We start from the raw sequence: 576,716 nt of genomic DNA, 5'->3' as shown, positions 1-576,716 counted from the left end.
CACCATCAAGTTGACATCTATCCTGCCCTCCAGTGACACCCCTCACCATATCCTCCTCAAAATCCCTCAAGTTGTAAATATGCTGCTTTACATGGCAAAACAACTGGGTACACATAATTCAGTTAAGGATCTTTAGATGAAAAGATCATCCTGATAATCTAGATGGGCTCAGTGTAATCAAAGTGGTCCTTATAGACAGAGGCAGGACAGTGGGAGTCAGAGATATTTTGAAAATGTTATACAGATGGTTTTAAAGATGAAAGAAGGAACTAAGAGCCAACAACACAGATGGCCTTTAGAAACTGGAGAGGCAAGGAAACAGACTATCCCCTACGCAAAGGTTCTCTTCAATTGCATGAGTCCAGTGAGACAGACACACACCAGTCAGGAAAAGCATACTTCTTACCAAAGATAAGCAACAGCCTAGGATCCATGTGAACTGGTCCCCCAAAGCCCAGGGAAGCTGCATACAGCAGAGTTTTGCCTGCATGTGTAGCAAGTTAAACTTCAGCTGAGGGACTCCGGAAACATTCCACCCTGGGTACAAACTGACTTGCTAAGCTCAAGCGTTGCAGAATACCTTGTTCTAGAAGGAATGAGGACACAGTCTGGTTGTTCCTGACATTTCCTCCTCATCTCAGGATGTTGCATTCTTGGTACAGTCTGCATAGAGTTTCAAGCAAGAGTGGAAGAGCTGGTTCAGCCAAGGTCATCTGAGGACCTGACTTCCTGTACCTTAGAGCCTCTACCAACTTTTTGGTTTTGGCCAGTAATATTCAATTTGGACTCTTCAAACCTCCAGAAACAAAAAGAAATATGTGTTACAGCCAAACATGGTGGTGCACAACTGCAATCCCAGGTACTGGGGAGACTGAGGTAGGAAGATCACATGTTCAAGGCCAACCGAGAAAATTTAATGAGACTTGTCTCAAAAAAAAAAAAAATGTTTGGGATGTAGCTCAGTGGTATATAACCCCTGGGTTCAGTCCCCAGAATCAAAATAAATAAATAAACAAATAAAAATAAATTTGTGTCCTTTTAAACTGCTAAGTTTGTGGAAAGTTATGACAGCCACAGGAGGACACAAATATGCCAAGTCACTTATACAATTTTCTTCTTGTGCTCACCACTACTTAAAATAAAATTTTATTCATTTTATTTGATAATTGTATTCTCACCACTCCACTCCATCCCCCAGGAATATAAATGCATAAGATGAGGTACATCCACAGACTGAGCCCATTCAAATTGTAGACACTCAAAAAATACTTGAATTTTTATGTATTTATAGGAGTGCATGAATTGCTAAAATGTTGCTGAATGTTTTTTTAACATCAGTCAATATAACCAGAGATCAGGAACACAGTATTTATCCTAACCTGTTCTTGGGACTCTATTGTATGCAGGCAACATGAAAAATCTTTTTTAACCACAAATATTTATTGATGAATTCAAAGAATGTAACTACAATATGATAATAAAGTACAACTGTGGATTAAAAGTTTTCTATACAGTCAAAGGAGAGGAAAAACCATAATCTTAGCAACTTTAAATAGGCAAATCTAGGAGCATATGAAGTACCTCTCTAGAGATCAATATCAGATAATTCTTCCCTTTTATAAAATACATATTGCAGTTTTTATACATGTATTACATCACGTGATCACAAAGACTGATACTTCACAAAGAATTCCTCATTCATTTTCACTTGAGCCATCCAGCCCAGCCACTCTGCTCTTTCCTACCTTTATCCATCCCTTTGTAGTGACATTCTTTAGGAATTATCTTCCTAAAGACTTTTTAACACATCTTGGATAGCCTTCTGAAGCAAGGAAACAAGTAAGCAAGCAAGCAATGAGTCAGAGGAAATCATCAAGGGCAGACATACATACAGAGGATGGCAACAGCCAGATTCAATGAAGTATAAATTAAACTGACCTTGGCAGAGAAGTTACTCTGGCTCATCCAAAGGCCATTACATTGTCTCACATTGTCTTACATTGTCTCACCAGTGCCAGACTCCTTGTTTCTAAGGGATTAGCAGTGGCCTATACAAGGAGCTAGGAAGAAAATGTCACCTGGCCACTAATGATGCTTTAACTCTGTATTAAGAGCTGACTATGCCTTCCAGCCTCAACATTTGTACATGGGATCTCATTAGAATAGAAAGAGGTGTAATTGCTAATCCAGACATTCTGGAGATCTCAATCCAAAACAACATAATATTGTATGACAATATAATATTGATTGTACTTCCGAGAATTTACTAAATGTAAGGTTGCCTTTGAGCAATTAAAATGCAAATTGAATAGCAATATTTTGGAAGTTAGTATCTTAGAAGAGAGACATTGTGGGCATTATGGGTTAAGAGCTGCAACTTCCGACACAGGAAACTTAACTAACAATCGTGACTCAGTGACTACTTTGCCATAGGGTGATCTGGGGTAATTATTCAATTCCCCTGGACATTATTTCCTCATCAGTAAAATGGGCTTAATGAGATCCCTGCCTCAACGTTGCAATAATTCAATGAGAAAATGTATAAAAGAGATTTTAGTGTAATGCTTAATACAAAACAACAGTGCAATATGACAATGTAGAGTCTCATTCATTTCTCCATATACAGAAGCAATTTTTATGAAACTAGATGGTTGGTTTCCCAACTTTCCTTCACCAAGAACCACTGGAGCTGAGTTATCTTATTTTGAAGAGCCTCAGTTCCCACATCTCTCCACTCCTGTTCCCACTCCCAGATCCATAATTTCTGCTCAGTGCGGAAATGCTTTGCCAAACCAGATTCTGTCAGCTAGGGTTTCCCTTTGCCTATTTTCCAGCCAGAAAAAAAGGATTTGGGAGGTTAGTTAGGAGTCATTCCAACTAAAAACACAAATATGGTTTTGGGGGTATGGTAAGAAGGCAGAAATATAAGGACAAAATGATTCTTTCTTTGTGGTCGAGATGGATCAGCTACATTTGTTAAGGCAATTTTGTTTGCCTCTGTGTGTGTGTGTGTTTGTGTGTGTGCACACGCGCATGTATTTTAACACTACACATCAGCATAAAATCCCTTGTTTTTTATTTTCTTCTGGATTTTTATCAATATAATTTTCACTGTTTTCTTTCCAATAAATACCTCACTGCCAAACAGAGCAGAAAGGCATTGCCTCCCAGAGATTAAATCATGGAGTTATACACATGTGCTAGATTTTCTCTTTATCAACACATAAGTATGCCTTGGCTTTATCTCTCTTCTATGTAACTCAACACACACACACACACACACACACACACACAAAAAAAAAAAACCAATTTCATATTATGAATTCTCACTCGTTAATTGGGGTGGGGGAGAATAAGTAAGAATAATCAAGTCCCTTGATTCTCTGAAGGTTGAAGTGGGATGTTATTACAATGTGGAGACAGGTGTGTCTCCTTGCCTTTGTTTCCCAAATATATAGAAATTTCAGTCATGAAGCTGGAGCTGTGGATTAGGCTTATCTATTGTAATCTCATATACTTGAATCTTTCATAAAATCCAACCTTTCCACTGTACAAAGTATTCTTCCCACTGAGTAAAAACTTTCAGCAAATAGGGCTTCTCTCCCCATCCCTCAGCCCCACCATTTATTATGCCATCTGCCCAGAAATATGATAGGCCATTTTCCTTTGGGAAAGGTGGGAAATTTTAGGAGGGTAGTCTGTAAATTCATGCTTGGAAGGATAGACCCCAGGGGGAGCTTGTATGATGTGTGATGGACAAGGGTGGGGCTGTTTTTAGTCATAGCACATCTTTTCCTGGGAGATGAGAGTGACTGACTACCCAGTCTGTCTTTCCGGTCACTTGCTGAGACCCACATGGAATCTCAGAAGTACCTGAAGCTTGATGTAATTCCTGGGTTTTTAGAAGGCAACTTCCAACTTTCCATGACTTGAGAAAGAATTCAGGCTATTTAACAGTGGAGATCTTCCAAGAAGACATGTGAATAAATGTCAGCCTCCCTTATACAGAAATATAAACCCTGGTGTACCTTTTTCCAAGAGTGTGAAGACTAGAATCTGTTCTATCTCAGGTTACTAAATGCAGTTCAATTCATTATAGTTCTTTATTGAATGCCTTCTTTGTGTCTAGCTCTGCGGTAAATACAAAAATAAGCATAAAGGAAAGGATGTTTGTAATGATAAAGTCTCTTCTACATATCGGCTTCTTTTTTCCTTAAACATTTCTCATAACAACTCTGAAAGGACTGTGAAGTTTAAATTAAAGGTCCAGCTTCTATGTACTAGAGAGTCAATATGCTCTGACTTAAATAAGAGGAATTTCTCCCTTTGACATGTAGGAATCCAGAGGTATGTGGCCCAGGACTAGGGTGATGGCTGTGTTCTAGGGATGGAGGCATCTTCTGTCTTTGCTGACCATCACATGGCTCTTAGCCACATGGTCCAGGGTGGCTGTCCACCCTTCTATCTTCCCTTCCCTTTCACACATCACTTTTTCTCACAGCTCATTTGCACAGTCAAATCTCCCTCAGAAATATAGATTTTATGCCAGGCGGCTACATGCCCAACTAAAATCAGAAATTCAAATTGAGATTCCTGCAAGTTACGTAAGCTTGCAAAGATTCCCAGGTTTCCCTGTGCTGTATGTTTTTCTGTAATGCTGGTGCTTTCGTTGCTGTGGGCTTTTGGCTAAGCTATTCCTAGGAGTACAGAACCAAAATGTGCATTTCCACCGTAAGTTCTGTATCCTTCATGTAGAGGGAAACAAGCAATGATGAAAGTTCCTTAAGGTAGAGAATTTAAGTGGCTCAAGAGCTTTCTACTTAGCAAAGAAATGAGTTTCTGGGTAAGTGGAAAGTCCACTGAACCAGGAAAGAAGTTCTGCCCACTGAGCAGCCCAGGCTGGCAAGGGGCTTCCACACTCTTAGTGGGATAGGGGCCGCTGTTCCAACCACTCCATTCTGCAGCTATAACATGAAAGTAGCCATGAAACACATAATATGTGGGCCCAATCCATATTACAATAAAACCTTTTTTATGGACACCAGGCTTGGAATGTAACTCAATAGTACAGCACATGCCTAGCATGTATGAGGTGTGAGGTCCTGGGTTTGATCCCTACCACAACCAAAATACACACACACACACACACACACACACACACACACACTCACACACACATATACACACATATACCCACTAAAAGCAGGGTAGGTACATGCATACCACAAATAGTGAAAATTTTAAAAAAACAAACATTCAATATAAGCAATAACTTGGACAGATCTCAAGCACATTATTCATTGAATGAAAAGAGCCAATCTCAAAGGTAACATATGGTATTATCCTATCTAACATTCTCCAAATGACAAAAATCATAGAAATGGAATGATTAGGGGTTAAGCTTGGTCGAAGATAAGCAAATGACCATGCCCATGAAGAGGTAGCATGTGGGATATCTTTGTGATAATGGAGTCATTCTGTATTTTAGCTGAGTATCTTAGATGAGGTGGTGGCCACATGTATCCATATCCGTGATAAAATGCCACAGAAGTACACACACATTGAATCAATATGAATTTCTTGGTTACAAATAATATTGTATACTATTTATTACATAAAATGTAACCACTGAAGGGAAATTTGGATGAAGGGTACATAGCAACTTTATGTAAAGCTATAATTATTTCAAAATAAAGAGTTAAATAAAAAAACAAAAAAATGAGGAACAGACAGTAGGTCAGATATAGCTCATGGTCTATAGTTTTCAACCACTGGAAAAAGAAAAAAGAAATTTCTAGTATTTGTAGTAGGGCAAATTAGTATGCCTAAAAGTTAAGAATATGCAAGTTAGTAAGGAAATAGCAAGCCATATTTTAAAGAGGTTAAAGGATATAAATAATTCACACAGAAATTAGACAATACAAATATTATTTAAGTAGCTAAAATAGCACTGTGATTCAAAAAATTAACCATAACATTTTCCTACAGTATAAAAATATATGAAATTAACATTGTTAAGTATTGACAATATTATAGAGAAATATATAATGACATACACATTGGTAGGAGAATACATTGGTGAATTAACTTTGAAAAACAATTGGGTGGTTTCTACCAAAAATTTAGATGAATAATCCTTTGGTCCACCAATTCATACCTCAGAATTTATCTTATGGATATACTTATAGTTATGTTTAGTTTATTTTAAAAAAATAGCTTTATTGAGGTTTAATTTATATACCTTAAAGTTATCTCATTGTAATTATACAAGTCAGTGGTTTTTAATTAATTTATAGTCATACAACCATTACCAAAAATGGAATTTTAGAATATTACCCTCATCTCAAAAAGGACCTTCATGTGTGTTTGGAGTCATTTCCCTGTTCTCACCAGTAGTCCTAGGCAGCCACTAATTTACTTTTGTCTCTGCATATTTGCCTTTCGTGGATACTTCTCAATATCCAGGAATGCATTTTAGTTTTAATTGGGAAATGCCCAGTCCTCATCATCGTAAATTCTTTATTTTTTTCACTAATACTCTAGTGCCAGCTACAGACATGATGTAAAATCATGCTCAAATTTAACTTAAAAGCTTTAAGAATACAGGTTCAATAAAGAGAGATTGAAGGATAGAAAATGGCATGTAAGAGAAATTGGTATTAACACATTTACATGTATACTGTCTTTCTTCAGAATTTGATAAGCAAAATCAATTGAACTTTGTCACAAAGTAATACCATGCTGCTGTTATATTTCTCTCCATCCATAGGGTGATACAAAATTGATCTGTGCATTTTCAAAGCAGGAGGCATTGGTACTTTGACAGAGTTCTATTACAGTGACAGTATTCCTATTATGCCAAATGTCTAATGTATACCTAATGATTGTATTATACACAGAAAGCTGTTATGCACTGATTACCAACTGCTGTTTATAACGTTTTTGAATGCATTTTTCTGAAGGTGAAAAAAAAATGATGGAAAAAGTCACAAGAGGGAGAAAATGGAAAAGAAAGTGATCCATAAACAATGGGGCTTCATATAGCTCCATGTGGCTGCATCAAACCTCATGATGTCTGAGAATCACTGACAAGTTTGAGAAGCATAATAAATCTTTAGGCCTAATAGCAATAAAGCAAATAGTAGCCTCTCTTTAAATATGCACATGGGTGTCAGGAGTATGATAACACTTGATACCATGAGTCCTATGCTGCTTGGGCTGAGTATCCACTATTGAGCTGACTACTCCCCAACCATAAATGATCAGTCATCCTGTCAATCGGAGATCAATTTTCCCATGGAGTTTAAATGCTGGCTTAAATGTTCAGAGCTATTTTCTATGTTGGTTATGATTCAATTATGTTTTCAAATATTGGGAGGTTCAGTAGAAAAGGAAATAAAAGAATTTGGTTCCTTTGGGCAGGGTGGATATTGTCAATATCAGGAAATTGAAGCATCCTGATGAAAAGCAAAAAGTCATGGAGTGTTCTCAAATGGGACTAGGTCCTGAAACTCTGCTACCTTCTTGCCACATAGCATTAGAAGTTGACCATTTTGGAAGGAAAGTGAGCAAGTGAGTGGTAAGAATGGGTAGGCCAGTTCCTCAAAAAGTTAAACATGAAATTGCCTCGTGATCCAACCATACCATTCCTATGTCTTTACACAAAAGAATTGGAAGCTGGCACTCAAACAGCTACTTGTACACCAAAGTTTATAGCCATAGTATTCACAAGAACCAAAAGATAGAAACAGCCCAAGTGTCCATCAACAGATAACGAATAAGTACAAGTAAAATATGGTGCATACAATAGGTGTATTAGGGTTCTCTAGAGGAACAGAATCAACAGGAAGTATAACTATAAAAGGGAACTTATTAGGTTGGCTTACTTGACTAGAAGCTGGATAGTTCACAATGTCCATCTATAGGCTGGAGATCTGGAAGAACCAGACCAAGAGGCTGGAGCCCCAAAACAATAGGGATCAATGGTGCTACACTAGTTTGAGACCAAAGGCTTCTGGAGAATCACTGGCAGAGTCTGCTTTGGAAGAGTGAAGAAATGAGAGTCCATATCCTCATACAATCACAGCAGCAATTAAGAACCCATTCAAGAAGAATTGAGCTTGCATCTGCTGCTGCTTCCTAGTTCTTCCAACTTTTATTCCATCCAAGCCATCATCCTATTAGACCATGCTGCCTACACTTAGGGAGGGCCTCCATTTCAGTTGGCTATCCCACATGCCAATCATTCCTAGACACACCCACATCGACACACCCAAAGCCTCTTAATCCTCCACATCTCTTAATCCAATGCAGTTAACAATTCAAATTAATCATTACAATGGGATAGTATTCATTCTTAGAAAGAAAGGAATCTCCAATATATGCCACAACATAAATGAACCTTGAAAATATGCTAAATGAAATAAGCTAGACATAAAAGGACAAATGTATGATTTCACTTATAAGAAATTCATAGAGGTGGAAAGTAGAATGGTGGCTACCAAGGACTGAAGGGACAAAAGAATAGAAAGTTATTGTTTTTATGGATACAGAGTTTCTATTTGGGATGACTGAAAAGTTCTGGAAATGGTTATAACAATGATAGTTGTACAACGTTGTGAATATATTTCCTGTCACTGCTTTAAAATGGTTAAAATGGTAAGTTTTATATTGCGTATATTTTACTACCATAAAAAGGGACAAAAAGAATAATTGGGCCATGAGAAGTCAATTAGGAATGTTAGAATTAAACATTTTGATGCCCAATTATCCTACTTTATCCTTCTCTGATAAGGCTCAAAGAAATAGAGTCAGGTCTGGCCACTCATGATCCTACCAGGAGGTAGAAATTAGCTGCTTTAAAATTCTAGATTATTAATGAATTAATAACTTCCATCATTACTTCAGTAAATAATTATTTTTAAAAAATAATTTTAGTTGTAGGTGGACACAATACCTTTATTATGTTTATTTAGTTTTTTAATGTGGTGCTGGGGAATGAACCCAGTGCCTTGCTTATGCAAGGCAAGCACTCTACCACTGAGCCACAAGCCCAGCCCCAGTAAATAATTATTGAAGGCTCACCACATGTCACGCACTGTTCCAGATCTTAGTGACCAGGAAGAAAAGGCTTTCCTAGAGCTTAATGGAAGAAAGGTAATAGACAAGGAAAGATTTAATTGTGCAAGAGAAATGCCGATAGTGATTTTATGAGAAAAAGCCAAATGGAGTGACGTGACGGGGAGTGACAGCAAGTGAAGAAGGCTGCTACTTCTGAGAGGAGAATCAGGGACTATTGAGACCAGAATGATTGGAAGGAAGAAGCAGAACCCAAAGCTGGAGGAGAGCATTTCTGCTGGAGGATGAGCTCATAGAGAAGCTTGAAGACGGGAAATAGATTGGCATTTTCAGGAACAGAAAGGAAGCTCTTGTGATGAGAAAAGGGAGAGAGCTGGGAGATGAGAATGGAGAATTGGGCTTTTGTGTGCTTTATCAGGGTGTGCTAAGAGAACCCTTCGGAAGCATAGTGATGTGATCCAGTTCTTAACCCTTTAAGAAGCATAGTGATATGATTCAGTCCATGTTTTGAAAGAGAATCCTGGCAGCTGCATGGAGAGTGGATTAAGACTGAGTCAAAAATGGAAATGTGGAAATCAGTTAGCATGGAGATTAGGAATGTACTATCCAGGTGAGAGGTGGTGGTTTGGAAAGTGAGGTGAAGATGCTAATGGAAGGAGGTGAAAAAAATAAATGGCAAACCAAGTGTGGTTGCATTGGTGCAGATCTGTAATCCCGCGACTCGGGAGGTTGAGGCAGGAAGATGGCAAATTCAAGGATAGTCCTGGCAATTTAGCAAGAAACTGTCTCAAAAGGGGAAGGGGGTACGTAGGAGTATAACTCGATGGTAGAATGCCTCTGGGTCAAGTCTCAGTACCACAAAAAACAAAATTAAATTAAAATTTTAAAAGAAGAAGAATGAATGGCCACTGAGAATAAATTTCAAAGCAATTTAGAAGATCATTTTATTTTCTTTAATTTATAATCTGGTACGGTACTTTTTTTATAGCATGTTAATTGGCTAATTTTCCATGAAGCAAGCCTACACTTTCAAAGAAAGGAAATAAATAATTGGGCATAGTAAATCTTCAAAGCTATGTGATCTCAGTTGCTATATAATTTAATTTTATATAACCCTAACCAGTGACAATCATCTAAATGGCATTCATAAAGCCATAAAGAAATATTGGATAAATAAGTGAATGTGCCTAAATAATTTAACTCTGCTTCAAACACTTATATGTCATATTATTCACTTGAATGAGATGGAAGACAATTCAGTTCCACATACGTTTCTGTTGTGTCCAACTCTACACTAAATGTTAAAATGTAAAATTTAATTAGCAAAAATTTTCTTATAGGCTCTATAGTCTTTGCAGATCATATTCCATAGAGATGATAGTCATTCAAGGAGGCTTTTATAGGGTTGATTCCCAATTTCCTTTTCACTTCAGGTAAGTCCCTTAATGCCTAGTTTAAAACACTTTATTTCCAGAACTATTAGAAGGCAATTCATTCATTCTCAAATATGTTTAGGAAATATGGAGTAAAACAATGTTAATAGCACTTAACTTTACCAAAAAGATCTCAGCCTATAATATATTAGTGTGCAAAAGGACATAATATGTATACTTACTTTACATTATAATGTTCTCAAGATATTTTTTTAACCTTCATCCAAATAGTGTTCCAAAGGACTCAGTTTAGGAAATGTTACTTTACACAGTCTCTTCCCCCCCCACCCCCCGCAACCTTACCCAATCCTTCACTTCTTGACCATCTTGGGCCGTAGTCTCTATTCTATTGGTCTATAGGTAACTAGTTCTACTTTATTTTTCATGAGTCATTTTTCTGAGTAAGTTTTGATTTTTAGTAACTAGCTTCTGACCTTCACAAGTTAAATATACCCTACTTGCTGGGTTGATCAGTTGTCATCATATTATTGGGCTTCAATAGGTTCCCTTCTGGAAGAACATGCTGTGACTTTCTCTGTAGGATTAATCTGACCAAGGAAATTATCCTTATTTTTCTCTACACTGACTCATGAGGACCATACCCTTTCAGGTCAGGAAACATGGTCTAAGTCATCACTGCTCAAATTTTGTCTGTGCTTCTGAGTCATCTGAAGAAATTTAAAATAATACAACTTCCGTGGCCCTAACCCCGGGCATAATTGAATCAGAAAACCATTCCAAAGTGATTCTAGATCTCAGACACTGGACTTGACCTCAGATAGTCTTTTATTTTTGCTGTCTTAAATTTAAGTGTACAGCTAAGTTTAATAATAATAAAAAAAACTTGAGGTGGTTTATCATTTTTATAAAGCTTGAAATGTTTTCTCAAATATCTCCAAAAACTCTGAGATGCAGGCAGGAGAGGAGTTATAATTCCCATTTTATAAATGATAGTCTATAAGATGATCTGAGAACAGCCGATCAATAATAAGCAAGGTTGAGTTTCCCAATTTCAGTCTTCACAATCTACCAGTGAGGAGAAACAGCAGAAATCATAATGAAAGAAAAGTGCCATGAAGGGGTAACCAATGGAAGCTAGAACTTGATGAAAGCTCAGAGCAAAGATAGCTACGTGGGAGGTGGTGCTGCTTATAGAAGGCTCTGTCTTCTGTAAGCTCGAAAGATGAGTAGAAATTAGAAATTGGAGAGGAAGGTGTTCCCCAGGTTGAAATGGACAAAATTTGAGGAAAGACAAGGAAAGAGCCAAACAAGAGTTAAAGAAACAGAAATAATTAGTTTAGATTGACTAAACAGCGATTGCAGGGATGAATGTGGTAAAAGATGAGGCTGAGGGGTAGACAGGAGCCAGTGAGCAATGTGAAATCTTGGGGATTTACCTAAGGATAATAGGGAGCTTTTGGAAGATTCTAGGCAGAGGATGGCCTGATGAAGTTTGGTCTTTCGGTGCTCACTTTGGACACAAGTTGGAGAATGGCTTGGAGGGGACTACAGCTGGAAGTGAGGAAACCAGTTAAGGGACTCTGTTCTGGAACTCCTCAGGAGATGTCTTCATGCTCGCACCACCTCAGTGGTGGGATGGGGAGAAGAGATGCATGGTGGTACTCGAGCAGCCGTTCTCTGAAATAGAGATCAATATGGGCTTTGGCTGGCAGGATGATGTCCAATTTGGACCCGTTACACTTTAAATGTTCAGAAGGCAAATTGCATACGTAAGTATTTTGAGTCTGAAGCTCAGGAATAGAGATAAGAGGAAAATAAAGGTCTGGAAGTCAATGCCAGATGTGGTGTTGCATGCCTATAATCCCAATCAGTCTGGAGGCCAAGGCAGGAGGATTGCAAGTTTGAGGAGAGCCTCAGCAACTTAGGGAGACTCTGTCTTAAAACAAAAATAAGAAAGGACTGGAGATGTAGCTCAGTGGTAGAGCAACCCTGGGTTTAATCCCCCGTACAGCAAAAACAATCCAAAAGATTTGTGAGTCAGACATATGGGGAAACTAGGATAGAGTAAACATACCAGATAAGAGTTAAAAAAAAAAAACAGTAAAAATATCATGGAGATAGTATTATATTATTGGAGTTGGGATCAAAATCAGATTTTATTATCATGATCTTGCCTAAGAATTAGAAGGGTGGACCCTACCTAGCATGGTAGGAAAGAGCCCTGACTCAAGGAGAAGACAGAGCCAAGTGATACTCAACGAGTGCCTTATTTTCCTAACCTATGGCAAGGAGATGATAATAACTGCAGCCTTGAGAAGGCTGTGGACATTAAATGAGAAAGATGTAAAGCTTTAGCTTAGTGTCTGACATATTATAAGGAATCCATAAATGGCAGTTATAACTATTATGTTCAACAAATACATGTTTCTTTTCTTGGGTAGGGATATGGGGGATTGAACCCAGGGACACTTTACCACTGAGCTGCATCTCCAGCCCTTTTTATTTTGAGATAGGGTCTCATTGAGTTGTTTAACACCTCACTTTTGCTGAGGCTGGCTTTGAACTCAAAATCCTTCTGCCTCAGCTTCCTGAGTCACTGGGATTACAGGCGTGCGCCACTGTGCCCAGCAAAGGAACACGTTTCTTTGAAGATCATTATATAGACATTATGTGGAAGGATATTTATTTTAATATTTTAATTTACACTTCATCAACCTGTCACATTTAACTTTCATTTTAATGCTTAGCATTAATTTACACAAATGATCACTTGTCCTTTAAATAGTAGTTATACGATTGGGGACAGTACAAAGATCAAACTTGATGTGGTTGGAAATAACCATTTGTGTTCTATTTCAGAGTAGCTCTGCCTAAGGCAGAGGAAGACACGAGAGCCATTTACAAAGTCACGTTTATTTATATTTTGGGATAATGTTATTATACGTAAAAATAGTGAACTTCTGTATAAAGAGGAGAGTACCATATCTGGAAGGAAAATTGCCTCCAGCATGGGTAGTACTGTGTAATCTATTCTGGGGAGGAAAGATCCCATACAGAAAGAACGTGATAAATATGCTAAGTTTATACAATATGTGCTAGTGATAAATATTCTAAGCATGTACTTCAATAATTCTCTCATCAGAGCAGCCTTGTTACCCCCACCATCAGCAGATACTGATAATTAATCAACTGAAATGAATCTTTACAGAATAAACAAATCTGTTATACATGAATGATGATTATGTCTCTTTCAGTTGTGAAGGCTTTTCATAACTTATTCATGCCAATGTTATGAAGATTTCTCCCTTAGGAAACAAAATCTTCTCTTTGGTAAGATCTCTTTTTAGGCTGTTTTTGGCAATTAGCATCATTTCAGCCATAACCGTGGGTGTAGGTTACTGTAGGAAGCAAGGGGGATTCTGAGGTGTTCTTTCCGTTTCATCTCCAGGAGTGAGAGAGTGGGTCTCGTACTCTGTTTCGAGTACATTTGCAGGCTTACTGGCAGAGCAAGAGTGGTTTGCCCTGACTTCACTCACGGAAGTGGACCTGGCCCTGTCTGAATGGGAGCAACCGGCTCCACTGATAAATCTCTGTTCAAGCTGCTTTGCAGATTATGCATGTAGACATTAACCTCTATAGCAAGGGAATGTGGAAGGAAAGTAGAATAGCCAGACAAAAAAAAAAAGGGCCTCAGATTGGTGAAGAGGAAAACAGCATCATACTGAGTGTGGTGGTGCATGCCTATAATCGGAGCCACATTCAAATCTAAGACAGGAGGATTAAAGTTCCAGGCCAGTTTCAGCAATTTAGTGAGAACCTGTCTCAAATTTCTTTCTTTCTTTTTTTTTTTTTTAAATGGCTGAAGATATAGCTCTGTGGTATAGCATTTCTGGATTCAATTCTCAATACCACAAAATAAAAAAATTAAAATGATAAATGATTTTAAAACCTACCCATTAGAATAGTTGAATTGTTGATAAATTCTCATGACATGACATTAGGTACCCATTTATAATTGTGTTTTTCAAGAATACTGAATGACATGAAAGAACACTTATGATACAGTTAAGTTGAACAGTAAGATTCAAGAATTTGTTATACCAGTATTAGGATACATCATTATGACACATATTTGTATATATAGAGAAAATAACTGGGAAAAATACTTTAAAATATTAAAGTAGTGATAACTGGGTCAAGGTTAAGTTTCATTTATTGTCTTAGTTGTCTTCCTTCTATGTTGTCAACATTTCTTATAATTGGAATTAAAAAAAATAATCCCTATGCAATAAAATAAGAGCCTATTCCTCAATAAATTACTTGTACTAAAGTGAGAAAGCTCTATCTTTGTTGAATCCACTATGTGGATCATTTTAGACTTAGGGTCATTTGTCCTCTCCATTGGTCACTCTCTACCTCACCAGTGGGCTAGTGCACTGTAGTTTTGAGGGGTGGCTGATTAATTCTTCAGGCTTCTCCTCCATCCTGGCACTCTACTGGATTCATCACACCCTAGCCTGACATGAAATCACAAACTGAAAATCCCTAGAATTGTTACCCTAGTAATTCCAGCCAGTTTCATGTTATTATGGAACTGTTTTAAGCTTGCTGTCTAATGGTGCTATCACGTCTAAACTGGGAACACAGTAGGCAAAATGTCTTCTTTCATCCTTCCATCTCTTCCACCTGTCTCCCTCTTGCTATATCAACTCCTTCGTCGTCTAACACGTGCATGAGCTCTTTTTCTCTCTCTCAGATCACCACTATTCAATAGCAAAATATTGTAAGTCACTAAGGAACTTAAAATTTTCTAGCAGCAGCATTAAAAAACGTTAAAAGAAACAGATGACATTAATTTTGATATATTTTATTTATCCCAACATATCTAAAATATTGCTATTTCAAAATGCAATCAATATAAAAATTATTTAATGAGATATTTTACATTTGAATTTTCATACTAGATCTTGGAAACTCTGTGTTTATTTTACATTTTCGGCACACTTCAATTCACACAAACCACGCTTCAAGTGCTCAGTAGCAACTTGTGGTCAGTGGCTGCCATATTGGACAGTGCAGATCTCGAGAGATTGACCACTTGTATTCCATGTCTCCATAACCAGAGGTTTCTTAAAATGAAAGGCTCAGTGGCAGCTTTGGGGCTGGCTCTAGCATGAGAGCTACCTACCTTTCACCAGTGACTTTGGGGAAAATTGCTTGTCACAGAGTGTGACACATGTGGGGAGATCAAGTAACATTTTATTCTGTTACATGGAGTAGGCGCTCACCTATCTAACCTATGAATCTAGTCTGGCTAAGGGATGGGATCAAGTGGAGTTCTGCCCCTAATTAAAATATTGTTTGTAGGGCTGGGGTTGTGGCTCAGCGGTAGAGCACTTGCCTAGCACATGCAAGGTCCTGGGTTCGATCCTCAGCACCACATAAAAAAATAAACAAAATAAAGACATTGTGTTCAACTACAACTAAAAAGTAAATATTTTTTTAAAAAGAATAGTTTGTAATAAATCCAGGGGCCATCACTTTAGTATATTGCTTTTTATTCCCCAAAGTGAACACCTTTCCATTTCACCTTATGTCTGAAGTAAATATGTCTAAGTAAATACAGAAAAAGAATAGAAAGTTAAGATTTGATGGTGCCTCTTCAAAATCAACCTCATCCATTTCATTGGTGAAGAAACTGAGTCCTAGAGCAGAGAGGCAATTTATCCACAGTTATATATCTGTTAAGTGGCAGAATTGGATCTGGAATACAGGCCAGTTTATTATATCAAGTCTCAAGTCTTTCCTGACGTTTTTGGGGAGGGGTACCAGAGACTGAATCCAGGGGTTCTTAACTACCGAGCAACACTCCCAGCAGCTTTTAGTTTTTGAGACGGGGTCTCTTTAAGCTTAGGGTCTTGCTAAATGTCTGAGGCTGGCTTTGAATTTGCACTCCTCCAGTTTCAGCCTCCTGAGTCACTGGGATTATAAGCGTGTGCCACTGCACCCCACATTCCTAACAATTTTGAGAGAGTTAATGAGTCAAGTCATTTACCCACAGAAAGTCTATGGATCATTCTAGAGGTACAGGCCATTCACCTTCCCCATGGAACCTCAGTCTTGCTTTTTAATGCCATCTCCTGATAGTAATGCTAAGAAAACAACCCCAAATACTCAATTTGGCAAGTGCTAAAAGAGGGCGGAGCAGGACACACAGAGAATGATAAAGAGGCTCATGCTTTTGGAAGGGAGTTCGGGGGAAGGCATCCCTTAGGACCCAAAGGATGAGAACAACAATCTAGAAGAGGGGCTGAAGGAGCTTCAGGCAGAGGGGACAGCAAATGCACAAGCCCTGGGGCCAGAAGAGCTTGGTATGTAGAGGATCTGAAGGCAGCCTGCAGGTGAAGGATGGGGAGGACCTGAAGGCAGCAGAGGCTACATTATATACCTTCTTACAAAGAAGAGCCAGACATTCAGCTAGGATTTGATTTCCTGTCTCTTAATATATAGCAAATTTCATCTTAACCATATATTCTGCTGTTTAAAGATCTTTGTTGCATTGCAACTTAAAGAGAATTAGTCCTGCCACCTGCAGGAGTCCTTGGAGGCTCTGTTTCCAGTAGTGGATCCCTAATGGATTTAGACAGTAGCAGCAGGAAGTAAGTTAAAGCTGCTAAGGCTGGTGGCCCTGAGGCCAAAGCTGTGATTGTATCCACCTGACAAGCTCAGACAGTAACCGTCTGGTCCAGTATTTTCGAATTGGAAACCTAATGCTAACACTAATAGGCTGTTCTTAAATACTCAAGTACTTTCATGTACTCTATCTTACCTGAGTTTAAATTTCCAGCTGTAAAAGTAGATTTAGGGACTGGAGGTGTGGCTCATTGGTAGAGCAGGTGCATAACATATGCAAGGCTCTGGATTTGATCCCCAGCATCAAAATTTAAAACAAACTAACAAGCAAAACATAGATTTTCCACTTCTAAATTAACCTACATTTTTTTTTTTTTTTTGCATCTCCTATCTCCCTCCTATCCCAGTATTTCCCTGCCTTTGAAAGGTCCTGAGATAGCAAATTTTAGGCATAAATTGTCTTCATCTGTATAACAGAATATTAGAAGATTAGGCTCAGAGGAGACTTAGAACAGCCACTTTGACCCTTTCATTCTAATATAAATATTACTATATTACTGTAAGTGCAAATAATTTTTATACATTCAATACTTGTGACAACCTTGGAAAATGAGTGATTTTTATCTCTGTTTTACAAATTAGAAGACATATCAATTTTGCTTACCTCTCATCACCTTTCCCCATGCCTTAGACCACCCTGCTTCTTTATCCCATAAATACCCCTAAACCCTATCCTCAGGGAGGCGGATTTGAAGCTAGATCTTCTGTCTCCACTGGATTGGCAGCTTCATGAATAAAGCCTTTCTCTTTTGCAAACAAAACAAAAACTAGTTTTGGTTAGATTGTTTTACCAAGCATCTAATTATTTATAATATTGTAGAGCTCTTGATAAAGGAGTTTCAGGAATTGTTGCAAAAGAATGCTCCAATGTATGGGATGACCAGGGCTTGAGAGCTCACTGTGTGCATCACTGGCTGCTGCTCCTTCTTGATGGTTAGACCCTGGACTGCTGGGGCACCTGCTTGTTCTGATATGTGCCTCTTGAGTGCACTGATGGGCCAGGACGGCCTAAGATGGATCTGTCGCTGCCTCAAGTGGCATTGCTAGGCTCAGAGGGCCTTAGCTGAATTCAGAAGTACAGACCTATCCTTGGTGTAAGACCAAGAGGTATTCTGATTCTGGGCTGTAGAAACTGGGCTCAACCCCTAAAGCCTTTTGATTTAATTACCCTGGGAAGTCACTGTTGCTTTCCTGGGATCATATGGGACTATGATTAAGGGTACAAAGTATTCCACTCTAAGAACTAACAGTTCTGTACAATTTGTTACACAGAGATAATATTTTCAAGACAAGGTATGCTAGACAAAATCATGGCTCTTTAAACTTGTCTGTGTCCCACTCACTGGAAACTATAGATATCACATAGCATAGGAGAATTAAGGTAGCAGATGAAATTAAAGTTGTTAATTTTTATGGATTGAATTGTGTCCCTTCCCTCATTACTATCTTTAAGTCCCACCCACTATACCTCAGAAGATGCCTTTATTTAGAGACAGGGTCTTTAAAATGATAATTAAGTTAAAATTAGGTCATCAAGGTGGACCCTAATTCACATGACTGGTGGCTTTATATAAAAAATAGGGCGTAAACATCACATGAGAAGATACCAGCCGAAGATGATTACCTGTAATCCAAGGAAAAAAGGGTTCAGAAGAGTCAATCCTGCCAATAACTTAATTTCAGACATTCTGAAAAAATTAGTTTCTGCTATATAAGCCATCCAGTCTCTGGTATTTTGTTATGGCAGTCTAACAAATTAACACAATAGTCAACTGATCTTTGGGAGGCTATCCTGGATTACCTGGGTGATCCCAATGTAACCTGAGGGTCCTTAAATATAGAAGAGGAAGACAAAAGATGAGTTCAGGATGTAATATAGAAACTGGACCCTCTGTTCCTGGCTTTGAAGATGGAAAAGGAGGGCCATGAGCCAAGAATTGTGGGTAGATTCTTAAAGCTAAAAAGGACAAGGAAGTAGATGCTATCCTAGGGGCTCCAGAAAGCAATAGCCCTGCTCTGCTCTCAGGAACTAACAGTTTAAGACCTTGCTCACAGAGCATAATATCTCAAAGCTTTGGGGATTTGTTTTCAATCACACTTTCCCAAGGTGTCTTATGTTTCCTCCTCCTGACTCATTTCCTCCCTCCCCCTCTTTCCTTCTTAACTCTAAAAATGTTGACACAGCTTTCTTATTTGGATCTATTAAGAAGCTGAGTTATATTCATTTCTGACCTACCCTTAGCCCACTCTTAGGGAAGGCTGGTCTTGTGTGATCTGATATGTGTTAGAATTCCAAAGCCAAATGGCTGCAACAGAGGGTCACTCTATGTCCTTGAGTGGCCCAGTCTCAGTTGTAAAACTTGGGAACATCTCATTTTCATGGTGCTCTTTTCACTCTGTCACACCATGTCCTTTACCAGCCCTGCTATTACCCTTGCAGAATGCAATCCACATAAAGGATTATTATTGCAATTTGTAGTTATATGCCTAAAATTTCGTGTAGATGATGTGCTTTGCGAGCATTCTGGCAGAATACCCTTCCTAGCAATCCAACCTGGGAGCATGGTGGCTGTGGTAGTGATGTCTTTTGTTTGCTTGTTTGTTATTAACAGAAGTGAAGAGAATCAGATAGTTTAAAAGCATGGTCAAAGGGCATCTGCAAGGCATGGGTGCTCAGAGAAAGGTGAAAGCTCAGAATTGACCATATTGTTGGTCTTTTGAACTCTTGCGCTTGGACTTATGCTCACGCTGTGTGCCTTGTTAGCCCATGAGCTTTCCCCATGATTTGAGTTGGCTGCTTTCCCAGCCAACAAGGTTGGCAAAATGTGCTATAAAACACAGGTGGTTTGGGGACCTATATTAGTTTCCAAGGGCTGTCGTAACAAAATACCACAAACTACGTGGCTTCAAACAACAGAAATTTATTCTTTCACATTTCTGGTAAATAGAAATCTCAGACCTAGGAATCAGCAGGGCCGTATTTCCTCTGGAACTCTGGGTAGAATATTTTCTTGCTTCTTGCTAGCTTCTGGTGATGGCTGTTGATCCTGAGTATCCCTTGGCTTGCAGCTGCATAGCTGTAACCTCTGCTTTTGTTGTGAGCAAAGGTTTGCTCAGCATGTCTCTGTGTTTTCTTCTGAGAACACCAGGCCCTTAGATTAAGGGACCACCTTACTCTGTATGTAGAACTCATTTTAACTCATTATATCTTTGATTTCCAAATAGGTCCTACTATGGGATACTGGGGTTAAGGACTTTTAGGGGACACAGCTGAACATGCAAGCAGAACCTTTTTCATCAAAATTAAATGATAGCTACTTTTAAGTGGTAGGTGGAACAGTGGTCTGGGGACAGAGGGGATGAGCATGAGACGAGTCACTTAAACTTATAGCAATCAGGAAAGCACTTAAGCCTATCAGGGTAAGACAATGTGGCAAAAGTCAAAGTGGCAGGTTCTCCAGTAGATTATACTTTATCTCAGATGATGTCTCACATCGTTTCATTGTTTATAGGTGAAGTGAAGCCAAGGAAAAAGGTTTCTAACAGTTTTCCTTTTAAGACATTTCATAGTTTTTGGAATTTATAGAATGAAGAGGGTAGCTTAGTCAACTGAGTATGATTTCACATATAATTAAAATACACTTTTATAGGGCTGGGGTTTGTGGCTTAGTGGTAGAGTGCTTGCCTATCACATGTGAGGCACTGGGTTCAATCCTCAGCCCCACATAAAAATAAATAAATAAAATAAAGGTATTGTGCCCATCTACAACTAAAACCAACCTATTTAAAAAATACATGTTTACAATTCATATCCATGGTGTAGCAGTTTTGGTAGGTTGAACGATAGCCCCTCCGACCCCCAATTCTAATCTCTAGGGCCTATGAATGTTACCTTGCATGACAGAGACTCTGCAGATGTGATTAAGAATATGAAGGTGGAAAGACTATCCTGTATATTCTGGGTGGCCCTAAAAAAATGCAATCAAAACTGTCCTTATAAAGGGAGGCAGAAAGAGCAGGGAATGGTTGCACATGCCTGTAATCCTAGCTCCTCCGGAGGCTGAGGCAAGAAGATCATAAGTTCCAGGCCAGCTTGGACAGTTTAGACCAGGTCTCCAAATAAAATGCAAAGTTCTGGGGATGTAGCTCAGTAGTAAAGTGCTTGCCTAGCATACTCAAGGGTCTGGGTTCAATCTTCAGCACCAATAAAAAAATAAATAAATAAGTAAATTAATGGAGACAGAGGAAGGTTATAGAAAGAAAGAGGCCATGTGAGAGAAGCATGAGTCAGACAGATAAGATACTATGTCCACTGTCTTTGAAGACGAAAGAAGTATGGAAATCCTCTGGAAAAGGCAGAGAAGCAGTTTCTTCCATAGAGCCTCTGGAGGAAAACTGCCTTCTGATACCTTGATTTTAGCCCTGTAAGACTTATTGCAAACTTCTGGTCTCCAGATGGTAATGGAATAAATTTTTGTTGTTTTGAGCTATCAAGTTTGTAGTAATTTATTGTGGCAGCTGTAGGAAACTAATACATAGGATGATTCATTGTATTTAAATTTAAAAACATGATGTTAAGCTGGGTGCGGTGGCCCACTCTTATAATCCCTGTGATTTGGGAGGCTGAGGTGGAGGATCACAAGTTCAAGGCCTCGCTTAAAAATTTAGTGAGAGCTTCTCTAAAAATAAAAATACAAAAAGTGGGGTTTGGGGTTGTGACTCAGTGGTAGAGTGCTAATCTAACATGCATGAGGCACTGAGTTCGATCCTCAGCACTACATAAAAATAAAATAAAGAGATTCTGTTCACCTAAAAGTGAAAAAAAAAAAAAAGTGATGTAGATCTAGCCCGGTGGAAGACCATCCCTGGGTTCAATCCTTAGTACGAGAAAATAATTAATGAAAAACAAGTAAATAATAATAATAATTGTTATTAACAAATAAAAGTTAATGTGTTAATAGGATAATACTGAGACTTAAAAAAGAAAAAAGGTATGATGTTGTATACCTGTAATCTAGTGATATTGGAGGCTGAGACAGGAATATCACAAGTTTGACAGCAGCCTCAGCAACTTGGTAAAGACCTAGGTTTAATCCCCAGTACCGTATTTCAAAAAAAGAAGAAGAAGGAAATCTGACATATGTTATAGCAAAAACAAAGTTTAAAGGACTTTATACTAAGTGAAATAAGCCAGTTCCCCCCCCCTCCACACACACACACCAAAAATACTGTATTATTCCACTTATACGAGGTACCTGGAATAATCTCATTTATAGGGGCAGAAAGTAGAATGGTGGATGTTAACGATTGAGGAAGGCAGGAGTGTATGTGGTTGTTTTAGTGGGTATAGAATTTCAGTTTTACAAGATAAAAAAAGTCTTGAAGAGCATGCGCATAATAATATGAATGCATTTAACACTTATGAATGTTAACCCTAAAAAAAGGGTTAAGGTGTGGTAGTTTTATGTTATATACATTTTACCAAATTAAAAAAAACACTAAGCTTCATTTATACATGAGAGTGTTAGTGATACTTTAGAAATCAATATGCAGAAAAATCACTATGCAGCATATGATGTGATTTTGTTAACATGAGATTTGTGTTTTCTCAGCATTTTAAAAATCCCTTTATAGCACCTGGACCTCCCCTCCACAGCTTTAGAATCTATTTGTACAATATGTTTTTACACCAATTCTCCTGTTTTTTGCTATTATCTTTATTCTTTCACTCTTTGCTGGTCTTTTTCCTCAATCTCTGGGCATATTCTGAGCTTTATTGGACCTCTCAGGAGTAGGTTAACTAGTGGATCCTTTTTGAAATGTTATGGTTTGAACCTGGAATGTTCCCCCAAGGCCCATGTGTTGAAAGCTTGGTCCCCATGTAGCAAGGTTTAGAGATGGACCTTTTGGAAAGAGAATAGATAAGGGATGTCTGGAAAGACATCTGAGATCAGGAATACAAGAGGAGTGTTTGGAGACATGAATCCATTGATGAATTTGTAGCTGAATGGACTACTGGGATGTGGGGGAAACAGTAGGAGGCAGGACTCAGTTGAAGAGAGTGGGTCCTGGAGGGTGTGCCCTTGGGAACTATATCTTGTTCCCTGGCCCCTTCCTATCTCTCTCTCTCTGCTTTGTGGCTGACTTGAGGTGAGCAGTTTTGTTTTTCTGTGACCTCTCCACCAATATGTACCGCTTCATTATAGGCTCAGAAACAATGGAGCTAGCAGACCATGGACTGAAACCTCTGATACTCTGAGCCAATGAACTTTCTTCCCTTGTTGATCTCAGGCATTTTGTCACAGACACAATAAGATAACACAAAAATTTTTCTTTCCTTTTTTTTTTTTTTTTTGGCTTTTGGCTTTTGTAAGAGAATTTGTCTGTTGTACATACACTCCTTACAGAGAGACACATGTCTCCAAAACACTCTTTTATTACTGATCTCAGGTGTCTTTCCAGACACCCATACCACAGCTCTTTCCCCTACTAACCTCACATATAATCGGTGACTATAGCCAACTAGTGATGTTTTATTTATTCTTCCAGCTGTAGCCCATCCCTAGCCTGTTTTGCCTGGATATTGTAGTAATCTTTATCCATCCTCCACACCTTAAGCTATAGCCTGCTGCACAATTCTTGAGACTAGATAATTTATAAGTAATAGAAATCTATTTCTAGTTCTAGAGGCTGAGAAGTTCAAGATCAAGATGCCAGCAGGTAAGGCCTAGTCTCTCTGTTTCCTCGATGGCAGAAACTATAGGAGTCCACTTCTAATTGAAGGCAGTGGGTCCTGAATACTTTGTCCTCCAGAGAGGGGGAATGTTATGTCCTTACATGGCAGAAGGGCAGAGACAAAAAGTGAACTCACCATTGAAAGCCCTTCTCACAGGGGCATTAATCCATTCATTAGTGCAGAGGCTTCGTAACCTGAACATTTCTCTAAAGGCCCCACTTCCTCAAACTGTTGCATTGGAGATTTAGTTTCCAACACATAGATTTTCAGGACACATTCAGACCACAACACAGTGAGACTCATCACATTGGAAACTGAGTCATACTGCTTCTGGCCTTAAACCCCTTCAGTTAAGGTTCACATCCTTTGGCATGGCATCCAAGACCTTCCATGACATCCCCCACCTGCCAGTCTGGCCTAATCTTGCACTAGTCCTATAGCTCAGGTTAGCTTCATTGACTTGGGTTCCCCAACAATTTCAGGGCCTCCTGCCTGTTCTCATTTTTTTTTCTTCTAGATGGAATGTACTCACTATTCCTTCATTGGACTGATACACAGCCACTTTCCTGTATTCAGCTCAGGCATCATATTTAAGAGGCCTCCCCAGTCCTCAGTGTTCCCATGTTGCCCTGGGAACACGGTGTTGCCTTAATGAGTTATATGGGATTAGCATTTATGTGTCTGCCTTTTCACTAACCTTAAGATATTTAAGGACCATAACTAGCTTTTAAGTAATTTTAGGGCTTTCAGCACTGAGCACAGTCCTTAGCACATAGAAGGCACTCAGATTAAACTGATTATGTTAAACGACCTTTTCCTTGACGACCATTTTATAAATTTTGATGACAAGGACAAATGAATGAAATTCTGATAGAGGAATAAGACGTCTGGAGGTCATATATTTAATTTTTCAATTAAACTTTTGTATATTTATTTTATTAGGGTTTATCTATTTGGAAGACAGTGTCTTTTAATCCTGGACTTTTTGACCTTTTATTCTGGAGTAGACCCACAAATATATGTTTTGCAGTATATTCATCTGTTGGGGGCTTGCAGCAAAATTTGCTATCTCCCCTTCCACCAGTCAATGCTTTTAGATTAAAGGCTTTTTGGATCCATTATATGGTAGTGCAGAGTGCAGCTCTTTCGAAGGGGTACGAAGAAAGAACCTGGATATATTGGGGCCCGGGTGGAGTTTTCATCTGTCCCAGGCTGAGTACCTATTAGTCTTATTTGCTCCTTCCACCTGGCCCAGAAGTAGCTCCTGGTACCATCCAAGCCCGCAGGTTCCCTCACCGGGTCACCTGTCCTTAGGTGACCGGCTGGCGCCGGGCCTGGTCCCACCGGCCTGGCCACTGCTGGACAGCGCAGCCGGAGTCACGTGTTGGCCCCCTGGCTGCCCGCGGGCCTGGGCCCTCCCCGGCCTCAGGGCAGAGGCCGCGGGATCACGCGCGCCCAGCGGCCCCGGCCAGGCCCAGCCAATGGGCAGGCAGCGCCCGCATGACCCGCGCCGGCGGGAGGGCGTGGGGAGGCAGGCCGGGCGCGCACGCTGCCGGGCCGAATCGCCGCCCCCGCTGCTGCCGGGACGGGAAGTGAGCCTCCTGGGTCCCCAGTAAAAGCAAGCCGGTGAGAGGGCCCCGCAGCCGCCCGCGCCGGGGGAAGCATGGCGGCCGCCAAGGTAAGCTTGGGCCCGGGCCGCGCCGCTCGGGCGCGCACGTGCCTAGGCTGGTGCAACCCGGGAGAAAAGCGGGGGTCGGGCAGCTGCTTCACCTTGCAGCTGCGGAGGCTGCATAGTCTGCCTCGTCCGGGCCGCTTGCTGCCCGTGTGGGGACCGAGGTATGGTCAGAAACTTTGCCAGCCGGACACTCCCACTTGGCCTGGAACCGGAGTCGGTGCCTGGCGGCGCAGCGCCCATGCCGGCTAGGAGGAGCTGGCGCGATTGGGGTCCGATGCGCCTGGGGAAGGGAAGGGCTCAGGCCAGCAGGTCCCCTCGGCCACCCCGGGACTCTTCTGCTTCTGACCCCGGTTGTAGTTGACCCGGGCTTCTCCTTCCAGGGGGCACTGCCAGGGCCAAAGCCTTATCCGATTACGTTTCAAGGGCCCCGCCTTCCCGCGGGTGGGGGAGTCACCTTGACTTCCGTTTTGGAAACTGCCTGGGAGACTTGGCCTGTCCTTGTGTGTATGAAAAGACCAGGAACCCTTCCCCGTCTCTCTTTCCCATCACTCCTCTCTCCCCATCTGACAACATTTACAAACCAGCCTCGGAGCGTTTGAGTATCATTTTGGAAATGACAAAACAGATTGTCCTGGGAGCTTGTCACTCCTGTGAAGTTATACTTAAAAGGAATTCTATGCAACGTGAATCATTCACTAACGCACGGGAAAGGCAACTCCGACCGCTTGACCTTTCCTCTTTCACCATGTCTTGAAACCTGGACACCATTTCAGTCTCTTTGGACTGCATTTCAACTTTCCTGGCAGAATACCATATTTAGTCCCAATCATTCGAATCATTGGAATTTATTGCTTTTAATTTTAAGTTCACGAAGGCAGTCCTTTAATCAAGTCTATACAACTTCTTAGCTCATTTTAAGTGCAGTGAACTTAAATATACTAAACATTTCAAACATTTGTCCTTAATCAAAACTCTGTGATAACCCTCAAGAGGAAAACATGGCCAACACATCATATTCCTATTTATTCAAGCAAACTAATCACATTTGCAATGGAAATTGTAAGCAGACAAATATATTTAAATACTGTTTCTGTGACTTAAGTCTCTCCAGGCTCCCCAAATCTACAAGCTTTTTCATTTTCTCAGACTAGGTGGCCTAAGTGGCCTCTTTTTAGTAATTACTGTTTCATTCTCAGGATTGTGCTCTGATGTGTGTGCTCCTGAGTGTGTGTGTGTGTGTGTGTATGTGTGTGCATGCGTGTGCGTGCACTCACGTGTGTTAATTTTGGAAGCTCCATTAATTCTTTTAAGCCCAGTAGCTTTTGGCCTTTTCTTTCCAGTAAGTTTTCATGAAGTTAGAGTCTTAAGAATTGGGTGTGAATTGGTTCCCTGAGAAGGTGGGAGTAAATATCCATTTTTTATTGTTACTTTGTATATCTGTAGGTACACTAAATAAATTTACTTTCAGAGATGAAGTGATTGAAGAAACTAAACAGAGATGGAGTCTATGACTTAACTAACAGGAAGTAAACAAGTGACATGGAAATAGGAACTTTTTGGTTGTATTTTTATTAAAATGTCACATCCCACCAAGAGCAATTGATTTTTAGCCATGTAGTGAGAATTATAGAAAAATGAAACATTCATTTCATTTTTACTGTTTGGGAACCTGTATTTTTGTTTGTATATTCATTTAATCTCATCTCTTTTCAGGATTTCTAATGATTTACCTCATATATACATACATTTAAAATCCAACAAGACATATCAAAATCCAGTCTGAGTAGATAAGAAAGCTAGGATAAAGAGAAAGTTAGATAAAGCCAGGGCCAAGCTTAGTGGGAAATAAGTAGGTGCTCACTAGAGGTAACTGCATTTTCCTGGCAGCCGAAACAAAGAGGAAATAATCAGAAAGGTCAGTTACTGGGGAGAGAGGTCTCCGGGTACTTCTATCTGAGAACTCTTTCTCCCCATATCCTTTTATATGCCATAGGTGAACTGCATTTGAAACTACCTCAGGACCATAAATACACATTTGTGGGTTCATAAGGTCATTTCTTACGATGTCCTTCATTGGAGCTTAAGGGCAGTGTAGTAAATGTGGTCTTAAAAGGTCTCACAGTGAAGTCGTGGCCGGTCTGACTAGGTCCAAGAATGAATGTCTCTTGCCGAGTTGCCTTTGGGCACCTTCCTATGGATTGCTTCTGTTGGCTGCTGTCCATACTGGGTTTCCTGAGTTAAAGGTGGTGCTCCTTGCTTTTTCCTTGGAGTATAGTTATTCCATGTTGTCAGTTGAAGAGGCATAAACTTGAAAATTTCATCTGGGTATAGGATGGACCCAATGAAAAGTTGAAGAGCCTGAGTAAAAGAAAGTCCACCTCAATGGAGTGTTAAGAAATTGGGCTGTGAACCTGAGGATTGCAGTTGCAGGATCCCAACACTTACTTTACTCATTGGAATGAATCGTTTGAATATCCAAGCCAGATTTATTTTCCGGGTAGATGCAGTCTCAACTAGCTATTTCCTAATCTCATCTTGGTTTTTTGATCTTTGTATTGATTCAAATGTAACTGGTTATTTGTATCTTTCTTCCTTTAAATAGTTTAAACGGGAAGACTGAGAATCTAGTCTGATCTGCTTTTTATTTTGATATTTACCAGGAAAGTTGCCACTTAATGATGCAAGAGGTTATTTGTTTTTTCTTATAGTAACGTTGATCTGAAACTCTTAGTTTTGTTTTGTTTTTCTATACTGGGGATTGAACCCAGGTCTCTGCATGTGCTAGGCAAGTATTCTATGTTGAGTTATGCTTCTAACCCCCCTTAGCATTATTATTATTATTATTATTATTATTATTATTATTATTATTTTTGTGGTGCTAGGGATCGAACCCAGCGCCTTGTTCATGCAAGGCAAGCACTCTACTAACTGAGCTATATCCCAAGCCCACCCACTCTTAGTATTTTTGAGATTAACTCAAGCAACTTTCATTTTCTTATAGGAATAATCCTTATTGTTTCCTTGTTATAGTATCTTTCTATACTATTTGTGCTGTTTTGAATATTTTAAAATATTCCAAAACTACTCAGTGTCTATTAAGATAAAAATAAGTTTTTAAAATAAAAGTTCTATTTTACATAATTACATAAAAAATGGATTACTAAAAAATAATACTATCTTCTCTGTCCTTTTTGGTTGTAATGGACATTCCCTCTTTGTCATTGTCAGGTTTTATACATTAAGAATGATGAAATTAAGCTGGGCATTTTGGTGCATGTCTAATCCCAGCTGCTCTGGAGGCTGAGGCTAGAAGACTGAAGTGGGAAGATCCCAAGTTCAAGAGAGCCTGGGCAACTTAGCTCAAAATGAAACAAACAAAAAGGCTAGAGATGTAGGTTAGTGGTAGGGTGCTTGCCTAGCATGTGTGAGGCCTTGGGTTCAATCCCCAGTACGGCAAAAGGAAAAAAAAATGGTGAAATTAAACTACATAAAACTGTTTAAAGTTAGAGAGTGTTCATTTGAGTTCAGGCATGAAAGGTGACAGATGTTCAGATATTAAACGACATGAACCAGTAATTTGGGTGAAATTAACCTAGAACTAAAAAAAGGGGGGATAAATTAAAGCATTAATAATAATGAAAAACTTTTTCTGAAGGACTAGTGACTTTATTAATTTTTCATTCTTGGATGGATCATTGCTGTGACATTGGTGTACTTGGAATTGTGTATTCTTTCTAGTGTTGCAAATGGGACTAGACTGAGGATACTAAAATGAATCAGACATCAGACCTTCAAGAAAACCAAACCCATACCAGGGGCTGAGTTCTCTGATGAAAAACCCCTATTTCATGGGCTTTGTGAAGGAGCTCATTTCTGCCTGAGGCAGACTTCTCAGAAGTGGTGGTATATCATAAGGAATGCACTGGAAAGAGGAAAAAGATCCAACCCAGTGATGAGAAACAGCATCAAAGGCAAGGAAGTGAGAGCACATGCTACATTTACAGAACCAGCAGGTAATAAGAGGGAAAAAAAAAATCAAAAAGTAGCAAATTCTTATAGAATGCTTACTAAGATACTGGATTCACTTCTAGGGCTTTATAATATTTTCATTATTAGTTTATTTAATACCTCTAACAGCTTTTTTTTTTTTTTTCTTTTGTACTGGGGCTTAACCACTGAGCCATATCCCCAGCTCTTTTTATTTTTTATTTTGAGAGAGGGTCTTGCTAAGTTGCTGAGGCTGGCTTTTGAACTTGTGACTCTCCTGCCTCTGCCTCCTGAGTCACTAGTATTACAGGTATGTGCTATCCTGCTCAGCCTTCTGATAGCCTTCTAAACTAGATTCTGTCATCCTGTTATATAGAAGAAGACTCTGAAACAATGAGGTTATGTAAGTGGCCTACCACCTGACAGTCAGGAAGCTCCGGAGCTAGAATTCAAATCATACCATTCTGGCTCAGAGTCTGTCCTCTCAGCCTGTGCACCTTATTGTCGACAGAGTAGTATAGCTCCTGGAGAGGAGGTGCATGGGAGAGTGTAGGAATTGGATTGGGAGGGGAAGTTAGGTGTCCCCACATAAACCAGGCTTTATTTAACGATTGCTTACATAGTGCTTACTGTGTGCTATGTGCCTTCCCAAGTGCTTCATAAATAATAAATCAGTTTTCATAATACCAAGAAACAGGTGCTTTGTTTCTGTCCTCATTTACAAGTGAAAAGCCTGGGTCTAGGGAGGTTCAGTAATTTCTCAAGGTCATATAATCTGGATTTGAGCCTGACCCATCAGTTTTCAGAGTTGTGCTTACCTTAACCCCTACCCCTGTCTTTCCCTCCTCTCCCAGGCCTTAAAAGAGAGTTCCACTTACAAAAGCACATGTGTGAGAATTCATAAACCATATAGGGATATGTATATATCTTAATCCCAGGACAGTTTTTTTTTTTTTTTTTTTTTTTTAGTGGGGTGGGGTGGGCAGGTACCAGGGATTGAATTCAGGGGCACTCAACCAGTGAGCCACATCCCCAGTCCTATTTTATATTTTATTTAGAGACAGCGGCTCTATGAGTTGCTTAGTACCTTGCTTTTTCTGAGGTTGGCTTTCCATCCTCCTGTCTCAGCCTCGTGAGCCACTGCCCCGGCCCAGGACAGTCGTTTTTATCTTAGAACACCTTTGTCACCCAGTAGAGGTTTCACTGCACTGTTTGTTAGATGTGGGTTTTCCTTCTTTCCAAGAGGATTGTAAATTTCAACAGGGCAGGAATTAAAACTGCTCAATTGAGATATAATTCATATACCATACAGATCACCCACTTAAAGAGTACAATTAGTTGGTATTTAATGTATTCATAGAGTTGTACAACTGACACCGCTGTCCTAAACCTTTGGAAAGATTTTAATCCAATTTCTACTACATAGGATTTGGGCTGTACATTTAACCTCTGTCTTTTTCATGTAATCTCACCTATAAGAGATTCTCCTCTGAGGTTTTTTTATGAAGGTGCCTGTGCTTGAGGTGATTAAGGATATTCTTCATGTGGCAGGTTTTTTTCCCCTCCCTTATGGTAGAATAAAATCTGCTAGGTATTAGGTAATATCATAGTAAAGCAGACCTATTTATTTATTTATTTATTTATTAGTTGTAGCTGGACACAACACCTTTATTTATGTATTTATTTGTTTGTTTGTTTATTTATTTATGTGGTGCTGAGGATCAAACCCAGTGCCTTGCAATTGCCAGGCAAGCACTCTACCACTAAGCCACAACCCCAGGCCCAAGCAGACTGATTTTTTTCCCCCTGTTATATAGGGAAGGAAGGAAAGAAAGCCTGAGTTCTTTTTATTTTTTAGTTTTCGGTGGACACAACATCTTTATTTTATTTTTACGTGGTGCTGAGGATCGAACCCAGCGCGCTGCGCATGCCAGGCGAGCGCACTACCACTTGAGCCACATCCCCAGCCCTGAGTTCATTTTATGTGACCATGATGGTTATTAAGACAGCAAGTTTCCACATTTCCATTAATGTTCGAATTTTAGGATTTCTTTAATTGTTAGAGCTGGATGGGCATTAGAATTCATATAACACAGTGATCTTCACTCTTCCCCCCACCTCAATTCTTCCCCCTTTCCCAGGTGAAGAATTGGATTCCTAGGAACATTTGTAATTGGTTCTAGTTCCCTTGAACTCCTTTGCTTTTCTCACTCTGTTTCCCACGACTGGAATCATCCAGGCAGATATGAAAGATACTAATTCAGAGGGTGGGGGTTTAGGGTGTGGTCTTACCCACACAATCTGATTGATTTCATTGGGTGTGGCCTGAGCCTCAGGATTTTTAAAAGCTTCACAACCCTTGATCCAAACTATTTGCCTCAAGTGATCCTCTGCTGACTCCCTGGGATAAGAAAGGAATGCAACCAGAAAAGTGAGATTAGCCAGAAAAAATCCCTGGTGTTGTTAATTTAAGGGAGGGATGCACAAAGGTCACTTCAAGTTCTCTTCTTCCTTGAAAACTTCTTTTCAGTTCTTTTTCATGTCCCCTTGGTGCTTAGACATCAACTTTTTACAGTTTTGTAATTATCCTAGAATATAAGCTTCATCACCAAAATTGATTGGAAGTCCCAGTTGTCTCTTGGGAAGACTCCGAGGTTTTTTTTTTTTTTTTTTTTTTTTTTTAAAGAGAGTGAGAGAGAGAGAGAGAGAGAGAGAGAATGAATTTTAATATTTATTTTTTAGTTATCGGCGGACACAACATCCTTGTTTGTACATGGTGCTGAGAATGGAACCCGGGCGGCACGCATGCCAGGCGAGCGCGCTACCGCTTGAGCCACATCCCCAGCCCGACTCTGAGGTTTTCTATGAACAGCATACATCTGGTCTTAGAGCCCTTTCCCTGCTCCTTGTCCAGTGGTGTGGGGTAACATTATTCTCGCACTTATTCACAGGTATTAATCAGCAAGTAGAGGACTGGGGTGGTGGATGGTGAGGGATAGAAGGCAGTGTGTAGTATAAGATAATTAGGGTGAAGGTCTTTTGGGTAGTGAGTTATTTTAGAAGATTACCAGAGGATCAGTGACTCCCAGTGCTTTTGCCTCTAAGACATTTTGCCCTGTTGACAAGCGTCTGCTTTTGATGAGTTTATATGGGAGCCGGTCCTTCCTTTGTTCTCACTGTGAGAATCTGGCTTGCTGAACATTGCCCTCCCTTCTCTGCCTGCCTGGTGTCTGCTGCCTCATAGGCACTATTCTTCGTGTTTCCTTGGTTGCTTTAGGGTGAGTCTTGGAACAGAGGACGGTGTGAACTGATAGTTGTATGTTGGTCATGCTCAGGGAGGAGGTTGTGATCTGTTGCAGTAATACAGTTCCTTAAACAAAGTACTTCACTGCAATTGAATGGTATTTTAAACCAGGTCCTCTTACTCTTTCAGGCAACTCATTTAGATGCTGGTTTTGGTCTAAGAATTCTGCTAATTCAGAATTATTCTTAGTGGTTAACTTGTGGAGCCTGAGTCTGTTTTGTTGGTTGGAAATGTTTAACAGAGTACTCAAGACTCACCTTTTCCTTTGAATGAGTGAAGAAAAGGGTTGGATGGTTTCTTTTGGCTTTTGATCCTGACAGTATAGCTTAATTAGCAATATTGAAGTTCTTTGCAATTCAATTTAAATAAACTACTCTATTTAATGGTTCTTATTAGACTGGTAGCTTTGTCTACATTTCGACATGTAGCCACAGTTTCCACATTATCCACGAAAATTGTTGATTTGATGAGAGTCAAATTTCCTGGTACTCTTGCTGTTTTGTGATATCTTTTGTAAAAGATGTGTGCATGTTTATTAGTTTTTTGGACTTAAGACACTATGTGATTTTTAGTGTCTTCTCCTAAACATTGGTCACAGTTACAGGTGGAGGTTCAGAAGACTCTGCTGCTTAGTGTGCTCTGCACCACTTTCTTGAGGGGGAAGAAGCTTCCAGGACTGTCCCCCCAGTCCATATCAATAGCTCTGTGTAGTGAAAGAACCCTGGACCAGAAAGTAGGAGAACCCAGGTCATCACCCATTGTTGCCATTGAGGTGGAGAATTTGGATGAGTAATTAACTTTTCTGGGTGCTCGGTATCACCCTATGGGAAACAGGACCATCCGTTACATCTGCAGTGATCACAATGGGAAAGGCTAAATGGGTCTGTTGGAGTCTGCAGAACATTTACACTTAACTTCAAATTAGTGGACGTAAATGATTTGACCTACATAAACAAAACTTGGAGTGCTTAGCTAAAGCTCATGATTTACCATAATGGCTGCTTCAACAGGCACCTTCTGCAAGCGATTTGCCTGGAGACTTGTCATTGGAAGTTTTTGTCAAGGAACTGGTAGGGTTGGCTTTACTTGGGAGCTTGTTAGAAATGCAACGGATCAGGCCTCGCCCCAGGCCTGTTGCATGAGCAACTGCATTTTAACAAGATCCCCATGAGATCCTAAGCATATTTATGTTTGGGGAATATTGATCTGAAACTCTTGTTACCATGTAATTAAGTGTAACTGCCTTTCGAAAACAAAGGTACAACACCTTTTGGATTCATTGTAAATTAGCCCAACTTTTTGTAGAATTAAATACATAGTGACAAAATCCCATATAAATTTTAGGGTGCTTAGGGCTTCTTTCAATTTTACCAGGGAGCCAGAGTATTATTTTAGAGCACATCTCTGAATTATTATTTAAGGCTTTGTTTGTTTGGTTGGTTTTTTTGCTACTCACCTGTACTTAAAATTCTGCAGATGAGCTTCTGCCTATAGGCTTTCCAAAGGCCACCAGGAACCTCGCTCCTAAACCTGTTAGCCTGATCTCTTCATTTGTGGGGACTGTGTCCTGCCCACCCCTTTCTTTCCTGGAACTGCCACCATCAGCTTCCATGATGAATCCTCTCACAGCTGGCACCTTACCTTTCATGTTATTCCTTTATACTTCTTTGCAGGCTTCTCTTCATTCTTCTGCTTCCCCTGGAATGTTGGTGTCCCCCAAAGCTCTACCCTCCTCCCTCTAGCTCCCGTGGTGACACCTCCCTTCTAAGTGGAAATGGTGGCTTGCTTCAGCCCGGGCAGCTCTTTCGAGTTTCAGGTGGAGTTTTCAGATGTTTGTTGGGAGTGTCAGCTGGTCTGTCTCAAAGATACTCCAAATTCTGCTCCTCTAGAACTGAATGCATCTCCTTAACTCCTTACGGTCAGCCTGAAACTTAACTTTCTCATTGAAGTTTTTAGTTAATTCAATTAAATGCCTATGATAGGCAGCTGGGAAAGACACTGCAGGAAAGTGGTGGGTCAGTGAAACCCTTTTATTTCCCTGGAGCACATGCATCCTGCCTTTTCTGTTTAAATTCAGACCCTTATTACTATTTAGTTGGATCATCTCCATGGTCTTCTTGCCTTTGGCTTCTCCCGGTCCCTTCTGCCCAGAACTGCCAGAGGAATCTTCTGAGATTGACTCGTTGCCATGGTAGTGGCAGTACTGTGTTCATGGGTATAACACTTAACAGTTTTAAAAATGCATTCAGGCATGCAGTTGACTCTACCGATTTGTAGCCATATTTTTAAGTGCGGGGCTCCCCAAAATGAAGAAGCTACTGGACTTGCTTTCAGAAGCTCACAGGCTATAGGGAGGAAAGTAACCAGAAAATATGAAGATCCAAGTTCCATTATTTGATCTTTATAATCATTTGTGAGGTAGCAGGGGAGGCATTCCTAATGTCATTTGACAAAGAATTTAAGGCTTAGAAAGTTTATACAAATGAAAATAACATTAGTTTATTTTTATTTAACACTTTAAAAGCCAGGCCCTGTTCTGGGCATTCTGTATTATAATCAAATAATTTAATCTTTATAACAATCATATGATATGTGAATGTTCCCTTATACAGAAGAGTTAAATTCCAAGAGGCACAGAGAAACTAAGTAACCTGTCCAAGGTCACATGGCTTATAAGGGGCACAGCCATGGCTTGAGAGCAGGCAGCCTGGTTCCAGAGCCTATGCATATGACCATTGTTCTACACTGCCTTCTTTAAATTACCTTGCTACATAGTATGGCTTCTGATGCCTATAAAATTTAATTTTTTAATTTTTGGTCCTGGGGATTGAACCTAGGGGCACTCTACCACTGAGCCACATCTCCAGTCCTTTTTATTTTTTATTGACAGGGTCTCACTAAATTGCTGAGGCTGGCCTCAAACTTGCAGTCCTCCTGTCACAGCTGCTTCAGTTGCTGTGATTACAGGTGTGCATCACCACGCTCAGCTTAAATAGAATTTAAACTCTTAGAAAGTTTACTCTGCCTTGCTATTGGCTGTTTATTAATACTTGAATACTTCTCCAGTGTCACCTCATACTCCTTCCCTCCTCATCCTTTACAGTGGTTTCAGGGGATGTAGCCAACCCTTGTTCAAATTCCTTTCTGTAAAGTCATGGCAACAGAGTAGCAAGAAAAAAATGGGAGCTTGCTTATTTATTTGTTTATTTAGCTTAGAGCTAAGCTAGAGATGGGAATGTTTCCTGGAATTCCTCTATAGGGTTGGGCAGATTTTGTTAAACAAAGTTCTTCCTATTCCAAAGTTTTTGGAAGGTGTCTTAGTTCTGTTTCCTGGTTTCCTGAATCCAGTAAAGATGTTCAACCCGTGTCCTGAGTTATAGTTTGCACTGTGGGTTTGCTATAATCGGGATTCAGACACACTGCACATGGCTTTTGGTTAGAAGGCCTTTTACAGCTTGTCAATCTTTATAGTTTTCCCCTCTTCTGTTGTTTCCTTGCAGTGTATTTGGTGAGGGAATTGGGTCATCTTTCCTTTAGTTTCCCAGAGTTTGGATTTTGCTGCGTGCATCCCTGTCGTGTTGCACTGTCCTCAGCTTTTCCTGCCAAGTGAAAAATCTAGAAGCTTCATCAAGTTAGGGTCTTAGCTTTTGTTTTTGACTAGAATACTTCCTAGGTGGTGCTGGGTACTCCATTAGGTTACTGAGTAATTGCTACGGGCTGGTCACACTGGGAGGCATATCATTTTTGGTTGTTTCTGTGATCTTTTGTTTGATCAATGGGTTCAGATGTTGTCATTTGGGTCCACCAGCTTTTTGCGTAATGGTTTATTTTTGTTGACCAAGTTTGAATATTAACAGTTGTTCTCTGTGGAACGTTAGAAGTGACTTCCATTTTTTAAATATACACATTTATGCATACACATTTTATGTATTTATGGGTATATGTGTGTGTGTGTACATACACATACCTACATACACATACCTCATACTCATTCCCTCCTTATCCCTTACAGTGGTTTCAGGGGACATAGCCAACCCTTGTTCAAATTCCTTTCCATAAAGCCATGGCAACAGAGTAGCAAGAAAAAAATGGGAGCTTATTTATTTATTTATTTAGCTTAGAGCTCAGCTAGAGATAAGAATGTTTCCTGGAATTTTTCTATAGGGTTGGGCAGATTTTGTTAAACAAAGTTCTTACTATTCCTATTGTAATTGTTAGAAAAAAAGGGCTGTTAAAAACCATTTGGATATTAATTAATTAAAAGAGTTTGTGTTTGGGCTGATAAAATGGGTAGTACTAATGGTTATACAACATTTTGAATATTCTTGATGCTACTGAATTGTACACTTAAAAATGGTGAAAATGATAAATTTTGTGTGTAGTTTACCAAAATAAAAAAAAAAAATCAATTGAAAACGTATTTTAACACATAAGGCCTGAGCTCTTTATAGAGGGTTATTGTCACTTCCCGTGGGAGTCCAAGTGCACTGGAGGACAGAGATATGATGCTTTCTTTACTGAAATGTTACCTGTAGTTGAAAGGGATGCTAGAATTAGAAGAAGGGGAGAAAAGTCACTTTGCAACTGGCTAGCAATTATAGATTCAGGCAAGGGTTGTTAATAGATGCTAAAGCTCTTTGGTAAAAGATTGTTAGAATTTCCATTGTCTCAATGTATCTCCCTGTAAATTACTTACTACTTGCAAAAAGGAAGAAAGTACCTTTACAATGGAGAGATCTGCTTCGACCAAGTCACCATTAACAAATGGAACAAACTGTCATACTGTGCCTCCTGATAAGATGCATTGGAGGGTATACACTTTAGGAGCACTCTTCCCTGAATTACTAAATTTGGATCTAATCATGAGGAAACAATTGGACAATGCAGAAAATGAGACAATCTCTGAGACTCTGGCCTGACTTAAAAAATGTCAAGTTATGAATGAAAAGGGCTGAATTTAAGGAGATGCCCAAAGAGACATGAGGATTAAAGGCAATGCTTGAGTCTGGGATTCAACACAAATGAAGGGATGAAAGAAATAATTGGCCCAGGTAGACCAGCTCTGTACTATGTGACATTGTGTTAGTTTGGCACTGCCAAAGACAGGATGGCTTACATGTAGCAGAGTTTGTTTTTTTCATCATGCTGAGATCAGGATCCAGGCAGGGTGGGTTTCTTCTGAGACCTCTCCTTCGCTTGTTACTGGCTGACTTTCTTCTTCCTGCGTGCTCATGTGTTTCCGTCTGTGTCTGTATCCTAATTTCCAGTTCTTATAAGGACACCAGTCATATTAGAGTAGGGTCCCCCTTACTGATGTCAATTCAATAACCTCTTTAAATACTCTTGACCTATGGCAAATCACATTCTGGGGTACTGGGTTAGGACTTCAACATACAAATTTGGGGAACACAATTCAGTTCATAACAAATATTGAAATATTTTAAAATTGTCCCTTGGGTAAGATTAAATTCCACAGGAACTTCAAGTAGCTGTTCCATAGCATTTAGACACTAATCATTGACTTGTTCTTTAATTTGGTGTGCCAACCTTTGTCAAAGTGAAAGGGGAAGATTTTCTATTGCATTTTATGGCTTGTTGGAGACTTTTTTCTTTTTCTAATAAACTACTTACCCAGTGCCCTACATTATTCACCAAAATAAGTCATTTGGAAATGCTGGAGAAGTTGCACATGGCACTGGTAATCTCCAAGTGCATGCCTTGGAGATTCTACTGCTGAGCAGACCTTGGCTTGGCGGGATGGGGGTGGGTTGGGCCCAAGGTAAATGATTCTCTGACCACAGAATGACTGCTTCAAAAGGAGGTCCCTATAGAAATACTTTTCCTTTTGATTAAGATATCCCTGGTACTAAATAAATAATAAAAAGAAAGCCCAGCTACATTACAGGGCAGAATTCCCAGCAAGTCCAAACAGTGTGTCCATTGTAGCTGTTTCAGACCAGTTAGTCCCTAGAGTATGCTGGGTGGCTTGAAAGTATGCTGGTGACCTCAGGTCTCTGACTTTGCTCTGCCCATTGGCAAAGGATTTCATTCACTTCTGAGGAGCCTCACAGTTGTTTTCTTTCCAGGTGATGTTGACTCAGTGGAGGATTCCACCTTTTTCTTGTCTCCAATCTCAGTTCCCAAAGTCAGAGCTCAGCCCCAGAATCTCTTTTCACAGTGATTCATGGAAATTTCGATTGGTCCATGTTTCATGTTTAGCAGCAGCTTGAGTAGAGTCTAGTTGTGACCTTTGCCTGATTTTCCACTGGGCATTGATTTTTTTTTTTTTTTTTCCTTAGAGGACTTTTAAATTAAGAACCTTGTCCCTTTGCCCCATCTGTTTGTACACTGTTTTTTTCTTCAGTGGTTTGATGTTTAACTGGTTCAAATTAACTTTATGTTAATCAGTCTTTTCCTTTGCGACTTCTGGGTTACATGCCGTATTTAAGACCAGCTTTCTGACTTACGGTTACATCAGAAATCACCCAAATATTTTTCTGATACTTTTTAGAATCCATCCACTCTCTCCCCACTGTCCTCCTGTCTACTCCTCCCCCAATCTCCCTTTCCAAAGAAAGGTAGGGAAGAGGTTCAGTTTTTGTGTTTGTTCAGTCCTGGAGTTCATGAACCTTCTCTAGTGCCACATCATCAGCCAGCCTGCTCCACTGCCATTCAGACTGAATCTGCTGGTTCAGAGTCCTAAGAGATCCTATCAGCTCATAAGGCCCAGAAATCCTCCCTCAGAGCTCAGGTATTCGCTCTACCTGGGGAAGGGATGCCAGTAACTAGGAAACAGGTACTGCTAGATTCCGTCCTAGGTTATGCATTTTCATTCAATCCTAATTCTCTTTTTCTTTCTTTTTTTCGTTTTTTTGGAGTACTGGGGAGTGACCTCGGGAGCACCTGACCACTGAGCCACATCCCCAGTCCTATTTTGTATTTATTTAGAGACAGGGTCTCACTGAATTGCTTCTTGCCTCGCTCTTGCTGAGGCTGACTTTGAACTTGTGATCCTCCTGCCTCAGCTTCATGAACTGTTGGGACTGCCAGTGTGCGCCATCACGCCCAGCTCTTTTTCTTTTTTAATGATGAAAAAAGCAAGAGGTGATGTTGTTGGTTAGCCATATCAGAATTTAAATGTCCCATTGCAAAACTCATGAAATAGTTGCAAGTAATACTTTGTGAAGAGACTGTATTTAGAGAATCCAGAAAATCTTCCTGGAGGAAGATGCATTTGAATTAGTTCTTCAAAGAATAAGAGCATTTTAAAAACTACTTATGATGGAAATTTTCTAGTATGTGCAAAAGTGAAATAGTGTAGTAAATCCCTATTTCATTATCTAGCCAGAAGTAATTTTTCATTTATGGACAATATTATTTTATTTGTAACATACTCTCCCACCCCCCATTTTTTTTTCCAAAGCAAACCCCAGACATTATATCATTATATGTAAGAATTTTAGTATATATCCCTAAACAAAATTTCTTAAAAACATCATGATAATATCACTATCACATCTAAAAAAAATCACAATAATTATTTAACATCCCTTATTGTGTTAGAAATTTTAAATGATTTTTTAATTATCATGTAAATAAGGCCCATGCATCATAATTGGTTGACATGTCTTGATTTTCTTTCATCTTTGAGTTCTCTTGCTTTCTCATTCTCAGCCTCTCTCTTTTTTTCCTTTGAAAGGCAGTGTCACATAATGGTTGTAACCCTTATGGCTCTGCTACTTACTATGTAACTTGAACAAGTTACTCAACCTGTCTGTATTTCAGTTTCCTCATCTATTGAAGGGGTGTAGTTGCACCTACGTTTTGGAACTGCTGGGACGTTCAGTGTGCTAATGTTTGCAAAGTTCAGAGCAGAGCTTGTGACATAGTATGCTTTTAGAGGCTTTAGCTATGGACTCTTGAGTCAGACAAGTTGCTTCAAGGCATGTCAATCCTGGGCTCAGGAGGAGAGTATAGGGGCCCGCTCAGCCAGGTGAAATGGTGCCATTGTTGGGCTTCTTTTTTGCTTTTTCTTCCTTCTGTGGTCTTGACTATGCTTCAGTTAGATGAGGTTGATAAGTAGCAGAATTTGGAACAGGTAAGATATTATTTAGTGGAAGCAACTTCTTTATTGTCATTTCTGGTTTTCTCTTTCTCTGTATTTATTAAGTTAGCTATTCTCCCTGGAAGCCATTTTAACTTTTAATGGCATTATCTGGGCTCTAGCAACTTGTGATCTCCTAAGTAGAGCCTTTCAGCACTTTATAAATATGTCATATACTTTTTATATTCCTTTGTTCCCCACCAGGAACACACATCCCGGTCTTCAGAGCAGCACAATCAGTTTTTATTCATTTAAGAAGCAGTAGTAATTTGACACTTGCTAATATGTAACAAATTATATTGGGAGCTGTAATTACAATTGCAGCTGGTTCCTAATTATACTGTAACCTTGATGGTTTAAAAAAATGAGACTAAGTTCAGCATGTAATACTGGAAAGTAATATTCTACATTAGGCAGGTCTGCCTTCTAGTGAACCATGAGCATTTATGAATCATAATGCCAAATCAAAAAGACTGTTTTAAATTGGTTTCAGTTACAATGTTGTCCAATGGCATGATTCATCAGGATAGCTTTAAACTATCCTTGCCAAACTCTGGGCACATCCTGCATATATTATAATTAGCATCCAGATGATGCGGGCTCTGGGGTCACTTCTGCGTCTGATTTGTGAGTACTCATTGAAAACTCTGAAATGCCTCAGCTTCCTCATCTAAAAACAGGAATGTTAGTGACTCTTCACCTTAAAAAATTTAAGTAATGTTTAAATGAGATCAGCTGTAAAACCTTTAGCAGCAGACCTGGCATAGATTTAAGGTCCCAGTAAAAGTTAGTTGGTCGCTGTAACTGATAATTAACAATACAACTCAAGACTGCACCTCTGTGTACCCCAACTCCAGCAGAAGTGTGATCATAGTTCTGCCACCTCTGTACCTTGTGAGGACATGTGTCATCATATGCATTATTCCAATCACTCATAGATAAGTCAGTCCTTCTCCTTGGGGCAGGGTCTGTGGTTTATTTGGGGTTGTCTTAGAGCCTGGCCCTGGCCTGGTGCTCTGCATCCTTTCCCTAGGAGTTGTGCCGCATGTGTGGGAAGTAGAATATAGCCCCCTAAGGCAGCAGTTGTTCACTGGAGGTAGGGGAATTTTTTTTGCCTAGGGAATATTTGGCAATGTCTGGAGACATTTTTTGGTTATCACAGCATGGTGGGGGTAGGTTGCCACTGGTATCTTGTGAGCAGAGGCCAGGATTCTGCTCAACACCCTAAATGCACTGACACTGCACAAAGAATGATCACTGGACCGGACCCTCCACAGAGGTTGCAAAGCACTGGTCTAAGGCATCCTGGCTGCCTGGACTGTGACCCTGGTGGAAAGGCAGGACCTGGACAGATAATCTGCTTCTGATCTGCAGTTTTCTCACCTATAAAGAAAAAGAAGACTACTTTTGAGGTTTGAAAAGAAAGGGAGATTATGCAGGCATGTGCCTAATGCCTCTGGCTAGTCAAGTTCATTTTCACAGCTCCAGTGACCCATTGTGCTCTGACTGGCTGCTCTGTGTTGGAGGAAATCATCCCCAACGTAGTGTAGAACAGAAAACTCAGTGCCCATTTTTCCCTGGAGGCAGGACACAAGTGAGTGACCTAGGTTCTGCTCATCAGAGGCTCACATGTAAGATTTCAATTAGGAAAAGGGCATAGTGGGAGCCAGGTTGAGTGTGATGTTTTCACTGCAGCTTATCTTATAGGTAGCCAGAGCGGCCTGATATTTGGTGTGAAACTGAGGTGGATTTCTTACCAAGCCATTCTGGGGTAGTTTTGGGCATCTGGGGTAGTAGTGGACTCTCCACTTCAGGCTGATTCTCCAGATTTCCTAACGAGACACTAGTCATCCCATAGCATTTTAATATGCCCTCCCTTGTTGCCTATTTCTAAGTTCAGTAAATGTTGGACCTACTTGCCTTTCATTCATATTTAGAATTAGAAATGCCACATAGTCTTGTTCTTGACTTAACTTAGATTTTATTATCATCTTGCCCATCTTATAAATGAAGAAACTAAAACTCAGATGTAACCAACTTGCCCCAGGTCACCATGTTAGTAGCAGAGCTGGGCCCCACATCTTTTCTGTAAACCTGCTGCTGTCTGCCAGTGTCAGTGGGAGCAAGCATCTCTCTGTCTCAGTAAGGAGCTGAGACTATAAACATAAAAATATGTCTATTTTAGAAAAGGTACATACCACCTCTTGTCAGATTTTTACTCTTGGGGACATTTGCCGGAATCCTAACTTTAGGTTAATGACGATAATAGTGGAATCCAAAACTAGTGTGTTTAAAACTTTTTTGCAAAACAAGACCCACAGCTAAAACACCACCATTTATTTCTTAACTGTTGTATTCTGCTTCTTAATATCAGAATTTTAATGATGATGGTTTTACAGTTGTTTAATGTTTGTCTACAACAGAATAGAGTAAAAGCCAACATACGTCATAACCTACTGAACGTTCTGATAAACATCTCCAGCACCCCTGAAATGACCTGCTTGTGTAATTACCCATGGTTTAACATGTGGCGCCTGATGCTTTATAAGTCAACTGTTGAGTGATATGAACTTTTGAGGTTTCATTACACAGAAATGTTGTGGTTTGAAAAATGCTTAACATGGCATCTTGTCTGTATTCTAATTCATACTTCAATAACTTTTTGCATAATTACTGCTCTTCATTTACTAGAAATTAGGGAAACTAGCATAAGGGACGATGGTTTCAATAAAAAATTATTTTCTTAAATTTGGTGAGACACCTCTTTTCTTTCTTCCCTCAAGTTAATGGCAACCGTGTGGTTTTCAGGGAATTCCAAACTTTCTTTTGCAATTATAGATTGTATCAGTCAAGGTTCACTTGCAGAGAACAGAATCTACTCTAGCTGGTTTAAGCAGAGGAAGATTTATTATAGGGTATTAAATGGCTTACAGAATTTGTTGGGAAGGTGAAGAAACAGACTTGAGGTTGAACTCTCAGGAATGACTTCCAGAGCCTCACAGAAGAGCAGGCCACCAGGGGAGCAGTGTCCTCCGGTGCTGTCAGGATACTGCCTGCCAACCCTGGGATGTTTTAGGACCATGCTACCACTGGTGTGGGAGGGCAGGAAGGTGTGACAGTAAACCCAGACACTTCCAGTGATGGTGCCTCTGCTGGTCCCCAACTCACAAATCTTTGCCTTTCAAATCTGACTCCATTTCTTCTGATTGATGGCACCTGGGCCTCGTAGCTGCAAGGTAGTCTGGAAAGTATTTTTTTGTACTTTTTTGTCTCTGAAGTACAGAAAGATGGAGAAGGAGGGTGGGCCCCAGCTGCTTGGTTATTGGGTCCTACCTGAGAATATCTTTCAGTGGGATTCAGGTCTACCTACACTTGGTTCCTCAGATGTGAAGGGTATGAAGGAATGTTTTTCCCTTTCCCTCCACTTTTCTTGTCATTGAACGCTTGCTTACACTCATACACATCTGCTTTCGATGAGCTGCCTCTTCTGGTTTTTAGTCTCATATCTCATATAAATAATTGTGACATGGAATTGTCCACGTAATCCTGTGCTTCTCTTGACTTACAGACTTTTCTCTTTGGGAAGAGGACTGAGAAAATCCTGTGAAGGGAAAGCTCAATTGGTGACTAGCAGTGGAGGCTTGGGACCTCAGGTTCTAAGCCAGTGGCTCTGCTCCCATTCACACATTGTAACCTGGTGGGGGAGCTTTAAAGATGCCCATTCCAGAGATTTCATTTCCATCCCCCTTGGTTACTGCTTGAGTTTTGAGATGGGCTGAGAACCTGAGTCCTAATCTGCACTTTAGAACTGGGTACCATGTAAATCTATGGTTCTGGAACCATCTGGAGGGCCCAGGAATATCCAGACTGGTGGGCCCCACCCCGAGAGTTTCTGATTACATAGGTCTGGGGTGGAGGGTGAGAATTTGCATTTTTTCAGTTCTTGGGTGATACTGGTGCTGATGGTCCCAATCCTGTATTTTAAGAACCAGAGATCTGAAGAGAGCTCCCTATTTTCATTGTAAATATCTGGCTTTTTACTTACCTAGAATTAACACTTCAGTCAACACTTAAATAGTGTCTTCTTAGCTTCTCTTCTTTGCCAAGCATGGGATGGTCTGAGAAATAAGAAGCCTTCAGGGAGTTCAGGGTCTCACATCTCTAGAGCATCCCTGCTTTTCTTTGCATTTGACTTTGATTTTTCAAATGAGTCCCTTATCTTATGTAGGCTTTCAAATACTCGTCCCCATTGCTCATGGTTAGACCTAACAACTATTTGGAGAGCACGATTCTGTACCACTGTGATTTGTTAAAATAATGAGCCTGCAACTGTGACTTGATTACAGGATAAGAAAGCCGATTTTAAACATATTCCTACATTCAGGAATATCTTTTCCTAGTAAGCCTCTATCTTTGGCTGCTCTAATTCACATTAGAATAAGAGTAAATTTATTTGTAGTGGAAAATATCTTTCTGGTTCTTCTTGTCATATTTCTCTCCTCTTATCTGCCTTTAAAAAAAGCAGTTATTGAAGTTGTGTTATTGGCTGTTTTTTTAAAAAAAAAATTCTTAAGATATGCCTAGCTTATGTTTTGCAAATGCTATTGATGACCTATTCACATAGGTGTAGCTAGTGTTTATCTTGTCACAAAGCTCTCCAGATTTAGTGATCCTCAAATTTTGCCCCATGGAATATTGATTCAGGGAATTGACCTGAAATTTCCATTCTTAAGTTGAATAATGGTAGACTTTTCCCTGTTTATGGGAGAAACGTTAGTGCACAGTTTTTTTCCTATTGTAACAACTTCTTCGTCTCTTTTTATCTTAAGTTTAGAATTGATATGTTACCTGACTGTGTATAAAAATTCTCTATTGTGCTGATTTAAATACCAAATAATATTTTGTGGTCGTCTGCAAAGAACTGTTTTCCTTCTTAGTGATTTACTTACTAAGTTTGAAAGCCAGTTTATTTTAAATTATTGGTATAAAATTTTTGTTTTAATGTTGGAATCTATTGCAAATTCAGAAGAATAGTGGTACAATCAGGCAATTAGATTTCAAGAATAGTGGCTGTACATATGAATATGAACATGCTGTAAGTATATTTAAAAAATACATAGCACCCTTCTGGAAACAATCTAAAGTTTGATGAATCTTCTGAAGCCCAAGAATAAACTAAGTCTAATAATTCCAGGCTTGTGTGATGTAAAGTATGCATGTTGAACAGCTGTTCTGAATTGACTTAAAAAGGGCAGCTACATTTCTGTGGCTCTTTTTTCCAGCTCATGGAACTTCCTGGGTATTGGTTTGACCACCAGGTAGAATCCATCTAAATATACCTCCAAAACACTGGCACTTCTCATTGCAACATTATGTAGTCTTCTGTGAAATTGCACAAGTGTCCTTCCTTCACTGCACGTGGCATGTAACTAAGAAGATAAGAATGAGGGTGGATATTCAAATAGAAATTCCAAATAGCCACACGGCATTTGATTGGTGGGGAGTAGATGGAATTAGTACAGAGATGAGGCCCAGGAGGCTGGTAGGAATTTTTCTGAATCCATCCCTCACTGAACAATAGTTATCTGTGCTTAAATCGAATGTGCCCAGGACCTCACACAAATTTCAGCTGGCCTCAAGGAAATTCCATAGTGAACATTAACCATTTACTGCAACTTTGGGTCAGTTTTCAAGAAGAAGCATGATACTGGGCTGGGAGAGCAGAGGGGACGATGAGTTAGAATGGCTTTAGAGTTTGCTCAGTGGTTTGGTGAGTGTTTTTGAGGACCATGAGTTCCCTTCTCTTTTGTCCTCCTTATTTCTCCCCTCAAAGTTGTGAGCCAGGTGACTCATTATTTAGGGTATTAAAAAGTAAGCATGGGAGACTATATATAGTTTTTGATAAATAGTCCAAATAATGATTGATGCCATTTATTAAGCACTTTAACTGTCTGGCCTTTTTTGTGCTTAATACTTTATGTAATTATTTCATATGGCCCTTCCAAGTCTACAGGGCTTCCTGTTCTAGAGATGAGGAAACTGAGACTAAGAGTCAAGAGCACTGGGGTTGCAAACCAGCAAGCTCCATCGGTCAGGCCTGCACCCCATGTAAAGATGGTCTGACACTGAAGTTCCCTGCCCCCACTCCACTTACTGGGATTGAACAGTTAAAGTCAGGGGCACTCAACCACTGAGCCACATCTCCAGCCCTTTTTATTTTGAGACAGTCTTACTAAGTTACTGAAGCTGGCCTCAAACTGTCGATCCTCTTGCCTGATGTCCTGAGTCGCTGGTATTAGAGTTGTGCACCACTATGCCCAGTGAAAGCCATGCTCTTTATAGCAGAGGACAGACACTAAATTGGTGGTATTCACATTGAAACTACCTATAATGTGGCACAGTAGGAAGTGAGAAAAACTCAGGAAACACTTAGAAATGTAGGCACAGATTGGCTCTTAATCTGGCTTTTGGGGAAATAAATGACCCTCAGTTTCCCCTTCTTTCAAGTGAGGGAAGTTATATCCATCCTATTTAACTCTCTGATTTGCTCTGAGAATCCAAGTAGAGAATAGTGATGCTCTGAACACTGTCCAGTGTTCTCTGCATTCTGGGTGATGTGACTTGTAAGTGGTGATCACTGTATAGATTGTTTTCACATGTGTCCTAAATCTTGGGTGAGTTATAAAGTGAACCCATGCTTTCTGTCACAGAAATGTGGTTCTGGGGAAAAGCACTGAATGTACATTTTGGGATTGGTAAACAGATTGTGCTGTTGCGATTTAAGGAAAGGGAAGTTCACTCTGAGATAGCATTGCCCAGGAGGCCTTACAAAGTGCATAGCATAGTGAACTAAGTCACTAAAAGATGTGGTATTCAGATAGAACCGGAATAGTTCCTTTTGTGGAAAATTCCTTTGGCTTTTAAAAGGAAAACCAACTAAGAACTTAAGATGCTGAAAGCTGTTTTCAAAATGTTACTTCTGAACCATCCTGAGGTGTGGGACTCCTGGTGTGGTGGAGGTCATTTTCCTGCTCTGACGTGGAGGTTGGAGTGCTTTTATGACCTCCAGGAGTTCTTGTCCTGTCCCAGAGTAGAGACCCCACAGGAGGATTCCTCTTCGGGAACTTTTAGGTCAGCAGTATCGTTAATCTTGGGTTAAGTTGGTTAGCAGTCTATTTTTTCCTCTATTGAAGAGCAGAGACCACCAAGAAATTCTTATGAGTAAAAATAGAATTGGTGGCTATAGGTACTGAGCTAAAATTAAAAGAGTTATCAGTCTTGCTTTGGGAATCATGGTGACTAACGAACTGGTTTCAGAAAGACTACCTCTCCCATTTCAGTGATTAGTTAATAAAATTATTCCTGACAGTGGAGGGCCAAGGAGCTCAGCAGTTCCATATTTAGAGACAGAGAATTCATTGTCCCAAGATCTCAGAAGAGTCTTTGCAAACACACAGAAGGGATTTAGAACAATTTGCATAAATCTCCCCGTGGATAGTGACATGGCTCCAGTGTTGGGGTGGTTCCAGGAGCCCCTCCTTGGCTGTATCTTGGGGCGACGCTGTGCTTGGTGAGAATTCAGTCTCATGATGGTTTTTGCCAGCAGGATTGGGTGATGGGACGCTGAATAAGCCCACTGTTTGGTTCCACATAAGGGCTCTTTTGTGTTGGCCCAAGGCAGTCATGTTCAAGTTTGTCTTGCTTTTCCCCAGCGATGTTTTTGGACTTTGTGGCCTGGAGAATTAAGCACAACACCTATTCTGAGCTAATCTGTCAAATTTTACTCATGGAAGGTAACCACAGCCTCTTGTATTTCTGAATGTGGAGAATAATAGTCATACCTTTGGAGAGTTCTGATTTATTAAATTAGAAGTTGGGGAAGGGATAAGTTCCTTGACATTGCCAGGTAGTTAGGTATACACGCCTGTTCATGGTGGAAGCATGGGAAGTAATTCCCTTAGGTTCTTTAATATGATTTGCCTAGTTCACTGGCTTCTTTAAGAAATATGTTCCCTTGCATAGTTAGCAAACAGGTTGTACTTTAATATTCCCTTGTGAAAGGGCATGAGATACCCCTAGAGTGTAGTTTAAGAATGCCAGGTGTTTACAAATCTGTTTCAACTTTTTTGTTTGTTTATTTTTGTTCTTTTTTTAAAAAAACAATACACATTAAACACTAGATATTATGAGCTTTAACTGGTTTCTTGCACAGAATATTATCATTCTAGAAGCCAAATACAGAGAGTCTAATTTAAAATCTGGGGACTCATTTATGCACTGGGGCAATTTGATGTTTTAAGTACAAAAGTGAAATCCACTTATTTCTAACCTTAAGTTTATTTTCCCTTAGTCTGCTAGCTTGATTTCTCAGCTTTGTTCTAATAATATAAACATTTTTATGTTTATTTATAGGTGGCTTTAACCAAGAGAGCAGATCCAGCTGAGCTTAGAACAATATTTTTGAAGGTCAGTATAAAAGAAATCTATTTTGTTTCTTATTTGGTTTGTGTTCTATAACTTCGAAAGTTATTTTCAAACAACTATTTATTTTATTGTTAAATTTAAAAAAAATCCTCCAAAGCATCTTTACGCAGGATTTGTGAAAGAGTTGCTGTACAATTCTGTTTTTAACAATGTGTAGGAAATGTGTGGCCAATTGTTTGTGATGGCAAATGGTGAGATTTTCTTTCATCTTATATGGTGTCAAGTGCTCAAAAGAAGTTGGCTGAGTAGTCTTGCAACTCATTTACCTCTTCAGGCTTGACCTGAGAAGGATGAGGAAAATGCTTTTACTACTAAGAAGTTTAAGGGTCTTTGTAAACATCCCTATTAATCCTGTACTCTTCCAGAGGAGACTATCTGGTCTCTGCTTGGTAGAAACAGCTGATTTTTATTGTTCTCCTCATCATAATCCTGTCATTTTATTATAGCTGTGGAGCCCTGTGCGAAGGCCTCTGGGGAATGATACTGGAGTACACCAGATACCACACAAGCTCACATTCTTGGTTTCTTAGGCTTCTGCCTACTTGGTGGGTTGGGCAGTGAATGAGTAACATAGTAAAAGTCTCCTTCAGGTCTCTAACCTGAAGCATATTTATGTTATTGAACTGAAATTAAAACTCAAAAAAAGGAAAGGCCACTTTTGTAAAGATAATAAAAGCAAAATATGTGGACTTTTCTAAATATTGTGAGAAGGCAGGCAATGCTGACTGGAATGGGGAGCCAAGGTATCAAGTTGGTACCTTGATGTGTACCTATGTGAGCTAGAAGGTTACTAATTCTGTGAGCCTCATTTTTCTCATCAAAATGTGTTAGCATAAAAATTAAAAGTGACAGCTGGAGACATAGCTTAGTGATAGAGCCCTTGTCTGACATGTCTAAGGCCCTGGGTTGGCTCCTCAGCACTGCAAAACCAAAATAGAACAGCAAGAACAAAAAGATGGAGACATAGGGATTCAAATACTGTGGGGACATCTGATGCTAATTAATTGATTTTTAAGCTGAATAATAATTAATTGATTATTAATTATTAATTGATTAGCTAAATTGTAATTAATTGATTTTTAAAGCTGAATAATGACATTCTGATTCTAAGACATGCAGAGAGTCTATTAGAGATAGATACCAAAGTATTTACAGATGAGATCATGATGTCTGAGATTTGTTTTTAAATAATCCAATTTTGGTGGAGTGGGAAGAAAGAGTAGGCAGTATGATAATTTTTGACATTGTAAAGTGGGATATTGGGCTTATACTGTTCTCTGTACTTTGCATATGTTGGAACATTTTCATAGTTAAAAGTTACAAAAACTTGTGAAGATTCAGTGGGGTACCTTTACGTCACCATGCCCAACACCTGCTATGCCTTAGACATTGATTCAGTCAAAGTGTGAAATTAAGTAATTCAAATACAGGAATGGTAGGTTCCAATGGAAAAGTGGTTAAACATAGGAACAGTTTTGGGAGAGGAAGAAAGGGTATATTTTTAAGGAGGTTTGGATTATATAGAAAAGAACAGGATTCTCTATAAGAATCTTTGCTTTTTTTTTTTTTTTTCCCATAAAGCACAATACAATATAGAGATTCTAGAAGACGAAAGCCCAGACAACAGAAAAGCGTTCTTATCTTTCCTGAACTAAATTTCTGTTGCTGTGTGCGTACTGGGCTCACATGATTGGGGTCAGGGGTATGAAGGTCTATTGCTATTGTAAAACTCCCTTAATGATTTAATTTTGAGAGACAATAGCAGAAGAACATCTAAGTGTGCTGCTAAGGAACCTAGAGAAATGGCTAAACTCACTTGAGCCCTTGAAGTTATAATAATTCTTTCAACTCAGGGCATACTACTTCAGTTTTCTAACAGGAGTTAAGAGCCTCCTTCTGACAGAAACTGAGAACAACTTAGGGCTCTGATGCTCACTAGTCTGTTGACATGATCCATTGGAAAGAGTCCATTTAAAGGCAGTGGCCATTTGAGGCCATGTGGCAGCTGGTGAGGCTAGGTTAAGATCTCAGTTTGGAATAGCATCTTTGCCAGCTGCTATATCCACTCAATATTGGGCAGGTCTAGGCTGGGGACAAGTCTGAGGGATAGCAGGAATTCTGAAGAGTCACCTGTGGGGTTTCTGTAGCCATGGGCCTGAAGGCTGGGGGTGGAATCTTTGAGACCAGATAGGAAACTTGGGTGGCCAGGACTCTGTGGCTTTTGAAGGAGAGTTTTTATCCCTTTGAGTCTGAAGAGATGGAATAGAACGGAGGCGGGTGGTACCTGAAGAAAACAGCATCAGCAGTTTGTGGAAGGGATTGCAGATCTGGCAGAGGTTCTGGTGACCTCACCAGGCCTGGATAGTGTGGGACCAACACAAATCCACCTTGGCTCAGCAAGCTGAGGATCCCTTGTTTACTATCCACCGCAGACAGCATTGTGGTGAAGGGGAGAAAGAGGAATGAGGCGCCATGGGGGCTGCCAGGCCAGGCTTTTTCGTTAAGTACGGATCAGCAGTAAGCATTCTGTAAACCTGTCGACTTTGCTGATTTTCTGTCTGTGAATTTTTTTCTGACTTGATTTTCTTCCTGATAAAAATTCTGTGTGAAATATCCCAATTGTCTCCCTGCTAAACTAGGTGGAGAGAGGATTCTTCTGCAGCCTGCGGGAGGTGGAAAGGAGCTTCATTGTCTCCTTCATACCAGATGTGCAGGGAGTAGAAGGTGGTAGAGGAGTTGGCAGCTGCAGAGATGAGAGAGAACCTGTGGAACTGAGCCAGATGAGGAAAGGGTCCTGGAGGACTCAGGTTTTATAGTTTATGTCTTACAAAAGAGTTAAAAATCAACTTCCCTCCCTCTCTTCCTCTCTTCCTTCCTTCCGTAATGTTGCCTACTAGATGTTAGGTGAGTGTTAGGTGTTGAGTATTACAGATGCATAAATCATGACTCCTGCCCTTAAATATCTCACTGTGTGCATGTATATGCAAGAAAACGAAAATTCACAATATGGTTGAAAAATGTTACATAGCATTAGAGGAAGATCAGTGAGATTTATTACCTCTTCCTATAGAGGGTCATCAAAGTTTCAGCAGGATGTTTGAGTGATGCTTGAAGACTAATAGGTATTTTTCAGATGGAGAAGTAGAGGAGGGTTTGGGGTAAAGAAAGACTATTCCAAACAAAGAAAACAGCATGTTCAAAGCAGAGAGCTGTAAGTGTGCCAGTTGTGTGGAGGGAATAGCCAATAGCTTGGGTGGCCTGGAGCGCAGGCTCTAGTGATTCTAGATTGGTAGGAAAGGAGAGATTTAGTGCAAAACATGCCAGAAGCATCTGAGGGTATTGTCAGACTTTGTGAGAAGATAATATATTACATTTTATCTGGATGCAGAAGTTTGAGTCTAGGTAGACAATTCTGCTTTTAACCTCTGTGTTGACAGTCTTTTTTTTTTTTTTTTGGTTCACCTAATGCTTTTGGTGTTGCTTCACATTAATTTAAACAGATATGTATTGATTGTTTGCAGTTTAAATAAAACATCATGAAATTCTGCTGTGAGTGGGCTGAGCAAAAGAAATGTAAGCAATAATTGTGTCTCAAAGGAGTTCAGATTTTATACAGGAGACCAGATTTGTAGGCTAGCAGTGGCAGGTAAAAAGAATCTAAATCAGCATGCTTGAAGGTTCTGCCTGTGTGGTTACAGCAAATACCACAGGAAACGGAAGGAGGGAGCAGTTGCCATTGTGGGTAGTGGTCAGGGAAGGCTGGCGGGGAGAATGCGAGGAGCCCCTGGGATGGTGGGAGAGAGAAGAGGAGGACCACATGGAAGGAAAGCCCAGAGACGGGGCCAGGTTGAAGGATTCTTGTTCATTTGTAAAATGTTTATTTAAATACAACTCTCTGCCAGGGAATCTGCTAAGTATTACAGGGTGTGGGTAACAAACTTGGAAAGGTAATTGGGAATTTGGCATGCCTCTGAACAATAGGAAGCCATTGAAGGTTTTCTGAGTAATCCAGGGACAAGATGGGTTTGAGATTGAACTGGTGCAGCAAGGCTATGAGGTGTGTGGCCCTGGGAGTGATGGTGTTGGAGGCTGTCAGAGTTATTAAGGTCATAACACCAGGAGGAGTGGGGATTGGGCAAGTCAGAGAAACTTTTAAAGGGATATTTCAGAAAGTGACTGTTGTTTTTTTATAAATGAGAGAGAGCAGGGCGGGAATGTGTATGCCCTGGGTGCCGAGAGGTGCCAGTAGTATGAACAGAGAAACAGGAGGGAGCAGTGGTTCAAGGGGGAGGAAGGAAGGTGATCATGGGCTACTCAGAAGTCTGGAGTCTAGAGTGACTACACGTCAGAAGTGAAAAATGGGAAAACTGGGGGAAGGGGCTGGGCAGAAGTGGGACGTGTTAGGGAGTAATGGTGAATTGTACTTGGAGTTTTAGAATTAATCTCTCAATAAAAGAATGATATATACTTTAAACATTTTTTGTAGGAAAAACAGTTAATTCCTTATTTGAAAAACTTTCTTAAGAACAAATCAGTTTCTTTCATTGATGAAGAGCTAAAAGATAAATAAAGTAACTTGATGTCAGTATAGAGATAGTGTTCTTTCTTACTGCATGCGTCTCTGTATATGTATATATTTTTTTCCTTTAACAAGAGGAAAAAACTATTTTTTTTTGTATCCAGTATTTTCCCTCAACTAATATATTATGAACACCTTTTCTTATAACTGGATGCGTTTCTACAATACTTTAATGCTATGTGATGTTCCTATGTATGGCTGCTCTACCATAATTTATCTGACCACAATTTACCTAACCATCCTTTATGATTGGATGTTCAGTTGCCAGCTTTACTTATCTGTCATAACAGCGTACATATTTGTATATAGCTTGCATTATTTTCTTAGTGGGAATTCCTAGAAGTGGCATTGTTGGGTTAAACAGTGGGTTTACAATAGATTAAGGCATTTGATTGCTCTTAGCAGACCACATATTTTGGGTGGGAGTGTGGAAGTGTACAGTTCCCACATAATGTTATCCATTCAGATTATTATTAAGTACAACAGCAACAAGAAAAAACTTTCTGCCAACCAGTTAGTTGAAAAATTGTATCTTACTTGAAATTTGCATTTTTTAACAAATAGTAATATATTCAGTAGAACATTTGTGATTCTTAATTACATCTTTAATTTTTTTATTGTGACAATATTCAAACATATAGAAAATAGAATGGTAAGCACCTACATAATAGCCACTTAATATAAATTAATATTTGTCAGTTTAAATACATACATACATATTACTAATTTATTTTAATGTAAGTTATATATCACCATAATTCACCTTAAATACTGTAACATACAGCTTCAAATAATAAGCATGGCTTCTTACATGATCACAATACCATTGTGTGCCTAATAAAGTGAATAGTAATTCCCTAATACCATAAAATGCCCAGACCCTATTCATGTTCTTCACCTGAGCATGTCCAAAAGGCAAGAAATGATCCATATTCATATTCTTAATTGTATTTTATTCCACCCTTATAACAGGGAGCTTAGGTGAAGGGTGGTCGGATGAAGTGACCTGGTACATTAGAGGGACTTTCAATGGTTGAAAAAGAGTCAAGGAGAATTTGCCTTTCAGCCCCAGGATATGAACGACTCATGGCAGGGACTGTGTTTCTGACCTGGCTCATTATGGTTCACACACCTTTATTAAGTGACTGTGAGCAGGCTGGATAGGACCCCTGTCCTCAGAGCATACACTGTAATGACAGTGTCCTGTTCTGATTCTCTTTGCTGCTGTCTTCATTGGGTGTGGTGGTGTTTCTTTTTGGTGACACTTAGGATTGTGCAAGGAATCGTAAAAACCTTCCCATTTTGTGAGCATATGCTTAATCATATTAAAACTCTCCTAAATTGTAATAAAACTCTCCTAAATTGTAATAAAGAGAGACTTCAGGGGCTGGGGATGTGGCTCAAGCGGTAGCGCGCTTGCCTGGCATGCGTGCGGCCCGGGTTTGATCCTCAGCACCACATACAAAAACAAAGATGTTGTGTCCGCCAAAAACTAAAAAATAAATATTAAAAATTCTCTCTGTCTGTCTCTCTCTCTCTCTCTTACCTCTCTCTTTTTTTTTTAAAAAAAAAAAAGAGACTTCAGGCCACTTAGAACCTATTCCAAAGAAAGATGAAATGATATTCTAAAGATGGAGTAGCTGTAAGAATTAATGCATTCCCTTGACAGACACCTTCTGTTCATTGCCGCAGGGACAGCCGAGCTGCCTTTGGTAGTAGTCTAGTACCTACTCTTACTTTGGTCTGCCTCAGACATCAGTCTGAGGAACAACCTTTGACTTATCTATTTGAATCACAAAGCAGACCACTTGGCAATGAGCTGATTTTGGCAAACTGAAGAAAGCTGTGTTCTCTCTGCCCAGATGAACATGTTCTTATATTTCAGAGAAGCCTTCTTTATCACCTCTAAACAAATGAGGCTGATAAAATATCTTAATGATTTATTACTGTAAACTATTAAGGTATAAATCAAGTGCAGGAATCATAAGTGTACAGCTCCATGGGTGTTCATAAAGTGAGCAAACATGCATGCCCAGCACCTTCCCATACACCAAAAAACAAAACACAAAAAAACAAAACTTTCTGATACCCCTGCACTCAGTACTCACCCTCCCAGGGTAAGTTGTTGTCTGACTTCTCTCACTGTATATTAGTTTTGCCACTTTAAAAAATGTAACCATGCAGTGTATATTCTTTTGTCTTCTGTGTCTGTGTGTGTGTGTGTGTGTGTGTGTGTGTGTGTGTGTGTTGCTGGGGATCAAACCCAGGGCCTCATTCATGTTAGGCAGATGCTTTACCACTGAGCTACACTCCAGCCCTGTCTGGTTTCTTACCTTTATTTTAAGTTTTATCTGTGTTGTGTCTATTTGGAGTTAGTGTATTCTCATTGCTTGTGTTGTATTCTGTTGTATAACTATACCACAATCTGTTTATGTATCCTGTTCCTCGTTAACACAAGTTATTTTTGGTACTTTTTGTTATTACAAATAATGTTGCTATGGACTCTTTGACATATTTTTTGGTGTTATATACATACATGCAAATTTCTGTTGGAGGTTTACTTATGATTGAAATTGCGGAGTCTGTGGTTATTATGTTCAGTTATAGAAGATACTGCCTAGGAGTTTTCTAAAATGGTTTTTCAGTTTATTATAACACCCTTATGTGAGAGTATTTGCTCCACATTTTTTGCCAACATTTGTTATTCTCATTATTTTGTGGTTGAGTAGTGGCATTTTATTGTAGTTTTATTGTGCATTTTCTATGGAACTTTTTCTAACGGAGGACAGCTTGACATTGATTCTAAAGGTCATTTGGGGAAAATCAAAGAGTGTTTGTCAAGCCATGAAACTTCTAGGAGCAAAGTAAGACAACATTTTTTTAAGCTTTCACCCATTTGATAACTACCTATTGACCACGTTTCACCGTCTGCCTGGCAGCCAGGCACTAGTCTGGGAATTTGAGGACATACCAGTGAAAAAGACAGGAAAATAATTCCTGTTCTGACAGAGCTTTCCCTCTAGTTGTAGCAAGTAAGATGTATATAATCTTGCAAGAGTAGCCAGATCCATTGAGAGGATGATCCTGAAACATTTCCCATTGCAGCAATGACAAGAACTCTCAATCCATGCTGTGCTGCCATTCTCCTGTGAAGTTCGGGGCAGTCTCAGAACAATGTTTTCCCTGGGAAGCCATGGCCAGCTCATTAGACCTGTTGCTGGAGATCAAGCCTGCTTGTCAGGGCTTTCCCTAGTGACCATATGGTAGTTTAGTATGTGCAAAGCAGGTGTCCTAAAGAGTAGGGAAGGAACAATGATTTCATGTGTGGTTCTGAAACAACCAAGATTAAGTGGGAAAAACAAATTTGGAGGATTCTTACCTTCAGACCACACACAAAAATAAAGCACTGGTATACTAAAACCTAAAGGAAACCCTACTTTAAAAAAACTAAGAGGACCTGTGTGTGAATATGTAGTCTGGTGATGAAGAAAGACTAGGTTTTAAGCTTAGAAAAGTATTGGAAGAAATTGTAAAGGAAAATAAATCTGTAGACTCAATTATAAATATATCAAACTGGAAAAATATTTGCAACAAATATGATAGACAAAGCGGGGAAAGGGCATGTTCACACATTGCCAGTAGGAGTGTAAATTGGTACAATCTTTTCTGAAGAGCAGCGTGATAATAAGTACCAAGAGCCTTAAAGTTCCTCTCCTTTGACTTAACAGTTTCTTTTCTGGGAGTCTAGCTTTTGAAAATTGCCAGGAATTTGGACAAATGTTACACACAAAAATGGCTACCTTAGGTTTATTTAAAATACCCCAAACTGGAAATAATCTGTCTACTGGTAGGAGAAAAGTTAAATTGTGTTTTAAAATAATTAGTGTCATAAGGAAACATAGTCACACTCTGGATCATAGGATTGCTGTAATTAGTATTGGCATATCCTTTATATTTCAAGCTTGTTTTGCCTCAGTTAGGAAAATTAAAATATATTCTTTCTTCTATATGTCCCAGAAGCTGAAACAAATTCTAACTGAAGAATGGTAGGATTACTGGACCATCTTTTTTCTTGCACTATGCTAAAAACATGTTAGTTGAAAACAGTGAGCCAAGCACACTGTAATCCCAGCAGTTTGGGAGGCTGAAACAGGAGGATTGTAAGGTCAGCCTCAGCATCTTAGTGAGACTCTGTCTCAAAAAAAAAAAAAAAAAAAAAAAAAGCATTAGAGATGTATATCAGTAGTAAAGTGACCCTGGGTTAAATCTTCAGTGCCTATCCCCACTCAAAAAAAAAAAAAAAAAAAAAAAAAAGAAAGAAAGAAAAGAAAATAGTATATTCTAGCACATTCACAGGTCCTCCCCTGATGGTGGGGCCAGGATTTGGTAGCTGGTGCTGAAAGAAAACCCCTGATTGCATCCTTGCCCTGGTACTGTACCAATGGCAGCTATCATTCAGAGGGACAAAGAAAAAAAAAACAATAATCTAGAACTTTTATAAAGTCCCTATTATGTGTAGAACATAGTACTAAGTGTTTTAAATTATTATCTCATTTGTTTAAAGCATCTGCCTAATGAAACCAGTAATATTGTTATGCCTACTTTTCAGATATAGAGTCAGAGGCCCCGAAAACTTAGATGTTCGATGAGACCATTCAGGTAGTAAGAGACACAACCCTAGCTCAAGAGGTTCTAAAGCTTATTCTCAAATATCTAAGCAAAGGCTTAGTCTACAGTGGATTTAAAATGTAGAAAAAGAAATGATTTGTAAAAACAGTTTTGATCAGACTGAACTCTGGGGATCCAGAGGAAGGGGAGATGCTGTCCTCACACCTCACTCACTGTGCACCTTGTCACTGTGGTTCCGTCACCTAGCTAGCTCTGCTCTCCTAGCTGTACTGTCCTCTCCTCCCTCAAAGTTAATTTCTTGGCTCAGGGGTCTTCTGCTCCATGAGGACATCTTGATTGGCACATTGCTCTCAGCATTTTCCCACAGCCTTTGAGGATCCGGGGAACCCGAGTCAGTGGGTTCCCCCTTCCAGCTGGAATGTGTCCTACGAAAGGCAAGACCTGGAGGAGAAGCATGGCATGCCAGCTGATTCTTACTGACCATCTCTGTGTAGGGCTCAAGGGTGGAGAGAACATTAGCTCGGGCAGCAGTTGATACCCGCACCGTGGCTCAGAGTTTGCATTTCAGCTGAGTTTATCACCCTTTCTTGTATTTGCTACCTCTGGGACTTCTGTTGAGAGGGAACCCTAACTTTCAGGCATTCTTTGAGCCCTCAAAGATTTCATGAATTGGGCAGCACATTAGACCACTGGCAGTTCAGGGCTCCATCAAGGGGGCATGAACTTTTATAAAGTGTTCAGGAAGCAAGACAAAGAAAACATTTGATTGGTTAAAGTGGAAAAACCCCTTGTGAGAGGCATTACGCTTTGGTTAAGCTTAAGTTTTGCTTCACTGTTTACATGAATTTGGGTTTGTGTTTCTTATGTGAGAACCCAGGTCACTGGAACCATCTCATCCCACTGTCCCTCAATTAGTTTTATAATTAATTACACTTTTTAGTTTTTTGCCAAAAAACAAGTTATAATTTGTCTTTCTAAATTTCTGTAAACCAGGGTTTCTCAGCACTGTTCGCATTTTGGACTAGACAATTCTGTTTTCATGGTCTCAGCCTGTGAGTTATTGTAGGATATTTATCACCATCCCGGTCTCTACCCGGTAGGTGCTAGTAGCATTCTTTTCCTCCAAGTTATGACAATTAAAATTGTCTCTTGTGGGGGAAAATTGCCTAAAATTGAGAACCACTGGTGTAAGCACAAAATTTGACAAATTTAATGTGTTTTGTTTTTTTCTTTGAAGTGACATGGGAGATAACTGCAATTGTAAAGAGTATATTTTCATATCTGATAGTATCCTTTGAATATTCTCAGGCTTTTCACATGTTGATCCCATGATTATATACTTTAGAGAATCAAGTATATAAAATAACATTTCTTTTTTTCCCCTTTTCTTAACAGTATGCAAGCATTGAAAAAAATGGTGAATTTTTTATGTCTCCTAATGACTTTGTTACTCGATATTTGAATATTTTTGGAGAAAGCCAGCCTAATCCAAAGACTGTGGAACTTTTAAGTGGCGTGGTGGATCAGACCAAAGATGGGTATGTTTATTTTTGTTCAAAACTTATTTTTGTTGCTTTAATGATCAGAAAGTTATTAAATATACACTTTTCTACCTCTTAAGAACGTTTTCTCTACTTATTATCATTAACACATTCTTTTATAAATATTACCCTTAAAGTTTCCTTTAGTGGTCATTTCACAATTAGTGATTTCATGTATTTGGTTTTTGACTAGTTGAAAGACCTCTGTACAATTTTACAAAACAATTGTAATTGATGAGGTAGTATGAAGGTATTTGTGTGTACACTGGTATTTTTCAAGGCAGGTGTAGAATTATGAGTAAACTTAAACATACCACTGTGATCATAACTTTTCTATCACCTTTCCCTCGCTCAGATCACCTTTAAAATTTCATATATGATTAAATGATATGGATATAGGAGACAGAATATGATGATTCCAAATCACCAGGAAAGGCATTCTGCAAGGTGGAGGAGAGAGATTATACCATACAGAATTAAGTAGGACACTTCGCAGAATGACTTTGGATTTTTCCCCCTATGAATTTTCTCTGCTTAATCCCTGGATCCTGTAAATACCTTATGTGGAAGAAGATCTCTCCAGATTAATAAAATTAAGAATTTTGGGATGAAAAGATTATCCTGAGTTATCTGGGTGGGCCTTAAATTCCCTCACAAGTGTCTTTATAAGACAGAAGCAGAAGGGTGATTTGACACAGACACAGGGAAGAGGAGGAGGAGTGTGAACACAAAGGCAGGGTCCCGGAGTGATGGGATCATGAGTCAAGGAATGCTTGGAACCATGAGTAGCTGGAAGAACCAAAGGATTTTCCCCTAGAACCTGTGGGAGGAGTCTGGTGTTGCTGACACCTTGATTTAGGACTTCAGGTTCCCAGAATGTTAGAATAAATTCTTCTGTTTTAAGATATCTGGCCAGTGATAATTTGCTTTACTTAAATTTAATTGATAAATAAAGATTATATATATTTATGGTATATACCAGGATGTTTTGAAATTGCATGCATTGTGGAATGGCCAAGTAACGTATCATGCTAAGTAACGTATCTATTAACTAACAAACTCATTTTTTGTGTGTTGAGAACATTTAAAAGTTCTCTTGGTAATTTTTAAAGTGTATAATATATTGTTATTAACTATGGTTACCATGTTGCACAAAGAGTTTCTTGAGCTTGTTCTTCCTGTGTAAACTTTTGTGTCCTTTGGCCAGCATCGCCTTAGTATCACACCCCTGTGCCAGCCCCTTGTAACCTCCATTCTTCTCTCTGCTTCTATGATTTTAAATTTTTTAGATTCCACGTACAAGTGAGAGCATATGGTATTTGTCTTTCTGTGCCTGGTTTATTTCATTTAACATAATGTCCTCCAGGTTCATCCATATTGTCACAAATGACAGAATTTTCTTTCTTAAGGCTGAATAATATTATGTATAGACACCATATTTTCTTTTAAACACTCATCTGTTGATGGACATTTGGGTTGTTTCTGTGTCTTGGATAATGTGAATAATGCTTCAGTGAACATAGGAGTGCAGACATCTCTTCAATATAATGGTTTTATTTCCTTATTATTGTTATAGCAATGGTAGAAAACTAATACACTTATGCAGCTGATCCCCCCTCCACCCCTTGGGGGCAATTAGAAAGCCTATGATTATGAAGAATTTTCTTTGTTCAAAGGCCATTTTGATTTGAGAGACATGGTATGAGAGGCATTTTGATCCAGCAAACAAAAAACAAAACGCTTTTTTTCAGTGGTAGTGTTCGGCTGATGTAGACATTTCCCAGGCAGAGACTCCTGCTGTGAACTGCCTCCCTCAGAGCCTGGCCCCTTCTTGAAAACTTCACCTATGTCTAGTTTTCAGGTGAACTCTGGGCAGGAAGTTAGGTGCCTGTGCACTGCATGAACTTAAGGTTTCATTTCCAGCTCATTGGCTAAGGGATCCTGTTTGCTGGAGCTCTCTTAGTTCTGATTTACTGGTTCATTAAGTGGTGACTTGGTCTGCCTTCCCTGATGGGCACTTCTCCCTGGGTGCTTATCCAGCAGTCATTCAGCAGCTTGAGAGTCTTGTCTCTGTGCCTGACACTATTATGTGTGTCCAGGAAACACAGCAACTGGAAAAACACAGTGTTTGTCCTCTGGAAGCTTCTAATTTAATGAAACAGGTGTTAATCCGAGAACTCTAAGTTAATAATATTGGGCTGTTGAGATGAAGAGATTACCCTGGCTTTTCTGGGGTGAGTCCTAAATTCTATCACAAGTGTCTATAAGTTAGGGGAAGAGGGAGATGTGACTCAGACACAGGGAAGAAGAAGAGGCAGAATGATCACCCGAAGAGAGACATGGTATGAGAGGCAGGAAATAGGGGCTTCATTGGGACTGAGAGGTCAGCAAAGACTTCTTGTGAATGACATAGAAGTGAGGGGTGGGGGCACTGAAGACAAAACATTGCAGGTAGAGTAACAGTGGCTGCAAAGACCATGCATTCTGAAACGCAGAGGCTAGCATGCCTGGAACTTTTGGATTGCATGGGCCTGGAGGTAGGTGAGGTGGGTCATGTAGGGATTTATACTTCATGTTAAGGATAGGGGTGTTTATCTTTTTTTCCTTAATTGATACATTATAGTTATGCACAAGACTGGGGTTCATTATGTTATATTTGTACATGACATAACATAATTTGATCAATCTTCTTTTCTAGAACCTTCCTTTACCCTTCTGCATCCTTGTTCTGACAGTGTGTTTGCTGATCTTCTATTGTTGTTATCAATTATTATTTTAATTAGTACAAGTGGGATTCATTGTGGCATATTAATACACGGACATTGCATAATTTGGATAGATTTTGTTCTCAAGTACTTCCCTTGCCCTCCCCTTTTCCCTTCCTCTAGATCCCCTTCCTGCTTTTATGAGCCAGCTCCCACCCCCGACTTTTTAAAAAATTTCACTTCTATTTCTCTCCCTCACCTCCCTCTCCCCTAGCTTCCATATATAAGAGAAAACATTTGACCCTTGTCTTTCTGAGTCTGCTTATTTTACTTAGTATGATGTTCCATCCATTTACCAGCAAATGACAATTTTATTCTTTATGACCAAGTAAAACTCTATTGTGTATATATACCCATTTTCTTATCCATTCATCTATTGATGGACATCTAGTCTGATTCCGTAACTATTGTGAATTGCATCCTATAAACATTGGTATACATGTATCATAGTTCTGATTGTGGTTCTTTTGGATAAATACTGTGGGGTAGGATAGCTGGAGTGTTTACCTTAGAGATCAATGGAGAGCCATTGAACCAGGGGATTGGTCTGTTTTGCCTGTGTGACAGCGTAATCCTTGTTAATATTCATTGTTGTGTTTTAGATTTCCCTGTGTTCCACTGTTCTAATTGACTTAATAATTGGCTTAATCAGTTTATAAAGTTCCTTGAGGGAGGTGAGAAAACACTTTGAATACCCAGGTGAGGGTCTTTTGCTTGGTGGGCCTCCTGAGTGAGGAGGGCTTGTCTCAGCATCTCGGGGAGGAGGAGATGTGTCTTCCAGGGCTTTTCAGGGCCCACACACTCTGATAATATCACACCATGAACGCGTGGACTGTCTGCTCTTGGATTTGTTTGTATGACTTTTGATGTGTCTCTTAGATTCAGTTGTGATTTTGGTTTTCATTTAAAATGGGGCTGAAGCATTGAATATCACTGAAGTGTGACTTTTATACAATGTTCACACAACTTATTAAGAGTAAGGTGAAAATAAATTTCATTTGGGTCTCTTTGAGATTTGCAAACACGCTTCTGTTTTTATTAACTGTTGTCTCCTCACAGGGCTCTAAGGCTAAAAAACTGTTTTCACTAATGTCAGACCTTCTCACCTGGGAAGACTAAGTGGCGTTGAGGATTAACTGGAGTTGTTGAGTGCCTGGCTGCCTGGCTGCATGGTACAGGGACCCCTGTCCGTGTGGTAGTGGGGCCAGCATTGAATGGAGTATCTAATTGGCTTGCTAGGATCACAAATCCCTTTACCACATACAGTCATTGCCCAGTATCCTTGAGGGATTGGTTCAGGACCCTCACAGGATTCGGCTATTCCAAAATTTGCACATGCTCAGGTCACTTATAAAAATGCTCTAGTGTTTGCATATAACCTGTGCACATCTTCCACTGTACTTTAAGTCATCTTTAGATTACTTAATAATACCTGATACACATAAATAGTTGTTATACTGTATTGTTCCGGGAGAATTGACAGGGAAACAAGAGTCCATATGGGCAGTGCAGAAGCAACTTTTTTTCCTGTATATTTTTCTATCTGGGGTTGGTTAAATCCATAGGTTTTGGGACCCATGGATGCAGAAGTCCGACTATGTTTGTTTTTCACCTCAGGTGTGGAACCTCTTCACACCCTTCTAGAACACACAATGTGCAAACAAAAGTTGGCCCTTTGGCAAAGGGGAATGTCAGACATCCTGATTTGTTAGTGATGGGCTGATAGGTTCAGTGGTTCAACGTACTGCCTTGTCAGCCCCCATTTTGTTGAATCAAAATGATAGCAATATGATCAGCATCCTCAAATAAATTCTTTCTGTTTAGAGTGTAGAGAGTCACTCCTGGGACAGTTTAGATTTTGATGCCTGAGGAATAAAGGTGTCAAAAAAGAAAAGATAAAAAAGAATTGAGGAGTTCAGAATGGGTAGCCTGTATAAACAGAGTGTGTTCACTGCTTTTCCTAAGTTCGCTATTTATCCTTCTGAGGAATGAAAGTACAGCCTTTTAAATACTTCACAAGGTGAAGGAGGATATAATAATGTTGATGATAAAATCATTTTTATATACCTGTTTTCACTTTGTGAGGCTGTAGTGAAGAAATCCAGGCCTTGGCCACATGCTGGGAGTTAATGAGGTTTACAATTGGCAATGCTTAAAGAGTATTAGGGTAATGTATTTAAACATCAGCAGTTCACAGCCTGAAATGCTCATCATCTGTCAAGTACAATCCCAAATCAATAAGAGGAGTTTTTTCAGTTTGCTAATGAGGAAAGTTTTCTACATTATGAGGGTGGACACAGATTTGAGGTAAACACCTAAAATTCATAAACTGTAGAATTAAGCAAAGGCACCTCTTTAATAAAAAAAAAAAAAGACAAAAAAACTTGATAATAATCAACAGCAGTCACCTGAGAAGCTTAAATGTTCTTAGTAGTCATCAGACTCCCAAATTAATCTACCAAAACAAAAAGCCTCATTAACAGCTCTCATTGAATCAGTGTTATTTTCTTTTTCTTTCACTGAAGATGTCTGATTAACCCCCTTTCTTTTTGCATTACTCACTTCGTGTTAATATTTGATGTCTGAAATCATAGGGGGGTACGTGCAATGTGGTGGCTAGACACTGTCTACGAAGAGTAAATTAAAAAGAATTTTTAAAAAGGTTGGTATTATGTTGCTGATGTATTAGAAGATCTTTAGGAATGTCAGGTGCCTAGGTTTTATTTATTTATTTTTAAATTCCAGAAAGGGTTGATTAATGACTAGGTACTGATTTCATATCTCATTCATATGTACCAATACCCTTCCTCCTCTTCCGCCTCTTCCTACTTACCGATCTAAGCCCTCTTTTGGAGTATTTTGCTGAAAAGGGAAGATGAGAAATGGGGCCTTAACCAGAGCAAAAGGGGAAAGTCACTGGAGGGTGTTTTGTAGGTGGGTAAATAACATAATGTGTGATTATGGACAGGCCTTGGTGGGAAATGCAGGAAATTGACAGTGTAGGAGGACGGGAAGACATTCTGGTGGATTGTCTAGGAGGTTGGCCTCTTGTAAGAACATGCAGAGTTCATCTAGAACAGCTGCCCTCAAAGTGTGGTCAGCGGATCTCTGGAAATCCCTAAGACCTCTGTAGGAGATCAGAACTGCTTACATAATAATGCTAAATACTAATACAATACACCCTTTTCACTTGGTTGATTATTTTCAACTGAAAAAAAACTGCATAGGTAAAACTGCTGGTACCTTAATACCAGATGTTGGTGTTCCCCCAAACTCATGTTGGAACCTACCCCAGAAGAATAGTATTCATAGATGCGACCTTTGGGAGGTGATTAAGTCCTCTGAGGGCTCTGCTGACTTAAAAATCTCACTGTTGAGTACACATCGGTTGAAAATTGAACAAGTGGGAAGTACATGTAAGAACTTCTGCTTACTCTAATATGATGGTGGTCTGCAGAAAAACACTTGAGTTACCGGCTGAGATAGTCCCCCCGTGCCCCATGAAATACTGCTTTTATTCAAAAGAATTACTTATTTGAAAGAATTAAAATTTTCACAAGATAGCGTCCTGGTATTTCAGGACTTTTCTGAAGTCACTGGTAACAACACTAATGAATGTAGATCTTCTAATATGATTTAATGAAATGTCAGAACATTTGGAAGATCAACATAACTTAGTGAAACAAAATTTTTCAGCTGACCAGTGTGTGTTTGATAATGGAATCATGCATGTATAAATGATCTTTTCAAAGTGTACAATAGACCTATGAACTTTAAAATTTCAAGGTATGGTAAAGTTCCTTGATATGGTTTCAACTTCCACATTGCAACTAACCTTTATTCAACTCTTATTTGTTGGGATTTGTTGTTGTGTCAAAGAAAAGTGTCCTCAGTTATCTAAAAAGTTAATTAAAATACTCCCATTTCTAACTGTGAATCTGTATGAGGGTGAAATTCTTCATATCCTTCAACCAAAAGAACGCATTACAGCCGATTGAACACAGCTGTCTTCTATTAAGTGAGACATTAAAGAGATTTGCAGATATAAAACTGCATTTCTCACAGAATTGTTAAAGAAAATACTGTTATTTTTCATACAAATATTTATATTACTATGTAATAGATTTATTTACTTTTTCATGAAATAATATTTTAAAGATTTTTTTCAGTTTTAATTTCTCATATAGTAAAGTGTGATAGATATAACCCACATGAATAAAAACTCCTGTGATCCTCAGTAATTTATAAGCATGTTAAGGGGTCTAAAATTTAACACTGAGCTTAAAAAATTGAAGGGCAAGCAGAGATGAGGGTGAAGATGTAGTAGTATATATAGAGGGTATGGTGGATTGGGGAACAAAGTTTCCTTTGGTTTCTTTGATTTTTCTCCAGGAAATAGAGGAGGGGGAGTACAGGTTGAGGTATTAGTGGTTTGTGGAAAGAGAATAATATAATAAATTGTCATCTGGAAGTTGGGAGGTTGAATGGATAAGGGAGCATCAGGACTGCTGCACAGGTCCCACCGGAGTGCACCAGAGGTTTTGTGGTCATAAAATTTACCTTGAGACCAGTTCATATGGTTGTGTTTTTTCTGTTGAAGTTTAGCTGCACAGGTCCAGGCATGGAGTTAGGAGGGGCTGGATAGAACTAGAAATAAATAATAATAATAATATATTAAATTAAAAATACATTAAATAATACAGAGTAGGAAAGATTTCAGGGAGCTATGGGGCCCACAAGGGAGCAATTACAATGATGGACTGTAGATTTAGAAAGATGCTGGCGTAGGTGCAATGAGACATGGTAGGCTTAATGAATTGTAGGGTTCAGTGTGGTTGAAGATCTTTGAAGTTGGGGTATAAGAAGGAGTGGGCAGGAAGACTAAAGGACTGGTCCAAAAGCAAGATATGTGAAATTGAGACTAAGGAGCTATTGTTAATGACAACAGTTTAGAATCTTACCATGTGAGTAGAAGTGAGTAGTTGAAAAGGGTAGAGAGAAGATCACTGGAAGAGGAGCTCTGAAAGGATTCTCTCTCTCTCTCTTTTTTTTTTCCAGCTTTTTTTTTTTTTTTTTTTTTTTGCAGTTGTAGATGGACACAATGTCTTTATTTCATTTATTTTTATATGGTGCTAAGGATCAAACCCAGGGCCTCACATATGCTAGGCATCCGCTCTACCGCAGAGCCCCAGCCCTGGAAGGATTCTCTTGATGGGAGGGACTGAGGAGGTGATTTTGCCCACCTTGCACTGTGATTCTAGAAGGCACAGTAGAAGGGTGTCCGGGAGATGATGACAAAATAGGGAAAGTGCAGAGCCTCTTGGGATTAGCTGTGGGTGATACAGGTCTGTGGGGCTGCCTGTGTAGAGGCCACCCTCAACAGCATAGAGGGAGGTTGTGATTGATCTTGGTGGACTCCACTTTATACTGGTGGGGAGATAGGGATCTTTGCAGAGAGGCAGGGAGGCTGGGGAGGTGCAGTTTTACTACTTAAAGAATTTTTAAAACAAAAATACTTTGTGGGTAGAAGCTCTGCTACAGTGTTTCTTCCTAGGTGGTTAGACCACAAGATGAAAGAAATTATAATTACTGAGCATGCAGATAGCATTGCAGATCTGGTGTTAGCAATTTCCATCTATTTTATTTAATCTTCACTCAAGTCCTTAAAATAATTTTTGTCATCCTCTTACAGAGGGAGGTGGAGAATTAGGAAGGTTAAATAATTTTCTCAAAGTTTTATTACTAGTGCATGGGAGAACTAGAATTTGGTCCCCATTTTTTCTGGTTTGTGTCCAATCTGCTCTACCATGAAACTTTCTATGCATAAAGAAAAACATTTAAAACTGAGCTTTGCGTATGGCTTTACCTAGAAGTTCTGATAGATACCCCTTACAAAATTCTTAGAAAGAATCTTCACCATTCAGTCCTCATAGTTGGCCCACATAAGGTAGACCACCATTGAGAGCTACTTTGATTTTCTTCCATAGGTTTATTTAGAAAAACTGGCCTTACACTTCTAATAAAATATGCATATTTTATTTATATATTTACACACACACCCATGGGGAAAGAGAGAAAGGAAGAAAGAAAAAAATATCTGGCCTTGTAGCCTCACATTCTCTCTCTCTATATATATATGTATCTAACTCAAGAGTCATTTTTGGGACTCTTTTTCCCTTTTTCCTGTTCTTAATGTTGAACCTTGAGCTATCATTGCATAATATGTGCTTTTCCGGGCCAACTTAAAATACCAGCCCTCCTTTTAAATTTTTATTTCTATTTTATCATGGTGCGCAGTAATTGTTTGAAAGACAAATATTGTTTGGCCTTCTTTCTTTCTTTGGTTGTTAATGTGGAGAGACAGATTGCACCAGTTATCAAGTTTTGCTTTACCTAGACCATACATGTTTAAAAACCAAACACAAATTTTAAAATAAAGGAAATAAAATATATTTCCTAGCCACTTGCAAATCTCTTTGTTTACCAATGTTGGTATCAGAGGCAGGGGATGTGACAGTTCCTTAAATTAAAACTATATTGCACTAAGCTGTGAGGAGTTTGTCCTTCCTTCCTTCCTTCCTTCCTTCCTTCCTTCCTTCCTTCCTTCCGGTGCTAGGGATTGAACCCCAGGCCTTTTGCACATGCTAGGCAAGCATTTTACCACTGAGCTGTATTCCTAGCCTTCATGTGATGCCCTTGGCAATGTTAGGATATAACAGGAAGGCCCTCACCAGAGGCCAGCACCCTGATCTTGACTTCTCAACCTTCAGAAATATAAAAAGCAAATTTGTTTTCTTTATAAATTACCTGGTTGTAGGTATTCTGTTATGGTAACACTAAATGAACCAAGAGCAAAACATTAGATTTTGTACCTGTTAGCTTTCTCATTGATAGTGGCTTAATTATCTGAGACTTCTTAGTAAATACATAAATCTCAGATTTTAATGAAGGGTTTGAGGTAAGACTTCATTTGCAATTTAATGGAAAAGTTTTGAGACCTTCAGCCTGGAAAAACACAAGAGGTAAAAGAAGACAACTGGTGAAAGAATTTAACTCTTAGAAATGATTGAGAAACCTAATTTCTATAAAAAAGGATATGTGGTAAGATAAAGTAGTCTTTTGTTAGAAATCTGAAAAAACGTTGATATTTGAAAAATAGAGGTCAATTTCAGATTAAGTTGATTAACAAATATTTATCAACGCCAGCTATATTTCAGGCACAGTTCTAAACCAATCAGAAACATTGTGCTCTCACCTAGCAAACAGATAATGTGAATGTAGTATCCGCGTCGTAGAGATGGGTAGCAGTCCACAACATTCTGTAGTTGGTAGGGTGGTCAGGGAAGATCTCGCTGAAAAGTGACATTTGGGTAGAAACTTCTGAGGAATGATAGTACAGCCTTTCATTCCTGGCAGAGTCACCCATGGGAGACTTAGGATTGAACCTTCTAGGGAGAGGGAATAAGAGCAAAGACCCTGAGAAGAGTGAGTGCTTGGTCTGTTTGAGAAGCAACAAGGAGACCACTTTGGCTACAGAAGGATGACAAGAGGAGAGTGGAAGAAGCCAAAAAGCTATGTGGGGACAAACTGTGTAGATTTTGTAGAATTTTATTCCAAGAGCAGTCCAACTCATTGGAGAGTTTTGAGCTTGGGAATGATATTGTCTGCATTAAATTTTAAAAGGATCTCCCTGGCTGATTTGTAGAGGATAGAATGAAGTTGGCAAGAATGGAAGAAAGAGAATCCATCAGGAGGCCCCTGAGGCAATCCGCGTAACTGGCGAAGGAAGGACTACGGAGTTGGTTTTGGAATGGGGAGGGATGGTTAGATCTGGAATTTTCTGGATGAGTTGGATATGAAATATAGAGGAGGAAATTCTAGCAACTGGGATAGGAAATGTTAGGGGAGGAAATTTGGAAGCAAAATTAAGAGTTGTTTAAGACCTGTTGGTGTTGATACCTGTTAGATATGAGGTTGGAAAGATAAGCTGTTGGATGTGTGGGTCTGGATTTCAGGGTTAGAGATGGGTTAGACCTGATTACTTCCTTGGTTTGAGCCAATTTCATCATGAGGAGTCGGTTCTGTAATAGCTCTGGAGGGTTCAGTGTGTTAGGAATTTTTTTGTTGTTGTTGTTTGGTGGGGAATAGGAATAGGGTCCCTTTTAGTATTATGAACTCATGGCTCCTTTCCCTTCCCTTTCCCTCCCCTTTTTTTCGTTCTCTTTCTTGTTCTTCTAGTTTTTTCCCTGCTGGTGCTAGGAATTGAACCCAGGGCCTCTATCACTGAGCTACATTCCCAGCCCATTTTATTTTATTTTGAAACAGGGTCTCACTAAGTTTCCCAGGCTGTCCTCCAATTTATGATCCTCCTGCCTCAGCCTCAGAAGTTACAGGGATTACAAGGTGTGCACCCCACCTGGCTTCTTATTCTTTTAAAATGAGCAGTTATTTAGACACCACAGTCTGAGATTAGGTGTACTTCTTACTTTTGTGCTGTCATTAACTTTGAGGTCTTATCAATGAATTAGGCTTTTTCAGTGGGTGTGGGGTCTTCATACTGGTGTTTCCACTTCAAGGATGAGCTGGCAACATTCAGAGTATTTTTATTTTTTTGATTTTTCTATTCATTTCTTTATTCTTCATTACCAGCAACAATCACATAATTTTGTATTGTATTATGTAACACCTGTATTTCTTTTGACAGCTACTGAATAAAGTTTAAGGTTTCTTTTCGGCTCTATTTGTACTTATACTGCAGTCTATGAAATGCATAGAAGTTATTTGAAATAATCCATTTCTCTGTGTGGTTTTGCCACCAACTTGATATATGGTTAGGCTCATTCGTTTCAGTTTGTTTTCAATTTTTAGGGATCGCTCTTTTCTCTTTTAGGCTTAATTGAATTTTTGAATATGTAAAACATATGTTTCTAAAGTCTATAGCAGAAGGGAGGTGTACTTAAGGAAGTTTGACGTATGCCTGAACCTCACCCCATCTCTTCCCTCCCCTTCAGAAGACATTCTGTTTGCTTTAAGTTTTTGGTTTCTCCTTTCACAGAATATTTCTCCCCTAAATATAAGAAAATTAGTATGAATATTTGTGTTTATATTTTACTCACTTTTTATAACAAAAGACAGCTATATAAGTTACCGATACCATATATACACTAATATGAGAGAGGAAGAAAGAATATGCGGATGTGTGTGTTCATGTTCTCCCAAGAAACAGAACCTGTAGGACATACATGAAGAAGTTAATTATAAGGGATTGGCTTATGCAAATACGGAAGCTAAGAAGTCCCACTATCTGCCCTGTGACAGCTAGAGACCCAGGAAAGCCCTTGGTGTAGTTCCCTGTCAGCCCAAAGGCCAGAGAACCAGGGAACTTATAGTATAGTTCCCAGTCTGATGGTGGATGATTTCCCAGCTCAAGCACTCAGGCAGAGAGTGTATTTTCCCTTTCTCCATTTTTTCCTTCCATTCAAGCTTGAAATGGATTGGATGCTGCCCAGTACTGGGGAGAGCAATCTCTTCTAGCCGGTATACCCATTAATTAATCTCAACCTAAACACCTGCATAAATACATCCAGAAGTGATGTTTAATCTGGGAACCCAATTTCCCTGTCAAGTGACATGAAGTTAACCATCACAGTATACATAGTATTAGCCCCAGGGAAGACACACACACACACACACACACACACACACAGATACGCATACACACTGCTCTTGCATTCACCCTCGTTTACCTCTTAACCATACATCTTAAAGATCATCCTATAAATATGTAAACTTGCTCACTTCTTTTTAATGACTGCATAGTATAACAATATGCATTGTATACTTTCCTCAGTTTATTCTCATTCCTGTTCAAGTTTGCAGGCCATTTTAAAAAAAAATTTTGTATTTTTTTTTTAGTTATACACAGCAGTAGAAAGTATTTTGGCATATCATACATACATGGAGTGTAACTTCCCATTCTTGTGATTGTACATAGTGTGGAGTTACACTGGTTCTGTATTCATATATGAGCACAGGAAAGTGATGTCCAGTTCATTCTACTGTCTTTTCATTCTTATCCTCTCCCTTTCCCCCATCCTCCCCTGTCCAATCCAGTGAACCTCCACTCCTCCCTCTCCTGGCCTATTGTGAGTTAGCATCCACACATCAGAGAGAACATTTGGCCTTCGTTTTTTGGGGATTGACAGGCCAGTTCTTATAACATTATTCAAGTCATAAGTCTTTTTTCCCTGACCAAATGTTAGGACAGTTGTCAGAGAGAACTGGACATGCCGTAATGAATATATGAACCCTAACTACCCTCCGAATATCATTTTGCTTGCTTCTGTGTTCCTCCATTTCTTGCATCAAACAATTCTTAGACTATCTGCTTCCCTTATCATGCAGGGAAGGGACTTCTATGTTACAAGACTCATTTATTCTTTCTGCTAACTGCTGCCCTTAGATACAGTGGATCTTTCACATGGGAAAGACATTGGCTAGTGGAAGGAGAACTAATAGTGTTTGAGAAAGCCTTCGCATCATACTAGGTCTTGTTAAAAGTCATAAGACCTTAGACAAGTGTACTGATCTCTCTCTCTGAGCCTGTTTTATTTATTTATTTATTTTCCATCTTAGTAAATACCTATGTGTGATTACTGGGCAAAATAACATTTAAGAGATAGTTTAGTTAGCTTTTCCATCTCACTTGACTCACAGATAATGTGCCCGCATCCCTTCCTTGTCTCCTTCCCTTCTTCTGTCCCCTCCCACTTCTCCCTATTCCTGGGGACTTTCCTGGCAGCACACAGACCTGCTGATATTTCTTCCCTATTAAGAAAACCTCGTGATTCCACTTTCCCTTTAAGCTTCTATCTCAGTTCTCTTCTTTCTGCAGCCCTCATCAAAAGATTTCTCTCGTCTGGCCCTTGCAGTTAAGTCCTCTGTGTCCATTCATTCTTCAGTCTGCTCTCCTCAGTTTTCCCCTGCTACAGTACTAAATTTATCCACACAGTAGAATCCAGTGATAATATTAAAGCTCAGGTTGACACAGTTGCTCCCTCACACCTTCTTGAAATACTCTCTTCAATTTCAGTGCACCGTGTTCTTTTTTAGTACCTCACTCACTGCCAGTTCTTTCCTAGTCCCCTTTTCTGGTTCCACCTCTCTCTCGTTTTCCCTGGCTAGTTCTTGGTGATCTCATTCTGTGCCATGGCTCTAAGCACTTCATCATGTCTACTTTTACATCTCAAACTCTTCTCTCTGATGATCTCCAGGGTTACGTATTCATCCAGCTGCTTCTGTGAGATCTGTCATTTGCCTGTCTCATAGGTCTCTCAAACCTCAAGTATTGTAAGCTAGGCTTCTGAGCCTTCTCTCTTCCTTTCCTATTTGCTGCCTGAGAACACTCCATCTTGCAGTTGTCAGGCCCCAAACTCTGGAGATGTCTTTGCTTCCTTCTTTTCTCTCATATCTCACTTCTGATCTTACATCAAATATAGTTGGCTTTGCCACCAACATGTCGTGTCTGAGTTCTTTGCAAGGTGACAGTAAGAGCAGCTGCTCTTTGGGCTTCATGATACCAGCAAGGACAATAGGAATAAGAAAGATGCTGGGAAGTTGACCAAGAAAGACAGACACAACTAGTGAAAATCTGGGGACAAGTTCTGTTATTGGTCTTGATTCATAAAGTCTTACTAGAAAAACTATAAAGAATTTTCTAAGTTAATAACTGCTTTGGTTTTCTCTGAAGGATTAATATTTTGAGGTTCCCTGATCAGGGCATCTCCTTAGGTGCTTAGGAAAAGCTCATCAGGTTGGTTTCTAACATATAGCCCATGTTTGGTGTATAGCAGAGATAGTGATGGTGGCCACACAGCAGCTGCTGGTAAAGGTGGTTACCAGTAGGTCAGCAAACATGCTTTCCACTGCAATGCTGCTTCATTTTTATTTTCTTTGCAGATTTATCCAAATGTACATTTTAAACAATCAAATTCTATTAAATAAAAATAGTAAAGCTCTCATTTGTTCACTCTGTAGCAATGCAAATTCTGATACAGAACAGCTGGTGATGGCATTTGGCTTCCAGTGGTCTAGTTCTTCAGATGCATTCCTATAGCACAACAGTACTCTTCAATAATGTGACCCTGCATTTTTCGTTATTTTATTTGGTACTGAGAATTGAACCCAGAGTACTTAACCACTGAGCCACATCCCTAGCCCTTTGTATTTTTTATTTTGAGACAGGGTCTCCTTAAATTGCTTAGGGCTTTGCTAAGTTGCTGAGGCTGGCCTTGAACTCAAGATCCTCAAGTCTCAGCCTCATGAGCCAATGGGATTACAGGCGTGAGCTGTTGTACCCAGCCTAATTTTATTTTTTGAATCATAGGGTTCTGGACACAGAATTTGACCACTTCTTACCACCTTTGCTGTTACGTTTCTGGTCCCAGGTGTGACTGTCTTGTCTTGGCTGTTTTCCAAGATTTACCAAGTCAGTCCCATGTGGTGTTGCGTGCCTGTAATCCCAGATACTGGGAAGCTGAGGTGGTAGAATTGCAAGTTAGAGGCCAGCCTTAGCGATTTTGCAAGACCCTATCCCCAAATAAAAAATGGAAAACACTGGGGATGTAGCTCAGTAAAACATCCCTAAGTTTGATCCCAAAACCAAAGAAAGAAAGAAAAGACTTCCAAGTCTCCCTGATTGCATTCTTGCTTCCTTGCAGAACACAGCAGCCAGAATGTGGCCAGTGGAACCTTTCAGTGCCAGTGCTCTTTTTGCTTTGTATTCTGCACCCCCTTACTTCACTTCTTCCTCTTCATTGTTTTGTTCCAGCACTGTTGGTTTTATTGCTGCACCTTTAACACACCAAGCTTGGTCCTACCTAGGAGCCTGTGCTGCCTCTGTCTTCTTTCTGAAAGTCTCTTCCCCAAGAAACAAACTCACTTCCTTTAGGTTTTCTCATAGTGGTTATCTTGTACACATTGGTTTTATTAATAGCTTTAATTTGTCCCCCTCCACCAACATTTGGCGATAAGCTCCATGAAGGCAGAGATTTTTTTTTTTTTCTAATTTGTTTAATGCTGAATCTGCATGCAGATCATGGCTGGGACATAGTAGTACTCCATAAATATTTGCTACAGGTATTGAACACATAAGGTCCCGTGCATGTGTGAAATGTTTTTATCAAAATGATGAAGAGATGAGCTGGGCATGTTGGTATATGCCTGTAATCCCAGCAGCTTGAGTGGCTGACGCAGGAGCGTAGAAGGTTCAAAGCTAGCCTCAGCAACCTAGTAGGCTGTAAGCAGCTTAGTGAGACCCTGTCTCAAAAATAATAAAAAATTAAAAGGGCTGGAGTATGCGGCTCAGTGGATAAGCACACCTGGGTTCCATGTCCAGTACAAAAAAAAAATGTCATATTTCTCTGGTTGAGTATGGAATTTCTACATGTTCAATCCCTGGTTGTCATTTTCTTCTTAGGACCACTGTAACATTTCATGCAGTTCTTCTATTTAACAAGTACTAAAACTTCTAGCAAACCTTTTTTAATTTCCTGTCTTTACTTTTCTCCAACTAAGCTAATTCCATAAGAGTTTAGAGTTGTGTTAGTTATTGTAAAGTATTCTGAGGGATTCTTTGTGTTGAGGACATCACCCGTAGGATGAGATCCTGTGTTGTTTTGGGGGCTCCTGCCATACCCCCAATCCCCTGCAAGGGACAGCACTTGAGAAATACATGCCAAGATATTTGTGAACTTGACTCCTTTAGGCACTTGCCCTCTGCCCCTCTCATCTGTAGCTTCTGGTTTGATGAATTCCTGCCTTCTGCATAGGAGCTGAATAAATGTAATCATGCCTCTTCTCTTTCTATACATTTTAGTTATTTACATTACTCTTCAGGTTGTTAATTTAAAAGGTAATTTTTAGATTCACAAAAGGGAAAACCCCTCTTGAAACTATCTGAGGATTTGCTGAACATGTAGTTCATATGGAAACCCTCTTTTTGTCACTTTATGATTTCCTCATTCAGTGCTTGCTTGATTCAGGGTTTTTTTTTTTGTTTCTTTGTTGTTGTTTTTTAAGTTAAGAAAGAAAAGTCACCAACTTCCTGAAGAAAAAAAGCATTAAAATCTCGATGTTGCTTTTCTATAATAATTGTGCCCAGAAAAAGCAATAGAGTCTCAGTCTTATAGTTTAATTAGCTTTTGCAAAACTACAGAGCACTCCCAACAGTGTCTAATTTTGATTATCTTTTACAATTGCTGTTCTGTTTTGTAACTGCCTACTTTTATAAAAGCTTGGAATTATTATGAGGCCTTTCCACATAGGACTTGCTAAAGAATGCAGAGATAGTGTGGAAAAAAGATGGGGGAACATGCTGGATCAATTGGGACAGATTTTCTTTCTTGTTTTCTTCCATAGAATAAAATAACATATAAACCTAAATAGAACTAGACTCAGTCATAGTAAATTCTTTTGGTTATTCTAATGAAAATCTACATTCATGTGTGGCCTGTGTTAATAGGTGAATTTCATTGTAGTTTGTTGTTATTATTTGTACAACAAAATATAATATGAAAAAATTATATGTTTTTCTTTACCAGATCCCAGATCTTGTGCCAATTCTTAAGCAAATTATGTTCATGTAATAAAATTTTAATCAGTATTAGGGTTGGGGTGGGGATAATATTCTCTTTATTGCAGATTTTTGGTAAAATCTAGAAATACCTTATTTAATCAGAATATAAACAGAAATCACTTTTTTTCCAGTTTTTATTCCTAATATTTCTTGGATTATTAGACTACTTTTTCTATGCATTACAGTTTATACAACTCAGCTTTCTTTTTTTTAAATTTATATATGACAGCATTACAATTCTTATTACACATATAGAGCACAATTTTTCATATCTTTGGTTGTATACAAAGTATATTCATAGAAATAGAAAAATTAGTCATGAAATTCATCTGGAAAAATAAGAGGCTCAAAATAGCTAAAGCAATCCTTAGCAGGAAGAGTGAAGCAGGTGACATCACTATACCAGACCTTAAACTAGACTACAGAGCAATAGTAACAAAAACAGCATGGTATTGGCACCAAAACAGACTGGTGGTAGACCAATGGTACAGAATAGAGGGCACAGCGACTAACCCACAAAATTACAGTTATCTTATATTAGACAAAGGTGTCAAAATCATGCATCAGAGAAAAGATAGCTTCTTCAACAAATGGTGTTAGGAAAACTGGAAATCCATATGCATCAAAATGAAATTAAACCCCTATCTCTCACTATGCACAAAACTCAACTCAAAATGGATCAAGGACTTAGGAATAAAACCAGAGACCCTGTGTCTAACAGAAGAAAAAGTAGGCCGTAATCTCCATCATGTGGGGTCAGGCCAACTTCCTTAATAAGACTCCTGTGGCACAAGAATTAAAATTAAAAAATCAATAAATGGGATGGACTCAACGCTAAAAAGTTTCTTCTCAGCAAAATAAACAATCTGTGAGGTGAATAGAGAGCCTACATCTTGGGAGCAAATCTTTACCCCTCATACATCAGATAGAGCACTAATATCTAGGGTATATAAAGAACTCAAAAAGCTAAGCCCCAGAAACCCAATAACCCAATCAATAAATGGGCCAAGGACCTGAAGAGTCACTTCTCAGAAGATGATGTACAATCAATCAGCAAATATGTGAAAAAATGTTCATCATCACTAGCAATTAGAGAAATTCAAATCAAAGCCACTCTAAGATTTCATCTCACTCCAGTCTGAATGGCAGCTATTATGAAGATAGACAATAATAAATGTTGGTGAGGATGTGGGGGGAAAAGGTACTGGTGGGACTGCAAATTGGTGCAGCCAATATGGAAAGCAGTATGGAGATTTCTTGAAAAATTTGGAATGGAACCACCATTTGACCCAGCTATCCCTCTCCTTGGTCTATACCCAAAGGACTTAAAAACAGCATACTACAGGGACACAGCCACATCAATATTTTTAAACATTTTATTTGAAATCACAGTGTTAGGTAATTATTCAGGATATGAATTATCATTGAGGCATCAGAGATGTGACTGAGTTGCTACTGATCCCAGTATATCCTAAAAGTGTCTTAAAGATTTATTTATCCTTTCTGTCCATTGGTTTCTTATGATTTGCTGCATAGAAACTTTTCTCCTGCCAACTAACTACTTCTTGGCCCTGGATTGGACATGTGCTTGATGTTTTGTTCACCTTTGCCATTGGAGGGATATTCTTGGAGTAGTGGAGGTGGAAGCATTCCACCTAAGGCAAGGTCACAACATTTTGTGCTTTTTCTTATTTTGGATTAGGAAGCAGGTGTAGAATTGTGGGATCTCATTTTCCACAGTTAAGAACTAACTCACTCTTGGCAGAGCTTTCTTTTCGGTTATCCTTAGGTTGATTGGACAGTGTGGATGCTGCCACTGAACCTCAGTCAGTTCCCCTACCTTTACTTCCAGGGTTTTGAAGCCTGCATTTCTTCTTTACTGGGAGAGGTATGAAAATAAAATGGGGTAGAAGTGCCATTTGATGATTCATTTCTTCTTATGTGTGCCCACCAAAATCGACATTGAACATTTGGAAGACTTTGTAATATGGTGAGAGAGGAAAAGTCCTGACTGTGTAGGTTAAGACCTTAGGTTTATATGGAATTACGATGCATCTCAAAAACAACATATTTCCATGATTTAGGATGGGTAATCCTATTGGGAAAGTGAAGGGATTGACTGTTGAGACTGTTTGTACAAAAATCATATTGTCTTTTTTTAGTCATGGATGCTTATTTGGGGTAGCATGTGGTACAGGGCTGATGGAGATTGTTTAGGATGGCCACTACTATTAATGCAGGCATTCCTCTAGAACTCTCTATATAAACTATATATTGATATAATGTAAGCAATATAATCCTTCCTTAAACTTTAAATATTTAAATTATTTTAACTGTGAGATAACTATATGAGGAATGGATATATAAATTAGCTTAATTTTCACAATCATTTCACAGTGTATATATATATCAAGATATCATCTTGTATACCTTCGATATATAATTTTTGGGTGTCAAGTATACCCCACTAAAGCTGGAAAAAATTTTAGATAATGCACAGAGTATCCCATATTTTCTGTGTACCTTGATTTTAAACACCTTATTCCTTCAATTCATTTTGTTAATGAATTCAAGTGTGTGCCCTCCCAATTACAAAAGAAGGTGAAACAATCTTTGGTTCGAGATGCAATGGATGGAAGTATTTTAGTGTTGAGTAAAATTTGAAAGCTTAATTTTTCTTTGTTTATATTGACTATCTTGACCATATTGATAAGAAATGTTATCCCTGGAAGTTGGTCTGAGCTCTCATATATTACCAGAAATTTTTGCAAATTCAGTTTGGAATCAACACGTGGGTACTTTTTCTTTTTTTCATGTTCTTAAATACAGAAAATCATAATCTATTTTAAGCTTATTATAAATGATGGAGCACTTGTTTACATGGGTAAAATGACTCTATATAAGTAGTATATTGAAGTTCATGTTAATGTTTGCTATTTAATGACACCTAATGATATTCAATGAAGGGTTATGCTAAACTGGAGAGAAAATGTGTTACCCAGGCAACTGCTTCTGGCAAACTAGAGATTCAGGCATATGGCTCTATAGTACACATTATTTCAGCATCTTTAAGCATAAAGAACCACACATGTAATTGACTGTGAAAAATTACTGCTCAGTTACTGTATTGTATGGTCATAATAGAAGTAAATGAATACGTCATTGTTGTTGGAACAAGTCTGTTGGGAATCACTTGTAGACTCTACTATTTAAGAAGCAAAAATACAATAAGAAGAAAATAGCTGGTTTAATTAACATGTAAAAATTGGGTTAATTTGAATTCAGCTGGCACAGCAGATATTAATGTTGGCTGTTTTTTGGCCATATTCTGGCTGAATCCTGTGGACTTTTATTTCTTCTTGCCTACATCATGAATAATTTTATATTTTTAAATGATAAGGGCTGTTTTCGTCTTTTAATTTTTGCTTTGCTGGGGTGGGGGGGTATGTTATAATCACATCAAGAGAGGTTTTTGTGTACTTTATCTAAAACCTAAGAATTATAATTGAATGAAAGAAAATGCTAAAATGTGCCTAAATAATTGATCATGTTTCTCAAAGAGGAATCAGTATAATTTGATTTTATGTCTATTTAAAAATTTTTAAATTTATTCCTTATAATGTATTCTTTTCTTCTATATATATGTTTTTTAGCAGAGTGACTAACTGGAATTCATCTTTGGAAGACACAAAAATGTAGCCTACTTGCTCTTGTCGCTTTTTGTGTGTGCCTGCACTTAGATACCTTTTATTGTTTTAGACATTATTTTAATCATTACTTGCCTTTGAGATTCAGAAAAAAATCTATTGAGAAAGATATCGTGTTTCAGTAAAAAAATCATTTAAAGCTCAGTCAGTTTTGGTGTTTTAAAATGCTATTTGAATAAAGAACCAACAGGTAATAAGGGCATCCTCAGCAGGTAGTCTGCATGAAGAAACTGTTCCTCAGGCCCTGCTTCAGGTCCCCAATCAAACTGTAGACTGTAATCTGATAAGCAAAGGGTCTGGCAGTGCTGGTACTGCATGTAGACCTATCTCTGTGTCCTTGGTGCATTTAAACTGGTTGTCCAGTGTGAATCGGGGCAAAGCGGCCTGCTCCTTCCTGCCATGTTAGACCAGAGTTCAATGGTCACTTAAAAAAAATGCTGACAGATTTGTTTGCCTGCTGCCTTTTCAGTGACTGATTTTTGTGATTTATCTCCCCATTATTCGTCTTTATTTGCCATTTGAATAAAGTTGAAGCCTCTTATCTATCCTTAATTAGAAAAACAAGGAAAGATATAGGAAGGCTACAGGTTTTTTTTGGTTTTTGTTTTTTAATCTTCTGTGTTTAACTCAATTTTCCAACATGATTTCCCTTTTCATCCCATGATCTGTCTTGAGCCCCTATTATATTTAACCCCTCTTTAAGGATAATTTTCAATTTAAAATGAGTTGTTTATGTATGGTGGGTTTTTTTTTTTTTAAACTTAGTACACTTTTCCCTAAAAAAAAAAGTCTTAGGATCTTTAAATACCTGTGATGTAATATACAGAGAAAACATTTGTGATACATTTACAGTTCTGCCCTTGGTTGTTATACAAAATAGGAACAATGTAATATGATAAGATAGCATTTCTGATTTTAAAAAATGATATTTGTAGTATTTAAGAAACAAAGGATACTTATGTAAAAAGGTGTAGAGATAGAGCATTTGAATTGTTTCTATTTTTAAAAAGCTTCTAGTTTTTTTTTTCCCTTGGTACAGTATCATTCTTGTGGGAATCAGCCACAATTACAACTATTCTATGGCTGTGAAGTTGAAAAGGACATGGAGACAGATTCTCCTGCTATCAGTGGGCAAGGCAATAGTGATTTAACAGGAAAGGGAAGAATGATGGAGTATAAAAAGATGTATAGGTGAAAGACATTTTTTTTAGTGTTAATTAAATTAACTACTAGCAAAGAACTAGAAAGGGATGATTTATGCCCATTAAATGTGCTTGATTCCTCTGATAAGGAAGAGATGTTGGGGTGCAGGGGGCATAGGAATGCCCTGTATGAATCCCCCAGGTTGGCACTGTCAATCTTGGGCCACAAGTGCCATTTGGAGTGAATGGCAAGGCTGGGGGCAGACAGGTAGGGCTGGAACCATAGACAGATCACTTACTGAGTTAAGCTCACAATTACTAGAGCCTATATATTTATCTTCTTTTGCCAATATGGAGATAGATATGTATGCAGAGGTGGTATTTATGGGCCAAATTCATGATAACAATATAGTAAAGTTGCTAATAAAATGTTTAATAGGATTTTAAAACCAGGCGGGGTAGCCTGCTTGTTTGAACAATATTCAGCCTGCCAGGTTTCATTGGAGCCAATGAATTTAAATAGGCCCTTGGCAAATACTGCAGTGAGATTTGAACCAGAGCACATAGCAGAGCTCAGAGCACCACGCTGGCCTCCAAACAGATGCAGTCCAGGAACCGCCAAGCCCATGCTGGAGCCAGGATGGGCATGGGTTGACTCCCTGTAACCGAAAATGGAAGAGAGCAGGATTTCAGAGTGAAAGGCATGTGAGAGAGCCTCCTCCATGGAATAGGAGACAAAGTCACTCTGGCAGTTAGGCACAGGTAAGACTAGAACTTGTGCTTCTTTCTACCCTGTTCCTGAAGGTCTAGACTAGAAAACCAATAATTCATTGTCTTTTTACAGCTCATTATAAACAATTAGGATAAATTTGCATAATTAGGGCTGGGAGGCCTCCTTTGTATGCTCACTGACCGTCAACTGGCATTTTAAGTAAAAATCTTTATTTATGAGCTTCTTTTTCATCTAACTGGTAGTTTTCATATCCTCAGTGAGCTCAGGGCCTCCGTCTGTTTCCTGTGGTTATAGCCCCTGTAGCCACAGCCCTCCAGGCATCCTCTTCAGGGATCTGACTGGTTGCCTGGCTTTTAAAAACTTCTTGCTGTGACTTGTAGGATGAGACCCGCCAGACCCTGCATTATTAAGCTTTAACAATTATCTAGAAAATGGATCCTGGTTTTACCACTTCTGCTTTCACCCTGATCTAGCTTTGCCTTGATGACCATGGCTCACTGTCCTGAGGGTTCTTTTGCGTTACTTCCCTACACAAACCTGACAACAGTGCTCTTTACACATATACCAAAAATAAAATTCTTGCATGCCTTATCACCTTCTCTGACCTTCTTTCTTCCCTCCAGCCTCTCGGCCATCTCCTATACCTGGGAACTTGCCCTGGCTGGTCTGTGTTGGATCCTTGCACAAAGTTTTCTTCCCCCAAAGACCCTGCCTCCCACTGTTCTCAGTGCTGCTGCTTTTTCATCTTTCAGATCTTAATGCCTCCTCCCAAGAGGCTTTTCTGAACCCTCTGAGGCAAAGCAGCTCCATCTCCCATCCCCACAGTTCTCCCCTTGTTGATTCTCAGCCTGACAGCATAGTAGAGTCACTTGGGAAGTTCAGACCCCTTAAGTAGAATCTGTGGGGCTGAAAAGCATTGCTCTAATGCATTCCTCTACTTTATCCTCTGCGCACGGTTATCTGATTCTGGAATTATCTTTATATATGTTTGTGCTCTTTGCCTGCTCACCTCCTCATGCCCATCACTAGAATGTGATTCCTTGAGCTCACAGATTCTGTCCGTAGTTCTCCTTTTTACCATATCTTACTGCCTAGGGCATTGCCTGGCATAGAGTAGGCACAAGCTCCTTATTTGCTTGGCTACCTGAAGAATGCATGTATGCAAAGCTTTGGGAGGAAAAGATAAGAACTGGGAAAGCCAGGTAGCTATTTAAAGATATTAAAATTATGGAGACCAGAGCTCTTTTGATAAACTGGTGGTCACAGGAGAGTCCAGTTCTGGATTTTTTTCTTAATCCACAGATACTTGAATCTGGGTGGTCTTGGAACCCCGTTTGTGGAGTTAGAATTTACTTTTATCTCTGCCAGTAATCCTGCACAATTGCTTGGCTTCTGTTATAACACACGGAAGAGGGTAGTAAGAAGTTATTTTTGCAAAGCACTCCTGTGGTTAGGAACCTTAAGTAGAAGTGGTAATTGGATTTTGATATGGTGCATTGTCTACACCCAAACTTCCTGAAGTATGAACAGATCAGATCCTTATGTGCACTCGCTTAAACTTTCATAGCCACAGAGTTGGCCTGGAGATAGGAGCCAGACTGAGATGAAAGGGACCACATGGGGTTTCAGCCCCTACTGAGTAGGAATGAGCACCAGCAGGGAGGAAGAGAACTGGAGGTTATCCACCTTGGATAACAGGAGTTCCGTGATGCTTTCAGAGAGTTTGTTTCTTTTTCAATTTTTTATTCTCCAACCGCATCTCTTACCTCCTTCTGCTACCATCCAAGTTTAGGGCCTTGCTATTTTCTTTTGCATGAGTTTTTCTTTACTTTTCTTATTATAAAAATAACAGTATTTGTACTATTGGGAAAAAAATCAGAAAAGATGATCAGGCAAAAAAAAAAAAAACACAACAAACCACAGAACCTTAAATTTTTAATAATTTATCCACCTGGAGATATTTACTGTTAACACTTTGGTGTACAAGCTGCAGAATTTGTGTGTAAAATAACATTTGTTTTCCATTTTTAACAAAATGGAATCATTTTCTACATACCATGTATAACTGATTTTTTTTTTTTTTTTTTTTGTGATGCTGGAGATTGAATCCAGGGCTTTGTGCATATGAGGCAAGCACTCTATTAGCTATATCCCCAGCCCCTGAATTTTTATTTAATACCATGGATTTGCTTATAACAATTTTTAGTGTTTGGGGAATATCATATATGAATGTTTCTTTAATCAGTCACATTATATATTGAGGTTATTCTTACTGTTGTCTGCATCTCTGTAGATAAAAGTTGGCATACATTCATTCATTCTTTTTTAGGATAAATTCCTAGAAGTAGGATTGTGACATCACAAAACCAGGAATCTTGTTTTAAAGACTCTTGCTGTGTTGTCAAATTGTACTCAGGAGCCATGACGCCATATACCCCCAGCCACCTGGTATAGGGAGCTCTTCTTTGTAACTCAGGCCTTCCTGGCTCTTCCCTGGATCCTTCTAGCATGTCTCCCTAACTCATCGTTTCTCCTTCCAATTCATTTTAGTTATCCTGTCAGATTAAACATTCTGAAGCACAAATTGATGATGTAGTTAAACATATTTCACAATTTCAGACCTTTTCCTGCCATCATGGGTGCTCGTGAGTACCATATTACCACGGGACTTCCCCTCACCGAGGGTGCTTTGTCTTTAGTCCTCCCTTTTTGGTTCTTGGCTTAATTTTTGCCTCTCTGGCCCACCAGTTCCGGGGAGATTACACTTCTTAGCCTGGGCCTCTGCCTGGTGCACAGAGAAGACACTGAAGCCAAACTGCAGTTGGCGTACCTCCTTCTGCACCTCCCGTGTTTACTGGGTCATGTCCCTGCTGAAGGACGGATGTGATATGTTCACTTGGTTACATTTTACCCCCGTGCCAAGACTGATCTCATATTCACTTAATCACATCTTCCCTTGGATGTCATATGTTCCTAATTTCAGTAAGACTTTCCTCATCTCCTCCTTGCTCTCAATAGAACAACAGTCTTTCTCTCTGAATTCATTAATTTATTTCCAGTTCCCTGATGTTACTTACTACTTTTTCCATAGTAGCATAGAGAATACAGTTTGTCTGTGTTCTTTGTTAAAATATAACAGGCTAAAAGCTATCCCTTGCCAAGTTGAGAACAGGCTAGGGGGGCCTAAAGTTACAACATGATAAAGAAGCACTATCCTCATTTGGGTTATATAGCCTTCTCGTATCTTTCTGTGTATGTGATAGGTGTATGATCTTTACATTGTCATAAACCTAGTGTATAAATGCAATTCACTTTGAATCCCTTTCCTCTTTGATTCAGTATTTTATAGTAGTATTGTGGTATTTAGGCTATTTAAAGGAGTTATGAAGTAGCTGCTATTGTAAATGGCATCCAAAAGGAGAACAATAGCTCCAGTGCTTTGGAAAGTAGAAAGGACTTTCTTGAAAACTATTTCTGGTAGCATTAGAACTGTGATACAGTAGTTGTAAACCTGCTCTCTCCCATCTTAGAGTAATACAGGCCTATGAAATGTGACTTTTATATTTGCTTCCATGTTTGCTGACCCATGTCCTTTTGTTAGTTGCTGCAGGTTAGTGTTGGTGTCAAATACTCTTCCTTACATAGTAGTCATGGAATTGATCGGAATTATGTGATCATCTTTTTTTTTTTCCAAAATACTTATCTATCAGTCAATCTATCTGTCTATTTATTTATTTATTTTTAGTTGTAGTTGGACACAATATTGTTATTTTATTTATTTATTTTTATGTGGTACTGAGGATCGAACCCAGGGCCTCCCTTGTGCTAGGCAAGTGCTCTACCACTGAGCCACAATCCCAGCTCCTTATGTGATTGTCCTTAAAGGGCATCTGACATTATCAAAGTAGTTGTTGGATTGGGTGTTGGAAAAGGAACTAAGTGAGCTCCCCAGCTAGGTCTGAACTTGATGAAGCTTGATTCTTTGTTGCAACTTATGCTAATACCATTAAATCTATAAAGCAAGACTGAAGTACTGTTTATATGAAAATATAGATGTTTTAAGATATCATATTGTAAATGAATATAGTACTATATAATTATTCTCATAGCTTTCTAGTCAGATTACCTTGAAAATCCAAAATGATTTTGATGAATAGTAATACATTATGATTTCATGGTTCTGTATACCTCCTACATAGATGTGTAATACTTGTATCTAACAGGATTACCAAATTACATACCTTTTTAGTATCAGTAGCATGCCTAAAATGCCACAGTATTCACTGACCAGTTACGGTTATAAAACCACATTGGCATTTCCAGAAGAGGATTTCTTCACACACATATATATGGTTTCCAGGTTTATCGTACCATTTTGAGAGAGGTAAGATGTTCTTTTTATTGTATTTCAAACTTTTATTCAGGCCATGAAGTGGAAAACATCTTCTCTCTAGATCACACATAGTATAGTTGTTTTTAAAATTAACCTTATGCCTCTGCAGGGGAAATTTAGCAAATATGGTTGCTTTCTGCCTCTGTATGCTGCCCACAGGTCACCTGGAAAGCAGTACAGTGTGACCATGTGGCTGCTGATGCCTGCTGGTGCCTGCTCAGTGGGGTGGTGGGCCAAGGAGTGGTGACAATAGGACACAGATCCTCAGTAACACACTATTCTGTGACCCTGCAGTTGCCCAGGTGGCTTGCTGGGCAGTTCCTCAAGGCCATCCTTCATGAGGGATGTTTTGGCGGGAAGGTAAAATATCTTTAGATAAAGTTTTATTCACAGCTTCAAGGAGTCATTTTTTTTAAAACTCCCATATCTGTGCTTCCAGCCTTGGCCTCTGCATTAGTATCCTCAGGTGTTGTAACAAAGTACCATTAACTGGGTAGCTTAGAAAATACACTGTAGGGGGCTGAGGTTGTGGCTCAGCGGTAGAGTACTCGCCTAGCACGTGTGAGGCCCTGGATTTGATTCTCAGCACCACATAAAAATAAATAAAATAAAGGTATTACAACTAAGAAATAAATATTTTTTTAAAAATAGCACCGTATTATCTCAAGTTCTGGAGGTTGGAAATCCAGGAAGAAGGGGTCAGTGGGGTTGTTCTTCTGAGGGAGTGTTATGTTCCTCTCGCCTAGCTTTTGGGGGCATATGCTGGCAGCCTTTAGGGGTTGTTTGACTTATAGAAGTCTCACCCTGACCTCTGTCTTAACCCTCATATCATGTCCCCTATGTGCATGTCCATGTCCAAATCTCCCCCCTTGTATAAGGACTCTAGTCACACTAGATCAGGTGACTACTCCAGTAGGTCTTTGTCTTAACTAATGACATTGTAACAACTTCTATTTCCAAATTAGATCAGGTTCTGAGGAACTAGGGGTCATGCTTTTTGCAGGGGGTGGGGGACACAAAAATTTAGCTCAGCCTGCAGCTCACCTGAGTTACACATGGGGACACCTCAAATTCACACGGTCAGAACTGGTCCCATGCTCCCCCGAGTCTCTCCTCCAGGGTTTTCCTTTTTGTTCTTTTCCATTGGTGGTGTGTCATCATCCCACTCAGCTGTGCAATGTACAAGTCTTGGGAGCATCTTGGTCTCTGTCCTTGCCCTCAGCCTCTGCAGTGTTGTCATTTTGGCCTCACCTGTAGCTCTCTAGCCTCTCCTATCCTCCGTTTCATTCCTAGGGCTCCCACTCTGGCTCAGACCCTCTACCCTAGTAGAGCCTCCCCCATCTCATCTCTCTCCTTTTAGGTTCATCTTCCACCCTGGTTCTTTTTCTAAAACAAAGGTTTGACCCTGTCATTTGTCAATCTGAAAACCTGGAGTGAATTCCCCCTGACTGTAAAATCATGGCGATTCTGTAACCTGATCTCTGAGGTCCCTCAGGTGGCAGACGTTCTACCTCAGGCCACTCTTATCCACATGACCTGTTGGACGCAGGGTCAGTAGCTCCTACGTCCTTCTAAACATAGCACTAGCTTCCATTTTGACCTCTGTTCATTCTCTGCTGCTCCCTCAGTGTGGAATGCACTGTGTCCGCATCGCTCTCTTGTCTGTCTTGTCACACCACTGTAAATCCACCCAGGTCGAACAGAAACCAAGAGACCCATTTCTTAAGCCAGAACGCCAGAAACCAGTTATTTCCCCTTAACAAAGTCATTTTTTTTTTCCAACTTCAAAAGTAAAAGTAGGAGCTTGAAGCAGATGGCTCCTAAGATCTGTTGACCTTCAGAATTTATACTTTCAATACCTCGCCTTAATAGAGATTTACCAAACTCTTCCAAGCAGAGTGGAATATCTCTGTGTCCCTTAGTACTTTATTTCTCCTTTTACTTTTCACACTGTTTGCCCACTCTGGTGGTTATATATGCTCATGACTGTCTCCCCTCCCACCTCACAGTGAGGAAGCCCCTTGAGTTCAGCCAAGAAGGTCTGACTCATATGCTTCTCTTCCCATCCCCACCACCCCTCGTCTCACTTGCACGCAGATTCTCAGTGAGAGAAACTATGGTAGAGAGTGAACGTTCCTGGCCAACTGTTCTCCTGAAACCCTTGTTCCTGAATGTCCCGTGCCTCTAGAAGGATGTGTTTTGGATGGTGAATGATTTGGAAATGCCATATTGGACACACCATGCATTTTCCCTTTTATTTTATGGTATTATTGTAGTCAGGTGACATTCTGGCAAAAAGGTAGGTTAACTTTGTAACACTTTGTATAGAGATATCTTCTTTCTATAAGAGGTTTGAAATTATTGTGTCATGTGAGACATGGGAAAATATTCATATTTTCTCCTTCCATACCCTCCACAAACCTAGACTATCTCAACATATTATTGAAATCTTGGAACTTTAAATACAATATACTGATGAAAAAGAAAAATTCTTAGGAAATCCTTCATGGACTGTTTAATCTTTGGAAATTCAGCATCCCTGGCTGGTCACACCATTCCCAAAGCCTGGATTTGATCATATTATAACTTTCCTTAGAAGTTTTCAGGCAGTCCTTTTTCCTAGAGAAGAATGACTGGGTCCTTTTCTTGCCTTCAAGGTCATCCCTGTCTTCTCTTTCCAGTCTCATTGGCAGTCTTCTCTCTTGTGCACTCCGTTGTTCAGACAAATCAGTTGTCACTATTGCCCTCGTGCACTCTGAACTTTTGTGTTCTGGCTTTCTGCCTGAGGAGCCTTCCCATAGAGCCCATCACTGCATGTCTGGATTTTACTCAGTCCTTAAGTCTTGACTTCACTTCCATTCCTGCCACAAAGCCACCCTTGATTTTCTTCCTGAATTCCGCTGTCATGTTGGTCCTTGCCTTCCCATTTGTCTTTCTTGTATGCTACTATTTCTAGACTAGTGTTGCCTCTCTTGCTTGACTGGAAGTTCCTTTGGGTCACATTTGGTGTCTGATTTATCTGCATTTCTCCCTGTAATGTCCCGGGTACAATTCACATGTGGTCAGTAGATGTCAGTAATGAATGCGCATCTGTGAGTCATTTTTACACGATGTGTAAGGGTATTAATGAATAACAAAGCTGCTCTGTCTTGGCTGTAATGCAGTCATTTCTTAACCTAAAGTCTCTAAGCTTTAATTATAGAATCTAATAATGTGCCTGAGGGGAGATCGAGGTAAATCAACATAAATGGTGTTGGATAAAACTGTCTCATTTGAAATTATAATGCATTGAGTGTTTTACTGTATGCTCAAGCCTGCCATATTTTTTAGGTTCCATATATTGTTATTTCAGTCCATACAATTGTTTATTGTATGTAAAAGGAAGTGCTAAGTGTTAGTAAATGTGTTTAGTTTTGAATTTTACTTTTTCGACTATTTTTCCCTCAGTGTGTATTTGTGTATGCTTTTATTTTCCGTAAGCTACTGACTTTGTGCTTTGTGCTTGTTTTATGTTGCAGGTTAATATCCTTTCAAGAATTTGTAGCATTTGAGTCTGTCCTGTGTGCCCCAGATGCTTTGTTTATGGTCGCCTTTCAGCTGTTCGACAAAGCTGGCAAAGGAGAAGTTACTTTTGGTAAGGAGTGTGAGTGTGTGCATAGCTGCACAAGGGTGGGCTAGTGAGCATTTCTCTCTCTCTCTTTTTTTTTTTTAACAAATATTTCTTTTAACAAAGATGACTTGGTGTTTGGGGCTCCATTTCATATGTCTTCCTCTTTGAAGCCTTAGTAGTTTGATCTCTGCTTATCATCTTTATCATGTTGCAGCATGACTTCATAGTGGTAGAATGTGGGAGTCTGTAGAAGCTGGGACTTCTGTTCTTTCCCTTCCCCATCAATAGCACTTTTCTCTTGAGAGAATATAGAGGTTGAGTTTGCATATCTAGTAAACTGCCCATGACCAGAAGTTATCCAGGCACCTAGTCTTCTGATCCTTCTTGTTCTCATGGAGTGGTTTGCTGTCAGAGGCATAGCATATGATGTGGCTCCACAATGGTGCAGGAAGGACTCTGTTCTTAAGAGCAGCCTGGCTCATCACTGCAGTGGCAGTACCTGCATGCTGCCACCTTTTATACATGACAGACATATCTTCATGGGGATGAGCTACAAAACTGCAGGAAACCCTGAAGTCTTTTAAGTACTTGAAAGAAAGGGAAGCAGTGGGACAATGGTAAGTTCTTTAAGAGAAGCTGTCTAATGAAGGTCGATGTAACAGGAAGCACCCTGTTTCCCTTGGACTGTGTGGTGCCCAGCATACTAGCCTGTGCGGTGAACCTATGGTACCATTGCCCATGAAGAACTTGGGTCCCCTTTGGGTGTATTGATTTTGTTTTCAGGGGAAATGGCTAATGTGCTCATTTTAATGTCTTTATTCTTAGTTCCCAATTCGTTCAGACTTCTTGAACTTGTCTTCTCTGATATATTATGGGAAATAGATGCTGGACAGAGATGATGTCACAGAGCCACGTAGGTTATAAAATCAGGGAGACTCAGTCCTTCCCTGCCACTTTTGCCTCTGAGCCAAGTGAATTATCCTCTCAAGTTCCTTATCAGAATGAAGATTATAACTACATAAAGCATAGGTAGGATAGTATGATAGGTTTATTGTACCAGCCTTCTCCTCTACCCGCCTGCCTTCATGCTCATGTAGCATGACAAGATTATGCAAGATGGGATCAGCTAGGGCCAAGGCAAAAATGATGTGCTTGTTTCTAGAGTCTCAGATGTTTTCTACTAACACTTCAGAAGGATCATTTAATATTTAAAGATCCATAAGTGCTGGGGATGTAGCTCAGTGGTAGAGCATTTGCTTAGCATGCATGAGGCCCCGGGGTTAATTCCCAACACTGCAGAGAAAAAAAAAAAAATGTCCCATTAAATCCTTCAGATGATCAATGAGCAGTTAGCTTGTGGTGTCATGGAAGCCAGTTTGATGAAAATGATACCATATGAACTTGGGTTGAACTACAAAAGCCTGGGAGGAGGGGGAGAAAGCTGGGTTGGGGATGGCAAGGCTGGGAAATGGGCTTCAGTTATCTTCCTTGATGTGGATGAGTCTTGCCTTCATGGGTCTAACCTGGCGAGGGAAGTTGGGGAAGTTGAGTTGGTGGCTGTAGAAGAAGAAAACAGACCTTTATCAGTGCAGAAGGATATGTGAGTTAATGAGAGTTAAGCAGAAAAATTAAAAAAATAAATAAGATGGACACGTGGAGAAGCAGGGTGTAGGAGACAGAGTCCTCTGTAAATTTAGAACTGCACTAGTGTGAGAAATCCCTGGCTGTTTCTTACTAGTTCTTTATTGATAGACAAAGTGTTTCTGCTGTCTGAGCCTTATTTTCCCCATCTATGAAATTGGGATAGTATCTACCTTAAAGGACTGTGTTTTAAAAGATCTACCACATATATAGTCACTGTCTGTAAAGTAAAGGCCTTTATAAAAATAGCAGCACAGAATGAAATCACCCAAGAGAAGAAGAGATTTCCTTTTTTACTTTCCCTCCATTTAAAAAATCTTGTTCTTAGGAAAAGTGTTTCAACATGCAGTTTAATCTCTAGTCTGTTATCCAGGAGATTGTTTGCTTACCATCTGGCTGTGTATATTCAATGCTGCCCCATTTCTCAAGGCAGAAGGGTTGGAAGCCCCAATTTCCAGAAACTAATATGCTGATTATGCCGTCCGTTTCTTATGACTGTTAAAGAAGAACATACAGCCCCTTCAGCAGCACCCTTTGTTCATGAGTAGTATATTGGTAGAATTTGCATATCTCGTCAAATAAGAACGTGTTTTGTATGCCCTGTTTACATTTATGATCATTCTATGAGGTCCTCACCCTGTGAGTGTCATAAAATGTAGTCTAGACTTTCTAAACCTAATTAGATTAAATTAAAAGAAAAATGCATAGTACTATGAAACCCAAATAACCATCAAATTGCAAATTAATAGCTGACTTCTAACATTTTTCATAAGGTAGGGTGAAGTCATCAAATGCAGGCCATGTGGGTGATTGCCTTTTGGCCAAGTGAACAAAATCATATTGGAGGAAAGGTATGGCAACCTAAGGAGGGCTTTTTGTTTTTGTTTTGATAGTAGGTACCTTTAGAAAAAAAACTAGCAATGCCTTTCAAAAACTTAAGGTAGAGTAAAAGATGTGAAAAAACAAGCAAAAATCCACAAAAAGATGAATTGGACCAAATTAGAGGACTTAACCTTGTCAATCATGGGCTCATAAACCCAAAGTACTCAGAGTGTGAAAATCCAGATATGAAGCTGGCTGCCTGCCCACTTGAGGCTATTTTGAGATAAGCAGTGGCAGTTTCACTTGTTGACATCCTTTCCTCTGTGTAAAAGCTTTATCTGAGAACAACCCTTGAGCGTGTCTGAAGACCATCCACCTCAGTGTACATTTTTGGGGAGAGTGGTCATGGAGCATTGAGAGGAAGGAGGCTCTTTTACTTCCCAGACTGGCTTGGTAGACAGGTGATCATGAGTTTAGCATTGTTTTTACATTATGATTGTCACCTGGCCTTCCCCTGGACTTCAGAGAAGGCTGGAGACTGTGGCCTGAGGTCCCCTCTGTCCCTCAGCTTTGCATTTCCTGCAGTGAGAGCAGATAATGTTCTTTATCTGTTTACATATTTGGTTGCCATGGAAGGGTGTTTGAAGCAGGCTTCTGCAGCTAAGCTCAGTGCACACCAGTGTTTGTCAATAAACAGCAGTGTTCCTGCACACGTGAACACTGAGTCTGACATGCACTCAACAAAATTCAGATGGAGTGATGGGCAGATAATCAAGTGTCACATTTCAGTGAAACCCTGCCCCGTTTCTTTGAGTCCTTGTTTATGTTTACTGTATTTTCATGTCTGGATCACTCCCTGTGTTTGCTACAATGAAAAGATCTTGATTAGGCCAATTTTATTCCTTTGATATTCAGTTCGTTACATTCTCCTGTTTCCTTTGAGAGAAAACTTACCTCCAATATTCTTGCTATCATGTTTTCTTATTTTGATACCTGATGTTTATAAGTAGCATTTTGAGATTTGAACTGGTAGATGATAGAATATTGGTATAATGGTAAATTTTAGTTAATAATTTAGGAGTCTCTGTGTGTGTGGAAAAAATTTGTTTTAAATTTTAAATTTGTTCCAAATTTTGTTTACATTTGTCTGTTTTATATTATAGTTTTTGAACTTACCTTTAATTTTTAAAAGTATACTTTATTGGTATAAGTGTACATCAGTACATGGAAAAGAATGCACAGATCATAAGTGGACATTTTGATGAATTCTGTGCAGAATAAATACTCATTCGCCACCATCCAGATCAGAAGAGAATGGTACCAGCAGTGTAGAAGTTTGTTCTCCCCGTCACAGGGTAACTACTGATATCAATTGATCTTGCCTGTTTTAAAATGTAATATCAGTAGAGTGGTAAAAAAAAAATGTACTTTTTTGTTCAACATCTTATTCATGAAATTCTTTCATGTTTTGGTGTGTATTTTTTACTTTATTCTTTTTCTTTATCATATGGTATCCCATTATGTGGATCTATCTCATTTATTCACTCTACTGTTTTGGGTAGTATCAGTAACGTCCTTTGAACACTCTTTCACGTATTTTTGGGGTTCATGTGTAGGTATTTTTAAGGATAGAATTCCTAAGTCATAGGAAATATGTCTATTTACTTTAGTTGATCTTGCAAAACTGTTTTCTAGGGAAATTATACCAGTTATTACTTAATTACTACAGCTTTTTTTTTTCTTTAAGATTAATTATCTTGGCAACTTTTGGTCCTTTTCATTATCACACCAATTTTAGAATAAGGTGTTAATTTCCCAAAATAGCATACTGGAATTTTGAGTATTATTGCATCAAATATGAATCATAACTGCATGTATATCTCTATGAATAAATAAGTTCTAATTCCCATAAAGGTTTTTAAAGTATTTAAATAAAAGTTCATTTAGTACTAAATAGTCATCCAGTTGTTTCATCACTATTTGAAAATTTTGGCGAAGAGTATAGCTTTTGAAAAGAAAAGGTAGCATATCTATGTCATTCATCATCTAAAGATGCCAGTGGACCTGCACCATTCTGCAGGTAGGACTTCTGCCAGTAGGAATTAGGGCTAAGAATCTCAGAAGGAAAAACATAGGAACATGAGCATGAATCTCTGAGATGAAGAGTAAGCATTGCTTTTTTTTTTTTTTAAGTTCATGAATATTTAAGTAGATTTATATTATGGCAATATATATTTGAATATTCTAAATAGAAACTTGAAGGTTCTGAGTTGTAATGACACTGATATTGTCAAATTTTCCCATGACAGTGGGAGAGAGGAATGTGTAGAGGGATTAAATCATTACTTTAGTCTTTTTCACTTTTTCACTGCTATGACCAAAAGATCTGACAAGAACAACACAGAGGAGGAAAAGTTTATTAGGGGTTCGTGGTTTCAGAGGTTTCAGTCCTTAGATGTCCTCCTCTATTCCTTAGGGCCGGTCATTATGATGGAAGAGTGTGGCTCAGGATATGGTACCAGGAAGCAGAGAGGGGGGGGGGCGGAGGGGGGGGAGGGATGGAGGGAGAAAGAGAGGGAGAGAGAACTGAGATACTACTCCCTTCATTGTGGGTAAAATGTAAACCCCAAGTGCATGCCCCCAGTAAGGCTCCTCCTCCAGCCACACCCTGCTTGCCTACAGTTACCACCCAGTTAATCCCCACCAGGGAATTAATGTACTGGTTAGGTTAAGGCTCTTAATCACTTTACCTCTAAGCTCATTGTCTCACACATGAGCTTTTGGGGGACATAACTGAACCATAACAATCTTGGTGGTAGGTAAGGAGGAAGGAGAAAAGGATTTTTGTTGGTTTTGTAGACATTTGACCAAAGGAAAGAAATAATGAGTTGGCATACCATTATATTAATTGTAAATCTATGTAGTTTGTGACAAGATATTATAAAACCCCCAGATAAAAAAAGTTTAAGGCCTTATCTCATTAAACGTATTTTTTGAGCCAGGTGTGGTGACGCATGCCTGTTATCCCAGTGCCGCAGGGGTCTGAGGCAGGGGGATCATGAATCCAAAGCCAGTTTCAGCAACTTAGTGAGGCCCTGAGCAATTTAGTGAGATCCTGTCTCAAAATAAAAAGTACTAATAGGGTTGGGAATGTGGCTCAGTGGTTAAGGACCCCTGGGTTCAATCCCTGGTACCCCCACTCCCCCTCAAAAAAAATTCCATATTTTTTTGAGTGTCAGCATGATTTTTTCTCTTTTTTAAAAATGTTACTTTTTATCCAAGGACAGCAATTGAAAATTTTTATGTAGAGGGTCAAGTAGTAATGTTTTAGAATTTGGGGCTATAGAGTCTCTATTACAACTACTCAACTCTGTTGTTCCAAGGGAGACTAGCCACACATAATATGTAAATGATGAGTGTTGCTCTATTCTAATACAACTTTATTTGCAAGACCAGTTGGTGGGCTAAAGAAAAATAAATTGGCCAGTTTTTGTGCCAGGGACATATACATGTTGATGATATTAAGACTAGGGACTAAGACACTTAGTAGAATGCATATTTTATGATATTTGGGTATTTTCTATAGTCACAAAACAAAGAGAGTTCTTTGTTTTAAAGAAAGAGACATATGCTATGTGATCTTACTGACACATGGAAACCAAAAAATAGTCAAACTCATAAAAACAGTAGAAAGTTGGTTATCAGAAAGAGATGGGGGAAATGGGAAGATGTTGGTCAAAAAGTACAAATTTTCAAGATTAATAAGTTCTGGAGATCTAATGTAGCGCATTGTCACTTCAGTTAATAATAACATATTATGTATTTGAAATTTGCCGAAACAGTAGATCTTAAGTATTCTCACTACAAATTTTAAAAATTGTGAGTTGGTGGGTATATTAATTAGCTTGTGATAAATTTTGCAGTGTATGCATGTATCAAAACACATGTACACACATACTTTTTGTCAATTATACCTCAATAAAACTGGAAAAAGATTAGGGAAATGTAAGGAAAAAAATGAAACAGGTTTTCTCTTTGTATGTAATATGGTCTAGAAATCTTATTTATTAGTTTAAATGCCTCTTAGAAATGCAGAAAACTTTGGTTCATAAAAAACCCATCTGTCAGGTTTGTAGCAGATGAAACTTTAACAAAGAGACTGAAGTTATTTGAATCTTTATTGCTATTAAATCTCATTTGTTTTCCTTTTAAAATAATTGTAGATGAAATTTTCTAGTTGCAGGTAGTCAACTTGGGTTCTTCCATAGTTTGGGTGAGTTTTCTTGACATCACATGGACAAAGGAGATGAGTGTGCAGCCAGCCGAGTGGAAGCTGGAGACACATCTTGCATGCTCTGGGGACTGCTTTTTTGTTTTCACAGTGATTAGTGGTAGCTTTCAAATACCTGCATGTGAGGTGCTATCATCCTGCCCAGGTCTGCTGTTTGTAAGAGGAAGTGGGTTGAACTACTCCAGGAGCCTGTTTTTCCAATGGTGTGGCCTGAGCCAAGCTGAAAGACTCTTGGCTGGAATTGGAAATGAAGAAATTTGATCTTTCTTTATCTTTGAAACAGTGAAGACATGCTTTCCTGATTAAGCATGCTGCCAGAAACCCTTTTGCCAGTGATAATAACTGGCCTTTCATTAGTTAGGAGTGATTGCTATCATTTATTGAGTACCTACTGTTTGTGAGGCAGTGCAATAAGCATTTTACAGTCTCTCACTTAATCCTCATAATAATGCTAAGAGTTGGTATTCTCTCCAGGGGAGAAAAATGAGAATCCCAAAAGTGGTGGAGAATTCCACTTCTGGAGTGAAAACAGGGACTCAAACAGGTATTTGTGAACTCAGGTTCTTAACAGCAATCAAGATAGTAGCCAGGGGGTGGAAGCAGTCCAGGTATCCAGTGACGAAAGTGTATGCACACATAATGGAATGTTATTTGGCCTTTTATTAAAAAAGGAAGGAAATTCTGACACATGCTACAACATATAAATGAACCTGGAAGACTTTATACTAAGTAAAACAAGTTAGTCACAAAAAAGTATTTATTTATGATTGCATTTATATGCGATTAGTCAAATTCACAGAGGCATAAAGTAGAATGGTGGTTAGTAGACTTTGGGGAGAAGGGAAAGGTGAGTTGTGTTTAATGGGTACAGAGTTTCTGTTTTGCAAAATGAAAACGTTTTTTGAAAGGAATGGTCATGATGGTTGCACAACAGCGTAAATATACTTATTGCCACATTATCTGACTAAAAGTTAAAGTGGTAAATTTTATGGACATTTTACCACAATGTTTAAAACAGTTTTTAAAAAAACATAATGGAAGTCCAAGTTCCCACAGTTAATCACAGTCACTGGAGGAAATAGATTTGAATCCAGCTGGGCCTGACTCTAAGGTGTGGTCCCTAGCTGCCTGAGTTCTTCGACTTCCCTCAGGGTGCAGGTGTCAGGTTGTGCAAATTAGGACTTCATGTCGGCCTCCCTGGGCTTGTGCTGCAGCGCTTCTGGCCTTTCTTAGACCCTCTAGTGGAGTCCCACTGTTGCAGCCTGTGGAATACCTGTGTGTTTCAGAGTAGGAATTCAGGATGCCCTAGAATACGGAGCCAGAGTGTGACAGCAGGGTCAGGGGAATGGGTGGTGTCATGGAAGGAGAACTAGGTTAGGACCTAAGATCTGTATAGATCAATGAGCATATGTCTGCATCATTGGATTCTCCCTCTCCCCATCTGTCAAATGAGATTTTAGTTCTGTGAGAACCTTTACTAAACACCCATTTTGTATCAGGGCCGGTGCTAGATGTTGCCTGTGTTCCAAAGGTAAGGAAGACTCAGACCCATCTTTGAAGGAGGTGAACAGCCTTGTGGGATACAAAGGAAGTTCATGAAATATGCCAAGACTCCTACAGAAAGAGGTGCTAATGTTCAGCCTGGGCCTGGGGGTGGGGGCGAACAGAAGGTCTGAAGTATAGGAAACCATGTGAGCAGAGGGTTAGAGTGGAGGAGGAATGGGTCATGGGCCTCACAGAAGGTTCATCTGAGGGGAGCTTCCGGGACAGGGCAAGGAAAATTGTAAAGGTCGATTGAGGGTCCTGTTGATGATGACTTGAAAATCTTGATTATTTAATCCTTTCATTTATTCAATAAATGCTTTCATTAACCCACATATATTAATTCAGCAGAGACTTATTGAGTCACTATTATTTGCCAAGACTATTCTAGTCACTTAGAATACATGAATAAAACAAAAATGTTCTCTCTCATGTAGCATACATTCTAGCAGGGAGAGTAACAAACGTTATAAATACAAAAATTATAGAGTTGTAGTGGTTAGAGATGAGTGATTTGGAAAAAAATAAAGAGAGCCTGTTAAGTAGGACCAGGACTACTGGAATATTTGCAGGGGGTAGAATTGTCTCCTTAATAGGGTTATTCAGGGTAGATTTCATTGTGAAAATGACTTTTGAGCACATGTTAAAGAAATGAAGTAAAAGACAGGTATTGGCAAGGAGGTGGATAAATTGGAGCCTTCCTCGTACAGTGTTCTTGGGAATACAAAGTGGGGAAGGCACCACAGAAAGCAGTATGGAAGTTCCTATAGAAAACGAAAATAAAAATAGAACGGCCATAAGATACAGCAAACACTTCTGGGTATTTATTCAAAATAACTGAATAAGGATCAGTGAGGATCTCGAAGAGATACTAGTCCTCTCCCATTTATTGGCCTAATATTCAAAATAGCTAAAATGTGGAAATGATCTGAATATTTACCAACAGATGAACAGGTAAAAAAAAAATGTGGGATATATAGCAAAATAATGTATGGTCATAAAATGAAATCCTGCCATCTACCTTACAGATGGACCCTGAGGACATTATGCTAAGTGAGATGAGCCAGTCTCAGAAGGACAGGCAAGATTCTACTTAATGAGTTATCTAAAATAAAATAGATAAATTCATAGAGTCAAAGAGTGGTAGCTTCCAGGGTTTGAGTGAAAAGGGAAATGATAAGTTATCAACAAGCGTACAGTTTCAGCTAAGCAAGATGAAATAAGTTCTGGAGATCTGCTGTATAACTTTGCACATATAATTAACAATACTGTACACTTAAAAAATCTACCAGGAGGGTAGATATCATGTAAAGTGTCCTTACCATAGTTCAAAACAAAACAAAACAAAAAAAAAGGTGAGGGAATTGGGGTGGGTTGGAGAAGATGTTTCCGGGAAGAAGAAATAACTACAACCCAGGTTCTAGGGATGGAGTGTGCTTGGCATATTTGAGAAACAGCAAGGAGAACCCAAGTGAATGGAGTGAGGCAGGAGGAGGCCAGTAGGAGAGGAGCTCAGGTAGGGCCCTGTAGGCCAAGGTTAGGACTTAGACTTTGAGCTCTGGAGGTGATGGTCACATGGAAAGTAGTGTCACAGCCAGGGCAGCGGAAATGGAGACCTGGACTGAATTCTTACCCATGACCCTGCCAGGGCCATTCCCAAGAGTGAGTCTGTGTGGCTCGGCTCCTAATTGGCTATGGGAGAAAGAAGGATCAAAAGAAATTCAGAAAATCCAGGGAGTCGATCCTGGTCTGGTTTTGCTCTCAAGAAAAATGGTTTACTGGGTTGTTGCAAGTGGTGGCGCACACCTGTAATCCCAGCAACTGGGTGGTGGGGCTGAGGCAGGAGGATCACAAGTTTGAGGCCAGCTTGGGAAAGTTTATGAGACCCTAATAAAAAATAAAAAAGGCTGGGGATATATAGATCATTGATAGAGCATCACCCCAGTTGTTAGGTATTGAGTTTAATCCACAGTACCATGATGAAAAAAATATATGTATATGTATATATACATATATATGTGTGTGTGTGTGTGTGTGTGTATGTGGTTTACATGATCTTACGAGAAAATGAAAGAAACTGGCATTTGTATCTTTATGTTATTGATCACCTGTTGTATACCAGCCACTGAACTAAGTCCTGGGAAAACTGAAAATCCGTATGTACAAACTGAAATTAAATCCCTTTCTCTCACTCTGCATGAAATTCAGCTCAAAGTGAATCAAGAATTTAGGCACTAGAACAGAGACCCTGTGCCTAATGAAAGAAAAAGTAAGCCCAGATCTTTATCATGTCTGATTAGGAACTGACTTCCTTAATAAGATTCCTGAAGCAGAAGTAAAATCAAGAATCAATAAATGGGATGGAATTGGACTAAAAATCTTCTTCTCAGCAAAGGAAACAATAATGTCAAGAAGGAGCCTATAGAATGGGAGAAAATCTTTACCACATGCACCTCAGATAGAGCATTATCTCCAGCTTATATAAGAACTCAACTCAAAAAACTCAATACCAAAAAACACAAATAACTCAATCTATAAATGGGCAAAGGATCTGAATAGACACTTTACAGAAAAAGAAATACAATTGATCAACAAATACATGAAAAAATGGTCAATATCTCTAGCAATTAAAGAAATGCAAATCGAAACTATACGGAGATTTCATTTCAATCTAGTCAAAATGATAATTCTCAAGAATACAAGCAACAATAAATGTTGACAAGGATGTGGGAGAAAACGTACACTCATATATTGCTGGTGGGACTGGAAATTAATGCAACCAATCTGGAAAGCAGTATGATGATTCCTCAGAAAACTTGGAATAGATTCACCATTTGACCCAATTAATACTCCTCCATTTATGCTCAAAGGACTTAAAATCAGCATACTGCAGTGATACAGCCACATTAATGTTTACAGCATCTCAGTTCACAATAGCTAAACTATGGAACCAACCTAAGTGCCCTTCCACAGAAATATGGAAAAGGAAATGTGGTATATATAAACAATGGAATATCACTCAGCCTTAAAGAAGAATGAAATTATGACATTTGCTGGTAAATGGATGGAGCTGAAGAATGTCATGCTAAGTGAAATAAGGCAATCCCAGAGAAAACCAAATGTTTTTTCTGATATGTATAGATGCCAAGTTACAATAAGCAGGGAAGGGGGCTAGGGAAGAATAGAGGTACTATGGATTAGTCAGAGGGGAGTGAAGGGAGGAGAGAGGTTATGGGGGTAGAAAGGATAGTAGAATGAATTGGACATATTACCCTATGTATATATATTATTACACAACTGGTATAATTCTACATCATGTAGAACCAGAAGAATGAAAAGTTATACTCCATCTAGGTACGATGTGTCAAAATGCATTCTACTATAATGTAGAACTAATTAGAACAAGTGAAAATAAAAAGAAAATAGTGTTTTTCACACAGATGTCTAGGTTACTTAGAAAATATGCTCGATGTGGGCTTACCAAGGAGAGCTTTGTCTTTAGGTGTGAACAGAATTCTGAGTTGTTGGGAGGACCACAGGGCAGCAGGGAGGGCTGGGATGGTGGTCTTTGAACAGGTTGAGGCAGACAAAGCCCTTGGCTGAGGGGTGTAGCTTTAGATATGTGGGGGAGGGGCACATCTGGTGGAACTCCAACCACAGGGACCCAGAGCAAGAGTTTTTATTTCATATGAGAGGCTGTTGGGAGCCAGTTCAGGTTGTTGGGAGGACAAGGGTAGGATCAGAAAGATGCTTAGAAGAGATGATTTTGGTTGTGTTCATTAGTCTGGGGCAGAGCCAGAGGCATGTGAGCCTGTGACAGTGCCTCCCAGTCTTCTTTGTGCAGCAGGCACAGAATCATCCCATCTTTTGAGTGTGTGTGGGGTGGTTTGAAAGAGTGTGGAGGGACTTACTGGTGTCTGAGCATGGTGGTGCTGATGGTAGTTTTGTAGAAACTTTTGTTTTACCATAATTCTTAATTAATGATGCTCAGCAGAAGAGCATTTTCATTGTGAAGTTTGAGAGAGAGAGAGAGTAAAATGAAGCCATTATCTGTTTGGCATGTGCATTAGTGATCAGTCTTATTGTGATGCTAACTGAAGACCTCACCTGTTCTTATTTATTGCCCTTTCCTTAGAGGTGATTCCGCAGTAGGCGGTGTTAGTAGTAGCCTTGCTCAGTAGTGGAGTAGGGCTTCAATCCTCCTTTTGTCCAGTGGACTTTTTGGAAATTTCAAGTATGTTCCATACCACAGCACTTCCCTGAGTGAAGAGCTAAAATTTTATTTGCATAATAGCTTTACATGTTTTTCTCTTCCTTTGACTTTTTTATTTATATTTTTTATTACAGTGGACAGAATTTCATGAAATGTATTTTTATGTGCAATTTCAAAGTTATTCTTAGATTGTGAACGTAACCCAATTTCATTATCTCAGTCCTGGTGGTGGTGGCAGTGATGATGATGAGGAAGACTAGGAGTGCGAGCGTATGTGTGTGTGTGTGCCCTGCCGTGCGCATGTTTTGGGGGGAACTGTTCCAAGGTTTTAATTGAATTTGAAATACATGGGTTCTCAATGTGCAAGACCTAGACAAATATCAGAGAGTCCATAAATGGTTACAATGGTTTCTAATATTTTGTCTAAATGGGCTTTCCCCCACCTCTAGAGAGAAATTGCATAGCTTTTATCAAATCTTAAAGGGGTCAGTGATCTGTCAAAGATAAAACCTGCTTTTCATAGAGGGCAAGTTGAACTAGTGAAAATATCGTATTTTAAGTCTTTACCAACATTGCTATTAAAAACATCAGCTTAGTTTATGTATGTAATGATGATTGGTTTTGGGATGCCTTTTAATTGGGGACATACAAGGGAATGAAATGTTTTTGACAACCCCAGTATGTAACATAAGAAGCAGATTTGAAAAGACATGTTTTCATAACTAAAATAAGTATAGAACAATTAATGAGTTATAAAGAACACAGAAAGGGGTATTTGTTGGCTACCTAATAAAAGCCCTTCAAGAGAATTGGTTCTAATTTTCATGAAATGTAGAATGGAAGAAACTGGCCTGCGCTCTCTTTTACAAGCCCTGTCAGTTAGCCTGGAGTGCAAAAGAAGCCAGTCCAGTCTTGCACTTTTATTAGAAATGGTAGTAGCCTTTTGTCCTTTAATTTTTACATGGAAAAATAATGTTTAGTAACTTTATAGGAGGGATTCCTGTTTTTATTAGTAAGTGTTGTGAAAAAAGGACTCTCCAACTAGAGAATTATAAAGCCTAAAATTTTTAGTTTATTAAGGCTCTGAGAAGTCCTGCAGGAAAAATAAATCTATTTGACTTTGTTCAAACTAGCACTTAACAGACTTAATTTTAACAGGACCTTTCTTTCCTGTGTATCACACTAAATAAGATCCACAAAACTGAGGCGATTTTTAAACTAGTTAATTCTTAATCCTAAACTATTCCTTCTCAGTTAGTTAATTCCCTAACATGGATGATGTTTGAAGGGGCCCTTTCTGGGTTCTGTTAGACTGTGTCCAGGAACACCTGCTGTGACAAAAGTGAAATTGGTGTACTTTGGCAAAACAGGCAAGCTAGACAACATGAGGAAATGTGTGGAAACAGCCCACCTGAGTAACTGTCATGTGGGTGCAGAAAGTGATGAGAATTAGAAGTGTGAAAATGAGAAGTTTCCAAGTTAACCTCTCAAGTCTAATACTAAATATAAAAAGCTAGAGGGTTGCCTGTACTGGAACTAGGCTTCAACCAGCATTTATTATTATCTTTGTAAAAGGCCTTTGGAAAGTAAAATATTAAAAAAAAAAAAAAAAAAAAAAGATACCCGACTGTTTACAAATCAGAAGGAAAATTATTTGGGAAATTGTTTGTTAATACTGATTTTGATTTGGGTGTTTGGCAGAAATAATGTTTCCTTTTGGGGAAGAAACTTCTTGCCCAACAGATTTTATGTCCACTGTGTGGTACTCAAGCACATTTTCTTACACATAGTCGATTCCAGCGGGAGCAAGAATTCCCAGTAAGGGCAGCATGAGCTTTGAAAACGAACACCTCCATGTCGGTAACAATCGTGGTGTGGCTGCACACTGAGCATCTTGTCAGAGTTCCTAGAGACCCGCTCAGGAGCTGTTCCAGTTCATTGGGTCAAAAATCCACTATTTACGAAAAGCTAAATACGGATTTGCACGATTGACCATAATGGCTTCAATTTTGAAAGATAGTGGTATCAGAGAGCACTTCCAGTTGGTGGGATAATCTGAGCATCGCCCATGCTCAAATGGCTAAAATATTGTACTTTTTGCTACTTCATCACTCCATTTTAAAAATAGGGAGGGGGAGAAAGGCAGGCTCGTTGAGAAGGTGGAAGAATGTCAATTGGAGAGGAAATCATGAGAACCGTGTGAAGCCACTCCTTAGTTAACTGTGGCCTGAAGGTTAACTGCTTCTAGAAGGCTATCATGGTGTGGAGAGGCCGCACAGGGGGCCCTCTGGGTACCTGTGCATGTGTGCGCGTCTGTGAGCAAGACCAAGGGCGAAGAGGACTTGTCAGTAGAACCGGGTGTAGGGTAAAAGCTGCTAGCAGTGAGTCCTAAGACTTGGAGTCCTGGGAAAATTTGAGTATTTTAAACTGTACAGCTCATTTAAAAATAGTAAAATTATACCATTATTCTTTCAGTATGAGAGAGAGATAAAAATACAGTTTTTCTAAATTGGAAAATTTGCTGTAATCTTGCTGCTAATGACTGATTTCTTCCAACAGTTGCAAGGCAGTTTTTGCTCTGATAGGTTGATAAAGGAAACAAAATCAAGAACATATTGGAAGTTCTCAGAGAAAATTACAGTTTAGGTATATGTTGGGGGTGGATAGTTAGACATTTTAATTGAAATAAAACAGTTTCATACTAATATGGGATCACTGTGGGTGTGCATTTGTAGTACATCTGCTCTTGAAGCATTTAAGGAGGGTTAAATGTATGTTAATGCTTTTGTAAGAAAATTATTTTTGATAACATCCGTCTAAGGAAACTAGCTTAGGAAATTGGTTTTTTAAACAATATGGATATTATACTTGCATTTAGAGAATGAATTAGTATTCTTTGTGCTGCTTTAAGAATTTCAAAGCTTTGGAGTTTTTTGGTTGTGTTCTCTAGTGGTGATGAAAGTTAACAATAATTAACACAACAGATGATTAAAGCAGGCACATCTGGAGAGTGACCACAGTCTGCTATATGCCTCCAAACACCATTTTAACTGACCTACTTTTGATGTCCTGAAGGGCTGCTAATGATTTAGTCTACTCATTTGAAAATACTTTTCCTAGCAGATTGAAGACATCTCAGTGGGCTTTTCTGCTATTGATTTAGTCAGTGCAGAAAGTGTGATAGGTGATGACTATCTTAGCCTAAATATCGATTGACCTTTAGCCTTTTCCTTGTTGGTAACAACCTTCTCTATGCAGACTTGAATGGTGTATTAGTCTTGAGGATTTGTAGGTCTATCTGGTTTTAGAATAGGATTCTTATCAATGAGGCGTCTGTAAGGGTTCCCATTGTAATAGCGTGGGAGTGTTTGTTACCACTCTGGATACACTGGCTCCATCTCAAAGCTGCTGATTCAGAATCTTTGGGCGTGGGCCGTGGAATGTTTTAAACAGGCTTTCCAAAGGAACATAGTTCATACTTCAGTTGTACAATGGATAGTGTAGTTTATGGCTTTCTTTCATGCGTGAGGGATTAGGCCCAGGGGGTAGAAAGGTGACTGGTTTTGTAGGAACCACAACTTTGTCTTCTGGCACTAGAACAATATTCTTTCCAGGATGCCACATAACTTTAATAAGGGTGGTTCCTTCACTCTCTAAGTATAGAACTGGAAGAGTTTTAAATTAGTCTTAATTTTTATATGCGTCAACATTGTATATGACTTCATGTAACATTCAGCTCGGCTTGATTGTGTGTGCTTATTTTTTGAAAGACACTTACCATCTCTGTACTTGCATGTTCAGAATAATAATAATAAAAGTTTGCAGGGGCTTATGGAGAACTCAGTTTTAATGTGAAGTACTTGGGCTGTACTTACTCTGTTTTAATGGCACCCATTTTCCCCCTAGAACTTTCCTAGAGCAGGGCTGAATTGTAGTCAGAATACTTCTTTCCTCTTCAGACCCTTAACTGTGATTAATCTAAAAAGGCACTTGTCAAGAGGGTTTGAAATGGCAACCTTGATATTGGAGCATGTGGTAGTAGATAAGTCTGCATCCACTTACTCCATTATGTTATTTAACTTACGAATTCAACAATTTGTCTTTTGCTCCCTGCAGACGATGGCCATATCAGCTGTTGTTAACCATATCAGCAGGGTGGAATATTATTTCTCTTAGGGCAAAACCACAACTTTTCTCTGAGGATTTAGCAAAGTTAGAAATAAAGTGTGAAGCTGTTCAGAGAAAGTCTTGCCTCCTGCCTCCTGCCTCCTAGAGGGGGTTTACTTTCATGTTTAACAGAAACATCCTTTTTGAGTTTATTGTATTAATAGAATTTTTAGAATCTGTGTGAGAGAGATTATGGCTTAGTGTTTGAGATAATATAGCTTGATGAACCTTTTTTATTTTAATGGGAAACTTGTTTTCATTGATTTGGAGCTTTGAAAAGTAAATCTTTTAGAAATTAAAGTGCATTAATTTAGTTATTCTGTATGAAAACAAAAATGTAGGAAGTTAAAATTTGCATAAGTGAAGACCTTGATGATTTCAGATTATAGTGTGGTGGAGGTTCAGGAATAAGGGCCCATAGAATTTGTAAAAAACAAATTCAGTCTAACCACTTAATGGCATTTGCAAGTAATTTGCCAATTAAATATTTCTAGTATCTCAAAGATCTTCAAAGTAAAGAGTGGAGGTTCTTAATCTTTCCTAATTTTGTACTTTAAGAAACATAATAGAAAATTACTTAATTTTGATCATTTTTCATTCAAAATTTTAGTACATGAACTCAGGGAAGGATGGATTGTAAATATCTGAGGAAAATCATGGCCTTTTGAGAGGTGCATAAACTGATATTCCCAAATCACACTGTGCCTGATTTTTTTGGTATCATTTGTAAATATTTGGTGCCCAAATAATAATTTTCAGTATAATTGAGACTTTAGATTTTAGAGTTTTACCATCTTAATGCTCACCTACTGTGTATGGAACATCGTGCTAGGCATGCTTAGTTCCAGAATGATTTTCCAAAATAGGTATTTTATGCCCACTGTAAAGACTTAGAGAATTGAGTCAGTAATTTACCCATGTTTGTCATTGGTGAGAGGTGGCTCTGGCAGGTCCAGGTTTTTGAAAAATCATCTTTGTTGAGATATAATCCCCCATTTACCCATTCATCTGTATATAATTCATAATTCAGTGGGTTTCCAGTACATTTCCGGATGTGTGTAACCGAATCCACTTTCAGTTAGAACATTTTCGTCACCCTGACAAGGAGCCCCAAACTTTAGCAGACATACTCCCCTTAACACCCCGGTCTCCACTTTCGTAGGTCCTTTCAGTCCTAGAAAACCATTAGTCTACCTTCTGTCTATATGAATTTGTCTACATTTCACATAGATATAACCATAGAATATGTGGTCTTTTGTGACAGACTCCTTAGCATAATATTGTCAAGGTTCATCCACATATTAGCAAGCATGCTATTTCTTTTTTATTGATGACTAATAGTCCATTCTATGGATATTCCACATTTTGTTTAATCCTTCTATCAGTAAGTGAGTGTATATGTTATTTCCCACTGTGGGGCAAGTTATGAATAATGTGGCTCTAAACATTCGTGTACACCTTTTTGTACAGACATGTGTTTCATTTCTCATGAAGATACACATGAGAAAAGAATTGCTATGTTGTATGATAACTCTGGTTAACATTTTGAGGGCCTGTCTATTTTCCAGAGTGTCTGTGCTGTTGTGTATTCCCAACAGTGTGTGAGGGCTTCAATTTCTTCACATCCTCATCAACACTATCTCTTTTGATTATACCTGTCCTGCTTGGGTGAAGTGCTTACTATGGTTTGATTTTCATCTACCTGATGTGTAATGATACTGAACATCTTTTCATGTACTTAGTAACTTATGTCTTCTTTGAGAAAATTTCTACTCAGATCCTTTGCCCATTTTAAAATTGGATTGTCTTCTTATTGTCGAGTTGTGAGAATTTTTTGTATGATCCATAGTTCCTTATCAGATTTGTGATTGCAAAGTTTTTATCCTACTCTCTAGGCTGTCTTTTCACTTTCATGATGGTATTTGGATCATAAAAAATATAATTTTGATGAAGTCCAACTTGGCTATTTTTTTCTTTTGTTGCTTTTATTTTGATTGTCATATCTAATCAGTCATTTACTAATCCAAGGTCACAAAGATTATGCCTATGTATTCTTTTATAATTTTCTATAATATTTGCTTATATTGTCCTCTAAAGTTGTTGACAGTCTTAGCTCTGCATTTAAATATTTGATTCCTTTTGGTGAAATTTTTATTTATGGTAGGAGATCAGGACCCAATTTCATTCTTTCACATGTAGATATCTCGTCTTAGTACCATTTGTTGAAAAGACCATTTTCCTATTGAATTATCTTGTTATATTTGTTGAAGATTTGTCAGCCATAAATATAAGGATTTATTTCTGGACTCTAACTTTAATTTGTTCTAATTTTCTTGTGGGTCTATAGGCCTCTTATGGTTTGGATGTGAGGTGTCCCCTAAGAGGTCATGTGTGAGACAATGCAGGAACATTCCGAGGTGAAATGATTAGGTTAGGAGAGCCTTAACCCAATCAGTGAACCACCCACTGATAGGGATTGAGTGACAACTGAAAGCGGGTAGTGTGTGGCTGGAGGAGGTGGGTATTGGTAGCATGCTGCTTCCTTCTGCCACACTCTTCCACCATGATGTTCTGCCTCCTCACCTGGAGCCTACAAGAATGGAGCTGGCTGCCTATGGATTGAGACCTCTGAAACTGTGAGCCCTTAAATAAACTTTTCTTCCTTTAAATTGTTCTCGTCAGACCTTTTAGTCATAGTGGTGAAAAATCTGACTAAAACAAGGTCTGTCTTATGCCATACCACATAGTCTCGACTTTGAAATCCAACTTTGTTCTTATTTTCTAAGGTTATTTTGCCTCTTCTGATTCCTGAAAATTTCATATGAATTTTGGAATCAACTTGTCAGTTTCTACAAAGAAGCCAGTTGGGATTTTAACAGTGTTTACAATGACTCTGTAGATCTCTTTGGAAACCATTACCATTTTCACGTTAACTTCGGAAGTATATTGCCATCTTAACAATATTCTAGTCTTCTAGTCAACAGGTTTTTTGTAGTTCTTAGAGATTATAGTTTACGTATCTTTTATTAAATTTATTTCTAGTATTCTTTTCAAAGTTATTGTAAATGGAAATGTTTTCTTAATTTCATTTTTAGGTTGCTTATTTCAAATGTGTAGAAATATAAATGATTTTTGTATACTGATCTTGTATCTTCTTGCCTTGCTGGGCTCATTTATTAGTTCTAAAGGTTTTTTAGTTGATTTCTGAAGACTTTCTGTATATTAGAGAATGTTTCATGTGATCCAGATTTCAGAAATTTCTACCATATGTATACCCTGCAGCCAGAAAAAATTTATTAACTTAGTAGAAATTAGTTGACTTTTTAAAGATACCTTTAGGAAGAAACAGCTGCCACTTTGTTATCATCTTTTTATAATATTAAAAAATACAGCTGTCAGGTGTGGTGCCACACATCAATAATCTCAGCTTGAATCTGAGACAGGATTGCAAGTTTGAAACCAGCCTGCATAACTTAGTGAGACCCTATCTCAAAATAAAATTTAAAAAGGGCTGGGGATGTATTTCAGTGTTAGAATGCTAGCCTAGCATGTGGGAGGCCCTGGGTTCAATCTACAATACAAAAAGAAAGAAAGAAAATTAAAACCCAGCAGACTTTTACACAGCAAATATTTGTGGAGAAAGTAGAGTCCCATAAGTAAGCCCAGAGCAATCCTTATTTGGTGAAGTCTTGCCTTAGATAATATCATCATTACTTGGTTATCTTATGGGAGCAGTAGGCCTTCCAAACGGTTTGTTTGGCTCTGACTGGAATAACAGCGATTACACTTTTAGAGATAAGCATTGTAATTTGTTTCAGGAGGAGTGGCTGAACCAAGAAAAACATGATTTTATATATTCAAAATTTATACCTACTGCCTTTCTAGTGCTAACTTATTTTTGCTTCCTAATCTGTATGGTTTAAGTGAATGGTAAGTTTTTAAGGCTAATATTTTAGACTAGGGAGAACTTCCATCTGATTTTTTTTTTTTTTTTTTTTTTAAGTTAGTATCGGTCAGTCAAAGCATGCTTATTTGGAAGCTCTCAGTTGGCGAGTTGTGGATTATTTCGGACCAAGCAAGCAACCGAAAAGTCTCTGGGTCTTCTCTTTCCTCTCCAGAACTGCAGAGGAAAGATCTGAAAACAGCGAGGGCTTAGTGATAGGATGATCTTCAGTTTGCTTTAGATGATCTTCAGTCTTTAATGGTAAAACTCATTGAATTGCCCACAGAAGCTAGAGTACAGGGCAGAATTGGACTTGAAAATTCCTTTGTATGTATATGTGTTGTTGTTATTGTTTTTCTTTCTGATTTTGCCAGCTATTGGATGAGAAGTATACTCTTGTCTGTCATTGCTTCTCAAGGCCTGTAGAAATCTTAAACAATCAAATGTTATGTGAGAAAGCTCTTTGTGTCTCCCAAAGGAGAAAAGCATATTAACTCAAGGGTGGCGTTTTAATGTCTTCCAAAGTGAGGGGATATGCCAGGAACCATTTCAGTTATTTATTTGGTTGATAGATGTTGTTGCTATTCAGGAACCTGCAGGCAAGTATTTTAGAAAATGGATGCCCCAGAATGGCTTATGAGGCAGAATAAAATACTCAGGGACTTAAGAGCCTATAAAATCTTTTTTAGAGAAAATATATGAGTTTTCCAGAGTGGCACGATTTAATATTTTAATTTTTTTAAAAAAGTGTTTATTAGCTGTGATGATGAATAGATACATTGGTAGATATCTTCATTTCATCTTTTGCATATTATTGCTCTGTCTGATTAGAATGGCTTGGCAGTCTTAGGATATTTGAATAATGATCCTGCTAGCCATGTCAGAAGAGTGAAAAGTAAGTTTTGTAGAACTGTGCCAAGTGGCTACAACTCAAGGCCTTTTTTTTACCCTGGCAAAGTCCCATGGCCAGTTCTTCTTCCCATAGCAAACTTTTCTTCACCATAATGTTGCGTAAGGCCTAGGTTTGAAAAATAATATTTGTAGCTGGCACACGATGCCAGTGTCTGTGGCTACATGGAGCAGGATCTGTCATATCTCAGAAACCCAGGTGGCTCTGGGCCAAGGCACTATGACTGAACCCTTAACTTGCTTCCACAGAAGCCAACCTTTCTTCATGCTGTTGCTCTCATTGAATAATTCCTGGAAGGTCTATCTGAGTACATCTTTGGCTGCCTTCAGGACCCAGATCACGTCTTAGTTTCTTAAGAAGTCTTTCCCTCTTCTTTGCCTTCCTTTTTAAAATTCTCTTTCCTTGCTATGGGAAGCCCCAGCGTTTTAGTGCTGATGGACAATACTGTTTGGGTCTGCTGCTGCATTATTTCCTGTGAGTTAGATCTGGGTACAGCATGTCTCCTTCCATCCTTTCTCTTCCTACACAACTTAGTCCAGTGCTCATAACCTATGCTGCTTAGGAGTTGGTGGCTAGCTAGCTGAGAACTGAAATGAAAATTTCTACATGGCTGGTACAGTAGAACAGCCAAGAAACTGACTGGGCCACTTTCCCAGGGCCACAGAGTTTGTACATTGCCCAACTCCAAGGAGTACTAGTCCATGAAATGAATGTCATCCACTGGGGCTGAGCAATACGGTGGCCCTGAATGTCCTCCAGGGTCCACGCATGAACAGTGTTGACACAGTATTGCATTGTGCCGGCTGGTCTGGAGGCTCTGCCCTACCTCCTTCCTTTCATTGTTTTGTCTGTTTCAATGGGAAGTTAAAAATTAGTGAGGTGTGAGTCTAACCTCCTATAACTCTTGAAGATCATTTTTGTAAAATGAGGTCCCCAACTCTTGCATCAGAAAAACTTAGGGTGCTGGTTAAAACAGAGATTATTCAGCTCTTCAGTAGACTTAAAGTCAGTTAAGGATAGGGACTGGTAGTTTTAATAAGAAAGACTGCTACTCATTGAAATAAGTTCAGTAAGGGACCTTGACCATAGTAAAGGGTAATGCCACTGCCTTAACCTGTTATACTGTCTCTTGTAAAACTTTTTTGACTCATTTAAATTAAAGAGCTTTGTAATGTTTTGAACAACTAATAATAATTAAAAAAAAGTAAAAAAAAAAATAAATAAAACACTGGGAGTGGGGCTGGGTATGTGGCTCAAGCGGTAGGCGCTCGCCTGGCATGCGTGCGGCCCGGGTTCCATCCTCAGCACCACATACAAAGATGTTGTGTCCGCTGAAAACTTAAAAAAAAAAAAAAAAAAAGTTACTTAGGGGACAGTTGCTGTATACTCACTACTGTGCCAGCCACATGGGAGACTCAAAAGTAAAAAGTAGGGACTTTGCTGTTGAGGGGCTAATAATTCATTGGGAAATAAAAGATATGAAGTAAATAAAAATAAACAGTTTATGTGTGTACATTCATACGCATATCTTAGTGATACTGTGTAGCTATAAACCTGAGTGACTTACTAACAGTACTTCAGGCAGACATTTGCATAAGAGAGACCAGCTTCAAGGAATAGTTGGGAAAGGTTCACAGTTTTGGACTCAACAGAAATGTTACATTAATTATAGTTGGTTAGAATGAAACCCATTTTAATTTCATTCACAAATGTTTTAGCAGCTTAAACTCATATCAGTAATCTAAAGCCATATAAATATTAAAATGGATAATGAGTGCCATCCATCTGTATCTGTCTATATAATCTATATATGTATCTATCTATCTATCTCATTTGGTTAGTACTTTCTATTAGTTTCTATGGGACATGAAGGAGAGGTCAAAAAGAGGAGAGACCTCAGGCTAAAGATGTGATTCAAAGAGTGCCTGCCTAGCTTGCGTGAGAGCCTGGGTTCAATCCCCAGCACCATCAAATAAAAGACAGAGAAAAGAGAAAGGGTCTTATGTTTGACAGCTGTCCTATGATGATTATATTAAATTTTTTTAATAATTTTTTTTAGTTGTTGATAGACCTTTATTTTATTTATTTAAATGCGGTGCTGAGAATTGAACCCAATGCCTCACATATGCCAGGCAAGTGCGCTACCACTGAGCCCCAGCCACAGCCCCTGATTATATTAAAATTTTGCTTCACTGGAATGCTTGGTGAAAAGCAGTCTTCAAGTTCACTGAGAATAAACCAGAAAGCTTTTTATTTGCTCAATATTTCTCTGAATTTTATCATGGTCTAAAGTTTTATTTAATGTGTAAAAATTGCATCCTTTGATCATGTCTTTATCACTTGAACATCGTTTCTCCTTAGATAACTTACTGGTCTAGATTAGAAGGCTGGAGGACCTGTGAAGTCTCTTGTCGGGCATGTTCCAGACAGAGACATAGACGTGAGAACTGGAAAGGAGCTGCAGAGTATCTTGGTTGGTATATTTTGCCTCTGGAGGAAGTCAGGCTTCATGCTGTTAAGGGACTTACGGTCATTAAAGTAATACCTAGCACTTGGTGAGTGCCCAAGAAATTTTGGCTACTGTTATTAGAAGAATTTGAACCCAATTCCAGTAATTTGTTCTCAGGTATTGAAGAGATTCTTCTATCAAATTCATTTTATTGGTCTCTGATCAGACCTTCTAAGAGTCCTCCGTGCCTATATTTTCTTTTAAATCCCAATTCTTAATTCACTTCATTTTCTTTATATCCTGCTTTTTTTTCCCTTGGAAGTGAAGAAGACAGAATAAATGCAGAGAAATTGGAGTTGCACTTTAAAAGTTTTGATTTTATTGTCCTCACTAGAGCTGGCCTGAGGTTTTCTGCCACCTTTTATAAAATTTATGCCCAGCATAATTCTGATTTTTATTGCCTTCTCTGTGCAAATGCACATCTTCACTTATGCTGATGGTGGCACAACTGTTTCTTCATGGCAAGACTGTAACATTTTCTGGAAACTTTAAAAGAATGGAATAAAAACTTTGTGGATATACTAGGGGTGGAAGTAGGAAATTAGGGCGAAACAGAAACATGTGCCAAAGGTTTTGGCACCCTTTAGAAGACTAAAGAACCTTCTTCTTCTTTTAAATAGAATCAAAAGGGGAAAAAGGTGTCAGGCACAGTTTGCTCATAAATATGAGCAAGTTTGGTGGATATTTTTAAAAATGTGAAAGCCAGAACAAAATTTATTAATCAAATAACTTGTGCATCCTCCACCCTCCAAACACACATTTTCTTGGGAGGAGAAGGAACTAATAAAACCTTGAAGCTTTAAAAAAGTCATGTCTTCATACTCCTCTTTTCTGTCAGTCCTGTTACAGTTCTCTAGGAGAGGCCAAAAAGAAGTGATATGTCAGTATGGTACATTCAGAAGCCTTGAAATGGGATTATTTGGGCAATTTGAAGACTTCAGTAAAGTAAAAAAAAAAAAAAAAAGCACAAAGTAAAGAATCGAGCTGCTGACTTTTCTTTCTATCTCCTTTAAGTATAGCAGATAATTTTTTGACTGTTTAAAGCTCAAATAGAGTCTTACGGGTGTTGAATATGTGCTTCACTCCTTTAACTGGTATCTAAATCTTCCAAAAACTTTTTAATAACTAGGTAAAGATTCTGTTTGAGACCAGTGTATATTGTATGTAGGTCTGTTATGTGTTTCCTGCCAATGAAGATCGAAAATCCAATATTTCTTGAAACAGAACAAATGAGATGATCATAGTTTCAGCCTTTAATTTTGGGTTCCTATTGCCTTTAGGATGTCTCTGTGTGTCCGCATGTGTGTGCGACTTCTTGATTTTTCTTTTTTGCACCTTTGGTGGGATTACTAACTTTGGTTTCTTGACTGATTCTATGAGAATTTTTACTTTTATTTCTGCTAGTTTTTAAATTGATTTAATTTTGAGTTATTTTTTATAGAAGAAGAAAAGCAATATCTGTTTAACAGTTTTTATACAAAAGGCCCTGGCTTGCTTTGTTTTAATCAGCCTTTCTTTTCTCTTTTCAGAGGATGTTAAGCAAGTTTTTGGACAGACCACAATTCATCAACATATTCCGTTTAACTGGGATTCAGAATTTGTGCAACTACATTTTGGGAAAGAAAGAAAAAGACACCTGACATATGCAGAGTTTACTCAGTTTTTGCTGGTGGGTCTAACTCTTAAAACGTTAAAAAGAGCAGTTAAGTAAAAGATGACATCAAATTGTGGGTACAAAGATACTGGCTTTGACTTTAGCCTTGAATTTTGATTTACTGCAACTTTGAAATGCTGACAAGACTGTCCCATTTGGAAGTATTTCTTTATTAGTATGTTTAAGTCATTAAAATATATATATATATTGAGACCCCACAAAATCAGATGATTTCCTCAAGATTACTTCGGTCAGGAGCGACAAAATTTGAACTTGAATTCAGGACTTTTGAGTGGCTCTCCTACTGTGTACTGTTTCTTTTCTCCCCCCTCCACCCTAAGAACTGAGATGTCATTGTTTGTATCTAACTGTAGCATCATTTCATCTGAGGCCTTTTATAGATTTAAGCCACTGGTCTCAAAGTTGACTGCATAATGGAATTACCTGGGGAGCTTTGAAAACCATCATTGCCTGGCTCCCACCTCCGGAGATTGATGGGGTCGGGGGGCATTGGGATATTTGAAGCTTCTCTCGTATCCTTGATGTGCAGACAGGCTTGAGAACCAGTGCTTCCCATGGGCAACTCAGGAATTGTCTGCATTTCTGGGTGCACCTTCCTTAGCCCAGTCCCTCCTGCCCTTTGTTCTTTACCACTTTCTTCCATTATGATTATATCATTGGGCCACAGATGATGGCAACTGAAGAGTGTTTTTAAAAAGATACATGATTATAGTGTAAGTTTTCCTTCAGAAGTATCATCTAAACACTGTTTCAATTCCTGTGTTAACATTTAGTCATAGAATGTCAGTACCAATATGATATATAGATCTCTGTGATGGACCACCCTTTCTTTCAGATTTTTATGCATTTGTTTTGTTTCATTTATATTTTGTTAAATCATAAATTTCATTTAAGAGTATTCTTTTGATATATTTAAATTCTGAGCCTTGAGGTTAAACTTGCCAGGGAAATCAGCTTTGGTTCTTGGTTACTAAAAATGTTCATAGCTCTCTTGGTGCCCCTGGTTCTTTTTGTGTGCCCAAGACATCGCCAGAGCCTTCGGCACAGCTGGGAGGGAGGAGGAGGCTGCAAAGCTGCACATGAACACTGAGCTGTGGTGCTCCTTCCTCAGCATTTCTCTGGCATCCCTTTTTAGGTAATAGTATCTACAATTAGTTAACTTCAAAATGTGCCTCTCTTTCTGACTTTTAATAGTACTGCTAGGATACATGGACTATTTTGTTCTTGCCTTAAACATGCCTTTGTATTTTCTTAACATGTTAATATGTATGAGTCCTTATTTTTGGTTCCGTATGAACATAAATGTACTTGAGTAACTCAGGTGGAGAAGAGAATGTGAGTTAGGTTTTTGCTGTTGTTTACACAGGAAATTGGCACACTATAGGAGGAGGCAGTATTCATTTTGATGAGGAATAATTACAATAATGCTATTGAGACAAATGCCTCAAATTGACTTTATAGAATACAGCCTAATTAACTTTTAGTCTTAATGGGATGTTAGCAATAGTAAAGATGATCACATTTCCCCCTTTAAGCAAGTATCAATTATACTGAATTGCATAGCAGTGTCTAGGCAAGAATGGAAGATGTGGGAAACGCCAGAGTGCAGAGCTGGATGACTCATGGATTACCAGCTATGTTTCCAGCTGCAGCTTGTAGGGTGTCCATTTAAATTTGACTTCATTCCTTGCTGATAAATGGAATCATCCTGTGGTGTCTTAGACGGAATGATTTTGATCTTAGGGCCAAGATAGAAGTATTAAATTGACTATGGTGGTTAATGATTTTGTCCAGGTCCTGCTTTTGTGTGCAACTTCAGACCCAGATTTAAAGAAATTGGTAGACATATCATGACAGGCTCTATATGACACCTAGGAATGCCGTTTTGATGCCTTCTTTCCCTTCATTTCAGATGTTTGGTTTACTTCCTGTGAACTCTTTTCTGAATGCAGGTTGAGCTTCTGACTTCCTCTTCAAATTCCTTTTTGCTTCCTTGGGGCTCTTGTTTCTGGATGTGGATAGCGTCTGAAAGAAATAAGTGAATTTTATCTGGTGTTTCAAGCTTGCACTTCATCAGGCATGCACCGTCTTTCTGCTCTAGGGCAGGGCTCAGAAGCTCAGGCACCAGCTCCCTGCTTGGTGCCAAGGTTGTAAAAGCAGATGCTTGGCTGTTTAAGAGGTGAAAGAGCTGCCACCATGCATGTTACTACCTGTCTCTGATGAGGAAGAGGAACAGCTATAGGGACAACTGAGAGATGCTTGTGGTTTCTGGAAGCCTGAGTGCAATATAGAGACAACACTGCTGTATTCCACTGAGGTCCCTAGAAAGTAGTAGATCAGGTTGGTTTCAGCCAGCATGTGGTACCCATACTCATAGTATGTACACATGTGTCATTGGTGGGCAGTGCCATTTTTTTGCAAGTTCCAATTTTTTCTTCATTTAACAAATGTTTTACTATAAACAAATCCGAGTTTGTTACCATCTACCATGTGACCAGGAGAATCTTATTTGGTTCATGTGCTCATCTTTGTATGGTCTAAGTCAGGTCCCACCCATTAAGGTAATGACAGGGACCTTCCTTAAATGGTGAGCCAGTATTTTTTTCGGTACTTTGTGTATAAAATTCATTTAATGGGCAGATCAATTTGTTAATTCTTTGAGCTCATCTTGCCTTATTTGCATCGTGCCTCTAATTAATAGTGCTGAATCAAGTAGCAGGGACATGAAGCCCCCTTCCTGTAGTCCCGTTCCTTGTTAGTGTGGAAGAATTTGAGAAGGGAATGGGGCCACATTTGTGTTTCATTTATATTATTGTACTGTCTGCTGATGTTTTTTAAAATCCCATTTCTTTCATTTGTGGATGATAGTATGTATGAATATAAATACGGTTATATAAGCATACAGTTTTTAGATATTTTGTTGTTGGTTTTTTATAACTTTTTATTTTATTTATTTATTTTTATGTGGTGCTGAGGATCGAACCCAGGGCCTTGCACGTGCGAGTTGAGTGCTCTACCACTGAGCCATAACCCCAGCTCCTATTTTGTTGTTCTTGTTGTTACCTGTGGTGCTGGGGACTGAATTCAGGGTCCCACACACTCTAGGCAAGCCACCACTGAGCTACATCCCAAGCCCTATGTATGTGTATTTTTAAATATTTTGTAAACCTCTCCATGTACCTCTACTCTGAGCTCCTAGAACAAATTTCTAATTTTATGGTTGCTAGTATAAAAGTGAATTTTAATATTCTAAGATTTTTAGAAAACAACTTGGAATATTTTTCCTATTCTATACCTGGTGGAATTCCATTCATAAATGATATTAACCACAAACTGTATCCCTGTTTAGAATTCTCTTTTGTGCTATAATAATTACTCCTATCAGGCAAAGTATTCACTTCAGCAGTGTTTGTTGAGTATGCAGAGTTTGTCAAGAGGCCTTTATGTGAAGAACTGAGCTGTGCAGAGGCAACGATTCTTGAGACAATTATAATGTACAAATCTGGAAATTGTTCCTATTTATGTCCACCTCAGAGTATAAAAAGAGAAATTCAAGCAGGTGTAGAATGTAGACCCTGAGAGTTTGTTCTTTTGTAGCAAAACTCTTAAGGGTTTATAATATAAAGCCTAACAACATTCAAAATGTGGGTATACAGCAGCCATCTGAAGTATGAACTTACAGAGCCAGGTATGAGCATCAAGTCATTTAGTTAACTGCCCCATTTTACAGATGAAAAAACAGACTTTTGATTTCAGAAACTCTTACAATGACCTCACGTGTGCTTTTGATTCACACTTCTCTAAAAATAATAACTTCTCTAAAAAATATTGACATGTAAGTGTCAATAAGCACTTTCCAAGTGCTTATTGACACTTACATGTCTTCTTGGGAAAGTGTCTATTCCTTTGCCCACTTTTTTATTGAGTAGGTGTTATAGGATACTTGGGGCACAGAATGAAAGATCCTTTAAACTGTTCTGTCAAATTATTCTTTAGAGTCAGTACTAAGACACTTTTTCAAAAGAAGTAATAATGGTGACTAATATCTGTATGATCCTTATAATTTACAAAGTGTTTTAAATATTGTTTTTCTGATAATAGCATCCTCCAATGCCCCAAGACGTAATTATCATTATCCCCTATTATATGCAAAAGAATAAATAGACTCTAGGGTAAAATTTTGCATTTATAGATAATTTTCTGGGGAAATGACCCATATCTTTCAGTAAGTTCCCAAAGGAGTATCCCAAAACAGAAAGAGCAGCTGCTGTAGAGCTTAGCTTCTTCAGTGAAATCAAAGACATTTGAGGGATTCAAAACCATGATGTTACCACTGCAGTGCATTTTCCCCAGGACCAAGGATGTGTTCCTAGAAGGAGCCTTACCTCTGAGTGGGGGGTGCTCGGCGTCCATGCATTGCTGGACATTGAGCATTCCTGACCCCAACCTTTAGTCACCAGATATGAACCTTAGTGGAGTGCATGTTACTGTTGTTTTCAATTATTTTCTGATACTGTTTTATAATTGCATCTATATTTCACATATAATTATTAAAATTTAAAAATGATCTATACATAGGGAATTTCCCATGGCTCCAACCTCAGGTTTGAAAAGTCTAGGATTGCTGCCAAATCCAATATTACTATTAACTAGAAAAACATTGCTATCAGCTACCTCTCATGCAGCATTTTCCAGCTTAAAGAGTGCTTTCACTGTTGCTTGTATTTGTCCTTACAGTCACCTTAGGTATTAAGTAAGGCACGTGCTGTTGTTTCTCCATGAAAGAGGAGCACTCAGAAGCTTAGAGAAGTTTTCTGAATTTGTTCCAGATCAGACAGGTAGAATCGAAAGTGAATTTTCCTAAATCTCTAGCAGTGTTTTCCAAATTTAGTGTAAAAATGATCTGAGATGCTCATTTTAAAATGCAGAATCCTGGTCCTTTTTGCCTCCAAGACTCTGAATCAGTATTTCTGGGTTGGGCTAAGAAACTGCCCTTCCACTAAACATCCTGAATTGTAATGCTGCAGATAGTCTATGAACCATATTGGTCTAGACTTTTCAACTCTGGATGTTTAAGAACATAGAACTTGACCCTAAGTCTTCATTTTTAAGTCTGAGAAAGCTTCTCGTGGCAGACATGATCAGATTTGTACTTAAAAGAATCACTCTGTCTGTTGTATGTGTAATCAAGTGGAGAAGGACATGATTGAAGAGATGTGGACCAGCCGGTCACTTTCTAATCTTGGAGTGAAACAACCATGGCCTAAGTTGGATGGTAATAGTGATGGGCCAAAGTGAAGAAAAGTCAAGAAAAGTTAAAGGGATAGTCCTTACAAGGCTTGGTGATTGAATATGAAGGAGATAGTCAGGCTTTGGCAGAACTCAACGTTGACTCCTGAGTTTTAGGCTTGGGCAAGTGGAAGGATGGTGAGGCTTTATTAAGAAGGGGAACACAGGGAGAAGAGGTGGTTTTACTGTAGGGTTGTGGAGCAGTACTTCACACGTAATAGTCTCACACATGCATGTTGGCATTTGGGCTTTCCTCTGCTCCTGAGAATTACGATGATGTTTTCTATGAATGCTTCTAATGTAATTTTGGGTTTTTGGAAAGATTATTCCCCATATTTTTGGAGCCAGTTAAATTTTCCATATGCAGGGGCTTTCCACCCATCATTATAGGTAGAGGCAAGATCAAAAAATCAGCAGTCTCTGGATTGGCAAATAGATTCTGAGGCTGACATTCCATTAACCAAGAGATAGGATAATTGATTTGAGGAAAGATAGGTCTAAAAATCTTCTTTAACATCTTCGCATCACATAGAACATAAGAATGAAGTCAACTGACCCAGCAGAGGGTCCACATCACACAGGTACCTTGATTGTATTCAAGTCCTCATTTTGTTGGAAGAACATGATGAGAACCAGAGTGATGAACTTTAGTTGAAAGAAATGAGAGCAGAACTTAGGGATCAGAGATGTGTCTGGTGTTCTAGACTGGTCATTCTTTTTGGTAAGGATTTGTCCCCAGATCACACGAGCCCCCTGTTGTAACCCAGTTGGATGTCAAAGCTTACTCATGCAGCTGAACATTTTTGGTTCTTTTTGTTAAATCAGATTGACTAAGTCAGCCCAGATAGTCCAAGTCAATGTGAAATGGACCATTTAGTTATTCAGGTTCTGAGCCCTAGAGAGCAGGCCACTGGGAATCTGTTGCATCCAGTTGCTGGTAGTTGCCACCTATTACTCTAGAAGTCAGAGACTGACTACTGCTAGTCAGCTCTGTTTTGGGCTTTATAGAGTTTGCTACCTTATTTGTGATGGCATCCTGGTATAAGGCAAAAATTTCAACACAACAGGTTACATATGTTAAAAAAGAAATTGCTTTCTGCCACCACCAAATAAAAAACAGCATACCTTCAACCTGGGAGCATCAAAATTCTTAGGCTTTGGTATTAATAAGGGATTTCAGGTGTTATCAAAAGAATCAATTGTTGACTTGCTGAAGCCGCCACTGTTTATTATTACACCGTTTATTACACTGTTTATTATTAGTTATGGTTATTACAGCTATTGGACAATTAGTTATTGTTTATTATTATAGTTACTGGACAATTAGCAAGTCTTTTTTTCATATTGAGTAACCAGAGCCATTTGTATTTCCCTTTTGTACTCCAACTCCTTATCTGTATTAGTGAATATATCTAAACAAAAGGTCTTTAAAAAAAACAAAAAACTTAATAGCCAGAAATCACACTGTATTTGCATTTTCAACTTGTGAGTACCTTTTATATTGATTTTAAGACAGGGTATGTAATATAAGTCAATCCTGTTTAATAAATACCATATCACAGCCAGTGCTATGGCTGAGGAGATACAGTATCAGGAGACCAAAACAAGGATTGCAAATCTGACACCAGCCTCTGCAACTTAGCAAGACACTGTCTCAGTTTAAAAAAAAAAAAAAAAAAAAAAAGGAGCTGGGAGGAGGAGGTTGGAGATATAGTTCAGTAGTGGAGCACCCCTGGGTTCAATCCCCAATACTGCAGAAATGCATACATATATAACTTGGTGTTCTAAAAGGAAATGATGAAAAAGGCAGCTAATGTTATTTACCCCCAGTTCTTCCAGCAGATTAAATTCTGTTTTGTGTCCAAATGAAAACCATTGCTAGTTTGGCCAAGGATGACCAGAGCTGTGTTCACTGGACACCTGTACAATTAGATGCAGAATATGTCCTGTTTACGCTGCACACTTTCTGTACTCTGGGCAAAGGAAATCAGGATTCATTGTGTTGTTGTGTCCGTGGTGTTTTGTCACCTTGCTGTTTTGTTGAGCAGCCTGTTGTGCAGGCTTTTACAGTAACATCGTGCTAAAAATGAGCACTCTACACAACATCTCCCCAGCCATTACCCACTGTGAAGTTTAACATTAAATCAGAAGAGCAAGAAAATTGAGGTGGAAAAGCTCTGTACTTGGTTTCTGCCAGGGTGTTGCTGTGTATGCAGAGCCATGGGTGATGTTGCTTCTGACGAATATTAATTAAAGGCCCCTCCAAATGAATTATGGGTGAAATTTTAAGCTGAACTATGAAAATCTGACTGCATGACTAAACATGAAGAAAATGCTAAGAACGGAAACTACTCAACTGCTATGTATTTCATTGCCAGATTCCATCTTAATTAAACTGTTCTCCAAATCAGTGCAGAATTATGAAAACAAAGTAGTTACTTAAATATTAAATAGTACACAGGTAATAAAACTTGATATAGAATTTGTTGAAATAGTACTAAATGTGATACAATATTTTTACACATCATTAGACTTTTTTGTTCTTTGTTCTGATAAGCAATTTACCTGCATTTTGCCTAGAATTATTCTACAACAATTATTCCACCCCAAAAGGAAGTCTGAATGCTTCCTTAACCCCCTGATTTTATTAAAATTTTAGATTTTTTAAAATTCCAGAAAAAAAAGTGTAAATATTCCAGAATTTTTTAAAAAAAAAATGTTCTTGGTTTTATAATATAAATCCTCTGGAACTGCTGCTTGTTTTGAGGGTCTCTCTCACTTTTTTTTCTTTCTTTCTTTCTGATAAAATATTCTCAGGATAAAGCACAAACTTGCATGTCTGAATAGAGGGGGAAAGAATTTTTTTGCATTAGAAATATACCCACTTGAAAATTGGAGATTATTAAGGAAATGGCAGGCCTGGAAATATTAGAAGTATGAAAGTTAGACTAAAAGCAGTATAACCCCTATATCTGTTTATTTCTGTACCACTAGCAATTTTGAAGAATTTGACTTTTTTTTCCCCCTACAGCAATCTGAATGGGTATGTTGAAGTAGTTCAAAACCGCTACAATAAAAGCCTATTCCATTAATCACCATGCACTAGAATAGAGGGAAGAGAAAACAGTTCACTGGCAAATATTACAGAAAAATTGGGCCTCCTTTCGCATGCTTGAGCAAAACTGCCTGAGAGGGAGCTGTAGAGCTCTGGGACCTCTGGCCTTAGTGCTGGGAGGTGTTTTTCTCTTCCTGCGGGAAGGCCTGTACATGCCACAGTTAGCAGGTACCCCTTGCTTGCCACCATTCAGAGCTCCTACAGAGGTTGCTGTCTTCCTGGGCTCTGGGTTTTCTGTGTACTCACAGGCCCTTGACATCACTTTCTGAACTCCCTCGCTCATGTACCTGTTGGATTTTTGGTGCCTGCCCTTTGTATGTACTGTAAGATGATCTTATCTCTCTCTACAACTTCTTGTTTTCTTCTGGTGTTTGCTGGGCCTCCCTCTAATATGAAAAAGTAGTCTGGATGTAGGTTAAGATTGTGACTTCAGAGCCAGACTGCCTGGCTGCATGTCCAGTTTTGTCCTTAGCCTCGAGTGACCCTCTTTCTTCACCTCATTTTTTCATCTATAGCATGAAAGCGTTGGAGGACCCACCTTAAGGTGGCTCAAGTAGGAAAACCACAATCCAGGGAGTATAGCATGCAGTCAGCATGGTCAAGTCCAGCCTTTCACTTCCGCTCTATGATCCCATCATCTGAATTTTCCAGATTTACTTCTACCTGAACATCAAGCTATCTTTTGTAGGTAGCTTAACTTTTGTTTATAACTTAAACATATTTCAGTGCAAGTTTCTCATTGTGGTCAACCACCTCATCTCTTTCCCCTTAGATATTTGTGTGTGTGTGTGTGTGTGTGTGTGTGTGTGTGTGTGTGTGTTAGATTCTCCTACCTCCCCCATCATCCAAGATGAGAATTCTTTGAGATATGTCTGGCTCTGTTTTCATAGCATTCAAGTTGTCATTAAAACTTTTCTTTAACTCTCTTTTCCTGTTATATATCTAAACCTACAGATGATCTCCTCAGTTAAGATTTTGCCCAAGGCAGCCTAAGTCAGCAGTTAAGAATCTTAGTTTTAAAATTAGACATTTTTGTTTGTTATGGATCTCAACTCAGCTATTTCTAAGCTGTGTGACTTTGGGTCACTTACTTGTCTTTCCTGAACATCAGGTATCTCCCTGTAAAGTGAAGATAATGATTGTTACTTCACAGAGGTATTGCAAGGCTTAAGTAAAGTGCTATCTTTGACATTCTTGGCATAGCATCTGGCCTGCAATAAGTGTTAATGCATTCAGCTATTATTATTATGCCCTACCCCATCTTGTGTTCTTCTTTCTGTTCCTGTGGCTAGTTCAGAACGACTTACAGAGCTACTCTTCCATAATGAAGAGGATTATAAAGGTTTTTAAGCCTTTAACTTCAACTAAAATCAATGTGTATGTGTGGTACTTGGGATCCAACCCAGGGCCTTGCACATGATGGGCAAGTACATCCCAGCCCTCTGAGCTTCCACTTATTAAATGGCTGTCACAAATGACCTGTAGATCACATAACAGGCATTGGTGTGCCATCGAAGGCAGACCTGGGGCCTGAGATGCAAACATGACCACTGTGTGCTTTCTAGTAGGAGAATTATAACTGCTGCGGCATTCCTGTACCAAATGTCACAGCACTGTTAGGATAAAGTGCTTCCATGGTCCTATCAAGATAAAGTAAGATCCTTGCCAAACGTGGTGGTCGAGCCTGTAATACCAGCAGCTTGGAGAGGCCGAGGCAGAAGGATCACGAGTTGAAAGCCAGCCTCAGCAAAAGCAAGGTGCTAAATAAATCAGTGAGAACCTGCCTCTAAATAAAATACAAAATAGGGCTAGGATGTGGTTCAGTGGTCGAGTGCTTCTGAGTTTATTCCCTGGTACCCCCCACCTCTTCCCTGCAAAAGATAAATTGAATCCATGACTTATATCCCTTAACCCGTAGATCCCAGTGGCATGGAACCTGCTACTTTGCAAGGTAGCCCATTTCACTACACAGTAGTTTTATAGGCTAAGGACTTCAGTGTTTGTTTCAAAACCTGACCCAATATGTTCTTCACATTGACTTCTTTTTTAAAGAAATACAAAGAAACAACCTAATATCTTTTTTTTAACCTGATAATTTTTTAACCTTTAAAGATTTGAATCTGATGATTTCTTCTCTCTAGTTCTTCCGTCCCCTGTACATAAGAGTTATTTGTCTATTATGGTCCCCTTTGCTTAGAAAATGAATATTATTTACATATGTTGTGTTTTGTACAACTAAAAGCTCTTGGTCTGTGTACCTTGTGGGTACACATCTAGAAGCCTTTGGTCTCTTGATGGCCCTGCCTGAGTGTTAAGTTTTCCATAAATAACTATGGAGGTGCCCAGAGAACTCTAATTTTAAGTCACTGGAGAAGAAGTCTGGTCATTTATTTCAAAGATGACTCATTCTTGATTTAAATGTTTATAGAGGAACTGATGTGTTAGCTCCCACAGGCCTCTCTCTTGGTTTTTCTCTCCTCAGTCTCTTTGGGCTGAGAAAAAGAAAAAAGAAGAAGAACCAGAGAAGGACTTTTAGATTTGGTTCCCTCTCCATGTTCTTTATGACTGTTGGTAAAACTGTCCTGGCACTCTGGATGCACAGGCCTTTCCTTAATGGGAAACCTTCAGGAATATTATTGTTTTCCGATGAAAGCAGGCAACAGCAAAATCTAGGGCAACTTAAAAGTAAGTTTCGTTTTTTTCTTTCCAAAGCTCTTCAGATTCTCAAGTATCAAATGCATTTTTCATCAAATTTCTGACGGTCACATTCTCCAGGCCCTCCAGGCAGTGTGGTAGAGTAGTGGGAGTGCTGTTAATGGAGTGAAGTGCCTGGGGCTGAGTCAGTCTTGCTGTTCTGGTCTGTCCTGAGACCTGAGTTTCCTCAGTGAATGGAGTAATGATCTGCCTGCCACACAGGGCTGCTGTGAGCATGAAATGAGTTAATTTTTATAAAGTGCTTTAGAATGGTTTCTGATACACACCAGGTCATTGTGGAGGTTGCATTGGTAGAGAAAATAGTTTCATTTCTTCACCCAGAGGAAGCAGCAGCCACTTTGTAGACAGCAAGCCACAGAAGATAGCAAGACTCATGTCTTTAGTAATCTACGGAGCCAACTAACTGTTGAGAGAACGACATGGATCTGGTTTCTTGTTCTGCATGGAATTCTAATGTCACCAGTTTTTAAAAGCTGTTGGAAATGGATTCTCAGGTCGTTCATCATCCGGGTGAAAGAGCTTTTTTATCACATGATCATAGAATCCCTGCTAGTAAATGTTCAGTCAAGGAAGTGTAGGCACAGAAACGGGTAAGTGACACTGTACCCTTCACAGTCACGGGCTCTGCCCTGCCATGTGACTGCTCCCTGCTTTGGCATTCCTTTTTCCATCTGGCTTTCCAGCAGTCTGGTCTTAGTGTTCAGGCTTCCTGCTTCCTGGGGTGATAGGGTAACCAAGGAATGCCGTGCTGTTTTTGGTGTGATGTTCTGAGGATCCCTTAGACAGAGTTATAAACTAGGGCAAATGATAAATGACTGAACATACCTCCTCCTATTGTTGAAAGTAATCTCGGCTTATGATAGCTTTAGCAGTGGGTCTCACAATTCGAAGGAGACTGTGTTCATTTACTTTCAATTGAATACATACTGTGGTCATTTTATCTCTACAGGGTGTTTAACAGTTGGTTCCTTCCTTCCTCTTAAATCAGAGTCACTCATACAGAGAACCCCGTTTTGTTCAATAGACGGTGATTTGTTCATCTGGTTGGTTTTATAGACTTCTATCACTGATGATAATGCCTACCATGTGACTCTATGCCTAACTTATCCTACCCGGAAGCATAAGTAGGATTAACATAAAGAGGACACAGAATCTTTTCCCAGGCCAAAGGAAGGACAGAATGTCAACAACTGATTCTAGTATAAGATGTGGTAAGACAGGTCTTATAATTGAAGCTTAGTCAGGGCTGGGGGGTGTCACAGGAACTCAGGTGGCTGATTTTCAGTTAGGAGGTCTCTACTAATATTTACCGGATATGTGGAGGGTCTGGCAAAGCTGGGCATGGGGTAGCACAAGAAGCAGCTGAGAGTAGCTCCTATAGGTCTTGAGTGCCCTGATGTAGAGAAGGGTCTCTGTAATCAAAGGCCGTCAGCTTTCTACGGAGGGAGGTGGGGGTCAGATCTGTGATTACAAAAGGGAACTTTGGATGCCATGCCAGGTGGACCACGGAGGTCAGAGAGAAACCCCAGACTGACATTTTGGGCCATGGTAGTAATTTAGGCAAGATCTGAGGAGGCCTTGAACCATTAGCACCATAAGGAAAAGGAAAAGGAAAAGATTTGAATGAACTTTTAAATGTCCATGGAGGTGCTGGGGTTGTGGCTCAGCGATAGAGCACTCGCCTAATGTGTGCGAGGCCCTGGGTTCGATCCTCAGCACCACATAAAAACAAATAAGTAAAATAAAGGTATTGTGTCCAACTACAACTAAAAAATAAATATTTAAAAAAATGTCCATGGGACATTATTTGGTAACTGATTTATTCTTAAAAGAAGCTTGAAGAATTGAAAATGATAGCTTTCTAGGTGAGATGACCAGAAAACCAACATGCCAATAATTAGGCTTTAAACATAGAAGAGGAACTAGGTTTGACTGCTGGGCAGGGGTCATGTAGTAGTGGATTTAGTGATGGTTAGTAATTTTATGGCCTTCAGGAGATACTCATGGGGTATATTCTACAAGCAATTAGAAAGTTTGGTCCAGCAGGCAGACGGGAGTGGGAGATTTGGATGTGGAAATCACACCTTGGCTTGTAAGAAGCCCTGAGGACATGGTAGCGAGCACACTGCCCAGGAAAGCAGAGTGAGAAGACCTGAGGATAAAGGACTAATACCTCCCATTTAAGGAAGGGAAGCATTCAAGTCCTAGAAAAGAGTTTCAGCAGGGACAGGCTGGCTCAGAACTGGCAGATGCCATAACTGAGAAAAGGTTTTAAATAGAATAGGAACTCTGATTCTCTTTAAATTCTTTTAAATATACACCAACTTCAGAAGAGTAGAAAAAGGTTCTGAGGACCCTCCCAGTATTCATCGTCCAGCTTCAGTCTTCATCAGTATTTTGCCAATCTTCTTTTGTCTCCCCAGCTATCTGGGGCAAAGAAAGGAAGTTGATATTTTCAAGCAGTATCAGACACATGCCATCTCTCTTTTAGTTTGCACTAATTCAGGAGGACAATTAATTTTTGCACAAGTCATTATCTCACCCAAGTTAAAAACAATTCTGTAATATCACTTAATAAAACCTTATTTCATGTAAATACTTGGAAGCCCTTGAGAGCCACTTCAGTGGTGCTTTTTAATTTTGTAGAGATTAGCTTTCTTTCTAAGGGCCCATCTGGGAAGTAGGCAGAGTGTCCTGAGGAAAATGGCAAAATGCTCTCTGCAGGAGGGATGTGTCTGTCGTGTGGTGCACACTGAGTGTGGATGGGAAGCTAAGTTTTATTTTGTGTATACACTTATTCCCTGGGAATAGCAATAGAAAGCTGTGATTAGACCTCCTGACTTTAGATCATATGAATTAAATATATGTCCTGAGATACTGCCACAGATATACCTGACCTGCATACCATCTAGCTTCTCATTCTGGTCACTATCTGGTAGTCCTCAACCAGGACATATGGCACTGTCTGGAGTCTCTTTTAATTGTCATAACCTTGGGAGGATCCAGTAGAAAGATGGCAGGGAAGGTGCAGGACAGCCTTGCAGTCCTTACTTGCCCAAAATGTCAATAGTCCTGTATTAGAGAAATAGCATATTCCAGAAGAGACCTACTCTTTTCAGTTTGCTGCTAGAGTCCACGTTTGAGTGCCAGATGCAGTTACACATTTTTTTCTTTTGAGAGAGGTTAACGTCCTAATTTAGGTTTTTCCTTTCCTCTGCATCACCTAAGCTGGGTCTGGCCAGATCTTGGAACCTACCAAACTTCATCCCAGTTTTCATTTTCTTGTGTCTCAGACTCTAGCAGAGGATGGAAGTGATTTGGTTTCTTTGTATAGGAGATTTAAGGTGGAGTTTATATTCTGAGGACATATTCACTGATCTGAGCAAAGTTCTGTCTCTTAAAGAAAGTAGTAGCTTGGGGGCACTGTTAAACAAGCCAGTGGGGGCCTGTTAAATCAAGATGTAATCTATATTTCTTCAGCCAGATTTGAAAATGAGCAGTCATTTGTAGTAAAAAAGAAGCAAAACTTAAGAATTGCACCTTCTCTGTTTATAGGAAATACAGTTGGAGCATGCAAAGCAAGCCTTTGTGCAACGGGATAATGCCAAAACTGGAAGAGTCACAGCCATTGACTTCCGAGACATCATGGTCACTATCCGGCCCCACGTCTTGACACCTTTTGTAGAAGAATGCCTAGTAGCTGTAAGTTGTAACTTGCCCTAATGATATAATTTTTTAAACCTGGTTTAGGCTTAGTAAATATGAGATTATGAAGAACACTTATAAATTATGGTTTTTTTCTTCTTAAAACACCAACATTGGGGCTGGGGTTGTGGCTCAGTGATAGAGCACTTGCCTAGCACACATGAGGCACTGGGTTCGATCCTCAGCACCACATACAAATGAATAAATAAAATAAAGATGTTGTGTCCATTTACAACTAAAAAAATATTTAAAAAAAACCCAACATTTTCTTAATGTGATTATATAAATTACCAAACTTAGAAACTAGTTGGCTAGTTTTAGTGGGTAGATTAATTTGTTTGCTGGATGATATGGAATATCCTAGAGAAATGCACAGTTTTGTCTCTGTATCCATTGGGGATTCCTTCCAGGACCCTCTCATGAATACCAAAATTTGCAAATGCTCAAGTTGCTTCTATAAAATGGCATAGTCTTTGCTTATAACCAATGCATATGATTTCGATACTTTAAATCATCTCCAGATTACTTACAATACTCAATTCAATGTGAATGTTACGTAAATGGTAGTTATACTGTACTGTTTGGGGAGTAACGATGAGAAAAATGTTTGCATGTGCAGTACGATGTAAATTTCCCCAAATCTTTTCAGTTTGGGAGTGGCCAAATCCATGGATATGGAACTCATGTATATGGAAACCTGACTATATTAACCTGTTAAAGAAAAAAGGAAAAATCAGCTTGTGATCTTGTGTTAATTTCACTTTTTATTTTGAGTTATGTCAAACGCTGATCTTCTTTTTTCTTATCTAAGGGGAAAAAATGGTGCATGCATTTGTTGTTTGTCGGAATAGTGGGCAGAGCAGAAACTCTAGACCTTAGATTTGCTTGTTCATCCAGTGTTCATGTGTTGAGGCTATGATGGCACATGTGGCAGGCAGAACCCTGCCATCTGTATCATCCCAGAGGGTATCCAGCTGTTGTCCTGACATCACAGGCACCCTTCAATAGTGGTGGTTCCTAAGCATCATGGTGGTGGTTCATGGAGCATCAGAATCAAAAGGGATAGTTATTGAAAATAAAGATTGTAGGTTTCTTTTAGGCCTATATTTTACCATCTCTAGATAATGAGGTCTTAGAATCTAACTAGTACAAATTCTAGAGATGGTTCTTATGATAACTCAGATTTGGGAACCACTTCCAATGGTAGCTTTCCTTTTGCCAATCTTGGGCAAAAGACTTTCATTGTTTTCACAATTTACTCGGGGTAGGTGTTCAGGAACCATTCAGTTTCCCTCTTCCCAATGTTTCATTCTGGAGACAGGGCCTTCAGACAAGGCCTTTTCACTCTGGCACTGTGTTAATCTACCCCACCCCCATCCCCCATCCCCACCACCACCACCACCACCTCCTTTTCCATACTAAATGCTCATGTCAGCTATTTTAAATGATTACTAAGTGGAGATTAATGTGGTTGTTACCTTATAAAGAAGTGCTCTCCTAATAAAAACATTTTGCCTTGTTAGGAAAAGATAGAATTTGAAACCCCACACTGAAGTTCCATTCATAATGGACATGCTTTCTATTTCCTTTGTCCCGTGTGAAGAAATATGCTTTCTTAAGAACTCTGATTATCAGAATTCTAATGAGTATTAACCCCCATTCAAGCACATGACATCCCATAATTTTATCATGATATGCTTGTTTATTAGAAATCCCACCAATTTGAAGTCTGTACTTAAATGATGATTTATTACTGGTTGTAAGTAATATGACATATCTTGATATTAATGTTAGACTGATCACTTTCCATAGTATGTTTATGTTGATATAATACAGTTTTGCATGTATAAGCACATAAATGTGTGCATTTGTATAACATAATTTTGCATGTACAGGCCTTTAAGATTTGCTCATTAGATGAAATAAACCAACTTATAAAACATTTCCAATTGAAATTTGAACTCTGTAAATTATTGCTGGTTCCATTGTTATGATCTTACACATGTATTTATTTAGTTTTCTAAGAGTTGTACGTGGAATGTACCAGGTTCTGGTCATGATTAGTTGCAGTTACTTCTAAAAATCATTTGTGGCTTTTTTTTTAATGTGAAAGAAAAATGCATGTGATCATTTGTTCTTATACACTCAATCTTGGTTAATTCCACACTATGTACTTCTGAATCTTCCTCACGTATAAATCTTTTGTTTTTCTTCTCTCTTGTTTTCAACTTACTGAGGCTGCTGGAGGTACCACATCTCATCAAGTTAGTTTCTCCTATTTTAATGGATTTAATTCGCTTCTTAACAACATGGAACTCATTAGAAAGATCTACAGCACTCTGGCGGGCAACAGGAAAGATGTAGAGGTGACTAAGGGTGAGTGAGAATGTATCTGAATTTTTGCCTGGAAGCATCTTGGGGACTTGTTATTAGAATGAAGAAGGCAACGCAGTTACAGATTTCAGATTTCTCACTCCATTCTCACATTATCCATATGGCACACGTGTGTCCTCTATCTTTTGATCAAACCAAAGCAAACAAAATAATCTTTACCAAATAAAGACAGCCTTTGAGAAAAACGTGTACAATTTCTTAAATATTTTCAAATTTTGTTAGAATTTGAGCTATTTTGGTTGCCTCTAAAGGGCTGTTCTTCAGAAGTAAATGAGGAATTCCACAAACTTGTATTGGTGACACTGTAAGTTGATCTATAAACTTGAAGAAGATCTTATCAGCATTTTAATGGGATTTTTCTAAAACAGAGGCTTCCTATAAGAATTCCACAGCTTCGTTAATATAACTTCTTGGGACCAGACCGATGCAAATGAAGTTAATATTTGCTTTCTCATTTTCCTTGACTTGTAATTTGAATAATATCCTATGTCATTTATTCAAAGTTTTCAGATTGGCACCATGTTTTTAAAGTAAATGTTAGAGAAAGTATTCTGCATACTCTTTCCAAGTGCAGGAAAGAACTACAAAAATTCTTGCCCTATTTGGATTGACTTGACTTCTGTGACTGTAATAAAGTTCTGTGATGTCCACCATTCCATTGCCTTGAGTTAATGCTGAATGTAGTGCTATTCCTTCTCGAATCTTTTCCCTTTTATTTTTTTCCATACAGAGGAGTTTGTTCTGGCAGCTCAGAAATTTGGTCAGGTTACACCCATGGAGGTTGACATCTTGTTTCAGTTAGCAGATTTATATGAGCCAAGGGGGTAAGTTGGCTTTTTTTTTTTTTTTTTAATTAGCTTAATAAAAGAATGTTAGGAGGTAGGAGTAGGGGGAGGGCAGCATTTGGGAGAGAAAGAAGCCAAATGAAAGGCAGCACTGAAATATGGAAAATGATAGAAGGAACACTGTAGAATTCCATAATGAAAATGTAATAAATCGATATTTTTATTGTTGCTTGTGCTGTTCCCTCTAGACGTATGACCTTAGCTGACATTGAGCGGATTGCTCCCCTGGAAGAGGGAACTCTGCCCTTCAACTTGGCTGAGGCCCAGAGGCAGGTGAGTGAAGAGGGACAGATGTGCATGCTCGTGTTTCCCCTAGTTCCTTTTCACTCACATTTGCCTTTCTGGCATTGGTACCTGACTTAACATTTTTCCATTTTACCACCCGCCCCCACTCCCCGCCCAATGCAGACAATTTCAGAAGGTGGAAAAGAGAAGTTACTTAGAAACCTTCTGACAATGAATACACTTTGGCCTCTGTTTATTTTTTTCAAAGATAGGGTGATTTCCTCACTGCACTGGTAGCTGCATACTCTGTAAACACATAGATCTTTTCTTCTTCTTCCCTAAATCTCACATTGAGGGATGAGAGGAACATGCAGTGGGTTGGTGTCACAGTCCCTATCGCAGCTGTGTGTTGCTAAATGAAAGCCATCTTTGCTCTGCACAGAGGGACCCCGTCAGCGCATTGTCTAACTGCCATGCCTTCCGTTTTTCTGAATATCAAAATGAGATAATTTTGTTTAGTCTGGAGTTGTAGTTTGAAGGCTTTTAGACCTATTTTCTCTGTGAAAGGATTCATAAGTTATGTGGAAACAATTTTAGGAATGCTAAATTTTATTTTATGGTTAACAGAAACCAATCTCTTAAAGTTGTGGGAGTCAGAAACTTAAGACAGGACCTCCTCATTTAACTCTTACTCGACTCTCTATAGATCAGGCTTAGAGAAGAAAAGCCTCATAGCGGGTGTTGTGCTTGCTTGGCGTTTGTAAAATAAATCCACTCACAGACAGAGCGTCGTTTTTAGAAAAATACCTCCTTTAAGGCAAAGCCATCTCTGAATCCTGTGAGACTTAACCATTTTTGGCTTGGAGCTCTGGGTCTGTACTAAGACGCCAGTTTGACCACAATGGGTTGATGCGGGCTACATTTTTAGGACTGTCAGGCCTGGAGCCAGGACCCCCCTCCTTTTAGCTCCTTCCCACCCAAAGGCAGCGGCGAGTTTTGTGTGCAGCATGTAAGTCAAAGTAGTGGGTGTGTGCTCAGTAAATCCTGGTGAGGCACCTCTGGAAAACCAGCTGGCTGTGGTTAAAAGAGGAAGCCGCTTTCCCTCAGTGCAGGAGAAAGAACTGTATAATCACGTGCAGAGGTGGAAGCAACGTTGCGCTCCCTCCCTTTGATTTTAAACACTGCTCATGAGATGATTATCTCTTCATCTCTATGCCACCAGCTATGTAGAAATGTGGGGATTAAGAAAAACAGAGACTTTTTTTTTAAGATCTCTCTGCTCTCCAGCTGGTAGCGGTAGCCCACCATTTTCCCTTTATGCCCTTTGCAGCTTTTGAGAGTTTATAAGGGGGTGCTTGTTGATACTGGCCATGAAAGGGTTAGGCTAGTTTGATGAGATTTACAGCAGGAAATGATTGGCTGCTGCTTAGAGGTTTCTAGCAATTCACAGTAGCCTTGCCTGGCATACAGTGTGCTTTTTACTGTATGAATCCCACTAGGCCTTACAAATTCAAGCCAGGGAGGTCATCCACCTGTGGGCAGATGTGCCAGGCCAGCACCATGCAGCCCTTGGAACATTTGTCCAATACGGAGGAGCAAAGGAGAAGCTTTCTTACATCATTTTAAGAATACACTACATTTTTAGTTTCTGGAAAGTTTAATGAAAGTCTGGGATTTCATTTGTCTTTTAGATGGATAATTAGTGATAATGGTAGATTACTCCCCCTCATTATTTTCAGAGTATTTTCACTCATTATTCTGATGCCAGGACATTTCTAAGTGTTGCATATTTTTATCTATGTAAATAAAATAGTGCTTCTCTTTTGGATATGTCTATGAAAATGAAGGTACTATTGATCTCCATCTTTTCAGGGACAGAGTTGGAATCAACCATGGAATTTGCAAGAAATGCTTTCCATTCTTACAGATGCATATTTTTATGTAAAACTATTTTCAGTTAAGTGACTTTGAAGGAGATTCCAAATAATCTAATTGTATTAGAATTGTGTTGCATTGACAGCAACTAAAATTCAGTGGGTTGCTTGCTGGGGTTGCTGATTATTTTCATTCTTCACTAATTTTAATTATCATGGCTTTGAAAAACAAGTCTTAGTGAATGTATTTATTCATTCAACAGGTATTTATTAAGCACTGACGATATGTCACCCTCATTTGACAACTCAGTGTGACATAAATTTACTATTTTATGTATGCAGGCAGAGAAGTGCAATACTCTGAAACGTTTTGGCCTCAGAAACACTATAGAAAATAGCTCAAAAGAACAGCAACTGAACAACTGGCTGACCTGAAGTATGAATTTAGGAAAAATGACAAAAAGAGGAAGACATAACAGTAATCTGTAATATGGTCTCCTACTTATAGCCACCATAAATATTTTTAATATCTCTGGGTAGTAGGTAGTAGGGATACCAAAATGTTAGATACATGTAAAAAAATGACTTTATATTGCAAAATCTTAAAAATTATTTTAAAAACATTATCATGAAACATACCTGTCTACCCACCATGCTCTTTTCAGCTTATGTTTTCTTATATAATGCATTATGAACATTTTTGCCAATATCAGATATTTCTTGACAATATAATTTTTAATGACATACTTTAAATTTTTTTTTTTTGCAGTTGTAGATGGACAACATGTCTTTATTTTATTTGTTTATTTATTTTTTTAAATGTGGTGCTAAGGATCCAACTCAGTGCCTCACACATGCCAAGCAAGTGCTTTGCCACTGAGCTACAGCCCCAGCACATAATGGTGTACTTTTTTAAAAGTTATAGTGTTACATTTTAAACAGTCTTCTATTACTAGTGACTTAGGATATTTCCAGAGTTTTTGCTCTTTAAAGAGAAGTACTTTTTAACATTCTTGTAGCTTGATCTGTATTTACTTGATTATTTTCTAACCTAACTTTTTTTAAACAGAACTGTAGGGTCATGGGTTAGGGAAATTTTAAATATTTGGATGTATATTATCACAGTTTCCCTCAGTTTATACTTAGTTTAATGGTAAGTTTGAGAATGTCTGTTTTTATCAACTCTTGCCCATCTGGGTATTGCCATTTAAAACAAAAATTACAAATAAAAAACTGATCGATTTGATTAAGGAAGAATGAGGTCTCATTGGTATTTTTAAGTATGCATTTCTTTGATCACTAATGAGACTTGAACATTTGAAAATAGGTTCACAACTTTATCTTGGTAATAATTGCTTTTTGTTCAAATTGAATTTTAAACATTAATAGCAAAAAAACCTTTTTTTCCCTATCCTTTTCCCCTGTCTGCCTGCTGCCTATATCCCGGGCCTTGTGCATGCAAAGCAGAAAGCTTCAGGTGATTCCGCCCGACCAGTCCTCCTCCAAGTTGCAGAGTCGGCCTACAGGTTTGGTCTGGGTTCTATTGCTGGAGGTTAGTCATGGATGAGTACAAAATTTTCTCTGTTTTTATTCCTTTTTATCTTTTCTCTGATTTACCACCTTGAGATATTACAGGTCAAATCCTGCCTAGTTGTCCCCCCAGCCAGTTATCTATCTGTATGAGGTAGAACCAGGGCAAAGGGAACTCTTTTCCATACCTTCATGTGAGCAACGTCTTATAAGTGATACTTTTGTCTTACTTGTCTTCACACAGCCTTTCTAAAAACAGGCTAGTAATGTATGTAGTTAGGCTGTGGTGATATGCTTTTAATTTAAACTGTGCCAGTCTTTTGTCAGGAGATACTTGAGTGACAATCCACAGCACTTTAAGGGTATGGAAGGGCATAGTTTTAAAATCTGGACATGCAGAATTTGTTTATTTTTTTCAGCCTTTTGTTTGATTTTGTCCACCTAGTCTGTTCTTTTCTCTACCTGACCCTACTTCCCTCTAAAATGATGTCGTTCTTTAATTTTAGCTGTTGGAGCCACTGCCGTGTATCCTATTGATCTTGTAAAAACTCGAATGCAGAACCAACGATCAACTGGCTCTTTTGTGGGAGAACTTATGTATAAAAACAGCTTTGACTGTTTTAAGAAAGTACTACGCTACGAAGGCTTCTTTGGCCTGTATAGAGGTTAGTGCCATGCACTAAATTCTTGAAAGGTGAAATAAGGGTTTGGTTTCTCATCTCAGTTCCTGAAATGAATCAGAGAGACTATGCTAAAATGGAAATGCAGCAGATTCTCAATTATCTATGCTAATGGCAGTAGGCTTGAGGCATCTGGGGCATGGCTAATCAAAACAGCCCAGAATCTGAAAGCCATTTATATTGCTGTGTTGTATGTTATATTTCTTAAAATAATAAATTATTTTTATAAACATCTTCAGCAAGTTTTTAAAAGGCTCATTGTATTCTTAAAGTATTCCACTCACCAGCTAATAGGGAAAGTTATTCTAGGATCAGGACAAAGCCTGCTCAGGATTCATGTTCTGGAATTATATCACAGTGTTCCTTATCCAGGGTCTCAGTTACTTGTAATTGACCATGATCTGAAAATATCAAGTAAAAAAATCCAGAAATAGACAATTTATAAGTTGTAAATTAAGCGGTAGTGTAAGTACAGTGATGACATATCACACTTTTCCTACACCAAAGTATGATTTTCGGGTCATATATAGCTTTACACTAAATCACCTCCTTTCCCATAATCTCTGAGTCATTCATTGGTCTTCTCATAATCATCACAAGAAGCAGCTTTAGGTGGGTAGGGTACACTAAGATATCTTGAGAGATAGTCATGTAACTTTATAGTATATTGTACAATTATTTATTAGCCATTGTAGTTAATCTTTTGCTTCGCCTAATTTATCAGTTAAAACTTTATCATAGGTATGTGTATATAGGAGAGAAGAACATACATAGGTTGGACTATCCAGGGTTTCAGCGTCCACTAGAAGTCTTGGAATGTGCCCACCATTGATGGTGGGAGACTGTGAAACTACATTGAAGTCTGTCAAGCAGATAACCAAGGGTTCAGTGCAGCACTCCTTTCCTGCCTCTTTCTGAGTGAAACTTGCTCCTTGCCTTCTCACTCTCTACCCAGTGGAGTTGATTCTCACACCATTATAGCCTGGCCATCATGTCTCCAAGACCTATTCCTCTAATTGTGAAGCATGGTAACAGAAGCAAAGAATATTTCTTTATAAATGGAAAGAACCCACAGACCCCCTACTTCCCCGTTGGCCTTGGCCTAAGGAGACACACCTTGAGTTCCCAACTTCATTTTTATGCTCATCTTCTACAAATAGGAAAGAAATGCCTTTCTATCAGCTAAAATGCAGAATTGCAAGGCAGTTTCCACCGACTGCTTTGCCATTTGGCCAACTGCAGTTCTCCCCTCCTTCCCCTCCCAGTGCTTGCTCTATAAGAAGATAGTATCTAGTGCTCTGCTGAGGCATATAATGAAACTGGCAGCCATATAAAACATGCCTCTAGGCCTCTTCTGCCATCTGCTGACTCTAGTCTCCAAAGTAAGCACCAAAGTTAAAAAACAAAAACCCTCTCACCCTAGAAGCTAGGAGGTTTCCCACTACAGAGGAGTTCCATTTTGCAGGTCCTAATATATAGGTAGATAACCCTCATCAAAGGCCTTTTGATCTTCTCTCTGCCCTCTACCCTTACCCCCTGCCTCTTTTTACAATTTGGAAGGTCTTTGACCCCAGGTGATTGATGATGACCCCTGTAGGGTCACTGCCTTCTTTTTGAAATACTTTTTCTCCCTGATGACAACAACCTTGCAAATGAAATGGCTCCTACATAGTACAAGGTTAATGTCCCAGTGCTTGCTTTGCAGTGAGTTAGGCAGAAGTGACCACCTTAACTGTTCAGGTGGGTGGTTTTTTTGAAAGGACAACTTGGAACCTCTAGTCTGGACAATGTCAGAGCCTTGGCATTGCTTCACCAACTACTTCATGGGTTTTCTTTTATGTGTGCTAGATTGAATGTCAGTGTGTCTTTGGAATTGTGAGAACCCTGTCCAGCACTACTAAGTGTCTTCAATTTGTTGTGTTGACTAGACTGTTTTTAATTTTTAGTCCCTCTCTCTTCTCTGTGACCACATCTGCCAGATCCTCATTCTTATTTATCCCTACATTTTTTAATGGGTGCATTAGTGTTGTACATAATGGTGAGATCTGTTGTTACATATTTGTACATGCATGTGATATAACAATATAATTTAGCCAGTAACACTCTCGAGCACTCCCCCCCAGATTCTCATTCTTGATTATATCTAGATCTCTCTTCTGCGCCTGTCCTTTTCACCTGATAGTCAAAAGAGCTCAAAGCACACCTCAGTACCGATTTCTGAGCTAAGGTGGGCCTTAGAAAGTGGTTTATATCTCTAGGGACTGCTCAGTTATTGCATGTGGAAGATGGGAACAACTTCTGTTAGTTTCTCATAGGGAAAATGAGCTGGCATATTGGGTAGAGATAAGGCCCACTCGGAATAGCCAAGAGACAGCTCTTCACCCTATTCCAGGATTATAAATAGACATTTATCTATCTGCTTGGGTGTCTGAACCTTCAGGGCAAGGACCAAATCCATCTGTCGAGATGACAAATAGAGTGTGAATATTGGAAAATTAGCCCTGGGAGTCACCTATGTTCATTTTGTCCTGAGTTCTTTTCTTTTCCAGTAGACAAACATTTACTGTAAAACTCTTGTTTAGTTCCAATCTGTAATTTGGATCTTGAGAGCAAAGAGATGATAGACAGTTCAGGTTAAAAATAATAATAATGATTTACAATCTTGCCATGAAAATGACTTCTTTCTTTTCTTGCTTGATCAGGGACTAATTCCCTTTAGTTCCTTGCACATAATCATTAATTGTGTATAACTACATGTTTATAAATGCTTATCACCGGGGAAGAGAGAGATCAGATGAAAATGTAGATACTTAGGGGAAACTATCATTATTAAAAGAAATAATAGAAATAAAAAAGACCTGAGATATTTCTGAGATTTACTTAGTATTGTGACCTTTATATACACAATCAAGATTTAAATATTTGCCTGTGATCCTTTGTACATTTCTCATTAAATGTAATTTTATTGTTTTAAAAATTTTATCATTCTAGAGGAAAATGGTTAAATTTGAAATTTGAGAATATAAATTGCCTATACTAATGCTTTCACCTTGCAATATGTGAGAAGATGTCGGAGTGCATTTCTAATTTATAAACATGTTTCAAAATATTGAGCATTTTTTTCATATTTTAAAATTTTGCATAACATGTAATTTTTCTCCATCACGACATATATAATTGCTCATATTCCCTGAATAGGATAATTTGAGAATGTTGCATAAGTGAGGTCTCTCCCCTATTTTAGAATTACCTTTGTGTATACTTTTTAAAAAGTTGGTGAATGACTCCGAATGAAGGTGCTTTTGCAGCATGTATTCTTATTACAAGGTTAATAACTATCTTTCTCTGTCACAGTCTTTTTTCTTATACCAAGAATACAGGAAGCTGTTTCTGTGTTTAAAAGTCTTCCCCGTAGAACTAGAATGAAGATTATTTTTAAATAATACTTTTAGCTTCAGGATGCTCTGTTTCGCTTTTTCCTTTCTCATGCAGCTGCCAACATCTGCATAAAGTCCTGGAAGTTATCCTGCAGTAATCAGAGAGCACATTTGAATCCCTGCCCCTTCCTCCCAAGGAGATCAGAACGTAGCTCTAGGGACTGCTGGCGATGGCCTTTCTTTAATAGACTGCCTCAGGGTCAGAAGAAATTTTAACTTTGTGAGCTGGTATTTCTTACTCTCCTTGTCTCTGTGTAGGTTCCTATTTCTTTGTCTCTAGGACACTCTTATGTTTTGTGTAAGTTTGGTTTCTGGAAAAGATCTCCTTAGAAGTTCTCTGATTCTGGCTCCACGAACTTGCTCTATAGTAAGGCAGACTGCTTTCTTGCTTTCTTTACACACAGACACACACACACACACACACACACACACACACACACACACATACACACTGGTTTTCATAAGTTTTTTGTAATTTTTAAAAATCTGACCTCCAGGCTAAGTTTGTCTGTATGAAGGGAAATAATACCTGACATACTCTAGACCCAGTGAATCCTCCAGAGCCTTAATGAATTACCTGACAGCTTATTTGGTCTGAATGAACTGGATGACCAATGAGCCAGTCATTGGCCTCTACTATAGAGCAAGGCATATTTAAGAGAAATAATTGATTAAATGCTCTGAACTTTCCAGAAACAACTAATTTCTGCTTTTGAACTTTAGGGCACTCTCTTGTCTCAGGTACTTCTGGTGCTGAGATGAGCAGCCTCAGAAATTAGAAAATGATTTGGGAGGACCTTTGGGAAAAAGATGTATTCAAGAGAAATCAAGGTCCATCAGAAATACTTCTTAGAGGAAGGTTTATGTTTCCATTGGTGCAAGAAGCCCTAAAGAAAATTCTCCAGAAAGAGAAATTAGATCGTTCGATGAATGAAACTTAATTTGGAGCAGTACTTAATCTTTTGAGGTAATTGGCCAAAAAAGGGGGAAAGAATTAATGAGTCCACTGATCCAGGTTTGCAAAGTTTTAAATATGTCTTATTTCAGGTTGTCTGTGTAGCGTGAAGCAGTCATCTTCCGTCCTGGAATGTTCTCAAGGTGACATCTAGAGGATGTTGTGGTGATATATCAGGAAGTCATTGATCTATGTATATTCTGAAAGGAAGTTTTGTCAGGCAGCTAATTTATGCCAGATTTCTTCTTGTGGTTGATGGTACCATAGAAGGGAGTATCCGAATTGTGCGGTCCTTAGTGAGGGTCCTTCTCCTTGGAAAAAATTTTTGGGCAAAAATAGATTAAAAAATCCTAACACTAAAATAAAATGAAGTTTGCATGACTCTGAATTACATTATTTAAGAACACGTGCATTAAGGAACAAACCACGACTAAGCTGCGAACTGTCCTGAGCTATGGGTCCACCCTTGTCCACCAAAACTTTTTTAATGAATATAAAATAGTTTAGTTTGAGTTTTATTTTCTTGGCCAATTACTGTATACTCTGTTAGGGTGTTAAACTAAAAAAAAAAAAAAAAAAAAAAAAAAAAAAAAAAAAAAAAAATTTGATTATGGGAAATCAAACAAGAAAGAGCAAAAGACTTGGACAATCCCTACGTTAGGTTACCTTATCTCCAGGAATATACAGGGAGCCAACTGTAGTGAGCACACGACCTTATTATCTGAGCCCAAGATGACAGAAACTAGAACTGAGGTGGGTGTGAAGAGTTGTTAGAGGCTTGTGAGCAAAGTGATGAGCTTAGAAAACTGGGAAAGGCGGCAGAAACATACACTTACAGATACCCTGGAAAAGGAAAAATTAATGAGTGAACTAATTTCAGGCCTCTGGAATGGTCATATATAACCAGCTACTGTCCTCACTGAGACTGAAACAAAGGAAGTAGATTAAACTTCATAGTTTAGATAGACAAAAAGATAAGCAGCATCCTGAAAGTTGTCAGGAACTGGGATGAAAAACGGAAGGAGACTTTGTGATCCTTCCTAATGGTCTTTACTTCCGGAAAACCCCTAACATAGCTGATTTTTTTCTAGGCTCTACTCGGGATCATTCATTTTTACGTTTTTTAGCAGTCTCCCAGAGGCATCCCGAGCCATAACTTAGTTAAACAGATGGTGTCTAAAATTTTGAGTAAAGCATTTAACCCAGATAAGCAGGCATTGAAATCTTCATTGCTTCCTTGGCCCCTGCCCTTTCCCCAGCTCCACTATCCAGCCACCTCAGGGCAGCAGCCCAGGAGCCTGTGGAGAGCTGGACTGTAATGAGGGCTTTGAAAGGGGATAGTGTGGTTGGGAAGGTGGAAGTGCCTCATGCCCGGGGCAGTACTAGTCAGAAGCAGACAGACAGATGGGAGGAGCAGAGAGGAAGGAATGCTTGAACAAGTGAGGAGAGAAGGGCATGGAAATAGGAGCAGGAATAAGAGCTGTAAGGCAGGGCTCACGGGGCGCTGATAGCTCCAGAATGAAGGTTAATCTGATGTTGAAAGCAAGGGGGGCAAGTGTAGTGGCCTCAACAGTGAGGTCAGGAGGGTAAGAATTTAACATAGGAAGGGTCGCCCCCAGGTTGAAACTAGATAACGGCCGTGTGCTGCTGTGGCTTTAGCTATGGGAACAGGGGTGTCTTGTGGAATAATTTTTCCTACCAAATTCCAATTGTTGCCTCTGAATGCTTTCCACCCCATTTCATGTGTTCTGCATTACCTTTCTCAGGGTTGGCATGGTGCTTCTCAAAATCCTTTTTTTTTTTTTTTTTGGTGTGAACAACAGTAGCCTTGCCTTGTTTTTGAGTTTCTTCCCTGTTAAGAGCCCCATGGTTCTGCATGTCTTATCCAGCTTGATCTTTTGGAACAGCAGCTGTATACAGCTACAGTGGTTCATGGACCGTCAACCGGGCTTTTGAGCACTACTTTCCCAGAAAGCCTAATATTCATGATGTGGAGACGGGGAGGTGTGATGTTAATGCCCGCCCCAGGGCCACCCTCCTTTAGTGGTATGAAAGGCCCAGTCAGTGCAGGGAGCTGGCAGCATGAGCTGGGAGCCCAAAGAAACATTTCGGAACTGTCTGTGCTGAAAGAAATGTCGTTCTGGGGCAGAGAAGGAAGTTGGAGCAGTAAGTTCATTAGGGGGCCTAGAGCCCACTGTGGGGACTGATGGTGGATCTGGGTATGACTCTGAGAGCTCCTATAGGCAGTGAGTAGGCCTGGAGCAATCTGCTTATCCTGCCTGGATTCCAGTTTCCTTGAAGAAGGAAAAGGAAGAATAAATGGTAGTGATGATGGTAACATTAAGATTAAAAATAAGCCACAACAAAATCTGTTTCTGCAGAACTTTCTGTGTGCTTGGCACTGTTCTGAGGGATTTGTCTATATTAACCCATTTCATCTGCACAAGTACACCGTAAAGATGATGTGATACCGTAAGTGTTCCCATTCCAGGGGTGTGGAAGCAAAGGGATGAGGTATCTTGACAACACTTACACAGCTAAAGCATAAGAGAGTCAGAATTCAAACCCAGTGGCTGGGCTTCATACCAATGCATTTAACCCCTTGGCTCCCCTGTCACCAAGTAGAAATTACATTGCAAAAAGTTGCTTATCAGCGGAGGTTGAGAAATTTTTAAGTTCTTAAAGATTTTATTTTAACTTCAAAACAGTTAAAGATGTATTGTTACATCTGTGTGACTTCATTATCTTTGCCTATAGAAAGGAGGGCCGTGGACTCTGACCAGATATGCCCTTGCTGCTTAGGGACAGCTCTACTAAGTATAGACATAATGTCATAGGAACAGCATTATACTCCTTACCTAATTCTGGATTATGGGTGTTATTCAGACTGAACTGCCTCTTGTAAACAAGGAATGAATCAGGATATGCCTTGAGAAGATATGGAGAAAGAAGCATTACATTTTTTGACAATGTAAAAATCAGTGACGAAGAGTATCTGGCTCTTTGTATTCATTTTTTTCATGTGTTTATCAAATTAAATCAGTGAATAGTAATTAGCATCCTTGTGTCAACAACGAGAAACCCAGAACTGAAAGAATAACTTGGCCACGATCACTCATCACGAAAGAGGTACAAATCAAGGATTTTAACCCAGAGTCCTGTTGATTTTGTTGGTGGGCCACTGGAAATAAATGACCGTAGTTGGGCCAGTATTATTAGTTTCTTTCAGAGTTTCTTCCAACTCTGAAATTCTAGAATTTCTAAAAAAGTTCTTAGGTAAATAGTATGATAGCCTTCTAATCTAGCACATTGCTTGCATGATTCTCCTTTTGGGAGGCTAAAGGAAGCTTAAGTTGGAGGCTTCTGATGTAGGCTTAGATCCCACACCTCCACCTCAGCTCTCGTTGGGCTGTTCAAGGGACTGGAATCAGGAGGGACAGTATGATTTATATCTCTAACCCGTGAAATTTGAAGACAAAATACCATATTAATTCTGTACCCTGTAAATCTTTTCTCGCATTAACAGCCTTTCTGGTAGAGTAGAGTTTGCCAAGGAAGCATTGCCATATGTGCTGATGGAGCTGAACTAAAAAGAGAAGATTAGAAAACTAACCACACTAATAAATTTCACTTGAGGCAGTTGGAAAATGAACTGCTGTTTTGACAAGTAAGGAGCAACACACACATCCAAGCTATGTTTTGAATAGTTAAAATGGATTTCCAGTACCCAACAGAAACATCTTATGTTAAAAACCTGATATTTTTGCTGAGTTACCCAGATGTTCAACATACATGCACTTGCCACTTAAATGTGACGGGGATGAAACACCTTAGCTGGAGTGGTGGCTTCCAGCCTCACTGAGTCACATAGACCTCCTTCCTCTAAGGTCAGGGCCTAAGAAAGGTTCCTGGAATTCCCGCCTCCTACAGATCATGACGCCTCCTGGAGAGCATTTACCCAAGGCTGGTGGTGTCAAGGCTCTCAGCTTCGAGGCTTCACATTTTAGCCCACAGCCACCTGTGTTTTCTTGTTTATCCTGGGTCATCACCACAAAAATGGTTCTTACTCACCAGCTCCCTGAGTGCTGATCTGGCTCAGGTCTTACAAGTTGATATGTACATTGGTTTCATTCTAACATGAAATTCTTCAGTTTAGTATAATGAAACTCATGGCCTCTGATGATATTTTTTTTAATCTCCTAATTCTTCTTCCTGTCTCGGGTCTCCACCCTTGCTATGTATCCTTCACCTGCCTCTGGAAGTTTTAATTTTTGACCCTTAGTGTTTACTTTAAAAGCCACCCCATGCATCAAAAGAATTAGGTTTGTTCTTCTTAGTGTGACCAAACATAAGATAAGTGCTACAGTATGCCATACAGTAGCCAGACTGCCTGGGTTGAATCCCACTTTCCGTCTAACAACAGAGTAACCTTGGGTAGCAACTTTAAAGTCAGCCTCAGGTTCTTCATAGGTTGATGGAGATTAAAAAAAAATAGTGTGCCCTGAGTAAGGTTGTCTTGTGGCTTCAATGTGTTAATTCACATAAAACACAGAAAAGTAGCACCTAGTACCTACTGTGTATTAAGTGCATAGATATCATTATTGTGTGTAAAAACATCTGGGATCTTGCCCTGACTCTGAATGGGCCATGATCTTGAACTTTGGGTGCCTTTCCCATAGGATTCCCTCAGCCCAACCAGGTTACCCTCCCCTCTAGCACATCTCTTGTCTAAGGAGAACCTGTTTCCCTTAAAGGCCCCAAGACAAAGAGCTCCTCTTCTTTGGTGCATCCTCCTTCCTGCAGACAGAATAACTGGGTCTCCTGGTATTTTGGTGACCCTAGGCTCTGGTGCTTATCAAACTATTTCCAAGTGTTTTGTCCCTTGCTGGTACATGGATACAACTAGGGTTCCCTTTCCTTTTAAACAAATATTTTTTTGAGGGGAAGACACCAATCTCACTGTCTTCATCCTAGTTCATTCTAGAACCGGGCACACAGAAAAGTTAATTGGTAAATGTTTGCTCCATAAGTAAATATTTGTTACTCTCATTTTAATCATAAATACAGCGTTTTCTTTTTCTTTCTTCTTCTTTTTTTTAATTGTTTACAATGCATCACTGAATTTATAGTGAGAAAGACAAATTTTCAGTAGTTTACAAGGCTGGCTGAGATGATTACATCTAACACTGTGGTCAGTTGACTCTGGGAACTTTTGTATTAGTCATTTGAAAAGACTGTCACACAATAGTTTTGGAGACAAGAGATCATCATTGAAATCACAGTGCTTTCACATCATTCACAATTTGGGTCTACAATTTAATAATAAGAAAAATACATTTAGCAAGTAAATGTTTAAACATTTTGGTTTTGACCTGAAAACAGAAAGTAAAAATAGAGATTTTATTTTTGAATCTTAACATCTGAAATTTAAACAACTTTTTGCCCACATTTTTACTAATAGATATTAATGTATTTTCACTGGTTAGTAACTAAGCTTTTCTTGTCACGTTATGGGTGACTTCTTAAAGATTGGTAAATGAGTGTTTTGGGAGGTGAGACTTTGCTTCACCCAGGTGGTTTCCTATTCCCGCTTTCTCTCCTGTGCTGCTTTGGCTTATTTAGATTATAAAAAAGCACAGCCCCATTCAGGCTAGCTAGTGCACAGGGAGGTTTTCAGGGAGGCTTTCTGTTGAGTTCATGCAAGGCAGAAATCTCATGGAGTAACGGGACTTAACCTAGAGCCTGGCCTCACTGGGACTGGAGAGTGCTGGAGACAATCTCTGTGCCTTTGGGCTCTGTTTTCTCTTTGGTGTCCCCTTTGTTTTTGCTCTACATTCTCTTCTTTCCACCAGTCCATTTCCTTTGTTTATTCATGGTTTCTGCTTCCTTGTGACGTTAGCACATGCAGAGCTTCAAGCTGATCCTTTCCCCTGCTCTACCCGTGGCATCTTTTCAGTTTATACCTCTGTGCAAACCAGCACCATTGCCTTAAAGGACTCTCAACCTGCCTCTGAGTGGAAATGCACTTTGGTTGCCCTAGGGCTTAGGTTGCTGAACTGCCTGGCTGTATAACTTTTAGGTGTCTGCCCATTGTCTAATCAGCTGTAGCCTTAGGGAAACACAGACTCTGAAAATACAGCTACCTGGAGAAGGGGTTGCAAACTCAACTGCTTCTAGGATCCTGGCAGCTTATTAAGGGAGCATTTGAGGCTGAGAAGAAATGCATGTTACACACATGACTGAGTTGTGTGGCATCTAAGGGTGTAAACTCTTGAGTAGACGGGCTTAGTTTTGAAATCCCCATCTCACCACTTACCACCTGGATAACCTGGAACAAATTACTTAATCTCTGTATGCCTTAGTTTCCTCTCTGCAGAGTGGTTGTGAGGATTAAATAAACTTAATAAAGTATTTACGGTGGTGCCTGGCACATAACAACCACTATATAGCCGTTTTAAAAATGTTTCATTAGCATCAGCATCTTCATTATTGTTGAATTCCACAATGAAATGGACTTTGACCCATTTTTCCTAAAACCGAAGCTGTCTTGGTCTATTTAGTTTCCCTTTTTGTGTAGCCATGACCAAAAAGAAACACCTCTCCAATGTGTGGATATCAACAGAGCAATAAAAACAAAAACTGGCACTTGTCCCTCATGGAGGTGTCAGCCTTCAGACAGGGAAGGACTTTGGCCAATTGGATGTCTGGGTCCTTGTCTGAAGGACAGAGCCTCACCTACCGGGAGGAGATTGCAATGATATCAGGAGGAGGCCCAGGGCTGTCAGATCTGTCTGTCTTTGCAAGGAGCTTAAATTATGTTTGAAAAACTTTGAGTTCCTCAATCACATACAACTACAGATTGGATATATACAGCACACAGGCTAGTGACCTCTGACCTCAGACTGCTCCTCTAAGAAGATGTGTGGGCAGGGCTGATCCCTCAGGAGAGCCTACAAGTGGACCTTTTAGTACAGATGAATTAGAAAATTGTACTCTGTCCAAGGAGAGTATAGTGAAGCTCCTCTGAAGGACGGCAGTGTGGCACAGGGAATAACTGATTCTTCCCTCAGTCTGCTTAGCATTTCTAAGAAGAGGTGTTCTTCTTTGATTTTTTATTTGATAGAACAAATGAAAGCCAGACACGGTTGTACACACCTGTAATCCCAGCGGCTCAGGAGGCTGAGGCAGGAAAATTGCAAATTCAAAGCCAGCCTCAGCAACTTAGTGAGGTTTTCAGCAACTCAGTGAGAACCTGTACTCTAAATAAAATATTAAAAAGGACTGGGGATGTGGCTCAGTGATTAAGTGCCCCTGGGTTCAATCCCTAGTACCCCCAAAAAGGATAGAACAAATGAAAATGACATTTTTTAGTTCAGATATGTAGATCCACTACTGTTTAACTATCGTTCCTGAAAGAGGCCCTTTCCTGTTAAAGGCACACCTCCCCGTACTCTCCAACCTTGTTTTCCTCCCACTTGGCTAAAATGTGTCCGTCCGATGGTCCCCACGAACTCATCACTTTCCACAGGCTTCCTCATTTCTTCCTAGTTGTTCATGCTGAAGACTTATTTCTTGTTGTACAGATCTAGTAATGAGCTCCTATTTTTTTAAATTTCTTTGTTTTTTTTTAATCAAGAAATGTCTTAATATGTCCTTCGAGTTTGAGGGATAGTTTTGATGGATTAGAATTCAAGGTTGGATTGAATTAACTTTGAATACTTTAAATTGATCATCCTCCTGTCTCCTGGCTTCCGGGGTTCCTGAAGAGAAATTAGCTATTGATCTTAATAAGGATTCCTGTATATGACAAATTGCTTCTTTCTCGCCACTTCCAAGAGTATCTTTTGTTTTCATTTTTGATAATTTCACTGTCTGGGCATACCTCAGTCTCCCATCCTGAGACACATACACACAGCATCAGTTATGTCCTCGTCTTTTCCACACAGCAGTCAGAGTGCTCTCTCAAGTCCATGAATTAGCACATCATCTCTTGCTTAAAACTCCTTACTTCTCATCAGAGAATGAATCAGGCTTAGAATCCTGGCCCATAGTGCGGCAATGGCATTTGGTGCCCACCTGTGCCATTCTCCCTGTGCCTGCTCTACAGGGGCCCTGCTGACGTTCTCCCTCATTCTAGAGCATACCAGGCTTGGGTCTCCTCTGCTTTCTTTAACCCATCTGTTCCCCTTTTTGGAATGTATCTTTCTTTAATTGTCACTTTCCCAAAAGGTCTCTCCTTCCATGTGAGTCATGTAAGAACATAATCTGATTTGTTTTGTGCTTGTCATCAAGTCACAGTTATTCAGTGAATGAATGAATGAATGACCAAACTCTGGGAATTTGGGAGGAATGAATATATATTAGTAGATTTAGTAAAGAATATATATGTATGTGTGTATTAATTATATATTCATATATCTTTAGTAAAGAATGTGCACATGTATATCCATATATGTAAATATATATATACACACACATCATTAGGAAAGGCTGTCTATGTATACATATGTGTGTATATTTTTACTAAAAGATATATGTATATATATTCATACACTCTTTACTAAAGATACATGTACATATGCTTTTTTACTGAAGCCCTCTGATCCAAGAGGCAGGAGGGAAAGGAGGAGACTTCCCTGGAATAATGAGATTTCCTGTATCACTAATATTGTTGATTTACTCAATGTGCAAACGATCCAGAATGTGGAAGGGAATTTACTTGGGCCTGATGTGGCTGTTAGAAGTTAGTACTTGAACATTCCATTTCAAGTATTCTCATTAAAGGTAATAGCAGAAAATTGCAGCAAAGATTGCCCCAGTTTTTAAGTGGTGATCCCCTCTGCAGAGCTGTTGATTTGTTTAGTTAATGCTAATTTATTTAATATACTTCTTACTTATGTTGATTTTTAGGTCTGTTGCCACAGTTATTGGGAGTCGCCCCAGAGAAGGCCATAAAACTAACAGTAAGTCTTTTGAGTTGGTGCTCTTATTAAGGGAATCTGCACAGACTCAAGGATCTAGCCGGTATTCTTCTGTGAACCAGCAGGCTTGTGGTTCCTCTGAGGTGCTAACTAATTTGTAGATGGGGTACTCAGCACATACAGCTTTTCATTATACCCCACGTAACACTGAACATCCAAAATGTAATGAATTTGAAGATTGTTGGTGGTTGCTGCCATCATTATTTCATCATTGCCGCAACAGCACCATTTCCTTCAGTATTACCACAGTAGGCACTTAGTGTGTGTAATTTCTCATTGTTTTAATTGCAAGCAAAATTTGATCCACTGTTTACAGGTAAGGAAAGGTGCACAGGGATTAAGTAGCCTGCCTGCATCCACATCATTCATAAACAGCAAAACTGGAATTCAAAATCAAATTTTCCAACTTCAAAGCACATACTCTTTCAGTTACACCTGCTATTTATAGACTGTGAGTTTAGGATTTGTTCTGTGAAGCCCCATATTGAGGGCTCTGTGTTCTAGTTGAAATTGATCCTTTATCACTGTTTGCCCAGTGACTGGCTCATGTTGACAGGTGGTTGACATTCAGTTTAAGTTTGTGGAATGAGTAGATATGGCATGTGAATCATTAAGGTCACCCTAGGAGTTTAAACTCTAGTTTTGAATTGGGCCATGCAACCTTGATCCTTAAAGTTCTTCTGATGCCTTATATGATGTGACCTCAAGATAACTAATCTTCTCTGGACTGTATTTGCCAAAAACACATGATTGTTCCTTAAGATTGCTTGTTGTACATACCATTTTGAGAATATTATACTTAATTAATTAATGCAATTAAGGTTCTTTGAGAATCCTTGAGGAATTTTTAGATACTGAATTTCTACTAAGCTAAAAAAAATCTGCACAGCCAAATTGGTCTCAGTGAAGAGTGCTATATTAGATTAAATCTTGTTAGAAGACTTGAAAGTGATTTTTAATCAAACCTTATAAAACAGTTCTTAAATTATAAGACATGCTTGTATTTTGTTTCTACTGTCTGTATGTCTTTCTCTTCATGCATTTATGACTGTAGGACATACTTGAATTTGGGGCTTATCAGCCAACATATCTTTAATTCTTCTCCCTGCAACATCAGGGATGCATATATATTTTTTAACCTCTTAAAAACTGCATATATACTGGGTGTTAGTTCACACCTGTAATCCCAGGCCAGCCTCAGCAACTTTGTGAAGGCTTAAGCAACTCAGAAAGACCCTATCTAAAAATAAAAAAGGCTGGGGATGCAACTTAGGTACAAAGTGCCTTGGGTTCAATCCCCAGTATAAAAAAAGAAAGAAAAAACTGCATGTATGCTATTAAGAGTACCTCTCTCAAATTATTTTAAGGTTGTTAATTTATCCAATGGACTGACAGAAAAAAAAAATAGCATGTTAACAGATGTATATTTATACGTGTTTAATGCCTTTCTTTATATTTTTCATCAGCTTCTATAAATATTTTTCTTCAAGGTGAATGATTTTGTGAGGGATAAATTTATGCACAAAGATGGTTCCGTCCCACTTGCAGCAGAAATTCTTGCTGGAGGCTGTGTAAGTACCTTTCACTACATTGAGAAGATTTGTTTCACACACTTATCACTGCCATGGTCAGAGTGGACTAAGGCTTCTGTTTAACCACAGATCCTGTACAAAGGTAGTCTCCTACCTGTCCTACACAGGCGACCATTCCTGCGGTGGAAGGGTAAATGTCTCTGGTCATCCTGCCTGTTAAGTTATGCCTGTGCAGTGCATCATTGCTGCATCATTGCTCGTGGTTAGTTCTGCAGTAGAAGTCATTCATGGCAGAAATGTCTGGCTTTTGAAATATCTTTGCTAACCTTTTCTAAAGTTAATTTGCAGTACATTCTTTCTTCAGGACTCCCTGTCCTAGGTCAGGCGCTATGATTTGTAGCTTGAAGTCAGCAGCCATGGCTCTCTGCTTTGCTTTTCCTTACAAGGGGCAGCAACCCTTCAAGCTTCCAGTGTTTCTGGGGGAATGATGCTGGGGAATAACTGGCTGAGGGTGCTCTGCATTGTCAAAACTGTGGAATGATTGTTTCTAGATATGGATGAACAACCCGCATCCTTTTCTGAAGCTCTGCAAAACATTGTGTCTTGCTTTATCTCATATACTGGTTTGTTCGTGTGAATATAAATACTTTAAGTAAATTAAACTCTTATACAAAGACTGGTGCTATTTAAAGATAAGGTTGGTTAAATAAATAGGCTTTGATCACTCAGGCAATACAGTGGTGGTGGATTTTCTGCCTAACCGGTGTGTCTTTTAGGAAAGATGAGGTCACATTTTTCTTTTTCTTTTTTTTTTTTAATTGTTTTTTTCTGGACTGGAAATTATTTTATGTCAGCATAAAATAATTTTCTTGAAAAATCATTGAGTTCAGAAGTTGGCCAAGCACCTGAGCATTAACATTTGTGTGAAATGGGCTCTCGTCTTAACATTGAGTAGCCCCTTCAGCATAATATGAAATCATGGCTCCTGGTGATTCTTAAAAGATGGATGGAATTTGGCTTCTGTCTGACTCTCTGTTTGATCATTGACCTGTCAGAGATGGCCAGGTAGGATCCCCCTTGTTCTGTAACTTTAGTAGCATTCAGGACGGGAAAAAAAGGGAGCCTTTAGTGTCCTCAATAAAAAGGGCACATAATAATAATCACAGAGAATGGCAGGAATTGCAGAAACGGCTCTTCCCCAAAAGTACTCTTCATTTCAAAAACCTCTATGCATCCATTGAGTAAATGGATTTTCTGATTTCTAAATAGGTGTTTTCCATAGGCTGTGTCTAGCCCAGGCCTTCAGGTAAGGGATTCAAGATAGCAAGGCATTTAATTCAGTAAGTCAGGTCGAAGGGGTTTGTTTGTTTGCTTTTAAAATTAGATTTTTAAACCTGCTAAAAAGGCACAATAATAGGTCTCTATAAGAATACAAAATATAAAATGAATTCTGTGATGCTCCTCAAGATTTTGGCAGTCATCATGGCTTGCTGCCTGGAGATGTATTTTCTTTTCAATTAAAGCATTTTGCCTACACATGCATCTGGATGCCAAGGAGATTGGTTGTGGCACGTACTGTCAGTGTGCCATCTGTAGGTGGTCTTGTTTTCACATGCGGTTGCCCATTTCAAATGCAGAGCACAGGCTGGCATCAGATGTGGTGTCTAGTTATTGTAGAGAAGTGTAGCCCTTTTTCAAACCTGATCTAAACACAGGCTTAAAATTGGAGCCACTTGGGCTTTACAGCTACTTAAAATATCTGTGAAGTTTGCCACCCTGCATCTCAAAGGCAGGTAGAGTAGTCCTCAATGTTTCATGTCTTCCCCAGTCCAGGAAAAGAGTCCTGTGGGAAGCAAACAACTCCAGGCATCTTTCCATCTCTGAGTGGAAAAATGAGTGATTCCATCTTGTGTGCGTGTGTGTGTGTGTGAGAGACAGAGAGAGAGAGAGAGAATGTGTGTGTGTGTTTTAAGTAGTAGCAGCAGCATCTCTCCCAGCAGTCTTTGGCAAAGTTTTCCCTTAACTGGAACCAGTGTGTACTTTAGAAAGACATTGTAAGTTGCATAGCCTGGTCAGTGCAACAGAAGGTTTTGTGAGGTTGTGTCACGTGAGCAAGTGCCCTGCCTTAGTCCAGCCAAGCATTACTAGGTGTTGACTTGTAAGTCCCTGGGGAGCTCACCTGGATTCATTATTACTAAGAGTCAGTACACATGGCTGACTTTTGCACTTGCAACCAAAGCTGTTCATTTCTTTGAACAAGGCTTTTTCTGTTTTATAATCTGTTTTCTACAAAAACAAAAAATATGCAGGGAGATCTTTGTCTCATAACCTCATAACTTCATAGTGCTTAGCCAGTTTTTTCACTTTTCCAAAAACTTACTTAGTTTTTGGAAAAGTGAAAGTGATAGCATGTTTGGAGGAAGCCAATCATTGACACATAAAAGGAATAGAATCTATCCCATTCCTTAACTTGATATTTTTGATATAATAATATCTGTAACTTACGAGATTAAAAAACATTCTTTGGTTTCATTGACACATCTGATAGGGTGAATCTGACTTTATTTTAAAACTTATTTTTCATACTGAGATTAGTTTTAGTTTAGAGCCTTATCAAAAATTTGACTTGGGGATGAGGTTATGGCTCAGTGGTAGAGCACTCCCCTAGCACACACGGGGCACTAAGTTCGATCCTCAACACCACATAAAAATAAAATAAGGTATTGTGTTCACCTACAACTAAAAATATACATATTTAAATTTTTTTTACTTGAGTTCTCTGAGCATTTTTATAGATTCACGCTTCACAGTAGTGACATATTCAGCACACTTCAAGACTAAACTAGGTGACTGAAACCAAAGTTTACAAATTCAAAAGTTTGAAAGAATTCTTTGCAGTTTACATTTTCTCTGTGAGTTGGATTTTCTACATTCTAAATTAAATCAATAGTTGTGGAAGCTCTGACAGCCCTGGACCCTCAGGCTTCCCTGCACAAAATTATATATATATACTCCTGATTCTTCCATCCTTTCCACTCTTGGGTTAGAAGCTCAGGAAGTTTGTTAGTGACATTGGAGACAGAGGAGAAGCCTGTGACCACTACAGATTCCCAGTTAGGTTCCCAGTGACTTTGAAAACTTATATACTATCTCTGTGTATGTTGTTGTTATTGCTTTCTTACTATCTTAAAAAAAAAAAAAATCCTGTATAATTCCTGTGATCTGTAGGTTATAGTCCTTCAACTTCTGTATGTCTAGTGGAATAGAGGGTTCAAATCCTGACAGTCTGAGATCTTTAGCTTTTGATCCTTTTATCTTCAAAAGGACCAGCTAAGCAAAAGTAGTACCATGGACTGATTTTAAGGAAAAAATAGAAATACGATGATTAATTTATCAGGCATGAAATAAATCTAATATTCACCAAGAAAAAAAAATGTTAACAATGTGTAAACCTCTGTGTTTTAAAGTTCATTTAGTAAAACTTATTTATATGCCAATAGAAAATAGTAAGGTTCTACAATAATTTTCGGAAAAACAAGTGAACCTGCTTTTGAACTATGATCCTTTAGTAATGGGGCCAAAGTATTTTCCTATTGTGATGCTCATGTGTGTATTCATGTAGAAATATACCTGCTGTTTATGGAAATTTACATTTATTTTGAGTGAGCAAAATCACTGAGAATATGATCATGTCACTGGTTCTGAAAGGGACTGTGAGACTATTACCATTGGGAAAATGTGGAATGAAGAGCAGTTTTTTTTTTTTTTTTTCCCCTCTTCAGGTACTAAGGATTAAACCCCAGGCCTGGTACATGCTAGGCAAGCACTCTACCACCAGTGCTTTTTTTATTTTATTTTAAATCAGGGCCTTGCTAAATTGCCCAGCTGGCTGTAAACGTGGGATCCTCCTGCCTCGGCCTCCTGAGTAGCTGGGATTACAGACATGCATCACTGTGCCCAGGTTGAAGAGCAGTCTTAATTGCTGTCCCTAGCAAGTAGGCAGCACCCTAATGCTGTCCCCATCTACTTTATCAGTATCATGGGGATTTCCCTGTGCATGATATTTTAATACCTGTTTATAGCCATATATCAGATGTCATTTTTGAGGCAAGTTTTTATTACTTGCCTTATCTTTTTTACATTACATTCATTTGTGGTTGATGTTATCTTGAAAAGTTTTGGAAAACACAAAGATGCATGAATGTGCCTACCACTTGACTAAAACCAGCGAAACTCATAGATGTAACAGGAGGCCCTTGTCCCAATTGCTTTTCCTTTCTTCATCCCCCAAGAGAACCTATCTTGAAATGGTGTTTTTCGTTCCCATGCTCGTCTTCCTGCTTTGCATTACATATGACTGTATTCCTAAGCAATACAAATGTCTGCTTTTGAATGTCTCATTCAAACCTGTAGGAACAACTTGATTTCCAGATTGAAGCCCTTGCATTTTCCCATCAGTGCCATTCTTGTGCCTTGCTTGTCAGAAAAGAATAGTAAATGGGAGTATCACTTTCAAATGTCGTAATGTGGCATATGCTGTGTGTCTGTTACAGATGTGTAGATTTATAGGCATGTATATAGATACACTTAGGGTCGGAACAGTATATTCACTTAACCAAGTTTTGATTTCTTCCCTAGACTATAGTCATTCCTTCAGTTGCACAGTTTACACTTAACTCAATACTAGTAAATTAAAAATTTTAACCATCCCCACTTCAGAAACACACCCTGCCTGTCGGCCTTACTATTGATCTTCCCTCTCCCTCTGTCATAGCTCTTACCACCTTTTAACATTCTGTATAATTTTACATATTCATCAAATGACATCTGTTTATTTTCTGCCTCTCTCATTATAAAGGTTAGGCTCCACAAGAGCCGGGGTCTTTTTATTCATAGATGTACCCTCAAGGGTCTCAGTTAGTAGATGGCAAAGCAGACTCTTTGTAAATGTCTGTTGAGTGGAAGAATTTTAAAACCAAAATGGCTCTTAAAAGTAAGCTTGTTAAATCTGCAGTTTATCCGTGACAGATCTGGTAATGGGCTCATGCATATATATTTTCCTTTATATTAGTTATACTTCTTTCTGTCCTTAATAAAATTTATCACCTCCAAGCCATACTTCATTATGATTCCCAAACCATTAAAAGTAGAAAGCATATTGATGTTCATTATTTTATAAAGTGAATGTGTTCTTAAAACCTCAAAAGTCTAATTTTTGAGAATTTGCATAATAGGAATGTTTTTATTTATAAAATTAATCCTTTTGAAAATTGTAACCATTTGTGCTAGGCATGGTGGCACACACCTGTAATCCTGGCAGCTTGGGAAGCTGAGGCATGAGGATTGAGAGTTCAAAGCCAGCCTCAGCAATGGCGAGGCACTAAGCAATTCAGTGAGACCCTGTCTCTAAATAAAATACAAAAGAGGGCTGGGGATGTGACTCAGTAGTTGAGTGCCCCTGAGTTCAATCCCTGGTATCCACCCCCCCAAAAAAGAAAATTGTAATCATTTGTAATAAAAGTAATCACATCTAACAGCAAGACAGTCATTATCCTGTAAAGAGCCTAGGCTTTTAGTCAGTTTGGGGTCTCAAAGGCTTCACCTACAGATTGGAGTTAAGGATTAGATAGATAGCTTATTTGCCTTCTCTGGGCCTCAGTTTTCTTATTTGTAATATGGAGATAACAACTTCCTTTCAATTATCTATTATGTATAACAAGCCACTCCAACACTTAGTGGCTTAAAACAGTAATTTGTTCTTTCTCATAATGATGGGAGAGTTCTTCTGCCTGTTGGCTATGGTTTCATCTGGAGTGCTGGGCTGCTAGAAGATCCATCATGACCTCTCACAAATGGCAGCACCCTGGGAACTCAGTGGGGCTGATGCCCAGGCCCTAGGGTTCTGCAGGTGGACTTCCCCAGGTGGCATGGCTGCCTAAGCTTCCTCATACCATACTGTCTGCCCCTAAGTGGTGACATTCTGAGAGCAAAGTGAGGAGCTAGGTCTCTCAAGCCTTCCCTCTGTAGGTACGTGGCATTGATTTACTACATTGTGTTTGTTAAGCAGCCAGATTCAGTGGCAGGGGAAATCCACTTCAGAGTGGAGGAAGTGGCAAAGGTGTTGTGGCCATCTTTAACCCACACTCTTAACTGCCGTGGCTGTGGTGAAAATTAACAGAGATAATAAAGGTGCAGTATTAAAACATGATTCAAATGCTCCTCTTCCAATACCTGCTTTTAAATTTCTGATATATGTATTTTGGAAGTAAGCTGTGTTGGGGGGCAGAAGCACCCTTGTTGCCCTCCGCCTTGAGAAGCCCTGAGACCCAGTCCCATGTCTTCTCACAGGTCTGTTGCTGATTCTGGAATCCATTCTGTTCCAGAACGCTAATGGCCACAGGGAGCAGAAACTCACTAAAGTAGCAATAACAAGGCCTACCTTCAGGGTTTCATGAAATGAAACTGAAGGTTCTCGAGGATTGAGACAGCTCTGGGAACAGGTTCCTCTCTACATTTTTCCACTTGGCCTTCTTGGTCTCTCTCACAGTGACTTTGCATCTCTCCACATATTTTTTACTTTTGGTCCATTTCTTCTCTTCATGGCATTGACTTTTTAAAGAATTTCCTCCATGTTCTTGCAAGCTACCTGCTCTCTCTATGACTTCTCAGCCTCTCTTCATCCTCTAGCTAATTAGCAAAAGTTTAATTAAATTAATAATAAATAGTGTTTAATAAAATAGTGTTTTATTTTTCGTTTAATTATTGAGAGAGGAAATTAGATTGGCAAATCTCATTTTAGGTAAAAGGCAATGGCGGCATGGAATCATGACCCTTCCCAGATTGAATGAGTGTGCTTAACAATTCATCTTCTACCATCTGTGTATCTTCTAACCTTTTTTGTACTGTTTTGTTTTAGCTCTGAATTCTGTAAGTATTCCTTGAATAATAGTGTGGGTTCTTCCTTTATAAGATATACCAAAAGCTGTCTTCCTTATGATTGAGCTTGAAATTCTGTGAGATTTTGGACCCAATCATATCAAACTAGAAAGAAAATTTCCTAATGTAATGAGCACATAGGCTCTGGCAATCAGAGCTGGTCAGGCAGGTTGCCAAAAGTGGATTTAAGTCCAACTTTGGTGATCTTTTTCTTTCTTCCCAGGGCTTCCTGCGGAGACATGGCCTCACAGTGTAGTTTTCTTAAGACAGAATTTTTATTTCATTGTACAAGTCTCTGCACCTATCCTACTTATAAATAGAGGGTGATGTGAAGCTCAGTCATTAAGCTGAATTTCTGTGAAGTCACTCCTGTGTGACATGTCAAGTAACCAAGATGATATTATGGAAATAAGTTTATTATTTTTAGTGTATATACCTTTATAATTCGCTTGTAGTTTAATGGAATCTAATGGTTGTTACACTTTTTAAAAATTTTATTATTTGGAATATTTTCTGTATTCCTTAAGTATTTTTTGCATACCCCCACCTGTAAAATGTAAGAACATATTACAGATTTTCTTAATTTGTCCTGTCAACTCCTATTGATTTAAGGCTTAGAGACTGTAACAGGTGTTATGTATGACCTGCTGTCTTTGTCAGATGCAATCACTGCTTCACCATTTGTGAAGTTCTTCTTTTACAACTGTGTGCTGTGTCCTTCAGAAATTAGGTAAATGCTGAGGAAACCTAGACATCCACGTAATAAGCAGAGGGCACATATCTCACTGTTACGTGTGCCTAGTATTATGTCTGATGTACAGTAGATGCTTAAAAAACATCTGTTGAATGAATACATGTTTGACTGGAAGGTGCTGGTGATGAGGGCAGTTGTGGAATTGGAAAGGAGAGGTGGTCACTTCATATTCCCTATTACTGTTAATCTAGAGGAAGATGGCCAGTGAAGAGGTGTTAACTCCAAGGAAGGCAGGTGAAGGAATTGATGGGCTTTCCCTAGAAGCTGTAACCACACATCCACTATGCAGAGTGTTTCACAAGAAAATATTCCATGAACACTCAGTGGTAGAGCAGCCTTTAAAAAGGACTCTGTTTATTTTATTTGACTTCATTCCTAAAAATGTCAAATAACCCCTCAATATATTCAGAACCCCAAGAACAGGAAGAAGATAATAACATGGGACATTTGGTATAGTTTATTTATTATAGCTTCTCTTTTAAGTAGGAAAGATTGTATTGAATGGTTAACATGTGAAGGAATAATAAAAAAGGGGAGGGGGGCTTTAAAAAAGGAGCTAAAGAAACAACAACAACAAAAAATGTTAGCCATAGCAGTATCCAAATTTGAAGATCTCTGAAAAGCCGAGGAGGCAGCTCCATCAGAGTTCACCCAAGAAGTCTCCTGTGTGATAGAACTGAGACCATGCCTATGACAGAGTTCCTCTGCCTGCCTGCCTCTGTGAGGGGAGAGGAGGGAATCTTTCTGCAGATGACTTTCATTTGGACTGGGAAAATTTTTTTAAAAAATATCTGATGGTACTAAGGGTCTATGCTACTAAGGAGTTTTCTATATTAAATATAGATTTAATATGTATTTATACATTGAAACTTAACCTCCAGTGTGATTGTACTAAGGGTTGGGCTTTGCAGAAGTGATTTAAGTCCCGAGGGCAGAACCCCTCACAAATGGAATTATTGCCTTTATACAAGGAACCCCTGAGAACTTCCTCATCTTTATGCCATGTAAAGACACAGCAAGAAGGTGGGATGGACCCTGACCGTGGACCTTCAGCCTCTAGAACACTAAGAAATAAATTGATGCTTTTTGTAAGTTGCCCAGTCTCTGGTATTTTGTTCTAGCAGCTGAACAGACTGAGACAGGGATGGCCTCCCTGGCTACGGGCTGCTTCAGAGGTTCAGCAGTGCCTCATTAGTAGGGAAGTCCACCTCTCATAACAGGGAAAGCCAATCAGGTGTCTCTTTTCTGCTTTCTTCCCTTCCCCTCTTTAGAAAAGTCTCAGAAGTCAACACACTTCGAAACATTGGACCTACTTTCTGGATTTCTAATAAATTGGGGTGGGGGGGGTTATGATATGAAAAATTTGAAGGAAGATCAGGTCACAGCTTTCATGCAGTTGAGGTACTTCAGACATGGAAGGTCTGCAAAGCATTAAGTGATTCTGGTGGTAGTAGTCAAAATAGACACGTGTAACAGGCAGAGCCTAAATGTTAACATATTTGACAGGTCTGTAACTTAATTGCTTTTTAATGTCAGTCAAATAGATTCTGCTTTGGTTTCTTGGCCAGGCTTCTGTAGACCTGTTAAAAACCTATGAAGCTGAAACTATGAAACTTTAATATTTGTGAAATGTGTAAACAGAATAGACTTTTTCTGTCTTACCCTGTGCTTGAGAAATTAGGACGTTTCAGTTTGGTATCTGTCTCAGAAATAGTTAAATGGTAAGAATCTATTTTCTTTTCAAAGTTGTTAAAAATGCAGTTACAGACTTTTTACTAAAGAACTAAGTTTACATACCAAATCAAAGGAGAAAAATCTTCTGTTGCTTTATTTTAGAAATGTGTCATTAGTTAGAAACTGTAACTCAGTATCTTAGTTTTCTAGGGATGCCATAACAAATACCACAGACTGTGTTCCTTAGCAACCTAAATTTATTTTCTCACAGTTCTGGAGACTAAAAGTCCAAGATTACGTTGGGCAGGTTTAGTTTCTCTTGAGGCCTTTCCCCTTTGCTTGCAAAGGGTCCCTAGGTTCTCATAGGGTCACCGCCCGTCTGTGTGCTGTTGAACCCTAATCTCCTCTTCTTGTAAGGACAGAGGATTAGGGCACACCCATATGATTTCATTTTACTTTAATTACCTCTTTGAAGGTCCTATCTCAAAATGTAGTCTTATTCTGAGGTTGTCATCCTGAATCCTTTTGGAGTTAGGACTTCCAGGTATGAGTTTTGGAGGTATGTAATTCAGCCCACAATAACTAGCTTTTAAGAAGTACTTTTCTCAGCTTGCAATGAGAACTTAAGTTCCTGATGCAGGAGGGTGGCATTTCTTGTGAGGACACTGAGCCTAACACACTTTACCTTCAGAGCCAGATAAGTGAATGGCCTTGGACTTCATGTAGCCTCACATTTGTAACTTCTTTATGAGGTGCTGCATGCCTGCCTTCAGTTCTTGGAAATAGTAGTCAACTGCTAGACAGCAAAGCATGTGAATTTAATCAGTTCACTGGTATTTGTTGAATATGTTTTGTACTTGTGATCTTCATATACAGTAATACTACTTGTGCTGTATACAGATTATCTTCATGTCTCTATTTAACATTGCGTTAGTAAGAGAGTAAATGGAAAATATGTTGAAGTTTAAGTTTCCTAAGAAACCTTTATTTTCTAATTTATTCAAATGGCAAATACTGTCATCACTTATAGTCATTTTAAATGTAACATAAAACATGAGGCATTTACTAGTATAGACCTTATTTATAGTTACATTTTTGTTTGTATCTTAATAATCAAAATAATGTATTTGGGTTTTAGTTTTTTAAAAAAGTCATATTCCATAACTTCTTATTAATCTATTTTTGACACATGTAAGCACATATTTTAGAATGTCAGTGTGCAATTAGATATTCTTAGCACATGTCATTTGTGAAAAGCACTTTAAATCTAAGTACATTCAATTGAGCATAATTAAAATATCAAGATACATATTCTTCATATACATTTTGCCACTTAATTTTTTAAGTAGCTATAAGTATGTACCATGTGAATTCAAATTAAAGGAAAGTGATTAAATTATGGTTATATTTAAGGCTTTTAGTTTAAAACATAGCAGAAATTACCCAGATTAAAAAAAAAAAAAGTACACTATGTTTTCTGTGGACTACAGAATGATCATGGTTTTGATTGTTTTTAAATACAAGACTGTGAGCATTCTCTGAATATTCTCCAAACTAGAATGGTTTGGGGGGAAAATAGGAAAGCATCCTATTTTTTTCATCTTAAGTGTTCTTTTGACTTTGACTCCTCAGGTCCCAGGAAAGAATGTTTGGGCATGCTATCTCAGTAAAGCAGCATTGGAGAAAGGTTTGTTTAGTTCATACAGGTAAAAGAAAATGGATTGTGGAACTAGAGCTCCTGAACCAATCCTATAGATTCATTAATGTAGCCTTCTGATACTTCTTATATTTACAATAATGAGCAGGCAGCCTTGGCCAGTCATTTTGAAAATCCATGTTTAACTGTAAAACTGACTCATCCACACCTATGACCTGAAGAATATCATCAATTTAGTCATTGTTCTTAGACTACTTGGGGAAAATGGGACAGTATATTAGGATTCTAGATTATGTTGCCTTTCTAAATATTTCATTTCTTTTTTTTTTTTTAAGAGAGAGGGAGAGAGAGAATTTTAATATTTATTTTTTAGTTATCGGCGGATACAACATCTTTGTTTTTGTATGTGGTGCTGAGGATCGAACCCGGGCCGCACGCATGCCAGGCGAGCGCGCTACCACTTGAGCCACATCCTCAGCCCCAAATATTTCATTTCTTAAGACTCTGTTTCTTTCTTTTTTTTTCTATCCCTATCACAAAATTCCTTCTGCAGAGTTAGAAATGTCAACAGTGAAGTAAATAGTTATGTAACTATTATGGAATTTGGGTCACAAAACTGTGAGGAAGAGAAGAGGAAACCACACTTGGAGAAGCATCTGGGCATGGCCTGAGAGAAGCCATGCTAGAAGCTATGCTTCAGTTTCTTTGCAGACTGTCCTTCTAGCCCACTTCAGAGGGGAGCATTAGAAGAACAAACCTATAATTTTACTTTGCACCATGAGAACCATATCGTGTGAAAAATTAGTGTATTTGGAAATAACAATGTTCTGTGTAGATAGAACCTCTCTACTTGGGCTTCATGCTGGCCCGGTTGGAGCTTGCCGTCTCATTTCCCTTAGTTGCTCTCAGCCTCCTGGACACACAGAATCACAGTAGCCAAAACTATCATGAGGAGATGTGAACTTGGGCTTTTTGGTTGAGAGGTGAGACATCCATCCTTCCTACCTTGAGCCACTATGCTATATTTAGGTAAAACCTCTACCTTTATAACCATTTTGCAAAGTTATTTGAATAAAGTTAAAATTATCACCAGTTGTACATTTCGGAGTCTAAATCATGCCTTAGATTCAGATTTAGAATGATATAGGGATTCTATTGTGCATTAGTTTGGTTTCCTCAAGATTTATTAACATACAAAGAAAAATTTAATGCATCTGATGAAAATCCAATTATATTGTATCTAAAGGAACATTTCCCCTCCATATTTTCCCTCCATATGTGCATTAGTGTCTGTGAATCATTTATTTATCTCATGGACAGAGGTTCACCAAGACATGGGAATTACAGTCCACATGACTAGATTAACCAAAAATGCAGGCAGATACTCCATTCAAGCAAGAAAACCGAAAATGAATCTGTTTTAAAGCTCATTTTCTTTAACAGTCAGCAAATAAGCCTAAGTGTTCTGAGCTTTGGTTTGAAATCAGGCCAGACTGGGTTCTGCCTTGGGCAGAACTCTGTGCTTCTGTTTTCTCATCTCCAAAGGCAGGAACACCACAGCCTGCACTGGCATGATTGTGGGGATGTGGGAGAGCACAAGAAGAGTTTAGCACAGTGTCTGCTACGTGGAAAGTGTTCCACAAATGTCTGGCCCTGATTTCCTAAGGTAGGGGGCGCGGTTGCAGGGGACTTTAGTCTTTCAAAGAGTTATAATCATGTTTTATTTCTAGTCACACTGGTAGAGTGGTTTGTTGTTGAACAGTCAATCTCAAGGTGACTTCTTCCACGTGGTTGCTGGGAAAACCCATCCTGTCAGAAAGGGACCTTGAGGGGCAGACTCAATGTTCGTGGACATTGTTAGAGGGCTGGCTACAAACAGTCAATATAGAAATCAAGGTGTGGCTAGAAACAGTCAATATAGAAATCAAGGTGTGGTTAGAAACAGTCAATATAGAAATCAAGGTGTGGAGAGCCACATATTAGAGGAAAGGATACAGCCTGCAAGTGCCATTGAGGACAGAAAGAGAGGTGTATTAGCACATGAGAAAACTGAAGAAAGGAAGGAAGAGGAAAAGTGCCTCAGAGGAAGGAGCAATTGGAGTCCACAACTGGGCCGCTTTTCCCTCTGCTGGAGAGCCCTCAGACATAGGAAATCAATTTGAAAACTAGACTGCAAAATGATCCCTAATACAACTGGTTAAAGATAATTCCCATACCATTCCTGAATGTTATGCAGCAAAATTTTGACCTCCTTGCACTTGTGTACTTTCTTTTTTTTTTTTTTTTTTTTGGATTCCTCTAGCACACAGGACCTCTTCACTATATAGCCTATAAATAAAGAAAAAGCAGAACCCTGGGAAGCAAGAGTCAATAGGCTCTGGATGCTGTCCCAGAAAGATTGAGCGATATTCCTCATCAGCCCCTGGGATTGATGATGAATACATCCTACTCATCCATTTTTAAAGAAAAAAGATCAGCAAACCATAGTGACTCACTAGGGGGCCTCCAAATAATGTGCATTGGGCAGAGGGATTCCTAACTACAGATAGAAAGGCTCCACCCCACCATTGACTATGTCACCCTTCAGTACTTCTTGTCTGGCTTTTTGAGGTACTCAGTGACTCCCCATGTTTGGATCTTTTTATTTATCGTTTGTCCTGCTACACACTTACAAATTTTCTGACAGTATAGAAGTTTGTGAATGTGTTTGGACACCAAATTTTCTACCTGATTGTTCATAACATTCTTGTCTTCAAACACTTTTGGAAAACCATATTGGGGTTTTATTTAGAAAATTGTTTTGAATCTTAAATTAATTTGGGGGGAAATACCTTTATACCTTTATAATGTTTGACTATTATATTCATTTATAAGAAAATTGATGTTTTTGTTTTTTTGGTTTTTTTTGGTTTTTTTACTTTTGAAGTTAATTTACAGACAAATTGACATCTTTACACCATTGAATCTCCTGAACTACATACAGTGCTTGTTTTTCTACTATTCAGGTACTTCGTGTCTCTTAAAAAAACAAACAAAAAACTAGTTTTCTTCATTTTGAAAGTTCTTTTAAAATAAATGGCATTAGTCAGAAATAACAACATGAAATATATAGGATCAAAATGAAGAAAACTTTTTGTTTAAAGAGACATGAAGTATCTGAATAGTAGAAAGGGAATGAAGAGAGGGGAGGGGATATGGGGATAGTAGAATGAAACAGACATTATTACCATATATATATGTGATTGCATGACTGATATGATTCTACAATATGTACAATAAGAAAAATGAGAAATTATACCACATTTATGTATGATATATCAACGTGCATAAATGTATTCTACTGTTATGTGTAACTAATTAAAACAAACTTAAATTTTTTTAAAAAAAGAAGTTAACGTGTAAGATTATTTTTGGTGTACCATTTCCATCTTTCTCTTTAAAGATACATGTTTTTGAATGTCAGGATCCATCTTCTTTAAAATGCTACAGAATTTTTTATTATACCCGTTCCAGTATTCAATGTGAATAGAGTGAGTTAATCAAATGTTCTTGTTCAGGACCTGCCAATAATGGCCAGGGTAAGAATCCACATGGCACTGAACTTAGTCATTGCTCCTCTACAGTCCTATGTGTACCTAGTAGGCTCCTAATAGAGCACCCATCACTAGGCTGCTCAGGTTCTGGGTTCCCTGGGACAGGTACAGATGCAGAGCCCTGTGTGAAAACAGATGGGGGCCCATGTGTCTCCCGGTGTATTTGGGTTGTGAAACAGAATATATGAGCAGTTGTCTGTGGACTCATCTTTAGAGTCAGTAGCTACTTCAGCCCTGTGTACGGATCAGACTGACTTCTCCATAACTTCAAATGGAGAGCCAGAATACTATCTTATCATTGATTTTCCAAGGGGATCGACTATTATTTTGGTTGATGCATCAGACTTCGATTTGTGTCTCCTTGTGCCAAACCTTGTTCCATTTGATTCTGTTTGTCTTCAAAGCACAAATGGGAAAATGACCAGTTATCAGTTTTGGTCTTGTAACAAAATTGCCCCCCTCTTCTATGAGTGTCATGAAAGCAAAGGCTTCATATTTGTATCTTCCACTTCTCCTCTTCCGCTACTTGGAACTTGTGCTGGTTTGCTTAACCGAGGAGTAATTATCCCTAGCTCTGTTTCGTCTCCACACTCTCCTTTTCCCCCAGGTCTTTTTTCCTTAACTACCCTAAGTAAATTTTCATTTGCTCTCACAAATCACTACCATCTTCCCCTTCATCAGAAGGTGTAGACCACACAGCTCTCTAAATCCTCAGCCTCCACTTTGCCCTCGCTGGTCTCTGGTCCTGGTGGGCTCCACTTAGCCTGCCTGTGTCAGCAGATGCTGTTGGCCACTTCGCCACCTGCCTTCTGTAAGCTTGTCTCTTGCCTTCTGTGCCCAGATGACCGGAACACTGCTGTGTATCGGTGGTTTCTCATCTCTTCTTAGGTCTCTTTTTTTTCTTCCTCCCACTCCATATAAGTTCTTCCCTTCAGTTGTTGTTTTTTTTTTTTCCCCCATCACTCCCCTGCTTCTGATTTATGTGGAATCTGCCCTCAAACTCACTCTTCCTTGCCTTTTGTCCTATTTCTCTTTAAAACCCTTTGTTCCTCTTAAGGAGATGCAAAAATGTGGGTCCTTCTTCAGTCCCATATTCTGCAGCCAAACCCTCTTGGTCTCTATTGCATTCATCACTCACCTCCTAGTTCATTACTGAAGTAATTGTTCTAATTGTGGACTTTCATTTCTCACCTACTCTGCTAAAATCCTGATTGTTAACCCTAATTGCTATCCCTGCCTCAGGGCTCTCTTTCTCTAATACCCGCTCTTCCTCTGTTGCCTGGGCACCTTCCAGATGTGTAGATACTAGTCAGACTACTCTCCAACTCCTAAACCGTGTTTACCCACTACCTTCCTCTTCTACAAGCTCCCATGCACCAAATCCAGTATGCAACCCTGTCCATCAAGATGGTGTCACAGACCTTCCATGATTTGGCCCAGCAGAGGGATTCTCAGCTATCCTTTTTCATACCACTTCCATAGCAGTAGCAGTATGAGTGCTCAGGCTGTCACTTCAGTAGCTCCAGGTAGAATCCAAGTCCTGTCTTCCCAGCTGTGTGACCCTAGGCAAGGTAAATAACCTCCTTTACTCCTCTCAGCTTTAGTTTATGATCTTAAAAGACTTTATGATCTTAAAAAGACCAACCCAGCAGCAGAAAAAAAGATTATAAACTCTTACCACAATGCCTGATTTAGTAAGCACTCAGGTGAATGCTGGTGGATGATGATGTAGATCTTATCATCTTTATAAAAATGTTAATTGACAGGCATGGTGTTACCCATTTAAGTATGGCATGCCTTTGGTCACCCCAGTCACTGAGGTTTTGTGCAACTTCTGTCTGGACTACCTAGGCCCTAAGGCCTCTTCAGTCAGTAGCCACCATGTTATCTTATGTGTTTTACCACTTCCTGGGACATCCCAGCCAGAACTCTTGCCCTCCTCTGAACTGTCATACCAATTTGTCTGGACCTTAACTCTTATCACAGGGAATAGTTTTACCTTTTCTCACATACCATTTCCTACACTTGTAAGTCACGTAGTTATTGAACTCCATAGAGAATTCTTTCTTCTGCTTGCTTTCCTGGTAGCCTAAGCAAACTGCAATATTAGTTGCAAAGTGAAATGCCCTACACTGGGCAGCTTAAACTACAGAAATTTATTTTATCACATTCCTGAAGGATGGAAGTCCAAGATCAAGGTATTGGCAGGGTTGGTTTCTCTGAGGCCTCCCTCCATGGCTTAGAGATGGCTGTCTTTCCCCTGAGTCCTCACATAGCCTTTCCCCCTTATGTGTCTGTGTTTAATTTCCTGTGCTTATAAGAATACCAGTGAGATTGGATTAAGGCCCACTTTAAAGACTTCATTTTGACTTAATTCTCTTTTCAGAGGTCCATCTCCAAATACATGGTCACTTCTGAAGCGCAGGTAGTTAGGTGCCTCAGAGGGGTTAGTCATGGTCAACTATGACTTATGGTACAACACAATTCAACTCCTAACAATTGCTTTAATCTTCTTCCGGTCTCCATTTACTCCTAGGTAAAATCTGGAAGAGAAAAAAAAAAGATTCACAGTATATGTAAAGCAATACCTTAGTAGTCCCTGATGGACAGGAATGCTTCTTGTCTTGTCTCCTTGCAATTCCCAGTACAAACTTTGAACACAATGCTTATAAATATTTGGTGAACAAATAAATGAATGAATGATGGAGTTGTAGAAGTGGTCTTTAATAGGTGTGTTTCTTTCTAAGATGGATTCAGTAATAAAGACTATGACAGGAAACCTGTAGAGAAGAAAGTGTCCCCACTGTAAAAACAATATGCCACACAGAGTTCAGTATGGAAAATCTCCCCATCCTCCTTGTCATACTCCAAAAAGTCATGGGGAAATGATTTGTGACAAAATTGCATGCACAAAAAAACCAGTATCTTCACACAGCCAGAGCTCTCAAGTGATGAGAGACACAAAGACATTGCACACAATAGGTGTTCCTGTTCGTTGTCTGCAGATTCAGCTATCTTTGATCTCTGTGAAGGAGCAACATGGCTAAGGTACTGTGAAATGAAGTCTTTAAGGTGGGCCACAGAGCACCACTCTGCCTGCTGCTCATCCAACTCCTGGTCTTCATTCACCGTGGTCAAGCCGCGGTGATACTCAGACACTGTGCATCTGATGATAAGCATCTTCTCTCGGTGCCTTAGAGTCTCGAATTTCCTTCCAGCCTGACTCCAAAGGACCTGTTTCATCTTTGACACCTTTACAATGTGCCACTTTGAGTCTGTAGATTCTTTCTTCCTGAGTCCACCAGGGGTTATTTTTTCCTGGTATCACTGCACTCTTTCCCCTTGACGAGCTCTCTGAAGTGGATTTGTCTCGCATCATTCTCAGTGATGAGAACTCAGTTGGCTGTTCTGAAAGAATTGGTTATCTGTCAATTGGCTTGGAGTCAGGGAGCTGAGTATTTATATTTGACTATATATACATTGTTCAGAACTTTTACAAGCAGTAGTAAATACAGAAGATAATAGACAACAATCTGTAACTAAAAATTGTACCCTTTAATAAAGCAGCATTTGGTTATGAGATCAGAGGTAAAAAGTGAAATTTACTCTTTGAAATAATATGGAAGACTTGAGACTAGAAATCATAGTCTTAAGGAGGGCTTAGTAAACCCTCGGAACTTAGTAAACCCTTGGAATTAACAGTGATTGGTAAGCGTGTTGGCACATGCCTATAATTCCAGCTACCTGGGAAGCTGATGCAGGAGGGCGGTGAGGAACTGAAGGAACTCTGTCAACTCTCATTGCCCAAAATAATTATTTTTTTAATAAGGGCAAAATGCTGAAATTATTGAGCTGTGTAGAGTCGGGTCTAGAAGGCACTGTTTTTCACAAGCTCTGCAGGTGATTGTGATTTGTAGCCAAGGAGGAAAACCAGCTCATTAGGAGAAGGGGAAAGAAACCTGAATTTGTGGAACCACTGTGCTGTCTTGGGCACTGTGTGGCAGCTGGACATTCGTGGTCTCTGCTCTTCCTGGCAAGCAAGAATTTGATAGATGTGGGGGCCAAGGCTGGCTCTTCACACAAGGTGCTCAGCTACCTCCTTACCTTCTGTTGCCAGGGCTTGAATGCAGGTGGGCTGCACTTCTCTTCTGTTCTCCAAGAAGATGGTATGCTCTGATTACACTTTATTTTATCCCCAGTAGAGATGATCTTACCATTGTTGGCACTTTTAGAAATGAGCCCTCAAGCTAACTCCATCCAGGTGTAAGATACTTTTTATATTTTAAATTTTTGTTCATTTTTGTGAGTCTCTTGATACCATTTCACTTTTATACGCTTCATTTCATTTCACTGTGTGCTTCTGATTCAGAAGCACACACAGAATGCTTATCATACACTTAGTGTAGTTACCAAAATCTGTTTCATCTCTTCATTCTGCAGCCTTCAACAACTCCCTTCATGACCTACTGAAAAGATAGATATAAACCCACAGAACACTGAGGGCAGTAGACAGGCAGGGGATGTTCTTACCAAGTAAGGCAGTGGCAGCATATGAGCCAAGCAGGGCTGTTCTGGGCCATAGAGTAAGGGAACAGGCTGCCTGTGGACCAGGACACTCCACCTCTGGGGTGCCATCCCATTCTCTGCTTCCTGCTTTATGAGGGCCTTCTGGGTCTTTCAGTGAGCCCAATCCAGGTTGTTCCTACCAAGCTCATTTGGCTCATCCCCTTAGAGGTGAAGCCAATGAGTAAAACATGATAAAAGCAGCCAAGAAGAGATAGTCTGCCATTGTCAACACTGGTGAATGGTGTTCCCCTCTAAATGTGGAGAGAGGAGAAATCCTTGTCTGTTTTTAAGAACAGCTGTGTCTTGATTATGATATCAAATTGTAAAAATGGAAAAACAATTTGATTTAGAGTTAGTAAATGAACATTTTTCTTTGAAGCTATGCACAAGTATTTATTTTTCTTTATAGAAGTAGCACATGATCTCTCTTTCTATATGTGTGTGTACAAATATATATATATTTATTTTACATATATATAATGTGTGTGCATGCAGATGCACGCGCGCACACACCCACATCCACACCCACACACACACATGAAAAAAATAGAAGAAGTAAACTATTTGAAATCTTACTACCCCCAAAGCACCACATTGGTGTATGTCTTCTGTGTAGTAGGGTACATCAGAGGGAAAAGCCTACATGTATTTTAAACATATTTAATGTTTAGAGTTTCTACTTAACAGTATATATTGAATATTTCTCCACAGAGTTATTTTTTTAACTGCACAATATCTCAATATGTGGACATGCTCAATTAATCTATCCCTTGTCATTGTATATTTATTTTGTTTCCCACTTATTGTCATCTCTTATAAATAATAATGGTCTTCAAAGACCATCTTTGTAGCCAGTTACAATTAGCCAAGACCATTTTGTGAGGCTGCATACATTGAGGACTGAGAGTAGAGAATCTACCAAGAGGTAGTTTGGTGTGACATTGTACGAGTTGCCCTGATGACATCTAATAAGCTGTAAAACGGCAGCTCTGTGTCTGTGGTCTGGCTTTGGTGAGGTCACTGTATAACAGGTATTCTGAACTGTGCTACATAGTAACCTTAGTTTGGGTATATAAAATTTAGTATATTCGTGACAATGAATAACAAGTTGAAGTACACTATGAAATAATATAATTGCTGATAATAAGCATAGGCTTAGCTTCAAAATAGCTAGCTTAAAATTTCCTGTATAGTGCATTTTAAAGATTTCACTAATGTTCTTGGAGGAGTGGCATCCAGCCATTTCTGGAATGAAATAACACACATTGTTCATAGTTTAAACCATAATTGATTTAATGCCTATTTTTACTACTTTGACATACCATTTATCTTATATGAAAAGAATAATTCTCTCCACAGGTAATAAATAAAATTATAATTCTATAAAATGGTATTTGATGATCCACAAATTTTTTTAAATATTAATTTTTTAGTTGTAGTTGGACACAATGTCTTTATGTCCCTTATTTATTTTTATGTGGTGCTGAGGGTCCAACCCAGGGTCTTGTACATGCGAGACGAGTACTCTACCACTGAGCCACAAACCCAGTCCCCACAATTTTTTTTTAAGATTGTTTTTTAACCTAAGTGGATGTGTTCTCTAGCTATTTTTTTACTTTTTTGCTACTGTGACCAAAAGACTTAAAGAACAATTTGAGGAGGAAAAGTTTATTTGGAGACTCATGGTTTCAAAAGATCTCCATCCATAGATGGCTGACTTTATTCCTCAGGGCCCGACATGTGGCAGAACATTATGACAGAGAGTGTGGTGGAGGAAAGCAGTTGTGGGCATGGCACCTAGGAATAGATATATATATATAGAGAGAGAGAGAGCGCTCCCCTCACCAGACAAAATATAAACTCCCAAGGTGTATCCTAGTGCCCACCTCCCCCAGCCACATCCTACCTGCTTTTAGTTACCACTCAGTTAACCCCTATCAGGCGATTATTTCATTGATTGGGTTAAGGCTGTCAGAACCCAGTCATTCTTGCATTGTCTCACACATGAGCTTTTAGGGGACACTTCACCTCTAAACCATAGCACTGGAGATATTTGAATCATCCTAGAATCACAAAATCCATTATTCAAAAACGTTTGTCCTCCTTGCTCCCCTCCTATTCTGAGAGGCAAATGTGTCTCTGTGTTTGCATAATACATGATTTTATTTCTTCCTCTGCATACGTGGCTTTGAGCCTGTGTGGCAGTTGCTTGTACTTCAAAGAGTCTTTGCTATTGCATGAGGATTCAAGTGAGGCCAATGGGAAATCTTCTGGTCTTGGTGCTCTCATAGCCTCCACATTAAGGAGGCAGGATCTCCACCTGAGGCTTCTAAACAGTAACTGTATTTTGATTCAAGCTTTTGATCAACAAGCTGTTTTAATTGATGGGACAAAGACTGAAACTAGAGTCTCTTTAGCACAGAACTTTCTAAGCTTTATTGAGAATAATTGTTCATTTCTTTCTGACCCACCTTACCATTTCCCAGTTTGATCCTAAATCTTTTCTTTATCTTTTTAGGCTGGAGGCTCCCAAGTGATTTTCACAAATCCTTTAGAAATTGTCAAGATCCGTTTGCAAGTGGCTGGAGAAATCACCACTGGACCCCGAGTCAGTGCTCTGTCCGTCCTGCGAGATCTGGGGTTCTTTGGCATCTACAAGGTATCTATTAATCATTTGTTTGAATTGTTTGATCATTTGCTAAACTAGTAACTGTTTATCAGCATGAAATTGATTTTTCTTGTGAAGAAATGTTCTTCTGGAACCCATAGGGAGGTTCCCATTCTGCCATCTGCCAAAAAACTACCTTCACAGAGACACAAATCCAAGCTATGATGTGAATGGTGTCCACTAGAGCTGTTCAGCACAACTCTTTACAGCATCACTGGCTGGGGCTTTATTTTGATTTGTTATTGATACAAAACCTAATTCTCCATGTCCTCCTTCATGAGGGATATATGCAAGAATCCTAGGGCACCATCTTCAGGAGGCATCCTGAGTTCAGTTAACCCATACCGGGGCAAGAATTTTATTTTCTGATCCTACACATTGGCCCTATCTGTGTTTTCTATGTGTACGCCACCTCTCAATTATTACAAATCTTAACCATTTTTCATTTAAAAATTGTTTTTCAGAATTATTGTAAAAACCAAACTTTCAGAGAATATTTGAAAATGTTCATTCACATCATTCTACCATAAAGTTGTAATGAAATATACCAAAATCATTTGTATATATGCCCTGCTCTAAGACTATCACCATTTTTCAGTAAAATTCCAAAAAAAATGTTTAGACCAACTTGAATAAGTAAACTTTTAAGAATATAGGGGGAGAAGTCAAATGTATACTTAAAGTAGTTTCTTAAATTTACACAGAAATTATAAAAACAATTATATGAAATTAATAATGGTTTGTTTCTAAGGCTAATTTCAAGAAATGTCTTATTCCAATTATTCATGTAAATTTTAAACCAGTGTCTTGATCACTACCTAATTCTTTTTTGAATCATCTATTAATGTGGTTTTACAGAGCATACTGTCTTCATTTTTACCCTCTGCAACATATAGCTCTTTTGATCTTCATGTACAATATTGTCCCTGGAAATTTTATCCCACAGACATATAACATTGAGAGAGTTGATTTCTGTTTTCCTAGTCTCAGTTCATACCGAGTGGGTATAACTGATCCCCATGAATTTCAGTTTACTACCATATTGCTTTTTAGAGAACTTTTTAATATCTTGTTTTGACATTCAGTGCAGCATTTGTGAGATCTTACCCTAATACTTTTTTCCCCCTTTTTTGACTACCCAGAATTCTTCAGGTAATCTCACTAAATATCCAGAATTAATAATAATTGAGGTCATTTCAGGCACATCTACATTCCCCAAATGATATTTATCATGGTCAAGTGGTTAGAAAGAGCACCCCATAAGCTGAGCCTTTGTAAGAATCAAATACAATGTGATGTCCTCCTTAATGAGATTGATCTGGGGAGATAGGAACAACTTGCTTTATTTACTTAAGCATATGTGGTTTTTGAGAATAAAAATGCTGATTTTTTTAAAAGCAGCACTTAAGATGCTCAATCGGATTGTGCAGTAAGCAATATTCTATAGCTATTTTCTTTACCAATTTATTATCCAGCTACAAGAAATAAACAGTATTATCATGAGGCATAGCATAGATCAGTTTGAAATCATCTTCTTTTCTAAAATTTTTAGGCTCTTGCCGTGTATAACACCATGTAGCAGCTTGTCATTTTGACAGGATGCCAAGGAGTCTTTCAATGGGGCTGTCTGGTAAAAGCACTTGGGTACTCTGGTGGTGACTGTCATCAGAATGTCTAGATGGATAAAATGGTAAAAACTTGTTTGCTGATACAGAAACAGGGCCTGTTAAATCACCTGCAGATGTTACGAGCCAGGGACTTTGTGCTTTTCATCTTCACATTATTTCATAATCTTAATTCCCTTTAACACTCTTTGGAAGCAGTTGGTATCCTGGTTTTGTAGTTGGGTGAACAGAGACTGCCAGCCTTGGTATTTGAGCTGAAACAGAGGCTCAGAAGTTGCTTGTTTCCACTTTTGTGCTAAAATTGCTTTCCTGAAATGAGCAGGATTGCTCAAGTTTGAGCACGAGAACTCTCCCATGTAAAGTTAGTTTAATTACTAGTCTAGTGATTTAATCTAGTTCAGAGGCATTCCACAGAGTTTGGCGCTGTCTCATAATACACTGGTTTTTGGTGTATTGATAATTACCAAGTGAAGTCACTAGTGCTTTGGGCTGGAAACTTGGTTTCTTTGCAAGAGAATGACCTGGCAGTCTCCACCTTCATGCTGGCCGTCCATATCAACTGAGAGACCTGTGAGTCTTCCTTAGGTGGACATGCACCTCTCTGTGGTGTCTGCTCCTTTCAGTCAACTGGCTCTTGCATTACCACTCTAGCTGATGCTCATTTTTGATATCCTGGCTTCCAGCCTCTCCCTTGCCTAGTGAAATGGGTGCCAGCTCCACCCCACTTTACCTACCTTTCCTCACCTTTCCTGGTCAGAAATCATTTCAGTAGGTTAAGCTCCCTCCATTTAGGGAGCATCACAGCTTTAATATTGCTGTGAATTTAATGTGTTTTTGTTTCAAGGTAGCTCTTTTTAGCAATAGTGCCTTTCTCTGTTTGTTGCCTTGATTGGGTAAAAAAATGCAAATGGCAAGAAGTGAACTAATACTTTTAAGCCTGGTTTGTGTCCTTCCCTGTGGGTCTTAAAAGAGACCACTGTCATAGTTTTTGTTGGGACTGGTAATCTGCCTTCTCTTCCCCTGGGGTCTTTTGTTTGCTCTGTTAACATTACAATGGCGCGCACAGGAGGAGTGAGAGGTTGGCTCTGTCTGTGTGTCTAGGCCTGCTGAGCTTAACCTTACCTGAATTGGACTTAAGCAAGCTTTCTGTTTTTCTCCTGAATTGACTTGCAAAATACCTAACTATTCTGCAACTTCCCAGTAAATGGCAATTAGAATTCTTGCTTTAGAAATACATTTGCAACTGAAAAAGAGTGGATTTGGTAAACATTTCACATTCCTGAAATTAGAAATAGTTTAGAGCCAATATAGGAAACTATGTAAACAAAGCCCCCCTCTAAAATAGTGACATTTAGAGAGCTGTAGTTATAGCATACAGAAAATAGGTGGTTGAAGTAAAATCAGAATAAATCATTGCCTTTGGAAGAGCTGCCTGATTGTGATGTAGTTAAGAAAAAAAAATCTTTAACATATACTACATTTCTTAAGAATGTAAGAGGTTGGGGCTGGGTAGAAGAGCACTTACCTAGCATGCATAAGGCCCTGGGTTTGATCCTCAGCATTGAAAAACAACAACAAAAAACTATATGAGGATGTAATTTATCTTTTCCTAGAAAGATTTTCTTTTATGCATAATCCCCTGGAGTATAAAATACGTCAGATTCTCTCATAGGAAAGAAAGTTGCATTCATCTGCTTTTGAATGTTACCTATTCCATAGGAGCTCTCAACTTATAAAACTTGTTGTTGAACATTAAATGGCAGCAGAGCCATCATAGGTCAAAAGATGCTTCTTTAGGAAGCCCAGAAGAGTTCATGCCTCTTTTCGGAGACAAAAACTGTTTAGTAAAGCACTGAGAGCTAGGATCCATCAAGCATTGTTCAAAACAGTTTTCAAATTGCATAATCACAAATAAAACACGGGCTTATACTAGAAAGTTGCTTAGGAATATGGGCTGTTGTGTTCTGATCAAAGGCATTCGTTTCACCCACTGTGTTTGACAGTTTTCAAGTGTGTTTCTCAACTACCTGCATCAGTGTGTACCTGAGTTCATCCATTGTGTCTAAATGAATATTGAAGCTATTGTCCATATCTTGCAAAAGCAAGCAATGATATGTCTGTGTGTTCTTGTTTATTTTGTTACTTCTCTCAAAGGTTTGGTTTTTAAAACCTTCAAATAAAATACAAGTTGATATTTTTAAAACTTAAATTCTCTCTCCAACCTTTACTTTTCCATTCTCTTCAAATAGTTGCTGCTTAAATTTTTTATAAATCCTTGGAAAAATTTGTCTACTTAGATCAGTGTTGTCTCCTCATCCCTTTCATTCTTTCTCTCTCTGTATTTTAAACTTTACCAATATCAATATAGCCTGTGGTGTTTTAGTACAAATAGAGTACTTCTAGGCACAATGTATTTTAAAACTCTTTCTCTCCTTGTTTTATTTGACAGTGGTATACAATTATTTAAAAGTTTTTTCTCACCCACTACCCCCATGCTGGGTGTAAGGTTTTGTTTTTTTTTAACTGATTTCATATGTATATTAGTTGTATTTGGACACAATATTTATTTATATGCAGTGCTAAGGATTAGACCCAGGGCCTCACACGTGCTAGCCACAACTCAAGCCTCCTGGTTTCCTCTTAATGAATACTTATGTTTCTTCCAGTGTGGAAATACAAGCAATGCCTGGTGAACTTCCCTGTGTTTTATTTTGACAATTTTTTTTGTTTTTTTAAATTAGTACATTAAAATTATACATGATAGTGGCATTTGTTACTTATACATATATACACACTATGCAACAGTATAATTTGGTATTTTGATATTCTTTTATAAGTGTGTAGTGTACAAAGAATAAATTCCTAGGAGTGAAGATATCAGGTCAAAGGGGCATGTACATTTTTTAGTTTTAATAGGTCTAATCAAATTCCATCAATTTAATTTTATCCTGATAACACATAGTGCTTATACGAATAATTCCTCAGTTTATCAGCTTTTGTAAATTTCTTTTTATATGCATATGCCCCACATGAAGAATGAAATTGTTTAATTATTGCTTTGAGAATGTGTTGCACACTAGTTGTCTGACATCAAGGGGCATGTTTTGGTTTTACTGCCACCCTAATGGCTGCTCTCACTCTCCCATTTATACTTCTGTCTTCATCTGGACTTTATTCTGACTTTGACTCCAAATTTATTGTTATTACAGCAGCTAGAATGATCCATTTAAAATGTAAGTCAGATTAATTCACACGATACACTTTCTTAATATTTATAGCAACTGTATTCACAATTGCCAAAACCTAGAAGCAACCAAGATGTCCTTCACTAAGTGAATGGATAAACAAACTGGGGATATGCACACAATGGAATATTACTTGATGCTAAAAAGAAACAAGCTCTCAAACTATGAAAACACATGGAAACAATTTTAAGCGCACATTACTAAGTGAAAGAAGCTGATCTGAAAAGGGTACATGTTACATGAGTCCAAGTACATGACATTCTGGAAAAGGCAAAACCGTAGAGACAGTAACAAGATCCATCAGCCCACTTTTATTGGGAGCTAACTATGTGCCTGGTGCTGTTCTAGCCATGTGGGAATATTGAAGATATTGTCCATATCTTGCAAAAGCAAGCAATGATATATCTGGGAGATGGCTGGGAGAAACCAACTGGCTGCTCACAGCTTGGTGAATAGGAAAAGTTTGCCATCAAGAAAACAAATATGTGACATCAGGTGGTGCTTAGACCTAAAAGGCAGAGTAAGGGGATGTAGAAGGGCCAAAGAAGGCCGGGCTGCATTTTAATAGGGTGGTCAGGGAAGTCCTCTAGAATGAGGTATCTGGGCAGAAACCAGAAGGAAATGAAAAACTAGTGGGCTCTACAGAAACTGCTCCCCAGTGGAAAACCTTCCAGCACTTTCTCTTGCAGTTAGAGCAGATCTCCAACTGCTTGCCTGGGGGCCTTTCCTCCTCACCCTCCATTTTGTGTCCACATCCTGTGAGCTAGCTCTGCTGGCTTCCTTTGCTGTCTTCAGATATTTCATGTTGCTCCCTTTTGTTCTTCATTCTGCCCAAAGGCTCTTCCCCTGAACCCTTAGCCCAACAGATACCTTCTCAGTAAGATTGCCAGGCCACTTACTATCCTGGTCCCCTTTCCAGCAGTATGCGTCACCATCTAATGTCCTTCTCTGTGTCTCCCTTATCTAGAGTGTATTTATATCAGCAACCTTTCTTCATTGCTGTTTTGTAACTTTTCTGGCACTTAAGTAGATACCTGATAAATACCTATTGAGCCCATAATATAACTAAAAGCCAGGTGTTTCCACTTTATTAGAGGATATTAGAGCAGAGAAAGTGGATTGGTGAATAATGACCAAAAAGATCATGATGTTGGGAAAGTCAAAGTGAATAGGGGGGCTATCTGTATCCAGTTTCAGAGGCACCCATTTCTCCACCCAGCAAGCTTTGCCCTAGATGCCCTAGACCAGGGATACAAAAATAATTTAGTAAGTATGGTTTGTAAAGACTTCACCGTCTTGTGGTGGTACTTAGCCAAGTTCACAGATCCACAAAAATTATGTGCATACAGTTGAGAAGAGCTGTCCAAAGGAGTATGCACAGGCTATAGAGGAGGTGGAGCTGACTCACAGAGATATGGCAAGGAAGACTTTCTGAAGGAGATGGCCTTGAATAATGAACACATGAACCAGGTGGAAGGCAGAGATGGGTGGCCTGAGCAGCTTTATGTTTGAGAAAATATAATTTGGCTTCAGTGGGGGAATGCCAGGGAAATAATCATAAGGTTATTATGGGGATTTATTAAAGTACATATATACAAAGAACACAAGGTGGAGCTTAAGCACATAGAGCGTATGATGTACTAGTTATTATTAATTTTTAATTATAGAATACCAACTAAGAGATCCTTGCAAAAATACCTAATTCTGTCCCAGGCCTAATTTCTAATGTTGTGTGGTCAGCAGTCTCCTCTAAGCTAGGCATTCAACTTCGGACTTCAGAATAGCAAATAAAAAGGAGATGTCTTGAAAAACATTGTTTCTATAAAATAGTTCCCAAAGGAATTGAAAGTGTTAAAGAAGCCAGGGGAAAGACATTCTGAAAAACATAGGACAAGTGAGCCTAAGTGTCCATGCTCAGATGAGTAGATAAACAAAATCTGGCAAATATATATAAAGGAATAGTATTCATCCTGAAAAAGGGAGGAAATTCTGACACATGCTTCAGCATGGATGAACCTTGAGGACATTATGCCAATTGAAATAAACCAGTCACAAAAGGACAGTATGACATACTTCTACTTGTATGAGGTATCTGGAGTAGTCAGATTTGCAGAGACAGAAAGTGGGATGGTGGTTGCCATGGCCCAGAGGGAGGGGATAATGGGAGGTAGTGTTCAATGGGTACATAATTTCAGTTTTGCAATATGAAAAGGTTCTGGAGTGTGAATGCACTTAACCCTATTGAACTGTACACTTAAAAATGCTTAAGACAGGACTGGGGATATAGCTCAGTTGGTGGAGTGCTTGCCTCACATGCACAAGGCCCTAGGTTCAATCCCCATCACCACAAAAAAAAAAAAAACAACACACACACACACACACACACAAAAACTGAATACAATAAATTTTAAGTTATGTGTACTTTACTACGATTCTACCAACTGAGCTATATCCCCAGTTCCTCATTCACCAAATATTCACTGTGTGCTAGCACTTCAGTAGGTACTGGAGTTTCAGAGATGTATATAGTATCATTGCCTTCTGTGTGATCAGTATTGAGGGCATAAGAGAATATAAACATAAAATTCTACTGCCATAAAGTTCTTTTTAAAAGTTTATTTTAATAGGACAGAAAATTCAGATACAAAGGGATATCTAACAATAACATATTATGTTCCCTAGCCCCAAGCAGCAGTAACCTATCTTTCCGGAGACAAATATTTTTTACCAGTTTTTTTATCTATTATTTGTTTTGTTCTAATTTTGTTGTTTCTTGCTGAGTGCCCACAGGATTAGTTTTAAGACAGGTCTTTTATCTTAACTTCCAGACTATAATATACTGTCCTTCATGGTCAAACTATTTAAAATGATGCTACTAACTCACTGTTCATAGTGGCTGTGAATATATTTTCCAGAAGTAATGGATATGTTTCTGTTTCCATTAAGTCATCCTTATATTCTCTGGTTTCCAGTTGTGACCAAGGTATGCATTTAAAAACTGGCTGGCTTAAGAAATGTTAATTGACTACAGAATGAAACAGATAAATGTGTCATGGTAACTAAAGAGGCCTATGGGGTCTGATCAACTTAGTAAACTCTTATAAACTTATTTGGTAGAATCGCGTCTTTCACTAAATAAAAGATCGTATCTTAGCCTCATAAATGCCAAACCCTACAATGAATGATTCAGGTATGAACTTCCATTTTCCACTCCAATAGGACAATGTGCTTTTCATTGATAATAGTAATTATCATCACCTTTTATTGGAGATCTTGTGCCAGATACTACACTAGGTACCTTATTCTAATCATTGGATTTAAGTTTAGTGTGTAAAAAATCTGCATTTCATGGATGAGAAAGTTGAGGCACTGAGATTCTGAGAATTTTACCCAATGTCAGAGAGATGATCTGAGACTAGGTTTCTGATGACAAATCCTGTATTGTATTCTAGCTCCTAAAATGTACCAATTTTGGTATGGAGAAGCAGAATTCAGACGTAGTTCCATATTTAAGATGATGCATTTTTTTTAAAAAAAAAAAGATAGAGTGAGAGAGAGAGAGAGGGTGAGATAGAGAATTTTTTTTAATATTTATTTTTAGTTTTCGGCAGACACAACATCTTTGTTTGTACGTGGTGCTGAGGATCGAACCCAGGCCGCACGCATGGCAGGCGAGCGCGCTACCACTTGAGCCACATCCCCAGCCTGCATTTTTAACATATATATTTTTTTTAAGTTGGGTGCTTCTTCTCTGAGAAGTCACCCTCTTCAGGGAGAGAGCTTTCCGAGAGTTGCGTGGAGTGGTGAGGCACCGAGAACGCCATCTCAGTTAGCCAAGTAGTAGTGATCATGGATGTCATAGACAAAAGGCCTCTCTGATGTGCTAAGAGAGGTTGGGGAAAGAGCTCCCCCACCCCCCAAATTGGGTGATCTACATTAAGGGGAAAAACAAACAAACAAACAAAATTAGCAAGGGGCACTACCTACATAATCATTCCATGTTGTAAAGGAAATGTTTCTAGAGACAGTGTCAAGTAACCAGCTTAAGTATCTCCTCCAAAAGGCCTAAACTCTATAGAGTTTGCAGCCATTGGCAGATCAAAAATGATCATCCAGTTAAAAACAACTTAAAATGTTGTACAATGTTTTGTTGTTTTTTTTTTTTAATTATTTTTAATTGGACACAATACCTTCCTTTTATTTATTTATTTATTTATTTATTTATTTATTTATTTTGTGGTGCTGAGGATCCAACCCAGTGTCTCGCATGCACTTCACTGAGCCACAACTCCATCCCCCTCTACCATGTATTTTTCAAATTATAGCAAAGAAATTAGGAATGTTTAAGCCTAAAATGAGGTGAATTCAGCAGAACCATAAAGCTGACTTTTGCCTTGAAGACAGTTGCCAAACACCTGAAATTGAGCATTAATTTTTTTTTATTGTAAACTTTGGCATATGCTAATGACTTTTTTTATTTGTTCTAATTAGTTATACATGACAGCAGAATTTTTGAAGCTATGTGGGACAGCTAGGTATTGCCTAAAGAAGTAAATCTAAAAAGAACAGGGTGGAGACTAAGGTAAGTCAAGCAAAGGACTTCAGTGACAAAATTTAAGGGGATATTTACTTCCAGGGGCCAGCCCTATGTGTGCACAGCCCTGATAATGAGGGTTTCCTCGATGTGTCTATTCTGGGATCACTAATCTTAACCCTACCTCTGGTCCTAAAGAAAATCATCCCCCATAACATGGACCACAAAGAGCTGTACCCCCAGTGGACGGGTAAAATAATAATGCCTCTTCTACTCTAAGTTGCATAGAAAATTGCCTTACTTCTCAGTGGAGGAAGAGAAAAGGCGCTAGGGAGGAAACCCTCTCCTAAGAATCAGAAACCCTGAGCTGGTCTCACATGGGCTTATAGGCTGAATTTCTATTTCTTTGATGATCAGAAAAATGTCAAGCTGGTAATTTATTTTTAAACAGTCTTGAACTTACGGTACTCCTTTGTGTCTGACAAAAGCAAACATAAGTCTTCTCTAGAGAAACCCACATTCAACTCAGGCCTTAAAAATTTTCATAGATTATGTTACAAGGAAGTGAACAAGTCACATTAGAAAATCTCAAGTCATATAGGCAGTGAGGCCCTTTAAGAAGAAATAACAAAAACAATGGGGAAGCATATAAATACAAAGATTTAATGATTGGGAGATACTAGGATCAAATCCAGGGTCTCACACCTGCTATGCAAGTGCTCTATCACTGAGCTATATTCTCAGACCTTTTTAAAATTTTATTTTGAAATGGGGTCTAGTTAAGTTGCCCGTGCTGGCCTCAGACTTCCAATCCTCCTGCTTCAAACTTCCAAATAGCCAGGATTTCAGGCATGAGCCACCATTCCTGGTTATAAATTTTTAAATTATCAGAAATATTAAGTAAATTTTTTAAAAATTAAAAAGTGAAAATATTTATAATGATTAAAATTTAACAGGTGGCTTTGACAACAGATTGAACACAGTCAGAGAGAGCATTAGTGAACTGGAATATGTGAAATTATCCAGTATGCATTTCTGAGAGACATAGAAATTGAGACAGAGAAAAGTATGAGATGATCTAATCGGTATAAAACAAAACTTGAAAGAAAGGAAAGATGATAGCTGAAGATTTTTCAGATCTTATAACAGCCATTAATCCACAGACTCAAGAAATACAACAAATTGCAGTTATGAGGTAAAGGTAATCCAAACTAGACACAGTAGACTAAAATTGCTGAACATCAAAACTAAAGAGAACCTATTAAGTAGCCAGAGAGAAAGGCAGATTTGCTTCCAAAGGGGCAACAGTTGAACTGACAGTTAATTTAGTAATAATGAATGCCAGGAGACAGTTGAATGGTATCTTCAGTGTTTATAAGAAAAAAACTTTTCCACCTAGAATTCTATACCCTGTAAAAATATATTTTAGGGACAGAGAGAAAAATGAAAACATTTTTAGACCAGAAGAACACATCACCAGTAAAGCCTTAATAAAGGAAATTATAAAATGTACTTCAAGTAGAAGAAAATTGATTACAGGTGGAAATGCAACAGAAATGAAAAGCAAAGAAAGTAATAAATGTTTACTCTAAACAGCATTGCCTTAATTAATTTATATATGTATGTATATGTTTATACATGGTAATTATAAATGCTTAATGTTTTAAGGTAGAATTAAAATTCATAATCATAAAATGGGGATTGCTTATAATTTAAGTAGTCTAAAGAACATGTGTTTATACAAGAGGAAAGTGAAGACAGCAAAGACTGTAATACATTAACCAGGCGTATTAACATTCTCGGTGTAAACATCTAGACTTTGCAGGTAATGCTGTGAGTGAGTGGGGGAGAGGAAGGAAAGGTAACAAAAATTGAAAAGGTGGGATACATGTTACAGATCGGCTTTGTGAAGGTGGCAAGACTGGCAGCTTGGAAGCTAAAGGTTCATGTAAAAAAATTCCAGTTCATGTAAGTGATGAATATCATCAATGACAAAGCAACATACAACAGCAGAACGGTAGAGAGCTGGGACTGACCGTGGCATTTACTTAAAAAAACAAAACAAAACAAAAATCTCGGGGTTGCCAAGATTATCTTTTTAGAATTTCAATGAAATTAAGGAGAACCTAATGTTTTAAAAGTCTGTGAACTAAAAACCAAATAGTAAACTACATTTTATATTCAAATGGGTGTCATTTTGATGTTTAGTGATATCAAATATTCATTTATTGGCCAGTTTATTTGGTTTCAACACCACTGACAATAACATAACAGGTCTTGGCACTAGTGATGTTTCTCAGCAAGATGCTGAAACTCACTCTGTTCGAGTCCCCCGGCACCTGAGGTCAACCATTCCTTGACTGGGCAGAAGGCATGCTGCCAGGCTGCATATCTAAGGGTTAACTCATTTAGGGGAAATCACAAAGAATGCTAAGGGATCAAGACATGACATGCTGCCCATTGTTTGTAGCTCCAGGATCAAAATATACAATTATACATGCCAAATAAATTCTAAACCTGTAAGGTAGGAAAAGAGGGGTGGCTCTGACGACAGGTGCCAGAAGCATTAAATAACCTTCTCAGACAAGGTGCACCACTGTTGTCTTGAATGCTGCAGGGTCCCTCCGTCTGGCATTTTTCCCCCATGCTAGACAATGTGTATTCACTGCTGGAGTCTCTGTTAAGCCTCTGTCTCCCAGACCTGCTGGCTCCTGGTGCCCAGCCCAGCACAGAGGTGCCTTTGTGAATGTAATTACCTTTCCCTGTATTAGAAATAGTCTGTTTAGAGCTGTGTTTGCAGGTACAGCTAGAATAAGCAGGAATTAGCATGCAAAAAGACCTGCCCTGGCCCGACTTCTTTATCAGCACCACCCTTCAGGACTGGCTTTTTTTCCAACTTCGGATTGATTGGGCAGGTGTGATACCATCCAAAATGAAGAACTTTGAAAGAAAAAGAAGAAAGGCACAAAAGACATTGAGAATTGGAGATAGCTCTAGGAGTGGGGGATGCAGGGAAATCCTGACATGTTGTATCTTTTGACAATCTCATATCAGAGAGAACTGCCAGAGTAAACCCAAATGGATGGTTCTAGAAATTTAAGAATTGATTAAAGCTCCCTGAGGCTTTCAGCACAGTGTCCACATCAAAAAGTCAGGAGAAGCAAAATAAATGGTTCTTCTGCCGTGATGGTACTGTGGCCAGCATCTCTAAGCTGTCTAGTTGGCCTGTGGTGATTATGGACAATGAACTTTAAGTGAAATTAGAGTACCTTTAAAGACCCTTCCTAGACCTCAGATATGATGAGTGTGGAGGGCATTAGAACAATTCAAAAATGGAAGGGGCCAGAGTTCAAGACTGTTTATATATAGGTCTACCCAGAGATGCTTTTTGTTGTTCCCATCTGCCATAGTGGGCCTTTTATTTAAAAAGAAGAAAAAACAATGATTTCCTTTTTTTTTTTTTGTTTTTGTTTTTGTTTTTGGAGATAGTACTTTAGTGGCTAGTAAGAGATTAGAGGATTGTATTTTGCATTTGGTGATTTTCCTCAAATGATTTTACTGTGTATACAAAGGAAATTCAGGGCCAACCAGAAAATATCTTAAGAGCAGAGATGCCCAGAGAATCAGGAAAATAGACTCCAGGCCAAAAAAATGTGAGGATTTTTCTAGGGGCAGAAAGATTTGGAGATTTATTTTAAATGGCACACACTTTGTAATTTACTAATTTTTAAATTATTTCTGTGTTCTTGATGCAGGCTGTGGGATGGCAGAGATTGTTTTCCTTTATTGCCCAGTTGCTTGTTCAGAATGGCTGATTGCTTAGTAAAAATTATGCGTGGGGCAAGTAGAATACAAGTTAAAAGGGTTTGTGTTTTGATGTAGGACTAGAGAATGGGTGTTCACGACAAAGTGAAGGATTTATCAAGGAATCTGGGAGAGAAACTTTTTCACCCTTGGAACTTTAAAAGACTTTTTAACATCCTGCTTCTCCTTTCTTTGTGCAGGGAGCAGCAGGTCAGGGATTGCCTAAGGGGGCCTTGTTAAATTGGCACCTGCCTTTGTGCCTACAACCTGAAGTAAGCGGTGAGGAAAAGGAGGCCAGGGAAATTTAATGAGTGTGCCTGTTTCTCCAGCCTTTTGCAGAGTTAGCTCTCTTTGGGAATTGGACTTTGATGCCTGGAGTGTAAGGGAATTGAAGGCTACCTCCTGACTCAACCAGGGTAGTTATTTGCTGTAGGGAGACACCTGAGCAGGTGCTGGACTGGGAAACAATACAGGTACCAGGAGAGGCAGGGAGACAACCCTCTGGTCACATTTGTCCCTTACGTGTATACTCAGTGCACTGGGTACTTTATAGAAGACTTTCACGGTAATTGCCTCATTTATTACTAATGAGTTCAGTCCCTCCCCTTCCCTGAAGAAGGTGACCTTTGGTGTTTTGTTGTTGATGTTTGCCACTGGGGATTGAGCCCAAGGGCGTTTATCACATCCCCAGCCCTTTTTTTATATTTAGAGACAGGGTCTCACTAAGTTGTTTAGGTTCTCACTAAGTTGATCAGGATGGATTTGAACTCATGATCCTCCTGCCTCAGTCTCCTGAGCTGCTAGGATTAAAGGTGTGCACCACCTCACCAAGCACCTTTGATATTTTTGACAAGAAGTTTGCTGGGGCTCATCATATGGCTACCCAGCCATGCATAGGAGGTAGAAGGAGTGTGATCTTACCACGTCTTCTCCCTATGTCAGTGGACGCATTTTTAAAAGTTTGAACATCCCCTCTGTAGAGCAGAGATGGTGGCTGCCCACAAGTCTTTCTCTTTTTGGATTTTTTCTTTCTTTCAGGTAGAAAAATTAGAAACCTAAGTCCTCTTACATATCCTAACATTCACTTTGGTTTGCTTAATTTACTCGGCCTGATTCCTCTGTTAAAAATGCAACATATTCTACCACTTTCCCTTCAGCCTTGCACTGTGAGATTTTTCCTTTCCCCCAGTTTGTTCCTTTTCATTTGTTTGTATGTTTAATTTTTAGCCAAGCCACTTTCCTCTCTGCCATCCAGTGTTATTGTCAAACATCTCTTGAATTTCATCATACCTCTTCCCAGGCACTTCTCCCAGGATGCATGACTTACTATCATGATTTCAGGAAAGGAGGGAGAGGGTCTGCTTCTGGGGTCCCTTCTTGAGGCACCCAGCTGCCTCTTTCATGTGCCTTTACTCTTCTTGTGTCTTAGGGATGTTTCTGATTTCAGGTTCTGTCTTCCTATCCGTGTCCTTTTGCTCATATTGAAATCACATAGCATAAGACAAATTAATCGGACTCACCCATCCCCCACCCCAACTTTAGCATTCTGGTACAAAATCACTCTTTTCTCCTAGGTTTTATAGTATTCCTAACAAATAACATATCTTTGCTCAACTAAAAACTTGGTTTGTTTTCTAATATATTTTTCCAGCATGAATTAGTGTCCTTCTGGAAATCTGACAACATATCTGAAAGACTCCCATGTCTCTTTTTACTTGTGATTTTCCCCCATGGGAATTGGCAAAACAAAATCAGTATCTTCAAGAACATGTGTTAGGCCCTAACTAACATAGATTTTGCAAAGTCTGTTATAAATTAAATCAGATTATAGTTCCTGGCCTCTGGTTACTTACAGTCTGAAGTGGGCAACACTGATAGAGGCAGATAAAGGACATGAAGAAAACTCAGAACAGTAATAAGAAGGTGTTGATAGTGTAGAACCATGTGGAATCCATCCCTGTCTATCTTGCACTTTAAAATTCATCAGTGGAAATGTGGTTTTTAGGGCTTAAGGGAATGAAGAAGTTGTATTTAAGACGTTGGTACTCCCATCTTAGCAATCATAAAAGAAGATTGAGTGATAGATGTACCTTGACTGATCAGGTGAATGGGACATTGATAGCTTTACCTGACAGGCATCAGGATTACCAGGGAGAGGAAACTGGGCAAGTGAAGGAAGTCATTATAAAGCTTTGACAAGGGTGAGAATATTCATCCTGATCCACAGGATAGCCCAATACCAAGGATGGCATAGAGTGTTGGAAACAAGGAGTGGGGGTGGGGGAGGGGATATAGGCAACATGACTAAAGAATGAAGGAAATATTAGATCATGCCTGGCAAAAACACAAATCATACATTGAATCTAAGGAGAAGAGAAGGCACAGTCCAGAGCCACTCCACCATGTCTCAGCTCTGGAATGGTTGGTAATATTTCTGCTAACAGAAGGCTGCAGAACATTTACAGTACTCGCATTAGTTATCTCTGGCTGGTGAAAATTAGGAGCAGTTAAATTTTTAATGCTTCTCTGAATTTTCCATGATAAACACTTACTGTTTTATAATCAGGAGGGGGAAAAAGAAATATTAGAAAATATTACCAGCAGTGATATGAGGAGAGCACAGATTGAAATCTGGCCTTGAAATGTGAACATTGGAAAATGTAGTTAAAGATAAAAGCTAATAGATGTAGTAAGAAGCAAAATTGGTGGGAAGAATTAAACCAGTCCAAAAAGTTACTCCAAATGATCTGTTCAGAAAGTTAGTAATATGGTAATTTTTTTTACCATATTAAGGGAACCAGACAGGAAGATTTAACTGATCTTTATTTGAGTTGGTTATTTGGAATCTAGTTTGAGTATCTTTTGGATAGACTCTACATATAAACAAAAGAACTGACAGAACTTACAGAAAGACATGAAGTCAAGAAGGGAAAAGGTAGAAAAAATAAGAAATTAAAGAGTGGTCAAGTACCCTTACAGACTAACTGCCTAAAATATGATTTCAAAAAACTAATCATAAGGAAAAGATTTTGGATGCTACATATGAATATTGATATTATAATTTACTTTTTTGCCTTGAGAAAGCTGAGAGAGATGGGGGAAACCCTTAGAGACCTGAGTTTTGGACCTGTCTCCAGAGATAACTCCAAGATATACCCTGAACAAGCCCAGGGTACATCCTTCAATAAAAGCACAATTGATGGATTATCCTGGCATCAGTTTGCACATATATAAAATGAGCAGCTTGTGTGTGCAGGATGCCATGGTTCTTAATTTCAGTTAGACACTGAACAGTTCGGGAGTGCACAGGATACAGAAGCATAGGCTGATTGTGAGAGTGACTGGTCCTGTTTTGAATACCCATTTGCAAAGTGAACATTGGCTTGAGACATGCTTCAGGCATCCATGGGTGAGTTGACTGAGGAACAGCCAACATGACAGAATCCAGATTCCAAGCATTTGTTCTGGTTGCAAGGATGAGCCAAATGGGTATTAAATTTAATGGGATTAAATACAAAGTCCTACTTGTGTTACTTCACCTCTGTATGACAGCTAAGTTGCAGTAGAACTGGGTTACTAGTTTATATGAAAAAGACTAAGGGTTTTATAATCCAAAATCTCAGTTTGAGTTAGGAATGAAATGTAGATATCAGGGGGGAAACAAAAAGCTACAATAACAGATGTGTGGGTGTTAAAGAACTTTGACAGATTGGAGCAGCATCAGGGAGAAATACCCAAGATCTGGCATTACTAGACCTCAGTTAATGTCGCTGGACATGGCTAGAACTGTTGAATCTGGATGGATTCGTTATTTTCTTTTGGGAATCTTTATAGTTGTTGGAAATTTTTAGGTATTAGAAATCTGTGAAAGAAATGGTATTAAATCATTAAGTGTTGAAAAGGGGTGATTTCCTTCCTGTGCAGCCCACCCCAAATGCAATATATGTATTGTGGTTTTCATTATAATATTATATCATATTTCAGGGCACTCATCAGTTTTCTGGGCCTCTGCATGGCATGATTTTGGCACCAGAAATTATTTATTGAAGACCTTGCTCTAGAAGCTAATTATTTTACCACCGCTTTTATGTGTGTCATAATTACAGTAAATATTTTAAGGCCTATAGGCAGGTATTTATCAACGTTTCATAAACCCTGAATGGTGGGTAAGTATGTGAATGAATTAGGGGATCCATGAATTCCCAGAAAAGATACATAACTTTTTTGTGTACATGCATTTTTTTTTTTTCTGGGAAAGCGTCCAATACTTTTGTCAGATTCTCAAATAATACAAAAATTGGACCCCTTGCCCCTCCACCTGTATAATTTGTCTACTTGCTGTGTGTAAGCAAAAAAAGCATCTTGAGTATTGCCTCCCATCTTCTGTTGAGACCAGCAAACAGATCTTCCATGAAATGGCAATGACAGTGGGGGACTTAACAGGCAGAGTTCCAAAAATGCTTAAATAGAAATCTTAGCATTAGAATAAATGAGAACTCCCCTCCCACTGTCTCACACCATACAACAAAACTAATTTTATTTTTAAATACAAGATTCAGACTTGTTACTTGCAGAATTTGGATGATTTTTTACTGTTCCCCTTTCAACTTGTGAGTACAAATTTGGTCTTCTCCAGGAATATTTTGTTCTGAGGTGAGTTCCAAAGAAGCCCAATCTTCTCAATGGGATATGTGTTTCATGTGGTTTTTTTCCCTTTGCAAACGTACAGGGTGCCAAAGCCTGCTTTCTGCGGGACATTCCTTTCTCGGCCATCTACTTCCCGTGTTATGCTCATGTGAAGGCTTCTTTTGCAAATGAAGATGGGCAGGTTAGCCCTGTGAGCCTGCTCTTAGCTGGTGCTATAGCTGGTGAGTGTCCTCCATGAAGTTCTTTTGTTTCCCCATCCCCCATCCCCAGGCTTTAGCCCTCACCCCCCCACACACCCCCACCGTGTGCTACAACACTGGAATATTTTGCTGATAGTTCTTGACAGGGTACATAACAGATTGTTTTGAATATCGACTGAAAAGAGGGTGATAAAGTAATCTTCATTCTGGGAGATTAGATTATCAGGTAAACTTAATAATTCTGGAAAGGGCTCCTTAAATATTGATACATTCTGTGGTCTTATTGGATTCCAATTCAGGTTACATATTATTTCATAATTTCACTTTTTTTTAATATTTATTTTTTAGGTGGAGTTGGACACAATGCCCTTATTTTATTTACTTATTTTTATGTGGTGCTGAGGATGGAACCCAGGGCCTCACACATGCTAGGCAAGCACTCTACTGCTAAGCTATAACCCTAGCCTTCATAATTTCACTTTAACCCATAACAAAATATTGTATACAAGCTTGTCCAAAATTGAAGCAATTATCATTTAAATATCATTTAGATAAAAGAAGCATAATAAGAACCATAACAATCTGGACTAATTAGTGGCTGGGTCCCCCACACTTCCTTAAAGGAGTGGGATTGTGTTAATTGAATCACAGAATTAACTGTCTTCTTTTTTCAGTGGTATGGTGAAAATACCAACAGAAAAGTATAGATATTGATTATACGCAGAGCAGGGATCAGTTTGTGCTTTTATAACCCACTTGTCCTTAGACCCTAAAGGCTGGAACAATCTGGATAAGCTCTCCAGGTGATAACAAACATTTAATGAGTTAATAAATCCTAAGGCAGTCATGGAATTTCTGACTTCAAATATTTTGGGTATGGGGGTTGGTCTCATCAGACAGGTGAGTAGAGCTATTTCCAAAGATAGCTGGAGAATAACTCCCAACTTTGAGTCGTTTCCTGTTTTGGGTCTCTCCTCTGCTGTAGGTAGCCTATAGGAACCCATGGGGGGCCAAAAGCCATGTAAAGCCTCCTTCATTCTTAAATCTCTGCTTTTTCAAAGGCTTTGACACTGGTTCTTTCCTGATGACTTAAGGACCCTAGTTCTTCAGAGTAGCAACAAGACCACTGTGACATCAAGAAAGCATAATTTCAAGTCTGGAATGTAGAAGTCCCAGGTTTACTTCCAAGTTAGCCATTGATTCACTATGTTCTGCATATAAACGAAAAAAAAATTTGAAAATGAATATAGTACAATTTATTTAAAATTAGTTAGTTGAACAAGATAGGACCTAATGAGGATAACTAAGTACAACTTATTAATGTATGACCTTGGCAAGTGAATTTCCCCTAATCCTTGGTTTCCTCAGCTGTAAATGAGGACCATCCTTGTACTTACTATGAGTGTGGTGATGTGTCTAAGATGGCAGCGTCTACTTGAGGAACTTAGCATAGTGCCCAGCATGTAGCACATGTAAATCAATCCTAGTAGCAGATGTGCAATTAAAGATAAGCAGTAGATCAAGGTGTACAATCTTGATCAAGGTATACAATCCTTTCCTAAGCCTTATTTTCCTTGAACTATAAAAGTACTGTATTTAACTCTTATTGTGAAGAAAATAGGTACCAGGAAACAATTTCATCTATGGGTAGAAGTTTAGTAGGTAATCCGTGCTACCTGTGCTATAGAAATTAACTACTGGATATTTTTTTCTCTCTTAGATTTGTTTTCTTCCTTCTGTTTATATTTCCACAATTATGAAAATATTGCTTGTTGTATATTTGGAAAGTATAAAAAAGGGTAAATTAGAAAATATTATCCATTGTTTACTGTAATTGTTATTTAATATTTTTGCTACTTTTCTTTCCCTTTAGTGATTTTTAACAGAGTTCTAATCACAACTATAAATGTGATTTTCACTTAATCTAGTACCTCAAACATTGTTGACTGTCACAGCAAAATGGTGTGTGCTGTGCAGTGAGGCTACCCAGGTTCAAACTCCAGTTTCCCCACTTAGAACAAAGTAACCAGCACAAGTTATTTAATCCTTCTCGGCTTTTTCTCTATTTTAGAGGATAAGAATAGTTCCAGCATTACAACATTATTGACAATTAAATGAATTAAATATCTCATCAAAATATTTTGTAGCATATAATAAATATTCAAAAGTGTTCAATAATAGTAAATTTATTGAAATATTACTTAAAACAGGAGTGTGAATGCCAAGAGGCAAAGGTCATCAAGGGCCATTTTGTACACTCACTACAGAACTTTTACTTTCATATTGGTGCCCATCTTCCTCTTAATCTTCCCCTTCCTTCTATGATGGGAAAACATAAGATACATTATATCATATTGGTTTTATGCTCAAAGAATGGATTAGTTACAAACTTGACAGCCTTATGTAGTCTACAAACCTATTAAAATCAATAAGGATTAAGCAATTTTCTTCATGGGATATCAGAAGCCAATGGCAAATGCCATAACTACCATCTCATTAAAGTTAGGGATAAGACAGATGTCATTTGCAACCTTGTTACTCACCCTTCTTTTGGAGGTCCCAACATGAAAAATAAGAAGTCACAGGCATAAATTTAGAAAAGAAGAAATGAAGCTAACATTATTTAAAATGGTTTACCTGAAAATCCAAACTGCCTAAAAATATTGGAATTAGTAAGAAAGAGTAGCAGTTCATTTTGTTGTTAAGATGAACATAGTAGAAAAAATCTGTGTCCAGCGGTAATGGGTAAGCTGATGCCGTGGAGGAAGCAGGGTAGCCAGCTGCTGTGCAGAGCCCGGCTGGCCCAGAGAGCCGAGATATGTTCAGAAGCAGGCTCAGCGCTGCAGTGTTGAGGAGAGCAGCAAGTGCAGAGGCACACCACACCCACCCTGGCTTCAGGCCCCCAGGTTCCCTTTGTGGAGATCAGTAAGATGTTCCTAGGCAAGGACATGAAGAGAATGCAGAGAGCCCAGGAAGACGTCCTAAGGCAGGAGTGATGTTTGCTGTCTTTAAGGGGAAAACTTATCTCAAAATATAAAAATCCTTCTATTTCTGTGGAGCCTCAGACAACTACAGTGAATAGTTGATGGCCACTAACGTTTTTATAACAAAACAGACGTGGCTCTTGACTCTTTTTTATATGTACTACATTAAATTTGACGGTTTACACAGAACGTATGTGTGTGTGTATTTCTAACAGTCCTCTTATAATTAAGGAGGATCTGTGTTTAAATGAATGTTCATGGTGCTTTCCCAAAAATACTAGAAGGATGTTAAAAGAAAGACTTTAGACATGTAAAATTTAACAGAGTTTAATTGAGCAAAAAATGATTTGTGAATTGGTTAGCCCTCAGAACAAGAATAGGTTCAGAGTAACTCCACGGCTCCCTGCCACTTGGCTGAAGAACATTTGTAGAGAGGAACAGAGAAATGATGTACAGAAAATGTTATTGAGATATAGTGATAGCTAATTACCTGTTTGGCTGCCTTGATTGACTGAGACTAAGCTGTGCGTGCGTGTGTGTGTGTGTGTGTGTGTTCCTAAATTAGGTTTTCAGTTTATTTACACACTGGGTTAGGTTGCCATTTCTTACTGGAAGCTCTAGGGAGGCTTCTGGGGCCCAAATTTACTTTAACAATTATTCCTTTTGATTATATTAAATAAATCCTCATGTATAAAAATAAATTTTAAAAAATTTATGTTTCCTAAAAAAAAAAGATCTTCTTTAGGTCAGCCTCTCCATTTTGGGCATGGATCACTGATGTCACTGTCCATCACCATCAAAGAATAACGTACTTGGTTGGCTTCCAATGGGTGAAAGCAGAACAGTAGATTTCGAAAGGTGGAAATAAGGAAACATCAGTTGGGGGAGAAGTACTGTTGGCACAAATGTGTTCATTATGTGAACATAAAACTTAAGATCATTTAAATACAATTCTTAGATCCTTAAAAATGAAAGGTAAAGGAGATATTGGATCATGTATTTTTCTCTCCTCTGAAATACCTTAAAATGCCTTAAAAGACACTTTTAATACTTTCCTTATTGACCCTAGAAAATTAACCATATTCAGACTCTGAAACTAGACTGAATGATGCCACAGTCCAAAACCCTGCAGGAAAAACTACTTACAATGTAAGGGCTAAAAGGGAGCATTTTAGCCTGAATGAATATTGGAATGCCTGGAGTGGAGCTGGGGATGCACTCAGTGACCGAGCCCTTGCCTCATGCTCAGAAGCCCTGGGTCCAATCCCCAGTACCAAGGAAAAAAACAAAATAAAACAAAAAGAATGCATAGGGTGGAGGTGCAGGTGCAAGGTAAATTACACCATGAGTTAGAGAGCTGCTGTGTAGCAGGATGGCCTGGCATGGCCATTCTCCCCTTGTCATCCAGAGCTTCAGGCAACACTTTTCTGCAGGTTAGAAACTTAGAACTGCATTATAAAAAAAAGGGGGGGGGGGCCTGTGTAGGAACTGAAAGAAAGTAGGGCAAGACATAAGGTATTTCCAGAGCAGTGTTGCAGAAAAACATAAATTAATGGCAGCTCTTTCCCAGAGAAGTAGAAAATAAATTCTACCAATAGAGAGAAGCCTCCACATTTCGGTGGTTTGAAACGTTTCTGTCCTACCAGCTTGCTAAGGCACCTTGCACAGAGAAGATGCTTTCATTCAGGAGAGAGCCCCTATGGGCGAAGCCAGCCCAGAGCATGGTAGATGATAACCAATGACTTAGTATAAAGTACTAATCAGCCTCGCCTTTGAACTGGAATATCAGTGAACAGCCAGGGATCTTCAGGAAGGAGCAACATGCAAGTGAACTGAAGAATTACAAAGAAAACAGTTCAAGGAACAGAAGAGAACTTTTAAGAACTATAATTAGGGTCCTCAGAGGGATTTGAAGGGAATAATCAGTAAGGAAGCTTTCTTGAAAATCAATGAAAGGATCGTCAAAATTAAAAATCAAGAGATCATTCTGAATGATAAAATGAATGGCTGTGGTCAAAGACCAAGCTAGACACCTGGAAAATAAAGACATGGGAAGAACTCTAGAATGCGAAACAAAAATAGAAAGATGGGAAATAAGAAAATTTAAGAGACCTGTAGAACTAACTCAGAAGATCTAACAGCTACTTAATGGAGTTCTCTGGGGAGAAGGAATAAGGAATGGAGGACAGAAAACAGAAATTAATAACAGAAGATGGACTTCTCACATCTGCACAACTGAACACCTTCAAAATGCCAGAGAGAGCCAGGTGTAGTGGCTCATGCCTGTGATCCCAGAGGCTCAGGAGGCTGAGGCAGGAGGACAGGACCACAAATTCAAAGCCAGCCTCAGCAACTTAGACCCTGTCTCAAAATAAAAAAAAAACATAAAAAGAGCTGGGGATATGGCTCAGTGGTTAAGTGATCCTTGGTTCAATCATTGGTACCAAAAAAAAAAAAAAAAAGCCAGGGAGGTTTACTGTGATTATGTTCCCAGGTGCTTAGTCTTTATACATGCAGTCACTCCAAGGTTACCTACCCCTCACAGACCTTCTCTGCAGCCAGATGGAGAGTGAATTTGAGGAGGAGGACAATGTGGCATATTTGAGACAGAACAAACAGAAGTTAAGTCTTCCACAGGCCTAAATTAGTGCAGACTTCGGTATGTGTACGTGTGTTTATTATACAAGAAGGGTTGTTGGGAGACAGATGAAGTAAAGGGACAGGAGTGAAAGAACTGAATCCTCACCTTGCTGGAGCAGGATACAAACACTGAGGGTTGGTACACCTTGCGATGGACATGTGTGTGATAGATGCATGGACTACTTAAATAAATTTACTCAGGAAAGGTGAGAAATCAAAAGGTAAGTAACTAGAAGCAGAGAAAATAGAAAGCATAATATAGGATATCAGAAATGAGTCCAATTGCCACAATAGATGGGAATGGATTCAGTGCCCCTAGGGGAAAAAAACAGCATTTTCAGATGAGTTTTGAAAGAGCATCTAGTCATCTGAAACTCAGAGAACAATGACATGGAAAGATTGAAAGAGATTGGATTGAAAAATATGTTCCAGGCAATTGCCAAAAGTAAGCAAGCATAGGAATATTAACGTCAGACTATGTAGAATTTGGGGGTTAAAATAGCATTCAGAAGCATAAAGACATTTTATACATAAAAGGATAAAATCCACTACAGAGATACCATCATCAACCTCTGTGTATTATCAGCATATCAGATCTCAGCTTTAAAAGACTAAGGAGAACGTGCTTTCTCGTTCCTAATAAGGAACTTCATCACACTGCTCAGAACCAGACGTAGCAGGTAGATAATGTAGATAAGGATGGAAAGGGGATTTGGAAAACTCTTACCCTGGACCTAAAATAAATACATATTAATCTTTAAACCATAAACACATTTTTAAAAAATACTAATGGGCTATCTATGAAAATTAAAGTTGACCCAGACCCCAAAACTGTACTTTCCAGACACATTTTCTTCCATTCTCAGACTGCTGGTCCCCTTAAACACTCTTAGCTGAGGAGCACCCACATTTTTCCTGTCCCAAAGGTTGGCCATCTGGGTTGCACATTTGTCTCATCGTTGAAGAATCAGGCAGGCTGCCAGTGTCCTCTCTGTTGAGGATCCTGGAAGATGTCACCCCGTTCCCTAATCTCCTCTCGGGTTACCAAATTTCCAGTATCCCTGAAGCATCAAATTCTGTCAGACAAGCTTGCTAAGTAGCCTAGACATTTCTTTGGGCATTTTTATTCTAGTAATCAGTGTCTTTTCTCCCTGTTTCCCCCTTCCCCATACTTCTCTTTTCATGACAAGGAACTGTTTATGAGAAGTAACAGACGGGGAACTTCTTACCCATTTCACTGCTCATAAGCATTTCATAGCAACACCCGGACATGCATGCCCACCGCTGTACGAAGGATTTGATTGCATGTCTAAAGCCGACTGCCTGCTAAACTCTTTCTAAACCAGGAAATAAAGCAGAATCAGTGGTGTGAACACAGTGGGTTTCTAAGCATTTTTCATGTTTCCTTCCATTATGCTGGAGGATAAATTCCTGGCTCAAAGTTAAAATAATTCCTCCAAGCTAATAGGAAACTCAGTGTGACTTACTCTGTGAAGCATTGGATATAAAGTGAGCTTTTCACATGTAAAATTGTGGTGTGTTTTGTAACAACTGTTACCCAAGATTAACATGGGAGGAGCTGAGTGGAGGTGGAAGGGGAAGACTGCTGTTGTAACATGAAAGCAAACGTGGAGCATGCAGATTTACCTAGACACACGCACGCACACACACACACACATACACACACTTTCACACTCAAGCTATAATTTTAAAACTGTCTGTTAGAAGGATGAGATATAGTTATGAGCCAGACCATGTTGGTTTGGACAGAAATTCTTACAGAATTATTAAGCCTTAAAAAAAGCAAAGGAGATTTATGCATCTGCATTTGACCAATTTGGTTTGGAATAGGTTCATAATGGAAAAGTAATAAAACCATAAGAGACAGTGTCTTCTGAGCACAGTCTCGCTTTTAAAAAATCTAAACATGGGCTGCCCCATTTTGGATAAAATGACTGTAGAAAAATTTCCCATTGGTAATTTTGGGAGGATTTTTTTGTTGTTGTTGTTCCTTTTTCATTGATTATTCGCCAGTATAAATTTTAAGCCTTCTGTCAAATATTTTTCTGGAGATGTCAGTCTTTGCAAAAAGGAATCCTGTGGGGTTATCTGTGGAGTCTCCCCCACCCCTCCCCCTACCCACATATACACACACACACATGGTGTTTGTTTAGCTATCAGCAGAGTCTTTTTCTGGTATAAGGGAGAGGTTGGGGTTTGGAAGGTAGGGCCGTTGGATGTGTAAGAGAAGGAGCCTGCTGTGACCGCCAGCTGCCAGAAAGCTAGGTAAATACAGAAAAACCCCACCTCTGAAAAATCAGCCCTAATAACTTTGTGAGGTTCAGATTTCAACAGGAAAGCAAAAATACTTTAGGAATCACTTCCATTCGCTCTAGGCCACTTAAGTGTGTTACTGATGGGTGATTCCTTGGTATTATTAAATATCCAAAATAAGAACATAACAAAAGCAGGCTGGGGGAGGGGAGCAGGGGGCGGCAGGTGCACAGGCCGGCTGTGCTGCCCAGAGAGGACAGTGAAACGGGCATTTTATTGCCTCAGCCTCTTAACTTTCTTTTCACGGCCAGCAGTTCAAAGCACAGTTATTTTTATATAGTGAGAATGTGACCAGACTGAGATGGTGTTGCGTGTCTCCTACAGGTATGCCTGCGGCATCTTTAGTGACCCCTGCTGATGTTATCAAGACTAGATTACAGGTGGCTGCCCGGGCTGGCCAAACCACTTACAGCGGAGTGATAGACTGCTTCAGAAAGATCCTGCGGGAAGAAGGCCCAAAAGCTTTGTGGAAAGGAGCTGGTGGTACGGAAGTAATTGGTTCTTAACTAACCCTTTGGTATCAGGTAAATTTTTTAAAAATCTAATGATATCTGTTATGTCCCTGTTTTTTTTTTTTTTTCAAAGCTCGTGTATTTCGATCCTCACCCCAGTTTGGTGTCACTTTGCTGACTTATGAATTGCTACAACGATGGTTCTACATTGATTTTGGAGGAGTGTAAGTATCATGCTAAATGTGTGGCTACATCAAATCCTCAGTTGTTATTGACAAAAGTGCATCAGACCCTATGTTAAAACAGAGAAGGATTTAAGAAACATTGACAAGGTCATTCCAAAGGGGAACATAGAAGGGCGGGGGATATAATTTAGTCAGTAGAGTGCTTGCCTCGAATACACAAGGCTCTGGGTTCGATCCCCAGCACCCCCCCACACACACACACAAAGACTCACATACAAAGGGGAACATACAGCTGACAAGACTTCAACAGCTCCTTTATGTTGCATGCAACAGGTTTACTACATTAAAAATAAACAAATAAGACAAAAAAACTCAGATTTTTTTATTCTGTTTATGCTTCTTTCAGAAAACCCATGGGATCCGAGCCAGTTCCTAAATCTAGGATCACACTGCCTGCTCCCAATCCTGATCACGTTGGGGGCTATAAGCTAGCAGTTGCAACGTTTGCAGGAATTGAAAACAAATTTGGACTTTACCTACCTCTCTTCAAGCCATCAACATCTACCTCAGAAGGGCTCAGTGGAGGCCCATAGGGTGACTGACCCCAGGATATTGCTTTTTTGGTGGTTGGTACAGCAGTAAGAATACCCCATCTTGGACTGAAGCAAGGCTTCATTCCTTTCATGTCCATCTCCTGTTTGAATTCAGGTCGAGGCTTTCTATGAAGCCAGTTCATTCATTTTTGTGTTTTTTGTCAACCAGATCATAGTGGAATTATTCCTAATTATTCTCTGGACCTCTGCCTACAAACCTTGGTTCAAATCTGACATGTGCTCAGATTGGTCGACCCTAACATGATTCAAGGAAGGAGAATAGAGATTAAGGCTCCCCTTCTTGGACTGAGATGATGGTCCCACAGAGGCTGCTGAAAGGCAATCATGGTTCTCAGAGCAAAGGGTTCCGAGCATGTTTAAATTGGTAGGAAGCTGCGTGCATATTTATAAAAATGAAAAACACTGGAAGAAGTGAAAAAAATATCAGAAATAGCCAGCCAGGATTCAAATTTTAAACATGCACAAATTTTGTCTCTGGATTGTATTATGAAGCTTTTATGTGAAACATGTTTTTTGTAATGAAAACCACATTGGAGATGTTTAGTAATCATATTCTGTTACTGGTACCAAGACTGCTAGGGGAAAGTTTTTGCACTTTAAGGAAGTGCTTTTGGCATTTGATTATATAGACAGAGAAACTGAGACACAGTCCCGCTCCTGGATGTGCTAATTATTTTGGATAACTGTTCATATGATGCACTCATGCTGATTACTGCCTGTTTCAATAAACACTATAGAAAAATTCATGCACCCTTTTGCTGGTACTGGCCCTAAACCCCTCCCCATCCCAATAGTTGGTGCCCATTTGCTTTTAAAATCCACTTTCTGTCTTAAATCATGTCAGACAAATATATTCTAATATAAGTTTTTAATTTAATTCGTGGTGCCTTGCATAATGGTCAGAGGCTCATGTGTTTGTTAAGGTGGAAATAAACTATTTTTAATGCTATCGAACCATTTTCTCTTGTGTATGTGTGTGTTGTGTAGTGAATGACTACAGCAGTTGTCATTAGTGGATTCCATTCTGCATGTTGAGGAGGATTGGGTCCATATTGGCATGCTCTCTCAAGGTCATGTGTACCCTCATTTTCCTGGTTACAAGAGAAACTACATTGACCCTAGATAAGCAAAGAACTAGCGAACTAACATTTTTGTCCCAGTCACTCCTGACACTTTTGGCAGTTTCTTATCATAACGATTAAAGTAGTATAAAGTTTCAGAAGAAGTTGGACATGAAAACTGGGATGGAATAGCATTTGTATTTTCTCGTCTAACTCCACATCATACCAAAACTGTATGCTACCATATCTTATATTTTCTATTATTTGGCTAGCACTATAATGATTTGGGGAAAGAAGCTCACCTTGAACAGAATTTAGAGTCAGTCTTTTCTTCGGCTGCCATCTTGCTACCAAAAATGCTACTGATTAATTTATAGGTGGTTTGTACAAACATTAAGTTTCTCTTCATACAAAACAGCCATTTTTCAGTCCCTGTTCCTGCAGGTTGACACACTCAAAGTTATAGTTTAAAATTAGAATCAACATCGTACATAAGCCTTTGATGTGTGTGCATTATATGAGTGTGTGTGTGTGTGTGTGTGTGTGTGAGAGAGAGAGAGAGAGAGAGGACAAAAGCATACATGGGGGCTGGGGATGTAGCTCAGTTGGTAGAGTGCTTGCCTTGCATGCACAAGGCCCTTGGTTTAATCCCCAGCACCACCAAAAAAAAAAAAAAAAAGCATACACGGCTCATTCCATGATTGTTTGGCTGAGCCAATCCCTCCATCCCTTTGCCCCATGTGATAAACGATAAATAACTATATTTTTAATCTAAGAGACCAGTCATAAAACTCCAAATATGTCTCTGAAATGTGAATGGTGTTATAGTAACAGGGCACTTTTAACTTTGGGCTTTTGAGTATGGAGAAAAGTCCTTGAATCTCTGCATTCCTTTTCTTCACTTGCTTGAGATTTTATAGCATATCAAATTTTCATGGCAAAAACACTGACCTAAATCTCAAACAGTGCACCGCCCCTGCCTGCTTCTTTATGAGCTGTGGCATTTGATGGGAGAGCATCATGGCTTCACTTAGAGTTATCCCAACCTGAGGGTGATTCCTTTCATAAATGAGAAGCCAGAGGCCCCAGGAAGCCAATGGAGATAGGGCCACATTGTCTGCATTGCTTTAAAATCCTTGGCTTATTCTGCTTGGGGAGAGGCGGTGACTTAGAGACTTTGAAGGAGGCCTAATTTCCATCGAGTTCTTCTCAGTGGGTGGCGTGACTATGACATGCCTTGAATAGGACTGCAATCACCATGTGGTGAAAACCATGTGAAATTTGTTCTGGGTTTCCCTTCTTCCCAAAGTGACAGCACAACATGTCGGCAGTGGTGCGAGCGGCTGTCAGTACCTCCGCAGTTTCCCCCCTTGAGGCTGAAGAACTGAAGGCGTGTCACTGCCACGTGCTTACATGCCCACCCAAGGGGACCAGGCTCCCCTGCCCCGCCAGGCCTGGAGTCTTTCAGCTCTGCTCTTGGTCCACCTCATGATTACATGAGGGGTGGGGGACAGGCCTGACTTTTCGTAGCAGCTTTTTTTTTTTTTTTTTTTTTTGCAAAGGGAAAATATGTGAAGCTGACCACAAAGTGAGCACACTGATTCTTGGGTTCCAGTCGTGGCTGGGTTTCTTGAGGCTGGGTGGCACACTGTCGCCAAGCCCCTGCTGCACCTCATAACCCACAACCATTTTCCAAGCTCCCTGGGGTCGCCTTAATCCCAGCAGCCAGGGTCGCACAGGGAAAGTAAGAATTCTGGCACAGAAAAGAGTCATTTAAAATGCTTATTGCATTTCAAGCTTCAGTTTTTACTTAGCTAAAATATTTACCATTGCTGCAAAACAATGTTTAAAATTTTGTGCTTATATGTTATTTAATGGTGTGGCCTATGTAAACCTCGGGATGCTTACGTTTTGACAGTCTCCTGGCAATGTTTAACAGCACATAACTCAGTGAGCGGGGAGTGAAAACGGGAACAAATTGTGCTTGAAACTGTTTGTAACCTCCTCGGAGGACTAGGTATTCAGAATGCAAGTCACATTGGAATTCATCAGGTAGAAGGACGGAGGATCTCCAGTGATGGAATCGGATGAATCCTGTCTTATGGCCCCGTTTATCAACCGTCTAGATAAACCCTCCCTCAAAGTCATCTTGTGCCTTTAACCACAGAAGCCATACTTGTGGGGACGAATTTGTATCCTTGCCACCGAGCAAAATCCCATTTTAAATTCAGGGTAATCAAATGCTTTCAGGATGTGGATTTTTCCAAAGATTTTTCAAAGACATGTTCCCTAGTCAGAGCAGTGAAATGTTCTTTCCACAAATGGCTTTTCCCACAAAGGGGTGTGTGCTTTTTGTTTTACCTTTGGGGAACAATCCTCACCAAAGAGTTCTGCTTCGGGTATTAAGAAGACCACAGGTGTTGGGAAATTCACTTCCTCATCTCAATGTGGGAGGCATCTGCCAGCATTGCTTATCACCTCTGTTTTCACAACTCTGGCAGTTTTCAGTATCAAAGTCCAGATGGGGATCCATAAGGGCAAGGATGGCCTTTAGTTCTCCTGGTGTCCTCTTGTTTCTGATTTTTGAGGGATTCATGAATAGGTGGATGGATGAATTTCTGAGAAGTGTATTTTTTCCCCCACGATGTCCTTTACAGGTCTTTTCTGTTGCTAGAGTTAAAACCATAACTGACAACAATCATAGTCTTATGTTTTGGTCACTTACTTTAGATAAATCTGACTACAGCAACCATAGCTATTTCAAATCAGTTTTAATTCATTGGTTACTTTAAATCAGGAATTGTAAAATAAACTCTTAGGTTTAATTTCCCTGGTAATTCTGAAAAAAGAAAACTTTTAAAAATATCACATCCTTCGAGGTGAATGTTGCATTGAGGCTGAGATGTATCATGACAATAGTTATTTCTTATCAATGAATGCATACGAATATCTGTCTACAGCTCATTTCTCTGTTCCTCAAGGTTTCTCTTAGAGGCTGCTGAGGACAGCAGGAACTCTCTTTCAGAGGGTTTTTTTTTTACCTAATGCATTAATTGACTCCAAAAAGAGTCCAAATGGAACACTCTGCTTTCATCTGCTGGAGAAACCTAATAAAATAATGTTGTTTGCTTTGAGATTCCCGGCTGTTAAGGGGGTTTTGCTCAAGGCAAAACCACAGTCCCCTCGAATAACTTTAGAAGGAAAATTAAGAAGACACAGTAATTGTGCTTGTCTGAGACTCACTTCTTCTGGGTTACAGACACACACCCCAACACACTGGTCTGGCCACCAAGGCTCCAGCGCCCACTGCTGCTTTGGACAGGGTGTTAAGAGGATGCTGCATTTTGCAAGGAAGCAGTTCTGAGGGTGATTTTGAGTTCTCAGGACAGACTATTGCACAAATCTGTCCTGACAGGTTGGGAAAAAGAAATATAGCTTAATGAGAAAAGGCTGATTTAAAACATCCTTCCACATCTCCCATCACTGCTCTCTCAACATCCTTACCTACTAATCCCAACTCTTGCTGTGGTCTCTTCGTGGGCTGCTTTCAGGTGAGAGAGGAGGGCAATCCTGCCTCCACCCCAGAGTACTTTGACCTCTAAGAACTCATTAAAGATGAGCTATCCATGGCAGCCATGGTGTCATTTAATTTCTCAGCCACCCTTGAGGTGGGTACCATTCTTTTCCCCATGTTAAAAACGAGGAAACCAAGACTTGAATTAAGTTGCTTGACCACAGTCTTTCTGTAGCTAGAGATGAAGCTCAAACTTGAGTCCAAGACTCAGGGCTGCCTGTGAGGATTTCTCAGTAAAACTCAATATAGACGGTCCTTATGTCAGTCTTTGTCCAGGGTTTCATGTTATCCCCAGTTCTCAGTTTCAGATGTATCATTCCTAGTTTAAAGTAGAAGGAAGAGTGATCTCTGATTATTTATCATAGTAAGTACATTTGCTACCTCAAAGAGTTCCAGAGCCTGAGGACCAGGTGAATCTTGACAAGCCTTTTGAGGTTCCTCTTAAACTATTTTACAGCCTATTAAAGTCAGTAAAGAGAGGATTAAGGTAAACTTAAAGCATTTGCCCCACGGGTGTAAAATTGAAGGTAATGTGGAAAAAGCAGAGGTAAATTTACAAACTGTTTCGGTGCAATGTGATATGATGCAAACTGAATTGTACCATCTTAAAAATCTCTGCTAATTAGAAAATGCTTTTCGTTCTTCAACAAGAGTTGGAAATAATGGAAAATCAAGTTAAAAGTAAATATCTATGGGTACTTGGCCTCAAAGTGTGTCTGGAGGGAATGGAGACAGTTTACAGGATGTGGAATTTGCTGAAATTACTTTTGGATATGAAATCTCCATCACCACTAATGGTGGAAAAGTCTTATTGTACTTGCAACAAGTTTCCTGCTAGCCTTGAAGTTAAGAAGAGATATCTACCACTGTATTTGTCCCCCATTCTTACATAAATGAGAGCAGATTACTAACCAATCCATACCAAAAATTTACATTTTGTTCCATTTTGGGCAAAATTTTTATGAAAACATTAAAAATTTAATATCCTCACTCTATTCTCTATGGGGTGATATATTTCAGAAAGCAAATTTCTATATTGAAGCAGAAATTACCTACATAAATTCTTGGGACAGTAATATACTGTAATATATAAAGTATATTACTTTATTAATCAGATTTTTTTCTCCCAACAATTAGCAGCTAAGAGGTCGATTTTTATGATAAACTCTTCATTTAGATGTTGCAATAGGCTTATTCTCTATTATAGTAAAATCAGGAGAACAAAAAAAAAAAAAACAGGAGAATGAAATGTCAAAAAAGACATCCTTGTTTTCTTCAGGAGAGAACTGAAGCCAGTATTTTTTTTTTTTAATTCATTGCCAAGAAAAGTAGAGATTCTTCACAGTTCAGTTCTCAGCCCTCCATCCTGTCCCACAAGGAGAATGTATATCTCATTCCTTCCAATTGAAGAAGCAGGTCACACCTAACCTGAAACTTCAAGTTACCCTTTAACCTCTACTTATTTAAAAAAAATTTTGATTTTTCTTTTCTTTTAGTTTGCCTATGTGAGAATAAAGGTAGAGAAACCATTAATTCTGTCTCTTTTTGGTAAAATTAAGCATGGCATTATTTCCTTTCACTCAACTTAGAAAGTTTCTTGTCTTGATTTAATAACTAAGCCTTCTAACCACACATATATCTGGTTAAGTTATAAAAAATTATGATACTAATTACATTGGCATAAGTTGTATTTAGAGAATAACTGCTCTCTTTTAAAGGTGTTCAATTTTTTTTCAAAACACTGTAGCAATGAATTATTGATGCCCCCAATGTAAATATTCATTGTTTTCGCATGTATAGACGTTGAGTTTTAGTTTTCTTTCTTCTTTTTCATTTTTCTTTCTTTCTCTCTTCCTTTCTTTTCTTTCCCTCATCACCCCTCTTTTCTTTATAATGTTCCTTCTTTCTCTCCTGTCTTAAAAATTGCATCTCAGGGAGATTTCTGTTTCTGGACATGATAGAATAGTAAGGAATGCTAGAAAATGACAAAACTATATGGTCCAACATTTTCCAAATGTTGGGTATGAGGCAAAAACAGCATTGTGAGTTTGGGGAGAAAGGAAACAAGATGAAACCTATTGTGGCATCAGCTTCCTGCCTGAAGGCAGTTCCATACAGAGAAGGAGAATCCAACCAGCCCAGCAGCAGTCTCCCCAAATTGAAGAGGTGGAGATCAAGGAGACCAAGGTAGCTGAATTTGAAAGATGAAGTGTCCAACAGGTGGGACTTGGTCCAAGAAACAGCTCTGGAGTTTTGCAGGGTTATCTCTAGTGTTTGGCAAAGCGCTGATCTACTCATTTGTGAGAAGAAACTAATTATCCGAGGTTTGGGAAGGAATCATGGAAAGGAGAAAGAAGGAAAATTCTGGAACTTCCAGAAGGGAAATGATTTATATTCTCACCAGCCAGAGGGAGAGTCCATATAATATGTAGAACCTCAAGTAGAATCTTCAGAAGAGTGTCATATTATGGGTACAGCCAAACGAGCCCTGCCGTAAGGGCTGCACTACCCTGAAAGCTTAAAGCAAGTCTCACAAGGACCTAGCTGTTTCCAACTAACTTAACTATTGGTCAGAACAAAGTTCAATACTACTTAAACGAATACAACAAAATCCCAGTGTACAAGATAATATTCACAATGCCCAAATAAAAAATAGTAATGATTACCAATAATAAAATATAAACCATAACAAAGCAAAAACCTATCAATATAAACAGACCCCAAAATAATAGCTGATGGAACCAGCAACAGGCAATTAGGAAAGCTCCTATAACTAATCCATACACTCAAAAAGGTAGGGGAAGCTGGGGTATAGATCAATGGGTGATCTAGGATGCATGAAAACAGAAGGAGAGGGATACCTTCCCAACTCATTTTAGGAGTACAGTATTGCCAAATCAAATAAGATATTAAAATGAGAACAAAACAAAATTACAGACTGATGTCCCTTGCAGAGACAAATATTCTTGAAAACATTTTTGCAATCTGAATGAAACAACATGTAAAAGGGGTGATCTATGATATCCCACTGGGTTCGTCACAGAAGCATAAGTCAACTGTAGTTTTCTTTCTTCTTTTTCATTTTTTTCTTTCTTTATCTCTTCCTTCTTTTTCCTAATGCATTAATTGACTAATGTGGGCCTGGGGTTGTGGCTCAGTAGTAGAGCGCTTGCCTGGCACATGTGAGGCACTGTGTTCAATCCTCAGCACCACATAAAAATAAATAAATAAAGGTATTGTGTCTATCTTAAAAAAAAAAAAAATGTTACAGCATAGTGGCACATCCTGTGGCTTGTGAGGTAAGGTAGGAACATCACAGTTTTGAGGGAAATCTGGGCAACTTAGTAAGTCCCTGTCTCAAAAAAGAAAGAAAGAAAGAAGGAAAAAAGTAATAGGGTTGGTGATGCAGCCCTGGTTCAATCCTCAGTATCAAAACAAACAAACAAAACCTAATTAATATCCTGATTAAAAAAATAAACCGTGCCAGGCACAGTAGCACAAACCTGTAATCCCAGTGACTCCAGAAGCCGAGGCAGGAGGATTGCATGTTCAAGGCCAGCCTCTGCAATTTAGCAAGACTCCATCTCAAAATAAAAATTAAAAGGGCTGGGGATATAGTTCAATGGTACCATGCACCTGGGTTCAATTCCCAGTAACACACTCACACACAAAATTAAAAATAAATAAACCATGATTATCTGAACTAGATTCAGAAAAGACATTCAACGAAATTCAAACCAAAATTGTCTCACTAACCAGGATGGAAAGGAAGTTTGAGCTGATAAAGTGTTTCCACAAAAACTTATACCTTATGTCATATTTATGTAAAAGACTGGCTATCATACCAATGTAGTAATATACAAAAAAGAAGCAAAATGCATGAAGATTGGAGAGAAAGCAAGCAGTAATAGAGAAGCAACTCTTCACACAGAGGATCCTCCCTAAGGTTAAGCATTTGATTTATCATTAGAAAAATTGAAGGCCAGAAGGCAGTAGGATAGGATATTGGAAGTGTTGAATGAAAAAATAAAACTATCAATGAGAATGCCATGACTGATAAAATTATTCTTCAAAGATGAAGGAGAAATGGCATTCCCAGATGAGCAAAACTTGAGTGTGTGATTAGCATACCCATCCTGTAACATGCTAAGGAGAGTCCTTTTAGGCTGAAATAAAAGGACACTAGAGAGAGACACCATGATAATAAAAGGGTCAATTTGTTAAGAACATTCATATCATCACCTAAATATGAATGTATCTAGTAACAGAGATTCAAAACTCATAAATAAAAAATGAAGAGAAAGAAAGGATTAAGTAGACAAATTTACAACTGCAGTTTGGTATTTTAACATTGCCTGCTCAGTGATGGATTAAATATATAGAAAATATACAATATTTCTAGAGCCACATACCAAACATCTGAGGAATTTATCCTTTTTAGTACACATGGAACGTTTACCAAGCTAAACCTTATGCAAAACTATAGCACAAATCTTAAGAAATTTTAAAGGATTTGAAATACAGGGTATTTCTTATTCTGTGTGTTTTCTTACTAAGCAGAATCAAACTAGAAATAAAAATAGATATATCTGGGAAGTTTTCCAAATAGTTGGAAATTAAACAACACTCGTTTAAAAAACCTAAAAGTCAAATAATACATCACAATGAATATTAGGAAATATATTAACAGAATGATAATGAAAACATAACATATTAAAATGTGTGGGATGCAGTAAAAGCACTATTAAGAAGAATTTCTTTAACCTCAAAGACTTATTTTAGGGGAAAATGTGGTTATAATCAATAGTATAGTCTCTATGAAGAAAAAAGAAGAGCAAATTTAACTCAAAGAAGAAAGAAAACATGAACAAATAATAGAAAAAAATCTACCAACTTCAAAAATTCATTCCAAGAACAGATGAATAAAATTGATAACTATCCCTAATGATAGCACAGCTTACCAGCATTAGGAAATAAAATGAAAATAGCTCTATAGTTCTATTTACATTAAAAGGTAGGAGGAGTTACTATGGGCACCTTTACATTAATAAAATTGACAATTTAATTGAATGCATTTCTTGAAAAGCAGAACTTATGAAAACAACTTACCAAAATGAAACCAAAACTAAATAGAAAACCTAAATAGACTATTTTTATTCAATAAATGAATCTGTTAGCAAAAATGTCCCCACAAATAAAACTCCAGAGCCAGACGACCTCACTGGTGAATTCCATCAAACATTAAGGAGGAAATAATGCCAACATTATGCACTTTCAAAAAATACAAGGTGTCAGAACATTTCTCAACTCATCATATGAGCATAACATGTTACTAAAACCTGACAAAGACAGAAGAATAGAAAATTGCAGAAACGATGATGGGAAGACCCTTAAGAAATCATGAGCACATAGAATCTAGCAATGTATTAAAAAGATAATGCATATTGGTCAAATGAAGTTTATCCTAAGATAGCAATGTTGAATTATCACTTTTAAAGAGTCAATGAGTATCATTTACATTATCAGAATAAAAGATCATATCAATAGATACTGGAAAGAAGCACATGATAAAACTCAGTGCATACTTGTAAAGCCTCTCAACAATCTGAGAATAGAATAGAATGTCTTTCATCTATGAAAACATTGTGGTTTTCAGTGGTGAAACACTGAAACTCTTGTATATAGAAAGGTATGTCAGTTCACATCTCTTCAACAACACTGAGCTGGAAGTCCCAGCTAGTGCTACAGGGAGGGAGAGGTGGAGAAAGAGGAAAAGAAAAACAGATAAAGATTGGGAAGGGGTTGGGGTTGTAGCACAGCAGCAGTGTTTGCCTTGTTTGTGTAAGGCTCTGGGTTCAATCCTCAGCACCACATAAGAATAAATAAATAAAATAAAGATTGGGAAGGAAGATTTAAATGTTTTACTGTTCTCAGATGGCATAAATGCGTACATATAACCAATGGAATCTACAAAAACCTATAAATAATACGTATATTTAGCAAGGCTGCAAAATAAAGATCAACATCCAAAACAAACTTTATTTATACAAACAAGCAAAAAATTAGGAAAATAAAATTTGAATAAATAATATTTATGGTAGAATAAAAGTATAGATAAGTAAAAATAAGTTATTAAAAAGATATCCACATATTGAAAACATTGGTGGACTTAAAGAAGAATCAGTAAATGAAAAGATATACTCTGTTCATGAATTGCAAGACTCAACATTTTTGAGATGTCTATTCTTCCAAATTTAAATATAGTTTTAATGAAATCTCAAAGTAAAAGCAATAGACTTTTTTAAAAAGAATTAAACAATGATTCTAAAATTCATGTGCCAACACCAAAGACCTAGAAGAGATCTTTAAAAATTTTTTTTCCAGGATTAATAATAAAGTCATAGTACTTACAATACTAGATGTCAAGACTTGATAAAAAGTTACTGTAGTCAAAACAATGTGGTAAAGAAAGACAAGTTGGTCAATAAAATAGAACTGAGGATTCACTGGTATAGCTACACGTATATGGTCAATTGGCTTTTTACCAAGGATGCTACTTTAATTTAATGAGTTAAAAGAAAATGATCTCTCCAATAAGTATTGCCAGAATTACTGGATATCTGTAGATTAATCAGCCTTAACCACTACTTCATCCCATACACAAAAATTAATTTAAGATTCATCTTAGACTAAAATGAAATAGATAAAACAACAAAATATCCAGAAAAAAACACAAGGTAGTATCTTTTTATTAATATATATATATTTAGTTATAGGTGGACACAATACCTTTATTTTATTTTTATGTGGTGCTAAGGATTGAACCCAGTGCCTCACACATACCAGGTGAGCATTCTACCACGGAGCCACAACCCACCCCTACAAAGTAGTATCTTTGTGAATTGTGGCAGGAAAAAATTGACTTGGAAGGATCATAACACTAACTGTAAAAGAGTAAAAAATTAGATTTCAACAAAATTGAAAATTTCTGCATATAAAAACATTCTATAAGAATGACCCTAAGAACAAGAAAAGCTGCTCAAAATCATTAGTCATCAAGGATAGATGAACTAAACCTGCACCTAACTACCACTTTCTATTTAGCAAGATTGAATAAAATAAAAACCAATAATACCAAATTTCAGAGACACTGTGGACCACTTGGAATGCTGTTTATTGGGAATGCAAAAAGGTACACAGCCACTCAGCAGAACTTTTTTGAAGTTTCTTTCCTTATTCTTTATTTTTTAAAATTTTAATTAATTTATTTATTTTGGTACTGGAGATTCTCTCTCTTTTTCTTTTAATTTTTGAGACAGCTGAGGCTGGCCTCGAACCTTCCATCCTCCTACCCCAGCCTCCCAAGTCACTGGGATTACAGGCGTGCACCACCACACCTGACTGTCTTTTGAAATTTCTATATTAAACATTCTTTGAATATGACCCAGAAATCTACTCATAGTGTTTACCTAAGAAAACATTTGCCTGCAAAAAGAATTTGAGTTTTAATGAATGTTCATATTGATATTAGACAAAAAGGCCTTAAAGTGGAAACAACACTAACGTTATCAGCGGGTGAATGAGTGAGTTGCAGCATAATTGTAAAATGGCATACTAATCTGCTATAAAAAGGAATATGTTACCGAAATATTCAGCACACAAATAAATGTAAAAAATATATTGAGCCAATGAGTGTCAATATGATTAAGACATAAAATAGGACACATGGAATGATTTTGCTCATGAGGTTCTGACATGAAAGTCATGGCAGAAATCAGAACAGCTACTGGAAAGGGCCATGAGAGAATTTTCTGTGCTGACTAAAATGTTCTGTATCTTGTTTTATGTGATGGTTACGTGAGTATACAAAGTTGTTAAAACTTGACCAGCAAACATTGTTTGTGCATTTAGTGTATGTAAATCATATCCCACTAAAAAAATATAAAACATACTTTTTCTCATTTTAATTCTACCTATAATTTTTAATTCTCTATGTGCTTTTCCTGCTGGGGACCGTCAGAGGTTTTTAAGCTCATCTTCTATTGTGTTTGTGGTTGGTACTGCAGTTTTAAACTACAGCTTTTTCATACTGACATTGACCTTAGGCCTTCAGGCAGCTTGCTGCTTTCACAGATTAAAAAGTTAATTGAAAAATCAGTCAGAGGAATGACCTTAGTTATATTAAAGGGTGGAATTTTGAAATACATGCATGAAGATTCATAAACTCAATGCTTTCAGCATTCCAGATAGAAGAAACAATTAGTGCAGAGGCCCTATGATTGGATGTGCTTGGTGTATCAAAGGAAGCGTGAGAAGACCCAGGTAGTTAAGATTAGAGAGTTAGGATACAAGATCAGAGAGGGAGTTAAGGTCAAATCATACTGGGACTGCAGGCCATTAAAAGGATTTGACTTGACTGCAAGCGATGTGAAAGGCACCTGCATGTTTTGAGCAGAGGAATTCAGTGTCTAACAGCGTCACTCAGGTGACTCTATCCATGAGGGACTGGAGGAGTGAAAGGAGGAAGCAGAGAGAGAGACCAGTGAGGAGGCTATCTCACAAGAGCTATTAGACAGATGACAGTTTGGGCTAGCCTGGTAATATGTGAATGTTCTCACTTCCGGCCATCTCTTCTCTCATGCAAAGTGGATGACTGGAGTGCACAATGCAAAGATCTGTTCACTGAGTAGATTGGGCCTCTTTACTATCTTTCAAGCCACTCCTGAATGTGGGTATAATGTAGCCTTCATCCATTTTGAACTTTCACCACAAACTGAGCCAACCCATTTTTTAAAAAAATTTAAAATTTGTTTTAATTATACATGAAGGTAGAAAGCACTTTGATACATCATATATAAATGGAGTATAATTTTTTTGCCAACCCATTTGTAAACCAAACTCTGATCCTTACCTCCTCTTTTGTCTGGTCATACAGAACCTGCCCTCCTCACATATGAACAATTTATACAAGCATGCGGGGGGCGGGGCTGGTAAAATTCTGGTTAGTGGCATTTAGTGGGCTTCTGGACTATCTTGTCATGCAACTAATTCATCTCTCTGGTTCTGTTCAGATGTACCTCTCAAAATACAATTTCCATATTACAAAGGGGTTTCTTCTAGGTCTGCCCAATTTTGTCAGTTGGTGGTGCGAACATGACCAACTTATAATGGGTCATTTGGATGCATGGTAATTTCATATCCTGTTGTGAGGGACCCAATTTGTACCAGGACCTAGTGAAAGGAGGGCTACTATTTTTGTTTTGGATGGCAAAGCCTTCTTCCCGAATCCCATAGGCCACATATTACATCTTTTCTCACCATTGACACTTCCAGTTCCATGGCACCCATTGATTGCTCTGCCCAAGCAATAGAGCTCTTTGTGCTACAGTTTGCACTTGCAGAAAATTCCTTTCCCATTCCCCCAAAGCTACAGCAGTAACCTTAGACATGGAAGGTGTTGACTCCAGAACCCAAGAAGTTCTACCGGGTGCTGTTCTTTCTTCTGTGTTGAGAATTCTAACCTGCAGCAGTTTGACTTTAGAGGAGATAGCTCAGCGTGTTCATAACCATAGGGATGGTGGGATTCCAAAAAAACTTCACTGAAGTAACAGGTCCCTAAATCATCCTCAAATTCATTTTCTACTCTCTAGAGCACAAGCCTCTTACCAAGATTTCTGGTGCATTAGGTAACTTTTGCTTATCCTACCTGATTACTGTGGTGCAATTGATGCATGCAGCAGTGTAATGTACTCTGAATGTGAGGTAGTTCAGAACTCTATGGCAGAAGAGGAGAGATCGGCATATCCTTGAGGCAAAACTGAAAATGAATATTGTTCTTCCCATGTGAGTGCAAACGATTTCTTTTTATATAGTTGTCATGGAAAAGAATGTATTCGTCAATGGCCACAGACCATATACTAGAGAAACATTAATTTGTAAATGAATTATCCATCTAGTCTAAGAATGATATCACATCTGGAGCAGCAGCTGCAAACACAGATATTGCTTGGTTAAGCTTATGGTACTCAGTTTCTGAAGGGCTAGACTGGTGTATTTAACTATATATATTCCAGGGACCACTAATCTACATCTTTTAGGTCCTTAGAGTGGCACTAATGTCTGCCATCCTCTTCCTCAGACCCTGAGATGTAATACTTTTTACTTTCTTTCTTCACCAGGGGAAGTGGGGGCATGGCAGTTTCAGAGATCTTCAATTAGCTCCTGTGAGAGCTCTAGCCTCAAAGGCCAGGGAACTCCTGCAGTCATAGCAATTTCAATTGGCCCCTCAAGGATTAGGGAAATGACCATCACTGAGTCTATCTACCCAGTGGGGCCATTGTGACCCCCATACTTGTAACTGTTCCATTATATTACCTGGTCACCATAAGCCACCACTCCAGCAGAGTTTCAATGTGAACTCAGATTCCATATCCAATATAGAATATGGGACTCATCTGGATTTTTCTCATCTACATTGTATGTTCACCTCAATAAATGGCCATAGCACCTTTTGGAGAAGGACTTGGGGGGATCATCATAATATATATTTGCAATGGTGTCCTTCTTTCTAGCCTAGCTCCTCTCAGTCAATAGGTTCTAGCCTGAAATATTGTTCAGGTCTGGGTAGTAAGCACAGAATTCTGCCTTCAGCCTCCTGCTCCTTCAATCTTGTCTTCATGATTTCCATGGCAGACATCAACACCCTTTTCACTGCATATTTTCCCCTAAGTATGCCGTGTCTTATTAATTATTCCCACAACATTCTAAGGGGAAGGCCTCCTTGGCTGCTCCTCTGACCTAGTTCCCCATTACAGCTATGGTGGCTTCCTGACTTCTGCTTGTTAACTGCCATTACCATCCACTGTTACTCTGAGTTCCTTTTGTCCTCATGGATTTTAATAACTATGTCACCTCCCATCAGCCCTGGCCTGCAGAGGAAACCACCACTCCCAGAGATGCTGAATAAGGAAGGAAAAAACTTACATATAGTTTCAAATTACTGCACAGTTCTAAGAAAGTTCTAGCTGTGCTCACAGGGAATCCTTGAGCTAGTGATACATCAGGGAAGTCTCATGTCTTCCTGGTACAGGCCCACTTGGATTTCCCTCTCACACTGCCGTAGCTGGAAGCCTGCGGGAGGAAGCATCGTCTTAGGTCATGAAATTCATGGTGAGAGATTTCAGAATAAAGCAGTTTGAGTTGTTCATCAATTACATTCTCTGCAATAGATCTGAGAGACTCATTTTCATGGTCACCACATTTCATCTGAGCCATCAGCTGGGATGACTTCAATGGCTGTGAGCTGGATCGAGAGTGAGTGTGCCAAACAAGGTGGAAGGAAGCTCTAAGGCCCCTTAAACCTTTCCCTGTGCTGTTTATGTTCCTCACAGATGCCTCAATTCACAGCCTAAATCCCCAAATAAATGATTTTTGGAGGCAGGGTCTTTGGGAGGGAATTGGTCATGGGGGTGGAGCCCCCATGAATGAGATTTGTGCCCTTATAAGATGTGAAAGATGATCTCTCTACTCATACAATGAGAAGATGCCATCTGCAGTGCAAACCAGGAAGAAGGTCTTTGCCAATAACTGGATCTGTTGGTGCCTTGATATTGAACTTCCCAGTTCCAGAACTGTGAGAAATAAATTTTGATTGTTTAAGCGATGTCATCTAAGCCCCAACTGGCTAAGACATTCTGAAAACCACGTAGTATCACTTACCCCATGTCCTATCAGTTATACAAGGTCAGCCCTGGTCAAGGTGGGATCTGAGGGGCAAAGCCTGAGGAAGCATCCTGGAGACTAGCTACCCAGTGGGATATAGAAGCACATAAAGGCTTGTCGCATTCCATGTGCCTCCTAAAAGTGACTCTGGTCTTTGTACTTTTCGCAGGCTTCTCTCATTGAAATATCATTCAGAGTTTGGTCCACAGAGACAACTCACAGGCTTTGGATTTATTCTTAGGTATTTTAATATATATTTGAGAAATTTTATGCAACACTTTTCATTAGATTGCTTTAAAACCTATTTTAGACACTCGATTTTTAAAAAATACTTTTAGATGTATATGGACACAATATCTTTATTTATTTATTTATTTTATGTGGTGCTGAGGATTGAACCCTCACATGTGCCTCACATGTGCTAGGCAAGCGCTCTACCACTGAGCTATATAGTCCCAGCCTAGGCACTCATTTTTTTATCCACAAAATTTCATTTTTCATTTATAAAGAATTTAAATGTGTAGATGCTATGGAGCACTTTGTGAAAAGTGTATCATAATTTTGAAAATAAAAGAAATTTTAGTTCAAGGAATCCCTACAAACAAAATACCAATGAAAACTTTCTTCCTAAAATGCTGAAACCCTGTTTTTAAATGTTTAGCCACTATTTAATTTCATTCTCTATAGGCATGAAGTGACCTTTTGAAAAAAAAAAAGTCATTTTAGACATAATTCCTAGTTCAATAGTAATAAACATCATTTTCTAGTATGAATTTTTTAAATAAGAGAAATGTGTGGAACATTTGGTATTAATCTTAACTCATCTTATTCCACTGTTTGAAATTGTCTTTGGACAAGGGTGACTTTGGTGATGGAGGCAAGGGACAGCCTCCCCCAAAACCACACACATTCCCTCATAAAAGTAAAACTGGGAGTCTACGTTTATGACCAGCCAGGTCGGCTGCCTATAAACTCATGATCAATCTTTAACATGGCCCTAATGTATCATTCCCAACCCTTGTCACCAGAGAATTCAAGTCAGCCTTTCCCCAAGCCAAGGATTTACCCACACTGGTGCAGACCTGCTTTAGAACATTTTATTGGCAATACTGATGTCATATTTAGGAACCACAGACTTTTGTTGGACTGTATTAGTTTGAATGACAAGTATCAATGGTCAACTATATTTGAAATATTGTTAAAGTACCTAGAAATAATAGGCATTAAAATCCATTCCGTTCACTACAACAAACCTCTAAAGACTTCGTGTTTTCAGTGGAACTGGCATACTGTAATTGTTATTTGGAACTTAATGTAACCTCAACAGCAGCAGAGAGAATACAGTCCTCTCATTATGCACATGCTCTAGGATCGTTTATTTTAATGCTTTCAAATAAATATGTTCCATGCAGCACACTACAATAAATAAGGAGCAGCAATGTTCTTCTAGTAAATCCATTCATAATGTGAGTCACCATGTAAAACACCACATCTCAAGTCTTTGGCCCTGTACCATATCATGAGGCACACCACATCTGCACCCAATCATATCTGGCTTCATATGGATTTAATAGGACTATGCCAGAAGTGCATGTAAGCACAAATTTAACCAGAGGTTTCCAGCTATTAAATACAGCTACTAAGTAGTTAAAAGGCAACAACTAAACCCGTAAAGGTCCCTCACCCCCTTCATTTTTGAGACAGAAATATAAAGGTAGAAATGCTCTGGTGAATTTCAGGTCAGTGGAAATCATGGTGGGAGACATTTGGAAAACTTGGAGCAAAGCTGGCACAATATGGCACCCAAAATATCACGGCAATACTGATACTGAATGAACACAGATACAGTACAATGGGCTTGACTGCAGATGCTGAACTCTCTAGCAGGGGAAACGGATGCGCTGAAGCCGGCTCAAATCCACTAGGCAGATAACTCAACAGCGCCTTCCTCCTCACTATCAGCTCTGTTAGCACGAATCTCCACCAGGGTCCTGGCGAATCGCGTCCATTCATCATTGTGGGGAACTGCCAGCTGCAAAGCAAATCAATGAAGAAAAGATGAAAAAGATATCTTTCCATCTGCAAGCCTAGATGCCCGAGTGGCGGCTCCTCCCAAAGCAGACATTTCCCTTGGAATGTAAAGGAAACCAAATATTCTTCTTCTTTGAATCAAGTGGCAACTGAAGTGTTGCTCTTAACCTAACATGAGAGAATAATGTCACTCTTAGAAGCAAAATCACTCATGGAATTTATCGAACTTTTAAAAACTTACATTAACTATACAATTACAGCAGCCCCATTAAAGCACTTTTAGTAATGAAACTTCTTCATAAGAAGGTCAGACCTAGATTGAACCCAGCAAATGAAAAATGCATTATTAACCAAGATTTCACAATAACTGTGGTCTTTTCTTTCTAGTCAGTGCTATTGATCTTTTTCTTAATGTGTTAATGTACATGGCAAAAGAATAGCTTATAATATACACAGAAATTTTTCTGCTCTGATGTATTTTTCTGCTGTTGGATGTTTCCAGCAAGACTTAATTTAATGATAACTATGAATAATTGTATTACAAACCAGCATTTACCAGGAGTTCTGTTTTAAGTACTTTACATATATTAACTCGTTTCTCACAGCAATCCTAGGGATAATAATTTTACCCTACAAATGTAGAGTAAGATAGCTGATTTTAGAGAGGAAGAAATTGAGGCACAGAAAGATTAAATAATTTTAGCAAGATTGCATATTTAGCAAATATCGTGCCAGTGCATTATGGTTCCAGTATCTGGATCTTAGCCATTATGCTATGCTGATTTGCCAAAAAGGCAGATTTAGAAAATTTCCCCAGTAATATCTTCTACTGTGTATAATTCAGTGAGGAGAGAATTAAACACCCCCCCCATGAAAAGTGAACATATGAAGTTTTAAAAGATAATGATTTCTCTACATAACTTCCAAAACCAAATTGCTTAAAGATATCAGGCAAGTGTTTGCAATAGAAAAGAAAATTATTTGAAGATGAAAAATAGAATTGAGTAGAAGTCTGAAGGATTTCATATAGAATAAAATTGATTTGGACATTATAGTCATTTTCTTGGAGTTTTACTCTCTAAGATGGTATAATCAATCCATCTACATACCTGTATCACACATGCTATCCATATATTCCATAAACATTAAAAACATATTCACTGCAATCAACATCCATTTTTAAAAATTAAAAAAAGGAAGAAAATAAATCTGAACATTTTGATCACTTCTACAGCTGGAAAATTACCCACTACACAGAGACAGATGATTGGAACTTTAGGTTTTTATTAGAAGGAGTTATATTCTCAGATACTATCTGTCCAAGGAAACTTACTGGAGAGTGGTGATATTGTTATCTAAAGTATGTCCTTAAATTAGTGTTCTAGTATGAAGGTTAAATGTTTCAAGAATATTATTCTGGAAATGATATACAGGTGGGGAAGTAAGTTCTTGGACCTATTTTGAGAAATTCTATACCAACAAGAACTCTCATTTATAGTCACATTAATAAAGTTTTTGAATAATTAAATACTTCTCTTATTGAAATGAATTTAAATTTCTTTTCAGCAATGACAGAAATTTACAATAGTATTAAATGACACGGTTAACCTGTTTGCATGTTCCATTTCCCCCACTTTGAGTTCTTTTTCTATGTTTCACTATTCCTCATTTTTTCTTCAATTTTAAATAATACTGCACTGCAGAAATGAAGCCCCCCGCAAATAAAAGACAGAAAAGAGCTAATCAAAAGCACAAGCAGCCAAGGGTTGATCTCATATTGATATGAAAGAATAGACCCACAATTTCTTTTCCCTCCTCCAATACCTGACCAAGCCTTACAAGAAAAAAAAAAAAAAAACCTAAGGAGAGACAAAAGTCCCATAATAACACATTTGTAACCTTTTCTCATAAAAGGTAAGAAGAAAGCAAAAGCTAAGGTACCTCAGATTTTCATATAGTTTTAAATATTAGGAAAAAGGTATAATATTAACTAATACACGTAGCATAAAGAGCTGAGTTTGGTTCCCAAATATGAAATTGTATTACCGGTTAACAAGCGAGAAGTTTAAATTAACATATGATACCCTGTGTAATGTTTTACCCATAGCAAGGTATAGAAATTATATCCTGAAACAAGAAAATGGCTAAATGTGTTTACATAGTTTCATGTAGTAGTAAAGGCTGGACTCTTAAGAAATGACCCTAGTAAAGATTATGAAATACTGAGGCTTGAATATGTGCCCAGATATGTTATGGGACAGAACTGAAAATCATTTACGCTAGATAAAAGTGCACATCTAGCTTCTCAAGAGTAAACATTATCAAATTTAAATGTTTCTGTTTAACAAAATAACAATAACGACAACAAAATACAAAAATAACCCAGAAATCAAACTATAACTTGGCCTTTTTCATTGGGGCAAGACTGACACTACTAACAAATCCCTTTAAAATGCAGATTTGTTATCACAAACATTTTCACAGTATCCAAACATGTCTTCTTTTTTGATTTGCTAAAGTTTTATGTAGCTTGTCAATATATTAATAGCTCGTTTTTCTAAGCAAATTTGTGTTGCCAAGTCTTTTCCTCTCTAGAACATCATAAACTTCACAAAACATGGTAGTTCACACATATCCAATTCTAGAATGGAACATGAAGAAAACACACTTGCTTCTAGAAACTTGGAATGCATTTACTACCTCATCCGATTATGCTTTTTCATTTTAGTTGACTATAAAAATAACCCAAGATGATGGTAATGTTAGATTTAGAAGGCGAACTGCAGACTTCCCCATTTTTAGAATTAAATATCACCATCAGGAAGCACTTTAAGTATAATCATAGCTTGAATGTGTGAATGTGCATTCACAGCCTGTTTCCACACTCAGAGTAATAATTTTTGGCATTTGAATTACTTGTAGGTAAGGCCAAACAGGTGTCCTGACACACAAGAAGGCCATTCTTGTCACTTTACATCTATGACTGTGAAGGGAATCTGTTTGGACAGGACTGTCCTCCCCTTGGCAATTCTTCCTGCCTGGTACTCTCTGGTTAGAAAACGTGAGGAAGAGACTCAAGGGCATAAATGTGCTTGAAACTTTCCCGAGGGGGCTTTTAATCCAATAGCACCTTACTCATCAAATAGGAAAAACCTTTGTTCACGTTAAAGAATGAGACTGCTCTTGTGTCCTAGATAGCACACAAATATATTCAATACTCAATTAGCATTGATTAAGCAACAGTGGTATGCCGGGCACAGTGTTAGAAGTAAAGACATAGCAGTAAATCTTTTCAGAATATGATAACTAGGAAATACAGGCAAAAACTCTGATGTTTTTGTAGGAAATATGTATAAATACAATCAAAATGTGTAAATACTGGCATAGTTTTTTATTTTTTAAGATTATCCAATGCTCAGAAAATGAATTGCCTAAAATGTGCCTTCCTATAGTAACCACTGAAACATTTCCTGATATCCATTGTGTACCAAGTAGTGGGGAGAGAAATGGCATGCTAATCTCACTGTTTTAGCCTCTCTCTGAGTTTCTATTAAAGCATGAAAACCTAAATCTAGAGCATCCAAGCATGGCTATGGATTTTCCCCACCGAACATCATAATTCAGAATAATTTCTAAACAATTTACATTTGTGATAGAAAAAAATATTCACAAGTTTCTGAGGGTGATGAATAATTTCAATCAATTAAAAATAGATGTGAATCAATGGGAGGAAAATGACCCATAGTTAAATCAAAGAAACGCCATTAAAGAAAACGAACTTAGAAAAATCGTCCAACATTGTTCTGAGTCAAAGTGGATCTGGAAACATTTTTTTTGCCTTCAGATTCATCTGCTAAAGTCACATCAGAGGTCGGGGATGACTCATAGTTTCCCACTGCTTCTTAGAACAGAGTTCACCAACAGCCAGTCCACCCCCTGTTAGATGACTCTTTTCTAATTTTTTTTCTTTTTCCTTTTTGCTAAATGTATAAAGCATTTTAATGCCAAAAGCATTAAGGGATCTGCTTCCTGAGATAATAAAATCTTAGCTCTAAGAGTGACCATCTTTTATAGATATGGTATGACCCTATTTTTTACAGCCAAGGGAATGAAGGCCAAGGGTAGTTACTGAGGTAGCAATTTGGCCATAAGGAGGCAGCAAAATGAACCTCAGATTTGGACAGGAGACCTGAGTCCTGCTCTCATCTTGGTGGCTGGCAATGGTCAAGCACTTAACCTCTCAATGCCTCAATTGTAAAATGGGGATGATGACGTCTGGCCATTTATCAACAGAGATGTGAGAGGGCGAGAAAGGTAATCTAAGTGAAGAACTGCTACGAGGCCAGCATGCAAGAGTCAGGCACTCTTTTTCTTTAAATTGTCACTCAGATGAAACGGGTTCCTGAAAAGGATATGGATGGATCATGCATATCACTTCTACAACATTTTTTCTGGCTTAATTTTTTTTTTTCTTTCTTTAACAATTAATTCTGATTGTGATGGGGATGTTAAGGAAAAGGGTACAGGACCTGTCTTTAACAGGTGGAAAAGGGAAGTCGAGGGAGCCACGTGGTCTGATTCAGGCCACATAACTTTCACATATTTGTGTGGGGCAATCAAGGACCTCACCCTCTGAGAACGGCCAGCATTCCAGGGCAGAATGGCAGGCGGGTAATGAATTTCAAGACACCTGCTAAAAGATTCTAAGGACTTTATTTAACCTTCTTAGAGTCTTGGGAGACAAAAGGTTGAAAATAAAAAGCAAAAATACAGAAATCGTGTAAAAAAAATTCATGAAAATGGACCACATTAGCTGCTCCCCTCTCCTAGTACTTGTGAGGTTGCATCATGGATCTGTACCCACCTCTCCCACTGAGGGACCTTTGGATGTCTCCCGCCCCCACCCTCTCCTGCGACAAATCTGTCAGGCCACTGGGTGTCATGCCTGGGCTTCTTGGGTACCTAACAGGGGGCACAGAATGTGTAATAACTAGATTTTGAGAACTGTATCAGGGTGGACTTTTTCCACCTTAGATAGCAATCAGATCATTTCTCTCTCTTCTCTCTCTCTCTCTCTTTTTTTTTTTTTTTTACCAGTTTTGCAACTTATTTTCTGTGTTTCCTCAGGAAACATCATTGATCTTCACTGCCTCACTTGTGTAAAAGGAATTATAAGACCTATTTTCTAACACTGTTTTGAACATTAGATAAGACAAACAAACAAACAAACAAAAAACTCCCAGTAAGCTTAACACAAAATGCTCAATAAGTTTAGCAAAGCGCTTGGCAGATGATAAACTCTAAATAAGTGATAGTTTTCTTATTTTTCCTTCTTAATATTTATTCTCCTCCCATTTCTTTTCTTTTCTTTTTTTCTGGCTCCTCTCCCTCTTTACTTTCTCCCATTTTCCTCTTTCACCTATGTAGAGTTGCATTTTTTAAAAAGAAAATTTCCCTTATGTTTTACTACATTTTAGTTCTTAAAAACTCATACAGGGGCTGGGGTTGGGGCTCAGTGGTAGAGCATTTGCCTAGCATGTGTGAGGCCCTGGGTTCGATTCTCAGTACCACAATAAATAAGTAAAATAAAGGTCCATCAACAACTAAACAAACAAACAAATAAATAACAACAAAAAAATGCCTCATACAGATGATTTCTTAGTCATTCTTTTAATAATAGCTAACTTTCATGAGCTAGGTACAGGGAAAGAGTTTTGTTTTGTTTTGTTTTTCCAGATCACAAGAGAAATTCTGCCAGTTAATTAAAATATAAATATTCTTTTTAAGTATAAACACACACGCTCATATCTATACATATATTTTATTTTTCACATATGATCAATACATCCTAATCTAGCTATTTCTTTGTTATGGCACTTCCTACAGCAGGATTCTATGTTTCATTCACCTCAAGTTATAAGGCTTGGTAACAGCTGAACATGTTGTTATAAAAAACGAAGTGACTTTTTGTAACCAGGGTTAAACACACAGATACCATTCACATCTTTCTTTATTAGAACTTGGCTAACCATTTTAAACAGTCCCTCAGTCAAACTTCCCTTGTTTTTTAGTAATTGTTGAGAGTTTATAGAACCTAGCAGCTGATTTTAAATTGCTTCATTATCTGCAGTAACTCCTACCAACTCTATGCATATTTTTTATGGTAAAAATATCTGGCTTAGGCATTGGTTAGTTTAAAATAGGTAATTTCAAGAAATCTTGGATAATTAAGACATTAGAAAAGTATTCGGTAATTTCAGTTTGGTTTCTCAGATACATTAACCATGGCAAACAAATTAAGTGAATAGGAATCTAGGTTTCGAGATAAATATTCCATGGATATGCGGTTCATCGGCATCTTTGTAATCTTTCAATTAAATGAACTCATTTAAAAAAAAAGTCTGGGGGACTATTATGCTGAGCATTGATTCTGAACAGATACATAACAAATCCATCTTCTGTGTTAACCTAAACATTCAAGTTTTCTGTTAAAAAGATATCTTACAAATTACCTTTTCACTCTAATACCTATTCTCTTTCAATGCATTTACAGAGACGGTGGAAGCGTTGTGTCAGTTCCCACCAAATGACTGTTAAACCCTTTTGAGCTCTAAAAGCTTTATAAAAAGTACAATTATTAATGTCACCCAAATTCAGGAGACTGTTGATTTACTGATACACAAATGCACGCCTGTGTTCAGAGGAAGCCTGTATTTTTTAGGACAATTCCCTTTGCCACACACACAGATGGGAGCAAAGTGGGAGGTAATAAGCGATGAAACAGCCGCAGGAACGGCCAAGCATCCCAGCCTCCCATAAATACAGCTCCACTGTATTTAACTCTCGGGAGAGTCTAGCATCACTGTTAACAATGGATGAAACCACCGACAGAATCCTGAGCCAGAACGCAGTATACAGAGGGCGTAAATGTACTACAGGGTTCGACCACAAAAAGATATACTATGTGGTAACTTAGTATTTAGAGCAGTTTCAGAGAAGTAGAGAAAGCAAGAGTCACACAAGTTTCTGCTCTGCAGAGGCTGCCATTCCCAGTTGATAGGTTAAAATTTCGGGGAAACTCAGGAGTGTTCTAATCTAGTACACCCCGATGGTATCTGACTATTCTTGAATTTGTTTTCATGTGAAAATTCCACCTAAGGGAACCCTCATAGACTCATGAAGCTTGAGACCCCTCTGCCAAAAGTCTCTTCCCTGTGTCTTTAAATGAGCAATTTATTTTTACTGCATGATTCTTAGAATAACACTTTAAAAAAAAATCCATTACCACCTAATTACGGTAAGAAATGAAAGTAGGACATAAAAGACAAAGTAAATAGTAAAAAAGTATGGGTCTATATCAATTTCAATAACCCAGTAAATAGCCAAGGAAATTAATACTTTAAACACTACCTTAAGAAATTAACATTTAAACATACTCTTCATGTTAAAATTTAGCATCTAAAAAGCCTGTCAAAATTCTGGCATTTTTACCTGTGAAGAGAAAAAAAAAAAAAAAAAGAGCTAAGAAGAAGAAGAAAGAGCTAATTTGCTGAGACTTAAAAGATATCTCTGTTCATATTTTTTAAAGCATAATTATTTTTTTTCCCTACCACTTGGCATAATTCATTTCTTGGTCCAAAAGATGAAGAAAACACGAAAAACAGTGGCTGAGAAGCAACGATGGAAAAGAAACTTTCTAAACTTCAATTATGCCTTTTCCCATAGCACAAAAGATCAAGAAAATGGCAGGAAAAAGAAAAAGCATGTGCTACTCAAGGCGATCTGTCCTATTAGCTGACTAACCATCTCTCCGTTCCTTTCTTGATATTATTAACTATAGGTTTTCTAGTAAATTCCTAGCAACCACTGCATCTAAGCAGTTTTGACAAAAAGGCGGCTTATTGCTAAACACCTTAAAAACATTTACCAAGGTAATAAAAGAAATGTCATTCCCTCCTACTGAATGTTTGGGCATAAAAGAGGTATTTTTATAATGCAGTTCATGATTTACCATATCTATAGTGTCCAAAAAAAGCACAATGAAAAGGAAGCATTTTTTCCAGTGGTTTGACAACTGTTTGAATCAACTGTTATGCTTTCATTGCTCTAGTGGCCAATTGCTCACTTTTAAAAGCACAGGAGGGGAGGGAGACTGGGATAAAGACTGAGGAGGAAGGATAAGTACCCTTTTCAGAATATATTTTCTAAATATGCATTTTTTTGTGTGCAAATGTAGTTAAATGAATTTTCCCCTGTCCCTCAATCTATAGTGAACTTGGAGACTGCATTCTGAATGCTTCAAACAATTAAGCTTTCGCTTCATTTTCTCCCAAATTGTCACCTGTGAATCATTCATTCTCCCATCAAATATTTACTGAGTGCCTATTATGTGCCAAGCACTGTGCTTGATGATGTTAGCCTCTTCTGACACTTTGCATGCTTTTTTTTTTTTTTTTTTGGTGGTTTTGTTGGGTATTTTGAACCCAGGGCCTTGTGTATGCAAGGCAAGCACTCTACCAACTGAGCTATATTCCCAGTCCCCACTTTACATGCTTCTGTGGATGTCACACTCATGTGACTGCCAGAGCAGGGTTACCAACATGAGTAGTCAAAGTGGTCCTTTGTCTTTATAATACTAGAAGGCATTTGCCTTCCATCTGAGAAAACTTATTTCTGGGACCAATAAAAACAAAAGACTGAATCTAACTAAATATTGAAAAACAACTAGCTGGTCAGCAGGAGAAAGGGCCATGGAGCAATTTTATCTACCCAGTAGCTTCAAAGTAAAAGGCAAAATTTCTTCTACGATGTTAGAAGCTTGCATTTTCCTTAAATAATAAATAATTGATGTTTTAAAATTTAAAAGATGTTCTGATACCTGACATTTTCAAAGATTCGTGTAAACTTTCCTTGAAAGCCGAATGCAATGATTCATTCACTATCTCACTTAGCAATCCAACCTACATGGCATATAAATATTTATACATAAACACAAATAAGAACACAATTAACTTCATATTATAATTTAAATATGCTAATAGCAGCACACAAATACTTGTAAAAAATAATTGATGATCCCTTTCTATATAGACCAATGTTTAGTTTAGATCCACACATGATTGGACAACTTTATACTGGGCCTTCTAAGCTGTGATTTGAGGCTACTGTTCTAAGAGGCAATTTTTCAAGATAAAATTTAGCAGTTTTGAAATTCTAAAACCAAACACAATTTTGTCAGCCATTAAAAAAAATTAACACTATAATTAATGACTGCTTCAGAATCCAAACCGCTATTGAAAATGACAGTTTGAAACCACAGAAGAATCATAAAGATGGTTAATTATACAACTGGTTCTTGTTTCAGTAGGTTTATATTCATAGACCATTTATCACCAAAACGAGAATATATGAATTTCAGTGAATATTGCAAATTACTATACACACATTAATTGGTTTTTACAAAATTAGATATTAGGGCTTTCTTTTCATTTAATCAACCACCTCATAAAAGTTGTAAGTATTTTTATATCAATTCAGAAAAAAATTTGCTCGAAAAAGTATTAATCCTTTACGTCCATTTTCATAAACTAATGCTATTTGAATAAGCACACTATTTATATAATAATTAGTCTAATCATGGCCTTTTACATGTATCATTATCAAAATGAAAGCCACTGCTACTACGTTCACTATAAGATGAGTAATTATAACATTAATTGGAATTAATAGCACCTTTTCTTTTCTTTTTAAAATTAAGCACTTTTCCCAGGAGAAATCAAGTTAATACTAAAATTACAATCATACATTTTACCACAATTATTTTTTTCAAACACATGTAATTTATTATGACAAAGAACTGAATTAATACATTATTTCAAAGTGGCTGATTTCATATAATTATATTTATTAGCACCCCAAATCTGCCCATACAAATATGCTTTTGTGCTCTGTGACTTAACTGCTCAGCATTGTGGCCATAACGCTAACAGTCAGATAAAAATCTGAAAAATCCAGTGGAAATCCCAACTTTTTGTTTCTGAATTATAAAATATCTAGATACTATTGACAGAACTGGGTATTTGGATATTCTGTTTTTATCTGGACATTTCACATCATGGAAGAATTTATGCCTATCTTTTCCTTCCAGGGAAGGAAAGCCAAAGGAAATAATTAGCATCCGCTAAAGAAACTAATATTGTTTCTCCATCAAAGAATAAGCCAGTACTTACAAAGACCTTCAAGAAACCAGCAAGTTCCTGCCCTGCTCCCTTAATGAGAAAAACGAGTGCCTGGGTTGATCATAACTGGACGTGGTTGAGACCAGCTCTGCTCTCTTCTGGAGGCTACCAAAGCTCAGCCAGGCTGGCAGGTTCATCTTGAGCAGGGGATAACAGCCTCCAGAAATCACAATAACTGGCTGATTTCAAATGCAGTTCCTTTTTCATTAAGGGATTTTTGTTTGAATGAATCCCCAAATCTCAGTTTAACTTCCTATTTTGTGTTGTGCGTACCCTCTTCCCAAGGAAGACGGTTATTTATATTAAAGGCCCAGTCTTCTTATGAGAATAGACAGGGGTCTCCTGCTCTGTTGGAAAATAGGAAGTAGTTCCACCAAGCAAACAATTACTGCTTAAGTGTAATCCACTTAAAATCCATAAATGTGTTGTATTTATTTTATGTCACTCAGACCCTTTCTAACTCCCAGTGCTTGCAGTTTATCAGATGTTACTACACTGAACTGCTATTAGAAGTGCAAGAGAAACGGTACATGGAATCACTTTCTTTTTCTTCTTATTCTTGCTGGCTGTGAAAACTGTTGGGGGCCCTTTTTAATAGTCCTTATGTACAACACCTTGACCGTCATTCTAAAGTACATCACACAGGCTGTTTTTCTGTTGGGATTCCAAATAGACTTTTAAGTCTAATTATTCCCTTCAGCTTTAAAATATATTAAAATGGATATTTAAAATCACAGTTTATTTTTTCTTAGCAGTAAAATATGACCTCTCGTATTCACCTGCCTTTTTCCATTCTGAAACATTGTCAAGGTATTTAAATATCTGAATGAATATCAAATGAATTGTATTTATTGAAATTTGTAATGCAATTACTGGTATTCTTTCAGTCTCTAAACAATCAGATCAAACAAGCTGTTTGTAATGCTACCAAAGTTAAGAATTTAAATTTAAAAATTCGTACGTGTTTTATTTGGTAATTAGCCAATGGAATACCAAATAAAGCAAGGGTGATAAAGTTTATCCATCTCACAAATCACCATTTTTAAGTTATCACTTTATTTTTCAAATCCTACTCTAAGCTGAAAATTATTTTGGAAATTTATCATTTGACTACCATAAAAATATAATCAGGGATTTGAAAGCTACATGTATTTATAACAACTGAAAACAAAATCTTCCCTGGAAGAGGTTAATGGAAAAAGAAATAATAGGAGGTGGAAGATAAACTGCTTCTTTCAAAACTGGAGCTGCAAACAGCATTCTAACTAATTCAGATAAGCAGCAAACATAGTTGTTAGGGGATATTTATGACAGCCGCATCTGTGTGACAGCACTGAAGCATTAACAATGGCAGCGGGCTTTCTATAAAACACATCTGCAAGAAAGACAGGTAGATAGGCTGACTATCAATCATCAGGACACGTGAATAATTCTATACTCACTGGCCCATGCGCTGTTAAGACCAGCTTCGTATATACAGAAAATCTTGCTATTCAGTAAAAGGGCCATGGCAGTGAGTAATTTTTATTTTCACTTCTTTAAAATATGTGTGTTCACACATCATTGGGGAGAAAAAAAAATCCAACAATGATTAAGAGCTCTTTATGTGTTCTAACACACACAATGTTTTCAGGTTATACTTGGAGTTAATCTATGACTTGTTGTCTTCCTCATATTTCATTAATTGAATGGGACCCCAAACTTGTGGCATCCCCATAGTTTAGGGATTTCTCAAAATTTAATCAAGGGCTAGGCTCAGTTTTAAAATTTTAGATTTCGGAAAATTTAACTAGTACATGCAACCACTGTTTATTTGTAGCTTTTCAAAGCACAAATAGAATAAAAACTTCAGCCAAATAATAAGAAGGGGTCTCTTCTGTCTTTGGTTGGATTTGCATAACTTCAATTTTTGCTAATGGGAGTTAAGCACCTGTTCTGCAAAGAAAATAGACCCCTATCTGTGAAAATAAATGTGTACGGTATATTTTCCAGATACAATGCTGAAATCAAACAACCAAAAATATGTGCTATATAAACATGGCATCACGTGGCCTACCTGAAAACATGGCTGTTTTATATTTTACTTCCTGATTCATAGGCCCTGAGATATTACTAATATCTTTGACATTTAGATCAAACAAAAAAGAAAAAAAAAAAGGTGGGTGGGCGGGGGATGGACAAACCCAATCCGGTGATTTCAGTGAGCTCATATACAATACTCTGTTTACCCACTCAGAAGCTCATAATAAATTGCATCAGTAAATCTGGATTCAAGCCACAGTTCTCTGCCATCATCTAAGAAGTCATAGATGATAATTGTACATAATAGTGAAGAACATGATCATGGGGGCGCTGTGCTGGGACTCCCTGCAGCAGCTGCAGCCTCAGCTGGGACAGGAGGTGAGGCAGACGGTTGTTAGTGACTGGTGACACCAGGGTTCCTCTCTGCAGTGCCCTTCTCGTTGAGTGCCAGGTCTCACAGGAGGGCAAATCTACCTGCAGTTGAATGGAAATGTCTCCATTGGTAGTCACGGGAGTCTCTCCTATCAGGGAGCTATTGATAATGTGTGGAGAGAGAAAGTCTATCCCACCCCACTTCAACTGATGAAGAAGGCATTACAGAGATCCTCCTCCAAGTTATATTATACTTTCAGTTAAAATTACGATGTGATCAAAACAGGGTGGTGTGGGGAGGTCAATTAGAAATTCCAGTTTGGCTCTGGCTCTATTTTTCTGCACCTGATGATGTTTCTAATACAGAATCACTGCCTTTTCTCATGCACATTTTAAAATAGTTTTAAGAAATATGTACCAAGAAAACCATGCAGCATGTACTGGTACCTCTAGAACCACATTTCTAGAGGTTCTCCTTTCTAATGATCTAGATCAGGGCTAACATTTCTCATTTCTGATTGCCCTTGTGATCAGTGTATTAAGAGTAATACTCTTGTGGACAGGACTAGCTACATAGTCTTGGGGGGCCCATGCAAAATGAAAACATGGAGCCCATTGTTGAACATTCTTAGTGATTGCAAGATAATGACAATAGAGCATCAAACCAAGTTTCATGTTCTTCTAAGTACCCAGCCCCATACAATTTCACGGGTCCCAGGCACCAGGCATGTGGAGCTGACTCCACTTGCGGAATCATACCTTGGCATGAGAGAGCTGCTTTCCTTTCTTCCCAGCCTACCACTGATCTCAGTCAGGTCAACAATGAGAGAAGGAATGTGGGATGTCTTCCCCCAGGCAGACATTAAGACGTTTAATATACTAAGATCCCGAGGAAAACAGATCAACAACGCAGACTCTAAAAACTACCATTTATTTTCTTACATCGATTGTACTATAAGGCTTATCTAAAAGTGTTTCATCTTGTTTCTGGAGGATTTCACAACGCAAGGCTTTCAATTCAAAGACCATCAAGACCTTGGGGAGAAATTCAGTTTTAATGGGGACCAGGAAACTGACTTTGAATACTGATAAACTGACTTTGAATAACAATTTGGTCTTCAATATCATATTTTTTTTCTCTTCCTCTGTATTTTTTCTTTTGAAATTGCTTCCTACTCAAACCCCTTCCCTCTCATCAGCCAAACACGACCCTTAAATTTGACCTGAAACTCTCAATGGGCCACCTTCTGTGAAGGCATTCCATCTGGCTTCCCACAGTTGAGGTGATTCGGAAGGCTGGGAAGGCACTGTTTTGAGGGTGCCCTTTTCTTCAAAGTACAGTTGTGCTCTGTCCGTTCTAGGCTGGTGAACGATACAATGGTAATTACAGTAATGGCAGCATTTGCCCATGAAGGGATCTAGCATCTTTCAGAAGTGGGCTTTGGCTAAGCCTTTGCTGCAGGGAAGTCGTCTTTCCCTTTGGTACATGGCACCTCCAGTCGTGGGCTTCAGAGATTTAGAATAGTTCAGAGAGGTGAGAAGAGAAATAGAAATGCCTTTCTTCCCTTTGAAGAAAATAGAAGATACTTTACAAAAGTACTTAGCAAGAAAACTATAGTTAAGACAAAATGATTTTGTTAAGTCTGAGTCTTTCTGAGCTATACATTGCTTTGTGTATGATCAAACAATACAGAAAGAATCGTTCAAGTGTATAAGCCTATCCTGATTTTTGGTCATTCAGAGAAGGGCTAGAGGATTGTAATATTACCTACGCTCAATAAAATCGTATATCCTTGTTTTTTTCCCCCCTGGTAGTGAATTTGTAGGGATAAACAACCCTACAAATTGTTTGGCCTATTATGTGTCACACAGATTTTTCTATAGCCTGTCTAGACTCCAGACAATAGGCAAGACTGGCCTATAGTTGCAGACATTTCTATAGTCTGTAATATCACTTAGAAAAGCAAGGGCAATAATACAAAAATGAAAACCAGCCTGACCTGCTGGTGCGATAGTAGAAATATGAGTATAACAGCACTTTACAATTTAGAAATGATGATAGCACCCTAGAAAGAAGTTTTAGCAGCCACATATCAGCCCAGGCAACTTTTGTAAAATCATATATCCTCCCATAATATGAGTTATATTCAAGAAATTTTGTCCATAAGCTATAAAGACACTTTACTGCAGAGAATTCTGCACGTTAGGCTGTTTTCTTATTGCATAGAGGTGGGGTATGTTTGCATGTGTGTATATAAACAAAAGGCCTTTTTAAAAATAAGCCAGATTGTTAAACTAGTCTGCTTTTTAATCCTCCCGAGGTACAACAAACTGGGATAAAACAATTAATGCTGCAAATAATCTGAAGAGAGTTGAGGGATCTTATGTATATTCAGGGGAGATAGAGAAAAGAGTTTTTAGGTTTCATCTACTTTCTGCCATTTCATCCTCTGAGCATGTCTCCACATTTATTTTTCTCCCACAACTACACTTGTTATAAATGAAGGAAACAAAGAGAAAAAAATAAATAAAACAGAGAACGGAAAGAAATAAACTTTTTTTTGGTTTGTTTCTTTACATTTTCTGTTGTCCATTTTTTTTTTATATTTTAGGAAATAACTCAAAACCCAGTATTTGTTTTATTGTTATTTAGTTTCACTTTGGTGAAGACCATGGAGAGGATGCATTAACTATAAAGAATATTCATTTTGATGAAAATATTGCTCTAACTCTACTGGCAACATTTCTGGCTCAAAGGGCTTTCTCTTCTCCAAAGACTTCAAAGTAAGTCAGTAGTTAACTGACCATTTACATCGTTACCAGTGTGGGCCAATACTAACAGATTCTTTGTCACTGTGGCATGACTCAGCTTGTGGCATCAGTAGTAATCAAGGGGGAGGATCTAATGAAATAGAGTAAGATATTCATCCCAGAAGAGAAAACTCCCATTTCTAAGGTCATTCAATTTCTGTCCCCAGTTAAATTTCATAAAACCATCTAGATGGTTTCAACATAATCCACTGTGCCATATAGCAGTATACAGTATGTCATCAAAAGTTCCACTATAAGCCAGGCGCTGTGGCACACGTCTATAATCCCAGCTGCTTGGGAGGCTGAGACAGGAGAATCGTGAGTTCAAAGCCAGCCTCAGCAACTACAAAGCACTAAGCAGCTCAGTGTAGACCCTGTCTCTAAATAAAATATATTAATAAAAGGGCTGGGGATGTGGCTCAATGGTCAAGTGCCCCTGAGTTCAATCCCCAGTATCCTTCCACCAAAAAAAAAAAAAAGTTCCACTATAGAACAAACAGGCTAAGATTGTCACATTTATAGGTTACTACTTGATGAAACCATAAAGAACCTTTCTCAGTGTGATCAACTAAATGTGTGCACCGGTATTCACAGAGTACCTTCCAGGCCTATGACATTACGCATACAAATGTGGTGTATTTTCCCTCTGGAATGAAAATGTTAGACTCAAATGATGCCAGAATAGCTTTGCACGACACTCTTGTTTTGCTTGAAAATTCAGTATTTTCTTTGTCTTTAGGGAACAATTTCTTTAATCTCACAAGAAATGAAAGTATTTGTCAATACTTTCTCACAGAAATAAAAATAAAGAGATAAATATAATTGATTAATGATATAGCCTTAAACAAAGATGGTATTCAAAGTCAAGGAGATTTTTTTTTCTGAAATAAAAGGTGTAGTTTTTTGGATTTAAAAAATTTTTTTTAAATGTTGATGGACCTTTATTTTATTCATTTATTTATATGCAGTGCTGAGAATCAAATCCAGTTCCTCACATGCTAGGTAAGTGCTCTATCACTGAGCCAGAACCCCAGCCCAAAGGTGTAGTTTTTTTCTTTTAACATATGTCATGATATTCAGAGTACTTTACATACTATATGATAAGACTTGCCACAGAGGTACATAGCTTATATAACTTTGAATGCCACAAAAATGGTACCATATCTGATACCTCATCCTTCTTAATTGATTATGCTTTAATTAAAGAAAAATAGTATACATTTTAATTAAGCATACCAACTAAAACTTGACTTTTCAAAGTAAACATAAAAGTCAAATTTTGATGTTAACATGACCAATTTGGCAAACTTTTTGTTCTCATGAAATTGGTGAGGAGTTCCATGCTTCACAGGAAGCTGGGAATTCTACATCAGTCTAAAAGGAATACAGATCATTAACTAAAGTGTCCTTTGCATGGAAATGGAGGCCAAATTAGGCCCCAAGGAGGCCTTGCCAAACTCCCACTGAAGTCAGTGGAAATTTGCAAACGCACTCGAGAGGTTTCTTGTAGCTCAGAAGGTCTTGTCAATCATTTCCCCAGATCTTTAAAGTAGACTCACAAGTTAAAAAAAAAAAAATCCCATCAAACAAAAACCAAACAACAAACATGTACCTCTCCCACATCGTAGATCCAAATACGGCCTTCTGAGTCCCCAACGGCAACTTCTTTGCCACCTTGAGCCCAACGGACTCGGTTTAGGGCAGATGCCCCTTCAATGGCCACACTTGCTGTTGGAACCTGCCAAAGAGGTAATAACAGAAAAAAGAACCTCTGAATATTGATTTAAATACACGAATTTACAAAATGATACATTTAACCACATGAATCACTACTGCTTCATGTGCAGGAAGAAACATACATCCCTTGTGCATGGGTAAAAAGAATTCATTGTTCTCAAATAATATGCTCCACTGAATTAAGGGACAAAGAGGAGAGATGCTTTAACAAAAGAGAAAAGGAGGGAGATCTTTTCCATAGTCGATGTGTAGTCAGTGACACAAATATTTTTTGAATTACAGCAGGTGGGTATCCCATATACAAATTCAACAACTAAATGTAATACTTCGCCATTGGGCCATGAGCTGTGGTGAAAAGAGAGAGATTTCAGAATTTATCAAGAATAAGGATCCATAAGAGGCCAAAAGGTGGGGGTGTATGCTAGAGTAAAAGTCATATTAATATGGATCTTCAGGGAAGAAATAAATATATGTATTGATACTCCAAATCTCATCAGGGAGGGTATAATTAGAAAAAAAAAAAAGAATGAAGGTAGAAAGTTTCAAAGACTTAAAATTCTCTCCTCTCTTTCTTTTCTTTCCTTTCCTTCTCCCTGGAAGTACCAAAGTGTGGGAAATGATCCAAAACTTTGTTAATAACTCCAGGGTGATATCCTTTAAGAATATAGCCACCTACTTTGTAGAAAATGACTATGTCTCCTTTAATAAACTCTGGAAATCTGAAAACATTACTAATAATAATAATAGTCATTATTAAAGAGAAGCCAAGCTGCTGAAATGGAACTTTTTTTTTTTTTTTTTAACAAGAAACTTAGTGTTTGAAAGAAGGATTTTTAGTGAGTGTATTCCTCTTCTGCAGTTAGTCGTATGAACTCTTGCCTTCAAGGTTGGGAGTCCATAACTGACACAGAGATCAGATCTCCTGAGCCTTCTACAAAGAATGTGGAGTGGGAAAAGACAACACGCCACAAGAAAGGAAACTGTAAATGTTGAACACAAAGAAAAAAACTGTGAAAAGAAGGCCACTGAGAGCATCTCCAGCCCCTCTTTGAGACCTGCATCTAATAACCACACTGCACGAAGATGGAAACGTGACATGTACTGTGACTTAGCACCTTCTGCATTCTGTTATTCAGGGAATTGAAACCATCTGTTTATATGAAATTATTGACCCAATACCTGTCTTTAAAATAGCAATAAAAACTCCATCATATGTAAGAATCTATGTTTAAACTTAATCTTGAAATCAATAAAAATTCTTTGACCCGCTTAAATCATTGCATGTCAATTGTGAGCAAAAATGTAAAACAAAAGTCCCTGGCTCATTTATTTTTTTAAAAATACACAATTTCTACAATAAAGCTACCTGCTGTGCAGGCTAGAGTCTGAATTTTTAACCAAACCTTGCAAAGGCTGAAACAATGTGAATTTAGATGGACCATAATTCTGTCAATACACTTTATTATTGGTGTGCTGGCCAGAAAACAAATCCGTGATTTTGCTATAGAATTTCAGAGTTAATTTTTAACGCTATAATTTAGAAGGGTCGTGCAGGTTTCTTATCTAATTCTATTTAGTATCAGATTTTATTTGAATAATCTCAAAAAGAGAGCCAAAATGATAATATGAACATAGCAGAAAATGAATCACTTAAAGGTCACTGACCTTTTGAGAAATTAAAAATAATTCCTAATACATGTTAAGACTTTTGTTAACTTCGAATATAAATAATATAGCAAACTGAAATGGCATTTTAAGCTTTTAAAATATTCTCTTCATACATACTATAAGTAGCAAAAAATAGCTATCACAGCCTATGATATGTGCTAAAATAATTTAAAATTGCATAAAGGAAGCGACAGAATATATCTGTGTGCATTTAATTGGTAATGAACCTTCAAAATTTGATGAATCTATATTGAAAATAATCCATGTATTCACCCTGTCTCACTTCTATTCTTTAGTTTTGCAAGTATTTTCATGTGTTTTTATGGCTCAATCGTTTTACTTGCAAAGATAAGACAGGACATAAATTACCAAGCAGCAGAAATTAGTAATTCTGAGGTAGGTAAATATGAACTATTCTTGCACAGGAGCAGTCTCCAATAACTTGGTCTCAAAGCATAATACTTTGAATAATAACCAATAGACTACTGCACTGGGAATTCAGGTTCATTTATTCTCCCACAAATTTATGTCCTAATTTGATAAACATTTGAAAAATCTTGTTCAACTTGATAGAAGGCAAAAGTGATTTCAGGGTTTTAAAAAAGCATTAAGTTCATTACTGGATTTGAGTCAGACTTAATATATCTTTACATTATTGTGAAAGCAGAATTACTTTTACCACAAAACTAAATGGTTTGCATGACCAGTAATGATTTTTTTTTAAATGTTTAATCATAAAACTCTTATGTGCTGTCTCTTGAAACCTACAGAAAGAAAAGGGAAAAAAATTATACTTGGTAATGTTCACATATTAATTTCCTAAAAGACAGATTAAACAAAATAAAAAAGTTATATAGGAATTATGAAGGGGTCTGTATCCTGCATTTGGGCACCACCTAATCCTTACCTCAACTAAGCCTGATTTCTGATATAGCGGTCTCCTAAGTCAATCTGGAAAGTGTTTGTTTTTTGGTTGCTTTAAGTGAGTTTCTTCTACCAAATAGAAGCAATATGATTTTAATCAACAGTGATGAAAGACTGGGAAACCATTACAATGTAAGGTAATAACATCTTTCTATTAAGAGTAATAATGTTATAAACATTTCAACATCCACAATGATGGGCATTTCACATGCTCATGCCTTTTGATTATTTTCAAAGATGTTTCATTACATAATTCTTCCTTGTCACATAGTTCTTTGAGGTAAACGGAAAAATATTTAAACAGAAAGATTTTTAAAAATAAATTTGGCAGAAATTCTGTATATATATATATATATATATATACACACACACACACACACACACACACATATATATATATATATATATATATATATACCCTTGAAAATACAATTACTCAATAACAATATCTAAAGGATATTTCCCTGCCCTCTTCCAGAAAAAAAAAAATGAGGAAGTGTGCTCCTCCTTCATATCCTCCAGCTGTAGCCCTTCCTAATTAAAAAGGCTGAGCTGCTTCCTGCTCAAAACACTTCAAAAGACCTTTCTCTTGTTCTCTACTTGACATATAGTTTGCAGCCCTTGCTGCTCATATCTGCCCATTTGTATTTATGGAGAGCTCCCCAGAATCAGAAGTCAGGAAATGATGCAGAGACCATTTTAGTTTATAAAGTTGAGGGATATTTAATATTATCATAAAAAACTCCTACACCCAAATATCTAAGTAGCTGAATTACCACCTCAATAATGTTGAGAGTTGGAAAAAAGGAACAATGCATATGGCATAAATTTTAATACGAAACTATACAGCATGATTTTAAAGCAATATATTTGCACTACCAACTGCTTTAAAAAATAGTCATTTTTCACTTGTGAACTACTCTGAATGTGACATGTTAAAATTCCACTTAAAAAAAATTCGGAGTTCCTGTTCAAATATGCTAATCTGTTCAAAGTTGAACATCATTGTCAGATGCTGACTCTGAGTTCAACATCTTCGACAAGGCACATTTACCTTAGTGAAAATCAAATGGATGATAGATTTAAACAAACAAACAAACAAAAATAGTTAACAGTCATTTTTTGTGTGTGGGGGTTCAAAATAGAAATTGTACAAATAGCAAAAGCTGAACAAAATAGCCCCCTTGAAGAGCCCAATCTGAAAATCAGCGTCCACAAAACCTAATTTTTTCCAAGTGTTTGCCAATAAAGTTCTTTTAACATTGCTCTGAAAAATGCCTGTGTATCCTTGACCATCGGGAAAGGCGTAAACACGTATAGTTTTGCTCTTTGCCAAAAAGGGTGGTTAATTGTCCAGGATCTGCCAGAGTTTAGAGACGAAGTGAAATCAAGTGACTTTTGGCCAATGCATCTGCCAATTCCCTTCAGGGTAGTCAAGAATAAGGGGGCCAGCAACCCTCCTGCAATTGGAGGGTCTGTCCAAAAAAGGCCGATTTAGAAGAAGAGGCAGAGACTGCGAGTGGCCTCCTGCGCACCCCTCCCAGCCCTGGGCCCGGGCGCCTGCGCCGCCGCTCACCTCGGTGTCATTGTTGAGGTTCCAGAGGTCCAAGCGCCCCATCCCGTCCACGCAGGCAAAGAGCGCGGGATGCACGGGGGACCACATGACATCGTACACATAGTCTGCATTGTCTTCAAAGGAGTAGAGCGGCTTGTTGTGCTGTAAAGCAGAGAGACCGTGAAGACTTTGTGGCGCTGCTGCTGCCTCGGGCTGTCTAGGGAGCCTAATTAAAAACTTTGCACATTCACAAAGTGTCATAAAACTTCCCGAGATGAAAGTCCTCGAGAAGGTGAACCGGAGCTTTAATGTGACTAGAACTGTCCAGTGGCATAAATAAATACCGGGGGGCGGAGGGGGGGGCACGCTGAAGGGGCCGGGGGCTGGGACGGGCGGAGGGAGGCGGTTTCAGACACAGTTGTAAGAGACATTCCAGACAGGTGGACGGGGATGCCATTAGCTCGGAATTCTCGCCGGGCAACGCTTTGCGAGTCTTTCGGAGCCTGAACCCAGTCGTGGTCTGGTCGGCCGGGCTCAGACCCGCCGGGTAGCTCCGAAGCCTTGGCGCTCCCGGAGCCCGAGCCCCGTGCATCGAAGGCAACGCCTGCCACCTCGTGGTCGCGGCCTGCAGCTGCACCAGCTCCTGCGGCTTCCAGTCCAACTCCAGGCCAAATTCGTATTTTAACGGTTCTTTGGTGGCGGGGGGATGGGGACAAATATTTTAAAAGGGGCTATATCTCTTCTAGGAGGTGAAAATTTTGCACTCCCAAGACCTCAGACTCTCTGGTTGGGAGTAGTTCGCCCAAATCAAGTGGATTGGTGAGGCTCCTTGTAGTACCCCTAAACTTCTATAGAGAAAATGAGCTATATTTTCTAGATCTGTCTTTCCAAGAACCCTAAAATTGGTGTTCTGAGGAGAAATGCGTTAACATACTCCCATTGCATACAAATGCCTCCACTCTAGAGGGATACAATAAATTAAAATGGCACTCTTGATTTCCAGTGAATATTGTCACATCAAAATAGCACAGAAGTCAGAGGCAAGTTTGAAAGTACACCAGAAATAAAACGTAATTGGACTTTATGAATTATTCATTCCATCTGGCTTGTCTTATTCTAATTTCTGCATAATGGCTTTACTAATCCCTGATCAATTAATGTAAAATGAAATTTAAATGATAATGAAAGCCCCAGAGATAAAAGAAATTAAATATTCTTATATCCTCTGACAGAAATCTAAACAATGGGAGTTTTTTTTTTTTTTTCTTTTTCCCTACTGCCGTCTTCATCCAGTCAGCTGTCTGTACTCTCTTCATGGGTTCTACTGGATGCCTATACAGGCCAGAGTAACAGGATCAGGAGAAGATAACATACAATGTAACAATCAAATCCTTTCTGCATTAGATGTTCAAAGAATGTTACCTGTAGGGAATCAGAGCAAAGTCCCAAAGTGCCCTGTTTGTGAGTATAAAGTACACCAAAATTCCTGTGCTGAAATTTTGAGAAAATTCAGTGCAAAGATAATAAAAGTTCTTTAACCTAAATATAATGCAAAAACTTACTAAGATAGCAGTTATACATGATTTCGTTTTCCATGATTTATATTGCTTTGACATTAAAAAACCACCTCTTTGAAGCAAATAAAATTTCAACATATTGAAGCAACATAGATGTTAGATGAGGTATTGTGTGTGTATGTGTGTGTGTGTGTGTGTGTGTGTGTGTGTGTGTGAGAGAGAGAGAGAGAGAGAGAGAGAGAGAGAGAGAAGAGGAGAGGAGAAGGGAGGAGAGGAGAAGAGTAGGATAGGGAGGGATGTTTTAATTCTAAAAGTGTCTTTTGGGGGGTGTAATTTGAAAAAGAATGTGTGACACTGAAATATCAAAAAGAATTAACTGGACCCAGGCCTTATAGTTTTGTATTTTATAAATCTTTTATGCAAAATGTTTTATATACCATCTTTGCAATGGTATTCGAAGCCGAAATCATTTGCTTATTGGCTACTGACATAGTTTCTTTCTGCCTCTCTCTCACTCTTTGGACGAGGTGATTCTAACTCCTTTTCCCAGAAAATCTGAATATTCAATGATTGCTGAAAATAGTATGATTGTACCATTTCGCCTTATTTATATATTTTTACAAAGCAGTGTGGAGAATCTGCTTCTTCAGTGATCGTTTGTGATTATTGAATTCTAACTCATAGTAGGAGATTATTGCCACTGCAAATTCTTGATTTTATGGCCAGTCAGCCACTATTTGTATTTTTCTTAAAGTCAAAGGATGGCAAAGATTTATACACATTTAAAAAAGAATACTCTCTCATTAACCCAGCCAATAGTACATCTGAGGATAGCCAGAAGTTTAGTTTCGAATACACAAATGGACATAAGATAAACATATAACATCTGTCACCTTTATTTTGATCAAATAAAAGATCGTCATCTTTAAACGGTCATTTTCTAAGGAGCTGATATTATTTCGTGGGTTAATTACCTTATTAAATTATCTGTTAATCTCTAGTATTTTGTTTTTCTTTTGGTAGTTTCTTTTCTGAGACATTTAGTCAAAATTATGCTGCATCCTGGAGACTTCATTTTATTCTTTTTAATTTTTTTTTTCTGTGGTGCTGGGCAGATTTCACTTTTTAAACATCTGGAAATAACTGCCATTGTTCATGTTGCCAAAACCCAGTTTTCTCATGATAATAGTATTGATTAAAATGTTGTTATTATTCTGCTTTTCTCCAACTTCCTTATCACCCTTCATCCCCAAGATGAACCTTCTATTATAAAAGTCACTATGAAAATAATTCTAAACTAAAGTATGTTCCTGTTTGGGAGCAGGAAGAAGGGCCTATATTTTCCAAGGCTCTGTTTAGCCTTGATAAATTCACAGGCTGGGAATGTCTTAATCAAGATTGATTGAACTCATTATCAGTGTACCAAGTCGATTCACATTGACAAGCCACTAGTTTTCAAGTCCAGCATATGCATAAACTACAGGCGTAGGCAAAAGTTATTTTACAATAGTACTATTTTGAATAGTAATTGTACTTTTTGCACAATTAAGAGATTTTATCATCCTATTTTATTTGTGCTCCAAGGATATTCAGATTGAAAATCTACCTCAAATACTTAATGTAACAAATTTATGGTAAACACATATATCATGAGATTCTAACATTTCCATAACAGAACTACAAAGTCAGGTCATAAAGATTGGGTTTATGAATTTGCAAAACATAAATTTCTCATTCATACTTATTACCATTTCTTAGTACGTGACTATTATTTTAGAATACTCCAAATTTTGAAAAGGTAGAGTATGGGCACAAATCTGACCAATGATTTCAAGGAGAAATCCTATAATATCATTTGTATACCTAAGCCACAGAAGCGTCATGATTTTAAATATTTACTCTACAAAACACTAAAGACCATTTAGTTAACTAAATATTGTTCCACAGCATGTTACTGTAGAAAGCGTTTTTCAAAACAATCAAATTTCACCACACAAAACCCCCTTCACCTGGGAGTTTCCTTTGCTAAGTGAAGTGTCAAAGAAAAAAGGAAAACCTCACCACTCGCCATGGGTTGCACGTGTGGCACTTGCCAATGAAATAAAGTCATGACACCCTGTGTTTCATTCAGTCTCCAGGGCTGTGCCAATAATGCTACAGTTATCTAGACACAGCCCAGCTTGATTTTAATTCCCTGACTTTCAAACAAAGAGGAGAAGGAGGCTACCAGTCACCTCCCGAACAGACGAGGGGCAGGGAAGGGTGTGCGCTGTGTGCCCAACTCTGTGCACACATTGTCTAATTTAATCCGCATAAAATCCCTGTAAGGTAGATGGTATTTACAGAAAAGAAAATTATAGTTCAGGAAAGTTAGTAACTTTCCCAAGGTCACGGAGATTTTTAAGCGGTGGAGTCAGATTTGGTTCTCAGGTTTTCTCTTGGCTAAGCACGTCTTTTACTCACTGGAACCAAAAGCTCCTTCTACAGGGTCTTCAGTCCTCGCAGAAAAACCAGGAGATCTGTTACCTCTACTCCCCGTTCAACTCAACCAATATTTACTAAGTACACACTATGTAACTCGGAGAAGCAGTTGAAAAAACACTGCAGTCAGAATGTTTATTTCCTGTTATTAATGATCCTGAGGATGTTACCCACACGTTTGCAGGAGTCTGTGGAACCTTGTGAGAGAAACAGAGATCTTTTTCACCTAAAAGCTAGAAATGGGATGGGAGTGGCCCTTCAGCCAGCAGAGATCAACAGCAGGCAGAGCCTTGGAGAGTAGAAAAAAATGAGCTAGAAGGCAAAGACCTGTCCCCAGTTCACTGAATAGCTGAGTGACTTTGGGCTATGATTTACATTCTCTGAAAGATGGGGTTAACAAAGTCTGCATCAGACAGAAAGGTAATGGGAAACTCTGGAAAAACTAAAGCCCTTGGGAAATTTCACTTAACATCCTTGGATCCTGGCTTTCATATCTGTAAGAAGGAAAACCGGAACTATCTATTAACCCGTTAGCCTTATGATTCTGTGACTGTTTTATTATGTGCTTTATCACTCATAGCAATGAGAGAATGGAATCAAGTATGTGAAAGTTTTTTCCCCCCTAAATGCCCTTCACAGGCACAGATTATAATGCAATCTACCTTCCTCGATGCTTTTTAGAATTCATATTATGATTCCACAAAACACTGTAGTAACTTCAGGGATTTTTAACTTTGTGTTTCATTCAAATAAGACAGAAATGCATCAGCATATGGCACGTTATAAATAATTTGGAATTATGAACACAATAACAGACCTCCTCCTCCTTGATGGATTGGAGAAGGAATAAAGAATGCTAAATTTACTTTCGGCAGGTAGTGAAATCTGTTTTAAAAATAAAACTTTACGGGGCTGGGGATGTGGCTCAAGTGGTAGCGCGCTCGCCTGGCATGTGAGCGGCCCGGGTTCGATCCTCAGCACCACATACAAACAAAGATGTTGTGTCCACCGAAAACTAAGAAATAAATATTCTCTCTCTAAAAAAAAAAAAAAATCTTTAAAAAAAAATGAAACTTTACAACATCCATTAATGTTTGACAATAAAGACTTGATCTTGAGAACTGAGCTTTGATTTTATAAGTATACTTGTGAAAATGAATAGACCTGCATATTTTCCCAATCAGTTAACTCTAAAATGATTTCTGAAGAGGCGACTCTATTTCTGAGGTCGGAAATGTGCCAAAGTCACAGTTAGAGAACGTAATGTTATTTTCCTCTTCTCAGGCACCTCCAGGCATCACTTTAGGACTTAGTGTTTGGGAGGCTGGTGAACAGGAAGATTTATGTTTAAATACTTCCTAACACCCTCAAACGTTGTGGTTCTTGAGATTGTATTTGTTTCTAAATAATTGGCTTTCAAAGCAGACTTAGTGGAAATATTTATCCAAACCATGAACGTTCCTTTGAGGGGAAGGATAGGGTGGTAGAGGGTACTATGTGGTGGAGACAGAAGAAAATTAATAAGTTCTAAATTTGATTTCTGAACTATAAGGAAAACCAATCGAATCTTACCTTGAAAGCTACATCCTGTTGGGAAAAAAACATGACCAAAACAATAAACAATGAGTAATATGAAAATGGCCTTCAAATATTGTCATGTGGGTTCCTGTGAAGTTATTAAAATAAACAGCTGGCCAGTTCTTCCAGGAAACATTAAAATGTGAGACCACAATATCACTTTTTAAAAAAACCACCAAAGGACCCCAAAACTTTAGGCTCACAACAAAAATGGATACTTCTACCATGAAAAGAAAGTGGTTAAACAAATAAGTCAATCCAAACTCACAAACCCAACCAAAAACCCAACTCTCTTGGCCCAAGAGAGAGAGGTGTTGCAAATTTGGTACTATCAATGGAAAACTTTATTGCAACTTAAGTTGAGATGCTAATGCACCAACTAGCCTATATTTATCTTAAATTCAGTGGGTTATTACTCAAACAATACATATGATTCTCACATGACTTCTATCACAGTCACAAGTTCAAAATTAGACATCCACTCCTTGGTGAGTCTATTTTCCAAAGAATGGGAAGAGTGGGTCTATTTGTTGCTCATGTATATCAACGGAAAAATCTGTGAGGATTTTATTTTGATAAATTAGTTAATTTAAAACCATTTGAAAGAAGGTTATGGAAATCTAGGAATTTGGCATTTCTCTTTCTCTAAATGTGGAAGTTTTACTGAAGAAGATCTGAAGCCACATGAAAGGTATTCTTTGTTATACTGCCTTCCTCTACAGCTTATTTGCATGGAAGAATCCTACTAATCCAGGAGGCGCCGCCAATAAAGAGGCTAATTATCTATATAAAGGAATGTATACATATTCACAGGTTTTGACTAGTATTTGAGTGTTTAAAGCTACGGGAAAAATCTGCAAGCTTTGCTTAATTCATAAAAGGAATATTTCTCACTCTGGCATGCATTTTTATGAATATTAGCTCCACCTAAAGGTTTTCCTTTAAAACTGGAATTTTAAGAGCCAGTGGTGATGCGCTTTCCAAATGCCTCTTGCATTCATCTCAATCACTGGGGCTTTCTGGTTCCATTCAGCTTCTTGCTTGTTTGAGTTGAGGCAGGCCATAGAGTTGGTCCTTATGTTTCCCAAACCTGGGTCAGCTGTGTTGGGTGTGTCCTGCAATAGAGAGGGCTGTTCTCTTGACTGATGATCTCCTGCTGTTCTCTCTTGGAAAGATCACAGGCAATAGAAGGAGGCAAGCAGGTTCAAAAGGACCCCTCTTGGGCTGCACCTGCCCCAAATCTGTTCCTACCACAACTGTAAAGTTTCATATTCAACATCCTATCAGACAAAGAAGCATCCCATATGTCCATAATGGTCAGGGACTATTGGGAGGCTGGAAGGAAAAGATGGATATTGATAAAAAGGAAAAGGGAATGTGGAGAGGTGATAATGGATTGGACTAGAAGCAGCCAGTCATGTGATTGTATTCATGCTTTGAAGCCTTAAATAGTTAGAAAGACTAGCCAGTCAAGTGGTATTTCTAGGTCCAAGTTTTGTTTGCTTATTGCTTATTTAATATCAAATTATGCAACTGCATTTTACTAGGGGGTAGGCAAATAGCAAAACATTTCCACTTGAATATTTTAAAATATTTAAACTGACAATTCTTGGGTTTTTCCTCTCTCCTCCTCCTCTTCCTCCACCTTCTCCTCCTCCTTCCAACGGGCTATCCTTAACCTTGAGATCCTCCTGCCTCAATCTCCTAACTAGAATTATAAGTGCATGCCACTGTGCTCAGATAATCTTTTAATTACTAAACTGAAATCTTCACTCTAGCATATATTTACAAACTATCTCACAGACAGAAATAAAATGTTAAAACTGGTGGCTGGGGTTGTTGCTCAGTGGTAGAGCACTTGACTAGCATGTGTGAGGCACTGGGTTCAATTCTCAGCACCACATATAAATAAATAAAAGAAAGGTCTTTCAACAACTAAAAAAAAATTAAAAATATTAAAACTGTACACATAAGTAATTCTTAAAGAAATTTTAAAAATATCAAATTATAAATCTGTATCCATAGATTCTACTTTTATCCCCCCTTCATATTTATTTCTAAAATACCAATTTCTAAAATTAATATTTCTCAGTGCCCAGAACTAATCTTACATTAATGATGTCATTATCAAATAAATTTTATAACATTTAGAAAAAAATGTGTGTGTGTGTATTTGCACACGCACACATGAAGTCAAGGCAAGTTTTTGGTAGCTTGGTATTCTTGTGTCTACTGGCATTAAAAGCAACATATTTTTATAATATGTGTAATATTAGTACAGCTGATACTGTATTTATTTTAATGGTAGTGAGAACCAGCATGGAGAATCCCAAATAGCAAGAGTTGGAATATTTTGTTCAAATGAGGAATATGTCTGATACACTTTCTGCTTTGCAACAGATTTGCTTACCTTGTTCTGTTTCACCTAAGCCAAATTAAATTTAATTTCTATTCAAGAAGTAAACATGAGCTAAATAGGAGGTGAGGTGACTTAGGGCATTGGAAGTGACCATTGGGAAGTAGTAATCTAGAATCAAATTGTCCTAGACAATTTGAAAAATTAAATGGTCACAGAAGGCTGGTCAAGATGGACCCACATTGTTTGATCCACAGCTACTTTGGGGTAAAAAATCAATTTTAATTTATCTTCCATCATAAGGCATAAAATACAGGTTACAGCAGGGAAGCAGGAGGGTGGGGGTATCTTTAAATCTCATAATTATATAGTGAGCCTTTTGTTCTCATTCCTTCTCATATTTCTCTCTCTCTCTCTCTCTCTCTCTCTCTCTCTCTCTCTCTCTCTCGTCTGTCTCTCTCTTTCTCCACTATTGCTTAAAATGAGAAGCTTGGGGAAGGCAACTCTGCAGTATATCATTAAAATACAAAGGCAAACATTTTCATGCTGGTTCAAAGAGCAAGAGAAAGGATTCACCAAGCACTCACTTCTTGCACAATGGGAGAGCCCAATCAGCTGGGTGAATTCTAAGTCTCCAAAGTGCTTGTACATACATGAATTATTCACACACCTGCATAAATATTCAACAGCTATAGGCATGTGTTGGTGGGTGAATATTTAGAAGGGGCTATGGGTGGAGGTGGAGGTAAAAAGACAGGAAGTATGAACACAGGCCAAGTCTGGAGGTGACTCTATGATTACGTTCTTGTGGTTTCTTTCAAAGTTAGTGTATTCTCCCTGGGTGAGCTTAAAAAGGAATAACAATAATAATAATAAAAAGAAAAAAAGGTGGGTAGGCAGGAAGAATTTTATGGCTAGGACAGGTAGATTTATTGAAAGCCAATTTTAATATTTGCCATCTTATGTTAGGAAGGTAGGGGCATGGAGTAAATATAGGGATAAGGGGTACAAATGTAGGTCAGATATCTACCACTTGAATATTGTGTGTATCAGAGAGGCAGCCAGTAGGGTTTTGGGATTGTGGGGAAAGTGCTCTCTATTATCCAGTAAGTGTTGCTGGTGGTAACTATTTGATTTTGTTAATCTTCTTCTCTGTTCTAAGTATTATGCTTAGACACTATAATAACTAAAACTTAAACTTTTGATTTTTATTGTGTTTTTCTGCTGATATATTGAATATTGAATGAAATGCTAGCAGAAATAGGTATGCTAAGAACCCTTCATTAGAATCATGTCAGTTTAGGTAATGGTTCCACCTTAGTTTAAGAAAACCTATTTCCTTTAACAAAGCACATATTTCAGGTAGGATAGCCAAGAGCATTAATCCATCAACAGTGATTTACTAAGGGTCTAACACTTGCTTTCTATTTTGGGCAATTGATAGGAATATAAGATCTGACTCTGTTCTCAAACACTAACACTTCAGAGAATTTTGAAATAAGAGAAGAAAATTGCTTATTTGGGAATCTATTTTTTTTTCACTTTGTTCCAACAGGATTTATTGTACCTTCCAAGTTACATATACTGCAAAATTGAGAACATACAACAGAGAAAAAGAAAAAGGTAGACCAATACCTACTTCCAGGATCCTGAGATAAGCTGATTATTACAATTTGGTACTGATGCAGCTCTAAATTTCCTTATAAACTAAGACAAAAAGGAAAACACATCACATCACTAGGAGGTGCACAAATTTCACCACCTGAAGGAAGGAAGAATATAAATTCCTCCTCAAAGCCACATTCCTGGGAAAAACTCAGGGAGGAATTTACCTTGTCTACGAACCCCTGAAAATTAGACTGGCTCTATCTTGTTTATATCAAAGAGAAAGAACAAGTGTGTGGCCAGGTGCTAAATTCTGTGGTACAGCTGTTAGGTGCCAGAGGAATTCAAAGAGTGGAGGAGGTGGTGGTGTAATGGTGGTTACCATGGTCTGATGTGGTCAAAGAAGGTATTACCTAGGACAGGTGAAGAGACCTGCCTTGAACAATGTAGAGCCTTTGACAGATGGAAACAAAGACGATGAAGGAGGGGAAAGCAAAACATGCAAACACTTGCTAGGTATGTCAGGGTGATGTTTCCAAAGGGATATCAGGATGAGAGATGGGGACAGCCTCAGGAGGGATAAAGTTAAAACTTTTTGATGCAATAAGCATAGGTAAATGTGCTGTGTTTAATTTTCATGAGGATGTTTTCAGATCTTCTAGTGTGGACAAGTGAATGACGAATAGCATTAACTGGGTAGAAAATAGAAGAAGAAATAGAGTAGGGAGTAAGATCTGATTTATATTTTAAACATGGTGTATTAGAGTCTCTGGAAGTGACACTCAGGTTAAGTTGACAGTAGAAATTCACGTCTGGAACTGTACGACATATCAGGCTTGAAGTTTATGCTAAAGAAGCATTCACAGGAGGTATCGAAAGAGAGGAGAGAGTCAGAAAGAAGAAAAGGAGGGCTGGTAGTAGAAATTTTGAAACTTTTGAGAAATGGGCCAACAGAACAACAGAGAGGCCTAGGTAAACCAGGAGAACACAACCTGAGATAGAAAGAACTGCAAAAATGAGTACTGGTCAGGATGATATATGATGAGGGCAGAAATGAAGACCTTGCATTTATCAATTTGGGGTTCATGATGATCTTGGAGAGAGAAGTGTTGAAAGAGTAATAGGGTTGGTTGAAAAGAGGTTGGAAGGTATGGCAGTGGTTGGTGTGGATGCCCATTGTTTCTTCAGTGGTTTAGCAAGGTTTAACCTGAGTGTTAGGACATGCATGTGGTTCTTGAAGCCAAACCATCTCATCCCCAATCACTGATCTCTAAGAGGATCCTGAATCTAGAGCCTTCCTTTGTTTTTCCTTAAGCCACCCTCTCTCCATTTAGATGTAACAACTTTAATGTTTTGGACCATTTCTTATATGCATTCATATCTCAAGTGCTTAACAAACAGCCTGGCCAATAAAAGGCAGACAGATGTATTGAACATTGCTGATGAATCAGGAAGCCTCTGATTCATTTCCAGTTCCATTTCTGCCTGATACCTCTACTTCCTCTGATGCATTTTTGATCCAGTTTTCTCCTCAGGTCACTGCAAGCTACTTTGGTACATTCACTGTACTTCCCCCTCTACATCTGTGAGTTGCTGCACCGCCCACTGGCACCTTGATACCAACTTCTAATGAAGATCATGGTTGCTGCCTAATGATGGCAAACATTTCAATGTATTTGTACACTTTGAGGAGGGAACCAGGATCAGAGAGCTGGGTTTTTTTTGTTTGTTTTTGCTTTTATTGGTGCATTATAATTGAACACAAATAGCTGGGTTCATTGACATAATCATACATGCATGGGATTTAATTTACTTCATTCCAGTTCCCAGTAGCTCTCCTTTCCCTTCCTTGATCCCTTTCCCTATTTATTTCTCTTCTTCTATTCTCCTGGTCTACCTTCTACTGGTTTATATATTTTTAGTTGGTGCTACACATATATAAATAAAGGTGAAAGTCACTGTGGCATATTTATAGATACACATAGTATAATTTTGTCAAATTCATTTTGCATTTCAGAGAACTGTTATTGATCAGAAAAGTTATATTAAAAAATAGTAGTAAAAAGCTGGCAGTGAATTGGACAGTAGGAAATCAAGGCAGGAATTTTCTTTGTACTACAGGAACAAAACAATAGTAAATAAATGCTATTAAATTTTATTTCATTAAAAACTGAACTTAACTTTTAACTTAAATAATTAGTATCTTCCTGAAGAGTCTTTGTAACACATACATTTCAAATGAGTGTGTATGTTTGTGTGTGTGTGTGTGTGGGGGGGTGTTTAACATAGCTATCCAAGGTATATTCTCATGTGTTTATTTGCCTAAGGAAGAACAATGATGCCAGGAAACAGGAGAATGGTGCATCAACTATAAAGAAGCCTGCACCCAAATTAGCACCTCACACCAACTAGAGACCCTGCATCAGTTAGTACAGGGTAACCATGATGACATGTTTTGTTTTTTGTTGGGGTGGGTACTAAGGATTGAACTGAGGGGCACTCGACCACTGAGCCACATCCCCAGTTCTATTTTTTATTTTATTTAGAGACAGGGTCTCACTGAGTTGCTTAGTGCCTCACTTTTGCCGAGGCTGGCTTTGAACTCTCTATCCTCCTGCCCTAGCCTATAGGTGTGCACCATCATGCTCGGCTAGACTTAGCTCTTCTTGTGGGCAGAACTGTGTCCTTATCAAAATTCATACATCGAAGTCCTAATGTCTAGCACCTTAAATGTAACTAGTGTACTTAGAGATGAGACCTTTAGAGATGTAATTAAGTTTAAATGAAGCCTTATGGGTAGGACACTATGACTAGTGCCCTTATGAGAAGAGGCCAGGACACAGGCACACACAGAGGGAAGACCATTGGAAGACACAAGGGAAAGATAATCATTTTCAAGCTTAGGAGAGAGACCTCAGAAGAAGCCAGGTCTGCCAATACCTTGACCTCCTACTTCCAGCCTCCAGAACTGTGAGACAATAAATCTCTGCTGTTTAAGTCACTCATTCAGTGGAACTTGGTTCAAATTAACACCCTCTTAAAGGAGAAGAGAAGGAGACTCTTTTTTCCTGTTGGCCTCTAATGCACATCTACATGGGCACATTTACTGATCATTTTATATTTATGGAATGGCTCCTAAGAATGCAAGAGAGATGCTGTTTCTTAAGCAGCTACTTCTCTCCTTTCTGAACACATACCATTTGTCATCAGTAATGGCCCCTCTACCATTAACTCTGTTATGCCTTCCAAGAAAAGGGGTAGATTGCCTTTGATGAATAAGAACATATGCATTTTTCTAAAGATGGCAGAGCTTTTTTAAAAATATACAGTTTACCTTTAAATCATACCCACAGTACTGAGAGAGAATCTTGCCACAAGTGGGACAAGCAAGGACAGAAACTTTATGGTGGCCGATGTTATCTATATACAAGTAGGTTGAACTAGCCCAGAGCTCTAGCTAACCTTGAACCAGAAGTGAGGATTCTGTTCAGTTCGTCGTGCTTGCCTGGCAGTACACTGATTTCATCCTGAATCGGAAGTTTTCTGCCCCTTTGTTTAGAGTTGATTTTGTTATTACCCTCTGTTCTTCAGCCTTAAGTTCTCTTTCTTTTAGAAAAGGCCATCAGAGCATGAGAAGGGGGCTGAGGAGAGAGGGTGGGAAAAGGCAAGCAAACAGGCAGGGGAGGGGAGGCAGAACTGGAACAGGTCCCCAAACTGACACCTTCTCCTTGGAGTGCATGCGGGGTTAATCTCCAAACAAGGGCGCAGCCCCCTACAGAGCTCCTTATCAGCCGCCTCAGAGGCTAATTACCGCTGAATAGGTTCCTGAAGTTGGAAAAATTTCAAAGAATTTTTGAATACATTTCTACGGGTTCTCTTCTTGTAACAATAGGATCTATCAAACAGCAAGGAGAAGGCTCTGTTTAAAAGCACCGACAAGAGATCAGAAGAATGTATTTGATTGCCAAAGTGACTAATTTATTTTTACACAGTATTAATGATGCTACAATCACCAATATCTATAGCCTGGTTTTGACAGTTTACTGCAATGGTTCCCATTGTTTAAAGAAGAAGAAAAAAAACTGTACCAAAGAAAAGAGAATGTTTTATTTTGCTACATTTCCATTTGTTAACAAAATTCCCCATAAGCAAAACCAGAGGTCATTAGTGAACAACCAAAACATGCCTGTCTCCAGAAGAATACAGCTCCCTTTAGCATTTAAAGTACAGCTCTGCCGAAAACCCAGATCACGACAAATCCTTCACATGAAAAATTCAGAGCAGACTTCAAACCACCTGACTTTACTTTGGGTTTGTGCTCCTTAAAATTACCTAGAAAATACCATAATCTTCTCTTCATTTGGCTGGATGGAGGCCAGGGCTCTGGCTCCAGAGGCAAAGGGCAAACTAAAAATCATGTCTCAACAGACAGCTCCACCCTCTCTCCCAAGTCCACTTGGCCTCGTGACAAAAAGTGAGGTCTAAAGCACATTCATCCAGGGCCTGGGTTTTTGGCCACAACTCAAGACTCTTGTAGGACAAACAAAAATGAAATCCAAAATGTTATCACCCTGCCTTAAGAAGTCAAATGGGTTTAAATGAGTGTACTGCATATGGCGAATAGTCTGCATTTGCAGTTTAATAGGGAACCAAGAAACCGCACTAAAATGTAGTGGTTTTTTTTTTTTTTTTTTAAATTCTGATAAGGGTTAGGTTTATTAGCTGAGATTTTAAATTCCAAAGTGAGGTTTGATAATTTGGGTGTGTGTGTGTGTGTGTGTGTGTGTGTGAGAGAGAGAGAGAGAGAGAGAGAGAGAGAGAGATAAAGAGTTGATAGAGGAGATTATCTTTTATACCCCATCAAGCACTTTGGAAGTGAAAAGTGAACTGTAGGGAGGATAGGGGCACCAAGGGACTCCATTGTGGGGGCTGCTTGCCTGGCACGGTTGCTCCCCAATTGTGGCTGAGACTCCCAGTGCCCTTCATTCTACTTCACCAAAAGCTCCAGTTCCTCAGGACTTACTTTGTCTGGAGCCCACCCACTCGGACACCCCCCACTTGCTCTCACGCTCAGGATGGGTGAGAGCCAGGAGAGACTGTCAAGTAATTTTTACCTCCCGCTGAGCTAGTGACAGGCTCAGTACAAATAGCTACATTGAGAAAGTGTCTCCATGCCACAAATCCCACGCCAGCCCCCTAACAGGACAGGCCGGGGCTTTGAATACTACCATCCGATCCCCCTGGGGCAGAGCAGTGCTGAAATGGCAGGACCAGGGGTTCCACGGGCAGCCCCTCCTCCCCTCATCAAAACCCTCTGCTCCAGCCAGTGGCTGCCTTCACAGTCTCCTCAGCACACTAAAGCTGTTCTGGTCTTTAACACTGTTCATGCTGCTTTCTACCCCTGGAGAAAAGTGCAGCTTTCTCCTCTGCTGTAGACTGTCCAATCCTGCCATCCCTGAACTCCATCACCCACTCTCAAACACCTGCAGAATACATACGAATGTCTCCTTTTCCTCCACCCCAGCCATTGTTTTCTGACCTCTTTCTAGAAGCCCTGTCCTGCCGCTGCCTTGGAGCCTGTTATACGTAGTTAAATTTAAATACACTCTTACTTCATTACTGAAGTGTTCAGCTTTCCATGTAGGGCTCTGCCTTCATGATTCAGTAAACAAATGTTCTCTTTGTGGTCTACTTGGCGCTGTTTTTTTTTGCCTTGCTGGTGATCTTGCTGTTTAGAATGGGTTCCAAGCAGAGTGCTGAAGCACTGTCTAGTGTCCCTACGCACAAAAAGGTCTGATGTGTCCTCCTGAGAAAATGCACGTTAGAGAAGCTTGCTTCCAGCATGCACTGGTCAATGTTAATGAATCAACAGCACATATTAAATACGGTATCTTTCAACAGAAACACAAAACGAGATCATGTGTCGGTCAGTTGATGAAAATGTTGTGACCAGAGGCTTGTGAAAACCTAATGCTGCATTTCTCCTAGAAATGTCTCTTCAATATTTGCCAATTCAGTATTTGTAGCAACTTTACAGACTACAACCGTGGCAAATAACAAAAATTAACTGTTTTTGTTTCTTTTGTTTTCCCAATTTTTTTTTCCTCCCACCTAGTGAACATTATGTGATGTCAGGAGTTTTGTGTAGCCTTGTCACTGCGAAATTCCCAGTGTCTGGACCACAGAAAGCTCTTAGTAAATAAGTATTGAATGAATAAGCCTAAGGAGCATATACTTTGTTCTCTGTTTATATGTATTTAAATTACATTACAATGGAAATAAGGCAATACTGAAAGTTGAAAAGAACTTTTTTTTTTTTTTAAGTAGTTCTAGTCATGACTCAAGTTTGAGCAATAAGACATGTATAATGAACCTGTTAGCACCAGAGACTGGGTCTCATTTCTACCCTTATCAAACTCTCTGGCATGAGGTTAAAAATACATTAAGTTCTCCTTCAACACTGATTTCATAAATGAATAATTGGCCAAATTTAGTATTCTTGTGAGTAGTTAAGGGAGGCAATACTTGCTTTGACTTTGTGTCAGAATCATAACTAAACTTAAATTGATATATTCTTGCATATTTTGCAACAATAACATTATAGGTCAATCAGTATATAAATGCTGTGTTCATTTGTGGACATTCAAGGAGACATTCAATTGGGCAGTGGGGGAAAAGATTGATGGTGCAAAAAAGGTGACAAGTGTAGATTGAAGTAAATTAGAAATATCAGTGAGGAATGGACAGAGATGTCTTGGCAGGTCCACTGGGATGCTATTATATTGAAATAAATTTTCAGAAAACATAAAACCTCAGAATTTATCTTATTGTTAATCAGAAATATAATTGCTAGCAACCAAACTTAAATATATATAATAGGTCAAAAAGCCTATATTAAAAATTAACCCATTACTACCTGACTGAAAGCTTAAGGGAAAATATGAATGAAATGTGACATATGACCATTGGCCCCAAGGAGCTCATAGTTCAGTGGATAAGAGAGAAGCAAGTATCACATATAGACGATCATTATATTTACATCATATTCCCATACTGTAATTTTGGGGTTTTGATTAAAGTTATTATAAGAATAGCTTTATTTTCATACTATGATGAATAGTTTTATGTTAAATACTATTAAAGCTGGTGAAATCTGGTAGGTTACTCAAGCGTCTGAAGTCACTACTAAATGGCAAATCAGAATTGGTGGACAACACAAAATATTGCCACATTTTTAGCACAGTGTTTTCTAACTGACCTGATTACAATCAACATGAGCCAGAAAAAATTATGGGATCAGAAATATATCTAAATCACTCTTCTCTAGATATCAGTTTTCTTTTCTGCAAAATTAGGGAATTGCATCGGGGATCTGCAAAGTACCCCTTAGATCTGATTTCTATGACTTAACCAGATTTTCTTGTTGCTTTTGTATCTTGTTTCCCATATGTGGACTTTAATTTTGTTAAAGATGTAAAAACCATTTCTAAAAAAAATAATAAGTGGTATACTTATTTAATCAGGATTGCAAGTGGCGCTGGCACTGCATACGTGCTTGTGGAGAGCTCTTCCATGGCTTTTAAGGCTGTGTCACGTTGCCATCTCTAAACATTATTTTTGAGTGCTCAATTCTTTCTCACTCTTCTCTCTTCCCTCTCTTATTTTTTCTTTCTCTAGATATATTCAGTTTCATTAGTTATGTTGTTCAAATGATCTCTATCTTGACTGATTTTTTTTTAAAGATTTTGTTTGACATTGTTACTAAAGAGCAAATTGGAAAAACCGTAGTTAGGATTTGTAATACTAATGGTGAAATGCTTGCCCTAAAGGGTGGAGACCCAGGAAATGCAGGTTGAAGTGTTTGAAATGATGAGAACAGCAAATAGAACCGTTATCAGTCAGAGTTTCCAGAACTGTGTTCCAAGGAATACTGTTCTCTCAGCACCCGGGGGAAGCCCTGGGATCCACATTCAGGTCAGCATAGTGTCTCCACATGCTGCATAAGTATTCCTTTCTTGAAGGATAGGGGCCTCCGTAATGAAGATACTTGTTAGTGTTAACACTTTCACTTTTTTAAAAAAATCATAAAATTCCTTTAAAAAAAATGTCTGTTAGGATGCCACAGAAGAGAACCACTGTTGTATGTTTTAGCATAAGGCAATAGCATAATGAAAGGTGTATTTTATGAAGATTATCTCAGAGGATTATGTAGGGAGAAAGCACAGGCAGAGACCCACCTCAGAGAAACTGGTAATAATTTTGTCACAAAATTGATAAAGAAAACATAATTATTCTTTGCTTTTAAGAAATAATTTTCCTGATAAATAGATTTTTAGGGTTGTGGGTAGGGGAAGAATTTCTTTGACAAAAGCATGGCTGTTCTAATGTACTATGGATCTACCATAACAGAAAATACTATCAAGAGAAGAAATAAAACCACACACTCAGAAACACACAAACACACTTCATATTGATAATCCAGAGATGCTACATTAATGAAATGGTCCTCAAAGCAAAAGAATGGCAAAATCTCAGCTCATTTGCTGACCTGTGTTAAAGGAGGGCGGCGGAGGGAGAGAAAAATCGAACCAGTTAGGCATAAGTGAAGTTCCATGGGTGGAGGAAGCCAAAAGTCTCAAGCACAGCCCTTCAGGAGTGGTGACCCACTGCAGACTGTCCTGCTGCTGCACCTGGCAGAGAGGTGAAGGGGAACTTGGGTTTAAAAATCAAGTTTTTAATCATTAAGGAAGGTCCTAAGTGAGAAGGAAACTGACAACTCATAAGAAACCTTTTCTTACTTTCGACTTGGGTTTAGTTCAAGCCAATGAACCAGGGGACAGGAGAGAAAGCTATTTCACTCAACCGCCAATTCCACAACATTCCTTTCCAGAAACTTCCACAGAGCTGGTGAGCTTCCAGTAGTAAACACTGAGGTCTGGTTCCCCAGGATTTATGGGAAGGCTGGTTACTCCACTTTGGAAGGAAAAAGGAGCATTTTTCAAAGATTAATTATATTTATTTTTCCACTACAAAACTCTTATTTGTTCTTTACAAAGTCCTAGAAAAATGAGAACAATCTCCCAATATTTATTAACTCAAGTTGATTAAGTAGTAATTTCTCCTATGGAAAATTCTACTCATTCTATATTATGTGTAACACTAATAAACTAGCAGGGATTAGGTACTAGATAAAGATGAGCAAAACAAAATCCTATTCTGAAAAAAGAATGTGGAAGTATATACTAAATTGTCAAACAAGTTAAAGAAATATGTAGATATTGTAAAAGCAAGTGATATTAGGATTACTAAGAATAAAAACCCTTAAACACACTTTTTGTAGATCTAAAACAAATGAAACTGCCTCTATTTTCTAATCTTGCCACATTCCCCTTTGAGAAGCCAGGACTTGGTGGAGCAGGTATGAAAAGACCCATGGGTCAAGATTTGACAAACTAGCAACAGAGGTTTGTTGGAACAAGGAGAAAGGGAATATATGTTTGGATCCAAAACCAAAAAAAAAAAAAAAAAAAAAAAAAATTAAAGTTGATGAAAAGAAAGGTTCAATTGAAGATACAATGTAAACGCAGGTAAACACAAAACTAGTAGAAAGACCAGATGACACTATTTTGCAATGAATCATTCAAGATGAGGTCACATGGCAGTGCACTGGTACAAATATTCTTAAAATTATGTGAAATCTCTGGCACAATGCCAGTCAGATGTAAGCAGTCAGGTAAATGAAGCTTCTGTTAGTGTGATGATGATTGTCAAATACAGTCTGGCTTCATCTCAAAATTTAGGGGCAGGAGTGAATCGGAAGGGAAGTCTCAAGAAGGGTTGCCAAAGTTGACACTGGTCGATCAAGTTGCTATAACTGTGATGGAGTTGCGGGTGCATTAATAACAAGACCCACTAATGCTGAGATATGAAGGATCTAAGGGATGGATCACAGAGTTAATATAGAACACAAATACTGTTGGTAATTGGATTAAGCCAGTTGTCTGAAGCAGAACATTAGGTCAACACTAGGGTCCAAACTCTGTGGGGAAAGTGTGCTGTTCTTAGTGCTCACTTTCACTCTGCATGACATCAAGCAAGAGACAAAGAGCCCCCCCCCCACCCCCCTTAACATATGCTATCTCTGTGCTAGTCAGCTTTTCACCACTGGGAACAAAATACCTGACACAAACAACTTGCAGGAGGAAAGGTTTATTTTAGCTCATGGTTTCAAAGGTTTCAGTCACGTAAAATAAATCACTGCATCATGGTTGGCTCACTCCACCTCTCTGAGCCTGAGGTGAGACAGAACCTCATGATGGAAGGGGCATAGTGGCAGAAAGTTGCTCAGCTCATGGCAGCCAGGAAGCAGAGAAAGAGAGAGAGAGGTTAGAGGGAGGAGGAAGAGGAGAAGGGGCCAGAGATAAGATAAACCATTCCAGGGCATTCTCCCAGTGACTTACTTCCTCCAACTAGGCCCTGCCTCCCAATAATTCATTCAAATTGTTAATTCATCAACTGGATTTAATCCACTGAGGTTAGAGTCCTCATGATTCATTCATTTCCTAAAAAAATCTCACCTCTGGACATTGCTGCATTGGGGGTCAAATCTTTAAGTACATGAATCTTTGGGGACTTTCCAGATCCAAATAATTTAACAATCACCCTTGTCATCTGCAGAAGAAAGTCTGCATTTAATTTTATGACCAGACAGACTGTCTTGTTGTCTGGTCCCTTCTTCCCCCATAGCTATCCTTGCAATATTCCTATCTTGTCACCTTGTGTCTACTGCTCTAGCCCCATTGTGTTAATCAGCTTCCAATTACTGTAACAAAAGCCCTAGGATAACAAACTTATAAGGAGAAAAGGTTTACTTTAGTTCATAGCTTTGGAGATTCTAGTCCCTAATTGCCTGGCTCTGTTACTTTGGGTCTGTGGTGATGCATTCCACAATGGTAAGAGCATGAGGCAGAGCAAAACCAGTCTCATCATAAGCCAGGGAACAAAAAAGGAAGAGGACTGGTGACCCTAGTGAACTAATGACCTCCAATGAGGACCCACTTCTCCAAACTTGTATCACCTCCCACTAGTGCCATCCTGGGGACCAGGCTTTAATACATGGTCCTTTGGAGGACATTCAAGATCCAAACTATAGCACCCACTAAATCACAATGGCAAAAATAACAACAAAGTTTAATAGTAATAATGGTAATTATTATTACTGCTTCCTTCACAGTGTTTATTCTGTGCTGAACACTATTCTCAGAATTTTATGCATATTAAATCATTTAATTTTCACAAGAACACCATGAAATAGGTGGTATTTTAATCCCAACTTCATAGATGAATAAAGTGTAGCACAGCGAGGTGGAACAACTTTTCTAAATTCACAGAGCTAGCAAATGTCCACTCTCCCATGCTTCTGTGTTTTATATACTCTGTTTATCCTGTGTTAACTTTCCTTTTTCCCTCTTATCTAACTAATACCTACTTCAAACTTCAGCTTGGATGTCCCTGGTTCTGAGAAGCCTCTTTAGCACACTTTTCTTCCATCTCTTCACTATCTTAGTGAGATAGGAGTTTCTCTTACAAACTATTCTTCTCCCCAGAGAAGACAGGCTTTCCTAGGAGTGACTTTAGAAAGAGCATTCCTGAATGTGAGAGGGCTACAGCACACCAAGAAGTGACTTTCCAGGAACAGGTATTCCTGGGCCAGGCCTGATGAGGAACCTCAGCCCTTGCTCACAGGCGGCAGGTGGCAGGTGGCAGGTAAGGACACATACTCTGGTTGCCTAGTCCTTCACACCTGTCTCAAAATTGATTTGGATTCTACTCATCTCCTTTGTGAGGAGTTCATCTAGGAGGACTGTCTACTGTATGGATGGTTACCTTTGGTTGTTCCCTCAATATTGTACTTTCTTAACTATTTTCTAATAGAAGTTTTAGAGGTTAACCTCAGTTTTCTATTTATAATACTTCTTAACTGTAGCTATGATTTTTTTGTGTGTGTAGTACTGGGGCTCTGTAGCTATGAATTTTACTTCTCAAAAGCACAGTTAATTATACATTTGATGTAGTATGATTTCAATGTACACCTCTATTTAAAATTTTTTTTAAAAAAGGATTTATTTGTTCATGTATTAATTCATTGGTTTATTAAGTGCTTACCAGGTTCCAAGCACTATGTCTGGTGTGGGAATAGAGACAAAAAAAGACAGACCTAATCTCAAGGAGCTCACAGTCTGACAGGGGAAGGGTGGCAGTTCTATCTCAGTTGCATAATCACTGTGATTCAAGATACAAAAGTATTTTTGTCATTGTATTATATATAATGTGTCCATTTTAAACCATTTATTATAATGCATAATCATTTTTAATGAATACATTTAGAAAGAAATAATGAATGTTTTTCCTTAGGGAAAAACTGTTTCCAATCTCTTTTATTCATAACAGATTCAAATTATCATTCTTTCCTAGTAGCTAAGAGGGAAAACAATCAGTTAAGACAGTGATCCTATATTTTAACCCTGGCAGAAGATGTACAAATGAAGTAGGTAATGCTTGTTTATTGATTTCACAGCCATTGCTTGAAGAGTGAAGATTTTCTTTCTAATTTGTGCGAAGTCATCATCCTTCAGTCACTTAGACAATTTCATTCTTAGATTCACGGTTTTGTTAAGAGACTAGAGGATTGAGATGCATGTTAATGGATAGGACAGCTGCATGCATGTCACGATACATTCAGAGGAAGTCAGTGATTTCCATCAATCAAATGTGTTTCATGAGTGGTCCTTGGATGGCAGCACCCCAAGGTTCCAAGATTCACATCAAATATCAATGCATGGGTTAAATCAGGCCATATACCTGACCAGTCAATAGAAAGAAATTAAATTTTAGAGCCCCAAAGTCTAATGTAGAAAAGATTTAGAAGATGGTATTAATGCAAGCAGAAGAAACATAAGCTCTTTGAAGTTTAAAGAAAGGGAATGACCTGGCAAATACACGAACAGTATCAGGAGCCTAAATCTTGTGAAGTTGTACCAAGACTAAAATAAATATTAACCCAATGTTTAATTGGAATCCACTGAAACTTTCCAAATTGGATGTAATGATGAAAATCCAGAGACTCATAACTTGTCTAGCCACTAAGTTCAACTGCAGCACAGGAAAAAAACTATCCCAAACCTCAGCAAATAGAGAAGCTGAGTGGAATAATGAATGTTTTAATCCAGTCAAGAGTGCATACTTTATTTCCAAGCATCAACACCAGCATTTTTTGAAGGATGGGAAATTTAATGTGCTAACATACAGTAAAAGGTAAGAGTTGGTACTCAACAGAATTTATTCAGGCAATGCATTTTCTATTTTTGAAAGGATCATCAAAGACAGACTTAAGTAGGCAACTTTTTATTGTACTTTCAAAAGTATCTCATGATGCATTTAAAGATGGATGTTCCAGGGACCAATTGACATTAAAGCATCAAAATCACCAAAGGAAATGAAAGTGGCAGAATGACCACTGGACCAGGCAAGAAGAAGGTCAGAGCAATTTTTGAAGGAGCAGAAGAAGGTCTGTGGAGATCATGGGGGTGAAATTGCAGTTTGGTAGAAAAAGGCAGAATACAAACTGGTTGGGAAAGAGGCAGCAAGGTCAAGGGTAGGTGTTTGCACTTTGTTTTTCATAAGTTGGACAAAGGGGAAGTTGGGTAGATAGAGACACAGAAACAGATGATGCTGCAGTGAGAACTCACATGGATGGTCTCTCATGGGTGGCCTCCATGTGGACAGCTAGAAGACCTATGCTCTCTGTCTTCCATGCTCTGTTACAGTTTGGATATGAGGTATCCCCTGAAAAGCTCATGTGCTAGGCAGTGTAAGAAGGTTCAGAGATGAAATAGTTAGATGATGAGAGCAGTAACTTCATAGAAGGCTTTATACATCTGACAGATTAATCATTTGAATGAAACTCTGGGTGGTAACTGTATGTAGGTGGGGCATGGCTGGAGGAAGTGGTTCTCTGAGGAATGCCCATGGACTGTGTCTGTTCCTGGCTTCTCTCTTGCCCTTTTGCTCTCTCTCTGCTTCTTGGATGCCACAATTGAGCACCTTCCTCTACTATGATATTCTGCCGTATCTTGGGTTAAGAGCAATGGAGTTGGCTCAGAGTTAATCGAATCTTCAGAAATCATGAGACTAAATAAATTGTTCCTCCTTTAAGATTTTCCTCATCAGTATTTTGGTCACAGTGACAAAAACCTGACTAATAACACCTTCCCTCCATACACCAATCAGGACACAACTGGTTCTGCTCTACTATTCACTTGACATCCCCCAGATTCTATCTACCTAGTGACCAATTATATCAATGATGTTTTCTTTATCTGCTGGGACAAGAGCTTATAATTTATTTCTTTCATTTTCCTCAATATAGAATCTTGTATGGTATTAAAACAAAATATATTGATTTTAATTAAAATGGTGAATAGAGCTCCTTTCATTATCAAAAAACAATTGCATTCATATGCTTAAAAATAAAAATGGAACTAGGGGTGTAGCTCGGTGGTAGAGCACTTGCCTAGCACATGTGAGGTACTGGGTTTGATCCCCAATGTAAATAAAGAAATAAGTAGCCTTAATTACATTGCCTTAAGTTTCTGATGACCCCCCAACTTCTTCTGTCATTATTGCTTATTTTTCCTTTATTAAAATTATTTAATACTTTTAAAATTTCGAGATTCTCTAACACTAATAGGTTGATACAATTTTCACCTATAATCAATCAATGTGGCTATTTGGTGCTCATAAACCAAGCTATTCTTTTGGAAATTTAGGAACTCAAATCCCTTAAAATATGAAGTGTTGTGTTTTTCGTTCATTTTTCCCAGTTCAAGAATGCAACCTGTCCAATATTCATGAAAAATTTAAGTAAAGCCATATGTAAGATCACTGGAAGTATTAATTATACAAATCACAAAGAAAATTGGCAATGTTTGCATTTTTTGCAAATATACTTTTCATTTAGCTGCAATATTTTTAAATCCTAAGTACAGAAGTTTCATTTTAAAATTTTGATCTTTAAAATGATAGCTTCTCTTTTTCTAAAAGAATGTGAAGTGCTATTGTCTCTCTGGAAATCATATTAGTTATGCAAAGTAAGTGAATATGGTCTTTGCTATAGACTTCAAGATGAGCTTGATTTTGCAGGGTATATGAACACCATTTTGAAAGAAAATTTATAGTGGCTTAGAGCATCCTTCCCTGGAATACAGATTTTTCTTTCCTAATACTTTATCTTCGCACTAGAAATATGAATTCTTGGTCAGTGGAGTGTACAAAATGCACATCTGCATGGCCAAATTCTCCAGTTGTTTGGTTTGTCTTTGAACTTTCTTTGGTTATCTTCTTGACCTATACTTCTTTTCACAAAGTATTATATTATAGCCTCCTTTTAAGTTCGATGTCTTGTTTCTTAGTATCAATCTTTCTATATCCTCACGTTATTTCACTTGCAAGCTTCAGTTTGATGGTGTCACTCATCGGGCTATTAAGTGAGACTCCACCATAATCTTTAACTTTGTTTAATTGATAAAATGACTCCAACCTACCCAGTGAGTTAAAATAAAGATTACTAAGGTAATCATTATTGTCAGAAAGGACTAACGAAAATACTCATCTCATTTCTTTCTCTGCCACAGACCCCTTTGAAAATTCTTACTGACAATAAGATTTTAAAAAGCCAAAGACCTTGATTTGTAGTATTTTCAAAACAATATTTATTTTTTCCCTTTGCCCTATTTATTTTATATAATAGTCTTGCAAAAATCACTAGTAATTTTAAGACATGTTGTTACTTTTCCCTTTAACTCTTACATTTGTTAAGATTAAGAGGAGGAGAATGTGCCAGGCGTGGTGGTGCTTGCCTGTAATTCCAGCAACTCAGGAGGCTTAGACATGAGGATTCTGAGTTCAAAGGCAGCCTCAGCAAGTCAGGAAGTCCCTAAACAAATGACCAAGATCCTGTCTCTGAATAAAATACAAAAAAAGGGCTGAAGATGTGATTCGGTGGTTAAGCACCCCTGGGTTCAATGCCTGGAACAAAAAACCAAAAGAGAGGAGAATGACACCAGCCCACATTGTCAAAGAGTTCAAGCATAACCATTGTTCCCAGCACATCACAAAAGGTTTTAATTAATTTGGGGTTTCAAACATATGCATCATATAAATGCTTGGCCAGAATCAGTAGTATATTTAATATATCAAGAAACTGAGTGAGTCAGTGGCACATTCCTGTAATTCCAATGGCTAAGGAGGCTGAGGCAGGTGGATCACATGTTCTAAGCCAGGTTCAGCAACTTGGTGAGGCCCTAAGAAACTTAGTGAGGCCCTATCTCAAAATAATAAATAAAAAAGGACTGGGGAATGTGGCTGGGTGGTTAAGCACCCTGGGTTCAATCCCCAGTACCAAAGAAAGAAAGAAAGTGAGTTGGTGGTGTGGTGGTGGCAAGCTAGTTTTCATTCACCTATAGGAACTCAAAACTTGGTCCCAAGACTCTCAACATAAGCCCAGTGGAAAGGAGAGTTCCCTCAAAAATGACTGAATTGCCCTATTGACACTGTAGGATGGGGAGTTTGATAGAGAACTTTACAGTTCTTTAGAGCGTGACTTTTCACATTTTTTTTTTTTTTTTTGCAGCATTAGGAACACAAAGATGGTTGGGCCCACTCCCAGGGGTTTTGATGCAGGAGGTCTGGGTGGGACCTTGAGAATGTGCATTTCTAATTAAGACCCAGGTAATGCTATTGATTAACAGGCATCCACCCTTTAAGAACCGCAGGTTTAAAAAATATCAATAGAGTAGAAGGAAGGGAACTGGAGGAGGGAGGAGAGGAGGGACAGGGGAAGTACTGCAGACTGAATGAGAGCAAATTATATTCCATGCTTTTATAATGATGTCATAATGAATTCTAATACATAATGAATTATGTATAACTAAAAAGAATCAATAAAAAAGAAGAACCTCTGGTTTAGAAGAACTGTGGAGATGAGATATATTTCCCACACCTAAATCTGTCAACCTGCGACTGCAAGGTGAGGTCATGTCATGGAGAGCTTCAAAGGTCAGAATTAGGAGCTTTCTGAAGAGATTCAACAACAGCATGCTTACATAATTCCAGACACTCTTCTGATCACCTTATAAAATTTAAGTCAGACATCACCTACAAAATGTGCCAGTGGTATTTAGTCCCAGCTGGTCTTTATGTCTGTGCAGGTCAGACATCCTCTGGAGTCAGGGAGTACCCCAAGGAGGACCTGGTCTAAACCCCCTTGCTTTTCTTTTGTTTGGATGGGGGAATTGAACCCAGGAGAACTTAACCACTGAGCCATATCCCCACTTTTATATTTTATTTTCTAAGTTGCTGTGGTTGGCTTTGAACTTGTGATCCTCCTGCCCCAGCCTCCCGAGCCACAGGGATTACAGGTGTGTGTGACTGTGCCCAGCTCCTCTCTTAACCACATCATAGACCTCTGTTAGCAGATAACTGTACCTCTTATTTCACTGAGGAAATAGAACCCTTGTTTTATTTCTCACTCCCCTACTACACTTCCATTTAGCTAAACCTACCTATAACCCTTTTTTTCCAGTCCCTATTGATGTCCTGCCTCATTCTCCCCCTGCCCCAGTCCCCATTTAGCTCTTCCACACAGGTACCTGTAATCAACTTTTCCCAGTTTTTAAGACTCACATTATTGGCCACACTTTCTATTGACTCCTTTTCAGGTCACAAATATACTCGGGTCCTTCAAATAGTATAATAACCAAATCCTTCCATGTTCCAGATTTTCCTGCTTGTCACTGTTCTCTCTCTTTCTCTTCTAGAGTAGTCTATATTTTCTGTGTCCACTATTACTCTCTAACCACATATAATCCATCCCCACTGCTGTACTGAAATGGCTCTCATTGAGGCCTCTGTGACCCTCCTCTGGCCTTTTCCAACTGTCTGTTCCTTGACATCTCTGGTATTTAACACCCTTGATTTACATTCTTATGCTTCAACACATGCTGCATCAGTGGCTCCAACATTGGACTCAATGTGCTCTTCACATTCTATTAGTAGATTTCCCCTTGGGAATAAATGACTAACTATATACTGATCACTGTCATATCTATACTTTTGAACTCAACTCTTGCCCCCAAATTTCTGTATCGCTGTGGTCTGAATGTTTGTGTCCTCCCCAAACCAATACATTGAAACTCAATCCCCACAGGATGGTATTTAAAGGTGAGAGTTTTAAGAGGTGATTAGGTCCTTGGGTTGGAGTCTTCATGAATGGAATTAGTGCCCTCATGAAAGAAGCTTGAGAGGCTGCTTGGCCCTTCTACCCAAGAAGGATGTAGCAGGAATGTACCATCTTTGGAGCAGGGTCCTGATCTGATACTGAATCTGCTGATGCCTTGATTGTAGATTTCCCAGCCTCCAGAACTATGAGCAATAAGTTGCATTGTTTGTAAATTATCCAGTATAAGGTATTTTGTTATAGCAGCCTGAATGGACTGATACGTGTCTCTTTAATTACCTTCTAGGAATTTCTGGGCACCTCAGTTTAAACATGTCCAGATTGCTAATTTTGTACCTTTAACCCAAGCCTGTTCCTCCTCTTGTCTGTCCTGAAATGACCATGTGAACCATCACTCAGATGCCAAAGTTGGAAATAGTAGAATCATCATTGACAAACTCTCAAATCAAGTCATTTGGTTACTGTGTCTGGTTGATTTTCTCTCAGATTTGGCCTTATTCTTCTCCATAAGCTTATTATCTTTCATCTTGATAACCAAAATAGGCTTCTAACTGGGCTTCTTATCTCTGTGCTTAGCATGCTGGTGTGGAAAAGAATTCAGGCTTAAAATTTTTTTATTAATATGTATTAATTATACATATTAATGAGGTTCAGTGTGATATTCCATATATGCGTATAGAATGAATTCACTATATGCACCAATTAAATCCAACCCAAGACCTTTGACAAGCTAGGCAAGCACTGTATTTTTGAGCTACAGCTCTGACCCAAGAACACAGGCTTTGAGATCACACAAAACTAAGTTTAAATCCCAATTTCCCCACTTATTCACTAAGGAGAGCAGGCAAGTTATTTAAGCCCTCTTATTCCTATTTCCTCTTATATAAGTTGGGATACTAATATCCACTCACAGGTTTATTGTAAGGATTTAAAACATTTATCACAATGCCTACAACACAGTATGAGTTCACTAAAATGTTGGTGTAGGCCACACATGCAAATTCATCTCCCATAGTATTTCAAAGCAAACTCTTAAAATTAAATTTTGATTAATACACTTCTAAAATGACTTGCCATCACCTATAAAATAAAAATCAATCTACACAAGCAAGTGGAGACCTATATCATTCCAGCCTCATTTCCTTACTGGATATTTTCCTCCAGCCATTCGGATGAAAATGGTACTTGTGAGTTTGTTGACTCAGCTGCCTGGAACGCAGCCTGTTCCTCTCTTGCAAGGAAAACCACTCCAGCAAGGTTTCTGCTTCAAAGGGAGGTCCTCCCTGACAGCGGTTTAGTGATGAAATGCAGTGTGGTAAGGCACGGGGTGGGGGTGGATGTGCAATGTGTTTTAATCCTTGCTCCCTTCATGTTGTCCACATTTTGATAGAATCTATAAACACTGCCATCTTATTCTGCACTTCAGGGCCCTTTTTAGCAACCCATCCCCATCATTTTTTTTTTTTTTTTTTGGTGGGGTCTCATATGGTTTTCCAGAAATCTCTATCAGCATTTATTTTACACAAACCACTCATGATTTCTTCCTTTCCAGATGTTTCCACCATGCCCTCCCCCATCCCTGGGTCTCTCTGTCATGGTAAATGCCTTTTCCTGTGTTCTTAGCTTTCTCCTTGGTGGCCTGTTCTACTATCTCCTCAGGAATTCTAGCCCTACCATAAGCTCACCACCTTTCTGTCTGTCTCAGATAAGGTCCCTCAAGTAGAAGCTGGGCATTATCTGTATTGTCTTTCAAAATAGTGAGTGGGTCAGCTTCTTACTTGCTCTCTGGGGCTATTTCACTGCTCCTCAGCTCTCCGGGAAAAACTCTTCTTTTAAGCTCATCGATCTGGCTCTATCATCCTTCACCTCTTCATCTCTCCTCCTAATTCATTGGGGAGTTCAGCATGTGGTCACTGTCTCCTTTTCCATCTGAGTCTAGCCATTATTCTTGTCCACTCCAAAGGCACATAGACACCTTGACCTTTTCTATGACCTTCATTCTCTAGTGAGTTTCATCTTCACTGAATTTCAACTACATAATACCACATCCTTGATGATGCTGTCATTGTCTTCTTACCTTCTCCTTCTTTTTCTTAACATAAGGAACTATTCCAGTTGTGCATCATTAATCCAAACACCTCACTTCCTAACGGTCGTCTCTTATTTTACAAATTCTCTTACCCAAGTCCTTCCTTCATACCTGTTCTTTGATCTTCTGGGGGCTTCCAATCCCTCGCTCCCTTGACTTCATCCTGTCTGTTTTCATTTCCTTTCTGCTTCAGCTAACACTTTTCTTATCCATATCTCCAGATTCCATGTTCTAGGTCCTTCCATCACAACCTGCTAAGGCTTCAATCTCACATCCAGCTAGCATTCCTCTTCCATGTTTGTATTGCTGAGGAAATCAGTCCTGAAGATTGGTGCCACGAAAACGTTCTGCCCAGAGTCCGGTTTTGTTTCCCTACTCAGCTCTTCCTATCCTCCTCTTATGAGCTGAAATTGCTCCTTTCAGTACCTCCACTTCATGCTCAGCGGAACAGTTAACCTCCCAACTCCTCGAGAAAATAGCCATCATCAGAGACTTTTCAGACTTAGACATATCTGACCGCATCCTTTCCAGCTTATATTCAAAATTCATTTCCCCTGCTCATGCTAGGGATCTAGCTCACATTATAATGACTCTTTCTCTACCTTACACTTAGAGATTTTCTACTCTCCATCTTCACTGGCTTTTCCATAGCAGTGATATCCTGAGTCCCTATAGTCTTAAATAAAATAGAAAAGTCTTGATTTATCCTCACTTTCCACTCATTCTATAACCCATTATAATTTGTGTCAAATATTTAATACACTACAAAGAAACTGCATTTGCTATGAACATCAGTGGTTTCTGAGTTCTAACTAATAATGGATGTATTTTGGTCCTGATGTTACTTCTCTGAGGTATTTGTCATTATTTCTCTTCTGTCTTTCACATTGTAGAAGATTTCAAACCTATTTAGAGGTAAACTAATATCAAACATCTATCTTCAGTAATTATCAATACAGGGTCAATTATATTCATCTATATCCACAAACTGCTTATTTTGAGCAAATCATTGGTATCAGTGTATTTTCTGTAAACATTTCAATATGCATTCCTAAGAAGTAAAAACCACTCAAAGTGATTAGAATATCATACCTAAAATAACGACTCATAAGTATCATCAAAGGTACAGTCAGCATTCATATTTCCTTGGTAGTTTCTAAATTTTTAAAACTGGTTTGTTGTTTGAATCAAGATCTACATAAAATCCATATGTTGAGATTGGATGAAATGACTCAAGTTTTGTTTTGTTCTATTTTGTAGCTTCTATTTCGAGGTTTTTTGTTTGTTTTTGTTTTTGTTATGTTTTAGTTTTTTTTACAGAAGTGGAATCAGTTGTACAACAAATTTACCCATTGTCCAGATTTGTCTGATTACATATCTGTGGTGTTAATAACATCAGGCATCTGTACCTCCTGTCGCCTTGAAATTCAGAGGTCTGGAAAGTTGATAAGACTCAGATCTAATTATGTGGGCAGGCCTACTTAAAGGTGATATTATCTATTTTCTTAATTATTAAGGTGTTTCCATTTTTTCTTTTTCTTTTCTTTTATACTGGAAAAAGAACCCAGGGATGCTCTACACAGAACTGTATCCCAATCCCACCTTTCTTTCTAAAATTGTAGTTTGAAACAGGGGTTCTCTTAGTTACCTAGGCTGGAACACGTGACCCTCCAGCCTCAGCCTCTGGAGTTGCTGGGATTCCAGGTGTGCTCCACCACACCCAACAGTACAGGATTTTAAAGTTTAAGCCATTCTTTATTGTAAGGTTTTGCCATCAATTTGAACCAACTATGGGGATTTGTTTCAGGTTACTTCAAATTTTTATGAAACCAAATTTTATTTTATTTTGTTTTATAACTACATAAAATATTCATATGTCAAATGTATAAATGTACAAACAAGACAAATTCCAAGAATTCTGCTTATTGTCTTTATCTTTCATCCTATTGTCTCCCTATTATGTAATTTATGTATGTGGTTCATCCTTCCAACTTTTTATATAAACGTAATTCTACACAATGACAAAATACTACATGTACTTTATCCATCTATCTTTTCTAAACTTAAAAATATATATCCTATAGATCAGTCATTATATTATGGAGAAATCTTCTTCATTTTTTTCTACTTTGATTCACATATGCCCTACTGATGAAGACTCTGGGTTGTTTCTGGTCTTTTGCTATTCAATTAATCTTTGAATGAATATCTTTCTATATACGTCCTTTTCTTATTTTGGCTAGTTTATCTTTGGCATAGATTCCCAGAAATTGGAATTGTCTGTTAAAGCATGCAGTATTTTTAGATAGTGCTGAATCCCTTCCACACTGTAGTGCTATTTTACATCTCCAATGGCAATATATGCAAATGGCTGGTTTCTTTCTGGCTCATCACGGAATATGTTGTTAAATTAAGATTTCTGTCAAACTGATAGTTAGAAATAGATCTCTCAACTTGGTTTTCTTTTTTAAATTTCTCTTGTAAATGAGGTCATACATCTTTTCATCCAGTTAAGAGTCAATTCTGTCCTTCATTAACACCATGAAACTATACACAAAATTCTAATTTTTCTCCTATTCCTTGAGTTACTTTTCAATCCCCCTTTCTGGTACCATTTCTCTTGTTTATTTTCTAAATATTTCTCTTCCTCAAGATTGAGACTTAGTGTTTCTTTTAAAATCCTCTCCTTTAAATGTGATTAGCTATTCTGACTTCTGTTAAATACATACCTGGAGCCAGAGCTCACTCTCTTCTGTTGCACATGGCAAACTGCCTACTGGAGGTCTTGAAATGTTCCTCCCAAGCAGTTCAAACTCAGCATGTGCAAAGATCTTCCTCATCATGCACCCTCCTCTACTGTTCTCTAGTACAGTGAAAGCTACCACAAATTGCCAGTTGCCCTGCATATGGAACTGGCTTCTCTATTGATGACTTCCTCTCTTACCTTCCTCCCCATCAAAAAGTCACCAGTTTCTGTGGCTTTTATCTCTTACATGACTCTCAAATCCATCTACTACTTTCCATTTCAAACTACTGGTCTTCCTTAGACTACTGTACTTTTCTTCCAGGTGGTCTTTACTTTTCTTTTTTGCTCTCAAATATGGTCAGCATTACCTTTAAAACACAAGTAATAGAGGGCCATTTTCCAGCTTAAAAACCTCCAAAGTCTAAAAACAAACCAAGCAGCCAAATGATAAAACAAGATCCAAAGCATATATTTCCATGGTACACATGTAAGTAAGTAATTGCTACAAAGTTCCAGAAGATTAATACCGAACTGATTATATATATGGGGGATTAGTTTTGGTGAAGGAGGACTTCAGATTTATCCTTATTTGAATCATTTGAAAAAAATTTTTTTAACAATTAGACTGTTTTCAAATATTACATATATTTAAAAATAAGTCAAGTGGACTGAGAAAGTAAGCTTTAACTAGCTCTGGGACAGACAGAGATAACCAGCAAGTTCTATGAATTCCCAATGCCATGTCACCCAGATGAGGCTTGGTAGACAGGTGTTTCCTATAACTTCCCCAGGGAACAAAATATCATCCTCTTTCTCCGTATGTTACCTGAGAATTTCAATCAAGGTGTTCTTACCTTTGTGGTCCACAGTTTGACAGTCCAGTCAAATGATGACGTGACAAACAGGTGAGAAAAGTCTATTGGGCCCACGGCCATGTGGCAGTTAATTCCTGTCACTGGCCCTTGGTGTCCTTCGAAGACTTCACCGATGCCTGCTTTACTGTATGAAGAGCACACATGAGCAGAATCTCAGTGACGTGTGCAAGCAGTGATGGATTTAAAATAATTTATCTCTGTGTTGTTTTTTTTCCAGAATTTAGAATAACCACCATATACTACCACCCATAAAGCCATTTTCAGTTATCTTGAGAAAAAGAAATTGTAAGCATGCTATGCTATTTTTGGTGATTAAAAAACAGGTTGGGGGAAATATCCTTTGAGACATCAGAATTCAATAATGAATTTTATCATTAATTTTACCATTTTCAGGAATTTTTCAAAGCCTGTCATTGTTGCTGCAGCTCTTTTGATGGAAACAAATATGCCTAACTCTCAGAAGCTTTCATTTTTATAACCAGACTGCTTTATTCTAGAGAGGGCATTTGCACATGTTCTATTCCAACTCTTTTTTGGAGAGTCTATTGGCTATAAAGCTCCATCCACTCTTGGAGGAATAATCATTCATTCTTTTTTTTTAAATATTTAAAAACAATTGACTTTATTTATTTATTTTTTAATATTTGGCGGACACAACATCTTTGTTTGTATGTGGTGCTGAGGATCAAACCCGGGCCGCACGCATGCCAGGCGAGCGCGCTACCGCTTGAGCCACATCTCCAGCCCCAATCATTCATTCTTTCAAGGAAATTTCTTGAAGTTGACATATCTAAAAATGTAACCATTTGTGGAATCCTCTATTTTGCAAAATATGACACATAATATAAATATAATTTAGAGAAAATGATGTTTTTGCTTCATTGAAAACAGAAGAGTGATTTACAAATCCATTCTGTAAATTCCATAAAGGAAGGCATCTTGTTTTTCTTATTGCAAAATGTCTAGTACACAGTAAGTGCTCAATAAACACTTGTTGAATGAAACAGCAGAGGAAAAGAGACAAATGCATGCCCCTCCCTAAAAAAAAAGCACATTTGAGAAATAGTGATACACATTTTAAAAATTACCCTTACACATATTTTGTTTAACCAAGTTTGGATTACCTCTACCCCTCTATTATCACATAACAGTCTGCATGCAATTCTACATGATTTCTGCATGCAATTCTACACAATTAAAAAATCTGAGGAAAAATACCCCAAATACTATTTTTTAAAGAAATTCATGAGCATGAAATTATAAATAAGACAACTATGTACAGATTGTGAAATCTCAATATTATGTCACTTAGAGAAAAAAATGGCTTCCGTTGTTAAAATATTTGGGCCCCTGAAGTACCAATAAATGTCAATGGGCTGAGCAAAATTTGAAATCACAAGCAAAGTGTGGCAGCATGTGTTCCATGTAACAGGCACTCAAAAATTATGCTCAGTGAAACTGCTAACAGCAGTTTCTCACGTGATCATTTAAATTTGTTCTAATGAACATAAGGAACCGATCTTTGAAGTGGCCCCTGGTGAGACTCCACTTTCTCTTAACGGCATCCTGAAAGGGTTTATAGGGTGCAAAATGAGGACCTTGTTTAATTTATGGAAGTGGATTTGCACCTTCTGTATGTTAGGTAAAAAATAGAAATCCCCCACTCTCCCCTATAGCCCTATATGACCCATTTAAAATTACTACAAAGCCAATGCCTGCTACTTTATGACTTTACTGAGATCTGTATTTTATATTTTGCATGGATGAACCAATGCAAAAAGCAAAATCAAGCTTGTTGTAAAGAAATTTGTGGTGTTCCCCATAGGGACCCTTCTTTCTGAACAAGAGTGCATATTCAGAGCCACAGAATAAAAATACTCATCATGTGAGTGTTTATTCACATTAGAGGAAATAAAAAAATCTGAAAAATATCAATGTATATGTTGTAAGCTTTCATAGATAATTAAGGACTTAGGCACACTCTAGTTTAAGCCAATTGAACATGTGTTCTAAGGACTCTAATACATCTGTAGATAAATCTGTGACTTAGTGTTTGGCCCTATGTACTCTCTGTGCCTCATGTGGCACTAATGGCATTCTCCTTGTGCTGTAGATATGACACTTGTCTTCTCTACTGTCATCAGTTTCTTGAAGATAGGAACCAAGTTTAAATGACATCTGGGTGACTCACAGCATCTAGCCATGCACACTGCTCAAAGTAGGTGAGCAGCAAATGTTTGTGTGAATGAGTAACTTTATCACATCTTCCTGTGCTGGGACAAAAACTTTAATGCATAGCTTCAGCCAGATTTTATATAGTAGGAAAGTTGGGCATGGAACTGTGAGGCATCTCTTCCCCAGCTGTCTTCAAATCACATGAGCAGGGCAAATACTGCTTGTTTAAAAACAAGCAGAAGAGCAAAAACATAACAGTGTATTATTTGAATGGAAAAATTATGGAGCTGAGCTATGGATGCTTGTTTTCTACAAATCACAAAAGCACGGAAATATGAACTTGGAACAATTTGTGGTTCCTCATATAGACTTAGATGACTGCAGGAGATGAAAAAACCAATTGAACCAGAACTATGAAAGTAAGCAGAGAAGTTAAGCACCAACATGAGCATAGGGAGGCCACCTTTATGTTTTGCACTAAATTTTACAATCTAGGCCAACTTATTGGAGTCCATTTTATTATGACAACTCTGTCTTCCAGGGGCATCTTCCAATCTCTCAATCAAGGCTCTTATCACCTGGAAACTGCACAGTGGTTTTTGCATCCGCTCTTATTCCTGCCCTCTGACTGGGAGGGTCTTAAGATACTTCATTACAGTATTTGGTTATTGTCATTTCTTTATTCCCCATTTAGATTTTTAACTCTTAGTTGTTACTGTTTAGGGATTTGGCAGGGAATCAAAAATGAAATGGATTAGTTTAGTAAGAGAAAAATGTCAGACAAATGAATAATTATAATACGAATGTGATTAATGCTACTGTAGAAACACATAAAAGAACATACGAATTAATTTTCTCCATGTTAATTATTACCTTAAAGTACAGATTTATTTGCTTATACGTTTCTTTAAAAATATTTTTAGCTGTCAATGGATTACTTATTTATTTATTTATATGTGGTGCTGATGATCAAACCCAGGGCCTCACACGTGCCAGGCAAGCACTCTACCACTGAGCCACAACTCCAGCCCCTGCTTATAAGTCTTTTACCCTCAAACAGAGCATTAATTCTATGCGTGTCATATGCCTTCCTATATCTTTATGATGTTGCCTGGTGTGAGAGAAGTTCTTAGCAAGTATTCCTGCAAACAATCAATGAATAAAAGATCTGAAATTCTGCAGGATGTAAAGCCTTTCTGACTCTCCTTTGCCCTAGAGACTCAGAAAAGCTTCAGTGTGAAATGAGATCTGTGCTAGCTCTTTAATATAAAAAGAAATTAATCAAAGGAGAGAGAAATGACAGACCAAATAAAAGAACTTAAGGAACACGCTGATGGAGGAGGCATGGAGGCACAGGCAATATTTGGGCATTGCTATCCCTGCTGGGCACATGGTGGAAACTTGAAGGTATGTGCAGAAGATGAGGCTGGAAAGAGACAAGGAGTCTTACAGCTTCTGCTAAGAAGCTTGGGCATTTTTACACAAGGCAGAGTGAAGAACCAGAGTTACAAAAGACTAGGGACTAGAGTGAATATGTGCTTTAAAGTAATGAAGACCTGAAGTTGTGCTTCACATGTCTTCATAAATACCTTTCTCATAATGCAAGGTGGTTATGATCCAGAATGTGATTACAGACTTTCGGAAATGGGAAACATGTCATCAGTAAGAAAACAGAACATCACCTTCCATGACGACAAGCCGTGTAGACTGTACCCTCCTCACTGCCAACCACGAAGTTATTGACGTCTCCCGTCGGGAAAGCCATTCCAGTAACAGCGACGGGCTTGGACTTGTTGTACACCAGCTCCATGCTCTCCTACCAAAACACAGTGTGGTTACATTTCCATCTGTCAACTCCTCGCCATGCCAAAGATAGCACGGAAAAATCATTTGGCTAAATCGTCTGTTTGCTTTTCACACAGCGTTACAAAAGACCCCGGCTGTGCCAGAAACCACGCTTTGCTGCCCCTGACATTCACGCTGCTGCGTATCTCTGGTTTCAGGCAGGCTGGATTTCATCAGCATGTGCTGCTGCTTCCTAAGTCAGGCAGAGATGACAGGTGAGAATTTTGAAACTAATGGTGCAGAAACTAAAGATAATACTGTAATGATTACACTTGTCAGCCCCAGGCTTTAATAAAACACACAATACCCTTGTATTTACAAACATTTTCAAAATCAATTGTTCATGAGAATACACATGTATTAATATCAGATGTACTAAGCACATTTGTCAGATCAGAACTGTGGGTCCTCCATGGACTGAAACCAGAAAATTGTCACTCAGGTCATAAAAACCAGATTTTGAAGTGAACTAGATTTCAGGAGGTTAGCTGGGGGTGGTGTATGGGCATAAGACTGAGAAGAGTCTTTAAATAAGTGTTTAAAATGTAAAGGAGAGTCTTTATTTTATGTAAAATTATTTGTAACATTTGGAATTAGGGAGTACTTTAAAAGACATCCTGCAGAATTAAGTTTGATGATAGTGAAAAATAATTAAGTATAAGCAATGTCCCTGAGTATTCCTGATTTACATCAGTCCTATTTTGTATAGATGAAATAATTTTTAAAAAATCATTCTGGGTATCATATCATTGTAGTTGCTGGGGATTTCATTCTTCCTGTGTAAACAAACTAGGCCATTTCAGCCAAAGAGTCCATCAGTCGGAAATGCCTGCCACAGAATGGCTGCTTAGGCCACATGGTCACTTTTCAGACTTGCTGTTCCTGAAATCCACACACAGCAAGCTAAAGAAGAGAATGTTGCAACAACAGGATATAGAAAACTGGAGCATACTATCTATCCCATCTCTAATGTTAGCATCAAGGAAGGTGATGTCTCTTGGTCATCCACTTGGGAGGGGTAACTCTGGGCTGCCCCCAGGTCTCCCTGACATCCATGGAGGCCACACCATGAAACTGGCCATTATTGTGCAGACAGGAGTCTGTAGGCAAGCTAACACCAATCAAAAGGGTCTCAGAGCCCCCATACCACTGGTTTTAACCTAAACAAATACATGTTAAATCAGTGAAATGAGAAAAAAATATAAAAATTATGTATACATAAATGAAATATATAAGAATTCCTAAAGAGAGGGTTTGCTCTTATATCTGTTTATAATCTCCATGCTTTAAAAAGAAAACAATACATTGCTGAGAATTTTAAGACAAAACATAAAATACCCACACACAATGCTGAATCTCTATAATAATCAGCACAAAGGTGCTTAAATTCTAAGTAGTTTATTTGAACTATTTCTTTTCCTCTAAGATTATATAAAGAACATGCTTAGCTATAGTATTCTGTACATCTGCATTTTTTTTGTTGTTTAATAGAAGTCTACTTTTTTTTCTGGTTGTATACAAAGTATATTCACACCAATTTGTGTCTTTATACATGTACTTTGGATAATAATGATCATCACATTCCACCATCATTTATAACCCCATGCTCCCTCCCTTCCCCTCCAACCCCTCTGCCCTATCTAGAGTTCATCTATTCCTCCCATGCTCCCTCTCCCTATCCCACTATGAATCAGGCTCCTTGTTATCAAAGAAAACATTTAGCATTTGGTTTTTTGGGATTAGCTAACTTCACTTAGCATTATCTTCTCTAACTCCATCCATTTACCTGATTTTAAAGAGACTTCAAGAAGGTTCTTTACACATACATTTTGAAATTGTCATGTCCCCTAAAATTGAGTGACAGATATTCTAGAGTTGTTATTCAGGAAAGGGGACAGGAGTGTTAGAACTGAGCATTGTCTCCTAGGTATCCTTCACAATTTTCTGGATATTTTCTTGCATTTTTTCAAAGACTATAACAATGTTATAGTCTTTTAGTTGTTATTTAGTTGGAGGATAATGAAGTACTTTTTTCATGCAGAGAAGTGTGAAAATGTGACCAGTGTAACTCCACATCAGGTACAACCACAAGAATGGTAAGTTATACTCCATGTACATATGGTATGACAAAATGCATTCTATTTTGTATAACTGAAAAGAGCAAATAAAAAAAAGATGGAAATAATAAAAAAGAAAAACGTGTGTGTCTCCTGTGTGTGTGAGTGTGCATGTGTATGTATCTCAGCATGTGCCTGTACACATGTATATTCTGAAAGTTGTGTCTAGAACCTGCCTCCAGCTTCCTCTCCTACTTTTGCTCCTTTGTTTGGTTTCCATTACTGCAATCACTAGTGGTTTGGAAACTTTGGAACTTTTTCATTTCCAGCTTCTCATTTGTTCAGCAAGGACCGGCAGGAGCCATAATAACAAACATTCCAGAGGAAAAAAAAACAGATGGTTTAACAAATTCTTCATCCACACAGGCAGTTGTCAGCGGGGACAGGGACAAGCAAGGGCTTGGGTTTCTGTTTTGCCGGGATACCTTTCCTTCAAGGCAAGTCCCCTTATGGGATTGCTCTGCTGAGCTCCAACCTCATTTGCATTTCTCTCACAGTGCTGTAGGGCGAGTACAATTCATACCACAGGCAACTTCCATAATTACTACGCTTTAAAATGGATTATTTCATTTTCACTTGAAACTGACCTAAGGATTAACGTATTACAATAATTACATGATTTGTGGTAAAGGAAATGGGTTTTGGCTTCAGGAGGAGATTGCTGAAACCGGGCCCCACTCTTTCCAGGGCATCCATTGGTTTTTAGCTCCTATAGGATGTGAGGGTTTGGCTTTTAGGAACCGTGTTCCATTAAGCAGGTATCTTTTTAACCAGGATGCTCTTATGTTTAGGGGAAAACAAACCCACCTGCGGAGTTGAGAGCATGTCGAGGCTCCAGGAACACATCTTACCGTCGGTGGAGACAGTGATGAGGTTATGAGCATTCTGGGTGCCAACGACATTTACACAGTACACGGGATGCTGCGAAAACACAAACTTGGGAAATCAGGAGCAGACCCGAGCGGAAAAGAGTGTGTGTGAGTGTCAAACACTTCACTCTGAAACAACAATCATGAGTGACATAATCCTACTGGAATACAAGCCGCAGGTCAGTTGCCATTTTTGATTTCGACCTGAGTTCTCTCTAAAAGCTCTGACAGCAAACATAAGAGTGGAAATACTTCCCAAGCCTCACCTTGCTCAGTCAGAAGCAATGCAGTAGCAGTGAAGGAAGCGAGGGCAGATGAGGATCGATGGGGCACAACACCAGGGGGAGTGAATTTGGATGGCTTGAGTAAGTCCCCACCACACAGTTCAGCTGCTAATCTCGAGCGGTGAAAGAAGACAGTGTTCAAAAGGATAGAACTATTGACTTTTGGAAGGAATATGTGTTACTAAATCTGGAGTTTTATGCATTGTCGTCCCACTGCCAAACACTGGTTAACATTCTTTTTAAAAAAGTGGTTAATATTCATTAGCCTTTTTAATTGGAGAGAAGGATACTGGTGGCAAAATTGTTGGCACAATGTACCTAGTGAGATAAAATGAGGCTCTTTTATGTGCTGCAAAACTTAGGGTAATGATAGATTTATTTTTCAAATATAAAAAAAAATCATTTGGAATAGTATGGAAACATAGATTTAGCCAGGGCCATTTCTACATCTCAGGAACTATAAACACGATGCCCTCTCCTTCTATCATAACTCTCATAGTTTATTGCGTTCTGTAGAATTCTACGTGGTAGACTTAAAGCCATGGGCAGCTGCACATTAAACACTAAATGGAAGGTTAGCATAAGCAGAACCTAGCAGCAATTAGGGTTAGATTTCAGGCAGCTTAGCTATGAGTGGCCAAACCACAACTTACTTGATGCTTCTCTGTGCAAATAGCTGACAGTCTAAGTCTTACCCTTGATGAGTTACTGTCCACAATACCTAGCCACAACTACAACGAAACAATCTTTAATATTAGAAAGCTGATATTATATAAAGAATGGTTCCCAGACTATTATTATCATATAAAGTCCTGGTCAAAAGGAGTGCTAATAATTGTTTAGTGGAGCTATGGATCGGTCTCATACAAAAAGTGGTCCAAAACCCACTTAAACACCTTTCTTAAGTAGTGACCAGTTTTAATGCTAACTAACTCCTGGGGAGTTTATGCTTCCACTAAATGTTATAAAGTTCGTGGAAATACTTTCAGGTAGTGTCTTCTGTTGATCACACAGACCAAGTGAAAACAATCTAGCTATTTAAATATTTATAGATTATTGTTTTAAATGCTCTAACCCCAACCCCTAGGTCTTGTCATAGGCCAGGTGTCACCAACTTTTGGAGTTGATGCGTGGCCACCTGGTTGTCAAAATCTTCCTCATCCTGGTCAATCTCTTTTGAATATGCTGTCTTTTATATGAGTTCCTCTAATGCTGACTTTTATCTAGACTCCTGTAACAGTGAAGTTCTGAGAACAACACAGAATTGTCTATCTACAGTCTGACCACAGAATACAAAAATCTGGGTTGCACTGAATTGTCACTTCTCATGACTTAAAAATCTGCCTTCTCATAAAGAATATGTCTATATTAATGCATCCTAAGATTACATTTATTTTTTGGACAATGAACTCTTTCAATCATGCTGATGGACAGTTAACCAAGTCCCTATGTATTTTTCGTGCTGTGTTCCTTCTGACACTTCCAAATTGAATCAGCCTGAGTGGATCTGCACAGTAGTAAGCACAACAGACCTGAACCCTGATCAGGTCTCCAAATATCAAGAGGACTGATTAGTCATGGGGCTGTCGACAATGCTCTTTCCCAAGTCTCCAGTGTTATGAAACCTGAAGCAGCATGCAATCAGACTCAAGCCCCGAGCCACACAACATGCAAAGCTCTGAGTAGAAATCACATGGAAGAATGGATTTAATAGATTTCACCTAAAAATAGCAGACTTCATAAAACTGAAGAAGGATATGTGAATGAATATGCAAAAAAAAGCTGTATTATCTTAATTCAATTTGTCTGATCCCAGAAGGCCATTGCATTGAATTGAACTTTCTTTATTCCCATCAGTGGAAAACATGGAGCAAACATGGTCATGAACCAAAATCCATCCAGGCTTTTTTTTTTTTTTCAGCAAAAGTCCAATGGGGCTTCTCTGCTAACAGTGGGTCCACAACACAAATTGCTAGAACTTGAATAGATTAAAACTCCAGACACAAATTGCTAGAACTCAAATAGGCCAAGACCCCAGGCAACCCTGGAGGAATGCACAGAGCCAAATGCCCAGGAGGAGTGTATATGGTAGCTCCTCCTGGTCTTTAATCAGTACGATGGCTTGTGCTTTCATGAGTAATAAATCTTGGTCTCAAAGAAAAGAGAGGTAAAGAAACCTGAACAGAAGCAGACACTGGGGAATGCCTACTCAAGTGCATCTCTCTCTCTCTCTCTCTCTCTCTTTCTCACACACACACACACACACACTGTACTTAATGGAAAGAAAAAGCAACAGTACGGCTTATTTTTCCACTAAAGATGCCAGATTGTTTTTATTTATTTTAGGAATAAACTTACTGTGTGGCAGAAGGATTTTGTTTTAATTACGATTTCCTGTTGTCTCAAATACATATGTGTGGTGGGTGTGAAAGGAAATTAGTGAGTAATCTGTGGTGGGCCTCTTTTTCCTTTTTGATCCTGGTACCAATCAGCCAGGCAATAATGGAACTTGAAAGACAAACATAAAATTAAACTGTGCCCTTTCAGCTATGAATTAGACAAAACACAGTGACAGAGAAAACAAATTTGTTTTCATTTTATTTTCTAGCAGAAAGAAATAATGCCACTCAGTTCGATGGTAACTGCATTTTAGTTGTGAAGATTACATTTTAAGTTACTTGAAAAAGAAATGTTAACTCTTTGCAAGAACTCCTGGACTTGAATTTTCCCCAAAAGCTTATTGTTAAACATTCTAACATTTGGATTTATAATTTTTTTTTTTGAAATTTCAGAAGGCATGTTCACAAACACACCTGACTGACATCCACAGAGAGCCAAGAAATGGTTCTACACTACTTGAGAAAACACCTGCAATGAGTCTGTCTTCTCCTGGGCCACAATTTTCTGTTATTAGTTTGGAGAAATGGGGTAGGCCAGGGCAATTTCCCAAGATTCGCAAGAACTAGTTTCACCTGCATGTGTCTATGGCCCCAATCAATCAAAATTAGGGCTGACTTGGCATTTGTCATTTCCCATTGTCAAACTTACAAGAGCGGAAGAATTTTCCTCCTCATGGTCTTAGCTTGCAGTTGTTTTTCAAGCCAGAATGGTTTTGAGGCCAGCAGATGAAACAAATGAAGCAACCACATTAAGGAAATTGAAAACAATAGTAGAGCTGTATCCTTGGGCATAATTTGGGCATTTCATAGAAGGAACATCAGCTACCCTGAATGTCAAGGTAGCAAGGATTGATGGAGACATGTCTGTCTTCTCATTCCTCCTAACGATTACTATCCACACCTGTCATTCTCTTAAAGGAAATGACAGAGCAGTTGTCTTATGAACACGATACTGAACCTCTTCTACTAAATTATGGGTAATGGTTTTGATATGTTGACTTTTAACCCTAGGGATTATATTGTCACTGTAGTCTTTATGTTAAGACTTACACCACACATTCCAGAATTTAAAGTTATAGTACTCCCTCAAATCACAAATGGAAAAGGCCTGTTGGCAAGTGTCTCCCCTAGGCTCTCCCCAGACATGAAGTACTGACTTTTCATGGTCATTGAAAATATGTGTTTCCATCTTCTAACATAAATGTGGAGGTTTTCTTTAGGCAAATGATTCCAGAGCTACCTCTTCCAAACTTTGTGTCTTTTTTCAGTTTTAACGCTTTTCACTGGTGGCCTCTGGGACATCAAAGGAGATCTCTTTTACGTGCAAGAACCTAGAGATGAAGAGATTTCTCTAAACCCAATGCTTCCTTCACCTTTTTTTTCCATTCATCTTTATTTTAATCAGTCAGAATATGATTGCTATAATAGGTACTTCTAACTTTGAATTACTGTAAGACCCATGCTTTGGTGAGCTATTTTCCTTTTCAGGACTTGGTGGCTGACAGGGACATGATGAAAGTTCGACTTACCGTGTGTGCTGCAGCTGACAAAGGTGTCCGCTGCACAGGTGTCCTTCGATGGCTGCGATTGTCCCAGAGAACAATCTGGCCCGAATAAGTCCCACCAACCACCAAATTAGGATGGAAACGGGCAAAGCAGACTGACATGACAGAGGACTGTGAAGGAAAAGGAGAGAGAGGGGAACTGTGAGACGGCTGTAGAGGATACCATTGCCTCTTGTTTATTCCTGAAGGCAAAATGGTTCATTGCATAAATGCAATGCATTCTAGAAAACATAAAGCAATTTAAAGCTGGGATTTTGAATGCATAGTTAGTAGATTTTGTGCGTAGACATAGGACTTTCTCTGGAGAGGTTGGCCAATGGTTTACCCCTTGAAATCTGAAATTTGAAGTCTTGGCCTTGTCATCAAATAGGCATAAAACCTATCTTAAGTGCATCATTGTTTTGTGGTCTGTAAAACTTGCTTTCTGGACATTTCCCATTTCTCAAATAAAATGGCAACAGAACTGGTATTAATTCTCCACTGAAGTTTTTACAAAGCAGTTCTTCACTTTGAGGGCTTTCACGTCCACTTAAGTTAGGTGCAGTGTCGGTAAGGGCAGATCAATTCTAGCTTCAGAACTTTAAGTCAGGCCAGTTTTTTTTTTTCTTTTTTTGTTTTAGCCTTAATGTAGACTTCTAGGAAGGATACTGACCTCAGACTAATCAAACTGGCTCCTCCCCCAATTCCCTCACCTCCCATGGACATCCTCCTTGACCTTGAAGCTGCCCACTTCAGACAAGTCTTAATGTTAGCCTTTGCCTATTTTAATAAACAGCCAGAAATGGATTTCAGTCCAACTCTGCCCATGGTCTGTCATAGCATCACAAATGTGGTTTCTGAAATTCCACAAAGTTCTACTGGGCACCATATTTTGTATGAAATTACTTAGCTAGCTATTGCACTTAAAATCAAACAAGTTACTTTTCCACATCTGCTAAGACTCTTGTGATTCCTGCAGTACTTTCTATCTTTACACTTATCAGCAAAAGTATTTGTTTTTAACAAACACATTTCATTTCTTCAGTTAAATTCAATAATTTCAATGCATTCTAGAAAACATAAAGCAATTTAAACCATGGAGAAGTTACTATGTGTAAGAAAGTCACTATACCAAAAATGAGAATAAAAAGGTAGCTATTGCCCCTAACAAATCTGTGTTCTGGTAAAGGGAACTAAGAATATATGCATTTAAAAGAATAGAGTTGCTGCCAATCCATACGGTGCTTTTGTGTGAAATAGGAAAAAGTGCCCCTTAGAACAAACACAATCACATGGGTAGGCACATGCCTTGGCAAGTGGAGAGTAAGATGGATTTCCATCCCTTTTTGTTCATGGTGCTTGACATCCTTGCTCAGGGCATAATCTAGACTCCCAACTTGCACACGTGATCTGACTAAATTTTGGCAGCCTCTGTGTGTCTCTGTGTGTCTGTGACAGGGGTGAAGGGAGGCGAAGATTTGTTTTAGAGGAAAGGAGAGGAAGGTGGAAAATGTACAGTGACTAGAAACACCTACCTCTTGGAAGGGGATGTGTTACACCCTGAAGTCTATGTGGACCATTCGGCAAGTGGACAGGAGAAGACAAAGGTACTTTTGAGAGATGAGAAAATGAGAAGAAAGAACCAGAAGCAGCAATGGTCTAGTCCAGATCCACAGGGAAGTTGCTAGCATGGAAGAGGCTGTTAGGAAACATGACTGAAGAGGTACCTTTGGTTGGACCAGAGAAGCCCTGAATGGCCCTATTTGAATCTTTTTCCTGCGGACAATGGTGAGAAATCATAGCTTTCTAAGTAAACAAGTATGGAAATCAAAGTTTGTTATTAATAATCCAGCAAAATAGTAATTGATAAAAAAATTACCTTCTGATAGGTAAAGTAAATGCCCGTTTCTTATAAACAAAACTAAACAAAGCAAAACCAGATCTAATGTCAGTCTAAGGCTTCATAGTCAGAAACAGTCTCAATATTCTGAGGTAGAATAAAGAATGTAGACTATTTTTCAATGTCATGTTTTCCTAGTTTTGAATGATTTTCAGTTCCAATTCCTTAAACACAATTCGATGAAGAACATACCCATGCCCCAATCTGGTTTTCATAAAGTTCAAGAATAACTCTCAATAATGACACCGAATTAAAGAAAAAGAAAATAATGCTGGTCAGCTTCTTGTTTTACACATCCCACAGAAACGATTCTTAGTTTTCAATTGATGAAATTCTTATGTTGCCTGACCTATGTTGGAAAGTTTTTTAGAAAGCTTCAGAAAGACTTAAAATTATCCAGGTGGTATCAACAATTGAATTTGCCAAAGCTCAAATCGATATGGATAAAGGAATGTCATTCAATTGGAAAAATCCAGAATTTAGCCCCTTGATTGCTTCCGTGTTTCAGTTAAATCCCAGCAAAATTTCCTCCAAATCTTGTACAGTTTGTTGAGAGACTGGAGCAAAACAAACAGTGTAGGTATTTCTATGAAAATGAAACACAGAGTTGGCACCAATCAGAATCTGACCCCATGGGGTACTTGTTCACTTGTTCATTTGTTCTATCTTCATTCATTTATTTATTTACCAAACACTTAGCATTGAGGTCTACTAAACCATTTGTTAAAATTGCAAATGTCAACAAAGCCCTCCAATCTTGGATTCAGAATTCTACTTAAATTTGGTTAAAAAAAAAAAAAAAGTCAAATGAATGCTGAAAAAGCACCTTGGGGCACCAGATTACTGCCACGAGAATCTACATTGTTTTGCTGAAAATCAATATTTACAATATTTCCAGGAGGAAAAAGAGTAGATGTTTATTTTCATTTTATATTTGGAAGGTAAAGTATAGCTATGTGTCTATGTGTATACGTATATGTAGCTGAACACAGATGCCCACACTTGACACTATCATTTATAGGGAAGCACTAAGGCAGTATGATCACCATCATCTAGATGTAAAGTTTAGAATTCAGACATTTCCTGAGATGTTTTGTTAAATACTCTGATCCTTGATGTAAAGGTGGCAAACACTTGGGAGACTGACTTAGTTTTTATTTGCATCCAAATGCTTCGTCAGCTTTAGACTTGGGAACAGTGCTCCCTCTACAGCACAGAGGATGTGAGCCCCTCTTCCAACTGGGGAAGTCTGGGCTTGGAAATCTGCAATCTCCTGCTGCTCAAGCAGCTACTGATCTAGTCATTGTTGCTGCTGTCCATTGTCATGGAATTTCCCGGCTGTCAGTAAGAGGTGCCAATTTTGATAACATCCTGTCAGTTACATCTATGGTTAAAAAAAATGAAAAAGCACTTCAGAAAAATTGGTTGACACTTCAAAAAAATGTAGAATTTTTTGTTGTCTTAATTTTCAACAGTATTTTTTTCTGAGGGCCAATTATATGAAAAATATATTAATAATATTGTTACTTTAAAAATTTCATCACTTTTTTGGTGTTCACAATTTAAGTCATCCAGTGTTGTAATAGGCATTATTAAACTAGGATTAATAATGACAAACAAAATTAATTGAGAATAAGTTTCTTTGCCTTTTTATTCTGGGCTCTATATGAATGCATATGGGTATAGTTTTTTTTTTTTAGTTTAAAATATTAATTATTTTATTATATTCTTTAAAGTAACAGAGCCTCAGAATTATTTTGAAAATCTACATAGAGTCTTTTAGAATTCTAATCAAGCCAATTACATGAGTAGAAAATAATACAAAGATGGTGAATGTTAATCTCTTCATCACAGTAAGTGTTTCTGCCATTACTGTTGAGCTGTTTTTACAAAGCTGGGGATTTCATGAGGTGGCCACATTGTTGGTCCAAACAGGGACTCAGAAACAGGATAGTCTTGGATATTAAAGGCTTGAGGTGAAACTGGTGAGTCTGCCTGACTATATTCCAACAAGTAGCACAGGGATGGGGTTACACAGGGACCAATGATCTAAGAGGATGAGCATCTCATCTTGATCATTTGCATAGCACAGTCCCCCAAATCAAGCCAAGGAATATGCTGAAACTATGTCTTGAGGACCAGGCCATCTCTGTTGACAGAGATCATTTTATTGTTTTCAACAGATGCATTATCTCTGAGACTCCTGAGGAAGCTTGGCTTACTTTTCAGTCCCGGCCATCCCTGCACAGTGGCTCTCCTCCTGACCCACATTGTTATGTGAGCCTTTGAACACAAGCTGACCCACTAGATGGGGTTCCACATCCTCATCATCTATTTCAAGAGAAGTCAGTTTATTTTAGCCCATTCATCGAGGGAATTCCACGGAGACAGGAAGGGTGGGGAGCCGGCTTTGAACATCTCCCTTCACTCATTGCACACTACTGCATTCAATTCAAAGTCGGCCCAAATCCCTCTTTAAGTGACTGTGGAGGCTGTTTTCTATTTTGCAGAGCTAATCCAGGCCAGCTTACGGATCGTACTTCCCCGTAACCACAGACCCATGTGCCAGGGTGAACAGCCTTTGGTCAATGCTGGCTGGGAAGCGTGCCCTCTAGGTTCACATTTGATCTGGCTGCCCATGTCCGTCTGTGTGTGGCACTCTGCCCACTCCCCATCCTTCATGCCTGGGTGGGAGGGATAGGGGTCCTGCATTCAAAAGCATCTCCTATTTCAAGTACCAGCTCTTCTGGGGAGAAGTCAGTCCCCAGGGAGGGAATGGCCATATTGTTGCCATATGCTGTTTAATGGTGGCTGACATTTTATTTGCCTAAAAGCAAATGCTTAACTGTCAGAGGGCTGTGAGGCAGACAGATCAGATCCTTCTGGCTACTAGTGAACTTGTATAGATATTTCTGCAAGTATCTAAGAAACCCACAAAATATTTTATTTGGAGAACACTGCTGTGGAAAACTCTTTTTAGAGGCGATCATGTGGCACTAGGCACGTGACAATGTGGAAGGTGTGAAGGTATTGAAGACACCCTGCATTGCGAGCCAGGCACTTAACTTTGAGATGAAGGAAAATGATCCTTTTTTTTCCCCCTTTAGGATTCTCCCGTCCTTTCTCTAAGTCTCTATGCCCAAATGTGCATTCCATTCTTCTAAACTGCAAGAGTGACCATCTCCCAAAAGTTATTCCCCTATTAGTGCCAGAATGCCTAGGAGGAAAGATGGAATTAGCTTGTCTGCTACTTCTAAACTCAGTTTGCACAAAAAAAATTAAAAAAGAAAGAAAGAGAAAAAGAAAGCATGATAAAGAAAGAAAGCAAGAAAGTATCTGATTCTAAGATCTTATTTCCCAAAGATTAGATATCAGTCATCCTGATGACCTTCCATAGAATCCCTAGGAATGTCATGACTTTCACTACTGATACCCTATCACATACATCTTTCTGGGTGGTAGGCCAAGAATACAAAGGGTGGTATGCAAACTATAAGGACACACTGCTTCACACACATTAGCATAGTTATACCTTTCTCTCTCTCTCTCTCTCTCTCTCTCTCTCTCTCGCTCTCTCTTTCTCTCTCTCTCTGAGGGAAATAGTGTTGATGAAGATGTGGAGAAGTTGGAATGCCATTACACACTACTAAGTGAGATTGTAATATGAGGGCAGCCACTGGAAAATTGCCTGGCAGTTCCTCAAAAAAATAAACAAAGTTATCATCTGACCCCACAATTCCACTTCTAGTTACATACACAGGATAACTGAAGACATAAGCATATGCAAAAACTTGTTCACAACAGCATTATTCATAATAGCCAAAAGGTGCCAGCAACTCAAATGTCCATCAACTGATGAATGGATATACAAAATGTAGTAAATCCATGTGAATGTTATTCAACAATAAAAAGCAATGTAGTATAGATATAGGCTATAACATGGATGAATTTTGAAAAACTTCAAGTAAAACAAATTTTAAAAGGATAAGTCATAATTGCACACTTCTCTGAGTATACTAAAAAGCATAGACTTTGAAGGTTGAATTTATGTGATGTGATACACATATCAATTTTTAGAAGAAAACTGGGTACACACAAGTTTTCAACCTCATGGAGCTTCCCAGCCTCAGTTTTAATCTTCTGGACAATTGTCTGAACTACCTGGATCACTCTCTTCTCAAACACTTAGTCATTGCCTTGTAATTCTTTCTGAGCATCATCTCTAGTTTCTACTCCCTGGGAGACATTGAGGTAGAAAGGAAGGATCAGCAGACTTCAAGTCCAGAGAAATTTCTGCTCTGGTTCCTATTAGTTGTGTGATCCAAGTTTTAAGTTGTTTTTGTTTGCTTAATTTGGAGCACTTTTTAAAATTATTATTTATCTACTTTTAAAAACTGTGCTGAAATATTCATAATATAAAAATTTCCATTCTAACCATTTTTAACCATGTAGCTCAATGGCATTAAGTACACTCACCAATGTTGTGCAACTGTCACTGCTATTCATCCCTAGAACTTCATCATCTTCCACAGTTGAAATTCGGTCCCCACAAGACACCAACTCTTTCTTCCTCTTTCCCCTTACCCCTGGCAACCACCATTCACTTTCCATTGCTTTGAATTTGACTGTTCTGGGTAGCTCATGTGAGTGGAATCAATCACACAGTGTTTGTCTTTTGTGACTGGCTTATTTCACTTAGCATACTGTCATCATGGCTCATCCATGAACACGTGTAGAATTCCTCCCTTTTTAAGGCTGAATAACAGCCCATTGTATGTACATACGATATCCAAACATATCCAGAGACAATGAAGGTCCAGAGGACTCCTCATTTTGTGTGTGGATTCATTCATTGAAGGAACACTTGAGCTGTTTTCACCTTTTGGCTACTGTGAATAGCTAAAGGCTATATTGTAGCTGCTTTGAACATGGGTATACAACTACCTGTTTCAGACTCTGCTTAATTCTTTTGGGTATATATCTATAAGTGGAATTGCTGGATCCTATGGTAGTTTGTCCTTTATTTATTTATTTATTTATTTATTTATTTATTTATTTGAGGAACCACTGTTTTACTTTTTTTTAATAATGACTACCATTTTATATTCCACCACTATATCACAAGGGTTCCAATATCTCTAACACTTGCTCTCTTCTTTTTCTTTTGTTTGTTTATAGCAGTCATCCTAATGCATGTGAGGTGTCTAAGCCTTACTTTTTGATTCATAACAGGAACATGATGGTTCTTGCCCTGCCTATGGAACAAGGCATTTTCTTTGCCCATCTTTCCTGGAGCTGCTGAAAGATTTGAATTAGGCAACTAAAGACCTTGATAAGTGATATGCCCTCCACATAGGATTAGAGATGACTTTATTCCTAATTTGAAGAAACATATCCAGAGACAATGAAGGTCCAGAGGACTCCTCATTTTGGTCAACAAATATTTTCATAAATTCACTGTCCTGTATTGATAGTCTAGGTTGGAAAACTGTCTTCTAGATGTATTATTAAACTATTTTGTTATGTGGTTTAACTCTTTTGAGTGAGTCCTTATTCTTGATAACCCTTTCAGACCTCAAATTAGACCTGGAATAGACTGATCTGTGATATGACTTTACATCTGATTATTACTTATTCATCAATAAGGCACCCTTTGGGTATTTTTTTTTTTTTTTTTTTGGTACCAGGGATTTAATCCAGGGGCACTTAACCACTGAGCCACATCCCCTTTCTTTTTAAAATTTACTTGTTCTATTTAAATAGACATGACAGTAGAGTATATTTTGACATACTACACATACATGATTAGAGATGACTTTATTCCTAATTTGAAGAAACATATCCAGAAACAAAGAAGGTTCAGAGGACTCCTTATTTTAGTCAACAAATATTTTCATAAATCCATTGTCCTGTATTGATGGTCTAGGTTGGAAAAAGTATTTCCATATTTTATTTAGAGACAGCATCTAACTAATTTACTTAAGGCCTCACTAAGTTTCTGAGGCTGGCTTCAAATACACAATCCTCCTGCCTCAGTTTCCCAAGCCAGTGGGATTACAGTCATGTGCCACCATGCCTGGCTCAGGCTATTTTCTAAACCAGTGTCACTCCACACATGCCTGTACCTTAGCATCAACTAGAGAGCTTTAAAAATTACCTAATGCTCAGGCCACATTCTATAACAATTAAATCAGAATTTCTGGGGTGGGAATCAGGCATCAATATTTTAAAAAAAACCCTGTTCAGTCAAGTATGAAGAATACTCTTTTAAATCAATGTTTCTCAAACTTATCTGAATGTAAGTGCTTGGAGAACTCCTGGAAAACACAGATTGGTTACTAGAAGATGCAGGATGAAAGAATTGGGGAGATGTTAGTCAAAATGGCAAAAACACAAAATTTCAGTTACACAGGAGGAATAAGTTCAATAGAACAATTGTACATCATGGTAACTAATTGTAATCATATATTGTAGGGGCTGGGTTGTGGCTCAGTGGTAGAGTGCTTGCCTAGCATGTGTGAGGCACTTGGTTCTATCCTCAGTATCACATAAAAATAAATACTTAAAATAAAGGTGTTGTATCCATCTACTACCAAAAAATAATTTAAAAAATATTATATTGTACATTGGAAAATTGCTCAAAGGGTATATTTTAAGTAGTTTCACCACATACACAAAGGTAAGTATGTGGGCTAAAGCACAAGTTAAATAACTTGACTTTGCCATTCTGCAATGTACATTTATATAAAACATTGTGCTTCATATGACAAATATATACATTTTTTCCTTGTCAATTAAAACAAACAACAAGCAAAAACATAGATTCCTGGGTCCTATCTTGGATCTATCTGGCCAGAATTTCTGGGAAGAGACCTTGTGATGTGTGTATTTAACAAGAACCCAGGTGATTGATATGGTGGACAAAGTTGAAAAACCCAATTCCAAAACGATAATTTGGTAGAGTTAGGTGTCATTTGGAATGCTTTTGCTTTGCACCAGTGTAGTTCCAAGCCTGGGCTCTTTTCTTTATAGGATTATGTGCCATTTTCACAACTGGCCCAACTGAAAAAAAAATATGATATTTTCCTCTGCTAGATTGCCATTTCCTTCAATGTTAATTGCTAGTTTGCTATCTCATCTAGCTTTTCTTCTTCACTGAAATAATGAGACTCTCAGAAAACGATAACTGAAAATGACAGTGAAGGGTTAGGTCCCAACTTTCCTACATCATCACTATATGCGGGGACACTAAATATGCTGGAGTTTTCCTGTTTATTGTTAGGAGGGCTAATGAACATCATCACTGTCGCCCCAGGTCACATGACTATTTAGCTGTGGGGGCATTCCAAAGTTTTTGAGCACCTGAGTTTCAAGCATGACCTAACATTGTATTGTTCCTATTAGGTGGGTAACTTGGCTTCCATGTTTTTCAGAATAGGAAAACCAGGCTCCGAGAAGTAAAGCTACTGGTTTAACATTGAATTAGCAGAAAGTGGCAAAACCCAGATTTGAACCACAGCCTGGCTGATTTCAAAGTCAATATATTGTAAAAACTTAAATCAACTGAAGACAGGTGCATTTTCTCTTAGCGATCCATGATCTTGCCTCCTGCACACCAAACTTCTGACTCCCTCACTTCCATGGGCCTGGGAATCACAGGCTGAACCTCACGTATTGCTATATGGTAGAGAGGGCTTGTGGGCTCCCTGCTTGCCACACTGGCTTTGACAGTGAGTCTCTGACCCCTCTCCAGTTGGGCTTCTCTTACTGGCATAAAGATGGCTCCCCTCACTCAGTTCCCAGCCTATCAGTTGTGACAGGTGGCAACAGAGCTAATTAGTATCAATTGTAGTGATATTTACCATGAGGTGGGTATTCCTGCTGAGAACTGATTGAGACCAATTAATCATTTCATGAGCGTCTACGGAGCAGGTGGGACACCAGTTGGGTCACCACTGACAAGCTCTGTGTTTATCACCACTGTTTTGGAGGAAAATGCTTCATTTTCATCTTGTCACTGTGCAACCAAACTGAAAAGGCCATTGCAATACAACAAATTATTTTTTAATGAGTGTGTGTATCCCCCCAAATATTTATGTGAAATGTTATTGATTGTTGTGCAAAAGGAATGGTGTCTCTGTGTACTTTAACAAACAAAAAGGACTTTCTATTTAGAGACATAGAGTACCTGGGGAACATTTCAAGTTCAATAAGTAAGAAGTAATATGTATATATTTTTTTGTTTTTAAAATAGGTTCTTGGGAGATAGAATTATCTTCGGTAAAAAGTCACATTTTGGAAATTTTAAAAAAAGGTGACCTGCATTTTTTAAAAAAAGTTCAAAAACAAAAATAAATGAAAAATTTGAGGCACATTATATCTTGCCTATACCTGGAAAGCCTTTATAGAGTCTTAAAATGCAAGACATATACTCCAATTCAAGTTTTTTTATACACAAACAAAAGTTTTCTTTTTCTTTTTTTTTTTTTTTTTTTACATTCTGGTTAAAAACTAACCAATAACCAGGTGGAGAATCTTGGTAGTAAGTTCTTCAAATGCAAAGTTATTCTTAGAAACTATCTGTCTCAGCACCTCAACCACACAATGTACTGAATACCTATCTTCTGCTACTTGCTCCACTAGCTGTGACCCACCACCTGCCACATGGTAGAGCAGTTGAGGAATTTCTATCCATAGTTTGTAAAAGGAAAAGTAGTTCCCACTCTTCCTATTTCAACCCTCATAGCAACAGAGTTTTATAAATAGATCAGCACAACTTTTAATAATAGGGTTTGAATTTACCAGAGAGTTGTGTAGACAATACAGTTCCCATATACTAATGCTGTGCTATTGCTATTAACTTCTCTCTGTTGTTATGTTAGTATATAGCAAGTTGTCACAACCGAGGAACTGATATCGATACATCATCAAATCAAGGTTCATACTTGATTTAGCTGTCCTTACTCATTACCTAATATCCTTTTTCTGTTCTAGGATCCCATCCAAGAGATCATATAACCCTCAGCCATCATGTTTCCTTAGGTCCCTTTAGGCTGTGACAGTTTCTCACTTTTCTCTTGATATTCTTAAGTGTTTTGAGGAGTACTTTGTAGGATGTCCTTCAATTTGGGTTTGCTTTTTTTTGTTGTTGTTGTTATTTTCTTCCTATTTTATGATTAGGATGGGACAAACAGATGTCTTCAGGTTGTACTAAATATTCAGAACCAAAACAAAACAAGAAAAAGATCCAAGGATTTGAGGTATTGAACTTAGTTGGTGAAAGATTATAATACAGTGGTGGTATGATTATCTATTTATTCCTTAATCTATCCATCCATATCCACATGATACTTCCTATTTTGATAAATTTGTTATTCAAAAATTTTACTATAGATAACACCAGGTGGGATATGCCATCACATCTGACAGTAATGCTCACTGAAACACTCTCAGGTCAATGTTCTTTTCTTCCGTATAGACTTCCAACCACTTACTAAATATTATTGTCCCATTTTTAAAGAAATGTGAAACCAAAATTGCTATGCTAGGCTGCAGTGGACACACAGTGCAACCTGAGAGCTAGCTTTTACTTTATACAGACTAAAAAGAAGAGGAAGAGAGAAATATATGGATCATTTTTTTTTGTATGCTACAAAGCACCAGCCTTCTTCAAATCAAAAGTCTAAGTCCTATTTAATTTTTTTTAAAAAAAGGAAGTTGATTTTTTTGGATATGGTATGTGTTGTCATCTACCTCTTTGATTTATGGAAGTTATGTACCAGAGAGAAGAGATTGCTTTATCTGAGAAACAAGAAAAAGAGTTCCAATAGACAGGAAAGATTGTAGGCAGCATTAACTTCAGTGCTTGTTAAAACAAGAGGGATTAATAGCAAAAAGGGAGGGAAGAATTTTGAATGTCTCCAGTTTAGTATCTTCAAAAACCTTTGAGGTTTCTGAGAAAGGCTCAGCCAACCACATGAAAGAGATGCAAAGGGACTCAGCCACACGACTTCTCTAAATCCAGGGCTGGGGCTGATCCACTGTACCATCAAACCATCTGACTTGGAAGTGTAGCCACAAATTACATTTACTTTTATTAAAAAAGTACTAAGTCCTTGCAAAGGGGGCAAACGGAGCATTCAGAAATATGTTACTATCCACTTAACCTTGATGGAAATCGTATGGATAAACATGGATAAGAAGAGCCATATTCTTAGTCCATGATCCCTTCCTCAGCCATGTAAAAGAGGCAATAATGGCCCTGAGCTATAGAATCCAAGAGAAGAATTCAGTTACCAGGAATTTTATTTTTTACCAGCATAATAATAAATGGGCTGGTTGAATTTAGAACTGATGTACTAGCAAGAGGGTCTGAAAATAATTGCATGAAAGATTTGTGTTCTGATTTGTGCATTTTTTTTCTTCTGCATTTGTAGGATTTGGGTTTTGTGCATGAGGACATTGAAAAGGGAAGAAGAAAATGTAGTCTCCATATGTCATTCAGCAACCCCCTGCTAGTAAAATAAATCTACATTTGGAGTATCCACCCAAAGTATCATAGAATAATCCCACATTAGATCATGACCAAGCCACTTAGGTCAGAAATTATAGGGGAACTATTAAAAAATATAAGAGAAGAAAAATAAACCCAAAGTGTTCCACTACTCACAACCTCTTCACATGGTTTGTCTGAGTCTGAGTGACTGGTGGATTTGCCATCTGTGACAGTCCATGGAATCAGTTAGATCATTCTAAATTTAGCAGGAAAATAAAATAATTCAGCAAGAATTGGTTCTTCCTCACATTAAAACTATGTGGTTAATACAGATCTTGAGGATACAAATAAAAAGTGAAGCCTGAACCCAATGAAGCTATGTGGCAACAAGGCAGAAGTAGTCTCAGTGAAGTTGTCCTTTTTTTTCTGGAATTATTTAGATATGCTTATGCAGAAGTCATGAAGATGAACCAGATGACCTTTAAGAACTGTCTAGCTCATCTGTTCTATGGATAAACTACTACTTTGAAGTATGAAAAAGGACTAGGAAAAAACCTAGGTTTAATTGATTGCTGTTTGGTCCATGCATGAGAAAAGTGCAAACTGATTTTTGTGATGGTTACCAACCCCAGGTCTCATGAAATCTCCATATTTCTATACCACACCCTTTGCAAAAGACTCAAAGACTGAGAATGACTTGAGCATGGAGAGTATTAAAAATCTGTCCTGGATTGTTCATTCCTAAACTGAGGTATATCCCATCATAAAACACCATTTATATATTCTTGGAGGACCAACAAATAAATAGGAATCAAATTCTCCAAACTTCAATCTAAACTAGTTTTATTTTTAAATATTTATTTATTTTTTTAGTTATAGGTGGACACAATATCTTCATTTTTTATGTGGTGCTGAGGATCGAACCCAGTGCCCTATGTATTCGAGGCAAGCGCTCTTTCTCTGAGCCACAATCCCAGCCCCTAAGCTAGTTTTTAAAAGGACAAAACAATAAACAAACAAAGAAACAAAGAAAAATGGTGAACCAAAATTCTTGTAGGATCAAATGATTAAATTTATAGAACTGGATGAATTTGTCTTAGTCCACAGAAGAAATCTACTCTAAACATAAGACCTTTAGAATGCACAAATTAAAGGGCATGTATCATAGAGTTTGAAGTTTCCAGTTCTGGAAAGAGAGATTGGAGAGATCTGAAAAGAGAGATCCATGAGTAGAGACCTATCCCGAACTATGTCCTTCATTAAATGATGTAAGTAAGGGTACTGGTCAGCTGGAAGAAATGTGGTCATAAATTCCTGAACACATATGTTAGAGTACATCCAACATACTCATCAGTCAATTGTCATAATGGAGTGTGATATTTTGGTTCATGCAAATCTAAATAAAATTACCAAAGGACAGTATTTTTCTCCTTTTCCCTAAAAAAGAAGAAGAATAGGAGCACTTTCCTAGTCATCTGTGTGTTTTTATAGACTGGTGATGATGAGTATTTTATCTTTGGTGTTAGTGACAAGTGCCCACTGCATTTCTCCAAGAGTCAAAAAAAGAAAGATGTCCAATGATCCTGGGGATGCAGGAACAATATGAATCCAGATAATGAAGAGTTAAGAAAATCTTCTCCGCCTGCTAATGAACTCCATCCTGCCCTGGTGAGACCACCCTCCTTTTAAGTAAGAGGTAATTTAATATGAATCTACTCAGTTGTGTTTGGGCTTCATCCAATCTATGAGAATCAGTATGATAAATTATAATGAATTGTCTGCAATACTTCACAAAGTCACTAAAACAGTCCTGAAAAACAAGATCCCTAAGCTTGATTTTTCCATCTCCCTTTGAATACATTTTGCCTTATTCCTGTTAGACCACTCCAGAACTTGAAAATATTTCTTATAGCTCCCCCACACTGAAAGTTATATGCTCTGAGCCCCACTTGATGAGATCCACAGTTGTTGGCTGTTTCTATTGAAGCAGGCCCCATACTTGAAAATGACGTGGATAGGGGGCCAGCCAAATAATATAGCAAGAGAAGGAACATGGCCCCTTTAGTTTCCAAAGGGTTTCTTCGTGTGCTTTTTCCCTTTGTAATCTACACTGAGTGCTGGAAAGTAGCTTAGTGAAAGGCATTCTCCTATTTCAGATTCTGGAAAAGCCCTTGGAACCAGGGTACCCTCATCTGTGGGGAGAAGGCAGTCAGAGAAGTCAAGTTCTAGAAGAGGTCCCTGACTACAGCTGTGTCATTTTGTTTATGTGGCTTAACTCTCTCTCAGAAATATTTCTTCATTTAAGAGCCACTGCCCTAGCTAAAAAAATGACTGGGGGTAGTCCAGCTCTTCATAATGCAAAATGAAGACCATATTTTATAGATAATCCTTCATAAACAAAACAATCTGATTGACATGAAAGCTGTTTGTTTCCTGCTCTGGTCACTTAAGGTAACACACAAAGACTGTACAGGAGAGGCAGGGTGTCACCTCTCCCCCCACTCATTGGACGTGGAGGGAGTGGAAAATTCCATTTTCTATGGGTAATTCATGTTAATCTTATCAGGTTGAATTGCTTTAATGGGCTTCTTTTCTGTGTTGTTCTTTGTGTCTAAGATAGTTCCTGAAAATTTGTAGCTGTCTGTATTAGTTTCCTCTTGCTGCAGTAACAAATTGCCATATACTGAGCAGCTTAAGACAACACAAACTTAGTATCTCACAGTTCGGAAGGTTAGAAATACTAAAATATAGGGCTATATTGGGCTGCATTCCTTCTTAGAGGCTCTAGAGGAGAATCCATTAGTGGGCCTTCTGTTCAGCTTCTAGAGGTTACCCTCATTTCTTGGTTCATGGTCACCTTCCATTATCAAAGTCCAGTCTTATCAAAGTCCATCATCACTTCTCTGAGGGTGACTCTCTTGCTTTTTCATTTACAAGGATCCTTATGATTACATTGGCCCACTCAGCAAACACAGGGTAATTTCAATATTTTTAACTTAATTACATTTGCATAATCTCTTTTGCCCCATGAGTTAACATTCTCAGGTTTATGGTTTAGGACATAGATATCTTCAGGTGGCCACAGTTTTGAACAAATATTTTATAAGCTTGTAAATATTTTGAGAAAATGTTAAATATTTTGAATTGTGTGTAGGGTTAGTTAATTCCCATGGTTCATCATTAGCCAAAGTCATGGTCACATGTATATTGTGTGCTTCTGATCCCTGCTAGACACACAACCTTCATACACACTCAAGCTTATTTTTACCTGACCCTATTTTTTTGGCTCAAAAAAATGAACTCTAGATCTGTCCTATTTTCTTTTGCCTGATAAAATATAATCTGTTGTGACAGATTTTCCTAACCAGGAATATGAATTGCTGACAGAAAGTCAATGATTTAGCCAGACTAGATATTTAAAACTCCTTTCTACATCCCTGTTACCCCATCTCATGCTAAATTCCTTTTTCCAGTCACCATTTAAAAATTACAAACAGACCAATTAATAAGAAAGGAAGGATGGTAATTCTCAGGCAGGAATAAAATGCATAGGGCATATTGAAATCTTACCAGAAAAACAAAACAAAATAACACACACACACACACACACACACAAAACCCCCCAAATTCTGCCATTATTAAAATCCTGAGAGTCACATACCTTTTCCTCCCAAACAAATCCTTCAAATATAAGTCACATTCACTGCACAACTATCTCAGATACCAATCATCACTTCAATCAAAATCCACACGCCACGTTTTAAGAGTGTTCAAATTTGCCCTCATGGCATTAAAAAAATACAACAACAAGCTACCCACCCCCCACTGCCATTTGATCCTTCTTCCACCAATGCAGATAAAGTTTCGGGATGGTTTTGGCAGGGAACCTAAATAAACAGAATTTTGAAGTTTTCCAATTGTTTTGAAGCGGTTGGCACTGTATGCCAATTAGTCTTCATCGCTTAGGCAAATTCCTTATCAAAATAACTTTTTTTAAAAATAAGGAATCCTGTCTTTATAGAATTCAGAAAGAGATGATAATCTATTATAGGCAGCAGTTTTACTAATGTATCATTTATAGTTGGTGTCAAAGAGTAATTAGGAGTAATTTAAAATACACAGAACACTGTATTTCTGTTGACAAAAGATAGAATTTTTGAGAATTAGATTGGCACAGGACACCACTTCAGAATTTGCTACCCCAGGTATTCTCTTCTTTAAAACCTTGCAATGATACTATATCAATAATAAAGTCCACAGATTTACTCACTGAGGAACCTAAGTACAAATAGAATATTTCTTGGTCTAGAGGAAATAGTTGTATAAAACTCATAAGGTGCAAATTCTCCCAAGTGATTTTTCCTGCAGTTCTAGTAGGTCATTGAATATTTAGCACCTATTGTGCGCATATGTAAACAACCTACAGTGGGTTTGACAAAGCACATAATTCTAATGGAAAAATGTGAATTGTAATGGGAAAATCTTGCTCAAGGATAAATAAAACTCTATTAGTTATTTTTTCCTTATTTCATTCCACCTTCTTGAACATACGTCTTCAAATGAAAAGATACTAGGAAAATTTATATGCGTGGAATTTATCATATTTAATATCAAATGATAGAGAAAATAAACATCAAATGAAGTTGATCTACATAATTCACTAATTCCAAAGTTGGAAATGTCAAAACTTGGTGGCAGTGATATCTTTTAGCATGGGAAGTGCAATGAAACATGGAAAATCCTACTGTTTCCATATCTGTCAAGTAGAATACAATATTGAAGAAATTGTTAGAATGACAAAAATAAATAAATAAATAAATAAATAAATAAACTACTTTTTCCCAAGGCAATCAGACCAGATCAGGAAGGCAATAAGAGTTCTATTTTCCTGCATAATTTGGGTAACTACTTCAGTTTTCCAACTCTCTTCCAAAATGAAGGCAAGGGCTATGGCTAGCCTACAAGTTGTCATACATCTGGAAGACTATTTTAAAAACACATTCAAAATGTTTTGACTACATGATACCAAGCATCTGGCAAAGCACACTTCTCTTAGGTATTTTTCTTCATAGATATTCAGCCATGTGTAGACAGTCATTGTGCCAGATTTTGAGCTACATATTTTATCTGCAGGATAACAAAAACGTATCTGCGAAGGTAAGGCTTTCCTTATGATTTTGATTAGGTAGGTTTAACTTAATGGCATTAACAGAGTTGCCACTCATTCCAGAGTTACTTGAACTACCCTCTAGCTGTGCCTCTCCCTCTGCCCCCACCAAAGCCCTTCAGCAAATTCTATTGGTCAGTCCCTCTCCAGGAACAGTATCTCCCAAATGAACAGCACTCACTCACTTGTCTAAATAGTAACTGACTTCATCGGTTTCATTTCACAGCAAGGACAAGGAAAAGCAAGGCGTCTAGTTTTCACTGCCTAATAGGAACCAGCCTTAGGAATACCTGTGGTTCGCCAACCATCCCCAGACCATTTGAAGGATCCCGAGGTAGGAGGTAGGTATTCTTCATGTGAGGTCGCCTGCCTCCTAATGGGAGCTAACTCAGACTTCCAAAGACCTTTTCCACCAACCAACATAACCATCCCTATGTTTGCTCCGCTGTCAACCTTTCAGACTGTCCTAAGCCAGGGGACAATGTAGCTGGCTATTCTGGGTAAACCGTGCACTGATTATTTCAGTATGTACGTTGCATTCTCCAATCACTCATTCTTGCTATTGATTATAGAGGAGGGACAGATTCCTCAAAGGCAGGAAACAGGATGTATTTATCATTATGGCTTAAGTACCTCACATAGCGCTAGGCACAAGAAATATGTATTGAATTGTTCTGGATAAAATGTAGTCTGCTCTAACAGTAAAGACTGTCACCTTTTGAATCTGAAATGAAATTAAACAGTCAAGTTTGAGCATAATCAGTTTTCACATTTGGACAGGCATGAATAGCAGACCAGTGGGACAGATCTGCCAGAACTCCATTTGCGTAAGGTACTATCAGTAAACTACAAAGACTATATTTATTATGAACTTTGGGAGACGGTGTGAAATACCAATTTGCATTGCTTAGATTTCCTTGAGACAAAGAATACACACTTGAGGGATAGAGTCGTTCTGTTCCCTTCTTTATGGGATATTCCCTGACTGAACTCTCTGGAATTTCTAGCAGTCACTGGGCTACTTGGGGTCACAAAGCATCATTATCAATAACAGTGCTTCACCAAATGAAACCGGCACAGAGTAATAAAACTCACTCTGCAGTGAGTGAAGGCTAGTCCATGGATGAAGATGGGGACAGAGCAAAGAATGAGGCCCAGGGACTTGGACGCTGAAGTCCTGAAAACTGCTTTTAGCTTCACAGTCGGTCACTGGAGCCTTATTCATTTGCACAATTGCAACCTCCTTTGGGAGCTCCCAGAAAAAAAGTGGAAGAATTTTAAGAGACCAGAGGGCTTAAGTGGTAGAGAAATATGGTCTATACTATTAATATAACTTCATTTTAAAACTGGCCTAGCACGGCCAGCCTGACTAGATGCATAAATTGATGGATAGACAGAAGATGAATGAGATGATATGAAGCAATATATATTTAGCTCACTTAATATCTATTAGAAATCTATTAAAATTATTTTTTGTTTTAATAGCATAAGACAGTTATATTTCACTTCCAAGTTCATTTTAAATCAAGGATTCGAAGTACTCTCATGGTCCTCTGAGCAGAAAATTTACCTAAGAAAAATCAAGAAAGTCTCTCAAAGGGTTAATTGTTCCAAGGTGGAGAATATATTTAAATGAAAAATTCCTCAAGGAAACCAGCCTTGTCTTTAGATTTTACAAATAACAGCCATTGGTGGCTAATCTTCCTAACCTTTAGTCAGTTTTCTGTTGATGAGAAATCAGAATCAGGGATCATTACTTTTACAAAGAATGTTTAGACATCCCAGTGACATGATCACTATATGAAATATAATTCAAATTATTTCAGTTTAAACACTGACTTTGACAGTTAGTAAAATCATTTAATTTTCTACTATGGAAACTGTTTTAATAATTTTAACCACTTTTTTAGATTATACCAATTCTTTGAGATGAAGTACGACAGAGAATCAAAATAATCTGTAAATTGAGCTCTATTGCAAAAAAAAAATGAGCTTCATTCCTCAGTAGGGATGCGGCGGGTAAACTTTCCAGGGCTTTTTGCTTGTGTTTTCTTCTTCCTCTATCTCTTCTTTCCTCCACAGCTCAAAGACAATCCAGTTCATGGAAGCAGACTCTGGTTAATGATCCCTTCCCTCCTTTACTTTCTTCCTTTCTTTTTCATTCACTTTCCCAACCTTGCATCCCTCTTCTCATCCCTCCTCCCCAACACCACCCCCCACCTACACCGCCTGGGGGAATGACTACCTCAAAGGATTAATTCAGAACAGGCAGCCGAAAATGGTAACAAGAGTGGGCAAATCAGGATGTGGATTTAGAATCAAGAGGTATTTTAAAGGAGGAGAGCTGCTCAAATTAAACATATGTTAAGAATACAGCCTTGTTGTTCATGGCACACCTTCTGCCTGCCATCCCACCCCAGTGGGATCAGCCTTTAAGGGCAGAGCCTTCCCTCAAGGAATAATAAACACAGTGGCTTGAGTGTGTATAGATCTGAGCAGCGCAGGGGGCTTCCTGTCCTCTTGGTCCAACCTCACTGTTGGAACACAGGTGGGTAGTGACCTAGCTAACTAGGGAAACGGGTCATGGCCCTCAGGCTCACAGCCAGAGAGAAGACAGTCACAGCACCAAGGAGTGAGGCTGTGGGGCATGAATCAGTGTGTGCCTTGATCTAGGCTTCAGCACCCAGGCCACACTTGGAGCCAGCACTTCCTGCTCATCTTTCTCACTCTCACACATGCAAACTAGGCAACACAAATCCATTGATCTTTTGGGGGAAAAAATGTCTGTACAGAGGCTCAGAATGTTTTTCTTTGGGTTAATCGGCTATCAAACTGAGGTTGGGTCTCCCAGTTCTCCCATTTTTCTGTGTGTGTGTGTGTGTGTGTGTGTCCTTTGATGGTGGGGCAATGTTCGCACAGCTCCAGTTTTTATACTTGGAAAATGCTCAGAATGCATTGCTTTGAGAATCTTGCCCTAAAAGCCCAGCAACATTTTTTTGAAAACTTCTGATTCTATTTTGTTGGCAAATTGTGTTAATTATGAAAAAACTTTGCCCTATTTCTGCGTTTTCATTCCTCCCAAAGTATCTCATTTTGTTACGGAGCCACCTCAAAATTTTGTACTCCAACACTCTTGATATGAACTAGTCCCATCTGCAGCTCACTGAGGGTTGTCCTTAGGAGCTATGTAGAATAACAATATATTATTTACTTGCTTTATTCATCACTTTAGAAAAACAAGGTGAAGAACAGCAATGTAATCTATTTGTGGCTTGAATTTATTCCACGGATAGACAAGATACCACACTCTTGGATCCTATAGGAAAAACCCACAATATTCAGGAACTCTATAAGAATTCTAGAAAAAAAAGTTTTAATTTAAATTTTGACTAACAGGTCTGAGAAACTCACAGAGCCCCTTTCTCATTTATTTTGGCATTATTCCCAGAACACAAATAATGCCTAATTATGCAATTATTACAGGATAACAAAGGGTAACAAGTTCCCCTTTATATTCTTGGGGTGGGGGCAGACAGAATTTGCTAATTAAATAACTGCTGTGGGGAAAGAGTTTTTTGGTCATGCAAACATTTTACAGTTACCAATTATGTGATACAATATGCAAACAGCAAAACTCTTGATTAAAGTTGTCAGGCTCCTAATGTTCTATCACAAGTTCAAGTTTATCACATAGACTTGGTGCTATATTTCACTTCCGTAACAATGATCCAAATCAGAGAAATTGATAGTATGGAAATTCTTATTTTTAAAAAGAACAGTTTGGAGGGTTTGATTTAATTTAAAAAATTATTTAATTAGTCCGTTCTTCTTCAATAAACCTTATGTGATCTGACAACTGGCTGTCTTTTGCCATGTAGTCAAATATTCACAATCTTTTACGGAACTTGACTCAAATATTCCTTTGACAAAGGAGAGAATGCATTGTAAGGTTTGAAAGAAGATTTGTGCTCAGTCTGTCTCTGCAGCTTTCAATGTACAGAGGGGATAATCCAGTGAAATCAGGTTCTGAAAACAGCCAAGTCCTCACAAATTTGACTAAACATATTAAAGGAATGCTACTAGGCAGGTAGGAGTCCTGATCAGAAGTATGGTTTGGGAGGTGAGAAGGGGGCGGAGGTAGGGGTTTCCTTTCTATGTGTACCTCCCCCCAAAGTGAAATCTTTTCAACAATTGTCATGGCAAGGGTGACACGATGTCATTAACATGTTAAAAAAAATTACATCAGTATCTATGTAGAATGATTGCTCAGTAGTTAAGACTAGCTAATAAAATGATTTTATTGCTAAAACAAAATAAAATTTATAATAGAAGAAGAGAAGGAAAGCTAGGGCAAGACTGTCAATGGGTATAGAGTTATAGTTAGATGGCAAAAGCTCTGGAGTTCTACTGCTTAGTAGGGTGACAATGATATATAATATTGTATTGAGTATTTAAAAAATCATACAAGCATACAGGGTATGCTGGGATGTTTTGATACACCTGTACATTATGTAATGATAAATCAGGGTAATCAGCCTATCTCTTACCTTGTACACTTATCAAATAGATAAATGTACAATAGATGATATATGTACAAGGTAAGAGATAGGCTGATTACCCTGATTTATCATTACATAATGTACAGGTGTATCAAAACATTTCAGCATACCCTGTAGATACGAATAATTATGTTTTAATTAAAAACAAATTTTAAAAGAAATACTCATCAATTCATACAAATTCTGTGCACAGGATCTCCCAACTCTCCCTCATATTTTTCGCTGCATGCATGTGCATGTGCTTGCTGTCAAAGAATCACCTTTGCTTTGATGGTGGAGTGTGGAGACAAGTGCATGGATGCATAGGCACAGCCCTGGGCATGAGGCCATGTGTTGCAGTCCCTGCACTTGCTTCATGGCCCACTCCTTGATTGGTTGCTGCAAGGAGAGTTAGCAGAAATTGCATTGGTGGCTGCTTGTAATGTGCTTAGCTACTGCCTGAGTATACAATGGTAACTGCGGAATAAAATCAGACCTACACCTGCTTGGTCTCCCGAGGTCTTGATTAGTGGCTCAGCAGCCACACTCTCTTCTACCCTGTTCCGTGGACCTCCTTGCTGGATGAGAGAGAGCCCTTGCAGTGGAGCTCCCTTCAGACATTAAAAACCATGATTCCAGTTTTTAATGCTTGGAAAATGCTCAAAATGTGTTGCTTTCAGGGGGAACTAAATATGGTGCCACTTTGACAGCCAAGTCCTTCAGGGGCTAGACATGATTGTTTGAAAATTTTGGATTCCACTTTTGTAGAATCTTTTGTCCCATATTTTCCTTGTGTTGCTTTTCTGAGTTGGAATCCTTCAGTGGACATTCTTCTAGTGGCAATTCTAAGGTATCAATGGAACACTTTTCTTTCTGCAGCAGGTAGCACATCATTAAATTAATACTGTTCCCATACAGAAGTTCTTTTCCAGGTATTGTTTGAAGGCTATACAGCTGTAGGACCAGAGGGTGGGAGGCAGTAGATATTAGGCACAAAGGAAGAGGAAAGTAAGAATCAGGCTTTTAGTGATGAAGGCTTTGGGACCCTGGGGGCAATTGCTATATATCCTTGTGCCAGAGAACACACTGTGTGGTGTTGCTATTCACACAGATCCCCCATCAAGATAAACAGTCACAGATAAGGGAAAAGCATTTACTAAAACATAGACCAAGAGCACTCTTTTATAAAGTGTACAAGAGGAAAAGATGAATAAACCCTGGGACAATCTTGTGGGTAAGCTGCTTCTCTGCTATTATTAGCAAGGTGAGGGGATCTGGGCAACACTTTGTGGTCTTTAGGAACACTTTGGCTTCTCTTGGCATCATACTCTGAAATTATTTTTTCCATTTTTTCATGTTGTCTCTGTAACATGATCTCTTTACATAGTATATCTCAGGAAATGACAATTGGCTGTCGTATCCCATACAAATTGATTGGATATGACAGCTGAAAGGAATAAAGATTCTGCAGAGAAGAAAGTTTTCCTCTTGCAGTTGCATCCTTTCTTTACCTCTTCTTGGTTAATTTTATTATTACAATTAGATCATTTAAAAATCAACACATCACATACCAACCTCCCCTAAGAGCAATCATAAGATTTGATGATTTTTCTGATATATAGGATAGGGTTTCAAATTTGCATTATTTTATCTACTGAATTAACTATGAATTCTAAACCAAACTAATGTTGCCATGTGTTTTTCAACATCTCTAATCTAAACCATCTGGAGAAGCATGGTTTTGCAAAGGCATCTCTTTCAGGACACTCTGTGGATTTTGTCACTCCTTGAGGTTTTGGCAAACCATCAACATCACTATACTTCTCTTTTATGAAATAGAGCTTTTGACTAGGATTTTAGCTTCTTTGTGTGTGTGTGTGTGTGTGTGTGTGCGCGCGCGCGCGCGCGCGTGCGCACATTTGTGCGCATATGGGCACTTGTGGACAACTTTTCCTCCTGTTTTCTTCATTATTGAGAGGACAATATATTTGTAATAAACTTATTTTAAAGAAAACTAAAGACTTTTGTTGTACATAAGGCATACTTTGATTTAATTTCAACTACTCAATATAATACTAGACTAAGTTATCAGAGAAGCAAAGCAGCACTACTAAATAACATACCTTATTATACATGGGTGCTGCAAATACTTCTTAAACAAGCCAAGAGCAGAAAACATCAGCTTTAGGGAATTTAAAAAGTAGAAGTTATACAATTATTATGGCAACAATTATTTGTAGCATGTAAGACACAATAAGCTCAATATATTTTTGAGGAGATTATAGTTAAAAATAACTAAGTGAAATTGTTCACCTATGAGAAAAACAACACCTTGTTTAATTCTTCTTTTTGGCTAACAATAAACATGTCTTTTAAAAAATGAGTAATTGCCAAGCATAGACTATTTGTCATAACAAAGGTTAAAAAACAGTTCCTCCAAGTAACATTGGTAGTTCTGTTTCCAGAAATTCTCTTTGATAAATAAATGCTCTCAAATAATTTCAAGAATTAAGTTGTGCTGAAATTGTTTGAGATAAACTGAAATAACAATATGACTGGGGAAATATGAGTCTTGGTATTAATTAAAAACATAGTATGTTCAAGTAGCTCCATTCGTTTTAGGGAACTTAAGAGCACACACAAATCAGAAATTTTGGCTCTAGTTCACAGATGGCTATTTTTCTTTTTAAGAAACAGATGGTCTGAAGTTTCAAGGTGATTCTGTTCATGGAATATAAAGAATCAAAGCAATGACAGGCATTCCTCTTGGAGGTGGTAGTGGCCTTAGCATGCTCCTGGTAGACACGACTATGGCCTGGGTCAACACTACAGCCACCCCCTGCTTCTCCCTGATTGCTTCTCAAGAATGAGGTCTCCCCTACATAGACCTCAGAGGGAGAGCATTGCTCTTCTGAGACTTAGCTTTCCTCTCAGAACACTTGCTACTCTTTTATATCTGCTCCTCCTATATAAAAATGTAGGATAAAGAAAAAGCACAATCTGGTATTCCACAGAAAGCAAGCCCCACTAAGGGGAGCAGAGCCCAGGCCATAAGCATCTCTGGGAGGGACAGCTCTTCACGAGATGCCAAACTGGTCTTAGATGAAAGTAGAATATACCGGTTGGCCCTGTTTCCTCATTCTGACTCCAGAGTCCACAGAGTGCATGAAGCGTAGCAAATGGCCTGTTAGTCCACACAGAACTCAGTACAGTCATGGAGCTACACAGGGACTAGAGGGTTCCTTTATAAAGCCTGTGCCTGGGGCCATCAGTGTGAGCAGTTAAGCCAAAAAAGTCAATGCACGGATGCCTAGCAGCAGGGATGGTAGTCAAGCCATTTACACCAGTAGACCTTATCAGTTATTCAAACACTGAGCTCCTTTTGTACTGGCTGGTAAGAGACCTTTCCCCATGTTCCTCAGCACCCCCTGCTGCCTAGCTACCTGATATCTCCCTCCAGACTTTTCAGTCACAATCTCCCCCATTCAGCCACGAAAGATGCAATGCCTGGCACAAACGGGCCCACATTCCTGCTGTTTGTTCAGAACACATAGATAAATACGTATTCTGAAGTTCATTCTTGCATGTCAGGTAATAATCAAATCTGACATTCATTGGGTATTTACTATGTGCCTGACACTAAGAGCTTTACGTATATTATTTTAGTCTTATAATGCCCTTTGAGTTGCTGATTGCCACAACTCCTAAGTGGTAGAGCTGAGTTATAAATCCAGGCAGTGTAGCCCCATAGCCTGTTCTTAACCATTATGCACTTAACTGCTTCCCTGCTTTCGGTGTGGTAAAAATTTGATCATAATTTAAGCAGAAAATAAATGGTTAAGTGATTGGGATGGGAGAACTTTGGAATGGTTTGAGTCCTTCTCTTTGCTTGGCATTTATATATAAAGAGCATACATGAGGATCTGACCAATGTGAACAGGGTCCAGGGAACTTGTCAGATGATGAAAAACATTAAACCTGGTGGAGATTAGGGAAAACTGAAATGTTCTTATGGTGAGGGAATAGCCACTTCTCAACTCCAGCCAATCATTGCTGGGTAGGCTTGGCCGTGGTAGTACCCTGTACATATATGTTGAATGAATGAATAAATGAGTGGGTAAGGAAATGACATTCTTGACATTAAGAATATCAAGGTTTTGGCTTCTTCCCACGTGATTATTGTACAATGATAGTGCAACAACCAAACACAAAGGAAATACTTTCATATTTTAGGTAGGTTCACCTCTTACTAAAAAATGCGTTGTGTCCCTTTCCTTCCAAATTCCTATGCTGAAGCCCTAACAACCTATGTGATAGTATCTAGAAAAAGGGCTTGCGGAGGTAATGAAGGTGGCAGGGCCCCAATATGACAGGATTATTGTCCTTATAAGAAAAGACATCAGAGAACTCCTGTGCATATGCTTTCTCTTCATGTGTGATGGTGTAGCTAGAAGGCATCATCTATAAGTCAAAAAGGGAGTCCCTACAGGAAACTGAGTCAGCCTTGACCTTGGACATCCTAGCCTTCACAGATGTGAGAAATAATTGCTGCTTATAAGCCATTCAATCTATGGTATTTTGTTATGGCAGCCCAAGCTAATTACATACCTATATTATCTTTTTAATCTTCACAGTGATTCTAAGAGGTAGATAGGGCCTCCTTCCCCCAAATGTTCAGTCAAGACCTCTTAGAACACCCACTTTCCTGAGATCAAGGTTTCTTTGACCTCAGTGGATGACTGGGGGATGGGGAGAACAACTTGACAGACCAGAAGAGCTTGCTCATATTGCCCTCTGCCTCTCACTGCACAGCATCAGTGACTCCTAGGGCAGTGCCTTGGAGCACAAATGGATAAGGCCCTGTTCCGATGGGTTAGCACAGGGCAAAGACATTTAGGAAGCTGAACGCAGTCTGCAATTCTGGGTTCCACATCTATAATATCCATATATTATATGGATATTATATTATATGGATACACCTTAATGGAGTATCCTACTAAAGAGTCTTATGTAGTGTTTATAATAGTAGGAAACTTCAGCTTGATCACTTGTAGTACATCATAGCAAACCAAAACAACTTAAAATAGTTTGCTCAAAGGTATTGTCTCATGACATCCCTCCCATCAGATAACTCCCTGGTTCAGAACCACATTGGAGAGGTGTACAAGCACCTTCATTGTTGATCTCAGATGAGAAATCACCTTGGATACAATCTCTTTGATATAATCCAGCTGAAAATTCTAATTTCCCTGGATGTATCTCAATGACTCATTCTGCGTCTTCTTGAGTTACTCGTTGGAGAAGATCCCAGAAGAGGGTAGATAAAGAATGAAAACTGGCAAGGCAGTTTTTCCTGCTTCCAGTTTCCTTGGCCAAAACAGAAAATGAAGTTCCTGCTGCTTGATTTAATAAGAATCAGCGTCTAGCTCAAGCCTCCATCATTGGACCAGTCATACCCAATTGGCATAAAAGAAGTGTTTCCAAATGTCTGCCTTTCATTTTAGCAAGTTGGTTTGAACTCCCATGGGCCCTTTCCTAAAGACACAAAATAGCAATGCTGTGCTGCTAGCTGCTCCTCTGGTCTGATCCATACTAATTTGCATCTTTTACGTAAGAGCTTAATTTTATCGTTATGTCCTATGGAATCTTTAATTTCTATGATTTTGTACCTTGACATATGTGTCATAATCTTACAATACTGGTTGAGGTTTCCTCTTGTTTTCCGATTTTAAGGTACTTTAAAAACTGTCTGGGTCTCACTTTGGTTTGCATGTTCTTGACCATGGAGTTTATTTACCAATTACAAAGTATCTATTATATGCTTTCATTGTGAATTCCAGGAACTCAATGTATACCAAGCCTTAGTTGTCAAAGAACTATTTTTTCTTCCTGTCTTTTTGACTTCCAGCAACCACTTCTGAGTACAGCCAAGAGAAAAATCTTAAGAAATGTCTTTTCATCAGCCAGGCTATAAGAAAGTTACCCCTCCTTTTGTGTTAAAAAAATAAGATTTAAAAATCCTAAAGTCAGATTCTAACACTTCTCTGGTCATAATCTACTTTATAAAATTAAATCAATATACATTTTTGTGTCCCCACCAAGATTAAAGATTTGTATTATGAACCACAGTCTGGGTTCAACAAAACTTGATGGTAATAGAAATCCAATGTATTAAAACAAACCTTGCAATTCTACCAGAGACGGGAGGAAGACTTCTTTTTAGGGGATCAGGAGGTTTAACACCAGAGCCTCCACAACTCGCTAGGGGTCACCCAGTAGAATGGTCAGTCAGGAAAGAGCTGAAAGTCCTGAATTTCTGTCCCTGTCCTCACCACCAGCCCACATATCCTCCTGCGTTCACCATCACTCCTGGCAGGCAGGCAGAACTCTCTTTGAGGTTAGTGGGAATCTTATGCAGAACCAGACGCCGGGCAGTTGAGGCCAGGAGTTGCAATCTCATCTGCAATCTTTATAGAATCTTAATGAGAAGTGAAGCCACACGTAGGAAAAAGTACAACTGAGGGTTTGAAACCCTGGCACCAATGAGGTTAGTTGATATAGCCCCGTTTCACATTTCTGTTTTCTCCCTGGAACAGTGAGTGTGTTCAGGTTATGGTCAGTTTCAGGTCACTGTCAGATCACCCTTGAAAAGAGGAGGCCAAGGAAACCCAGTCAGGAAAAAAAGTAAAAATAAAAACCTCTGACCATGTTAAACCTCTAAATATAGCTTTTCTACTTACTTCAGTGCAGCTAATTCTAAGATATATATTTCTGATTCTATTCATTCCATTTAAAAGAGAAAGACCACACCAGGGTAAGCAACGCAGGCTGGTCAGACACATAATCTAATGACAGTGTGTGAAGCCACTACAGAAGGCAGCAGGAGCACTGCCAGTCTGTGATGGGGCTGTGTGGCTGATTTCTATGCAGAGTCCACAGATATTTTCCAAGTATAGACAGCTTTTATTGAAATGAAAATAGAAAAAAAAATGCCAGACTAGAACCCACACCAAAAATTCAGCTTAGTAAAGACATGAAACTGCCCACGAAAGGAGAAGGTATTTGGCTTCATTACTCATAACAGAGACAAGAATCTTCAGACTGAAATCTTTTTATGATTAGGTTAAAAGCCTATCAGTCTTTACAAAAGACTGTGTTGATGTGTTTCTTATGCATTTTTTTTTTCTAGTGCCTGAAACAATGCTCTTCTGAGCCACTGGATTTGTGAGCAATTATACACTTGCAGAAAAGATGAAGAAATCAGTGGAGATCATTGAGAAAGGGGCAGCTAATGCAGTTATTCTGAAATTATAAAATCATAATTATAATAAGGTTTCCCTTATCCTCAGACTACTAAACAGACTGTCAAATTTTGAAACTATTAAAATTACCCAGGAGAAAATGCATTCAACTTACCTGACCTCAGTGAGTTAGTGTCTAGAAAATACCAGTTATAATAAATGAAGATTTACCAAAAATCAGAAAGGATATAAGAGAAAAGCTACAGGTCAGGGGTGAGAATTTTTGTCTTTCATATATATATATTAATTCCACGGGCTCTCTGATTTTTCCTTCAGGGTCAGAAAATGGTAAAGATGGCTCCGTGTAGGACCACATTCAACCAGTGTCTTATAAATGGCAGGTAGCCCAAAATAAAGCTTGAACAAGTCACACAGCCTTTGCTATCAATGCCCATGTTTGCCCATCTACACTTCAAAGTAAATAAGTTAGACACACCAGCATCTCTGTCAGTAGAAGTTAGGCATCATTCTTGAAGTTGTCCAAGTCATTGCAATTATTAGCTAAGGTGGAGAACCAAGTTTGTTCCAATTCTTCTCTATTCAGTACCCCCACTCCCACATCATACCATGAACCTGCATGGTGTCACCTTGCTGCATCCCTTACTAATGTAGAATAAGGCAGGACACAAACTCTGGAATAAAATCCAGCTGATTCTGAAGTGGTTCATAGGTACACCTGGAGACACTGAGCATTTATGATAATGAATGTCGAGAGTAGATTCTTAATACATTTTAGTATCATTTTCATTGCTTAGGATATCTCACATTCCCTGGTATCTAATAATTGCACTTCTAAAGTTAATCACTCCACAGTTATCTGGAATTGGGAGGATCTTGGGAGTTGTGAAAGATAATAGTTTCCTGGATCTGGGGAAAAAATAAAGGTGTTAATTTCACGTGTCAACTTGGCTGGGCTATGGTACTCAACTTATTGATTGAACAGCAGACTAGATGTTGGTGTGAAGGTATTTTTCAGATGTGACTAACATTTATATCTGTACACTTTGAGCAGATTACCCTCTGTAATGGGAGCTGAAGTCCTTGAGAGCAAAGACCATGTCCAAAGAAAAAACAATTCTGCCTGTAACATAGAAACCCTGTTTTGCTAGCCTGCTCTACAGATATAGATTCAAGACTACAGCATCAGCCCTTAGTAGAATCTTCAGCCTGCTGGTCTATCCTACAGTTTAGACTTGTCAACTTTCACAGTCTCATCAGCCAATTTTCTCTTGCTTGCTCTCTTTCATGTACCTATGAAGGACATATTTAGAAAAGTGTTAGAGTCTGTAAACAAGTCAAGATGGCGCCTGGCATTTTGCCAGGGGGAGTGGTTTGTGAAGTAATGCCAGTGAGCCATTAAGTGTGGAGATTCCTTATTGGTTGACTGCTGTATCTAGTTTATGTTAATTAGGATAAGCTGTGTAGAATGTATATACACCCCTCCTGTCCTACAATAAATAGCTCCCACTCCTGCTGTATCAATGTAGACAAGTTGCTCGCCACCCCCCGGTTATTTTGCTGCAGCCAGACTGTGGCAGAAAAGCTTATGTCTCTCTGATCTATATCTCCTATTGGTTGATGACTAATATACCAGGGGACCTCAGAAGGGCTTCACATATCTGTCCTTGGAGGGATTGATTTCAGAAATTCTTCATCACATATCAAAATGTGCACATGCTCAAGTCCCTTTTAAAAATTGTCATCCTGAATACTTAACATCATCTCTACATTATGTGTAACACCTAAAGTAACATTAATGCTGTGTAAATTATTGAAATACTTTTTTGTTTAGGGAATAATGGCAAGAAAAATGTCTTTACGTGTTCAGTACAGATGCAATTATATATATATATATATTTGAGCCACATTTGGTTGATCCATGGATACAGAACCCTTGGATATAGAGGACTGACTTTATTTACTTTCAGTGTGTCCCCTTCTTCTCTTTCCTTCTTTCCTGAGTGGGATCAGAGCTCATTCAGTTTACCCTCTGAGAGTTTGTCCTGCATTCTTCCCCTACAGTTCCTTAGATCACTTTAAGACAATTAACTTAATAATAGAAACTAGTTTGTTAGTAGTATTTAGTAACAGATTTTTGTAATTTTCATGAATATGTGCTTCATGAATATCAATGTCATTTTATATGAACTACTGATGGTTTATATCTGAGTAGCACAATCATGATTTTAAATATCTATAAATGTGCATGGCTAAATTGAAAAAAAAAACAAAACAGCTTTTTAAATTTTTTTTTTTAGTTGTCGATGGACCTTTATTATTTATTTATTTATATGAGGTGCTGAGAATCAAACCCAGTGTCTCACATTTGCTAGGCAAGCGCTCTGCCACTGAGCCACAACCCCAGCCCAATTGAACAGCTTTTGATACCTTAAGTCTGTCATCATGAACTTTTGCACATGTCACTTGAACCCTAAAGTTTAAAAACTTTAAAGTTTATCAGCATTCTTACTTTTCTGTTTTCCCAGTGGGAATATTAGGTAGAGTTTAGAGCCCCCATCTGCCACTAGTCACCAGATGAATTAAAGATAGGAATTTGAGAAATACAGAGATGTCACCCAGCATCTTTGGATAACTTTGGTGTGTTTATCTTGTGAATATTCAAGGTACTCTCACCGCTTTTTTTTTTTTAACTTAAAAAAAAAAAACAGAAGCACATTTGGTTCTAAAATACATTCATTGGGCCATTTAAGGGAAAAACTGAAAATTTAATGCAGTTGATGAAATCTTTAGTGAATAATCCCAAAGGTACTAGGAGAAGGAAAAGATGATCACTTCCTTTGATAGTAGCAACTACTGTCATATGATAAAACAAGTAATTTAAAAATTCTAGTTGATTCTGAAGACCTTTGGAATTTGCTTCTTTACCCAGTATTTTCATCCTCCAATTTATTGACTTGTTTATTTATGTAATGGTGTGAATATTAAATATATTATATTTTATTTTGAGTCTTATAACAATTATTTAATACAGTTGAATTTTTAAAAATTATAATAATAAATATTATACATATTGACTAAAACAGTATGGAGTGCTTCTTGGATTTTTTTTTAAATTAAAAATATTCTTTCTGTTATTTTGAGTAGTTTAAAAGGCAGTTTTTCGAAAATGTGCTTCTCTTTATCTCAGAATCTTTATAGCATTTTTCTGGCAATTCAGCAAAACTCTTAAAACTGAACAAAATTAGAATTTTTGTGCTTCTATGTTTACAGAAAGAGCTGACAAACTTGATAACCTTAAAAAAAAAAAGGAAAAAAAAGTGTTCTTATTTCAAAGGCTCAGAAAATAAAGGTTATTTACTATGCAGACCTAGACTTCTTGTTAAGTTGTTTTTGAGATAGTAAATTAGAAAAACATGGCCAGCGTTAGAGGTTACTCAATCACATTGAAGCGGGGACTTTTTATTCCAGCAGCTCCTGTTCCCCAAATTATATCTGATAATGTTCTAAAGTCTAAACATATTTTAGTTCAAAAAGTTACTCAGCTCTTAGATATAAAATGGCACAAAGCTTCCCTAAATCTACAGGTTTACCAACCCTCTTCGAATGTGGATGTATTCAGAGCGATCTGTCCCTTAATACTTCTGAATTGTAATATTTGAGGAACTGAAACCTTGAACTGACATGTTTGCTTTCCTTTTCCCTGTGCATAATAACAGGATAGGAGCATTAATAAAGGGGTTGGTGCATTGGTCAATGAGAAGGCATGTTATTTTGGCAAAGTCATGGCAACAGAGCAAAGCTGAATGTGTGCATAATTTCAGCTCATAGTATGTCAAATAGAAGACACTTCTCAGTAGACACAAGGAGTAAAAAATCCAAAGCTCTTTGATATTATCTGCACTTGCAAACTAGAAATAGCATCTTCATTTCTCAACAATTTGAGAAATACTGGTGGTAAATCTTCCCCCAACCCAGCTTCACAAGTACAAAACAATATGGCGCCTGTAGACCTAAAATTGGCAAAATCCACTGAACTGCAATTCAGAGAAAGGAGGGAACTTGAAATGGTAGTGCTCTGAGGATGTCCACGTGGGTGGGCAAGCATATGTTGCTATGAAGCAAAGGAAGTGGTACACCACAATTTCTTCATAAGTGCGAGGTCTTTATAAACTCATCCTCATGGGGGCTGTTTTAAATAGAAAGAAAATGACACAGCCCCCAACCAGGCTTCCTAACTGTTTGAGGAGGGTTGCCACTTTCCCAAAACATTAGGTTACTGTGGGGGAATTTTCCAAAATTGTCAACAATTCCATTTTTAAACTCAGTGCTTCCTCCCAACATGAGACAGATGCAATGCAGCGTGAACTATATTTGTTCTAGTTGGAGATGTAGGTTATTTTTACTATGATGACTCCTACCTGACAGTGGAAGACATATTCTGGTGTGGTTTTCTTAAACTTCATGTTCCAAACCAAGGCCACTCCATCTGGTTCATGGGGAGCATCTTCATTATTGTTGTAAGAAGCGACCATCAGCTCAGGGTACTAAATGGAAGAGGTCACAAGAATCCATTAGGCTAAGATGACAACACAAGGGACACGTTCTCATCTCAACATATGCATGTTATGTTACATACTTCAAATGGTGCTTTATTTTTAAATTGTGGTATATGTAATAACAGCCTACTGCCTCAATCTACTGCAATCTGGTTTCTGTACCCACTACTCTGCGTGTACTTGTATGGTTACCAATAACTACCAATGGCAAACACTGCTTGGTCTCTCTTATGCCTGACCCTTGGAGCTACTCCTTCGTTCTCCTATGTTGGCTTCTACTGCATCGCTTTCTTCTAATTTTCTTCCCTGACTACTATTTAAAAATCCCTATAAGTTCTCCTTTTGCTACATATATTCTAAAGGAGCTGCTCTTTGCCTCCGTCTATACATTCTTCCCAGGTTATCTCATCTACTCCAATAGCTTTAAAAACAGTATGCTGAGAGTTTCCAAATCTATGTCTAGGGCTGATATCTCTCTGAGCTCTGATCTTCATATTTGATTGCCTACTAGAGTTGTCTTAGGGCTGTCCATAAAGACATCAGATGCCACACATGGAAAAACAAGCTCATTGACTTCCACACAAAACCCATTGTTCATGCAATACTGATCTGGCTAGCCGGGCCAGATGTGCCAGATGTGCTATTTTCATTTTCATTCCTTTCTCTCTCTCGAAGTGTGTCACTACTCCCTCCATACCTTTCTAATCCATGTTTTCTTCACATTCTTAAGGTCCGAGCCTCCTAAATTAATTTCTGGTCTGGGGAAGGCATTAGCTTCCTGAATGGTTCTCTGTATCCAGGCTTGCCAGGTCCTACCCTCATCTACAAACTCCACCCTCTGCAGGATGCCTTTACAAAATATATACTTGGCTAAGTCACCCTCAGCTTGGAATACTCTTAAGGGTTCATCACCACTTTCAAGGCAAAAATCCAAGTCATGTAGGATCCTTCACGATCTGGCACTTCTTAGCTTCCCTGCTCGATCTCTTACAACCTTCCCTTACCACCCCACTGTATGACCCAGCCTCACTGGGCTGGTTTTGAAGCACACAGGTTTAGCTTCTAAATCTACAGGTCTGATCTCACTCTCATGGGAAGACCTCGTCTATGCTGGTTACATCAAAAATTCATCCTTTAAGACTCAATGTAGGTGTCAAATCCTCCAGACAATCCTAACTAACCATCTGCCCTCTTCTTTCCCACTTGCCCCCACTCCCATTTTGATTCTGAAGCACTTCTCCTGCTGCATAATGATCTTCTCCCCACCATGTCTTTCACTAGATTGTAAGTTCTTTGAGCGCAGGGACTGGTTCTTATGGACATCTGAATCCACAGTCTAATAATTCCTAGCATATCATAAACCTGCACCAAAATCGGTTGAATGATTTTTAAGTTTTTATTTTAGTAACTGTGCTCAGCAGAAATATTTGACCTGTGATTGTCAAACAATACCAATAATTAAAGGCTTATAAGTGAGAAACACAATCAGTACAATAACAGGGAGAACGCTGCAGGGATGCTGGGTGTTGGAAACACCTACTCACCCTGCATGAACTCTGACTCTAAATAAATTTAGGATGAATCTCATCGTTAGGACACATGTCAGGCAAATGCCATTCCTACCTGAGGCTCTCATGAGGCAGCCCCTTAAACATAGCATCAGGAGAATTTCAGATCATGTCACCTTTTTCTCATAGATGATTTAATTTTTTCCTTCCTTTTTACTCTGCTGTGTATATAAACAGAAGATTTCCCTTACACATTCAAACACTGGCTTTTTTCCCTATCAAAGATAACAAATCTAAGTCTTCCATGTGGCTTTATTTCTTTTTTCAGTGGTCTCGACTTAAGAAAGCTGCAGAGAGTTACAACTTGCTGGGTACAGAGGAGGTGGTGGCACACAGCAAGATCCATGGATGTGGCCACCAAGGGAAGTAATCACTCTTTATGAGAAAATGCTCCTTAGCAGAGGAATCAAAGCTGATTAAGCAAGGCCTTTGATTCAAAGCCCATTCTACGAAAGTAACCTCCAGATAAACACAGAAGTCTCCAGACTGTCCATCTGAAGTTTAACTATGTCACATTAAAAAGGCAACTCTATAAACACCGACACCACTACCACGGGGGCCAGGGAGCAGCCAGATGTGTCTGAAGTAATATCCCACAGCTTTCCATCTGGGTCTCATCGCTGGCACCCACTTGCAGCTTTTCTTTTTTCTATTTACATTATTTACCTTCAAACTCCTTTTAGAAAACCAGGAGTGCTTTAGTAAAATACTAGTGAGTGCCTTTGGCACAATTTCTGTAACTGGGATTACAAGGCCTAGGGGTAGTGACTTAAGTCTTATTTCATGCAAGCTTTTAATTTCAAAGTATCCTTTAACCTGTCTTTTCCTACTCTGTCTGAGCATGACTAGTCATTTCTTCTTGTTCACTGATAAAAAGTCTCTAAGCAATTATTTGCATTTAAATGTTGTTTAAAATTATGATTTTGAACAATTATGAAATTTATGGTCAGTTAATTACTCAAAAGGCTGGATTATCTGATATTTAATTTATGGGAATTTTACCTTGAAATTACCATCTATGTTGTCAAGCTTGGTTTGTTCTTAAAGAGAAATGAAATCTATCATTTCCTGGAAAGGAAGGAACCAGCATGTTTTAAGTGCCAGACACCAAGCTGGGTGATATGTGAGCCCCTTGCCTCTTACATCCTTCTGAAGCAGACATGGTTTATTCACTTCCACAAAGGAGCCCAGGGTCCCTGGGTAAAAGTTGTTCCAAGTCATACTGCTAATAAGTGATCAGTGAGGACCCCTCTTGAAGTTCAGTGGGCTTCAAACGTCACGCCCTTCTTGTCCACTGTGGCAGGTGCCATCTATTCATACATAAATCACTGTGCCAGGTAAAACGTGGGACAAGAACATCCACAAAGGACAACATACTCTGCTTGGTAGGAACTCACCCTTGAGTAGAGGAAGGTAAGGCACAGGTATGCATAACTACAACCCCAGTATCAAAGCAGAGCATGCGCTAGGAGGGAGGCACTGTCATGGGGCTTCTGTAGAAGCACAGTGGGTGGAGCTGGGAGTAACCATGGCAGCGGGGAGGTGTGAGGTGTAGCTGGGAGAGAAGCTGGAAGGGGCTTCAGAGATGAAATCAGACTTGAGTTGAACCTTGCCAGCTGGGTAGGTTACTAGGAGAGAAGAGGGAGGAGAGTGTGGGCAAGGGTACAAAGACTGGCCCTGGAGATTCTTCCCAGGTGTCTGCCTGTTTCACAGCATTCTCCTTTGGGATTACCCCAATAATAGGAGTAATTTCCCTGGGATAATTAATTAATTACGGGGTAGATGCTTGACCAAGCTAAGCTAATCACCTTCTCTAAACCTGGATGTAACAAATTTTGAACTGAGATGAAATGCAAAACCTGTGGGCTAGAGAGTCAGGTTAATGAGAATATCCTACAAGTGAGGTTCCTTGATTTGCCCAAATTCCTACTGAGTTGTGGTTCTTCATCCTTTCCAGAGATTCTCTAAATATTCCAGTGACTCTCCAATAAATTTCCCTGTTTGCTTAAACTTGCCAAGGGTAAAGTGATTTTTTTTTTTCCTTCTTTATCCTACTAGTGTGGAGAAGAAAATGTTCAGGGGACATCAGGTTGTAGGCTATGTGAAGAGGTGCAATAGAAGAAAGGGCAGGAAGTGCCTGGGGCATTATCTCAGAAGTCACTGAGTATTGGTGGACAATTTTCTATTTCACTCTGGGAAATGGGGGCAAAGGAGTCACAGTCTGCAACTACTAACACCACTGCTGCTACTACAATCACTACAATGTCACATTAATTGAGTACTTCTTTTGCACTAAATACACTTTTAAAATTCTCAGTCCTTTAGATACAGCAGTTCATTTAATACTTAGAACAAGAATATGAGCTAAGTATTATCATGATTTCATGGATGAGAAAAATATTAGCCAAGGGAAGTTAGACAATTTACCCAAGTGATATAGAGTATACAGGTAATCTTTACAAAGATTAATTTGAATTAATCTGATCAAAGTACTTAAATTGACTCTACTGTGTAGAATCTAGAAGTAGGGAGACCAATTTTTTTTTTTTTGGTACCAGGGATTGAACTCAGAGGTACTCAACCACTGAGCCACATCCCCAGCCCTATTTTGTATTTTATTTAGAGACAAGGTCTCACTGAGTTTCTTAGCATCTCGTCATTGCTGAGGCTGGCTTTGAACTCGTGATCCTTCTGTCTCAGCCTCTAGAGCCACTGGGGTTACAGGTGTGCATCACTGTGCCTGGCTTAGGGAGACCAATTTTTAATTTAAGAAAGAAGTAAAGGGTTAGGTACAGGGGCGCCTGCCTATAATCCCAGCTGCTCTGGAGGCTGAGGTGGGAGGACCTCAAGCTCAAAGCCAGCCTCAGCAATTTAGCAAGGCCCTAAGCGAATTAATGAGACCCTGTCTCAAAGCAAAAAATAAAGAGGGCTGAGGATGTGGTACCCCTGGGTCAATCCTTGGTATCAAAAAAATTAAAAATAAATAAATAAAATTTAAAAAGACTAAAAGGAAGAAGCAGAAAGAGTAATATAAAGTTCTTGTGAAATTCACCTGATAATAGAGTATCACCAGGAATCTTTTGCCACTGTAAATCTGATTGGATTTAGAAACTGCATGAACTTTCAAAGATTACTCAGGTTTGTATCTTAGATGACTACAGGATTGGAAGATGCGATTTACATGTGAGAGGAGTATGTATGGTGAAAGCAAGACCACAAGTCTACTTTTGTACACATCTGGAAAATCTGTGATGTGGTATATGGATAGCACTATTGACCCATTATGCTAAATAACGTTCAATGAATGACAGAATTGAAATAATTCCCCAAGTGCCCAAATTTCTTTAAGGCAATAATGTTTAGGTAATATTTTTCAAATATTGGAAAGTTAAAGTGTTATTTTTAAGAAGTCCAGGGGATTGAAGCAAAGCTACAAAGAACTTGAGTTTCTTTTTTCTATCCTCAGTTTAATTCTGTTCTACTCAGAAAACCATTCTAGGTGGATCTGCCACCATCAGGCCCTGAGACTGTTTCATCCTTTTCCTTTTTCTTCCTTCCTTCCTTCTTTTCTTCCTTCCTTCCTTCCTTCCTTCCTTCCTTCCTTCCGCCCTTTCTTTCTTTGTTCCTTTCTCCCACCCCTTCTCCTCCTCCTTCTCTTTCTACTTCTCCTTTTTTAAACCAGGGATTGAACCCAAGGCACTTAAACACTGAGGCATATCCCCATCCCTTTTTACTTTTTTATTTTGAGACAGGGTCTCACTAAGTTGCTGAGGCTGGCTTTGAACTTGCGATCCTCCTGCCTCAGATTCCTGCCAAGCTGCTGGGATTACAAGAATGTGCCACTGCTCTCAGCCTTTTCTTCTTTCTTAACATCATTGAGTTAGATCTAGATCCACTAAGACCCTCATCCCATAAGCATGTAAACTTGGTTGGTTCTTTGAATGCCATAAAAGTGTTGTGAGGCAGGATCTGGGGGTTCCAGTTCCTTTTACTTAACCCTCTATAAAAATACATTAAAAAAAAAAAAGGAATTGTAAACCTTTCTCACAGCATAGGTGGGTAGGTTACACAGAAACAAGACAAAAATAAATGTAGTCTCTCCATGATGGAGTTTTTTCCCATTTCAGTTTTACTTTCTCCAACACAAAAATTATTCAGGACCTTGTATGGAAACAAACCCGTGGGCAACTGATCCCTTCACACACTGAAGCAGGGCAAGAACCAGCCTCACTGTTGCTGGCCCGGACACCCCCACCGGGAGCATCATCAGCTGTCCAGGAACATATTAGCAGTTACGTTTGCTGAGCAACATGTCAGATAAGGTTCTTGTGTGATTTCTAAACCCTGAGTAAGTGAACAAGTCAAGCTAAGTGTTTCCTCGGGCGTGGAAACGAACTGTGCATATGAACGCCCCACGCATGATCGGTGAGCAGACTGACACACACAGGCAGAAGGAGGTTGGGCTTGTCTTAATCTTTGCATGATCACGCTCTGGGTGCTTTGCTATTTGGAAGTAAAAGGGGATTCAAAAGGAGGAAGCCCTCACCTGCTTGGTGACTGATGACAGTCCCACTGTAGGGATCAAACTCCTTTCAGTTCTCCAAAAGGATCAAGCAGGATTCTTCTATCATTTCTTCTACTCTTCTGCCTAGATCACATGCCCCATCCCCTATCTCCATTTACCTCACTCCCAGACTTCCAAGAAGCCCTGCCTGACCAGAGAGACAGCCCAACCTCAACTGAACTCTGAGCATACCTGCTCCACATCTTCAGCACCTACAAGAGCTCTTGGTTTCAGATTTAGAGGAAACCCTTTTCCAGGAATATATACACCTTAGGGTTGCAAAAGCTTGTGTTTAAACCCTGATTCTACTTCTTCCTAGCTGAGTGATCTTCAGCAAGTTACTTGGCTTTGCTGAGGCATTTTTTCTTCAACTGTAACATGAAAATATTAATAAAGACTGCCTCCTATGGTTATTATAAGGGGGAGATAAGATAAAGCCTTCAGAGCAGTTGGTGTAGTGCTTAGCATCTAAGACACACAAATTGCAAGGTAGCTAGTTGTTGCTTCCAATCAAAGCATAGCCTACAAGAAAGCAGAAATTGTGCTGCATGTGAAAGCCTGGGCCTAATTATTCTGCTTCCCTCACTATTATGGTGTCATGTGTTGTTGAGAACATGAGCTCAGGGATCAGATCACTGGATTCAAATTCTGACCTCACTACAGCAAGGCTCAGTGCCTTTGTGTACATTACTTATCTGCTCAATCCTGGGTATGGTGCTCTGTATGTTGCCCCCTGGGTGAGTTGCACATTCACCATATCAACTTTTGGTAAATTTTTGTTTGCTTTCATTTTAATTGCCACACTATGAGTTTAGACTTTCTTTCTATAGCCAAGGAGGAGATTTAATCTAGGGGCTAAAGTGACTAGATTTTAATTTTAGAAATATCACTTGGAGAATAGGGGAGGGGACATGGGGGTAGGTAAGATGGTGGAATGAGATGGACATCATTACCCTAGGTACATGTATGATTGCACAAATGGTGTGACTAAATCATGTACCACCAGAGAAATGAAAGGTTGTGCTCCATTTGTGTACAATAAAATGAAATGCATTCTGCTGTCATGTGTAATTAACTAGGAAAAGAAAAAAGAAATATCATTTTGTTAGATGTCTGGAGGGAACACTGTGAGTGGATAAGAATAGAGGTAGGAAATAGAGTTAGTAAGTTAAAAATAGTACAGGTGTAAGATGATGAATATCTGAGTGGGAAAATGAAGAATCTAGAAGACAGACTGGTCTGAATGACAAAGGAGTCTGTAGTGTTGATAGAAGTGGGTATATGGTAATGCCTTTAACACAGAGATAATATACAAGGCAAAAGTGGATTTCAGAAATTATGGGAATAATGAGTTAATACTAAGTTTAAAATTCAATGGGACCCCTGAGTGGTTCTATCTGATGGATAAAGTGGAATTCAGGAGGAGGATTGGGTGGGACATTATACTGTAGTTGAGTCTATTGCAGTGGAAAAGACCTCTCCAGACAGCAGGTGGAGAAGAAGGGTAGAGGCTGAGCGTGTATCCAAAGAAGTCTTGAAGAAAGTGGAGAGCTAGAAGACAGGAGATTTGAGCAAAGAGAAATCGATGGAGGGAGATTGTTTCTGTAAGTACAGGGAAGTGTGCTCAGCTGTTTGATGGAGAGATGTTAAAGCAGAATGAAAGCTTACACATATCCACAGGATTTGAAAAGTAGGAAATCAGTGGTGACCTTCATGAAAGCAGGTTCATGGTCCGGCTCCTGTCTGTGTGACTACTCAATACAGACAAATAACTAAATGGAGAATGAAAATGAAAACCTCAGTAAAGTCAACAGGCATAGAGAAAAATGTAGATTGGCAAACATACCCAAAACACAGGAATAAACCTCTCCTACTTTTTATACAAATATCATGAGTAGGTACAAGCCCAGGTTGTCCATGCCAGCAATAATTCTTACCTGAAGAGACCAATCCATACAAGTGACCACTCGATGCTTGGACCAATGCTCATCGTAGAACTGACGATTGAAAGATAGATTGGCTCCAGCCTGAACATCCCTAGAAGGGTTTAAACAATGGAGGTAAATAGGATGCTTCAGAACAGAGCTTAATTTCTACCCAACTCATAGTAAAACAGTGAAGACATGGCATAGGCAAAGCACGTAAATATTCTCTGAAGCCCAAATACCAATCTAGACCACAAACTCTGGTCATAAACAAATGAATTGAACGTGGTCTCCTTTCTGAAAAGCTCTTTCCAATCCAGCCCACACATTGTTCCAACCTTCATATGAGATCTCAATTTTGTTTCAGGTTTCCTCTTGACTTGTCCTGGAGTATTTTCCTGTCCCTAAGTGGTTCTAGCCAGAAGCAGGGTTTATTAGAAATCTCCTTGCTATTAAGGGAACATAGCCCAGAAGGAAATTCTTTGATACCAATACCATCTTATCTATCATTAGCTTAGAAAGGATATGCATGTTTTATCTTCCTGGAAACCTCAACTGGCTCTGCTAACTTCCTTCTTGCTCAATAGTTATAATTTCTGGCAGGAGACAGGCATGGTGGAGAGTGGAGGATTCACCAGATGTGTTCAGATGCTTACTATTCTTTCCATGGACCCAAACAGCATTTAGGTCTGGAAGGATTGCACTTTGGCCAGTGTTTACTCAGCTGACTGACAACTGGCCCTAACACCTCCTTTAAAGAACCCTGTGCTGCTCATACAGTTGCTCCACAAGGCTGAAAACTTAAATTGAGTAATGCCTGTTCTGCACCAGCAGCTACTGGATATGCACAAGAAGCTGCCTAAGTTGCATGAGTTTTGATTCAGAAATTCTCTTACATTCACCTTTCTTCCATTTATTCCCACCCGCCCCCCCCCTTTGGACTGCACCTTGCATTGTTTATCCTAGATAGTGCTTGCTCAGTCTGGGTGACCTGGCTCCAGAATACTTATTTGGGCTCTAACTGGTTGACCTATAATGATGTTTATTTCCCCTGGTAACCCTTCCTCAGCTCCACCACTGCACACTCAGGAAAGAGGTGCCTACATTCAGGTCTTTCCAGGAAACCAGCATAATGCTTTGCCAGGCACTTGGAGGGATAGGACAAACAAAATCAACTGAGCCATAAATAATGGCTTTTTTATTATAAATAATAATAATTGCAGAATATATATATATATGTTTAAAATATTATTGTCTCATCAAAGTAACCTAAAGATGCTTCTAGCTATTAAGAACATTCTCAGAATTCCCTTTTGAAATTGTTCTCTGAGCCTTTGCTACATTTCTTTGAGCATCTTCAATGATGGTATGATGTTGTCCTTTAAGAATGCATTTGAAATTAGAAATAGTTAAAAAAGGCAAGTAAGCCTACTTTCACATATTGTTTTTAGATAAAAGAAATCTTCAGCTTAGAAAAAAAAGCAGCTATATCTAGTTTTTTTTTTTTTTTTTTTTGAGATCAGTAATTGAACTCAAGGATGCTTAACCACTGAGCTACATCCCCAGCCCTTTTTATTTAGAGACAAGCTTTTGCTAAGTTGCTTAGGGCCTCACTAAGTTGCTGAGGCTGGCTTTAAACTTGTGACCCTATGTCTATTTCTTATAAGACTTATAAAGTGTTTCCTGCTATCCTATAATGACAGTTGACAGCCACTATATTTTCTAACACATACACTACATAACAGAGAAAGGCATTTGGTGCCCCTTGCTTTTATTGATTAGTTGTTGTGGTGGTTGTTCATTTTTATCTGTGAATACCTCCTTGTCATATGTGTTTCTAAAAGTGCACAAACATATGCATCATCTTACAAGACCAAAAAGAAGAAAAATTTTCCAGTACCTTTATTGTCTCCCACATCAGTTAAGTCCTTTTATATCTCATGTTTATGTTCTTCAGCTTCCTGTTTGCTTAGACATCAAGAAATAGATCTAGTGGATACAATACAAATCTCCTTTTGCCAATCATAAGAATGTTTTCTTAAAGTACAATGTATGTGACTCTGCTTGTCTCTTTCACCTGACTGTTCTCAAGATGCCAAGTTTAAAAACATTTTACAGAGGCACATGATAATTACAGGGAAACTTTAAGACAGAAGTTTATAATCAAAGCTCATAGTCAAAGCTGTTCGGCAAGATCAGTCCTGGAATTTCACCCACCTCTGATTTTTTATATATGGAGTTGCCTAGTCAATACATAAGTGGATTTAAAATCAACCGACAAAGCTAGGCATGGGGGTGCATGCCTGTAGTCCCAACACATGGGAGACTGAGACAGGAGGATTCTTGAGCCCAGGAGTTCCATTCTAGCCTACATGAAATAGCAATGCCCTGCCTTTTTTTTTTTTTTTGTACTGGGGATTGAACTCAGGGGCACTTGACCACTGAGCCATATCCACAGCCCTATTTTGTATTTTATTTAGAGACAGGGCCTCACTGAGTTGCTTAGAGCTTCACTGTTGGCTGAGGCTGGCTTTGAACTCATGATCCTCCTGCCTCAGCCTCCCTAGCTGCTGGGATTACAGGCATGCACCACTGCACCCAGGAAGGCCCTGCCTCTTAAAACAGCAACATTGAAAACAGCAAAATCCCCAGCTCAACAAATAACAGAACACACTCTATTTTAAAAATGCACACAAGAGACTAACCCATCTTTTTCTTCTAACTCTCGACCACTGTAGTCAAAAAAGATGTCAGAGTCTTCAGCCAAGGCTCTTTCAATGACCCGTATTGTTCGATCAAAAAAGATGAGGAATTCCTCTGAATGCAGGATCTGCTGCTTTTCTTCCTCTGTCAGCTCCCTTGGAGGGGCTTTTTGTGTAAAAGAGATGATTAGGAAAGAAAAAAAGGACAATTAAAAGATTTTCCAGAGAAATCCAACTTTTGAAAGAGACTGCTCATCAGGGAGTAGTAAGACACAGTGAAATGAACCATTGTTAATATAAATTCTAGATCATTCTTAAATTCACAGCAAAGGCTTTTGCAGAAATTCCCACAAAAAGATTTCATCTCTGACCTAATTACTGTTTTGAAGAATTGAAAATGATTACAAATGAGAACAGATTAGCATGTTTTTAACAATCGGTTCTAAATGTTATTTTCTTTGGAACTGAACTTGAGAAACAGCTCAAGTATAGCATGAAAGAAATTTATAAAACTACATATATTAGATACTATTATAAAGCCACACATATTAAATAATTAGGAACCCTCTATGGTTACGATCCAGACTATAACTTTCCTCTTTCTACTGGGTGAACTCACTTTCTTTTGCATAGCTTGTTACTAAGGCAAACATTTGTTACACAGCTCTGTTTAAAGCTGAAACATCTCTTTCCAAACCTATTGTCACCCAAGATATCTTCTGCCTTTAAATATGGAGCAAATAAACACTTCTATAAAACATCCACAATTGTTTTTATTCCTGTTGTTTTTAGCATGATTAATTTTATTAAGCTAAATTTGAAGATAAAAAAAATGAGCCAGAGAAATGACATAACTAGCAGTATGTCACAGGGTCTGAAAATTAGCTCACCTCAGAGTCACAAGTATGGTTATATAAACCATTTATTGGTGGCAGGTTTTGCATAAAACTGTAGGGAAAGGATTAGAAACTCTCCCAGACTGAAAAACCCTCAAGGGCAGATACTGTCAGCCCAAACTTCAGAGTGGCTCAGGAACCCCACCTCAGCACTCCAGCAGAGAGGCTTCATCGAACACTACTTACTCCTCAGTAGCATAGAAGCTTATTTTATAGGAGAGGCAGGTATTAAAATCATAGTTGGGCTCCAAGGTGGAATCTCATCCCTTCAGAGTTACCCAAACACATCCATAGTCACACCCTACCCACCCCACCCCCACCAATAACCAGGACCAGTTTCTACCTGGTTGTCAGAGGATTCTATTAAGTACAGTCACTGGCAGCATAATATTTTATAGAGGTGCTCTCTGATTTGACTAGACTATTGGCTTTTCAAAGCCCCTGTCCTAAGAAATCTGAATGCTGAAGAAGCCCCCCCCCCTCCTTTTTTTTTGCACTGTCATGACAGTGATCTCAAGTCTTTAATGTTCATAACACCTTTCCTCTTTTGGCTTCCTTATCTCTGTCAGATAGCCTGATACAGAGAGTCTGGAAGGAACTAGGAATCTGTTTTTTCAAGAAACTAGAATGATCCTGATGCAGTTTGGTTCACAGTTTAAGAAATGCTGTCGAGATAGTATCATGGCAAAACATGATTCCTCAGCTACATCAGAGACCTCCAAACAAAATCCACTCCATAGTTTTTAGCAGTCCTAGACAGAAATAATTCTCCAGAGCCATAAAATCTCCCATGTGTACGGGGACTGTCCAAAATCCCCATTAACTTTTGCTGTGTAGTGTTGCCCAGTGATCAGTTTGAGAATGGTGACATTGGCAACATGTAGATTTAGACTTTGGCTAGGAGTTGGGGGAATCTGTGGAGGCTATTAATAACATGAAGAATTCTACAAAACCAAGCTAGAACCAAACATCTCCTCTGCCATTTGCTAGCTTTGATTCTTTAATCCATAAATTGAAGCTCTCTGGGCAGCTGTTTTATCTGTACAATGGAGATAGAATGATACCTAGACTTTAATTCTGGCTGGTTTAAGGGTTAAAGATAAATATTCTGGGCAAATAGTTATGCTTTCAATAACTAGTAATCAAGCAGTAACTTACTAGTCTACTTCCTTAAACCCCTTTGAGGCATTTAAATTATCTCCAGAATACCATTAAACTACTAAATGTAACACAGCAAAGGGGGGAAATACCCTACAAAATGCTCTGTTCAATTTGTTGGCTCATTCTATTAAACAAATAAAGAAGTGTCACTAAACAAGGATAGGATGGGCCAAGAAGAGGGTCCTATTTAGAAAGATTCACTCAGTATTGGCCACTCTTAATGGATGACTTGAGATACACTTGATATAAGCAAAGATATAGGAACTTTCCCCTTCCATTCCTTTTTTTGTGATATAAAAAATATCTTTCCAGTCTGTTTATCTTTTTGAGCCACTTTTATTTCACCTGGATCTTTCCTTATAGGTCCATTACCTTGAATAAAAAAATAGCATCTGTGTAATTTTCTGTAATTTTTCTTCTCTGTAGCTTATTGTCACTTTGATCTCTGCTTTCAAGACATACAACCTCTCCTCTAAGAGAAACATAAATGGCTGATCAAAGTGTACTCGCAGAGGCCAAGCTCAGGTAGCTGAAGCAGTAGCCTCTCCAGATAGTATGCTTGATAATACAATATTTGGTCTGAAATTAAATTCCTACTGAAGCAAAACAAAGGATATACTTTATATTAAGCTTTGATGTCTGAAAGAGATCAACTGGCATTTATTTTGCACAAAATAATAATATGCATGTGCAGATGAGTACTCTTTAAAAGTCATAAACAATGTTCAACTTATGAATTCAATAGGGCCATAGTCATTTTTGATGAAAAACCTCCCATTACTTCCAAATCTTTAAATTGATAAGTGTTATTACAATATAATGAAAACATAATGAAGTATCCAGGAATCACAACTAAAAGGTGCATTCAAAAAGCAAACCTCTCTAGGCATTAAAAAAAAAAAAATCCGCAAAATGCAAAATACAGGCATAGAGAAAAAGAATAAATTATTTTATTCTAGGATGGACCCCAAATTCATCCTGAAATATGTGTTTCTTCAGCTTTTCCCTATTTCTGAAACCTAATTAATTATTTTCAACAAGCTCACCTTATGAAAAGATAGAAATTAATTTAATAGCAAAAGGCATACCAGAACAAAACATGGGCATATATTTTATTTTTCTTATAATTTAAGCAGAAAGTGCTATTATAACAGGGTTGGTTGGTTTGTTTGATTTTACAACCCAAACATGGAATATTTCTTTCAAGATCTGATAGTTAACAATACTTCATGCATTTAAAGTGCCTGTAAAGGGCTGGGGATGTGGCTCAAGCGGTAGCGTGCTCGCCTGGCATGCGTGTGGACCGGGTTCACTTAAAATTCTCTCTCTCTCTCTTTCTTTCTTAAAAAAAAAATAAAGTGCTTATAAAAATTCTTTATGAAAAATAGAATATATAGATATGACTTAAATATAATCCAAATGACAAAATAATTTTCAAATGTGTGCTCTGTCAGTTTTTCTTTAATTATTCCTACCTACTATATTCCATGTCTTTTCTAGGGTTCTTGGAATTTTTTTCTCTATAAAAATATAAAGTTAATAATGAAATTCACAGCTTATATTGAATGCCTTAATATCTCATTTTTAGGTCAATTGGGGGGGGGGAATCTCATGACAATAGAAGGGAGAACAATGGAGTAAGAAGTATGTGAAAGGGGAGGAACAGCAGAGTGAAATTAACCAGGCCGTGTTTTGTATGAGCATATCACAAACGACTTCCACATTTATGTGTAACCATAATGCACTCATTTTTTAAAGTCAATTTTAAAAGGTTATTTTTGAAGTATCTTCTTCAGAAATGTCTTACTTTGTTTCAATGACATAGCATTACATTTCAATATAAAAGGTTACATTTAAAAACATTTTTTCAGAATATCTAAAAGATAAAAAATAAATAAATAAACCCAGGAAAATCATCAGATTAAATAAACAGTGGCTCTAATGGGAATTTTACAATAAAACCAATTCATAAACATCAGCAAGGAAATCAAACTAATGAGGAAGGGCATCCTTCTCTGAAGTTGATGTGCAATTTATGAGTTAATTTGCATTTATAAGAGTCAGACTTTGGATTCTGCTGTTCCAAAACTCTAAACATCCATGAAGATCCTGACACTAACATGTCGAAATTTCCTAAATGTTGATGAAAAGCTAAAATGTACCTACAGTTTTTTTTCCTACTCTATGTTATAACAATAGTAAATCCAAACTACATTTCTTTACTGCTTAATGCATTTTGATATTACATGGGCAAAAATATCAAAAGCTAGTGAGCACTGGTTTTTCCCACATCCCTCTCACCACTTTTTAAAATCTTCCTTCCAAAATAAAAAGCCAAATGGATCTCTCAAAATTGTGTTCCCTGATTTGAAACTGTGTATGTCAAGTTTCAGCCCAGAGCAAATTTTTATGGCTGAATAATAAATCCTGAAACGCAGGGTTCATATTGGAAGTGCTGACACAGCTCTGACTACCATGCAGTCGTGCAAATGGCGCCATGATTATATCTGCAAGAGATTCTTTTAAAAGTTTGCAAAATACTGTTCTGCTTAAAAAAAAAAAAAAGCCAGATAGTTTGATGCCAACATAAACATGCTTTTAACCCATTATGTGCTAATTTGCAGAAAAGCCATTAATGGAGAATAAGGCACACAGCACAGCAGTAACAGGAAATGTCCTTACAAACTTCTTTTTGACTTTTAACATGACTTTAATCAATTCCATGAAGCATGAGTAACAGTTAAAACTGAAGGGTGTTTTTGCTTGGAACTTAAGAAGGAGGTTGTTTTGCCTTGCCAGGGAAGATGATTTGGAGATTGGGTTTGGAGTAGGGGTGGGGGTGAGGGGGTGGGGAATCCATGCCAAGACCCACAAAAACTGCTCTGGCTCCTTATCATCCAGTATGTTTTAAGCGTTTTTGCAAAAGGAAAAAGAATACATTTTAATAGATCCTGACTTATTTTGTTCTTTGCTATACCTGTGATAATAATATTCTATTCCTCAGCCTTTTAAAAAAGATGTTTTTAGTAGAAGTTTAAATGTGAAATCTCTTCCATCAAATCCACTTAGAATGTCTCAGAAAAAGTAACTGTGGTGCTCTCTGTAGATGCTATTGTTAAAACTGCTCAATCTTCTTCAGGCCCTCAGTCACACCCCAGAACTTGAGTGTACCTCGTTGATACCTGGGACTAAGCACAGGAATTGGAGACTTAATAATAGTTCTACAAAAGGTAGAAAGGACTTTGCATTTATTTCACAAGGGCCCAGGTAACCAGGCTCCCATTGCAAAGCTATGGGCTATGACAAAGTTGTGCAAAGAGAACTGGATTCAAGAGGAAATCCCATCAGGGGTACAGCCTAGTTTCAGATGCAGGAACTACAGGGTAAGATTGCTAATGATAATTTGGCAAACTTCTTTATAGCATTTATTTTGTGCCAAATTGTTTCATACTAGCCCCTTTAAACCTCATAAAATATCTTAGGAGGTAGATATTATTTCTGCTTGCCAGATGGAGAAACTGAGGCCAAGAGAAGTTAAGCTAAATAAGTTAGTGGTGATCATATAGCTAATAAGTGGCAGAGCCAACACTTGATCCTGGGGATATAGGTTCCAGACTCCACCCCCTCCATCACTATCCTGCATTGGCTTTTTAGATAACTGAAACTGCATAAAACACATATAAAAAATTAAACACATACACATACAACTTCAAATGATTTTGAATATGGCATGATTTATAATAATTAAAATTTGTCTCATTAAACTTCATACGATATTTAAGCAAAAATCTGAATGTAAGGGGATGTGATCTGCAATAGGTACGCAGGCAGGCTACACAAATTTTCTCTTGCTAGCCCAAGGGATTGAAGGAAGTGAATGGATCATAATGCATGTATTCCTACAGAAGTTCCCAGTGCTGACTATGCTCCATGCTCCACAGGCTCTGCCAGAATCAAGGCCACCTTTAAAATTTACAAATCAAATGAGGTTTTAGAATTATGTTTTCGGTATTTGAGAAACTCGGTTGTGAATATGGATTGATCTTTTGACCTACATTCAATTCTCTGGTATCACTGTCCATCAGTCAGCAAGAATGACAATTTCAAAATTCTCTTCAGTCTCTATGGACTGAGAGTTTGAAAATAATAAAAAAATAGATTTGTAAGGAAATGCTATGAGAATGGTATTGTGGTAAAATGGATCAGCTCTCAATCTTGGCTCAAGCACTTATAAATTGTGTATCCTTGGGTAAGTTTTTAAGCCACTGGCTTCTTAGTTCTCTATCTATAAAATAAGAATAATAACAGTACATGCTTCAGAGGTTTTTTGGTGGAGTAGATAGTGTAAGATCCTTGGTTAGCATCTGGATGGCCATCTTAAGTAATAGCCCATCTTAAGAAAAAGTTTCACTTTCCTGCCCAAGGGTGTTTCTGAGAAAGGCTCACCACTCCCACATACCAGCCCCACCCTTAACCACCTGCATTAGGACCCACCTAGCTCTAATCCCTGAGCCTGCCCCATAAAAGTCGGGAAAGCCCAAACCTGTGTTGCCTCTCTCCGTCTATGGAGAGATGGCCTTTATTTGTCAGCTCTGACAAATAAACTCCTGTCTATCTCTGTCTGGTCTCCTCTTTCCTTTCTTGCTCGCCCATCTCTGGTTCCTCACTTTCCTTTCAGATAGTATTTGTAGACTGCTTAGAAGAAAGCCAAGTATATCATAAAATCCTTAATAAATGTTAAATTACTATTCTTACTGGGGAGTGAGTATGTAAGAGGTTCTTTCCCTCATCTAGGCAGAGTTGTGGGGAAAAAAACCTTTTAATAGTACAGTTAATAGTAATGGCCCCTATTAATGTTTCCACGTAGAATACATGAAAAAAGTCAGAATTTTATTGATAAGATAATTATATATGCTCCTTTTCTTTACTGTTATCATTGAGAATATATGGTAGAGTGAACTTTGTAATATGAAAACTGATACTGTAACTTATTTTATTAATAGTAATAATTTTACTGGAATTGCAAGTGATTTCCATTTAATTTGCTTCTACCAATCAAATAATTAAGACTTGCTTTGGCGATTACAGTTTGTGTTGATAAATGTAATATATTGACTAATTGAAGAAATTCTTTCATGTGGGGATAGAAATTTAATTTTTATTTACCTTTATCAGCCCTTATGTTAAGAGAAAACAAAACAATAAAATAATTACTCAATCTCCCACATCATACCTTCCTTCACTTCCTGTTTTTTGTCTTGATTTTCCAGCTCTGAATCATGGCCAACTTTGGGTTCCACCATTTCCTCATCTTCCTCATCCTCTAGAAAAAAGAAAGAGAAGAATGAAATAATTTCTTCAAAGTCATTGGTTGATGGTGGGAGGTAGGGCTAAAGGGTAAAGTTCCAATCATTTAGGGCAACTTCTAAGTCAGTCAGTCCACAATGAATGCCCAAGATGAATGTTCTTGAATACATGAATAAATTATCTCCCAAAGAGGCTTCTTTGAAAGTCTCCCCAAGCTGCTGAGAAAACCGCCTCAGGTAGGCACCTGCTCCCTTCCTCTCCAGACCCTCACCATGTGGGACGTCTTGAAATTGCCTCCCTGACCTCTGAAGCTTCTTCAGAGATGGCCCAGGAACAGATCTGAAAATGTTTCCACCTGGAGCATTTTCTCCAAGGGGGACACCTGCTGTGCAGATGACTCATTTCCAATTGAATTCTCACCAAATTAATTTGTTTTTGACCTACAGGAAAGGGTTAAATACAGGTCTGACCCCAGGTCAAATGCCATTGGCAAGTAAACAACCAGGCAGAGACCCCCAAAGGGAATGCTATTGGTGGGCGAAAGTAAGTAACCCCAAATGGCATTTACACATTCAGAAGAGTTCATGCATTAATGTGAATTTAATGAGCACTAACAAAAGCAACTACCAGGACCAGATGTTGTAGTGCCCTTCCTGCCTATGCAAAGTATGTTCATTCTCCCTCTTCTCTCCACCTGCCTCTTTCTAAGAGGGCCCCTTTATTATGTAGAGCTTGAAATCAACATGGGAGATTTAGGAGACAGTCGTGGTGTCATAAGAAAATCCAACTCATTAGAAAATTCAACTCATAGAAAATATGTTATGAAAATTAAAAACTTGTTTCATAGTTTCCAAATGTAATATTGTATTTACTGTAGGTGGGTGATTTTGTTGATCCAAATGCAGTCTAAAAGAAATGACTTCACTTATTTCCCCCCAAACCATATATTCAATTATTTAAAAAATGTTCACAGACTTCCTTATAAGATCTCAAGTTCATTCTCATTCCTATCTTCATGTATGCTGAAAGGTATCAACTCAAAATTTAATACAAATTACCTGAAGAAAATATTATAATGCATACCTAAGTACCCAAATAAATGTGTATAGTCTGAAAACCAACCTCAAAGCTCTGACAAGAGCTGGGGAAGAAATATACCAGTTTTTAAAATGTAGAGGTATAAAGTACACAGGATTGAAATTAAGATATTGAAATTTTTAAATGTAAATTTTCATTGAAATACAGTACCCCATATGCAGGCATATAGCTTGTGCAGCCAACCTCATTGCTTTATTATCACACTATATACACATCAGAAAGAATATAGAACATCTTTAAGGAGAATTGTTATTTATTAATAATTAATATAACTCTGAAGTTGCATTTATGATATTTAAAGTTGCACTTAAAATTTTGAAAAGGACACCGAGTTATTCAGAATTTTCAACAAATAAACCTTTAAAGCATTGGCACATATATGTCTTTACTCATATATAAAGATAATCAATGCTATCTACCCATATTAGCCTGCTTGGAAAGTCCTACAGAAAATATCCACTTTGATCAATCCTGATCCAGGGACCTAACACAAAGCACAGTGAGGAACTAGCTGGAAGAGAGTTTCTTCTTCTGAAGCAGTTTTCAAAAGGCCACTCATCTGCTGGAAAGTGGACCCATTGCTGAGCCTTCTGGAGACATCTCTTTACATTGAATGGATTCAGCAGCAGGGCCTGGACACTTACGAAGTGCAGGGTAGTACCAAAAGTCCAAAAGCTCATAAGGCCAATATTATGGGTTGAACTGTATCCCCCAAAATTCATATGTCAAAGTCTTAACCCACAGTGCCTTAGAATGTGACATTATTTAAAATGAGGTCAGACTGGAGCAGGATGGGCACCTAGTCCAATATGACTGGTGTCTATAAACAAGGAAAATTTGGATGCAAATACACATCAGGGAGAACACTGTGAAGACAAAGGCAAAAAAACCCCAAAGCAATGCTTCTACAAGTCAAGGAGTAACGCCAACAGAGGCTAAGGGACAGTACAGAACAGGTTCTTCCTCAGTCTCAGAAGGAACCAAACCCATAGACATAGACTTATAGCCTCCAGAAATGTGGGACATTAAATTTCTGTTGCTGAAAACACCAGTTTGTGGTTCCCTGTCACAGCAGACCTACGAAACTGCTAAAGCTAATAAAGTGCATTACCTTCTGCAATGGTTTAATCTAGTAGGAAGGACGCAGGAGATATATAGTGATATTTAAGGCAGTGAGTGTGTCATGCAAATAATCTAATTTATGTATCAGAACTTGGCACCTTTAGACCAAGACAAGCAGGTTGTGGTGTAAGGGGGGAATTCTGGAGGCTCTTTGAGGTGGACATGCTTGGCTTCATCATGGTCACTCTTCCACGTTAGGAGATGAGCAAATGTGGATTTCAATTGGGAAATGAGGTTTCACATCCTTGAGAACTATCCATAATGGATTATTTTGTTAATCAGGAATATATACGGTACATATAATTTTTGTTTGCACTTTCACTTTGGAATCCACTGATCTGAGACACAACTAATAATGCTGAATATGAAGCATTATTTTCCCTGACCAGAAGGATTCTCCACTTGGGTGAAAGTAGCACTTCAAGGGAAGAAACTGATGTGGGTGCCAAGTTGGAGTCTGTCACTTGCTAGCTCTTTGGGTTGATCCAATATATACAAACTCTCTGAGTTTCTGTTTCCTTATCTACTGAATTGGGATAAAAGTCCTTTCTTAAAACACAATGTTGTTGTAAAGATTACCAAATAAAATCGTTAGTGTGAAAATGCTTTTTAAACCACTATGTTAGTTGGGCATGTATAAGCAGAAATCTTCAAGTAAAAGTTACCTTAGCTTGTATGTCAACAAATATTGATTGAGCACTTGTTACATGCCAGTAGTTGGGCATGTGCTGCCGGAACCAAATAGACAAAAGCTTCTGTGCTCAAAGAGTTTCTGTTCAAGTTAAGAGAGAGAAACTGCAAGCAAGAACATAAAGCCAAATGTGTACTGTGTCAGGCAAGTTCTATAAGGGAAACAGAAAGTGGGAAAGGGGGATTATAAGCATCTGCTCAAGGGAGGAAGTCTCAATGTAAAACAGTCACCGGCAAAGGTCTCCCTGAGGTGACACTTGAGAGTGAGAGAGTGAGTTGAGTGGGTAAGGTGAGTTGGGGGAAGTAGGACAGCAACAATCAGATTCTTTCTTCTCAGTCCTGGGACCCAAGGATCAAGGTCAAATTCAGTTATTCTCAGTTCTATCGCTGTGCTTTTAGGAGGGCCATCTAGTTTATGCATTTGCATCTTCCAGTTCTCAAAACTGAAGGGAATTTTACTAAATGGCTTTGGATTAGTCATCTTTAAATACTATCAAGTTCTCATCTTCCCAGATATAAAGGTTTTTATTTATTTTAGCATTAATTCTTAAAAGAGTAAAAAAAAAAAAACCATCATGACAGAAAGGCAGTAAGAACTTATTGGGAAAATATTATCTTATGAAGGACTTGGCTGTGAAAAGGGAGGTTTGTAACACAATGTGTTAATTTATGCAAAGAGACACACACGAAAATAGTGGGTTATCTGATTCCTTAAATAGAAAAATCCGTCTCCAGAGAGTGTGTTTTCCATCTATTTTTTTAAGCACAAAATTATTTACTCTGTTTATGTGAAAAATCATATAATATACTGTAAATAACAGGGAAACTTTTTAAAAAGTACCTATCTTTTTAAAGTGGTTAGAAGCCAGTGTGCATATTAATTTTTAGTGGCTACAGGATTCTTTGTCTATCAACCCCTTAAGGATGTAAAATAAGTGTTTCAGTGAATTTGTTAAGGAAATAAAACACAAGAGACTGGTTTGTTTCTCTGCATACTGATATGTTTGCCTTGCTCAGCAAAGAGAGTATATTTTTCTTTAAGACTCTGGTTTCCTTTCTGGTGCAATTGGAATTACTTCTGTTGAAACCATTTTCAAAACAGTTAAATAACTTTAAAGAAAAGGATTTATGTAGACCCTCTACAGACTACTGATATATGAGTTGTGCCACTAGTTCATACCCGGTTACATTTCCTCTGAGATTGGAGGGGGGAAAAAACTTACCACCCATGTATGGTTTCCTGTATCCAGGTTCACACAAGAAATTAAACTAGTGGCAGAAGTTAATTACCTGTCAGTCCAAGGAGCTAATTTCAAACAATGGCATCTTTTAGACATGTTATTTTATTTCGCACCCATATTCTGCCATCTCCAGTTGCTGCATTCACTTTCCCTATTTGGAAAAATCTTTGAAACCACTGTCTTCCTTCCTAACACTTTCTGAAGGTCTAAGAAAGAATAATTGCACATTATGCAGCAATCACACATAACTCACTTAGCACAAGTTCTGACCCTTTGCCTGAGCTCCAGAAAAGAGAGTAGTTTCCTCTACTAGCTCATGATTCAGATAAATCTAATGTAGCCAGTTTTAATATGACACAGTCCTCTGTTGACTTGCTCTGATGGCCTTACGAATTCGAGATGTTTAAAAGTGAATATAGTGGAACATTTGCCATTGTTTGGCAATATAATGTCAAAATCCCCTTCAGTCCTGGGGACATGCTGGATCTTATTTCCCTCCCATTGATTCCAAGGGGAGACATTTTCTTGCTATCTCCTGGTGACCAGGACACAGACAGTATCTGGACAATCAGCCTGGATGCTCCCAACTCATGTTTTGTCTTTGGACCTTGGGAGACAAAAGAGAGGGGATGGTTAGGATTCATCTGGGGCAATATGGGGGTAGAAACAGCGATGCCCAACATCCTGGCCAGATTCTTCCCGAGGTCCTGTATCTGAGTTCCCTTGGTCCCTGCCCTTTTTCAAGCCACTCCTTCTGCCTCCTGTTGATTCTGTAAGTACTAGATTTCCTTCCAATAAATTCCAAGAGAGGTGGTGTCAGCACCAGATTTCCTTCCAGTAAATCCCACTGGGGTTGGTGCCTGCTACTTGCAACCAGAGCCCTCAGCACACAGGGCTGCCCTCTGTGAAGAGAGGGGCTTGTGTTTTACGAGGTCACTGGGTTCTTGCTTTCCCCAGCTCTCCTAGGGCCTACAAAGCCTTGGGCTAAGAGGGGCTCAGCTCCTGGGTAGCGCTCTTGCTGCACTGCTGCTGGCTTTGCAAGAGAGGGCTATGGTTCCTCTATCTGCCACTCTGGGGAGACTGCTCAGTCTGGGGTAGGTGGGGAATGAAAGCAGGGAGGAGCAAAGGCCATTCACTCCATCCTGCACTAGAAAGGGCAGCCTGCTGTCACCAAAAGGGGAGGCCAAAAGTAATTACCACATGAGTTTGAATTGAACAAGCCAATGACCATAAGATGCACAATTGCTTTATGTACCATTAAGAAGATTTCTACTAATTATAATACACCATCCAATGTAATGTGGAAAATTCTGGATATTAGAATCCATAAAAGAATTTGTGGTTTATAAAATTAATATCAACTAACTTTCAAAAGTTAAAAAAAAAAGAAAAAAAAAAGATGGCAAGGATTTACCAGGGCAATTGTAAATTAAGCTTACTACTATGCCACAGTTGGGGAATGGACTTGGAAAGATAGAAAGGCGTGTGTTGTATTTATTTATGTTTGTCTTTGCTTTGCTTTGCTTTGTTTTGATGTGTTTTCAACTTGAGTACAAAGCCCTAGCCAATTTTATCTAATTCCACATATGGATATTTCAGGTAGGGATTCTCTTACATTTTAGGTTTTTCTATGGGAAAATGAAACAGTTATATTTTAGATTTAAAAAGAAATTCACCTGAAGACATTCTTGGTAGTTCTATCTTTGACCTCATCTTTTCTCATATCATGCTTATTCTGGATAATATTTACACCTATTTCTTCCACTAATCACCACAAACTGATTTCTCCAGCCAAGGAATCCCTTTACGGATTCAGACTCTGGGATAGACATTTCAACCAGGCACTGCACACTTGATGTGTTCAAGGTGGAGTTCCACCTTCTGCAGAGACCTGCTCCTTGGGTTGGGTTCTCCATCCTGCCTAATGGTGCCACCATTCACATGGGATCACAGCAGGGTACTTAAGATCCACCTTTAATTCCACTTTCCATCAGGATCTATAAGAGAGTCTCCAAGCCCTGACGATTGTGCTTCCAAGATCGACTCCAGTCCATCTGTCTTTATTGCCCTTTATGAAGCAGCTCCCAAGCATGTCTATTGATCCTTATTGTTCCTTCACCTACCTTGTACATATCTCTATGATAACATCTCAGACCACTTGAAATTAGACTTATCGTCTTTCTCTACAACCAGACTAAAAGTCTCTCCAAGACCCACTCACGTTAGTATCATCAGTGTCAACTAATGAGACTAGAAATGTCAAAACACAAAATTGTTCTTGAATTTGAATAATGCACTACCCTACTTAGGGCCCCACTAAGTTTTGGCTTCTTCTTAGAGTTCAGTATCCCACTTTCAATAAACATAAATCATATTTGGCTCACAAATATTATTTAAAAGAAACACAAAGCACTGGTGAAGCTAAACAGGACTTGGAAAGCACACTTATCTCTCCCCAGCCAGCCCTTTTGTGCAGATTCTGATTTCTCTCCCTGGGGGTGGCCTGACCCTCAGTGAAAATGATTGCTCTCATTCAGCCCTGCAGAGCAACTGGAGGTTTTTAAAACAGAAGACACACTTGTATTTTTAAGATTATGGAGGTAACACGAAGGCTGGAGGGTGGTGGATGAGACTGGAGTCAGGGAGCAGTTAGAAGGGAGGCCACATCCACAGCTGAGGCCCCAAACTCAGCTGGTTCAGGTGCCAGCCAGTGGCACTGTGAATGTAGAGGAGCTGTTTGTACGGCAGACAGTGAAGGCTCTCCAACAGTCTCACTCAGGTCGTCCTATCCCGGGACCAACTTCGTACACAGCTTGCCAACTTCACCCAGAGTCTAAAGAGAGCCACCCTTCCAATATGTCTCATATCAGCCAAAATAAAGTATAACATGCACCACTGAATGCTTACACAAACCAAGGTGAGCGCCTGTGTGCTTTAAAAATATGCAGGAAAGACATATTTTGTGGGATTTTCAGTAAGCACTTTGTTAAATATACTACATGTTAATATTTAAAAAACCTTCACTTTCTGGTCTAGAAAAATTTGGCCAGAGTAAAGAAAACATACATTTCTCATCATACAGAGCGTTCCTGTTAACACTCTAGGCCACATCAGCTCTCTCCTAAGGCTCTAACATGACAGTACTTGGAAAGTTTACTTCCTGATGGAATGTCACCCAAGGCCTTGCAAATGGGAGGAAATGAAAGAAAATATTCAAAGTGAGAGGGAAGCCAGAAAATAGTACTTTCAGCAGATGTTTCTGTAACTTGTAACTGCACTGAGGTATAATATGTGTGCAGTAAATATATAGTGAATTGAGTTGATGTGGATCAGTTGGCCTGAAGCACGAAAAGTAGAAAAGGAACCTTGCTTTTCTCAGAGAGATACTCTGGCAGGAGTCTGTGGATAACTTCAACTTCTGATGTTTGGAGGTGGGAGGGCTTAACTGATCTGTGTTTCCATAAATTTTCATCTTTAAGAATTTTTAATGGTTCCCTATTTCCTAGGTTAACTTAGCATTTAAGATCCAGTGCCGTCTGACTCCAACCCAGTTGTCTGGTATAGCTCAGAGCAATGCACCCCTTAACTCAACTGTGTATGAAATGGGCCAGGTGTGTAGTTAGAAACCATCCTCCCTGTATCCCTACCTTTAGACTTCTACATTTTTTTCAGGCCTTTGTCTGCTAAACTTTCTCAGAAAATCATGGATTTTCAATCACAGAAGAGAACAGTTTCATGAACTATTTCACACTGCTAGATAATGGTAACCCAAATGAAGGTTAAAGGTGCAATTTTTTTTTTTTTTTTGGTACCAGGGGTGCTTTACCCCTGAGCCACATCCCCAGCCCTTTTTATCTTTTATTTTGAGACTTAGCAACATTAAGTTGCTCAGGGTCTCGCTAAGTTATGGAGGCTGGCTTTGAACTCGCAATCTTTCTGCCTCAGTCTCCCAAGCTGCTGGAATTACAGGCTTGCACCACCAAGGTGCAATAATTTGGAGGAGAACCACCCTTAGGTCAGTCCTCTTCTGTGCATTCTTGTAAAAACAACCATTCCACTGCCCATCTATAGAAAGCAGCACTGCCATTGCACTCTGTGTGAATATGGCCTCTTTGGATTGTGTAAGTCGAGTCTCTATGATTATCACCAGAAACCCTATTTATGTGGATGTACACACACACACACACACACACACACACAAGAATAGATCTGAAGCACTTGAAATGTAATTTTTGGAAAAGGAAGGAGGACTCATACACTCTATTTCCAGACTTTTGCTGATTATTTCAGCTTTTGGACAATTCCATACTGTACTTTTTGCTCTCTCTACTATGTCTTCCAAATGTGCAAATTTGCAATTCCTCTTAGTAGGAGACTTGATTGTGAAAAGAAGGCTGGAGGAATGGATAGAGATATCATAATATTTAACTTTCAGTAGTGATTATAGATAAGTCCCAAAGGAAGGAAGACCTCAAGGTCTCCAAACACTAAAATGGTTATTATGTTATGATAATTTGTAAAAATAGTGTGAAATAAGTAGAAGCCATGTTTAAAAATCACTTTCCTTGCCAAGGAATTGTTCCTAAGGAGAAAGTGGTACTGTCCATCTCTAAGAATCGTCAACTCTTGTCTATAAATGTCAGAGCAGTTGTCACATCAAACACTGCACATATAGATCATCTCATTATTGCACACTCTCTTTCTTTTTTATTAAAAGGCTCAACTCGTGTTAAGCTAGTACTTTGTATATCCTCTTCTTTTCTTGCACACCCCCTTTATCCTTGCCATTTTCCACCATCTTCTCTTCGTCGGAGGTAGCTTAGCCTCTTAGGTAGCTTATTGTAGTGGTCACCTAACTGGTGTCTCTTACTGCAGCCTCTCTTTCTGCTTACCCTTGCAACAAGTAACACTGTCATATCAATCCTCTTGGAACAGAACTCTACATTAGCTTCAGAAGGAAACATTTGATAGTTTCCGTGATATATAGAGTAAAAGCTAAATTCCTTGGCCAAGGCTTTAAGTCTAAGGTCTGACTTCAATATGTGCTCCTTGTACCTATTTCCTCTCCTAGGTTCACCCTGCACACACATATATGTCTGCCTCAATCTGACTGCACCAATACTGTGTCAGGGGCACGAACTTCCACATTCTGTCTATCCTTTGATTCGTAACTCCTCCCCAGCCAGATTCTCTTCCTCCCTTCCTTTTACAAACTCTCAGTACCTACTGTGCACCAGGAACTATTCTAGGTGCTGGAGATACTACAGTGAACAAAACAGGAAAAAATTCCCACCCTCCTAGAACTGGCTCTTGAACGGGGAAACAGATAATAAAAAAGATAAACATATAAAGTATATACTGGGTTAGAGAATTTCAAGTGCTCAAGACAAAAACAAATTGAATAGAGTGGGAAGTGGCTGGTGTCACGGTTTTACACAGGGAGCAAGGGAGGACACTTGGAAAAAAAAAAGATGCAAGGAAGTGAAGGAACAAGCCTCCAGGAGACTGGAAGGAGAACAACCTGGTCAGAGGAAATAAAAGCCCAAGGGTAGGATTGTCTTATGATGTTCAAGGCCTCTGGTACTTTCTCTTCTTCTCTACATGTAAAAAGCAGCTGTGTTTAAGACCTGATTCTAATGACCCCCAAATCTTCCATGTTCTACCTTGTTGGAAGGGATTTCTTCTTCCTCTAACCCCCCAGAGCACTTGAGATGGGCATCTCTTAGAACTTTTTTTTTCATCCAAAAAACTATTTTGCTGAAGATGATGACATTCATCATTATCTACTGCTATGGTTTTGCACTGGAATGCCTCCTAAAGGTCAAGGTGTTAAAAGGCTTGGTCCCCAGGCTGTGACACTATTGGGAGATGGTGGAACCTGTATGAGGTAGAGCCTCTGGAAGAAAATTTCCTTGAAGGAAATATTGAAGCGTGGCCCCTCCTATCTCTCTCTCTCTCTCTGCTGCCCAGTGACTATAATGTGAACAAATGTCCTCTACTAAGTGTTCCTGCCATGATGTACTGTGTTACTAGAGGCCCAAATCACTAGAGCCAAGAGAACATGGACTGAAACCTCTGACACAATGAGCCAAAATAAACTATGCCTCCTTTTAAGTTGGTTTTCTCGAGTATTTTGTCATGGCAATGGAAACCTGACTAACATACCTACTGTATACTGATTGTTAAGTAGAACACTTCTCTGTATATTTATGAGTTTTCTTCTACAAATTTCTTGGCATAGGGTCTATTAATTATTCATATCTGTATGTTCCCATATGGGTATTTAATAAACATTTTTTACTTTTTTAGATTGTAATATTTTCCTCATTAAATCAGTGTTCTAAAAAGACATTTTCTCAGTGATCTCCCCTAGGTTTCAGTTGGATGAAAAATCAACTCAATTTCAAAATTCCAAGGTTTCTTTCCTTGATCACTAGGGCTTGCCAGCATTCTCAGCAGCTCTGATCTAAACTCACACAGACTCCTACACGCACTACAGATTCATGATTCTTCTTGTTTGTTTCCCATCCTAGCGACTGGTCACTAGGTATTTCTGACCATCCATTATGTGCTTAAATCTATTTCAGGCAACATAGAAAATAGCAGCTATCAATTTATTGAACTGTGTATGCCAAATTTTGTGGCAAATAATTTTATACCCATAAACCTATGTAATCTTCATAATAACTCACAGAGGCAGATTCAATAAGCTTTCTTTATCCATGAGGAAACTGGGGCTTAGAAAGGCAAGATGATCCAAGTAAGGTCAACGAGTTAGAGGAAGCAATAGTGCCAAGATTCAAATACATATCTTAACAACTCGCAAACTTCTCCAATGTCTTACCAAATGGTACCAAACAGTATCAAACATAGAGCGGAAATGTAATTGACAGTCATGGTTTTGGCCACCCAGAATCCACCACCCAACTTCTTAGGATAACAGTTCCTCTCTTCTTTTTTGGTAGACACATCCCTACCACTTTCAACCAAATAATTCCTTCTTGAGATTAGGGGAAAACTTTGTATCTGAGGTAACGGTCAATGAGACCAACTCTCAGTAATTGTTTTTGCACTATTGGTGGAATGACCATATGGTCTACTGTAAACTGAGATAGTTCTGAGAGAGGAGAGAGTTATACCTAATAACTAAGCTGGTAAGACAGTGTGAATAAAGTCTGGGAAAACCAGGACCTGTGGTTACCTTGTCTACCAGAGAAGTGCACTCCTTTCTTCCTTTAGACTGAGCAGGTGCCCTGAGAAATTCAGAATGTGCTCCCCCCCCCATATCAGGGAAATGGACTCCTCTTTTCTGTTGGACTGGGTGACATTCTGGCTAAACCAGGACACATACTCAACCTAACCATCAAGACAGCAAACTCCTTTTCTCTCTTGGACTGGATTTTGTATAAAATTGGAACTGACCTTGCCCTGGCTCACTACATGAGGCTTAAAAGAGAAGGAATGGACAAGGTAAGATCAAGAGATGGATAGTGGCAATAGTCTGGAAACTCACTAACAGTATCTGGAGCAAGCATGCTTTGAGTGTCTAAACTGAGATAGTATCTAGCTTTTTACTCATAAAACCAAAATCTTACTTTTGGCTTAAGTTATTTGAGGTTGGTTCCTCTGTCACTTGCAACCAAAACCAGTATTAATGGTTAGGAACTGATAATTTATCAAGCACCTATATTGTATTTCTTTACATGAGTTCTTTAGGCACACACACCATCCTGAAAGGTACATAGTCCAGTTGCCATAATGTTCAGGTTCAAATCTTGGTTCTCTACAAAAGTGACCTTGTATTCCTTACTTAACCCCTTATGCTACACTGTCCTCTGCTATCAATAACAAAATTGCCCTCCTTAGATAATGGAGCTACTTTAATTGCTTTATACATTTAAAGAATATTTTATTGTTAATAAAAAATAGTCTTGCAGAGGTTAAGTAAACTGTTCAAAGTCAGGTAGCTGAATTACAAAGGCAGATTTTTTAATCCAAGTTTTTGAGGCTCCTAATTCCATTCTGTTTAAATTGTGCTCCACTAATGCCTGCCTGCTTGAACTAGGCTGTGAAAGATGGAGGAATCTCATTGGGTTTGAGGTGATAATAAGCAGGTTCAGAGAGAAAGAGAAGTCAAGGGAGTTGTGAATGTGTTTGGTCCACTCTGGAGGCACTTTTGCCAACCATATTCTATTCAGTGGACTCCAGTGTCTCTTTCCTTGACTGTTTCAGATTTAATTATAATTTCAGTATGGTGGGGAGCTTTTTCACAATCCATGCATAGTTGTAGACATGTTCCCATCTACTGTAGGGGGGTCTTTCTTGGACAGTCTTTTCTTTTCCAGTATAAGAAGTACAAGATCATGCCTCTAGAGTATGTCTTGCTCAATCTCTAAATGCATGGATGACCACTTTCTCCTTTGCTGACTCTGCTTCAACCTGGATGTCTCTTGAACTTGCCCAAAACTCTCACACCTAACAGCTTTTGCAGTTGCTACTCCTTCTGCCCAGAACATTCTTTATACCAATATTTATGTGTCTTTCTCTATGGCTTCTGTAGGTTCCCTATTCAATTTTTCATATCATCTATGAGACCTTCTCTCTTCCAATCTAAACAATATAGGTACCTCATTCTGTTCTACCCTGGAACATAGAACTTGTTGTCTCCTCACTTTGATTTTCCTTTCAATTCCATATCACTGATCACCCTCTGGTTTTATATGCTTATTTATGTATATATTTATTTTCTGTATCCCACCATTAGAATGGAAATTCTACCACAGCATGGATTCTCTTCTTTGCTGCATTAAAAATGCCTAGAAAATAGATGGACATATGGTATGGGCAATAAATATTTGTTGGATGATGAGATGGCTGAATGTACAAGAGAAGATCAAGGCCGCACTGTATCTTGAAACCATCTACCCGGCCCCTCATCCATCCTAATACACTCTCATTTCTGTAAGCCAGCAGAGTGATGGCAGTCCCTATGATGAAAATCAGGAACTCCCACCTTGTAGATGCTACAACCCCATGGATCTGGTTCCTTGAAGTGGGAACCATCTATCTCTAGCTATTAGAATGCTAAAGCATTCTGATTTTTCATAAAATGGAAATGAGATAGTTTGAGTTTGTTTGCTAAACTTGCATTTTAGGATTTTTGCATTTTGGTGTCCAATCCCCAAACCAGTGAGAACTGGTATATTTTCCATCTGAGAATACGATTTAAATTCATCACAGTCTGATTCTTAGAGATCATTAGCACATTTTTTTTTTTTTTTATCCTGGCATTAACAACTCTATTTGGGGCTAAATTATTTCCCCTGGTTTTAACGTCATGTTTTCCCATTGGCTCAAATATGAAGTCCCTTGTCTGTCAATGTAATAATTTTCTATTAATTATAAAAGAAGAAAGCTAGCAGTTTGAGAGACTTAAGGGAAGCATTTGTCTAATCCAAGAAACTGATTTTCCAGTCACTTGGACTACGTACAACTCTCAGTTGTGGTCAGATTCACAGATTTCAAAGTGCCCCTTGTTTTTACTTTCTGGTCAGTCTAGACAGACATGGTTCTTTCTTTCATTTTTCAAGCTGTTGGAACACCAGGCTGGTAAAAAGAATCTAAATCTCTCAAGAATAAATGAAGCAGCACTTCACCGAAGACTGAAATTTTCTATCAAATATCCCTCCCAATAGATGAACAACCCCAAGGGTGCTAGCAAAGATTTCACTTCAAAGAATCAATGAGAGTGTGCAAACAAAATGGTAGCAACAAAAATTCTGACCTCTATTGTCCTGTCTGGAATGGAAAATTTGTCTAGTGGTTAGAGCAGGCAGCCATAAAATTTTGCCTGTTCTCAGCTATTTTAGTTTCACACTGGGTGTCCTCACCCAACCTAAATTGCCCCCTTTACCAAGAATTATTCTATTCATTAACTCATATTCTTGAGAACCTCCTATGTTCAAGGCATAGGTTAAGCTTTATGAGGGCTACAGAAGTGAATCTAGAAGATACTTGAACTCAAGGAGTTGGCATTCTAGCAGGGAAATCATAATTGTCTGTAAATTGCTACATCAGAAAAGACAGCAGTTGGAGATGTGTATGGCAAATCAATAGGGGTGAAGTGATCTCCTGGTAGGATGCTTATGAACAGAGAGAGAAGAAAGGGAAGTGGATTTTTTTAAATGGATTTTGAGTTGGATCTTGAGGAATAGTGAAGTCCCATTGAGCATGTAGAGATGGGAATTCAGAGTATCATTCCAGCAAGAGAAAAGAGAATATGCAATCACACCACAGTGGAAACCTGTGAATAGTGTCTGATGGGCAGATCAGTAGATGAAATAATGAAGACTCTAAATACCATGATAAATATCACGATAAGCAGGGTCATTCTCATTTGATCCTTGGAAAACACTGCTTTAACTAATATCAAAAGAAGGTTTTAAGGATCAGTAGATAACTAGCAGTGCATGAACCAGGAGGACAGTTTCACCAGCAGAGATAGCATAGCCGAAATACGGTCTTATTCTTTACCTTTTTTTCCATGAACTGTACAAGATAATTTCATTGGCTGCTTCTATTTTCTCATCTGCAAACCAGGGATGCTAATTTCTGTGCTATGTACATAATACAGTTGTTCCATGAAACAATGAGATAAAGGATATAAAGATATAGTAATGTCTTGTCAATGGTTGGGGGCTTTTAAGTTATTAAGATGAGATCATTGTTATAGTAATTACAATTTCTTGGTGCCCAGTGGCCCACCCAGCCACAAAAAGGTGTCTGGTAGGAGAAAGGTTATGAGACAGAAAAGAGAAGAATGACATTCCAGTTGGAAATCACCAGAGAAACACAGGAAAGACCTAAAGAAACAGCCATTGTTAAGTTACGGTTGGATTGAGGATGAGGAGAAAGCATTTAGCCTAGTTAAACAACAGAATATGAAATAAAGTTTCAAGTTGTATGAGACAGGCTCTAAATCCTGTTAAGACTAGAGAAGCATGTAAGCTGTGGTTTTCTGCAGGCTTCTCTTCAAGAACAGGGAAGAGTAGGTTAGGCAGAGGAAAGGGTTTACTGTCTGTATCATCTAGGTTGAATGCTCTGGGATCTCATAGCACCAGGGAAATGGTCCTTTCTTTAAAGGCACATAAACAGAGGGAATTAAATTAGGTACAAATGGTCCCTGGCTTGCAAATGGTCCCTGGCTTACAAACGACTGGACTGGAAGATTTTTCGACTATAGGATGGTGCAAAAGTGATTCACAGCAATCTGCTGCTCCCAGTCAGCCATGGGAATCATGAGAGTAAACAGCTGTGCTGCTAAGATATGGTGTGAGGTAGGTTAGTTGTATTAAGTGTATTTTCAACTTAATGATACTCTGAATTTATGATGGGTTTATCAGGGCATAAGCCCATTGCAAGTCAAGATTCTGTATGGACTATTCTCTATGCTTCCAGCTCTTAGTGCAATATCTAACACAAAAAGGGGCCACTTTCTTGGTGTATTGAACCAACCCTGGGCATGTGATGAAGGAAGGTGTGAAGTCAGAAGAATGAGCACGTGTTCAAAGGTATGGAAGAAATGTTATGAGGGAAGGGAGAAGGGATGAGAATGGTGGAAAGGCAGGAAGCTATGTGATAGATGGCTTAGAAAAGAGGTTAAGGCCTTGGGTTTTGATGGAGCAGTGAGAGCAAGGAAAAAACTAGATTCAAATTAGTAATTCCTGCTAGCCACTTACTAATCAGGCTACAGCGTCAGCCCTGGCCAGAATGCAGTTTTCTGGTGGATCAGCAATGAAGGAGGAAACAAAACTACTGCCACTGGGGTTTGATTTAAGGATGCTTTGAAAGAAACAGATGTTTTTTTCTACCATGCACTTCAACTTCCACCTTTGGCCTTGGCTGATGTTGAGACAGCCCCGAGTTTTCAAAATATTACCTCCTATTACACAGGGGGCTTTGTCTTCATCTTTGGCCATCCCTTATTATTTCTAGTGTTTTCACATAAATTCAGAATCATTAAAACATGAACTGAAAAAATCCATAGAGACAGCTCTGGAAGTATTGTGATATTTAAGAATGATGTAAACCATATAGTGCAATGTTCAGAAAATTAGACCAACAAGTAAGTAAGTGGAAATTATATTTTCTTCTTTTTTTCTTCCTCCTCTCCTCCTTCTTCAATACCTAGACTGGTCTTTTCACCAAATGGGTGAGCTGCTACCATCCCTGGAGTTGAGTGACCCCTAACTTCATGCAGCCAGCTAATGGCAAGGGTCAGATTGGAACTCAGACCTGCTGACCCTTTTTCTAATTCTCTCTCCATTACTCAGGCTGTGGCAGCAAGGCTGTCTTAGAGGAGAAAAACCTCAATTCCAATTAGATTTGGAGCAGAAATGTGTCTTGGCAGAGGATTGTTTCACATGCTTTCTGCAAGCGACACCTGTCGAGACTGCTACTACCTCATTTATTTACTCCCTTCTCCTAGTCCAAATTGTTCTGATTGAATGAAGTCATTAGATTATAAAAAGCTATTAAAGCACCCCTGTGGCTTCCAGCCAAGCCATTGTGGGCTATCGCCTCCTTACTTCCAGAGCCCATGCTTGGCAGAGAGAAGTTTGCCAACACAACTATGCATCACTGAAATCTGAAGATTTTTTTGGACAGGCTAATTAGACCAAATCACTTAAACAGGTCTAGACGATGCTGAACAGGGTTTAGTGTCTAGATCAGAGCCTACTGCAGTCCCTTGGCCTTGGCTTTTTGTACCCCTCTGCAAGGGCACTTCCCTCCATAGTCTGTATGGTGTCAACTATTGACCATTCTGGAACCACATTATCTGCGGCTGCAAGGATCATCTGAGAGAGATGATATACTTGAAATCATAGTTTTACTTAGAAGAAATCAAATTAAATTGGAAATTGAGTTTTCTATACATTTAGGAGAGAAACCAGGAAGAGGCAGGCTGGTGGGTCTTTCCCTTCAACCCCTTCTTAGGGTGTCAGGCCATCCCTTTTTGTTGAGTGCCTATACTAAAATGAAAACTGGGACATATCATCTCTCCACTTAAAACTCATCATTTCCTCATTTCTTTTCAGGGCCAATCTCCCTCACTGCCACACGAGATCTCCTGTAATCTAACCTTCACCTGTTTATTATCCTCATATTGTACTCCTTCCCTTAGGCAGGCTATTTTTCAATGATTTAATCTTCACCCAATTGAGGCAATTGCCCTGACTACCTAGGCTCAGGGATGTTTCACTGCCTGACTGCAGAGGGTCAGTCTTCACACTTCAGGTAACATTTATGGAGCAATTACTAAGGGCTAGGCCTTGTCCTTCCCAGTGATTATCTCTTTTAATCCTTACAATATTCTCTCAGATAAGTACTGTTGTTATCACCCTTTATCAGGAGAGAAAAATCAAGGCTCAGAAAAGTTAAATGAGCCCAAGAAGTTTCCGGTGACTGGTAAATAACAACTGAAACATCCAGGTCTATTTTAATTTCAGAACTCAGAGTTTTAACCACTCCACCATGTTTTCTCACTGTTCTCTCCTTCCAAACTAAACTTCTCCCTGGGTTCTTTTCTTTGGAAATGAGAAATAGCCACAGAGTCTCATAAGCACGAAGCCTGGGATTGATCCATCAGAATGTCTCTTCTGTATCTGGAACCCCACATGCACATAGGTTTAACTATCTTAATTTCTGAAAGATCTCTTGCCCTCTCCTCTTCTTTAACCCATTGCCATGGTCCTGATTGGGGTTTCTATAAATTTCCAGCTGAGTTATTGCTGCTGCTTCCACTTTCTGTTCCCAGTCTAAGCCCTTCCAAGGATGCTGGATGCAGCTTTCCAAAGGCCATGTCCTACCTTGCTGGAATTCTTCCAGGGTGTCTCCACCACGGCTTCAGGCTTAGCATCCAAATCCCTGTTGGGACATGGCTCTCTCGCTTCCTTCTACACTCTTCCTCCATATGGCCCTTTACTCAAACCTTCAGAGGCCTTCATCTCCATATTGTTGTTCGTTCATCCCCCTGAGACCTTGAGCATGTTGCTTCCTTCATCTGGAGTGTCCTTGCTCACATATTAATCTAGTTAGCTCCTACTTGTCCTTCAAAACATAGCTTCACAGCTTCAGTTTCATCTATTTTGAAACTTTCTCTGACCTCTCAGTTTGATTGTCTGCTTTTCCTCTGTATAGAACAGCCCAGCCATGGATCATTTATAATTGACTATTATCTATTTGTCTCTACTCCATTCTAAACTCCTTGTCCCTTTTGGCCAATGCTTAGTCAAATGCATAGAGCACAGTAGATAGTCAATAACTATTTTTTTTTTCATATTGAATTAACAGACAATTTCTTTAAGGCATATTTTAGGAGTCAATGTCAATTTCTGTAAATATATTTTAAATATGATTTATCTTCAGAAATCATGATTTGGCAAGAATTGTCATTTGATTGGCTAAGAAAATATCTAGAGAGAGTCATTTTGATTGCTTTGTTCAGAATTGAGTCTCTCATACAAGGTGCACAAGGTGGTGCTTATACTTTTTGGTTATGACATGAAGTGTACATTCCTTAATAATTCTTCCACGGACTCCTAGAAGAAAGTCTGAGAAATGGTGATACATCTGGAATCCTCTAAGAGTCTCCCTATGGTACTAACTAGTTTTCAACCTAAAGAGATTTTGCCTCTGGGCAAATATCTGGAAATATTTGGCAATCTCTGGAGATGTTTTTGTTTGTCACATCTGGAGGTGATCAGCATTGAAATATAATGGATAGAAGCCAGGGACGCTACTAAGCATCCCACAAAGCACAGGACAACTACCCAGAGCACAAAATGCCCGTGGTACAAAGATTGAGAACCGCTGGCTATGGTGTTTCAGATTCACTGATTCTCTGAAGACAAATTTCTGCAATTCTGTTGAACTGGACGACACAGCCTATACTTCCTTATCCTATGAAGGTTCTTGTGAGTGGTGGTATTTCCTGCAGGAGTAAAGGGGGCATAAAGGCCAAGGCAAGAAGAAGGAACTCTGTTGACCTAAGGATGGAGAATTTGATCAGTTTCAGAGCCTACATCTGCATGTATCCTTTCTTGTAAATCCCATAGCCAGCAAAACTTTTTACCAGTCTAGAGGAGCCTTCTGGCTCCTGGCTGCTGTCTTCCAATAAAGGCTTTGGCGGCAGGAGCCATTTCCCCAATCCTGACATCCCCAGCTCATAAGATCACAGGCAGTGAGTTCCCATATATCTGCAAGATCACAACTTCCCCTTACTCAGAAGAACGGGCACCCATTCAAGAATTCTGTAGCAGGGGATGAGCAGCTGAAACTTTTTATTTTTGGGGTGGGGTAGCAAAGAAATGGAGAATTGGGATGGTTAACAAGTTTGTCTTTGCAGATTCACTTATCAAATGCCAAGAATGCCACTGATTCTGAAATTCTAAGCACAATCTCTCTAGTGCATGGAAGTATTAAAAAATGTTTCAAGAAATATTCATTCATTTTTGTTAATATTTCACAGAATGAATATTTTAGGCTTATGTTATAGCAAAGCATTTCTCAAGCATTTGTTATCACATTGCCCCTAATGCAAAACAATATTGCTGCTGTGACTAAAAGACCTAACCAGAACAACAGTCCATATACAGTTAGCTCCATTCCCCAGAGGCTCCAGGTAAAGCAGCACATCGTGGTGGAAGAGGTCAGCGGCTCACATGATGATCAGAAGCAGAGAGAGAGAGAGAGAGAGAGAGAGAGAGAGAGAGAGAGAGAGAGACTGACTCTAGTCCCCAGATAGAAAATACATACCCCATAGCCACACCCGCAATGAGCCACTTCCTCTAGCCACACCCTGCCTGCCCCCAGTCACCACTCAGTTAATCCTATCAAGGATCAATTCACTGATTAGGTTAAGGCTATAACCCAATCATTTCTCCTCCATACCTTCTTGCATTGTCTCACACATGAGCTTTTGGGAGACACCACACCTTAACCATAACAATATCAAAAGCTAAGGAATAACAGTAATTAGGAATAAGGGTTGTCTGGTTATGTAACAAGTCACTGACCAATCTGGAGTTTAAATTTAACACAGCAAGACTACACAACAATAAGCAAAACAAAACCATTACCTCAAAGCAGCCATTGGGTATTGGGTCGAATGCACTGAATGGCTGACTTAATTATTCAATATTTGTTTTATAATTATTAATATGTTTGTATCTTGTAGCCAATAAATGAAGAGAGCATTCTACTGTGTTGAGGTAGATAAAGCAGCAAAATATAGCCCCTTCCCTGAAGAGCTCAGAGCTTTGTCAGGGAATCTTTAAATGAGCACTTAACACTACATATCATTTCCTTAGTGACTCAGCATGCCTGTGCCATAAAGATTCTGGTCCCTGGGGCTGAGTGTCTTGAACATGACCTGCTACCCAGGGATGGATCTGGAACAAGGCTGAGGATACTCCTGTTGTAGGTTGTCAGTCACATCACCAGGAAGCCTCTCTTGTGCGCTGAGAGAGAGTAAAACATATCATTTTTCAATTCAAATACTGGAATGTTCTTCAAATAGTAGATACTTTTATTAGCTAAAGGATAAACCTTTCATCCTTGGCCAGGTGAAATAAACAGGTACCAAATCAAGGTCAACAACAGACACCCACTCCCCCGACTTCAGCATAAGGTCCCTGAGATGGAGACTGCTACATAAAAGTGGTGCTCAATCTTTAGAAAAGAACACCTGGTATCAACCTCCTTAACATACATTAAGAGCGAATGAGAGAACTACCATGGGCTATGTCCACAGTCATGTCAAGTAATTATAAATTTAATATAATTGTGCACCTAGTTGAGCTTCTGTTCCTGATTCACTTAAGCCAGTCCTGTATAAATTTTTAGGAGAGCTAGCAAATGTGTTTCCAATGGTGAACCTTTTCATACATTTTCATACATCTCACCTTTACTTTTTAACTCTGTGTGGTAAAGGGGAAGTTTCTTTTTAAAAAAAAAAAAATTCTCATCTGTCACAAACTCATTTTTTGATTTTTTTTTTTTTACAAAACTGACAAGTGATACATTTTTTGATGTTTTGATATATGTACACATAGCGGAAGAGTTAAACCAAGCTGGTGCACATATGCATGCCTCACATACTTATCAGAATCAGCCTGAATGACTGCAAGTCACAACAATGCCAAAACCCTATAAAAATGTCTACCTGCTTACTCTCAATTTCTGTACTCACTTCATTATAGACTGATAACTAACATTTTGTGTGCTGGACCCTGACTGGAAAGTATGTCACATAGCACTGACATAAATGATATTTAGAGACATTTTAAAAGAAGCCAGAGAAAGGAATCATCCATGTATCTTTAACAGAAAATTAATATAAAATCAGAATATTAAGTATGTAAATATGTTTAAATAGTATCATTCAGTTCTTATTGCTTGTACCCATTCAACTGCTTTATTTTTGGCGGGAGGGGTACTGGGGATTGAACTCAGGAGCACTCAATCCCTGAGCCACATTCCCAGCCCTATTTTGTATTTTATTTAGAGATAGGGTCTCACTGAATTGCTTAGTGCCTCGCTTTTGCCGAGGCTGGCTTTCATGCTGCTCCTGCCTCAGCGTCCTGAGCCGCTGGGTTAAATGTTTGATCAACATAAAAGTGTCAAGTGGCCAGATCAAGAAATATCCTATAAACAGTGCCTACACCAGCACTGTCCAACTTTCTGTGATGATAGAAACGGTCTTTCTACACCATCCAATACAGTAGCCAGCAATAGCTAGGAGCCATGTGTAAATCCTGAGCATTTGAAATGAGGTTACTACAGTGAACTGAGGAACTAGGTTTAAAATTCTATTCGAATTTAATTATTTTAAACCTCAATAGCCTCGTGTGGCTCCCATATTGGACCACATAGATCCAGCTCATTATGAGAGGAGCAGTCAGGTTTTCAAAAAAAAAAAAAAAAAACAATTTTAAAAAGAAGGGACATGGAAAATGCTCAAGAGCAGAAGTGCCTGTTTCTAGAAGGATAACACTTTGGAATCCACAGATTCCTATGCTCCCTCTTCCCTAACCTGCTGAACCTCCCAGCTCAACGTCTTGGCCCCACATGTACCTGCCTCAGAGTACATGTTTTCTTTTAGCGTCCACAGGGTTGTTGCCAATGCAGCAAATGAATGATGACCAGAGAGTATGGGACCCCTTTTCTTTTAACGGCCCAAGTTAATGAGATCTCTGTTGCTCTCAAGACTGTCAAGGCTGTCTGGCCAAAGTGTTGAACCAAGGTGTTTGTGCCTGCATAGAATTAAGTCACAAGTAAAGCACTTATTTCTGACAGCAGATTTATAATAGGAAAATCTCAGCAGGAGCAAAGAGTTGGAGACCCCAGCCACAGGCTTTTCATAAACTTTGCCTTGATTTAGTGACTCAAACAACCAGCAAGAAAGGCAAACTGCAGAGGTAATCCTATCATCTTCTCTCCAAACAGCACTATTCCATCTTCTTGGCTTCCTCACGCTGCTAACATGAATTCAAATCATCTGTGTTTAAAGTTAAACTCGGTGATTGACAGTTCTTTAAAGTCTCAGTCCACATTGAAGATTATTCTAGATATCTATCAGTTATTACTACAAGCACAGTATGATATTCAATACCTACAGTGAAAATTGTTTTTAACAGTGTAATGTCTGATCTGTTTTGAAAGCGATTTTAAAATAAAGAACTAACCATAACCAGGTGGTGAAAATCCAAACATTTCTTCTTTCTCTCTCCCTGCCCCTTTCCTTCATTCTCTCTCTTTTTCTTTCTTTTTGATAGGTGAAAGGGAATTAGGGAAGAGAAATTCAAATGTCCCACAAAGTCTGTTCTGACCCATAAACAGGGGCATTTTTGTTTTTGCAGCCTGTTTCTTTAAGAAAAAACAAATAAGAAAACTTACAAAACGAAATAAGATGCTTATGGTTATTAAAACTTTTAATGTTTTATTTCCAAAAGATGCTAGAGTCACTGGCAAAAACTGCTACTATTTAAGAGAAAATAAAAATATATTCTGATGTATAAAGATGCATATGAAGGGAAATTGTTTGGTTTTCCATGAGATCCTCAGAGCTGGAATAGCCAGGCACATAGGAGGTGTTAAAGGGACACATGAACTTGGAAAGCCCTGGACCTCCTGCTATAGCCCGTTGCCATGTGCAGTGAAGGCCACTAGCTGCCTTGATCAGCTTAATCCTGCACCATGGAGCCCACTAGAGCCTCCTGGTTTGGACAAAACTGAGCTCTGCAGGACAAGGAGACCCAGAAGGTCCTCTCTCAGCTCAGCTATACACAGAGCAAGACCGAAAATGAAGAAAGGAGACACAGGACAAAGTCATGCACTAAGAAAAAAAAGAAAGACAGAAAGAAAAAGAAAAAGAGGAAGCACAAGAAAGCAGGAACAGTGAAAATACAACACAACGCTTGCTTTTTATTTTTTTATTTCTATTTTTTTAAAAAGCATAGTATGTAGCACCTACAAATTTTATGTCTCCATTGACACAAAAAGCTTTTTTGCCTGGTACAGAAATAACATAGTGCTCACTTCAAAATAGACTGCGTGTGGGAGGGTGGTGTAAAGGCACCGAGCGGAACCACATGTACCCGGACTGCGGAGGATTCCTCTAGAACCTCTGGGACAGGAAGGAGGAAGAGGTGACTTAGGCTTTGCTAGGAAAGCTGGGATAAAAGGAACAGGGTGGGACATCTGGCGTGGTGGGGACACCTGGGTCTGGTCTTGAATGAGCACATTAGTCTTGCTGAGATACCTCGGTAGCTGAGTTGCCAGTGGTATTTCAAGATTTCTGTAATCACTTGTTGTCACTCTTCACCATTAGTGAAGGGACTTGCAAGAGGGAAGAAAATATAAACTAAAATAAAAAGCACCCCCTTATATCAGAAGTGGTTAATGCACTAACAATGACTTGGAACAAATCTGAGAGTCAGAAGGACAGAAGGATTCCATCTTAGGGATCAGTGAGACTGGCCATAAAGCTGATGGAGGGGTAAAGGAGAAAAAGAAAAGAAGGGAAGAAACAGGAAGACAGAGTCCGACACTAATCAGATTCATTCTGCTGGAGCTCAGACACACATCTCAGAATCAAGCAGGCAACCAAGACTTATGGAGTAAAAAGATCCTTCCCTGTTTGTCAACTTGTATTTTCCCCCCATCTGTAAATAATGAAAGATAAACGATACTGAGTGAAATCAAAGGGATGTGTTCCATGCGGCTGCAGAGAAACACACACAGTGAAGGAGCTTGGGGACCCTGCTTGCTGACTCCCTGGCTGGGGTTCCATGCAGAGTCCCCAGACAAGAAACAGGACAGGCTAAAAAAAAAGAAAGAAAGAAAGAAACAGGACAGGCTCTGAGGACAAACCCTCTTCAGGTAGCTGGTGGCCCCAGGAGCAACTCACACAGCGCGATGTCACACAGGTATGTAGTACCCCCACTCCTGGAGGGTGACACCATCCTGTCACACAAAGGTTTTCTCTCTCCTTTGTCAGCTGGAGGCTCTTGAAAAGTGGTTAAAGCATGACTTTAGGATTATTTTAATCACCAATAAAAAGGTTATACTGAATGTATCATCGAAAGCTGTCAACAACAACTTTGGGTGACGAAGAAAGGCGGGAGCAGCTTCTCAGATCCCAAGCAGACTTCCAAGATCCAAATGCAGATATCAGCCCACACGGACCCTCGGTGGTTCAACCATGATTTATCGTAATAGCGGGTGCTTATGTACTGGTTTTGAAGGCACATCCCAGCGTTCCTAAAGATGGCCCATGACCTTGATGGCAGGAAGGGTTTCAGGAAGAGGAAGGACCAGGCTAGTTCAAGATGAGATGAATAAATTTCATCTGGGGGCAGGCATGGAGAGGAGAGCCCAAGCTTCACTGAGGAAACATCAAATAGCTGCTTTGGGGGAAAAAAATCAATTTCAATTATATCACAAAACTTCTAGGGCTGTTGTTATCTATTGAGTAGAAAATAATGATAATAGTAAAGAGCTATTTATGAAACTTTAAAAGGTATAATCATTGTCACCAAAATACACCATTCTGTGTTATTTGACTTTGTTCATTCTTGGCTCAGCAGATCATTTTCTTTTGACAAGTTATGAGACTAGTCTCAGGGTAAGAAAGACTAAAGAAGACAGAGGGGTGCTTCCCAGAAGGTAATGAATTTTCTGCATACCCCGAAGCAGAGGTGACTTGAAGCCCCATGTCACGGTAATTCCATAGTTGGCTAATTACTGTGATCTTCATTGCTGGCCTTTTATATCCATAAGCTTTTGTTGGTGTTTATAAGTGGATCTTGGTTCTGATTCTCACTCTGTTTCAAGAACACGATTGTAACTGCACATTTCCCAACTGTCCGTGCCACTCTTCTTAATCCTTCCCTTGGCTCTTGGACGGAAACCTGACCTACCGAGTCTCTGGTCCTGATTCTCAATTTAGTCTTTCCAAGTTCTGTTATGAGAATTGCAGATGTCAAAATGGGACAATGATAAAGGGCCCTCAAATCCATCATTCCTTATTGGTAATATAAGCTACTCATTTATATAAAACTCAATGGCCCATATTTGGACAGACAGATTAATAAGATTTTTTTTTCATTGATTATCCCACATTGAAACACATTTTTTAGTCACAAAGAGGAGGAAGTATGTGTAGATAAGTCTATACAGAGCCATTAATGTTCATTAAAAAAGGCAAACTAATGAAATCAAACACACACACACACACAAAAAAAAAAAAAACAAAAAAAAAAAAAAAAAAACCAAAACCCAAAATGAGCCAGAGCAAAACAAAACTTTGAAAGCATGCCTAGAGAATGGTAAATAGCAACATCTTCATAGTCAAAGTGTTTATTTTATAGTCCCTGGTGCTCTTTCAATGCCAAGTCCTTTTAGAAATATAAAAGTATCACAGGGCCCTGATGTTTTCTAAGCAACCATTTCCCCCAGTCCCTTTATGGGATACGTCTTTCTATAAAAGGAACTTCAAGTTGCCTCTGAGTGTGATAAACATTTAAAAAACAGGAGGGGAAGGAAAGAATCTAAAAGTGAATGCATCTAAAAATCCATAATTTCTAAAATACCATTGGAAGCAATTTTGTAGATGTTTATTGGAAGAAAAGAAAAAAAAAAAAAAAGGAAAGAAGGAAACCAGGAAGGTGGTGGCGGGGGGTGGGGGTGGCGGGGGTGGGGGTGGGGGGGTGGAGATTAATGGCTAACTGTTCCAAGGGCCTTTATTAATGCTTAGGCCAAAACAAAAACTACTGATGTCCTTTTTTGGATTTGTAGAGGGCCTCTGTCATCTGCAATGCCACAATTCAAGTTCACTTTAGTTAGGACAAAGGTTAGTTTTTAGAGGAGGAGGAGTATTTCAATCAGCAGAAAAAAATATCTCCATCTCTTATATTTACCTGTTAATTATAGTCCCTGGCAGCAGTATAGAACGAGAGGAAAAACCTCTTAAATCCTCAGTGGTGAGAGTTCCATGCTGAACAGCTTTCATCTGAGTGTTGAAAGGAAATCCAGCCAGGCTAGTGAACAGGCCTCATCTACCCATTGTAACAATCCCCCAGGATTTAATTTTTCCTTTTCCAACAATTTCAAGAATGTTTCTTGCACAAAAGCGATTCTTTATTACAAGCTGAGTACTCTGTCACGTCGGGCTTAAGAGTGGCTACCGAAGGCCAAACATCCAAATGTGCAGCAAATTAGTTTTCCCCAAAGATGGAGTTGCCAGAAGGTGGATTATGCCTCACTTCCCTCTAACTCTGACCGGCTCAGTGCAGAGCATTAATGGGAAGCTCCAAAGACAAGTGCACTTATGGTGAATCTGCAAATGCCGTTCTATGTGCACAAGACTGGACCCTGAAAAGGATACCCAGAGCTACATTTTCTCACTAAGCACATGCACCTCACATGCATTAGAACAAACATTTTCACGCTGCCTACACTTTTCTTTGCTTGTGTCAATTTGATCTTTGCTCAGCATCCCTCTATTTCTCCACAACGTCCAAGTTTTCCCCAACTTTCATCATCATCATCATCATCATCATCATCATGATGTCCACTCTGTCCTGTATGGGCTATGTACCCTCCCATGCCAGAAAAATCACAAAGATAGAGGAAGACCTAGGACCAAGGCAAAGCTCACCTGGGAGACTTTATGGTCTGAAAAGAAAACAAGAAAAAATATAAACCAAATATCATCATCATCATCATCTTATATACCTGACAAAGACACTGGACATCTGGGTAAAGCTAACTGCCCATGTACTATTAGAGAATTGATGAACTGGTTGTTTCATCATCTCCCACTTCTCACAAAATACCCCTCAGCACTCTTACTTACTCCATGTTCCTCAAAGTCTATACTTGAGTCAATGTGCCTCTTTAGTTAAGAATAATAACAGTGCTTACCTCAAAGAATTGTTGGGAGAACTAGATCAGTGAATACATACCAAAGTCCAGCACATCATTTACTCATGCAAAATAATAAATATTGGTGTAATATTATTTCTACCTAGTACAACCCTGGATGTTGTTAGCTACCCCAAACCTAAGTGCTTTGTGTTCTAAGGAATCACAGATATCAACTCAAGACCCACCTAGTGAACTTTTGGGCTAACAGGGTCATTTCTACTATGCTCACTATTGAACTTGGTACTGGGACTTTGACAATGCAGTGTGAGCCTACACAGATGCTAGAGGTGAGCACTAGTCCATTCAAAGACATTGACCACTATGGACAACTCTCCTCTGTCATGTCCATTTTCTGAAAGCTTAAAGTCCTTCTCAGACCTGCAGCTTCAAACTGACTCTCACATTGCCATGTCAGAGGGCTCAGTGCCTATATTTGCTTGAGATGCTACCAACTGCAGGATCAGATGCATGCACTTGTCAGTCAAGTGTATCCTGCTTATGAAGATCAATATATTCTTGGCTTGAAATGTCCAATGCCCTTGAGACACTTTCGAGAATTTCTAGAAGACAGAGGCTTGGTCACCTTTGGCTTCTCCTTCCTGCCTCTCTGAATTCTTAGTCCCTTATGATTGGTCACAGGGTTTATCACTGGTTTCCTACGTAATGATTACTCCAAAATGCAATTCACTCCCTTTTCTTGGCTGCTATTTTTACAACTCACGCACAAAGACCTATTTTTGTAGATGACTCTTGAAAGTTTGAGGAGTGGAGAGAATTTATAGCACACAGTGCAAACCCCTTAGAAATACTTGTCTTTTCTATTCTTATGAGGTTACCAGCCATACCACCAAAAGGCTTAGAGAAAAGTTTTTCTTTTCTTTCTCTCAGGGTCAAATACCCACCTTGATCCTAAATTTCTCTCATTTTTTATGCAGAGCATTTCAGCTGCCTTAGCTTCTGTGCCTGCAAAGGCTGGAAACAGGGAGCTGGAGAGAGATGATTAGAGTTTAGAGAAGTAATGAAAGTAATCCTTTTGATGGGTGCATGAGTTTCCCAGGGGTGGAGTGAGTAGCACACATGAAGAGGAAGCGGTCCTGAGCTATCTTTATTAACTCTCTTTCACAGTGCTATTGTTATCCAGATTTTTACAACAGAGGGAATGGCAACTCAGAGAAGCTAGTTAACTCAAGCTATTCCTCAAATATTACGTTGGTTAACTGGCCCAGGGCCTTTGCATTACTTCTGGGAATCACTGCCCCAGTATTCCCAAACTATCTTCCTGGCTGTCCCCATGCTTCTGTTCTAGTATCAGTCAATAATGAGGCTCTGCTTTCCATCCTATATAAAAGACCTTCCCTCCCTACTAACCTTCTCTGTCTCTTTTACTCTGCTCTTTTTTTTTTCCCTCTGTAGCACGCACCATCATCTGTGTGTTCTTGTTCAATTAATTTATTGCATTTCTTCTCTGTCCTCAAAGCAAAATATAAGCTCCATGAGGGCCTTTTTCACTATCCTGTTTTAGCACCTAGAATAGGGCCTACATCAGGGTAGACACTCATGAAATGTCTGATGATTGAATGAATCAATCCATGAATGAACTGTAAATGACAGGGATTGTGATGCTTTCTGCTCCATAGCAATTTATCTTCAAATGGGGCCTCCTATTCTAAAAGGCTCAGTACTTAAGTGTCTATTGTTTACATGGACTGCATGTGACAAGAGTCACACCTTTTTCTAGGGTGCTCAAGACTATTTTGTGGGGGAGGTGGGATTTTAAGACCTTAGTTATATTTATCTTTGTATTTATTTCAACACCTCATATCATCGTGTTTATATGTCTTTCCAAATACTGTAATTTAACACGACACAGTTCAAACAGGTAGAAAGAACATCTTTCTTTGCTCTAAATATAATTCTACATTTTTAAACCTTTTTTATTAATTTTTTAATTCATTCTATATTTTGATGTATTGGTGCCTTTTTAAAATACCCACTTCACTAATCCTTCACTAAAAACAACAAAACAAACATCCACTCCATTAATCCTCCACTATGAAAGGACTTAGGTTCATTTCATTTGGACTGCATGTCTCTCAGGTTACAGAATACCTGATGTTTAACATTAAGAAAATAAATGATGCTAACTTAATGCTTCAGAAACTTGTCAATTTTCCAAAAGTATTCTTTAAACAAAGCCAAAAGGGTATTGTGAATTTATTAGGATAGCTAATCTTACATAAGGTTAGTGTGCATCACTTACTTAGAAAAAGAGTCCTTTTATAATCAAGATAAGAATGAGAGCAAATATGAATTTCAATTGAAGGGATGCTTATGCAAAATAAGGACTACTGAGCCGAGATTGAGGATGCTATAAATTGAGTAGAAATGTCCTGCCAGTCAAGCTGGGAAGCTGCCTGGAGTCTGGCTGCCTGAATTTGGCCAACTGCCCACATAAGAAATAAGCAAACTACGTAAAAAGGAAAAATTAATTTAATGCAGTTTGATCAAACTGGGGAAAAGTAGCTAGATTGTTTCTCCATGGGTCCTACAGATGCAGTTACAATTTATAGGGAAAAAAAGCCAGGAGATATAAATATGTAGATTTAGTCATTCTGGGCTAGTCAGGGAAGTCAGTTTCAGCTTCCTTGGCACCTGCCCCAAAGGGGGTAGTTTTGAGTTTCCAGTCTCATCATGAGGAAGTTTGGGATCGCTGTTTCAGAAATCCTCTATTTAGAATACTTTAGTATTAAACTGCTATTATGATTTATAATAAGATAGGACATTTTTCTAGAGAGAATGCAATATAAAATAAACATTGATTTTTAGGAGCAAGTAATACCTCGTCGCTTCCCCTCTACTTTCAAATACATACAGATTATTTATTTTATAGTGGTCTGTCCAGTGCCTAAAAATACACTATCCTTTGATTGAGACCAGGCTATCCTCAAGAAATTTGTCTTAAAAATAAATATCTCAGTAGGGTTGTCTATTACTAATATTTCTTCTGTGTCTATGACTATTTCTGTAATGTTACTAATCCCTGCTACTGTCACCACCACCATACACGTCCCCATCCTTAGCATCTCCCTCAGCACTATATAGTTTACAAAACGCTTTCAATGCATGACCTCATGAAATTCTTACAACAGACCTATTAGACTCCCAGCCACACCTTACAGTCCATGTTACAGATGACAAAACTGGTCAGAAACAATCAATAATGGCCAAAGTTAAAAGGCAGCAGGGCATTATTTTAAGTTGGGTCTATATGATGCCAAGTCACCTTATTCAAGATAATAATATAATAAAAAGAATCTACATTCCAAAGCAATAAATTGCCATATGTGATTATTCTGCAGTTTTTCTAACAGACTAATGCTACTCCCTTCTTTGCAGACAACATTTATCTTATCAATATGAAAAGTAATTCTTGATTACATTAGTTGTAATTAATGTAGCTGCAAGCAACTGGAGACCCAGAAACTTTATCAAGGTCACCACGATCATGAATGTTATTGTAACTTGAAAAATAGGTAGTTTATCAGATTAGTCTGTTAAAAAAGTATCAGTGAGCAAAGATATGCAACCAATTTGTTATGTGTAAGATATACCCATCTAGATAAAAATGCCTTTTTCCTTTCTAGGGCTGTGCAAATGACAGAATGGATGATAAGAAAACATAATACACTACTAAGCCTTACCGGGAAGGAGTTCAGAGCACTTCAAGTCATGTACTCTTAAGGAGCACCTCAGGCAAAAGGAGAGAGAGGTGGGCCCAGTAACAATAAGTAAAAGCCCTTTCACTGGAGGAGATAGGCATAAGAAATTAGGCTTCACACATGCAATGCAAGATTACTGTTCAACCACTAAAATTAACAATTTTAATGTAAAAAATATATATATATGTATATAAATACATATATATCTTAATGTTAGTAAAAGTATATATTGTGAGTGTATATATACATTGTGTAGTATGTATATATGAATAGATAATAAATATATAAGCATATAGCATCTATTATTAAACATGCACACAGAGAGGACATAAAGGTATTAACAGCATCTAGGTATGAATTGTATTCATGGTTGCTTATAAACTTTCTTCTTTTTCTTTTTCTGTATGCTTTACTTCTTCTACAATGAAAATGTATTACTGTCGTAATAGAAAAAAGTATAGTGTAATAAAAATTTTGTGTTTTTGTTTTAGTATTTTGATGAACCATTTAAAATGTTTCAGGGAGCATGACAGTTCATCCCTAATTACTTCAGCAAGCATCTCATAAAGCAAACACATCATTCTACTGTAATGCCATCATCATAACAATAAAATTAATGATAATACCTTAAAATCTTCAAAATCCACTCCATCTACACATATTTTTAGTTAGCCCCCAAATGTCTTTTATAGTTGCTTTTATTTTGACTCAAGATCCAGTTAAGTTTCACTGAATTTGGTGAAGTCTCCTTTTAAATTTTTTAATGAAAATAACTTTCGCTCTCTTAGCCTACCTTTTGGGAGCAACTTTTGCCACACACACACACATTAGACCACTAATCTCAGGATATATAATGGACTCAAAAACTTAACAAACACCAAAAAAACAAGCAACCCAATCAATAAATGGGCTAAGGAGCTAAACAGACACTTCTTAGAAGAAGATATATATTGGATCAACAAATATATAAAAAATGTTCAACATCTCTCATAGTTAGAGAAATGCAAATCAAAACTACTCAAAGATTTCATCTCACACCAGTCAGAATGGCAGTTATTAAGAATACAGACAACAATAAATGTTGGCAAGGATGTGGGGGAAAAGGCACACTCATACATTGCTGGTGGGACTGAAAATTGGTGCAACCAATCTGGAAAGCAGTATGCAGAATCCTTAGAAAGCTTGGAATGGAACCCACCACTTGTCCCACTCCTTGGTCTATTATACCCAAATGACTTAAAATCTGCATATTTTAGTAACACAGCCATATCAATGTTCATAGCAGCTCAATTTACAATAGCTAAACTGTGGAACCAACCTAGATGCCCTTCAATAGATGAATGGATAAAGAAACTGTGGTATATACACAATGGAATATTACTTAGCATTAAAAGAGAATAAAATGATGGCATATGCAGGCAAATGGATGGAGTTGGAGAATATCATGCTAAGTGAAGTAAGCCAATCCCAAAAAAACACAGTGTCATATAGACCTAATTAAAATAAATAAATTAATTAAAAAAGGAAATGCTTTTGCTCTCTTAATAATGTGCAGTGTATTTTATTGTTAACCATGGGCCCACTATGCACATTAGCTCTCTAGAATTTATTTATTCTGCATAACTGAAACTTTGTACCCGTTTATCAACCGCTCACCCCTCAACTAACATTCTCCTCTCTGTTTTTATGAATTTGATTTTTTAGATCCCTTATATAAATGAGATAAGACAATATTTGCCTTTTTCTGTAGGGCTTATTTTAATTAACCTAATGTCCTACAAGTTCGTCTACATTGGTACAAATGACAGGATTTCTTTCTTAGTAAAGGCTGACTGGTATTCCATCTCTCTCTCTCTCTCTCTCTCTCTCTCTCTCTCTCACACACACACACACACACACACACACACGCACACTTCCTCTTTCCATTCATCTGTAAGTGGATACTTGGGTTGTTTTCATATCTTTGCTTATCGTGAAGAGGGCAGCAATGAGCTTTTATGTTTGTTTAGAATCTTTTAACCCAATGGAGCTTGTCCCAAATCATCCCCTAACATGACATTTGTCTCTAGTAGGCTTTCACATTGTTGTAGAATGTTCCATATTCTGGCAATATCTGATTGTTTCCTCCTAGAGCTATCATGTTTTTAATTTCTACAACTTGTTGGAAATTAAAACTTTCTTGTCCTCTTCTTTTTAAATAGCACCTTATTCTTACTTTCTGAGTGTACAATAGTCTCAAATTACTCAAAACATATTAATATTAATGCTCTTTTGATTTCTGGTAATTTTCTCCTGTTATTTGCTTTATGTTTTGCTACCAGAACTTTTTCGTTCTTGTTCGTCTTTTGTCTGTGCTTTGGGTATTTTTAAAATAGACCTGTTTCACCTGAAAACCAGCTACAGATGAAAACCCAGCCATGTGGGATTGTTATCTATTAATCTGGGAAGAATCTTAATGTCAATTTTTCAGAATCTGGGAATATCCCAGGATCTTATTTTTAAATAAAAAGGATTTGTATTCTCAAGTAATGGTAAGAGGAGGTACCTTTAAAATTCAAGAAAAGCAAGAAGTCAACCTGAAATTTACAAAATTTTCCAGTAAAATCCCCCAGGAAGATAACAGAGGTGATGATACTGGCATTGGATAAGTCCCTTCCAGTGCTGAGGGTCCTTTGTTGAATGACCAAGGTGTTTATAATGTGGATTTGCCTGTGTTTGTAAGAAATATTTATTATACCATTTTACATATACACTACTTTATATATAACTAGATATGTGACTGATTGGTTTGTAATGAGCTGTTATAGTATTTTATCTGTGCAGCCATAGTTTTCAATAACAGACATTAGGAGTCTTGGTCCTAGAAGTGCTAAAAAGAAATCCCTGCTTGGATGCTGATTATGACTTGTTTGCTTAGCTTTTTCCTACTAAGGATAAGAAAGGTCTTGTCTGTAATTTATTATGCGCCCTCTAACACCTAGTAATGCATCTGTGTCCCTTAGAGGAACTCCAGAAAAACTTAGTGACTCTATTACTTTCAGAATGGCCAACACTGTTTCACTTCTTGCAGTCACTAAGACTGGCCATGGCTGGTGGTTTTCAGGCTATTTCCTCTGTCTCCACATGGTCTTGAGGCCAAGAAATTGAATAGCAGAGTTTTCTCTAGTCATTTCCCTCTTTTTCTCTGTTCCAAGGCCACCGGGCAATTATTGCTGGCACTGACATAAAGATAATTATCACTGGCAAAAATCTCTTCTCCCTACTGTAAAGAATATGAACTGTGATTGTTTTCTAGATAAATCTTTCTTTGGCACCAATGAGTGACCCCAGACTGAATTTATGAATTAAGAATAGGTAGCTCTGAGTGTTGGGTTTCATTTCAGGCCGCTTCTTTTACCACCACCAGGCTGAAAATAAATACAGCTAAGAATAGAGAAGAAGCAACAGTCGTGGGAGGCTGAGCAAGCAGCCTGTAGGTGGGAGTCATAGGAAGTGTTTACATGATTTCATGTGAGGTCTAAGACAGCCCCAGTGTGTCACTACCTTTAGAGAACTTTCATGTCACCTCTACAAGAGTGTGGGTTTGAACAGTGTGCTTCTCCTGAGCAGAAATTCTGATGTATTCAAAAGACATTTGTGAAAATATAAGTTCTTCCAGTGGCTGGCGCCATATCTAAGCTACCAGAAATGCTAATTCACATGATCACTGAATTATTATTTTTTACTTTACTAGAAGCCAAATTATTTCCTTACAATTCTAAAAGAGATTATGTTTCTGTATTACATGAACCCTTTGAGTCACATTAATATGCTGAAATGACTTCAGCTGGTATCATCTATATTATCTCCAGTGATACTTCAATATACATGAACAAATACCTTGGCAGGTCAGGTATATAAATTTCCAAACTGCTGAAGCCATTAATCTATTGGGACTCTTTTTTTGTTGTTGTTGTTGTTATGAGTGCTGAGGGGATAACAACTAATATTTTGCAAGAAGGAAAACTATAATGTGAATTTTCATACTTAAATCACGTTTTTCAAAAAGTTTACAAATAACTCTGAAAGGCTATAAGACTTTTAAATGATGTGCTTCTATAAGTTGTATTTCTTCAGAGTGGCAGAAGTCAGGTATCTCAACTTCAGGCCACTGGAGCTGGAGTCAGTTGAACGGGTAAACCATGATCAGAATCTACCACTATGGTTTTGAATAAATCACTTAACATTTGTGGGGCTCACTGTCCCATCTAATAATTGAACAGGTTCAACATGTGGAATCTCCTAGAATATTTAATAGTTTCATGTTCCTAACACATATACTATAATCTTGACATTTTTCTCAGGCTACAGTTTAAGCAGGGACAAGCCTACAAATACCCTACCTAAGGCTACTTTTAATCCGCTCATCTGTCCCTTAGGTAGAGAGGTTTCCAAATCCACCCACACCTTTTCCTAGAGAAGACACTACCTGGCAATTAGAAGCACCACACATCTGTCTTGGGTAATACTCAGTGTCTTAAGTCCTTGACCAGATTAATTAACTTTCTTTTCTTCAAGTTAGCCATGATTATCATGTTAAATTCTGTCATGAAAATGTGCCATGTTATATTTGTGATTTTTCTAACACTTGGGGTGAAAAATAGATATTTTTACCAGTTTTTATTGCTGCATTCTTTTTACAACAGGCTTAAAATAAACTACATACTCATTAATAGGGAAAGAATAAATTTAACTCCATCCACTAGGGATAATGTGTGGCAGCTAAACATACCGAGGATGCCAGATCTGGAAAGCATATTACTAGATTGAAAAAAATGGGAAGCATCGCACAGGATGGAATTACATGATACTATTTATGTAAAATTAAAAGGATATATATACCCTGTGCTTAAATTTATATTAGTTTAAATATGTAAAGTTGCAAAGAAAAAATATCTGGGGCAGGGATTGGCAATCTTTTTCTGTATAGGGCCAGTTGGTGTTATTTTAGGTTTTGTGGACCATGAGACAATGAATGAACAAATGAGCATGGCTGTGTTTCAGTAAAACTTTATTTACAAAAGCAGTTGGAAGCTTGGCCCTTGGAGCCCAGTTTGGTGACTCCCATCTAGAATAATCTAGAATAACACACACTAGTCTGATGAAATTATCATCTAGAGGGGAGAAAACCAGTAGCCAAAGGAAATTTTATTTTTATTGTTAGATTTGCTTTTCAGTAAAAATGTTATTAATGAATTACTTCTATAATGTAAAATATATTTTAAAAAGTAATTGAAATGACAATAATAATTACAAAAATAATTTAAGAAGATTTCACCTGCTATTTAAATATTCTGATTTGACAAAAGAACTTTCCAATAGGCATCCGTGAAGTGATGTTCCTGCCAGGGAGATCCAGGGCCTGTTCTGTTCACCTTTATGGCTACATTAAAACACCACAGCCCAGAGCCTGCAGAGCTAAAGTCAGAGAATGCTGGGGCAGAATCCCACTTCCAACAGCTCACAGAGCCACCAACCTCTCCAGTAAACGAGGACAAGCTGCCCTGTGTTATGTTTCCTTTTTAAATATTTTTTTTTACATCAAAAACACATTGCGGGGTACTGAAGACTTCAGGGACATCCTACAAAAACAGGCTACAGAACTCTGATATTGAAAGCCAGCCTCATCTTGATTAACGGCCAGGACTTGGCCACATCCTCCAGGACCAGGTAGCCAATAACAATCTTGTAATTTCTAAATGTGAATGCCACTCAGGTGGAGACCAAATAGTGAGGTTTCAGCTTACCCCTTTACAACATAAACATGAAATTTCAGATATCCATAGCAACTAGACCTCCCTCCACCTTAGACACCTTCTTCAGAAAAGGGGAGGAAAAAGCGTTTGTGCAGTGGGTGGCATGCAGACAGTCACCCCTTAGAATGATAACATCGAAACATAAACAGTCAAACCTTTTCATCATTTATTGAAAATGACTTATAAGACCGCTAGTGAAATCCTTTAAAAACCTTTTTTGGACATGCTGGAAATTAAGACACCAGTAACAAGTTAGGTTGACCAGTGATTGTGACGACTGCCACCACATCTTTAGTAAAATACATTTGTCTAGTTAGCAATATGTGCCAGGATTTAATAGTGGAACAAAAGCCAAGGGCACCACTGTGCCCCAAAGATCTCTGTATCATTTTTATCAATTTAGCAACCAGCTAAGCTAGAGCTGAGTCAAGAACTCCTAGGCTGGGGAACCAGGCTATGCTGATACTTTTTTTTTTTTTTTTTTTTAAAGAGAGAGAGAGAATTTTTATTTTTTTTATTTTTAATTTTGTTTTAGTTTTCAGTGGACACAAATCTTTATTTTATTCGTTTGTGGTGCGGAGGATCAAATCCAGCGCCCCGCACATGCGTGCTATTGCTTGAGCCACATCCCCAGCCCATCTGTGCTGATCTTAAAGATCTGCTGGCTGTGGATACAGGGAGTCCTCAGGTAGCAGATCTTTAAGGGTGGGAAACTAGTGCTACTTCCCTGGCACACAAGAATTCAGCCTTCCCTTGTCACCTTTTCCTTGGGAATTGTTTGTTAAGAGCTGGGTATTAGTATTCAGTTCACCAATAATCACTTTCCAATGTTTACTAGCAACAGAATGGATAAATAAATAATATTATATTCACATGGTTGATGGCTACTTAATCATAAGAGTGAATGAACTAGTACACACAAGAGTATGGATGAATCTCAAAAATAATGCAAAACAAAAGACACACCAGCCATAAAAGTGTGTATGGTTTGATTACATTTATATACAGTTTAATAGTAAGCAAAACCATCTGTGAGGGTAGAAGGGAGTACAGTGGTTATCTTTCAGGGAAATAGAGACTAAAGGTGGACCTGGAATTTCTCCTGCTAGTCTCCTAATATGTCTCTGAATTCTTCATCTGGAGGCTGGTTGCATTGTTTGTTCACTGTGTAAAAATATCAAGCTGTATCTTTCTTTCTTTCTTTCTTTCTTTCTTTCTTTCTTTCTTTCTTTCTTTCTCTCTCTCTCTCTCTCTTTCTTTCTTTCTCTTTCTTTCTCTCTCTCTCCCTCCCTCCCTCCCTCCCTCCCTCCCTTCCTCCCTTCCTTCCTTCCTTCCTTCCTTCCTTTCTTGTATTAGGGATTAAACTCAGGGACACTTAACCACTGAGGCACATCCTCAGTCCCTTTTTGAGTTTTATTTAGACACAGGGTCTCACTGAATTGCTTAGCACCTTGCTATTGTTGCTGAAGCTGGCTTTGAACTCACGATCCTCCTGCCTCAGTCTCCTGAGCTCCTGGGATTACAGACATGCACCGCCGCGCCCAGCGCAAGCTGTATATCTCTGATTTAAGTAGTTTCCTGCATGCATATTATACTGTCAGAAAACTCTACAAACCATAAACAAATAAAAATCACTGTGCAGCTTACCTTCTAGGCTCTGAATAGTAATTAGGATAACTAGGTTAATTTTTATCTCCCCAAAAGAATAGTCAGGTAGAGGAGATGAACTTCAAAAACAAAATCTTTTGTTTTATATAAGAAGGACAGGTTAAGCCTTAGGTAAAAGGCATTCTGGGAGCAGGTGACACTGAGCCAGGCTTGGAGTCATGAGCTCAAGAAGTATAGGGAAAGGAGAAGGACTTTCTAGACCTGGGCACTCTGGAAGGTTAGGGAGCAGCAGAATGAAAGAGCAAAATACACATAGGGACAGAAAATGAGAATCTCATGGGGTGGACCCGAACAAATCACAGGTGTCCATCACCTTCACGTACTTGTTGAGTACTTCAGTCTTTCGAAGAGCACTTTACTCACATCCAATTGAAAGGCTCTCATCTTCACAGCATCTCTAAATATCGTACCAACTATGTGACATCAGTAAATTGGGAAAGGAAGAAGGGAGGGAGAATGGAAGCATCACAAACAGTGATGCTCATAACTGGCACAGTGGCAGCAACAGTAACCATCCTTTACGCTTCGTGCCTTATGTGCTTAGTCTATTGCATAGTCTGTTGACAACAATCCTAGGGGCTGAGGACTATTATTATATTCACTTGGAAGATGCCCAGACTGAGGCTTAGCTAGGCTGAATTACTGCCAATTGCCATATAGCAGTGAGCAGGAGAGCTGCAGCCAGAACCTGGTGGGTCTAACACTGAAGCCCGCACAGGTGGTCAATGCTGCATGCTTCTTGGGGGATAGAGGACTTGTGGGCAGGGTATCGACACTCTCCTTTCAACCTGGACAATAGTGGGAGGTCATGTGGACAACAGACCCAACACAGTTCTAGAGGCAGCTTTAACAAGTACCATAAGTGAAAGACTTCAGGACTGAGCCATCTTTGAAATACATGGGGAAGGCTATCTGGACATCATAAAGGAGAGTTCAGTATCTTCTAGGAAGAGATATAACTTAGTGATAATGATAGAGAATAGCTGAATGTCAACAGTGCAATGTCTCAAGGTGTGTGCTATCCTGAGGGGTGAGGCAAGGCAATGTTCAGATGGAAGGCAGAGGCTTTGCTGTGCAAGTTAGACTCTTTTTTTTTTTTGCTCTGGCTGTTTATTCCACAATGTAGGGTCAGGGTGGCAGGGTGGGGTCCAGGCTTCCTCTACAGGCCACGACACAGCCTCCTGCTATTTTGGGCCTTGGTTCTGCAACACAGATGCCGCTGCGCTCCATCCTGGTTTGTGCAAAATTATGTGGTGGTTTGGTGAAGTCAACAAATAACTCGAATGAACCACATTTGGGGGAAATGAAAAAGCAGCTGGCATGGGGTCTGGCCTTCAGAAGGTAGTAAATAAGGACAGCTATCCTCTGTCACCTCTTATCTGAAGCTGGCTTTAGAGTACTTTGGATTAGTCAAGGGGGAATGAAGGAAAAGGAGGGGGGATGAGAATAGGAAAGATAGTAGAATGAATTGGATATTACTTCCTGTGTGCATATATAAATACATGAGCAATGTAATTGTACTTCATGTAAAACCAGAAGAATGGGAAGTTATCCTCCACATATGTATAATAAGTCAAAGCACATTCTACTGTCATGTATAACTAATAAGAACAAATAAAAAAAGTAAAACAACTTTATGGTAAACAATTTCCAATTAGCAGTTAAGTTGCAAAAAATACCCACATGTTCTATACACAGATTCACCCATTGTTAATATTTACCTCATTTATTATTATTGTTATTTAATAGTTTTTAGTTTAGATGAACATAATACCTTTATTTTATTGATTTATTTTTATGCGGTGCTGAGGATCAAATCTAGTGCCTCACATGTGCTAAGCAAATGCTCTGCCACTGAGCTACAACCCCAGCCCCCATTTATTTATGAGGTCCTCTTTTCTTGCTCTCTCATTCACTCCTCCTCAATCTCTCCAATACTTCATTTATTTCTTAATTAAAGAGATGCACCCTCACATAACCTACAACAGTCACTGACTTCAATAAGCTCAGCACTGATATAACATGTTTATATCAGATATAAACATATATATTATATCATGTTATAAATATGAATTTATAACACCTACCATTTTTTATTTGGTTTGGTCATCTGACTCAATAATGTCCTTCAGACTCAAGACAAATTCCATGACCCTATAACCCCACCCCCTATCCCTGACATTTCTCTCTCCCTTTGTGGTACTCTTTTTGTTTTTTGGTACCAGAGATTGAACCCAGGAGTGCTTAACCACTGAGCCCATCTCTAGCCCTTTTTATTTTTAATTTTGTGACAGGGTATTGCTAAATTGCTTAGGGCCTCACTAAGTTGCTGAGGGTGGCCTCAAACTTGCAATCCTCCTACCTCAGCCTTCCAGTTTTACTCTTACAATTTTAACTTCCAGATACAACTTTAATTATTAATTCAATGCAATCATTTTAATTATTTCCATGCATATGCATGAAATAGATACTATCAGTAACATATCACATTCACATACATTTTTGTAACCTATTTATTTTGTAGCTTCTTTCATCTTTTTTTTACTTAAAAGTACATTATAAGGTATTATTTAAAATGGCTAAACAGTATTTTATTGTATTGATGCATCTTAATTTATATAACTAGTCTCCTAGAATTTCTAGATATTTTTATTTTGTGATATTATAAACATTGTTGTAATGAGCATTCTTGTAGTCTAGTTAAATCTCTTCTCTCATCCTTAATTATTTCCCACAGGAATAATTCCTAGAAATACAATTGCTCAGCATGTATATTGTTTGAAAATTTAAAACTATAAGTATTTGGTGACAATTTTAACTCCTCTTGCAATGAGATAGGGAGCTGCTTCACCCACACCCATTCCAACCTTGGACATGATCTTTGATAATTAAATATGTGCAACATGGCTCCTGGTTTAGATTTGGAATTTTAAAATTTATATATCAGGCTGAACATTAAATAACTTTATTGGAAGTTCTTATTCTCCTTTTATGAACTTTGGAGTATAAATATTTGAATGATAAAAAGGAAAACTAAAAGATATAAAATGACATTTAAAACATTATTCCAAATCTAGTAAAATGTAATTCCACTCCACATAATAAAACAGGCATCAGAGAGAAACAAGGAAGGTTTGTTCCAAGTTTATGCACAAATGTCACTGGTGAGCAAAGCTCTTACTCTGCATCTCTAAAAGATCAGAGCATTTTGTAAAGTGCCTGTCAAATTTTGGCTATTTTCTATTTTCTAGGGAGCCAAATGTTAAAAATCAATAGAAATGTTACCGCATTCATGCCATCTTTAGAAGGGTTAGACAGACTCATGCCCACAACATTCAAAGCCATTTCTGTTTAGAATCTTGGGAAGGAACCTATTCCAAACTTCCAGCATCACAGCTGGCAGGCTATAATTTAGAGTTGCATACAGGATAATGTGTATTAGTCCATTACTAAGCTGTAAGTTGACACCAACCTTTGGAATTGCTTTCTCAGAGGAAACGTTGAAGAGCCAATGCCTCAATCATTTCCAACAGGGCTGGGAAAAACATTCAAACAACCCATTAGATCCTTTCATCTCACATTTTGATGATTTTCATCAAAAGGGAGGTGGAAAGGGGGTGATTAGACACAAATCTTCACTCTGGTGAGCATCCAAACATGTATTTTTAAGCTCAAGACATTGATAACATATTGGCAAGTCTTGTCCCCACTTACGTGAACCATCCCAGCTGTCCAGAATATCCTAATGGTAATGGACAAGTTTAGAGAGAGGGGATGGGATGGTGAGCAGATACTAAAGCAAATATTGCAATCCATATTTTGACAAGCAAAAGGCATTTTTATGAATACCAACAGAAACCTTAAGTCCCCGAGGATTAGGTTTGAGGTTTTCAGTTGCCAAAGTCTATGCTTATTGCATACTCATTGCAAGATTAGAGGGTTGTTCTTTGGTGATGCGTAAGAGTCTGCGATGACTACACAGGCTTAGCTATGGCCACTTTATCGCCCTGTGACTTTATGGGAGAGCCCATCTTAGGATAGGCCAAAGAGATAAGCTTCTCTCCTGCCCATGCAATCAGGGAGCTTCTGCCACAAATCAGAGTAGGCCAGACGCTCTGGTCCAGCAGCTGAAAGCTGAACCACTGCCCCTCGAGCTTTGTGTGTCTTTGTCTCAGATAAACAGAACTTGATTCAAGCTTCCCATCAAAATTAGCTGAAATATAATAAACTAGCCAGATGTGTGACCTAATGTGTCTCCCCATTCCTTGTTCTCATCAGAAGCAGAAAAATTCTGCATCTCATCTAGCCCAGCACTGTCCAATAGCAACATAACGTGAGTTGCATATATAATTTAAAAATTTCTAGTAGCCACATATAAAAAGTTAAAAAAAGATGAAAGTAGTTTAAATGATATACTCCACTTAATAAGAGCCAAAATATTATAATTTCAATGCATAATCAATATGAAAACCATTGAGATAGTTTTCATTTTTTCCCTGCAAAAAGTCTTCAAAATCCAGTTAATCCTTACAGTGCATCTCAATTTGCATTGCTACATTTCAAGTGCTCAACAGTCACATGTACCAGTGGCTGCTATAGTGGAGAGTATATACATCTACAGATTAAAATGTAATCAGGATTACTGAAGAGACATAAGATTAATTTGATATTCAAAATACAGAAGAGTATAATCCATAACCAAACTGCTTCATAAATCCAGCAATCCCAAAACAGAAAAGGAAAAACAAACAAACATATTTGGGGAGATGCTCTATGAGATCATCCGTTCAGGATTACATATGCTTTCCAACAAGCTCTAAAACACCACATTCCAATGAGGAAAGTGGCTCTCAATAGTAACCCCAAAATACAAAGCAAAGAGCCTCTCTTATTGTCCCTGGGAAAACAATGACCTGTACCAAGGAACCCAAAGTAAAGAACATACAAAATTGTCCCTCTGTTTTGGTGCCAATTTCTGATGGCCACCATATGAACATGAATTACATGTAAGAAACTGTCAGACAAGACCTAGATTTTTTTAAAAAATGATTTGATGGGCAATATTCCATTATAATTTTCCCCTTTACTCCTATGCCAGTTGTACAATGAAATTCTATAATTTCCAAGTGTGTGCATTTTGTTCAAAGCAATTAAAAGGATGCTGAACAGAGATTATGGGAAAGTTTAAATTGCTTCCCCATAATAACATGCCATTGTTTTAAATGTGTAGAGAATTTCTGCAAATAAGCTATAAAATGCTGTTATCCCACAAAAATGATTCTTCGAATACAGTCTTCCTTCATGTAACACAACCTATAATTTAGTAATAATAATAATACTTTACATGTGGATGGTGCTTTACTGTTTACAAAGCATGGTTTACACTGTCTCATTAAGCTTCACAAGAAACCTTGGGAGGCAGAGATGGCAAAAATAAGTGAAATACAAGTTCTTTGTCAGTGACTGTTTTTCCACTTTTTACTTCCTTCAGGCACATAGACTATTTACAAGGTTACTATAGGAGGGTCTCTCTGGCTTTTTGTTTTTTTAATTTTTAAATTGGTATCAATAACTCCTTCCTTTGCTTGATTAACTGTGGGCATTTAGTTTTCACCCAGAGTAAGTCAAAACTCTTGTCCTACCTGATCTTGGTCAAATAAATTCTATTAGTCAAAGCAATTTCTTTATTATTCAGTAAAGTCAAATTAAACAAAATAAAGGACTGAAGCCATTTTAAATGTAGTCCTGTCTGGTGTGAGAACAGCTAAACTTCTGAAACGTCCTTGCCCTCCAGCCAGAAAAAAAGTATGAAGACCAAAAGGCTCCTGAAAGAAATTTAAACTCTGATATCAAAAGACTGAATTTAGAGTTTCGGAAAAATGTGCTGTGAGCACAGGGTTGGGGGGTGGAGATTAACAATAGGAAATAGAGTAAAACACAAATCTTTAGACGGAACAGAGAACTCATTTCCATTTTTTAAATTAAAAGTAATAGGGAAACTGAGATGGCTTTTGAAATCACAAAATAATCGATTAAATAGCTCTACCTTTGAAAAATATTTACAATTTTTTGTAAAATCTGGAGTCCTAGCTTCACTGGGTGCTGCTTTTCTTCGGCTTCTACATCTCAAAGTTAAGGAGGAAAATCAGAGAGAACATGTTTGTGCATGGAGTGAAAAATATAGCATTTGGCTAATTACATATCTGCTACCTATGTCCCAGCTCGCTGCTATATACATAAAAGCACAAGGAATCTGGGTATCACAAAAATAGCCCTTCTTGCCCAGTATGGAAATGGGAAGGACTGAGAAGAAGGACCAAAGCTTCATGTGTGGTTTCTACTTTCTCTTATTGTAAGTGCCACACATGGAGTACAGTAAGAACAGCAAACCGAGCAAAACAGGTTTTGGTTTCCTTAGTTAAACAGCTCACTATAGTTGGAAGTCCCCTCATGCCAAAGCAAGCTAACCAACTGCTTCTTCTCCAAAGGGTTTGGCCTTCTGTATCCTACAGAAATACAAAGGTTACTGACTGTGGAGTAACATTCGAAATACATTTCAAAATATGCGAGAGCATGTTTAAGGAGGTTTTTGAATTACTGAAACCACCTTTCAACCCACTGATATTAAAGAAAACAAGAAAAAATATCCAGAAGAAAAATTTGATTTGCCTTTTGATTTGAACAAAGATTAAAAGTACAGCAGCTGTTTAATTTTATGTCATTGAAATTCCAGTTTCATATCTTTTAATTGCTAGTATGAAAAATTCTTTGATTGCACTTGATGAAATTAAGTTTTGCCTTTTTAATGATTAAACATGGGAAAATTTGAGTGTGTTCTAGTTAAGAATTTAAATTATTGTGTGTGTGTTTAAAAGATGAAGTAGAATCTACTGATCATTTTACCTAAAGGCTAGATACAATGCTCAGTAATTGTACACAGCATTGCTCAATTTCTGTACTTTCAAAAATGACTAAAATATTCCTTCAAAGACTAATACAGCAAGTCTTTACCGGGTTAAAAGGCAACCGTAGGACCATACTGCTCACAAGCAAATTGCAACAGAAGTCAATTTGGAGAGGAAAACAATATACTCCTCGTCAGTCATTGTGTGACAGCTTCAACAGTCACTGGTCAGTCAACACACTCACAAACATGGTGAACATTTGACTCCCAGAATCTCATTTTGGAAGATGACCAGGGTGTCTGCAGATGAGAGAACAACTGGCAAACCCACTGGCTTATCAAAGACTCTGAGATCATGCAGAAACTTTTGATAATGAAGCACAGACCATGTGTTTCTCACTATATGGGCAGAAAAATCTGTTCCAGACTGTAGCGGAACACTACAATGCAAACAGTAAGAAGAGTTGACCTGGGTGCTCATGAACATGGAAGAAATAATGGACGAGAAAGGGGAAGGTGGGCCTCCCACAGGCTCTGATAGAAAATGCCTCCTGGCCCTATAGCTATATGTATAGGTAGAGACTTATAATATGTTAAAACTTTCAGAGTCATAATCACATGCTACTTATAGTTCTAAAATAACTAAGCCTCAAAAAATCTTGACAGGTTCATCAATGTCCATGATAAATGTTGCATCTCTTTATAAACAGTTCCAATTTTTGGAGTAAAAAGTCATTACCTCATGGCAAAAGGAATATTTTACTTACTTTTCAAAGCACTGCATTTATTAATGCAAGAAAATGTAATGCCACTCTGATAGACTATGATAAACTTGGTTTTGCGAAGGTAACTATCTGATTAGCAGGGCTGTACACAGAGAGGGGGAATGGTCTTGATTGAATGCCAGAGTGGCCATTTATGACCTGGCTGCTCGGAGCATTCTCCAGAGTAGTTACGATGAGGCTGACGAGGGGAACCAAACTCTCTCATATTTTGGATCCATCTATAAGCACTCTCCATAAAACAGAATATGGAGTCTATATGTAAAGGCAATCACAAGTAACACACATAGTAGCAACACTTGCAGAACCACTTTCCTTTTATCTAATTTCAAGTCATCTTCTAAAACTCAACCAAGAGTTAGGAGAATAAGTACACTGAGATGGAGGGCCAATGTATGAAAATAAAATTACTAATATAAGCTTTCTAAAATATCTTCTAAAATAAACTTTTACAACAGTTATAATTTTACAGAAAAGTTGCAAAGATTCTCCTCAGACCTCTCACAGTTTTCCCCATGTCCACATCTTACATTACTATGTCATGTGTCACAGATTACCTTGACACTTCATTACCATACTTTATTCAGATTTCTCTAATTATTTACCCAATGTTCTTTTTCCATCCCAGGACTCTCTGTAGGACATTATTGAGTCATCTTGTATCCTGAAGTACTCCCCTTGTTTTTGTTGACCCTGAAGGTTTGGAGCACTACTCAGGCCTTCTAGATGACGCCCCTCCAGTGGAGTCTGTGAAATGTTTTCCTTGAGATTAGACTGAGGTGGGGAGGGGGAAGACCACAGAAGTGAGGTGCCCCTCTTATCATATCATACTCAGGGTGCAATCAACAGGATTTATCACTGTTGATGTTGACCTTGACACCTGGCTGAGGTAGTGTCATCTAGTTTCTCCACCACAAAGTTGCTCTTTCCCCTGATTTCCATATGGTACTTTTTGGAGGGGTATTGCTAGGTATAACTTAGGGGGAAAAAGTTATGCTCCACCTCCTTGAAAACAGAATCTACATAAATTATTTGAGGTTCTTTTACATGGGAGTTGTGTGCATCTGTTCTCTTTATTTATTTATTCCATCATTTATCTATAGACTTATAGACTTGTGGAGATGTATATTTTGATTACAACACAATAATATAACTGTTTCTTTCATTGATTGAATTATTCAGGCTTTAACCACTGGGAGTTCTTTCAGTTTGTTCCTAAAGATTATTAATAATAATAATAATAATAATAATAATAATAATAATAATAATATATGTTTTCTGTTCTTGATTTAGATTTTCCCCAAAATTGTATATGAAAATACGCCCATTTTCATATTGATTTTGTACTGTTTTAAAAACTAAGGCCAGATTCCTCAATTTGTTATATATGTATATGCAGAGAGGACATAGGGCTCAGTTCTTTCCTTGGTCAGTGGACAAACCTCGCCTAGAGTTCAAGTGATCCTTTAAATCAGAATAATAGCCTGCAACAGGTTTTCTCACATATTGTCAAACTTTATTCTTTTAGTTTGCTTTACATATTTTGCTTTTCATATTAAGTGTTGTTCTATGAAAAGAAGCTAATATTTAATTTTTTAATAAACAGAACCTAATTAACCGTATGTTTGTGATATTAACCTGTATTTATGAAACTGGAATGGAAATCACATGGCATGTGAAATTAGTGTAAATATTTCTAGCAAGCCAACCCCAAACCAGTTTTTTTCTCACTTTTGGAGAAACCTCTGGGTTAGTGACATTGGACCACTAATCAAATCCCATGTTGAGATTTTGTTTTACTTCCCTGGGATAGTATAACTTGAAGAAAACATCATTTTGATATTTCAGTAGAATTAACTACAAATTTGTAAGGGTCATAGCCTTATATAAACACACAAGAATACATAGCAAAACTGTGAGTTTACTATTGAGACAAAACCAGCATGGCGTAATTAAATTGTCATTCATCATTATTTCTGGGTCGCCTGCTCTTTGCAGAAGCAACAGCTTCTTCTGTGTCCCTCCCATCTTGTCTGCACAGGCTGGAATGAGAAAAGAGTTTGCAAAACCGTTGAGCAGTACTCCTTGAGAAGATCTCCCAAGATTCAAGTTCTGGAACCTTATCTACACAACGGAAAAGGCATGAATTCAGGCAAACTGAGGCTGTTTAAAAGGGAAAAAAATGAATAGAGAAGTGCTGAATAAAAACATGTCCTCACAATAAAGAATTTAAAATAAGCAATATAAGGAGCTGGGTGTGGTGTTGCACACCTGTAATCTCAGTGACTGAGATGCTGAGGCAGGATGATTAAAAGTTCAAAGTCAGCCTCAGCAACTTAGTGAGGTCCCGTCCCAAACTACTAAAAATAAATAAATAAATAAATAAAAAGGGTCAGAAAAATGGCTCAATGGTTAAGCACCGCTGGGCTCAATACCCAATACAAAAAAGGAAATAAAATAAAAAAGGAAGAAAGCAATACTAAGGCAAATGAGAAAATTCACTCTACACAAAATTCCCCAAAGCCTTAGCAGTCTCCTCTTCATCTCTAGGAAATCAGTTCATAGCTTTCCTATGGAATTTTTTCAGCCTGACTGCTTTTAAAGGTGGCAACAGCAATAAACCAGGACAAAGAACAGCAACTGTTGTAAGACACACATAAGCACATGTGGAGATATGTGCACACACAGGCACACACGCACACACATGGATACCCACCTCCCTACTTCCCACATCCGGGCCTCCATAATTGCCCTCATGAACCAGAAGCTGTTTTCCCATGACCAGGACCGGTGGGAGGACCTCTGCTCTTTTTCATTGGTCAGGGAGTGAAAGAAGAAAAAGAAAATAACCTAAAGGAAAACTATAATCTCACCCCCCCCCCAAATAATCACACCAGGGCATGGCCACTAGTAGTCACTTAAGCTGAGGGACTGACCTATACCTTATGGTTCATAAGGTATGAACTGTCATTAAAAAAAAAAAAATCCTGGCTGGTCAAAATTAAGCTAGTTGGATGAGTCTTTCATTGAAACTCAAAAATGATATGATTTACCTGTGGAACAGAAAAGTAAGTAAGATAAGTAGTTTTTTTTTTTTTTTCCTTAACAGTTCCCTCCCCATTTGAAAAAAGGGAAATGAAGGCAGGAAGGTCAATTGACCTTCTGAAGGCCACCCAGAGAGCCTCTTGGGCCTCAGCTTCTCTTTAAAATAAAGGTTTACTTTAGATACTCAAATAGACATTTTTAAATGTTGTTCAAATCCAAAACCTCAACCACTGGTCCCCATGTTTACAGTTCAGGATTATACAAATTTCCCTCGGTCCTCCGAGGCCTCATCTAAGAGACTTGATTGATGCTCTCCTGCAGCCCCAGGCCAAGGGGCAGAATGCCTCACGGCGCACACAGCCATTAGCTAATGGAAGACATTTTTCATCCTGTGGAAGGACAGACGGCTGCAGCCAACTCCAAGCCCAGCCAAAAGTAGCACCTACCAGCTAATGAAAGACGGCGAGTGCCTAGCACCGCAGGGGGAAGAAAAACCACATGAAGCAACGTTCAGATGCACCAAGAATTTTATCAGGATGCCTTTGGCATATACTGACACCCCTGTGAAGATGAATAGTAAGTGTGATTGCCATGGTATTTGGATATTTTCTGCTTCCACATACCATCTTAAACCGCTTGTACATGTTCCTGGGTGACTGGAGGGTGGAGAATTCTTCAGAATATAACTATTATTAGTGGAGGTTCCAGAATTTCTTAGTATGAAGCGCTTAGGTAGAGCATTTTTTTTTTTTTTTGGAAGGGGCCTAGGGAGAATGTTGGCTAGAAACTCAACCTGAAATGATATTTACATGGCAGTTTATCAAATATTGGGGGACTGTCAATTGTTCATCTCAAAGAACCAAGGTGCTGGTAGGATGTAAAAGTTTGCCTCAGATCATTTCTAAGCAGTGCCACCGTGTGCCAGGACACACAGACATGGAAAGAGAGAATACTTGTGAATCTATAAAATCACGCCTGACTCTCTCTCTCTTCACTCCTCACTTGCAAAGCTCCCCACACCTCCTCCTCATCGCATGGCCCAGGAGACCAGTGTTGTACAGATATTTTCTCATTGCTGCACCAGGTCAGGGGATAACTGGCAGGGCCAGTTGGAAAGTGAATGTGTAAACAGGTTTTTATTTTCCCCGTTTCTGGCTCTCCATGAATAGAACTTTCACATAAGAACCTCAAGCTGATGGAAAAATTAGATAATCACACCCGGTTGCCCTCACCTACCTACTCATCCTTATGGAGGGTCAGCTAAGGGCTTTGCAGATAGGTGAAGCATAAGAGCTGTTTAGTTTTATTGATGTTTTTTTCGGAATGAGGTAGAAAAAGACACGAAGAAACAACTTTGAAGAATTTCAGACAATTTTCTCATTCTGACTGCTTTGACTGAATTAAAATAATTTCCGTGTTTTTCAAAGTGCTGAAATCAGGCTGAGCAGTTTTCTAAAAAGTAAGCCAGCAGTGCCCTCTACTGGCTATTTTCTGTACTGTGCAGGATATAAAAGGGCAAAGCAAGGCTTGGATCCAGAAAACGTCCCAGGCTGCACGTACCAAGAAAATTATCGATACCCACATATTAAAGGTTAAATGTGAAAATTTAGCCATTTCTAAAAGTTAAGGTAGGTACTCTCATAAAAAACTAGGCCCTTATATGAAAAATGTGAAAATCAAATGGAGATTAACTTGGGTCTAATAGAATTCAAATGTCTGCTGAAGATTCTATCGTTTCTTATAAATAAACATATTCGAATATTAAACAAAAATTTCCCCTTTAGTGGGAACTGTATAAATAAACATTTAGTGATATTTCTGAAATTCACATAATTTAAGCCAGTTTTTCCATTCACATTCAAACTCTGCTTACATATTCTAGTTTCAAATTTAAGGCAAAGAAAAGCTCCCCCTATCAAAGGCTTTTATTGGCAATGAAAAACGAAGTCCCAAAGCCCACAGCGAACTGACTTTATATGGGAAATATTTGATTTTAAGTAATGTTTTTACATTCAGGAAAAGATAATTTTTACTTAGAAATGTTCCCATCTGTGGCTAGTTACTTTTAAATAAATATTTTAAATATGAGGACCAGTATGTCTTCTAAATATTCCCTGTTAGGCAGTTCAGACACCTTGGTAGAATGCTGTGTATACTCCGAGAGACAAATCAAGTTTCAAAGCTTTGAGAGGCCACAGATTCTGAAAATAGCCATAACCAGTTATTTACTTTCCGGTAACCTCCTTTCATACAAAGTAGGTGAGCTTGCTTTTTTATTGTCATTGAACTGACACAAGTAGAGTGAGAAGTCTACCAGAAATCCTTGGTTTCTCTGCCTATGAACTGCAGTGGGGAATTCTCTCTATCGAGATGCTATATTGAAACAGAAGAAATACTCTAACACCTGAAATCCAACAAGGAAAAATATTCTGACATTGCTAATCTGAGAATCTGTATATACAAATGTATGGCCTGTTACAGTGAAAAGTGAAATTTTATGATTTCATTTTATTGACAAAGAGGAATTCCATTCTACTTATGGATTTTATTTGGTTGCGATTTGCCAAAGTCTTGGAGACAGCAACATTGAAATAATTACATTAAATGTTTAGGAAGTTTTTATGCATAATGATACCTATATTGTTATAGTTACAAAGGAATAGGAGGATCATTTTGTTTAACCCCCCTTCATGAGGATGTGGCTCCTCTTAGCATTCAATGAATTGTTTTTAAAAATAGCTTTTCTAAGATGGTGGAGAGAGTTGGACATCATTACCTTAGGTACATGCATGACTGCACATATGGTGTGACGCTACATCATGTACAGCCAGAGAAATGAAAAGTTGTGCTGCAATTATGTACAATGAATCAAAATGCATTCTGCTATCATATATACCTAATTAAAATTAATTAATTAATTAATTAATTAATTAAAATAGATTTTCTAGAGGCACAGAGAAATAAAATATAAATACCATTTAATGATTTGGATGCATAAAATACAAATTAAATAGAAAAATAAAAGCTTTAAAGATTGACCTAATTTCAAATCCCAGCATTTCATCATTATGGTATGTGACTCTGTGCATGTTAGTTGGGCCTTTCGTATCCTGTAAATATGCCTCACAAGAGCTGTATTGGAGATTAGCTTCTGGCACATAGTGTTCAATGAATGGTATCTATCCCTGTATTTGTTATTATTATGTGTTTGTCCTAGATGGCTGTCCTTGTGATTACACAAAAACATTATGTTTTCTGAGTTAAGAAGGGTTTAATTATAAAAATAACATGGAAGGAAATGATAGCACATGACACAGAGCTCACTCGCTCATTTCATTTAAGACACAACTGAGATTACTCATTTCAGGGACTTGAGAGGATCAGTGGATCTTGAAGGGCATGGAGTAGAAAATAAAATGTGGCAAGATTTCTCCTTTACTCAAAAACCAAAACTATCTTTTAAAAAGAGAAAAAGTAAGTGAATTTAAAAGAAGGGCACGGGCAATTTCATTGACTGAGTTTCTCTTTCAGGACATGATCATCAGGCTTCAGATTGCTCAAGCAAGTCTGCTGTAGGCAAAAGCCACAGGACCATGTGCCACACGGTTGGGCATGGCTGGCACCCAGAGGAGACAACACGAACTAGAGTTCTGTAAGGAATTCAAGGAAAATAGGAATTATTGCAAACAGCAATTCCTCAAAGGCAGATTTCATTCTCAAATTGCACACCAGTGGAGCCACTAATAAATTATTAGGTATCTTCATTTTGAAATGCTTGTCCAACATTAACTAATTTGACCATATATATTTTCAAAGGGATAATTATCATTCTCATCTTGCAGATGGGGAAATAAAGCCGGATGATCATCACATTTAAAAAGGAACATTATTTCATATTATGACTAATATCATATCCCGTTACCAATTTTATTAAAGGGTGAAAATATTCTGTCCGCATATAAAAATGACATGACTGACCCAATCTGGGGAAGGCGTGTATTTTGAATAATTTTTTAAAAATGATTTGCTCCTTTCCTTCATGTACAACCCGCAAAAAGAATTTCAAATAGCTTATAAAAACAACCATAATGCAAAGGAAACAATACATAATGGAGGAAATTCTGGTGAAGGAAAATTGTAAGGCCACAGACAAGAACAGCAGCCTCTTTCTACTCAGCTGCTGGAAGGAGCTGAATGATGCCTCGTGGAAAACGAACACATATTCATGGCAGCCATAAGATGAAATGTACTTTGTTTTTCTAGGAGTGACAGGTCAGGTGCTCCATTCACCCTTCTTGCCCCGTGTTTCCAGTAAATCTGTCAACTGAGAGCCTGCTGGGACTAATGTACAGTCGGCCACAAAGGGTCCTCCATATCCAAGGGTTTCACATTGGGGCATTTAACCAACCACAGATGGAAAATAGTTTTTAAAAAGTTGTGTCTGGGGCTGGGGTTGTGACTCAGTGGTAGGGTGCTTGCCTAGCATGTGTGAGGTGCTGGCACCATGTAAAAATAAAAAAATAAAGGTATTGTATCTACCTACTATACACACAACACACACACACACACACACACACACACACACACACACACAAAGCTGTATCTGTATCGAAGATGCACAGACTATTTTTCTTGTTATTATTCTCTAAACAACTAATTACATATCATTTATGTTGTATTATATATTGTAAATAATCTAGAAATGATTAAACTATGGGAAGATACATGTAGGTTATATGCAAATTCTATGCCATTTTATATTAGGGACATGAGCATACACAGATTTTGTATCTGTGGTAATGCCAGAACCATTTCCTACTGAGTGATAACTATATAGAGTTCTTGCCACAAAATAGGTTAATGCTAAAAGTTTGCAAATAGAATGTATGATTCTGCCCAAGATCAGAGCTTCTAAATGGGTGTGCCACTTAAGGGCAACAAGCATATTCTAAGTGACTGGTCCCACCTGGGATGGGGATAGAGTACCTTCACTATTGACCCTAATGTTCCATACAAATATTATAATTTTGATGCATAAAGATAGGAAGCACACATCCAATCAGTTGAACTAAAAACCACATAGCTTACTAGAGAATAGCCTAAAAATCAAATATACAACCCAAAAGATTGGTAAGGATACCATTTCACTAATGTTCTGTGCTGTCCGTGTCTCCCCGGTTCAGATGTTTGATATCTCCCATGAAGCTCTGTTTCATTACTTGAGTTCACTCCCATTCAAGTTTTCACATCATGACAATCTTACTGGAAGGCAAGAACTAGGTGATGGAATAAGGTTCAAGGTTAATTTTCATTCCAGCAGAGCTCACAAATAATGTCCATCTATGGATCTGAAGATGCAACCATACTAAAAGCAGTACCTCCCATTTAAGGCTGAACCATGAACCATGTTCTGGATTCCATATAGAGACATTAATTGGTCTTAAGTGAACAAATCAAAAAAATGCCTACTTAAAAATATTAATAAATTGCATTTACCAATGGAAGTTGATATTAATTAAAGAGATTTAATTAGCTTTTTTTTCCCCCTGCCAACTTGCATGGTTCTCATTTGGGGAGCACGGGGGAGTAGCTATTTTGAGCGATGCATGAAACCAACCCATTGCCACAATACTAACACACAGGAAATCTAGGTCCATCCGTACCCCACAGGACTCTGCCAGTGAGGTGATCTTCCCACATTTAAGAAGCTGATCCAGACCCAGCACAGGAAAGACAATGGCTATGGGTCATCAGTCTCTGATCAGGGCTGGTGTGAATGGGACTCTAGACGTGGATACAGACTGCCCTTCCTGCTCCTGCCCCCAGCGCTGGCTCACACCTTGCCTCCTACTGGCCAAAGCTAGGCAAGACTACAATGTCAGTTAGCACAATTCCTCTACTGCTGGACAGCTGCCTGGATGGGTAGCCTCTCTTGCAGATCAAGAGGTGGTGGTCTGTCCCCAGCCACATGCACTGAACACTCTGAACAGAATGAATTCAATGTCAAAGGAAAACATTCTTCTGCTGTGGGTCAGCACAAACCAGAGTAACTCCTTCACTCTAGAATGGACTTCCCTCTCCTTTTCTTGCATCACAATTTTCAAATGAGGAGTGCTAAACAAAAAGTCTTTAAAACAGTTTGGATTACACAGTCACAGATTTGGGTGCTTGCCTATTCACTCTGGAGATAGAGGGCATCCGTCCTAATCTCTGAAGATGTCTTACAAATAATTTGCAACCAGTTGCAGTGACCTTGAAACATTAGTTACACTTTTTTTTTTTTTTTCTAATTTATCTTGTTGGTAGTATAATACTCATTGGAGTAGTGGTTCTCAAAATGAGGTCCCTAGAACAGTGTCAATAGGTGCTGACCAAGCGATGTCCTGAGAACTTACGACACAGGCCAAGTCTCAGGCCTCACTCAACTGGAAATTCAAAGGATGGGGCCAGCCATCCAATGTGAACAAGCTCTAAGTGTTTCTAATGCAGTCAAATTTGAGAACCACTACTGTAGTGCACGTTATTTCCTGCTTCTCTTACTGGTTCAATAGTTCCTAAGTTGAAGTTTGGGCCTCTGCAGCCTGTTTCCAGTCAGCCAGTTCTAGGGAATAGTGCCTGGCATTACCCCTCTCATTCTTTCTTTCCTTCTCACATCTGGTCAGCCATCCTTGACACTTGAAGGAAGCAGACAGGTACATCCAAACATCGTCTCAGTGTCATCTCTCTGGAGTTCATTTTCTATTACTATAATCAAATGTCTTATGCTGGGGAACTTTATAAAGAAAAGAGATTTATTTAGCTCACAATTTTGGAGGATCAAGGGCATGGTACCATTATCAACTTGTTTCTGGTGAAGGTCTCAAGGCAGATGGCATCATGGTAGCAAGACAGGAAGCCAGAGTGGCTGGGGCATGGCCAAGCTTATTTTTTTATGATAACTCTCTTGAGACAACTAACTTAGAAGTCCTATTATAATGACCTTTTGAAGGCATGACCCTGATGAGTTTTTACTAGACCCCACCTTTTAAGGGTCCCAAAGTGCACCCAACACAGTCACACAAAGGACCAAGCCTCCAACACAGGAACCCTTGAGGGACAAACCACATCGAGAATATGGCAGGGGTCTCTTGGCCCCACTTCACTGATCTGCCTCATTTTTAGGTTCTGAGTTGCTTCCTCCCCTTGGCCGGACTTCTCTTGGCCATCACATATTCCTACTTGTTTTGGCCACTGACAAGTTTCCCTGCTCTGTCCTCATTTATGACAACAGGGAGATTATTCAATTTTATGGGCCCACTATTTCTACCATGTCCAGCAGCCATCAATCATTCCTGCTGTTGGCTGTGACGCCAGGCCCACTACACCAACACTTGGTTGGGGTCACCTTTCCCAAGCAACCTCCTCAAAAAGCCATACCTCACCAAGGCTTTCTCACCTTCAGTTATTAAAGATTACAAAACTTTAATCTTCACTTCTATTCAAAGGAACTATCATGACAAAGATGGTGATAATGAATATGATGGTGGCCAATGTCCTAATGGCCAGAATTTATTAAATGCTAGTCATGTGCAGCAGCAACTCACATGCTACGATCTGATTTAATTTTCAAAACAACCTCATGAGAAGGTGCCTATATTACCTGTTCTGCAAGTGAAAAAATCTGGGTGCTTTCCAATGTTGATATAGTTCTCTAAAGAACTTGAGCCTAGAGTATGTATCTATAAATAGCCAATAACACTGATCTTTATTTCTGTTCCAAATGCCAACCCTATCTAACCTCCCACTATTCTTTATGAGAACACTCTCTTCCTGACCCTTCTCATGGGTTTCCAAGCCCTTGTTAATGCTGAATCAACTTAGGATGTTGTCGTTGTATTTCCAGCATGCTGCAATAATGGTTAGAATTGGGGTTCTGCTCTGGGAGTGACCAGAAGGAGACAAAAGCCAAACAACTATGAAGAAAGAATCCACCGGCCCTAAAACAGATTCAGTACTGAATAGATGGAAATGGAAGAAAAGAGCAGATTTCCATCCAAGTCCTTTTCATAAACCAAATAAAGCAAGGAGCAAAGCCTTCATCCTCACAGCATCCCTTCTGGGATGATAAGGTCAGGGTGAAGCAAGAGAAGAGGCCAGAGGTAGTCCTGTGAAGAATAGCCTTAAGTTTTCCCTGACCAGTCTTTTGACCCACACTCCACTCCCAAAGTGCACCCAATACAAGGACAATACTGAGCATTTGTTAGCGAACCACCTGAACATCAAGATGCTAATTTTATTTAATGGGACTAGTTCAAAGAAATAATCTGTGATTTTATTTACCTAGGCTGTGTAGTAACACTAATCTCCCTTCTCAGCCCATATGTGCTTTCTATCTTTAATTAATTAATGAGCTAATTAATATATTGACTACTTTCTCTGTGCCAAGCACTGTATTGGGTGCAGCCTAGAAATTGGAAAAACTGAAAGAATCCCTACAGTAGGTGTCCTAAGTCCCTGGAAGGTGTGGCTGTTATGTTACATGACAAGGGGGAGATAAGGTAGGAAATGATCTAAAATAAAGCGGGTATGCTGGATTATCCTGTTAGGTTTTATGTAATCAAAACAGGTGGTCCTTTCAGTGTGGAAAAAACAGTGTCTAAGTGAAGTGACATGAGAACACCTCAATGGGTCATGCCTTTCTTTAAAGATTAATGGAACCACAAGCAAAGAAATGTGGTAGCCTCTGGAAGCTTGAAAAAAATCAAGAAAACAGTTTCCTTCTTAGGGGTGCAGAGAGGAACACAGACTTGCCCACACCTTGAATTTAGCCTAGTCATGCTTATCTCAAACTTCTGACCTCCATAATATGGTGCATTTGTGCTTTTTGAAGCTACTAAATCTGTGGTAACTTGTTGAAGCAGCACTAATAAACTCTTCAAGTCCCTTCTGGAGCTAGTAGTCTAGCCAGGAGTGAGGAAGGCACAAAACTAATAAGTGCACAGTAAAAATGTGATTAGAAATCAAGGCAGTGACGTGAATGCACGGATCAGGGTTCTGTGAGGGGGGACCTTTTGGACATTGCCACACAGGAGCACAGGTGCTCTCTGGGTGTGCAGATGGCAGGGGTTGCAAGACTCAAGATCAGGATAAGACAACAGCCCAGAAGCAAAGGAATACAGGCAGAAGCATGCTCTCATTTTCAGTCTTTGTTAAATAAACCAGGTGTCCAGAAACCAGGATGTGATTCAGTCTAAAAGGATCATGGCTCTGGAGTTCTGGTACAAAGAGGTCTGGAGTCCAGAGCTCAGGATGAGCAGGAAGATGGCCTCAGGAGCTCATCTTTTGCTTGTATCTCCAACAGAGAGGCATCATTGTTTATAGATATGCTGAGGTTACATTTGCAGAAATTTGAGTGCAATTGGGTGGAGGGTAGTCAGCCCCTCTGCTGGCTGGAATGAGGTAGAATATCTAGAACTATCTGTAACACTGTCGGGTCAGATGATCCCTTGATTAATAAGTCTGGAAACCAAACTGTTTCAGGGATGTGGCAATGAAGTGAGCAGAGAAGTGGAGAGATGTGGCAAGGCTATGAGGGCAGGCCAACACAGGCATTTGCTTAAGCATTTGCAATGCTGGAGGGAAAGGGTCCTGTCCAGGACTCTGTTTTCTCAGTTGAGCCGAGAAGGAGGCCCAAGTGCAGGGTCCACGTGGCTTGGTCCCCATCTTGCAGGAGTAATGACACTGTGAGCTCACACAGATTCAGTCAGAAGACTTTCATGTTCAGGACCATCATGAGAGGCTGAGAAACAGGCAGCTTCCAACTTGGGGAAACCAAAATATGCCTACTAGGAGAGGGAAATATTTATTCTTCAGTCAAAAAAGTATTTATGGAGCACCTATTAGATGGAAGGCACTGTGATGAATGCTGCAAGACAGACAGACTTCCTGAGCTCCCAAGGCTTGCAGGTGAATAATCAAATAACTAAATAGTCTATAACAAGAAACTTATGTGTTATAATAAGTACCATAAGGACATAAACAGGGTGATGTGACTAAACGGTGGTCAGAGATGTGGGGAAGGCTGAGAAGGTATGATGACCGAGGAGATTTACGTGTGAACTAAGAGTTCAGGGATGAAAATTAGGGAGCCATTCTGAGGGCCGGTGACAGAGCATGCTGAGTGGCATGAAGCAGCTGCAAAGGTAGCTGTGAATTAGGAAAGAAATCAATGCATTCAGAAGGAATAGAAAGGAGACTACTGAAGAGGAGCCTGGGGGCAGAGGGATAAAGAGCAGGTCTGAGAACAGATGACGCAGGTTTCAGAGGACCTGCAAGAAGTTTTGATTGATTTCTAGAGCAGCTGGAAGCCTTGGAGGGGTTTAAGAAAAGGAGCAACGTGATTTGATTATATTTTACAAAAATCACTCCAGCTTCACCCCTCCTCCCTCTACCAATCCCTGGTTTTCCTCCTTCATTTTTTTCTTTTGTGGTCCAGGATCCAAGTTCCTCTATATCCTGGGAGAGGAGAGTGTGTGCGTTTAATAGTGCTGTCCACCTTACACCCCCGTCTCCAGAACAATGTGGTCACATGGAAGATGCTCTATAAATATGTGTCTAAATGTGAATAACAGAAGAACTAAATCTGAACAGATCTCCATTTTACATGTAACCTGCAACAACAAGGTCCTTACAGCCAAGGTTGAGGTTCAAAAACATTTTAGAGCTACTGGAGCTCTAAAGCTATCAAGTTGTGTTTTATTTCTTCCCCAAAAGTTCCTCCAGAATAAGCTGTGCTTATTTTGCTGTTCTATCACTGGGCTTCCCTTCTCCTCCCCATGAACTTTCTTTCCCTCTCATTTAGAATTGTCTTAATCCGGAGTCTTCATCGGTATTTCATGATTTTTCACATCCTTTTTTTATCTGTTCCAGTAACAGACTTAGTCTCCCTCCCTCACCCCTCACCCTACCACATACACCTTTTGGACACTGGGAAAACTATACCCAACACTTTAATTTTTTTTTCTTTCTTGCAATCCCATAGTCCTTCCATCAGCCTCAACTTCCTGGCTCAACTTCCATCAGCCTCAACTTCCAGTTTGTGTCTGGTCTTCAAGTAGATTCTTACAAATCAGTATCACATTCAACAAGGTATATTTTACTACTGACTCTTTGATAGGATAATGTGGATGTCCTCGCTTTCCAGTGCTGATCTGCTGAGAATGCACTGCAGAAGCCCTGCTCATTGTGTATTTAAACTCTGCAGACTCTTTCTAAGCCAGATGCTGGCCAGCATCACAGGAAGACATAGATTTCCAGGGCTGCTTGTGAGCAATTAAGGATGCTCTCCAGCATATCTGCCTATAGAAGAAACCCTCACCCCCAAAGAGGCCAGACTACTGGCCCAAATCCCAAATCTTACAAATTAGCTAGAAAATTGCTTGGAAAATCAGAGAACTGAAGAATTGTTCAGTCATACTATTTAGCTATTTGGAACATTACTGCTTTTTGAAGAAACACCATGAATCATTTATTGTTTTTGTATTGCTGATATGAGGCTGTAATATTTTCCACAAAACACTTAAAATTATCTTACCAGTGGTGCCTATCAGTTCTTTTAAAACATTAGAAATTAAAAGATATAATATAGTGGAATCTAACTTTATTTACAGGACACTATTTAGGTGCTAAACATGCTTATAGACTGAAATATGGAAAAAATAACTAAATTGCTAAACTAGAGATTTTGATGATAGAGTTCCATAAACAAATATTTTGTTATTTTGTGAAACTGTACATAGAAATGCATGCATTTTTTATTAAAAAGGAGAAGTGTTGTCAAAAACACCATCTCCCTGCATGGTTGCCTTAACAAAGCTAGAAATAACATTTCATAATTTCTTCTTACAATAAGATATCTATAGAGTGCTTAACTGATTCTACCAACACTTTACCATTGTTTTGTATTCATTAAAATGTAAATTATAAAATGTAAACAAAACATACCCAACAATAACAAAAATTTCCACATATAACATTTATTTGAATTTACTTGCATAATTTCCACACGTTGTTTGAATTTCTTTTATTGCCCACCCCCTCATATTTTGCATATTTTGCTAGAAAACTGAGCTCAGTTTGCTTATGCTCTTCCAATTTTCTACCTAACTGATAATGCTATTAAATAATATTTACTAAATTCTAAATAAATATGAAGCACTTTCTGGGACAAAAGAAAAAGTTAAATAAGACGTATTTCCCTCAATAGACAGCACTATAGTTACGTATTCATAGATCAAGGATCACATTGATATAGCCATGGTCCGTATCAGAGAATGGGGACATGAACTTGGTTTGGGGAGGACTATAGGAGATGGATGAGATGGGTCTTGAACAATAGAATGGGCAGGATCACACCAAAAGCAGAGGAAATACCACTGGAAGAGTAGGGAAGAGGGTGACACTGGCAAAGGGACAGGAATGTGCATTGACTTCTGGGAAGAGCAAGGAGACCAGACAGAAGGAAGCCCAGGGCTTATGTGTGGAAGTGAGAAAGACATCGGGAAGGTGGATTCCGCAGCTTTGAATGCCAGCTTACCCTCTTGCGAAAAGAAGGCCTAGCATTTCTCCTGCAAATGGAGAGTCATCCTGAGAATTACATGCTAATTTCAAAAGCACTATGAGACCTGAATTCATATCCAGGTACTTACTTATTTAAACTTGTGATAGCAATGCCACTTAAAATACTAAAATATGGAATGGGTGCTTATGTCCAAATATTTCCCACTGTTTTGCACTACCTGAGAAGTGTCGGACAAGAAAAAGGAAGCAGCTCAGAGATCAACAGCCCTGTTTTTGCCCCAGCTGCAGGTTTCAAAGGGGATGCTCTGCAAGCAGATCCCAGTAAGGAAGCCGGGAAAGCACAGCTGCTTGGAGAGCTTAAGTGATTTAGCTTAATTCCTCTGTAAACTGTATTTTAAATGACTATGAAACCACATTTCTGTGACTGGTATTGTTTAAAGGGATGGAAGCCCAGTTAAAATGCTTTGGTTTTCTTTCATAAATATTCAGGTTTATTCGACTGAGGCTTTGTTCCTTAGCAGTCCCTGAGAATCAGCCACTTATAAGCAATGAAGGCTGTGCTGCCTTCTCCAGATCATGAGGCCTCTGGCACGTGTGTTTCATTTTCTTGGAGATCTAGTGGACTGGGCTTCTTTAGTCTGCTTGGTAATGTGGCTTACTATAAATAAAAGAAGCAAGCGCAAATTTGCTTTCCTTGTTTTCTACAAAAATAAATGTTACCCCCCCCATTCCAAGAAATATAGCATAAAGCTTAAAAGTCTGTTTTATATTTTAAATAAGGCAACTAAGTCTCATTTAAAAAAATTATTTTAGATGTTGATGAGCCTTTATTTTATTCATTTATAGGTAATGCGGAGAATCGAACCCAGCGCCTCACACATGCTAGGCAAGTGCTCTACCACTAAGCCATAACCCCAGCCCCTAAGCCTCAATTTTATACTGAAGAAAAAGGCTCATTTTAGAAACAGATGGAAGTGGAAGATAAATCTTTCACCATGATCAAGATCCCATTGTAAACACCTGGTAGGAAACACCTAAAAAAAGTGTTTTAAACAACCATCTGGAAAGTTTGATTTAAATAAGAAAAGAGTGACATATGTAGGAAAACAGGGAAATGCATCAACAAGAATTGAGTGCCCTCACTCTGTGTTAAGTGATCAACACCCTTTATGGACAATATCTCATTTAATTCTCATGAACATCCTATGCAGAGGTGTCGTTCTTCCATATACAGATGTAGAAACCATAGCTCAAAGGGATTGAGTAACTAGTTCAAGGTCACAGTTATAGATGGTGAAACAAGAATGCAAACCTATGTCTCTCTGTGAGTACCTACCACTAAAAAGTCCTGTTGATAAGAAGTAATCCCCCAAGAAGCATGCAACCCAATTGCAGTGCTAAGACACAGGCAAGCTAAGAGAAACTTATAAGAGACAGTATATCATCAATATTAAAATCAAAGACTAAAAAGTTTTCTAATTTGGATGAGAGTTCCTTTTACACTGGGTTGGTCAGTAGAGTGCTCAAAGCAAGGGTGAGATTGGGAATTAGCTATAAGGATGGGCAAAATTTCAACCTGCTCAGCATTGATAAGACCATAAAATACCATCTATGAAAAGGGTAAAAGTTCAAACACAGTGGAGTATTATCAGCAGTCTAGCTCCTATCTCTGTCCCAGGAAAGACAAAGCCCTGGAGAATGACTCATGCATCAAAGAATAAATTCTTCAGTATGATCAGGGACTAACTGTAAGTAAGACACAATTGGACCAGAGGAAGAGCCAATATTAAATGAGCCTCTGAAACTATAGTTGTTAAGCTTGGGGGAGAAGGAAGAAAGTAGACTCTCTAAGAAAAATAGTGCATGGATATGGGTTGGTTGCCTCTAGGTCTATAACTCAAAGCATGGAACCCCTCTCAACACTCCGATTTGTGTTCCTGGGAGCTATCCAGGGTACTGACTGGGTCTAACACAGTCTCTCTGGCCCAGTGGAACAGGGCTTGCCATAGTATTTCTGCACATGTAACAGGTGGACCTCTTCATTTCAGTTCCTCTGAAGCTACTACTATTGATGACTTCAATAACTTCCCCAGTCAACTTATACCTTTTCTATTTCCTATCACAATTTCTAAGTCTAAACTCTCAATTTCACATTCCAATAGGTTAAAAAAAATAGTGAAGGCATTATGGGTAAAAATAATATTTTAAACAAAGATCAGAAATAATAAAGTGACCCATTAACTTAAACTAGTTAACCTTTTTAAGGAAATTGTAAAAATAAGCCTGGGAATGTAGATTGAAATTAACTTGTAAAACATTGATTTCAGTGATAAGGACTTTTGACTTTATGGGTAGACAGTTTCAATGTTATAAAGGCTATTTATAGAACACTGATATGACAAAAAGAAAGTTCAAAAAATTAGAAAAATCAATATGGAAATATTATGCCAATATGTTAGGAAAGATTCATGTGTTAGGCAGATGGCCCAAAGAAGGACTTAAAACAGTTTTTGGAAAATACACTCTTATCTCTAACTGAAAAAGCCTTTTCAGGGATTTGAAGTTAAAGGAGAAGAGTTTTCTAAGAATTCAAGAACATATTCATTCTTATATTTACAAAAGTTATGAAAATATATTTCCTAATGTCAGTCAACTTATAAATCCCCAAATTATTTCCTTTTGTTGTGCCCTGTGTCTGTCATTGGCTGATAGTGCTTTTCTTCATCTCCAGTCTCCTCCTGCTTCTGTTAAAAATAATCTCATCTATTTCTCAATGCTGAATATTTTTTGCTATTCTTTTACAGAATTCTCCAGGAAGGCACATCAGTTATGGCTCATAAATGTGCTCTTAAAATATGCCTCCCTCCTTCTGTCCAGAAGCCCATCCATCAGATGTCTCCAAATTTTATGGATCATCAGGTAAATAGAATCTGGGAGCCAGAGGTCTGAGCTATAGTCCAGGTCCCCATGAGCAGTACTCTGAAGTGATGTCATGTGGATTCTGTTGTGTTGACTAAATACCATAAGGCAGATGTCAGATTTGGGGATATATATATATATAATAATATAGTGTATAATATTAAATAATAATAATATATATTAAATAAAAGGCTAATGAAGCCTAGTTATCAGCTATACAGTCTGGATCCCTCCAGCAGAATAAGGCAATGTGGATTATAAAGCTCATCTCCATAAATGTTGCCAAATTGCCCACATACCTTTGTGTCCAAGTCTCTCTTTGGGAGTTGCTTTCTGCCATGAGCCATGTTATCCCACAGGAGAGCCACTGCTTCCTAGCATTCAGATACTCCAACTAACTGCATCCTGCCAATGAAGCCAATTCTCACTCTGGAGCTTAATGGGGATTCCAGTTCTGCCTCTACTATTGGCTGTGTCCTCACATTAGTTCTGCAACCTCTATAAGCTTCAGTTTTCTCATCCATCAAGAAAGAATGAATGTATTTACCCATCGCCCTATCCCCCGGCCCCCCAGTGTTTTTGTAAGGGTAAAACTAAATAATGAATCCAAAGCACTTAGCAAGATCTGAAACATGGAAGCATTCAATAAATTGTGGATTGTGGTGTTAATAAAGTAACCATGATACATCATTTCTTTTTTAATATTTATTTTTTAATTATAGCTGGACACAATACCTTTTGTTTTATTTATTTTTTGTATGTGGTGCTGAGTATCAAACCCAGGGTCTTGCATGTGCTAGGTGAGCACTCTACTGCTAAGCCACAACCCCCAGCCCCATGATACACAATTTCTTACCTCACAGAATATTCACCTGAAAGCCAGTTTCTCTGTGGGCTCAAAAACTTCCAATTTTGTCTCCCTGCTAGTCTGCCTCCTTGTGTGTAGTTCCCTCCTTTGTCACAGAATCATATCATAATGGCTTTACTTCATCTGGATTCCAGTCCTTGGCATGGGTTACCACCCAGCTGGAACCAGCTGTGACCAGCCTTGCCACTTCCTTCTAGAAGTAGACAAGGACATTTCAGAAAACTCATAGTTCCTTTCTTTTCAAAATGAACACTTTCCCTCACCTCATGTGGGTATAACAGAGCAAAGCATTTTGGAGAAGCAGAGTTTGATCTCAGCTCAAAAATATGAAAAGGAGGAGAAGGTAGGTATACATCCCCCACAATGTCCTTACTGCCCCAAACACAAGAAATTATGAACTTGAACTACATTTCACATCTTTCCTCAGTAGATGTAGTAAGGAATACTGACTGCTAAGATACAGCCATGGAGTACTTTAATATTAGAGGGCTGCCCCACTGAGATATCTCATGCCCAATAACAATTTCACATTGCTCACTGAGGTCAATGAAGGTCCCAAGCCACTCTGAAAATAGCCAGAGGTTTTTAAAAATAAAAACACTGAACCAGCTAGAGAGACAACTTTCCTACTGTTCTTCTTGGAAGGAAGGTGGGATAAAGTTTTCACACATGAATTAAACCAAACTGGAATAAGATAGGAGGTTGTTTTAATAAACGGAGAGCTTGGGATTGGGGTGCTTATAATGGCCTGAATAGAGAACATGTTGCCCTCCCTGCTCAGGGCAGAAAGCACTTGGAATATTTCATTAGGAGGAGGAGACAAGTGGATTTAAAGCACATCTTGTTTTTAGAGAACTATTTCCCATACATAGAGACACAGTATAAATATTACTTTTAAAGTGCCATGTTTCTTAAAATGCTATGTTGTCCCAATATATAACATGAATGTAAACAAGATGTCTGTCAAGCACAGCAATAACGTATTGCTGAACACAGCAAACTTATAATATGCACCTATTATTCTTGGTTCCCTTAATGAAAGAAACTAAGGACACTGCATAAATTCTGCAACACATGTTTCACTTCTCCAGCTGCCTTGTGCTGTAGAACATCATGCTAACAAGAAGTGATGCTAACAAGAAGCTAAAACCAGTGTAGCAAATGGGGCATTTAAATATATATAAACATACTAGCATTCACAAAGAAAGGAGCTATTTGGGGGGAACTAAATGGATCCCTAGACAGACATATTTTAGTTTAATATTCCATGTATTTTTCTACATGCTAACTATTTCAGTTCTGTTCAGTGGCAGAAAAAATATGCTGCTGGAGTACAAGAAGTCAGCATGCAATTATCTCCTGGGCTCATATACTAAACAATTATTTTTGAGGAAAGAAAAAAAAAACAGCCACCTGAATTTCACCAACTCTTATTGGTCAGTGTAGAGCCACTCTGAAATATCAGTATTTGTAGGCAGCAGCTAAAGAAACAAAAGATGGTACTAACACTAAACAAACCACCTGGCTGCTTATGTGGATTCAGGAAACTGGGATCATTTTATACACTGGTTCGCTGCAGCTAGAGATGGGTTTGGGATTGCACTTCTTGCTCTCCTGACACTCAGTATCACCAGGGAAGTCAGTTCCTCTAGTTGATTGAGACCAAACCTATAGAGCAGTGACTTCTAGTTTAGATTCAGGATGGAGAAATGACTGATCTTTTCACCCAAGTTATCCAGGTGTTTGACTAGGTCTGAAGCAGATAGCAGACTCTGTCTATCCATGCTAAGCTTCAATCATCTACTCATGTCTTCTAGATTCCACGGCCTGTATCAGTAAGCACCATCAGTAAGCAATGCTACTGCAGAGAACTGAACATCTTGAAATGGTATTTTTGGTTAGCTAAAGCAAGCTTCATATTAAGAGGAGTGTTTGGTATCCTAAAAAGTAATATGTTGAAAACAGTTCAAGAGCAACTTCTTGGGGGCAGGGAGGAGATTAGTACAAGTTATTCTTAAAGGAAAATGACCAGTTAACTTGTAAAACATCAGAAATAATGCCCAGTGCATACCTCGTTTCAGTCTGAAGTTTATAGTACAGCTCTTATTCATTTGGTACTATCTGTTCTTTTTTTTTTTTTGCTGCTGGTGGTGCTTTTTTTGCTTTCTTAGTTATACAGAACAGTTCTTTAATATGTTAAAGGTAACAAACAGATCCACTGCTACATTCTATTGAACATGCAGAGAATTCTGTCCCTTAGGCTACAGCCAGTATTATACCTCAGACTCCAGGAAACCAGTCTGATCTTGGCTCAGCATTTATAGGCAGTCAAAGTTGGTCTGAACAGGTTCCAAAAGAACTCTGCTCCAACCCAACTGGGCACTGGTCAATTATGGTAGAGCATCATTTAAGCTGAAAGGGATACTTATCTAGGACTAAAATCAGCTGGAAACGTAGCTGCTGCCATGTCAGCAGTATGCCTTCCTCAGGCTCCAGCACACTGAGCTGGACTCCTCTGTCACCAGTCATTTGCATCCAGGCTGACGTGGTTGCTTAAGCAAGAGGATGCCAAGTTTGTCACATTTTATTTCGCTTTTCCCTTCTTCTACATCTAAGAAACAACCAAAGAGAAAGTGAAATGCTCTTTTACATTTTAAAATTTTCTTTTTGTATCAAATTCAAATGAGGGAAAAAACGTCATTAAATATATTCAATTTCTTCAGAAGGAGCGAAGTATGAACTATAGTATAAACAACAAATTCCCTCTGTGTTATTCCCTCTGTGTTATTCAGAATAAAAAGTCCCTTGGTAGGTATATGGTATACATCTTCCCATTAAAAATTTTCATTCAACTTTTATCAGGATTTCTTTGAGAAATAGAGGATGGATGGCAAAGATTAAATGCCATAGAATCTCCTTTGCAAACCAACCAAGACATCAAGGAAAGCTCAAATCTGTTACAGGATCAAACCTTCAAATTTTCCTGATATGATATTATTCAAAATGAGTTTTAATAGTGAGTGGATGACTTCCACAGGGCAACCATTTTCCACATGGATTTCCAATTCCAAATCTCCTTAGCAATGACCTCAACTTGACTTTATATTTAACGGTGCACATCTAACCTCAAGTGCAGCTTCTCCAGTAAACCTCAGGTTGTCCTTATTTTGCTTTCTAAAGCAATGTGTGTATTGCAACCAGGCCATGATGATGGTAATTATTATATTAATAAAGCTACTGTTCCCTGGAGATGTGGCTTTGTGGTTTCAAAGAGCCTTCTACGCTAGCCAAGGAGGAGGCAAAATTCTTGTCTGGGTTGTTTTGCAATGGTTTGTGGCAAAGAACAGCAGAACGTCATAAGAAGGAAACAAGAATTAAAGGGGAAGGGAAATTTGAAGAAAAATACAAACTAGGATTCCTTTTGCAGCAGCATGCTGAGCGCAGGCTGTGAAACACTGCTGGAAATGAAATAGGAGGGACCTCCTAATCCACATAGCCTCAGGCGCCCTCTAAAGACAAACCCCCAAGCTTGTGGGCACAAAAGCCATCAGAAATATTTGTGCAAACTCTTTTTACATCATCATCAGGGCAAAATCATGTGCTCTGTGGAACAGATACTTCTTATGTGCATAATACACACAAGTCCTACCATGATGATAAGCATATTACTTATCTGCTCTTCCTGCGAGTTACTCTAAAATCAAGGGTTTGGGGGAATAATGTGAAAGAGAGTGGGGTAGAATGGAGGTCAGATAATAGTGTGGAGCTAGAAGTATATGGGGAGGATTTATAGGAAAAAATAAAATATTCGAAATGTACCCTAATATCTGAAAAGAAATCTAGTGATGTAATTTGTTATCTCCTGACTCTGAATATCCTAACATATTGGAAACATTGAATGAAAGTGGTTTCTAACATACTCCACATTATTCTTACCTGTCATTTTATTTATTTTTATTTTTGATTTTGATATTGAAAATTGAACCTACGCATGCTTTACCACTGTGAGAGAGGGTCTGGCTAAGTTGCTATGGTTGGCCTCAAACTTGCTGTTCTCCTGCCTCAGTCTCTCAAATTGCTGGGATTACAGTGTGTGTCACTATGTCCAGTTTACCTGTGACTTTAAATAGGTTTATCAGTCAGTCTCACCATGTGCCTGAAGGAGTGGTTTTACTTTTGCCACCAATTCCTGTTCCCTATTTTCATTTTTCAAAGATTGATTGAGAGCCTCAATTTAGTAAATCAAAAAAAATTCCTGGATGATTCTGACTTGGAGGGACCAACAGATACAACCTGGTAATCTGGAAGGGGAGTCAATCTCAAGAGAACCAGGTTTGCAGAAAGGCTGACCTCAGACCTTGATGTCATTTAGCTCAAGAGTGACCAGCAGAAGATTCAGATTTAATGGCTCAGGTAAAGATCTAGGCAACAGTTTGTTTTCTTCCTCTAGTGATTCTAACGTATAAGCAAAGTAGAAATCCCTATTCAGAGCAAAGTTACTACGCTTGGAGACTTTGTCTCCAGATACAAAATGGCCCCCCTCTCCTTTGTTTTGACATTTTAGATGTCTAGAGGGGTTCCTTCATTCATTTAAGGAATACCAATGGAGTTATCTACAATCTGTAAGGCACTGTTCTGGGTGGTAATGGTAAGCAATGAATACAACAAAATCCCCAACTCTTAGAGTTCACATTCCTGAGAGATTAAAATAATATTTTAAAAGTACTTGGAGAGTCTCAAACTAAAAAAACCTAGTTTTACTTGGAGAGAAGATGTGCATATTAATTAAATACCAGCTTAAGTAATGAGTTTTATATAGATTATGTTGTTTTATAAAGTAAATTTGTTGTGTTTTTATTTCTTTGAAAGAGATTCCCATTCCTATAAAGAAATCTTAGTGACTAACCAGTGGGATAAGTAAAACACATCTCATTGTCCAGGACACTGAACTTAATCAACCTCTTCTTCAAGCCCATAGAAGTTTCTCTTTTTACCTGTTTCAACCTGAAAGCACTCATTTGTGAAAGAAGACAAACTCACACTCTAGAAGTAAATAAATAATTTCTTCTGCATACTCGCAGATGGAAGAATGTCAGTGTTTCTTTAGCATGGAGAAGTAATTTTATGCATTTTCCTTTCAGATATAAAAACAGAATAAAACAACAAAGTAGAAATTAGATCCTTTCACTGCCTCCTATTTTACCCACAACCTGAACTTTTGTAGTGACCTTGGTCCTCAGATCCATGAGCAAGTACCTACCTACCAGGGCATATTTCATAATCATTTGTCCTTCAGACCCACTACCCCAAAATGTCATATGTAAGTAGCATATGGAGCACAGCAAGGATAAAGAAATGGGCTGGGACAAATGAAAACATTTCTCGCCATGTTATCTAAACCAGAGACAGATCAGAGTTTTGGTCCAAGACCTTACAATAGAGTCTTCGAACAAGGATCAAAACTTCATGGTGAAACAATCAGTTGAAAACTCAGTAGGACTTCCTGATGAACACAAAACCTAGAGTCTTCAGGAGGTGGTCAAGAATGATATTGAGGGCTGGAGATGTGGCTCAAGTGATATTGAAATCATTAACATTTTGCATGTGACATTTTTGTTAGGACAAGTTAACCACACAATGGAAAATCTTGTATATTTGCAGATGTGTTCTACATGGTCATCAAACCAGTGTAGAAAGGCAAATTCCTAGCTATCTCCACCTGATTCTTGCTGAAGGCAATGTCCAATCAAAGTGCAGAGCTCAGCGAATAAATGAGTTGCTTTGACAGGAAATTCCAACAGCAATTTTAATTCTGATCAGGCTTCAGGAAATGGAAAGAATAAAAACACATCAATTATAGTGACAGGAAGTTTTAAATCACATGGCGAGCAGCTGCTGCCAAAAGATGTGTCTGCCAGTTTTGTTAAGGAGCCTGGTATTTTGGTGTGACCAAAATTTTACACCAAAATGTTATAGGCTGACATCACTCCATAATTGCATGTTATCTCTCTACAAGGGTAAAGAAAATGACACACTACTGAAAGCATATCATTATTATAAAAAAAAATCATCAACTCCACTGTAAAGGTTTGGAATGCATTAAAAAAAAATAAGCACATACACATATACTCCACTGCACAGAAAGCAGATCTGCCTGACAATTAAATCACACCATCCATGGCTGATGAAAATCTTGTTTTATCAACACTCAGGGATAAGTACTCGTTCTCCCTCATGCCAAAGTCTAGATGATTCTTCCTGCCCTCTAGGCCTTCTGTTGAAGAGGCGCTTTCCCTTTATTATACTTTTAATCTGGGTCCCAGGAAAAGATGCCTACAAGAAATCCCAGCCAGAAAGAACAAGTCAATACAGAACTAGAAGTACTGTCTGGAGGAGGAGAGAGGTGAATTTGTCTATGGTGCATGGTACAGGGCCCCCCCCTTCAAATGAGTTTTAACTCAGAGTCACTCTGGACAAATTATAACATAAATTCACTTTCCTAGGATTTATAAAGTGCCTTTCTATAAAGTTCAAAGGGGCTCAGAACTTTCTCTGGTTTGTTGCCTTTCCTGCTTCCTGCTTAGGAACCTGGGGATAGATGTTAATGACCGTGTGCTCATAAATGGCCTGTGGAAGAGGTTGTAACTCAAATTCTCCTTTTCCTCACCCAATTAAAGGCTTCCCTTTTTCCTAAAATTCCATGGTCCTTGGTATATTCCTCTATTTTTTAACTGATAAAGTCCCAGTTTACTGATAAACTAGAGACAAATTTTCCAAGTTGGCCTTAGAAATTAGAAGCCATGGCATCAAAAAAGTATTTATAAGCCCAATATCTAAGCAATTTTTACCTTTTCAGTACATTATACTAATATAGTCAATAAGTCTTAACAGTATTCACTAACATTTCACATACATTTGATTTTAGAAATTTTAAAAGAAGCCCTTCAGTTGGATTCTGAGTACATTTTATTTTTTAGCTTTTGCATGAGGATAAACAGACATAAGCAAAATTGGTAATTAAGATCATTGACATTTTAGGTTCCTCCAGAGAAGGGATCATATTTTAATGCTGCTCGTAATTCTCATAACACAAAACAACACGGTGAAATAATAAGCAGCTTGCTTTCTGATCTCTCACTGGCCTTTTCCTGTGTTCATTTACAGTCAACATGGTTTAGTGGAAAGAGTATGGGACTCTAAGTCAAACCAAAGCTTGGGGTGAAACCCAGTTCCATTGTTCAGTTACTATGCAACTTTAGGCCAACTTTGTATTCTCTTTGTCAACTATCTTATCTGAAAATGAGAATAATAGGACTCAAAAGGTTGCTCAGAGGATTAAAGGAAGCATTGAATTTAAAGTGCTCTGAGATTTGATATATAGCAAATACACTTACTTTTGGTAACATAATCATACTTATTAATGTTGATAATCCTCACCAGTTTACCCCTTTGCCTCATGTTTTGCCATGATGCCTATGACTCTTTCAGGCTGGGTATATTTTTCCATTAAAACCACATTCCTTTTGGCTTAGAGTTTAAGGTGCAGATTTGTCACTTGGCAAGACTTAGCTGATGAGACTGTAGGGATGTTCCAGTCCCTTCTAAAGCCTGTATTCATGTACTGTGCCTGGAATTGCTAAGCCATCACAAGCTATTGCCAACTCTGGCTTCTTTGCAGTAGCCCTGCTTCTGCTGCAGTTAGCCTACACCAAGGATCTACCCTGGGAGGCTGAGGCAGGGAGAGGGCCTCATCTCTTCTCTCATGCAACCTTCTTAGAGGGGGGAGGGTGGAGAAAAAGTTCCTCTTATCTCCCTCTCAATCTGACCCTGAACTTCACCCACCTTCTAGTAAAAACTGGCATAAGACAGGATTCCCATGCTCCTATTAACTAGAAGAATCTATGAATAAATGGTCACCAACTAAGTTTTAGAATAAGACATGTGCCCTTGCACCTTATGCCTGCGGTGCTCACCTAATGAACTGAATGTTTATGTTCCGCTTCCTCCAAGTTCTTAGGTTGAAATACTAACCCCCAAGGTGACAATAGGTAGGTGACTTGGTCATGAGTAAAATGCTTCCATACATGGAATTAGTGAACTTATTTAAAAAACAAACAAACAAACAAACACAGAGGTCCCTTGCCCCTTCTTCCATGTGAGGACAAAACCAGAAGACAGCATGAACCAAAAAGCAGGACCTCACTAGTCATTGAATTTCCTGGAACTTTAATCTTGGACTTTCCAGCCTGCAGAACTGTGAAAATTAAGCTTCTGTTGCTTATAATTTAACCCAGTTTATAGTAATTTGTTATAGGATCCTGAATGGACTGATGCAGTCTACTGATTTTGGATTTCCACGGATGATGGTCCTGGGTAGATAAAGGAGGGACAGCTATATACCATACCACATGACAGTGGTATAACCCCAACATACTAGATAGTAAGTTTCTTCATACACAATAAGCAGAGGACAAACCCAAGACTTCATCAGAAATTCTGTATTGTTTAGGAAATGATTATCCATTGAGGAACCAAGTAAATTTTCATTTCACTTCAAAACGTCTGTTTCAGCCTTTCACGGGGCAGACTGCATCAAGAGATTCCCAATCCAGCTCTCCAAGTCTCAACGCAGTCAGCACACTGCTGTTTCTTTTCATATTTCTGTTTCCTGTCCTTTCTACTTGGCTTTGTTTGACATCTGTCTAGATTAACTATATTTTTCATTTCTATTATTAGGTTTGACAGCTTAAAGAAATAAATCCTTTGAGTCTGGAGGTGCTATTCTTCAGTATTTCCTAGATCCCTAGATTTCACATCATCAGCACTCTTTGATACCTAATTCTGTACATTTGGTAGTTGACATTCATGGAGTACAAGCAATATCATGGGCCCTGGATAAAAATGGGGAGTAAGGCACATGTTCTCAGCCAAGCAATTTATAAGATGATAAAGCCCAGGCAACACACCTTATTATACTGAACTTTAAGGGAGTTATTGGAAGTGATGTTTCATATTTGTCATTTTTGGATTCTTAAATAAAAGGTCTAGACATTTGCAAACCAAATTCTATGACACCCAAAGGGCCTCTTCCATATATAACCACTGGTATTTCTGGCCAAATAGACATCATATTTTTCTATATCTTTCTCTTTTATGATCATAAAATTCCAGAGAAAAAGATCAAGAAATGCATGAACAAGACTTTCTTGAATCCCAGGTCTATACTGCAAGTATTAATCAAAGTCATTCCTTACTTATGTTTCTCAAATTATCTTCACACAATAGTTGAATTTTTTCCCCTCTGATTCCTCAATATCGCAGCCTTACAGGATGAATAAATGTCTATTTCTTTGGAAATTAGCCTGTTTTGAGAGCACGCCAAAACATACTGGTGCTTCATAGCTGAAACCAGAAATTTTTAAACTCCTCCTTTTCAAAGTCCACTGTGCCAAAATATATAGAGTCATCAAGAAACCAAGAAAAGGTAAAATTAATTTAAGAAAAGTTATGAGGAAACAGTTTATGAGAGACAATTTGGAATTTAAGCATTATTTTCTAACAAAATAGATGGTATTTTGCTTAGAGACCAGAAAGTTTGAGCAAAGAGAATAAAAGCAAGTGACGTGGATTTTACCATCTGGTTCATTCATGAAAATGCTATCAGACTTCTTAATTTTCTTCATCTGTGAGATAGGATTTGCATTTCCAATATTATTCCCACTCCTACAGCAAGGAGGAAATTCCTACAATAGGAATACTTATAAAAACAAATTTTACCTGAACCTGTGACTAAAGTGAACCATCTATGGGCACAATGGTCACTAAGGGATTCTTTAAACTTGGAGGGTCACCCACTGAAAGGTGTGGCCAAGAAAGATGTGTAAGTGAAGAAGCTGAATATGAGCACTGAGGGGTGAGGGCCCAGTACACATCCCAAGTTATTTAACTTCAAATTTTTAATATAGGGAGGGTATCAAATAAAGACTCTCTCTCCACTGTTCTGTGTCCCCTGCCCTGCAGCTTGTTACCTCTCAACATTCGGCGCACCATTCTCAAAAAGATTAAATGTCCCCAAATACAGCAACTCTCCCCAGACCCAGTCCACCCACTTCATTCTGGTCCTGTGGTCACCTCGTTATTCTCCCACACAGTGAGCTAACTAACCTAAGAGACCAAGACTGTCCCCTTTTAAAGTTCAAGCTCAGATGTCGCCTCCAAGCCCAGATGCCGAAGGACACCCACAAAGCCAAAAATGGAAAGAAAGCAGAGTTTAAGACTTGAGTTTCTCTCTATTTACTTCTCTTACTTTACTACTGGTCCTGATTTTTACTCTTAGACCAAATGCAAAATGGTAAAATAAGCTTTCCTAAATGGCTATTTCCTTTTGAAGCCCGCAGTCTATATTAGTTTGCTAGGGCTGTCATAACCGAGTACCACAGACTGGGTGGCTCAAACATCAGAAATGTATTTTCTCACAGTTCTAGAAACTAGAACTCTAAGTCAAGGTGTTAGTATGGTTGGTTTCTAAGGCCTTTCTTTTGGGCTTGCGAGAGCCCCCTTTTCCCTGTGTCTTCACATAATTTTCCCTCTGTGTGTGGTTGTGTACAAACTTCCTCTTCTTATAAGGATATTAGTCATATTGGATTAGGGCCCATCCTAATGACCTAATTTTAACCTAATTAACTCTTTAAAGATCCTTTTTTGTGACTAAAGTTACCTTCTGAGGTACTGGAGTTTACGACTTCAATATACGAATTTGGAAGCAGAACACAATTTAATGTATAACTCCCTCTGAAGAATCATCAGCAGGTATACCTGCTGTTACCTTATAGATTGGTTGCTAAAAGCAATGGTCAGATGGAATTTCAATAAACCAGTGGTTCTCAAACCATCATACCCAGACCCACAGCCCGAACTTTACCAAAGAACTTTCTAGGAGTATAAACTTTCAGCACCACCCCAAACTTTCTGAGTCAGAAATTCTGAGAGTGGGGCCAAGCAACTTATTTATGTTTTAACATAATCTTCAGATGCTTCCAATACATGCTCACATTTGAGAACCACTGGGACTAACCAAGTGGTAATTTCAACACACTTAGAGGTCTTTTGAATGGAATATTCTCATAGATTCTTTGAGAAAGCAAAGAGTCCTTTTAAAATGTGAATAATTACCTCTTAATTTTTGCATTTTGAAAATTATGAATATTAATGATAATATTTTAATGTAGGAAGGTATATTTGTATTTCATTTAATTAATTCTGATTCATTCTTGACAACTATTTTAAAGCATGAGTGTAGGTACATACATATGTGAATATATATGATGCTAACCCATATCTTTAGCTTACTCATTATAATTTGTTCAGCAGATATTGTCTCCTATGTTCTCTTTCAATTTATTCAGGTCAAATCTCAATTGCACCTCCCCCAACTACTTCTAAGCATTTCCTGTTCCTTGAAAGGAGATCTCCCATGCTCAACGGAGGGCTGATCAAAATTCCTTGTGTCATGTTACTTCAGAATTACCAAAATTACAGATTTAAGTGGAGGTCTTTCCAGTTTTTTTCTTCTTATGTTCTAGAATTACAAATAAGATCAATTGAGAAGACAGATGCTTTTCTGGCAATTTTGTGCCTAGGAATAGAAAAATTACATCTAGCAGCTACTAAGTCATGTTTTGATTGTTGTTGCTTTAGTCCCAAATACTTCAGCAGCAAATAATGAAACATAAGAAACTCAGAGGTGGCCTGCCAAAATGAATTTTATTTCTTTTGCAGACAACTGGATCTTTGGAGATTTTTTTTTTCCTAAGAAAAATTACGCTCATACAACACACACACACACACACACACACACACACACACACACACACACACGATTTTCTCTTGTAAGTTATTTGAGGACAATGGCAGGACCATTGTACTTTTATCACCTGATGAAGCTGGGAATTTACACCTTTTTTGAGCCAATAGCATAAGGACCTTTACTGTAATTTTGTTTTTCTTTTGAAAATATTTAATAACCCAAATGACAGATGTTATATGTGGCTAATCTTAGAATAATAATATTTTCTGAAAGCATTCAATCTAAATGGAGGTGGGGTGTTCTATGGCAAAGAAAGAAATAGAGGACTAGTGCCCAGCAACCAGGGTCAAGTCAAGATCACTGTCATTGTTGAATGCTGGCTGAGCTGCAGAGATTTACCTTGTAGGATGGTAGTTTTCAACATGTCAATGGGTTACAGAACAGGTGACTTTGAATAATCAAAGCTACAGAACCTCTCCTGGAAAAAATGCACGCAGGTCCATACACCATTCTAAATATATCAGGGGATTTGCAGCCTTTAAAATAAAAAAAAATCTTTTATTGGGCCCAATCTGACTTAATTCAGATATCATCAGAATGGAGTATGACATTAACTCTTTTCTCTAAAGATCTGCATAAAGATCATTTTTGCAACATCAGAAACATATGTACATAATTTTTGTGGAGTCTTTATAAAGAAATCAGTAACCCTTATCCGTTCATATGGAAGGGTAATAGGAGGTGATGATGGGAGATAAAGATGCAATAACAGGGGCATAAAAACATTTTTGAACAGTTTAAATGAGAGAGATATGGTGAGTAAGAAAAGCTTCAGGGCCCTGCTTACAAGATGTGAAGAATTTAAAAGGCATAGTTGAGCAGAGGAAGTGGAAGGGGAGAAGAGAGAAAAGGTATTTCAGGAGGAAGAACCTTAGCATCAAGCACAATCCGAAGAATGAAGTGGTTTTCAGAAACTCCTTTGATTAGGGTAGTGGTCCTCAGTCCTGGCTGTATGTTCTAATTACTTAGAAAGATTTTAAGACTTTATCCCAGACCAATTAAATCAGAATCCCTGGGGATGAAGCCTGGGCATTTGTATATTTTTTAAGCTCCCCACATGTTTCTAGCACATAGCCAGGTCTGGGCACCTGTGGATGAGAGTATACACACTGCATTGTATAGAGGAGGAGATGACACTAGGTAGTAGGTATCCAAGGAGCAGGGCCCCAATACTCACAAGGCACACTGCACGTAGCCAGAAATCCTGGGAAGTTTCCAGGCAGAGGTGACACGATTAGAACTGTGTTTCTGAATTACTCCTTATTGAAAGCCACCCTGTCATATATATTAAACACATACAGATTGAGTAATCATAAATACTGCTTTGACTCCTGTCCATGTCTAGTTACCATGGAAACGGAACACCATCACCCCTAAGAGGCATGTTTCCACGCTGTTCTTTGTGATCATTGCAGCTTCCTTTATATATTCTTCAAATGAAGCAGGTCGAGGTATCTTTTTACTTGTTGTGTCTCTATAATCTGGAAATTTTCCCGTTTACCTTACATTTTGTCTCCTTGGCCAAGGTTTTCACTATCAAACATGCTTCATCAACTCATTAATGTTAAAATACTTTGAGAAAAAAACTGTTGCACCGGCTGTGAACACCACCTTGGCTCTTTGCCAGCAAAGTTAAATTCTCTGAATTTTAGTTTCTTTATAAAGAGTGGAAAACTCAAATTCATCTGGCATAGGAGTGAGAACTCTAGAGAAAGTGTATGGATAGTATGTCTCACTGGGCTTCTGATAGGAACTCAATAAAAAGTAGCTGCTTTTACTAATGAATGTCACCCAAACCTTAAAAGTAGGAGTCTTCTATAATCTTTGATAGCTTATTTTTTTCTCCACAGAGATTATTTCCATGTCCCAAAAGGAGGGGACAGAAAGTAAAGTGCATAAATAAAACTTATTTTTCAGTCTTTCTTCCTATAATGATATTTTTGGAGGAAATATCACTACCTAAAATCATTTCAGTTTTAAGAAGCTAAGCTCAAGTATACATCTCATAATAGGAATTCTAAAATAACAAGCTATTCAGATCTGGAGGAGAGAGAGGGTTTCTAAAAGTGAAAGGATATATGGTCATTTGGAATTGGTACAAGGAATCTTTTATGAAAACATTTGGATACCTAATTAGAATAAGTATAAATGAGAATTTTATGTTGACTACATTTGATTTCACTACAACACTATGAGGTCCATGAGCCTTTATGGAGGCTCCGAAAAGTAATAGGGAATACTCCTATGGAGGCAGGCTGGAGCCTGGTTTTGCCTGTAGTACCCCATTAATGTCTATTTATCCATCTTCACTGATTTCCTCTTAAGAACCTGCTGCCTCAGGTCCCCACCACCTTTATTTTAACTATATCATGGAGTGTTCATCGTTCCCTTCCTCGCTCACCAGCCTCTTGCATTCTAAGCTCATCGCTCTGAGCTGTCAATTTCCACATTCTGGATGTTCTTCTCCACTTGTGCTGCAAGTTTACCTGGAGCTTTCTGCTTTGTATCAAACTGCTTCCTGTCTTTAATTTTACAAAGCCACCTCACCATGCCCTGCTGGGTTCTATAAAATTATTAAGACACTGTGTTATGTTCTTAAGAAAAGTGATATTCAAGACTGAACTCCTCAGTAGTGTTTTTATCATTTTAAAAGACTAAACACAGAGGGAAAATGGGTTAGGATGAGAGTTATTTCCCTGCCATTGTCTTATCATTATCAGAAAAGATCAATTCGCAGAATTGGAATTGAAATCAATTTAGTCAAGGGACTTCAGAGACTCCATCTATACAGTTGTATTGATTAATTCACTCTTTAAATAAAATTATGGCATTTTCAGTAAATGGATGGAGTTGTAGAATATCATGCTAAGTGAAGTAAGCCAATCCCCCCAAACGAAAGGCCAAATGTTTTCTCTGATAAGTGAAGGCTGATCCACTATTGGGGCAGGAGGGAGCATGGGGAAAATGGAGGAACCATGATTAGGCAAATGGAAGGGTGAGAAGGGGAGGCAGCATGGGGGCAGGAAAGATGGTAGAAGGAGATGGACATCATTACCCTAGGTCATGTATGACTGTACATACAGTGTGATCCGACATCATGTACAACCAAAGAAAGGAAAAGTTGTGCTGCAATTGTATACAAAGAATCAAAAATGCATTCTGCTGTCATATATAGCTAATTAGAATAAATAAATTAATTAATTTTAAAAATTCACTCTTTAAAAATATTTAAGAAATGTAACAGATGGCTTCATTTTAAAAAAAACAACATAAATTTCTAGTATTGGTATCTTCTAAGGCTCTGCTTTAAATTGATGCTGAGAAACATCTTTATTTATAATTCTTACTTCTTAGGGGAGAACCATTGAAACTGACCAAATAAACTAAATTTTAAGAGGAAATTCCACAATGGTCTATTTTTTTTCATACTTCAAAGAATAATACATATACCAGATCTTCCAAACTGCTGCCAGGTCTGAATTTTGTAAAAACCTTTCACTGCCAACATATTGCTGGTGTTGAAATACAATCTATGTCCCTCACAGCTTCGGCAAACATATTTAACACATTTATGCATACATTACTTAGTGTAAACATGACTCACTTAAGTAGAAAGGATTTCTTAGAATTTTAATATTTCACCACCATGTCATTCCACGGAAACTACCTTGAGGCTACTATGAAGGGGTTTCAAGTACCTCTCACAAAAAAACATTACACATTAGCAAAAACCATTCAGTCAAGAAGAATGGCAGACTGACTGGAGGCAACTCTGCGACTCACATGCATTTTTAATTAAATTCATTAAAAATTCTGGGTCTCTCCATAGATTTGAGGGCAGATAGAACCACTTAACAATAGCCAAGATCTAATCCAGTTTGTCAGATTTAATAATAATACAAGTGCAATTTCTCACACAGGGACACATCCAAAAAGTTCACGAATGAGCAATTGTGATGCCTTTTTTAAAAAAGTAATGTTTATAAATTATTGCAAGATGTTACCAGCCCCAGACCATGGTTGCAATTTCTAATTCCAATGAATTGATAAAAGGTGCTATTAATAAAAAGGTACATTTTGGGCAGCTGACATAACTAATTGATCAAGTAATTTGAGTAAAAATACAAAATTTCATAGGAAACCCAGACAGGGATGAAATCACTCAAATTTTTCAAAAGCCAGAAGGCCTTGAAAAAAAAAAGGAGAGACCACAGAACACTTTTATGCCTAACCAAAACCAAATAAAATGATCCCAACATACAAATAGGCTTCAGATGATATAATATGACGAGAGATTTCAACTATGTAGGCAAACCTTTCATTTTCTTACCCAAATATGCCAAGCCAAGGATTACCTAAGTAGAGGAGAGTGGGGAGTCCTATTCCCTCAGTGAGCTGTCTCTATAAGGGTAGAAAGGAAAAATTTTCCCCACCTCTTCAAATTTCACTGTACCTTTCTAAACAAATGCTCAACCTAACACTTGAATCTCAAAATCTGGGTTACATTAAAGCACAGTAATTGTCCCAGATGAATGTGAATTTACCTAAGCTGACACTTCTAGTAATGACCACTGAAAGATGCATCACCACTAGCCCACCCAAGGATCCCCACAGCAGCCCAAATCACTGCTTGTTCGGAGCACCTGAAGGTGATGGGGACAGTCCTCAGCTCTGCTGGCTGACTGTGGAGGTTACCACAGTACATGAACCATGCAGAGCAAGGAACAGCTGCTCAAGCTCTTTTTCCAGGTACTTGAAGAAATGTGGCAGAGCTCTGTCCTCTTTTTCTGGGGAAAATACACATCCCAAAGCTTATCATTACTAAGAAATCCTTGATTTTGGCAAGAATAACATCTTGATCAATTTTAGGATGGGAAAATTGGTATGCATATGTATTTTCTCAATCTGTCAGCAGCCATAAATATCTAACATTGAAATAACAGTTAAAGGAAAAGCATTTTCCAGTCTTTTCCTCATTTTATCTTCACAATATTCTCTTAAAAAATAAAAGAGCGGACAGGAGAGAATGAATTTCGTGATAACTAAACAAATCGAAGTGGCTACATTCTGGAAGTAGAGGCCATCATGTAAAAAAATAGGAATGGGAGGGAATTCTAAATAATCCCCCTGAAGATACAAAATTATCTATGAATGTGGTGTCCTCAGCCAGAGCATGTAGAGAACCAGTGGGAATTGTGCAATTAGCAATGCACAAAGCAAATCTCACCCCTTGTGAACAGTTAATAAATCACAAACTCATACACATCTCATCGTATTTTTCCTCTTACCTTGAAACTGACATTATCCAGAATACTATTCCATGCAGGGCTCTAAGCCTGACCCAAACTGCTTAGTTAATCAGGAAATATAAATGGGCTGCCAGGAATGCCACATGACACCCGAGAATAATCAGGTACAGTGAATTAAAAGTTATTCTCACTTTCTTTGAGCCATCAGCTCAATCTTATTTTGCATTACCAGAAAAATAAATTAGCCCAGTCTTCAGTATGCCACACAGACAATGAAAATGATCACTTGCTCTATTAACCACAAGGACATAAATTTCATACTAAGAGTTTGGGACTGTTGAAAGAGATCAGTTATTCTCCTATAGTTCACAACTACTTAACTTATGAAAGGAAAGCCTCTAAATCAGGTATGTTTTCCTGTAAGAAAATCATCTGAATTGTTATCAAAACTGGAATCCTGCTCTGACTTTTTTTTTTTTTTTTTGAGGTGTCAAGGATGGAATCCAGGGCCTTGTGCATGCTGGGTAAGCATCTACCACTGAACTACAGCCCCAGACTCATGTTCCGACAACTTTACAAGAAATCTTCCATTGTATAATTCTGTAATAACAGTGATCACATTTTTATTTGTGTGTGTGTATGTGTGTGTGTGTTGTGTGTTGTGTGTGTGTGTGTGTAAGTGTTTCTTCTTTAAAAAAAAAAGCATCAAGTATCACAACCTCTCTGGCTTCCTACCCTCACCACCCACTTTCTAATTTGCACACTTGGTCCTTCCACTTACAGGCCCAGCATTGGCACACATTTTATGGAGAATAAAATGATGTTTCAGATTTGAACGCTTCAGTGTCTAAAACACATGGAGACCATGTAAAGTTCCCTTGCCCCTATTTTCCAGGTTCTTGACTAATCATTTGTTACAACTTTCTTTCTTGCTTTATGCCACAAGAGCTAAGCAGGCCTCCCTTCTACCCCTTGCTTGTCAACACTTACTCTATTTTTGTGGTTCCTCATCTTCCAAATTATTTCTTCTTCACTTCTTTCATATCCCCAAAATACAAGATGCCTTTTCACTTAAGAGTTTCAATGCTAGTTGCTACAAACAATAGAAAGTCAGCAAAGAAAAATAATGAACATTGAAAAATTTCTTTAATCAACAAAGTACTCAAAAGAATTATTCCCTCATCTAGTCATAATGCATGTGAATAATCCAAACTCTGTAAATAATGCACTACATTGTTTTAAACCACTGTTTCCTAATAGAAAACATGCTTGTTCCCCAGCTTGTGCCCTTGATAGACATCCTAAATAGAAACCTTAGAGTCCTCTCAAGACAGCCATCCAGATGGTCACCACGAACACATTTCAACTGATCTTCAAAATATATTTCTATTTTCTAAATAGAAATATATTTCATGCTGTCTTTTTAAAAGGTTCTTGACAATATGTTACCTCCATGTTTCATACTTTCTATAATCTTAGGATTTTCTCCATTTCCCCCAAAGCTTTCCCGATTCCTTTTTCTACTGAATACATTATTCTTCTGGTACTGTATTTTGCTCTTCTGACATCTCTTCATAGATCACTGCATTATTATCTTCAGTTTGCCTGTATATAGCCTGTATTGCTACATAGTCCCATCCACACACACTTGCCCACTTGTATTTGCTCTTTTACAGGTGGCACCTCTGTGGATCCATACCCGGCAGGCCTGGTACCATCAAGATGCCCAATTCCATACCCATTCCACCAATCACTAATAGACTACAGCTGAATTTTATGTCTGCCATTCTATTTTTGTTTTCTGTATGTCTCATGATATTTTTGTCCTTCTATTCTTCTTTTACTGCTTCTTTTTGCAGTAAGTGAACATTTTCTAATGTAACATCTTACTTTGTAATGATTTTCACTCTTATTTTGAGTTATTACCGTACAGATTACTTTAAGACTTACCATAAACATTATACCTTAGCAGGGTCTGTTTCAGATTCATACTAACTTAATTCCAATGAAATATAGAAATATTAGAGCCACACAGCTCTATTCCCTTTCTCCCTTTTAAATGCTATTATTGCTGTACATCTCTATGTGCTACAAATTGAAGAATGCATTTATAATTATTACTTTCTATAACTGTACATATTTTAAAGAAGCTGAGAGAAGAGAGCAATTATATACTTACAGCTTTTATTATTTAACCTTCATAGTTCCTATTCCTGGTTCTCTTTATTTGTTCCTATGGATTCAAATTACCATTTATGGTCATCTCCTCAGTCTAAATGCAGCTTTGCTCCTACCCACTTCTTTTGTGATGTTATTAGAAAATATATTACATTTTTATATATTATAGGCCCAACAACATAATTATATGCATGGTGTTTTATATAACTATTTTTTTTAAATCAGAAGTATGGAAAACAAAAAATAAGAAAAATATTTACTTATACTATTTACTTATGCTGTCTATTATAGTTACTTATTAACCTCCACATGTGTTCTTTGTTTTTTTTTCCTATGGATTTGAATTAGTGTCTGGGACTCCTTGCTTTTAGCCTTTCTTGTAAGATGGGTCTGTAGCAATGAATCATCTCAGTAATTAATTATCTAGGAATATCTTGATTTCACCTTCATTTTTGAAAGATGGATTTCCTAGGTCATGATTCTTGGCTGACAGTTTTTGTCTTTGAGCACTCTGAATGTCTCCCACTGTCTTCTGGTCATCATTGTTTCTGATGAGAAGTCAGCTATTCATCACATTGGAGATTTCTTCGTAAGTGAAGATACATTTTCTCTTGCTGCTTTCAGGATATCCTCCTGGTCTTTGGCTTTCAGTATTTATACTTGGAGGTGACTGTTGAACTCTGCATTTAGCCCACTTGGAATCGTTTCAGACTCTTGGTTTGTAGATTGAGGGTTTTCAACAAATTTGTAATGTTTTCATCTATTTTTTCCTGTTTTTCTCACCTATCCTTCCAGCACTCACATTGCATGTACATTGATTCGCTTAATTGTATCCCACATTATTCTAAAGTGCTTCTTTTTCCTTCATTATTTTTTTTCTCTAACTTACATATTTACACTATCAGTCTATTGACTGGCATATTGTGCACTATCAGTTTATCTTTAAGTTTGTTAAGTTTTTCTTTTGTCAGTTAAGTGTACTATTATGTCCCATGGATAAAATTTTTACTTCTGCTTTCTTATTGAATTGCAGAATTTACACTTGGTTCTTTTACATAAATACATAATTCCATCTTTATTGATAATCTCTGATGAAATATGGTAATCATATCTTCATTTACTTATTTAATCATGGTTTCCTTTAGTTTTTTGAAAACACAAACATGCATACTACTTCGGAGTCTCAAAAATATCTGGTTGCCCTCACATATAGTTTCTGTTGCCCACTTCCTCCCCTATCCATGTATGGGTCATACTTTCTGGTTTCTTTGCATGCTTCATAATTTTTTGTTGGAAACTGGCTTATTGTACCCTATCAATTTATCTATTATAGCAACTTTCAGTACTGGTCATACCTACACCCAGGTTTGTAATTGTTATTTGCTTGTTTATTTGTTCAGAGACTTGGTGGATTATTATAGTAATATCTGTTCTGTCTCCCTCATAGTATGAAGCCTTAGACATTGCTCCTTGAAGAGTAAAGTCTTGGGTATATGCATAGTCATTCTGGAATAACAGGTTTTTACAGTCCTTTTCCTAAATTACATCTCCTATCAAGTTCACTAATTTCTGACTAGTTGCTTTATTTTTTTTCACCAATGTTCTTGGGCACAGATTTCTCCACAAATCCAATTAAATTCAGGCTCATTAACAGCAGTTTTTTGTTTGTTCATTAATTGGTTTCTGGGGCTAGTATTGAACCTAGGGCCTTGTGTATGCTAGGCAAGCACTCTACTACTGAGATAATAGACTGAGATATACCCCCAGTCCATTGAGATTAGTCTTTAAAATTTGTTGTTAGCTATCTCTTTTCCTGGTTCTTTCTGGTAGGTTAGCTGACCTATGTTTTAGCTTGTATACCTAACACATCTACCAGTACCCTCTTAACTGCTTTACACCAGAACCATGATTATTTGAGAATGTCCTTAGGCTTGAGCATTTGTAAATTTCATAGCAATTTAAGTCAGCTTCCTTAGGATAGATTTTGTGCTCTCTGTTTTATGGCCTTCACACATCCCCCGCCCCCCATCCCTCTCTCTCTCAGCAAAATCTTTGAGACAAGACTCTGGAGCTTGCAGAGGGCAGGTTAGACATTTCTCTCTGAAGGACACTTCTACTTTAAGAGCTGGACTGTGAAAGAGTAGGTATAGCAGTAGCCTCTAATCCACACAGCTTGCCTCTCTCAACATGGACCTCTGCTTTACACATGAGTTTGGGTGAAAGCAACTGGGCCCCATTATTCTCAGCATCCTGAACCCAAGATAAAGCCTCCATCTCTCAAATCAGGTCAGGGCTGAAGAAGAACACCCCTGACCTCACAGTCACACTTGCCTGGAACTTAGCCTCTGTTCCAGGAAGCTAGTTAGGGATAGAATAAGAAATGTTATTATTCTGCCTCTCCCAGGAAGATACCATAACCCTCCAACAGGGAGCTGGAGGCACAGGCAGCCCACCTGAATTGGAGTTTCCTTAAAACTTTATTGGGAGTAGGGAGGAAGAGAATGGGCTATAGTTTAAACATCACAAACTCTTCCTGTTTTTACCAATTTTTAGTGAGTTTCCTAATGATTTTTATCTTTCTGCTGTATGCTCTTAGAACCATTTTTAGAAATTTTAAATATGTGTGTGTGTGTGTGTGTGTGTGTGTGTGTGTGGGTGTGTGTGTGGGTGTGTGTGTTTTATAATTTGTACCAGTTTACTGGGAACGAGATCCATGGAGAATCTCAGGCTGTCATGCTGGAAGTGAAATCTTTGTAGATTTTTGTAGATTTTTGAACTAAGTAACATATGAATAATTATTATTCTGGGAACAAAAGGCCTATTATAATATTATTTAGTCTTGGTTTTCTTGTTTGTGTCATTGATGAAGAGAGATAAGCAGAAACAACTTCTTGCTTAGAGATTGGAAGGAGACCATTACATGTCAGGTCTCGTTCACCACAAGACAGCTTGAGCCTTGCTGCGGGTAGTTGGCATGATAAGACAGAAAGAAAAACTGGTAAGTGCTTCCCTCAGAAATTTTGAGGCATGGACACTGAATCGAGAGTCAGTCTGCCAAGGGGTTGGCTGTGGTGGGTAAAAATATGGGCTGAATGTATACTTCTAGGCAAAGGGCTGGATGGAGGATGGGATATGGATTTGGGGTCTGGAGACAATGAAAACTGAGAGGACACCAATCCATCAGGAGGAAGATGGCCAGTATTCCCCAGGAACCTTGCCAAAAGAAGAGATCACAAGTTCATCAGATTCAGGATTTAGCACTGGGTGCCAGTACCAAGGTGGATGAAGAATATCATGTCAGTTAGCAGTAGATGTAGCTAGCAAGCAACCGAGGGCTGGTACAAGGTCAGAGTCCCTCTCATCCTCTCAACTCCACCAAGGCCATGGGATCATGTATACTTCACCTCTTACCCATCTACACTTGGCCATGATCTAAGGAAAGATGAGAGTGAGGCTTTATGAAAGTTTGAGCATTTCTACCCAAGATTAATGGAACATACTAACAGAGACTGTTAAAAATAAAAGAGTGGACCAAGGTTGTTTATTTCATACATTTTCCCCTGACAACCAGTAGTATTGTAGACAGCTGCAGACAAAATAAAGGAGCTGAAATCTCTCTGCACTTCTGATTTATAAGGTGAGTAAATTCTGCAGCAACACTACAAGTCCAATAATGTATATGAGTGTGCCAGGCACATAATAAATATTATTTTTTCTTTGCATCCCTTTTTTATTCTTACACCAAAGAAAGCATTTTTCCAATATACATTTTTAGCCACCCAGCATCCAAACACCCTTTGTGGAGGGGAGTGTACCAAAATAGGTTAAAAGGTTAAAAGCAGAGTCATAGTCGCCCCAGACATTATGGAAGCTATACGTTGGGCCGGGAGGTTATTTCTCTGCCTTGTCCATTGCTGCTGATGCAGTACCTGGTTACTTAGGCCTAGCTAACGGGTTTCTAGCTGTTGAAGTCTCCAGGAAGCCCTATTAAAGAGGAGTTGGAGATTTTCAAGGCAACAGTGACCATAGAGTTCAAGTTCTGAGATGAAGTTGAGTGTACAATGACAGGAAGTCCAGAGGTTCAGATCTTCTAACCAGGTGGGTGAAGGGGGTGACCATGTCCTGTTAGTTGCTATCTCAGTCTGCTTAAGTTGTCACGACAGAATCCCATAGGTGAGATGGCTTGAAGAACAGATATTTATTTGTTCACAATTCTGGAGGCTGGGAAGGCCAAGATCAAGGTGCTGAGCAACTCAGATTGTGGTAAGGGTTTTTATCCTGGCTTGCAGGTGGCTGCTTTCTCTCTGTGTCTGCACATAGCTTTCCTTGGCTTGTGTATATGGAGAGAAATAGAGAGATATCCTTTTCTGCCATCTTTTAAGGCCAACAGTCCTATCAAGGCCCCAGCATTATGACTTCCTGTAACTTAAATTATGTCCTAAGGACTTTGTCTCCAAATACAGTTGTTTTGGAATTGGGGCTTCAATACATGAATTTTCAGGGGATAGAATTCAGTCCAGAGCAGCTGCCTAACTTCCTTCCTATTTCCAGCCTAACTCTCTGACTTTTTTCATTAATTCTCTCAAGTTTCTTCTACCACCTCACCTCAAAATAATTTTTTCTTCATGTTACCCAGAATTAGTTTCTATTGCTGGTGATTATAAACCCAATGGTATAGAACAAGTATCAGAAGACAGTCACTTGGGGAATTGGTGGTTATCTGTTTTGGTTGATTTAAAGAATATGAAAATTCAGTTAGAGTTCAAGAATGGGAACCCATCAACCGTAATAAAGAGTTAAATAATGTTTTTTTCCCCCTGTGGAGATCTTTAATTAATGTCCATTGTAAAGAAAGATTTTAGGATATCAAGTTGTCACTGCTATGGAATAATGTGAGTGGTATAAAGAACTTAAAGACACTAGGGTGTGATGACCACTACTATTGGGCCTAACAGCCAAAGAAGTAGATGAAAAGTTCAAATCTTTGTATTTTAGCTCAAGGCCTAGACCCAGAAGGCATTCTCCAGTTTTGAGGAACACTTACAGAAAATGTTTTCCCCAAACAGAAAGTTCAAATTCTGGAGGTTACTGAATAGTCTGCTGAATTGCCAGTGTTACCAGGAACTTACATAAAAGTGACAGCAATAATCAGGAAATCGTGGGAAATTGGATGGAGTGGCAAAAATATGTAGGCCTTGGAGGTGAATACCCCAAATCACATTCTGTACTAAATTTTGATGAAGAGTCAAAGAAGTCTCATCTTTCTCTCTGCATTTTCATCATCCTTATGTTAATTTTTTGTTTGTTTGTTTGTTTTTTATTGCTGTGACCAAAATACCTGACATAAACAAATTAAAGGAGGAAATATTTATTTGGGATTATGGTTTCAGAGATTTCATCTATGGTTAGCTGGCTCCATTGCTCTTGGCCTGAAGTGAGACAGAACATTATGGCGGAATACTGTAGCAAAGGAAAGCTGTCAGCTTATGGCAGCCAGGAAGCTCAGGCAACAGAACTGAACTGGGGACAAGGAATAGTTCCCAAGGGCATAGACCCAGTGACCTACTACCTCTCTCTATGCCCTACCTACCTACAGTTTCCACCACTTCCTAGTTGTCCAAGTAGCCACCAATGGACTAGTCCACTGATGAAGTTAGAGTCCTCATGATCCCACCACTTTCCAAAAGCCCCACCTCTGTACATGGCTGTAATGGAGACCAAGTTTTCAACAAATAAGTTCTTGGGGGACACTTCAGATCCAAATCTTAACAATCTTGCACCAGGATTGACCCAGCTCTCTTGGTCTATCCTTAGATCTTGACCTTCTCATTCTGAACATGAGGCATCATGTTTATAGGACCTGAAGTGTATACTGTAGCTGGTACCTTCAAAACCTAGTTAAGACATGTGCAGGCCAGAAAATGCGGAAAAATTCTTTGAAAATATAGGAAGCAGCCATATTCCAGGAAAGTTTCCATGGGTCTAGTGGTCTGGTAAATGCTCAAGTATGTGGTAAATAATGGTTCTCTGCTTGGTGGGCTATTTTGGCTTTTGTAAGTAAGATATTCGACATTTGCATGTACTTATTCATTCCATCCACCAGGTAATTCAAAAGATTTCTACTTTAAAGTGGTCATACCACTTAGATATTACGGTCCAGCTGATGCAATGGTACCTCAAGTGTTATGGCAAATCAAACTCTTCCTAAAAGGAGAATCATAGCTGAGGTCCTCAGAGTTTAGAACAATAGTGTAACCTCTTCACTGTATTATCATTCTCCCTTTAAAAAAGACAGGTCAGTTTGCTCAGGGGCCTGAGTAGAGAATGAGCCTTGACCAAGAGATGCCAGAAGACTCTGGAAAACAAACTACATTATGAATCACAGTGACATGAATCACATTGACATGAATCACTGGCCATTAAGTTAGGTGAAGGCATGGTTTCCTCTACAACTGGTCAAGCACTCTACAAGGAGCTGCAATGAACAAGCCATGAGCCAGCTGCTGCTCAGACTCCCAGTGTTCTTACTCGTACTGGTCACCCCTCCCTCAGCCTAAACAGAAATGACCTGTGACTACCTGTCTGAAGAGCAAACATCTGGGCCTAGACTGTGGGAAGGTCTAAGTGACATGTTGGTTCAAGCCAAACATAGACTGCTAAATGTAGAACCTCTGATATGAGGCCTGAAGTTCAGTGCAGAAGGAAAGCCATTGTTATTCTACTAGAGGAAAAGAGCTTTGACTAGCATATCTCAAAGCCCACTCTGTTTAGAACAACAGACTGTATGAGAAAAAGCTCTGTAATTATCCATGGATAGTGACTGATGCATTAACTGAGAAATCCAGGTTAAAGTGAACACAGGTGGCAAAAGGTTTTGGAGAAAAGTAGATGGAGGGAACTTTAAAAATATATCTGGACATGGTATTTCTTTCTTTTATTTTTCTTTCTTTCTTTCTTTCTTTCTTTTTTTTTTTTTTTTTTTGGTATTTTAGTTATAGACAGGGTCTCACTCCATTGCTTAGCTTTTGCTGAAGCTGGCTTTGAACTCACAATATTCCTGCCTCAGCCTCCCAAGCCATTGGGAATACAGGCATGCACCACTGTGCCCAGCATCTGGAGTGACATGGTATTTCTATATCATCAAAAGTTATGCACTAAAGAAGGCTCTAGTGATTAGGTAAAAGAGTTGACCTGTTCTATAATGTCCATCATCCTCCTGTGTCAAGCTGCATAAGTGCTTGCTGAGCATCTACAGTAGCAATAACATAGGCTATACAAAGGCTCAGTTTCCTTATCTAAGGTTTCCCTGTCTAGTCCCCAACTGGAAAGCAAACCACATACCCAACATTAGACCATTTTTTGAAAGAAGAGTCAGCCAGTTCATCATTTTGATCCTTTCTCTCTTTGCTAGAATAGCTGCTTATTCTGGATTTTCCTCTCCTCCTTGTCATGCCTCTCCTAGGTTTAACAGTCACAGATTTTCTGAAAACTATATTTTGCTATGACTTTGGTGTCTGACTGGCTTCTTTTGGTTTCTGCCAATTATCTGGGCCTGGTTTTACCGATCTTCATGTTGATTCTGCGAGTTTGGGAATATCCTTCTATTCAAACTGTTACTTAAACTCTTACTATATTGACTATAGTTTCTAACATTTGAAATGATGAATTCTGAAGCACATCTTTCCACCTCCTATACTATGACCTCTCTTTTGTTTTCTGCAAAGCCTTCTACTTCTGAAACCCATGGATATACCAAAAAAAAAAAAAAAATGCTGAAGACAGCTACTTTAAAAATGTGATTAATTAACTGGGTAATTCATGTTGGTTAATTAAATGGGTAATTCATGGTTAAACAGAAAATTCTCAATCTTTCTAATATTAAACTATTCATTTTCCAGTGTTCCTAAATACAGAACCATAATCAAGTTATAATCTTATTTTGAGACTGAAGTTCACATGGTATTCTCAGAAGGCTAAGCTTCTCTAGGTCTTTCCTCTTTCTATAGAACTGCACATTAAGGAAGTATAGGGAATAAGACAGAATCTCCATATACCAGGTCTTGCTCTGCATTTTGTCTTTTTTATTGTATTTCTAATTTTTCTAGTTTCATTTTTAGTTGTCATTTAGCTCCATCTTGTTTTCCCAATTTACAAGGATATTCTGGATAAATGAGTATATTTTACCAAGAGTTGATTGTACTGCAATGGTACTATCACTAGAGGCTTTATAAACTTTTTAGGATGATAATATTGTAATATTAAGACCATTGTATTAGTTAGTGATTTTAATCTAAATCAAGCATTAAACCATGAAAGCTCTCTTAACCATAGCTTTTTTTTTTTAAAGAGAGAGTGAGAGACAGAGAGAGAGACAGAGAGAGAGATTTTTTAATATTTATTTTTTAGTTATCGGCGGACACAACATCTTTGTTTGTATGTGGTGCTGAGGATCGAACCCGGGCCGCATGCACGCCAGGCGATTGCGCTACCGCTTGAGCCACATCCCTAGCCCTTAACCATAGCTTTTTTAAAAAAGTGGTTGAGAGAGGGGAAAATATTTTTTTTTTTATTAAACAAGAAGAATTTTCCTGTTCAATATAAATATCTTTTTCAAAAAGTCTGTAATATCTATGTTCCTATCTGATATTTGAATTCCAGGAGACTTGTCAAGATGATTTAAAATTAACTTTTTTAAAGAAAGCTAATATCCCAGGAGAGGGTCCCCCAATTTCAGACCTTTGTTAACAAGGGCCTGGGGGCTCTATAGTTTGTTCTGAAAAAGGATTAAGACTTTAAACAAGTGTCAAAGGGTAAATATCAGGCATATTTTAAGAAAGAAAAATAAAGCATGTGTCAATAATGCTCTGGAACAGTCTATTATTTTCATGCAACAGAGACTAAAAATAGGGTTAGTATGTATACCATCTTTTAAAAATTATTTATTTATTCTAATTTGTTATACATGATAGCAGAATGCAGTTCATCTCATGTTACATATATAGAGCACAATTTTTCAAGTCACTTTCAAGTCAAAGTGTTTTCACACCATTTGTGTCTTCATACATACACTTAGGGTAATGATGTCTAACTCATTCCACCATCATTCCTACCAACTTTGTATATCATTTTACTAGAAATTTTTAATGGGCATTCATATGCCACCACAGGTTGCCACCACACACTTGCCTGATTTCAGTTTTAAGGTTCCAACAAAACGTTTCCCTTTGCATTCTCCAAAAATGACATTGGCAATTTTTTTAAATCAAAAATTTATACTTTTGAGGAAAGGAGATATGGGAAAACTTAGAACTTAAGTGCTAATGTGTCTCATATGGAAAGAGGGGAGAGAAGGGAGCAGTAAAGGTGGAGAGATAAGTGACAAGAGGTCAAGCATGGACTCTGATGGTCCTTTTTGACAGCACGAAGATGATGTGAAAGGGATGGACATCCCCAATGTCTACACTCAGGACTATGAAGGGAGAACTCAGAGGTTTCCCACACTGGATTCTGGGATGATAGGATGAGGCTTGAGCTGCCTTACTGGGAGACAGATTTGCTTCAGTCAAACCATCTAATGCCTGAGAGGATATGGCTGATTTCTCAAAAAGGAGGAGAATCCAGAATACTGTCGTTCAGCTTTCCTATGAACCTGGGAGGTCTTCTCACCCAAGCCCTTTGTCCAGCCTGGTGAAATGAAGGGCAGGCTGGCTCTCTGGGTCCCAGCTACTCAACCTGTGAAATGATGACCAGGAGCTGCTAGCCCCATGTAGTGACTGAGTCCTTGATACATGGCTAATGTAGCCAAGGTACTATATTTTTACGTTTATTTAACTGCAATTAGTTGTTCAAATTTTAAAATATACATCTGATTTAATTATCAGAAAAGTTTTTAACATATTAGGAACAACAGTAGTATGTGAATCTACTTTTTAATTGCAAAGTTTTGAGATCCAACTATGGTTCAAGAATTTTTGATGAAAAATTTTGGTCTGAATTTGGGTATGCGGCAAGTGTAAAGTACAAACCAGATTTTGAAGATGCCATATAAAAAAAGAAGGTGCAATATCTCCTTGAGAATTTTTATACTGATTATATATTGAGATAATAATCTTTTGAATGTATGGCATTAAATAAAATAGATTTTTAAAATTAACAGTGACACATGTTTCTACTGGGCAGTTCTGGGCTAGACTATTCTAACTCCTTTATAGCAACCATTTTTCTGTGTGCAGCTTCTATAGTGAGTTTAGAGAGGATTGGAAGTCAAAATAGCAATTCTCTATCTGAAAGAGAATATATATTTTTTAAAGTTCAAAAGTGAAACAAAAACCTTCCTTAGCCACCTGCCTGCAGAGCTCTTTTACCCACAAATTACATTAAGTAGCATCTCTGCACAGTAAAGTCTTGAAAGCCTGCTTTGCTCTATCCTGAGCCAACCCAGGCAGCCTCAGTGATTTTCTCCTTCAGGTTTCCTAACTATCATGTTCAGGAGCAGTCAGTGTCTGCACCAGCCTGAAACAGAGGCCTGACTGAAACAGAAACAGGACCTCCCCTCACCACAGAATCTCACCCACATGATTTTTCCACATGAACGTCAGAAAACCAGAGCAGATTTGATGCATGGATCACACTCGCTGATATACAGTATTTCCTCTTCCTTCTTTCATCTCTCTGTGTGTGGTTTCTATAGCTTCAGTACTCTAGCATCACCTCATTCTTCATTTTTGCATCAATGTTTAGTAAGCACCTTCTTTCAGCCAGGGACTGTGTTGGGTATAAAGGTAAAGAACACACATCCTGCCCTCTAGGAAATCACAGACTAAAAGGTACACATATAAATAATAATTAAATACAGTGTGATAAGGGGGAAACAGATTATACCAGCAGCTCGAGGGAAACGTCAACCAGAAGAGGAATTACCAAGGAGAAGCTGGCCACTGAGCACACTCCTGAAGGAAGGCACATGGGAGAGATACCAGTTGAGGCAAGGAACACAGAATGCGTCAATGTACCAAGGCATGAGCCTGCAGGATACCCTGGAAAAACGCAAGCAGTTTGATATTTCTTGGGTAGAAGAAACAGGTATAGGTGGGAAAAACAGGGAGGCAGTAGCTAAAATGTGATGACAAAGTTGCCATTTGTAAGATACCAGGAAGAAGAGAGGCCATTCAGAGAACTCTTCAACACAAGCAACAGGTTGCAGAAGTTTCCTCCCCACTCAGCTTGGCTGGCGTCTTTCCAACAGATTAGGAAACTCTCATACCTGGGAGCCATACAGAACCCGAGCTGCTAGAGATGCCTGGCAACATCTTTGTCACTCAACAGCTTTGTGGGGTGCCTATTAGGAGCCAGTCACTTACTCACTATAATAAACACACAGAAGACTGGCTCCCTAACCCCCAGGATCTCATGGACAATCCAGGGAAATATTATAATAAGCAAAGCAGAGGCAATTTGGCAGGGAACCATTTTTTTTCCCTTCCTTACTACTTGGAAATAAAAAGCATGTGTTTAAAATGTTTGGGGGGTACAGATAGCCTGCTCCAAATCAGTGTTCTCTATTCTCAGGGCTCCTTTCCCTACAACTAATGACCTAAGCAGACAAGGAAGGTCTAACTTATTTGAAAGAACAGTATTCATTAGAGACTGTATTTCAAAATCTTTCTAGTTTAAATCATTTTTTTTGGAGTATGTATCAAAAACGGAGCATTATATCCCAAGTTAATGCCAGTATGAAGAGTATGTTCATTAAGGAGCACACAGAGAAAGGAGGCTTAAGCTTGGCATATCCAAAGTACCTTCTCCTTCATTAAAAAATAATAATAATGATAAAATGGAAATGTGTAGGAAGTGACTACATTTGAACTCCATTAGAGGTAGAACAAAAATCAGTGCTCTGAGATCACCAGTTTGAATATCATTAAACTGTCCACGGTCAAACAGTGACTTAAAAAAATAATCATCAGGCTTTCATATATTATGAGCAGTAAAGTGGGTTTTATATATACAGCAGCTTCAAACGTTATCCATCCAAGACCCTCACTGTGTCCTAAAACTCAGTAGTTGGTGTTCCTGCCTCTGAAAGGCTGCTGTTGTCATGAAAACACAGCCATGACTCAAACCCCAAATGGAGAGCCAACTCAAATCTGCCACGTGGAAGGACCTCGCTGCTGACTTTCTTCACTGCGCCCTCTCCTCCTGCCAGCTGCCTTCACACAGCAGGTGAGAGGCGGGTGCCAGGCATCTCAACAGCCTACTGGCTACAGGCAGCCAAAGGTCAAGTCAATGCCTGTGGTGGCAGCACAATCCGCTGAACCCAAAATCTAAGGGTTTTTCTGTCCAAACCCATCAGGAATGGCTTTAATGTCAAGAGCTACAGTAGCTAGCTTTGGGTTCAAATCTGTAATGTGGAATTTGAACCATCTAAATGTCTATCACCACAAGAAAGCTCTACGGGTCTTGTTAACAAAACAGAAAGAACTTCTGCCAATAGCTGAGAAATAAATTCCTCCTTTCCTGCTGCTTGGACCACAGCATAATGAGGGCTCCCCAGCTCTCTTTGCAGTAATAAAATGAAATGTACAGGCTTTTCCTTTTGATGTGTTCCAGTTTAAAAATTTAGAGCTGATGCCTTTTCATCCTTAATTTATCTTCCCTTGTAAATATTTCTGTACCATTTCCAATATCTTGAGTACACATATTTTTAAAAAATAATTCACTCCTTCTCCTGTTTCAGTTGTAGAACTTTATGTTATGGGTCAAATTTTGGGCTAAATAAACATACCTCCGACTACAGCTCTGCAAATACCTCTGGCAGCAAATTAACTCAAACAAATGTTTTGGTTGGGTGGTGAGGCTGTTTTTTAATGCTCTTCCTGTTCTTGTCTGGAGGCCCATGGATAGAACTCCCAAAGGTTCTTCTAACTTGGTATTTTCTGCCACTTTAATATACAGGTCTCCTTTGTTGACTGGTTTGTTCAAAATTTCACCACCAGAGGGTGCTACACGTTCGCTTTGAAAATTCTTTTCCCTATAGAGCTTGAACAATGGAGGCCCTGCTTCCAAGGAACTGCCCCCCAAACACCTGTAGTGATCAAAGCTTTTCAGAAGGCCTGTAGGCAGCACTGACCTTCAACAACTAAGATTCATTCTGCTTTTGACAATATGTGTTTAGAACCGAAATTTAAAATCTTTGCAGCTTGCATGAGCTGCAGTGATTTAGATATATGCTGTAAATCAAGCAAGAAATGCTAATCATTTTTTATTCGTTTTTAAAATTTATTTTTTATTTTTCAGTGGACACAACATCTTTATTTTTATTTTTTTTATGTGGTGCTGAGGATCAAACCCAGTGCTCCGTGCATGCCAGGTGAGCACACTACTGCTTGAGCCGCATCCCCAGCCCTCATTTTTTATTCTTGGGGCTTTTGTTGACTATTTACTATACCACAACAACAAACTCAGAACTCTAATATCCTCCTTACCATGCCAAACTACAACAGAAGGTGAGTAAAGAGAGATTTTGCTCTGCTATATACACAATGCCACTTTCTAACAGTATGACTTTCACCAATTCTATTTTCAGTATGCATATCTCCAACATCTACTTCAATGTAATTGAGCTTTGGTGCAGTCTGTATTCTAGGAAGCATTTTGATTTATCAACTTCAACTTTTCTTATTAGTGACTTTTTTATGATTCACTGGGATTTGCATGTGAATTTTTCAGTTGGTATTTTCTGATACACATAAAGGAAGTAGGAAGTTCAATTCCTATTCACTTACGTAAAGCTTTCATGGAAAACATTTTTAAGTTAAAGTCAGAAACTATGATGTATTGTTATCCAAATTAGCCAAGCAAATCAGAGGTCACCAGATTTTCTGTAAAGGACGAAAAAATTTTATATTTTGTGAGTTAAAAGTTCTCTTTCATGTCTACTCAATCTGACCACTGTGGCAAGAAAAGAGCCATAGATGTAAATAGCTGGAGGTAGCTATATCCCAATAAAACTTGATTTCTATAAACAGATGGTAGACTGTAGGGTTTGCTGACCCTTGCAAAGATGAATCTGAATGTACACACTCTTATTACAATATTCACAAAGTGTCACTTATACAATACTTTGATGATTTTCACCCTCCTCACATAATTTTGACATACGGTGATCTCACTAGTTATTCATTTTAAAGTTCATGGGTCCCTTGGAGGAATATCACAGAATTTCCTCTCCAGAGCTTTCAAAATCTGGAAAAAAAGGTGCTTTGGGCTTTCTGTGTGCCATTGTGTCTCTATCCTATGAAGATGGCTTATGGTAAGATATGCAAACAATAAGAAGGATGTCACTCCCAATCGCTGCAGAAATAATCAGTAAAGTAAGCAAAAGAAATAGTTCACCTTCAGACTGATGTGTGGCAAGAGGGGTCTGCGTCTCCTTGGAGTAGGACACTACTTCCCTGGGCAGGAAATCCACCTGGGTGACCTTCGACACGCCCAGCTTATGCAGTCTTCTTCTGTAAGTAATGAAGGACAAAACTTAGAGAAGGAAGTCTTTCATCTCAGAATAGCAATCAGGAATAAAACAGATCACTACAACAAGCAATTCCCAAACTACCTTGACTTCTCAGTACAAGAGGCAGGTCATGACAGAGCTGTCTGACACTCAGGTTCTTGGCCCACCCTGGCCCAAATTGGTGGGATGATGTCAGATAAGCCTGAAGCTGACCCTCCACATCTGAAAGATGTTAATATAGCACTGATGTGCGCAGAGAGCCACACTATGTGGTCTCGGATAAAGTTGTAGCTTGGCATTCCCAAACTAACTGTGACCACATAGGAAATCATTTCTGAAAGATTATGCAACACTTCAAGTGTTTCCAGGTGCCTTTAGATCCCTCATGTCATTTGTCCTCATGACCCCTCTGTGCAAGTAAGGACAGAAGCTATCATCTCCATTTTAAAGATAAGGAAAGTGAGATCCAGTTCAGGGAACATGCCAAGGGCATACAGCTCAGAGGCAGTACAATCAGGATTAAAATAATATCAATCCCCCAAATATATATACCACTGAACCAAGTCCTGGTCCAGGGCACTTTACACCAAGAAAAATTCCTTCCTAGGGTTCTTTAGGACCACAAAAACCTGGAGTGCCTCCCAGGTCACCCAAGAAACAGCCAATCATGGGGGGACCTTGTCTGGTGGATAAACAGAGGTTCCAGCCCCATCACTGCCTGCTGTGTCATCTTGTACAAGTTACTAAGCTCTCTGTGCCTCAGCTTCTTCATCTGTGAATGGAGATCATAGTACTTTTTAATACAAATTTCATGGGCAATGTTTAGGTATTATTATCCATTCACCACACATACATTATGTACTCAGATGTACATAACTGATACACATACATACTTAAAACAGTTTCTGGAACACTACCTTTAGTATACAGATTTAGTATTAGTATTAGACATATTCTATTTTTTAAATGTTTCCAGGCAGAGACACATTTGTATGTCTCTGTGAGAGAAAAATAGAGAAAGGTATAGCAACTATTTAGACAAAATCCCACACTTCCTAGCTTTCTAAGATCAATAGAAACATACCCTGTGCATACTACCATGATTCCTTATTCCTAGCAGATGGCATAGATTCATTTATTTTTCTTTAAATTATTATTAGTAGATATGGGATAGAAAGCATACCACAGTTAGGAATATCAATATTAATTTCCAAGCATTCTAGAGAAACAAAAATTCTTCTTTTCTATGAGTCACTAATTCAGTTGAGGTGAGATCTAAGATGTACACAAAGCAGATTCAAGCCAACAGACCAAACACTTTTTGAGAGGAACTGCCCAGCTGGTGGTAAGGTGCAGATACATAAGCTTGGCTGTAGCCAGAGATCCCCCAAGCCCAGGCCACAAGGGCCCAACATTGAGAACTCTGGACCACAAGAATGCACAGGGGGGCTGGGGTGGGACCCAGCATTCCCACATAGTTCCCTCATATAGAATTAGGGAGAAACACAGAAAATGTACTAGCAACAAAATTATTAGATCAGGTAAAAGGCTCAAAGTCTCAAAGGAAGAAATTCAAGCTGTTATTTTTAAAGCTTCTTGGGTAAGAAAAGATGGTTTTCCTTCCTGAAGGAAAGGCTCTTTCTTGATGCATGTGAATAAGAAAACATGGATGGACGCCTCAGGACTTCTTGAAGCAAAGCCCCCTCTGCCATTCCATTGCCCAGCACCTTTCTGAAGCCCTTGTAGGTTAGTCTTTAGCCAAGGTCCAGGAATATACTTCTACTGCTTCAATCTAGGGCCATTGAGGACACAGAGATAGCACCCTGGACCCTCAGCTTCCATGGGCATCTGTATGAGGGCCAGTCACTTCTAGGTTCTGGTTCAGTGATACCTATACCTGGAGGCAGGGATTTGAGGACATCTCACTGAAGGTACTGTCTTGCTGAGTGACAAGATACAGGCTCTGGGCAGTAGGAAGCTGACTGTAACTTGTAATCCATCATGGCAAATGAAAAACAACTAGTGAGGTAGCAAAGCATAAGGATCTCAGTTAGAAACTGGATTCTAAGCCCTGCTCTGAATGGATGATAGGTGAAAGCCCCAGACAAGTGACAACCCTTTAAGCCTCATGCTTCTTGTCTGTAAAAATGGGTCCTGAGTTGTGAGGATCAGACAAGCTAATACTTGCAAAGCATGTTGTTTGGTGTCTGTCATCTCACAAGTGACTCTTGGCCCAAGCAGCTCTATTTTAGTTTTATCTTTTTGACTAAAATTATAATAATGCATATATTCATTAAAAATTAGAGAAGACAGATTCATGAATATTCTAAATTCATGTTTTTTAAGGCAGTAGAGTTGAAGATTATCCCTGATGATAAAATATAGGGATCACACTTCCATTTTTCTTTTTATACGGGCACATATATAGGTTCAGGCTGCTTGAAACAGTCCATTTAGCTTTTGCTTTCACTAAAAATATAACTGTGAAACTTCCTTTTTTTTGCAAAACTTAGCATGAATGAGTTTATTCCACTAAAAATATTTTCTTGTTTCAATAATAATTGAATAATTTCAATAATTACAACATTCTAGCCATTTTCTCAAGGATGCTGTGTTTTTGAGTTCAAGATTCCAACTCAACCCAAGCTACTAAATATAAATAAAAGCTGAGTTGCTGTCATATGATTCTCCCAGCACATGGACTGGTTGACACATTGATAAATTTGTGGTTCTCAGGCTTGAGGGTGAGTCTGTCTCAAATAATTTATAACTGTAGATCAACTCATTGTAATACTTTTAAGCATACTGGCAGATAACTGTATTTTTCCATATAATGTCCAGATTGATTAAACTGCATTTATATTAAATGATTTTTGTGTGTGTGTGGCTATTTTGCTGTCATTTTAGTAACAATATGTTACACACTTTTCATACTTTTATCTTATTTTGTCCTTATTAAAATTTCATATCATATTCCAACTTCACAGACAAAAAACAAAAACAAAAAGGCAAAGCCCTGAGGCTCAGTGATGCTAAGAATCGTGCTTGAAATTGCAAGGGTTGCAAGTGAAAAGAGCCAGGCCTTAGCTCTATTTATTCAACAGTAATTCCAAGGGCCATGTGCTTCAAAAAGGTGATGTGCTGATTCTCTTCCCTGCTATTTCTTTTTCTACTGCCTCCTAACCACCCATTCATGCAGGCACCATTATTACAATCTAACATAGTAGAGGTCCAACATATGTGTTCGTTTATAAGCAGAAGAAAGGATTCCTGAGAAGTGTCCTGGAGTAGATGACCAGGGCATAATGGATCTGTATCTGAGATAAGCCAACGTCCCAGCCATCCCAGAAAGGCTGGCCAGAAGGTGGCGCCCTTTCACAACAAAGATTTTCCTCCTGCTCTGCCACTGAGTCCTCCCTCACTGACCGCCTTCTACTGCACCGCCCCAGGGTCTGTCTCAGTTGATACAGAACACATGTGTTACAATCTTGTAATATAGACCTTCTTCAATTTCCCTAAAATATTTCTACAATTTATCAGCCGACAAAGTTATTAAATAACTATGTCTAACAGTTGAAGTATGTACTAGTTATTCTCTTTAAAAGTATGAACTTTTAAGTATCATGTTTCTTATTTTTTACTCAAGGGGTTACGAGCTCATAATTCTTTTATTTAAAGGTGCAAGTTAAACAACTGAGCAAAGGAGAGGGATTGCTGTACTATTAATACTATTATAATTCACATTCCTTCTGATTAGACTACAAGTTCCACACTGGCTTCTCAGTTCAGGCTCTGTGGACATCTTTCCTGCCATCCTGCCACCCCTCCTGCATAGCTGTGCCTGTACACTGTGGTACACATCCTCACTTCTGCTACAGCCCATGACACATATCACTGTATTTACTTGCTTTTCATGTCTGTCTTCCTGTCTTGGCTGCAAACTTACTTTTTATCCCTTACTAATCTATCTCTGTAGCCTGGGGCTTGGTTAAGTGTCAGATACAGAGAGAGTACTAAATAAATGTTGGAGGCAGGAAGGAAGAGAGGGGGAAAGAGAAGATGTTAAAAGAAGAAATATTATAAAAGTATAAACTGAGACTTTAATGATCTGCATCCTGGCTGTTGTAGCACTTTTTTTTTTTTATCAAATCATACTACCTATTTTTATCTTTTGTTAATTCATTCCAAAATAATAGACTTTAGTGAATTTTTTAATTACTAAACCAGATTTATAGAATTTTATATAAGAACACACAAAAAAAATCAATATCACCTAAAAATTATGTAAGTCTCATCTATTTGGATTAATTGTGATCATGCTTAATAAGAACAGAGAAAATACAAATTGGAGAAGTGCCAGGGCAGGGTTTGCCAGAGTATGGTCCCTGACCTGCAGCATCAGAGGCACCTGGGAAGAAGTTAGAATGTAAATTCACAGTCCCCACCCCAAATCGATGGAATCACAAACTCTGGGGGTGGGACAGAGTGATCTGTGTTTTAATAAGCCTGCCCATGTTCTCTTTCTCACCAGCTCCAGGAATTCTGGTGCCCACTGAAGGTTGAACACCACCAGCTTAGAAATATTAGACAGTGGAGAGAGAGAGAGACTTCAGTGTTTTACCAGAATCAGTTGGGCTTCCCCATCTCCTAGTCAAATTCCAGAGCACATGACTTAGTGCCGCTACAGAAGGAAGATGTTCCTAGACCAAGCTTAGGAAGCTCTATGAAGCAACCTAAGTAAGAGGGCAAGAAGATGAGTGTCGGATAAAGAGGACAGCAGTGTAAAAAATGTGAAGAAACAGCTTACATCTGTCCTAGACCTAAAACTAAGAACTCAAGTAAAGAATCCAGACATATTGGGCAACAGAACAACAGGTCTCTCAGGAGCTGACTTGATATTGTCCTTAGTTGACTTTTTGAAAAAGACCCACATTTCTCCCATGGCTGGGGCTGAATGCTCCCTTAAAAGACGTGGATCTTTCACTGAGTAAGCTGGTCATATTGTACCAAAATTAAATGTTTCTTCTGAAATGAAAATTGGGTCTTGATAAAGAATAAATAATGAAGCTAAGTTGGAGAAGGTATTTGGAACTGCTCAGCATGCAAAGATATCTAGCTTACCACTAGCATAATCCAATCCTGCCCACCCCCCAGATTCTGGACATGTGTCTTTGAACTCAAGAAGAAAACTGCTCCCTTCATGAGTCACTGTCCCCATTCCCCTTTCTGTTTCTGGCTCAATTGAGATTTTGTCTATCTACCCACAATGGCTTTGCTAACTGTTTACAAAGTTTCATTACCTGGGGAAGAGGAAGCCTAAAGCATAACTTAAGCATGATGTAATAATATCCACCAAAGCTGGAGAAAGTTCTTATGATGCAGACTTACTTCCAAACACTGAAAAAAGAATTCTCTCCTATTATTTAACAGCATGAGCAACATGTCTACTACCTCTGGAATTCCAATAAATGTATACCATGTGGATTGTCTTCCATTTCAAAGAAGAAAGAAATTTGAAGGCAAAACTTATTGATATTTTAAGACACTGTTAATATTCAAATATTCTTTTCAGTGCAATGGGCAAAGCATAGAGGTATTTGCAAAAGTGGGGCACCCCAGTGGAACAATTCTGAAGCCACTGCACCTGCATCTTGAAATATGAGAGACACTGGTCCATGCCAACATGGGGCGGGCTAGTGAAAACACACCAGATTTCACAGAAACCCCTGCCTAGTGCCTTTACAAATAAAGGTGAAGATTTTAAGTGGGAAAATAATTTCACATGTCAAGAACTTGGGTGGGTAGGCGATTGGCTATGGAAGGCAAAAGGAAGCAGAGCTCTTTGATCAGGGAGTTAAGATCAAGATTGCCTTTATTTTCTTTTATGGAAATAAAATTTACCTACTAGAACATTCCCCTGTTTAGTATAATCTTTAAGGCAAGCATGGAGGTGCATGCCTATAATCTCAGGTACTTGGGAGGATTTTGAGGACAAGGCCAGACCGAGCAACAAAGCAAGACCCTGTCTCATAGTAAAAAAAAAATAGAAAGGACTGGGGATGCAGCTCAGTGGTGAAGTGCCCCTGGATTCAATCCCCAGGACCACAAAAAGATAAGGTACACAATTTAGTAGTTTTTAGGGTATTTACAGAGTTGTGGCCACTATCTAATTATATAATCTGTTTCCCTTTCAAAAGATATATTGTATCCACTGGCAATCAATTCCATTTCCTCTTTCCCTAAACTCTGGTAACTAATGATCTGTTTTCTGTCTACTTTCATATAAATCAGATAATGTATTATGTGGCCTTTTGTGTCTCACTTCTTTCACTTCTTTTTTTATTTTTTATTTTCATTGGTGTTGCACGTATCAGCATACCGTTTCTGCTTATTGATGAATAATATTCCTTTGTATGGACATAGATTATTTCTAATACATTCATCAGTAGGTAGAAAATTAGATTGTTTCCATTTTGGATATTATGAATAATACTGCTATGAATATTTGTGTACAAGTTTTTGTGTGGTCATGTGGCTTCAATTCCCTTGGGTATATGCCTAGACGTAGAATTGCTGGGCTATGCAGTCATTCTATTTTTAACTTTTGAGGAATTACCGGTTTTCCAAAGTGGTTGCATCATTTTAGATCCCCATTAGCAATCTACGAAGGTTCTAATTTCTCATCTTCTTCAAACCTTACTGTCATCTGCCTCTTTAAATCATAACATCCTAGTGAGCATGATGTGTGCCTCATGGCAGTTTTTCATTTAAATTTCTCAAATGCTAATGATGTCCATTGCCTTTCTTAGGTGCTTATTTTTCCCATTCAAATTCTTTGTCCATTTCTAAATTGGTTTCTTTTTATTGCTTAGTTGTAAGAAATTCATAAATATTTTGGATACAGATCCTTATCAGCTATGTGACTTGTAAATACATTCTCATTCAGAGTTGCCTTCCACTTCCTTGATGGTGTCTTTTCAAATGCAAAATTTTTTAGTTTTAATGAACTCCAATTTATCTCTGTTTTACTGGTTGCTTCTGCTTTTAGTAGATACCTAAAAAGTCTTTTCCCATTCCAAGTTCCCGAAGACTTACGCCTGTGTTCTCCTAAGAGTTTTCTCTCTTACATTTAGATCTTTCATCTATTTTGAGTTAATTTTTGTATGTTGTGTGAGATAGAAATCCAACTTCACTCTTGGCTGTCCCATGCTTAATTTTTCTTTACTCTCCAGTGGTAAACAGAGAAGTGCTTTCCTCATGAATATTAATCATCACTGATGCCATGGGTCCTGAGCAGTAACCAAGTTTCTGGTGGAAGGATGAATTCAAGGGCAGTGACCTCATCAGCTGACAGCTCAGATTCCCTGAGCCTGTCCCCTAGCACTAGCATGGACATCATCAAATTCTTCCTGATTCAGCTAGACACTATCTATACATTCACTTTCTGATACTTGATTTAAGGCAACAGTGAATTTTATACAGCAAACTAGATGTTTATATATTTAATATTAAAGAAACATGAAGAAAATTATGCAAAGACTACTGTGCTCCATGGACGCAGAGGAACACATTAGTGCTGGCGAGCTGGCTTTGACAGCTAAGGCACTAAGTCAGAGGGCTGCCCTGCAAATTTGACAGATGCCATCAGCTAATCCTCACAGAGGCTCATCTCTTAGTTATGACTTTTCCGACCCATCATAGATATTCACAGATAATTTTATAAGACAGAAGCAACCTGAAGTTGTTAGCACTTTTTTAAATGTCAAAATTTTAAGAACCTGTACCAAGACAGAGACAAGCCAGAATTAAAATACACCTTGGTCATCTAAGAAAGTCTCCAAATTTTAAAAAGTGTGACTCACCAAAGACCCTCAAAATATGACCTTGAGTGACAATTTCAGAGTGTTCGATAACAGGAAAATATAGTGCTGAAGGCATATTGGCTAGACCTGGTGGCAGGAGAAGAATGTGGGCAGATAAGGTGGCAGAGTCAGGAGGGTGGGTCAGAAGCCAGTGTTCGACACTCAAAAACACCAGGAAGCTAAAAGGGGTCATTGCAATAATGGGAAGTTTCTAGACAAGGAAATCAAACAGACAAAACCAGGAACAGATGCTCTCAGAGACAGGGAATTCTTTGGCTGGATGCCAGAGCAGGTAAAGGCCAAGGAATAAAACATGACTGTATTGGGCCCACACTCAATTTGGATTTTCATTCCTGCTTATTCACCTGTATTTAATCCTGAGGGTACATTGAAATACTGCCAGAGATTCTGCTTGTATTGCTTCTAAAATTTATTGGGGATAACTTCTTCAAAGATGAGCCCTTTAGATGAGGGGGAAGATAGTGCCATTTGCTTTCTTGTACAATTTTTTTTTTTAAGTGGGTGGAATAGTGTCCTGGACAAATGGTAAAGGAACTACCTGGTCAACATGATTTATCAGGAACCACAGTTTGAGCAAGACACTATCCACAAGGAGAATGAAGAAATAGAACATTTACCTCAAAAGGCAAATAAGAATGAAAGGCAGCAAATAAAACCAGCCAGTAAAGGAGGTCACATAAGAACAGGGACAGAAGAGTGTAATGGGCAGATGACGGGGTGAATGAGGAAGGTTTCATTGCAAATAGAGGGCCCAATGTGACTCTTGAAGGAGAAGCAGAACTCAGTGATAGGGACAGTGTCCTAGGGAGCTGGCCCTGGATGTACAAATATCTAGGACCTGAATTCCTACTTTGTGTTCCAGAGTCCTTCTGAATAGAAGTTTTGAGTTGGGGGGGGGGGCTATGGAAAATAAATTTAGAGAGGGATTTGGAGGTCAGATTATTAGAGGTCTTCAAATGCCAACCAGGCCAAAGAATGTGGACTTTATATAGACAATGAGAAGTTATGGAAAGTTACTAAGTAAGAAAGTGACAGCTGTAAAGCTACATTTAAAACATATTATTATGACAACTACATGAAAAATGACATCTAAATCCCTCTCTTGACAAAGATGTTAGGTGTGGGAAGTGATTGGACCTTAGAAGTTGAATGTAGAGAGGAGGGGAATACAGAAAGGATCCACAAGCCAAGGAGGAGGAGAGGGTAGACTCAGAAACCAAGCACAGAAGATAAGCAAAGGAGCAGCCAGAAAAAAAACAACTGGGTTTGTAGTCAGTGGTCTAACGAGGCATGGAGACTTGGTCTGGCATGATGAGAAGTCACTGAGAAGAGAAAGGAAACGGTGCATTTTGAAGACTCTTGAAAATTTTTAAGGATAGACTTCAGTAGTTTACTTGATATGGAGAGTCAAAGAGAAGGAACGGGTTCCAGATGATTTCAAGGCTTCATGCTACATAAGAAAAGCAAGTGGTATGGCTGGAAGACAGGGGAATCTAGAGAGATCTGCTTTGGGTAGAAATCGCAATGGATGGATCTGTGGCAGATCCATCCAACTGAAAGGCCATCAGTCAGGGGAAAAGACAAACTAAAGATATCCCTAGGGAGCCTCCTGTTGAGAGCCCCAGGAGAAAGTGTTGCATCCATAGCAAAAAGCGGCTAAGGGCAAAGATGCTCATGGAACACGAAAGAGGTTTAAAAATGACAAAGAGTTTGTTTCCCAAATGTGCTGTACTATAATTTGGTGTCAAACTGTGACATCTCCAGGATAGAGTTCTGAAGCTGGCATGAGGACACCCCAGGGAAGAAAAGTAAGGACAGAGCATAGCACCAAGGAAGAACCTGGCTCTGGGGTCCCTCATCACACACATGCTGATTTATCATTTGGGTTCAGAGTGGGTGCCTCCCTCCAAATACCAAGAAGTGGCTTGGTAGCTGGTCTTTTCAAGTTACCCCAAGAAAGATGAGTTTCTGCCAGGTGTGGTGACACAAAACTGTAATCCCAGTTGGCTCGGGAGGCTGAGGCAAGAGGATCATGAGTTCAAAGCCAGCCTCAGCAAAAGTGAGGCACCAAGCAAAAGTAAGACCCCGTCTCTAAATAAAATACAAAATAGGTCTGGGGATGTGGCTCAGTGATCGAGTGCCCCTGGGTTCAGTATCAAAACAAAGAAAGATGAGTTTCCATTCTTCTATGCTCACAGCTAAAGATCTTTTTAGGAAGTACTTACTTCATTGCCATGATATTTGCTTCTAATTGTGCAGAGATACTGGCTTGGCAGTTAAAGCATTTTTCCTGCACAGAAGCAAATGTCAATTCTGGCTCGTCAACAGGCACAGTTGAGAGGTTTGCCTTGAATTTCATAACACAAATAAATCTTGCAAAATTTTTGGGTTTGAAGGACAAGTCAAAATAGTCATGCTCATAATGGAATTTGGCAACATCATTGAAGTTTCTGCTATTAAATGTCCACTTTATAAGGAAATTGAAAGTTCAGAATAATAAGGACAGATGGTACTTAAGTGTGTTTTTTCCCAATATTACATACAAATGACAATATGATATAAAACATTTTTTAGGAAAGACCATTGTTTACTTGGTATTTTTGAACAAGCTTCCATAAAATTTGTAACATAAAGCTATACAATTACAGAATTTTCTGAGTACCACAGTAAAAACACACCTCCTTACCAACCAGCCTTTGTTGTTCTGAAATTGAGTGAAAATGAAGTATTGTCTTTTTAAAAATCTAATCTAGTTGTTAGTGTGGAACAGAAAATATCTCTTAATCGCTTACTCAAGATTCTTGAGAGCACATGATAAAGGCTGGCACAATAGGAGCTTCTCAAGAAATGTTTGGGGACAAATAAATGATTATTGTAAGAGCTGAGCAAAGAGCTTCCTCCCTCTCTAATCATGGGATTTTGATTTGATCTGTTAAAACCAAATTATTAAAGCCTTTCATGAGTCAGAATTCACTTATATTTATAGATCCCCAAAAGCATTTTACTATCACATTTTTTTTTCCAGCTGCTAGTTGCCTTCTTCTTTTTTCCTTTTTATTTTTGATTTTGACTTTTTACTATCACCTCTTGATAGACAGACACACGATATGAGATGCTGATCCATATTTCCATTTGGGGGGAAAGTATGATTGAATGTTATTGAAGAAGCAGAAGTTGCTCAAGAGTACCACCCACATAACATGACTCTCCAAAAAGTTCTCTCAGGACATGGTGTCATGGGAAATCTTGAAAGTTAATTCAACTAGAGATTTGAACAAGACAAATAAGAATACTTGACAAGGGTAATGATGTGGCTCCGTGGTAGAGCACTTGCCTAACATATATGAGGCCCTGAGTTTTATCCCTAGCATCACTGCCACCACAACAAAACAAACAAAAAGAAATTTGACAAAACTTAATAAACAACAACAAAAAAATTCTTCATCAAAGACTGCTGAGGTTACTACAGTTCTGTTAGGCAAATAGCAACAACTTTAAAATGTGAAGAGACCTTTAGAGTGGTCCAGTTAGGTTTTTCTCTAACACCCACCAACAGCTTGAAGATTCTATGCTTCTATGGTGTCCTTTCAGAATTGGTTTTACTTCTATTTTTGACAGAGTGATTTCTCTATTTCACTGGAGAAGTTTGGGATACGGTGGGAGAAATACTCATCCTGTCTTTTAGCCAAGAACGCAGAGAAGAGAGTTCAGAGAAGAGGTGATCATCCAGGAACAATGTCTCTTCAAGACTGGAAGAGATTCCCACTTCCTCCTTCAGGGGAGGAACTGTCAGATCCTTGCTCACAGCTTCAGTTTTCCCTCATTCTCTCTTTGCTTCCAAATACTCAAACAACTATGTCAAGAGTTTAATATTCTAACCTATATAGAAAACATAATCGTGAGGCTTCCATGAAATCAAAAGCCACTAAATAGCTCTAAGTCATTGGGTTTAACCATTCGGAGTGGCAAGCTACAGAAAACTTTCTCTGCTCATTGGTGTCCGGTTATAATTGGGAATCCTCTCCTCCCTCCAATCCCACCTCACTTAGGCAGACGGGGCCCATCTCCTGGAAGACTGGAGATGTTGTTCTTTCTCTCTTATGATATTTTAACTTGCTCTTTTTATCCTGTCATCTTATTTTTTCCCCTTCCAGCATTTTCAATTCACTTAACCATTTATATTAGCCTAAGAAAGCAAAGCATTTTCAATCCTTTGTTAGCATTTGCCTGTTAGTATTTGCTGAGTTTCACTTATTTTCTCCTTTTATTTGTGATTGTTTTGAAGTTATATTTTAAGAGGTCTCTTATCTCCTATATTTTTCTCTGCTGCTATTTGCTGTATTGATCATGTAGTTAACATATAAATACAGAATCAAGTAACAAACCTTTGGTAATTTATCCCAAGATGGAGCAATGGGCACCAGATTAACCTTTACAACTGAAAAAATTAAAAAATAAACAGCAGTTTGAATAAAAGAACAGTTTACAAGATACTAAAGGTCAGGCGATGAAGGACAGGGATACATGAAAAGAGGTGGAAACAAGCAAGTTGAACCTTCCTGCTGTCCCTATTTTCTGAATTGAGAAAAATTTCCAGGCCATGATTCAGGGAAAGAACCCAAGTGAAATCCAGCAGAATTCCTAAGTTGAAGAGACAAGGTTGAGCTGGGCCAGGCTGTTAGAATTGACAGGACAAAACAGCAGAGAAGGTAATGCCACAAAATGAAAATTCTGACCCTTGAGTATTTAGCTCATTACCAATCAATGCATAGATGTCAGAAACTACCTCAGACCAAGGGAAGGATTGTCTAGAATTATAGGTAACAGTTCTGGGTATTCATACAGGAATAGAAATATTCCCTGTTTCTATCAACCTGAGAAAACCTCAAGATTTATGGGGAATTATTTCCAACACACCTAAGAGTCTTGCTTTAGTTTTAGGAATTCATTGACCTTGCTAGTTTAAAAAAAGAAAACATAAAAGCTAGACTGACAGACTGAAACTGTTTTCAAGTGAATTGATTATATCTCAGAAGAAATTTCAATAGATTTGTAGCCATTAAAATATATCCAACACCTAACAAAGTAATATTCATAAAGTTTGATATCAATAAAAAGGTACCATAAAGTTCTTGTGGGAGAACATCAGCAACATGGCAAAGCAAGAGTCTCTGGACATTTCCTCCACCCACAGAAGCACCAAATAAATACATGAATCAATTCTCCCTGAGAAAAATTCGGAAACGAGTTGAGAAACTCTTGTATGCTGGACAATGAGAAAATTCCCACTTTAAAATCAGTAAGAAGAGATGTACTCTCATCATAAACTCCATCCCTGGCACTCTGCTATTCAATCAGAGGGGATCCTTTACCTCTCAGTTTCTCCCTGAGGATTGAAAGGGTTTGGATCATTCATCTAGTGCCCCAATTTTTATAGCTGCTACCAAAGGCACTGATTCCTAATGTGCCTATCTCTGGAAGCTGATGGAACCCAATGCTCACTAGTCCCCTGGGGTTGCAAAGAAAGAAGAGGGAGCTTTAAACAGAGATTCCAGCTCTTCTCATATCTTTTACCCCTTGAGCAGCACAGAGCATAAGAGCAATAAAAACCAGCTCTACCAGGAAAGGTTTAGATTGTACATCAAGATATTTGACTTTTCCAGCTGCTACCTGAGTGTATGGACCCTAACTAGACTGTACCTGGAAGCCAAAAAGGCAGGCAATCAGTGGTCCCTGGGAGTGTAAACATGTTCCAATACCCAGCTTTACTGTGATAAAAACAAGGCTTCTTTCTAAGCAACAACTGTCATGTTTGCTACTCACTCATCTATTCTGAAGCTGCTGAATTCAGTGTTCACTAGTCATCTGAGGTCTCCAGAGAACAGAGTTGTGGCTCTGAATGGCTCGGCAGGCTCTTCTCATGATTCCCACTGCCAGCTGGCTTTAGCAATGAAGCCCAGCTCCCAGTTTCTCCTGGAACCGGTTACACTGCACATCTAGTATCTCAACTTTTTGAGTTTCGTGGAACTGACGGGGAAGGCAATTCCCAGGAGTTTTAATGAATGAGTGGATACTTCCTGTGGCTCCTCCCAGCAACTTATTCCAGCCATAAAATCTAGCCTCTAGCTTCTCCCTAGAAGGAACTGAATAACTCATCGAGACCCCAACTATTTTAGTTATTAGACTGGAGATTGACTCTAACTTGCTTATATCTGAGAGCTGATGGGGACTGGCATTTGGTAGACTTCTGGAGGTGACAAAAATGATTTGAAAAAGCATGCATCTGAACAAACATACAGGCTTTTGTCATAAGTATGCTCCTTGGCTCAATGTAGAGAAAGTGGGTGATAAACTCCAGCTCTCAACTTCTTCCTAAGGAGAGAAGGAAATTGGACCACACATCTAGCATCCCAATTATACCAGCAGCTACCTGCAGGACTGGCTCTTCTCTTATCTTTCTCAGGACACCTATGAGACTTACAATACTCTAGTTTCCTGGGAGGTCTAAGAAAAAAAGATGACAACTTGTTTATTTTTTATTTTTTTTTTAAAAAAATGAAAATTTATATGAACAAATAGATTTAAGAAACATCCAGAATCTCTGGCTAGGTGTTTGGTGAGGTTCACCACCTATCCAAGATCAGTCTATAAAGACAAAGAAGAGGTGGCTGTTTTGTCATATGTGCAGAAACCAACCCAGAGAGTTAAGAAATGAGGAAACAGGGAAATATGTTCCAAATAAAAGAACAATATTAATCTGTAAAAAGAAACCCTAATGAAATAGAGACATGTGATTTTTCCCAACAGAGACCTGAAAATCTTCAATCAAAGATGCTTACCAAAGTCAGGAGAGTAATATACGAACAAAGTGAAAATCTCAACAAAGAGGTTGGAAAAAAAAAAAAAGCCAAACAGAAATGATAAAGCTGAAGGATATAACATCTGAACTGAAAAATTCAATATAGTAGTTCAACAGCAGGCTTGACCAAGCAGAAGGAAGTATTAGTGAATTAGAAGATGGTTCAATGGAAATCACTCAGTGAGAGGAGCAAGGATAAAATTTTAAAAATGAAAAGGAGAAAAGATAGTTAAAGGGAATTATGGGATAATATCAGTGAACCAATACATGCATTTTCCCCCCTGGTACTGAGGAACTTTGAGCCCAGGGGCATTTTACCAGTGAGCTACATCTCCAGCACCCCCACCCCCTTTTTAACAATATCTTTATTTATTTTATTTATTTATTTTTATGTGGTGCTGAAGATTGAACCCAGTACCTCACAAGTGCAAGGCAAGCGCTCTACCTCTGAGATATAACTCCAGCCCCTCCAGCCCTTTTTATGTCTTAATTTTGGGATACACTCTCACTAAATTGCTTAGGGTCTTGCTAAATCATTCCTAAATCTGGGGAAGGAAACAGATATTCAGAAATAGGAAGCCCAGAAAACACCAAATGAGATAATCGAAAGAGACCCATGAACACACATTATAATCAAATTGTCAAAGCCAAAAAAAAGAGAGAGAAATCTATAAGAATGTCCATAAGACTATGAGTAGATTTTTCCATACAATCTGTACAGACATAAGGAGTACTATAATAAGACTGCTGACCAAGAATACTATATCTGGTAAACCTGTATTTCAAAAATTGAGAAAGAATAACTTTCTCAGAAAAGAAACACTAAAGAGGTCTTTACCACTAGATCTGACTTATAAAAAATGCTAAAGGGGTCTGGGGTTGTGGATCAGTGGTACACCACTTGCCTAGCATGTGTGAGGCATTGGGTTCAATTCTCGGCACCACATATAAATAAATAAACAATAAGAGTCCATCAACAACTAAAAATAAAAAATTAAAAGAAGAAAAAAATGCTAAAGGGAGTTCTAGATATAATGAAAGAATTGCAAACAGCAACAGAAGAGTAAAAAAAAAGATAAAATTCACTGCTAAAGATAAACATATGAACAAAAATAGAATACTATTTTACTATAATGGGGTGACTAAAAAGCTTTTAATTCGGGTATAAAACTAAAAAGACAAAGCCACTAAAAATAAGTAAAAATAAATTATGTTAATAGACACACAGTATAAATGTGAATTGTGATACCACAGCATATGATGTGGGATAGGGAAGAAAAGTGTAGATAGTTTTTATATGTAAGAGAAATTGCTGCCCACTTAAAACAGAATGTTATAAGGCATTTTACATAATCCACACCTTAACAACAGAGAATACCCATGAAAGTTAAACAAAAGAAAAAGAAAAATGCAAAGAGAAAAACAAAATGAAACTACAAGACAAACAGAAAATTGTTAACAAACTGAGAATAGTAAACCTTTTCCTCACATAAATACTTACTTGTAAATGAATTAAAATCAACACCCAAGAGATGCAAAGTGACTGAATAATTTTCTTAAAAAGAAAGATTCAAATACACTATAAGAAACTTACTTTGGGACACATGTAGGCTTAAAGCGAAGAGATGGAAAAAGATACCCAAGTAACTGGTAACCAAATAAGACAAGAAGAGCTGTACTTATATGAGACAAAGTAGAACCCACATTTTAAAAATTCTCTAGAGATAAAAGGTCATCCAGCAATGATAAAAGTGTCAATCCAACAGGATGTAAAACAATTATAAATACATATGCACTCAACACCAGAGTACCTAAGAATATAGAGCAAATGTGGACAAATCTGAATGGATAAACTGATAGGAGAAACGTAATAACAGTAAACTTTAACACCTCACTTTCAATAATAGAACATCCATGTAGAAAATCATTAAAAAAAAAAAAAAAACCAACAGTGAACTTGAACAATACTATACATCAAATAGACCTAGCAAATGTACAGGACAACCAACAGCAGAATATATGTTCTTCCAAGTGCACATGGAACATTCTTCAGAATAGATTGTTATGCCACAAAACAAGTCTCAGCACATTTAAGATCAAAATCATACCAGTATATGTTATGACTACAAGAAATGAAACTAGAAATAAATAATGGAAAACAAGGAAATTCGCAAATACATGAAAATTAAACCACACACTCTTAAATAACCATTGGGTCAAAGAAAAATCCAAAATAAAGATTAAAAACTCAATCGAGTTTATATCAGATACAAGATAAAGGATTTTTTCCTAAATATATAAAGAATGATCAAAACTCAATAATGAAACAATAAACAACTCAATTAAAAATAATATATAAGGGGGGCTGGGGTTGTAGCTGAGTGGCAGAGCACTTGCCTAGCATGTGTGAGGCAATGGGTTAGATCCTCAGCAGCACCACATAAAAATAAATAAATAAAAGTGTTCCATCCATCTACAAATAATAACAGTAATATATAAGGTAAAAGATGTTTCATCAGAGAAAATATTCAAATTGAAAGCATATGAAGTTACTAAGGAAGTGCAAACTAAAACCACAATGAGTAACACTATGATCTGTTAATAATTGCTTTAGTCAGGTTTTGTTGCTGTTGTGACCAAAAGATCTGACAAGAATAATTTTAGAGGAGGAAAAATTTATTTGGAACTCATGGTTTCCACAGAAGGCCAACTCCATGGCTCTGTGCCCAAGGCAAGCAGAACATCATGGTGAAAGGGTGTAGCAGAGGAAAGCAGGTCAGGACACCACAACCAGGAAGCAGAGAGCGCTCCTCTCACCAGACAAAATATAAACGGCAAAAGCACATTGCCAGCGACCCACCCCTTTCAGCTACACCCTATCTGCCTACAGTTACCACCCATGCAAGTGGATCAATGCACTGATTAAGTTAAGACTCTCCTAACCCGATCATTTCACCTCCACACTTTCCATACAATGAAACATCACTTGGCAATACAAAAGAATGCACTATCGACAAAAAAATTATTCTGAATGAAAGAATGCCATCAAAATAGTGCCTGATACATGATTAAATTTACACTAAAATTCTGGGAAATGCAAACTAACACATAGTAATGGCAGATCAGTTGTTCTGGAGGATTTGGAAGCATGGGAAGAACAAGTATACTTCAAAGAGGCACAACGAAACTTGTGGGGATGATGAATATGTTCACCGTCTTGATCATGGTGATAATTTCATGGATGTGTAGAAATGTTAAAACATCAATTTTATTAGTTTAAATATTTGTAGTTTATCTTATGCAAAGTGTACTTCAATACAGCTGTTAAATCAAGAGACAGAGCAATCTATGGTGAATCAATGCCTAGACTTAAGAAGGGAAAATAGAACTGTTCATAGAAAAATCTCATTGCCCTGCACATAAGAACTACCAAAAAGGGAAATTTTCATGGAAGCAATACTTGAAGTTGTAACATGGCTAAAATAATTGTCTCTCTCTTATATTTTCTGAACACTCCTTCCAAACCCCCTAAGATAAGTCACTGTCAGTGAGCAGAATATCTCATGTCTCTGTCTCTCCTCGAGTCCACTCTGAAGTGAATTGTGGCAGGCAAGGTGGTAGCCACAGCTATTCCTTCTCCCTAGAATAAGTCTGAAATTTTAATATGCAAAGCCAATAGTGAGATTTTGCTTGGAAAACAGATGCAAATAGGAAGTTTTCTAACTATTCCACATTAGCAAGTGTAATTTAGCAGTGCTACAATCCCTCTACAAATCACTAATTTAAGTGCATAGGATAATCTCTGCCAGTTCCTCCCTTCTATTATTTATTTAACATGATGATATATTAAAGAATGCATTTTGAGGGTCACCTGAACATAACTTACTATATATGCATTGTTTCTCTTTTTAACTTAAACCATATGTTTTGATTTTAAATAACATAAGTTGAAATGTAACATACAATAAACTATAAAACTAAAGAGCCAAAATTTTAGTAATTTTAAAAAAAGACCAGTGTGTCAGTAAACTAAAGTATTAGGAAGACTATTTCCTTGACATAGCATTGTTGTGAGAAAAGGAAGAACTTTTGCATATAGAAAAGAACAAGGCAGAATGGGTAGATTCCCGTGGAAGCTGATGATCCTCAGCCTCCTTTCACACTTACAATAGGCACTAAAATTGATAGAAACCCAGATACATGTCCAGGAATCTAAGGAATCAAAATAAATAAGCAATAAATACCCGCTTGGACACATACTATTTTATATTTAGAAAGAAAAAAGATAGTTTCATAAAATGCTATAATAAAATTTGCTGTTCACATATTGGAAGTATCCAGTGGTATGCTGGTAAATGCATAAAAGCTAGTTTGGGGAAAAGGAGCAAGCCCTGTGTAGCATTCATCAATTTCTGTGTTGTATATACTCTACCATAGCCATTATGAGATGATCTGATCAAGAAGGCACAACCTATTCTTCTGAGCTTGACAATGAGCTGGTTCCAGCACCCACTGGGAATAGCTTCATGTGTGACTCTAGCTACTTTCCATCTTAGAAATAAACCAAGTTTCTGGGATATACCAATGTGCTTTGTTCTTTGGGGATGAATTTTCAACTCTGAAGCTATCTTTTAACATGTGACAATGCATTTCCATCGGAAAACATTATCATTAGAAGTCATTACAGAGTATCAAATATTTGAGATATCTTAAGATAGAACTATTAAAAAACACGATTTTATTGCATGGGAATCTACCCATTCAAAATTTAATTCAAATTAATAACTTATTATGAATTTTCCAAAGAATGAAAAGGAAAGGAAACAAATAAGACAACATTTTGATATCAATCTTCACAAAATTAACCTTCAGCAACTTGTTGGTAAAGGGGAACCGTGGTTAGGACAAAGTCACACGCATCTCCCATCACAGAACTTGTGTGCCCCACCTTTAGGTCGAGGTGCTCATATTTTGATTTGGGGGCAGTGTTTTCTTGCCATACTAGGAATAAACAGGGGAAATCAAAAGCCATCTTTTTGTGGTGTTTTCCACAAAGAGAGACTTTCTTCAAAGCTTTATAAGGAAAACTAACAGAAGGAAATAAATTTGTCAAACTGGGAATTCAACAAAAGGGGAGAAAAACAAGAGCAACAACAGCTCCAGCATTTCAACACAACTGTAGCAAAGAAACAATAAAAGGAGTAACAAAAGAGCAGACATATACCCAAGTTCTGAGTCTGACTGCAGCTGGAGCACTGAGGGGTCTGTATCCCACTGCAGGGTCCTAATCGTGCAGCACAAAGGAAAAAGAACACAGTGAATTAACAAAAGGGGAGGGCAACAAACCAAACCAAACCATGTCATTCATCAAGGCAGGAGCATATACAATACACACACAGAACATGTCCCCACTCCCTCCCCCTGGTCCCCCAGTGATCATCCAGTGAGGAGAGAAAGCAAGGAGCCATTTTTTATTCCCTTTGAACATCTGTTTGATATTGGAAGTGTGGTTGTTTTCAGGGAAGAAAGCCCAGAGCCAAGTATTCAAACTCTGTGCACACAGCCAGCCACCCCTGGCTTTGTTGTTGGTTTATACTGAAGTCTGAGGACTTGAGCAGCTAAACTGATGCATGTATCTCTGACACCTCGGAGCCCATCCACACTTGGGCACTTTAACCATCTTCCATGCAGCGAAGAAGACTAAGTGCAAATGGGCCAGGATGGGAACATCTGGGGAAGTCAGGCTGGAGGAAGCACAACTTGCGGTGTCTGGTGAATAACTGGCTTCCTCAGGTCCATTACTACAAATATAATGCATTAGATTTCAAGACTCATGTGATTTCATGTTTGTTTTTTTTTTTTTTTCCTATAGAGAGTACATCAAAATGGTCACCAGCAATGTCATTTGTCTCTAAGATGCCAGGGTTTCATTACATCTTACATCTTTTAAATATTTCACAAGAGATAGCACAGATCATCAGGGCATCCAATTTCCTTTGGGATTTCTCCTTCCAAATAAGAAGGAATAAACAACTTTTCTATAACAGATTGCACATAAGGGTCCAATCTCAGGGAAGCTCTTTAATTTTACTGCTCAGAATCAGTTACAGGTGAACCAGGCATGAGGTTGTCTGGGAAGCTACAGAAGGACAGCCTGGACTTTGGAGTCAGCATGGGTGATTCACACTTGGCCTTGGTCACTTACCAGCTGGGTGGCATGGGCATGCTGTTAAGTTCTCAGCTCCAGTACCTCTTTTGCTTACTCAAAGTGTAGCCCATGTACCAGTGGCATTAGCATCTCTTGGAGCTTGTTGGAAATGTAGACACTCAGGTCCCCTTCCCCCAATTACTGACTGCATTCTACAGTTTAACAAGGTCCCCAGGTAATTCATGGCACCTTGAAGTTTGAGAAGACTTGCTCAGTTTTCTTGTTTTTGACCATGGCTTATAAGATAATTTATGATCTTCCTGCAGCTACCATCCAAACTTATTTCTAACCACTCTTCTTCTCCCTCCTCCTATGCAAACATCAGTGTCCTGCCTGGTCTTTTTTCCACAGGAGGTCTACAGGGCTCAGGAGTTTGTTTCTTTCATATTTTAGCTCATATGTCACTTCAGAGTTTCTTTCTCTTTTTCACCACCTGATCTCAAGTAGGACTTCTTTATCACTATTTTTTTTCCCTTTACCCTGCCTTACTTTCTTCATGGTACCCAGTTTTACTTATGATGTTATTATATATCAGTTCATTTATTACCATCATTATTTGAACCTGGATTTATGCCTCTCAATGGTAGGGGTGGGTATTATAGAGATATGCCTAGAACTATACCTGGCTATGTGGTTATATTATACAATATTAGCTGAATGAAAGAATGATTCTTTCTCTGGTTTTCTATGGGGATAAGTGGAATTCTACCTAGAAAGCACATAACCACCATTTCATAATAAGTAGCTGTTCTTACTACTACCATGACCACTCTATCTACTGTAACAGTTTCTATGAGTCAACACCCCACCTACACAACAGATCCCATATTAGCTCATCCTGCAGAGATCAGGATGCAGTTTCACAGCTTCCCTTATTAGCTTTGGTTGTGCTCTTGTCTTCTTGCCTGAATGCTCTGAAAGATGAAAATTGAACTCCAGTGAGAACATGAACTGGCCACTGTGTCTTAAATCAGTGATTCTCAAACTTTGATGCACATACAGATACTTGGGAATATTGTTAAAATGTAGATTCTGATTTAGTAGGTCTGGGATGGCCTCAGACTGAATTTTGAACAAGTTTAGGGATGCAGATGCTGCCAGCCTATGGACCACACCTTGAGTACCAAGGTCTTAGCCTAGATCAGTGGTTCTCAAACTGACCTTAAGACCTTAGTAAAATACAGAATGCTAGATCCCCCAATGCCCAAAATTTTGATTCAGTAGATCTGGAGTGGAGCCTTAGAATTTGTATTTCTAATAAGTTCCCAAGTGATATTTACAAAGCTGACTGGCAGACTACCTTTAAAGAATGACGAGGCTAAGCCACTGTTCTCAGTTGCCAGCAAACAGAAAGCATCACTGATGTTCAATTACATCAGCATCTAAATTCATGATTTTCCCAAGCTTGGCCTGAAGCCCAGGCCACCTCCAGACCAATGAAATCAGAATGTCTGGGGTGGAGTCCAGGCATCTGTCATTCTGAAAACCCTCCAGGTGATTCTGGTGTGCAACTAGGGGTGAGGACCATTGCTCTGGATTCATGCTCTGCTCAAGGGAAGTAGCTCTTCCTGTTCAGGAATTAATTCCTTTACTTCAGTTCATATGGTGGAAATAATAGAATCCATTAAAATAATTCATACTTGCTGTTCACATACTTCTGGGGATTAAATTTAAGGGCACTTCTTCTGCTACAGACAGAAGAGCAGCCTCTGGTTCTTGATGACCATAAGAAGCATTCCCCGGTAAGGGGTGGGATCAGGTCCTGGACCCACTGTATGCCTTGAGGATTCAGATGATATGACCTTTCTTGACCTTTTTCCACTTCTCCCAGGCAGGTGAAGACAGGTGGCTCCCAGGCAGTCTGGCTGTTGTTCTGTTACTTAATGACCACATCACCTGAACTCATAGTCCCCTTAAGCAAAAACAGTGATTCCATCAGAATCCCCTACTTTAGAAGTCTCAAGATTAGTAGTCTAGAGTTTGCGTTTTTCAACCAGAGCAACAAAGGTGATATATGTAACTGACTCTGTGACACCCCCACCCCATCCCATCATACATATATGATCCAATAAAAGAAATCATAGTTATTGTCAGTAACAAGCTTTGGGTGAAGAATAAATCCAAGGACACCATCAAGTGTGCTAGTTTCATTTCCTTTTCATATTTCCATTATCTGTGGCATGGTCAGAAACACACAGAATGCACTTTTTTTTCTTTTTTTAAGGAACATAAAGCCAATACATTAAATGAGCAAAGGTTGGTTTTGGTTTCCAAGGATGGCCTAGGAGTATGTATGCCAAGGTCACTTCTGTGCAAATTTGTAGAGAGCTTCCCTGCAGATGGCAGTCTCTTAGAGAGGACCACATCTGGGCCAAGGAGTGAGAAGTTTATATTCTAGATGTGGCTATATGGTGTCATCAGGCAAGTCTCCTCTGTCCCCAGTAAAATGAAGAAGGAGGTCTGAGGCCATTATGGATCTTCTCTGATATTTTAAAATACAGGATACTGTATTTTACGGGATACTGTCTTTCTGCTTTCTCTTCCTGGTTGGAATAATTTTGTTTAACCAATTGACATAGATTTTACTTTCCAGACATTTTTTCATCAAGTAACTGTATCATGGAAAATATAAAGATGGTTTTTCTTGCCAGGAAACTTATTTATAACATAAAAGAAGTAGTGAAATTGTAAGTAAATATCACAAATTCTTTTCTTATAGAAATCAATCTGTTTACTATAGGATTAGTTCTATTTTTTAGTCATTTCTGAAATGACCCAATTTATGCATTCAGAGAAGAGAATATTTTTCATAAGGATATTCATTTACTTATTTGAGAAACACCTATTAAGGGCTTGATGTATAAAACACTGTGAAAGAGGATTAAAAGAATTCTCAGGGAAACTACAGCTCTTATGGGGAGATAAAAACATATATAAATGGTTTAGTGGAACAAGGTAGAAAGCAAAACATGACATAAAATGGCACCCCAGGTATGCTGAGGGACTTGCACTTAAGAATGTGTCTTTTAAGTAAAGGAAATGAGACACGGATAAACCATTAATATACACCAGGAAGAGGGTAGTTTTTATTACTTGTATGGCAGTTTAAAATGTCAATAAATATTAGCTGAAAAAATAATGCCATAAAAAGATTAAAGATAATGATAACTGTAAGTTCATCTCACTGAGTTTACTCTGCACCAGCAGCCAGGCCCTGGGCTGCACTTTCACCATCCTCTGGATATCACAGCTAGGAGACAGACTTTCTCTAATACATTTGGAGAGTCCATCTGAACTGGATCTTGAAGGATGAAGCAGGATTTGGACATGATAAGTTCATTCCATCAGTGCCTACTTTATTGGACTTAAGTGGCTGAGGTAGTCTGCTATGTCTTACAAGACTGTGTTATACATTAGGTGCCAATTTATGATGAGAACAATAAATTCCAAGCAAGTCAATCATACATGCCTGACAAAGTCTTCTTTCCTTGAAGACCGGCTTCCTAGGGAGCCAAATGATCACCCATGTCTTTGAGTTTAGAACAAGTGAAGCTGAATGTGGCTTCCACCTGCTTTCCCTCCACCAGGTTTTATCATTTACTAAGACCACACAGACCCTCAGTGCTGCCCACCTCTCTTTTCTCTCTACTTCCTGGACTGACCAACCCAGCCCTTTCTGATTGATCCATATCCCCCACCCCACTCCCTCTCTCTCTCTGTCTCTTTCCCTCCTTCTCCTCTTCTTCCTCCTCCTTTTCCTCTTCCTCTCCATCTCCCCCCGCCTCTCTCTCTGATTTCTGTCCAGTATTCCTCAATGGGAAACCATGTTAGTTTTATTAGCTTAATTTTATGAGTCTTGTTTCTCTCTTCTGATCAATTTATCTGACTTCTCAGGTTAACTCTCTGGGGTCTAAGAGAAGAACTACTCTGATCTCTTTCATATGGGAACTACTGTTTGCACAGATGCTAGAAAAAACAGTAATTCCTTACCTACTCTGAACTAAGGAGCATTGTTATGGTTCTGCAGTTCCACTTTTGGATTAGCATTTATGAACATACCAATTAAGATCACATTTACTAAAATACTAGGCATGGAATGTTCTCATACCATGAAAAAAAATCACTTATTTGACCCTGACCATGTCAGGTAGCATATTCTCTAGCATTTCATCCAAGAAGGTCTCCTATGTAACAGTTTATAATTTGAGGGTCAGTATATTCTTCAATATTTCTTCTTAAAAAAGAATAGAAAAGCCCCCGGTTTTTTTGTTTGTTTGTTTGTTTTTTGTTGTTGTTGTTGTTTTTTGGTGTTGGGGATTAGAACCCAGGGCCTTATGCATGCAAAGCAAGCACTCTACCAACAGAGCTATATTCCTAGCCCCCTCAAAATTCTTCAAGATAGCAGTGAACTACTAAGAGACTAACAAAACTTTGTATTTTAAACCCCTTACCAATTCTTCACTATCCAACTACTTATAAAATTTCCCCTTCAGTGGTCCAATTTTATTTGCTCAGTTCCAATTTATCGGTTAGAGAGAAGTTAAAATTTAAAACAAAACAGAACAAAAATTATAATCCTTGGCCATCTGTTGAAAGCATAATTTAAGAGTGAAAGACACGCTGTGTGGGTTGCATGTATGTTGCCCTTTGCAGAGCCCTTCATTTCTTTATGTTCTGCTCTTACCAACAGCAATTTGGTGGTTTCCATTCTTCTTTTCATCTTTACTAGACTTCAGAGTAGAAAGCCTTAAAATTTTCCCCTAAAAAGTATTTCGCTCTTACCTTTTCTGGGTATTGGTTAGAAAGAAAGAGATGTCCAATAAACATTTGGAAGACAGTATCTAAAAACTCTGTCATTTATAATGCCAACACTAAATGTGGTTGGGACCCTCTCCTACATTGATAGTGGCATTTTAATTAGTACAGTTTTGGAGGGAAGCAATATGCCATTGTATAGCAGGAACTACAATAATTGAATTACTCATGGATTGGTTTTAATGCCAGGAACTCTGGCTGCAAAAATAAAACATCATCAGCAATAACAAAACAAAAATATGACAACAATGATTATAATGATGATTACAACTTTCATATCATCAAATTCCATGGGCAATTCTTGTTCCTCAACTTTTATCTCTCTATTGCCGATCAGTATTAGCTCCTTCATGGTGTATTCTTTCTTTTTGTTTCCTTGTCCCTGAGACTCTTGTTTCTTTTCCTCCTTTTCCCACTATAATTCTGGTGAGGTCTTTACTCTTTTCTTCCCATAGAGATAGGCCTTCTCCAAACAGGGTTATGTCTTCTGCCTTCACTTCTGTATTCTAACCCTAGGCAATTGCATAGATGTCCATTACACCTTCCACAAAAAAATAATCCCAACATCCTCATCACCATTGAGCTCCAAATTCCACCTTTTCAAATGCCTGTTGGACAAGTATATCTGTACACCTACCTTCCTTATCTCATCTGTTTTCTCTTCTTACATCCATGACCCTAGTTTAGACCTTAAATCCTTATCAGGCCAATGGTTTCCAAAACTAATGCTCATATTTTGAAAACATTATAACAATGAAGAGGCCCATAATTTATCTTAAACTTGTTATCTAGGTAACTGGGTTTATAACAAGTTCCCAAGTGAATTCAGTGAATAGCTGCCAGGTATCTGAGCCAGAAGTATCAACTACCTCAATGGTTTAATAGTTTCCTAGACTCTAATCATCCCTTCTTCTGCCTCCTTATTATCCATTCTACATCCTACCTTCTGGAATGCCTTCCTCCCATCTCTAATTTTCCAAAACATGTGCATTCTTTAAAGCCCAGATCAAATGCTTTTTCCAAATATATTTGTCCTTAATAATACCATTCAGAAGCAACTTGTCCATGGCACATGAATTCGAGAAGTACTTGGGCCTCTTATTTCACAATTTTATTTGCCAATCTATTGCACACTGGATTTCAGTAGAAGACCTACATCGGGCATTAAAACCAAGTCTAAAGATAGTCTAAAGATGGTTTATAAGAGGTAACAAGCACTTTACAAAGCCTAGGAATCTCAGCAGCAAGCCAAATAAATATACTACTACACTCACACTGATTTTTTGCCCTCAAACCAGTAACTGGATTTCTGCCTTATTTTTGGGAATTCTTCACCTTAAACCTCATTTCCTATAACTGCCCTTAGTTCCTCTAGAGCAGTCCACCTTCAGGCAACCTGGCCAGCATGCTTGGTTCTCTCGAGACAAGAAACTGCCTTGCTTTCAGCTGTGTCCTTATTCCTACACTCATCTATATGATCTCATCCAGTTTTCTGCAGGCTACACACACACACACACACCCACACACACACACACACACACACAGTCTTGTGAGTCAATAAACACTTAATCAAAAGTCTATGGAGGATAGATATGAATTAAAATCACTTGTCCAATGTGAATTTACTACAAATTCATTGTAGGTGATTTGGGAATAATTGTTTATGACATTATTGTTCATGTCTATGAGTACACATAAGTAAAAAACAACCTCTTATTAGAAGGTTTCAAATTACATTTGTCCATTTACAAGATGGAGGCTTTCTGGAAGTAAGAATAATTCCTTACCTTTGTATTTCTTGAAGAGCTAGCAATGTCTTTAGGCAATAACTTCTCAACTATTTATTGAACAAACAGAGGAATGAGTGAACAAGGGAATGATCTTTATCTGCCTCTCCTACCGAGGAGTATGAAGTATGAAGGGAAATGGGTTTCAAAAAAAAAAATAGCTTTTATTTTCTTGATTAAAAATGACAAAAAAAAAATCAGGGCATATCTGTCTGACTTCTTAATATTCACCAAAGCACTTAACAAGAAACTTGTCTTGTGTGGCATGATGTCACCACATGGTTCTAGGAGAATTTTCAGACTCACTTCCATACTGATGAATGAAAGTTTATCTTTAAAATATTTACAATATTGCTGGTTTGTACTGAGAACAAAAAGAGGCCCAGCCATCTTTTCTACCAAGTTAACATAACAAGTTTAGTCAATGCCCTGGAACCAATTTTGCATGGTCTTTCGTTACTAAGATGGAAAGACCGTGGAGGGCAGGACACAGAACTTTCCTATGTTCCACTGATCCACTGAACCCTTGTTCCACATGTCTTCTCTGTCAAATAAGTCATTAGCCATTAATCAGACAAGAAAAATGTTTGGAACCAATATGAGCATAGTACCAAACATAAAACCTCTAATTAGTGTCCTCCCCAAATATCTGATTTTTTAAATGCCATTTTCAAAAGTAAAACAGTGAATAATAAGACCATTTCAAATCCATCATATCAATCTGTCACATTAATTAAAATTATGTCAAGTAAGTAAGAATGGTATTTAAATAATGAGATAATGTTTTACCTCTCAGACCCAATTATTTTTTTTTTGTTAGGACCGGCAAAGATATTGGTAAAGATTTGCTGATGTGAGAGATAAAATTGGGAATGTGCAATGCACACTTATATCAGACTCTTTTTGAATAGGTCTTCTTCTTAATTTACTATATGAGAATATTCCCTCTGTTGGCTAACCCTGAGCCGTAACACAGGCTCCAATTTGGGCTATACTAAGCCACATAGGAAGTCCATCTGTGCTGGATTCAAAAGGAAATGTAGGACTCCATCTTAGGATGAGGAAATGCTTTCCTCCAATCTTACACGGAGTCCTGCTGCCAAGCAACAGTTTCTTTAGAAGGATGCTCAGCCTCCCCTTGCTAAAACAGATGCTAACTTTGTTAGTATAACCGTATGGGTATATATAGTACCTTCTGCCTGAAGACGGGATGATAAGAAAAATTTGGAACCAATCAGTTACTGTGCTACAAAAAGAAAAAATACTATAGTGTAAATTGTATCTTATTTTTCAAACACAGTGATTTTTAATCAACCTTGAATCAGTTTCTTTAGTCACCCTTAAGTCCAATTAGCTGGGGGCATTCTGCCAACTTCTCTTTCCATAGTGATAACTTGAAATTTTTGATGAAAAATATTTAATAGTCTCATTCAATTTCTCCATAGTTATGCATTATTTTATTTTACTTTTTCACTATTACAAATCACTCTCTAATGCCCTCCCTTTAGTTTCCTATTCATCTATCTTGGAAGATAATGGTGTTTTCACAAAGTAAGTCAAAACTTCTCTGAGGCTTTCAGAGAGTCCTGCAGAATCTGATTGCGGAGAAAGACGAAAGTTCAGGTTTTCTGTTGGGTATGAGGCCAATGTGACCCTGAGAATTTTCTTCTCCTGAGGACACCCAGAAAAGAAAGTGGTGTCTACATGCAGCCAGCACAAGTTCCCCACAAACAACTTATTCTAGGCCAACCTAATCTCCTTATTTGAGAGTTCACCAGAGAAAGGCTGAACAAACAAACAAACATATGAACTCTATTTCAGTGTACTGTCAACAAGAACTAATTATTAACTCTACAGATTCTAATGCAGAAACTGTTCCTTTCACCCCTGAATCCTCATCTGGAGTGAAGCTGAAGGCCTAAATGCCCTCCTCGGCTTTTCCTTGGTACCCGTGTGTCCACACAGTGTCTCAGAAGACATCTGTCCACCTGCTCATTTGAAGTTCCCTAAGGAAGGGTTTCACCTCCCTAGAGAAATCCTGCAGCTTTAAGGATATTTGGCTAACACATGCTGATAATTGGGAGGACACAAATAAATGATAAAAATTATGGGACTGTGTTAGAGGCAACTGGGGAAATTTGAAAATGGTGTCATTAGATAAGATGAATATACATAGAAACCAAAATAGGGACATTTGACTAGAAAAGCAGGTTAATACTGTGCACAGTCAGATGCCATTTATCATATATATGATGATATAAAGATTATATGAAAGAATATATAGTTTGGTGTTGAGAGTGCTCATCTCTGATGGTAGGAACAGGATGTTTTTATGTTCTTAATTGTATGAAATCTATAAGTATTGTTTCAGGAATAATCAGATTATTACAAATAAAATGTTGGGGGCTTGAATGTTTCTATGAGAAATAGACCTTAATGATACTGTTAGAACTACAGATAGTCAAACGAACAAAGTAGAAATCATTTTTATTACTACACTCATGCCACTTTTTTTTTTTTTTTTTGGTACCAGGGATCGAACCCAGGGGCTCTTAATAACTAAGCCACATCTCCAGTCCTTCTTATTTTTTATTATGTGACAGGATCTTGCTAAGTTGTTTAGGGCCTTCCTAAGTTGCTGAGGCTGGCTTTGAAGTTGTGATCCTCCTGCATCAGCCTCCCAAGTTGCTGGGATTATAGGCATGCACCACCATGCCCAGCCTTATGCCACTCCTTTTTTTAAGAATATTTTTAGCTGTAGATGGACACATCTACAGCTAAATATTTTATTTATTTTTTTATGTGATGCTAAGAATCAAACCCAGTACCTCACACATGCTAGGCAAGTGCTGTACCACTGAGCCACAATCCAAGCCTCCCATACCATTTCTTATCAAAAGCAAATGTCAGAAATTGCTCCTTCTGATATTTAGTATTGTAAGAGGAGATTGCACAGTATGCTATCACATCGAGAAATGCTTATCTTTGAATTAATTTTGAAGGTTTTCCCTTATGAATCTGGTTTGAGACATAGTGCAGCCTATGTCTTAGTGTTCAGCCAAACTTTATGAGGTCAATAAGCCTTCCTAGGTTTCTTCAATCTGTGTTTCTGTGAACCCTAGAGGAATCCCAACCAAACAAGAGAAGAGTCTGGTGCAAAGTCCCCCGTGAGCCATACATGTAAAGGAAAGAATAAACATGAGCTCAGTGAACATCAGATAGACTCATTTCTGGTTGAATATCTGGTTTGTGAATAAATGCTGAGCAACCCAGAAAGTGGTCTCTAGGGACATAGACTATAATCTGTCCTTGGCCTGATCCTTCAACATTTTTGCATTATTATTGAATAACAATATAAGTATGCTTATCAAATTTGTAAATGATACTGATGTGTTCCACAAGAAAAATCTAAAGAAGATCTCCTTCCATTGGAAAAACTACTTTTTAAAAAAGTATTTAAAAAAAAAGACTACTACTAATAGTAATAGCTAAAATTCACATTAGCTTGCTGCATACCATGCTTTCAAGCATTTTGCTGCTTTTAATTTGTTTGCTTCTCATAATAACTTTATGCAGCAGGTCATACATCATTTATATCAATCATTATTGGTGATAATATAGGGCAAAGGTATAGATTATGAAAACTCAAATCAATCTGCCTAAGTTAAAACCTAACACTGTAACTATGTTCTGTGTGAACCTGAGAAAATTACTACTTCTCTCTGTGCTTCCCTGACCACATCTATAAAGGAATAGGATGATCGTTCATTCATTCAAAAAACATATATCAAAAGCCCACCCTATGGATACAACTTCTAATACCACTTAGTGTCTAGTCTCCAGGAATTCATCATTTCCCAAGAAAGAGATACGGATTCAGTTAAACAGAAGCCATTATTCTTCAAAGGCTATAGAGAGCTAATCCTTCATTCTTGTGCGTAGTAATATGAGCTATTGGCCTCAGAGTACTATTCTTTATCATACTGAGAACCATACTTCTATTTCTAGATTGTTAAGTTTTAAAATATAAGAGTATGTTTAAATTTCTCAAGCATAATATAAGTATATATTGCAATGGTTACTTTTACCTTTTTCTATGCTGAATTATGATGACACACTTTACTAAAATATTGCAACTTGAATCTATTACCTATTAATCATAGCATAGAATCCTCTTCATATTGTATTGGATTCCAGTTGAATATAGTATATTAAGGGATCTTAAAATTTATGTTTATAAGTAAAACTTGCCTTCCAAGTGTCTTATTAATAAAAGTTTATTCTTTTAATCCAAGAGCTTGTTCTTTGCCCATTATGATTAAGTGAACAATGATTAATTGATTCTACCACAACTGATCAAGAGAAAGAGAAAAATACCACAAACACAAGTTGTAAATGAAGTAGGTTATAAAGAAGCAGAAATTGCAAAACAAATCATGACACTTAAAGTTTTAAATTTTTAAAAATTAAATCATACTAATGTATTTAAAAATTACTAAATATTTCTACTCAAAACATTGACTCAAGTGCTTTTAAAATCATTGGAAGAGATTTTGTTATACTTTCTGTTTTTAAAGCACTATTTGAACATTTTCTCTCTAATAGGATACATGAAACATGCCAATTTACAGATTAACTAGTCACAAGGATTAAAAGAAATGTTTGCCAATTTTGGCTCTCCAAAAAAAATCTTAGTTTGGGTTTGAAGTGTTAGTGGGTGACTGACAGAATTTAGGTGCAACTTTAGGTATAACCAGATGTGTTAATTTGACTTCTAAGTTATCTTCTGAAAGATTTTCCTTTTTTAAAGAGTCCACATTCCACACAAAGAAGCCAATTTTTGACTATAGAATTATATTCAATTATATTCGTAGCTCTTTCCAAGCTCTTTTCTTAGACTCAGGTTTTATGAAGTGTTAAAGTTAATAGTAATTGTTTTCAAAGATGTTACTTCTATATAAAAAGGCATTCTAAGTGGATTTTTAAAAACCAGAATAAATTCTGCTGCAATTTTATTCTCATATCTGTGTTATTAAGGCAAAATCATAAATTTGAGTGGAATTCTCCTAAGTTCAAAACAAGGGCAAGTTTTACTGAGCTATTCCTAGTGCATTCTTCTCAAGCAAACTGTGCTCAGTTTTTCTGAAAACTGTCATTTTCCCACTGCCAAGTTTCTTGCAGTCCTGTGAAACCTGCACTTAGCAAGAGATTTACTCATTGACTTCTAGTTACTCACTCTTGCCAGAACTTTCCCATGAAGAAATAAAACTCGTTGGAGTTTGTGTGGGGTGGGAGTGAACTGCCCTTCTTTCAAAGTGATTCACTAAGTTAAGAAAGACATCTTACAGGGAAGTAAAATAAATGAAGAGTGATGTTCTCTGAGAAGGAATAATTGCTACTGTCCCCAGAGTATTAACAGCGTAGGTCAGTTTTCTCTAGAAAGTTTTTCAAAAGGGCTCATCAACTGTGAGTGAAGTTAGTAATAGAATTTAATGCTGCCAACTTCACCCCTTGAAGCTAAGCAGTAATGACACCCAACGATCATTGTGTAGAAACAGTCAACTATGTTAACTTAATGATAGGCCAATGGACCCCCTAAGGAACGTGATTATATTATGCCAGCTCTTGAATAGATGTTAGATCCGATACAACTGTGTTATTATTATTTTCCCCCTCAAAGACCTTTTGAAAACTGTTCAAAGCAAAAGATGACAGAAGCCATATGCTGCCCCAGATCGCAAAGGCAACTGCTAAAATAAACCAGCCTTATGCCCCCAAAGACTACTTTCATTTTTCTCAAATGGAAAATAGTGTCTACTGGTTTTGAAAGGCCTTATGAAAACAGAATATTCAAGTCTGAAGCACATCAACAGGCAGATATGGGTGAAAGAATTACTGTCTCATATGTTGGTTTCTATAAGGCAAAAAAAAAAAAAAAAATGCCTAGACTACTGGTATCCTCACATCCATGATTTTGTCTTCTAAATTGCCTAGGTCTCTATGCAAGCAATGTGCTTTCAGAAGAATATGCTTATGATAATGCACTAGATGAAAAAAGAGAAATAAAAAATTTGTAACTCTCCTTCAGTAACATATGGTGGCAAATGTTGTCAGGTAGATAAGGTTCAAAAGATGCATAGCTGAGCTAAAAGGCTGATTTGTTAGAAGAGCACTGCTGAGAATGGCTGTTTCTTCCTTTATCTGAAGCTTGATTAAAGTATTTAAGGATCTTTTAAAAATTAAGGGTCAAAGCCAGAGGTCACAAACTGAGAGCTCTCAGGCCAAATCTGACCCATAACTGCTTTTACCAAATGTTACTAACATTTGATGCTTAAACACCTAGTGCATGAATTCTAGTGAAAACTGGAAGATGTGGGAAACTTGGGTCCAGATTTCCAGGTGAGCAAAACCACCTTGAGCCATCAGGAGGCACCTGTCCTTCTTAAAAGGGGTACTTGCTAACCAGCTGCTATGGGCCTTACCCCACACCCACGTATATTACCTACCTATGGGCACCTGCAAGTGTGAATTCTGGTAAAGGCAATTAGATTAAGAGAGTTATCATTACTGCATCTGTATTAATGAAACTTCTTTTCTCCTTTCACATTTCTACCTTTCAAATATCCCTTGGGTGATCAAATTAGAGGATGCCTAAAACCTCACTCAGAAGTTATATAATCTATGAATATTGATGGTGTGATAAAAGTTTGGCAACTGATTCACTGAACAGAAACAGTCAGCCCTTTTAACAACAACAACACTGTGGGGACTGAATTCTCAAATTAGTCAATTCTATTAAGCAAATGACAAGATGTTTGAAAATTAAATTTATAGTTAACCAAAGCAGAATAATGAATAATGAAAAGCTGGATATACCTTCAATTTACCTTTAGTCCTTTCCTGCTTCTTTTAGTCCTAAGCTAATGGAATGTTTATGTTGGCTAGGAAAGACACATGGCCCTAAATTAGCCCACTCTCACTCCAAGAAGGATGATATATCAGCTTATCACTTCTAGTGTTCAAAATCATTGCTATGCCACTAAAGCTAGCAGCTAGCACAAATTTAAACAAATGATCCAGCACACTTGAAGATGCATGCACATTTGACAGTGTTGTAACAGTGCAGTTTTACGTCCTCGGGATCCCACCCTTGTCTTTCAAAGGGAAAATTCTTACCTTGTTAGTGGCCCCAGGTCGCCTGAGTCTTGGCTTCCAGCTTCACTGGGGGTGCTCACTGATTTCGAGGAGGGAGACATAGGGGTTGGGACTAAATAATGAAAATAACAGGTATCCCATGTTAAAAAATGCAACGGCTGCACTGGTGAAGAGCAGTGTCAGACAAATCAAAACAAATGGGCCCAAATTAAAGTGGTTGTATGGCCAGGAGAGATTGAGATGGGATAAGAAAAAGAAAAAAGGAAAGAAAAGGAAAGAAAAGGAAGAAAGTCAAGTGAATTTTTCATTTTTGGAAATTAAAATTTGAAATGAATTTAGATAGAATTGACTTGGGGATTCTGAGGCCATGTCCACCCTAACAAAGTAAAATGGAGAATCAAAACGGCTATCCAGATAATTCAAGTCAAATATCTCTCTTGTATGAACTATCCAGATAATTCCAATTCTTCACTTTATTTTGTTAGTATAGATGTGACCTATTAAAAAATAAAATGGGGTGTCTATAAAACTTTAAAAGATCATGAAATATGTGATCCTGAATGATTTTAAATGGCCAAGGAAAGTCAGAAAATCAGCCCTATGTCTGCCTGGGGAGGGAAATGTATTACTGGTGGCATATAAACTACTCTGCCACTAGAGACAAAGTGACAGAGAGGAAGGGTAAATTTGAACCTGGTAATTTAAAAATCCTTCTCAAAACAAAGGAAAATTCCAGGCTGCTTTATTTTTACACTTAATTAATAGTTTCATCCTATTGTACTATTTACTGCATTTGGGACTTTTTTCCTTTGTTTCTGGCAGCCCTAAGAGACAGTGCTGTGGGCCCAGAAGTCAACGGCTACTCTGAAGACAGGAGAAAAAAGTTCAAGGATCAAGGTTGGCATGAGCTGAAAAATCTGAGAGCAAGGATAATAAAGAGAGAACTAAAGGAAATGAAAATGTATTTTTCTTCTCCATCCTTCAGATACATGCCAAATGTCCTTCAGAGAGAAGTGGTACCAAATAGCCAAGATGGCTCCGGGCCAGATGATTCAATGGGTTCTTAATATCACACAAGCCAAAGAAGCCATATGGGTAAAAAAAAAACTTCAATACAGAAATGTAGATTTCCATTTGGTTTCAATCATGTGCAATTTCCTTTTATTTATTTAATAGGGTAAAGGACTTAACTATTTTGTCCAAATCCTATAGCACAATGGCAGATCTGTCAAGAAGCTGGGAGTTTTTATGTGGTTCCATAATTAATTCACCAATTATTCTCCATGCTAAGTCAGAGGGTAAGCCAAAGAGACAGACAAAAAATGGGGTCGAGCCTTGCCAGGGCCCCTTAGCAGGCTTGGAGGAACAGTTGAGAAGTTGGTTATGGTTTAAGGTTGGTTAACTGTTTTGTTCTTAAAATTTAATTATTGGCTTTATATAGGGCACAGGAAAACAGGATCTACCACTACTGTGTCTAACTGGTGTTGACATAGCAACAGCATTTCAAAGACTATTTTGAGGTACAAATATAACTGATTGCAAAGTGTCCGATTTATGTCATATATCATCTTAGTTCAAAGAAGTTTTCCAGCTTCTCAAAGATGGTACATCACTCAAATAATCCCTTGGTTACATCTTATAAGACATAAAGAAGCTAAAAAAAATCTAATTTTATTAAGGATTATTATTTCATTGTCAGACACATGATTTTATCTACTACAAATTGAGATTGAGTACAAATGCTTTTTAGTAGTAATTTAGTTTTACATGTATGCATTAAATTATACCAAGAGATACTTTGGAATTTGTAGGATTACATAGACTTTTTCATTCTTTTTTTGGGGGTGGGTGCAGTTCTGGGGATTGAACTCAGGGACACTTGATCATTGAACCACATCCCCAGCCCTATTTTGTAATTTATTTAGAGACAGGGTCTCACTGAGTTGCTTAGCACCTCACTTTTTGCTGAGGCTGGCTTTGAACTCGAAATCCTCCTGCCTCAGCCTCCGGAGCTGCTGGGACTACAGGCATGCACCATCACACCCGGCCATAATCTTTTCTTATTCATATTGTTAGGAGCATTTGTTGCACATGGATTATTTCTATTCTTATTTTATGTTACTATGGAAACAAATGAAATTTTATTTTAATATAAAAGTCAGTGATAGAATTAGAAGACAATTAAACATTTTAAACAGATCCGATATTGTATCTATTTCCAAGTATTATTTTAAAAGTTTTTTTTTTCCTATATTGGGTATCATGTAGTTTTACAGACACCCTAGTATAACTCTTAAATATATGAAAAATAAAAGGATTAAAGAAAAATAAAATAACTTATCACATGAAGGGTATATAGGTAAATGACAGAATAAGCACATGCACAGTTATCTTTAGCACAAAGAAAACAAATGGTTCAATATGCAGACCTTAGTGATAGGGAGTTCATGGACAAGCAACTAGGAATGAATGAGTTGGAGGAGGGTACTGAGGTGAGAATGCCAATTAGAAATGAAATCAAGGTATTTGAGAGAGTCAGATAAATTTAAACTTGTTCATTAGCTGCTGATCTGCCACCATTATAAATTCACTTCAAATTTCCCACTGATCTATTTTCATCATAAAATAACTCTATGCCTGCCGTGGTTGTGGATTTTAAGGAGGATTCACAGCATTTAGAGAGGCAAAGAGAAGTTGGGATTCATCAGTGAAAATGAAGAACAATTTAATAAAAAATAAATTCCAAGATTTCTCAGATTTCCCAAGTGGCAACTCATTTAACAAGTAACAAAATAATCTAATAATAACACAATGGCAAAGTTCGACCGTGTGATTCATCAATAAGCAGCAAATTGCTGATGACTCTACAACCTTTCCTCCCATCTCCTTCCAGCCCCCTCAGTTCCAAAAATGCATGCACCCTGAACCATAAGCCATAGAATTACTTAAAAATAAAAATACTAAAGCTAAAGACATAAACGAATAGTAAATGTTGGACATGGTATATCCTACTCAAGTTCAATTTGAGAAATAGTAGCACAAAGCACGGTTAAGTACCTAGAGGGGGCTCTGGTGATATACCAATGCTTTGGAGCAAAGCCTCGGTCTCTCGTCGTTTGCGATCCAGATCAGAGTCATCTTGAACAGGTTCTTTCTTCTGCTGCAGATCCGCCTAAAAAACATGGATGTCAGTAAGGAAAGTTTAAAACATCACTGAATGTGTACTTTTCCTGGCTGAAACAGAAAGTGGGAAATGCCAGGCAGAGAAGCCAGGCAAAAAGCCCTAATAGATTCCTTCAAATGTATAAAGGATGAAAAAAATACTGCAACTGCTCATTTAATAATTACTGACCCATTGTTCTCTCTTGATTGAAAGTTTTCTCCCATCTCTACCCCATGGCATCAAAGTTTCTCTTGCCCAGTTTTGAAAGAAACCATCAAAGCCAACTATTTCTGACTAGGACTGTGAATTTTTCAAAAAGAATTCTGTATGTTGTTTAGACCTCCTTGTCCACATCCTGGGACATCAGTTCTTTATGAGTGTATATTTATAAAATTCATGCCCCCTGTTTGGGATTGTGGAAACAGCAATTCTTGGAATTTGGATGAAAAATAAAGTTATTTTTGAAAATCTGTAGCTGTATAATACACTATTTGTACTGGTAGTGTAAGCTGATGGTGGTTTAAAATACAGTGGGCTAAACTCTCTCGTAAGGCAATACAGACTTAACAATACAATAGTGCTGTAAATCTTGTTACTTGATTCTGATATATTAGGATTCCACTCGACATGTTAAAGAAGAAAATTGTCATACAGAAAAATACAGTGCAAAAAAATCCTTTAGGAATTCCTTTCATGAATTCTGCCTAACACACACCACATGGGCATCCTTAAATCAGATTATATCCCTGGGTTGTGTTTTTACAAAATCATGACAACTTAAAATGCAATTTAATGAAGATCAACAGAGGTATTCTGGGAGAAATTTTAAAATTTCAGGTCTTTCCTCCTTTTTATAACACAATTATTACTCCAGAGGAGGTATTTCCCTCTATCTCCAACATGAGAACATTGATGTGTAGATACCTTGCAAGAAAGTTTTGTGAGCTTACAGGAGTAAAGCTGTCTTCAAGCTTTTCAGAAACCAACTATCTAGTGACCAGACATCCCTTCTCCAGGGCAAGTTGGGCAACCTAACAGGTACATTGTCTCCACCAGACATACAAAGCATAATTCGTATCTTGGCATCTGAAGCAGAAAGAGTTCATGAAAGCTTTGACTTATCTCCAGATGGTAACCTATACCCTGATTATAAGCTAAGTGCATCTTTGGCTCTGGACCCAATGCTTCTGTTATTATTCACTTTGAGCTTAAAATGCACACATAGTTTTTAAGGCTATCTGTCATTAGAGAGAAAACTGTTGTTATGTAGGCCAATAACTGCTAAAGAGACTACTAGAGAATTTTGGCCCTCTCACATAAGCTCAGATTTTGAAATGGCACATTACCAGTAAGGATATTAAAGTTCATCTTCTTTTCCAATTGAAACATTTAAACTACTAAAGCAGTTCCAACATTTGTGTACAACAGAGGTGGAGACAAAGCTGAGATGAGAGGATGCTACAGAGGTAGGATCTCTATCCACATTTGTCAGAAAGTCAAAAGGTAGGAGGAAGAAAGAGGGAAATAAAAGAAAAGGGAATTACCAGAGCAGCTAATGAAAGACAAATAAAATAAAAGTGAAATTTGTCTTCAGAATCCAATGCAGAATAGTGTGGTGTTACAACAAAGCAGTTAGCCATAACTGAACTGTCAGCTTTACTGACAGCAGGCACTTGATTGCTTTGTTCACTACAATATGCTCACATCTAGATCAGGGCCTAGCACATAGTAAATACTCAATAAAGATGTGCTGAATGAAGGCATCAGTTATCTGCCTTTGGTGAGTGTTGTTTTAACAATTATAGAATCTTAGATCTATTCATCATTTAGGCTGATTCCCATCAACTATATAGCCCATCCAGGAATCTCTTTTACAATACCAGCATTAGACCAAAACACCTAGACATCTAAAGACCCAGCACTCACAACAAACCAACTTCCAGGTGCTAGCATCAAAGATATATTTAATTTTCCCTCATTCTTTCAACAAAAATGTATCAAAGGACAAGAGTATCAGTAAGAAATGAAACTGAGAAGTCCTAATAGAGTTTTCGTAGAGTAAGTAGAAAAAGATCTGCCTAATCTTTTGCTTTTGAACAAACTTAGGGCATATCATTCAAAACTTTCTGTCCTAGATATCCTGTGCAGAAAGGCACAAGATCTATTTGTGGTTTGGGGGATTTATTCTAATTTTAACCAGCAAGCTTTCAAGAAGCATAGTAAAGAGAAAATCACATGTCAACACATATAACCTCATGTTGTGCAAAAACAATATCCCTGAGCTCCATCTCCAAATTTTCACATCAGCACAAGGAGCCTCTGCAACTCGCTCTCCATTTAACTCCTTTTTAATTCTTTAACTTAACTTAAAGAAGAAAATTATCATATAGAAAAATATACAATACAATGACATTTATTAAAAAGAATAAACATCCATCCAGATATAATATAAGAAGGGGAAAGTTATCAACATTCAACATTGACCATGAAAAATGCAAATAGTTAACTGGGGCTTATTGTAAATGCAGATTGTTACCCATTAGCAACTTAAAATAAAATGTTCCTTCATTTAAGACAATAATACGGAATACCCTAATCATGAAATTTTTTATTTTTCTCATATAAATACTACAGAATCCTACTATTTTAATGACTCAACAAGGAGTGATTCTGTAGCACTAGTAATTAAAAATCTGCAAGGTGACTTTCCCAGCAAGTGAAATTTTTGTTTGTGTGGAGTAATCACAGCTGAGACCCAGAAAGAATAATCAAAAACAGAAAATTTGCCAACTGAGAATTATCTATCAATCACTTTTCAAAGACAGTTCCACATTTATTAGAGGGACAAGTGAGGACAGGTTAGGAAACTCAGGTCCATCCTACCTTCTAGCAATTCGGCTTAAGGCCAAGGACAGGGTAAATCTTCAGGGTGGTCGCCATTAAACTCACCTCACTGCATGAAAGCCAATTTTTCATGAAATTGGGCCTGTGTCTTAAATGGTGGCCACTATATTTATTTTTAAATCAGATTTCATCCATAATACCACAGCCAAGAAAGCATGACAGCCAAAGGAGCAGAGGGTGGCAATTTTATATATGTACACAGTTTTCTGGGTTCTGTGGAGATAATCAGCTTGGGTGGTCCTGACTCTAGTTTTCAGTCATGGTAAAAAAAGTCATTCAGTTAAGCATTAAAGAGCATCTTATTTCTTTTTAATTCTAAATTTATTTGTTTTACTTGATAAGCCTAGAGAATCTTTTTTATAAACAAACTTATAAGAGTATGGCTCACTTTCTACAAACAACCCCAAAATTGGCAAATTTTAAACTTAGGAGCCAATGACAGTGGCCAGTTGATGCAGCATTGTAAAAACTCAGGATTAGAAGCTTCCACAGAAATATGAATCTGCAGAATAAAACTTCAGACACTTGGAAAGAGTGTCTGGGACCAGCCTCTCCAGACATGCTCAAACTAGTTTATGTTTATTATTCACTCATTATTCATTATATTTTATTGAAGGTCTACTATCTGGCAAAACCTGTGCTATTCAGTGCTAAAAACAACAACTAGAAACAAAACAAAACCAACATACAGACATGCGCTCCCAAACTTGCCATCTCTGGGGAGAGAAAGACAATTGAGGAAGCAAATGTAAAACTCTGTGCTAAATGGTTTGATAAGGAGGCTGGGGCTGGGGCTCAGCGGTAGAGCATGCACCTAGCATGTGCGAGGCACTGGGTTCAATCCTCAGCCCCACATAAAAAATAAATAAATAAAATAAAGGCATTGTGTCTGACTACAACTAAAAAAAATTTTTAAAAAATGGTTTGATAAGGTCAAGGATAGAGCACAGATCTAACCTCATGATGGGTGGATAAAGGTATCAGCATGAGCTTTCTGGAGAAAGTGACATTTGAGATGAGAACAGAAAGACATGCAGTTAAGAGCCAGGTGAAGAACAATAGGGAGAAAGAGAAGAATATGAAAGGAAAGAGATTTTAAAGGTTTCTTTAATTATAATTATTAATATATACTAATTATACAAATTAAGAGGATTCACTGTGATATTTCCATGCACACATGCATCATGTGTTGATTCTTTTCCATCCTCTCTACTTCTACTCTCGACCCCAGTCCCCAACCTCCTTCCCAGTCCCCAACCTCCTTCCCAGTCCCCTTTAGTTGAGAAAAGAGTTTTATAAGCTCCACATCAATAGAGTGTTGTCCAGAACGCCACAGAAAATTGTCCCAAACTTTCTATGACAACTTGATGCCACAAGTGGAAAATTCCACACAATGAAATTTTGTTTTGCGCAAAAAATTACTTAAATTAATTTTTAAAATTACCTCTAGATTATGTGTATAAAATACATACAAAACATAAATGAATTCCATGTTTATTTAGAGTTGGGTCTCATCCCCAACACATTTCACTGTGCATATGTAAATATTTCAAAATCTTAAAAAAAAAAAAACAATCCCAAGCATTTCAGATAAGAGACACTCAACCTAAAACTGAATCTGGCTAGCATGTGGATTTAGGGGAGAAAAGAAATGGGTGAGAAAAGAGTTTGGTTCCATCTAGAACCTGGTGATCACTGAAAATTATGGAATGGGTGGAGAAAGAATTATCTAAGGTTTCTGCTTTGGATACCTGGCTGGATGAGGGGGTCCTTCAGGAACTAGAGGTAAAGAAGGGCTACTTCTAAGACGTAGATCTTATTTCCTTATTTGAAGAAAAAAAAGAAAAAAAAAGACTTCAGAAAAGATTACTTCCTGGCTCCTTCTGGCTACAAAATACTGTAATCCTATGAAACTAGGGGTCTTGAATTACAGGATTCTTCCAATAGTGGGGCATTTTTGGAAAATGCCTCTCACCAGCAGTGGTGCTGAGCAGTGTGTGCATATGCATTCTGTAGGATCCCAGCCACTGGTTGCTGGTCTTAGAAGCAGAATGTGATCTGTTGCTTACTGATTTGTTTCACTGCTCTGTGGTATCTTCTTGAATCTGCTCAGAACTCTGAGAAAAGTACCACTCTTTTCTCCATGTTATAGAGGAGGAAATAGGCTCATAGAAGACCTCACTAAAGGCCATTCTATGAAGAGCCAAGTTCAAATTAAAACAAAACAAAACAAAACAAAAAAACACCCTCTGTGCATAACTACCAGGCATTACTGCCCTCTGTCTGATTATACTGGTCACATAGAACAAACCAAGTCAGCACAGTTTGTGAAAGACATTTAAGTTGAAGAGAGGAAAGATCTTTTTAAGGAGAGAAAGACTATAAAGAAAGAAAATTTAAAGCCAGGTTAGCTCTCAAAGATGATGTAGTCAGTGTGTTGCAAAATCCAATCCTTACTTGGATTTTTTGAAACAGAAACCGAGAATGAGACATGAGGACTCTGAATGACCATGTGACTCTGTGGAGCAAGGTTGAGTTAACATGGCCTTAACCACCCTTTCTTCTGCTTAGAAATGAGGCATCTAAGACCTTAAGTGACTCTAAGTCCAGAACCAGGTACAGGCAAAGGAACATCTAGAGTCCAGGTATTCTATACTCCCCACCACCGGCCACCCCAATCTCCCAGGACTCTTTTTACAGTATAAGAGGCTAAATCTCTATCAGGCAAAACTTCATGGTGTGGAAGCAAAAGAGGTACCCAGTTTCTATCAGTCTTTTTTGCCTCTAATTTCCCCAAAATGTGCAAAAGGAAAAAGATGAGGCAGACAGTATAATTTGGAACCAGATTTCCTGTATCACATCATCTTTTGTGGTAATTCTGTGAAATTCGAGTTGGATATTAGAATGTCAGTTTAAAAGGAAACCAGTTATTAGTAAAGTATAACAGGTGCTTTAAAACTACACTAAGTGTTGACGTTTGAAGGAAAGGAAACATAATCACTTAATGCCTTTTTTGGCTGCGCATAGAAATGAATAGCCATTCCTTGTCAATTCTCACCTCTATTTCACCCAAAAACTGCATACATAACAGCAAAGATCTCCAAGGGAAAACCATTACACATGATGTCAAGGACAAATAAATGATCACATCAATCAAAGTGTAATGGTGTGGAGAGATGGGAGATGCCAGAGGGCTGAAATGCAACTGCAATTATGTTTTACTTTGTTGGAAAATAATAATTGTTAAAAAAAGAATCTGTTACTTTGGTCTCACAGCCTTGTAGTATAAAACAACACTTATTTAGATTGCAAGGCATTAAATACATTTTTTTTTCCCTTGAAGAAAAATGTAGGGAAGTAGCTGTAGTTTCTGTATACACAAGTGTATCACCCTACACGATGTTTTCTTCATAGGAGACTATGCAAGATTATCTTTGGCATCTGGTTTGTGTAGGAAGCATGGGCTATTTCTAAACTGCCACAACAAATTGGGGAATTAAAAATAAATTATTTCTTGGATTGAAATAGTGACATGACAGCCAGGCACTGAACTGAGAGTTGAGAGACTTTAATTCTGGATCTAGCAGCAGAAAAGCTGCATTTTACCTCTGGGTACTTTCTGCTTTGTTGACATCAAAAGGGGACTCAATGGAAGGTCTTTAAAATTCATTTCAGTTCTAACACTTAATATGCTATATCCTATACTATCCCATCCATTCTCTCACCTCCTTTCCCCTCAACCAAACCTAGGATTCTTATCTACCATGAAAATATATACCATATAGGCATCAATGGAAATCCATCAGAACCATTTTCTATTTTTCTTCTGAAATATCTAAAATAGTCTCTCTCTCTCTCTCTCTCTCTCTCTCTCTCTCTCTCTTTCTCCCCCCCCCCCACCAGTACTAGGGATTAAACCCAGAGGCACTTTACCACTGAGCCACATCCCAACCCTTCTTATTTTTCTTTTTGAGACTGGGTCTCACTAAGTTGCTTAGGGCCTTGCTAAATTACTGAGACTAGCCTCAAGTTTGCAATCCTCCTACCTCATCCTCCCAAGTCACTAAGATTACAGGCATGCGCTACCATGCCCAGCTAAAATAGCTTTGCTGGTCATTTTTAAAAATAATCTTGTATTAAAACTGACACTTGTTAAGTACTAACTATACTTTGGGTACTGTTAAGATTAACTTTCTTAATCCTCACAAGCCCACAAAATAAATATATTCTCATCTCTAAGGATAGGAAAATGAGGCATGAAAAGGTCAAGAAATGTCTGACAACAGATCCCAGACTACCTTTTGGGTTCTATTCAAGTTTGGGGAGAACCTTGGGTTTCAGATAGCAATGACCTTATCCTTCTGAGGACATAGATACCCACTCATTTTATCTAGATATCCAAAAAGGATTCTTTGAAGGGGTCCTATTTATCCATTTGACCAGTCCTTCAGAACCAAGTGATTTTCTTCTTACCACACAACACCCACACCCCAACCTCCAGTATTTACCTCTTTCTTTTTCCTCTCCTCTTCTTTCCGTTTCTTCTCTTCTCTTATCTGTGCTAAGCGCTGCTTTTTGCGCTCAAGCTCAGCTTTTAAGTCACTTTTGTCAGACATGTTGGTTTCCTTGGAGAAAAAAGGAAGAAAGGTGAACATATAACTTTTTATATTATCATTGCAAAAATCATTCAAAAGGAAATGCAGCTTGAAAATGTGATTGGGGCGTATTGATAGGTCATATTATTTAGCCTATGTTGAAGAATCAAAAACAAATTAAGTTAAATCTTCTCTGACTCTACCTAAATCTTCCCCTATTATGCAGGCATAAATGTCTGAAGAAATATAACATTATCATCTGGTCTGAAAAAGAATAGAAAATTACTTCCAAATAGGCAATGTGGGCGGGAGGGAAAGGGAAGGGCTTGCATGGGTTAGAGATGATGGTGGAAAGTGATGGACATTATTATCCAAAGTACATGTATGAAGACATGAATTGGTGTGGATATACTTTGTATACAACCACAGATATGAAAATTGTACTCCATATGTGTAAGAAGAATTGTAATGCATTCCGCTGTCATATATAAATTAAAAATTAATTAAAAAAATAGGCAATGCATCTCCTGTACAAGTTTCTTACAAATAAACCAAAGGAAAGCATCAAAAAATAATCATCATCATGAATTGTAGTTCAGATGGTAATGGGGCAATCCATCTCCACCTGAGAAAACAGGTGCCATGAATCCTGAGAGACGTGTCCTGCCCAAATTTCTATAGACTCTATAAATATTCCTCCACTGGACCTGAGCGCATGGAAATTTCATTTTGCCTAACATATGTATCAGGGAAGACAGCTGCTGAGGACTTAGCAAGTTAATCTTCTTTCTCTGTAAAATTCCTTCTGAACTGTCACAATTAATTTCATGTCCAATAAACCCTGATTCTATAAAACTTTGATTTGCATTTAGAATACAATATTTATCATTTTAGCACTTACCTTTTTCTTCATGTGTTTTGGGAACACATGAAAAGGAGGTAATACTGGGGCAAGTTGTTGGAAAAATGTATCCAAATGAGACTTAATTTTAATACTAATCATGATGCAGCTGCTGGTGGCAATGGTACCAGAAATATTTTAAAATAAAATAAGTTTATCAATTATCGATAATTACATACTTGCTTCTTACATACTGAAGCAAACAAGATGAAAATCCTGAGAAATGAAGAACTTCCTCTGACCCAAATTTCTCAAAGAAGAAACAAAAAAACAAAAACATCAACTAACTATAAATGTCATGAGTATTTACTTGTACGTTATTTGTATGCAACTATAAAAAATGTATAATGTATTCCTAAATAGATGCCAAAGTGATGGAAGGCACAAAAAAAAGTACCAAAGAAAAGAACAATAAGAGATGCTCAAACTTCCTGTCACTGTCCTTGGAAGGTAATCATGAGCCTGCAATCACTCTAAGACATGCTGTCAGATAGACACACAGCCAGGACGTGTACCGTGTTCCTGTTGGACACATTTCTGCTCACAGTGTGATGGCAAAGACTTGCAAAATAACAATGATCACAATAATCAATCTCTGCCATTCATGATCACACCGTGTCTTCAACTTTCAACAAACATTTGCTGAATATTTAATCCTTGCCGGCCACTCTATAAGGCATAGGGATACAATGACCAGCAATACTAGATTCTTCCCTTCAAGGAGAATTGAACTCAAATTCCTGGGCTTGTAGTGTGACTGGGGAGGTCTCTGAGACATTGGCTTATTGATTATAGCGTACCAGGCCCTTTGCATTCATTATCATATTTGTCACCACAATTCAAGCAGACTGGTACAATTAATGTCTTTTTCACAATCAAGATAAAGAACGCTCAGCAAGACCCGTGACTACATGGCCAGTATGTGGCAGAACCTACATTCCAGCTTACACGTGCTCTGACCTACCACACACTTCTAATCTCCAAGGTGCAAGTTCAAAGGGAATGCAGAGCAAAATAATAATCAAGATCTGAGGAATTAGGCCCAGGTGAGCATTGAGGAGCACACGGAATTTGAACGGTATGTTGTACAAGCTTGGGAACTAGCAAAGGAAGGGAAGATTTAGATATGCAGAGATCTATGGAGGGGGAAACCAGCAGATTTAATATAAGAGTTACACATGAATCCATCAAGAAATATAAACTCTAGTTGTGAAAAATGAAGGCAAATGGCAAAGCCTTTCGGGGGAAGAAACAGAGAAATGAGTTGTAGTTGATTTAACAAGTGATGGACAATCACAGAAGCTTTTTGAAAGGGAAAGAAGTGACAAAATGAGAATGGAATTTGCTTAAGCCTATTCTTGTCCCTGCCTGCATTGCAGATAGGAGCATAAACTAGAAATAATGCAATTGCTGGGAGGCTGGTGCCAACACCTATTTCAGTCAACTGCACCTGCACTGGGATGGTAAGTGGTGGAGAGACAGCAAGTAGAGATGTGGACTGGAGATAGCACAGCCAAGGACCAAGTAATTCTTGGTAGTCTTTAGATGTGGAAGCAAAGGAGGAAGGATCAGTATTAATTTATCTTCGAGAGAGCAAAGAGGAAGGCAGTGAAATCGAGAAGAGAAAGAAAAAAATAAAAGGGTACTGTTAAAAAACAAAAAAACACTTGTAATATGTCCTAATTTGGGCATCAATGAGACTTTTAGACAAATGCATAGATACTACAGATGAGACTGACAGTTGGATTGGGGACTGAAGCTATGGAATAAAGCTCACTGGAATCATCCACCTACAAGATTGTTAAAACTTGAGTCATGGATTCAAAATCCTATAGAAGTCAGGTTGATAGTGCAAGGAAGCAGAATAGTGTCAGAGGCCAGCAGAGAGGAAGAGCTCTGTCTAAAGTAGACCACTCCACCCAGCTCCCACTGGTGACCAACATGGAAGAACATGGGTCCAAACAGTTAGATCTTTTTTTTTTTTCAAAAGAAGCTACAGAACTGAAAAAAAAATGAAGTTTATCAATAAAATACAGGTGGACAATAATTTTTGAGACCAGTAGGTAAAATTTGCTCCTGGCAGGAGCAAATTTGAACCTAATTACAAAAGCCATCTGAGAAGTTATATACATTCTTGCCCAATGGGTTCAAGCTAATTGATGTAGTTGAATTTTTTTTCTGCTGTCAAAAGTGAAACGTACAATTAGAAAATAAATCACTATTAAAGTAAGATCTGTATCATTCTAAGCTGAAAATCCAGCCAGTGGAAACTTCAGGAAAGTTAACTTTCTCCCTCCTCCATGTTTCCTCAATGATTACATACCTTTCCCCAGTTAGAAATGCCTGGCACAACTTCACTATATATTATGGTCATAAGGAGAAAACCATTCTATAAAACATCCTGTATTTGTTGTGATTTTCTTGCAAAGAACTTTAATCACAAGAGGAAGTAAGATATATCCCTAGCACATTTCTTCAAAGTACAAAGGCTTTCTTGAAACTGTTCAACATGCCAAATGATGTTGATCCTTTAAGTTGATATTCTCAGCCACAGAGTTGATACTTTAAAAATTAAAAAGAGAGAAAGAGAGATTAAGTAGAGATATTTGAAAGTATATGAGTCCCTTTTAGAATGTCGTAGAGCTACAGTGTTAAAAGACAAAGCTATGGAGGACCTTCCATTTATAGATTTTTTAATCTATTCCACAATAGACACTTATCATCGACTCACAGAATTAAAAAAAAAATCTCAAGAGAATGCCTCCTAAAAGGTTTGGAAAGTACATGTTATAGTAAATTAATGAGCCTTTACACATAAGGAGATGGCTTCAATGGTGGCATTAAATGCAGTGTCAGCACTGAACTCCACAGGCTTTCCCAGGGGACTTGCCAGTCTGATCCACTAAATCTCTCTGCACATCAAACAAAGCAAATGGAGAAGCAAAGCATGCGGGACATGAGTTATAGAGATTCCTGGGGCTAATATAGGTCATGGCAAAGGCAATTCTGATGTTCTCAGTCTAAGAAAATAAAAGTCAGAGCTACCCACTGCTAATTATTGCTCGCTTACTTCACATACACAAAAAGCTGATCTCTTTCATTTACAGATGGCAAGGGGTCAAGAAGATAAATCAAGCCCACTTCTGAGTGTGGGGCTCCTCCCTGTCTAATCATCCGCATGTTCTCCCACCCACCCGCCAACACACAGCTCGGCTATACCCAGGCTTAGGAATAGTCATGGCTCAGCTGCACCCAGCTCCTTCCATTCTGGGATTAGTTGACTCACTTTTATGTTTCCTGTCCAGCATCCCTCACTGCAGAGACCCATATGCAGAATTCCTTTTCATTGGCTCCTCCCCTGCCTCCATCTCTTTTGGCTTCATTACCAAATTCATACTTCTTATCTTTCTCTACCCCACATCATGGCTCTTGCTCTCTTGCAAAACATCCAGCTTTACTATGGCCAAACACAATTCCATCTCTCTCTTGTGTTCATCTGTTCACCAAATTACATCCACTCCAAAAGAGATATCTCAAAGTTCAAATCTGCTACTCCATTTACTCTGGATTCCATAAGTGAACCCCCATACACCCTAACTTGTCCAATTTTCAATTCTTTGCCTCTGATTTCCCTTTTTGTCCCCTGGTTTGCTCTTTATTCCCAGCTCAGTGTTGTCACTCATCCTCCCAAAGTTTTCAGTTCAGATAACTTTGGCTTCAGCCCATCTGCGATCCCAGTGATCTGCCATTCCTTTGACCCCCAATAAATGAGTCTCTATGTAAAAAGATTGGAATTGTACCTGGCAAATTTTAAACACCTAAGAAAAGTTGGTTTTCCTCTTTTGCCTCCTTCAACTTCTCTTCTACTTCTTCCTCCTCTTCTTTTTCAATTAGTTTTACTATTAACTTATCCTACAAACTCTTTACGCCCTTATTTTATAACTTCACCATCACTCAAATTTCAATCTAATCACTCTGAAGGTGTTACTGTGAGGATTTCATTACAGGTGTGGAACGTTACTGATTTAACAGCAGCAGCACCTTCAGATCCAGGAAAGCCGATCTGTGCCCCCAGAGACTCTAAGGCATTTCAGGGTGCACAAAAAGACCTTTGCAATTTAATGGGTTACAAGTGGAATTCATGAAAGAAAAGAGTTGAGAGTCAAAGAAAAAAATTTAGAAATATGAAATGTAGTCATTTAATTTAACAATAATACAATTATTCCAATTTTTCTGTGAACATAAGAATTATTTAACAAGCTCTGCTGAACAGACATCCTTCTCTTTCTTACCCAATTCCCACAGAATACCTTCAAGTTGCAATAGAGGAAGGAAGGGGAAGAAGAGGGAAGGAGGAAAACATGAAAGAGAGAAATATGGACACGGGGGAGGGAAGATGAAAAACAAGTCAATGTCACATCTTTTCCCACCTCCCTTATTCCCTGGCATTGCCCTCACATTCCTCATATCCACGCAGATCCATGCAGAAAGGGAAATTTTCAGCTTCTCTTGAACCCAAAGGGGCCTATCACCTTTTTCATATCCGCACATTTCCTCACAGTGGGTTTTGTCTCATTTCACACCAAGTATCTTAACAGAGGAGAAGTGATGGGTTGGCCCTGTTTGCACAGCTGCTGGGTCACAGCCCCTTCCAAGGCTTAGCTTTTGAACACTATAGATCTCTATTTCCTTCTGGTCGTCTAAGTTGGCAGCAGTTGGAGATTCCATTTCTAATGCTGGCAGACGCAAATGTATTTTTAAGCTTAAAGTTGTAATCACGCAAGGTCGAAGTCATTGCTCAGCTGTTGCCAGACTCATTGAAAAAAATACCTAGAAATAAGTTCTCTCTTCCTTCCTGGATGCCATTGCTCTTGCGAGCTCTACACTATCAGATATTGAACTTTCCATTTGCCACTAGGTATGAGTAAGGAATTTGATCTTTTGCAGCCTCATTTCACCTGCTTGCTCTCTCATACAACATAGCTACCTCCTTCTGCGTGGATCGGGAAATCCAGGGATGACATGGACCACAACCATTAACCCAGCTATAGAGGTATATCTGAGTCAATAAATGCAGACATCTCAGGAGGAAGTTGGTTGGTGAAACATGTACAGGGATTATTGGCTAATTTTTATAGCCATCAGTACACTCTGTTAAACTCTTAAAAATCAAAGACTTCTAAGAGCTTTCATATATATGGACTATATCTACATTACCCTTGTTAACAACACTGGGAACATTTTTTAATGATTAATGTTAAAACAATGAAAACCTTGTTACTTATTCATACAACATTTTTATGAAAAGAATACCTATGTCATCCAAGACAAAAAGCAGTAAGAATAGTATAATTCTTTCACATTTTTTAAAAATATATTTTTAGTTGTAGTTGGACACAATACCTTTTTTTTTTTTTTAATGTGGTGCTGAAGATCGAACCGAGCACCTCACACATGCTAGGTGAGTGCACTACCACAGAGCCATAACCCCAGCCCCAAATTCTTTTACATTTTCCCATATCTTCTTAATATCTGATGTAACAGAGTCAACTGGATTCTCATAGCTACTTCTGCAATCTGTTGTGACATGTTATTTTAGTTGAAGTATGTGAAGAAAATCTGGCCGTGCACAGATATGTAGTTTGAAAACAGATGAATATTTTAATATCCTCTTCAGGTAATTGTGGATTTTCTTTGATTTCACATCAAAAGTCAAAAAACAACAGTTTCTTAAAACATCTGAAAATCAAGTTTGGTAAGATCACTAACAATCTCCCCAGAAAAGCCTATAGGTATAATGCTCTCAAGCTTATGGTAGTGACACATAAAATTTTTCTCATTTTTGCTCAAGAATTTATCATTAGCAACAAATATTGTCAGTTGTGCTCTTGAAGTGACAGCTGATGCCATTGATTTTTGCGAAAATGTCTGCCAATTAGTGAAGTCTGAATAAACATAGTTTTGTCAGTTATTTTTTCAAGTAAATAATAGAGTTTATAACAAAAGGGAGCTAATGAACTCACAATTTAAACTATTGCACAAAGGCTTTTCCTCAGACAACTCTGAACTCTGGGAGGTAGCAGAACTACTTTATGTGTTCCCATTTGTCCCACAGTAGGACACACATCTAGAGTAGAGGTTGAATATAGCTAATATCTCTTCTACTTCTTGAAGAACATTCTTAAGTGAAACTGGGGTATGTAAGCTGTGACTATGTGGCAGTGGAGTTTGCTGCCATTACTAGAAGTTTGGTACCACTACCTCATGTCCTACTAAGACATCAGCAATTTTCTAATTACTGCTTTTATATTGTCACTAAAAATATCAACATGATGGAAAATCACAGAAAATATTTTATTGTTATTATGAAAATAGTTTTGCTTTTACAAATCCTGAATGTGTCTTGGGTCCTCCAGGGTTCCCTAGACTGCCATCTGACTTAACACACTTATGATAACATGGAGCTGATTCTAAAACCTGGAGAGACATTTTCTTAACAAAGTGCTGTTAAATATTTATATAAATAACCTAAATGGAGGGAGTTTGCACTTTTTCCTTTGAGGAAAGGGGAAAGATATAGTATTAAAATCACTGAAAATCACATAGAAAATTCAAGATGGAACTAAGAGTCTATAAACTAACTGACCTAGAAATACCAGGAAGATCTAAGACCTCAGGATATGTATAGTATGAGGAAAAGTAGAGTTAGGGAGGCCTTGAGGAGAAGGACCCATAGACTATGTGTGAAAGATTTCTCACTTGTCTATGCTAGGCAAGAGATAAGGCGGATGAATCAAGAAGCCTTTTCTCATTCCCTATCCCCTTTTTCCACAATATGTGTGCGTACACACACATGCACATTAAATGGCTTTAGCCTGGTTGTGATAAAAGCAAAGACAGTTGTTAGTAAACTATAGACTACTCTGTGTGAAACTTTATTTTACTTTTTGTCCTTTGAATTTGGTTGATTGTTCTAATAATTACAATTATGCATGTTTATTTCATAATAAGAACTTCAAAGATTATATATCTGGTAATAGCATATTACCCATCAATAGAGAAATTGAGATATAGTTAGCCAAGTTCACAACCATCATGGGAAAGAGTAAGAACTGGACACATTTGATCTCCTTACTCTTTCGTTTGTTTGTTTTAAGGTTTAATTTGAAATTTTTAAAATATTTTTTGTAGTTGTGGTTGGACACAATACCTTTACTTTATTTATTTATTTATTTATTTATATGTGGTGCTGAGGATCGAACCCAGGGCCTTGCACGTGCGTGGCAAGCGCTATACGACTGAGCCATAACCCCAGCCTCTAATTTGAAAATTTTAAAAGTCTTTTAAATTGGTGCATATTGTGCATGCAGCCTGGTCTCATTATGGCATATTTATACATACATAAAAACATAATTTGATCAATTTTAAGTCTCCTTATTCTTGGAGAGTTTTATCAAATAATTCTTCCCTTTTGATGTTTACTTATTCTAGATTTTACTCATTTTAATCTAAAGAAAGGTCTTCCTTTTAAAGACCTTTATGGTGGACCCCCAATGTTCACCTCCAGTCCAATCTTGTCATTGTTCTTTATCACCACCTGGTGACAGTACATGTAAATTGCATGGAAGGGCTAACACCTCTTAGGAAAGCTTTTGCCACTGAAGATTCCCAGTCATAAAACCAACGCCCAATACTGGGTGATCTCAAGTACTTCAAGAGAATCATCTGCAAAGGAAGAATCTATTTATGTCAGTAGAGAACTACTGTTCTGGAAAAGCAACTATCTCAATCATACATAGTTTTAAATATTCATGTTGATTCTCCCAGGCTGCTCTCAATTTTACTCTTATTGTGTAAGTTTTTAACTAAGAAGCCAAATCAAAATATGTCTAAAAGAAAGCCTTTCATTTCACTCTTGCTGAGTTTGTGAGATGTGTTTCAGATGGCTTTGTCTGCACAGTGTTTCTAGTTCTACTTCCACTGTTTCATGATTCTGAGTGGCTTAAATTGTACTGATTAACCTATAACTTGAGCTTTGGCAATTGCAGTGTATTAAACAGAAGAGACTCAAGCACTTAGCACAGCGCCCATTTGCTGGAGAGCAAAATCAATCCATAGGGTATCTGCCCTCTCATCTAGTTAGCAGAATGGGGATAAGAGCTCTTATCCTTAAAAGACTCAAAAGCCATTGTTATCTTTGCCAAAAAGTTCTGAAATTTTTTATTTTATTCCTGACTCCTACTGTGCATTCCACCAATTTAGAGATTCGAAATGCTTCTCTTTGAGAAAAGGATTGTTCCCCAATTAAGAGAATCAACCATTCATATCCTAGAACATCTTTCCTCAGGAAATACTCAGATGATATCAAGAGTCCTTAGGAAATGATAACTTTAAGTGGAATCCTTGAAGAGCATAAAACTAGAAATGGAAGAGTTTGGACAACTAGAGGGAAGTATTTTGGAATTGAGTCTATATGAATTAGGGCAGAAGAGGAACTAGGAAATAGAATTGGAAAAAAGAAGATGGGAATCCTTAGGTGTACATCACAGGGAAAACTAGAAGGAAGAAAGATGCAAGACCTTCCAAGTATCTCTTGGAAACACATACATTTGGGTCAAAATTGATGGGAAAGAGGAATCATCCACCTAGGCCAGGTATCAGATAAGAAACAAAACCAAGAAGGCTCCTACCATTACACTTTAGATAACAGAAAATTTTCTGTGTCCCTAGAGGTTCTAAAATACAAGGGAGCATCTCAATCTTAACAGATACTCTCAAGGAACACACGGAAAGGGGCAATTCTTCACAGATCATCATGTAACTTTACTTTGGAACTGGTACAGTGGCTCCTCAGCTTGGGTACATGGTTGGCTTTCAATCAACACTGACTGTGTTAATCGGTTAAAGATGGCCCCTGTCTATTGGTATCCATGTTTTTCTTTTCTGTAGGCTGGTAACATTAGCTGAAAGCCTACTCACCCCAAACACAATTTCTTACACTCACTATTGCTTTAAATAAAGCTCATATAAGCATATTTTTAGCAATTTAGAGCCTGGATATTTCTCATGCTGTGCAAAACTTCTTCCAACATCTGCTAGCCATAGATAAGACCAGCCCTGTGGCTATAGAAGATTGGATCTCTCTCACCCAGGCTCCCCACCTTATGCACTTAGTCTTCGTCTTCCACTCCCTTCTCTCCAGGAAATTCCCTTGCCTTCTTCACCTTCTGGATTATGGCCATGATGCTGTCCCTGTAAGATCTGCTGTGAGGGACTTCCTCTCTTATGCAATCCTTTCCAAGTACCACCCAATAAAGCTTATTGTGCAATGCTGCCATCTCATGTTCTTGTATTCCTTGATCAGCCCCCAAATCCTCAGCTCACTATATCCCACAGCCAATTTTTAACAGTCCTCCAAACTTTACCATGCAGTACTTCCAAGTCGGAGCTCTCCTATCTATGTCCCATTCACACTACCCAATGGCAATCTTCATCATTGCTTCATCATTGATTGTGGTGATACTCACCTAACACCTTCTCTCCATGATAATATTTCTCCTTCCATGAGATAACATCTATACTGAATCAGGGTGATCTTTCTGTCACTCAAATCTAATGAGTACACTTGAAACAGAGCTATGACTCCCTTTTAGTTACAACATATACATCAACTCCACATCATGGCACCTAAGAGTTCTTATTTCCCATCTCTCCGTCTCTAAATCACTCCATTCCCTAGTTCACATTGTACTGACACATACCTCTGTAATTTCACAAACTCTGAAAATGCTCTTCTTCCCACTCATTACCTAAAGATTCTTATTGATATTTCTGTCTCAACTCAGTCACACGTCCCCAGAAGGCCTTCCCAGTGCATCAAGAGTCAGAGAAGAAAAACAGCTTTTCCTTGAACCCATCTTAGGTTCATTATCTGGAGACTGTTTAACAAAAGACAGATTAACAAGAGAAAAACCATATAATTTTATTTTTAGTATAAGTTTTACATGGCACTGGAGGCTTCATCAGGAAATGAAGGCCTGTAGAAACAGTTACCTACCTGAGTGTTTTTAAATAGGTCTGATAAAGAATGAAGAGTCATGGGAAGACATGGGAGGGCAAAAAGAGTGGGACCTAAAGGTAATAAACTGGGGAAACCCTAGCAAGGTCTGAGTGTTCAGATTCCTGTGTCCCTGTGACTTTAGAGATAAGGATGCTCCTCTGCTTTGGGAATGGAAAGGGGGCACCTCCATGGGAGTCTTATAACCTGATATGCTTTAGAGGAAGGCGGGGGAAGATTGTCTTCCTTGCCCATGCTCTTTCTCGAATTCCTTCAGCTTAATATATTCAATACTCTTAGGTCCCATATTTTGAAGTAGTGTGCTCTGAACGCCATTACAAGCATGAGCACTGGTGCCCCAAGAGTGCCCTGTGTATGGTTTTGCTAGAACAGGTACCACAATGGTGACTATATTATTTTGATGTTATTTTCTCCTCCCGTTAGACTTAAAGCTTCTAAGGCAATAGCCACATCTCTGTACCACTGGTGCCTAGCCATGGGTACTCAGCAAATATTTCTTGAATGGCTAAAGAACCATTATATATAAATGGGAAATCTTCCATATTTTCACTAAAATTTTGGAGATTTTCTAGTCATCAAAAATTTAGGTCACTGTGCCATGCTTTTGAATGACCAAGCTCAAAGAAATCCTTCCTTATTATGCAACAAATCTTTATTCCCATGGTAGAAGAAATTCATTTTCTCACCCACCAGTACAAATGTGCAACAAACACCCACTCCTAGCACTGCTTTATCCGTTAAACTATCTTTTACTAAATCACTATCCTTATAGATTCATTGATGTATTTTTTTCCTAATAACCTGATTTCTGAATCTAAAAGGAATATTTATCAAATTCATTCAATTTATAATTGTCAGACTCCATTGTTTCTCTCAAGTAACAAATTCAGCAAACTAGGATTTATTGTACCAAATGCCTTGAGGATAAATTATTGCGTCAATAGCTGGGCTTTCTCTTTAAAATGGATGCAAAAAAAAAAAAAAAAAAAAAACCTGTGCTTTAGAACAGAGCCCTCTGTAGCACTTCAAGCTGTTTTCTCTGAGTTGCTAAGATGATAAATGAACATGTCTAAAAATAAACTACTCCAAGGTAACCTGAGGGACTGATCTTTAAAACACCTGATAACAAGCAAATCATCAGACATGATTAGCTTTAGCTTTGGCTTGGAGTTTGACCTGCTGTCCTTATAAAGGGGCCAGATTTTCTATGCAAGAGAACTAAGTCAAGCCAGCACTGGCCAGTAAGCCTGCCTGCAGTGAGCACACAGTCTTCCTATTTGAAGATGCAGGTGATCTCAGCTCCAAGATGTTTTTGCAGCTCACAAGTGAGAAAAAAAAACTAAACTATCATACTAAAGGAAAGTCAGTTAAGATCCACTTAAAAAAAACTAGGGAAGGAAAAATTTTAATGTTCAATAATAAAGTAAAAAGCAGATTCCCCTAATATAAGTCAACAATATGTACGTTCACAAAAAGTCATCTTGTTTTGATCTTCTTAAAAAATAGAAGTTATTCAGATTGTCTCCACATCTTACACTCACTTAATTCAGTGCTGTTCCAAATCAGTTACAAAATACTTATGCACTTGTGATTGAGCCTATCCATCTTCAGGGACCATCAGTCCCTGCTGAAGTTATGATGGATGGAGGAGCACAGGGAGAAAAGGGATGTGTAGACAAGACACCCAAAGCCAATGACTTAGGCAGGTGAAGAGTCAGGATTCAAACCCGTCTCCACAGCACAGGCTCTTAACTGCGATGAGTCCTGCAGCTATACTTTCTCACCTTCCCTTGCCCTACTTCCTTGGTCTTGGCATCTTTGCAGGTTTGTTCTACTTCCTTTATATTCTGTCTTTGCCACTGTCACCTAATTATGTCATGTTTTCCTTCCAGTGTTCATTCTATAGGTAAAAAAGAATAAAACTGCTGAGAAAAACACAGAGCTACTAAAGATCTCATAAATCCATGCTGCCCCTAACCACCCCTTTGTTCACAGAGCATATGAGACAGATCTCCATGGAGTAGGTGAACTAAACCATCACAGAGGAAGACTGTAGCCAAGGAAGGCAGGGGTGAGCAGTGCATCCCAGGCAGAGGAGGATGCATGGACAAGTGTGGGGATGTAGGGACGAGAAAGACTTGATATGGATGGCACACAGTACATAAGAAGGTCGAGAAAGATGAGACTGGAAATGCAGTCCAAGATCAAATCACTAAGGTTGGATGATCAACCACCCCAGTTTGCACAAAACTGAGGGGGTAACCACAAAGGAGCATGTTACAATGCTAAAACCAAGAAAACCCCAGCCAAACTGGATGAGTTGGTCACCTTACAGCCAAAGGTCTGCTCTACCATGCTTCAAAGGGGTCTGAACTTCTCCGTAGGCAGAAGGGAAACACAGAAACATCTGTGCAAGTACCAGACCAGATAATTTATTGCTACCATATAATATATACTACATCAACCTTTTAAAACATGGGTTGCAATTCACTGGCAAGTTATGAAATCATGTTAGTCACAGGCAGCAATTTTTGTTATTTAACAGATTAAAACAATTAGAATGCACCATACATGATAAGAGCAAATACCATTTCACAAAAATGGGTTTGGGGCTGGGGTCGTAGCTCAGTGGTAGAGTGCTTGCCTAGCATGTGTGGATTCGATCCTCAGCAACACATACAAGTACAAAAATAAAATAAAGGTTTTGTGTCTATCTACAACTAAAAATATTTTTAATAACTTGTTTTGGATACACACATACACATTCATGTGTTATATACACATATTTATTATTGTTAGTTGAAGTTAAAAGTTTGAGATGTATTAAGCTACATCATTTCTTTTCTTTTCTTTCTTTTTTTTGTACTACGGATTGTACCCAGGAGTGCTTAACCACTGAGCCACATTCCTAGCTTTTTAAATTTTTCTACTTTGAGACAGGGTCTCACGACACTGTTTAGGGTCTTGGTAATTTGCTGAAGCTGGCATTGAACTTGCAATCCTCCTATCTCAGTTTCCCGAGTTGCTGAGATTACAGGCATGCACCACCATGCCTGGTTGAGGTACATCATTTTTAAGACTGATAAATTTTAAATTCTAAATTTATCTCTATATTTGTTCTTTCTCAGCCAACAATTTACATGTTGTGACACTCATGGATCATGATTATATTTATAAAACATGTTAAGGCAGACAGAAAACACTACCATAGAGGTTCCCAGGCTCTGACTAAATTAAGGGCCAAGAGATTACTCTCTGGGTACACATGTAGCGTGTAATTCACTCACAAAGTGTTGATGGGAAAATCAACCATAGACTGACCAAAGCAAACTTGGCTCTACTTGTTTAAATCTACCAGTAAATGGAAGCATGAAAACATAAAATAAGTCCCTGAGTACTTCAGGGCAAAAGCACTTCTAGGCGGATGCACTTTCAAAGATTAATCCACTTTTCCAGCTACTCTTATATGCCCATAAGAGTGCAGAAAATCAATACTGCCAGAAATCCAGGACCATAACATGTCTCCTGCAGATCATGTCAGCATAAATGCAGAATGCCACTCTAGGATTTGGGAATTGGCTATTTGTCCCATCAGCATAACCTTTATATTTCTGTTAGAAAGCAAATATCTATCTGAAAAGCTTGCCTGCAAATCCCCTAAACTGGCCCAGCACATAGCGTTCTGTACATGAATGGATAACTCCATGGTATGAGACAGCATTCAGAACAGATTTCTCAACCAGTCCTAAAAGGCTTAAACCTGTCTGATACTACATGTATTTTTTTTATTCAAAACTTTTTTTTTTTTAAATTTAGCTACAGTGAGTTTCAACCATCTGTCTCTCTGTGTGAAAATAGGATGTAGGCTTGTATATATTAGCTTTTAAAGAAAACCAGTTTTGGCAGAAAGAATTTTAAACTGGAAGAAGAATTATATCTCAATTTTCAAGACCACATTAAGCAGCAACATAACATCCAAAGGAAGTAGATATTTTACATGATCAATTCTATCATCTTTTTTCCTTGTTAGGCTGTTGCTCCTATTCCACACTATTTCTTGAATACAAGGTCAATCACTGCGAAAGGTCTAATCGCTGCAATTAGACCTTTCCCACCAAGTCACAGCTTTGCAAAACAGCAGAATGGAGACATAAAAGCAACTTATCTGATTTGAGTGACAACATTAGAGGCAGTGAAAGGTGATGATAGTAAGGTACTCTCCAAGAATTTGGAAATAACTGAAATATAGCATGATCATTTTTTCAGAGTTGCACTGGATCTTGTCCTGAAAGACAGGATGTGTCTCAAGTTGAAGAACTTGAAGGACAATGCCAAATGTCATGGAAAAGCACAACAGAGCTAGGGTTGATCAAATGCAATGAAAAACTCCACGTAATTAATAAATAAAAACTGTACAATTAAAGGAGGAGTCTTGAATGGTAGGAGAATGGACATGAATTTTTCAAGTTTTCTCCAGTGTGTTCAGGGAATAGGGTACCCTGGTGAACCATTGTCATCTATTTTCTGCATCTGTTAGGAGAGTCACCACAAGGTGTTTCCTGTACTCTGGTCCCATGTGCATCCAACCACTAAAATTCCCCAATCTGGATTAAGACAACTGCAGTTTTTCAGTAAATCAAGCCAAAAATATTGGTGTCTTCCCTGATTTCTCTGTCAAACCCTAAATCCAACCCATTAGTAAATTATTTGAGCTCTCCTTTCCAGTCCTTTTCAAAAACTGTTTTGTATCACATCTTATGCTATCACTCAGTCTAAGCCATCATCAGCTTTCACCCATATTATTGCAAAATTCCCCCAAGAGGTCTCATATTTATCCTTCAGCCTTCTATGCAGCCCATTCTCTACACAGCTGCTGCAGTGATTCGTTGAAACACAAATCAAATCATGTCACTTCTTGGCATACAGCTTTCCAGTGGTTCCTATATCAATAAAAAGTCAGTCTTTATCATGGATTCCATGGTCCTACGCAATTCAACCTCTCCAACATCGATATTTTCTTAGTTTCATCTCCAAACATGCTGGCCTGCTTGCTGCTCCTCATAAACTTCAGTGCACTTTTCGAGGTTGCATCTACTATTCCTTCTGCTATTACCCATTTTCCCCTAAATATCTGAATGATTTTCTTCTTTAAGACGTAATTCAAACTTCATCTCACTGAGGCCTTACTTAAAAGAGAAAACTACTCCCTCACTGCCCCTGTGTTCCCAAGTTTTTTCATTGCCTTATTTTTCTTCATTATGCATATTGCAACCTAACAATTACATATTTTTCATTGTTCGTCCCTCCTCTTAGAACTTAAGCTCCAATGAAGGCAGAGATTTTGTCCATAATACATTCTCTGCTGTACTGTCAGTCCTGAGGATAGTGACAGGTGCAGAGTAGATCTTCAATAAATATTTGTCACATGAACAAATTTGGCTTCAATAATGTACCTGAGTGAGCTCTTCCCTCTCTTCCCAGCCATACCCTTTGTAAAAGGATCAGAGCTCTACTGGCTTCAGAATTCCCCTAGATCTGTTCCCCAACCCTCCCTCTCAACTCTTTGGCTTCAATCCAATGTTCTTGCTTGCCATATTATTACCACACCTATTATACTTCCCTTTTCTGCCCTTTTGAATTTATTACATAATGAGACCATCTGCTTGGTTTTCCCATGCCCATGCCACATCTAGACTTAGTCTTTGGAATCACCCTTAATGACTTTAGGTGAATATCCCAACCATGCCCAGCTCAGACGGGACACCAAACGCCTAGCAATCTGAGTTCTCAAACAAGTCCATATTGACTAATAAGCAACAGCATTGTGATCCAACGGGAAGCCGTATTTCTCCTGCCAAGTTAGGAAGGTGGAATATTACATCTGTAGCATCATATATAATATATACTTATATTGAGTTGTGTATTTATTCATCACTGAGTTGCTGGAGAATTTGGACTACTTAAGACTAATCTAATATACCCACTCTCAGAATGAAGATTCAGATCTTAATCCCACCTATCTGTATAGTTAATTAACTGCTGGCCCTGACCTTTTCTGTCTCCATGGCTACAATATGACAACTCACTACAGATGAAGATGTTGATGCCCAACCAGTGGAGCCTGGTCATATTCTCAGTACATAAGCATGCACCCACACACATGTACATACAGTCACCTAATGCCAATTTCTTTCACAGATCAGAGCACTCTTCTTTCCACAGCTCCAGTCCCTGTTGCACAGTAACTCTCTGCAGGAAGGGAGTGAGAATTGAGAAGAAGGGCAGGATAATTTGTTCTTATGTAAGGAAAGAAGAAAATACCTCAGTGTCTGAACAAGGTCTCCCATGCCTTTTAAACCAGGGAGATTCACATTGCTTTACAAAGCAATAAATACAAACTTTTATTCACCCCCCCCAAAAAAAAAAATTAAATCAACAAAATTTTTTAATTTGCTAAGAGACAGGAAGATTGATTAGTTGTTGACTCCAGGATGCTAAATGTATCTGTATGTTAATTCAGTTGAATGGATACTTACCAAGCCCTTAAAAAGAGTGCTGTTCTAGATACTGTGGGACTCACAAAAAGGATCAAGATAGAGTCTGTCTCAAAAAGCTTATAATAGGAAAGAATCTGAAAACACTTGCAACTTTGCAAGGGAGAATGGAATAAGTGCATGCCAACACATAAAGCCCAAGGATCGTGTGCAGGAACTGCAGGACAGAACAGGCTTCTTAAAGGAGCAGTTGCAAGAGCCAGACATTGATGTGTGGGTAGGATATGAACCAGGAGAGAATGTCTTAAGGAAGGAGAGCAGTGTAAATGAAAGGACAGGAACAGGGGGCAGCAGCCTGGGTTCAGGGAAAAGCACAAGTCAGCGGACTGTGGCATATGGTTGACTGGGATCAGAGCAGTGGAAGCACAATGGGGGAGAAAGTGGAAAGAGGGTATTTGATGCTGTAGTTTCAGGCTATAACTGATTAAGGGCAATTGTTTCTGGCCTTTGGTCCCACCTCACTGCAAAAGAAAATTATTTATTTTCAAAACATGTAAGGGATTTAGAAAAAACAAGCATTTCTATGTTAAGACTATCCCAATCTACACAAATGTGTTAATCAATGCAAAGAACTAGAATTCACACATCACTTAACATATCACACCTTTCCTGTATAGAGTGAAGATGAGAGAAATTAAGCCTGAAAACAGATACCTTAGCATGTATAATATATTATTCACATAATATAAGCAGGATGAGAACTCATTCTTCAAGTAATCTCTTGCTTTTCTGTTTTTCGTGGTATTTAGGGGTTTCTGGCATATGCCTTTTGAAATGATGCCTTCACCTAGCCTCTGTTTTGGAGATGGCAGATCAGATCCCAAACATCATCAGGATATGTTAAGAGACTACCTAATGGGCAAATAAATTAATGAATGAATTAATGAACCCTCACTTGCATGGTGGTGTGGCCAGTTAAGAATGAAATGAGCCATGACATTTCTTGTTTGCTTTTAGTGGTTGTCACAAGTTACTCAGCTTTCTTCAATGACATCTGCTACTTCCAACCACACCATTAAATTCCATAACAGGAATTTAATGATTGTCAAATGAGCGACTATTACAACCTGAATGGGTCCCAGGAAAAGGAAGTAGAATACATCATCACATTTATCTTTCCAGGTTGGCATCTACCCCCTTGTTTATGCTAGACCCAAGTGAAAAGAGTGAGGTAAGGCTCTGTCTAGTCCACAGAATCACAAGTTCTCAAATTTGGAGAAAAATAATATAGAAATTACCAAAATACTACCCTGACCTCTCATCAGTGAGTCTCTTCAAGATGATCCTCACTGAACAGGACACACTTGGTCTCCTCTGGTCATAGAGAATTCACAACGCAACAGCTGTCCAATGTTTGAACAGCTTGAGTCAATCAATGGTTCTCTATTACGTTGATATGAATTCAATGCTTCTCACTAGAAGTTTGGGCCACATTTGATAGGTGTCCTCACACCTCATTTCCAAAGATAGAGTCTTTGTACTTAGACCTTCACCTTCTTACAGCCCATAGGCTCAGAACAGGATCCCCTCAGTTCCTAATATGTAAGGAGTGGTGGAGGGGGGAGCCAAAGAAGAGCTTGAAGACACAGAATGTGCACATCTACCAAAGGAACCACCCCGCTCTCCATCCATAGTACCCAGACTCTGGCTGTCATACTTTTGCCTGTGACACTGACTCCAAGCACATGACCTTCTAACTTTCTGGAATCAAACATGCTGATGTCTCCAGGGTTCGGCCACGAAGAATTTGTATCACAATAAATTTGAACTTAGCATGGCTTTAGAGTGATGAGGATGGGTATAAGGGAACAAGGAAATGTGCCTTCAATAGACCAGAATACAAGATCAGAAGAGAAACCAGCTTGAAACTCCAGAGCTCTCTAGAATAAGGTTGCCTCATGGGTCAGGAAAAATGCTGACTTGACTTCTCACCTGCAAGTTATTTACTGTGAACCAGGCACAACCCACCTGTGTAAACACTTGATCCTGATTCAGGAAGACCAGCTTTCCAGAGTGGCAAGGTTGGCCAAACCCATGCTCATTTTGGGCCTTGATACCTAACCAGTCATTTCCTTCATTTCAGGAAGTCAAGCTTTTATATTAAATGTATCAAAATGATCCAAGAGAAAAAAATAGAAGCAAAAAAAATTAAGGGGGTTTTATTCTTTCAAACTTTGTCACAATACTAAGAGGTGGATGCTCTTTTTATCAGACCTGTTTTACAAACAAAGAATGTAAGAGAGGCAAAGTAACACATATCTAGTAAGTGAACTCATGTTTCTCTAATACCTTTCAATCATAATTACTTTATATTTTTCCTGGGATCAAATTAAGTCTAAGAAAAGGGAGGAAGATGAAGACTAAAACATCAATAAAAGTGGGTATTTCCTAGATAACACTGATGCTTGATCAGCACGAAAATTCAAAGTGATTATTCACTTAATTCTTAATCACTTTCCTTCTTTGATTCCCCATTGTACTTTGTTAAACCTCTATCAGGCATTTATCACATCTTACCATAAGTGATCACCATTTTGATATGTGATACACCTGACAGCATATGACCATGTTATTGATATTAAACTTTTCTATTTTTCTCTGATTAGATAATAGTTCTTGAGATCTACAACTTGTTCACTTCCATGTGCCCACCAAACACTCACATGGCTGGCACTCCATAAGTACTAAATGAATATTTTTTACTACAATTTCAAAACTACCGAAGAAGCTAATTTTCACCCCTACACATATTTTTAAAATTCATTGTTAGTAAAAAAAAAAAAATAGTCTAGATTTAGAAGCTCTGTTTTCCAGGGACCTATTATTGCTCATGATGCTAAAATCATGCAAATGCATTTTAGATTCTAAATGAGCATCCTTTCATGTGCTACTAGAGTTGAATGGTCTTGTGGCTACAGACCAGGTTGTATCCTTAGGGATGCTTCTTAGAGGCCATGGATAACAATAGAAAATGGCACATCTCATGTAAATCCCTCCTTTTCAGTCATTTGTATTAATCACAAAAATTCCAGTTTCCTCCCATAGGACTATTCTGAAGGATTTCTTTGAAGTTAGGCAAGGACAGAACGCTGTCTTTGGCCTATGACTTGTGGGCAGAGTTTGTCCTGTGTCACCTTTGGAATGGGTTTAATATCCAGTATGCAATTTGCTATAGAGACTGGGGACGTGCTATTCAAGATGAAGCCTCTCAGCATGGGTATTGGTGAATAGGGTAAGCAGAGCCCCTGTGGGCCCACACTGGCCATGTAAAACGAGCAAGAAAAGTCTTTTGTTGGGCCACTGGGCTGAGGTTTGGGAGTTATTTCTGCATCGTGACCCAGCCCAACCTATTCAATAGAGCCCCCACCACAGCCCCATGGCCTAAATTCACCCCCGTGAGCCAGGATTCCTGTTACTTTCACCTTCCTCAAATTAATGCTGGCAACTGCTAAGTACTCTTCTTTCACCATTCCCAGACAGACATGGCTGTGGAACGTCCTGTGAGGAGAGTGTAAAGAAGAAAGAGACAACTGCCAACATGAACCACATGGTCTCCTCAACACATGCCCCAGTTAAAGCAACTTCCACTCTCCATTTGCCACCAGAGAGTATGGAGAACCCTCGCTTTGTGCTGCCCTAATCTACCTGCCTGGCATTTGGGAAGGTAACCATGGTGTAGAGGTGCAGTTTCCAATGTTCTGGCCCATCCTCAAAGTAAGGATCTCCCCAAGTAACCAAGAAACTGCCTTGTAACCTGACTTTTCTATTTTCTTTAAATAAAATCTATTATAATGTGTTGGCCTTCAAATTTTAGACATTCCCATATTTTACCTTTAAAAACAAGGGACCCTTCCTTGCCTGGCGCTGTGATCTCAAGGGGCTGAGGCAGGAGGATCACCAGTTCAAAGCCATCCTCAGTAACAAAGGGAGGCGCTAACCAACTCAGTGAGACCTTGTTTCTAAATAAAATACAAAACAGGACTAGGGATGTGGCTCACTGTTTGACCTGAGTTCAATCTCTAGTACCAAAAAAAAAAAAAAAAAAAAAAAGGTGGGGGGTGGGGAATCCTTGAGGAAAATGAGCATAGTTTCTACCTTTAAATTATATGGTATGAGATATGGGATTTCACCATTGTTTGATATGCCAATTACTTTTCAGCAGTATTTGATAAAAATTAAAAAAAAAAAAAAAACTTAAAAGAGGAAGCAAGAAAATCTGTAAGCATTCAAAACCCCAAACCTGACCCTTACACTGTCCTGGGGTGGTCCATATTTGCATTGGGAGATTTAGTTTGGCACTTTAACTTATGTAAATAAATTCTACTTTTCCTCTGAGCCTGAAGGCATTCAAACAGGGAGGATCCTCTTTCCCAATCAGCTGTAACCTATACCTTCCACAAGTGAACAAAGTCACACTTTTAAAGGAATCAGGCAGAGAAGTTTTCCTGTTATTCTTCTTCCACAAAATACACTCCAATTCCCACAACCCCTTGCTATTTTGATACTAATGGGGCGGATGGTGAAATAAGAGAGGCACCATCATTTTAAATGAGGACACCGTGTCAAAACACACATTCCCCACAGGGCCTTCTGCCCTTTCAGTCATCCAAACCCAACAACTCCTGACATTCCACAAGTGGGTTCTGGGACAGAATTTCAGGCCATTCTCTAGATTCAGGCTCATTTTAACATTCAACAACGTGATAAACACTTAAAAGCTTCCATATGGCACACTATAGGATCTAAACTTGTACTCTAAAGGAGAGGACTTCATTCCAATTCAATTAGTAAAATCTTCATCTTGTCCAACAAAAAAAAAAAAAAGAAAGAAATGGGCTCTATTTCAGGTCTGAGCAGACAATCCAGCAGGCATTCCTCTTACAGCAGAAGACTGTAGGCAAAGGACAAATGTGTGTCCTCATTAACTCATTAGAGCTATTTAAAATATGCTTATTACTGGTAGCTTCTCTCTGGACAGAATAAAATATAAATCTGATAATGAATCAAAATTTCCCCTGCTCCCATCTGAAAGGAACCCAAATACTGGACGGCTCAGCAGAGTGTCAGATCAAAGCCAGATCAAAAGAATTAGCCTGAGGGGTTTGCAGAACAAAACACAAGACTCAAACCATCCTGCCTGTCATTTCTAGAACAAAAAGTTCCCAAGACTCCTCTTGTCCCAGCAGAAGTGCTCCACATGATCCTGATGCAGGAAGGCAAGGCTTTCAAAAATCTAGGCATTACCAAGCCCACATTCACACTGGGGCCAGACACACAATGGGCGCTATGCTTCAGGAAGTGACTGTTTTTACTAAACACATGAAAATGGTCCAAGGGGAAGGGATTCAGTCTTATAAGAAAAAGAAAATTAAGTGGGATTTATTTGGCTAATATTTCAGGTCAAACTAAAGCTTGTTGAGTATATACTGTGCGCAGGACTCTGTGCTGGAAGATAAAAGGATGTTTCAGGAAATCTAGAGTCTAAATGGGAGAGAGGAATGTATATAAGTAAGTATAAACAAAGAGACTGTTTTTGTTTTTTTCAAAAAGCAAACCTTTATTTCCAAGGAGTTTTATTTATTTTGAAGATCATGCCCATTTCAGAGAAGAGAAGGCTTGTGCATGAAAATTGCTATCAGTAATAGAAAACATCATCTTTCATGCATTGAGTATGTTTCATGAATTGGAACCTTTACACTCATGTCTATAATCCTCATGATGCTTATCATAAGTGGGCATTATTATCCCCATTTTATAGATGGATGAGCTGAGGCTCTCATAAGGCAATGTGTAGGAGATCTCACCACTTCCTCCCACTACTTTATGCTGCCTCTTACATGGTGTGCTCTTGTTATCTGGTAAAAGATCAAACAAATGGACAAATTGCACAGGAAGATTTCAATGAGAAAACCCAAGAAAGAGGGCATCTCAACCTTGGTGTCATTGATGTTTGAAGCCAGGTAGTTCACTGCTGTGGGGTCTGTCCTGTGCACTACAGGATGTTCAGCCACAACCCTGACCTCTCCCTCGTAGATGATAGTAGCAGCCCCTCTGCCCAACTGTGATAAGCAAAAACGTCTCCAGGCTTTGCCAAATGTTCCCAGGATCTTTGCCAAATGATCCTGGCTGACAACCACTAATCTAAAAACATCCTAGAATGGCCCATCTCTTACTGAAAATCATTAAATAGAGGAAAGAGCTGTCCACACAGTCACCTCTAGTTGAGAGCAGGAAAAGACACCAACTGCTCTACGCAGTTCCTTTCCACCCATCTTTAACTGGAGCCACAGAGACACAGGCAGTGCCTGATTGCTAGTACCTATTCCACACTAACCCACACAAGGCACCTGGGCCAGTCAAATGTGCAGTCTTCAAACTGGCATTTGCACACCACTCGCCCCACAAAGTCTTTCTAAGAATGTGCAGGAATGACAAGAGCAAATGACATTCATTTCTAGATCTGCAGCTTCTATGTCTGCATGCTTTCCTAAAACTGATCTACAGAGAATGTACCATACAGTCATTTAGAGGTGACATTCCTACTCCATCCACTTTCACAAAAGCCCTTATTTTGTATTATTGTAAAAAGAAAACGAAAACAAAGGAAAATGAAAGGAAATCCCAAATCTTAATGATGTTTTACTACAGATAGAAATATTTCCCTTTGTTACAGATTTTCATGTTTTACATTGAAGTTAGTGTCATATTTAGATATTATTTGATTCAATGAATAATATTGTTTTGTTTGTACATGCCAAAGTTTACAATATCCTATAAATCACATTCATGTGATTATTTAAATTTATGATGACAAACATTAGCTATCAACCTAAAACATGGGGTAAGGAGGGAGTGGCAGAATTAAAAAAATTCTTTAAGGGTCATAGAAGAGAAACAAATGCTGAAAGTAGCTGAATTAAATCACGATGAAGCTCACTAGCAACTGTTGCCAGGCAGATCTGTGAATCAAGTACTGTTGTCCTCTACAGTGTCAGAGGCCCACTGCCTCAATTAAGAAGAATGCCCTCAACTCCAACACAAGTTTCTCCTCTGTACACTTGCCATCCTGATGGCATTAGCCATTCAGTGCCCTGAGATGAACCACAGGTTGTCTTCTAAGACTATAGCAAGAGTACAGGACAGTGTAAAGATGTTAGGGCTTAACTAATATTTCAAAGCAGAAAAAAATGCTTGAGAGGATTTCAGGATTGATGTGAACAAAAAACAAGGCATAGGGTCAGTTAGTAAGCAGAAGACCTCTCAGGATTTAGTACCAAGCCTAAATTAGTACTAGAAGATGACACAGTCACTCTATCAGGTAAGCCCCAGAAGACCCGGCAGCCTGCAAGTAAATTCCTCTTTGCAATGAATTAAGTTTTGACTTACAGTTACCCTGGCCAGATAGTCTTTGGGCTGTTAGATGAGGGCTGCTACATATTTGGTATTCAGCAAGATGCCTGGCAACATGTGAGAGCCACCACGTGAGTGGGACTTCATCGCACATCAAGGAAAGCAGGGCTTGCTTATCCTCTGCCACACAGAGAAATGTATAAATTTTCTTGTTCGTTTTGATAACACTTAGGCTTTTCCTATCAGCATGTGAGTATGTTCTTGAGGGACTCACTGTGCTGCTACAATAAAAAGCTACACTAAACAATACTTTTTTTGGCAACCCACATAGATAGAGAAACAATAGATGGGGTGGGAAGAGAGTAAACAGACCTTGGAATCAGACTGATCTGCATTTGAAATCCAGCTCTTCCACCAACTGGCCTCATGTGGCCTTGGCCAAGAAGCTGAAATCCTTCCAAGCATCTCCTTATTTGTCAGAAAGAAAAATGTCTATTTTTACAGGAACATTGGGATGATCTGATGAACTAAATATCTGTAGTAAAGCTCTAGTTATGCACAGGGTAAATAAATGCCCCATGAATAGAAGCAGGGCTGGGGCTGCCCGCCACTCCTAGAGGCCTAATTTGGTTGTAGCATATGTTACTGTACACTATTCCTGTCGCCCAGGCTGCCTATGAAAGGCCAGAGATGTCTTAATGGCCAAGAACTTTTTTTTTTCTTAGGCACAATATTTTGCCTTTTCTTCAATATATTTCATCAGAGCAAACTCTTCTCCTCTCCTCTTTCCAAACCAGTGCTTATAAACCAATGGTTATAAATCTCTTTTTAGTTGTAATACCCTATATTTACCCTAAAAAACTTGCATTTATGCACAAATGCTTAATTTTGCATTAATTTTAATGGGCTAAATGACAACCATCATGAAACCATCCATGTGTCTTCCCTCTAGAGTGTATGGCCTTTAAGAAAGATGGTCCAAACAAAATTAGGGATCCTAGGAACCTTGGGGTTGCTCCAGATTAGCACTTGGGCAGTGGCAGCTATGTAAAATGAAAGCTTCGCCCTGAAGTTCTGGTGCCAGGTCTCCTGCACCAAGGAAGCGAAGGCCATGAAAAATTCCCAGTCAAGAGGGATGACTGTCATATGGCCCTAGGCAAGAGTTTATACATTCCAAAGAAGAAAAGCAAGAGTTGAATTAACCTTAATTTTTTTTTTTTTTTTTTTTTTTTTTTTTTTTTTTTTTTATAAAAAAGGTCAACCCTAGAATTTCATTGTCTCGGAAAAGTTCCCCAAAGAACATGTTTTCACATTTTCTAGAGGATATAGAAGCCACAATTGTTTCCCATAAAAGGGACCCCTGATTGAGGGAGAAACCATCTACAGTACATTTAAAATTCCCAAAGTATTATGGGCAATTAGCTAATTTCACTAAGGAGGCAAAACTCAATGCAATATTTGATTTCAAAGGGACAATAGGTTAACAAGATTCACCTTGTCATTTGTAGTAACCAATCAGCTGGTGAAAAAGTGGGGGCACTGGCTACACATGTAGCTTCAAGGAAATTTTGCTCACTATGAAACTGGGCAACCAATTTGAAAGAAACAATCCTGCCCTCCCTTTTTTGTTTCTCATAGGGGACAGGAGTTGAAATAAATGGGTTCTACTTAGAGCCACCAGACAGAACTGATTTGAATCTTACCTCTGCCATCTGTTAACTAGCCACTTAACTCTCTCTCTCTCTCTCTCTCTCTCTCTTTTTTTTTTTTTTTTTGGTAATGAGAATTGAACCCTGAGGCTTTTTACCACTGAGCTAAATCCCCAATCCTTTTTATTTTATTTTTTGAGACAGGGTTTCCCTAAGTTGCTTAGGCCCTGCTAAATTGCTGAGGCTGGCCTTGAACTTCAATCCTCCCACTTTAACCTCCCCAGGCTGATATTACAGGCATGTGCCACAGTACCTGGTCCACTTAACTCTCAACTCAGTTTCACTCTGTATAAAATATGAATAATGTCTACTTAACAGCATTAATATAAGAACTGAAACAAGATAACTTAAGAAAATAATCTGGTATTTAACAATTAAGCAGTGGAATTATTTTGTAGTATGGAAGAGTACTTTAAAGTTCAGGCCTGCAGTCAGGGCTCTTAGATTCAAATCCAGGCTCTACAACTTGGTAGCTGAACAAGCTTCAGAAAGTTACTTAACTTTTTTTTTTTTGTACCAGGGGTTGAACTCAGGGGCACTGAGTCACATTCCTAGCCCTATTTTGTATTTTATTTAGAGATAGGATCTCACTGAGTTGCTTAGCACCTCACCATTGCTGAGCTGGCTTTGAACTTTCAATCCTCCTGCCTCTGCCTCCAGAGCCACTGGGATTACAGGCGGGCACCACTGTGCCCTGCATACTTGACATTTTTGTGCCATGATTTTTCTCCTCTGTAAAATAGAATTATCAACCATATTTGCCTTATATAAGATCCTTGTGGGAATTAAATAAATTAAAACAAGTGAAAGAATTTAAACTGAAATGCCTGATAAAGTGTCATTACATTTTAGCTGTTGTTAATCAATCTTTGTTTTATTTGGTAGAACAAAGTGAAGGGAGAACAAAAGAGAGAATATACTTACGTTTGCAATGTATGTGTGTGACTTTTCCATTTGAGGCTAGGTTCCACGACAGAAAGAAACTGGGGAGAAGGAAAAATCCCATAAGGGGAGCAGAGTGAACCCCGAGTGCATGGTCTGTGCTGGGAGAGGGGACTGGGTTTAAAGACCTGGCATGCCCTTGACATTTTTGGCCTACACAGCTTTCTCAGTATAAACTGAGTCTGGGAGCCCCAGAAATTGCTTGACTCAGCACTGCAGTCAAGGAAATACTCATTTATTAAACGTAAACTCAGGAAGGGGTATTTTGGAAAGAACTGCTGGTAAAATTTTTCATGGTGACCCCTCTTAGATATAAAGCATGATGACAGAAATTCTGAGTGATTTCCTTTTGTCATCTCAGAAGATGATCAGAAACTGGGGATCACAGATTAATAGTATAAGAACTCTGTCCCTTTTTCCTGTGGCTTGAATTTCTTTTTTCCTGACCATGTCCCTAGCAGTGATTATACCTAATGATGTAAACCTTTAATGGCCAAGCAATCTTGAATATATTTCCAGCAGAAAAGGAGGAAGAAGGGGTAGGAGTAGGGACAAACTATAGGCTACCCCTCTCCTCTTTAAGGGGACTGTGCATGGGAGGCTACAGCATCTTGACCAAGAGTAGAAAGAGCAGGTGTATCTATGCATGAAGCCTAAGGCAAGGAAGAGATGCTAGGGATAGTCTATGCCAAAAACAGGGCCTAAAGCTGGGACAGGTTGGAAAAATCCTCTCTGGACCTCTACATTATTGCGGAAACATCCCAGGGATTCTTAAAGGGATGGCTCCTGAGGCACTGGCTCCCCAGATCCCAAGAAACCTGGAGAGCTGGTTCCATTGAAGAGAATATGGTGCCTTAAAGCTAGTAGTATCAGATTTCATTTCATTGAGAATCATGATCGGAACTGAGTCTGAACCCTTTGTCTACCCCAAACCTTTCAAAGCAAACTTGGCATTGTAAATAATCAGAGGAAGTATTACTCAAATTCTCACTGGTTCCCTCAGGATGCAATCTGATCTGTATGTTCCCATTTCAAATTTAGAACACTGATCAACATGCTTCTCTATGATTTCCCCATTTCACCAAAGTTAAGTGCAGAGACAGTCACCGGTAACTGTGCTAACAGTAGCAAGGATGTCCACTTAAGTTACCTGTCCCTCGATCTTAGCTATGTCTTCTGCTAGTCTGGAATGTTTGGAAGCAATTTTTTCACAATTATGAACTGCAGTAAATCTACAGTGCACACTTTAAAGGCATTCCAGGCAAGAAAATGGCTGGCTACTTACTGCCCCTTACTTAGGTGTGTAGAGACCAGAATAACGAATATATTCCCTCTTCTTCCTTTTTGTTGAATCTCTGACTTCCTAAGAAATTTCTTGTCCTGGTCCTGGTCCTCTGTTAAACCTTATTAGCCAAGGTACAAGTCATGAGACTCCTGCACACTCAGTTCCCATCAGGGCTGCCAGGATCACTGCCCTTAGGATGACGACGCACAGATTTATAAGGCCAGAGCGATTCCGAGTAGGAGTGGGGGAAGGAGAGCCAAGCAGCCGGGAAGGTGTTTACCAAAATACATACTCCAGTCACACTTTTTTTTTTTTTTTTTTTTTGCAGCAGAGAGAAACTGGCATTTTCTTGTGTGAGTGTTTAATTAAAGCCCTGCTGAAAGTGCATTCGCTCCCTGCGACTTGGCGGGTAGGCATGGAAGAGCTTTGCAGACAGCTTGAAAATGTAATCAAACAGCATCCTTACCCTTCCCTCTCTAGCTCCCCCTCCCCCAGGGGCCGTCAGCTGGTGGCCCACTGGGGTGCGGATAGCACAGATGCTTGCCTTCCGCTCACCGGGAGAAGACTGAGGCGGGGCGCACTGAGATGCCCCTCCCAGTTTACAAGGTGGGCGACAAGGTGATGACTCCATGACCCTGCCTCCTCCGCCCGCGCCTCTGGGCTTCTCTGGGGGAACTGCAGCAGGGACTTCCGCTGGGGGGCTCCAGTAGCATTTGGGCGCAGCAGAGTACGCAGAAGCCTGAGGAGGGGGCCGAGGCAAGGTCCAGCGGTGGCTGCAGCGGTCGCTGCTACTGCCCCACTCTCAGTGCCCAAGGCACCCGGGCTCGAAGGTTTGGGGAGGGGTGCGGAGGCTGCGGCGCGGAGACCCGACCTCCGCTGGGGCTTTACCTGGATGCGCTCTGCAGCGGCGGCACTGGGCTCCGGAGCGCGGAGGCGGCTCCCCGGCTGCGGCGGCGCGGGCGGACCGTAGGGCGGCGGGCCCGGCGCGGGCAGGATGTGCTGTCTCACGCTGCGCCGGCCGCTCGGCTCGCGCTCCTCCGGGAGCGATCACTTCCTCTCTCTCTCTCCCGAGCCTGACACTGACAGCTCCCGAGCACCCAGTCTGCGGGGCTCGCCCCGCCCCTGGCCCACGCCCTCCACGCCCCGCGCCCCTCCCGCGGGAGTGCCCTCCCTCTCCTTCTCCCGCACCCGCTCCGGCACCAACGGTGCACCCCCCACCCCCAGGCTGGTGGTAAGGAGGGGACCTGGGGAGGTTTATCCCTCTGCCTTGGGCAGGACTCACACCTGAGTTGCTGCAAATGGAAGAGTGTTTTGGCAGCTCCAGCCGACATGCCACCATTGAACAACTTTCACTGCCAGACAGCTAAACTTTAAGGTCATTTAAAAAAAGAAAGCTCAGATCCACCCGCTATTCACAGTGACTTCCCAGTCTGATGGATCCCATTTTTTCCCAAAAGGAAATATACACAGCTTGCTTCCACGTTGTTAGTCCTAGCTTTTAGATATCTGAGTAAACATTCTTGGACTCCCCCAAAGTTTGTCATAATAACTAAGTTTTAACACTGAGAAGTGGAGTTTGGGATGCTAATCGATGGGGTGGACACCATTTTATAGATAAGCTTTTCAAGTTCCTTGTCATCAGGTTCCTTACATTAGAATGTAAGATACTGTAAAGAAGGGACTGTCTCTTGATCATTGCTATGTCCTCAATATGCACAACAGTGTTTTCTGCATAATATTTATAAGTTTATCAATTGATAAGAACTACAGTAATTTAAAATAAATATAGATCCGATTATGAATACAATATCAATAACACTGAGTTGCTGAGCGCCCGCTGCCTGCACAGCATATCTCTAGAAGCTTCACATAATTAACGAATGAGCAAAATACAGTCTCTCTTCTCACAGGGGCTAAAATCCTATTGAAGATGGAAGAAGAGAAAAGGCAACCTAAGTAAAGACCATTGTGAATATGAATAAAATCTGAGCTGGAAAGCTATTGTTTGTGAATATAGAAATATAGAGGGGAGAGCATTTCCAGCCATAAAGAAAACTCCAGAGAACAGACAAAATTGCTTAGCAAACAGCAAGTGGGCCAGTATGTTAAAGAATGACAAACTCCTACAAGATATGACTAGGGTCTTAAGAGAGGCTGAAGAGCAAATAATGAAGGGCCACTGAAGGCATTTGAGCAAAGAATGATACTCAAGAAGAGTCATCAGAGGGTATTAATGAGAAAGGGACTGGAACAAGCAAATGCTGAAGAGACTGGTTTGAAGATGGTAATTGGGGTTAGAGATAAGGCAAAAAAAGAAACATCAACCATTTTTTTATTGCTACCTTTTTTTTTTTTGCAATAATTCTAAGTTTACCAAAAAAAAAAAGACCCCAAAAAACAAATAGCTGAAACTGAGTTCTCATATACTACCTTCCTAATGCTCATGAATATTTATAGCAGTTTTACTCATAATTACCCAAACCAGAAGCAGCCAACATGTCCTTCAACAGGTGAATGGATGAACAAATCAATATATCAATTTATTAAATGTTATTCCATGATATGAAGAAATTAGCTATTCCTAAAGTTCCTACAGTTTCTCCTATTATTAACACCTTGCAAAAGTGTGATACATTTGTTAAAATTGGTGAGCCAATATTAATATATTATTATTCAAGTCTGTAGTTTACATTGAAATTTAGACCTTGTGTTGTACAGTTCTGTAGGTTTTGACAAATGCAAAATGTCACGTATATAGCATCACAATATCACACACATTTCACCATCTTAAAATCCCTCTATGCTCCACCTTGATATCCTTCTTTTTCCCTCCCCCCAAAGTCTGTCAATCACTGCACTGTTTACTGTCTCTACATGTTATCCTTTTCCAGAAATGTCCTATGGTTGGAATATACAATATACAGACTTTTCAGACTGACTCCTTACTCTTAGAAATATTCACTTAAGTATCTTCCACATCTCTTTTTTATTTCTTTTAGATGTTGGTGGACATTTATTTTATTCATTATTTATATGCGGTGCTAAGAATTGAATCCAGTGTCTCACACATGCTAGGCAAGCGCCTACCACTGAGCCACAACCCTAGCCCTCTTCTACGTCTTTTAATGAATCAATAGCTAATTTCTCCGTATCACGGCATAACATTTAGTGAATGGATATACTGATTTGTTTATCCATTCACCTGTTGAAGGACAAGTTGGTCGCTTCTGGTTTGGGTAATTATGAATAAAACTTCTACAAGCATTCATGAGCAGGACTTTGTATATATTCAAGTTTTCAACTCATTTTTGAAAATACCTGTGTGTGTGTTTACTGGATCATATGATGAACCTAATATTTAGCTTTGTAAGAAATTGCCAAACTTTCTTCCAAAGTAGCTGTATCATTTCTCTCTTTCCCATCAGCAGGAAGTGAGGGTTCCTATTGTTTCAAATGTTCACCAGCATTTAGTGCTATCAGTGATTTAGATTTTAGCCAATCTGATAGCTATGTGGTGGCATCTCATTATAATTTGAATTTGAATCCCCTCATAAGTATGATGCTGAGTGTCTTTTCATGTGCTTATTTTCCATCTGCATATCTTTGGTGAGATATCTCTTCAAATCTTTTACCCATTTTATAAATCGAGTTGTTTATTTTCTTATTGTTAAATTTAAATATTTTTTTCATATTTTAGTAATAAATCTTTTGTCAGATTTATGTTTGCTAATATTTTCTCCATTCTTTTGCATGTCTTTTCTTCTGTTAGCCATATCTTTCATGAAGCAGAAGTTTTTAACTTCAAGAAGAATAACATCAATTTTTTCTTTCACAGGTCATATTTTTGGTGTTTTATGTAAAAGTTATCACCAAACCCCAAACCAAGAATACATAGATTTCTTTCTGTGTTTTCTTCTAAAGTTTTATATTTTTGCATTTTGCATTTAGGTTTATTATCAAGTCTAAGCTAATCTTATGAAAACATTATCTGTGTCCATATTTTTTCTGTTTTTTTTTTTTTTTTTTTTTGCATGTGGATCTCCATTTGTTTCAGTACTTTCTTGAAAAAGATTCTGTGAGGCATATTTTTTCCTTTGAGTTGATATTCAGCTGGAGTGATCTTTTAGGGATTATTATATGATGCTGGCCAAATTAGCTCTTTACAGCAACATACCTGTAATCTGACAATCCAAGATAACCTCTGTTCTGGATTAGAGAATAGTGAATTAAAGACAGTGAATCTCGCTTTATTCAACAATCTGAAAAGTTAAATCTAGCTACATTTTTATTGCATAAACCTGTACATAATGCTAACACTCTATACTTCTGGGATGGATTATTTGTATTACAAGTAATCACCCACTAACTCGTATATCAGATTTTCAAGCACTGAAATTTCCTAAAAACGTTAGACACTTTCATGCAATACAAAGGAACATCAGAATGAGGAGAGGAATTCTTCTACATGAAATAACATTTCTCAACTCCAGCATCAAAACTTCCCTCTTATGGGAAAGAGTGCCAAATCTGAAATGTTATGTACCTTCACCCAGTCTAAAGCATACGTTAGAGACAGAAATCACTTTGAGATTAAAATGAAGGTATTTGATAAAACTTTCATGAAGGAAATATTAAAAGTCTTTTCAAACTAAATAATGCTCATTGCAATGCACCTGTTTTATGTCTTAAGCTAGTTATTGCTAGCTTAAAGGTTAAATAGCTACTGCAAAACAGACTGGGCAAGTTTCTGACTTGCTGACCATTTAGAGGTTCTTAGAGAACAGTGTGGCTGAGTTCTCCTACTCTGGAATCAGACTGTGGGTGCAAACTAAGTCAACCACTGACTGGTTCCATAACCAATGTTTGTGTAAGTTACTAGACTTCTCTGGGACTCAAGTCTCCTAGAAGTCTGAAAGAAACAATAATATTTGTCTGTGATATTTCAATGACTTAATCAATGTGAGGCACTTGGCTCAGTCCCTAGCACATAATTAAAAACACTCAATAAATGCTAGCTAGAGTTGGCTGTTTTTAACCCAGCCTGCATAAAAAGTACAAAAGTAAAGCTTTGTACTCTCTAGATTTCAATGTCCAAACTGTAACATTACCTGACTTTAGGGACCACTCAGACCTTAGGGCTCTACCAGGTTTCAAGACAGAGATTCCTCTGCATCCGTGCACCTGTTGTTTTGTTCATGAGTGCTGGGCACAGATGTGGCTCAATGGTTTCTGAACTGCTTTTCTAGAGCCTCACTTCACATAGGTTCCACCAACACTCTTAGATATCCAGACCCTTCAGCTCTTCCCAGAATCCCCCTTTGGAAGTTATTTCTCAGTTTGTTTTATCTGGGTTAGAGGAAATAAAACTGAAAATTTACCTGTTATCCAAAGGCTCTAAAATCACAGAAAAGAATTGTGAGCCCATCAGTATCCAGCTGTTAAAAAATGTGAGACACTCACAGAAGAAAAAAATGATTGAAAATATGTTTTAGTTAGTCTGGCACGAACTCTCCATCATGCTAAGAATAAATACCCATAAAGACATTAATTGAAACCACTGCCAGTGTTATTATGCTTTTGTGTAGGATAGGGTTGATGACAGATACAGTTTATTTTTTCGTTATGTAACTGAAGCTGGTTTGTTTGTGCCAATGCAAAACCATACTAGAGATCCCAAAACATATTTGAAAATTTACTGAAAATCGAAGAGTGGCTTATGGGGAAATCAATGATTCCAACATTTAATGCAATGCCTGCTTTTTGTCTTCTGAACACTTTTCATTAATGGACTTTGCTTATGCTGCATGCAGAGAATTCGTCTTTAGTTTTACAAGAATGAGCTAAGAGATGTCCATTGTGTGGTTTCAGAGTTTTTTTTAATGCTCTTTGGAAAACTTCCAAATGTAACTACAATTATATTATAATGACCTATATTTGTAATATAATTGTACCCTAATTACTAACATTCCCACCCCCTTCACTTTTGCCTCTGTGTGTCTGCCCCTCTTCCTGTTCCCTCCTCCTCATACTTCCTTGATCAGTTTTACTTTCAAGGATAATACTAAGCTAAAATACATGTTTTAAATAATCAATAATAAAATATAACTTATGCAGCACAAATTAAAATCTTTAGATCTTTGAGTAATCTTTTTAAGCACATACACTTATGGAGGGAAAAATAATAATTTGTATTATGGATCCAATGATCCATAATTTAAATATAAATTATTTATGTTGCTTTAAATTCACTTTCTGTCATTGTCTAAATAAAAACATTTATTTTTTCCTGCTGTGAAATCAATCCCTATACATAAATTTCTTTGTGTTTTACCTCATTACTTATTTTGAAAATTTTATTTCTAGGAGTCAAGTAAGCCAACTTTATCAAAAAATAAAAGTAAACCACATCTTTGTACATTACTTCTCTAGAAACACATTTCATAGTTTTTGAAGCCACTACTCAGAAAATTTGATTCTAATGGAGGAGTGATACACCTGTCTGGTCTAGCTCCCCCGCCACCTATAGTCATCTGTATTTATTTCTAGATAGTTACACTCACACACACGTACATATTGGTGTGCCTTTGACGTGAATCTGAGTGATTCTTTTTGTGGTGCTTCATTATTTGATACTTCTCATGTGCTAACTCTTAAAATCATTTGACTCTTAAGAAGCAAAATCCAGATATTTTATATACTTCAAAATACAAATTTTATATATGTTTCCCACTTAAGGCTCTTTCTTCTTATGCTTTTTTCATTAATTGAACTACACTTTAAGAAAAAATTATTAAACAGTTCGTATGAAATAGCACAATTTTCTGGTATTAATGTACAAATCAGAAATGTTATGTAGAGGTAAAGAATTCAGGCTTTGAAGTTAGGCATACCTAGATTAAAACTAGTTCCTATGATTAACTAGCTGTGTTATTCTGTACAAATTGCTTACACTCTTTACTTCTCGATATTATCATCTGTAAAATGGGTGTGATAGTTCCCATCTCTTAAGGTTGTTACAAATATTAAATGAAATAAAGTTTATACATAACTTGACAAAATGATTGGCACCTAGATATTGCTATTAGCATGTAGGGGGACATAGAAAAAATAGAAAGTTTACCCAAATGTTACCAGTCCTTGGTGTCTGTCCTTGGTTATTAGATTTCTTTTTGAGTTTAACCTTATTTTCTAATTGCTCTATGACAATTATAAATTTTGTGTGTTCAATAAGCCTGTTAGGTACCAGGAGTCATTTCAGAAACAGCATTAAGTTAAACACAATAGAAGGTCATGGTATAAGCTTCTTCCTCTGGAAACTCCCTACATATGCACTAAATCCCATCTGTTGGCAGTGATTATAATATGTATTTCAGACATTAGAAACAGCAAGCTGCAGATACATAAAGTGTGGCACTTCCTTGTCACAAGAAGAGTCAAGATGAGGATGGAGTCCATGTGACTGAGGACTGGTGTGCCCTCTCACTTCCTGGTGAAACACCAAGTACACATTCTCTTTCTGCTCACTCCATCTAATTCCTACCACTTAGTGGGTGGTTGTGCCACTCTGATTCCATTGAGATGCAGTGATCCAGGAAGGACTCTCTCCCCAGGGATTCTACCATGATCTGCTACAGTCTCTGCCCCTGCTTTCCTCTGGGGAGATGCCCTTCACACTAGTACTGGGGTGGAACCACCTGGGTATAAATACCCTTGCACCTCCCGGTCCTCTTTGACATTTTCTTGGTATTCAGGTGAAATTCTTTGTGGAGGATGATACAATTCACATGATTGACAAGATGAATTTTAAAAATACAGTTAAACTATAATTTATAAGTTTAATATTTCCATTTCAGTTTTTAGCATGAAAACCAATTTGCACATGAGGAAACCTTTGGTACTCTGATACTCTCACTTAAGAATGGATCTTATTGTCCACTTGGACCATTTCTCTGCCTTTTGTTTGTATTTACCAAATTCTGAAAGACTTCTAAATTTGACATTTTAGATTGAACACTTTCTTATTGCAGATATGTATGTATGTACATATGTACTAAAATGTTGAATAATGGTCTATGGATAAAAAAAAATGATCTATGAGCATTGCAAAAAGTGTCCATATATGTCCATTTGGGCCTTAGGGTGGCTTTTTTCTTACCTTGCATGAAACTATTTAGTAACAACTTTTCTTCACAGTATTTTTTAAACTCAATTTTTCCTCTTTTGGTTAGCAAATTTTTATTTAAGTCTTTTCTTCTTTTTTAATGAAAGTTTTTTTAACATATGGATTAAAAGGAAAAGATTAAATATCGTAAGCTGTTTAAAATTATTATGTCTCTCATTACTTTGACATCCTTAATATTACTTCATCATTTTTAAGTCAAACTTTCTCCCTCACTAAAGGCTCACATGGATGGGAATAAATTGCTGAACTGTTCAAATAGTTTCTTAACATTCTCACTTGTCAAATATAATAAGGCCATACAAGACCCTGTAAAGGGGATGATTAGCATCAAGAGTCTGAAAGCCTTTTTCTTCTATATAGTTAAAAATGATTCTAAATGTTAAAAATTTATACTATAAATTACTACAAATAAATTTATACTATAAATTATCATAAATTTTTAAAATTAAATAAATTTCTGTATTTTGCGGAAAATATTTCAAAACATTTCAAGTCAACAGGTTAATAGAATTCAAAGTTTTCCTCAACAAACTCAAAGTGTGCATTTTATGTTTTACCCCTGTGGTAGAATACGAGAGAGAGGAGGAGGGGAGAAGAGGAGAGAAAAGGAAAGGAAGAAAGAAAAGCATTGGGAATAAGTCCTAAAGAAACACAAAACAAAGAAACAGGCAAGGAGTCAGTGAACACTGAGATTAGTTCCAGTATAAGATAAAGTTTCCCCATCTGCATATTATTTCAATCATTTTTGAACACTGGATCAATATTAATGGGCTTACTAACAATCTTTTCATGTTCCCTTTACCATTGGGAAACATTTGACTCGCTTTTATTTTCAAGCATTGAGATTTATTATTAGACTAAAGGTTTGTTTTCCAGTGGAATTCTGAGAACTTTATCCAGACATAAAGGAATAACTTAGAGTTGACACATTTGTTCAACTCCTAATAATATCCTGTCCATGAATTTACTAAATACAGAGCTTTAGTAGCTCTTTGAATTTCATAGCTTACTAAATTGCTATTTTGTTTTCCTGTGCAAAATCATGGTCACCTTCTTCCACATTATTATTATTATTATTATTATTATTATTATTGGAAAGGGAAAATTTACTAGTGATTGATCCAGGGTTCATTACCACTGAGCTACTGTTTTAGTCAGTTTTTTCACTACAGTGACTAAAAGACCTGATAAGAACAGCATAGAAGAGGAAAAGTTTATATGGGGGCTCATGATTTCAGAGTGTCAGTCCACAGATAGCCAACTCTATTCCTCAGGACTGGAGGTGGGGCCGAACATCATGATGGAAGACTGTGGCAGAGGAAAGCAGCTGTGGACGTGGTACCAGGAAAGGGAAAGACATTGCTTCCCTTACCACAAACAAAACATATACCCAAAGGCATGTCCCCAATAACCCACCTCCTCTAACCACAGTTTACATGCCTGTAGTCACAATCCAGTTAATCCATATCAGGGTATTAATGAACTAATAGGGTTAAGGCTCTTATAACCCAGTCATTTCACCTCTGAACTTTCTTTCATTGACTCACACATGAAGTTTTGGGGGACACCTCATATCTAGCCTGTAACAGCTATATCCCCATCCCTTTTGAAACTTTTTATTTTGAGACAGGGCTTGCTAAGTTGCCCAGGCTGACCTTGAATATACAATCTTCCTGCCTCACTCTCCCTGGCTGCCAGGATTACAGGTGTGTGCCACTGGTCCCAGCTGCAAAGTTGCCACTATGCCCAGCTGCAAAGTCTCTAAAATCAGAATCAGAGTCTACTTTATGAGCCTTTATTTCCAAGTCAGATATAGATTTTTTTCCTAAAAATATTCTATCAAGCACAATTTATAGAAGAACATTATTTAAGGGAGGAAGAAATTGGAAAAGTCAATATTTTAAACATCATTCAGAAATTGTCAATCATCCTTTAAAACTTTGGTTCAAAGATTCTATAAATGAGCATGCCAGAGTGGCAGGAAAAGAGAGCAAGAGGTTTATTTGTGCTGGGACTCAGTCTCAGGTCTTCATACATGCTAAGCATGTGCTCTATCACTGAGCTACATCTCCAGCCGCAGGAGACACCTTTTTTTAATTGATTAAAACATCAGCATCAAAGCAACAAATAAAGCATTTTAAGCATTCTGGATATGATCTATCCATAGCTATGCCCAAGGATGGGTATATATTTTCTAGGAAGAGAGAAACTTAGCTTGTAGCTTCATTTCTACTTTTTTCAAGTAAATGTGTACGAAATTATTCATTTTTATTCGCCTGCCTTAGAATTACCCGATGTTGGCACTGAAAATATTTTGTAGGTTGTTTTCTCCAATGTTGGAAAAATGAGAGGGTTTCGAATGAGTACATTTAATAAATGACACTTTCACTGTTATTGTCAACGTGTGCTCTTCTATTATGACAACTGACATTCAATAAATATTTGTTGTGCCAAGTTCCCAAAGATGCAAGAATGTTTCCCACTGTGTGCCCAGTTCTTCCTGATGTATAAACACACTGTTAGCATCATCCCATTGGATGCATCAGGAAAACTGAGGTGTAGAGAGGTCAAGTAACTTTCTGAAGATCTCACATCCTATAAAGACTGAAGCCAGGACCCTCACACTGTTTGGTGCCAGAGCTCCAGTGCTTTACCATCATTATGTAATTTAGTTTGGGGGTTTTTATCAGGTCTGCTGTACTCAGGAAACAGAGAACTTGAATTTACACACAGACTTCTCACAATGATAATGTGGGCAAAAGAGTTATTTACTTGTGCTGGGAGCCATCAGCCAAGTAGGTATGACAATTTCCTTGCCAGCGTACCCCCATGTTTCTTTAGTGGAAGGACTCATGGAAATAGGACATTTTGCAGGACATTGCATGTAAGGTGACCTTGCTCAAGGACCAGGGCGGATCCGTGTTTAGGGTGTTCCCCCTTTAGAATAGGGCGGTTTAGCATAATAGGAGATTAGGGTGTTCCCCCTTTAGAATAGGGCGTATCCTGCTGCTGAGTTCCTCTTGAGTTCTTAGGGTCAGACAGTATATTTTGGGAGACAGAAGCCCAGGAGTAGTGGATTTTGGGCAGAGTGTGGATTTGGGCAGAGAACTTGGATTCCCCCAGAATGTGTTTGTAGACTGCCGGTGTGAGATCGGGAATAAAGAATTGCTGTTTGAATCTACAAGCTGTGTGGAGACTCGTGATTTGTGCCCAGCCAGAGACTGCAGCATACTTGACCTCCGTTGTTCCTTCACCGTGACTCAAGGTCCTCTCTTGTAACATGGAGATATTAACAGCACCTACTTCACTGGGTAAGCCTGAAAATTAAATGTGTTAATACATCAGAAGCACTTTAAAAATGCCACATACATAGCGAGCATTATCACTAAATTTCTGAACTAGTTATTATTTATAATTGTGTTCTAATAGCTTTTCAGTTCCCCAGGGGTGGGTAGATATATATATATATATATATATATATATATATATATATATATATATATCTCCACATACATGCATATATTTTAAAATTCTCCATTTCTGATTTTGAAGAATGGTGGGTTTAGCTCTTGTCAGTTAAGAAAGGAAAGTATGTAAAAGGCGATGGAAACACAACTACTTTGAGGGATACTGAAAGGAAGAAAAAAGAATGGCTACTATTCCATATCAGAAGGAGGATTTCTAAAATTTAAACATGTGTATATACACACATCCACACATACCCACAACCTGAGAGCTATCTCTATAGAAATAAACACTGGGAGAATTAGTGGCAAAAGCCAGCACAGTCAACCCAGCACACTAAGTACAGGTGGTAGGACATAATAATACAATCACATCCTCAGAAGTCCCCCCCCCCCTCCACTCCTTGCCAGCCCTTTTCTCCCTGCCACCTACTCCTGTCCCGGATGCAGCTGTGCTCAGGGCTGTGGTTAGACTGGGTCTCTGGCCTCCCACTAACCATGTGTACGTGCCTTTTGTAGCTCCCCTCCTCTCACCCCTGTTTTCACCCCGCCCCAATGCACTCCACCCCAAGCCTCCCTCGCTGGCCCTTTTAAGACTCAAGTCAGGCACCAATGCTGAATTTGTTATTGCTACTAATGGCTGAGTTCAAAATAGTGCCAGTTTCTATGAATCCTGAGCATGGTCAGCCTCGTAAACAACTTTTATGAATTCTTGTGGCAGTGGATGGTAAGAAGGAAATACAAATCAAATCTAGCATTGAACAGCATGAGAGCAGTTTTGAGTGATTAAAAATGAAAAAGCCAAGGAAGTACACCCAGAATCTCTCAAATAAGTGGAAACCACACCCGTTAGAAATAACTTCTTAGGACAGGGCTTCCTTTAACTTCAGTTTACTTTTTTTTTTCCAGTTTTCATTTGTGTGATAAGTTTTGCTGTGGAAAAATTTGACCTTTCCCTTTAATGTTCCTAAATAAAGGGACCCGTCCTTCCTGTGATATTGTGTGTGTGTGTTTGTGTGTGTGTGTGTGTGTGTGTGCACGCTTGTTCACACACATGCACATGCCCACACAAGTGCACTTAGTAGGGGCGGGTAAGAGATAATGACACTTCTAATTCTAATTTTTGTTTCAGATCTTGGCTAGACCACCTTCTTGCTGAGGATACTTTATTTTATCACTTCCAGCAGTGATATTATAAAATGTGATGTTTCCATGATTTGATAAGAACAGATATCATGGATAGACATTTTTATACAAACAAAAGCTGGGTGAGTTCACTGTCACTAGATCTGCCTTACAAGAAATACTAAAGGGAATTCAGGCTAGGGGAAAAAAGAGGTAAAATTAGTAACATGAAAACACCAAAGTACAAAACTCACTGGTAACAGTAAGTATAGAATCAGATCTGAAGCTCAGATACCATGATAGTGAGGTGTAAATCATTCCTATCTTTAGGATGAAGGTTAAGTGTTAAAACTATTAAAAATAGTAATAGCTATAATAATTGGTTATAATACACAACATAAAAGATGTAAATTATGATGTCAAAAACACAAAATGTGGAAGGGGGAATAGAAGCAGAGAACTTTTGTGTGCAAAATAAATTATATAGTCATTAGCTTAAAGTAGACTATAGGACTGTGAGATGTTTTAGGCAAGCAGCAAGCACTACAAGGCAAAAATCTATAGTTGATACACAAAAGATAAAAAGTAAGAAGTTAAGGCATACTACTACAGAAAAGAGAGCAACACAAAAACAATTCACAAAGTGGCAGTAGCAGTCCTTACATATCAGTAACTACTTTGAATGTAAATGGATTAAATTCTCTAATCAAAAGATATGCTGCCTATCAGAGGTTCTGATCACCTCTGAGGAAATATATAAATTGAAAGTGGAGGAACAGAAAAAGATAATCCATGCATATGGAAAGCAAAAGGGAGCAGAGGTAGCTCTACTTGTATCAGATAAAATAGACTTTAAGTCAAAAACTGCAAAGAGAGACATTGGTATATAGATGTGCCAGATAGCAACACTTTAGTCAGTGGCAGATCAAAGATTATAATGAAACTGAAAGATTCATATAACCTATTGATGTAGGAGCCATTATTACATTGTAACACAGCACATTCTCATGTGTCTATGGTGATATTAGTGTAAATAGACCTACTGCATTGGCAATCATAAAAAAAGTATAGCACATAAAATTATGGGCAGTACATAATTCTTGTTAAAGATAATAAATGACTATGTTAATTGTTTATATATTTACTATACTATGATTTTTGTTATCTTATACTTATAAATTATTATACTAATTCTACTTATAAAAATATAGTTACTATAAATTAGCATGTCATCTCACAAAAACATCATCTTCATACAGCTTGTGTTAACCATGTCTCTTGACTGCATCAAGTAGCACAACTCTATACATCTAGGTTTATGCAAGCACACTCTGTGATGATTGCACAATGAAAAATTATCTAATGATGGATTTCTCAGAATGTATCACCATTGTTAAATAACCCATGATTACAAAATAAAGTATTCAATTCATCAAGAGGATATAACAATTATAAATATAGAGGCACCCACATTAGAACACCTAAATATGAAGCAAATATTGATAGATCTGAAGAGAGAGATAGATTGCAATACAATAATAGAAAGGGACTTCAATACCCAATTTTAACAATTGACAGATCACACAGACAAAAAAAATCAGTAACACTGGACATAAATTATACTTCATATCAAATGGACATAACATACATACAGAACATTCCATCCAACAGCTGAATATACATTCTTTTCAAGTTTGCACAGACAATTCTGCAGGATAGATCATATTTTAGGCCACAAAACAACTATTAATAAATATAAGAAGGTTGAAATATCAAATACCTTTTTTAACCACCAGAGTATGAAACTAGAAATCAATAATTGGAAAACTTTATAAAATTTACAAATATGTGGAAATTAAACAACACGCTCCTGAACAATCAGTAAATCAAAGAAGAATTAAAATGAGAAACTAAAATATCCTAGAGGTGAAAATGGAAACACAACATATCAGTTCTCATGGAATACAGCAAAATAGTTCAAAGAGAGAAGTTTATAGCAATAAATATTTACCACAAAGAAGAAGAAAGATCTAAAATAAGCAATGTAACATCATACCTTGAGGAACTAGAAAAAGAAGACCAACAAGCCCAAAGACAGTAGAAGAAAGGAAATAACAAATATTAAGGCAGAAGTAAATGAAATAGAAACCAGAAGAATAGTAGAAAAAAATCAATGAAACTTGTTTCTTTGAAAATATAAATAAAATTGACAAATCTTTAGTTAGGTCAAGAAAAAAGAGAATACTCAATTAAAAAAATCAGAAATGTAAAAGGAGACATCATAACCGATCTACAGAAATACAAGGGACTATAAGAGGGGGCTTCAAGATGGCAGAAGAGAGATGGTTGCTTTCTTGGCTGCTCTGAGGCCTGAAGCCAAGAAAGCAGACAGGCAGCTTCTCAGCAAAGTGGGTAGATAAAAGAAGGAGGGGGATCAGGCTTTACTGGAATTTAAAACTGGACATTCAAAGCAGATAGGATACTCAGGAGGTTGGGTATAATACAATAAGATAGAAATCCCCAGCACCACAGCTACTGCCATGGAAAGAACAATCCCTCTGCAAGCAAAGTGGAGGGATAGGGAATTAAAGGAACCCACATTTTTAGGAGAACTGAGGCATGTCTAGGTACAGAGAATAAAGAAATCAAAGACATTGCCTGACTAAACTGAAAGAAACCTGCACAATAGCCTTATACAGGAAAGAACAGCATCTCTCCTGGACGCTTGTGGAGGACAGAGGAAGGAACCATTTTGCAGCTGTGGTGCAGGGCCTAACAGCTGGGGGAGCTGATTCTTGGCAAACCCAAAGTTTGGCCCAAAATACAGACCTGGCAAGTCCATGCTGCATGAAATAGAGTGTGCCTAAGTGACAAGAAGAAAATCAAACATGAAGAGAGGTTTTCACAGAGGACAGCTGGTCATGGACCTCTACCTGGCTCTTCCCCTCCTGCTTCAATCCAACTGTTTGCAGGACTAGTTGGGAGAGCCACATGTGACTGGGAATTCCAAAGGGTGGGGATTAAAGAGATTCAGTTTGGAGACTGAACCCCAAAGCAGAAAACATGGGGTCTGCAGGTGATGTAGTGGACTAAGAGCTGGCTCCTCCGCCACACAAGTGGAACCCAGGAGAGATCCCTGGGGTGCAGTCTTCCAGCACAGACCAGCAATTGTTGGGCCCTGGAGGTGCACTGATTTGAAATCTCCAGACCAATTTTCATTCAGCAAAAAGCCTGGAACACACCTAAACCTAAAACCTGCATCCAGGATTTCTGCCTACAGGATTACTTCTCTCACTCTAGCAATCCAGAATATGGAGTATCATGCTCCAGATGACCCCACCTAATACTGCTGAGAAGAGAAGCTGAAAATCTTTTTTTTTTTTTTAATTAATTTTTATTGTAGGTTGTTCAAAACATTACATAGTTCTTGATATATCATATTTCACACTTTGATTCAAGTGGGATATGAGCTCCCATTTTTACCCCATATACAGATTGCAGAATCACTTCAGTTGCACAACCATTGATTTACATATTGCCATTCTGGAGTCTGTTGTATTCTGTGCCTTTCCTATCCTCTACTATCCCCCCTCCCCCCTCCCCTCCCCTCTTCTCTCTCTACCCCCTCTACTGTAATTCATTTCTCCTCCTTATATTTTCCCTCCTTTCCCCTCACTTCCTCTTGTAAGTAATTTTGTATACCCCTGAGGGTCTCCTTCCATTTACATGCAATTTCCCTTCTCTCTCCCTTTCCCTCCCACCCCTCATCCCTGTTTAATGTTAATCTTCTTCTCATGCTCTTCGTCCCTACTCTGTTCTTAGTTACTCTCCTTATATCAAAGAAGACATTTGGCATTTGTTTTTAAGGGATTGGCTAGCTTCACTTAGCATAATCTGCTCTAATGCCATCCATTTCCCTCCAAATTCTATGATTTTGTCATTTCTTAATGCAGAGTAATACTCCATTGTGTATAAATGCCACATTTTTTTTATCCATTCGTCTATTGAAGGGCATCTAGGTTGGTTCCACAGTCTTGCTATTGTGAATTGTGCTGCTATGAACATGGATGTAGCAGTGTCCCTATAGTGTGCTCTTTTTAGGTCTTTGGGGAATAGACCGAGTAGTGGAATAGCTGGATCAAATGGTGGTTCCATTCCGAGCTTTCCAAGAAATCTCCATACTGCTTTCCAAATTGGCCGCACCAATTTGCAGTCCCACCAGCAATGTACAAGAGTACCCTTTTCCCCACATCCTCGCCAGCACTTGTTGCTGTTTGACTTCCTAATGGCTGCCAATCTTACTGGAGTGAGATGGTATCTTAGGGTGGTTTTGATTTGCATTTCTCTGACTGCTAGAGATGGTGAGCATTTTTTCATATACTTGTTGATTGATTGTATGTCCTCCTCTGAGAAATTTCTGTTCAGGTCCTTGGCCCATTTGTTGATTGGGTTATTCGTTATCTCATTGTCTAATTTTTTTAGTTCTTTGTATATTCTGGATATTAGGGCTCTGTCTGAAGTGTGAGGAGTAAAGATTTGTTCCCAGGACGTAGGCTCCCTATTTACCTCTCTTATTGTTTCTTTTGCTGAGAAAAAACTTTTTAGTTTGAGTAAGTCCCATTTGTTGATTCTAGTTATTAACTGTTGTGCTATGGGTGTCCTATTGAGGAATTTGGAGCCCGACCCCACAGTATGTAGATCATAGCCAACTTTTTCTTCTATCAGACGCCATGTCTCTGATTTGATATCAAGTTCCTTGATCTACTTTGAGTTAACTTTTGTGCATGGCGAGAGAAAGGGATTCAGTTTCATTTTGTTGCATATGGATTTCCAGTTTTCCCAACACCATTTGTTGAAGATGCTATCCTTCTTCCATTGCATGCTTTTAGCCCCTTTATCAAATATAAGATAGTTGTAGTTTTGTGGATTGGTTTCTGTGTCCTCTATTCTGTACCATTGGTCCACCTGCCTGTTTTGGTACCAGTACCATGCTGTTTTTGTTACTATTGCTCTGTAGTATAGTTTGAAGTCTGGTATAGCTATACCGCCTGATTCACATTTCCTGCTTAGAATTGTTTTTGCTATTCTGGGTCTTTTATTTTTCCATATGAATTTCATGATTGCTTTCTCTATTTCTACAAGAAATGCCGTTGGGATTTTGATTGGCATTGCATTAAACCTATAGAGAACTTTTGGTAATATCGCCATTTTCATGATGTTACTTCTACCTATCCATGAACAGGGTATATTTTTCCATCTTCTAAGATCTTCTTCTATTTCTCTCTTTAGGGTTCTGTAGTTTTCATTGTATAAGTCTTTCACCTCTTTTGTTAGGTTGATTCCCAAGTATTTTATTTTCTTTGAGGATATTGTGAATGGGGTGGTTGTCCTCATTTCCATTTCAGAGGATTTGTCGCTGATATACAGGAATGCCTTTGATTTATGCGTGTTGATTTTATAGCCTGCCACTTTGCTGAATTCATTTATTAGCTCTAATAATTTCTTTGTAGACCCTTTTGGGTCTGCTAGGTATAGAATCATGTCATCTGCAAATAGTGATAATTTGAGTTCTTCTTTTCCTATTTTTATGCCTTGAATTTCTTTCGTCTGTCTAATTGCTCTGGCTAGTGATTCGAGAACTATGTTGAACAGAAGTGGTGAGAGAGGGCATCCCTGTCTTGTTCCAGATTTTAGAGGGAATGCCTTCAGTTTTTCTCCATTCAGAATGATGCTAGCCTGAGGCTTAGCATAGATTGCTTTTACAATGTTGAGGTACGTTCCTGTTATCCCTAGTTTTTCTAGAGTTTTGAACATAAAGGGATGCTGTACTTTGTCGAATGCTTTTTCCGCATCTATCGAGATGACCATATGGTTCTTATTTTTAAGCCTGTTGATGTGGTGAATAACATTTATTGATTTCCATATATTGAACCAACCTTGCATCCCAGGGATAAATCCTACCTGATCATGGTGCACAATTATTTTGATATGTTTTTGTATCCGGTTCGCCAGAAGTTTATTGAGGATTTTTGCATCTAGGTTCATTAGAGATATTGGTCTGTAGTTTTCTTTCTTTGAAGTGTCTTTGTCTGGTTTAGGAATCAGGGTGATGTTGGCCTCATAGAATGAATTTGGAAGTTCTCCCTCTTTTTCTATTTCCTGAAATAGCTTGAAAAGTATTGGTATTAGTTCCTCTTTAAAGGTTTTGAAAAACTCTGCTGTATACCCATCCGGTCCTGGGCTTTTCTTAGTTGGTAGTCTTTTGATGGTATCTTCTATTTCCTCAATTGATATTGGTCTGTTTAGGTTGTCAATATCTTCCTGACTCAATCTGGGCCAATCATATGACTTAAGAAATTTATCGATGCCTTCACTATCTTCTATTTTATTGGAGTATAAGGATTCAAAATAATTTCTGATAATCTTCTGTATTTCTGAAGTGTCTGTTGTGATATTGCCTTTTTCATCCCGTATGCTGGTAATTTGAGTTCTCTCTCTTCTTCTCTTTGTTAGCGTGGCTAAGGGTCTGTCGATTTTATTTATTTTTTCAAAGAACCAACTTTTAGTTTTGTCAATTTTTTCAATTGTTTCTTTCGTTTCGATTTCATTAATTTCAGCTCTGATTTTAATTATTTCTTGTCTTCTACTTCTTTTGCTGTTGTTTTGCTCTTCTTTTTCTAGGATTTTGAGTTGAAGTATTAGATCATTTATTTGTTGGTTTTTTCTTTTTTTAAGGAATGAACTCCAAGCAATAAATTTTCCTCTTAGAACTGCTTTCAATGTGTCCCATAGATTCCGATATGTTGTGTCTGTGTTTTCATTTATCTCTAAGAATTTTTTAATTTCCTCCTTGATGTCTTCCATAACCCATTGATCATTCAGTAACCTATTGTTCATTCTCCAAGTGATGCATGATTTTTCCTTACTTCTTTTATCGTTAATTTTCAATTTCATTCCATTATGATCAGATAAGATGCATGGTATTATCTCTACTCCTTTATATTGTCTAAGAGTTGCCCTGTGACATAATATATGATCTATTTTTGAGAAGGATCCATGTGCTGCTGAGAAAAAAGTGTAACTGCTTGATGTTGGGTGGTATATTCTATATATGTCAATTAAGTCTAGGTTATTAATTGTGTTATTGAGCTCTATAGTTTCCTTATTCAACTTTTGTTTGGAAGATCTGTCCAGTGGTGAGAGAGGTGTGTTGAAGTCTCCCATGATTATTGTATGGTGGTCTATTAGACTCTTGAACTTGAGAAGAGTTTGTTTGATGAACATAGCTGCACCATTGTTTGGGGCATATATATTTATGATTATTATGTCTTGTTGGTGTATGGTTCCCTTGAGAAGTATGTAGTGTCCCTCTTCATCCCTTTTGATTAACTTTGGCTTGAAATCTATTTTATTTGATATGAGTATGGACACTCCTGCTTGTTTCCGAAGTCCATATGAGTGATATGATTTTTCTCAACCTTTCACCTTCAGTCTATGTATGCCTTTTCCTATCAAATGCGTCTCCTGAAGGCAGCATATTGTTGGGTCTTGTTTAGTGATCCATTCTGCTAGCCTGTGTCTCTTAATTGGTGAGTTTAAGCCATTAACATTCAGAGTTATTATTGAGATATGGGTTGTTCTTCCAGCCATATTTGTTTATTTATGTTACTAAACATGGTTTGTTTTCCTCTTTGATTATTCCCCCCCACCTTTACTGTACTACCTCCCGCTGTTGGTTTTCATTGATATTTTCCATTTCCTCTTCCTGTAATATTTTGCCGAGGATGTTTTGAAGAGATGGTTTTCTAGCTGCAAATTCTTTTAACTTTTGTTTATCATGGAAGGTTTTAATTTCATCTTCCATCATGAAGCTTAATTTCGCGGGATACACAATTCTTGGTTGGAACCCATTTTCTTTCAGTGTTTGAAATATGTTATTCCAGGATCTTCTAGCTTTCAGAGTCTGTGTTGAAAGATCAGCTGTTATCCTGATTGGTTTACCCCTAAATGTAATCTGCTTCCTTTCTCTTGTAGCTTTTAAAATTCTCTCCTTATTCTGTATGTTGGGCATCTTCATTATAATGTGTCTAGGTGTGGATCTCTTATGATTTTGCACATTCGGCGTCCTGTAGGCTTCTAGGATTTGGGATTCTGTCTCATTCTTCAAGTCTGGGAAGTTTTCTCGTATTATTTCGTTGAATAGATTGCTCATTCCTTTGGTTTGGACCTCAATACCTTCCTGTATCCCCATGACTCTTAAGTTGGGTCTCTTTATGTTATCCCATATTTCTTGAATGTTCTGCTCATGGTTTCTTAACAGCTTTGCTGAGCTGTCTATGTTCTTCTCCAGTTGAAATACTTTGTCTTCATTGTCTGATGTTCTATCTTCTAAGTGTTCTACTCTGCTGGTAGTATTCTCAATTGAGTTTTTAAGTTGGTTTATTGTTTCCTGCATTTCCAGGATTTCTGTTTGTTTGTTTTTTATAACCTCTATCTCCCTGTATAATTGATCTTTAGCTTTTTGGATTTGTTTATGTAATTGATTGTCAAAGTGGTCGAAGTGGTCTTTCATTGTCTGATTTTGCTGTCTAATGTCTTCCTTGAGACTCCAGATCATCTGAAGCATGTATATCCTGAATTCTTTATCTGACATTCCATCTGCTGCAGATATTACCTCTTCTAAAGTTGAGTTGACCTGCATTGCTTGTGGTCCTTTCTTTCCTTGTCTTTTCATACTGATCGCGTTTCTTTCTGCTTGGTGAAACTGTTGTGTTATTGATTTTTCCCCCTATATATTTATATTGCTCTTGTATAGCTGCAAAGTCTCCCTCGCAGGCTTTGGCGGTGGCTCTGCCCCTCCTCCAATTGAGGCAATGTGCCTACCACGCCAGGAGGCCGCTGTACCTGTACTTTCGATGGGCCTGTTCTTTCGGTGGTCACAGGTCCGCCTACCTTGCAGGCGTGAGCAGCGGCTTTGCCCCTCCGCTGGCCACTAGGCCTGTTCTGTCTGTCGGTTGCAGGTCTGTCTACCTAAAAGGCGCTGGTGGCGGCTCTGCCCCTCCCCCGACCGGGGCGATGTATCTGGCGGGCCACTGGGCCTGTTTTGTCTGTGGTCACGGTTCCGCCTACCTTGCACGTGCGTGGAGCAGCTGTGTCCCTCCGAGAGTTGCTGGGCCTGACCTGCTGGTGGGTGGCAAGTGCGCCTACCTTGCAGGCGCGGGGGTGGCTCTGCCGTTCCGCGGGTCACTGGGCCTGATCTGCTGGTGAGTTGCAGGTCTGCCTACCTTGCAGGCGCCCGGTGGCTCTGCCCCTCCCCCAACCGGGGCGGGGCAATGTGTCTGGCCGGCCGCTGGGCCTGTTCTGTTGGTGGTCACAGTTCAGCCTACCTAGCAGGCACGTGGGGCAGCTGTGCCCCTCCGCAGGTTTTTGGGCCTGACCTGCCGGTGGGTCGCAGGTCTGCCTACCTTGTAGGCTCGGGGGGTGGCTCTGCCGCTCTGTGTATTGCTGTGCCTGTTCTGCTGGTGGGTAGTGGGTCCGCCTACCTTGCAGGCACCCGGCGGCTCTGCCCCTCCCCCAACTGGAGCGATGTGTCTGGCGGTCCACTGGGCCTGTTTTGTCGGTGGTCACAGTTCCGCCTACCTTGCACACGCGTGGAGCAGCTGTTTCATTAGTGCCTGGGCACACTCTCCTTGTTTGCCTCCCTCAGGCCCTAAGTTTGTAGAGCTTGGGGCTGAGAACCCCCAGCAAATTTGCTTACCTTCTGGTAGCCACGCCCCCGTATCTGGTGCAAGAGACCTCAGTTGTCAGCACTGGTGGGAGCGGTAGCTGGGAGACCCACGCCGCGCGGCTCCGGCCGGCTCCTGCGTCAGCGCCGCCTCGGCTCCCGCCGGTTCCCGTGCCGCTGCCGCAGTTCCCGCCAGCTCCGGCCAGCTCCCGCGCCGCTCCTGCTAATTTAGAATCCGCTGCGAAGGAATCTCTTTGGCCGATCTTTGGTGACTTCCCCTCTCTGCTATGGCGGGCCCCTGGCTCCTTGCAGGAGTGACCGAAGGGAGAGGTGGAACTGGCTTGTCTCTTGTCTGACACAATCTCTGGTTTTAGATCCCAGTTCGCTAATTCATAGAAGCTTGGTTAGATTTCCTTCCCGTCCTCTCAAGGGGGGGAGCCCTTTCCCGGGTGGGCAGGGCCATTAGCAGAGCCGGAAGGGCACGGGCCTTCTGTCGGGCCAGGCGGGGACCCTTCTGGCTGCGCTGGGCCGCCGGGGGCGCCCACAGAGCCAGGCAGACGGCGCCCGCGTGGCTAAGAGCCGGGCGGGGTGACCCTTCGCAGAGCGGGCGGGCCGCCAGGAGTGCCGGGATGGTGGGAGCTGTCTGCCGGCCGGGCAGGGACCCTTCTCGACGAGCAGGGCCGCCGGGGGCGCTTGTAAAGCCAGGCGGCTGCAGCCTCGTGGCTAAGAACCAGGCGGGCGGGGTGGCTGTTTGCAGAGCAAGAGCGGGATGGCTGGAGCTGTCTGCCGGCCTGGCGGGGACCCTTCTCGCCGAGCAGGGCCGCCGGGGGCGCTTGTAAAGCCGGGTGGCTGCAGCCACGTGGCTAAGACCCAGGCGGGCGGGGTGGCTGTTTGCAGGCAAGAGCGGGGCCGCCAGGGTAGCCGGGATGGCGGAAACTGTCTGTCGGCCAGGCAGGGACCCTTCTCGACGAGCAGGGCCGCCGGGGGCGCTTGTAAAGCCGGGTGGCTGCAGCCGCGTGGCTAAGACCCAGGCGGGCGGGGTGGCTGTTTGCAGGGCAAGAGCGGGGCCGCCAGGGTAGCCGGGATGGCGGGAGCTGTCTGCTGGCCGGGCGGGGACCCTTCTGCCGCGCTGCTCTGGGCCGCCTGCCGCTTGCAGAAGCGGCCGGTGGCCGTGGGATTGGACTCTGAGCCCGCGCTGCCGGTCAAGTTTCACTTGTCTGGGGCAAACTGTCACGTCTAATAAACTTACTAATTCTCGGCAGGTCTCCTTTCAACGGAATTTTGCTAGAAGATCCTCAGTAGGTAGAATGTAGCTGTTTTAATGGGTGTTTCTGATCCCGTTAATGTGGAGATATTGAAAGTGCTGCTTCCTCGCCGGCCGCCATGTTGGATCCCTCAGCTGAAAATCTTTTGAACTGCAATGGAAACAATTTTTTAACTTTTCATTGTGATACCCTCCCTCCCTTCATCCCTCCCTCTCTCCCTCCCTCTCTCCTTCTCTCCTTTCCTCCTCTAGTTTTGACCTCAATGATTCATGGATATTTACACATACTCATATTTTTTTTCTCATTTCCAGCATTTTTGAAGCCAGTTATTTTTCATGGATCAGTTTTTGAGGAATAAGATATTTGATTGATATATATTAGTTTTGTTCTGTATTCTTTTATTTTTATTTTTAAAATATTTACTTTATATATTTTTCTCTCATCTGTTTCCCTTGATTCTCTTTCACTCTTTTCTTCCACTAACAGATAATCTCTATTGTTCTCTTTTTCACTCCTCTTTAATTTTTTGCTTCTATCTATTCTCCTTTTTCATATTATTACATCCTCTATCACTTCCGTTCTCTTGCTGTTCCCCCTTCAAAATTGTAAACCCATTTGCAAACTTACTGTTTTTATTGTAGGCAATAACTGATCATATAGTTTCTGTTTATTTTGACAATTAACATCATAGATGTCATAGCAGAAATTATTTGGTTTATTGCTGTATATTGTTTGCATCAATTTTGTTATTATTTGTCTCCCCATAAATGGTGAGGTACTGGAAAGATACAGAAACACTATAAGTCCACAGGATAGAAACTCTTCTGCCTCAGATCCATACTGTTAAATATTATCAGAAAAATAATGTGAAAAAGAAAGGGAACAAACAGCAGAATCCATCAACACAACAGTGGAAGAAATTTCACAGAAGGAAAGAAATTAAAGGGATATGAATAGGAAAAGAAAAACTCAAAATATCTCAATTTGCTGACAACATAATTCTATATTTAGGAAAAAACTACACTGGAAATCTTCTAGAATTAATAAATGAATTCAACAAAATATCAGGTTATAAAATTAACATGCATAAATCAATTGCATTCCTATATATCAGTGATGAATCACCTGAAAGAGAAATTAGGAAAACTATCTCATTCTTAATAGCCTCGAAAAAAATAAAATATTTGGGAATCAATCTAACAAAAGATGTGAAAGACCTCTACAATGAATACTACGAACTCTAAAGAAAGAAATTGAAGAAGATCTTAGATGATGAAAAGACCCCCTATGTTCTTGGATAGGCAAAATCAACATTGTCAAAATGGCCATACTACCAAAATTGTTATACAGATTTAATGAAGGTTCTGATGATGTCATTCACAGAAAAATAAAAAGCAGTGAAAAAATTCATTTGGAAAAATAAGAGGCCCAGAATAGCCAAAGCAACACTCAGTGGGAAAACTGAAGTAGGAGGCATCACAATACCAGACCTTAAATATACTAGAGAGCTATAATAACAAAACAGCATGGAATTGACACCAGAACATACATGAAGACCAATGGTACAGAATAGAAGACACAGAGACAAACCCACATAAATACAGTTATCCCATATTAGACAAAGGTGCCTTAAACATAATTGGAGAAAAGATAGCCTCTTTAACAGATGGTGCTGAGAAAACTGGTAAGCAATATGTAACAAAGTGAAATTAGACCCCTATCTCTTGCCTTGCACAAACCTCAAAGTGGATCAAGGACCTATGCATTAGACAAGAGATCCTGTGCCTACTAGAAGAAAATGTAGGTCCAGCTCTTACATCATGTTGGCTTAGGAACTGAATTCCTCAGTGAGACTCCTAAAGCACAAGAAATAAAATCAAGAATCAAAAAATGGGATGGTATCAAACTAAAAAGCTTCTTCACAACAAAGGAAATATCAAGAATGTGAAGAGAGAGTCTGTAGAATGGGAGAAAATCTTTGCCACCTGCAACTCAGATAGAGCATTGTACTCCAGGATATATAAGAACTATAAATAAATAAATAAATATAACTCAATCATTAAATGGGCAAAAAAACTAAACAGACTTCACAGACGAAGAAATACAATTGGCCAAGAAATATATGAAAAAATGTTCAACATCACAAGCAATTAGAAAAATGAAAATTAAACTACACTGAGATTTCATCTCACTCCTGTCAGAATGGCAATTATAAAGAATACAAGTAATAATGAATGTTGGTGAGGATGTAGGGGAGAAGGCACACTCATATATTTTTGATAGGACTGCAAATGGGCACAACCACTTTGGAAAGCAGTATGAAGATTCCTCAGAAAACTTGGAATGAAACAAACGTTTGACCCAGTTATTCCATTTCTTAGCATCTACCCAAAGTACTTAAAATCAGCACACTTTAGAGATATGGCCACATCAATGTTTATAGCAACTCAGTTCACAATAGCTGAGCTGTGGAACCAACCTAGGTGCCCTTCAATAGATGAATGGATAAATATGGTACATGTACACAATGGAATATTACTCATCCTTAAAGAAGAATGAAATTATGGCATTTTTAAGTAAATGGATGGAACTGGAGACTATTATGCTAAGAGAAATAAGCCAATTCCAAAAAAAGGAAATACCAAAAGTTCTCTCTGATATGCAGATGCTGACGCACAACAGGCAGGAGGGAGGAGTGGAGGTTCACCAGATTGGAGGGAAGGGAAATGCAGGGAAGGAGGGGAAATGAATATGGGAAAGACAGTAGAATGCATTAAACATAACTTTCCTATGTTCATATGTGAAGACATGACCACCGTAACTCTACATCATGTACAATCACAAAAATGGGAAGTTATATTCCATGTGGGTATGATATGTTAAAATATATTCTACTGTCATGCATAATTGCTGGGAGCCATTAGCCAAGTAGGTATGACAATTTCCTTGCCAGCGTACCCCATGTTGCTTAGTGGAAGGACTCATGGAAATAGGACATTTTGCAGTGACATTGCATGTAAGGTGACCTTGCTCTAGGACCAGGGCGGATCCGGGTTTAGGGCGTTCCCGGTTTAGGAAGGTTATTCCTGCTGGGAATAGGGCGTATCCTGCTGCCTGAGTTCCTCTTGAGTTCTCACGGGATTCAGACAGTATTTTTGGGAGACAGAAGCCCAGTGGAGGTGTGGATTTGGGCAAAGAACGTGGATTTCCCCAGAACGTGTTTGTAGACGGCTGGTGTGAGATCGGGAATAAAGAATTGCTGTTTGAATCTACAAAGCTGTGAGTGGCTCGTGATTTGTGCCCAGCCAGACTGTGGCACATAATTAAAAATATCAAATAAAAAATTTCATGAAAAAACCAAAGAATTATAAGAAAAAAAACTATGAACAATACATTGGGTCTAGAAGAAATGGGTAAATTCCTAAAACCATACAATCTACCTAGAATGAATCATGGAGATGATGGGATGAGATGAACATCACTACCCTAGGTACATGTATGAAGACCAAATGTTGTGACTCTACTTTGTGTACAACCAGAGAAATGAAAAATTGTGCTCCATTGTGTACTATGAATCAAAATGCGTTCTGCTGTCATGTATAACAAATTAGAATAAATATAAATAAGAATGAATCATGGAGAGATAGAAAATCTGAACACATAAATAATTAGTAAGAAGATTGAATCAGTAATTGGAAACCTCTCAACAAAGAAAAGCACAGGCCAGTTAGCTTCACTACTGAATTCTACCAAATATTTAAAAAAATTAACATAAATGCTTCTCAAATTCTGTTAAAAATTTGAAAAGGAAGGAAAACTTTCAAATTTTGAGGCCAGCAATATTTGATATTTCCCCAATATCAAAGCCAGAGACAAGAACTCTACAAGAAAGGAAAATATAGAACAATATTGCAGAGAACAAAATATAAAAATTCTTAAGAATATATGAGCAAACTGAATGTAATAGGATATTAAAAGAATAATTCACCAGGATCAAGTGAGATCTATCCCTGGGATGCAAGAATGCTCTTTTTTAACATATGCAAATCAATGAATGTGATATAGCACATTAACAGAATGAAGGAAAAAACCATGATAATCTCACTAGATGAAGAAAAAAGCATCTGACTAAATTCAACATATTTTCATGATAAAAACTCTCAACAAATTATGTATAGAAGAAAATGTAACAATACAACAAATGTCACATTTGTCAAGTCCACAGTAAACATCATATTCAATAGGGAAAAAATGAAAGCTTTTTCAATAAGATGAATAAAAAGACAAGGAAACCACCCTTGCCATTTCTAATTAACAAAGCAGTGGAAGTCCTACTCTGAGTGATGAAACAAAGGCTTTCAAATTAGAAAGAAAGAAGTTGAAGTGTCTCTGTTTGCTAATGACAAAGTCTTAGAAAATCATGGAGGAAATTCTAAAGACCACACACACACACACACACACACACACACACACACACACACACCTGTTAGAACTAAAAAATGAATTTAGTAAAGTTGCAGAATATTATATCAATATACAAAAATTGTAGCCAGATATATTAGCAACTATCCAAAAAGGAAATCTAGAAATAATTCTATGTATAATAGCTACAAAAAATAAAATACTGGGGAATGAATTTAATCAAGGAGTTGGAAGATCTGTACACTGAAAACTGTAAAACTTTATGAAAAAAATTTATAAAGACACAAATAAATAAAAAAGACATTCCATGTTCATGGATTGGAAGAAATAATATTGTCAAATTTTCCTTACTATTCAAAGTGATCTGCAGATTCAATGCTCTCTATTTCAAAATTCCAATAATTTTTTCAAAGACATAGAAAAAGTCCTAAAATTTATTTGGAACCACAAAAGATCTCCGTTTGTTAGTGAAAGCTTGAGCAAAAAGAACAAAACTGGAGGAATCATACTAATTTCAAAATATACTACTAAGCCACACTAACCAAAATAGTAAAGTATTATCATAACAGACATGTAGACCATTGGATAAAATTGAAGTTCATTTTTAAAAATCCATCTCTTTATGGTCAATTGATTTTTAACAAAAATGCCAAGAACACACAGGGGGAATGTACAGTCTCTTCAATATATGATTTAGGAAAATTGTGTATCTTCATTGTAGAAGAATGAAATTAAGCCCTTTTCTCACACCATATTTAAAAAATCAACTAAAAATTGATTAAATATTTAAATTTATGATACTGGATAGATATTCAAAGGAAATGAGCATGTTGGAGAGATATCTGTACTCTAATTACTGCATGGTCAAAATAGCCAAGGTATGAAAGCAACCTTAGTGTCTATAAATAGATAAATAGGCAAAAAAAAAAAAAAAAAAAAAAAGATAAATAGACAAAAAACAACTTTGAGTTTTCTTTTTAATTTTTTCTGTATAGGAATGAAACTATTATTTTGTTCCCTGTCATAAATATATGTTGAAAGAAAACTGAAGCTATAAGAAACTGAAAACAATATGAGAGAAATAACTCCAGGTGGCTCTATATTCAGGGACTAGGAAATACATTTATGCATTTGTCCTTTTTTCCTGACAGAGGGATAACATGATTTTGGATGTTGAAGCACATTTTTGGATAATGAAATCTAGCTCTAAAATTTTTAATAATCCATTAATTAGAAGATAGTCTGTTTCTGTTCTTTTAAATGTATCAAAATTGGTTTTGAAATCTGGCATAAGGAATTCTTTGAGAATTCTACATACATTTCAAAAGTGTCTATTTTGCTAGTTTGGGTTGGAGTATTATATAAATATCAGTCAGGTTAAGTTGATGGTTAGTCTGGTTCAACCTTTCCAATTTTAACTGATTTTTATGTATAATTATTCTATCAAGTATTGAGAAAAGAACATTGTAATCTCCAATTTTAATTTGGGTGTGTCTGTTTCTCTAATTTGCTTACTTGGTTATTGTTATGACATCTTAGTAAATTGATTTTTTTATCATTATGAATTGTTCCTTTTTATGTGTTCCTTTTTTATGATGTACTCAGTGTTTGAAAGTATTATTTACCTAATACTAATATAGTTACATTCTCTTGCTTTTGATTAGTATTTGCATGATATATCCATTTCTGGCCTTTTACATTTTAAATGGCTCATGTTTTCTATTAAAGTGAGATTTCATTAGAAAAGAAAATTACATACTAATGTCCTTAATAAACAAGATTCCTTTTAAAAAGTTAGCAAATTAAATCGATCAATCTATAAAAAGGATGATACATTAGGAACAAGAAAGGTTTAATTAAGAAATGAAAGGTTGGTTTAACATTTTAAAATCAACCACTGTAATTCATCATATTAACAGACTACAAATGAAATGCCATATGATTTTTATAATAGATTCAGAGAAGCATTTCATAAAATTAAACACCCATTTGTAATTCTTTAAAAAAAAAACCCTCTGAAAAGAAAAAGAAAGAAATTTCCTTTAACCTGATAAAAAGCACCTATGAAATACCAGCAGTTAACATCATATTAAATACTGAAAGACTGAATAATTTCCCCAGGATGTCAGGATGACTTCTATTACCAGTCCTGCTTAATACTATACTGCAGCTCCTGGACAGTTGAGTAAAGCAAGATCAAAATAAAAGACAAAGACATTGGAAAATAAAAACTGCTTAGTTGCAGAAAATATCACCTACAGATCACTGCCTTAAAGAATCTACATAAAATTAGTTAAGATACAAGGTTAAGTAAAGGTACAAGGTCAATACATAAAAGTCAATTGTATCCCTGTAGTATGCTCTTTTCGGGTCTTTTGGGAATAGTCCAAAAAGGGAAATAGCTGGGTCAAATGGTGGTTCCATTCCCAGCTTTCCAAGGAATCTACAAACTGCTTTCCAAATTGGCCACACCAATTTGCAGTCCCACCAGCAATGTACAAGTGTACCCTTTTCCCCACATCCTCGCCAGCACTTGTTGTTTGAGTTAATAATGGCTGCCATTCTTACTGGAGTGAGATGGTATCTTAGAGTGGTTTTGATTTGCATTTTTCTGACTGCTAGAGATGGTGAGCATTTTTTCATGTACTTGTTGATTGATTGTATGTCCTTCTCTGAGAAGTGTCTGTTCAGATCCTTGGCCCATTTGTTGATTGGGTTATTTGTTATCTTATTGTTTAATTTTTTGAGTTTTTTGTATACTCTGGAGATTAGGGCTCTATCTGAAGTGTGAGGGGTAAAAATTTGTTCCCAGGATGTAGGCTCCCTATTTACCTCTCTTATTGTTTCTCTTGCTGAGAAAAAACTTTTTAGTTTGAGTATGTCCCATTTGTTGATTCTTGATTTTAACTCTTGTGTTGAAAAGAGCATACTACAGTGATACAGCTACATCAATGTCATAGCAGCACAATTCACACTAGCTAGTCTGTGGAACCAACCTAGATGGCCTTCAATAGATGAATGGATTAAAAAAATGTGGCATTTATACACAATGGAATATTACTCAGCACTAAAAAATAACAAAATCATGGCATTTGCAGGGAAATGGATGGCATTAGAGCAGATTATACTAAGTGAAGCTAGCCAATCCCTAAAAATCAAATGCCAAATGTCTTCTTTGATATAAGGGGGCGGGGGCGACTCAAACCAGAGCAGGGAGGAAGAGCATGAGAAGAAGATTATCATTAAACAGGGATGAGAGGTGGGAGCGAATGGGAGAGAGAAGGGGAATTGCACAGGAAGATGGAAGGAGACCCTCATTGTTATACAAAATTACATATAAGAGGAAGTGAGGGGAAAGGGGAAAAAGAGAGAAATTAGTTACAGTAGATGGGGTAGAGAGAGAAGATGATGGGAGGGGAGGGGGAGGGAGGGGAGGAGGCGGGGGACAGTAGGGGATAGGAAAGGTAGCAGAATACAACAGACACTAGTATGGCAGTATGTATAAACATGGATGTGTAACCGATGTGATCCTGCAATCTGTACACGCGGGAAAAATAAGAATTCATACACCATTTGAATCAAATGTATGATATATGATATGTCAAGATCATTGTAATGTTTTGAACAACTAATAAAAAAAATTCAAATGTATTTCTATATAATAGCAAGGAACAATTAGAAACAAAACTAAAGATAATAGTATCAATAAACCTAGAATATTCAATGATGCATTTAGCAAATAAATTTTAAGACATTATATGAAAATCACAAAGCACTACTGGCAGAAATTACAGACGTCCTCAATAAATATTTTGTAAAGATTGCAAAGGTCCTGGAATAACCAAAAATATTTTAAGAAAGATAGTGTTGAAAGATTTACACAACCTGAATTCATGACATTCTCTAAAGTTACAGTAATCAAGACTAGTATATAAATACCTTAAAGGAACTGAACACAGAGCAGAAGTAAACCATATTTATTTATGGCCAAATTATTTATTTTTTGGCAATATTGCCAAGTTAATTTCATTCAGAAAGAAAATTCTTTTCAACAAATGGTGCTAGGTAAGTTACATAGCTTTATGAAGACAAACATTAATCTCGACTTTTGTTACATAGTATAAAAATAACTGGAAATTGATTATAGAATTAAGAGATAACATGACACTTCAAGACAATTTTTAAAAAAAATTTTTAGTTGTCAATGGACCTGTATTTTATTTATTTATATGTGGTGCTGAGAATTGAACCCACACATGGTACGAAAGGACTCTGCCACTGAACCACAACCCCAGCTCCTTCAAGACAATTTAATGAGCATATTTTATAAAGAATTGTTTTAGTCAACTTTTGCATCTCTATGACCAAAATACCTGACAAGAACAACTTAGAGGAGGAAAAGTGTACTTGGGGCTCAGCTTCAGAGGCTTCAGTCCATAGATAGGCAACTCCATGGCTCTGGGTCCGAGATGAGGAAGTACATCATGGAGGAAGGGCCCAGTGGAAGCTAGCAACTCAGCTCTTACCAGGGTCAAGAAGCAGACTGGGGAGTCTGGGAAGAGGCCACAGGGAAGATGCACCCTTTCAGAGCACGTACCCAGTGACGCCCTCCTCCAGCCTGTGCTCCACCTGCCCACATCCAGTCGGTTCATTCAAAGAGGAGGGATCAATTAGGTTACAGCTATCATAACTGAATCATTTCACTTCTAAACGTGTCTACATTAACTGCATCTTTTGGGGGATACCTCACATTCAAACCATAACAAAAACCACATTGATAGTCTTATCATAAGAAAAACTCTTGGCTTGGATTGTTTAGTTGAATTGTATCAAATACTCTGGGAAGAAGTAGTCTCCCACTGCAGTGTCTTTCAGGAAAAGGGATGGTGGTATGTTATCTCCCAATTTGTTTTGTCCAGCATGAATCCTAATGCCAAAACAAACACAGGAATACTACAAACCAATCTCTCCCAGGAATCAAGATATATAAGCTTTAATAAAAACTTAGCAATTTGAATCCAGAAATGTATTAAAAGGATAATACCACATGGCCCAGTAGGATTTATCTCAGAAACACAATATTATATTAGTTTGACTTTGGAAAACAAATCAGGATAAATCACAAGCTTAAAACACAGGAGAAAAATTGTGATATCTTCACAAATAGGTAAGTAACTGATGAAGATCTGAACCTGTTCATGATTAAAACAAAAATTCATTAAACCAGGAAAACAAAGGAATTTCTTCAACCTGATAATGGGCATATATGAAAAATCTAAAGATAACACAGTACTTAATGGTGAAATATTGGATGTTGTCTCTTTTTTTCAAAATACTAATTGCCATTTTATTTTTTATTTTTATTTATTTATATGACAGCAGAATAAATTATAATTTTTACACATACAGAGCACAATTTTTCATATCTCTGGTTGTATACAAAGTATATTCAGACTATTGGTGTCTTCATACGTGTACTTAGGGTAATGATGTCCATCTCATTCCACCCTTGTTTCCAACTCCATGCCCCCTTCCTTCCCCTCCCACCCCTTTGCTCTATCTAGAATTTGTCTAATCCTCCTATGCTCCTCCTTGTAACCCCACTATGAATCAGCCTCATTATTTTAGAGAAAACATTTAGCATTTGGTTTTTTGGGATTGGCTACTTAACTTAGCATTATCTTCTCTAACTCCATCTATTTACCTGCAAATGCCATGATTTTATTCTCTTTTATTGCTGAGTAATATTCCATTGTGTATATATGCCACATTTTTTTTTATCCATTCATCGATTGAAGGGCATCTAGGTTGGTTCCACAGTTTAGCTATTGTGAATTGTGCTGCTGTAGTAAATATTGATGTGGCTGTGTCCCCATCATATGCTGTTTTTAAGTCTTTTGGGTATACACTGAGAAGTAGTATAGCTGGGTCAAATGGTGGTTCCATTCCCAATTTTCTAAGAAATCTCCATATGTTTTCCATATTGGCTGCACCATTTTGCAGTCCCACCAGCAGTGTATGAGTGAACCGTTTTCCCCACATCCTCGCCAACACTTATTGTTGTTTGTCTTCCTAATAGCTGCCAGTCTGACTGAAGTGAGATGGAATCTTAGAGTGGCTTTGACTTGCATTTCTCTAGTTGCTAGCAATGATGAACATTTTTTTTCATATATTTGTTGATTGATTGTATGTCCTCTTCTGAGAAGTGTCTGTTCAGGTCCTTGGCCAATTTATTGATTGGGTTATTTTCATCTGGAAAAATAAGAGACCCAGATTAGCTAAAGCAATCCTTAGCAGGAAGAGTGAAGTAGGTGGCATCACTATACCAGACCTTAAACTATACTAAAGAGCAATAGTAACAAAAACAGCATGGTATTGGCACCAAAACAGACAGGTATGCCAATGGTACAGATTAGAGGACACAGAGACAATCTCACATAATTACAGTTATCTTATATTAGACAAAGGTGCCAAAAACTTACATTGGAGAAAAGATAGCCTCTTATACAATGGTGCTGAGAAAACTGGAAATCCATATGCAACAAAATGAAATTAATCCCCTATCTCTCACCATGCACAAAACTCAACTCAAAATGGATCAATGATTTAGAAATAGAACCAGAGATGCTGTGTCTAATAGAAGGAAAAGTAGGCACTAATCTCCATCATGTGAGATTAGTTCCCAACTTCCTTAATAAGAATCCTTTGGGGAAGAATTAAAATCAAGAATCAATAAATGGGAGAGACTCAAACTAAAAAGTTTCTTCTTACCAAAAGAAACAATCTGTGAGGTGAATAGTGAGCCTACATCTTGGGAGCAAATTTTTACCCCTAACACATCAGATAGAGCACTAATCTCTAGGGTATATAAAGAACTCAAAAAGTTAAACACACACAAAAAAATAAAAATAACCCAATTAATAAATGGATGTTGTTTCTTAGATCGAAAACATGTAGACATCTGCTTTTACCATTTGACCTCAAGATTTTACCGAACATTAGAGTAATAACACCAAAAATTAAAGGGTAAAGAGACATTAAAATTGGAAGAGAGGTAAAACTTTTCTCAGACAACATGAGTAGTTATGAGGAATACTCAAAGGACTCTATAACCACTACTAGATTAAATAAGTGAATTCAAGTCATGGAAAGTCAATCCAATAAGGGAAAAAAGATTGTATCTCTGTGTAATAGAAACAAAATGAAAAAGTAAATAAAAACCCATACCACTTATAGTAGCATATAAAATGTAAGATGGAAAGAATAATTATAATGAAAGACATTAAAAAATATCTCTCTGCAGAAAACTACAAAACCTTGCTGATAGTTATTAAAGAACATTTAAATGCATGGAGAAATAGCCCATGCTCACAGGGTAGAAATCCTAGTGTTTTAAAGATGTTAATTATTTCAAAGTTGATTTGTTAATTCTACTCAGTTTTAATAAAAATCCTAGCAGTATGTGATATAGAAATTGACCAATTAATAATAGAATGTACATGGAAGAGCAGAGAACCCAATAATAGCCAAAACACATTGAAAATAGAATAACAGTGTACTTCTAGTATTGATTTACATATCTAGCATGAAGATAAATTAAAAGAGCATGGTATTGTTGTGAGGATAGTTAAACAGGAAAGTGGAATCAAAGAGAGAATTCAGAATTTGTTGCACAAGAATATGTAAATTTAATTTCCAAAAATATGCCCATGAATTTAACAGTACACAGAAAGTCTATTCAACAAATGGTGCTTTATGAACAAGCTACACATATGGATAAAAATAAATCTTGACGCTTACCTCACACATAAAACTTAATCCAAGATAGTTTAAATCCATAAAAGTAAAAGTGAAAACAAAATAGTGCTTCCAAACATATATATGGTAATAATTTTGTGTTCTTGAGATAAGAAAATATTTCTTCAACAAAATGAAAAAGCATTAAACACAAAAGGAAATCTTAATAAACTTCACTTCAGCAAAATTGAAAACACCTTTGTTACAAAACATTGCTGAATAATGAAAATCAAGTCACAATTATTTGCACTTCATATATCTTACAGAGAACCTGCACCCAGGTTGTACAAAGAACTTTTACATATCAACAATTAAAATCTAAATAACTCAATAAAAATGGGTAAAATGTTTTACAGGTTCCTCATTAACAAAAGAAAAGTGAATACCCAAGAAGTACATAAAAAGATGATCAATGATCTTGGCCAAGTGGAAATGAAAACTGAAGCCACAATGAGATGCCACTATGTGTCCATTAGAGTACTCAGAATTGTGAAGAAAAGGGCAGCACCTTCTAGTGAAGATGACATGTAACTGAGTTTCTCATACATTGCTGGCAGGAATGTAAAGTGGGATAACTACATTGAGGATCTTTCTTATAAATTAAACATCCCTACTATGTGCGGCACCAATTCCATTCTGGGCATCTAGTTCCTCCGAAGAAAACAAATTGTTTAAGAATGTTCATTTCATTTTAGCTTTAAAAATAATAGCAAAACATTGGAAAGAGCCCAAAAGTCCATCGAAAGAATAAACAAATTATGGTCTATTCATATCATGGTGTGTTACTTGGCAATTAAAAAGAGGAAACTACTAATTGGTGTGACAACATACATAAATCTCAAACTATTTGAGAAAATAGTTGCAGAAAATAAATCATACACAGCAGAAATTCTGTTTGGTTGCATTTCTTTGAAATTCAAGAGCATGCAACTTTAATTTGTGGGGATAGAAGTCAAAACAGTATTTTGCTTAAAGAGGGGTGAGCAAATGGCTAGAAGGGAACACAAGCAAAACTAAGATATGGCAATGTTCTGTAGCATGATTGGATTCTTGATTACAAGGGTCTATGCACTGGCTATGGCACACTAACCTGTACTTTTAAAATTCTATTATTTAGAGACTGAAACAGGAGGATTTAGAGTTCTAGACCAACTTCAACAACTTAGTGAGGTCCTAAGTAACTTAGTGAGACCCTGTCATGAAATAAAACCTGAAAAATGGTCTGGAGATATGAATCAGTGGTAAAGTATCCCTGGATTCAATTCCTGGTACCAAAAAAAAATTATTTTCTTTTAATGTGTGTAATGTCTTATTACAATATTTTCATATGGAACAGTATAAATCACTACATAAGTAAAATAAAGGGTTAAATTATGTAATCATCTAAACAGGTACTAAATGAGCATTTGATAAAATTCATCATTTTTCATGATAAAAATTACAGCAAACTAGTTGCAAAGAAGAACATTCTTTATCTTGCAGGAGGTATTTATGACAAAATTGTATAATCATTACACTTAACAGTGAAATGTTAATGTATTGGTCTGAAATTGGAAATAATTTTGAATGAGACAAGGATGCCCACTTCCACGATTCTCTTTGATGTTAGTCTTAAGTTCCTAGACAATTCAATAGTTAAGAAAAAATACAAAAAGTATAAGGAATAGAAACAACTACTTCCTAGTTGACATGATTTCATACACAGGCTATCCAAAAGAATATATGGATAAATTAAATTAATAGAATTAATGCAAGTGGGCTTAGTTGCCAACTGTAAGGCCAAAACTCATAATCTATAGAGTATCAAAATAAGAATTCTAAAACATTTTCAAAAGATATGATACACAAAATAGTGGTTAGCAGAATGTCCCCATGAAGCTCAAAATGTGAGTGGGAAAGAGCATGCTCTGAGCTTCAAACCTGTGCAACAGCATCATCTATGTAAGAGGAACTAGGAGAAGCCATGAGGCCTCTCATAAAACCGAGAACTTCAAAGTCACCATTCATAAGGTAGCTGGGCAATGTCCAACAGCTCCAACTGGGAGGATGTGCATTTATAGTAAAGGGTAGGCACAAATGGCCTGCAGTACATCTGAAAGCGCCCAAGTAGCCTTGACCCTGTGAACTCTCAAAATTAACAGGCAAAGCTCCAGTTGGAATAAAGCCTCATGCTGTAGGCAAATAAATTGCTGGAAATCAGCTCAAAGCGAGCAGAAGAGGGATGCATAAAAGGAAAAGGAAGGTGCAGATAAAAGTGAGAAGAGACATGGAAAACTGAGAGAGGGAATCTTTCACAGTAGACCTATTTATTTTTTAGTAACTTCATCGAAACAGAAGAAGAACTTTAAATGCATCAAATTAGAAAAACTATCTGAAACCAATGTTTCCTTCTAAAAGTTTAGGAAAATTCAGTTTTTGCAAAAATGAACAAAAGAAAAGTTTGTAGATAAAAATCCCTCATACATATATGTGGACTCTAGAACACCGAACTCATGGAAGTAGGAAGTTGAATAGTGTTTACCAGGGGCCAACAGGGGCCTGGAGGATGAGGGGAAGTTAGGGAGATTTTGGTTAAAGGATACAAAATTTCAGTTGGCAGGAGTAAGTCCAAGGGATCTATTGTACAACAGGATGGCCTTAGTTAATAACAATGTATTTTATTCTTGAAAATTGCTTAGAGAGTAGATTTTAAATGTTTTCACCATAAAAATTGTGAGATAATGTATGTAACTTTTTTTTCTCAGAAAGTTAAAATTAAAAACCTGTAAAATAAACCTAAACAAAGCACAAGGACGAACAGAAACAAGGGCAGAAATTAATGAAGTCAGACAACAAACCTTTGATAGTGAAAATCAACAACAAAAATAATTGATTTATTGAAAACTGATAAACACTTAATAAGCCTAGGAAGAGAAAAAAGGCACAGATATTAGAATACTATGGTTGGAAAAGGGGGCATCACTAGAGATCTTCCAGGCATTACAAGTAAATAGGAAGATATTAGCATATTAAAAATAATTTTATGATAATATATGTAAAAAAGTGGATGATATACCTATAGGTTTAGAAAATACAACTTACCAAAGCTAACAGGACAAATGTCTAAATAGGCCTATAATGCTCACAATTTCTTTTTTTTTTTTAATTTTTAGTTGCAGTTGTGCATGATATCTTTATTTTATTTATTTTTATGTGATGTTGAGGATTGAACCCAGGGCCTCGCACGTGCTAGGCAAGCACTCTATCGCTGAGCCACAATCCCAGCCCCAATGCTCACAATTTCTACAATGCAATAAATATTAACCAATCTAAATCACTATTGAAATCATTGTGCAAATTTTCCTACAATTAAAATTATAAGCTCTAATGGATACTTGAACAAATTCTATTTTCTTAAAGGAAATAAGAAGTAATCTTAATATTCCATAAGCTATTTTAATAAAGTACATTTATGTGAGAAAGAATGCATGTAGAATATGGAATAGCCCACAGGGTTACAAGAATGGATATTTATTAGTGATCTTTGGGTGCCTAGCCAATAAGTCCCATTTATATTTTTTAAAAACAAAATCAAACAAACAAACCACCACAACATATAAGTCTTTGTGAGAGGTAGAGATTTAATCTTCACATGAAAACTAAAGGACACTAGGTGTTTTGATTTGGGATATAGGGGAAGAATGATCATCTGTGGTGGTGGAGTCAATATTATACCCAGCACCACAGCAATATGGTACCAGCACTGGGATCCTATTCCTGTGGCACAGCTACAGATATGTTATCTGCTCCAGATTCATTAGAAAGCCAAGGTCTTTAACTTTCCTGTCAAATCTGTGAGTTGCATAAGAGCATTGTAATGCATTCCTTTTCTGATTAGTTTAGGCAGAGTTCAGAGGTACAGACATCATACATTTCCTTAGTTTTCTGAATTGAAATTGCTGTGGAAGTACTTGTCCCTTCCTAAGTAAATTTAAAAAGGCATTGAGTACCTTGTAGAAATTCACATCATTTGGTGTTAGTTCCAACCCTTTCCATTAGAGTAGGTTTTGGCCTTTAGAGAAGACTCATCTTTTCCCTACTTGAAGGCTTCTGCTATTTCTGTCACCTTGAATCTTTCCACCGGGCTCTCTGCCAGTTTTCCACTCTCATTTGGGATGATTGTGAAAGTTTTAAGTTACTTATTGTATGGCTGCTGATATATATTACAATCTTTTGGATGCAAGTCTTTTCCCTCTTGGATGGCAAGTGCTCCCTCAGCTGTGATTTGAGCCTGGTGATGCGATTAATAAATTGTCTACATTTCTGTTTCTCAGCCCTCATCAATCATAAATGCAAACATTACAGTTTCTAGAACTGCTATCCATGCCCAAGTTAACACTGGTAAGGACATTACTGCAATACATACAGATATTAAGATTTAACCACTGTATCCTAAATCTAAATCTAAATCCAAATCTAAATCTATGGATTCCTTTACCCAAGGGTATGCCCATTGTAATGCCACTTGAAGTCTTTCAAGTTGCCATTTATATAAAATACAATTAGGGTTTTACATTCAACATCCAACATAAGTGCTTGGCATGGCTGCTCGGGTTTCTTCCCACCTCTCTCTAAAGGATCCAAAGGCCTTCAATAAGGTAAAGTCAGAAGTGTTCCCTGGCTCTGGGCTCATCCCCTAAGGAGGCACAATGTGTTCCTCATATGTCAGCTGCAGCAGTACCAATCCTTACAAGGTCAATTTCCTCCTTTAAGTTTCTGCAAAGTCCTTCTGGGGTCATCAGCATTTCCAAATATTTCATTTCCCTTTTACCTCTCAAAAGGTGGCTAGCCCTTGGAAATACCCAAATCACTATCTAGGACTGGAACACTTATACTAGATATGACTCTCTTCTCATATTTCTGTCTTCATGAGTATCTGAAATAAATACCAATAAAACCAAACAACTTCACCAGACTACGATATTTTGAACTTAAAGTATGTTTCATTGGTAAAATCTTTGTTCAGTTTATGATATCTACAAAACTCTAATTTCTCCTAAATTCATGTAAGATACAATGATTAATAACACTTAAGAAATCCAATACATAAATTTTCTGACTTTGATGAATTTTAAAATATGAACTCTAAATCATTTTAAATTGACAAACGATAATTGTATACATTCATGTGGTACAATGTGATGTTACTATATATGTATATATGTGGAATGATTAGAACAGTTTAATTAACATATCTATTACTTAACATACTTGTCATTTCTTTTTTTTTAAAAGAGAGAGAGAAGAGAGGGAGAGAGAGAGAATTTTTTTTAATATTTATGCATTTTTTTAGTTATTGGCGGACACAACATCTTTGTTTGTATGTGGTGCTGGGGATTAAACCCAGGCCGCATGCATTCCAGGCCAGCGGGCTACCACTTGAGCCACATCCCCAGCCCAAACTTGTCATTTCTTTGTGGTAGAAACATTTAAAATTTTATAGCAATTTTGAAATATTCAATGCATTATTATTAACTAGAGTCACCATGTTGTACATAAATCACTAGAACTTATTTCTTGTAACTGAAACTTTATACCCTTTGACTAACTTGCTTTCTTTCCCCATCCACTTCTCACTCCATCCTTGGTAAACACCATTCTGCTCTCTACTTCCATCAGTTAAACTTTTTTAGATTACACATATAAGTGATATTCTGTACTGTTTGTCTTTCTGTGTCTGGCTTATTTCCTTTAACATAATTTTCTTTAAATTTCATCCATGATATGGCAAATAAAAGAAATCATTTTTTTGTTATAGCCTGGATAGTATTCCAGTGTGGGGTGTGTGTGTGTGTCTGTGTGTTTTTCTGTACGTTTCTTTATTCATTTGGCTTTCAATGGATATGTATGTTGTTTCCATATCTTGACTCTGATGAATAATATTGCAATGAATATGGAAGTATAGATGTCTCTTAGACATAATTATTTCAATTCCTTTGGAGACAGTATGATTTTTTTAATTACATATTACCTGAAGTATTGCCTCATTTTGTAGATTCTTATACATTCATATACCAAATATACTACATTCCATATCTTCATCATTCTAGATTAATGGGTTTACCTTTAATAATTCCCTATACATTTGGAGCCTGAGAAAAACTATCAAGGACAAAGCCAAATAACGTCTCAACCTCCTCCCCAGTGTCTTAGCATCGATTTCACTTTCTATGTGACTATGGGCACTAGTACATAGAGCAAGTTCTGAGAATGCTACTAATGCCCTATAATACCAGTTTTAGCCAGGGTTTAATCAAAGGAGAACCGGAGAACAGGTCTCTTGTGCCAATACTTTGTTGGAGAGTGTGATCCAGGAAGGAAGAATGGCAGACAATGGCACTGAAGCAGGGAAAACCAGAACAATAACTTGTCTTCCCATGTGTGTGAATGGTTGCTCAACCCCACGGTGTCATCTGAAACAATTCATTTATTTTAATATAATCTAACTTAAAATTAAATATTAGATTCTTAGGTAATATATTCTCTGACCACAGTGATAAAATTTAAAAGTCAGTAACAAAAATCTCAGCTGTCCTTCAATAAATAAATGACTAAGCAAACTGTAGTTTATCCATACTGTAAAATACACAAAAAAGCTGAATGTGATGTTGCGTGCATGTAATCCCAGTGGCCCAAGAGGATGAGGCAAGAGGATTGCAAGTTTAAAGCCAGTCCCAGCAACTTAGCAAGGCTCCAAGCAACTTAGAAAGACCCTTTCTCAAAAAATAAAAAGGGCTCTGGATGTGTCTCAATGGTTAAGTGCTTCTGGGTTTAATCCCTGGTACCAAAACAAACAAACAAAATATAGTACATTCCATACCATGGAATACTGCTCAACAATGAAAGACAACAAAGTATTGATAAATACAACTTGACAACATCTCAGCACAATTGTGCTGAGTGAAAAAAATAACCACCAAATTTACATGTTTATGTGATTTTATTTATATAATTCTCTTGAAATGACCAAATTATAAAAATGAACAGGTTGGTGAGTACAGGGGATAAGAAGTCTGGGGTGGAAGAGAAAGGGTATGACTATAAAAGAGTAACAGGAGGACTCACTGTGATGATGGAAATGTTTTATAATTTCCCTATATCAAGGTCAATGTCATGGTTGTGAGATTATATTCCAGTTTTGAAAGGTACTGCCATGGGAGGATAAGGAGGACACAGGATCTCTTTGTATTTCTTACAACTTCATGAGAATCCACAATTAGCTCAAAATAAAAGATAAATTTTAAAAAATGAAAAAAATCTCATTAAATTCATATGATTATTAATTTTTCAGATTATAGTGCACAATCAAAATATAACCCATGATCCTACTTTCCACCTGCATCTTACTCCATCAACTTACAGACGAGAACTTCGGTATGCAAATACAACTACTACTACATGCTGCATAACTCCAAGCCTGTGCCCTTTGTTGCCATCTGACTAGTAATTGAACCAGCTTTAGAATCCCATCCTGAGGGTCTAATTTTGGGAACCACTGTGGATATTATAGGCCAGTTCCCCAATATGTAGAGTTTGGGAGAAAGCTGAAATGTCACTATCTTATTGGGGAGCATGAACCATGAAGCAAAGGTAAGAGATAATAAGAAAAAGCAGGAAAAGCTAGAAAGTAACTAAGGTGGTCACCACCATAGAATTCTAAAGGTGTCTCCCAAGGTGCACTATCGTTTTGATATGTTTTGTATTCAATTTGCCAGAATTTTATTGAGAATTTTTGCATCTATGTTCATTAGAGATATTGGTCTGAAGTTTTCTTTACTTGGTGTGTCTTTGCCTGGTTTTAGAGTGATATTGGGCTTTGGGATCAGGGTAAAGTGCTTCCCCTTTTTCTACTTCCTGAAATAAATTGAAGAGTATTGGTATTAGTTCTTCTTTAAAGGTCTTGTAGAACTCGGCTGTGTATCCATCTGGTCCTGGGTTTTTCTTGGTTGGTAGGCTTCTGATGGCATCTTCTATTTCAGTGCTTGAAATTGATCTGTTTAAATTGTGTATATCATTCTGATTCAATTTGGGCAAATCATATGACTCTAGAAATTTGTCAATGCCTTTTATATTTTCTATTTTATTGGAGTAAAAATTTTCAAAATAATTTCTAATTATCTTCTGAATGGATGCAAACTAAAGCTTCTTCTCAGCAAAAGAAAATGCCAGTGAGGTGAATAGACAGCCTACAGCTTGGGAGCAAATTTTTATCATTTGCACATCAGATAGAGCACTAATCTCTAGGGTATATAAAGAACTCAAAGAGCTAAACATCAAAAAGACAGATAATCCAATCAATAAATGGGCCAAGGAACTGAACAGATACTTCTCAGAAGGTGATATACAATCAATCAACAAACATATGAAAAATGTTAAATATTTCTAGCAATTAGAGAAATACAAATCAAAACTACTCTAAGATTTCATCTCACTACAGTCAGAATGGCAACTATTAAGAATACAAACAACAGTAAGTGTTGGTGAGGATGTGGGGAAAAAGGCACACTCATACATTGTTGGTGGGACTGCAAAATGGTGCAGCCAATACGGAAAGCAGTATGGAGATTCCTTGGGAAACTGGGAATGGAACCACCATTTGACCCAGCTGTCCCACTCCTCGGTGTATACCCAAAGGACTTAAAAACAGTCCTTTAATCTAGGTATTAAAATGAAAGGACTTTGTAGATGTAATTGAGACTACTAATTAACTGATCTTAAAATATTTTGTGTTACTCAGGTGAGCCCAAGCTAATCCCAAGCATCTGTAGAAATGGAGAATTTTTTCTGACTGGAGACAGGAGAAAAAAGATTAGCAAGATTTGGTAGAAGGGAAATTCAGAGAGATTTCAAGTAGGAAAAGGATTTCAAAATGCTTCTACCATCTCTGAGACGTAAGAGCCCACATGCAAAAATTGAAGAGAGACCCCTAAGGAGCTAATGGCATTCTCTAGCTGAGAGCCATCAAGAAAATGGGAAACTTGATCCCAAGACCACAAGGAAATGGATTCGTCCAACAACCAAATCATCTTGGAATGGGATTCTCCCACTGCCTCCAGAGAGAAATCCAGACTGACATTTTCCTTAATTTGGGTCTTGTGAAATACAGGGCAGACAAACCCATGAAGCCTACCTGGATTTCAGCCCTACCAAACTTAACAAATTTACATTGTTTTAAGTCACTAAGTTTGTGCTCATTTCTTACAGTGGTAATAGAAAATCAATTCAACTTGTTGCCTAATAGGTAATTCTGGACTGCCTGCTCAGGGGAACAAAAGAGGAAGCATTCACTTATTGATTTCCATCTCACATTAGTGAAAGTTACCTCATCAGGAAATAAGCACTTGTATTAACCAGGTTCTCCAGAGAATGGAAACATGCATGTGTGTATGTGCATGTTGCATATACTAACATAGATGGATAGGTAAAGATTTATTTTAAATAAATTAAATAAGTAAGTAAAAATGCTCAACTGATCATGGAGGCTGGTTTATCCAAAATCTAAGGAAAGAATTACTTCTGTAGTTTGAGGCCAAAGGATACTTGCTGGCAGAATTTGTTCTATTTGGAGGAGGTCAGTTTTTTACATTAAGGTCCTCAATCAATTATATGACATTATGGAAGGCAATCTGCTTTAGTCAAACTCTACTAATTAAATGCTAATATCATTTAAAACTACCTTCACAGAAACATTTAGACTAATGTTTGGCCAGCTATCTGGGTACCATGGCCTGGGCAAATTGCCACCATAATTAAATATCACATTGCCCCACATGTTTTAGTTCTACATGCATGAGTGGCTGGCCATTTCACAGTCAAATCTCTATGATAATGGATCAATAAAAAGCTTGAGGGTAGGGAATGACTGGGTATGAGGTAAGTTTCTGCCAAGCTGCACAGGTAGAAGCTGGCCAGAGTACAAGGTTGTTCTCATGCTCATTCCATAAAAGAAAAGACCAAGGAGGAAAAAAAAAGAAACAACTTTCTTCTTTCTGGATACAGACCTAGGATGTGTCCAGCTTTGACTCTCATTTGCAAAAGGGTACCATAGGGGCTGGAAGCAATCCCACTGAAGGGCACAGTGAAGTCTGTGGGGTCAAGAAGGCAGAAGTTGGCGGGCTGGGGTTGTGGCTTAGTGGTAGAGTGCTTGCTTAACATGTGTGAGACTCTGTGTTCAATTCTCAGCACTGCATATTAATTAAGGTCCATCAACAACTTAAAAATATTTAAAAAAAAAAGAAGAAGGCAGGAATTGTTTTAAAGGGCTAAGATAGACACCAGAATGCTTAAGATTGGTGGTGGGAAATAGCAGAAGAGAACCCTCAGGCAAGGAGTGACATCTTTTAGGCCCTATAGTGAAGTAGAAAATAGGGACAATAGTATGAAGGTGGTGTCCTTAATCAGAGTCGTTACCAGGTACCTTGGATACAGTTTCCATCAGCATCCATATCTTTTTATGGATGAGTGTAAACATTCTTTGTTACAGCCTAACATGTTCATATACTGAGGTCTGGAAATCTCCAGCCTATAGGAACAATATTTTAGGGGCTTTTCTTTTCTGGTGTGGTAGCAGGAGTGCTCCATGTCCTCCCCTTCCCAGTCCCACCCTCATCTGAGGAATCTCTGGGCTCCAACCTCCAAGAACTGCCAACCACTTTTGTGTTATCTTAATTGCTCTACTCGAGCCATCACTTATAGGCTGGGTGATCTTGGACCAATTGTCTGATCTTCCCTTGCTTTTCTTTCTTCATATATAAAATGGTGATAATAAAAACACTTTACAGAGTTGTGGTTTGGACTTAATGGGTTAATATAAGTCAAGTGCTTGATACAGTGCCAGACCCAGAGTAAACACTTAGCGTCATCACCACCACCACCACCACCATCATTTAATTGCAAAACATTAAAATCAGTCAGATATAAGTAACTGGTTAATTGATTTAAAATGTGGTCATAAAATGGAATGCCACATGGTTGTTTACAAGTAAAAAAAAACTCAAGACATACTCATATGGAGAAGCTAAAGAACATCTTGTTGAATAGCTGCATTAAACACAATGGCAAAGCAATATACACTTATACTTGCTTATTCCACAAAATTACTCAGGGAGGATACACAAGGTGCTAACACTAGTAGCTTTTCTATTTGGGGGATACAACTTAGCAGAATGATGATAGTTATAGGAAAAATATTTTTTACTATATATTTTTATACTTCTTGATGTAAGAACCATTAAACTATTATTTATTCAAAAATAAATAAAATGCTTTCAAAATATAAAAGGCAGGAAGAATTCTAAGGAATTCATAGACCTAGGAACCTCTAAATTTATAGGTTAGAGTCATGACCCCAAAATCAAGATTGCAAAAAGTGGTTGATCAGGCAATTGCAGTCTTAAAACAAGAGTGTCTGAAAGCCCTAAATTCTTATTTCATGGCAAGGGTGGCACCTGCAGGACAAACTGAGAATATACCAGTTTATTTATCTTTGCTGAACAGAAGAGCACTATAGTTGGAGCACCACTCAAGGAAGATGATCATGGATTTCCCATTGGAATTTTTAGCCAAAAAATGTTGCATAGGCACCCAGGGACAGACTGCAAATGAAGATGTTTCATTTGGGATATCCAAGAAAAATAATTTCTCCTTGCTTTGCATCTTCCTGCAAAAGCATTTAAGAGCCTCTGAGAAATGATTCCTTCAGGTATAAAAATAAGGATCATGAAGGCCATTTTTCAGAGTTGTATTTGAAATGAGGTGTCTAATGTTCATCACTCAGCTCCTGGCACACTTTAAGAATCCAGTAGCTAGTGGTTGTTGGAATTGCTAATGGCCATCATCTCCTAACTTGTTCCTGTTTCAGACAGAAGCCCAGCTTGCTGCAAATCAGCCCCTTTACCACTTGCCAGATGAAAACCAGTCAAACCAAGCACAACATGATTTTGAGATCATAGTGCAATCACACAGAAGAGTCCCTGAGCAGGGATCAAGGTCTCTTTCAGGGCCTTGCTATCTTGTAGCACTCAGCTTCTGGAACTCTTTATCCTTGCTCCAAGATTCCTCTGACTCAGCAACTCCATGTCTTGCCCCCTCTCCTGATACTCACTTAAGCAGAGCAATGTCTGTCTCCCACTTTGGATTTCTCTCAAATAAAAAAAACACATTTGGACTTTATTTTAAAAGATTATTGCAATGGGGGAAAGGGACTGTCTCTATATACAGAGGAGATGCTTGACTGTAAGATCTATAAGCATCTCCATGGTTAGCACAAAGGACTTTTGTTTTATAGGGAGGATAAACAAGGATAGAAAGAAATAGGAGTCTGGGGATGGGATGAGAATTGGAATGCTCAGAGAGTAGAGCTGGAAATGTCTTTCTTTGGGTTGTTATGTGGAACTGTTCTGCATTCCAACACTTGCTTCATCTCAAAGAACAGAGTTCAGGGATCTGGGGAAAGGACAGAAGCTGACTGAATTTTGGTTGAGGGATTTTAGTGGACATTTTGTTCATATTGAAAGTGGGGATGGAGCCAGATTTAAAGACAGGTAGTTAGTGTAGCTAGGTAAATCAGGTCAGACTGAGAAAACGGAGTCGGATTTGAGTGGGAAATTGGAAAAAGCTCCTGGGAGATTGGAATGCTCATATCTCCAGAGCCCTTTGATACTACTGCTCCCAAGTTGTTAATTAAGCAACTCCTGAGCAGAAGGGAAGCTACTAATCAACGCCCCATGGGCTGCCGCTCTCTTTCTGCCTAGCACTCCTCCAAGGCTCTCCCAGCCCATCTGCTCACCCCCTGGCCATTCCACCAACATGCCCCAGTCACTATGTAGGATGAGGGAAAATGAACAAAATAAGGGAGAAGAATGCAGGAGAACAGGAAAACTTCAGATGTATAAAAGGGACAGGACTTCCTCATCCCATGGATTCCTTCTTTGGGTCCCCTTCTTCCACTCCGGAGAACTCTCTCTTACTGTCCTTTAATAAACCTTCTTACTTTTTACTCTAAATGTGTAGAAAGTAGCAGAACTTGTCAAGGTAACCAGAGGTATCAGGGATAAATAGTTCAGCTAGTATAACTTATAAGACAAAGAATGGGAACTTGGAGGACCTACATCTGGCCTTGACCTAAGGAAACAAGAAAATCTTCTACGAGTTTTAGCTAAATCATATGGGGAAGAACCCATCTTTCTCAGAGCACTATAGGATGAGGTAGATTCTTAGCTGTCACAAAGTTCTAGGAGCACAGGGCTCAGGAATAATCCAATTATTATCACTGTCTGATTTAGTTAGCTTTTTATTGCTATGCCCAAAGAGCCTCAAAAACAATTTAAGAGGAGGAAAAGTTTTTTGGCTCACAATTTCAAAAGTTCAGTCCATGGTTTGCAAATTCATTGCTCTGGGCAGAGATAAGGCAGACCAGCAGGATGGAAAGGTATGCTAGAGAAAAGTGCCTCAGGGAGTGACAGTTTGAAAGAAGAGAGAGTTTCCCTCCTCAGGGACAAATATAAATCCCAAAGGCTTGCCTGCAGTGCCCCACTACCTCCAGTCACACCCTATCTGTCTATAGTCACCAACCAGTAATTCGAATTATCCATTCCATTCGAATTATCAATCTACTAATAAGGTTACAGCTCTCATAATCTAATAATTTCACCTCTGGACATTCTTACATTGTCTCACACATGAGCTTTTGGGAGACACCACCTAACCCAAGCCATAACACTGTCATTTCCAAACCAGCACTTCACACCACAAAACACCTCTACTGCTGATAATTTGGGGGACATTTATTCATTATTCACTGCCTCTATTTCTTTGTCTATTTGTATTTAGGAAAATAATTACTAAATACAATGCATTTTTTAAAAACTGAGAGCAAGAGGAATTTATTCTTACAATCATAGAAACTTGCGCACATCACCATATATTTCACCCTTAGTACTTCATAGAACCATAATAATATCCCACCTAAAAATTAGCATTACCTTTATAATATCTTCTGATACATACACTCTAACTTTCTTAATTGTCCTCCAAATGACTTTATTTCCCCCTTTGAAACAATCTGTATTCTATATTGCAGTCGATTTTTTGTGTCTCCCATGTTCTCTTGGGCTTTGCTATTCAATGTGTGATCCATGAATCAGTACCTTCATCACCTGGAAATTAGTTTGAAATGCAGAATATAAGGCCCTGCCCCAGACCTACTGGATCAGAATCAACTTTGGGAACAGGTCTCCAGGTGACCCATATGCATGTAGAAGTGACTGCTCTTGCACATTGTTTTCACATTTTCCCCATGATTATGAGTTTTCATTTGAAAAGTCTAGGTCAGTTGTCTTTTTCTTTCCACAAACACTTTTATAGTCACTTATATGAATGTCAAAGTCATTTTGATCCATTCTAAGATGTTTGGAACAGGGCAATTTTACCTGTTTGACATATTTCTGGGTCTGCATGTACTTTGGTATTTTAAAAGATACCTTTTTTCTTTTCCCTCTTGTTGTATAACTATAAGGCCCTAGCTTAGCATCTAGATGGTCCTCTTAAGTGACAGCCACCATTTGAAAAAAAAAAGTTTCACTTTCCTGCCCAAGGGCGCTTCTGAGAAAGGCTCACCACTCCCTCACACCAACTGCATTAGGACCCGCCTGGCTCTCAGCCTCTCCCATAAAAGTCCCTGAATTCAAGTCTGTTTTGCCTCTCCTATAGAGAGATTTGTCAGCACTGACAAACTCTCCTATGTATCTCTGCCTGGTCTCTGTCTTTCATTTCTCTCTTATTCCTTGCTTTCCCATCAATAACTTTAATTGGTTTCAACATCCTCAAAGAAAGTTCTATTCTCCTTTATGCTTCCTGTCACCTTTATTTCCTGCTTCAGAAGTTGCTACTGTCTACTGATTACTTTCGTCTGTATCACTAGGGATTCAGTCAGAGAAGCAGAATTGTGATGAGAATTATGGGATGAAGATGTTTATTACAGGGATTAGACCTTACAAAAATGTGTTGGGAACTGGGGTAGTGAAAACCTGGAAGGGGAGTCAAAGATCAAAGTCCCCAGCCAGAGTGCCAGGGAGCAATGCTTTGTGGAAAATCACACCCTGAGCTTGCAGGGAAATCTGAGAAGCCAGCCATGTCCACCCCATGTAGAAGAATGAGAATGCTATGGAAAAGCTATCGCCTCTGCCTATCTGAATCCACAGCCAAGCATCTATTTATCAGCTTGGGCCTACTTTGGGGCATCAGAAAAGGTCACATGGACATGAAATTTTGACTCACTATGCATCACTCTATGTGATCACCTCAGAATAAAGACTGCTGCATTGCTTCTACCTTCCAAATCTTATACAAGTTCCCTGATGGCCAACTCTAACCTGGATCAAAAAAGAAAGCACAGCGTTGTCTCCCACTTAGCCTAATAAATGAGCATACAAGTACTCACATGCCTTATAGAATGGAGTCACCTGAGAATATTACTTTTGTCATTTTATAAAGTATTTCTAGATCAGTCAGCATATATTGCATGCTAAACAAATCTACCTAGTTTTAGATTTTCACAATCCTTCAAACCACTGATGGCACTCTTCAGTAGTTCATGGTATCAAAAGCACCATTAGAGAAAACATTCAGCCTTTGATTTTTGGGGGGTTTGGCTTATTTTGCTTAGCATGATGTTCTCTAGCTCCATCCATTTACCTGCAAATGCCATCATTTCATTCTTCTTTAGGCTAAGCAATATTCCATTGTGTTATGGTATGGGGAGAATGAAGGAACTTTGGATTGTGCAGAAGGAAGTGAGGGGCAGGGAGGGAGGGGAGGGGGTGTGGGAATGGGAAAGACAGTGGAATGGGAAGAACATCATTACCTTATATTCATGTATGATTACATTACTGGTGTGATTCTACACCATGTTCAGCCAGAGAAAGAAGAAGTTGTGCTCCATTTGTGTATAATGTGTCAAAGTTTCAGAACCAAATCAAGACTCCAGATTCCCAGATCAAAATGTACTCTACAGTCATATATAACTAATTAGAACAAATTAAAAAATAAAATAAATAATAAAAAACACCATTAGAAACGATACAATAGAATAGAGCAGAATAGAATAGGAAAGTGTGGTTCCATTTTAAGGATAACTACTGCTTTGTGAAACACGTGTATTAGTTAAACATGTGTATGCTGGGCCTTGGTCGGAGACATGCCTCTTACTGAGGAGAGCAGTAGTTATGAAAAAACATTGCCTTAGGAGGTTTTTCTTTCTTCCGCTCAATTTTTCCCTTTTCAATTTTTTGCTTGTTTATTTTGACAGATAACCTGAATTTGGAAAAGAACAGGGTAGTATCTGGGACTAGTTAATGGTTTTTTAAATAGAAGGAGTTGGAGAGAAACAACTGAATTCACCATGTTACACACACACACACACACACACACACACACACATCCATAATGGAATTGTAGATAATGATGTATCTATCACCAATCTAAAGTTGCTAATGAGTACTGGAGGAAGGTCCTTCCTAATCTGAAGGATGAAAGAACAAATATTACCAGAAAAATCATCTGGTGTAGCCTCAAAAGTGCAAAAATCTCGTTGGAAAATACTGAATTTGACAAGAGATAGATTGGTTTCTGAATTTCACAAAAGCTGTAAAACTTGTGCTCATTTGTTTGGTAATGGAGACCTCTAGAGAGCTCATGTGAGAACTGCAGCAAAAACTTTTCTTTTTCTTTCTTCTTTTCCTTTTCCTTAACAGCTGACTTTAGGTGATAGCATAGATTTTTGGAACACTAAAGGAATTTATTGTTAATTTACACATATGCCAAACAATTTTATACATAAAGTCACATTTAATTTTGACAAGTGAAGTAGATATAATCTGCATGCACACGAGCTTGTGGGGGGTGGTAGAGAGAGAGAGAGAGAGAGAGAGAGAGAGAGAGAGAAGTGGGTAGAAGAAATGAAAAATCAGAAATAAGGTGTCACGAATTCAGAAGGTCCATGATCACATATTTTCTCGTATATATGGAAGCTACAGAAGGAAAAGGTAGGGGGTGTCTCATGAAAATCAAAGGGAGCTCAATAGAGGAAAGGGACCAGGGAAAGGGAGAAGAGGAGGAAAAGGGAAAATATTGGGGAATGAATTTGGCCAAATTCTATCGTTAGGCTGTGTGCATGTGTAAATATATAACAACAAACCCAACCATGATGCACAACTGTACCACAAAAAGAACAATTTGGAGAGAGGAAAAATGAAAGAAAATAGAATGGCATTTTTAAAAGCAGAAAGCTAGAAAGTTTCAGAACCAAATCAAGACTCCAGATTCCCAGATGAATGATTGTTCTATTATACTACAATATCAAAATAGTACAAGTGTCAGTGAAGAGGAGTGAGACAACATTTAGTCTATTCCCTTCGTTTCCTACATGGGAAATGAGACACTGAACGGAAAATAAATTTTGTGGGGCCACATCACTAATAAAGAGCACAGCCCAGAATAACATTCCTATTTCTTGGCTTTTAATCTCTACCTCTTTCAGTCACAGGGAAAGACACTAAATTAATTCTATCTATCAGTCATGACACAATGGTTAAAAAATAAATAAAAGTAGGTCACTCTGTAGAAAAAAAAAATCTAAAAATCCGAAACAAAATAATTAATTCTTAAGTTCAGGAAAGCTAATTTTTCTGAATTTGCAGGAAACTTTTCAGTTTAGGCAGAAAAGTATCAAATATTTTCAGAAGATAAAATTTAGTGAACAGGTTAATCAAGAAGGTAAAGAATTTGGGATGGGGATATGGCTCAAGGGGTAGCGTGCTCGCCTGGCATGCATGCGGCCCGGGTTCGATCCTCAGCACCACATACAAACAAAGATGTTGTGTCTGCCGAAAAACTAAAAAATAAATATGAAAAATTCTCTCTCTCTCTCTCCCTCTCTCTCAAAAAAAAAAAAAAAAAAGAAGGTAAAGAATTTCAGAGATTATAGACTACTCAAAGGGCATCTGCAGAATTAAAGCGACCTCAGGATTTCCAACCATCTGGTGGCCTCCAGGGACATCAAAATAGGAAGCAAGCCTCAGAGTTCCCACAAGATGGGAAGTCAGATAAAAGACCATCACACAAAGCTGGGACTGCAGTGGGGTAAGCCCTCAATCAGGAAGGTGAATCTAAATTAAAAAAAAAAAAAATCAAAGCCACTTTCTGCACGTGGGAACTGTAGAGAAGATTGTATTCTCTAACTTGCTGCTGGGTGGGTTGGGATGGAACACCTCTACGGGAATTTTCTCTGTGCACATTTTTTAAGAAGTCAGGTTTATTGAGGCTTAATTTCTATTAAGTATATTTCACTCATTTTAGTTTATAGTTTCTATGACTTTGACAACTGCCTCAACACAGTGTTTTGATCAGCATTTTGATCAGGTAACCAGCATTTTGATCAAGAGGCAGAACAATGGTTCTATTACTCTCAAATTTAGTTTTTGCCCCTTGGCAGTTGAACCTTCTTCCCACCCCAGCCCCTGCAACTACTGATTTTTCTGTCCCTAGAGTTGTGCCTTTTCAAGACTGCCAGTCGAAGGGAATCATACAGTACAGTAGTCTTCTGAATCAAGCTCTGTCACTTAGCATACTGTCTTTGAGATCCACTCATGCTGTGAAATTCATTCCTTTGAATCACTGAGTAATATCCCATTGTACAGATGTAAGTGATTTAATTATCCATCCAGAAACTGAAGGTGTGTTACACCTTCTTAAAATTTTATATTTTCCCCTTGCCTTAATATCCCAACATATTGAATGTGACCGTTCCATCCCAGGGACCAGGTACTTCAGCAATGACAAGGCTGGTCCCCACCACAAGTTTACCTTCTTACCCTTCCCTGATTATGACCTGGTGATGTTCAGATACAACCATGAAATCTTGTCAGCCTTTTGCTTTCTCTCCACCCTGACCATTAATAAGAGTACTTGCCCTCTGTCTCTCTCTGCTCCCCACCTGGTTGACTGAGTCCCAAATGGCAGCTCCTCCCCTGAGGTCCCATGTGGTTTGCCATTTCTCCTGTCTCTAGGACCCATAATAAACCATTTAACCTTATCTGCCTCTCTGCCTATAATTTCCGTGGTCATTTGGGGATTTATTTCCCCATTTACAACACAGAAGGATATCTGGGTTGTTTCCAATTCTTGGTTATTACAAATAAAGCTCTTTTCAATCTTTATGAATCGTTTGGTTTGGAGTAAAGAGTAGAATTATTTGGTTGTGTGATAAGTATATAGTTAACTTTGCAAGAAATCACTTAAAATGTTTTCTTCTAATCAAAACACACAAAAGTCATCAATCAGATTGGATAGAAAAGTGTTATCCAACTCTATGCTACCTGTGTGGAAATCACTTTAAATACAAAAACACTGGTGGGTTAAAAGCAAAAGAATAAGCCTTCTAATATGGTCACTTTTACTTTTGTCTATTGTTCCACTGTCCTACTATTGATTGTTCAAACTCAGTTATTCTCAAAGAGGAAGGCGTGTTATTAATAATTACTCTGGGACAGTAGACACCAATGGCACTGATCAGGGAAGACTCAGACATTTGCTACCTGTGTATTTATATCATAATATAATAACATTGTCTCTGGCTGAGAGTTCATTTCACAACCCAAACACCTTTTTTTAAATGTTGTTAAACACCTATCTCTCAGAAACTTTAGGTCTTATAGAATAGCAGAATGACCCAGCTACTGGACAATTTTACATGAGCAGGTTGTTTTCTTGATAAGTATCACATATTCTTTGAATACATGAACAATATGTGATAGTATTTCTCCCAAAGTCAGAATACAAGTCTCCAAGAATAAAAACTGTAGTGTCAACTCTCCCTGTTTCATTTAATGATCAATCTGAAAGTAATGTGACCTATAGCTTTATTGTTTCCTAGGTCAAATCAAGGAATATTTTTATAAAGGTAAAAAAAACAATGAATACCTTAAACTGAAATATGAAAATGCCATTTGAGGCCATGCTGGGCTCTGTGTCATTGTGCCATAAAGGAAATTACTGTGTTGACTGGAAGGAATGATACTTATTATCAAGTAGAAATAAAGTTGTTACTAAGAAATGGAACATGAAAAAAAATAGTGAAACTGAATGTATACTCTAAAATACACACCATAACTACCATGATCAATGATAAAAGTTAATGAAAGATTGTCCAAATAAAATTCAGATAGAGTTCACCAAACAGACACATTTAGAATTAAAATTTAGGTCACATTTCCATGTAAATAACCTTGACCAGCTTAGATACTGACTGAAGTCAATGGAAACCTGAAACCAGTAGTTTTAATAGTCAAGACAGAACAAGTTACACTTCACTTGAAAAACTAACCTTATGGAGACAGAGTAAGATGGCAGCTAAGTAAGATCCTCTAGTGATCTCTCCTCATAGACATACCAAGTTGAACTGTTTATTCACACACTAAACTACATTTACAGGAACTAAGAAAATCAGAGGGAGCCTCTGGAACAACCCCAATACCAGAGGAAGACTTGCAAGCCCATTTTGTCACTGTTTTATCACTGTTAGCATCACGTGTTACTGGATACAATGGTCTTGGGCCACAAGTTCACCTGAGCCATAGGCAGCCCATAGCAATGTTGCCCTTGGTCCTAATCCAGTGTTGCACTGGTCTTGGTGGGCTATGGGCACAGGTTATGACACAGCTTGCGAGTATTAGTGACAACAAATCTGACATAGGAGCCAGAGACTGGTCTATCGTGGTGAATTTTTCCAGAGTTGGGAAGAATCCTATAGTATCTGACCATAGGCTAATGACTGTAGATGAGGCATCCAGGCCTACCCTGGTCTAGGGTGAGGCATATGGTCATTACTGTTTCTAGATACTCTCCTGTTTCTTCCTTTACAAAACAAAAACAGTGTGTTTTGGGATAAACCTGGGTTTTGATTGCCCTCTAGTACTCAAATAGTGACAGCACACCAACAGCAGACTCCAGGCAAATGTGAACGTGGGCAACAGCCAGTGATGAAATGGTGGAAATGACAGCAAATATTCGGGTTCCTGGGGTTCAAGAAGGACTGGAGAATGTCATTGGGGTATAAGGTACATTCAAAGAAATAATAACAGAAAAGTTCCCAAACCTAGAGAAAAATACAAAATCCAGATACAGGAAGGTCCCAAGGTCACTAGCCAAATTTAGTTCAAACAAGTCTACCCCAAGACATCTTACAACCAAACTTTATTGGTGAAAGATAAAGAGAAGATTCTTAAGGCTCAAGAGAAAAGAAACAAATAGATGAATTCTCAGCAGCAATTTTATAAACCAGAAGAGAATAACATGAGATTTTAATAGGACTGAAAAAAATTGTCAATTAAAAATACTACACCCAGAAAAAAAATATCCTTTAGAAATGAAGAAGAGATAAAGACTTTTCCAAACAAAAGCTAAGAGAATGTGTCTCTACCAGACCTGTTCTATAAGAGATGTGAAAGGAAGTTTTCCAAATTGAAAGAAAGAGATGTTAATGAATAAGAAGAAAACATAGAAAAGAATAAAATTCATTGGTAAGAGTAATTATACAAATTCAGTATGTCCTAATATTTTAAGTGTGGTGCATAAACTACTCATATCCTTAAGCATGAATACAAAAAAATAATTAAAATAATAATGTCTATATTAATATGCCAAGCAATAGGCAATATAGAAAGAAAGAGATAAAATGGGATTTCAAAAATTCAAAATGTGGGGAAGAATGGAATTGCAACTGGAGAGTTTTCTTATTCACATATTTTCTCTTATTCTTTGTTTTTATTCTTTATCCTTGCGGTCAAGTTAAGCTATCATTTCAAAGTAGCTTCTTTTAACCAAAATATTTTTTTTTGGTGAGCCCCATGGTATCCATAAAGCAAAAATTTATAATAGACAAACCAAAATAATAAACAAGGGATCAAAAGACACTATTAGGGTAATTAACTAAAAATGAAGGCAGTAAGAGAGGGAGAAAAAAAGAAGAAAAAAAATCTAGAAAATAAAGTATATCATGTCTGTACTAAGACCTTACCTGTTCGTAGTTACCTTAATTTTAAAATGATTAAACTCTCCAATTAAAAGACAGAGCTGGCCGCCGGCACCCCTTTGGCCATTGCTGCTGCCTCTGATTCTGCTGCTGCCAGCCTGAGATCACCTGGAGGTCTTCTTTCTGGGTACTGCTGACACAGGAAAAAAACAAACAAACAAACAAACAAAAAAAAAACACCGTCCCAGATGCAACTGAAGCCAACACTGCTGCTGACCCCTGGATATCGCCTGGTGACACTGCCCCCACAGCTGCAGTTGCAGTTGCTGCTATTCCTGACCCGCTGCCAACAACTACCATCACTACCGCTGCTATCACAGCCCAGAGGACTGCCTCAGGAGTGACTCCAGGATTGGTTGCATGTGGCTGCACCCATTTTGGGACACCAGTCAAGGCCTGGGGCCTAGGTGTCAGCAAGTTTACAACCACAAGAGCCTCTGTCTGGGGACTATAGCTGAGACCTACAGGTCCAGTGTGGGGGTGTCTGCGGGTTTGGAGGAGCTGGGGGTCTTCCTGCTGAGAGTGCTGGTGGCCCTTTTCTTGCTGCGCATCTTGGGGTTGCTCCTTTGCATGAGTATATCCCTGGTGGTCTTTCTGCAAGTAGGAGAGCATTGAGATCTTGGAACTGCAGCGTGGCTGAGCCTGAGGTATCTAAACTCCATATCGGTGGGATAGAGACTGGGTTTGTGAGGGCTGAACTGGGTTTGTTGATCCAGAGAGATGTTAGAGACAGGGCTGAGAAACTGTTGAACACTGACGGAGACAGTTTGACCTTCCAACAAGAGTTATTTTATTTATTTTATTTTTTGATTCACTGGTTTGTCTACCATATTTGGAACAGGAGGCTTTTTATGCATCAGTGTATGAAGGATAATGATATATGAATGGTATTTTGCATTATGGTTGTATAAAAGAATACAACCATAATGCAAAATTCTCTTTTTTCATATTCTTCCTCTCTCTCATCTATTTTCTTTCAAACTTTTCTCCAACCAACAGCCAGTCTCTGTTGGCTCCTCTTCCACTCTTCCTTTGAATTTTTACTTCTAGCTTCTCTCTTTCTCCCTCGTGAATATTGCATTCTACACTATGTTTGTTCTCTCATCCACCATTTGAAATTGTAAATCATTTTAACAAATATTCTGTCTGTACTATAGATAGTTATTGAACTCATCATTTTGGTTTAATGCAAGAAAGCAATAGACACCTTAGCTATTAGGTTTAAGGCTATATATTGTATACACTGGGTGCTGTTGATGTTGGTCTCACCAGTAAAGGCAAAGTGCTAGAAACCTTCAGGGACACTATAGATCTACAGGGCAGAATTTATCCTACCTTAGATCCATATTTTTAGATGGGAAAACACACTAACAACATAAAAAAAAAATAAGAGAATAAAGCGCCCCAAACAAACCAAGATACTTCTACAGTAGAAGCCACTGATAACACAGTAGAAGCAATGTCCAAGAGGGAGTTCAGATTACATATAGTTAAATTGATATGTGAAGTAAAGGATAGTATAAGGAGCAAAATCAAAGAAAAAACACAGGAAATGAAAGACCACTTTAATAAAGAGTTAGAGATCATGGAAAAAAAATCCAAACAGAAATCCTTGAAATGAAGGGATCCATAAACTAAATTATAAATTCAATAAAAAGCATCACCAACAGACTAGACCACTGAGAAGACAGAACCTCAGACAATGAAGACAAAATATTTAATCTTGAAAGTAGAGTTGAACACGTGGAGAAGATGATAAGAAACCATGAACAAAACATCCAAGAATTATGGGATAACATAAAAAGATCAAATTTAAGAGTTATCAGAATAGATAAAGGAGCAGAGATACAAACCAAAGGAAAGCACAATCTTTTCAATGATATAATAGCAGAAAATTTCCCAAACCTAAAGAATGGAGTGGAAAATAAAATACAAGAGGCTTATAGGAGCCCAAATTTACAAAATTATAGCAGACCCACACCAAGACACATTATAATGAGAATGACTAACACAGAGAATAAAGATAAAATCTTAAAGGCTATGAGAGAAAAAAATCAAATTACATATAGGGGAAATCAATTTGTATCTCAACTGATTTCTCAACCCAGACCCTCAAAGCTAGGAGGTCCTAGAATAATATATATTAGGCTCTGAAAGAAAACAAATTCCAACCAGGAATTTTATATCCAGCAAAATTGTTTCAGATTTGAAATTAAAACATTCCATGATAAACAAAAATTAAAACAATCCACAAATAGAAAGCCTACACTACAGAGTATTCTCAACAAAATATTCCATGAGGATGAAATGAAAAAAAAAAAGTGAAAACCAACAAAGGAGGATCTACACTAAAGGGACATTCAACCAAATGAGAAACTAAGACAAATCAAAACCAGGAATAAACCCAAATGACAGGGAATACATATCATATCTCAATAATAATCTTGAATGTTAATGGCCTAAACTCATCAATCAAAAGACATGGACTGGAAGATTGGGTTAAAAAGCAAGACCCAAGAATATGCTGTCTTCAAGAGATTCACCTCATGGGCAAAGATATCCACAGGCTGAAGGTGAAAGGATGGAAAAACCTTATCATTCATATGGATTGTGTAAACAAGCAGGGGTTTCCATTCTCATTTCAGATCAGTAGACTTCAAACCAAAGTTAATCAGAAGAGACAAAAAAGGACATTTCATACTTTTCTAGGGAAGTATATAAGCAGGACATAACAATTATAAATATTTATGCCCCAAACAATGGAGCATCTATGTACATCAAACAAACCCTTCTCAATTTCAAGAGTCAAATAGACAACAATACAATAATCCTGGGTGACTTTAACACACCTCTCTCACTACTGGACAGATCATCCAAACAAAAACTAAATAAGGAAATGATAGAACTAAATAATACAAACAATAATTTAGATTTAACAGACATATATAGCATATTTCATCCATCAATGAGCAAATATACTTTCTTCTCAGCAGCACATGGCTCCTTCTCTAAAATAGACATATCTTATGCCACAAAGCAACCCTTGGTAAATACAAAGAAATCAAAAACCAAAAAAAAAAAAAAAAAAAAAAAAAAAAGCCAGAGATAATACCCTGCATTCTATCAGACCACAGTGGAATAAAATTAGAAATCAACAATAAAATAAAAAATAGAAGCTACTATAACAAATGGAGACTAAATAATATACAACTGAATGATGAATGGACAGTAGAAGAAATCAAGAATGAAATAAAAAATTCTTAGAGGTAAATGAGAACACTGATACAACATATCAAAATCTCTGGGACACTATGAAGGCGGTATAAAGAGGAAAGTTTATTGCATTGAATGCATTCATTAAAAGAATAAAAAGTTAACAAATAAATGACCTAACACTACATCTCAAAGCCCTAGAAAAAGAAAAACAAATCAATACCAAAAGCAGTAGAAGACGGGTAATAATTAAAAGCAGAGCTGAAATGAATGAAATCAAAACAGAAGAAACAATTGAAAAAATTGATAAAACAAATAGTTGGTTCTTTGAAAAAATAAATAAAATAGATAAACCCCTAGTCATCCTAGTGAAGAGAAAAAGAGAGAAAACTCAAATTACTAAAATACAAGATGAAGAAGGGAATACCACAATGGACATGTCTGAAATACAGAAGATAATTAGAAACTATTTTGAAAATTTGTACTCTAATAAAATAGAAAATACTGAAGACATCAACAAATATCTAGAAATATATGACCTACCCAACCTGAATGAGGAGGTCATACATGACTAAACAGATCAATTTCAAGTAATGAAATAGAAAACGCCATCAAAAGCCTACAATCAAGAAAAGCCCAGGACCAGACGGATTCTCAGGCAAGTTCTACAAGACTTTTAAAGAAGAATTAACACCAATACTCTTGAAGGAATTACATGAAATAGAAAAGGAGGGAACCCTTCCAAACTCATTCTATGAGGCCAACATCACCTTGATACCAAAACCAAACAAAGACACTTCAAGGAAAGAAAACTTCAGACTAATATCCCTGATGAACATAGATGCAAAAATTCTCAATAAAATTCTGGCAAATCATACACTAAAACGTATTAAAAAGATGGTGCACCATGATCAAATGGGATTCATCCCAGGGATACAGGGTTGTTCAACATATGGAAATCAATAAATGTAATTCATCATATTAATAGACTTAAATACAAGAATCATATGATCATCTTGACAGATGCAGAAAAAGCATTTCACAAAATAAAGCACATTTTCATTTTCAAAACATTAGAAAAACTAGGGATAATAGGAACATACCTGAACATTGTAAAGGTATATATGCTAAACCCAAGGCCAGCATCACTCTAAATGGAGAAAAATTGAAAGCATTTATGCTAAAAACTTGAACAAGATAAAGGATGTCCTCTTTCACCACTTCTATTCAACATCATCCTTAAAACTCTATCCAGAGCAATTAGACAAAAGAAAGAAATTAAAAGGATGCAAGTAGGTAAAGAAGAACTCAGATTATCACTATTTGCTGATAACATGATTCTGTATCTAGAAGATCCAAAACATTCCACCAGAGAACTTCTAGAACTAATAAATGAATTCAGCTAAGCAGCAGGATATAAAATCAACACCCATAAATCAAATGCATTGCTATACATTAGTGATGAATCCACTGAAAGAGAAATTAGGAAAACTACTCCATTCACAATAGCCTTAAAAAAAATACCTGGGAATCAATCTAACAAAAGAGATGAAAGACCTCTACAATGAAAACTACAGAAAACTAAAGAAAAAAAATTGAAGAAAACCTCAGAAGATGGAAAGATCTCCCATGCTCCTGGATATGCCGAATTAACATTGTCAAAATGGCCATACTACCAAACGTGTTGT

The 576,716-nt window shown here is 38.4% G+C and overlaps 2 protein-coding genes and 1 non-coding gene across 5 annotated transcripts; 2 read left to right on the top strand and 1 right to left on the bottom strand.

The window, feature by feature from the left end:
- Positions 1 to 25,420: 25,420 nt before the first annotated feature.
- On the top strand, positions 25,421 to 204,245 carry Slc25a13 (solute carrier family 25 member 13). Of its 3 annotated transcripts, XM_076833883.2 has the most exons (18): positions 25,421 to 25,579; positions 49,384 to 49,437; positions 60,059 to 60,201; positions 91,098 to 91,213; positions 116,757 to 116,896; positions 131,577 to 131,723; positions 133,964 to 134,102; positions 134,851 to 134,944; positions 135,154 to 135,238; positions 138,532 to 138,616; positions 139,101 to 139,259; positions 152,577 to 152,629; positions 154,138 to 154,218; positions 175,878 to 176,018; positions 193,965 to 194,103; positions 202,365 to 202,523; positions 202,626 to 202,716; positions 203,084 to 204,245. In XM_076833883.2, exons 1-18 carry the CDS (start codon positions 25,565 to 25,567, stop codon positions 203,268 to 203,270), a joined length of 2,028 nt encoding a protein of 675 aa, XP_076689998.1. In that variant the 5' UTR covers positions 25,421 to 25,564; the 3' UTR covers positions 203,271 to 204,245. The 3 variants fall into 3 exon arrangements, 2 of the variants coding, with proteins under 2 accessions (XP_076689998.1, XP_076690005.1); XR_013088677.2 differs by lacking the exons at positions 202,626 to 202,716; positions 203,084 to 204,245 and adding an exon at positions 154,309 to 154,369 and having other exon boundaries at positions 202,365 to 202,454; XM_076833890.2 differs by lacking the exons at positions 25,421 to 25,579; positions 49,384 to 49,437; positions 91,098 to 91,213 and having other exon boundaries at positions 60,135 to 60,201.
- LOC143384220 (small nucleolar RNA SNORA30/SNORA37 family) lies at positions 58,376 to 58,503 on the top strand. Its single transcript, XR_013089278.2, has one exon. It is a non-coding gene; the product is annotated as a small nucleolar RNA SNORA30/SNORA37 family (small nucleolar RNA).
- A 17,316-nt stretch (positions 204,246 to 221,561) lies between the features above and the next one.
- Dync1i1 (dynein cytoplasmic 1 intermediate chain 1) lies at positions 221,562 to 514,670 on the bottom strand. The gene is made up of 17 exons (XM_076861407.2): positions 514,599 to 514,670; positions 484,805 to 484,921; positions 477,287 to 477,401; positions 474,251 to 474,341; positions 459,489 to 459,548; positions 439,408 to 439,523; positions 339,748 to 339,837; positions 332,461 to 332,623; positions 329,768 to 329,867; positions 321,561 to 321,686; positions 287,766 to 287,912; positions 283,492 to 283,605; positions 280,405 to 280,538; positions 276,527 to 276,671; positions 243,027 to 243,167; positions 238,734 to 238,859; positions 221,562 to 221,679 (listed from the first exon to the last, which is right to left on the bottom strand). The coding sequence occupies exons 2-17, from the start codon at positions 484,910 to 484,912 to the stop codon at positions 221,569 to 221,571; spliced, it is 1,887 nt and encodes a 628-aa protein (XP_076717522.1). The 5' UTR covers positions 484,913 to 484,921; positions 514,599 to 514,670; the 3' UTR covers positions 221,562 to 221,568.
- Positions 514,671 to 576,716: the final 62,046 nt, after the last annotated feature.

Source organism: Callospermophilus lateralis, chromosome 1 (genome assembly GCF_048772815.1).
Source record: "Callospermophilus lateralis isolate mCalLat2 chromosome 1, mCalLat2.hap1, whole genome shotgun sequence".
NCBI lineage: Eukaryota > Metazoa > Chordata > Mammalia > Rodentia > Sciuridae > Callospermophilus > Callospermophilus lateralis.
Note: the sequence above shows the minus strand (reverse complement) of the source record. Positions and strands in the feature narration are given on the sequence as shown.

Bases quoted from the DNA above. Each gene is read 5' to 3' on its own strand.
- Slc25a13 (XM_076833883.2), top strand. The intron at 131,724-133,963 runs GTAAGTTGTAAC...CAACTTACTGAG, and splicing joins TAGAAGAATGCCTAGTAGCT to GCTGCTGGAGGTACCACATC. The intron at 194,104-202,364 runs GTGAGTGTCCTC...TGTCTCCTACAG, and splicing joins CTTAGCTGGTGCTATAGCTG to GTATGCCTGCGGCATCTTTA.
- Dync1i1 (XM_076861407.2), bottom strand. From the start codon at position 484,912: ATGTCTGACAAAAGTGACTTAAAAGCTGAGCTTGAGCGCAAAAAGCAG. The intron at 477,402-484,804 runs GTAAATACTGGA...CATGTTTTTTAG, and splicing joins AGGAGAGGAAAAAGAAAGAG to GCGGATCTGCAGCAGAAGAA. The intron at 339,838-439,407 runs GTGAACTATTTC...TCTTTTTTCTAG, and splicing joins TGCCACACATCAGTCTGAAG to AGGATGAGGAAGATGAGGAA.